Below are 487587 nucleotides of genomic sequence, written 5' to 3' on the forward strand. Positions count from 1 at the left end.
TTAAAAAATTAAAGGTCTAGTTCATTCAATGCCAATTTTACATTTTTAATTTACATCTATGAAGGAATAGTAGGTTCTTTTGTCTTTTTAAAATTACAAGCTGGATATCACCTAGGTAGCACATCAGACACAGGATTCCTACCATTCCAATAATGGGCTGTCACTCTAACCTTTGAGTTTGAAAGGGCAAAAACAAGTTCTGGTATATTCCTTTTTAAGCCATTCTTCTTTTATCCTTCACATTTGGCTTGCTTGAGAAAGATCGTATTCCTTAGATTTTTTGCTTGAAATATCAAGGAATACAATAACTAGGCATTGAAAGAAACATCCATAACAATTCAAATATATGATTGCACCACAGAATCTAGCTTTACTAGTGTTTTAAAAATACACACAAAATTTTTTTCTTAAAGAAAAAATTCTGTATTTTCCTGAAATATTTTAAAAAATATATTAAAATGAAACACAACCAAACAAGAGGTTCATTTGTTCTGTGCTCCAAGAACTACCCAATACTAACTGTCATCCTTGTCACAACTGAATTTGTAATTAATTTGAGGTAACAAAGGAGTGCAGAAAGTCTGATAAAAGTATAGTAAATAATTTGCAAGTGAAAAATCAATACTTGAAAGAAAAAAGTCTTTATGCTTATGCCATTAAAAGAAACACTGTAAACACAGTCAGATTCAGTTACAAAAATATCCATTAATAAAATGACCAGCTATAAAAATGAATATATTTAATTTTAAAAGAACAATGGATAAAATATCTTTCAAATTAAGAAAGTGGCATAGTTAATATAATGTATTTATAGAATTGTGCAATAAAATATGTTGAACAATTCCATTGGTACCAAGAAATTTGGGACAGAGATTTCATAAAATGTGTATAGATTTAAGATTTTGTAACAAACAGTTAAATGCATATTTTATTCAATAGGTAATAAAACAATATGTCAACTGATTTACAATAAAGTTTTAATTTTTTTCAATCATTTATGCACCAAATAACGATATGGGGTATTAGGAGAAGAGATCATTGTATTCAAATTGAGTTTTGCAAAGCAAAATTAAACTCTAAAATCAGTTGATAATTGCTTTGTCTGGATTTTGTGGACTTATTTGAGTAATGATTTCCCCACGTTTTTCTGATTTTCCCCCTTTCTAACATTACTTCATTGTATAGTTTTTAAAATAAACTACAATGTTTGATAGTTTTTCTTTAAACAAAGGCAGTATGTTGTTTGATATTTTCTTAATGATTAAAAACAAATTAGCTAACCAGGCATATGGATTTTTATTAACTAGTATAGAAAGATTAACAAAATAAAGATTCCCCTGCCCTGTTTCCCATTGCTGATGCCTTTGTAAATCAAACATTTAAAATTTATATTGATTATTTTAGTTTTCCTTTTTATTTCCGTTTCTCTACATAATGTAACTACACTACTATTTCATTTTTTCTTTTTTTAAAGACTCTAAAGGAAATATCAATAGCATACATATTAAATGAGATCATACACAAGATAAAATTGCAAAGAACAACACAGTGAAAAGTAATGTCAGTGAAAAGGAAATGCCTTATCCTTTAGTAGAGTGTTAAATCCACGGTTCCACTTCCTGCTGGCAAGTATTTTTACCAAGGTTTTGGGTAATCATCCAAACAGATTTTTGTCACTCATCCACAGATATGCATGTGCACACATACATACACACACATACACACAGTGTGCAAATGAAAGCATTTTCTTTCCCCTTTTACACTTGCATATTTACCTTAACAATAAATATATCTGTTTCTTATTAAAGGTTGCAGAATATTGTTTGAGCCATAATGGATTTAATTAGTTCCCCTTTAGTGAATATTCCTATTTTTCTTGCTTTTCTTTTACAAATTATGCTGCAACAAACAGCACTGTACACCTTCCTTTCTACAGGTGAGAATTGTTGACTGGTATAAATAAAATGGAAGATTTGCTGCATCACATAAATGTGCATTTCAATTTAATAGATATGGCAAGTGACCATCAAAGTGAAATTAGTTTTACTTCCCACCATTTATGTATAAAAATACATATTTCCCCACAGAATGCTCTCAAACTTTTTGAGTTCAACAACCCAAATGATGAAATAGTGGATGTAATTGTTACTTTAATGGGCATATGGTATGTAATTGAAACTGACCTAATTGTCCCATAGAACTGATGTTTATGGTTGCTTTTGAGTAAACATAGAAATTGACCCTCCCGGTCTTAAAACTTGAGAAAATTTGTCTTATCAGAATTTCTTTCTCAGAAAAATAAATATCAGGCCTCCCAGATTGTATCAAGGGACTGAAACTTACCAGATCATTGCATCTGGACAATGAGACATCAGACACCTCACCCATCATGAATGCCTAAGTGACCACCTGCTTCCTGTTGACCAGTTTCTCTTCTGTAGTCCTCCCTGATTCCTGTTTTCCTGCATGTAGTTACATGTTTTCCCTGCTATATAAACCCGTGATTTTAGTTGGTCATGGAGGTGGATTTAAGATTGATCTCTTTTTCTCCTCAGCTGCAGCACCCAGTTAAAGTCTTCTTCCCTAGCAATACTCACATCTCAGTGATTGGCTTTCTTTACAATGAGCAACAGGATCTAGATCAACTAAGCAAGCACAACTTGTCCATCCGACAGAAACCCAATCCTGGCAAAAATGTAAAAGTGGAGCCAGGACAAGAGCTAGATCTTATATATCAACCACTGAATTTTGTATTTCTGTGTTTGTTTCTGACTCATGGCTAACATTTTATAATTGAAGCTACAAGCTCTCTATTTGTGTCTGTATGTGTGTTTATGTACTATGTATATATATGTAATAGTTTCCTGCCTCCACACAGTATTACCAAATTAGATTATAAAAATCCCTTCAAATACTGCTGTTTTGATTGGTTTAGAGCTTACTCCAGTAAAACTTCATTTCAACAATAATTATGCTCTTAGTGTATCAGCTTGAAGATAGTCTTAAAGATCTTTTGGTACTTTAAAACCTTATGCTTATGCTAAAATTAAGTATTCAAGGAATGAAGGATGTCTTGTTACAGAATAAGTAATTTTATTGTAAATAAAATCACTGGTTTTTACAGAATGAAACAGGAAAATCTGAATGGAAAAGAAAAATGGAATAGAACAAAGTGGAAGGGAAAAGTAGCACAATGTTCGTGGAAAATGAATTGTATTTGTTGTGGTCAAAGATAACTATGATTATATGGGTTTATTTTTAAGATTAAAAAAAGACTTAGTGTCAAATATGATATGGTCCAAAATTAGAATTTGGTTTACTCTCTGTTAAAATAACAGAATTTACTTGGACTATTAGTCTGTTCTTAATGAGAGGTTATGAAAAAAATAGATTTCTTCTTTACCTTCAGAATAATCTGTCTAGAAATTAAAGATCTTTTATTATCAGAATTATTTCCCCTGCTTTATGTTGACTTTACTATGCCCTTGATTATTTAGGAGAACAGAGTCTTGTCAATTTTAAAAGCTAATAAGGTTTTATAAAGTCATATTACCTCCTATATTTACTTCTGAAATTTTGTATAGTCATTTGATTAAATAAGAAGCCAAATATTGTTTTTCAGCAACCCATGATTTTATTTGATCAACTGTTGAAATCTCCTGACAACTTTTGATATTTTGTCTTCCAGAAATCAAATCCTAAATAATATCTTCCTGATCTCAAGCTTTGAGATTTCCTGGGGGATTCCTGGAAAATTACAAAGGCTCTTTCATCTTGTTAAAAGAGAGGGGCTAGAATAATATATCAAATTATTGAAATGTTATGAGTTACATAGGAAGTATTGTCAAATCAGAAGAAATGCCTGACCTTTCCTAGTTTAAATTTGTATGAATAAAATGTTACTAATATAAATATTTGACAAATTGTATGAAGTTATTTGAGATTTGTCAATGTTCATGCTGTCTATGATATATCGTGCTATAGTTTTGCCTGATATAAGACAACAGTGTAGTGTTATTGGTCAACTTCACTTTTTTTTTATGTTGTATGCCACAGAAGCAACCAAATTTCCATGTCAATTGGAATATTTTTGTTGAACTCATTATATCATTAACCATGGCTATTTTCTCTTTGCCATTCACAGGTAGTTTTGTTTCACTCTAATGCTTCCCTTAACGTGCTTAGCCAGAGTACTTTGGTTATAAACCGGAGTACTTTGTCTTCAACAAGAAGGGACTGTCTCAGAGACCCAGGAAAAGGTCTATGCCAGGCAGTATGGGGCACAGACTTCTGAGGAATTGTTAAGATAATATTGACAACATACCATGGACTGAGTCAAGCTATCCAGTAATCTAGTGAAGAAGCTGATGAGTTCATGAGACTGCCGGTTCAAACTCAGCATGATTTTATCGTCTTTCAAGAAGGAGAGAATGTAAATAAATTAGCTAACTTTGGAATCTTGCATTCTCATTTGTTTAGTAGTTATTTAAATTCATTAAATTGCTTCATATAAGTAACCATTATTCTTGACGGTAAAATTAAGTTTTTCTGTGCCTGGCTTATTTCACTTAGCATAATGTCTTCCTTGGTCATCCATGTTATTACAAATGGTAAGATGTTTTTCTTTTGCGAGACTGATCTTATTTTCTCAAGATGACTGACTGGAAACATCAGATGCCAGTTCTCAGAAAGATCAAAGTTACAACTGAATGGTCATGATGTGAACAGAAAGCTAAAGGAAGAGAGCCGGGACTGTTGCAGAGCCCACAGGAAAAAGCTGGGACACAGAAAAGGAAGGTAGCAAGAGTCTGGCAGAGATTGACCTCCGAGGAATTTGAAGTCCCACAGAGGGAGTAAGTGTGCTGTTTCTTTGCTCCACTCATTCCTGTGACAAACTGCTGACTGACAAATTATTGGGGAGCACCTCTGCCCTCATTAACCCCTGCAATGCTGTCAGTGGCAATTTGGGAACTTCCTGGGAATAGAGCCCCAGGTGGCCTTCTTATACAGATGTGCTTGCATTCCTCTCAGGTCCAAACTGAGATGGCAGAAACCATACTGGTTGTGCCCCTATTGTGGGCCACTGTCCTGCTCAGGGAACCTCATCCTTTGTGTCACTGCATCGCCAGATTCCCTGCAAATGTACCCAAGAACCTGCTCTGACTTGGCAACCACGGGGACTGGTGGAACCATGAGGAATTGCAGAATCCCTGGAGATGTAACCTTCCACACAGGCCACCCTTAAGGGAGTGGGGAGCATAGCCCACAAAAGCACCCCTTGTGACAAAGGAAACATGGGTCCAGTGCGGATCTCTGAAGGAGGCAGCACCAATGACCAGGAATAGATGTGTGTGTGTGGAGGGGGGTGGGTGGGGGGGTGTCATCTCCCATTCCCCTTGTCCACTGTTCCAGATGCAGCAGAGGCTTTCTCCACTGCAGACTGTCACGAATGCACTTGAAGACAGCCTTTCCAGTGCTATTCACAGAAACTGCACCCCCGTTGAAAGTGAGCTTGTACCCCACTGGCATGCATGATGGGCAGGGCCCAATCTCCCCCTCCGTACATAGAGGAGCAGCATCGCAGCAACAGAAGGCAGTCAAGCCATGAAGCCTGGTCTGGACTGGAAGAAGAAGCATTGTCCTGGGGTCATTTCAGTCCTGGGGTCATTTCAAAATATTCTTCTGCCAGAATATTTTCTCTGACCTCAGTAACACTGTGGCCAGAGTCAAAGGACACTGTCTATATGAACTGAAGGTCATGAGCTCTGTGACAGGGGCACAACAGGGAAGCAAATCACATTCCTCCCTGCCCAGGACTAGAGACAGATGTAACCCCCCAACTTCTTCCCCCAAGACCTCAGTACATCCCAACACAACTCTCCCTGCCTGCCCCCATCAGGATGGGTTGCCTCCACTTATCAAAGGGCTACCAAATGTTACTCTTAAGCGCCACCTACTGGAATGGAGACTGCTGCATCACTGAATAAAAATCCCTGCTGTCCGAAGAGCACAGGGTTAGTGCATGAGATAAGCTTCCTGAGACCGCTGCATTCCCAGTCACGCAGGGCATAGTGTATTGGCTCATATGCCCAACACATTGCTAAGGCAAGCAGCATTTGAGAAAACCACCACACATGATTCCATATCTTTGTTACTGTGAATGTGCTGCAATGAACATGGGAATGCAGATAACGCATCAAAACACTGGTTTCACTTCTTTTGGATATATACCCAGCAATGAGGTTGCTGGATCATATTTTTAATTTTCTGGGGAACCTCCATGCTGTTTTTTTATAACGACTTTACCCATTTACATTCCCACCAATAGTGAACAAGTGTTTTCTTTTCTCCACGTCTCCACCAACACTTATTATCTTTTGCTTTTTTGATAAAATACACTCTAATACGTATGAGGTGATATCTCATTGCGGTTTTAATTTACATTTCCCTGATGGTTAGTGATGTTGAGAATTTTTTCATATCTGCATTGGCCATTTGTATGTCTTCTTTTAAGAAATATCTAAGTCTTTTGTCCATTTTTAATTCTGTTATTTATTTTCTTGCTATTGATTTGTTTAAGTTCCTTATAGATTTTGGATATTAACCCCTACCAGATGTAGCAAACTGAATTCAATGGCACATTAAAAGGATGGTTCACTATGATCAGGTGGGATTCAAGAATGGATCACCATATGCAAATCAATAAATGTGATACACCCCATTAACAGAATGAAGAACAAAAACCATATGATCATCTCAATAGATGTAGAAATGCATTTGACAAAATTCAACATTTTTTATGATAAAAACTCTCAACAAATTAGTTATAGAAGCAATGTACCTCAACACCATAAAGGTCGTGTATCACAAGCCCACATAACATAATATGCAATGGTGAAAAGTTAAAGCTTTTCCTCTAAGATCAGGCACAGTATAAGCATGCCCAATCTTGCCGTTTCTATTCAACATAATAATGGAAATCCTAGCCAAAGTGATTAGGAAAGAGAAACAATAAAAAACATCCAACTCATAGATAAGGGAGTTAAATTGTTTCTGTTTACAGACAAAATGATTATATATATATATATATATATATATATATATATAATTGTTGGAAATAATAAATGAATTCAATAAAGTTTTGAGATACAAAAGTAATGTACAAATATCAGTAGTGTTTATATGCAATAACAACAAACTCTCCAAAAAACAAATCAAGAAAATTATCCCATTTAAAATAGCTACAAAAATATAAAATACTTAGCCATAAATTTAACCAAGAAGGTAAAAGATGTGTATATTGAAAACCATAAAACATTGATGAAAGGAATTGAAGAAGATACAAATAAATGGAAGGATATTTTGTGTTCCTGGAGTGGAGTAATTAATATTGTTAAAATGTCCATACTACCCAAAGTGATCTACAGATTCAATGCAATGCAATCCCTATAAAAATTCCAATTACATTTTTCCCAGAAGTGGAAAAAATCCTAAAATTTGTACGAAACCACAAACGACCCTGAATAGCCAAAGCAATATTGAACAAAAGTGACTAAGCTGGAGGCATTGCACTTGCTGTTCTCAAAATGTACTACAAAGGTATAGTAATCAAAACAGCAGAGACTGGCGTCAAAACAGACTTATACATCAAAGAAACAGAGTAAAGAGCCCAGAAATAAATCCATGAGTTGACAGTTACCTGATCTTTTTACAAAAGGGCCGAGAACACACAATGGAAAAAAGAGAGTCTCTTCAATTAAATGGTGTTGGTTAAGTGGATATCCACAAGCAGAAGAATGAAATTAGATCTTTATCTCACCCCATATACAAAAATCAACTCAAAATGGATTAAAAACTTAAATATAAGACCAGAAATTATAAGCCTACTAAAAGAAAACATAGGTAAAACTTCTTGACATTGGTCTTGGCAAATATTTTTTGAATATGACACCAAAAGCACCAGCAAAAAATAAAAAATTAAAAAATTTAAAAAAATAGACAAATGGGATTGCGTCAAACTAAAAAGCTAAAAAGCTTCTGTACAACAGTGGAAACAATCACCAGTGAAAAGACCACCTACAGAATGAGATAAAATATTTGCAAACCATAGAGTAGGTGTTTTAAAATGTATAAGATAATAAAATGAATTATATGCCCATATATAGGCAAACTTATGAAAAATTGAAAATATTTTAGAAAATAAACATTTATTGATTTAATTGTGGCTCAAAAGAAAAAACAGAAAATTTGATCAGCTATAAAAGTTGTATACATTTTACCATCATTCCAAAATATACTTACCAGCCTTAGCACACCATGACATACTTCTGTCCCGGAAAATTATACAGGCTTGTTTTAAGAATAACAAAGGATTATGTGGTGTGCAATCTCAATAAGTCAAACATTTTGGTATATGTAAGATCATATATTAATTCCCATACTTACAGCTTCAGCTCTTTAATATTGGTGTATCATGTCATAGACTGAGTCAAATTTTTTTCATCAACTGCAAAAGAAAACTTCGATATTTTAAGTGAGTTTATCACAATGGGTTTATTATGTTTACATATTTGTTTTATCTGCTTTATTTGGGATTTATTTTCTCACATTATTTTTATGCTTCCTTGTAATGCATCTATGGTATGAAACTTAGACAACATACAATGTAAATTTATATCCTAGCTCATTTCACTTTTTGTTTTAATCTGCAGAAATTTCAGAACAAAATTTACAGTTGAATTTTAGTATCACAAGGGCATTATCACATGCATTTTTTCTAGAGTAATTTTATATATTCTATTTTCATAGTATTCCCCACATATATAATTCCTTCCCATGTTCCATTTATATATTTATAATAATACATACTTATTTGTTTTTATTTTTTGTGTATCATCTTGTTGTACATAACCATATACAGCATTTGGAATAAAAGGTGAAGTAAATGTAAAAAGAAACCCAAAATCCAAAAACCCAGATTCAGTAGCAATTTAGCAAGAAATATATTTTTAAATAAGCCCTTATATAGAGAGAACACTTTCAACTGAAAGTTCTAGCCTACTAAGCCTGTATCACCTGAATTTTTTAATAACAAACTATTCAAAATCATATATTTTTTTTTACTTTTACTTAAGACTTTTATAATCCATTGCTCAACAGTTAGTATAAAATGATGAATGCTTATTTTCTGTAATTTTTGTATAAATTTAAAAATGTAAGTATTCTAAATCTGTTTAGACATGATTTATCTTGATACATTTCCACAATGTGCATTTTTATATGAGCTATTTTCAAAACTAAAGATAAATTTTTATCCTCTTATGATATTATGGCTTATTCTTTGGCTGTAAATTTACCTGTTTTTACACTATTAAATTTGAGTATATGCAGTTCAATGAAATCATCTCAGTTGCTTGGTATTTCTTTAATAGAAAATTGCACATACAAATTACTTACTGCATACAGCAAGTAGGCTGACACAAGTAAATTTAAATTTTTGCTGTTCATTCCTTTGATTTATGTAATATTGTTCTTTTCCTCCATCAAATTATTTCAATGATGTCTTTGGCAGAGTGTTTTACTAAATAACGTGTGATTCATAGTGTTGGAAAAGATGCTCCAAGCGTGACTATACTCTGATGCATTTACTGATTAAGGATGTTTGACAAACTGTGTCTCGGCTGTGGTGCAACCCACAGGCTTTTCTGTTGTGAGAAGCAAATGACATCTCTAACAGTAAAAAAGGCAACATGGTGCCTATGTTTCCCCAACAGTATAGCTTTTATCACTAACACTCAGAGGTCACAGAAAATGACACCCCAATTCAGCAAATAGAAACTCTCAGCTTTCCCAGGGCAGAATCTACAGCAAATAGGCCAATATATGAAGTACAATGGAGTAACATAAAAACTGCTATTGGGCTCTGGTAAATTACATGTTATCTCCGGCTCTTAATTGTAGGCTTGGTGCCTTTTGTTTTAATTTCAGAGATGTGCAGAAGTAGAACCCTTTATTAAACTCATCCAGTATCAATCTATGAACATCCCAATTACACGTTGTTTGTTGGTAGGAAGTCAGGTTGAACTAAGTAAGGAACATTCACCAGTAATGTGTCAGTGGATATAAAAAAAGATGCATGACAAAAGCATGATTCCTCTGTGCTGCATGGGTTTTTTTCCTTATTGTATTTCTTTACTAAACAAGCAACTTCCTTAATTATGTTTTAAATATGAGTAAACTTTTGATATTTGTTTAGACTCTAAGCCAACTATTTTGCAATGAAAAACCGCCTTCCACTGTGTAATTATTAAGATATAAGAAATAATTCTAGTTTGCTTATTTTAGTGCCTTAAAATATTCAGAATTATTTTGAAGCATTTTAATTTCTACTGGGCATTGAGGGTCTAACTCACTGAGAAAAATGGGTAATTTCAACTTCTTTTTCCAAAATATGTAAAAATATTTTGGAGAGTCAAAAAAAAGTACACGTTTTTCCACCCATATGTTGTCTTTATCATCTGCTGAAACATTAGCCTTTTTCATGTGAAAACCTTTTGTAGTGTAAAATGTAAACCTCATTAGCTATGGAATTGTTTTGCCCAGTAAAAGAAAAAAACAACTAATTTTAATGTGTTTATAGATTCAAAGCATCAGTGAAAATGCTTGCCAGAGAAGTAAAATTAATTCAGTATAACTCACTAAATAGATTAACTCAACAGTCTTTCCAAATGGTTTTTATAAATTTTATACAAAGATTAAATTTGTCAAAAAAATTATCCAAAGAATAGAGTCTATAAAAATATGTAGCTCATCAAGTTGATATACTAATACCGTAATACCATAAGCTCTATCTGTCATGTTTATTGTAAATGCTTGCTGTTGTTATTGCACATTTATTGAGTGCTTTGTACTTTACATATGTTTGGAGGACTATTTGTAAGCCTGATTAGTTTATTTTTTATATTTCTCAATTATTAGAAAAATGTCCATATTTCTTTTATATTACTAAAAATGATAAGAATGCTTTCCCTATATTAATTTTTAATATATAGAAGATAATATGTCATACAAGTGTACTATGAAAGCAATTTCATGTATATGTACATCCTGTCACAGTTTGATCATAAACAGTGAATTCAGTTAAACTGAGAAGGAATAATGAAAATGGAATCTGAGCAAGGAGACAGATTACAATATACTAACACAAGCTGTGGTCAAACTTAGTTTATCACATGTGTATTTCTCCACTGGGAAATTGTGGGAGATGAGATCTTACAAACATGTTATAAGAAGAATGAATCCTCAAGAGACAAAACAGCTTAGAGGCCTTCAAAAGCAACAAATTAGTCTTTTCTGAGATCTACAATTGTATTTTCTATGTACTATTTTGTAGCCAGTTTTTGATCATTGTCCTCAGTTTTCTTACCTTGTACTCTGCATTTGATCTTCAGCTCAACAGCTCTAGAAGTAGGCTTTCTCTGGTCTCTGTTAAATGATGATAAGGCTGGATCTTCTTATTGTTATAATTCTTTATTTTTTGTTTTTGAATGGGGACACAAGATATTTGGCCAGATTCTGGATGGAATTTCATTCTTATAATTTCTGGGTTTTTCTCTATTTCAGCCTTTTCTGAATAAAAGGGTTAGGGTTCAAGCCACAGAAAAGCTGACTTCGGACCTTATTACATATCATACAAGGACTATTAAAATATCTAATAAGGTTTAGTCTAAAACAAGACAAATTATTAGGAATTAATTACTCTGTGCAGATATGACAAAATCCTAAATCGATACAAAACTATATTTATTTTTTAATTTAGTAGAAAACAGAAATGAGAATATTTTCAAAGATATCAACCAGTTAGATTCTGGATCTACATTATGAAAAAGAAGTTTATAATCTAAACATTTTAGAAATGAGATGAGCTCTATAATATGTTTGAAATGATCACAATTGTTGTAACGGAAATTACGTATCCTACCACCAGAGATATTGCTGTACATGTGACATGTTTAGAAGGGGAACATGAACCCCTCTCACAATTAGGATTCCACAATTCTACAAAGACATTTATTTCTACATTTATTAATGGAACAAACATTTCTTAAAGATTTCTAAAGGACCAGATGCTGTGCTAGACTTTGAGGACACAGACACAGTAGTGGATAAAACATGGCTCAAGGTTTTAAAATGCTTAAATCTGTGGAGACAGATAAGCAAAGGGAGAATCTCCAAAGTATATAAAAACCATAATGCAAGTAAGTACTAAATGGTAGGAAAGCACATGAGGAAGCATTTAACCCAGTTTGAATGTGTCAGGAGAAGCTTCCTAGAGGAGTTATTGAAGGTCAAGTAGCAATTAACTTAGCAAAACAGAGAAAGAGGCTGGAGAGAAAGCATACAAGTCAAAGGGAGCAGCATGAATAAGAGCTCTGCAATTTACTATTGCACAACTCATTTGGGAAAACACAACAAACAAAACTGCATTTTTCATGCACAGAACATGAGACAGGTAATAGCAACCTGTAAGGAAACACAGATGAGTGTAGTCATCTTGGCTAGAGCTGTTAGTAAAATTACACATGACAAAGCTTGGCCAATAATAGGAAAAATCATTAAAATATTTTATAGCAAATAACTTCAATCAGCAGGGGGCACTGAATATTAGCAATTTTGCAGTGTATAACATTTAAATGTTACTAAATGATCTCATTTTTAAAATTTACATTTATGTAAAATTTCAATGTGAGCAACCACTGTGTGAATTTAGTAACAGACCTGGATTTCACACAAATTTTTGCTGTTCACAATTAGTGCTAATGACATGTGATTCATTTTATTTTATATTGTCATAGTAGGAGAAAGAATAAAGACGTGAAATGAAAACTAAGATTAAAATTTGATAAGTATTTTAAACTGAACATAATCAGTGTAAAATAAGACTTATTCTCCATGCTTGAACAGCATGATGGAATAATGAAAAATCGCAGGAAAAACAATGGATGATATGCTGCTAATGTCCGTTATCAAAAGCATTGGATTAAAAGGTTCAAGAGGTCCTAGAAATGTGAGAGTTGGATGTGGGATCAAGGGTTAGCTTTGTGAGGACTTAATATCCCACAGATTGGGATTTAATGATACAAATTTAATACTGGGGAGATTGCCCAACTAAAAATAGGTTCCCTAATATTATTTCACATTACAGTATTTGAAAATCCATCATGAGAAATGAATTTGCTTCTGTCTGTAAGTGTTTTCCATCATCAGATATCCTCCACTGAGTAGAAAATTGCTGTGGAAAAAAGAAACATCTTATGCTATGAATCATTGTCTATGATTCTAGGGAAAGTGCAAAATGAGAGAAAGGATTGGGAAGACATAGGTTCAAAAAACTGTGGTGGGGCAAGAGAATTTAAAAGAATTTTTTTTGCATTCTATTTCACTAATAATAATACCATTTATTCAATGCCCAATACATACCAGAATCTTCCATGTGAAATTATCTTATTTAATGTTTTCACGTATTTAAAGTTGGCATTGTTGCCTTATTGTTACAAATGAGGAAGTTGAGGTTTAGAAAACTTATATAAATTGCCCATATTCACAGAGCTACCAATGGTCAAAGTTGAGATTTAGACCTCCTATTTTTTTTTTTTTTTTTGCTTGCAAATTCTGTTGCTTTCCACTATGCCAGGCTTAGTAGGAGTAACACAAGAGTATTTGTCCAGATGACTTTCCCAGTTTAACTCATTCGTCTCATGTATTCCAAAGATCCCCAATTCCATAGCCATCCCGGATTACATTTTCCTGGCTGGAATGTCTGGCACCAAGTGCTACTTTAGTTGAAATGGAATATACCCTCTCTGAAGGCTAAGGAAAAAAGGCTCTTTCTCGGATCTGTGTTGTGAAAAATCAGACAAAGCATAACCCTGGGAAAACTATTTCTGAAGGAAGTCATAAAGCAAATTTCAATTGATGAATCCCAAGAAAATGGACTCTGAGTCACTGGGTCAGAAGAGACCACCAGAGAAAAGCCTATGGCATCCAGATTATTCCACCAGAGTGAAAATTTTCTAACCAAATCTAAGGGCAGCTGAGTGAATTTATCTTCAGATATCCACTTCTGTTTGGTTGGCTCTATCATTTAAGTAAGTATTACCCAAAATACATTCAGTGGAACTTTAGTTCTACCACATTCTGTGAAGGAAAGCAGGATCCCATTGCCAAAAATTAAGTTTCAGAAATCTTTCCTATTTTCTTCTTGGAGATTCATAGAAAGGTAAATTATTTCTTTTAAACAGACCATTTCATAAACATATTTGACCACTGAATTATTTTTGTTTCTAGTAATGGTTATTAACCTACAGAATAGTGTTCTGAGTAATTCACATTGGGAAATTCTATATTAGAACAATAGCTTTCCGTTTTCTTATCAGCTAGAGCCCTCCTATTATTTTTCCCACTTAGACCTCATATTGTGAAAATGATTTTCACTAGGGTCTTTACAAAATTTATTCAGAGACTATTGTTAGACTTTTAAAAATGTTGGCAGGAGGCAAAACCCAGAAACCTTCATTACTCTTTATAGAGTTTCCTTGAGTTACAGATTTGAAATTGGTAATTATTATTCCTAGAAGAAATTGCTTATTAAATAGATTCTACTCATTACTGTCATATTTAGTTCTTTTATGGTTCTTTTATGGTTAGAAAGCCATTGCCATGTCCTCAGAGTTCATAGAGGCATAGAAATAATGCAACTATTGGTTTGACTACAAGTTGCCCAGGGATCTCCCTGTTCTGAGGAGGTATATATCTAAATGAAGGGCTCCATTATTATCTTCATCAGCTAATTCATATTCTAGAGTCTCTGTCCGTCCTGCTAGTGTGGTCTGGGCCCAGGCACTTGGCCGACATCTGGCACAAGTAAATCATATACAAATTTTTCAAGAGGATTTTCATTGTATAGATTAGTCAAAGATGAAAGGAAAATGTTTATCTTGGATTTGAAAGTTTTTACATACTTCTGTGTCACAGATTTGAAAATAGAAATGAAATTCCTGAATTTGAAGCAACAAATCATTCAGAATATTTAGTAGTATACTTTAATATGTATTCACTATTATATTATTAAATTCTATTTTAAAACTTGTAAATTTATCGTTACACAAGGTTTATAATAAACTGTTTAAACTCATCATAAGGCATCTTTTAATTATCCGAAGCTACAAATAATACACAAGTAGAAAACATTACATGCATTTTTCCCCTTCACTGGTATTCAATATCAATTTATTGCCAATCACACAAGCATCAAAAAGTAGTTATCTGATAAGATTTTCTTTACTTGAATTTTAAATTTTTTGATTTGACTTTATTTATCAAATGCACTCTATCGTGATTATAAGAAATGAGACTTCTATTATAGGAAAATTGTCATGTTGCCCATCACTGTGTACCATTAGGAGACTCTTCAGTTATTTGTTTTTGTTTCTACTTCCTCTGTTTCTTGGCTTCTGACTCAAGTAATACAGTACTTGTTCCTCCTGAATACTGTGAACAGGAGAGAGAGAGAGCAAGAACGGGCTTTTATATATGTAATGTAATGAGTGTAATAATTTTATATAGAGAGTATATGTGTAATAATTTTGTTGCACTTATCACAGTGTTCTGAAATAATTAGCATTTTATCTGGCTAGTTACCAATGTGTCATAAAAATTGAATCCAGGAAATATTTAAGTAGGGACTTTAAATCTATAAATATATAAAAACTTTTTGAAAAGTATGCTATATCTATGCTCCCAAAAGAGAGAAAAATGAGCCCAATAATTAAAGCAAAATACCAAATGTCAGTGATCACACACACACACATACAGACTCACTATCTCCCAAAACATATAGACACATGTATGCTTTGGCCCAAATTCAGATATTCTCAAAAAGGGTCAACAGACTCCTTTTTATCTTTACTATTTGTTGGAAAGATACTTATTGAGTATTATTGCAAAGATGGAGGATATGAGTTACACCTATTCAGAATGTGTGAGCTGGAACACTGTTAAACAGAGAAGCTGATATGTAGATGGATTTGGTTAATTGTCTGACAGTTTTAGTTTGGGATGCACTAATTTTCCATTTAGCTATGTCAATTACCAAAGTCACATTGCTTTTGAAGAATACTGCCATCTGTTTTCAATAACTTATATTCCAAGACTATTATAATACATAAAATATATGTTATTTACTTTATCTATTTTGCCTGCATATTTGCATTATATTCATAGTTTTCCCATGTAAAATGATCAACATTGTCTCTGAAAACAGCCTAGATGAATTTAAGTTCTTTTGATAGTTCTCTTTTATTTCCTTTGTTAAAACACCTGAAAATATGGCTTTTCCTTGCAATATTATAAAAGGGGATGAGGAGGAGGCATCCCACTGAAAAAGAATGGTGAACCCTCCTCCTTTCTCATTCAGGGTTTAGGAGAAGTTTGGGCAAATAAAAGTATTTTTTTAATTGCTTCTCACAATTCTTCATATGTAATCTATTAAATACCATTCAGATAAATAACTTTACACACCAACTAATCATCTTCATTAAAGTCATACTTGGGAATCTTAATATTGGGATTCTGTATTATTGTGGCTTCTTTATATTTTCATTTCATTTCAATTTTATATTTTCTTCTTTATATATGTGGCTTCTTTATATTTTCATTTCATTTCCATTGACATTATTTTTATTTTGTTAGCTTATATCCATCATGAAAAATTGAATACTTTATGCAGATTGAATAGTGTATTTTAATCAATTTTTTCGTGAACACATTTTTAAATAAACTATTATTTAATATAAAGATTACAAAATACCCTACCAATATTTAGTAAGAGTCTGAGTTTAAAAGTTATTAGAAAAAAAGGCATGTCCAAGAGTTCAAATATCAGTCAAATGAAGGCACAAAGCTCCTGGAAAAAATATGAATCAGCACATGCAATATACACTATCCCTCCCTAGGAGAGGAATAGGGGAAAAAATAAATAATAACAAAGAAAAATACTGGTTTATGAATTTAGTTACAATATTCATTACAATGCAAATCCTAATTACTTGCATTAAAGTATCTATATTAATACAGCTATATTTTCATTCACAGTGTCTTTCTGTATTCAAAAATATTTAAGCATATAAATATGTAAACAAAAATGTGATAATACTGCCACGTTGTTTAATTTTCTTAACATGATCAAGAATCCACAATTTTGTAAAAATGGGGAAGTCTCCAAATGATAGCAAAGCTTCTATTAGAAACACTTGATGAAGGGTAACTTTTGTTCTCTTATTAACAGCAATACCCAATCAGTGCATTCTTCTATTGTCTCAAGACTGCATAATAAATGTGAAGTGGCTATGCAATACAAGTGCATCTTAAGCTATTCTTTTTACAGACAATTAAATATTTCCTTGTAGTTTTGCTACTAAGGCAATTTGCTCACTCTGCTACCTGTCTATCCTCAAACCCAAAACTACTCTTTAAAACAAGAGAAATATGTGGAAGCACTAAAAGTATGACTCATGCTCTATTATATTTTCTTACAAAGTCGAGACATTTGGAGATAGACGACGTTGATTATACTGCTGAGATTCTTCATGTGAGATTTAAGTTATTGCTGTAAAATTGGGTCAACATCATTTTTAAGGGCTACTTGAACACATTACGGAATGTGAAATTAAAGCAGAACCTCAGAACAAAACCTCTGAAAAAAGCAGACTTGTGTTTGATAAATGAAACATATTTTTCTTTTTTCTTCACAAGAAAAACAAAATATAAGCTTTAACGCAATTCACCAACACCCCTAAATTGAGTTTTAAGCCTGGCAACTGTTTCTTGGATGACTGTGGGCTTACCACCCAGGGTGCTGAGAGACTCACATGAACTGACTAGTTTCCCTTTGTTCTGATCTCTATTTATCTCCTCAGGCCCAATTCTCTCCTCCTTCTGCAAAAGACTGAAATTAAGTAATGCTGCATGCACTCTAATTTTAGTCATAGCATTCTTCTCAGGATGATAGGGTGGAGAGACTATATTGTGACAAATATTTCACCCTCTTGTTCAATCTAAGGATGATAATTTCAGTGTCATTTATAATAGATATGGGAGATTTAAAGCTGTCTTCCTCTTAGCAACTGTAAAATTGTTATCATAAAATAACATGATTTTAGCCATTTCATTGCTTTAGAATCAAGAGGAGGAGTTATTTTGATTATAAAAAAGGGAAAAAAATGTGTGAATTTCTACTATCTGGTAATAAATTTTAAGACTAAGGCTGTAGTTTTGAAGATACTTAATTTTACAATGTTACTTATGTTTCTGATTTACAAGTTTATTATGCCAACTTGATGCTCAAAGATATTTTTGATGAGTGAAGTTATAAAAAGCTTCAGTGATTTTTATATACTAAATCTCAGTTGCAAAATCTGCAGCCTCCATATGTTGGGATTTATATTTCCAATTCATATACTCAGGTAGCACTATTTTTAAGCCCCCTTTTGATATAATTCTGATATAATTCTGATTTTAGATAGCTATTAACTATTTCCAGGTTGCCGATGATGGCTTGTTTGATTTTGACCCAGTCACAGATTGCTTATTATTCTTATTGATACACACTCTGTAAAGCAAAGCTGAAATATAAAAGTATTTCAGTTGACTGCGTAAACTATGAAAATCTAAATACACAGCAATGATAAAGGAGATCTGAAGGGAACTCGGGGGAAGCACTGGCTGTTCACAGATTGATCTAAATAGTTAATTTTCTCCCAGGTTTTAATTCAGTCATTCTGTTACAGTAGGTACCTAGTCAGACATGAGAAGGACAGGAGCGTCCCTACCCCCACCCCCACCAGGAACTTCAGGTGACCATTAGGGGGTCAGGCAGTTGTTAGGTTGTTGCTCTAAAATAATAGTTGGTTGCAGCTGGCGCCAGGGAAAGGCAGTCTCCCAATAGATAGAAAGACCTGAAACTGGTATTCAGCAGCTTCCCATTAAAGATTTCAGGAGTTGGGTGAGTGAGCTCAAGCAAGAGCACTAAGAGGCAAAATGGTGGAGTTTAACTGGTATATGATCTTCTTCCTCAACAAACACTTGACTGGTAAGGGAAGCATGCCTCAAGTGAGCATGTGTACAACTTCAGTAACCACACTGTGCATGTCGCCCCTCCCAAGTGTTGGCAGGGTACTGTGCATGTGGACAGTCCACCCCAAGGGAAGAATCAGGGGAGAAGTAACGTAACTCTAGAAGCATGCTGTGTTAGTCTATTCTCATGCTGCTGATAAAGACATACCAAAAACTGGGTAATTTATAAAGAAAAAGAGGTTTAATGGACTCACAGCTCCATGTGGCTGGGGAGGCCTCACAATCATGGTGAAAGGTGAAAGGCACATCTTACATAGTGGCAGGCAAGAGAGAATGAGGGCCAAGCAAAAAAGGAAACCCCTTATAAAATCATCAGATCTGGTGAGACTTATCCAATACCATGAGAACAGTATGGGGGAAAGCGCCCCCAAGATTCAGTTATATCCAGTTATGTCCCTCCCACAACACGTAGGAATTATGGGAGCTACAATTCAAGATGAAATTTAAGTGGGGACACAGCAAAACCATGTCACATGCCAACATATAAGACCCCAAGTCAAAGGTCAAACAAACAGCTCTCAAGTGTATTTTACTTCCTTTTGTTCCTGCTCTAAAGTTTTTAAATAAACTTTCACTCCTGTTCTAAAACTTGCCTCAGTCTCTCTCTCTGCCTTATGCCTCTTGGTTGAATTCTTTCTTCTGAGGAGGCAAGAATGGAGGTTGCTGCAGACCCATAGGGATTCATCACCCCTAACAATTCCACAAGTACAGTATGTATAGTATTACAGGCTAAGTGCTTAGGATTCACTGGTAACAATAGTAGACACTCTCCCAATGACCTTAGAGTTCACAAAGCAGCACATAAAATTAAACCAAAAATTCAAGTATGATGTGTGCTATGACTGGGGTCAGAGATACTAGGGAAACAAGGCAGAAGAAAAATGCTTTACATAGATTGGGAAAGTGATCAAAGTCTTTCTGGTGGGAGAGACTTTGATGTGGAGATCTGAAGTGTGAGTGAGCATTCAGTGAAGAGAAGAGATGGGGGGATTCAGAGAGACTTACATAAAGAGCATGATGCATTGCCCAAATGAAGGAGACTCCATGGGAAGGGATCTGCTTTTATGATGCTAGGAGAGAGGCAGAAAACTCTGTATTTGACTAACCGTATGAGCAAGGGACAGCCTCAACGGGACAAGTTCTGAGGTGAGACTTGTCTGAGTGACCAAAAAACACTCTGTAGAAGTCTTCTCCTAATTTTTTTTTTTTTTTTTTTTTTTTGGCTACTTTACTGGAGTGGTTTTTTTGTTTGTTTGTTTGGTTGGTTTTGTTTTTTGTTCTTTGCTACTTTACTGGAGCATTCGCTCTCTATTGTTTTGTAAATTTGCTCCCACTTCTGTATAAAATTTTCACACACCCCACACAAATCTCTCAGTCAGTCTTACCAGCCTGCCTTCCTCCCAATTCCCATCTCCCTGCCTAAGAGCTTTCTGCTTGGTCAAATTCACTTCTTTTATTTGCAACTGATAGGAGAAGAACTCCTTTTGTCTTTTTCAACAGTAGGCAGCCCATATTAGACTAGTTTTTTGTTGCTGTTGTTTTGTTTTTGTTTTGAGACGGAGTCTCACTTTGTTGCCCAGGTTGGAGTGCAATGATGCGATCTCAGGTCACTGCAACCTCTGCCTCTCAGGTTCCATCGATTCTCCTGCCTCAGCCTCCTGAGTAGCTGGAATTACAGGCGTGCCCCATCACCCCTGGCTAATTTTTGTATTTTTAGTAGAGACAGGGTTTCACCATGTTGGCCAGGCTGGTCTTGAACTCCTGACCTCAGGTGATCTGCCTGCCTTGGCCTCCCAAAGTGCTGGGATTACGGGTATGAGCCACTGAGCCCAGCCAGACTCATGTTTACTTTACAAACCACTTGCCACTGCAAGGAATTTGGGCAGCTTGAAGTTAGCGTTGATTCAAATTTATATGGATTTATTCCCATCTGGAAATGTTGACCTCTCCTCTAAGGATAAATAAATCTAGAGATCTAATGTACAGCAGGCGTACTATAATTAATAATACTGCATTGTATATTGAAAATTTGCTAAGAGGGTAGACTTTAAGTGCCCTTACCACACACCAAAAAAGAAGAAGTAACTGGAAGGTGATGATTATCTTGAATTGCTTACCTGTAGTAATCACTTCATTATGGATATGTATATCAAACATGTTGTACACCTTAAATTTATACTATATATATATATATATATATATATATATTTAAAACTTGTGTTTGCTCTGATGTTTGCTCAATTGTATGTGAAATGCTTTCTGGAGAGGAAAGGCTAAGAAGATGACTATCAGTTTCACCAGAGTCTCTAGAATTTCAAATAGTAAGATTTTTTTAATTGTCTGAAAAGAAATATTTAGATTTAAAATGCAAAAATAAGAAATAATCAACAGAAAATATTTTATGTGCTAAGATGAGTTATGACAAAAAAAGAAAACTCTGTGTACATCATTATTTGCCTGAGACACATTGTTTATTTTTAGACAAAATGTTAATTTTACAACTTAAAATTAGCTTATCCTTTTTCTTCTTAGAAAAGCCATGCCTGAGAAAAATAATCCATTAAAATTGAATAAGCTAAGTAAACACATAATTGGCGCTTAAACACAAGCAAACAAAAGTTATTATATTGCATAGCTAATAGTAACACTGCTGAAATTGAGCCATCTGTTCAACTTAAAAACTTTATTTTGAAATTGTTTCCAGGTATAAGTAACAATGGTCTTGGATATGCCATTCTAAAATTGATTCTGCTCTAAGAATATTTATCAATTATTTTATGGTTAAGACATTTTTCTGACAATTTGCAGAAAATTTTATTGATGGTTTCCTATTTTGATTTTGATTTCTTTGACTTTTAAAATTGATCATTACTAATTTCTTAAGTTTTAAAAATGTTTTCTATGTTTAAAGATCACATCTCTGGTGGTGTTATGGACCACCCAAAATACATGATTATTACATTGATGTTTCTCCTTAGTTTTAGATATTTCTATCTTAAATTACCAAATGGAAAGGGTGAGGGACCCTTCAATACAATGCATGAGGGAGCTCTATAGAGGATAAACATACTTCTGAATCAGCAACGAGTTCTTGGGTCCCAGTGAAAAGAAACATGTTTAACCAGGAATAATAAAAAAAATGTGGCTTGGCATGATGCATCATTATATTACTCCTATGAAACCATATAGATGTCATAGAGTAATCAGTGGAGCCTACACTAGAATATAAATTTCACACAAAAAAGCGATTTTTGTCCTTTATTCACTGAGGTATCCCAAGTGCATAGGAGAATATTTAACATTTAATAAATATTCATTAAATATTTGTTGAAAGAATGAGGAGAGAAAGGAGATAGAATATAATGTTTATTAATATAGTTATGAGCACTTCACAATGTGCCATCTTCGTGAATCCCAACACAATCCTTATGGAAGAACCATGAAATTACCTTTTAACAAAAAAGATAATTGAGGCTCAAAATGATGAGTTTAATTACCCAAGGGCTCACAACTGGCAGCCAGCACATATGGCAATGAAGTTATATTCAATAGGCTGCGGAATAATACACCAGCAACCGTATCAGCTACTCATAAAATGTGCCTAGAAAGGGTAACAGTTGGATATTATGTGTGCATAGGAGCCTCCTCCATGGACAGCCCATAATTGTAGGATCAAGAGAGATTAATTACTGTCGATGGGAAACCACAGATTTAATCACCTGCCAAGATTCACTTCTAGAAGGGGTCACCAGTAAAATATGTCATTCAGGTTACCTGTTGACAGGTACAATGTTTAAAGAAAACTTTACATGGCTGTGTTAGGGAAAGCATTATTACTTGATGGTCACTGTATTCATTTTCTATCGGTACTATAACAAATTACTCACAAATATAGTGGCTTAAAGAACACAAATTTATTATCTTAGAGTTCTGTAGGCCAGAAGCTCAATGTGGGTCTCACCAGTTTAAAGTCAAGGTGATGACAGGGATGCATTACTTTCTGGATACTCTACGGGAAAATCCATTTTCTTGCTCATTTGAGTGTTGGCAGAATTCCATGAGGAAATCTCCCTGTCTTGTGGGCTGTCAGCTAAGGGCGTCTCTTATCTCCTAGAGGACTTCCTCCAGTCTATGTAAAGTCCATCATCTCAGAACCACCAATAAGGCATTGAATCCTCACACTGCCATTTCTCTGACTCCTATTTTGCCTTTCTCTTCCACTTTTAAGGGTTCGTGTGACTACATTTGACCTACTCAGGATAATCTCTGCATCTCAATTGTTCTTAGTTTTAATCATATCTGCAAAGCCCCCTTTGTCATGAAACATAACATAATCACAGGTTTTGAGGGTTATGGCAGGGTATCGTTAGGAGGCCATGATGCTTTCTACCACAGTGACCATACTGACATGTACTACTCTTAACATTTTGATGGTCATACAGATTGTTAGTATTTTAATATACTTTTTCCAACCAAGTGATAAAATAATTGCTTGCCAAGGAACCTAGATGGCTTTTTAGGACCTTCTAGCTGGAAGTAATGACTTGAGTCCATAGGGAATTCTGCTCCCATTTGGTCTCCCACAGAGTCCCAGTCCATTCCGAGGCCTGCTGTTTCCTAAAGCATTTATCAGAAGAAATTGCCTCTAGGAGCTTCTGATATTCAGAACTCTCTCCAGGGTTGTTTCTCTCTATCTTTGTGTGAATGGTCTTGGTAGTGAGGCTGCAAAGGAAAACCATATAAAAGGGAGGGTTTGATGGGCAAATCCATCTTCAAAGTTTTGGGAGTTACCATGACTCGTTTTGACCACAGGCCAGATGCTGCCAGACCCATTTCTCTGTTTCTTCATTCTTCACTTTTGCCTGGTGATCAGTGATCTCTTAAAACATAACGAGTAATTTCTTAAAATATAATCCAACACTCAGGATTTAGGTAGTAAAACTGCTTCAGAAAAAAAGTATTGTACTTATTGCCTATTAAGCCATTTTTTCCTTCTTCAAATGTAGTTCTATATTTTATTTATATCTAAAACTTGTTTTCACATCAACTTCAGATTAGAATCAGGATGTGTAACTGATTTTCTTTTTGTACAGATCTCGAAAGTGGTTTCTTAGCAGTCACTGAGTGATGACCAGGGTTTGACATGTGGGAAATAGAGCTGGACTTGTTCCCATTACAGCATACCCCAAACTAGTTAATTACTGCCCATATATCAGGTTGAGTTTGGAGGAAAAAAGAAAAGAGAATTAGAAATAAAATAAGAAAGAAAAAAATGAAAAATATACTTTAGAATATATTGCATCTGCTCTAAAATTGGGGTTATATAATGAAAATGCTAAGAAAATAAATCCTGTTTGACTGCCTACTCAATTACTTGTAACAGAATGCTGAAAATGTTTCTTATATTTCTGAGTGAGAGCCAAAGCTGACATTAATGGAGGGCAAGAGCTCAAATATTCTAATGGAATACTCTAGACATGTCAATGCAGAAAAAACAGTAACCAAGTTGGTTTCATGAATGCCAGTCATGTCTACCATATATGAAAATAAGCTGAAAATTCCTTAAGTAGATTTGTTTGTAGGAAGAACTTCACAGGAGTAGAGAAAGCTATGACATTCCCCTCCATCCCTCAATCCAAACAAATCTAATGGTCTCCAAGACACCCACCCATGGAAATTTTGATTCACCCCTGCTGGATTCTTACTTTGGTAGGCTCCCTGTTTAACACTGCTGGATTAGAGCACTAAAGAGTTCTTAGATAAACCTGACATGTCCTCAGGAATTTGGGAGAAAAACTAAAACTTCTCAAGAAAGTCTAAAGGCAAATGGCAGGGCAATGCTGCCTTTGATGGGAATTACAATTAGGTAAGTTGATTTCCATAATTTAGAAGCGTAAGATTGTGAATTTTCCTGTTGGCCACGTGAATACCTGTATTATTGAGGTTAATGCAAAGTTATGCTGTGGCTTAACAAAATGAGAATTTATTTCTCATTTATGCATTCTTTTGTGGTTAAAGTAGGCAGGTAGCTGTCTTCCATCCTGAAACTATGCCACCTGAACACATGGCTTCTAGGTTGCCATCTAGGATAAGAGTGGGATGAGGCACATTGCAATTGCTTGATGTGAGCAATATCCTTTTTGTCACCTTCGGCACCTCTATTAATTCATGCACACAAATGAATAATATGGCTACTTCTAAGTAGGGTAAAAATACTTGTAAAAATATACAAAGGGTGATACTTCCCAAAGGAATATAAATCATCATATGTTCATTGCAACAGTGTTCACAATAGCAAAGACATCAAATCCACCTAAATGCCCCTAAATGATAGACTGGATAAAGAAAATGTGATACATATGCACCATGGAACACTATGCAGCCATAAAAAGGAACAAGATCATGTCCTTTGAAGGGACATGGATGGAGCTGGAAGCCATTATCCTCAACAAACTAACTTAGGAATAGAAGACCAAATGCTGCATGTTCTCACTGATAAGTGGGAGCTGAATGATGAGAACACATGGACCCATAGAGGGGAACAACACACACTAGGGCCTGTTTGGAGGGCTGGGGGTGGGAGGAGAGAGAGCATCAGGAAGAATAGCTAATAGATACTGGGCTTAATACCTAGGTGATGGGATGATCTGTGCAGCAAACCACCATGGCACACATTTACCTATGTAACAAACCTGCACATCCTGCACATGTACCCCTGAACTTAAAATAAAAGTTGGAAAAAACTAACTAACTAACTAACTAACTAACAAAAGAAACTCAGTTGATAATGCAAGATCTTCTCAAGAGGTTTTTGGGGCTCTTCAAAATAAAAGTACATTGCTATTTTAAAAGTAAATACCATTCAAAATCTTAGTCACTTACAACTGTTTTGTTGTTATTATCATTGTTTTGTTTTGCTTTGTTTTGTTTTGTTTTGATGATTCTGTAATCTGACTTGTTCAGCTGGGCAGTTTGTCTGTTGCAAGTGATTCCTGGTTGGGTTGCAATCATCTGGAGGCTCCGCTAGGCTAGATTATACAAGATGCCTCATTCATAGGCCTGGCACATTAATGGGCATAGCTAAAGAGCTGAAATGATCGGACCTCTCTCTCTTTCTATGTAGTGTCAGGGCCTCTCCTCCTTGTAGAGGCAGGTTTCTCCATATGGTCTCTACACAACATCTCTCCAATAGGGCAGTCAAATTTTTTTATACGGCAGCTCAGCATTTCCAAGAACACAAAAGCATAGTGTTGCCAGGCCTTCTTAAAGCTTAAATCTGAAACTGGTACAACATCCCTTTATTGCATTCCATTGGATAAAATGAGTCACAAAACCAGCTCAATTTCTTTGTGGAAGGGGAATACAAAAGGCTTTGGATACCAAAGCCTTGTATAGACTTTGGAGACATGGTTCACTGGAGGCTGTCTTTGAGATTGCCTAGTACTGTTACTCATCACAACACTTCATTAAGGATTAGCATTCTGAAGCCCTAGGACACCATCCCCTCCTCCTTTCCTGAGCAGATGGCTACAGGGAAATGTTCTTGACCCAAGGCCTTAGTACTTGAAGAATGTGTATAGTCATTCAAAGAAGAGATCATACTCATGGTATTTGGGCATGGGAGAGAAGCAGAGCAGAATTTAATGTGTGTCTAGTATTTTCACAAGAGACTATCTTACGATGGAAAAATGTAGGGGTATAGAATCATGGAAAATACCTTTTAGCCATGGGTGAAATACATTAATATGTCCATTCTGAGAGTAAAGTTCTCTCTAGACACTCATGGCAATAGCCCAAGTTAAAAAAATTGGGGAATGATGGCTTCCAACTTCATCCATGTCCCTATAAAGGACATGAACTCATCATTTTTTATGGCTGCATAGTATTCCATGGTATATATGTGCCACATTTTCTTAATCCAGTCTATCATTGTTGGACATTTGGGTTGGTTCCAAGTCTTTGCTATTGTGAGTAATGGATGCAGCACACCAACATGGCACATGTATACATATGTAACAAACATTCACGTTGTGCACATGTACCCTAGAACTTAAAGTATAATAAAAAATATATTAAAAAATTGGGGAAACAATTCTTCATAACTGCAGAGAAGTCTAATATTAGGTGTCTTAATTAATTAACCTATTCCTCCATTCACGTATATGGAACAGAAAAATAGCCCACAGTAAAATAATGGAAAAACAATGTCATAAAAAAGAATGAAAATAAAAATTGTACCATACACATGTGCATGCACACACATGCAATGATACATAGGAAATCAAAGAAAATTTAGATAAAATAATGAAATTATCTGATATCAAGTGATTTGAATTTATATAGTAATTGTAAAGAAAATAAACTTATTTTAAAAGCTAGGGGAAAAAGAATTGCAGCAAATTAATATATATTATTTATGGCATTAAAAAATAATAATTTTAGGCACAAAGTGGATTATAGCCAGGTAGTGATAAAGACTGAATCTGTTTTCTAGAAGATAAAACTGAGTAAATTATGCAGATTATAAGACTAAACAAATATACATGAAATATTAGATGGAAGTTAATAGGAAAGAATAATTTCTCCAGAAGATATACAACAGGAATTCTAGAAGCCCAAAGCACAGGTAATGGAGGGTACTGGAGGGGAAGAAATAATCAATTAAGAGAAATATCATATTAAATAATATTTTTCAGATTTAAACCCATACTAACAGAAATAAAAAAGAGCCCAAGATATTTTTAGGATGTAGTCATTTGATTTTGTCACTTGAGCATTCTCATTTAACTAATGGGTATTTAGTGACCCATAGAAGCAAACTTCAATCGATACTCCTTATTTTGAGAGAACTTCAGGCATGAAGCTTGAGTTCCCTGACACTGTCATGAAAACATGGTTCCCTGTGGCAAAGTTATTTGGCTAATCAATATTATGATCATTCTTGAGCAACCTATTTATAATAATAGCTAACATTTCCTGGGGTCTGCCTGTGTGCCAGGCACTGTCCTAAGTACCTAAAATAGATTACATCCTTTAATCTCTACAGAAACCCTAAGTGGTAGGTAGGGAAACGTCCAGATTTTCTGGGACCTAAGGCTAATATAAGGCACTCTTCATTAAAAACAGTATAACATTGTCAACACAAAAACTGGTATGAAAGCAAGTATTTATTTGTTTGTTTTTTATTTTAGATTCAGGGGGTTCACATGCAGGTTTTTTACATGGATATATTACGTGACGCTGAGGTTTAGGCTTCAACTGAACCCACCACTCAGATAGTGAACATAGTACCCAATAGGTAATTTTTCAGCCCTTTCCACCCTCCTTTTCTCTTCTCTTTTGGAGTCCCAGGGTCTATTGTTTCCATATTTATGTCCGTACATACCCAATGTTTACCTCCACTTATAAGTGAGAACATACAGTATTTGGTTTTCTGTTCATGTGTTAATTCACTTAGGATAATGGCCTCCAGCTGCATCTATGTTGCTGACTAGGACATATTGTTTTTTATGGCTGCATAGTAGTCAATGGTGATATGTGCCACATTTTTTTTATCCAATCCACCATTAATGGACACTTAGGTAGATTCCATTACTTTGCTATTGTAAGTAGTACTCTAATACCCATGTGAGTATATGTGTCTTTTTGGTCTTGTGATCTTGGTATATGTGATCTTTGGTCTTTTGTGTCTTTTCAATTTATTTTCCTGTGGAGATATGCTCAGTAATAAGATTGCTATATCAAATGATAATTTTATTTTTAGTTCTTTGAAAAATCTCCAAACTGCTTTCCAAAGGGACTGAACTAATTTACATTCCCATTAACAGTGTATAAGAGTTCCCTTTTCTCTGCAACCTTGCCAGCATCTGGTTTTTTTGTTTTGTCTTTTTAATAATAGCCACTCTGACTGGTATAAGATGGTATCTCATTGTGGTTTTGTTTTGAAAGTAAATATTTATTTGAATGGGAAAAGATGCCATGGCGAATTATTGGAGCATTGGAACTGGTCCTTTTGAGAAATTTTAGTTAATTTTCCAGAAATCACTTTTATATAATGTGTTCACTTAGCCCTGACTTGCTTCCTTGATTGCTTAGGACCTCACACATAGGCAGAACCCTGAAGTTTAAGTTCCATTCGCTTCATGGTAAATTCACCTTGAGAGATGACTACTAGTATACTCGCAAGTTAATGGTGGCACAGAGTAGCAGAGCCAGGATTCAAATCCAGGCTGTCTGGTTCCTTTAGCTGCCATATTTTATTATTGCCAATCACTAGGCCCTTTCCTGAAAGACACCATCAAGAACTGTTCTGAGGAAGAGCAAGTTAAGTTTGCATATCACCTGATTAAAATCGTGTCTTTTTACATTAAGAATATTGCTTTTTATGTTATTGATATATTCATGTCCATTGATAAAATCAGGAGTACCTTTTCCTTTTTGTTGTGCTTGTCAAGTGTTCCTGATAGAGACCTTGGGTCTAGGTTTTTCAAGACTCTCAGTCACCAAGTTAAAAAAAAATGACACTGGAGATCATAAACTTTGATATCATTGAAGCTTCCAATTTTCATACAGAGTGCTTGAATGAGGGCAGGTGAAATGATGAATCTGTCTCCATATTCAATTGGAAATAGCGAAGGAAGTGGGCTCCTTGACTAGAACCTTTGTTTACTGAAACTTCCACCTCACTGTGATCAAAAGAATATGTGTGGCCAACAGCGGGAAGTTTGGCAGACGTAAAACAACTCTTTGGTGAATGTGATTTACATAACCATGATGTTTTTTTTTTTCTCTTGGGTTTAATGCTTTTAATTCAACTTAAAGCAAAATACAACATATTTATTCCAATCTCATGTAATGTGAAATACTGAGATCAGAGAGACAGCAGGGAGTCAGACTATGCAGGCTATAGTAATTATGTTGACTTTCATAATGAAGAAAGAAGGGGAGCCACAATCATGTTCTAAATAGAAGTATGATATCTTCAAGCACCTATTAAATTAAACACCTGAGACATTGTACTAAGAATGCACATTAGGGGTCAAGGGGCTGAAAAATTAGGCTAAATTTAAAAATATTACAATAATTATGGCTAAAATTGTGGTAACCTGGACCAGAGATGATAATAACTTGATATCTGTCCAGATGGCTAGGAGAGGTTGACTTTGGTAGCTACTCTGAAAGTAGAACAAGTAGGATTTGTTGGGGTATGATATGAAGGGAGGTAAGAGCAAAAGAATAAGGATGACTATTTTGGAACTGGTAATGCTGATAGGATAGAGCTGTTAGTTATAGTCATGGGAAGGACTGCAGCAAGTTACATGAGGGAGACAGGGTAATCTTGAGATGGTGAGGTTGTGATTTTTGGGGACAAAGGAAGGAGAGATATCGCTGTTATGAAGAACACTGGTCTCTGGGGCCTGTCTTTTCTCTTGCAATCTTCTAGAGTCTGAATGTTTGTGTCCCCACAAAATTTATGTGTTGCTATGCTAATCCTCAAGGTGATGACTTTAGAAGCTGAAGCTTTCGGGGGGTGATTAGAGGAAGAGGGCAGAGATAACCCTCATGAATGGAATTGGTGCCCTTAAAAAGAGGACCCAGGTAGCTGCCTTGCCCTTTCTACCATGTGAGGATGCAGCAATACATCGCCATCTGTGAAGAGCAGGCCTTTCCCAGATACTAAATATGCCAGGGCCTTGATCTTGAAGGTCCCAACACCCAGAGCTGTGAGAAATAAATTTCTGTTGTTTATGAGCCACCTAGTTTTTGACATTTTCCTGTAGCATTCCAGACGGACTGGGACACAACCACATGTGAAGGTATGGAAGAGCCTTCTGAACACTAAGTGACTGAGGACTATTCTTTATTCAAGCTGTTGAAGTAGTGGAAAGTAGGAGGAGGAGGGAAAATGCTACTGAGACCATTAGGAGTTCTGGACTGTCCTCTTTCTTTAAGCAGATGAATAATTTCAGATTACTTTTCCCTTTATTAATTAAGAAAACAATAAGCATGTTCTTGTTTTTTTTTTAGACGGAGTCTCGCTCTGTTGCCAGGCTGGAGTGCAATGGCACAATCTTGGCTCACTGCAACCTCCACCTCCCAGGTTCAAGCAATTCTCCTGCCTCAGCCTCCCGAGTAGCTGGGACTACAGGCGTGTGCCACTATGCCCAGCTAATTTTTGTAGTTTTTTAGTAGAGATGGGGTTTCATCATGTTGGCCAGGATGGTCTTGATCTCTTGACCTCGTGATCTGCCCACCTCGGCCTCCCAAATTGCTGGTATTACAGGCATGAGCCACCGCACCCGGCCAATAAGCATGTTCTTAATTTTAGAGACTCAGCATACAATTACTTAAACAACAGGTTTCATTAGTGAATTATTATTGAATCCAAAACAGGTACACTTTTGATTTTGTATCACTATATATATGTAATTTGAATGAAACCTGAGTTAGATTTTTTACATGCTTTATTAATACATGTATGTCATTAAAGTGGATCAAGGTCAGAATACAGTGAAGACTAAGTAAGAGCATAATAAGTTTTATAAACATTTATTTTCTCCTTTTTGGAACACATATCAGAAAGTTTAAGAAAAAATTATAAATGATTAAATGATATTGCAAATAACACGATTGTGGTAAATGTATTCAGCCTCTTTTAAGTATATTTTTAGATATGAAACCACCATGGAAAACCAAAAAACAAATCAAGGAAATAATTCAAGATGCATAAGACTTTTCACATGAGGAAAGAGAGATACTTTATGAAGACTGATTTTATGTGATTTACCACTAGAATGCAACAAATCAATAGGGCCTTTATATAAAAAGTCATACTTCAGAGAGTTTTACTCTAAGCATCACTGTTTTAAGCCAACCTATGATTTAATCATTTTATGTTTGACAGAATCAAATGATAATTCACAGACCATAATGAACACAGCTGTGCTTAGCCCTTTTTGTCATGCTGTGTCTACAAGAAACTACAATGTCTCAGAGGTTCAGCTAGCCTTCAAGATGGCTTATCCATGTACAGATAGTCATTCAGATTTGGGGTAATTAGTATACTGATATTGAATTTCTATTCGTTTTTGCTTTGAGAGCCCATTCAGTGAATGAAACTGATTGAGATGCCACTCATTTGTTCTCCCAATGCACTTGGTGCATACCTCCATCTCAACCATTTTCATGCGCTATGTTAGAAGTCGGCAAATTTTTTATGTAAAGTGGCAGATAGCAAATATTTTCAGCTTTGTAGGTCATATGGTCTCTGTTGCAACTATTCAAGTCTGTCCTTGTAGCTTGATAACAGCCATTGAAAACAATTTTAAAAATAGATGTGCCTGTGTTCCAATAAAACTCTATTTACAAAAACAGTGGCACTCCAAATATGGCTCACAGATGGCAGTTTGCCATCCACTGTTCTATTACAATTTGCCTATATATCTCCTTCATTAACTTTACTTGATAGCAAGCATCATTTCAGGTTTATATTCTGGTTTCCAGAACATGTAGTATGTGAAACGTAGATATGCAATAAATGTTAAACAGAGTACTGATTTCTTATGAAAATTAATTATTCTAAATTTCTTTATGATTACGATGATGTAATGTTAGAATAGTGTTCAGAATATTTCTGAAGTACTCTATACAAGTTCTAAAGCCCAATGGAAAAATACAACTAATACTTACTGATTTTTAAATAACCGTTTTGCAAAGACATAGTTTTTCCCTTAATGTAATATATTTTATTTTTAAAATAGATAGCTTGATTGTAGAAAAATTAGAAATTAGTGTTTTAAAAAAAACTTTTAGGTTAAGGGGTACATGTACAGGTTTGTTATTTAGGTAAATTGCATGTCAGAAGGTTTTGTATGCAGATTATTTCATGACCCAAGTGATAAGCATAGTATCTGAGAGGTAGTTTTTTGATCCTCACCCTCCTACCACCCTCCACCCTCAAGTAGGCCCTGGTGTCTACTGTTACCTTCATTGTGTCCATGTGTACTCAATGTTTAGCTCCCACTTATAAGTGAGAACATGTGGTATTTGGTTTTCTGTTCTTGAATTAGTTCACTTAGGACAATGGCCTCTAGCTCCATCCATGTTGCTGCAAAGGACATTATCTCATTATTTGTCAAAGGACGTAATCTCATTATTTTTTGGGCTGTGTACTATACCATATGTATATGTACCACATTTTCTTCATCTGGTCTACCGCTGATGGGCATTTAGGTTGATTTTTCATGTCTTTGCTATTGTGAATACTGCTGCAATGCAGATATGAGTGCATGTCTTTATGGTAGAATGATTTATAGTCCTTTGGATACATATCTGATGATGAAATTGCTGGGTCAAATGGTAGTTCAGTTTTAAGTTCTTTGAGAAATTACAAAACTGCTTTCCACAGTTTTGGGGAAAATTTTTTTGCTAAATTAATTTACATTCCCACCAACAGCGTGTATGCATTCCCTTTTCTCTGCAGCCTCACCAGCATCTGTTATTTTTTTAATTTTTAGTAACACCCATTCTGACTGGTGTGAGATGGTATCTCATTGTGGTTTTGATTTGCATTTCTCTGATAAATGGTGAGGTTGAGTATTTTTTCATATGCTTGTTGGCCAAGTGCATGTCTTCATTTGAAAAGCGTGTGTTCATGTTCTTTGTCCTCATTTTAATGAGGTTGTCGGTTTTCTGCTTGTTAATTTGTTTACATTCCTTATAGATTCTGGATGTTAGACCTTTGTTGGATGCAGAATTTGCAAATGTTTTCTCCAACGCCATACGTGGTCTGTTTACTCTGTTGATAGTTTATTTTACTGTACAGAATACTATAATGTATTTTAATTAGGTCCCACTTGCCAATTTTTGTTTTTGTTGCAATTGCTTTTGGCATCTTCATCATGAAATCATTCCAGGGCATGTGTTCAGAATAGTATTTCCTAGATTTTCTTCTAGGGTTTTTATAGTGTTAGGTTTTACATTTAAATCTTTAAGCTATCTTGAGTTGATTTTTGTACGTGGTGAGTAGAAGGAGTCCAGTTTCAATCTTCTGCATATGGCTAGCCAGTCGTCTGAGCACCATTTTATTGAACAGGGAGTCCTTTCCCCATTGCTTATTTTTGTCAAGTTTATGAAAGAATAGATGGTTGTAGGTGTGCAGCTTTATTTCTGGACTCTGTATTCTGTTCCATTTGTCAATGAGTCTGTTTTTGTACCAGTACCATACTATTTTGGTTACTCTAGTCTTGCAGTATAGTTTGAAGTTGCATAATGTGATGCCTCCAGCTTTCTTTCTTTCTTTCTTCTTTCTTTCTTCTTCTTCTTTTTTTTTTTTTTTTTTGACAGAGTCTCACTCTGTCACCAGGCTGGAGTGCAGTTTTTGCTTAGGATTCCTTTGGCTATTCAGGCTCATTTTCTGTTCCATATGAATTTTAGGATAGTCTTTTTCTAATTCTGTGAAAAATGCCATTGGTGGTTTGATAGGCATAGCATTGATTTTGTAAATTGCTTTGGGTAGTATGGCCATTTTAACAACATTGATTATTCCTATCCATGAGCATGGAATGTTTTTCCATTTGTCTGTGTCATCTCTGATTTCTTTCACCAGGGTTTTATAATTTTCATTGTAGAGATCTTTTGCCTCCCTGGTTAGCTTTATTCCTAGGTACTTTTATGTGGGGCCATTGTGAGTAGGATTCTGTTTTTGACTGGGCTCTCAGCTTGGGCATTGTTAGTATATAGAAATGCTACTGATTTTTGTACATTGATTTGGTATCCCAAAACTTTCGTAAAGCTTATCAGATCAAGGAGCTTTTGGTCAGAGACTATGGGGTTTTCTAGGTCTAAGTTCATATTGTTGGCAAACAGAGATTGTTTGACTTTTTCTCTTCCTATTTGGATGCCTTCTATCTCTTTCTTGCTTGATTTCTCTGGATAGGACTTTTAGTACTATGTTGAGCAGGAGTCGTGAGAGTGGGCATCCTTGTTTTGTTCCAGTTCTCAAGGGTAATGCTTCTAGCTTTTTCCCATTCTATATGATGTTGGCTGTGGTTTTGTCGTAGGAGGCTCTTATTATTTTGAGGTATATTCCTTCAATACCTAGTTTGTTGAGAGTTTTTAACATGAAGGAATATTGAGTTTTATTGAAAGCCTTTCTACGTCTATTGAGATGATAATGTGGTTTTTGTTTTTATTTGTACTTATGTGATGAATCACATTTATTGATTCATGTATATTGAACCAACCAACCTTGCATCCCAAGGATAAAGCCTGCTGATCGTGGTGAATTAGTTTTTTGATATGCTGCTGGATTTGGTTTGCTAGCATTTTTTGGGGGAATTTTTACATCGATTTTCATCAAGGATATTGACCTGAAGTTTTCTGTATTTGTTGTGTCTCTGTTAGGTTTTGGTAACAGGATGATGCTGGCCTCATAGAAAAATTTAGAGAGGAATCCATCCCCCTCAGTTTTTTTGCATAGTTTCAGTTGGAATGGTAACAGGTCTTCTTCATATGTCTGGTAGAATGCAGTTGTGAATCTGTCCTGTCCAGGGTTTTTCTTGGTTGGTAGGCTTTTTATTACTGATTCAATTTCAGAACCCATTTTTGGTCTTTTCAGGGTTTCCATTTCTTCCTATTTCAATCTTGGGAGGTTGTATGTTTCCAGAAATTTTTCCATTTCTTCAAGGTTTTCTAGTTCTTGTGCATAGAGTTGTTCATAATAGTCTGAGGATTTTTTTTTTTTTTTTGCATTTCTGTAGGGTTGATGGTAATGTCCTTTTTGTCATTTCTGATTTTATTTCAATCTTATCTTTCTCTCTTTTCTTTTCTTTATTAGTCTTGCTTGTGGTCTGTCAATCTTATTTATGCTTTGAAAAAATACAGCTTCTGGTTTCCTTGATCTTTTGTTTGTTTTTTTTCATGTGTCTCAATTTCATTCAGTTCAGGTATGATTTTGGTTATTTCTTGTCTTCTGCTACCTTTGGGGTTGTTTTGCTCTTGTTTCTCTAGTTCCTCTAGGTGTGATGTTAGGTTGTTAATTTGAGATTTTTATAACTTTTTGATGTGAGCATTTAGTGCTATAAATTTTCCTCTTAACGTTGCTTTAGTTTTGTCCCAGAAGTTCTGGTATATTGTATCTTTGTTTTCATTACTTACAAAGAATGTCTTGATTCTGTCTTAATTTCATTGTTTACCCAAATGTCATTCAGGAGCAGGTTTTCGGGTTTCCACATAATTATATGATTTTGAGAGATCTTCTTGGTGTTAATTTTATTTTTTCACGTATCTACTTATCAGCTGTGGTTGATCTGTCTAGGTTGAGCTCAACTGGGCTTGGCTTCAAGTTGCAGATTAGGTTTGGATTTCATCTATGTTTCTACAATCCCTCTCATCTAAGCAAATTCATATCATCATTCTGCACTTAAATGTTTTCTTATCTTCAACTTTGCTTGTTATTTTATCCACCTAGAAAGCTTTCCTTTTTTCTCTATACCTTCTGATTTCTAGGCAGACTAAGATCCCTGATAACCAAATCCAGAGTAACCTTTAACTTATTTTAATTCCTGTAGAGTTCATAAGTTGGTATTCTCATTTGGTATTTACAGTTATCAAAGGATTCTCAGGAACTCTGGTGCAGCACTGGCCATATGATTCACTGGAAGTAAGGAGGGGCTGAGCTAGTAAGAAGGAAGCAATTAGAAATGAAGCCAAGTCAAGATACAGACATTAGAAACCACCAGTTAATGAGGCAGGCACAAATTAGGTCAAAGGTGGAGAAGGAAATCCAATCACCACATTGACAGTGCAAAGAAAAGCTCCACTATATCACCAAGCAGGGCTCCTGTGTCCTGGGGGCAGGGCAAATCTAGAGACTACTGTGGGTCTAGAGTCCATATGTGATGGGGATAAGACCAAATAGACCCTGACAGCTATCATAACCTGCCTTAATCATTAGTTCTTTTATATTTGTTTACAGCTAAAACTACATAAATCTTTCTCCAGAAATTGACTGCAAGTTCCTGGAAGGCAAGTGTGTTAGGTTTTATATTTTATATTCCCCAAAACAATAGGATTTTGAGCATGGTCAACTACAAGTGTGCATGATTTATCATGATTTATTGATAAACTTAAATCTATGCTTTTTAAATAGTAAAAGTTATCTTCTTTAAGTGCATTCTTAGCTAAATAGAGCATTCATAAAGAAAGAATAATGTGCTGGCCAGGTGTGGTGGCTCACGCTTGTAATCCCAGCACTTTGGGAGGCCGAGGCAGGCAGGTCACCTGAGGTTGGGAGGTCGAGACCAGCCTGACCAACATGGAGAAACCCCATCTCTACTAAAAATACAAAATTAGCAGGGCATGGTGGTGCATGCCCGTATCCCAGCTACTTGGGAAAGATGAGGCAGGAGAATCGCTGGAACCTGGGAGGTGGAGGTTGCGATGAGCCGAAATTGCGCCATTGTACTCCAGCCTGGGCAGTAAGAGTGAAAATCCTTCTAAATTAATTAATTAATTAATTAATTAATTAATTAATGTGCTTAACTTATACGCCAGAAGTAAGTGTACAACCGAAATAACTAGATCCAAAAGCAATTTCTAATATGCATGTGAACAATCCAAAAAGATAAGGAAGTATGAAAAGTCTATTATTCGGATTATTCCCACAAAGACTGGGTTATTAGGTTGGTGCAAAAGTGACTGCAGTTTTAAACCATTTTTAATAGTTTCAAAAAACTATTTTTTAAATAGTTTCAAAAACAATCCCGTACATATGTTGTTTTAGGTATCATTTGGGACGGTTGGCACCACCGTCAAGTATACTTCAGTTTAAAATAAACTTTTCTTCCATCTAAGCAGGATGAAAGACCAGTCTAGTCATTAAAACTGATGGAGTAAATAATCAAGGGCCATGAGTAGATGTAGAGGAAGTATTGAACATCAGGTCTACTTGAAAAAACAAGAAGGAGACAATAAGAAATTGACAGTGTCATGCAATTATATTTGTACATTTTGCAACCTGCGTTTTAAAAGTATGATTTTAGATTGGAAGTAGAGAAGAATAAATCATACTCTGAAGAATAATATCTGGATTAGCAGGACAGTATGCCAACAAACAGGGCCCTATAGAAACCATGCAAAGCAAAAACTGAGGGGCTTAATACCCAGTTCTGACTGACTGCATTCCACCTGCGAGGTATAATATGAAAATTAGCAAAAAGGAAATGTCACAGAAAAACAAACATCACAGCTGTGCTTCCCAGTGGAGGTGCAAATATGGGAATGAAATGACCCTATGTTATTTTTTTTTCCTTGAGCAAAATTGTGATGGTATTTGAGAAAATCTTGGCAGGTCCTGGGCAGGCAAGTGATAATAACAGCAATAACCACGACAAATGATCAGGTATAATTGCTTTCTGGCAGCTAAAGGCAAGCAAGGAGAACCAGGCCAATAGACCACAATTACACCTGAATAATGGAGCAAGGAAGATCAAGAACACCATTCACTGGAATAAGACAAAAAAACAAATTAAAACTGCCCTATGGAGGAGAAAATGACTAGAATAGCCAGGCAACAGTATGACACTTTCTGTATTTATTTATTTAGTTAGTTTTTACTTTTATTTTTAAAATCTAGCTTTGTTAAATTATAGCCTTATGTTATCATTATCGGCCACATTAATACCTGCAGTTACTTCTGAGTTTGTTTTGTGACATAAAACACGTGATGTAAAGTGTCACTCATTGCATATGGTTTGCAACGTGCATTTTGAAAAAAGTTATAAAACAAGTGTGAATAGACAGCAAAAAGATCAACATCTTCTAAAATAGGAAAAAAACCTCATCCCATAATATAATTGACTTAATCCCACAATTAGACCCCTGAACTAGTTAAACAAATGACATGCTTGCTAATCAGTTTTCAAAAGAATTCCTAGAGAAATCCATAGGTTCAGTATCATTAGGTGAGGCAGACTTTCTCTGATAGAATTTAATTATGTTTAGTTAAGACCTTTTTCAAAATATAAAACTATATCCCCTCTTCACTGTAATCCAACTTTATAAAGTTATGATGAATTAAATAATTACTCATCTATTTTACTAATTGCTTGGAAAGCGTCAAGTAGCATATTTGTTTGTTAAGCTCAGGAAATATTTACTTGTTATCTCCTTGCCAAATCTGGTTCCTAGGCTGCCACTAGTCTCAAAAAAAAAAAGTTGTTCCCATATAAATGTTCCAAGTTCCTTGGACCTTGTTATAGTTTGTCTTTGTGTTTTTAAATATTTTCAGTTTAGTTTCTCCTGTAAACCTGCCCAAAGTAATGAACGAGATTGATTCTTATAGTGCTGAAAACAGTCGTGTTTAATTTGCTCAACATAAGCAGCATTCTCAGAAGTCCAAGGTCATGATTCAGAATATTTATGTCAACACTTTGGAATGAGTAGGATGTCAATTGCTATATGAGTATACTTAATTAAAATTAGGAAAAAGATCTATGTTATCACAATCAACCCTAATTGGCACTTTAAAGGATCAAGGCCAATGAATATATAAAACATTTCCTATAATAAATATCTAGAGACAAATTGTATAATCAGTGTGATTTCTGAGCTAAACTAGATTTATACACAGATAATTTATGTATATATATAGAGAAAGAGAGAAAGAAAGAGAGAGAGAGAGAGTTAATTTTTCTCTGTCAGCCACAGAAATAAGAGATAGGAAAATTATAGAGATGTCAAATACATGATTGATCTAAATATCTTATTTTAACCATTATTTTAAGTTTCTTCCTACTAAATTTAGTAAGTAGAAACATTTCAAGGTTCTCCTTTTTGTTGTCCTAATGGTGAATGGAATAGGAAAACGAAAAGGAGGACAATTAATACATAGACAAGATAATCATTTCTGAGATAATTAAAGAATTGCCTGTATGACCATTTATTTGATTAACAGTTTAATGACATCCCTTAATCCAAGTACGGAGTCAATGCATCTAATGCATTGAGGATGCATGTAGCTATAATTGCCCACTTGTTGGCTATAGGAAAGTCTGCAGTTTTTTATATTTCTCTTCTGTAGTAGAGGCAGACTGCTTCAGATGCATGGTTATGCCTCAGCCACAAGATGGGAATTCAGTTGCTGTGTGGTCAAAAAGAAAGATGAATGTTCACTACAATAAACAAATCCTGAACCATTTTAAATTCATTCACATAAGTTTATGTATGTTTTATTTAAAAATATTTAATTGACAAATAAAATGTATGGATTCTAGGAGGACAATGTCATGATTTGATGTACATATATGTTGTATAATGATTACCACAGTCAAACAAATTACACATTCATCAGCATCCGTAGTTGCCACTGTATGTGTGTGTGTGTATGCATGTGTGTGTGTGAGACAGAGAGAGAGAGAGGTAGACAGTTAAAATCTGTTCCTAGAATTTGCCACATTTTATAATGTTTAATTAATTTTAAATTTAATTTTAATGACACATTTTACAATTTGGCACATTTGTTTTATTTCTTCTTTTGATTTTATTTCTATTTGTTTTATTTCTTTCTCTCTCCACACACACATGCACAATTTATTTTCAGAGCCATTTGAGTGTAGGTTGCACACATTAGGCCAATTTATCTCTTAAAACTTTGCTCATTCCTAAGAACAAAGATAGACTTTTACACAACCAAACTACAGCTATCAAGTTCAGGAAATTTAACATTGCCATAAAACTTTTATTTAATTTGCCATTCATATTCCAATGTTACCAATTGCCCCAAAAGTGTCTTTTATAGCATTTTTTTCCCTCCAGTCTGGAATCTTGTTTAGGATCATATATAGCATTTAGTTCTCATGTCTCGTCAGTCTCTTTTGATCTGTAACTATTCTTCAGCTGTCCTTTGCCCCTAATGGCATGGATTTTTTGAAGAATGCAGGCCATTTGTTTATAGGGTATTCCACAATTTGAGTTTATCTTGCATTTCTTTGTGATCAAGTTAGGTTAAGCATTTCCAGCCAGAATAGTACAGAATTAATGATGTGTTATTTTCAATGTGATTTAACCTCTTCTCACTAGACTAGATGTGAGAGTTAAACATCATCATCATCACCACCACCCCACACATATTCGTCTCTATTGCACTGGGAGTGGGCTGGGTTTCAGAACACAGCAGCAGCTCATTCCAAAGTACTAGTCATGCATATGGACATTTAAATTTGCCTGGGGGAAAACGTTTTTTGTAAATTCATCTCAAAGCAACTGATGCCTCATAAACTCTACACACTGCCTCTATGTTTACTCTAATTATTGGTTTTGCTAGGATTTTAGCTTTATGGTTACTTTTTCCTCATTCTATATACTGTTTGGCTGGTACACCCACAATACAGCTTTATCTTTCAACTTTACACCAATGATTTCTAAATTTATAATATGTGCTGCAATTTCTCTATTAGATGAGGCCATTGGAGAACATCTGAAATTGCCATCGAAGTCCCAAAATCAATTTGCTTAAAACAAGTCATCTTCTTGAACCCAAATTCTTCTTCTTATACTGATTATTTCACCTGACAACACCAAATAATTCTGGACTTTTATCTTAAGAACCATATCCAGTTAATCAACAACTGTAAGAATGTCTTTCTTTATTTTACCAATGCATTTACTTCTATCTATCTCCGGTTTCTCTTCCTGTATTTACACTCATAACTTCTTACCTCCATTATCATGTAAGAACTGAACTCTGCCTACAACCTTGTCTTTTGCATTCCATCTACCACACAATAGTCAGATTAATCTTTGTAGACTACAACTATGATTAAGGCACTTATTACTTTTTATTCATGACTCCTTACTACCTATACAGTATTTATTACTTAGCATGGCATAAAATTTAAAATCTTTTCTCTGACTGTATTTCTGGAAGCATTTGTTGTTATTCCTCATTTGTGTAGTTCCTTGAATAATACATATTATCTTCCAGTTAACTGTTTTTGTTCACATTGTTTTCCTTGACCGAGATCCTCTAGTTTCACTTGTGTGTTCAGTGAATTTCTTCTCACCCTTCAAATTTTAGTTTTCACATCACCACCTCCATAGATTATCCAAAAGACTTTTTTCTAACCCACCCTTTTCTGGCATACACCACCTTACTTTGTTTACTTTTATACCTCATTCACCAAAATATAAGTTTCTAGAATCCAGGAATGTTGTCTTTTATTTAGTTCTCTGGGTGCCTAACACTAGTAGATGCTCAGTAAAGGCATGCATCTCTTAGATGTTGATAATGACACATTTAAAAATCTATGGTGATAAGTGGAGAACAATCAATATGAAGCATATCTTTATAGAAATTATTGTGTAAAGGGAAACTTGGTAACTTATAAGTTTGTAAATTTATATTCTTATTTCAGAAATTCATATTCTAATACTTCAATATCTCCTTTCAAAATTCAGATTTTATTAAAAAGTAAAATGATATTATTTGTTTTGTTTTTCTTAAACTTCTTGTACCAGAGTTTACTTTACCAATGTGGAGGTTTATCTTGTTCGTATTGCATGACACCCCGTGTTTCAGAACATTTTTCCAAGGTAGCATAAATTGCAAGAAATTGCAAAACATGGTGTGTTCTTTTTAATTCCCCAATATAGATCTTAAAATGTGCTGGTACATTTGGACTTCAGCTTTATGAAAATTTATTTTGACTCTTTTGCAGTCTGTCTTCCTACTCTCATCCAGCTTCTTTCCAGATTAAGTAATTTTCATCATTTCATCAACTCACCTTCAGTATTGATCTGGTTAAATCAGTTATGCTGTGGTAACAAACAAACCCCAAAATATCTTTTGCTTAATGTAGAAAACTGTATTTCTTTTCCACGCAAAGTCTCCGTTGTTATGAGTTTAGTGCATCTCCCTACTGGGAAGTGGCTCCAGGATCCAGTGTTCTAACTTAGGACTCTGCCATCTCATCTCAACATGTGGCTTTATGTTTTTCCACAACAGAGGAAGAGAGACCATGGAGAATTCACACACAATACTCCCTCTGACAACCCGCTCAGAACTAGTCACATGGCTCTTTCATGCTGCAAGGGGTCCTGGGAAATGTAATTCTTGTATATGGATGTCTCAACCATGTCTTATTTTCTCTGCACAGCTTCTCAGAAGAGACAGCACTCAGGAGCTGCCCAAGTCAGATACTTGTTTTTCTGGTTGCAGCTTTTGGAATCCTTTACCTAATGCCCTACCCAACTCCTGATTTGCCTGTAAGAATTTTATTGTGTGTCAGGTTTTGTTTTTAACGTTTAAGTATTTCATCAGATGTTGCTGAAGGAAGGTTCCATGTCCTAGCCTCTTGTGGTATCATTACCTAGAATTGATTGCTTGCCTTTACAAGAGGACCATATAATTCCACAATTGTACAGTGTCATTTATTCATCCTATGATACAACCTGGGCATGTAGGACTTCAGGAAAGGATTTTATATAACCAATAGCTCCTCTTAGGCTGTTTTTTTTTTATTATTTACTAAAGCATAGAACACAACCAAACACAAAACATATTTTCATAATATAATTACATAGAACTATAACTAGGCCGGGCATAGTGGCTCACGCCTGTAATCTCAGCACTTTAGGAGGCTGAAGTGGGTGGATCACCTGAGGTCAGGAGTTCAAGACCAGCCTGGCCAACATGGTGAAACCCTGTCTCTACTAAAAATACAAAAATTAGCCAGATGTGGTGGCATTTGCCTGTAATCCCAGCTACTCGGGAGGCTGAGGCAGGAGAATTGCTTGAACCTGGGAAGTGGAGATTGCAGTGAGCTGAGATGGTGCCACTGCACTCCGGGCTGGGTGACAGAGTGAGACTCCATCTCAAAAAAAAAAAAAAAGAAAAAAAGAAAAGAGCTATAACTAGTTATATATACTCACATATATACATGTAGTATGTGTATATCATGTATATTTACGGACACTATATATAACTATATTAACATAGCTTTGTAATATTTTTATAGAAATTTTACTCAGAAATTTGCATGAGTATGCTCCATATGCTCAAATGTATATCTTACATATATATCTATATGAATCTATCTATTCATTGATTATATATATATTAATCTATCTATCTATCATCCATCTATCTCTGTATTTAGAATAGGAATGGGTAGGTGATGGATATAGTGAAGGGAAAGCATTATTTTTGGGTATAAAATTTTCCTCTGAAATGTTACATTAGAATAGATGACCTGAAATTATGTGATATACAGTGTTCATCCTGATGTTTGCCATACTCCCTGGCACAACTCAAAATTAAACATACTTTGCCCAGAGAGAAAAGCTTTACTGAATCACCACTTTATTTACTATTTTAGATTTTACCTGATACAGAGAATAACGTGCTCTAGTTCGTCTCTTAAAATATATAAATATCACCTTCTTCTATTAATAAGAACTAGAGTCTTGCATTTCTCATTTAATCTCTACCACAATACTACGAGGTATTTGTATAAAAGACATCTTATTTCTCTATTCGTTTATTTGTTTTTCTCTATTAACAGGATCCCAGGCAATGTTTTCACACATTTTTTATCCTCTTACAGGTAGAGATGGTCAATAAAAAGAAGCAGAGGTTCATGGGACTTCCAGGACAATGCTTCATGATTCTAAGCATTGCTGCTAACTAGACAGAACAATGACAGCCATTTGAGAATTATGAGACAAAGATCAAGAGCATATCACAGACTTGGCCTTGCCATCCTTGAGCAGCTAAACACACAACATCAAACTCCTACTTCCATACTTAGTATTACATGAGTATATCAAATTTTATGTATTTAACTCTGCCTAGTCAGATTTTTTTTATAAGCTCCAAGCACAATTTTTAGCTAATTTAGTAAATTCATTCTTACAGAAGTGATAAAAATTACCCAAGGACACTCAGATAACAAAAGTCAGAGTAGGGCTGTGAACTTCAGTCTTATTACCTCATGCTCATTTTCTTACACTATATGCCATTGCATGAGCCTTAGAAACTGTGTTCTGGTTCAGTGTTCTGCAGCAGTTTATTTAAAGCTCATGAAATATTATAAAGAGTAGGCTGAGATTGAATTAGACAAGGTGACAGAAATATGCACTGGTTAAAATCTTCCTTACCTTCAACCTCAGTCCCCACTTTTGCACTTGTCTTAAACATTGGATTATTTCAATCAGCAGATCACTGTGTTATCACTTATAGTAAAAGACTGACCGCTGTCTTTATTAAAAACACATTAATGTACGTGTATAGTTGATGCAGGGATATCCCAAAGCGGAGTGGTTTTAGTGAAAAAAAAAAGGAGGGAGGGAGGGAGGGAGGAAGGAGGAAAGAAAGGAAAGGAAAGGAAAGGAAAGGAAAGGAAAGGAAAGGAAAGGAAAGGAAAGGAAAGGAAAGGAAAGGAAAGGAAAGGAAAGGAAAGTGAAGGGTAGGATTCATTTCTGCTTTAAGTGTGATATTTCTCCCTTTTCTTCATACTGATTCTTGAAGCATAGAATTGCTTCTGTCAAAAATACAGCAATTCTTTATTTATCCCCACTCTGAATATTAAGAGAGTAATTTTAAGGTGAAAGCATATTAAGAAAGGCTTACTTCTTCATTTTTTTTTCTATTCTTGGCCTAAGGACCACATGATTTTATATATGGTCTGCTAACCAACTGCTAAGTATTAGGACAGAAATTATCAAAGAGAACCAGTAAATTCTGTCTTTTTTTCCTCTGGTACTTCTCTAACTGGAGAATCCTCTTCATTTTAAGTGGAAGATCTTCCTCTTAGTAAGAGTGCTCTGACCTACATAAACCGTGTAGCATAGAAGCCATATTTTTTCTCTTTTAAATTCCACACAAATTAACCTCCACACCTGAAAGTTTTATGTTAAACTAATTTAATATGTTATTTCTTTGCCTTTTGAACTCTTTTCAAAAACTAAATAACTATTTGGCTAGATAAATGCCCTTGAAAGTAAAAGTTCCACTCTCTTGCTTTTTAAAAATAATATTATGATCTCTTGACTTATGGTTATATTTCATAATGGTGGTGAATATAAATTATTTAAAAACTGTACCCTCAATTTTAACTCTTTATATTGCTATCAAATCTTTCAGAAACATTTTTACAATTTTTTTTCTAGTTGGTTACTATTACTTTTACTCCATTACTTTTTAAAATAAAATCATTATATATAACAAGGAGACAAGTTCCATATTATATATTGTGTATGGCATCAAATTCACATATGACATTAGCTTCCTCTGTGGGTCTTCTTCTTCTAGAATTTGTCTCCATCAATTTATCCAGTGCATCACAACAACTTCAAAGTTTGCAACACAAAACTTCATTTCCAAAAGATATTCAGTATCCCCTCATCCCTAGGGGGAATGTATATAATTCTTAGCCTAATATTCAAGACTCATCATCACATATCTTTTGTAAGTCATCACCATCCACATCTGACCCATCATCAGTCATGCTGATTTGCTCAGTCTTATGAATGGGCCTTGAAATATTTATTCTTTCCCTCCAAAATGAATAAGATAGAGTATAAATAAAATGCATCATCTACTTGTATAAAAGTCTTAGTGCCACACACAATTCTAAATATGTACAAATTGTTTTGAGCTTGTAGAACCAAGTCATGATGGATAATCTCATGTATATTGTTTATTTATTTTAACTGAAAAATAAAATTGTGTATATTTACTAAGTATAACAGGATGTTTTGAGATATGTATACATGAATGGCTAAATTGTGTTAATGAACATATGCATTACCTCACATGCTTATCATTTATCTTTTTTTGTGGAGACACTTAAAATCTACTTTCATAGCAATTTTCAAATATATAATATACTGTTATTAACTGTAGTCACCATAATGTGCAGTCAACCTATTAAGTTTATTCCTCTTATCTGACTGAAATTTTATGTCCTTTGACCAATATCTCCCCAAGGCTCCTACCTACAAGCTTCTAGTAACCATGACTCTGTTTCTATGAGTTGGACTATTTTATATTCCACTAATAAGTGACATCATGTGGTATTCGTCTTTCTGTGCCTAGCTTATTTCACTTTACATAATGTCCTATAATCTCATATATGTTAAATTAAGCTCTTTCCCTACTGCTTTGTTCATCACTCTCACCCTTGCTTGGGTTACTATAGATAAAAGTTACCAAAGAAGAAATCAAAGTACTTTAAACACATATGTCTGTCTATCTATAATGGTATCAACTTCAATAAATAATTCAATGTGTTACGCATGGAAAAATATGAAAGGGTCAAGAATTATTTAATATGAAGTTTGGGAAAGAGAAATGACTATATAAAGCTGCCCTTTCAAAATCAGGAAGGAAAATCAAATTCAACAATAATTATTAATTCTTCATATTACTGGGACAGAAAGCTAATCAAGTTGGATAATGCTACTTTGGAGAAGAAGATGAAAGATGTGTCCGGGCGTGGTGGCTCACGCCTGTAATGCCAACACTTTGGGAGGCCGAGGCGGGCAGACCACCTGAGATCAGGAGTTTGATACCAGCCTAGCTAACATGGTGAAACCCGTCTCTACTAAATATAAAAATTAGCCTGGATGGTGGTGTACACCTGTAATCCCAGCTACTTGGGAGGCTGAGGCAAGAGAATTTCTTGAACCCGGGAGGCGGAGGTTGCAGTGAGCTGAGATCGGGCCACTGCACTCTAGCCTGGGCTACAGAATGAGACTCTGTCTCAAAAAAAAAAGAAAGGAAAGAGAAGAAAGAAAGAAAGAAAGAAAAGAAAGAAAGAAAGAAAGAAAGAAAGAAAGAAAGAAAGAAAGAAAGAAAGAAAGAAAGAAAAAGAAAATGAAAGATGACTATATACATGATTGACTGATTATTTTGTATAACTTGTCAAATATCCTAAGGCACAGTTCCAAAAACAATTCCAAAACTGTGTTAAAAATATCTTCATTGAAGCAAAATTACATATTATTTTACTAATTCAAACTGCATTCTCCAAAATTAGCCCAGATTTCTGGCATTATAGCACACCTATACATACCCTGTGATTCCTGAGTTAATTGGCAAATATGCTCCTCCAGGAAATTATTGTTGATTAATAGCCTATTTGGAAACAAACATATTAAGAATAAGATAGTTTTGAAGTAAAATTAAAATTGCTTTAGAAACAGAGTATTTGAATATACTTTGTTCAGTCTGTATCCAAATCCTGAGCAACACCCAATACATTAAATAAGTCTTCCTTAGAAAGAAAAACTGCTGTTTGCAACAACATGGAATAACCTGGAGGACGTTACGCTAAGTGAACTAAGACAGAGAAAGACAAACACTACATGATCTCGCTTATATGTGGAATCTAGAAAAAGTGAAACTCATGGTAACATAAAGTAGAATGGTGGTTAACAGGGGCTGGGGTGAGGAAATGGGGAGATATTTGTAAAAGGGTACGAACTTTTAGTTATAAGATGAATACATTCTGAAGACCTAGAAAAAGAACAAAAACCAAAACTGCTGACTTAATTCTAGCCTGTGGGGGGTGGTGAAGTAAGTAAAAATCCAGAATAAAAATAAATAAATGTTCGTAATGAAATAAAGTCAGTATTCCCCAAGGATGGCTTCATAGTGACCTTCCTTCTAAATGCCAGGACTATGCATAGGAAGTAACTGAGACTTATGGCCCAGTGGGGCCAATGATCACTTTCAAACCCAATGTTAAGGGTGATAAAATGATATCCGGTTAATGTGATTTTCTCTAACATTATCACTTTTTTATGCATGGATTGCTGTTCTTGGACAACAGATTCACAAACTCACCATAGGTTTTCTTTCAACACCTTTATTGGATACTGTGACATACATCCACTATAGGTGTACAGTCTGTATCTTCTTTAAATGAAGAATTTGTTGACTCAGGGGCAAAGACGAACTGTCGTGCAATGGCTGGTTGATAAAGTTGGTACTCAGGGTGCCCAAAGCAAGATGATTCTGACATAACAATTTAGTTACAGAGTTCCCTGTGGGTGTCAGCTGGAGCTTTTTTTTTTTTTCTTTCTTTCTTTTTTTGGCCTGCCAAGCATTTTGGCTCCTGCCTAATCCTGCTTATTTACTCTTTCTTCCACATGTGGACCCAAGCATACTCTCTAACCAATATTTTGAGATATAAACTCAACTACACTTCTCAAGGAACCCAACCAACAGACAACATCTGCAGTATTGATTGATTGATTTCTAGAATGTTTGACAATATGACATTGAGAATTATTAACCATGTTGTTTTCTATTTTGCAGTCAAATCCTTTTAATCCCATTAGTAGGTTAGGTTTTTGTTGCATTTCACCAGCAAACAAAGAGGAAAAAGCAGGGATAGAATACAAATTTTAAAGTAAATATGATATGAATAATTAAGATGGCATTCTCATGAGAACACTTTTACATTCACTCTGTTAGTATATTCAGGAATATAATATAATTTTAACTATAGTCACCATGTTGTACAATAGAGATCTTGAACTTATTCCTTCTAGCTAACTCAAATTTTGTATCCTTTGACCAACATCTCACCAACCCCCTCCCTCACAGCCACACCAACCTCTGGTAAGTACCATTCTACTCTCTAATTCAGTGAGATCAACTTTTTTATATTTCACATATAAGTGAGATCCTGTGGTATTTTTACATAATGGCCTTTGGGTACATCCATATTGTCACAAATGACAGAATTTCCTTTTGCATGGCTGAATAGTATTCCATTGTGTATATGTACTACATTTTCTTCATTCATTCATTGACAACTATGTGAGTTAACACATATGTACATTAGCTAGATTCTACAATGTATATATATATTTTAAAACATCATGTTATACATGATAAATACATAAAATTTTATCTATCAATGTAAAACATAAACAAGATAAAAATACACTACATTTCTGCCATCTTTCTTCCATATTTGTAATATAAATGAATTTGAGTTATAAAAACATTGTATTGTTTACACCCTGAATGTAATACATTGAGATTTGTATCTGCTGTACACATTAAATAGATTTGTAGCTTTCATTCATTTTACTACCTATAAATTTGATGTTTTGACTTATTGATTTCAAAAGTAAATTCTGAGAGGAAAAATTTTGCTCTTTGCCTTAAAAGTCAGGGCAAATCTTTCTTTTACTCCATTTGATATTTTCATTTTTTTCTGAAGCAAGAATGTTTTTATTTGAACAGGCAAGAATCAGTTATGCAGTTTATTGATCAACAAGTATTCATTGGTTATCTTCTGTTTTCCATATGTATTTGCCTCAATGGAGGATAATACCATCTTAGAAACTGCAGAATATCACCATATCTTATCATGAATTCATAGGCTGTAGAGCCAGAAACTCAACAGAAACCAAACACCTCAATAATATCTCATCTATGTATTTTTATTAGTAGTATATTAAACTGTCATGAAGAGCATGTTTGTTCAAAAATGTATGTGCCTGGAGCTCTTTTAAGAAATTTGCATATTGTATCAGTCAGGGTTCAATCAGAGAAGCAGAACTTCTAGGAGTGATATAAAGTTGGAAATTTTTTATAGGAATTTGACCTTGGGAAATTGTGGGTGCAGGTTAAACGGATTGTGGATGACTGTCATTTCTGCATCTGGTGCTGATCCTAATGTAAACAGTGCAGACAGTAAAAAGAAGACAGATGTGACATGAAAGAAAGTAAGGACAAACTGGAACCAATGAGGACAAGCTTTAATGCACATTAGTCTTTCTCTGCTTCCAAACCTCCTTCAATAATGGGATGTCTTGCAGGACAAGCTTGTGTCCTTTTCTCCAGGTCTACACAAGCACCAGCACAGAAGCTATAGAAGCTTAAGTAAGAAACCAAATAGAAGCTGGAATAGTTGTGGGCCCAGCTGCTACCTAACACTAACAAGGTGAGCCAGCAGATCAGCGAAAACCTTCATGACCTGCAACAGGAACTGATGTCTTGCACTGGGCTTCTGAGTATAAAAAGCATACTCTTTGCCCTTCCAATTCCCAGGCAAGATGTCTCTATTAAGAAAAGAGAATTCTGAGAAAGTTCAGGCTTAGCTAAGTTGACATGGTACAAGCCCGTTATATATACATGAACATACATAATCCTTGCACTAACCCTATTATCCGCACCTTGCAGATGAAGAAAATGAGTCACAGAGAGGATAAATAATTTAGTGAATTTAGTGCCATGGTCAGAGTAACCCTTCCATAGATAAAGATTATTAAATCTGGACAAAATAAGAAATATAATGATAATTTTTTTTCCTTTTTTTTTTTTTAGACAGAGTCTCATGCTGTTGCCCAGGCTGGAGTGCAGTGGTACAATCTCAGCTCACTGCAATCTCCACCTCTTGGATTCAAGCGATTCTCCTACTTCAGCCTCCCGAGTAGCTGGGACTACAGGCATGCACCACCACACAGGGCTAATGTTTTGTATTTTTAGTAGAGATGTGGTTTCACCATGTTGGCCGGGCTGGTGGTAAACTTCTGACCTCAGGTGATCCACCCACCTTGGCCTCCCAAAGTGCTGAGATTACAGGTGTGAGCCACCGCCCCTGGCCCAAAATGATAATTTCTAAAACTAGAACGACCATATGATTCAGCAATCCCACTTCTGGATGTGTATCCAAAGGAATTGAAATCAAAATCTCTAAGAGATAACTGTGCTCCCATGTTCATCACAGCATTATTTACAATAGCCAAGATATGGAAACAACCTAAATGTCCATTGATGGATGAACAGATAAAGAAATTGTGGTGCGCACATACAATGGAATATTATTCAGCTTTTAAAAAGAAAGAAATCCTGCCATTTGCAACAACATAGTTGGACCTGGAGCGCATTGTATTAAATGAAGCAAGCCAGGCACAGAAAGACAAATATAGTAGTGTATGATCTCACTTATATGTAGAATCTAAAATAGTCAAACTCTTAGAAGAGAGTAAAATGGTGGTTTCCAGGGTCTGGGAGAAGAGATAAATGGCGAAGTGATGGTTAAAGGGCTAAAGTTTCAGTTATATAAGATAGGCAAGTTCTGGAAATCTACTATACAACATAGTATTTATATGTAACAGCAGAGTATTGTATACTTAACATTTGCTAAGAGGATAGATCTTTTGTTAAATGTCACCACAAAAATCCACAGTAGGAATAATAAAGGGAATGGGAGGAAGCTGGGAGGTGCTGGATGTGTTTATGACCTTGATGGTGATGACAGTTTCGCAGGTGTGTACTTATTCCTAAAGTTATCAAGATGTAGACATTAAATATGTACAGCTTTTATATGTCAGTAGTACACCAATAAAGTGGTTTAAAATAATAATAATCATCATCATCATCCTCATCATCATTTGAAGGCATAGGTGAAAGAACCAAAACAGGCAGAAACTAGGGGGGAAACTTTCCTTGAAGGAAGGTAACTATGCTTGGTGAAATTTGTGAGGTAATCTTTTGGCCTTATAAAGTTCCCTACTTTAAAGACCTTTATAAAGTATAAGCACACAAAAAAACCGCAGCCCAAAAGGCTTGAAGTATGAGAGGACAGAGTTAGGGACAGCAGAGCAGAAAGTTAGTAATTCTGGAAGTCAGGGAGCAGCAGAGGCAGCAAGTCCCAATATCTGTGTATAAAATCTACCAAACCTTAGCTGATCTCTAAAGCGTGATAAAGATCCCAAGAGGCCCAGTAAAATCTCAGTAGATGTAAACTGAAAGAAGTAAGTGACATTTCATCTTCTGCAGCCCACAGGAGAGATAGAGTTTGGAGCTTGAGTCCCTCCAAGTTATCTACTTGAATGAAAATTACTCTTCAGAGGAACAGAATTTAGACTCTACACAAACCATTCATATCTAGTATTCTATAGAAAAATCACTGGACTTGTAAAAGAATAGAAAAACATGATGTACACTCAAGAAAAAATATAGTCAATAAACCATCCCTAAGATGACACAGATGTTGCAATTTTCAGACAAGGACTTTAAAGCAACTGTTAAATATTTTCAACAACTTAAAAGAAAATATATACACATAAATAACCAAATAATGAATCTTAGCAGAGAAATGGAAACAATATATAGTTTCAGAGCCCTTAGCTGGGAGATTGCAGGAACAGGAAATATATGAGTTTTGATGAAATTGAGTGGACAAGGAAGAAAATGTCAAGAGATGAGGAGAGAGATATTTCAGTAAGATAGATCATGTACAACATTATAGACCATTGTAAGGATTTGGGCCTTTATTCAAGTGAAACAACAAGTAATTGGAGGGATTTGAGAAGAAAAGTGACATTACTTGACTTCTCCTTAGTACTTTAACTGCACTGCTGAGAAGAGACACTGGAGAGAGAAACAAGAAACTAGGAAGGAAGACTGATTAGAAGGATTAGGAGACTGGATCGATGATGATGGCATAAACCTGTGTGGTAGTAGTGAAATTTATGTGAAGTGAATATATTCTGATGGTAAAGAAAGAGAATATGTTGATGGTTTGGATATGACTCCAGGATTTTTTGACTAAGCAGCTAGGAGGTGTAGTCATTACTTGCTACATAATTTGTGGGACCCAGTGCAAAACGAAAATGCAAGGTCTTATTTATTTATTTAAAAGAAAAAAAAAAAGGATTCGCCGGGCACGGTGGCTCATGCTTGTAATCCCAACACTTTGGGAGGCCGAGGCGGGTGGATCACGAGGTCAGGAGTTCAAGACCAGTCTGGCCAACATAGTGAAACCCTGTCTCTACTAAAAATACAAAAAATTAGCCGAGTATGGTGGTGTGCGCCTGTAATCTCAGCTACTCGGGAGGCTGAGGCAGGAGAATTGCTTGAACTCGGGAGGCAGAGGTTGCAGTGAGCCGAGATCATGCCATTGCACTCCAGCCCAGGCGACAGTGTGAGACTGTGTCTCAAAACAAACAAACAAACAAACCAACAAAAAACCAACAACAACAACAACAACAAAGGATTAAGAATATCAAGATGCTGACAGTGGGGCTTTAAACAAACTACCCAGATTGCATGCTCCTGAAGCCCTCGATGCATTTGCTATTTGCCGACTTCAGGAAAAGCATGTTTTATGGACAGGGAGAGGTAGGTTGAATTTAGACATTTTATGCATTTGGAGATGTTTAGTAAATAATAAATAATAAATTTTTCTTAAATATAAAGCATTTTACACTTAAAAAACCCATCCAGTCACCAAGAATTTCTATTCATGTATATTAAGCCTCCAAGTATAAATACCTAAATACTAGCAAGTCATGTTTATTCAGCCTTTTATACAGTATTTTGAGAGAATGGTCAAGTTTAACCCATTCAATGGTTTGAAATATCAGTGGGCATCTCTACAAGCAGTAAAATTATTCAAAACAAATTTCTGGTTTGATTAGAAAAAGTAGTGTGTAAAGTCGTTTCAAAAAGGTTTTTAAATTAACTGGATTTTTTCCTAATATTTATACCTATTCAGTGGAGTGATATCGGCACCAATATGACATCATCAATGAATATTTTACATTTGATTTTAAAGCATTTCTTGGGACTCCCTTATGTATAGTAATCTCCTTTTATCCACAGGGGCATATGTTCCAAGACCCCCACTGAATTCCTGAAACTGTAGCTAGTATCAAATCCTATATACACTATGTGTTTTTTTATCCATACATTTCTCTTATAAAGCTTAATTTATAGATTAGGCACAGTAATAAAATAGAACAATTATAAAAATATTCTGCAGTAAGAGTTATGTGGCTATGGTCTCTTTCTCAAAATATCTTATTATACTGTACTCACCTATTTTTGGACCGCCGTTGACCTCAGGAAACTGAAACGATGGAAATTCAAATCACAGAAATCAAAACCCTAGATAAGGGGAGACCACAGTATCCACTGTTAAGCTGCAGCAAAGTTAATTCTTGCTTTTGTCAGAAGTGTCTGTGAGTGAATCAAGATATTATCAGTGAATCTGGCCATTGCTACCACCCCCAGGATCTAACCCAGACAAGCTACTCTTTATAGACCTAGCCAGAAAGAACATATTAACAAAGAAAATGTGTTAATATAACCAGATAAATGGTTGTGGTAATTCCAATATTGATACAAGAATAACAGGAATTCCATTGTGAGTAAATAACACATTAGCTTCATGTCTGGGTCACTTGGACTTTTTAAAGAACTGATGACTTTAAAAACTGAAGAAATATTCAAAATCTTATAGTGCACAGAAAATTATAAAAATATTTTTATTTTTCCATATTGGCTTGTAATTATGTATGCTATATGTTTTAGGTAGTATTAAATAAACTGTGTGTCTCTGTATATATGTGTGGAAAATATATGTGTGGAAATTGTAAATTTGTGTTTTCACACATTGGCGTAGAGTTGCTTATGATATTTTCTTTAAATCTATTTTATCTTTAGTTGTGCCCACTCAGTTTCTAATACATTTCAGATGTTCTTTATCTCATTTTTATTTTACTTCATATATTGGATACATAAATAATTAGCATTCAATCATCTTTCCTGTGCTTTGATTTTCTTCTAAGTACTGTTAAACAATTTTATATGCAGTGGTTTTGTCGTAATTCATTTCCGAGGAATTTACTAATTTTCCTTTTGATTTCTCCAACCCATAAACTTTCATTTTTAAACTCCTAAACTATATAAGGTTTTTCAATAATCTTTTTATTTTTGATTGCTAAATTGTCCTTCTGTTACAGAATATAGTCGCTGTGATACAGACTTTGAATTTGGTAAGCCTTAATTTATAACCTAGATTATGACCAAATTTTATCAATATTCTTTGTGTGTTTGTTATTAAAATATATACCTTCTTGTTCAGATATAATACTTAATAAACTTGATTTTATTGTGTCTCAACTCATTCTAAATTCATATTTTAAAAAATCTGCTTTATTTCCATGTTGCGCTTATTTCACATTGCGTGCCTATATCAAAACAACTCATGTACCCTATAAATATATACACCTACTATGTACCCACAAAAATTTCAGAAAGATTAAAAAACAAAAACAAGTTTCTATTTATTGACAAGCATTTGAAAACACTCCTGGTCCAATTTTGCAATTGTCTATACCCCTTGAAATACTGATAATTTTTGCTCTACATATTAGGTGCATACTGATTACATATTTTTATTCTACTAATGAACTTAAATTATCATTCTATTATGACAGTCTAGAAATCCTTCTGTCTTCATATTTACCTTATAATAATTGAGAGGCTAAGATACACACTTAAAACATAAGGAAGTAAATTTTTAGAAATTAAAAAATATGGAAGTATCTCTCTCTCTCTCTCTATATATATATATATATAGTACATAGTAGGTGTATATATTTATAGGGTACATGAGATGTTTTGATATAGGCACGCAATGTGAAATGTTATATAGAGAAATATATATATATATATAGAGAGAGAGGTAGACAGAGAGAGAGAGAGAGATCTATATTACCTATGTCTGCATATCCATATTTCTATATCCCTGTCTATATACCCATGTCTGTCTATTTTACAGAGACTTCAGATCTTTTGCATTTATAGTAATTGCTGATACATTAAATAATTTTAACACATGGTTTTCATTTTCTGCTTGTTCTGATTGTACTGGGTTTATTTTTGTCTTCATTTATTGTCCGTTTTTTTATGTTCTTTCACTGAATGCACATGCTTTTTTTTTTTTTTTCCAGGGTCTTACTCTGTCATCCAGGCTGTAGTGCAGTGGCCTGATCACGGCTCACTGCAACCTCCGCCTCCTGGGCTTAAGCAATTCTCCTGCCTCAGTCTCCCAAGTAGCTGGGACAACAAGCGTGAGCCACCACGGCAGGCTAATTTTTGTATTTTTAGTAGAGACGGGGTTTCGCCATGTTGGCCAGGCTTGTCTCGAACTCCTGACCTCAGGTGATTCTCCTGCCTCGGCCTCCCAAAATGCTGGGATTACAGGTGTGAGCCACGGCTCCTGTAATGCACATGCATTTTTAACATCCTCATTTAACTTAATAAATGTTAAAGATAGTGTCACTATCTTTCTCTGAAACAACACGATGACCTTCAAAAATTAACTTCAGTGTCTCTTATTTTATATTACATATTACAAAGTATTGTCCATTATGTTGATCTTACACATTCGTTATTTGGTTACTAGTGTCTTTGTGTCTTTGTTCACCCATCCTTCTGACTTACCTGTCTTTCTAGGTGCTTTAATTTTCATGTTGAAGTGTATATTTGGAAATTCTTTCAGGGAATGTCCCTCCTTTTCTCTCTCTGTCTGAAAATGTCTTCACTGTAGTTATTCTTGAATAGTATAAAGAGTAGTACTATATTGGCTCTTCCCAGATGTCGTGTGGAAATTTGCAACCAGGAACCATTTTTTTTGTGTGAATTTCTCAAACTAGGATTTATTAGTCTGGAGAAATAATAAAATTAAACTTACCACATGTGTGAGACAGACATATGCTTTTGATTTCTCAGATTTTTAAAAACCCCATCAAGAAGGAAGTCAGAGGCAGGTGAGCTTCCTTGTTTCCTTTTGCGGCTGAGTGTTTTTTTAAGTCTACTTTCTCTCCATATATTTGAGGATCCTGGATTGATGTACAGATAGATCTCGGTTTCAGCTACCTTACCTCCCTTGTGTATATGGCTAATAAAACCCCTTGGTAACTAAGATGGGTGAATCCTCATCATGTTTTTAAAAGGAAGTCAATTTAATTAAAGGCATCTCTAATGTCTAATACATGATATTTTTGAATTTATTGATAGATTTTGTATAAATCTCTATTTAATCTCATTTTGGTTTCATCAATATATCAACATCTACAGATTACAGTAGATGACCGTTAATATTATCTATGTCTTTTCATTTGAAGGTTATTATATGTATGATTTCCATTTTTATTGTTTTATAATCCTCTTAGACTTTTTGCTTAATTAAGCCAATATTTTTAAATATTTTTTTGTTCTGATCCTGGTCTTTTAGTTTTGTGTACTGCTAGTAACTTGGTAATATAAGCCAACATATAAATGATAATATTGATTACTAGTCATAATAACAGAGGAAATGGAATATTATATCTGAAGTGTCTGATTTATCTTTCATTCTCAATACTTTGAAGCTATGGCACATAATCTAAATGCAAATAGATGAAGTTTGTCTTACAATTATTCTACAAAGAGCACAACTACTTCAATTTAATGAGCATACTGACATGTGATATTACTGTTATCCCACAGTAACTTCTAAAATCTCTCAGAAAACTGTGTGAGAAAAAAAAAGTGAACTGCAAGAGGGGTTGTCATAAAAAATCCCTAATTGGGTACTATATAAAGTGAAGCTACTTCACATCTTTTCTTTCTCCTTTCACTTCCAGCCACAAATACAATGAGTTTCCAGTTTCTAAGAGGAGGAAGTGGCATAAAACTTTCTAACTACAGATCACGTTTATAAAGAGGTAAATGCAAGTTTTCTTCATGGTAAAGAGAAATAAATTCAAATTGCAATCCTAGTTACATTTTGAATGTAAAATTCAAAAGAATGGAAAGAAAATAATTTTTGTAAAAATTAATACTAATGTATGAAATATCGAAATGAAATTTCTCAGCCAAAAAATTAAGCTAATTTGTCCAATCTTTAAAACGCTTTATTTTCTACTGCATATATACTTTGTCTTTAAATTTTAAGTCTAAAGCTTTAGAAAATAAGCCCACTTCGAGGCTGACCCAGTTTTGTTGATAGTATGCTCAATATAAGATGGTTTGTCTCATGAAATCTAACCGCTCTCTATAGATAGATAGATAGATAGATCCATCCATCCATTCATACATACATAGACTATAAAAATCACTTCCATAATCCCAGCACTTTGGGAGGCTATGGTGGGAGGATGACTTGAGCTCAGGAGTTCAAGCCCCGCAGCCTGAGGAATACAGGGAAACTTTGTCTCTCCAAAAAAAAAAAAAAAAAAAAAAGCCACCGGTGTAGTCCCAGCTACTTTGGGAGACTGAAGTGGGAGGATCACTTGAGCCCAGGAGGTCGAGGCTGCAATGAACTGTGATCATGCCACCTCACCCTGGACTGAACAAGACTCTCTCAAAAAAAAAAAATCACCACAAACTGGAAAATTAGGCTGTGACTCTAATAAGGAAAAGTTCACATTTTCAAGGAGCTCAAGTTCAGTGTTACAGGTGAGAAAGTCGACTTCATTTGTATTTTTTACTATTAATCAAACAATTTGTAACTATATTATGTTAAATAAGATGAGAATTATAATGCTGTAAAATACGATTAAATTATATAGTAAATGTTACTAAATATTTTTGTACAGAAATAAATTCTCACAGTAGCTTCTACCTAGTATCTTAGTTCCTCCCTTTACAAGTCTGATTTGTTTTTCACTAGGATTTTTACCAGAAAATCCTTCTTACATTTGTAGATGTACAAAACCTTATAAATATTTTCTTCAAAATAAAAAATAAATCTTATTTTTTTCCTCTTTTGACATAATATAAAACATTCTCACAACTGTGATTGCTGTATTTTGAATTGGCTCTAGTTTGCCTAACTTCTCTTGAAACTGCTATATAAGGATCTGAATGCAGTGCTCTGGGTCTCAGCAGGTAAGACAGAGCAGGATTTTAATCATTGTAATTCTAGATGTTATATTTATAAGGAATTAAGTACTTCATATTAACTGTTTTTTGCCTTCATCTTGCCATTCATATATTGAGCTTAATAAGTCTAAAATTCTAATCCACTCTAAAAGTGTAATCTTTAAACCCCAAGCTCCTCTAATCTTTTATATGTATACTTCTGAAATAGCAGATTAATTAAATACACCAACTGTGGCTTTCTAAAAGTAAGCTAACTTTTCTGAACTTCACGATTGCATAATCAAGGAAAATGCACCCACCTAAAAGTGTGGTTAAAAAAGAAAAAATAGATAAGTTAATGTTCAGTGTTACTCCTAGCACAAATTAAATGCACAGATTAATGTAGTATTTTCAACTAAGTAGCTATGGGCATTGTAATTTGGGAGCACCTATACAAAGTCTTTAAATGCTTCCTATTGAACTTTTCCTTGTTACATCAGGCTCATCATTCAAGGCTATTGACCTCTTTTTGGATCCAGATTCTGTTATGCAGCAAATTTATTCTTTCCACTTTGGTATCATGTGTAATTTTGACAATCATGCCTTCCAGAACTTGATGGCAGTGATTGACAATATTAAGCAGGACAGGTCCTTTTTTTCTGTGTGCAATCAACCACATATAATTCTACCTAATTGAACTCATTTCCAGGGCATGTGTCTACAGCCTTTCATAGGAATATCATAGGAGAAAATTTCACATGTTTTGCTGGTGTCCAGATATATGCAGTTTCTTGCTTTCCTAGCCTAATGAACTGTCATAAAATAAAGGTGGTTTAAGCTTGACATATCTTGTTCTTGTGAAGTCTCTCTGACCACTCTCAGTAAAGGCTTCTTTTGGAAGTAAAATTTTCTTTACTTAAGTGTTACTTCCCTGGAGTAACCTACAAGGCGGCAGACCTTCACAATCTATCATGTTCTGCATGGCCTGATGATGTCAAAGGAACATGCTTTGTCATAAGGCTCCTCCATCCTAATATAATATGGAGGTCCATATCCACCTCAGTCCTATCTCTTTTTAATATACAAAACTATCCCTGATACACAAACATATTTTCAAAGACCATCAAGGTCAACGACAATTGCCATACATTCAATACATTCAGGGATAATTTTTCTGGATCAGGATACTTGAATTCATATTTTGGAGCATGGTAAATTGGGAGGCTCTGGCTCCTTCACGTCAATATTTGGGCAAAGGAAAAGATAGAGAATACAAAATCAATCTAAATATTAATTATGCCATTTTCCATTATCTGTTACCAACAGCATCCACAGAACTTCCTTTCTCATACCAATTATTGCTAGAAAGCAGTGCTGCTGAAGGAGAGTAATATGTAGATGGGGAAGCTTATTACTGGTACTTCACAGATTACATTAAGGATTATTTTTAACTTTTTATTCAACAGCATTCTACACATAAAAAAGATAAATGCAGTAGGTCAAATTCTTAGATGGTGCTAAAGGGTTCCCAGCCTCTAACATATGCACACCTCTTCCAGGTATTCACTCAAACACTAATCTAAGGTACTGCTGTAAAGAGATTTTGCAAATATAATTAAGATCTCAAGTCAGTTGACCTTAAGGTATGGTGATTATCTGGGTGGGCCTGACTTAGATCACATGAGCCCTTTGAAACCAGAGTTTTCTCCAGATAGTCATAGAAGAGGAAGTCAAAGAAATATGCTCCAGTTGGCCTGGAAACAAATATACATGTTGTAAACTGTTCTGGAGACCACATGGCAAAGAACTAAGGCGGCCTCTAGATACTAACAGCAGTTCATGACTTACAGCTAGCAGGTAACAGGACACCTCGGTCTTACAACCACAAGGAAATTAATCTCAGCAACTAGTGAGCTTGAAAGAGAACTCCAAGCCCCAGATGAGACCTACAGTCCCCAGACGACACCTACAGTCCCCAGATGACACCTTGTTGTCAGCCTGGTGAATCCCTTAGCACAGTATTCATCCATGCCAAGCCTGGAGTTATCCCTATAGAAACTGTGAGATGATAAATCTATATTGTGTTTATGGTAATGTGTTATGCAGCAATAGAAAAGCCCTCTAAGCCTGGGACACATAGCAAGACCCTGTCTCTACAAAAGAAAAAAAAAATTAGGCAGACATGGTGCATGCCTGCAGTCTCAGCTGCTACTCGGGAAGCTGAAGTGGAGGATCACTTGAGCCCACGAGTTTGAGGCTGCAATGAGCAATGATTGTGTCACTGCAATCCAGCCTCGGCAACAGAGCAAGATCCTTTCTCTAAAAATAAATAAGTATGTAAATAAAAAGAAAGCGAATATGCCTGTATCATAGGTATACAACTCAAAGAATTTTCACAAATTATAACCACTACCTGAACAAGAAATAGAACATCCCAGAAGTGTCCCTCATGCTCCCTTCCAGCCACTACCCCACTCACCATTCACCAATCCTCCACCTCTTTCCCCAGTAGTAGTAATTGCCCTGACTTTTAACTGTATAGATTAGTGCTGTTTAAGTATTTGATTTAAATGGGATCATGCATCATGTGCTTTTCTGGCTTTTGGTTATTTAACTCAATAATTTTTTTGAAGGTTTATTCATACTGTTGCATGGGGTTGTAGATACTTCATTTCGTTGCTGCATAATATTCCATTTTGTGAATAGACCACAATTTACTTATCTATTTGACTTGCTGGCCCTGTGGGTACTTTCCAGCATGGGGCTATTCCAGTGATGCATTGCAGCATATGTATTTTGGTAGCTATACATATCCATGATACGTATATGCATATGTGTAGTTTAGTTTTAAACTGAGAGAAGTCATCTACACTTGAAACCATTAAACTACGCACCATTCATAGGACAGAAGCACAACTATTCTGAAGTTATGGGAGTGTGGGCTCAACTCCTGTCTGCTTTGTAGTCTCTCAATCTGCCACAGGGCTGTCATCTTAACCCCAGGCCATGGCATGGCCTGCCAAATCCACCTCATTCACATGGCTGTGGCCACTCAGGGAGATGCAGGTTGAGAGAAATGAGCACATCCTTTCCTGGTTTGGGGCTTTGTCTGTGAAGTGCGTGGGAGGTGAGGCTGACCTCCAGAGATCTAAAGGCATCATTTTGGGATGCACCAAGCTCTTGAGGCCTGGGACCATGGCAGGCTAACAGCCGAAGGGCCTGCTGCAGAGTCAGGCTGACATGTGCTGTCTGGTGGTGGGAGTTCTTGTGTATTTGTTGGCTACTGGTGTCTGGCAGTTTAGAATCACTTTGCACAGAATTTTTGCTCTTTCTCAGGAAAAGAAAATGGGCTAGAAGAAGCCCAATCTTCAGTTCTTGTCTTGGTACCATTTAAAATCAACATTTCATTTGAAAAATAAATAAATAAACTGAGGGAAGGCCAATTATTAGTCATTCAAAAAATCTGTATAAAAACGTAATATTGTGAAGACTACAGTGTGTATTTTTAGTCAAAAGCCCCTGAATTTATGTTGTAGGCAGTTACATTCTAGGTGTGATCTTGACCATGTTACCTAATCTTTTGTACTGTCTCCACATTTGTAAAATACAGGATATTAAAAACCCCAATCTATGGCGCATCTGGAGGATTAGAATTTCCAGAGATTCTAATGTGCTTTTGGATATGGTAGTCAGTAGCCATAAGTGGTCACTGAAATTTAAATATAAATTACTTAAAATTAAATATAATTAAGAATTCAGTTCCTCAATCACAGAATTAAGAGTTCAGTTCCTCAATCACACTAGCCATATTTCAAGTGCTCAATAAATGCATATTATTGGACATCACTGTATGTACATAAAGTATTTAAACCATGCTGATATCTTAACTTGCTACTTAATAATTCATAGTGTCAATAGCAAAGACTTGGAACCAACCCAAATGTCCACCAATGATAGACTGGATAAAGAAAAAGTGGCACATATACACCATGGAACACAATGCAGCTATAAAAACGAATGAGATCGTGTCCTTTGCAGGGACATGGATGAAGCTGGAAGTCATCATTCTCAGCAAACCAACACAGGAACAGGAAATCAAACACCACATGTTCTCACTCATAAATGGGAGTTGAGCAATGAGAACACATGGACCCAGGGAGGGGAACATCATACACCAGGGCCCGTCAGTGGGCGGGGAACAAGGGGAGGGAGAGCATTAGGACAAATACCTAATGCAAGCGGGGCTTAAAACCTAGATGACGTGTTGATAGGTGCAGCAAACTACCATGGCGCATGTATACCTATGTAACAAACCTGCATATTCTGCACATGTATCCCAGAACTTAAAGTAAAATAAATAAATAAATATATCACTTTTTTTCACTTAGCAACATCACAATTTTGAGGCAACCATTCCTCAAATCATTCTGATATCCACAGAAGTTATCTCAATGATGCTTCTGAAAGTTTTTTTCAATACATCAAGATATCTTGTATTTTTCCTTGTGTTTACCTCTTTCTCTTTTTGGCGATGGAGATCATGAAATTCATGGCATGGGGAAAGGCCACTGCTATGGCTTCCTTTTTCTTCTCACCTTGCATGGGCTCCTTGCAATCTCGTCATGCCAGATTGCAATGGGCTGATGCTGCCCTTTGGACTCTGAAAAAAATTCCATCTATGCTCATCACTAAGCACCCCTCTGTTACAATATTTACAGAAGTGCCCAAGTGCCTTGTCAGTATCTCACAGAGACACCTGATCAGAACTCTTCAACTTCCCCTTTGCAAAATCCATTTCTCCCTGAAATTCAGGCACAGGATCTTCCAGCAAGACTTAAGGCTATATCTTGGGAATCACAGAGCTGTTCTCAAGATACCCTTTCTGTTAGAAATAAACATTTATTTCCTTTAAATCAGCAGTCCCCAACCCTTTTGGAATCAGGGACCGGTTTCATGGAAGACAATTTTTCCATTGTGGGGTGGGGATGGTTCCTGGGTGATTCAAGCACATTAAATTTATTCTGCACTTTATTTCTATTATTATTACATACTCATCATAATGTAGAATCAATGGGAGTCCTGAGCTTGTTTTCCTGCAACTACATGGTCCCATCTATATACAGTCCTATCTGGGGGTGATGGAAGACAGTGACAGATCATCAGGCATTAGATTCTCGTAAGAAGCATGCAACCTAGATAACTTGCATGCACAGTTCACAATAGGGTTCGCGCTCCTATAAGAATCTAATGCCACCGCTGATCTGACAGGAGGTAGAGCTCGGGCAGTAATGCTCTCGCTCACCTGCCACTCACCTCCTGCTGTGTGGCTGGGTTCCTAACAGGCCACAGACTAGTACTGGTCCATGACCCAGGGTTTGGGCACCCTGGCTTTAAATTATCTCTCTTCTTCTGTTTATTTATATTTCATTTTGTGGTTTTTCTCTTCAATAGCTATGGTAGTTGTTAGTATTATTATTAGCATTATTATTTTTTGTTAATGATACTTACTATGTAAAAATGCATGATAGGTGGTACGGGAGTTGAAAAAGTCATGGCCTTTGCTCATTCAGAACTTATAGAAAGGAAGAGAATATCTAGCCTCAATTAATTAAAATCTAATGTAAATAATTATATGGCTGGCAGTAAACATGTTTATATTCATTTTCATTATAAGTTTCAAGTATGGAAATGATAGAAATGAGAATAATAATTTTAAATAAGTTGCGATAGAAAAAATCACAATGGGGTATTTTGCCTTGATGTTTCTTTTTTTCTCTTTAATAATATCCATCTGTACAGGCGAGGAAGCAACTGTACATGTGGTGTGATTTTAAGGAAAACTAAATATCTCATTCAAATTAACGTATTTTTCTCTTGAGCTACCTGAGACTCTCAATTTCATACTGAGGCCATTAACATCTATAAAGCCTTTATTAAAAAATAAAAATGTCCTTTGGGAGTTGTCAAGGGAGAGAGTTGTTTGATGACCCTTTAATATCTCATGAACTCCAATACAGGGGGGTTTCTCAGAAGGTGTAACAAAGGAATTGAGGTACGGGAAAGGGAGGGAGGAAGTTTGAGAGAGGTACGCAGCACTGGATGTTCATGCCTAGAAGGTGGGCTGGGACTTCCCAAGGGCCCAAAGTGAAAGGAGAGTTGAAGAGATAAAATGAAGAAAGAGAAACACAGCTGGACATGGTTAAAATTTCAGGCTATTGTTTCTGAAAATCCGTTTTCCTTCATCTACGCTCTTGTTGTGATCTGCTCCAGCCATATTTCATATACTTGCAATTAGGCATTCCTAATTAAATGCCTCTGATATCCCAGATGGCTTTGAGAACAAGACCACATGGGAAGTATTTTTTTTAAAGAGCATGAGGTATATTGAACTTCCCAAATGACTTTCAGGAATATTTTGCTATAAATGTGTCATTTGAAAGCTGGAAAACAATGTGAAACTACATGACTTATATTTATAGCGGCCTGAATTCAATCATTGTACAATGTATATACATATAAGAAACATCACAATTTACAACTTAAATATATATAATTTTAACTTGTCAACAATACCTCAGTAAAGCAAGGGGAAAAGGATTATAAGATGGTACCAATAAACAGATTGTGAGGGAAGAAAAGACATGTTAACATATCAGCGATTACTCAAGAAAGGCTTTACTGAGCTGTTCTTATTGAAATGAAATAAGTGAAGAATTTTATAGGTTAAAGCAGATCTTAGAGCAGTTTATAATAGCTGTGAAGCTAGAGCAAAGACATCCTTGAAATATATCTCTTGGGATGTAACAAATGCTGCAGCAACATTCCTCAAGCAATCCGTCACATACACAGAGAAGATGAAATATATACACATACCTTATATCACATAGTATAACCTTTTTGGTTCTTTTCACTTACAACAAGAAGATATTTTTATATTCTAAATGTGGTACATATGCACATACAATGTGTGAAATGTTTGGCATCACACACAGCCACATTCACATTTGTTGTATTATTATTTACTACTACTATATATATAGTGTAATATACATAGGCCAGTGACTGTGAAAGCTTAATTCCTGACCAGAAGCATCAGAATTACCTGAGAACTTATCATAAATGCAGTCTCAGTACCACCACCACCATCACCATCTCCCGGGTCTGCTTATCAGAAACTCCAAGGAAGAGATAGAGAAATGGTGTTACCCTCTAGGTGATTCTGATGCATGGCACTGATGTAGACAATGATACGATACTACTGAAAGCAGTATTTCATCATTGTAAAAGGAGGGAGAGTATCTGATTGAAATCAATAAATACATTCTCAATTGTTCTTTTAACATGAAGCAAACATGTATAGGAGGCGCCTCATCTCCCTCATGTCTACCTATTAAGCATCTTCCACTATACTTTTGTGCAAAAAGTCATTTAAGACTTCACCAACATAAGCAGATTTTACTTTGTAAGTTGGCTTCATTTCAAAACATTAAAAATAGAATTACCATGTGACCCAGCAATCTCAATTCTGGGTATATACCCCAAACAATTGTAGTCAGGGACTCAAATTGTTATCTTCACAGCTGTGTTCATAGTAGCATTATTCACAATAGCCAAAAGGGAAAACAGCCCAATTGTCCATCAATCAATGATTGGATAAACAAAATGTGGTATATCTACACAGTAGAATATTACTCTACCTTAAAAAAGGAAGGAAATTCTGACACATGCTACAACATGTATGAACACTGAGGACAGTATGCTGAGTGCAATAAGCCAGTCACAAAAAGACAAATACAGTATGATTCCACTTATATGAGGTATCTAGAGTAGTCAAATACAAAGAGACAGAAAAATGGTGGTTGTCAGGGGCTGGGGAAGTGGGAATTGGGAGCTATAGTTTAATGGGTACGGAGCTTCAGTTTCCAAGACGAAAAGGATCCTGGCTATGAATGGTTATGTTGATTGCACAACGTTAATGTTCTTAACGTCACTGGAATATACACTTAAAATTTTAAGATTGTAAATTAGTATGGAAGTTTCTCAAAGAATTAAAAATAGAGCTATTATTTGATCCAGCAATTCTACTACTGGGTGCCTACTGAAAGGAAAATAAATAATTACATCAAAAAGACACCTACATTTGTATGTTTATTGCAGCATTATTCACAATAGCAAAGATATGGAATCAACCAGATTGTCCATCAGTGGATGAATAAAGAACATATGGTATATATATATATATATATATATATACACACACACACACACACACACACACACACACAATGGAATACTATACAGCCATTAAAAAGAATGGAATTTGGGAGGCTGAGGCAGGAGAATTGCTTGAACCTGGGAGGTGGAGGTTGCAGTGAGCTGAGATTGCACCACTGCACTCCAGCCTGGGTGACAGAGCAAGACTCTATCTCTCCAAAAAAAAAAAAAAAAAAAAGGAATCATGTCTTTTGCAGCAACATGTATGGAACTGGAGGCCATTATCTTAAGTGAAACAAATCAGACACAAAAAGACAAATAGTACATGTTCTCACTTATAAGTGGGAGCTAAATAATATGTACACATGGTTGTAGACTGTGGAATGATGGTAGAGATTCAGAAGAGTTGGGGGGGCTGGACAAGGAATAGAGAAGAATTACTTAATGGATATAATGTGCATTATTCTGGTGATGGATACACTAAAAGCCCTGACTTCACCTGTAAACAATCTATCCATGTAACAAAATTACACTTGTACCCTATAAATTATACAAAAATTGGTAAGTTTTGTCATATGATTTTGCCACAATAAAAAATAAAAATAAATTTAAAAACAAATAAAATTTGTTTCTATTGCATGCCTTGCATCTGCGCTCCATTTTTTGATATTAACCCCTGCTTACTCATCTTATCCAAATCACTCTTTTCCCTGTTGGGATTGATCTCATGTAGGAAGCTATGAGGTATGAAAAAGTTTGCAGGCCGGGTGAGGTGACTCACGCCTGTAATCCCAGCACTTTGGGAGGCCGAGGCGGGTGGATCGTCTGAGGTCAGGAGTTTGAGATCAGCCTGGCCAAAATAGTGAAATCCATCTCTACTAAAAATACAAAAAATTAGCTGGGCATGGTGGTGGGCGCCTGTAATCCCAGCCACTCGGGAGGCTGAGGCAGGAGAATCATTTGAACCCAGGAGGCAGAGGTTGCAGTGAGCCAAGATCGTGCCATTGCACTCCAGCCTGGGCAACAAGAGCGAAACTCCATCTCAAAAACAACAACAACAACAACAACAACAACAAAATTATTTGTGGAAAAGTTAATCAAAAGTAGTAAATTTTAGTAGTAGTTATCAAGTGCTTACTGTGCTTACCAGACACTGTTTGAAATGCTTTAAATATTTTAACTCAATTGAACCTTACAACAACCCTTTAAGGGTGGAGATAATATTATCTCAGTTGTCTAGGTAAGAAAACTGAAGCATGCAAAAACACGCTGAAGTCATCCAGAAGCAGAGCTGAGATTTGAACCCAAAGACTCTGCAGTTTTGCTCTTAATTTCTCATTCTTAAACACCACCTTATGCTATTTATTGAGAAAATGTAATAAATAAGAATGACTAACTGGATTTAATCATAAAGTAACTTTTATTTGTTTCCCAGTATTTCTCTAAATTTATTGAGTAGGGCTGGTTCTTCACCAGGTCCAGGATGAAAATTCAAAGTGAACCCCATTGCTTTTGTAGTCATAAGAAGGTAAAAAATTAAAAGTGTGGCTTTTAATTTCAAAACACAGTATCACTTCAGCAATTAAGACACCAATCCCAAAAAATGATTTTTAAAAAGTCTCATTTTTGCTCTACAGTGCAGTTTTCTCAGCTGCCTAAGCTTGGGCCCACTTCAGATGGAAGTCAACTTCTTTATTATCACCTAGACTTTTACCTCACCAATCATCATGTGTGATTACAACATAGTTGAATATAGGGAAAAGAGAGAGGAAGAATGAGCAGGAAAGTTCTTATTTGCTTAGTGATGGCATAGTGATCTAGATCCAGGACACTTTGGATCTGATATTTAGTTAAATCTGACTTTTTCCATGGCAACTATGATAAACTGATTGCAAAAATGCACCAAATCTTCAATCCTGCCTTGTCCATAACCCTTGCCCTGTAACTTGAAAATGCCCCTCCACTCTGACTTTGGGGTTAGCTGAATGACTTGTTTGAGCCAAAGGAATGTGAACAACTATAATGTATGTGGAGGGGTTTTTTTGTTGTGGTTTTTTTTGAGATGGAGTCTCACTCTGTTGCCAGGCTGGAGTGCAGTGGCACGATCTCGGCTCACTGCAACCTCCGCTTCCCAGGTTCGAGCGATTCTTCTGTCTCAGTCTCCCAAGTAGCTGGGACTGCAGGCCCCCACCACCACCCCTGACTAATTTTTGTATTCTTAGTAGAGACGGGGTTTCACCATATTGGCCAGGCTGGTCTAGAACTCCTGACCTCGTGATCCGCCCACCTCGGCATGCTAAAGTGCTGGGATTACAGGCGTGAGCCACTCTCGCCTGGCCTGTAAGTGGAGGTTTAAAGATGCTGTGTGAATGGGCTTGTCCCCACTTTTGCACCTCTGCCATTACGAGAACATTCTTGTGCTAGCTTGCTAGAAAATGAGGGGCATCTGCCATCTCAGTTATTTCAGCTAAAAGCATCCTAGACAAAGTTGAGAGTCAACCAATTCTTAAATCCGTATATGAGCCAAACCAAGATGAGTACAGACATCTGGCTGACAAACCTAGATACATGAACTATAAAATTATTATTGTATGTGAATAAGCTCTTGATTATTTTTAATGCAATATCATTGTGAAAATAGATAACTGATACAGGCACTCTCCTGACTCCTCTAATCGTAGGAAAGTTGCTCATATATAAGGATAATTACAGTTTTTTTTTTTTTTGAAACAGAGTCTAGCTCTGTCACCGAGGCTGGAGTGGAGTGGCATGATCTCAACTCACTACCACCTCCACCTCCCGGGTTCTCATGCCTCAGCCTCCTGAGTAGCTGGGATTACAAGAGTGTGCCACCATGCCCAGCCTTTTTTTGTTTGTTTTGTATTTTTAGTAGAGACGGGGTTCAACATGTTGGCCAGGCTGGTCTTGAACTCCTGGCCTCAAGTGATCCACTTGCCTTGGCCTCCCAAAGTGCTGGGTTTACAGGCCTGAGTCACTGCGCCCGGCTGAAAATTACAGGCATTTCTATGTCGATGAGTTGTCCTTTTATTCTCCAGTCCCTAGACATCAAGAAAAACTTCCAAGTAATTTATTCTGTGACTTAACTAACATTTCCAGAGATTTCACTGAAAAAAGTCTAAGAAAACCATATTTTACTTTGTCTTGTTCATGGATCATATTTGGGGTATAGGAAACAGTAACATAATTTTTACCCAAAGGAACACTTGGAGTGCAATTCAATTGCTATATGGACAAGAAAATTCTTGATGTTTGAATTAAATATAAGTTCTCAGTTTATCCACAGGCAAAACAATAAAACTAGATCCCTATCTCTCATCATATATAAAAATCAACTCACAATGTATTTAAGACTTAAATGTAAGACCCAAAGCTATGAAAGTGCTAGAAAAAAACATGGGGGAAATGCTACATACCATCTGTCTGGGCAAGGATTTCTAGATAAGACCTCAAAAGCATTGCCCAAATAAATAAATGGGATTATACCAAACTAAAAAGTTTCTGCAGAGCAAAGGAGACAATCAACAGAGTGAAGAGACAACCTACAGAATGGGAGAAAATATTTGCAAATTATAGATCAGACAAGGGGTTAACATCTAGAATATATAAGGAACTCAAACAATCCCATAGCAAAACATAAAAATCTTATTTTTTAAATGGCAAAATATCTGAGCAGACATTTCTCCAAAAAAGAAATTTTTTTTTGGTACTCCATGCAAATTACCAACGGATATATGAAAAAATGCTGAACATCACTGATCATAGATAAATGTAAATTAAAAGCACAATGAGGTATCACCTCACCCCAGTTAGAATGGCTATGTTCAAAAAAATTAAAACCAAGAAGTGCTGGCAAGCATGCGGAGAAAGGAAAACTCTAATACACTGTTGGTGGGAATATAAATTAGTACAGCCACTAGTAAAAACAATATGGAAGTTCCTCAAAATGTTAAAAATAGACCGGGCATGGTGGCTCAAGCCTGTAATCCCAGCACTTTGGGAGTCTGAGGCAGGAGGATCACTTGAGGCCAGGAGTTTGAGACCAGCCTGGGTAACATAACAAGACTCTGTCTCTGCCAGAAAAAAAAAAAAAGTAAAAATTAGCTGGGCATTGTGGCACGCACCTGTATTAGCTACTTGGGAGGCTGAGGTGGGAGGATCATTCAAACCCAGGAGTTCGAGGCTGCAGTGAGCTACCGTTGTGCCACTGCACTCCAGCCTGGACAACAGAATGAGACCCTGTTTCTTAAAAACAAAAACAAAAACAAACTGATAAATAAATCTACCATATAACTCAGCAATTCTACGACTCGGTATATATCCAAAGTAAATGAAATTAGTGTGTTGAAGAGACATCTGCATTCCCGTTTATTGCAGCACTAATTCGCAATAGCCAAGATATGGAATCAAAAGTATCCATCAATGAATGAATGGATAAAGAAAATGTGGCAGCCAGTTTCAGTGGCTCACACCTGTAATCCCAGAACTCTCGGAGGCCAAAATAAAGGGATTGCTTGAAGCCAAGAGTTCAAAACCAGCTTGGGCAACAAAATATGACTATGATTCTGTTTAAAAAAAAGAAAAAAACAACATGAAAATGTGGCATATATGCACAATTAAATACTATTCAGTCATTAAAAAGGATGAAATCCTGTCATCTGTGACAACATAGATGAGACAGAAGGATATTAAGTGGAACAAGTCAGGCACAGAAAGACAAATTCTGCATGATCTCACTCCTATGGGGAATCTAAAATAATTAAACTCATAGAAGTTGAGAGCAGGATATTGGTTGTCAAAAACTGGGGAAAATAGGAAGGAAGGGGAGATAAGGATAGGTTGATTAATGGGTACAATGTTACAGTTAGACAGGAGGAATAAGTTCTGGTACTCAATTGCACTATTTAGTGACTATTGCTAAAAATACTACATCATATATTTCAGATAGATAGAAGAGAGGATTTGGGATGTTCTCACAGCAAAGTAAAGATAAATGTTTAAGGTGATGGATATGCTAATTATGACTTGAGCATTACACAATATATACATGTATCAGAACATCATATTATACCCCATAATTACGTACAAATTTTTTTTTGTTTGAAACGGAGTTTCGCTCTCGTTGCTCAGGCTGGAGTGCAATGGTGTGATCTCGGCTCACCACAACCTCTGCCTCCTGGGTTCAAGCAATTCTCCTGCCTCAGCCTCCTGAGTAGCTGGGATTACAGGCATGCGCCACCACGCCCAGCTAATTTTGTATTTTTAGTAGAGACGGGGTTTCTCCATGTTGGTCAGGCTGGTCTCGAACTCCCGACCTCAGGTAATCTTCCAGCCTCGGCTCCCAAAGTGCTGGAATTACAGGCATGAGCCACCGCGCCCGGCCTACAATTATTATATGTCAATAAAATAAATGTCATGGAAAGAAGTGGGCTGACAACGGGAATGTATCAGCTACCAAATAAAACAAACAAAAAAACAGTTCCTGGTGTCCATATTTAAAGAGACACAGATTAAACTCATTGTGGCATCTAATTAAAACCTCTTTGTTTTGATGTGGGATGTGGAAGTAATACTACACTCTTCTCCTTTGAAAGGAAGGAACTCATGACACTATTCCCTCCGAATAAACTTGCTAAAAATATTGTCAGGTAAAACCCTGTGAGGCTACTATGACTCTACTTGAAGTTAGGAGGTGTCATTCTGTCCTTCTCACTTTGCAAGCAAATGGGTCCTCAAAACGCAGTTGTCAGAGAAGAAAATGTTCTTCCCAATCTTTCAAAAATCAAACTCACCAATTCATATTCCTGATAGGCTTAAGAAGACTAAAACTATTCTATTTCTGTATTACATTGAACATTTTCATATTTTGGTCTAATGCATTATTTTATAATGTGTTTCAATTAACACTCCTATTTTGACAACTGATTACACTGTGTTTAATGAACAGATACAATATTCCAGACTCTGGGAGGTAAGTGTAAATCTTGCTTTTTTCCCAGTAAAAACCACTGGGTCAATAAAAATGACATTCACCTCAATCATTGCCGCTGAAATCCTTCTCAATATCTTCTCCTCATTATGAACCTCCTAGATAAAAAAAATGCTTACATTATATAAACTTCTTCCTCATCATCTTCCTTGTCCAGACTCCACAGACACAAACACCCCCCCACACACACACACCCCGTATACAACTTATACACACGTATACATGCACATTCATGCTCAAAGAAGATGCAGTAACAAAGAATGCAAAAGAAATCAGACTTCCGTGCACACCATTTCCTTTACACATATTGTCTGGTTTCATTTTGACTGTTTAGTTGATCACCACTCAATAGCTGGACTTTGATGGTTCATATACAGCATCATCGTCCAATTTTATCAAGGCCTGAAATTAACCTGCAATTTGGATGAGGCTGAGTATAGAGAAAAATACCTGAGTTCAGCCACAGAGGTAATATCCACTTAGGAGAAAACCAAAATTTCCAATGAATAAATGAAAAAGAATGTACAGTTGGCATCAGGTGCCCAAGATAAAAATAAAATAAACAAAACACAAAATAAGGAAGCTTCAGCAAATAATCTTAGTACAGTTGTAAGAGGTAAAGAGCAAAGTGATATTCAGGGAACATGAGCAGCATCATGAAAGGCTAACAGCCGTGATATAAAGTCCTCCTAATTAGGTTTATGGTTAGAGTAGGGAAAGAAATTGCTAGAATCAAATGAAGTCCCAGTCTTATAGGGACCAGAATATTTGATAGCTTGTTAAGAGGATGACAATGAATTAATCAGTTACTGTTTATTGAGTGCTTACTACATTTGAGCCCTGAACTTGATAGTTGAAGTTAACTTAATGATTGTGAAACAGGGTTATTAAATCTATCATGGAAAGTAGGAAACCAAAGTTTACATAAGTTAAGGTCCTAGGTCATACAGGGAAGTATTAAAATTAGACCCACACTCCTCTTCCATAATGAAGAGTTGATTACTGAGAAGTGACTATCTGACCATAGGCTACATTTCCCAGTATTCCCTATATCTAACTCAGTACATGTGACTAGTTCTCACTAATGGCATGTGAGTTGAAGTGCTTTGTGTCTCTTCTAGGACAAAGCATTTAAGAAATAAATGTGCCTTCTCCATTCTTTCTTTTTTCGTGTGCTGGCTGTAAGTAAATATCCCCAAGGTCCTAGCCTGTGGTGGAGACGTGAGATTAAAAAAATATGACCTCATCCATCACCAGGTCAAAAGCTACCCTTCAATATTCATATTTGATTGTTGTATGAGAAAGAAAGAAACATTTATTGTATTAATCATTCAGATTTGGCCTTAACAGTTGTGGCATCTATCTTTACATACACTAATTCAGTCTTAGTAACTATGAAACACCACCTTTCTAAAGAAACTACAATGTGTTGAGTGAGTACCTACTTTGAAGGGTTGTTGTGAGAACTTGGTTAATATATTTGTACAAAATTCTTAGCATAGTGTAAACATGTAGGCAGTATCACATATGTTCGGAATAACACTGATGATAATTTTGTAGTTTCATTTTAAATGCATTTTCTCATTTTAAACTGAAAATGGAATTAACTGGATTCAATAAATTTGAAAAATGAATATCAGAAGAATCAAATAACTTGTTTGTGACAGAGTTGGAAAAAATCCAGGTCCTTAGGTTAAAATGCTGTGCTCTTTTTCCACAACATTGTAACACTTTCTGGGTAAGAAAATAGAAAGCAAACACTTCTAAATTTGTTAACAAGTATGGAGTTTGAAAGGTATGGCTGAAGCCTTGAGAAAAATTTAGAAGCTCATTTATTCTAGTTGGGGTACAAGATCAAGAATAAGTCAAAAGCAAAGGTTTTTGATAAATTACTTAAATTTCTCTAACACCAAGTAAGGATTAGGTCTGACTTGCCAGTAGAAGTAAAAAACTACAGCTTTATAAATATTGAGACTCTTGAGGAAGAATCTTCTAAAATTTTTGGGCATATTCTTACTTCACTTATGGAGTTGAAAACAGCTTCAGAATAAGAAACCACTTTACTTTTCAAGAATGCACCCAATTCAAAATCCCCAATAAACATGTTTTTAACAGATTGTCTTTATTTTGTTTAAATAAAAATTACCTAAGTAAGATTGGGATTGATTCTAGACCACCATTATCCAATAAATCTTTCTGCAATGATAAAAATATATCCACATGATTAAATATGCTAGCCACCAGCCACATATGGTAAGCATCTAAAATGTGGTTAGTGTACCTGAGGAAATGAATTTTTAATTTTCTTTAACTTAAATTTAAAGTTATATAACCATGTGTAAACAGTGGCTACCATATTGGGCAATGTAACTCTAGATCTATAAGTTTTATTCTAGTGAAGAAACTGGATTTTTAATGTAAAAATGTGTGTGGATTAGAAAGATGCTTGAAATTTAGGGCAAAATGGTAACTATATGACCACATTAAAAGAAATACAGGATTTGCAAAACGGAAGTGATGTTTACACAAATGTAGACTAATTCAGTCCAAATGTACAAATCCATGTCCGTGGTGTGATTACTAGAAGCCTAGGCTGATGGTAATTTGCAAGGACATAATGCATAGCTGTGTAAACAGATCTTACATCCTAAGTCCTCAATCAAGTATTCAGCTTATTGTTGACCTTCCAAAGCCTCCATCTATGCCTTTATCCACCAGTTAATAATGAATTTGCCTTCTTCTTCAACAGAAAAATAGAGGTCATAAGATGTGAATTTCTTCAGTTTTCCTTCCTACTCTCTTGTCTATCTTTGTTTTAATATGCCCCTCTTTTTTTTTTTTTTTCAGAGAAAAAGGAATTGCTACTTAATGCCAATCATATATCTCCTTCAATTTCTCTTCCGTCCACTAACTTTTGCTTTCTGGTTTTTTTGTTTTTGTTTGTGTGTGTGTGTGTGTGTGTGTTGTTTTTGTTGTTTTTTGAGATGGAGTCTCGCTCTGTCACCAGGCTGGAGTGGAGTGCAGTGGTGCCATCTTGGCTCATTGCAACCTCTGCCTCCCGGGTTCAAATGATTCTCCTGCCTCAGCCTCCCGAGTAGCTGGGACTACAGGCACACACCACCACGCTCAGCTAATTTTTGTATATTTAGTAGAGACGGGTTTGCACCATGTTGGCCAGGATGGTCTCGATCTCTTGACCTCGTGATCTGCCCACCTCGGCCTCCCAAAATGCTGGGATTACAGGCGTGAGCCACCGCGCCCGGCTAACTTTTGCTTTCTTAAGGACCGTCTAATTAAGCTGGTTATATCTTATAAGTCTAGTTTTTATCTTTATTAATTTATATCCAGTTAAATTTATAAGTATACTTAAAAATTTATGATCATTAAAACCAACCAATCAACCAACGAACCAACAATATCTTCTTTGATTTATTGTCAGTGGTCATGTGTACACTGTGTTCATTTCCTAACCTCCTTCATCCATTAAGTCATGTCTTTGTGTTTTTTGGTCACAAAATCTAATGAGTCTCCTCTTTCAAAGTTCAATGTGTCCTCAATTAGCAGCTTAGATTGAAAAGTACACTTTTCTTTAATATCATGTTTACTACATGTTGATGATATCAGGTTTAAGAAAAATACTATAGTGCATAAATTTGCATGGCACAGTTGACAAATGGATTCGAAATGCTGACTTTTATCAGAGATACTGTTACATTATTTTATTTTCCCCTGAATAAATGGAAAATATGCACACATATTAATTCACAAAATACCTTTGTTTTCAGTGGAGTTATTCCAAAGAGCTGTACACTTTCTTCATGGCATTTAACTTTATTAAAAGTCTTCTGAAATAAAACAAAATTGCTACGCCTCAAAGAAAATAATATTATCTGGTATATTATCAAAAAGGTATTAACTTTAGTTCATAGAAATCGTTAAATATTTTAGTGATAGAATAAAATGTCTTTACTTTGGCAGCATTAAAATACTTACAAAAAATTAAGTCTTCTGTTTCAAGCTGTAGTTTTATCCAACACCAATTAAATTTCTTCATATAACATGTGAGACCTTAGTACATAGGGTAATATAGTTGTGGAGGTGCTAAAACGACTCACATTGAAATTTGGAGTATCATAATATTCATGGAATGCCCTGGGTCATGTACATAATGCACAATAAAGGCTGTTTTCTTAAAACTTCAACAATTTAAAGATTATCTTTATGCCTTTGAAATCTCAAGTAATTGATTTTTCTTGAAAACTGTTGTAAATATTACATTAGTACTTATTAGTAAGCAAGAACATTTTTTCAACCATGTTTTAATATTTTACGTTCTTCTAAAACACATATTGTGAATTAATAGAAATACTATTGAAAAATTGGAAACGTAATTTGAAATCATTCAAAAGCAAACGCCTCCACTTGAGCCCTATTAGAGGAATATGAACAAAATAATAATGAGCTTGAAAATGATTTTTTGAAAGCAATAAGTAATTTAGTAGCTAAGTCAGGGCCATAGTGGTTAAGGATCAGCTAGCCATACTGATAATTATATTCCCTATTTGTATGAGGTACAAATATAATGATGGGATAAATTAAAGATAGAGTGCTAGGCAACTCAACTTTCCCGATATATCGCCTCACAGCCTTTCAAAGGGTAAAGAGTACATTCAAACAGAAATCACAACACATTCTTTGTTACTGGCCTATCCATATTACATATTTTTGCCATTCAAATAAAAACTACAGTGTGCAATTACAGCCAATACCATCAACCACAAGAGCAACCCAGTTGACAATTCTCCAAGGTTTGCAGTCTTAGATAAAATTTAAAAATTAAATTATCACAGAATACTGTTTTATATTATAGTCTAAGTTATCATTTGTTTAGTATAACTTTAAATAACTTGCCTACTTCATAAAAGAAAGCAAGAGTGAGCAAGAACTACTGAGAAATGGGAGATTTTTACAAAGCTTCCTGTCTCAGAACATTCTACTTCAGTCCACATCATTAAATTAGTGAGTCAAGTAACTTTACAGGAGCAGTTTGACTCATTAACAGTGAGTGCAGTGTATGACTCAAATTACAAATTTGATACAGAAAATACAAAGTAAGAGTCTGGAACCTGCATAATCAAATAATCTTCCAATCTCAAGCAAATAGATACATATTATATATTATATAAATATGTATGTACATATGTCCATACAATATATGTGTATATATCATATATAAATTTTACATGGTTAATAGATTTATATTTATATAGGTTTATATTTATAATAGATTATATATTTATAATCTTTAGATTTATATTAAATAGATTTGTATTTATATTTATATTTATTTATATATGTATACATGTAAATATGTAAATATATACATGTATGCATATATGTAAACATGCATATATAGGCATGCATATACACAAACATATGTATATATGCATATATGTAAATATATGTAAATATACACATATATGTATATACATAAACATATGTAAATATACATGTATGCATATACATAAATATATGTATATATGCATATATGTAACTATGTATATACGCATATATATCCATATGTAAATATGTATGTATATATGTAAATATATGTATATATACATATGTATACATATATACATATGTGTGTATGTGCATATGTAAATACACACACGTATATATGTACATATGTATGTTATACACATATATGTAAATGTGTATGTATGTACATATATGTATGAAATATATGTGAATATGCACATATATGTAAATATATGTATGTATGCTTATATGTAAATATATGTATGTATGCTTATATGTAACTATATGTATGTATGCTTATATGTAAATATATGTCTGTATGCATATATAAATGTATGCGTACATGCATATATGTAAATGTATGTGTGTATGCATATATGTATATAAGTGGATATACATATATATGCATGTATGTATATGTATATATACATACATGTGTATATGTATGTATACACATATATACACATATATGTATGTATACACATGTGTATATATACATACATGTGTATATATACATAAGTCATGTCACATAAACAAAACCTCTCACAAAAATAAAACACAAACATTTACTTTTCCTCCTCCAGGGATACACTATTCATACAACACCCAGTATACTCTTTGCAGTCCTTTGCAAAGGGGAAACAGCACTATGCTAGTGCCTTTGTGCAAAATAAAAAAGTGACCAAATCTCAAGATACTCCATTTCATCTATTGGAAATTTCTTACTACAAATTGATTGTTTTATAACAAGACACATTGTTTCTATCTGCTAGAACATTCTTGCAAAAGATATTCAAATCAATGACATGTATTACATAAATGTTCCTCCTCCTTTAGACTTGGTGCCATCAGGTAATGCACAATCCATGAGGATGTATTCAATGGCTGTAAATCCACAGCCACCAGTAATAATTCTCTGAATATAAGGAAAGCTCTTTTCCAGCTGAGATGCAAGGATTCAGTTCTGGGAAATTAATCCCTGGAATTTAAGCTGCCATATTCACAATAACTCCACATTCTGCTGGCAGTACCCTATAAGCATTATAGTAGTAGGCAGGGTTTCAAGCAAATTCTCAGTCACTCTATTGGAATCACCATGTGTTCACCTGAGTCCTGATGACTACGTATATCTTGTTGGTGGCAACTTCTCCCCAGGGGTGCGATATCTAAGTCCACTGGCTTTTCCCATTTCCTAGTGGAGTTCCCTGGTGGCATTAACTTGCTCAAAGGGCATCCTAAATGGATTATGTTCTAGGGACAGAGGCTGACTGGTTCCCCTCTCAGGTGTGTCCTGAATAACAATTTTCAGATAACAGCTGGAAAACTGTTTCCTTTTGTAGCTTTGACACCTGCAAATGTGCTAAGCTTTCTTTCTTTCTTTTTTTTTCCGATAGTTTAATATTGCTTTTTGTTCTCTGCTCTTCTAGTCCCAACTGAAATAGCTCATTGGCCCAGAGCCCCAGGTTGCAGCCATCAGTGGCACAGTCTGTGGTCTGCCACAGTCCCAAGCTTTCAGCCATATCTCTACAGTTCCATACCCAACACTTAGAAAATCTTAAATGGGCCGGGTGAGGTGGCTCACGCCTGTAATCACAGCACTTTGGGAGACTGAGGAGGGTGAATCATGAGGTCAAGAGATCGAGACCATCCTGGCCAACATGGTGAAACCCCGTCTCTAATAAAAATACGAAAATTAGCTGGGCGTGGTAGCACGCACCTGTAGTCCCAGCTACTCGGGAGGCTAAGGCAGGAGAATTGCTTGAACCTGGCAAGAACCTAGCAAGAACCCAGGCAGAGGTTGTAGTGAGCTGAGATCACACCACTGTACTCCAGCCTGGAGACAGAGTGAGACTCCGTCTCAAAAAAAAAAAAAGAAAAGAAAAGAAAAAAAAATCTTAAATGGTTCTCTCTCTCTCTCTGTCTCTCTCTTTCTCTGTATATAGGTAGGTATCACTGAGAAAGTATCAACATCCTTGTTTCCTAGCAAGTTTTATTTTTTTTTAACACTGACATTAGAGTCAACAAATTCCAACTAGCCTAATACTTGTCGGCACAGAGATAAGTGTGGTATCATCAAAGTATGACTGGAAAGAGATCTACACATATATGTATTACTTACCTGTCATTCGATCTTATCTGTCATAAGGGAGGAAATCTCATTTGAAAATAAAGTATGGAGTGTCACTATCAGATAACTATATTTTGAACAAAGTTATAATTTTTCCTCTTCTCTCTTTGTCTCAATTTAGTCTAGCCTCTAAGGCCCTAAATCCAAAATTAACAATTAAAAAGAGATTTAGCAAGATAATAAAATGTTAAATCAAGAGTACTATTTCAGGAGTCTATTTGGTTTCTCACACACCTCTCATCACCTGGTTTTAAAGGGATTGAGGAATCAAAAAGGCTTGGCTCCTTTGAGATAGACTTCTATTTCTTTTTGGCACCCCAGCCTTGACTTTGTAATTCACAGAATAATTAAATATTTTGCAACACTAAAATTGTTTTTTTCAAACTTAAAATAATAGCCAATTGAACCTCTGAGGATAGTTTTAATTCTCTAAAATCTTGAGGGCTAACAGATGAAATGGGTATGTGGGTTTGATATGCCCCTTATTATAACAAAATATACAACCTATATATTTCATAATTGACTCTTGTCAAGGGACAACTTTATTTCTTCTTCGAGTCTCTTAAAGATTCTCTGCTAATCTTCCTGTAAAGTCTTGCAAATTGTAATTATGTTTCCTAAGTAAACAAGGACAGATGATAGTTGACCCTTCTTGTCAGCCATAGGGATTTGGGAGTCGTTTTTCCAAATTTCAACACTAAAGCGTATGGATTCTAATCGAAGCAGTCCAGATAAGAACTGTAAGAATTTTTCCACAGTGCCACTGTGGAACAAGCACAGCAGGTTCTTATAAAAACACTTCTGACTGTGCAATCATTCTAAACTTTCCCAGAAAACCTCAAAGATCTTAAAATTCTATCTTATAGTGGTTCAACATGAGAACATCCCACATCTCATTCAATACTAAAATTCATTTTATTTATAGGTTTATTTATTTATTTATTTGAGACAGAGTCTTCCTCTGTTGTCCAGGTTGGAGTGCAGTGGTGCGATCTCGGCTCACTGCAAACTCCACGTCCCGGGTTCAAGTGATTCTCCTGCCTCAGCCTTCCAAGTCGCTGAGATTACAAGCATGCACCACTATGCCTGGCTAATTGTTGTATTTTTAGTAGAGACAGGGTTTCACCATGTTGGCCAGGCTGGTCTCCAACTCCTGACCTCAGGTGATCCACCCACGTTGGCCTCCCAAAGTGCTGGGATTACAGGCGTGAGCCACTGTGCCCAGCATAAAATTCATTTTAAAATTTGAGATTCTTCTTCAAGTTCTCCTCTCATTTCTTAGACATCAATGATATCCTAAAATAAAATCCTCTTCCAGTATATAAAAGCAAGACACTGGGCACAGTGGCTCATGAATGTAAGCTCAGCACTTTGGGAGTCCTTGGTAGGAGAATTGTTTGACTCCGGGAATTCAAGACCAGCCTTGGCAACATAATGAGATCCCGTCTCTACAAAATAAATTTAAAAAATAAAAGAAAGTTACTGGGTGTGGTGGTACATGCCTGTAGTCCCAGCTACTTGAGAGGCTGGGTAAGAGGATCACTTAAGCCCAAGAGTGGGAGGCCGCAGTGAAGTGTGATTGCCCCACTGCACTCTAGGCTGGGTGACACAACAAAACTTTCCTTTTTCTTTCTTTCTCTTTCTTTCTTTCTTTCTTTCTTTCTTTCTTTCTTTCTTTCTTTCTTTCTTTCTTTCTCTCTCTCTTTCCTTTCCTTTCCCTTCCTTCCTTCCTTCCTTCCTTCCTTCTCTCTCTCTCTCTTTCTTTCTTTTCTTTCTTTCCTCCGAAAGTGCTGGGATTACAGGCGTGAGCCACCACGCCCGGTCACAAGACATTCTACATAATAATAATAATTATTATTATAATTAAAATAAAAATAAAAGGAAGACACAAAGGATGGTAGCATTTGGTGCTTTTCTGCCTCTAACTTCTGACAGGCTACAAATGTGAATTCTCAATTAATGGCAACAAGAAAAACATTCATTCTCTTTTTGTGTGCTCCTTATAGTACAAGGCAATACTTTAAAGAAACTTATCAAGACAATTGCCACTTAAATCTCCTAGATCCAGGATAAAACATTAGATAACTTTTCCTTTTTTGACTATATCCATTCTTCAGCAAGTTTTAGATGGTTTAAAATTGGATTATATAGTTTGAAGTCAGGTAATGTGATGCCTCCACATTTGTTCTTTTTGCTTAGTCTTGCTTTGGCTATGTGGGCTCTTTTTTTGTTCCATATGATTGTTAGGATTGTTTTTCTAGTTTAATGAAGAATGATGATGGTATTTTGATGGGTATTTCAGTGAAATTATAGATTGCTTTTGGCAGTATGGTCATTTTCACAATATTAATTCTACCCATCCACGAGCATGGGATGTGTTTCCATTTGTGTCATCTATGATTTCTTTGAGCAGTGTTTTGTAATTTTCCTTGTAGAGATCTTTCACTTCTTTGGTTAGGTATATTCCTAAGTTTTTTGTTTTGTTTTGTTTTGTTTTTTCTTTTGCAGCTGTTGTAAAAAGGGTTGAGATCTTGATTTGATTCTTAGCTTGGTTGCTGTTGGTGTATAGCAGAGCTACTGATTTGTACACATTGATTTTCTATCCTGAAACTTTACTGAATTCATTTATCAGATCTAGGTGCTTTCTGGATGAGTCTTTAGGATTTTCTAGGTATATGACCATATCATCGGCGTACAGCAACAGTTTGACTTTCTGTTTACCAATTTGGATCTCCTTTATTGCTTTCTCTTGTCTGATTGCTCTGACTAGGACTTCCAGTACTATGTTGAATAGAAGTGGTGAAAGTGGGCATCTTTGTCTTGTTCCAGTTCTCTGGGGAAATGCTTTCAACATTTCCCCATTCAGTATAATATTGGCTGTGGGTTTGTCATAGATGGCTTTTATTACCTTAAGGTATGTCCCCTCTAGGCCAATTTTGCTTATGGTTTTAATCATAAAGGGATACTGGCTTTTGTCAAATGCTTTTTCTATATATTTATTGAGATGATCATATGATTTTTGTTTTTAATTCTGTTAATGTGCCGTAGCACATTTATTGACTTGTGTATGTTAAACCAACCCTGCATCTCTGGTATGAAACCCACTTGATCATGATGTATTATCTTTTTGATATGCTGTTGGATTCAGTTAGCTAGTATTTTGTTTAGGATTTTTGCATCTATGCTCATCAGGGATATTGGTCTGTAGTTTTCTTTTTTTGTTATGTCCTTTACTGGTTTTGGTATTAGGGTAATACTGGCTTCATAGGCTGTAGTTACCAAAACAGCATGGTACTGGTGTAAAAACAGGCATGTAGACCAATGGAACAGAAAAGAGAACCCAGAAATAAAGCCAAATACTTACAGCCAACTGACCTTTGACAAAACAAACAAAAACATAAAGTGATGGAAAGGACACCTTATTCAACAAATGGTGCTGGGATAATTGGCAAGCCACATGTAGAAGAATGAAACTGGATCCTCATTTCTCACCTTATACAAAAATCAACTCAAGATGAATGAAATACTTAAATCTAAGACCTGAAACCATAAAAATTCTAGAAGGCAACATTGGAAAAACTCTTCTAGACATTGGCTTAGGCAAATAATTTATGACCAAGAACCCAAAAGCAAATGCAACAAAAATAAACATAAATACATGGGACTTAAACTAAAAAGCTTCTGCACGGCAAAAATAAATAATCAGCACAGCAAACAGAAAACCCACAGAGTGGGAGAATATTTTCACAAACTATGCATCTGACCAGGGACTAATATCCAGGATCTACAAGGAACTCAAACAAATCAGCAAGAAAAAAAAAACAAATAATCCCATCAAAAAGTCAACTATGGACGTGAATAGACAATTCTCAAAAGAAGATATACAAATGGTGAACAAACACATGAAAAAATGCCCAACATCACTAATTATTAGGGAAATTCAAATCAAAACCACAATGCGATACCACCTTACTCCTGCAAGAAGGGCCATAATTTAAAAAATCAAAAAATAATAGATGTTGGCAGAGATATGGTGAAAAGGGAACACTTTTACACTTCTGGTGGAAAAGTAAACTAGTACAACCACTAAGGAAAACAGTATGGAGATTACTTAAAGAACTAAAAGAGAACTACCATTTGATCCAGCAATCCTACTACTGAGTAACTACCCAGGGGAAAAGAAGTCACTTCATGAAAAAGGCACTGGAACACACATGTTTATAGCAGCACAATTTGCAATTGCAAAAATATGGAACCAGCCTAAATGCCTATCAACCAACAAGTGGATAAAGAAAATGTGATATATATATATATATATATATATATATATATATATATATATATATATATATATATACACATACACACACCATGGAATGCTACTTAGCCATAAAAGGGAACAAAATAATGGCATTCACAGCAACCTGGATGGAGCTGGAGACCATTACTCTAAGTGAAGTAACTCAGGAATGGAAAACCAAACATTGTTTGTTCTCACTTATAAGTGGGAGCTAAGCTATGAGGATGCAAAGGCATAAGAATGATATCATGGGCTGTGGGGACATGGAAGGAAGGGTGGGAGGCAGATGAGGGATAAGACTACACATTGGGTACAGTGTACACTACTTGGGTGATGGGTGCACCAAAATCTCAGAAATCACGCCTAAGGAACTTATCCATGTAATGAAACATCACTTCTTCCAAAAAAAAACTATTGAAATAATAATAATTTTTTAAATAAAAAATAACAAAATAAAATTGGGTTATACCTGACATAAAATAACACTAAAATTATAATGAATTCTGTCCCACTATCAAGTATAATTATCCCCAGATCTTTTCTACCTGTGTTTTCACCTCTAATTTGAGCATCACGTGGGCATTGAGTCAAGGATGGTATAAATTTCCTAATTTCCATTGATGTTCTTTATTTAAGGCTTATAACTAAAACAACTTAATTTTCTTATGTTAAATTTTATTTTGCCCACACTCTATTGTTTTTATTTCCATTATAAAAGCAATATGCTTTCAAATATAAAATGTTAATACTAATTACTATATGCCAGACAAAGGCTAAGTTCTGAACACCTTTATGAGGTAGATGAAATGAATATACCTGTCTCATAGATGATTAAACTGAGACACAGGGATTATGGGAAGAATGCTCCTCACAGAGAAAGATTAAGTGTTGTTGTGCTTAGGGACACATAATCTGGACTCGGATTGTGTGTATTAAAATGCTAGCATCATCATTTATTGGTTGAGCACTATAAGTAAGTTTCCCTTCATTCTCCCCTCAGTATCTTCATGGTTATAAAATACAGGATTCATCTGAATAAAATTAACATTCCATATTATCAGACCCCCATTATAGACACATAAACATATACACACATATATAAGCACTTTTGTTTCAGTTCATATATATGCCTAAAGCAGCAATGGTTACATTAAGGTAAAAATAAAGTATCATTTCTGAGTACTAGGACCCAGAAAGCACTGTTATATTTTTATATGTCTAATTCAAATATTTCAGAGATATCTCATGCTTTTCGAGTTTATAAACACAAGTCAGCATCTTATTACATATTTTTCAGTCAATCTAACTTGGCGACATGACTTTTTCAAGTTTTGGCACATTGACTAAGATTCTTCCTATTTATTTAACAAAAATGTATGTGTGAACTTCATGGAAGGGATTTTTGGAAAATGCAAAGATAGATAAGATATGGATCTTGCTCACTAGTGGTTTATAATCCATTCATATAAACTTAAATCAAAATGGAAGTGATGGCTTTAATTCAAGTAGAGATTGATAGACAAATGATAACTCTCATTAAAGTAGGCACAGATAAATTACCAGAAACGGGCAGAGAAAGGAAGAGATTATTTATTTATGTGACAGTCAGATAAGGATTGCATCATCTAAGAATTAATATGTGCATGTCCCCCATTTTTAATACACTCGACGTTTTCATATCAATTATTTTGAAATATTTTTGCCAATTTCTAGGCAAGAACTTTAAATACTCTATTAAATAATTCAAAATTGCAATCCATATGATTCTCAACTAGTTTGGTAGGAGATTTTCTTTTTGTAAAACCATTCAGGCAATCATTTATTACATTTTATATAGTCTAATGAAATATTTATCTTAAAAAATAAGGAGTGTCTCATTATTTCACTCTCATTTTATTCAACAGTAAAAGCATACTTGAATTCATATACCCGTCCTGGAAGTTTCTTGGAAGCAAAGATATAAACCATGAGTTAATTGTGTTTTTAATCCACAATGATTCAATGAGCTCTTACTATGTGTTAGGTACTCTTCTTGATAATGAAGATAGAACACTGAACAAAAGAAAAGTGTCTCTGATCTTACAGAGCTTTCATTGTAGTGGGGAAGTGGACAATATATAAAACAAACAACCATAAGTAAATATATCTATGTTGAGTTTGCAGATGCTGAAGGCCACAAAGGAATACAACAGCATAAGGGGATAGAGAGAATAACATGAGACACTAGTTTATGAAGCGTGGTCATGGAAGACAGCTATGAGGAAGTGACAGAACGTTCCTGGCAATGGAAGCAGCATGTTTTGAAATCTTCTAGTGGAGGCCAGGCGTGGTGGCTCACTCCTGTAATCCCAGCACTTTGGGAGGCCGAGGCAGGCAGATCACGAGGTCAGGAGTTCAAGACCAGCCTAAGTAACATGGTGAAACCCTGCCTCTACTAAAAATACAAAAATTAGTCGGGCGTGGTGGCACACCTGTAATCCCAGCTACTCAGCAGGCTGAGGCAGGAGAATCACTTGAACCCGGGAGGTGGAAGTTGCAGTGAGCAGAGATCACGCCACTGCACTCCAGCCTGGGTGACAGACCAAGACTCCGTCTCAGAAAAAAAAAAAGATAAATCTTTTAGTGGAGATGTTCTTGGATTCTTTCAGAAACAGCAAAGAAACCTGTAATTCTAGAGCTATACAGTTTAGAAACAAGCAGGAGATGACATAAAAAGGTAGGATATTGGCCAGGCGTGGTGGCTCACACCTGTAATCCCAGCATTTTGGGAGGCCGAGGCGGGTGGATCACGAGGTCAGGAGATGGAGATCATCCTGGCTAACACGATGAAACCCTGTTTTTACTAAAAATACAAAAAATTAGCTGGGGGTGGTGGCGGGCACCTGTAGTCCCAGCTACTCAGAAGGCTGAGGCAGGAGAATGGTGTGAACCTGGGAGGCAGAGCTTGCAGTGAGCCACTGCACTCCAGTCTGGGTGACAGAGCGAGACTCCATCTCAGAAGAAAAACAAAAGAACAAAAAAAGGTAGGATATTTAGGACATCTTAGGACTTTGAATATTGTAGAATGAAACGGAAAGCCACTAAAGGGTCTTAACAGGAGGAGTAATATGATCTGATTTAATATCTTAAACGGCCACTCTACCAAATGTTGATCATAGTGTGTCCAGAATTGGTTCCTTCCAGTGGGTTCTTGGTCTCGCTGACTTCAAGAATGAAGTCGTGGACCCTCACGGTGAGTGTTACAGTTCTTAAAGATGGTGTGTCTGGAGTTTGTTCCTTCAGATATTCAAATATATCTGGAGTTTCTTCCTTCCGGTGGGTTCGTGGTCTCGCTGACTTCAGGAGTGAAGCCACAGACCTTCACTGTGAGTGTTACAGCTCTTAAAGATGATGTGTCTGGAATTCATTCATTCCTCCTGGTGGGTTCCTGGTCTGCCAACTTCAGGAATGAAGCCGCAGAACCTAGTGGTGAGTGTTACAGCTCATAAAGGTAGTGCAGACCCAAAGAGTGAGCAGCAGCAAGATTTATTGTGAAGAGCAAAAGAACAAAGCTTCCACAGCATGGAAGGGGACCCGAGCAGGTTGCCGCTGCTGGCTCAGGTGGCCAGCTTTTATTCCCTTATTTGGCCCTGTCAACGTCATGTTGATTGGTCCATTTTACAGAGTACTGATTGGTCCATTTTACAGAGTGTTGATTGGTCTGTTTTTACAGAGTGCTGATTGGTGCATTTACAAACCTTTAGCTAGACACAGAGAACTGATTGGTGCGTTTTTCCAGAGTGCTGATTTGTGCATTTACAAACAGCTAGACACAGAGTGCTGATTGGTGTGTTTTTACAGAGTGCTGATTGGTGTGTTTACAAACCTTTAGCTAGATACAGAGCACTGATTGGTGTGTTTACAATCCTTTAGCTAGACAGAAAAGTTCTCCAAGTCTCCACCTGACCCAGAAGCCCAGCTGGCTTCACCTCTCAATAGAATGTGGTGAATAATTATGGAAGCAGGGACCCTCACAATATAGAGAAAAATCAATTCAAAATGGATGATAGACTTAAATTTGAGCTAAATCTCTATAACTTTTAGAAGAAATAAAGGATATTTTTAGACCTTGTACAAAGATTTCTTAGACATAACACCAAAAGGATGGCTTTAAAATGTTGATAAATTGGACCTCATTAAGATTCAAAAGACTTTCTAGTACTTCTAAAGACATCATTAAAAAAATGAAAAGACATACAATAAACTGGAAGAAAATATTTGCAAATGTACATCAAATATAGGATTTGTGTACTGAATTCATAAAAAAATATCTAACACCTCAATGGTAAGAAGACAATCTAATCAAAACATAGGCAAAATATATGAATATTTCACCCAATAAGATATATATTACTGGCTAATAAGCACATGAAAAGATATTAAACATTATTAGTCATTAGGAAGACACAAATTAAAACCACAATGAGATACCATTTCACACACACTAGAATGACTAGTCTGGATTGGAGTGGGGAAGCGGACAATACATTCACTTCTTAGTATGGATAAGAAAGGATATAGAGGGCCGGGCACGGTGGCTCACACCTGTAATCACAGCACTTTGCGAGACTGAGGCGAGTGGATTGCCTGAGCGCAGGAGTTTGATACCAGCCTGGGCAACACGGTGAAACCCTGTACCTACCAAAAAATACAAAAATTAACCGGGCGTGGTGGGGCATGCCTGTAGCCTCAGGTACTCAGGAGGCCGAGGCAGGAGAATCACTTGAACCCGGGAGGCGGAGGTTGCAGTGAGCCAAGATCGTGCCACTGCCCTCCAGACTGGTCGACAGAGCAAGACTCCATCAAAAAAAAAAAAAGAACCAAAGAAAAAATAGAGAAAAAGAAAGAAAGAAAGAGAGAGAGAGAAAGAAAAAGAAAGAAAGAGAGAGAGAGAGAGAGAAAGAAAGAAAGACAGAAAGAAAGAAAGAGAAAGAAAGAAAAAGAAAGAGAGAGAGAGGGAGGGAGGGAGGAAGGAAGTAAAGAAAGAAAGAAAGAAAAAGAAAGAAAGAAGAAAGAAAGAAAGCGGAAAGAAAATAGAGAAAGATCACTGGTGGAAATGTAAAATGGTGCAGCCACTTTGGAGAAGAGTTTGACCGTTTCTCAAAAAGTAAAAGATGCAACTACCACATGACCCAGCAACTCTGCTTGGACTTGCATGTCCAAGTTCATAGCAGAATTACTTATAATAGTCCCAAACTGGAAACAACTGAGGTGTTTAATTTTTAAATGGATCGACCAAATGTAGTATGCCAATGCAATGGAATACTCTACAGCAATAGAAAGGAAAAAATACTTACACATATAATTTCAGCAGTGACCCTCAAAAATATACTAAGCAAATGAAGCCAGATGCAAATGAATACATATTGTACAATTCCCGTTTATAAGAAATGTCCAGAGACAGAAAGTAGACTAGTAGTTGCCTTGGCTGGGGGTAGAAACAGGGAGAATAAAGAAGAAGGAACATGAAAAACATTGAGAGAATGAAAAAGTTCTCAGATTGATGTATCATTATGGTTGCACCACTCAGTAAGGTTAATAAAATCATTGAATTGTACACTTAACATTTTATGAATTTTATGATATGTACAATTAATTCAATAAAGTTGTTTTTAAAATGTGAAAGCAGGTAGACTAATTAGGAGGTACTATTTATAGTCAAAGGAAGAGATGATAGTGGCTTTGTGCAGTGAAGGGAGCATGTGTTCAAATCTCTGGTATATTTTAAAGTTAAAATCAACACAATTTTCTCCTGGATGTGCTGTAAAATGTGAGTGAGAGAGGAGTAAAAAAATCATTCCATGTTTTTTTGCACTAAAACAGCTGGTGGAATGGAGGTGTCATTTACTCTGATGGCAAGTCATATGGGTTAGGTTTGGTCAGTGGTAAATCAAAAGTTTGGTTTTAGACATGTTCAGATTGAAATACCTGTTAGTCAAGTGATGTCAGCTACACAATTGGAGTTTAGGGAAGAAATCAAGGATGTAAGGGCTAAAATGTAGTCATTGGTGCATAGTTTTTTCCTGTTTCTGAGTACTTTTGATACATAATATTTTACTTATTTACGGGATACATGGAATATTTTGCTACACATATAAATGTGTAATGATCAATTCAGGGTACTTGGGTTACCTATTACCTCAAGTATTTATCATGTCTGTATGTTGGGAACATTTCAAGTTCTCCGTGCTAGCTACTTTGAAAGATACAATACATTGTTGCTACCCTACTCTGCTATTGAACATTAGAACTTATTTCTTCTATCTAACAGTATGTTTGTACCCATTAACCAAACTTTCTGCTTCCCCCTCCCACCCATACACCCTGCTCAGTCCTTGTTCTATTCTCTACCTCCATGAGATCAGCATTTTTAGCTCCCACATAAGTGAGAATATTTAATATTTGTCTTTCTGTGTCTGGCATATTTTACTTAATGACCTCCAGTTCCTCTAAGTTGCTGCAAATGATGTAATTTCATTCTTTTTATGACTGAATTGTATTCCATTGTGTATATATACCACATTTTCTTTACCCATTCATCCATTGATGGACACTTAGGTTGATTCTGTATCTTTGCTATTGTGAATAGTGACACAGTAAACATAGGGATGAAGGTATCCCTTTGATATACTAATTTTTTTTCCTTTGGATAAATACCCAGTAGTGCAATTCCTGGATCATATGGTATTTTTATTTTCAGACTTCTGAGAAAGCGCCACACTATTTTCCATAATGGCTGTACTAATTTACATTCTCATCAACAGTGTGTAAGAGTTTCCTTTTCTCTACATCCTCACTAGCATCTGTTATTTTTTGCTTTCTTTCTTTTTGTTTTTTTTTTTTTCGAGTCGGAGTCTTGCTCTGTTGCCAGGCTGGAGTGCATTGGTGTGATCTCGGCTCACTGCAACCTCTGCCTCGCGGGTTCAAGCAATTATCCTGCCTCAGCCTCCTGAGTAGCTGGGACTACAGGTGCACACCACCACGCCCAGCTAATTTTTTTTTTTTTTTTGAGATGGAGTCTCACTCTGTCGCCCAGCCTGGAGTGCAGTGGCACAATCTCTGCTCACTGCAAGCTCTGCCTCCTGGGTTCACGCCATTCTCCTGCCTCAGCCTCCCTAATAGCTGGGACTACAGGCGCCTGCCACCACGCCTGGCTAATTTTTTGTATTTTTAGTAGAGACAGGGTTTCACCGTGTTAGCCAGGATGGTCTCCATCTCTTGACCTCGTGATCTGCCCGCCTTGGCCTCCCAAAATGCTGGGATTACAGGCGTGAGCCACCGCACCGGGCTATTTTTTGCTTTCTTAATAATAGGTATTCTAACAGGAGTAAGATGAAATCTCATTGTGGTTTTGATTTGCATATGATTAGTGATGCTGTGCATGTTTACATACACCTGTTGGCCATTTATATATCTACTTTTGAGAAATGGCTATTCATGTCCTTTGCCTACTTTTTAATGGAATTATTTGAGTTTTTTTACTATTGAGTTGTTTGATTTCCTTGTATATTCTAGATACTAGTCCCTTGTCTAATGAATAGTTTGCAAATTTTCTCTCATTCAACAGGTTGTGTCTTCATTTTGTTGATGTTTCCTTTGCTGTGCAGAAGCTTTTTAGTTTAATATAATCCCATTTGTCTATTTTTGTTTTCCTTGTATGTGCTTTTGAGATCTTAGCCATTTGTAAATTAGTACAGCCATTACGGAAAACTGTGGAGCCGCCTCAAAAAACTAAAAATAGAGCTACCTTATTATCCAGCAATCTTACTAATGGAATTTATTCAAAGGAAAGGAAAACAGTATATCAATGGGATACCTGCAACGCCATGTTCATTGCAGCACTATTCACAATAGCAAAGATATGGATCAACCTAAGTATTCATCAACAGATGAATGGATAAAGAAAATATGATACATATCCACAATGGAATGCTATTCAGACATAAAAAGAATGAAATCATGTCATTTGTAGCAACACAGATGAAACTGGAGGTCATTATGTTAAGTGACATAAGTCAGGCACAGAAAGACAAATTTCGCATATTCTCACTCACATGTGGGAGTTTAAAAGGTTGATCTCATGAAGATTACAGAGTAGAATGATAGTTACCAGAGGCTAAGAAGGGTGTGTGGGTGTGGAGAGGGGGATGAAGAGAAGTTGGTTAGTTGGTACAAACATGCAATTACACAGAATGAGTAAGTTCTAATGTTTGATAGCAAAGTAGAGTGACTAGTTAGCAATGTATTGTATATTTCAAAATAGCTAGTAGGTAGGACTTGAAATGTTCCCAACACATAGAAATGATAATACATATGGTAATGGATACCCTAAATACCCTGAGTTAATCATTACACATTCTATGAATGTAACAAAATGTCACATGTGTCCCATATATATGTACAGATATTATCAATAAAAAAATTCCAAACTGACATATGATAAAAGGAATAGGAAGATTTACTCTGTTCTGAATCAATTTCCTATTATCTTATTTTTTACAACCTTCCAACTCTGAGAATAAAACACTACCCACACCTTATTTCTATTTTTGAACTGTATTAAATTTTTAATGCTTTAGCATTTATCTCACCTTAAAATTACCTGGAATTGGGCATTATTAAAATGAGCCTGAAAATAAGGATTCTTGCTATTTTTATCTATCCATAAAAAGGTAGGTCTTCATTTAAAATTCTACATATAGTTAGAATACATAAACTGATGATACAGTCATATACATTTTTGGAGACTACAAAAATTCCATTTCAAAGAATAATGCAAAGAGAAACTATTTAAAGCAATCATGTAAATATATATTTAGAGATATGCAAGAACAAAATTATGAAACATCAGCATCTCACTATAAACTAGTCTTTTCCACTAGTATAATAGTCAATCATTCTGAAATATTGATATCTCAAATTAGTGTAATTCTAAAACAAGGTATTCAAAGCCAAAGTGAATATCAGTGCACATTATAAATCTTTCATTACATAGATTTTAACATTTAATATGTTTAAAACAGTAATAAAACATGCATATACTTATTCATAGGGTATCTAAACGTGTATACATTATACTAAATATAAATAGCATGTCTCTGGAGAATTTTAGTCTTGTCCATAAAAACAGCTGCCAGAAACCTCCACTGAACCAGAAATTGAAAAGGAAATATAGCATTAGGATTAGTACATCTGTTTAGTTCACTTTTGCCACTAATGATCACAAAATCTAAGCTAATGGAATAAAGATCTCTGAATCCCAAAGTAATTTCTAACTAGAATGATGGAAATGCTTTTATGAATATATGTTTGGAAAGCCACTGAAATTAATAATGACAATGAATTTTAAAATTAATATTGAAGCAAAGTTCTTCTGAACTTGTGATTTCCTTCGCTGTCACAAAATTAATTGTGCACATTACTCCTCAAATACTCACTATACTGATTCTATAAAGGTATCTTCTGTGGTGTGAAAAACTCAGGCAGGCTAATGTGATGGTTTTGTCAATACTTCCACAAGTGGTGTCAGTGACTCATCTTTGAACTGTGTGATGGCATAAGCATCAGTAAGGTAGGCATCTATCATTCCCGAATCCATATATGCTGCAGAGTAAGTCCACCGAGAGGGCCCTGCATAGAGAACTGATGATAGCTGGCCTCCCAAGCAGCTGCCATTTATTTAGGGAACATAAGCTGAGTGGGCAGAAGAACCCTCTTAAGAAGTTACTGAAGCATGGCATTCAGATTAGGTAGCATAGTTGTGGACTCCTGGGAGCAGAAGTGGCAGAGCAGATAGCTCTTTTCTATCCTAGTTGTCAGGCAGACAGTGAGCAGAAGCAGCAGGGTGACAGACCGCCACTTCAGTTACTAGCAGAAGGCTACATATCATTAAGGACTTTGAAATATAAAAATTACTGTACCGAAACGTACAGCTCTATAGTCAAGAGAGATCCTTCCCAGAGACCCAAATCAAGACATCTGGCAATCTTTCTTCACAAATGAGACTTTCTATTAGAAAATGGGATTCAAGGATTTAGCTCAGAAAAAGGACTTATTACACAATTACTAACAAACTTTACAAGCTCTAGATATGAGAAAAGCCCATTAGGTTGTCACTTTTCTCCACCCCCAGAATTATTCTATATGCTACAAAAGATGTTTTAACCAAAAAAAAGTATAATTTATAGTTAGAAAAGTTCAGAATCATCCTTGTAAATTTGCATAAATTTATCACTGAGCCTCAATTTTCTCCTCTTTAAAATGGGAATAATAATTTTTCTTTTTATTATTTTTAGCATTAACAATGTTTTAAATGTGCCTGGAATATTGTAGGTATTAAATGCATGGGAGTTGTAATTAGTACTCATTAGGAAAAAAAATACCCTTTACATTTGGAAAGCATTTTCTTTATTCCAAAATGCTCTCACACATTAGCTTGTGAAGTAGGTAGAACATTCTTATTTACACATTCATTTTACAAATGAAGGACATAGGTTTCAGCAACAGTGACTTGCACTAGCTTATTAGTGGTAGAGATTGCACTGAAAATCAAGTCTTCTAACTTCATTTCCACTGTTCTTTGACTTGTAAAAATTTATTAGTTTGGTGTAAAAGTAATTGTGGTTTTGGACCATGGATTTTAAATCATTACAACTAGGCTCACATTTTTGCAAACAAGAAATGTTTGTTTATTCCTGTACTGTAAAAATCCATGCTTTGGGATTTGATAAAGTCTTGGAAAGCATTTTCTGCATCCTGCTGGTTGTGGAAGCGTTTTCCCTGCAATAAAAGTCGAGATGCTTGAAGAAGTGGTAGTCGGTTGGCCTCTCGAGAGGTCAGGCAAATATGGCAGAAGAGGTAAAAGTTTATAGCCCAATTTATTCAACTTTTGAAGCATTGGTTGTGCCATGTGTGGTTGGGCATTGTAGTAAAGAAGAACTGGGTCCTTTCTATTGACCAATGCTGGCTACAGGCCTTGAAGTTTTCGGTGCATCTCATTGGTTTGCTGGGCATACTTCTCAGATGTAATGGTTTTGCCGGGATTCAGAAAGCTGTAGTGGGTCATACCAGCAGCATATCACCAAACAGTGACCATGACTTTTTTTGGCGCAAGTTTGGTTTTGGGAAGTACTTTGGAGCTTCCTCCCCATCCAGCCACTGAGCTGGTCATTGCCAGTAGTTGTATAAAATCCGCTTTTTGTCACAGGTCACAGTCCAATCGAGAAATGGTTCATTGTTGTTGTGTAGAATAAGAGAAACATTGTTCAAAACAATGATTTTCTTTTTTGTTTTCTCTTGGCTCTTGAGGCACCCACTTATCCAGCTTTTTCACCTTTCCAATTTGCCTCAAATGCTGAACGACCATAGAATGTTCGACCTTGAGTTCTTCGACAACTTCTCGTGTAGTTGTAAGAGGATCAGCTTTGACGATTGCTCTCAATTGGTCATTGTCAACTTCTGATGGCCGGCCACTGCACCGTTCATCTTCAAGGCTCTCGTCTCCTCTGCAAAACATCTTGAACCACCACTGCACTGTACATTCGTTAGCAGTTCCTGGGCCAAATGTGTTGTTGATGTTGGGAGTTGTCTCCACTACTTTATGACTCATTTTGAACTTGAATAAGAAAATCACTCAAATTTGCTTTTTGTCTAACATCATTTTCATAGTCTAAAATAAACATAAAATATCCAGCAAATAATAAGTCATTAGCAAAAATAAAGTGAGAAATGCTCATTAAAATGATGTATAACATAACCAGTTTATTTAATAATGTATTCCAGTATCAAACGGCAAATTCCAACAATGCAAAAATCGCAATTATGTTTGTGCCAACCTAATATAAAGTATGCATTTAGAATATTTAGAGTTTTATTCAAGTGATTCGTTGATTTTTAAATGTGTTCTGATAAATGTAAAAAATACAGAAATAGATGGAGTAATGACATAAGAAATATACAAGGACCCACTGCACAGATTTTGTACAAGGATCCATAACACAGATTTTGGTTCAAAACCTCTCTCCAATCAATTTCTCTCTCCTCCTCCCCCTTCTCTCCAGTCCCCCTTCCCTCCTTCTTTCACTCTTTCTCTTTCCTTCTCACACTCTTCCTCTCCCTCTTCTTCTTCCCACCCCCTCTTAAATTATGAGGTTAGGTTGTGGAATACATCAAACATCAACCATAAAAGACAGTGGTATCATCTATTTTTAATTCCATTCCCCTCCACACAGAAGCTACTACCATATCTTTAAAGTGTAAACTGTTTTTTTCACTCTGTATTTTTTGTATTTGTACACTTTTAGAGTGCCCAAAAGAATCATGAATAGAATTATATTGTACAAATATTCTACGACTCACTTTTATGTCTCAACATTTTATTTTTTAGATCGTCATGATAATATAGACTAATTGAGTTTAATCACTTTAACTTCTGAGTAGCCTTTTATTATATGAATAGAACTTACATGTTTTATATAATTCTTAACCTTCTTTTCAACCAGTAAAAATGTCTCAATTAATTATCTGGAATCTATTAAATGCAAAATCTATTAATCTGTTAAAGCTTCCTTTTCTGAAATTATGCTTATTTAATTGTGTCAGATGTACCATGAGACTAGAATATTTATCCTCTCTTTATTAGCTGTATAGTTCTCTTCAAATGGCTACAGGAGAAATTAATGGTGTACAAATTACCTATATTTATGCTTATTTATGTACAATATATTATATTCTAAGAAAACTTTCTTAAAACCTTCAAATAGGGTAACACATTTAAAATTTCATTTTTTAATTTTTTTTGTTTTTATTATACTTTTTTAATGCTATTTCATGTTATATATTTTGAAGATAAGCTCTTAGCTTTGTACAAATTTATAATTGCCATGTATTTATCATAAATGTTGGCTCTTATTATATTATAGTTATCATTAGTTTTATTATTATGGATTCTTGGCATGTGAAATTGTATTTTATGTAATATTACATATTATCTTATTATCTTCTATTTGTTTAGTTTGTCAGATACATATTGCCTTCCAACCCTGATGATTCAAATGTATCTGTCAGTTTGCTTTTGGGGTTTCTCTTAATAAGCCACACACATCTAATTTTCAAGACTCTAGTTTCTTAATGTCTTCTAATGAATGAATTTAATCAATTTATAATTCTCATTTTATAATATATGTATTTATTTTACTATTTTAAAAAATTGTCATGCTTTGGTTTCATATTAATTTTCTTCCCGCATTCTATTATTCCGTTTTAATCGAGGTCCTTAACATTAAACATCCATATTAATTTTATATTTAATTCACAAATTTAGAGTGCGCCCATGATTTTTCTCATCCCTTACATGACAGAATTTATTCAAATATCGTCTACCATTCATCCCTCTATTTTTCCTAGTCTTTTCATTAAGTTTTGCTTTTAAACAATTCCAAACTTTACTACAATATTTTAAAATCTCACATGTTTACATTTATTTATTTATTTATTTATTTATTTATTTATTTATTTATTTTTGGGACAGAGTCTCACTCTGTCGCCCAGGCTGGAGCGCAGTGGTGCAATCTTGGCTCACTGTAACCACCACTTCCTGGGTTCAAGTGAGTCTCCTGCCTCAGCCTCCCAAGTAACTGGGACTACAGGCACACACCACCACACTCGGCTAATTTTTGTATTTTTAGTATAGACAGAGTGTCACCATGTTGGCCAGACTGGACTGAAACTCCTGGTCTCAAGAGATCTTCCCACCTCGGCCTCCCAAAGTGATGGGATTACAGGCGTGAGACACCGTGCCAGCCTCACAACTTGTTTAGATTTAACCATTTTCTCTTTCGTCATTTCTTCTTTCATTCAATTTCCTCTTTCTGGGTTTATTTTTCTGTGTGTGGAAGTATATCCATTAGTGGTCACTTTGAAGATAATCTGTGAAAAGTTAAGCCTTTTTACCCCACTTTTATTTTGGATTTAGAGGGTACATGGACAGGTTTGTATTTATATTTATATATATATGCATATATGTATACATGTAAATATATGTAAATATATACATATATGCATATGTAAATACATCTATATACAGATATGTAAATATATACATATACGTATATGTAATATATCAATTTACATATATGTAAATGTATATGTATATGTGTGTGTAAATATATGTATACATGTATATGTGTGTAAATATATGTATGTATACATATATGTATATGTGTGAATATGTATGTGTATATGTAAATATATTTACATATATGCATAACGTGAATATGTATATATGTAAATATATTTACATATATTTACATATACGTATATATTTACATATATGCGTATGTTTATAGCCATACACATTTACATGCATACATGTGTATACATGCACATTTACATATATGCATATTTACATATATTTACATATACATGCGCTTTGCACATTATGTATTTACATATATTTACATAAACATGCATCTGTGTGTTTGCATATTTACATGTATTTACATAAATATGCATTTATGTATTTACATATGCATATATTTACATATATGCATATGTGTGTTTACATATGCACGTACACACATACATTTACATGTATACATATGTATATATACATATATTTACATATACACATACATATTCACACATATACATATATGTATACATACATATATTTACACACATATACATGTATACATATATTTACACACACATATATACATATATTTACATATTTACATATATACACATACATTTACATATATGTGTATTGATATATTACATATATGTGTATATACATATGTGTGTATATATGTGTGTATATGTGTATACTGTGTGATGCTGAAGTTTGGGGTACACATGATCCCACCCAGACAGTACCCAATAGGTTGTTTTTCAGCCCATTCACCTCCCTCCTTCTCCTATCTAGTAGTCCTTAGTTTCTATTGCTCCCATCTTTAAGTCCACATGTACTCAATGTTTACCTTCCATTTATATATCAGAACATATAGCATTTAATTTTCTGTTCCTGAGTTAATTTTCTTAAGATAATGGCCTCCAGTTGCCTCCATGTTGCTGCAAAATAGATTATTTCATTCTTTGTATGGCTACACAGTATTTCATGGTGTATATGTACTACATTTTTAAAATCCAGTCCACCATTGTTGGGTCCCTATATTGTTTCTGCGTCTTTGCTATTGTGAATAGCACTGACAAAGACATATGAGTGAATGTTTGTTTTTGGTTGAGAGATGTATTTTCCTTTGAGTATATATCCAGTAATGGGATTGCTGTGTCGAGTGGTAGGTCTGTTTTCAAATCTTTGAGGAATCTCCAAACTGCTTTCCACAGTGGTTGAACCAATTTGCATTCCCACAAACAGTGTGTAAGCATTCCCTTTTCTCTGCAGTTTTGCCAGCATCTGTTATTTTTTGACTTTTTGGTAATAGCCATTCTGACCGGTGTGAGATGGTATTCTATTTTGGTTTTAATTTGTATTTCTCTGATGATTAGTGTTCATGAGCATTTTTTCATGTTTGTTGGCCACCTGCATGTCTTATTTTGAGAAGTGTCTGTTCATGTCCTTTGACCACATTTTAATTGGATTGTTTTTTGCTTGTTAAGTTCCTTCTAGGCTCTATTAGACCTTTGTTGGATGTATAGCTTGGAAACATTTTCTCCCATTCTGTAGGCTGCCTGTTTATTCTGTTCATAATTCTTTTTGCTATGCTGAAGCTCTTTAGTTGAATTAGGCTCCCTTGTCAATTTTTGGTTTTGTTTCAATTGCTTTTGGGTTCTTAGCCATAATTTTTTTTTTTTTTTTTTTTGCCAAAGCTCACACCGAGAAGGGTATTTACTCAGTTTTCTTCTCAGATTTTTATAGTTTGAGGTCTTACATTTAAATCTTTAGTCCATCTTGTAAAAAGTTAACTTTTTTATCTTTAATTGATTATAAATGTGTTTGTCTTCAGTCAATATTTTGCTCAGGTTTCCTAAGTTTTCTAATAAATATTGCTTTAGGGAACAGCTATCGTTTGTTTGCAGAATGAATAAATATGTTGTTGAATTATTTGGGACACAAAATACAAGTAACTTTTTATAGAAACCTCTTTATAATACCAAATAAGGTATAAGTACTTTCAAGAGACTTTTAAAATAATCTCAATGATATAGCAATCTCAAAGGTTATTTATTTTTGTTTTTAAATAGTTAGTGAAACCATTGAAAAGCTTTTACAAAAAAGTTAATAAATTTGCTTTTTATTTTATTCCATAAAGCCAGTTTTCAAAATTTATTACAAAACACAGCAATGACTCTACATAAGAAAATGATTTGTAAAGGTCTGACAAATTTGAAGGCTTTGCCAAATATGCACCACAAAACATTCATTGTTGTTAGATTAATTTACTCAGGATTATTGATACATTTTCATTCTGGGTTAGTATTTTCTTTTCATGTGAAAAATATTAAATAACATATATTATTTACATTCATAGTCATAGAAATGTATTAAGATCTCTACATTTCATTGCTTTGTTAGAAATGTCCTAAAGCTCTAACGAGATTGCTTTTAAAGATATACATTACTCAATTACTTTAAAAAGTATATCCATGTCCTGAGTTGATACTAGGCCCAGATGAATTATATGGCCAAACACACATAAAAAGTGCAAGCCTAGCTACTTTATAGTGTAGGCACATACACTGCACCACAATTTCTGCAATGCTTCAATAATAGATGAGAAGTTGCTCTATCTGTTTCTGTGAGCCAGATAGCAGTGAGAGTCTCACTGGCTAGTTGTATTTCTCCTATGTGACACTAGATTAGAATTTGATGAGTAATGTTTCTGTCTTGATCTCAGAGAATATATGGGCCACTCTATTGTAGCTGTCAGTTTTGAGTATGTGCAGTACAACTTTGATGATAAAAGAGAAAGTTAACAAATGACTGTAAAAGTGGTCATATCGCATGGTAGTTTTAATAGAGCAGAAGTAGTTGTGATTACACCAGAGTAACATTATCAGGTTTTTTTTCGTGTGTCTATTCCTATTATCAGGTACCCAGAGAGGTCATGAAGAAAAATAATCAAAGTCCTTGGGGCTGCAATCTTTTCAAAGACGAGGTTGATATAAAGGTGAGGTTGATTTTAGGGTCAATCTGTATAGACCACTTTAAGAACATTCCTCTCCATCAATTCACTATGTATTTCTTACTTTGACACCAAACATTTAACCAATTGTCTACCTTACCAAATTAAATGCATCTGAATTTGACTGTAGAGTTCAAACATCACCACAGGAAACAATTAGAATATCTCTTGAAACCTAACCATATGTGCCTTCTCTTACATAGGTAATAAACTCTGTGTCAGGACAGTATGAAGTATCTCACATCCAATAAACCATCCAAACAATGAACTAGGTGAGTTATTTATTTATTTACTTATTTAAAGTGTGATGAGTTAATGCATAGCTTGATCTTTCAACTGGTTGGCTTCCTTTAGGAAAAATCTATACCACATAACTTCAGAGAAGAGTTTAGTTTTCTTAAGTAAAGGACGCATGGATAGACAGTTTCTCTATTATGTCTTCCAACATGGCATGCCAATTACAAACAAAAGATTTAGCAGTGTCAAGACTTCAAATACATATACGAAATTCTCTCGTACCTCTTGTAGGTTTACATTATGGTGCTCAATTAGCTGAAAGAGACACTCAATTCTATTTTGTAAACAGAAACATATGTACATACATGCATATTATATTTAAGTTATATTTTATCCCATTAGTTCAGGGATCAACACACTGTCCCACCACCTGTTTCTCTAAACAAAGTTTTATTGAAATACAGCCACATCCATTATTTCACATATTGTCTGTGGCTGTTTTCCCATTACGACAGCAGAGTTAATTAGTTGTGACAGACCAAATGGCCAGCAAAGCCTAATATTTTAATAATCTTGCCCTTTAAGGAAGACTTTGCCAACTCTTGCACTAATTGATTTATTTTAAAAGCGTACAAGGAACATATTTGCATAATCAATAAGCTGTCATGTTCCTTGCTTCTATAACGAATGCTCGTTTATAAATATTTTTAAGGAATATAATATACACTGACGTCAATATTCTTTTTTTTTTCTGTAAGCATTCTTTGTTCAGTGAGCACATGGTTCCATTAATGAGAATCTGAGGGAGCTGGTATCATTGCCAAGGGGGAGCCTGACCTGACCTTCTCATTCAAAAAAGATCTAGTTAGTATCCATACTGAGGGACAGATTTTGAATATGTAAAAGTACGTATCAGCAGTTCATTGAGCCAAATAAAGGCTTATTGATTAAGCAGGGTGCTACTGACATTCAAAAACCACTGATGTGCTTAGAAATGGGTAATCCAAATGCCTAGATTAGATTAGGGGAAAAGAGTTCAGATGATGCTGACATTGATTTTTCAGTAACTTTTTGCATTATAATGTCCATATTTTCTGAGTCCAAATAAAGAGAAGATATATAAATGATTTAACAGCATAATGGTCTCTTGAAAAGTTGTATAACCTATTATGTTTCTTCATTATTTTGAAATAAAACAAATGCTTTTGTTTTCTATGTATTTGGAATTCTTTTACTTAAATAAGACGTCATTGTAATAAAGGACTATGACAAAGACAGAATCAAGCAAATAATTAAGCATTTAACATAATAAAGAAATATGAGAGGTATAATCGACTCCACAGTTCACTGTAATTTGACATTGTCAAAGGTAGCCTGATTTTTGGTTTCTTTGGTCACAAATTCACGCAGAATGCTTCAGATTATTCTAGTCAAGAGTCTTAATCCATTGCATCTAAGTGAAAAAAAAGGTAAGATTAGAATTAGACAGATAAATTGTTAGTGAGGGGAAGGATTAATGAATGCAACATATAAGGAGCGGGGCTATCAGATTGAAACATACTTAGCTAATTCTACTTAAATAATGTTGCTAGGTGATAGGAATTTCCTTGGTTCACATCAGTGATTCTCAATTCGTTCCACTTTAGGAGCACCTGGAGTTCTTTTCAGATAATACCAAATTACAATGTACACTACTCAGGGGATGGATACACTAAAAGCCCAGACTTCACCACTATACATCCATGTAACCAAAACAACTTGTGCTTTAAAAGCTATTGGAATGAAAGAAAAAATTTAAGGTAGGTGACCTGAGATCTTCAAGGGCAAAGCCAACCTAGAATGGAGTTATACACCAGCTGTCAGAGTCACCATTAGGACATGATACACAGTAGACACTTCTCCCTCTGGCCTGTCTTCTTAATAGAATATGAGTTGTCAAGTGACTAAGTATGTGAGATTGGGATGACATTGAGGAAGACACCTTATTGAGACTTTAAAAATCATGGAAGTTTCCCTGTCTGAGTCGGTCTTGGGCCAGGACATTACCTGTCTCTCATGGTGGAGTGGGAGCTATGTCGTCAATAAAATCTTTGAGAATTCTCCAAGCCAAAAAAAATAAGATAATACCAATTATTAGGCCCCACTCCAAATTAGTTATATCAAAATCACTGGTGTTGGGGCCTGAGAGTAGCTAGGGCCTCAAAGTTCCCCAGGTGATTCCAACGTGTATCAAGGGCTGGGAAACCACTGAATAGATTAAAAATATGAGACAGTTTTCCCATTAGATATGGAAAATTTTGAGAAGCGATACAAAATTTTTAGGAACTTTTGGGATTGAGGCTATTAATAATTTATGAAGCAAGGTGATAGTCATAGTTCCCAGTTGTTTGAATGGATTTATTCAAACTGAGTATTCAGCGAACTTATTCATAGAATACAAGTAGGTAAAATGGTTAGGACATGATCTAGTGTACTGGGACTCTGAAAATATTAAAATCTGAGATTAATTGATTTTTGGTTTTCAAATCATATTCGGGTTCTCTCCTTTGGAGAGTGATATGCTGGCCAATGGCAACATCCATCTTGAAAATTTTGTTGAAAATAAACCTAAAGTAAGACAATGTCTCCTCTTTTATGGTCAAACAAGGGTATTTGTGCAACATGAAAGTGAAAAATAAACCTACTAAATCCTTGATTTTTAAAAGCTTGATCTACTTATTAATGGATGCTCCTTGAAGGAGGTCCACATAAATCATATTCTAATAGGTTGCTTAAACTTTCATAGTGTATCTTAAGTAACTTAATAGAAAAATTCAGGAAACATGTTTTCCTGAATAGCAAATATAGGAAAATATAGTCAAATGATTTGAAGTAATTATTTACTTTATTATATAAATGAAAAGATTCACAGATAAGAAACTGGGACTCTCCCAAACTATAGCTAGTGTTCACTTTATTGATAGATGCCAAAATGGACTGAGTGAAGTTTTTTTTTAAAAATACATTTATACATATTATATATGTATTAGTAAGAGATAAACATTAGAAATTATATATTATGATTTTATACATAATATATATTTCTAGACATAATTTTATACATAATTATATAATTATATACTATATTATGTATTACATATATCTGAAGCTACTATATTATATAGAAACTTCTATAATATCATATGATATAGAAGCTTCAAATATATGTAATATCTAGTATGTATTATATTATTTACATATAATATATAAATAATACATGTAAATAATATATGTATAAATAATATATGTATATCATATATAAGTACATTAATATATGTATATATAATATACATTATACATATATTATATATAAATATATAATTTCCTCATATACGATTTCTAATTTTCATCTATCTTACTAAGGACAAGAAAATTCTAAATGACTGTCAATGTTCTTATAATTAATTTTTTAAAAAGTATTTATTGACATTCTGTAAAATAATTGGTATGTACTCCCCCACAATTTCATGATCAAGAAGAACAGAAAAGCTGAGAAACGATTCCAGATTAAAGGCTACTAAAGACACATGATGTAGACATAAATGCAATGCATGGTTGCAGATTGAATCCCACAATAGAAAAAAAATAAATATTCTAAAAGAAACTTTTTTTTTTTTTTTGAGACAAAGTCTCACTTGTTCCCCAGGCTGGAATGTAATGGCGTGATCTCGGCTCACTGCAACCTCTGCCTCCTGGGTTCAAGCGATTCTCCTGCCTCAGCCTCCCAGGTAGCTGGGATTACAGGTGCCCGCCACCACGCCCGGCTAATTTTTGTATTTTTAGCAGAGACGGGGCTTCACCATGTTGGCTCAGCTGGTTTCGAACTCCTGACCTCAGGTGATCTGCCTGCCTCGGCCTCCCAAAAAGCTGGGATTACAGGCATGAACCACTGCACCCCACCTCTAAAAGGAACTTAGAAAAATTGTGAAATTTAAATATGGACATTGAATTAGCTAATAATACTGTTTAAATTATAAATTTTCTGACTTTGCTATCTACACTCTTGCTAATCATGAGAATATTCTTAGAAAATAAATATATCTAACAGGTAGATAGGCATAAATATTTAGAAAACATCATGGAATATGGCAAAATATTAACAATTGATTAATCTGGTTGAAGGATATATAAACATTCTTTTTTTTTTGCTTGCAACTTTCCTATAACTTTGAAATCATTTTATAAATATAAGTATCAAAATGCTTTTTACACTGTGCATGTAGCAGGTGCTCTTTTAGGTGAACAGAAAAATAACATAACTAAAATCATGGTTCTTGCATCTTAGGGGATGAAAACAGATAAAAACAGAAAACAAGTAAATAAATAAGATACTCTTGAATAATGTTACTGTGAAGGAAATATAATGGGGTGGTACAATTATGTCGTAGAAAGAATTGGGGTGAAGAGTGTTATTTATACAGGAAGACTTCCCAGAAGATACCATGTTTAGCTGAGCTAATCATTGGGAGACCTTAGGAAAGGACATCCAGACAGACATTTTGTAAGGCCAAGAAATAAAGGAAGGCCAGTGTAAATAGAGTTTAATGAACTACCAAGGAGCTCATAAAAGCTTCAATGCTTCAATTTAAAATTTAGGTATTTTTTTTAACCTAAACTATCTCTGGGTGGGCATTTTGCTTTTTTAAAAAACTTAGACTGAGACAATTCTAGGTGTCAGAAAACTACAAGTAAAAAGGCTGCCACAAAGAACAATTCTTAGGTTAACTTACCAGCCAGAGATAGAGTGAAATATACAGTTGAGATTAATATGAGCCTTTGTTAAACTGGAGGGTAAGTGTGACTTGGCCTCCCTCTTCTGGAGAAGAGATTACAAACGGAATTGTTTCCTTTGAGTTAAAGCTTCCTATTCCCAATATAAATTAAGTAAAATAGTATGTTGGGCTTAAATTTTAAAAGCCTTAATTAAGTTTTGTAATGTTTCCTGATAACATATAATTTTGCCCAGAGATTATTTATGGACCAAAAAAGAAAAGAGAGGAAGAGACAAAGAATAGATTTCTTTAAATTTTATTCTTTTTTTCTTTTTTGTATTAATTATTCTTATTTATTTTTATTATTATACTTTAAGTTCTAGGGTACACGTGCACAACGTGCAGGTTTGTTACATAGGTATACTTGTGGCATGCTGGTTTCCTGCACCCATTAACTCGTCATTTACATTAGGTATTTCTCCTAATGCTATCCCTCTCCCAGCACCCCACCCCTCAACAGGCCCAGGTGTGTGATGTTCCCCTCCCTGTGTCCACGTGTTCTCATTTTTCAACTCCCACTTACGAGTGAGAACATGCAGTGTTTGGTTTTCCATCCTTGTGATATTTTGCTGAGAATGATGGTTTCCAGTTTCATCCGTGTCCCTGCAAAGGACATGAACTCATCCTTTTTTATGGCTGCATAGTATTCCATGGTGTATATGTGCCACATTTTCTTTATTTCTTATTATACTTTAAGTTCTAGGGTATATGTGCACAATGTGCAGGTTTGTTACATAGGTATACATGTACCATGTCGGTTTGCTGTACCCATCAACTCATCATTTACATTAGGTATTTCTCCTAATGCTATCCCTCCTCCAGCCCCCCACTCCCTGACAGGCCCCGGTGTGTAATGCTCCCTGCCCTGTGTCCAAGTGTTCTCATTGTTCAGTTCCCACCTATGAGTGAGAATATGCGGTGTTTGGTTTTCTGTCCTTGTGATAGATTGCTGAGAATAATGGTTTTCACCTTCATCCATGTCCCTGCAAAGGACTTTTCACTCTCTTTCTTTACCTAGTGAACAGGATCAATAAGACAGATAAAGTAAGATGAGGGTATTGAAGGTAATATTTTTCCTCTGGTTATTGGCTCAAAGGATCAATGATATTAGAGATGATTATTATTCCTCACAGACTGATGGCTGAAAAATACAAGGGATCCTCAAGAAATCACAATATGGATATAGTTTTTAAATCTCCATTTTAAAGTGGCTGTATCAATGTTTTTGCCCCTCCATTGTGTGTGATTTGATGTTTAAAGTGATAAACATCTGTCTTAGCTCTAAGAAAATGGACCAGAGTGGTTTCTTGCCTTACCCAACCTGTGGCAGAACTGCCCAACAACTTTCATAGTATTTTAATACCGTTGTTATAACATATATTTTATTTTTTTAATTTGGCATTTGTTATTACAGATATTGGTTACTCTCTGCATATCTCCACCCTCAAATTATTACTAACACCCCTCCTTGTGTTTACATTAAGCAATTTACTGTTATAAAGATTAACTTTGTAAATAAACTATATATAAAATCTCCCCCAAAATACAAATATATTTATTCCTAATTATTTTCACAAATACAACAAATCATAGCTAGGCATGCAGGGCAGTGGAGAGGGGATAATTAGATGTATCTGTATAGCAAAGACTCGAGAGAAGATATCTTGATCAGTTTGGACTGCTATAATAATAAAACACCATAAACTAGGTGGCTTAACCAACAATCTATATCTTACAGTTCTGAAGGCTGGGAAGTCCAAGATTAAAATGTCAACATATTTGGTGTCTGCCTGCTTACAGTCCACATTTTGGTTTGTGGAGAGCCGGTTTCTTGTTGTAGCCTCATATGCCTGAGAGAAAGCAGGCTCTGATGTCTTCCTCTTCTTATAAGAACACTAATTCCTCTGATGGCCAGTGATGGCGAGCATTTTTTCATGTGTTTTTTGGCTGCATAAATGTCTTCTTTTGAGAAGTGTCTGCTCATGTCCTTTGCCCACCTTTTGATGGGGTTGTTTGTTTTTTTCTTGTAAATTTGTTTGAGTTCATTGTAGATTCTGGATATTAGCCCTTTGTCAGATGAGTAGGTTGGGAAAATTTTCTCCCATTTTGTAGGTTGCCTGTTCGCTCTGATGGTAGTTTCTTTTGCTGTGCAGAAGCTCTTTAGTTCAATTAGATCCCATTTGTCAATTTTGGCTTTTGTTGCCATTGCTTTTGGTGTTTTAGACATGAAGTCCTTGCCCATGCCTATGCCCTGAATGGTAATGCCTAGGTTTTCTTCTAGGGTTTTTATGGTTTTAGGTCTAATGTTTAAGTCTTTAATCCATCTTGAATTAATTTTTCCAGTTTTCCCAGCACCATTTATTAAATAGGGAATCCTTTCCCTATTGCTTGTTTTTCTCAGGTTTGTCAAAGATCAGATAATTGTAGATATGTGGCATTATTTCTGAGGGCTCTGTTCTGTTCCATTGATCTATATCTCTGTTTTGGTACCAGTACCATGCTGTTTTGGTTACTGTAGCCTTGTAGTATAGTTTGAAGTCAGGTAGCGTGATGCAGATCAAAACCACAATGAGATACCATCTCACACCAGTTAGAATGGTAATCATTAAAAAGTCAGGAAACAACAGGTGCTGGAGAGGATGTGGAGAAATAGGAACACTTTTACACTGTTGGTGGGACTGTAAACTAGTTCAACCATTGTGGAAGTCAGTGTGGCAATTCCTCAGGGATCTAGAACTAGAAATACCATTTGACCCAGCCATCCCATTACTGGGTATATACCCAAAGGACTGTAAATCATGCTGCTATAAAGACACATGCACACGTATGTTTATTGCGGCACTATTCACAATAGCAAAGACTTGGAACCAAGCCAAATGTCCAACAATGATAGACTGGATTAAGAAAATGTGGCACATATACACCATGGAATACTATGCAGCCATAAAAAATGATGAGTTCATGTCCTTTGTAGGGACATGGATGAAATTGGAAATCATCATTCTCAGTAAACTATCACAAGGACAAAAAACCAAACATCACATATTCTCACTCATAGGTGGGAACTGAACAATGAGAATACATGGATACAGGAAGGGGAACATCACACTCTGGGGACTGTTGTGGGGTGGGGGGAGGGGGGAGGGATAGCATTAGGAGATATACCTAATGTTAAATGACGAGTTAATGGGTGTAGCACACCAGCATGTCACATGTATACATATGTAACTAACCTGCACATTGTGCACATGTACCCTAAAACTTAAAGTGTAATAATAATAAAAGAAAAGAAAAAGAAATAAAATAAAATAAAATAAAGAACACTAATTCCATCATGGGGGCTCCATTCTCATGATCTCATTTAAGCCTAATTACCTTCCAAAGACCACACCTCCAAATACCATCGCATTGAGGATTAGAACTTCAATATATGAATTTTGGGAGACACATTCAGTCCACAGCTAGAGAGAACAAGAAAGGCAGAACTGGGACAAAGCCTGAGAAGGGAGGTGCAGTGGAATATCCCAATGGGACCCTGGAAATGTTTGTGAAAATGATTGCTTTAGTTTGGGGGTGGGGAAGACCAAATGAGATTTATTCCTTGACTACCCCTCTGTCCTCATCTCTTACTCTTTCTGCCTTGCTCACAGCAAGACAGAAAAATGCCCAAGACATACTCCTAACAGGTCCTTTCATTTGTTTTCCAAGGAACTCTTTCCCCCACAGAAAGTTACAGGACAATGTCCCTTACTTCATTCCAGTCTCTAATTGTCTCCTCTAAGCAGCTTTTTCTGGCCATGCTACCAAAATTACTAATATTGTCCTTCTCTGCCACCATATTCTACTATATTTTAATTCAGACTACTGATTAGAACCTAGTCATTTATTCATCTATTCATTTTTTTTTATCTAGAGTGTAATGTCTGCCTCCTACCTTAAACTGTGAATTATGAGGCTGCAACTTTATTGGTTTCATTCAACAGTGTATTCCTCATTCAAAGAACATATGGTATATAGAAAGCATTCAATGCATTTATATAGAATAAAGAATGAAAAAATTCTCATGTCATCAATATAAGAGGAAATGATTTAATAAAAGTAAGCATAGGTTTCTTCTGACTTCAGTCAAATTAGATCTCAAGGAAGCCCATATGGCAAGTGGATTCCAAAAAAGCTAAAGTAGAAACAGAACGTACCCAACAGAAAAAAGACCTGCCTCTCTTCATAATCCGGGCTTAGTAGCATCATCCAGTGCTAACCAATAGCATCATCCAGTGCCAATATCTTGGCATGTAATATTAATATTATCAAAATCTGTCATATGGTAATACATGTTCTGTGTGAACTTTGAACTCATTCTGTTCTAGATGGCAATAAATAGCATTTGAAACAGGATACAGATATTTGCTCTTGATGCATCTTTGAAGGAGTGCTGTCTTGCCTTTTCCCCTCAGGTTATAGAAGTGAAAGTTAAGCTGAACAAAACTAATGGTAGTGTGGCTTGTTTTATCCCTTACCTTTTATCAGTTGTAATTTAAATAAGGCTCCACTTTACACAAAAGGTTGGGATTATTTTGGAAATGTTTATCCCCCTAAATGCTCTACTGTTTTGCTGTCGTATTTTGTGTCTACTTAATAGTTGTGTGTCTAATTAGAATTAGTTTTGAAGATCATTTTCTACCACTACATTACATATTTCTTGAGAGTCTGAGATAGGGCTTACTCATATTTGCCTTTCCATATCAAGTTTCAAGCCACTTTTAATGTGGTAGGGAGTCAGCTATAGCTGTTGAGCTACAATTGTAATGGATTTAAAATTCTTCCATTTATTTTTAAAATAATTCTTAATTTTTAATTTTTAAACATTAACCACAATCCTAATTATTTTCAAACATCAGCAATGTATCTGTAGTTTAACCACAAAGATAAAATACATACAAAATATAACTTATTCACTGTGTCTTTTAGGAAAAACCTGTGCCTGGTCACTTAAAAGAAAGCTTTCAAAATATGGTAGAGTTTCTGGTAGCAGTATGGAATGTTTGAATGGCCAAAACAACAGTTATATCTTCCAGGTCTTCTTTTTTTCTGCTGGAGTCATGACAATTCCTGTTCAAATCTGTGATCCCTCAACCTCAACGCCTAATTCTTCATGATTCTTTGGACTCTTTATTGCCTACTGAGAATCTGAATCCAAATTCTTGGTGATTTTTAACCTCATTTCTTCTTGGCAAACATGGATTTGTCAGAAGATATGATATTCCCACCCCCTTTTTTTGAGACAGAGTCTTGCTCTGTTGCCAGGCTGGAGTGCAGTGGCACAATCTCGGCTCACTGCAACCTCCTCCTCCCAGGTTCAAGCGATTCTCCTGCCTCAGCCTCCCAAGTAGCTGGGACTACAGGTGAGTGCCACCATGCCCAGCTAATTTTTATATTTTTTGTAGAGACAGGGTTTCACCATGTTGGCCAGGATGGTCTTGATCTCTTGACCTTGAGATCCACCTGCCTCGGCCTCCCAAAGTGCTGGGATTACAGGCGTGAGCCACTGTGCCCGGCCTAATCCATTTTTTTTTTTTTTTTTTTTTTACTTAACTGCAATTGGCATTTTTCATCCAGAGTCCTTTCCAACTCAGATTTGCCCAATTATGAGGCCTCAAGAATTTGCCCTTAACCCAGTTTCCATGACTAATGTCAAAAGTGACTGGGAGTACGCAAGCATCCCACAGCCCTTGAAGATGTTTAAATGTTCTTATTTAAGAAACAAGATGTAAATGCATTCAAATTTATCATCATAATTACCTCTTGTAAGTATCAGTAGGTCCATCTTTGAATGAAATTTTTATTTCACAAGTTTTTCTTTGAGGATGCTTGCCATTCTTGTATATTCATCACAAAATGACTTGATTTTCTCAGCACAAATACCTACTCTCTTCCTTTACCACCCAATTCTAATGGAACTCTTTAATGCATCTATTGGCCTTTAAAGAACTTCTAGAGCATTTGGGTTTTGGCATCAGTTGATATTCTAAGACCTGAGAGTCACTGGCACTTTCAAAGAGAAGAAAGGAAGTAATTAGATCTGGAATTTATTATTTTGATAATATTTTATTGTGCACATATCTATGTAAGAAAATGTGCTGAGTCGTAATTCCTGCTATAGAAGAATTTCTAAGGCTGTGAAAAACCTAACACAACATTGTTTTTGGCTAAAAACAAAACCTATTTTCACTATAATAACAGGAAAATTTCTTTGTTTATTTCCATTTATTTTTTCTGTATATAGTGTCATGCATTCACATATTGGGAGGCTAACAACTTAAATTTAAACATAACTCATACTTCCCCTTCTTTGATGCATATATAATACTTTGCTTTCTTTTCTAAATCTTTTAAATTTTTTTTTAAATTTTGCGAGTACGTGGTAGGTGTATTATGTTTTCTTACTTGAGCTTAAATTTTATTTTTTTAATTAATTCAATTTTTTTTGAGATGGAGTCTTGCTCTGTCCCCCAGGCTGAAGTGCAGTGGCACGATCTCAGCTCACTGCAACCTCTGCCTTCTGGGATCAAGTGATTCTCCTGCCTTGGCCTTCCAAGTAGCTGGGATCACAGGCATGTGCCACCATGCCTGGCTAATTTTTTGTATTTTTAGTGGAGATGAGTTTTCACCATGTTGGTCAGGCTGGTCTCGAACTCCTGGCCTCAAGTGATCCACCTGCCTCGGCCTCCCACAGTGCTGGGACTACAGGCGTGAACCATCATGCCCAGCCGAATTTGAAAAACTAGAGACAAATTATGTGGTTTTACCTGGAGGAAATTTTGCATTTCCCACTAACAACATTCCCTTACTTATAACACCAATAGTACACCAAACTGCAAACAAGAGAAGTTCTCTGTATCTTTTCTTTTTCTTTTAGACCATATGGGGTGTATGGAAGCTATTCACTTAGTCTATGAAATTATACGACAGACAACAAAACTACATTAGAGGAGATGACTGTAAATGGAACATGTACTAAGACCATAGAATGTAGCATCTGACTAAACATCCGAAAGTATTATGGACATGTTACTCTTCTAGCAAGAAATATTTGCAGTCTGTTTCCTAACATGCAGAAAAGTCTTCAAGAATCAGATGGAGCCAGATGGGGATGGAAACAAGATATGCAGCTGGCCCATCTGTCAAACACAATGTGCAGTCTGAGGAGAACTCCGTGACTTCCCCTGGATAATCAACCTTATTCCAAAAAGTAGTCTGTTCACTTGGCCTTGCTACACAAAAAGCTCATAAAAATAGGCATTTACTAGGCATCCTATATACCATAAACTGCTATGCCATCACTTTTATCAGCAAAAAATTATATTGCTCTAGTATTCAATAGTACAGTAGGGAAATTATAGTTAACAATAATTTCTGTATATTTCAAAATAGCTAGAAGAGAAGAATTATAGTGTTCCCAACACAAAGAAAAGATAAACGTTTTAGGTGATGGATATTCCAATTACCCTGATTTGATCATTACACATTGTATACAGGTATCGAAACATCACACACAGCCAAAAAATATGTACTACTATTATATTTCAATAAAAAAGAAATTGTATTTTTATATAGTTGCTTGGTATTATTTTTCCTGCTTGCTCTTTTACAAATTGAATCAACTTATTTACAACCAGTTATATCATTTCTCTCTCCAAACCAGTTTTACAGCATCTTCCAAACTGATGTAATCTGCCAATCGAATTCAAGCCTTATTTGCCCTCTATGTATGGTCAGAAATACATTTAATAGCGCCAAGAATCATTTTCTGGTGCTTCAAAGGGCTCACTATCATCTATCATTCTCCACATTTATGATCTCTTAGTTTGTTTTTTATCCACTTTATTTTTCTTATAAAAACTTATTTGACCATTTTTATACACTTACTTGAACCACTATATCAACCACGTTATTGAAGCTTAGACGTTTATTATTCGTAGTCCTCCCTTTATACGCTAATCTTATAATCTGTCAAAGAACTCTGCCCAGCATGATTCATTGTTCATGATCCCAATGTGTTTATTTTGCATAGTTTCATTGTTCTCTAGGTGTTTGTAGAATTTCTCTCACTTAGTTTTATAGTGACAGTCAAATTTTTGTGCTTGAGAAAAGGCTACATGGATTTTTCAAGAAACATGTTTTAACTCTTTCATGTAAATGAGAGTTCTTTGGTAATAATAACAGTCATAGATTTACTAAAATACATATGTGTTTGTGTAGGGAAGTGTGCGTGTGTGTCTGTGTACATAACCAAATTTTTACACCTCTGCATGTAGAGGAATTGGAAAAGAAATACAGAGCTTTCTGCATTCTGAGTCACTTTGTTACCATTATGGGTTAGATACAGCCGCTTATGATGCACTGTACTTTATGAAAGTATCTTCTTCAGCTTCTGCCTGAAACTTATTTCTCCAAAGGGTTCATCAATGACAGCTCCAAAGATCCGAATAGAAACACACACTATTCTCCCTAACATCGTTCCATTCCTCTCCCTGAATATGTGGCACAAACATTCCTCTTATATAATAATTACACCAGCAAAAATAATAGACCAACGAACAAGTCAGTCAACCTAAATAATCTCATCTAGAATCTCTGCATTGGTTTTCCAGCCACTTCAAGATATGTTTGAATCTTAATTTGGGATTATGGTAGATCTTCTCCAAAAGTACTAAGGCATGTACATGAGCTTACAGATATGTGGGAGAAACTAGGGAGTGTTTGGTATTTTAGTAAGGTAAGGGGTTGTAGTACATAGGTTCCAAATTGTGGTTTGGGCAGCAAAAATCGATCTCCTTGGCCATATTGAACCAAGGTGAAAATAACAATGTTCTGATATAATTTTTAAAGATCTTTGTTGCTATATTAGTCCTATAACACCTAATCGATTAAATAGTCTGATTATATTCTAATGAAACAAATATGTATTATGAAATGACTATGTTGCAGATATGGTGCTAGTTATTAGCATCAAAGATAATTGAAATCTAGAAGGATGCTCACAGATAACAGCTATATAAAGTATATAAGTAGAGCAGAGGAAGAAAAGTCTAAGTCTGGTTGGGGACTATGGCTAGCTGTTAGGAATCCTTAAAGCACTTTAGGATTTGAAGAAACCATTCACTATTGGTAAAATTTGTTGTACTGTTGTAAAGTAAGAGAATTGAATATACTCACCATCTCTATTTTCTCTCTTCCATTTCTTTCTGTAATTCATTCAGTCATGCTTTATCCTCCAATTTTTCTCAGAAACTTCTTTTGGTAAGATCACCAGAGACTTAAACCTTGCTAAATTCATTGGCCAATTTTGAGTCCTCATTTTCTTCATTCTTTATGTAGCATTTGACATTCTTAAAAACACTTTCATCATTTGACTCCCATGACAGCATGCTTTCCTGGTTTTTTATTCTATTTTACAAAGTGGGATATTCCATGAAGAACAGGGGATTGTGTTCATGAAGAACAGGGGATTGTGTTCATGAAGCAGCTGGTATCATCCTAGGATGTCATTAAACTCATTCAGAAGACTATATTTGACTATTTTTCATGTCATTTGACTTAAATGTGCACAGGAATAGTTTGGATGTGAAAAATACAAAAATTAATTTAAAAGTCTTGTAATATAAATAATAAAAATATAAACATTTTATTAATGTATTATTTCCTTTCTTTAGAGTCAATGGTTTTCATCAAGATTCCTACAGCTTACATTCAAGTATTGGGCAATAAAAGAAAATGCATTGGCATAAAAATGATTAGTTCATATGCTCTAAATTCTTTTTCGTATACATACATAAACATTGAAATTAAACAAAATGTCACTATCATTTTATCTTTTTTGTCATTCATATGACCTTTACTGAAGAATCTTAACTAACAACATAGATCTATCTTTCTCATCTTTTCCTTCCCCACTATATCTACCTGTTAGTTTTCTTTAACTGCTTGTATTAGATGCTGAGATGCTGAATTATATTCTAGATCTTGTTACTTGAATAGTACTTACCTTATAGTCTTTGTATTACTTTTATTTATTTGAAAAACACTTATTTTACTCCATTATATGCCAGGCATTGTGCTTCTGACAAGACGGGAAAGATAAATTAGAATCTGTTACTTTATAGAAACTCAAGTTAAATACTAAATAGTGACTCAAATAATGCATTTGTCATTTTAAAAATCAATTTGAGTATTCTGGTATTAGTATCATCTTCATGTTCATATATTATTGAGTTTGAAAGAATAAAATTCACATAGTGTCTTCTAAATACACTTTATAAATTCCCAGAAATATAACTGTCTCATTTTTTTAGGTTTATTTATTTATTTTTGAGACAAGGGCTCACTCTGTTGCCCAGGCTAGAGTGCAGTGGCACAATCACAGCTCACTGTAGCTTCGACCTCCTGGGCTCAAGTGATTCTCATACTTAATTTGTGAAGTAAGCTATTTCCATAGATTCTACCTCCCCAACAGTATTTTCTCCTCTATTTTCCCACTGCCTCCTCCTTTTACCAGATTTGATTGTGCCGCTCCAGTCCTTCCATCTTCCTTTGGGCCTCAATTCTAATAAATGAGTTAGATCCTTGGGTGAGCCCTGCACATTGGGTAAGAACACATTTCTCCTAGGTCTTCTATGTCCATCTACATGGTTAGTAGTGACCTGAAATATGAATCAGTCATTTCTATCCTCCCGAGAAAGTGCTCAACAAAACTATCCTCCCTGAGTCAATCAGAATCACTCTTGACTTGTCATTAACTTTGCTTGCCAGTCACCTGAAAAAGTCTGAGAAAAGTTCATTCATTTTCCATAATCTTTTCTCTGTGTGGCTCTAGACATTCCCTATTCCAATCCTATCATTTGGATTTCTGTAATTCTTGGTATGCCATTAGCAAAATCTCTTGAATCCTCAACCTCTAATTTTTATGTTGCTTTTATCTTCAAGGAGACTTTCCTCTGATGACACAATTTCTCCTGAAGCTCTCCCAAGTGATGGCTATTACTGTGTCCCACAACCCTCATATGTTTCCTCTGGAGATAAGGTAACATTTCTCTTGGATTTTTATTGCCACTTCTAGAATATTCTATCTTCTTTCTTTCTAAAAACCCTCATTTATGACGTTTATATCATCAATCTAACTTATATCCTTCCCCTCAATATTGTTGATTTCTATTGAATCTTGGATCATTCTACTTTATTCTTGGCAAATTTTAGTTTCTTCTTCACTGTAATTCTGGTCGTAATTATACTTGATATAACTATCAGCATATATAAATAATCTTTTTTAACAAGTGTTCTTCTCCTATCTCCCTTTCTCTAGTGATCTTGTCATCCACTATAGCCCATCAACCTCCATCCATGTTCACTGTCTGGACAAAAGGTATTCTTAACTACTTAAATCATTCCTGTTTTAGTTGTCTATTCATGTTTAACCAACAATCCAAACACTTAGTGATTTAAAACAAAAAAAAAGTAGATAATTGTGTATACATTTAGAATCTGGGCCAGGTTCAGCTAGTCTTGCCTCATGTGGCTGCATTTAGATATTAAATTGGCTAGGCACTGGGTTGAGTTCATCTGGACCTCTATTGAAAATGAGATTGACGTACAGAGGAAATAGAACCAAATTCTACATGTGAACGTGCCCCAAAAGCATAAGGAAAAACCACATGTATGCACACAGAATTTTTCATTTTTAGTATCTGAAAATTAAACATGAACTAAGAGCCAAAGCACAATAAGATATATTGTAAATCCGTTTAACAGAGGTACATTAAATTATAATAGGCACCAAATATCTTTTCATTTCTCTTTACCTTTTTACTGGCTGTTCTTTCTGAGCCAAATTCACTCTTCCACTCCCACTTTTTACCTAATAAGCATCCTATGCATATTTTTCAAAATTTTAGTAGTATTTTGGAAAATCCATGTGTAGAATTGACTGCTCTTTTATCTGTAGTTGTATTTTATCTTTTTTTTTCTTTTTAATATATTCTGTATTTTTCAGTTTACCATGTGGCAAATGAAAATTATAAATGTATATTTATGGGAGCACTGAGCAATTCCACCATTTTGAGCACCTTGTGTAATATTATATCCTCTACTGAGGCTCCTGGGATTGAGTCAAGTGGCAGCAAGGGAAACCGTCACCATGCCCAAATAAAAGTCTCATCGATGATATCCCAACATGAGCATTTCTCAGTTAAGCATTTCTTATCTGCAGGAGGCATCCACTGTAATACAAGAAAGAGAAGAGTCTCCATGCAGAAGGAAGACTGTGTCATTGTTTTGGTGAAGTTGGCAGTAGAAGGAATGGCACCAACTCAACAAATCCACCTCTTTGTGGCCATTACCTTTAGTGGGTGGCCTAGGCAATGCACAGGTGAGGAGGCTTTTTGTCTAAGGGGTGTTGTTTTGGGAATTTGCTGATAACATTCACTCCCAGAAGAGTTCCCAGGAAGTCATCTTCTGCAAGGGTGTCCAAGAGACCACAGGTAGTTCTATTTTATCTTTTATATACTCCTACTATAATGTCTACTCTATTATACTAAAATTTCACATTACATAGCTTTTCCTTCAAATATATTGTAAATATTTAGAGAAAAATAAATTCTTTTTTAAAAATATCTACAGGCCCAGTTTTTAGCAGAATCATGTGTTAGATACCTCTTAGTATGTAATCAATAAGTGAACAATCAAAGATGTGCATAGAAAAGTGGCCAGATCTCCATATCTTACTGTCGTGGTAGATAGTCACATCTTATTCAGTGACCAAATACTTGAGAAACTTGTCTGTGTATGTCACTGTGCTAGGTGTAAGGATATAGTAGTAAAAAAGATGGAAAAGTTCCCTCTTGTCAGGAGCCCACATTCTAGTGGTCATGAAAAGGATTAATGAATAAACAAATAAATATACAATACAATTACAGTTTATGATATATTTGAAGAAGGGAACAAATGTGGTGTTCTGCTAGATAAGAATTAGGAAATATTCATACCTAAGCTGGCTAGGAAAAGCCTCTCTGAAGAAGCAACGGTTAATCTGAAACCTGTGGTGGAGAGTGAAAGGACATATGCATATAAAGATTTGGAAGAAAAAGAATTCCTGGTAGAGGAAATATTAAAAACAAAGTCTTTGTGGAGCAAAAAATTGACCTGTCCATATAATCAAAGTGATGCAGGATTTTTTGCTCCTTAGTTCGGCTAAGTTCCGGGTTCCTGTCTCATGACCAGGAAAAATTAGGCATGTGAACACACTGAAGGGTGAGGGGGACAGACTTATTAGATGAAAAGAAAGCTCTCAGCAAAGAAAGAGGAGGTCCTGCCAACAGGCTCCTACCTCACAGATTAAAAACCAGGCCACCGCACCTCATCTGAAGAGGCCAGGCTCCATCTCCTGCATAAGGCGCAAATTCCTAGTGACTCCATCCCATTCCCCCAGTGCATGTGGGCCTCCAATCTGTTGCAGGCATGGCCAGGTAAGACCCTGTTCTGGTTCCCTTATCTGCACAAAAACATCTGGCATAAACATTGTGGGGCAGGTTGGAGATTTTCCAGGGACCCTTCCTTATCTGCCTCCTGCATCTATCAAAAGGAAGGCAACAGGACTAAAGTATAGACTGAAGAGTGACATGAAATGTAGTTTAAGAGATGAGCAGAAGCTTGATCACGCAGGGCTTTGAAGGTGCTGGTATGAAGTTTGAATTACATTCTCCATATTATGGAAGATAAGGGAAGTATTACAAGCATGGAAGTTGCATAAAAAGATTTATATTTTTTTACTGTATAAACTGATCTGCCTCAAAGAAAAGTGCTATGGATACTCTATTAGGGACTATCGTCATTAACATTTACCCTCACTGCCTGATGAATGTGTGGAAAATTACCTTTATACCAACAGACATTTCAATCAACTTTCTGTCAGACATGTAAATATAAACAATGATCCAAGACACACCAAATATATGGTAAATGCTTTCCACAGGAATAATGAATATATAAAAGGAAACAAACTGTAAAACATTAAAACAATTTAATTATGTTGAATATAAAAACATTTTTGAAATTCAAAGAAACAGAAAATATATGGAGAACCAGTAGAAAAAAATCAAAGTAAAACAACGATTAATGTACTCAGAGGGATAAAGAAAGGTATTGTAGGGCCAGCGTGGTGGTTCACACCTGTAATCCCAGCACCTCGGGAGGCCAAAAAATCAGCCAGGCATGGTGGCGTGCGCCTGTAATCCCAGCTACTAAGGAGGCTGAGGCAGGAGACTACCTTGAACCCAGGAGGTGGAGGCTGCCGTGAGCAGAGATCACGCCACTGCACTCCAGCCTGGGTGACAGAGCAAGAGGCCATCTCAAAAGGAAAAAAAAAAGAAAAGAAAAGTATTGTAACTGTTAAATAAAAATAGAATGCTACAAAATGAAGAATAATCTGAGACTAAGAAAGAGCTCTTGAAAATTAAAATTGTATAGTTGAAATAATATAGTAGAAGTGATGAAAGATATACTAAAGGAAGTCTTCTGGAAAGTAGAATAAAAAGTTTTTAAATAGAGTAAAGGAGAAAAAGATTAAAAATTCAGAAGATTGGCCAGACGTGGTGGCTTACACCTGTAATCCAAGCACTTTGAGAGGCCAAGGCAGGCAGATCACAAGGTCAAGAGATCGAGACCATCCTGGCCAATATGGTGAAACCCCGTCTCTAATAAAAATACCAAAAAATTTAGCTGAGTGTGATGGCTCCTGCCTGTAGTCCCAGCTACTTGGGAGGCTGAGGCAGGAGAATTGCTTGAACCCATGAGGTGGAGTGAGCTGAGATCATGCCATTGTACTCCAGCCTGGGTGACAGAGCGAGACTCTGTCTAAAAAAAAAAATCAGATGATTGATTCAGAAGATCAAATAGCCAATCAAATCATATCCATTTCAATAAACACATTCATAAAAGAGAGTAAATTATCAAAAAATGCAAGAAAATGAAGGAAATAAGTGTTCAAGTTGAAAAATTTGAAATCTATAATAGATTATCGGTCATTTATTGGTGAAATTCACAACATCAGTGCCAAGCAGATGATCTTTAAAACTTTTAGAAAGGAAAATGCTCACACACAATTTTTTAACAAGAGACAGAATAGATATCAAGATGACACTGATGTTTCTTAACGCTTCACTGAAAGCTGGAAGGCAAAGGAGGAAAACAAGCCTTTAAATTGTTGAGGAAATTTATTATTGCAGACTTTGAAGTCCCAAACAAATGATTAATTACATAAAATAGCAGAATAAATATTGCAGATGTAAACACTCACCCTGACTTGCCTTTTTTTTTTTTTTTTTACTTCCCAGAAGTCTTTTATTAGGAAGTTCATGGAGTGTATCTCCAGAAAAACATAAGAGCAAAACAAGAAAGAAGACATAGGATCTGGAAAATAGAAGATCCAATTGTAGGGGCAGCAATTTAAAGTCCTAGGATAATAGGGAAATTAACCTCCAGGTTAGATAGTTGTGGATATGATCTGGAAAACATTTAGTTCACCTTGTAAGAGAATAGAGGCCTCAAAAACAGGGACTCCAAGTAGAACAAAACTCAACCCACGGGTTAAATATTACCGTAAACTGTTTTAGAAGAAGACACTGAAACATTTGGTGGAAGATGATGTAGGTTAAGGAAAAACATTATGCAAATGTGTATAAGCAAACAAACATGGTAATGATTTACTCTAATAAAACACTGCCCAAGAAAAATATATTCATACTGCACTACTTGGCAAAACAGTGAGAAAATATTTGATTTAGAAAAATTACACAAATACATACACACTAAAGATTCACCTTACCAGTTGAAATATTGTCTTTTATTTAAATGCTAAGTGACACTGTTTCTTTTCACAAATATATATTAGTTACTTTCATCAGTTTTCTATGTCTAGTATCAATTTATATCATTATGTTATTATGTTTATGAAAATAGACAGGAATATTTATTTTCTTCCAGAAAAGAAGACTTGAAAATATAGAAATCTTCCTACTCTTTAATGTTTTCGAGTTGTTTGCAGGTTCCAATAATGTATTCTGAAAGATAATCACCAGGCAAAGGTCAGGTGTTTCCTTAAGGAAATCATTCTCTAGATGACTTGGGGGAAGGTGTAATTTCAACTGTCTTTAGCCATGCAAAATATCCCTTACCCTGATCAATTAATGATGGTGATTTACAAGATATCAGGCTAAGAGACAATTACTTGAAAAGGTGATTTGCATTAAAGACAAGGTGATCTTGTAACCCTTTTTCTTTAGCCAGACAACAGTAATTCTTTACAAAGCAAAAGATTTCATTGTCTGAAAACAAAATTACATTCCTTTTTGCCATGCCTTTAGCAATGAAGCGAAAATAAGTAATTGGTTTTGAACAATTTTAAACAAGTATTATACAACTCTAATGATGTATTACTTTTTTGTCTTTCATTTAATAAATTGTCATGATGATCAAATGAAGATAGAAATGGTATTCTATCTGGTTGATCTGGCACCAAAAAAAGGAGAGGAAATAAAGAATGTTTCCAGAAAAAAAGTCAGAGTAAAACAAGAAATAGGAAGACATAGAATCTGGAGAATAGAAGATCCAACATAGAGGGGCAGAAGTTTAAAGTCCTAGAATGATAGGGAAATTAAGCTCCAGGATGGATGATTACAGATATGGTCTGGAGAGCAATTAGTTCACTTTGGGAGAGAACAAACTCAATGTCTTGTATATTATATATTTCCTACATATTAGTCATTGAGCCTGGTTTAAAAGAAAAGGTTTTGTAGCCATGACAATAACTGCTAACTGCCAAAGAGATTTTATATCCTTAATGAATGGTACGGTAAGTTTTTAGTTACTCATAAAAATAATTATTCTATATAATTCACAAGTACACACACAGTCATCAGCAAAATAAAAATTGTTAAGTGTAAAAGCTTATATATACAGATATATATATATATACACATATATATATATCTGTGTGTGTGTGTGTGTGTGTGTGTGTGCTTGCACATGCGCTATGGATTAAATGTGTCCCTCAAATTTCACATGCTAAAAACTTAATCTCCAAATTCATATGCTGTTTGGAGAAGGGCCTTTGGAATATAATTAAGATTAGATAAGGTCATCAGGGTGTGGCCCCCATAATGGGACTGGTGGCTACATAAGAAAAGGAAGACAGACCCAAACTGACATGCACACTTTTGCTCTATTGCCATATAATGCCTTCCACCATGTTATGACATAGCAAAAAGGCCCTTCCCAGATACTGGCCCCTCAAACCTGGACTTTCCAGTATCCAGAAATGTAAGAAAATGTGTATTTTCTTTATTAAAATTGCCCAGTTTGTGGTATACTGTTATAGGAATGCAAAATGAACTAAAACAATATGTAACAACAACAATAAATAACAATAATATATATTGATTATTTTGAGAAAGTGCTTATTAAATATCCTGTTAAGTAGTACATCTTCAATTAATGCTATTGATATCTCAATCTGAAAAAGCCTTTAAATCAAGATCTTTTCTATTTCTTATCATATTTTGTGCATTATAATACTTAATACAAAATACTTAATTTTTTTTTTTTGAGATGGAGTCTTGCTCTGTTGCCCAGGCTGGAGTGCAGTGGAGCGATCTCAGCTCACCGCAACCTCTGCCTCCAAGGTTTAAGCAATTCTCTGCCTCGGCCTCCCAAGTAGCTGGGATTATAGGCGCATGCCACCATGCCGGGCTAATTTTTGTATTTTTTAGTAGAGAAGGGGCTTCACCATCTTGGCCAGGCTGGCCTTGAACTCCTGACCTCGTGATCCACCCGCCTTGGCATCCCAATGTGCTAGGATTACAGGCGTGAGCCACTGCGCTCAGCCCAAAATACTTAATATTTATGTAATACTCTGCATATGTTTAAAATATATTTAGAGTACAATTAGGAAATCAAGTAAACGCACAATAGGTGTAAACATATATATACTTGAATGATTTAACCTTTATGTGTATATATACATTTATTTACTGCATGTCTAATTCTGATTGCTTTTTAAAATAAACTTATTTTAGAACAGTTTTAAATTTACAGAAAAATTGTGAAGACAGTACAGAGTGTTCCCGTATAACCAATACCAATTTTTCTCTATTATTAACATCTTGCATGAGTATGGTATATTTTTAAGTTAGTAAACCAATATTGATACATTATTATTAACTAAAGTCCATAGTTTGATCAGATTTTTAGTTTTTACTGATTTTTTTTTCTGTACCAAGATCCTACCAACAATTCTTCATTACATTTAGTCATTCTCCTTACACTCCTGTGGTCTGACAATTTCTCAGATTTTCCATGTTTTTGATGACCTTGACAGTTTTGAGGAGTATTACTTAGGTGTTTTTCAAAATGTTCCTCATTTCAGATTTGTCTGACGTTTTTCTCATGATTATATGGGAATAATGCCTTTTTGGAAGAAATACCATTGAGGTAAATATTTTAATCATATTATATCAAGAAAATATAATATCAACATGACTTTGTTGATGTTGACCTTGATCACCTGGCTTAGGTAGGGCTTATCAGGTTTCTCCAATGTAGTATTTTTTTTCCCCTGTCCCAGTTGGTCAGGGCAAATAATTATTTTCAGACATTGTTCCCTTTATCTGCTTATAATTTGTTGAGGATTTTTGCATCTGTGTACATGAGAAATACTGATCTGTAGTTTTTCCTTCTAATATACTGTCTTTATCTGACTTTGGCATTAGGGTAATGCTGGCCTCATAGTGAAACAGCCTTTGAAAAAATTATAACTGAGACAAATATGACAGTGAAAGAGATCTGACCTAACTTATTCCATCTTGCTTCTAACCTCCAAGCTATCCTTGTTCATTCCTAGGCATAGGCTAACTTTAGGAGAAAATTTATAGTTTAACTTTGAAATAAAGGCAATAACAGTCCTTTCCCAAAACAAACCCGCTTCTAGCCAGGGGGCTAGACTGCCTTTGCACAACTAAAAAATTAGCCACAAGAGTAGAAATTATGGTTTAGGAGTCGTGCAACTAGAAGCTGCAAGATTCTGAAGCCAAATTACTTCTGGGGATAACATTACTTCTGTAAAACCCAAGATTAGTGCTTGAGATATTTTGCAGACCCTACACTCGATGGATCAGCTGTCACCACTCAGATCAATAAACCGGCTCATTTGGACTTGTGGCCCCCACCCAGGAACTGACTCAAGGCAAGAGGACAGCTTCAACTCCCTATGATTGCATCTCTGATCTGAACAATCGACATTCCCCACTTTCCAACCCCTACCCGCCAAATTATGCTTAAAAACCACAATTCCCAAATTCTGAGGGAGGCTGATTTGAGTAATAATAAAATGCTGGTCTCCCTTACGGTAAGCTCTGTGTGAATGAAACTCTTTCTCTGTTGCAGTCCCCTTGTCTTGATAAATCAGCTCTCTCTAGGCAGCGGGCAAGGAGAACCCACTGGGTGGTTACAGTAGTGTGACTTAGGGAACGTTCCTTCTGCTTTTATTTTCTGGAACTCATTGTGAAGGATTTTTGTCATTTCTTCCTTTAAAGCTTGGTGGAATTCACCAATGAAAACATTTCAGTCTGGTGCTTTTTTAGAAGGTTCATAATTATTAATTTAATGACTTTAATAAATATAGAATTATTCAGATAATCTATTTTCCCTTGTAAATTTTGATACTTTGTATATCTGAAGAAATAGGTCCACTTCATCTAATTTATCAAAATTGTGAGCATAGCATTTCTTTATTATTATTATTATTATTATTTTTTTTTTAGATGGAGTCTCGCTCTGTCACCAGGCTGGAGTGCAATGGCTCACTGCAACATTCAACACCCTGGTTCAAGGGATTCTCCTGCCTCAGCCTCCCGAGTAGCTGGGATTACAGGCACACACCACCATGCCCAGCTAATTTTTCTATTTTTAGTAGAGACGGGGTTTCACCATGTTAGCCAGGATGGTCTCAATCTCCCGACCTTGTTATCAGCCTGCCTCGGCCTCCCAAAGTGCAGGGATTACAGGCGTGACCCACCGTGCCCAGCCCCTTTATGATCTTTTTAATGTCTGTGGCATCAGTAATGTGATGACCCTGTTTCTATTTCTGATATTGGTGATTTATGTCTTCTCTTTTTTTCCTTAGTGAGCTTGGATAGAGCTTATTGGTTTTATTGATTTTTTTCAAAAAACCAGCTTTTGGTTTCATTGATTTCTCTATTGTTTTCTAATTTTTAATGTGAATGATTTCCTCTTCAATTTTTATTACTTCTTTTTTCTGCTTGCTTGAGACTTAAATGGCTGTTCCTTCTGTACTTTTCTAGTGTAAGATTCAATTGCTGATTTTATAATTTTGTCTTTTCTAATATATGCATTTAATACTATACATTTCACTGATTTTGCTGCATCTCACAAGTTTTTGATAAATTGTATATATATTTTCACTCAGTTTAAAATATTTTTAAAAGTTATCTTGAGACACTTTGATCCATGTGCTATTTAGACAACTTTTGTTCAATCTCCAAATACTTGAGGATTTTCCACCTATATTTCAGTTATTTATTTCTAATTTAATTTCACTGTGGTCTAAGAAGATACTTTATCTGATTTCTAATTTTTGAAACTGGTCAAAGTGTATTCTGTGGCATAGAATGTGGTGTGTCTTGGTGAGTATGTCATGAGAGCTTAAGAATATTATATATTCTACTGGTAATGGATGGAATATTCTATAAAGGTCAGTTAGATCAAGTTGATTGATAATATTTTTCAAGTTGGCTATATCCTTACTGATTTTCTGCCCTATTGATCTATCAATTGCAAAAAGAAGGGTGCAGAAGTCTCCAGCTATAGCAATAGATTTGTCTATTTCTCCCTTCCTTCCATTCTATCAGTTTTGCTTCACATATTTTCATGCTATCTTGTTAAATGCATACATATTTGGAATTGTTGTCTTGGAGAATTCACCACTTTATATATATCATTTTATAATGCCACTTTTTATCCTAGATATTTTGTCCTGCTATTAACTTTTTCTGAATTAAAATAGCTACTACAGCTTTCTTTTGATTAGTGTTGGTATACCTTCCTTCATCTCTTTACTTTTAACCTATTTGACTCTTGCTATTGAAAGTGAGTATCTTGTAGACAACATAGATATTGTTTTTCTTTTAATCCACTCTGACAATGTGAGGCTTTTAATTGCTATATTTAGATGAGTCACATTTAAATGATTATTGATACATTTGGGCTAATATCTACCATGCTTTCAGGTGTTTTCTGTTTATTCCACTTGTTCTTTCTTTTTCACCTCTTTTTATGCCTTCTCTGGTTTTATGTGAGCATTTTATATTATTCCATTTTATTATCTCTCAGCATATAAATTATACCTCTTTTTAAAAAATTAGTACTTGTGCTAAAGTTTGCAATACATATTTTAACAAATATGTCTGCCTTCAAATAATACTATAACACTATATGCAAAGCAGGAAACTTACAACAGAGTATTTTCAGTTTCTTTCATCATGTCTTTTATGATATTAGTACCATTTGTTTTATTTAACCATATGCTATAATAATGCATTGTTACTGATCCTACTTTAATTAAATGAATTAAATGCTAGAAATAAAAAACTACGCTGTAACAGAAATGAAGAATGCCTTTGATGGGCTCATAAGTAGACTGGGTGTGGCCAAGGAAAAAAATGAGTAAACTTTAATTAAACTAACTAGTTTAATTAAAAAGAAAAATATTAACGATATGAAAATAAAGACTAATAAAAATATGAAAAATAAAGAATTTCATATTACCTTTATTTATTTCTTCTTCATCCAATGCTCTTCTTTCCTTATGTAGGTCTCAGTTTCTGACCTATATAATTTTCCTTCTCTCCGAAGAACTTTTCACATTTCTTGCATGGCAGGTATGCTGAAAGTGAATTTCATCAATTTTTGATTGTCTGAGAAAGTCTTTATTTCTTCTTTAATTTTAAAAATAATTCACTACAGAATTCTAGAATTTTTTTCTTTCAAAACTCAACATCTCACATTCTATTCTCTTCTTGCTAACATGGTTTCTGATGAGGAAACCACTATAATTCTTATTTTTGTTGACCTATGGGTACATTTTTCCCCATATACCTTATACCAGATTCATTCAAGATTTTCTGTTTGTCTTTGTTTTTCTGCAGTTGGAATGTAATATATCCAGATGTATTTTTTAGGGTTTTTTTAAAAATACTTTTCAGTTTTTTGTATATTTATTTGTTTTATGATATTTATGCCGCTTGGTGTTCTCTGAGCTACCTGGATTTGTGGTTTTATATGTGTCATCAATTTTGAAACATTCCCAGTAACTATTCAGGTATTTCTTCTGCTGTGTTCTCTCTTTTTTCTACTTCTGGTATTGCAGTTATGTGTACGCTACACCTTTTGAAGTTGTCCTACAGTTCTTAGCTATTCTATTCTGGTTTTACCCTCCCCCCTGCCCCTGCCAATCTTTTTTCTCTTTGCATGTCAGTTTGGGAAGTTTCTATTTACATATCTTCAAGTTTACTGATTTTTTTTTTCCCTTGGCCACATCCAGTCTACTGATGAGCCCACCAAAGGCATTCTTCCTGTCTGTTACAGTGTAGTTTTTGTTTCTAGCATTTCCTTTTGTTTCTTTCTTAGGGTTTCCATGACTTTCTGCTTATACTACCCATCTGTTTTTGTATGTCTACTTTATCCATTTTTGCTCTTATTAAATTATTCAGTTATTTTAAAATCTGTTTGATAATCACAACATCTGTGTCGTATCTGAGTCTGGTTCTGTTAGTTGTCTCTTCAGATGTGTTTTAGTATGCCTTGAACTTTTTTATTGAAAACCAGACACGGTGATAATAGGAACTGAGGTTAAACAGGACTCAGTGTGATGTTTTATGTTAATCTGGCTAGGAGGTGGACTGGCTAGTTCGTTGTAGCTGTATGTGTTAGAGGCTTCAATATCCTCTAGTGTCCTTGTTTTTGCTTCCCCTCTTCACTTTAAACTTCAGTAAGTTAAGTTCTACTTAGAAAGAGTCTGCATCTTGAAGCTCTTTCAGCTGCAATCCACTGTTATTTTACTGAAGCCACATTGGTATGGTGGTAAGATGTGCAGAGGGGAAGTGTTTTATAAACTTATGATTAACTCAGAGTCTTTTAGTAGGCCCACGTTCCTGGCCTGTTACCTTCCTTAAATGAGTCAGGACGGCAAGAGGGTTTTGGAGCAGGAAAATGTCTTTCTCGCAGCTGGGGTAAGGCTGTTAAGGTATTTTTTCCTGTAGAGAAGTCCTTTGGTATGGAGAATCAAGTAAGCTCTGGGTATGTTTCACAATGATTACTCTTTCTCTCTCCCTGCCAAAGCCACAAAGGGATCTTTCTTGACTCCTCACCATGAGAACCTGGTAGGAATGGTTCCTAGAGGTAAAACCCATTAAAGTGTGGAGCCTTTTCTAAAACTGTGGCCCAGGGAAGATTTTCACTCTCATGCTAGTCCACAATCAGTGTTACTGGAATTACCATCTATGTGTTCCTATTAGTTTATGTCTCTAGTGGATTTTTCTCCAGATAAGCAGATTTTTGACGTTACTCTAGATCCACCTGTGTCTCCAGATTCAAGGGGGGTAGTGTGCCCTGTGAACTAAGTTCTCTGATGCATCCAAAAAGAAGTTGTTGATTTTCAAGTTTGTTCAGCTTTTTCTTGTTGTAAAGATGGGAGTGGCAACTCCCACACTTTCTAGGTATGGGAGTATTTACACTGCACCACGTTGGTTAAGAAGCCATGGCGCGCTTCCCACAGTCAGTCAGGCCTGCTGACAATGAAAGCACTTCCTGATCATTTTAAAAAACTTATTTTGTCCATCCTAAGTTCCAATAATTTCTAGCTATAGTTTACTCTTCCATATCCTATTTCTTGGTATACTAGAAAATTATTCATGCACAAATCCAGACCAAACTTTTCAGTGTATCAGAAAACCAAGTTTATTATCAGATAGCTGCTAAAATTAGCCTTGCTAATTTTATGCCTGACATGATAGATTGGCACGAGGTATCCACGTCGCACCAAATTGTCTCCTTTCTCTCTCTTCTGTCTAGATTGACATTTCAGTAGATCTGGACTTCTGTTTCCTGAATAACAGGCTATTTTCCATATGGCCCCAGAAACATGCCCTAAACACAAACTTGCTTAACTTGAACTCTCATAACAGGCCTAGTCTTTCCAATATTATCTTTTTGTGTCCCAAAAGCTTAGTCAGATTTAGCTCCAAAATAGAGGGAACTTTTTCAAATATTGTTAGCCCCCTGACTATGAGCACTGTAACTATTTATACATTTCTGAAACCAGGCTGTTACCAACACTCATCTCATTTAAAGGCTTACATTTCTATGACCAGCGCTTCAGCACTGTGGTATGAATTATTGTTACCTCTTATGGGTGCCACCAAGTTAGTTTTCTTTAACTCCAGACTCAATTTATTTTTCTTTGTTCAGAATCCATCAGTGAAGTTCAGTGAAGGATTTTTTTTTTTTTTGAGTCTCGCTCTCTCGCCTAGGCTGGAGTGCACTGGCACAATCTCAGCTCACTGCAACCTCCGCCTCCCAGGTTCATGCCATTCTCCTGCCTCAGCCTCCCGAGTAGCTGGGACTACAGGCACCCGCCACCATGCCTGGCTAATTTTTTGTATTTTTTAGTAGAGACGGGGTTTCACCATGTTAGCCAGGATGGTCTCAATCTCCTGACCTCGTGATCCGCCCACCTCGGCCTCCCAAAGTGCTGGGATTATAGACATGAGCTACCGCGCCTGGCCCATCAGTGAAGTCTTATCATGCATTGTAGCTAAGGCCATTAGGTAAAATTACTATTTGTATCTGTTTCAACAGAGTGGAAAAAAATCAGCACACAGACACATGCACACACAAGCATATATGCCAGGTGTCTATTTTTTATTGGAAAGACAGTGCACTCAATGTAGTCATTGAAACCATATCAAGCATTCACAAGATAATTATATTTTTATTTCATACATGTTGGAAAAAACAGAAGACTATTTACATATCTCCAAAATTCCTTGAGACTTTTTTATATGCCTAGATACCAAGAGTGTGACTTCATAGTACAAGGAACTAAAAAAAATAATAAATTGAATAGTCTCTCTAAAATAAGAGATTATAAATCTTTCCCCCCATTTTTGAAGGTTTATAAAAGTTGAAATAAAGTCTTTCTATACTTTGTAAGATTCATAGGTATCATGACAACACAATTTAATAGGAGCTGACAAAATACAACTCAGCAGACCTATAAAGGGAAATCTCTCAGACATTGAAAAAAAACAATTTTCCACTTATTTTAGAGGACTAAGTTGCTGGGAGCCTTCACAGGTTATTGTGTACCAATTCTTCTCTCTTTTCATTCCACTTTGTACAATATATTGGACAAATTTAGGATTGAATATAGCCATTTATAAAACTGACCATTTTAGCAGTGGGATAAAGGGAGATAAAAGGTTTATATTACTCACCTGTCGTCAGTTAAGATCTCCAAAATCCCTTAAATCTTTTCTTAGTTTCAGAGGTAATGTTAAAGTTAATTGATGTTCAACAGAAAAATATTTCTATCTGCTGAGGAAGGAACTCTGAGTTTTAAAACATCTTGATGCAGTTCTAGCAGAAGAAATTTTGATTTTGTGTTAGTGGAACTGGCTTCAGTGAAGATGAGCAGTGTTAATATTTCAGAAACTGGGACCGTATGCAACACAGGTCCGTACTAGATAAAGGAGTCTCGATGAATGAATCTCAACTCTTTGGCAAGGGTCTTGTACTAAAAGAAGTAAATTAGCAATAAGGTACTGATCTATAACAATATTGAAGCCTGAGGCCAGGAAATTTTTAAGGCCTTAGGATAGATAAGATAGGTATCGTATAGCCCTGGGGTATAAAGCTGGGCTCTTTGACAAGAAAACTCACTGCCAACAGGTCTGGAACTAATGATTTGTTTAGGTAGAGCTTGCCTCTTCAGGTGATGGAAAATATCATGGCAGATTATGACAGCAAAACAGCAAGACGAGACCAGATATACATTGGAAGAGGAGGTGGTTGGTGAGCCATGCATCTAAATGTATTTTCCAAATTGTAACACAGATTAATAGAGCCCAAGGACAGCAGTGGAATCAATCACTGGGTGAAAGAGACAGAGAAATAAAGTGTTTGAGGCTATAAAGTTAGCTGGGACTTTGTGGAGAGATAACTGGAGAAGACAGAACTGTAGGCAGAGTGCTAAAAATCTATGTATAAACTTTCTCTTGGGTCATTGGCCAGCTCCTAAGTTGAGCATATGCAGTGTGAGATTCTTTGAGGTCAAGCAGAGAACAGCATCAAGAGGCTAAATAGGTGGTCAGAGATTTTAGAGATCACACAATGCTGGGAAATCACTGGAGTCTGGGCTCATTTAAAAGGGAAAAATTATCATGAACATACAAATTTGCAGTTGACACACCAGAAGGCCATGAACTAGAGATGATGCCTTAATAGAGACAAAAAAAAAATAGACCCACTCTAACAAAGCTTAAAAATAAGTCTTGATAGAGGCAGGGCACAGTGGCTCACTCCTGTAATCCCAGCACTTTGGGAGGCTGACGTAAGAAAATGGCTTGAGACCAGGAGTTCAAGACCACCCTGAGCAACAAAGTGAGACACCCCCCTAAACTCTACAAAAAATAAAAAATAATTTTTAAGAAACTTATCTATTCATAGGATTGTGGCAATCAACCAGTAAGATACAATATTCTTAAGAGGAAGATAATATAATTAACAGTTTTTTTGCTTTATGTATTTTTTGAATCTATGTATAATGCTGTCTCAGTTGCAAGTACAATTAGGGTAGAATTTTCCCCCTACTTTTCCTGTTGGCATATATTCATGATCCCATAACATAAGTATGGACTGAATCACTTTTTTCAAATGATCATTGAAATATTGCTTGATGGTGACATTTAACACACACAGCTGGGAGGTAATACCCCATGGAATAATTACTAAATCTTACTTTGCTGACTTTTTTTCCTTTTTTACCAGTTGTATCAAATTATCTCTTGAAACAATTGTTGTTGGTTCAGGCTAACATGTCTGTTCCAGTCAGTACTTTGTGATTTTTCAGAACAAAATAATTTATATAGCAGTCTGTAATCTGAAATATTCTAAGGTTCAAATATAAGATGATTTCCTCTTCTAAGGATAGTTTTTGATATTGAAAAACTCTTCATATATATGGGTATGTACAGTGAATCTCAAATCCATCTCCTTTTCTCCTTCACTACCACTGTAAATTAAAATCATCTCTCACCTGGACAATGGCCCTCACTGTTTAATTGCATGCCCCATAGCTATTCTTGGCCCTCTGTACATTCTCCACACAAATTTATTTTTTTAATATGCCAGTCTAATTTTCTTACTTCTTTACGTAAAGCCCATTAGTGCTATTTCTTTACTACCTTTCCAAGAGTTTCTAAAATCCTTGACGGTACCTGACATTTTATTTAAAAATGATTCAACATACAAAGATGCAGGAAAAAGCAGCTGAAAAAGTGCTAAAAGAATCAATTCCAGAGAGGAATCTAGCAGACAAAGAATTCAAAATAACCACAATTAATATGCTAAATATTTATCACCTAGAGTTGTGGTAAGGATGAAGTGAAATCAAATATGCATAAAAGTCTAATACAGAAATGTTTTCTTTCCACTTTGACATTGTGAGAAAAGCACTGCAAACGCTTAGTGACTACTGATTTCTTGATGTTCTGTAGAACGCCAATCACAAAAATAATTATTTCAAATTCATAGATTATGTGATGGTTAATTTTACGTGTCAATTTAACTAAATTAAGGAATATCTAGAAACCTGGTAAAGCATTATTTTGGGGTGTGTCTGTAAGGGTGTTTCCAAAGGAGATTGGCATGTGAGTCTGAGTAGACTACATGAGGAAGATTCACCCTCAATGTGGGCAGGCACCATTCAATCTGCTGGGAGCCAGGAGAGAATAAAAACAGAGAAAAGGCAAATACATTGATCTATCTCTGAGGCTGGGATATGCTCTTCCTCTCCTGTCCTTGAACAACAACTCCAGTCAGCCCGGGCTTTGGACTCCAGGACTTACACCAGTGACCCCCTGGGTTCTCAGGTCTTTGGCCTTGGACTGAGAGTTACACCATCAGCTTCTCTTGTTCTGAGGCCTTCGGACTTGGACTGGGCCATGCTATTGGCATCCTAGGGTTTCCAGCTAGCAGACAACAGCCTATTGTAGGACTTCTCAGCCTCCATAATTGTGTGAGTTAGTTCCCCTAATAAATATTTTCTCATATATCTATATCTATATCTGTATCTCCTATTGGTTCTGTCTCTCTCAAGAACCCGAACACCAATTAGAATGTGACTAAGACAACGACAGTTTTATTTTACATGAGTTCTACTCCAAGTATGCCCTCCTAAGAATATGCCTTGGTTGCTGTAATTGAATTTCTGTCTTAATTAGCAGTATAATAAGCTATTTAGACTATGTTCTACCAAAGAGACCTAATTTAAATCATAATAGATTATTTTTCATTTAGCCTTGAGACAGTGACCTTTTGTGAACATTTGGTCATTTCTGTATATAATTTGCTGCTATCCACCAGTTATTGATTATACTAGCTGTTGAGGGAACATAAATATTAGACTACTGCATTATAAGGTCATAAGTTGAAAAATCCTTAAGAACTGTAAACCATATAACAGTTCAAACTGGGAAAATGGAATATTACAAGTGGCAAAATTTAGTAAGAATAAAAGAGAACATATGTGCTACAATTTTACAAAGAAAATGTTATATATATGAAATTGCAGTAAATTATCATCATGATGAAAAAGCACTTATATGCACACCTGCACCTGAATCTCTTTAGAAAGTGAACAAAGCAAATTATATGACATTCTGCTTTTAGTATAAAAATATATGTTTTGTGAGCAATTTGTTTGAATATACACTTAGTATATTGAGAAAATACATGTTCATAATATTCTGGTTTTTAGTGTAGCATATAATCAGTGATAGAGGCAGGAGGCAGAGAAACTCTAGGCAGACAGGAGTGGGTCCCTGGCAAAACCCCACCTTCGAGCTGAAAAGCCTGAAACTCCTGGCCCAAAGTGAGAACTTCCATTCTTGTGTGCCTGCTCTCTCCCAATTAGTTCTTTCTGGATAATGTCTTTTTACCAATCAAATGTTGCCTTTTGCAAAACTACCTACAACCCACCCCGCCCTGCATCCTGTACCTATAAAGACCCCAGACTCAGCCAGTAGAGAGGAGAAGTGGCTGGATGTAAGGGAAAGGCTACTTGAGTTCCAAGATGGCAACTGGACATTGAAGAGAGGTAACTTGACCTCAGGGGAGAGTGACCTGCTCTTCCCATCCCATTTCCAGCTTCCCTGTCTGCTGAGAGCCACTTTCATTGCTCAATAAAATTCTTCGCATTCACCGTGCTTCAATTCATCTGTGTGAGCTCATTCATCTTGGGCACCAGACAAGAATTTGGAACCTACCAACTGTGGGTATCCAAAAAGGCTGTCACACTGGCCCTCTGCCCTTGCTGGTGGAGGGCAGTCACCCCATGTGATGAAGCAAAGGTCCCACTGAGCTGATAACACACACACAGCAGAGCTAAGAGCATTGTAACACGCACTCTAGGGCTTTGGAGCTACAGACACCCCTACCTGCATGATGCCACAGGGCCTGCATGGAGTTTGCTCTTGCTGTCACTAATGTGGCTGGCTGATTCCTGCACTTGCTTGCCTATGTGCTCCTTCCCACGAGGGGTGAAGTGCAGCGGACCTGAGTGACCAGAGTTTGCTCCTGCCCGCCCTGAAGCAGCTGGTTGGTTCCAGCACTCGTTTGCTCACACGCTGCCTCCCAGGAGGGGTTGAGTGGGTGGGCTGAGTAAATGGGGCACCTCTGTTGGGAGTCCTGCAAAGGGGTCCAGAAAATATCCTGCATCATCAGCACACAAAATTATTTACTCTTGAAGCCTTAGTAATAAAACTGTAGGTAATAGAAGCTTGAACATCAGTACAGAAATAATAATTTAATGTTGTATTATTTGAAATGAAAAAAACGCTTGTGCAAACTGCGGAAATAATCATTCTCAAAAACCTTTCCCTGGGCTATATCTCAATATCATTTAAGGGGCAGAAGAAAAATACCACTCGATAACACTTTCCCCTGACTAATGCAGTTCCATAAAAACATTTCATATTTAATCAATAGTCTTTAATTTCTACGCAATATATTTACTAAATTATTCATTTATTCACTCATTTATCTATAAATTTATTCATGTCCCAATTACTCAGTGAACATCTATCTATCTGTCTAGCAGGATTCTAGTAAATGAGAATAAAGCAGAAAGCAAGATATTCAAAGTTACTGTAGTCTTGGAATTGTATTTTAGCAGGGAACCAGAGACGAAGTCATGAAATAGAGAAGGTAATTTCAGATATTAAAATTACACTGAAGTAAAAAAAAAAATGCAGGCTTCTTATAAAAGTGATGACGGAACTGCTTTGGGGTTTTGGGAACAGCATAGGCCTGAAGCCAATAAAAAGCAGGCTACTTAAAGATTTTGGAAAACAGTGTTCCAGGCAGAGAGAGAACTGCAAGTGAAAAGGTATACAAAGGAACTTGCTTTATTATTTGTTCAAGAAGACAAAAGAGCTCCATGTGGCTACAGCTTAGGAAGCAAGCCAAGGAATGAAAAAATAAGAGACTGCAGACCATAATAAGGATTTGGGATTGGATTAGAAGTGCAGTGAGAAGCCACTGGACAATTTTAAGAACAACAACATGATATTATTTGTAAAATGTATGAATTCAAAGTATTATATATACACAAAAGTGCATAAATCACAACTATACAATTTGATAAACTTTTAAATGAAATTTACACCTTAGTAACAAACAGATGAAAAAAAGAACATTACCAACATCCAGAAGCCCACCACACCACCAAAAGTAATCGTGATTCTCACTTCTATTACCATGGCTTAGTTTTGAATCATTTTTAACTTTATAAATGGAAAATATCATTTGTGTTTTGCTTCTTTTGCTCAACATTATGTCTATGACATGCATCCATTCTATTGCATGTTCTAGCAGTTTGTTTACAATTTATTTTTCTGTTCTGCTACTGTATTGATTGATGTTTAAATTGCTTCCATTTGGGGGATATTACAAATAATGCAGCTGTGAATATTCTCATGCATGTTCACAGCTAACAAACAATGGCATTTATCTTGGGTATATAGCTGAGACAGGTCATAGGTATACAAATGTCCATTTTTAGTAAATACTGTCAAAGAATTTTTCAAAGTGCATTACCGATCTATATTCATCAGCAATGTGCATGAGTTTCAGTCACTCTAAATACTCTCTAGCACATGATATTGTTAAATAAAGTTTTTATTTAACTTCATTCATGCTTCTGGGCATGGTGTGATTTTCTTGATTAAAAAATATTTATTTTATACTTTTATTTTGCATATCTTTTACCATCAAAATATAAGACATTTTCATCACCCCAAGCTTCCCTCAGGTCCCTGTTCAGTTAACCTCTAACCTCTCACAGCCCCAGGCAACCACCAATCTGCTCTTGGTCACAATAGATCACTTTGGCCTCTTCCACAATTTCATATGTGTGGACTCATAGTATAGGGACTCTTTTGTGTCTGCCTTTTTAAAATTCTGCATATTTATTCATGTCATGTGTATCATTAGTATTTTTATTTTTATTACAAAGTAATATCCCTATATATTTGTATACCATCACTGGTATACCAACAATGTCAGCCATTTTTTTAATCCAATCATTTGTTGATGTAAATTAGAGTGGCTTACAGTTTTGGTTATTATGAATAGAGTTACTATGAACATTCATGTGCAAGTCTTTATAAGGACATATTTTCTTTTCTTTCCGCTCCACCTTGAAATTGAATTAGTAGGCTTCATGCTAAGTATATGTTTAATTATATCAGAAAGCGCTGAACAGTTGGGCAAATTTACCCCTCTAAAAGCAATACATGAAAGTTTCACTGTCTTCACATGCTTGTCAACATTCAGAATTGACTGCCATTTCAATTTTAGCTATTCTAATGAATGTGTGGTGTTAATGGTGCCTTTAAAAGGACGGATGTTTTAACTTTCATGACATTGATTTTTTTCTTCTTAAATTGGTACTTTATACACAGAAATATTTGCTTACCTCTATACTGAAAAGATAGGCCAGATGCGGTGGCTCATGCCTGTAATCCCAACACTTTGGGAGGCCAAGATGGGTGGATCATGATGTCAGGAGTTCGAGACCGGCCTGACCAACATGGTGAAACCTCGTCTCTACTAAAAAATCCAAAAAATTAGCCGGGCATGGTGGCATGTGCCTGTAGTCCCAGCTACTCAGGAGGCTGAGGCAGGAGAATCGCTTGAACCCCGGAGGCAGAAGTTGCAGTGAGCCGAGATCACGCCACTGCACTCCAGCCTGGACGACAGAGCGAGACTCCGTCTCAAAAAAAAAAAAAAAAAGATGTTCTTATATGTTTTCCTCTAGATCTTTATAGTTTTAGCTTTGACCTGTGAGTCTATGATCCATTTTATGTTACATTTACTGTATGAGATTCTGATCAAGGTTCACTTCTTTTCATATGTATATTCCAGAGTATTAGCACCATTTGTTGAAAAGATTATTTTTTCCTGTTGAATTATCTTGGTACTAAAAAAAGCTAATTGAACATATATGTATGTGAATGTACTTCTGGACATTTTCTTCTGTCTTATTATTTGATATGTCTCTCCCTTACAGCAATATCAGCCTGTGTTAATTACTGATGTTTTATAAAAAGTTTAGAAAACAAGTAGTGTGGCCGGGTGCTGTGGCTCATGCCTGTAATCCTAGCACTTTGGGAGACCGAGGCAGGTGGATTGCCTGAGCTCAGGAGTTCGAAACCAGCCTGGGCAACACGGTGAAACCCTGTCTCTACTAAAAAGTACAAAAAAATTAGCCGCGTGTGGTGGCAGGTGCTTATAGTCCCAGCTGTTTGGGAGGCTGAGGCAGGAGAATTGCTTGAACCCAGGAGGCGGAGGTTGCAGTGAGCCGAGATCGCACTACCACACTCCAGCCTGGGCGACAGAGGGAGGCTCCATCTCAAAAAAAAAAAAAAAAAAAAAAAAAAGAAAAAGAAAAATTGGTAAGTCTAAGTCCTTTAATTTTCTTTTCTTTTTCTTTTTTTAATTTATTATTATTATACTTTAAGTTTTAGGGTAATGTGCACAATGTGCAGGTTATTTACATATGTATACATGTGCCATGCTGGTGTTATAAATGTTTAGAATCAGTTTATTGGTACTTGAGGAAAAACCAGCCTGCTTGGATTTTGATTGGGATAACGTTGAATGTATACATCAATTTTGGAAGAATTGATCTGAACAATATTGAGTCATCCAATTGATAAATGAAGTATGTCAGTTCAATTTTTTAGTTCTTCATCTCTCTCATTATTATTTTCTAGTTATAAGTGCACAGGCCTTTCATATATTTTGTTAAATTTATCCCTAAATAGTTCATGATTTTGATATTCTTGAAAATGGAATTGGGCCATGCATGGTGGCTCACACCTGTAATCCCAACACTTTGGGAAGCCAAGGTGGGTGAATCACTTGAGGTCAGGAGTTTGAGACCAGCCTAGCCAACATGGCGAAACACCATCTCCACTAAAAATACAAAAAATTAGACAGGCATGGTAGTGCACGCCTGTAATCCTTTGGGATGCTGAGGCAGGAGAATCGCTTGAACCCAGGAGATGGTGGTTGCAGTGAGCTGAGATTGTGCCACCGCTCTCCAGTCTGGGTGACACAGTGAGACTCTGTCTCCAAAGAAAAAAAAAGAAAGAAAATGAAATTGATAGTTAATAGAACTCATGAGAAAGAATATCTTTGACTTTTGCACTTAGTCTTCACTAGCAAGTTCATCATTAGCTGTAGGTTTTTTGAAGGTACCCCTTATCACATTAAGTAAATTCTCTATTATTCTTAGTTTGGCTGGGATGTTTTATAATGAATGGGCATTGAATTTTGTCAGATGTTTTTTCTGCATATAAGAAATCATCATTTCATTTAATTATGCCTGCTTTTATTGATATAAAGTTTTTTTCCATTGTATTCTGGTTTTTTTTTCCTTTTAATGTCTATAGGATCTGGAGTTACATCTTTTAAAAAAATTTCCAATATTGATTATTTGTGCCTCTTTTTTTCATGATCAACTTAGATTTTTATAGATTTTATTTTTCTTTAATAAAAACATCTTTTGTTGTCATTAAATTCTCTATTGTTTTGTCTACATCCTTAATTTCAAATTTTATCTGTTATTTCTTTGTTTTTACTTAGTTTGACTTTAGTTTTTTTACTTTAAATTTTTTAAGTTTTTCTTCCTTTGAAAAAGTTTCTTAAGGTGGAAGATCACAGATTATGTGTGTATATGTGTATACATATATCTTCCACCTTAAGAAACTTTTAGACTGATTTAGTTCTGTTTTCACCTGAAACTATATATTATATATGTATATATATACACACACACATATATAATATGAATCTATATCTTCAGTAGTATCACACAAATCCTCATATGTTGTGCCTCTCATTTTTATTTCAAAAAAAGTTTCTCTTATTTATTTTTCTTCCAACAATTCATTATTTAGAAATGAGCTGATTAATTTCTATATATCTGAGGATTTTACAGCTATCTTATTGTTATTAAATTCTAAGCCAATTCTATTTTGGTCAAAGAAGGTACTCTGTATTATGTCAATCCTTTGAAATTTATAGAGACTCTTTATATGGTCCAGCATATGGTCTATTTTGGTGAAAATTCCACATACGTGTGAAAATAATGTGTATTTTGATGTATTGGATACAGTGTCCTACAAATGTCAATTAGGCAAAGTTTCCTTTCCTTTTCTTTTTTTTGAGGCAGAGTTTCGTTCTTGTTGCCCAGACTGGAGTGCAGTGGTACTGTCTTGGCTCACTGCAACCTCCACCTCCCAGGTTCAAGTGATTCTCTTGCCTCAGCCTCCAGATTAGCTGGGATTACAGGCGTGCACCACCACGCCCAGCTAAATTTTTTTGTATTTTAAGTAGAGATGGGGTTTTACCATGTTGGCCAGGCTGGTCTCGAACTCCTGACCTCAAGTGATTCACCTGCCTCGGACTCCCAAAATGCTGGGTTTACAGGTTTGAGACACCGCACCTGGCCTAGGCAAAGTTTTCTATTACCACTTTGCTAGAGATTCAAACATGTTTTCTTACACTTCTTGTAATAATCGTGTGGCATTTGTACTTTATTTTATTAATGTGGTGAATGATGTTGATTGATATGCAAATGCTATTCTAATGTTGCATTCCATGACTATACCTAATTTAATGATAATGTAATGGCTTTTAAATATAATGCTGTATTTGATTGTTTTATATCTTATCTAGGACATTTGCCTCTTATTTTCATGAGAGAATAGCCTTTAATTTTTTTTTCTTGTAAAGTTGTTCTCATATATTTTGGTATCAAAGTAATTCTCCCTCCAGAAAACAAGCTGGGATATGGTCTCTCTTTTTCTTTCCTCTGAAAAATGTTTGCATTAGTCTGATTTTAGTTCTACCTTCACCTGAAGTTATATGTGCCTGTAGTTTTTTGTGTGAGAAAGTTTTTCATTATAGATTCCATTTCTATACAAAGTGTTCCTACAAATAAATAAGAGGGAGACAATTCAATTTTTACAAAATAGGCAATTTTTTTAGCAGAAACTTGACAAAGGATATTCAAATAACCAAAAACTGGTCAAACTGTCCAACTTCATTATTCATCTGGGAAATGATAATTAAACCCACAATGTAATGAATTACGTATCACTGGAATGGCCAAAACAAAAATCACTGAAAATGCCTTAAAGATATGAAGCAACGGCTGGGCGTGGTGGCTCATGCCTGTAATCCCAGCACTTTGGGAGGCTGAGACGAGTGGATCATGAGGTCAGGAGATTGAGACCATCCTGGCTCACACAGTGAAACCCCGTCTCTACTAAAAATACAAAAAAAGTTAGCCGGGCCTGGTGGTGGATGCCTGTAGTCACAGTTACTCAGGAGGCTGAGGCAGGAGAATGGTGTGAACCCGGGAGGTGGAGCTTGTAGTGAGCCGAGATGGTGCCACTACACTCTAGTCTGGACAACAGAGCGAGACTCTGTCTCAAAAAAAAAAAAAAAAAAAGATATGAAGCAACTAGGCGTTCATAGAGTACACATCACCAAAAAGGATACCCTAAATCTTAATTAATACACAGAAAGATACACAACCACATTAGTTATCTGGGAAATTTAAATTAAAACCACAATAAGATACCATTACATACCACATACATATGAAAAGATTTAAAAAAGGCTAACAACAAAAAATATTGTTCAAGATGTGGAACAACAGGAGCACACATATGATCTGTGACTATAAGTGAAACGATTCCATTGTCTGGGGTAAATAGCCAGGGTTCGTTGTCTCATGCCAAGAAAATTAAGGACAGGGACACACATGAGCAGTGGGTTTAGGAGCAGTAAATTTAATCGTCAGAGAAGAAGAGAGAGAAAGCTTCCTCATGTTGAGAAAGCAGGTTGCCCAAGAGAGGGTTTCCGGGTTTGGGGCAGAACACAATTGATTTTGCAGAGAGGCTTGAGGAGGTGGTGATTGATTTTCACAGGGCCCAGGGGATTGGTTTGACCAGGTGTGCCATTTACATAGCCCAGGAAAAGACTGGCCCTCCCATCCTAATCTTTTATTATGCAAATGTGGCTTCTACCTGGCTGTCACCATGACACCTGCACACATGGCGACAAAGAAAGAGGAGCAGGAATTGCCATACTCGGGGGACCTGGCTTCTAGTAGAGCCACCCGCATTTACATATGCAAGCTTCCAGCTTGCTTGCAGCTTGACTTTTCAGGCTGCTTTCTGTTAGAAAAGGAATGATTTTGGGGGTGCTTTTTATTAAAGGAAAATTCCACCAAGAACTCTTTTACCCTTGCTAACTGCCTAAAATAATTTCTTATTATAAGGACTTCGGAAAACTGGACATTGTCAATTATGGTAAAATATATTCATATGTTATGATAATGTACTCCAGTCCAACATATCATATCCAGTTATCCCCATGTGTACAAAGATACATGTGCAAGGTTTAGAACAACTTGTATTACTGTTTAGAACAACTCAAATTTTAATAAATAGTAGAATAGAAGAACAATTTGTAGCATATTTCATATTTATTCAATGGGCAGAAATAAAAATAAATCAGCTATGCTACATGATGAATCCTCTAACATAACTTTGAGTAAAATAAGTTGGTTACAAAAACTATATACTCTTTACGTAAATTATATTTCTTAACAAAACATAAGTGCGTGATAACATATAAAGAAAAACAAATACTAATACCATAAGTACCAGCAATATTCTATCCCCACAATGTAGGGAGAGAGTTGTGTTCCATAAGGAGCTCCTGAGGACAGATATCAATGTTCTATGTATCGACCCGAGCAGTGATAATGTATGTCATTTGCTTTATAATATTGATTAAACTGCTATTTTACATTCCTATATATTTTATGGTTTTCTATTTTATAATAAAATGTTAAGCATTCACAAAGTAATATTTTCAGCTACATAAAGTATTTTCATACTCAAATAAATCTCAAGTGTTTTTATTATTTTAAAAAATTTGTCCCATCTTTCAAACGCTACGTCACCTCAATTCTAGGCTTTCTGCTTGAACATCCTGTCTCTAATTAGTGAGTTTACAGAAATGTAAAGTTATTTTCCTTTGCCTGTTCATGGTTTTCTTTATTCCTTTTGGTGAAGGTCATGCTGGTAGACCTACTACAGACAGTGGAGCCAACACATCAGAGGTGGGAGCACAGCAACCTTTGCTTCTCAGATTAATTAGCCCACTCTTCATTGGAGGCATTAGGAATTAACTTCTGAGCTGGATATAGTGTTCCCCCAGCCTCGGAAATTGAGACAACTGATCACCTTTTGTATTCTCTGGCAGCTTCTCTATAGTTAAAAATTCATTATACGCTACTAAATGTACCTAGCTACACACACACACACGCACACACACTCACACAAACATACATACACACCAACACACATACTTATGAAAGGGAGGGTGGTCCCATTCCTTCTTGAAGGGGTCATCTTGTCTCAGAAAATTGTGGAATCAAAGGCCTTACCCGTGCACATGAGCTTCTCCAAGCCAATTCTAGTCTAGCTATATTTATTCTCTCATGCAGAAATTTTAACAGGAAAATTGACCTTATGTAATCTTCCCTTCACTACCTTACAAACCATTTCATCCACTGCTTGGAAGGTAAGGTAGTTAATTAGAATTTGAAAGAGAAATGTGACAAAGTGCTTAAATCCCCATCTCCTTGTAATACTGATTTTTTCTTTTCTTTTTTTTTTTTTTTTGAGACAGAGAATCACTCTGTCGCCGGGGCTGGAGTGCAGTGGTGTGATCTCGGCTCACTGCAACCTCTGCCTCCTGGGTTCAAGCGATTCACCTGCCTCAGCCTCCTGAGTAGCTGGGATTATAGGCACGCACTACCATGCCTGGTTAATTTTTTGTATTTTTTTTTTTTAGCAGAGATGGAGGTTTCACTGTGTTAGCCAGGAAGGTCTTGATCTCCTGAGCTCGTGATCTGCCTGCCTTGGCCTCCCAAAGTGCTGGCATTACAGGCGTGAGCCACCATGCCCAGCCGGTTTTTCTATTCTATATCTATAGTCAAGATCATTTTTCTAAGTTCCTGAACAAAGAATTGCGTATCAACAGAGAATGTCTATTTAACATATCTCCCCTATTGACAGCTCAAAATTAACAAGAATAAGATTATGAATTTACTTTAATTAGGCTTTTATCCCCATCATCCCACTTAAGGTCAATTCATCCTAGTTTAGAGGGGACTCAATGTGGCAAGCAGAGCTCTTTATTTTGCTATCCCTTCATTTAGTGTCTACCATTTCATTAAATTGTACCAAGGTTTATTCAATTTTGTAGGCCAAAGAGCTAGAAATTGTCTTTGCTTTTTGTGGTATGCAAAATTCAATTCAATCCATTAGTCCTTCCCATTCTACTTTCAAAATCTGTCTTAGCTTAGCCTGCCATAAAAAACAGACTGGTTGGCTCAAACAACATAAATGTGTTTTCTCACAATTCTGGAAGTTAGAAGTTCAAGATCAAGGTGCCAACGCAGATAGTTTCTTGTGAAGGCTCTCTTCCTTCCTTATAGATGGCTGCCTTCTTGCTCTGTACTTATATGACAGAGAGCTCTCTAGTGTCTCTTCTTTTTTTATTTGTATAAATTGAAGGAATACAAATGCAATATGTTTGATGGAACTATTGCGTAGTGGTGAAGTCTGTGTTTTTAATGTATCCATCAACCAAATAATGTATATTAGATCCCTTAAGTAACTTCTCATCATCCACCTCATTCCCTTCCCCTCCACCCTTCTGAGCCTCCATTGTCTACCATTCCACACTCTATGCAGATGTGTTCACATTATTTAGCTCCCGTTTATAATGAGAATGTGCACCATTTGTCTTTCTGTTTCTGAGTTGTTTCACTTAAGATAACAACCTCCAATTCCATCTATGTTACTGCAAAAGACATTATTTCATTCTTTTGTATGGCCAAGTAGTATTCCATTGTGTATATATGCCATATTTTATTTATCCAATCATTTATTGATGGACACTTAGATTGATTCTATATATTTGCTGTTGTGAATAGTGTTGCAATAAGCATATAAGTTCAGGTATCTTTTTTATATGATTTTCCTTTGGCTAGACACCCAGTAGTAGGATTGCTGGATCAAATGGTAGTTCTGTTTTTAGTTCTTTGAGAAATCACCATACTGTTTTCCATAGAGGTTGTACTAGTCCTCAAAAGCACAAACAACAAAAGCAGACAATGAGACAATTAAACTAAAAATCTTCTGCACAGCAAAAGAGATAGTCAACAGAGTGAACAAAAAACTTGAAGAATAGGGGAAGATATTTGCAAACTATGTATCTGGCAGGGGACTGAATATCCAGAATTTACAAGGAACTCAAGCAACTCAGTAACAACAACAAAAAACAAATATTCTCATTAAAAAGTGGGTGAATGACACGAATATACATTTTTCAAGAGAAGACATATAAATGTCCAATAAGCATATGAAAAAATACTCAATATCACTAATCATCAGAGAAATGCAAATTGAAACCATAATGAAATATCATCTTACACCAGTCAGAATGGCTATTAAAAAAACAAAAAACTACAGATGTTGGCAAGGATACAGAGAAGGAGGAATGCTTACACACTAGTACCTCTTCTTAGAAGGGTGCTTTTCCCATAATAAGAGTCCCACACTCACAACCTCATCGAAATTTATTTATCTGCCAAAGGCCCCATCTCCAAGTAGTATCACGTTAGAGATTAGGCTTCAACATGTGAATTTTGGGGAGATACAATTCAGCCCATAACAAAGATTAACCCAAATGTAAATATAGTTTTTGATGGGAAACATTTATATTAATTATTTATACATGTTAGCAAATGAGCACAAAAAGAGTCAGGCTAGAGGAGGTTAGAGAAGAGATGAGTAAATTTTCCATTGACAGTATTCAACACAAACTTTTCATGCTTGGCAAAAACCTCACTCCAAGAGAGCAGTATTGCTTGCAATTAAATGTCTCCTTTGGCTAGACTCAGGTAGAGACAATTGTGTACCTTTTGCTAGCTGCATGCTGCATTTTCCCCCACTTTATATAACCATCTGAAAACACATCATTTTAAATATAATACATTATTAAATAACACATATTTTTGATTATATTTTTCTTTTGTTTTTGTTTTTTAGAGATGGGATCTTGCTACATTGCCCAGGCTGGAGTGCAGTGGCTATTCACAGGTGCAATCATAGCAGACTACAGCATCAAACTACTGAGCTCAATCAATCCTTGTGACTCAGCCAAAATAATTGAAACTACAGGTGTGCACCATTGGACTGTTTATAAGTACCCTTTTGTATATCACATTCATGATTTTTGTGACAACCATATGGCCTCTACATATTGTGTCTGTATAGAAACCAAAATTCTTCATATATTTTTTATTTTGGTAAGAACACCTAACATGAGATTTATCTTTTTAACATATTGCTAAGTGTACAATACAGTATTGATAACTGTAGGCACAATGTTATACAGCAAATTTCTAGAAGTTATTCATCTGACGTAACTGAAACTTTATACCTATTGGATAGCAACTCCCCATTTTCCTCTCCCACCAGCCCTGGCCCCAAAATTCTATTTCTTGCTTCCATGAGTTTGACTATTTTAGATACCTCATAAAAGTAAAATAATGCAGTATTTGTCTTTCTGTGAATGACTTATTTTACTCACAATAATGTCATTTCTCCAAAGAAGACATACAAATGGTCAACAGGTATATGAAAATATTCTCAATGTTACTAGTTATTGGGAAATGCAAATCAAAGCCCCGATGAGATTCATTTCACCCGTTAGGATGTCTATTATAAAAAACAAAAGACAGCAAGTGTTGGTGAAGTTATGGAGAAATTGGAGCTTTTGTACACTGTTGGTGGGAATGCAAAATGGTACAGCCATTATGGAAAACCATATAGAGGTTCGACAAAAAAAATAAAATTAGAGCTAACGTATGATTTAGCAATTCCACTTCTGGCTATTCATCCAAAAGAATTGAAATCAGGATCTCAAAGAGATATTAACACTCCCATATTCATTACAGCATTATTCACGATCACCAAAATGTGGAAACAATTTAAATGTCCTTTAATATATAAATGGATTAATAAAATGTGTATACATGCAATGGAATACTATTTGACCTTAAAAAGAAGGAAATACTGCAATATGTGACAACATGACTGAACCTAAATGAAAAAAGCATTCTTTTATAAAACATCTAAATTTTAATACATTATTTCTCTAATCAAAATTATCCAAAAGTTTCTCATCAAATTTTTATTAAAATTTAAATTTTTTTTTTTTGAGACGAAGTCTTGCTCTTGTCTCCCAGGCTGGAGTGCAGTGGCGCGATCTCGGCTCACTGCAACCTCTGCCTCCTGGGTTCAAGGGATTCTCCTGCCTCAGCCTCCTGGGTAGCTGGGATTACAGGTACCTGCTACCATGCCTGGCTACTTTTGGTATTTTTAGTACACGCCCAGGTAATTTTTGTATTTTTGGTAGAGGCGGGGTTTCACCCTGTTGGCCAGGCTGGTTTCAAACTCCTGACCTCGTGATCCGCCCACCTCAGCCTCCCAAAGTGCTGGGATTACAGGCGTGAGCCACCGTACCCAGCTTAAAATTTAAATTCTTAAGCACAGCCCGCAAAGGCCTACATAATTTGGACTTTAACCAGTCTAAAATGTAATTTTTTAGTAATCATCCCTTGATTAGTACCAGTTCCGGTTTTATGCTTTTCTTCAACACAATAAAACTGTTAATCCTCCAGGAACTCTCTATTTGTTTTTTCCTAATCCTCAAATGCTCTCCTAAGTCTTCACTTAATTAGCTCCTCACTTATGTGAGGCGCTCTTCCATCTTTATCAACTCTTAGAGACAATTCCTAACCAAATTAAACACCTCACTGTACCCTATTTCTTCCCCTCCACACAATAGAACATTTTGAAAATTCTTGCAAGAATGAAACTCAGGAAGACCTGAAGCTTAATCTTACTGGGACATATTTATTTGCTAAGTTAACCCTCCTCACACACACAGGTCTCATAGCTACCATTTATTTGCTTACTTCCCATCTTTCCTACTAGAATGGAAACTCCACAGGGACTATATTTGTTCTTGAATTTCCAGTTGTTATAAAGCTTTTCAGCATAAGTAGATGTTTGATAAATATTTATAGAATAAAAGAGCACCTGAAACTGATGAAAAATCTACTCTTTTCCTTATATTTCACGTTCTGGTGAATGGTACCTTCACCAACCCAGGCAGTCACACCAAAACCTTTGGGTCATCCTTGACTCTTTCTTTTCCCTTTCCTACTACAACTAATCGGACCTCTCAACTTATTAATTCTAACTCACTAACATATCTTAAGTTTGCTTTTTTTTCCCATGACTATTTTCACTAAAATTTTATGCAAAACATGAAGGATAGGTGTGTTTTTTTATCCAAGAACAACGTATATGCATACAATGGATATTTTCTTATTGAATAAAATGATTGAAGGAAAGAAATATGGTATCTGATTTTTGAAATAAATGTTATATTTTATTAACTAAAGACTTCAGACTTCAAAGATGTTAAGTTCAATTTAATGGAGCCTTCAATTTAATGGAATAGTCTGGGACCCATCTCATTCCATTAAAATGAAAATTTTTTTAAATGGAAGTTGAATTTTCTTCAGTATACACATATGCATACATATGTTCAATAGAGGTTAAAACAACAGGAGATAAAATATTCATTTTTTCATACATTGTGAATTAAGACACCAGACCTGTATTTAAGATGACATAAAATTATTTACTGAGTATCAAGTTTTATTCAAAATGTGTAATGCTAAGTAAACAAAGAGAAATCTGCCTTACTAGACATTATTTTCCAAGTAGAAACAAAGGATAAAGTACTATAGAGATATTTGATAGATTATTTGTTTAAAGGTTTCTGGAGGTATAATTGATACACAAAGAAGTACACATACTTAATGTGTACAATTTAAATAATTTAGACATACGCAAACACCCATGTTATCATCATCACAATCAAGATGAAAGACAGCCAGGTGTGGTGGCTCACGCCTGTAATCCTAACACTTTGGGACACCAAGGCGGGCAGATCACCTGAGGTCAGGAGTTTGAGACCAGCCTGGCCAACATGGCGAAACCCTGTCCCTAGCAAAAATACAAAAATGAGCCAGGCGTGGAGGCGCATACCTGTAATGCCAGCTCCTCAGGAGGCTGAGGCAGGAGAATTGCTTGAACCCAGGAGGCGGAGGTTGCAGTGAGCCGAGATTGCACCACTGCACTCCAGCCTGGGAGAGAGAGCGAGATTCCGTCTCAAAAACAAAACAAAACAAAACAAAACGATAAAAGACACACCCAATACCTCCCAAAATTTCCTTGCATCCCTTTGTTCTTGCTTTTGTTTAATAAATGGCATAGAATTTAGTGATTTTTAAAGTCAGGGCAGCACATTTCATTTGGGGTTGAGATTGTTAGAGAAAAACTTTACAAATGAGGAAGGATTTAAACAAGGCTTTTAAATGGAACTTACAATTTAAAAAAATAGAGAAGAAAAAATAACACACATTCAATGAAAGAATGTAGGCAAATGAGTGGAGATGGGAATGAGGAACTATGTATTTAAAGGAAGTGAAAAGAGCAATGTTATTGAAGTAGGTGGATAGAGATTTATAAAGTGATAAAACTCAGTAAAGGACAGATTGTGAGGAATTCTGACTGCCCAGATAATGAATCAGAAATTTTATTCTATCAGCAAAGGAGAGTGAATGAACACGTGTAATTACCCACCTAGAAAAAATATTTTAGGAAGATAATGAGACTACGGTGTGTATTATGGAATGGAGATTGAAAGAAAGCAGCAAATTAAGTAGTTAACTCTTATAGCTCAAGGGATCGCTAACTGTATGTTGTGAGGATGAATGGTACATACCTTTTTTAAGGGAAAATAATCTACAAAGAAAAGGCATCCAAAAATATATAGGAAGTATAAGATAATAAATAGTTTTTTTCTATTCACCTAAAGGTCTAAAGCAAATATTCCCGATTGGAGGATGGCTCTACTTCATGAAGTGATTGAGGGACCAGGATCCTTCTATCTCGTGGCTCCTCTATCTGCTAGGGCTTTGCTTACATACGTCAACCCAGTAGAAGAGAACGGATAATATGGAGAAGACACAGCCAATTTAAAAGCTAAGGTCCACAAATAGCCCACATCCCTTTGCTGGAACTCAGTCTTACAGCTAACTTCAAAGTCTTCTCCAAAATATGATTTAGTTTTGTACCCTGGAATAAAGAAGATGACTTAGTTTTATGAATATTTATTAGGCTTTGCCATAGTTGCCTCCTTTTGTTATCCCTTTGAAATGCTCTTCCTATATTTATAACTCCTAATCCAAAGAAAGAGAAAAATTCCAAACTAGAAATGTCATCCCAATCTAAATCAAGGTGTGGAGGATACATCATGCCCTCTTTCAGATGTGGATGTGATTCCCTGTGGTCTGGACCAATAGAAAATGAACATGCAAGATATATTTCACTGTCTTGAAACTCGATATCCAACAGCAGGTAGTGAGAGGAAAGGACAAAAAATCTTACATTGGGAAAATGGAAGAGTGAGAAATATACAAAGTTAATGGCTGAAACCAACCCAATTGTTCCATAAACAGTTCTTTTGGATAAAGAAAGAAATGGACCCTTCTGGTCTTAAAGCTTGAAACTTATATTTGTTTTATCTGAGTTCCTTCCTCAGGAAAGGACTCCCAAGCCTTTCAAAAAGTATCAACGAACTGAAACTCACCACATCATCACATACAGACAATGAGATGCCAGATCCCTCATTTTGTTTTTTCTCTTTCTTTCCTTCCTTCCTCCCTTTTTCTTTCTTTCTTTCTTTTGTCTTGCTCTGTCACCCAGGCTGGAGTGCAGTGGCGCGATCCTGGCTCACTGGAAGCTCCGCCTCCCAGGTTCACGCCATTCTCCTGCCCTCAGCCTCCCAAGTAGCTGGGACTACAGGCACCTGCCACCATACCTGGCTAATTTTTTTGTATTTTTAGTAGAGATGGGGTTTCACCATGTTAGCCAGGATGGTCTCGATCCGACCTCGTGATCTGCCCGCCTCGGCCTCCCAAAGTGCTGGGATTACAGGCGTGAGCCACCGCACCTGGCCCTTCGTTTTGTTTTCTTACCCCTTCTGAGTTCCTGTTTTCCAACACGTTGTTACATTTCTTCCCTGCTATATGAACTGCTAACGTTAGTCAATAAGGGAGACGAATTTGAGACTGATCTCCCATCTCATTGACTGCAGCACAGGATTAAAGCCTTCTTCCTTGGCAATACTCATCATCTCAGTTATTGGTTTTCTGTGTGGCAAGTAGCAGGACCTAAACTGAACCACTGGTGTTTCCATAACATGGTGCATACCAAGATGACAACATATGAGACAGGTATTATAAAAAAAATCCCTGATATGGGAAAGTCTGATTAGATTCTGAGTCTGATTTCTATAAGGAAATATTTACTTTTAGCTTTCATGGCCATATGTTCAACAGGCTTTGGAAAGTTTACCCTCCTGGAGTGATGCAGTTTTGCAGGCCACTTCAGTATATGACAAGTGTGGCTGGGCATGATGACTCACACCTGTAATCCCAAGAGTTTGGGAGGCCAAGGTGGGAGGATCACTTGAGGCCAGGAGTTTGAGACCAGCCTAGGTAACATAGCAAGACGCTGCTACAAAAAATTGAAAATTAGTCGGGCATGGTGGCATGCATGTGCAATCCCAGCTACTCAGGAGGATGAGGCAAGAAGATTGCTTGAGCCCAGAAGTTCAAGGTTACAGTGATCTATGATTGTACCACTGCACTCCAGACTGGGCAACAGTGAGACTTTGTCTACAAGTTTATAGTGTAGGCTAGAGTTTGGTGTATTTGTCAATTATGTTTCCCAGAAATTTAGTAGAATTCTAATTTGCCTCATATTTAAAAAAACAAAGTTTTTTCATTTCTGTACTGTGTATATTTCATTCTCTTTCTGCTTGAAAACTGATTCTTGAATAGGCTAATGTCTTATTTTCTAATACTGTGTTAAGAACAGCAAACAATAGAAAACACACTAATGCTCTGGCTATTTCCAACAAAACCTTTCCAGACTCTGTGGACAAGTGTTCTAAATTCACTTATACAAGTCGCAAATTTTATATCTGGATTTTTTTAATGAGGCATATTTAAAGTGTATGTATAGGGCTTAAGTGATTAGATGATCTGAAATATTTAATCATTCTAAATCTGAGGTTCTTGGGAAGAAGCTCTACATGACTCTAAAGATAAACGTGAAACTCCTGAGATTGGGGAGGAGAAAAGCTTCCTTCCTTTAGTAGATTTGTGAATAAAAGAGATTTCGATATTAAATAGGAGAAACCATATGCATAACCAAAAGAATTTTCTCAGGATCACATGTGCCTCTTTTTGTCTTGCAGCAAAAGAAAAAGTGTTTGACCCACTATTTCTTTTTTTGAGAGCTGAAAATCTTCAGTAAAGCACAAAGATCAATTCTAGAAGGAGTAAAGTTCAAATGAATAATACAATACAGAACAGAAGCAGGTGTATGTAAAAATAAAATGCGATTTCATAACTGAATGAAAATCGTATACTTTAGCATCATGATGACAACTCTATTTTGCAGCCGTAATTGTTATCTTGTAAGAGCAGAGGCAATCTTTATTCAGCATGTTCCTTGTGAGTGTGCATGTATATGTGTGCATGTGTGAGGAGGAGAGAGGTTATCAGAACTTTATTATACTTTTTTATATATTAATTACAAATGCACATATATCCTTGATATGTTTACTCTATATTCATATTTATATGCTTATATTACATAATATTACACATATATATATTTAAATGTTATTACCTAGGAATAAAATTTTGATTCTGTTTCCGTAGAAGACTATATCAAATCTGTAAAATGCAAGAAAAAATTGGATTACTTGGAATTGATAAAAATTTGTGTTCTTTAGTTAAAAATCTTAACTCTCATTTTCTCCTACGAACAATGTTTATTTAATGAAAGATTTACCAAAAAATAATTATGTTAATATACAGAAGTCCCAAGTAGGTTTCTGTGGAAAAAGGGATAATTATATAATTAAAATGAGTAATAGTTCAGGGCTTTTTATATTTTCTATTTGATAAATAAAATTAAATTGTTCAGTCCAAAGTATAATGTTATTTTTATTGCTTAAAACAAAATGTCTAAAACCCATGCATTTCTACTTATACATACTGATTTTTTAAACCAGTCATTTATTTGGTTATACACACACACATAAAATATATACATATATATATGCAGACATATACCTGTAAATATATTCAAGGCAAATTTTATTCTTAAAAAAATGGTTTGGCTGGGCATGTTGGCTCACGGCTGTAATCCCAGCACTTTGGGAGGCCGAGGCGGGTGGATCACAAGGTCAGGAGATCGAGACCATCCTGGCTAACAAAGTGAAACACTGTCGGTACAAAAAATACAAAAACTTAGCGAGGCATAGTGGTGATGGGCGCCTGTAGTCCCAGCTACATGGTAGGCTCAGGCAGGAGAATGGCGTGAACCCGGGAGGCGGAGCTTGCAGTGAGCCGAGATCAAGCCACTGCATTCCAGCCTGGGCGATAGAGCGAGACTCCATCTCTAAATAAATAAAAAAATAAATAAAGGTTTAATCCATCTTCAAATTCTTCTAGTTTACATGGCCAAGGCATTGATAAAACTTCAGGACCACAACTCTCTTCTTTTCCCTATAGGCTTTTGTTTGTGGTTTTTTACAATTAAAATTATATTAGGCTCTACAATCATATTTTCATCAGATTAGAATTAAAAACAAAGAGCTATTACTTGTGGATGTTCTATTTATTTAACAGAATTATCTAATGGAGGCTTTTTGTTGTTTTGTTTTGCTCATATTTGTTTTTATTTATTTGTTTTTGAGACAGAGTCTCACTCTGGTTGCCCAGGCTGGAGTGCAGTGGTGGGATCTCAGCTCACCGCAGCCTCCATCTCCTGGTTTCAAGTGATTCTCCTGCCTCAGCCTCCCAAGTAGCTGGGATTACAGGTGCCCACCACCACACTTGGCTAAGTTTTTTGTATTTTCAGTACAAATGGGGTTTCACCATTTTGGCCAGGCTGTATTGAATTCCTGATCTCAAATGTTCCACCCACCTCAGCCTTCCAAATTGCTGGGAGTATTGGTGTGAGCCACTGTGCCTGGCTTTGTTTTGTTCCTATTTGTTAAGTCCTTGGATTCACCCTTTTGTATTTTAAAAAGACAGAAGCCTATATCTATTTTAATTGATATTTCTAAACAAATCTACTTGGATTTAGCAATGATATTTTACTGATATATATATTTATTCCACCAACTTCTTATCATCATATTTAATCACTCTAGTATAAAAGAAATCATGACAGTCAATACTTTTTAAAGCAAAATTAAAAAACTTTTCACTTATTAAACATGTAAGCAGTAACTTAAAAAATACTCAAGGCAATTCAAAAGAAAAATTAAGATCAGAAGCAATTACCTTGTTCCACTTGTGCAAAACATTTTTTTTTCCATTACAGGAGTTATTTATGATAGGATATTACAAATGACTGTCTTTTTTTGTGTGTGTTTACTCTCTTCTCTCTAACTGAAGCAAGAAGGTGCATATCAAATACTTTTCAGAATAGAGGCTTCTGAATATTTCATGATATCTCTCAAGAAGCATGAGTCACATACTACCAGCTTCAAAAGGGACACCTCAAAATCTTGGTAATATATAAACAGGTTAATAAAATAACTACCAAGAATGGAAATATGAAAATGTAATTTTTTTTTTGGAAAAACAATGTTTTAAAGATCACTTTCCTTATAGAATTTTGAAAAAACTTGACATTGAATGCACAGCTATGCAAACAGTAGGTTGCACAACAGGCATGTGTGGCATTCTCCTAATAATTTAAGTTAATAATTTAAAAATTGAATATTTAGAATATAGTACAGTATTTCTTAATTATGAGATTAACTTTTTAAAATCCATCAAGCTATTTTTATGGAGATAAAATTAAAGAGAAATTGGAATAGTCAAGTTCATTTATTAAAGAAACTTCCAAAACATGTCTTTTTATCTATTAGGTAACTTTTAACAAATAAATTTAAATTTGAAGAAATCTTAAAATATCTACTTTACGCTATTCATTTTAGAAACAAAAACTGACCTATACAAGATAGGTTACTTGCTGTACCGATGAAGATTAACATTGTAAGAAACATTGTCAAACTATCAATCAGAAACAGAAAAATAACTGTTGGAAGAACATCAGAAAGCTCACAAAGCTGAGAAGAAGGCCAAAGAATCAGACTGTCAAAATAACACACATGTAGTAAGATATGCAGCTGGGTATTCAGCCAAACTTAGGACACATGTAAAGTCTGATTAGGATGCCTCTGCTAGCATCACGGTGACTGGATAAACAGTGTCCTTTTTGTTATGCCTTCAAGTTTCAGAATGTCAGATCAGGACAGCCTAATTGTGCAGCCTATGTCATGTGCTTGTCTCATGGCTCTTTCAGGAAAAAAGTGGAAATATCCACCATGATGGCTTCTGTAGTGGAAAACAGGGCCCTCAGCCTACCCTGCTCTAAAAAAAGAAAAAAAAAAGCTGTTCAGATGTTCAATACCAAAAATAATGATATGTGCCTACTACAGAATTGCCAGAATCCAAATTCTTGCTTCTTTCTTATCTAAATTTCCAAATCAATAGGCCATGCTTGGTTAATCAAAATAGTAACAAGTCACAATCTCTAGGTGATGCCTCAGTATTAGGTAATAATCTTGTATCAGTAATCTAAAGTCCACCATTATGCATTCCACTTATAGTAGGAAGGATGAAAGAACAGAAAAGAAGGGCAGTTATTTAGTATCTGTCTATGTATAAGTGACACAACAAGCAAGGTAGGAAATATGAGTAAGAGGGTACATTATCTTTCTCGTTTTTCTCCAGATTGTAGGTATTTACAATGTTTCTCTTTACTCATTCTATGTTCCCATTTTTTCAGCCACCTCCTGAGCTGATTAAGAGTTAATTAGGTCCATGTGACAGGGACAGAAGGCAGGGAAATTCTGGGCACAAGAGGGCAGGTCCCTGGTGAAAGCCCCACTCTCAAGCCAAAAATCCTGCCACCATGGCCCAAAGTGAGAAATGTATATCTCTGTTTTCCCGCTTGAATGTTGCCTTTTCCAAAACCAGCCACATCCTGCCCCCACCCCCAATCCTGTGCCCATAAAAACCCCAAGTTCTGCTGGCAGAGAGGAGAAACACCTGGACGTCGGAGACTGTGGCTGGACATCAGAGAGAAGCAGCTTTACTTCAGAGGGACAGCTTGATGGTGTAGCTTTGGAGAGGCGTCGGCCAGGGATGGCTGGACTCCAGGGGAAGATTACCTTATGGGTCCATCCCCTTTTCAACTCCCCTTCCCACTGACAGCCACTTTCAACAGCAATAAAATCCCCCGCATTTACCACCTTCAATTCATTTGTGCGAACTCATTCCTCCTGGACGCTGGTCAAGAACTCAGGAGCCACAAGTATGGGTGCAAAAGACTGTCACACTGACCCTCCACTGAGCTGTGAACACTTAAGCTGTCCGTGGATTGCAAAGCTAAAAGGGCACTGTAACACTTCCTCTGGGGCTTCAGGGGTTGCAGGCACCCTCCCCTAGATGCTGCTACAGGGGCAGTACAGAGCTTGCTCTTGCCAGTGCCCAAGAGCACTCACCCCGGCTCCTGTACCCACTCACCTGTGCTCACCCTCCCACGAGGGGTGGACCAGTAAGTTAGTGGAGTTTGTCCCTGCGGGCGCCCATGCACTCCAGTTCCCATCCATTAAGGGGTCAGGGAAATATCCTCCTTCTCATGTACATATTTATTTCTGAGTGGTATAAGCCTTCAGTGCTTTTCTTTCATATAGTCACAGGAGTTTTCCATTATCCCTTACCTCAGACAGTGTAGTATGAGGAATCACTCGAGGAAATCATCCAAGTTTCATACACACTTCTTTTTGCCTCTGTTATAGATCAGCAATCTTATTTCTTCTTCATAATTTGGATCAGTTATTCCAACTAACACTTTAACTTTTCCCCCGTCCATCTTTAGTTTTTTTTTTTTCATTTTTTCTCTTTTCTCTCCCTATTATTTTTTTTTATTATGCCTGATTACCCAATGATATTAAGAGGCTGAAATTGTCAGTTGTCAATCATTTACAACTTAAAAGGAACGTTATTATATTCCACAGTGGAAACATTCATTTTAGGATTCTCAAATGAGAGCCCAGACATATGAAGATCTAAAGTAAAACTGAGTGAGTCACTGGTTTTAATCTGAAAGCCACCATCTCTTGCCGTTTAATACTTATCTCATAAATGCTGGCTAGAAATAATGATATATTATGCACTGATTTAGATCTTACCCAGCATCCTGTAAGACAATGCAGTAGTATCTCTTTTAAGTCCCTTATCACCAAAAGCCTCTGCTGTAAATTGCTGTTTATACTTACTTCAGGCCATCTTTTCTTACAAGCAAAGTGAACTACTAAATGGGCCATTTGCAATTTTGTCCACTGGAAAGATTTCACCTTTTGATAGCATCCTTCTGGGCAATCTCTAACATAACATGATCATCAATCTTTGACATAGGTCAGCAAATGATGCAGAACCGTATATAATCTAAGCTCAAATATTTTCCTCAGTTCATTGATTATAGAAAACTCCACATAAAACCAGAAGCATAGGCTAAGGAGGGATGCCAATGAGGCAGGAGTAAGCATTCCCAGAGTTTGAATCATCCTGCTCATATTACTAGATACTGGAGCACTCCTGACTAAATAACTGATTTCAGCAAATCAGAAACAAATATTTAGTTTATATTTGGTAGTACCATTTACCTCATTTACGTGGTCACCTACTGTTCTGTTGTCAGGGGAGCAAAATCCACCATGGTTTCACATAGAAAGGCTGAGCCCACTTCATGATTATATGTGTGTATATATACACTATATATTCATATATATATATATATATATACTATATATTCATATATATATGTACACACACACATATATATGCCTTTTTAGAAAAGTGTATGATTTGCTTATGAAGCCTTGACACAGTTTCCATACATCTAACATGGTTATTTTAGGTAATATTGAATCTGCTTGGACATAATGCCGAAAGGAAAGGTCCGCTTGTAGTGCATCTGCTTGGATAGATTTAACTCAAAGCGTCCTTTATATTAACGCAGCATAGATCAAGTAGTACCCTCAAATGTTGTTGAATTCAAAATCAAAGAATTCCTAAGTATTATTGTGCTTTCTCCTTAGCATTAGAAGGTGTAATCTGTGCCCTACTTTGGAAGGAATATTTTAACTTGGTCCAGACAACTGGACTCAGAAGCATTAGGATTTTTTTTCACTGGGTTTAATGTCTCTTTGTCTCTCACCCTGGCCAGCATGTGCCTTACAAAAGTGCGTGAGATTTCTACTATTTCAGTTCTATCAGTATGATGTCATAATGTAGCTGAACTGTGTGATAATGAAATGCTCAAGATTAAATTTGAGTTTAGATTCTATAGCCATAATGCAAGATGTCTGTTCTTTGTAGGTGATGGCAAACAGCCTCTATTTTTTGTTTTTGCTTTTACAGCTAATTTTGTTTGTTTGTTTTTAAATCAATACCTGTGACAAGATGTCAGGAACTACACAGATTGACTCCAGTAAGGAAGCCCCATGTGGAGGTGATAGAGGCAGGAGGCAGAGAAACTCTAGGCAGACAGGGGTAGGTCCCTGGCAAAACCCCACCTTCAAACCAAAAAGTCTGAAACCCATGGCCCAAAGTGAGAACTTTTATCCTGGTTTGCCCACTGTCTCCTGATTGGTTCTTTCCGAATAATATCTTTTTACCAATCGAATGCTGCCTTTTCCAAAACTACCTATGGCCCACCCCATCCCCCATCCTGTGCCTATAAAGACCCCAGACTCATCTGGTAGAGGGGAGAAGTGGCTGGATGTTGGGGAGAGGTGACCTGACTTCAGAGGTGATGGCTGGGCATCAGAGAGAGGCAACTTGATTTTGGAGGAGAGAGAGGCAGAGAGACGATTTGACTTCAGGAGAGAGCCATTTGCCCTTCCCATCCACTTTCCAGCTCCTTTCTCCACTGACAGCCACTTTCATCACTCAATAATATTCTCTGCATTCACCATCCTTCAATTTGTCCGTGTGACCTCATTCTTCTTGGGCACGAGACAAGAATTTGGGACCCACCAAATGCAGGTACCCAAAAAGGCTGTCACACTGACCCTTTGCCCTCACTGGCAGAGGGCAGTCGCCCCATGCAAAGAGGCAAAGGGCCCACTGAGCTGATAACACACTGCTGTCCACAGACAGAGGAGCTAAGAGAGCATTGTAACATGCCCTCTTGGGCCTTGGGGTCGCAGGCACCTCCACCTGGACTCTGCCGCAGGGCCTGCATGGACTTTGGTCCTGCCGGTGCCAAAGCAGCCAGTCGGTTCCTGCACTTGCTTGCCTATGTGCTCCCTCCCATGAGGGGTGGGGTGCGGTGGGCCCAAGTAAACAGAATTTGCTTCTGCTGGCAACGAAGTGGCTGACTGGTTACCTTACTCACTTGCCTAAGTGTTCCCTCCCACGAGGGGTTGAGCACAGTGGGCTGAATAAATGAATAAAACAGATCCCATGACGGGGTCAAGAAAATATCCTGTGTCAGAATAGCCACATATTAAGTTCATTTATGATAATCTATTGTCATTTTCTGGGAGACATCTACCTTCTTCATTAGTTAATCTGAGTTCAAGAATGGAGATACAATAAGCATCTCAATTTCTGATTTTTTCTTCAATTCTTTGACCTAATTCCCTTGATTCTTCTAAGCATGCTGGATTCCTTTTTTGTTAATTATCAGAGTTTATGAAGATGATTTCAGAAACAAACACTTGCTCCAATGCAATGGAAAAGCCGATATTCCAAGTCAGAGAACTAATGTGGGATCTTGCTATTCATCAAGCCTGTTTATAAAACACACAATCAACTAGTGGTGAAATGAATGTAGAATGGGTTTTGCAATCACTGTGGTTCTACCATGAAGCTCGTTTAGAAAACAATTCAAGTTATAACAGGACCCTTATAAGCCTACACTCACTGGCAAAGTGAATTGATGTTTTCAGTCTATATAAGTTGGTGTTAGTTCAAAGTTGGTTCAAAAGAGTCCCTTAAAATCCTGACATTTTTATTTCTCACGTATAAATTTGCCCTGGTAAAGGACCATAAGTCCTAAAGTGGAAGGCTAGGAGAAATTGGCAAAGTATTTATGATATTATTATAATGTAATTCTTCAAGAGTTAGGTTCTTCAGAAGCACGCCTAATGACAAAGAATAATGTACAAGTGATTTATTAAGGAAGTATTCCCAAGATTCAAGAACTGGAGGAAGCAAGAAAGAGGAAGAAACTGAACAAATGTGTAAATTTTAGGTAGTTTCAGCTTATTCCAACAGGGAATCTTTAGATTGTATATTACACCTCAAAATGTTCTTAGTAGAGATTATGAAGCTGGGGTTTTACATTCTCCCTCAAACATTAGTCATTTGCTAATGGCTTCTCGAGGGAATATAAACATTCAGGAACTTCGGTTCTCTGCTCATGTGGACAAAGATGTTCCAGTAGCCTAAAGGCAGTTCTGCAAAGAAGAATCAGAAGTAAAGCACACCAAAGATGGAGGAGATGCACAGAGAAACAAACAAAAAAGGATTAGAGGGGATCTCAGTGCTGCAATGATGAGGTCCACAGAAGGTACTCAATGTCCCTGAAATCAGCCCAATTGTCCCATAGAACTGATGTGTACCGCCTTTTAAAGTAAGTTTAGAAATGGACCCTCCAAGTTATAAAGCTTGAGACTTACATTTGTCTTATCTGAGCTCCTGCCTCAGGAAACCAACCCTCAGGCCTCCCAGATAGTATCACAGAACTGAAACTCAACATATCACCACACCCAGACAGTGAGAAGCCAGACCCCTCATCCTTCATGGTTTCCTTACCCCTCCCTAATTCCTGTTTACCCACATGTAGTTACATTCCTTCCCCAATATATAAATTCCCAATTTTAGTCAGTCAGAGAGATGAATTTGCGAATGATCTTCCATTATCCTCAGCTGCAGCACCTGAATAAAGCCTTCTCCCCTAGCAATACTCATCTCAGTGATTTGCTTTCTGTGTAGCAAGCAGCAGTCAAGAACTAGACCAAACTCCTAGCATTTTGGTAACATCCTCTCAATGCAAGGTCTATAGGAACTGCAAAGAACTGAGAAAGGTAACAGTGATTCAAATTAAGTATCCACTCACCAGAGTTGAAGTTTTAAATTTAGATAAATGGCATGCAGGGCTTAAAACCTAGATGATGGGTTGATAGGTGCAGCAAACCACCATGGCACATGTATACCTATGTAACAAACCTGCACGTTCTGCACATGTATCCCAGAACTTAAAGAAAAAAAAAACAACAAAACACCTTCTCAAGAACAAAAATAAATAAATAAATAAATAAAAATTAAACATGACTTTAGTGAGCTATCATTTTGGCTCTAAAGATCCTATAATCTTTTAACCACTGCCAAAGGCCACTATATACAAGATCACTTGGAATACTACTACTAATCTTGTTTATGTGTAAGCATGCCACTTCACTTACTGTTTAGGATCTTTTCCTACTACATACCCAAGGTATCTGTCATCTCTATGAAAATCAAGAGCCATTTCAATCTAGAATCTCTAACCAATAATCCAAAATTAGCCATAATATCCATCAGAACATTTCTCAAAGGTTAGAGTGACCCTGTCACCAATATAATTCTTAAAGTCTTTATAAAGGTAATGTATTTTTGACCCTCCTGGGGAGGGAGTACAAATATTATGTGGGTAGGTGGATCACACGTTGAAAGTATTACAGCATTTCTATAATCTGAAATATTTGAATTTATGAATTATTGTCATCTCAACTTCATTTATTATGGCTAATAATAGAATTTAGGTCTTCATGGAGTGCCTACGTCCTAGCTGCCAGACAGCAAGGTATAAAGAACACCTTGATCGTTATCTTATTTCTTTGCAAAGGAACCACAGATTTGATCAGATATCCCATTTTCTCCACAGACATGCAACTCATTAAAAATTGGGTCTAGTTGGTTCAGCAAAGTTCAGGTGACCTAAAAGACCTGGAAGTGTGCTTGTGAGCTTATGAAAATGTTTCCTCACTCCTAAGGGAGCAGGCAAAGCATCTCTTATTCCTCTGGGAATTGTGCTGTCCAGATTGCTGCAGCTAACAATCTGAAAAAGTAGCCAACTTTGAGGAATGAAGATAAGAGAGTTTAAAAATAACCTGGATCTTGAATGACATCACTGAGCTATTTAAATGTGTAACTCTGAAACTCTTCCTTATCTCTGAGCTTTGTGCTATTTGAGATAATGCAGTTATTTATCTTTTAATCCAGGGTGAGGTAGAGATTCTGCCACTTGCGGATGAAAGCATATTACCTGATAGACTTGGAGATGAAATGTCTTGTCTCATTGGCTTCCATGAGTGGAGGCAGATATTTGCCTCTCAAGACTTACATTATTAGCCAAGGTACATATATATAAGCAGCTCAGAACTTAAGCCCCTGTTTTATAGATGCTCTAATTTTTTCTGGGCATATTGAATCTCTCAGAGCAAAACAAGAGAGCTGGGCAGTCTGTTTTATTAGTTTTATTCATACAAAACATGAGTAAGAGCCTCTTTGTGGCTCTTGGTTCAAAATTACTCATAATTAGTTCATATCAAATAATATTAGTCATAGGCAAGGGGATAATTTGAGACTGGATTTTTCAGAAAAAGAAATTTACTTAAAAATTAATATGATGAATTCATCTTAGTTAAATGAGCAATTTTAATTAAGTAATACTCAGCAAACAGTATTGTCAAGGCTTTGCTAGCATTAGTCATCCAGAAAACCATAGAGGTTTTTCCATTTAAAAAAAGCATGTGCAGAAGATATATTTCTTCAATAGACTCACTTGACATATTTAAGTGAAACACTTATTTGGTGAGTGTGTAAGGATAGGAGGAAAAAACATGAGTATAAAATTTTATAAAATTATATTAAATTGCTTTGGAAAATGAAATACATTTTTGGCCACATAAAGTTTGCAAATTTGTAATAATTAAGTGTCAAAATACATTATAAATTGGCAGCATATATCTAGTTTTATGAATCTAGAATGTTTAAGATTTTTAAGACGATATATATAATATATAATATATATAATTTAAAAATAAAATTCACAAAAGCTTTGATACTTTGCCTAAAAGCTTACTACATAATAAAAAAAGGATATAATAATAAGCAGTCCCTAATTTAGATAAATTTTCTATGAACTACTCATTGATATCATCAGTGATTAAGAAGATATAAACACTATGTAGGGACATTTATATATATTTTCAGTCAAATGTGAGGAAATATTGCAAATTAGCCTGAGAATTTAGCACTTATGCCTGATATGTGACTCAAACAAAGGCAAAATAATACCTTAAAGAAAACAATCTGTTTTTTTAAAAAAAATACAAAAATTAGCTGGACTTGGTGGTGCATGCCTGTAATCCCAGCTACTCAGGTGGCCGAGGCAGGAGAATTGCTTGAACCCAGGAAGCAGTGAGCAAAGATCGTACCACTGTGCTCCAGCCTGGGCAACAGAGTGAGACTCCGCCTCTTAAAAAAGAAAAAAAAATCGATTTTACACCTATTAATGGCAGAAAGAAACCGGGATTGGATGAGTATTGAAAGAGACCCTTGTGTGAAACTGAGCAGAAATTTAAATGGGAAATTAAAAGAAGATATTGGTTAGGATCATTAAGAAATTTATTTTAAAAGACTATTGTAATGAGAGAGAATAGGGATATCTCTTTGTAAATCAGAAATATAGCATTGAAATTAGCATTGTCAGGTTTCAGGTTTCAAAGAAATTTTAATATGCTTTATTATATTCAAGCCTAAGAATCATTTCACAAATTAAACCTTAGGAAAATTAAAACCGTAAACAAAGTGAAAACAATAAAAACAAAAAGTGATATGAGTGCACACCTACAATAATGCATATAAATACTAAAATTGACTGTTCAAATAATTTAAAATAAAGATTAGCTATATTAATAATAGTTGTATTAATAGTGTCAACTGTTAAAATTTTTGATAAGAATTCACATAATTTAGTGGAAACTCATACTGTGAATGCAAAATTAGCCCAACTTTCCTTTAACCTTTTTACTTTTATTTCTGCAATTGTTACTCTTTGTTTTCCTTTTTTTCTTTATCTGATTTCATAAAAACTCATTTCGACCAAAGAGAAACTATTGGATCCAGTTTAATTTATTAGATGTATCTAAGTCCAAAAATAGGAACATGTTGGCCATTGAGACTGGAGAAGCTTAGTCCATAAGCCAGGATTATCATAATAAGTGTTGGAAGCATCTTTCCTTCCATTCATTGCATCAGTAGACACCACTTGAAATTTCTATGCAGCTAGAGGGATAACCAAGATAATGTCTTATCTTCCCTTTTTTAATCAAATTTCCATATTTATGCCCACTATCCCCTTCTTCCAGAGGACATTCTTTTTTCTCTAGCCATAATATTAGCATTAAGACACAGAAACATATTTAAACATGCCAAAACAGCATGACCCTGTTTATACTTTAAGCTTCTGTTCTGAACACTTCTCAATGTAATTTTATAAGTTAATCTGATCCATTACGCTTGAAGTATCAGGCTGATTGCTGTGGCTAGTACTGGCCTCAATAAGAGGCTTTACAGATTTTCAGATGTGAGTACAAGTGCTCATGAGCCCTTATTTCAGCCACCCAAAGCAAGTGGGTCCCAGAGAGTTGCTTATAATTGCAGATCTCCCTTCTCATAGCTAATTTAGAAACCCAAAGTTTGCAGGCAGCTTTCACTGCTTTTTATCAACTTTACTCTCCATTTTCCTTTTTTTTTTTTTTTGTTTTTTGAAATGATGAACATTGTGGTTCTTTCCACATTTTTACTGTTGTAAATAAAGTGGCCATTAACGTATTTTTTTAGAAGTCTTTGTATGAATATAAGCTTTCATTTCTTTGAAGTAAATAGAAGGGCTAGAAGTAGAAGGTCTGGATCATACGGTGGTGTGTGTTTAACTTTTTTTTTTTTTTTTTTTGAGACAGAGTCTTGCTCTGTCACTTAAGCTGGAGTACAGAGTGGCAGGATCTCGGCTCACTGCAACCTCTGCCTCCCGGGTTCAAACGATTCTTCTGCCTCAGCCTCCAGAGTAGCTGGGACTACCGGCACGTGCCACCACGCCTGGCTAATATTTTGTATTTTTAGTAGAGACAGGGTTTCACTGTGTTAGCCAGGATGGTCTCCATCTCCTGACCTCGTGATCTGCCCCCTTCAGACTCCAAAAGTGCTGGGATTACAGGTGTGAGCCACTGTGCCCAGCCTACTCTCCATTTTCTTCCTAGTGTTTCAAAATATGGAGTTCACACTCCCGTAAGTTCGGAAAATTTAAGTCGCACTCAGAATTTTACCCACATATGTGTAGAAACTTGAAATATTTGAAAGTCTTAATCTTTCAAAGAAAATTATATTATCATAAAAACATTAAAAGCCATCAAACAAAAACCCTGTCTAGCAAATCAGTTTAGCGAAGTTGTCAGCTCCACTGAGGGCAGGCATCATGTGTGCTTTAAGACTGCTGTTTATATCTCTGAGTATAAAGAGTGCCTGGTGCAAAGGTGACAATAAATAGTTGTTTAATGAATGGCAAGGAAATAAACTTCAGTGTTTACTATTAACTTGGCACTTGATTTCTGACTCAATCTGATCTGTGTTAGTATAAGCCTATCTCTCCTTCTTAATTGTTAGCTATGATTAGCAGAAGCTGTATTTTCTGTTATATTATTGTATTTAACAATTCTTACATTAATTTGACTTGTGTCTTTTCATCAAGTGATTTTTGTAATTTTTTTGTTTGTTTGTTTTGAGACGGAGTCTCGCTTTGTCGCCATGCTGGGGTGCAGTGGCACAGTCTTGGCTCACTGCAACCTCTGCCTCCCGGGTTCAAGCAATTCTCCTGCCTCAGCCTCCCGAGTAGCTGGGACTACAGGCACCTGCCACCACGCCCAGCTAATTTTGTATTTTTTAGTAGAGGCGGGGTTTCACCATGTTGGCCAGGATGGTCTCGATCTCTTGACCTCGTGATCTGCCGACCTCGGCCTCCCAAAGCGCTGGGATTACAGGCGTGAGCCACCGCACCTGGCCCAGATTTTTGTAATGCTGTACACATTAGTAGATACTAAAAAAACACTTGTTGACAAAACTGAATGAAGGTATGATGTCTCTTACTGGCTGAAAGTTGTTAGACTGCCTGAGCTTATTCTTAGTGAGTTTTGTTTGTCTCTTTTTTGTAAATTCCTTGTTCCAAATCCATAGGAAATGATCAATAAAGATCGACTCTTTTATTAAAAGCAATCTAAAGTTATTTAACACACTTTACTTTTAGAAACATTTCTTAGTTTTACCTAAACTAACACAGATAAGCAGTTTGCTTTCTAACAATATTTCCTGATTTTAAAAAGATTTTCTGATTCTACACGTTAAGACAATTAAACACACTTGTAATTTAACACACAAATTGTAATTTTTTTTCTCGCTTCCTATTAATGTTATGAAAACTGTTTCCTTCCCAGCCTTAAAACTCAACAGGACATATTTCATCTTGAAGGTGAATGAGAACCAACATGATGTATATGTTTAATATCCTTTACCTTAAAGGTTTTAACCAAATATGCCATCAAACTAGGCAATGGAGTTTGAAATAAATTTTATGCCAAAAATAAACACAACTATATTAAATAGAGAAAAAGTATTATAAGAGCTCATATTTGATATATATAAAACAGTAAGCAGTATATGGTATAACTATCATATCAAAGAGAACAAAAAATATACAAATAAATAGTCAAAATCATAGTTCAATTTCAAATGTATCAAATAAATTAGGGTGATAGGAATGTCACACATAAATATGTACACATGACGATGATTTTTAAACTATAGCCACATATATGATACACTGAAAACGGACAACAATATTATACATTTTGATTGGGGGACAATGGAATTCTCAATGCTTTGCTCTCAAAGCATTGTGAGTTATTACACAATACAAAATTCAATTTTTTAAAAAAATTAATGTTATTAAAGGTGCAAGTAACACTTCTTAGTTTTTGCAGTTTCAGATCATATGGTTTTGCAGGTTCAGATCATATGTTTTAAAAAAATAGTTTGTTATAGCAAAGTATTTTTAAATTGGTTACATGTAATTCGCTGTAACCTTCCTACAGTAGTATGTTCTCTCTCTCATATCTATTTATTTATATACTACATACATAAAAATTGTATATATATGATTATATATAATTTCTCACTTGGAATATATTTATATGCAATTTTATTTTTAAACTTATTCTTTTCTCAATTTTGTAAATTTTTATGTAATAAAGTTATGCCAGATTTGATAAAATTTTAAATGAAAACAAATTTTCACAAAACATACATTTTTATCTCTTCTCATTGTCTACTTAATATTTTTATTTACTAAATCAATATCCTTGTCCATATACGGGAGAATTACGCCTTTTAAGAAGCAGATTATTTGCAATAAATACTTAAGTAACAACTTTCAGATAAATTTCCATGTTTCAAGTAATCTTTTCTTTCTTTCTTTCTTTCTTTCTTTTTTTTTGAGATGGAGTTTCGCTTTTATCACCTAGGCTGGAGTGCAATGGTTTGATCTCGGCTCACTGCAACCTCTTCCTCCTGGGTTCAAGCGATTCTCCTGCCTCAGCCTCCTGAGTAGCTGGGATTACAGGCATGTACCGCCATGCCCAGCTAATTTTTGTAATTTTAGTAGAGACAGGGTTTTGCCATGTTGGCCAGGCTAGTCTCGAACCTCTGACCTTAGGTGATCCACCCACCTCGGCCTCCCAAAGTAACCTGTCAATTATCAGAAAACTTGATGACATGATTCCATTTGTCTCAGGTTAATAAACTATTATTGGGCATTAAATACATTTACCAATATCACATTGCTATAATTTTACAGATTCAAATTTATATTGGCCTGACTCCCCTGCCAAAGTTGCTTTTGAGTTCAGATCATGAGCCTATGTGTCCAGAAAGTCTTGTCAGCCCTATCCTATTCTATTCTGTTTGACTATTTGAGTCAAATATAAGTAGGCATGGTCCGAAACTCTTCTGTCTGTCTCGCAATGATTGAACTTCATATGTATATAGAGTCAGCCCTCCATATCTATAGATTCTGCAGGAGTGGATTCAACTAAAGGCAAATCAAAAATATTTGGAAAATAACAATAAAAATAATACAACAACACAAATAATACCAATTTCAAAACTAATAAAGTATATCGACTATTTACGTTGCATTTACATGCTATTTTATATAAGGGACTTGAGCATCTGTGGATTTTTGTATTCACGAAGGTCCTAGAACCAATTCTCTACAAATACTGAGAGATGACCATATATATAAATGAACATACGTAGTCATCTCTCAGTATATATTATGTATTTATATATTGTATATTATATATTCATAACATGTATTTTTATATATATATACATAAGAGAGAGAGAGAAAACATCATTATATACAACCAAAATATTCATGGTGACAACCCTAGAAAGTGAATTATTATATTTTTGTTCTAGACTGCTATTAGGAAGGGTATAACATACTTTCCCAGTTCTTCCCAGGAATAATACAGCTTTCAGGTTGACAGCCACAAGAAATCATCACTGCCATAATGCAAGATCATTGTCTCAATGGCTTTTTTTTTTTTTTTTGACAGAGTTTTTGCTCTGTTGCCCAGGCTGGAGTGCAACGGCGCAATTTTGGCTCACTGCAACCTCCAACTCCTGGGTTCAAGTGATCCTCCAGCCTTAGCCTCCTGAGTAGCTAGGATTACAGGTGCCCGCCATCACACCAGGCTAATTTTTGTATTTTTAGTAGAGACAAGGTTTCACCATGTTGGCCAGACTGGTCTCGAACTCTTGACCTTGGGTGATCCAACTGTCTCGGCCTCCCAAAGTGCTAGGATTACAGGCGTGAGCCACTGCACCTGGCTTATCTCAATGTTTTAATTTCATGTTTTCAAATATCTTTTCCGAGAATGCAGAATTTTAGAGTTCAACTTTGTAACTGTTTCCTACACCCTTTTTGTTGCATAATGATCTCAGGAAATAACTAACAGGAAGACTATGTTACAAGGTCAAAATCCTCCTTTCCACAAACCACCAGTTGATTAAATGTCCGCTGAAACATATATTTCTCTTCCAGGAAATGAAAAGTTCATTTAGAGCACTCATGCTAATATCCAGAATGGAGGTGGTGGTGGTTAGGGAACAACTAGAAAAATAAACCTAGACAGTTAATAAATTCTTCACACAATATATTTGCTAATGCACTACTAATTATAACATGGAAAACAAAATTCATTAGCTTGTGACTAAAATATTTTTTAAAGGGAGAAGTGATGTAGTGTAATTACAAAGTTAGTTATTACTTACAAAACATGTGGTTAGTTTATTGGTCCATAAAGTAGTATGCTGTCAACACCAACATTTTTATATGTTAAGCAGCGTGTCAGGTTACTGTTTTATATTTTATTTTGGTCATCTGGAAAATTGGAAGAAGTTGTCACCTATTTCATAGAGTTATTAAGGAATGTAAGGCAGTTAAATACATTTCAGGTCTAGTTCATTTTACAACTGACTCTGAAGACTGTGATTCTCTCTCTGAAATTTAAAACTTGATACCATTCTTAGAGTATCTTTTGATGGTGACCTTTTGGTCACCATCGTTTCAATTTGTTCTTGGCTGCACCTTACAAAGTTTGTTTTCTCCACATTTCTACCGGTAAGACCTAACAGTTGGAATTCAAAGTGATAGATAAACACAGAGTAACATCTGTCAGTAAGGCCACAGCTATTCTTGATGTTTCATTATCTCTTCTAATTGCAATGGGTGTACCTTCAGGATGAATGAACACACTGTTACTCATAGAAAGCTTTCCAGAGAGGAGACAAAAACTCACTAAAGCCTGAGCTAATTTAACCCCAGGCAGAGTTTAAAGTTAACCATTCATCAATTTCAATAGAAAATGTAAAGGCTGTCTGGCTTCCTTTATTTACTGCAGGAGAAAAAAAAATCACTGCAAAAATCCATAGAGCGTTTGCCTCTGCCCAAAACCATCAAGTCATTGTGAGTACTCTCAGCCTACAAAGGTTGTTCTGTCTCAACCTTCTTACTGAGAATAGCTTTCTCAAAGGGAGTTATCAGAGACAGGATGATGAAATATATTATCAGAAATGAGGTGGTTTCTTTAAAGGATTCAAGACTGTCTTAAAGTTTTTCTCTCATAAGTGTGTCATACATTGATTAGGTAATGGTAGGGCATGGACCTGTCTTAGAAAGTAGTATACAGGTAAAAGGGGATGGAATTTTGAGGGTGGATACTGTTATCTAAAAATGGAAAAATCATGATTAGATAGAATTGATGAGTGAAATAAATAGCTTATCATACTTCTAGAGAAGAATTTGCTGTAACTCACTTGGAAATCCACACACAAAATAAACTGTTATTCACAACTCTGTATCAGTCCACTAACCCTCAAATGATGATGTAGTGGATACAGTGGTCAACAAAGGGAGGCTAACAGAGGAAAGATAATCTCCTATTCATATCTAAAAAGCTTTGCTCTTTCTTACTACAGTATTTATAAATGAGAAAATGCATCAGAACTGAACTGTACAAACATGATGTCTGCTCTATAGGCCTGATAGTTTTATTTGGGCTTCTGCAAAAAGTACTCAATACTTTGTTGCTATTCACCAAGACTACATTTTCCTAATCTGCTGTAGAAAGAGTCGTAAATTTGTTTCTCCCTCGTCAACCTAAATCTCGGCTTTCTTATTTAGTCCTAAATGTATTATATTTCTGGTTCTCAATATATTCATGCAATGCGCGCTTTACAGGAAAGCAAGGGATCAAACACTTAATCTCTCCAAACAAAAATGCCCTTTAGGCAGGCCGCGGTGACTCAGGCTTGTAATCCCAGCACTTTGGGAGGCCGAGGCGGCTGAATCCCCTGAGGTCAAGAGTTTAAGACCAGCCTGGCCAACATGGTGAAACCCGTCTCTACTAAAAATACAAAAAATTAGCCAGGCATAGTGGCAGACGCCTGTAATCCCAGCTGCTCAGGAGGCTGAGGCAGGAGAATCACTTGAACCCGGGAGGCGGGGGTTGCAGTGAGCCGAGATCGCGCCACTGCACTCCAGCCTGGGCAACAGGGTGAGATTCTGTCTCAAAAGAAAAAAAAAATGCCCTTTAATACTTTTTTTTTTTTTTACTCTGCCACTCATATATCATAAAAAACAAACATACACACAAAACAAAATAAAAGGTGATAAATGACATGTTGCCAATGTTTTTATGAGACCTAACCACATTAGACATTTGACATTTCATCTCACCTCTACTATTTATTAGGCCCAAGAATCAATATTTATGTTATGTTAGATGATGTTTAACAAATCCTTGAAGGAATCATTGTTTACAAAAATGTTTCTTGAAATGATGGGCTACCAGCCTAAACACAATTATTTACTCTTTGGCTTTTGTATGTTCATAAATCACAAGTTTAATATTCAAGACTTTAACGTGTCCTTAGTCAAAGTTTTCTTTTTAATTTGGAGTAAATAAAGGAAGTTAATAAAATTTATCATGTCATTTAACATTGATGAGTTTTAATTAGAACAAATATGGTGTTGTTTCATTTTGTAAAATGAACTTTCTATAGCTGTTATTTCTCCTATGTCCATACAGTCTTTTTAAGAAAAATCTCAATTTTCACATGCAATAACATTGTATTAAAGTATATCATTGTCCAATTAAATATAAAATGTTAGTCACGGTGAAATGGGAGAGTTCCCTGATCCCCTTTGCAGTACGTGTGATGGGTGTGGCTCACCTGTTTGGTCACCCAGCTGCTCAAACCCCTTGTGGGAGAGGGGACTACGCAGATGCGCAGGTGCAGAGGCTGGGGTGAGTGATTTGGGCTCCCGCCTGGTGGTAGTGTCCTAGGGGTGGGTACCTGTAACATCAGTTCTACAAAGCTCTTTCAGCTTTGCCGTCTGCAGATGGCTTGAGTGTTAATCAGCTCAATGGACCCTCTGCCTTTTTGCAAGGGCAGAGGGCCAGTGTGACAGCTTTCTGTATCCCAAGCTCTTGCCCAGCATCCCAGAAAAATTGGGTCATACATGGGCTTGAAGGATGAATGCAAGGTTTTATTGAGTGGTGGAGGTGGCTTTTGGTGGGATGGATGGGGGGCCAGAAGCAGGAGATGGAGTGGGAAGGGGATCTTCCCCTGGAGTCAGGCTGCTCCGCTGCTGGACTCCTCTCCAATGGCCCCTAGCCAAATTCCTCTTGGTGTTCAGATGTTCCTCCTCTTCTCCCTTTCTCTGCCACAAAGTTCTGCCATCTGTTTGCTGGCTTGCTGGTCTGCTTCTGGAGCTTGGGGCTTGGGGTTTAGATAGGTGCAGTATAGGGGGCATGGTGGGCCAAAAGGCAACTTTTGGTCATGAAAACAGGAATGTCTGTCCTCATTTAAGGTTGTGAGTCTTCTGGCTTGGAAGGCAGAGTCTGCTGGCAAACATCCTCTTCTACCCAGTATTTCCCTCTCTCCTGTCCGTATCAATGGTGATCTTTTACCCAGCTATATTTCAATAATATTACTTAGAAAACCAATCTAAATATGTGTATCTTTGTATTGTATATTTATCTGTAAATATAGATGTATAGACATAGATATAACTTGTACATAATTTCAAAAAAAATTAAATGTGTAACCAAAAAGTTGGTAAAATTGCATGTCTGAGAATTATCTGTATCGCATACAAATAGGGGTTTTATTTTTTCAGGCCTGGAGAATGCAATTCAGGAATGGTGTCATTTTTTCAGAAAGATATCATCTATAAAATTTTTCTCTTCTTTCCCTCATTATCCTTATAATATGACCTTTTAAGTTATGATTGAAAAATGACTGCCCACCTATCAGGCATCAAGCCTTTGATCAAGGCAGGAAGAATAAAAAGGGAATGGGGAAAATAAATGTAAAGGATGCTGCATCCGTCCCCCTTCATTAGGAAAATTAGGGCATTCTTGAAAGACTAACATACATGATTTGTCTTTTTTTTTTTTTTTTTTTTTTTGAGACAGAGTCTCTGTCACCCAGGCTGGAGTGCAATGGCACGATCTCAGCTCACTGCAACCTCCGCCTCTCGGATTCAAGCAATTCTCCTGCCTCGGCCTCCCAAGTAGCTGGGATAACAAGCGCCCGCCACCACGCCAGGCTAATTTTTTGTATTTTTAGTAGAGGGGTTTCGCCATGTTGGCCAGGGTGGTCTCAAACTCCTGACCTCAGGTGATCCACCCGCCTCGGCCTCCCAAAGAGCTGGGATTACGGGTGTGAGCCACCATGCCCGGCCACATGATTTGTCTTTCTATCTCATTGGCTGGGATTCACAAGGCCACCCCAGGTGCAAAAGACCTGCAGGGAGGGGAGTATTTTTAACTAGACAAATATCTACTCCAAAGAGAATTATAGTCAGTAAAAGAGGAGAATGAATACTGGGTAGGCAATTAGAAAGGTCTGCAGGAAGAATATGGAACTCAGTTAATGATATTTAGGGATATATCCAGGTTGCTTCTGAGATATCTTAATTTTTAACAAATACGTCATTTTGTGTGAAATTTTTAATCTTATTAATTTATAACCACTTTTCCACTTCAACAATAAACCATACTTTTGCAATTCATTCTAACCAGATACTAGACACATTCTGTTGGACATCTTTTTTCCTTCTATAAAGAATTTTACAACTCCAGTAATAGAGACAGCTATGTACAATGATTTAATATTATACAGAATTTAGTGCATTTCCATACACATATGTATATATATGTTTATATAAATATATATGTATAGGTGTATTCGTGTGTGTGTGTGAGTGAGAGAGAGAGAGAGGAAGAGAGAGAGAGAGGAAGAGAGAGACAGAGTTCAATGGGATATGGTCTTAGATGCCTTAGAATAAGTTGGTAGATTCCACCCCACTGTCTTTCCCAGCTTGCATCTTTGATTAAGGTTTCAAGCTGTGATTGTCAACTGGACATCCATATATATATATATATATATATGGAGAAATCTGGAGGAATGTAAGAATTCCTGAAATTATCTTCCTTTTTTTAATTTTCTTGATTTCTACTTTTCCCTTTCTTGATTTCTACTTTTCCTTGACTTTTATTGTCCCCATCCTATAGTCTTGACTTGACCGTGGCTTCTTTCATGGCTTGTATGCTTTGACTTTATGATAGATCTGATTTATTTATTCTATTCTAATCTTATGCTAATAATGGAAAAATGACTCTGTAGTCTCCAACCCCTACCATCTCCTTGGTTGTACATTCTTTTATGGGTGGCCTAGCTGATTAGTGGTTTTATTCTGGTCATAGACAGTTAAAGAAGGTGAGTAATTGCTTAACAGAAATTTTAAAAAAGAAAACTACCACAAGACAATTTAAAGGTTAGTTCAAAGGGCTCAATTGAACAATAATCCATTATTATGGCAAATTTCTTTTGGCCTCATCAGAACTTTACCTCTAGTCACATGGCTCTATCTCACCCTTTCTTGGCTTCTTGTATATTCTGAACATTGATGACCAGACCTTCTTGAGATTCCATACTTTATTAACTGCCATAGTCATTATATTGTCCTGAATTTCCAACTACTTCTCCAGTTGTATATTTGTATTGACTTTTTTCTCTTTATATTCAAGAAACTATAAGGAAATGATGCCACAAGACTGTCCTTAGTCTCTGTTTTTCTTTTCTCAGTAGCTCTCCATGGGATATTTTATTCACTTTTAGTCTGTCAAGAAACAAAGTCTCTGCCAGGATGTCTTTCAGTCATGTGTATGTGCATTTCTTTTAAACTACTAGGCACCTACTTGCAACCAGTATTCTATAGAACCTTGAGAACTAACAGGGGTCCTGGGGCATTCTAAATCCCAAATCTCATGGTCCCTAAAGCAATCCCTGTGTAAAGGGCATTGAATTAAGTGGCTGAAAACTCCCATTTGTTTGACGTGCTCTCCAGGGAGCTAGTTATATTACAGCTTGGAAATGTGATCTGGCAGGTAGTTGCTGAGCAACAAAGACTGGAATTAGCTGTGGATGAAACAAAACTTCCATAAAACTTTATTAAAGACTCCTTGGAGTATATAGTGTATTTATCATGAGATTGGATTGTAGTTTAAAATGGCAATAATTTAGATTGTGGTATATTTACCAGTAGTATTTTTATATCGTGAGAAAGCACTTATTGATGTGTCTATTTGTTTATCTGTGTATTCATTCATTGTCTTGATTCAGAAGATTTAGCTTTTGTGAATTGCAATTGGATATAAGAGAACTGCAGGAAACCATAGGTCAGGAGGAACCAATATTAATTGGATCTTTTGAACTCTAATGCATTATAGCCTAATTAAAGCTCTAAAACAGATTGATTTCTCATAATGGCCCAGAAAATAGAGTTTCTTGTTTTCTGATTCACCTCACAATGTCTTTTAATGAATAATTAATGATGAAAATATTGTTAGGTTATGTGTGGGAAATGTTATACACATGAATATTCTGTGAGATTTTGGTAAGTTTTTTCACAATCTCTATACTCAAGTCTCTTTTTTTGTGTGACATTGTCATTCTTCCATGTAAGGGTGAAAAATATAATATTTTTGGTCACTGAATTTTATTTCCCAGGATCCATGAACTCTTTTATTTCTTCAGTAATGATTTGATACGGTCAAAATCTCCTGGTCAGCCATTGCATGCACATACATTTGGTAAAGTTAATGTTTATCAAAGAGCAGTATAAGATTTACATGACCAATTAAGAATTAAATTAATAGATAACTCGGCCGGGTGTGGTGGCTCACGCCTGTAATCCTAGTACTTTTCAGAGGCCGAGGTGGGCAGATCACCTGAGGTCGGGAGTTCAAGACCAGCCTGACCAACATGGAGAAACCCCGTCTCTGCTAAAAATACAAAATCAGCTGGGAGTGGTGGCACATGCCTGTAATGCCAGCTACTCAGGAGGCTGAGGCAAGAGAATCGCTTGAATCCAGGAGGCAGAGGTTGCAGTGAGCCGAGAATGCGCCATTGCACTCCAGCCTGGGCAATAAGAGCGAAATTCCATCTCAAAAATAAAAATAGAAAAAGATAACTCAGAAAATAAAGAGGCAATACCAGTCAAGATTCTTGTTTGCAAACAACAGAAACCTACCCTGCCTACGTTAAACAGAAAAATAATTTATTTGAAGATAATCTGATAATTCACACCCCTCCCTGGAATGCTACAGGAGTATCTGGGAACAGAAACTGAGGGATAAAAGATATAGCCAACATTGTGCCCCAGACGTGGTCCACTGAAGATACTACTGATGCTCTCCACCAACAAAACTGCTGTTTCCATCCTTTCTCCACATCTCTGCTGTGATACCAATTCCTCTAACCTCTAAAACTTCGTGCCTCACTGCCCCATTGCACTCTTAAATTCCCTGAAACTTCTACACACACTCTCTGATTTACAGTGTGCCTTGCGTACCAATCTCAAGATACAAAGTCAGTGGTGAAGAACATCAAGGACAACCATAAAGTAATACCAAGTACAAGCCTAAAAATAACAAGAGAGGATATATTGCAATATCCCTTTTGGGCTTCAGTTATGCTGGAGAGGTCAATTGATCCTGGACAATGCAAAAAAAAATTTTTTTTTTTTTTTTTTGAGACAAGGGCTCACCGTATTGCCCAGGCTGGACTTGAACTCCTGGGCTCAAATGATTCTTCTGCCTCAGCCTCCCAAAGTGCTAGGATTACAGGCGCGGGCCAGAAATGTTTAATGTTCTTTTAACTTTACTATCCATAGAACACAGTGTATTTTTTTTCATGAAATAAATTTAATTTCATTCACCTAAACAATTATTATCTTTATAACAAATGGAGTGATCAAGCAATTATGGTGTTATTTTCAAAGTTACTTTGACTTTCATCTCATTTATGAGAAATATTTAATCTCTATTTGTGTAAACAAAAGTCAAATTTAGCCTTTTGTATGTAATAAAAATCTAATTCTTTAAACCACTCTTCTTCTAGCAATCTTGAAAACCATGCTAGCTCTTTCAAATAACAGGTTTGATGTACAGTTGCAATGTCATTAGCTACTATACAATACATAATCAAGTAACTACTATGGATGTTTATTACGTTATTATAACCTCTAATTTTGTTTCCGTGTGATTGGATAGCATTCTTTTCATGTTTTTTATTTCATGTTTTTAATCTATGTAAGAGATTTTGTGCTTTAAAGGAGTAAAAATTTCATGGTCATGCACAGCATTTTGTGTCTGTTCTGAACAGTAGTATTTTAGAAGTTTGTTCTATTAATTTAGTTATTTGTTAACTAAGTTCTTAGTTTTTTGTATCAATAAACATTTTAATTTCAGAAGCAATGCATAATTTCCAGTAATTGATATTCTGCATTTTTGTGATATAAGGAATGCATTTATAATTCTATTGTTGAGCATTTTATGAATACCAAATGTGTACAACAATAATAAAATGAAAAAGATAAAATGTATATTGTAGCTTATACTCAAAGTGGATATATACTTGCATCTTATATATAACTAATATTTTAAAATTTTAGGGAAATATGAAGATGAGAAGATTTTTTTCTACAGAATGTTAGATAAATATGTACCTGTGTATTTATGTGTGTGTATAAATATATACATATATTGTTTATCTGAAAAGAAGTATTCTAAGGATTGTGAGATATGCATGCATATGTCCTTACCTTCATAACTATTGCTCTCATTTTTGCTTCCTGCTTGCTAAAATTACTGATTAAAAAAGTTAACTCATATGGCCAGGCATGGTGGTTCATGCTTGTAATCCCAGAACTTTGGGAGGCCAAAGCAGGAGGATAATTCAAGCCCAGGAGTACAAGACCAGCCTGGGTAACATAGGGAGATCCCATTCCTACAAAAACAAAAATTAAAAAATTAGCTGGGTGTGGTGGTGCACACCTGTGGTCCCAGCTACTCAGGTGGCTGAAGTGGGAGGATCACTTGGGCCCAGGAGGTAGAGACTGGAGTGAGCCATGATCACACCACTGCACTCTAGCCTGGACTACAGAGTGAGACCTTGCCTCAAAACAAAACAAAGCAAAACAGTTATCACTGATCATAAAGTATTTGTGTTTCAAAATGAATTTTACATTTGTCCAAATAATTTAATATGGACCGTGCGTGGTATTATAAAATAGTACATTGTCATTGATAGTTTAAATTAGCTCTACATATGTAGAAGGAAATAAATTGTAAAAGATTATTATCATGTAAAATGGTTGATATAGCATTGTCTATTAACCATGGCCAGGGATTATAAAGTCTCTCACTTGTTCCAGTTAACAGAAAATGTAAGAGGAAAGCATAAGGAAAATATTTTTCCCTTAAGGAGAAAAAGCAGACTATGTGACATCAAAAGAAATAAATATAAGTAGTAGTTGTGGAAATATAGTTCTATTTTTCATGGCCCATAAATAGAGACAGAGTCTCACTCTGCCTCCCAGGCTGCAGTGCAGTTGTGCTATTATAGTTCACTGTAACCTCGAGCTCCTGAGCCTAAGTGATCCTCCCACCTCAGCCTCCTGAGTAGCTAGAACTACAAGCCCAAGCCACCATGCCAGGCTAATTTTTTACTTTTTGTAGAGGTGGAGTCTTGCTATCTTACCCAGGCTGGTCTCAAACTCCTGACCTCAAGCAATCTTCCACCTTTGGCCTCCCAAATTGCTAGGATTACAGGCATGACCCAGCACTCCCACCCTAAACTTGTTGTTTTAATTAAGTCTCCAACAAACTGTATCACTCAGGGTATTGATTTGGATGCTAAAAGTACCATATGAAAGACAATTCACTAATGAGAATACAAATGATCCTCTTTGCTTTCTTACTCATTGACTAGCCTCTACTCATATTCTGCCCTTCAGGGAACAAATAAAATAAACAATGGCACAATAACAACCACAGCTACAGCAAAGACCCCTGATTCTTATTTTGGCCACTTGGTAAAAACTATCCCTTAATGGTTTCATTGTAGTAATTTAAAACTAATGATTTACAAGTCGAAAGGGAAAGTGTATTTTATAGTTGATGAGTAATGGATAAAGACATTCAATCTAGATTCATAAGAACATGTTGCTGAATTTCAAAAGTAACATTACCGTGAAATTTCAAAATGTTTATTCCATTGGCAGTGAAACATACAAACAAAAACATCAATTGCATCTTGGAATAGGGAAAAGTGACTTACATTTTTATTCATAAGGTTCTGTGTGCTTTTAACTTAAATGTGTTCTTTATTTACACAAGTTTTCACAAAGGTACCAGAAGAGAATTATGTTTTACTCCAATGCTTCAGTTTTATTTCTATCACTAAATACATACTCTTTTTTTTGAGACGGAGTCTCGCTCTGTCACCCAGGCTGGAGTGCAGTGGCTTACTGCAACCTCCCCCTCCCGGGTCCTCCTGCCTCAGCCTCCTGAGTAGCTAGGACTACAGGCGCCTGCCACCACGCCCGGCTAATTTTTGTATTTTTAGTAGAGATGGAGTTTCACCATATTGGCTTTCAGTGTAATGAATGAATGATAATGTCTATGAAACGCCAAAGGTTCATTAAGTCTATCTGCAAAAGTCGTACATAGCTGCAGCCCAGAACTGAATTTTATACAGAATTATGTAAAATATATCTTTAAAAGTAGAGTAAACACTTTATAATCCTACAATCTACCCAACAAACTTTAACGAACATAGGTTTTAAAAATATTGACTATTTGCCAGACACTGTGCTAGGCACTGAAGATGTAATGAAACATAGATTAGAATAATTATAGACCATTTCCATTTTTGGCCTTGCTCTGAAAAGATAGGTTAGTGTTGTCGTTTTTAAATTTTCATCTAGAAAGTAAAAAAAAAAAAATCAAATTACCCTTTATCACTGTACCAGAAATAATGCAATCAGTCATTAAGCTGCTGATATATAATTATCCAGTTTATGCAATTACCCAGTTGATACCTGCTCTATTTAATAGTTGTATTCAATTGATTAAAAGACAGTAAAGTCTCTAACTATCTCACATCCAATAATTGATTTTTAAACTTTCAGATATTAAATTATTCTGATTTTGTCTACTCCAAGTATTGGGCTGCCTCAAGAAAATGACTTTCTTCTGTTTTCAGTATCAGAGAAAGAGTATCATGGCTGAGCAGTTAATCTTCCACATTGTTTATACGCTAGTGTCATCAGAGCTCCTTCTCAAAATAAATATCTATTATAGTAACCTCTCTATATATGTCCTACTTTCTTCATTGCTATATATGTCCTACTTTACCTTCACTGCTGATGGTAACTAATTGATAAGATGCCTTAAAATTAAGGTGACTGACCCACAGGTTTAATGATGATATAGGGAAATATATCTTTGATTTTGTTAGCCTATTTTGTCCCTTCCATTGTTAGTGGCGACATGAGGACCATTGTCTCTGTCCTCTCTCCCTATTGAAGCTTACTCTCACAGTTTCCTGTCCCCAAAGGGGAAAAATGTTTTTAAAAGTTTTTATTTCTTCCATAGTCATTTGCAGTTTATTCAAGTTCTATGATCAGTGTTGGAACTCCTTTAATTATGGAATGACAAATATCCATCATTGAAAGGTGAATATGCCCAGAGAGGGGCAGGAGGAAATGTACATAACTTGAGAGTGAATGAAGAGAACGAACTGGTTTTCCTCAACATAAATGACAACAGACTTTTTGCAGTAAATATTTCATGCATCAAAGTGTCATATCTTCATATGTTGAGTAAGAAATCAATTCAAAAGACAATAACTTAAGAAAGAGAAGAAAGACTTATTATCATAGCATTTGGGTTGACATTCTGCTTAACTGTCTGACTTTAGTTTACATTATTTATTTTTAATGAAAATTTATAGAAAATATGTCTTGTACCAGACACATTGTATACTTTTTTTTTTGTAAAACGGAGTCTCCCTCTACTGCCCAGGCTGGAGTGTAGTGGCGCAATCTCGGCTCACTGCAACCTCCGCCTCCTGGGTTCAAGAATTCTGCCTCAGCCTCCCAAGTAGCTGGGACTACAGGCGTGCGCCACCATGCCCAGCTAGTTTTTGTATTTTTAGTAGAGACAGGGTTTCACCATATTGGCCAGGCTGGTCTTGAATTCCTGACCTCATGATGCACCCACCTCGGCCTCCCAAAGTGTTGGGATTACAGGTGTGACCCACTGTGCCCAGCCATTGTATACATTGTTATAATTAATATTTCCAAGCATATTTTGAGAAAATATATTCTAAATGCCCATTTTACAAATGAGGAAACTGAAGCTCATATGAGTTACGCTACTTGATAAGTTTACATAACCAGTAGGTAGCAGAGCTTGGATTTGAACTCAGATCTGCCCATTACTTACCCCTGTCTATGGTCAATACACTATGTGGTAAATATCTTATGTTTATAACTTTAAAGATATGATGAAACTGCAATTAGCATCCTATGACAAACTGAGTTTCTTGATACACTTTAAAATTATAAAAATTAGGTCTGGCATGGTGGCTCATGCCAGTAATTCTGGCACTTTGGGAGGCTGGGGTGGGAGGATCACTTGAGCTCAGGAGTTTGAGGCCAACTTGGGCAATATGGTGAGACCCCATCTCTACAAAAAATACAAAAATTAGTCCAGTGCAGTGTTGTGCACCTGTAGTCCCAGCTACTTGGGAGGCTGAGGTAGGAGAATCGCTTGAGCCTGGCAGGATGAAGCTTCAATGAACCATGATCATGCTGCTGCACTCCAGCCTAAGTGACAAAGTGAGACCCTGTCTCAAAAACAAACAAACAAACAAACAAAAAATATATATATATACACACACACACACACACACACACACAAATTATCAATAAAGCTTCATTATCCACCCATAGTATATAACAAATCTTCCTGTCAATTTATCTAGCAGTTGATCTATATTTATATATCCATTTGGCTAGTTACAATTATATATTCTTACCCCATGCTTGTTTTCACAGTGTACTTTTTAAAGAGAACCTGGGGCAACAGAATGCGATTTTGAAGGAAGTAGACCTAGGTTTAAATAGTCCTAGCTCTATCATCTGTTAGTTAGCATATATTTGGCATAAAATGAGAGCAACAGCAGAAAAGATGTTAAAGGAGGCAACATAGCCTAGGAACTGCAACAGTTTAATGTAATAATGAATTGGGTTTTTTGTTTTCGTTTTTGTTTGTTTGTTTGTTTGTTTTTTGGGACAGACTCTCACTCTGTCTCCCAGGCTGGAGTGCAGTGGCGCGATTTCTGCTCACTGCAACCTCCACTTCCCAGTAAAGCAATTCTCCTGCCTCAGCCTCCTAAGTAGCTGGGGTTACAGGTGTGTGCCACTATGCCCAGTTAATTTTTGTACTTTTAGTAGAGGCAGGGTTTCACCATATTGACCAGGCTGGTCTCAAAATCCTGACCTCAAGTGATCTGCCTGCCTGGGCCTCCCAAAGTGCTGGGATTACAGGCCTGAGCCATCTGCCAGGCCATTAAATTTTAAAAAAATTAAGTCAAGTTCGGTCATGCGTTATTGTAGAAATGCAGAGACTAATGATATGATAAACTAATTTGTTGCCAGATATTTAATTTATATAAAAACTAATGCTCAGTCTTTTAGTGAGGAAAAAATAGCTAACTCTAACCCTCTCATTATTTTTAATGGGGGTACTGAGGCTGCATCTATGGGACAATACCATAAGTTACCAAAGAAACAGGAAATCTAATTAAAAAGAATGAGATTTAGTGGGATGCTTGCTTTTTAAAAATTATTTACAGACCATAATATAGTAAATTATTTCCCTGTCAATTAGTGTTATCTTCCTCCTTAATCTTTTATTTACAAAACCTGAAAGAAGCGATGGACCATCCTGTGTAACGTATTTGACATTTCAACGTTGAGTCAATGTGAATGAATCTCAGTGAGACTGCACATCCTATTTCTTCAGAGGATGTAAGTAAAGCAAAATATTATATGATGTACTTTAATTCTGTTTGTTGGTATACAAGTATTATAACATTGGTCACTGCCTGATAGCCAAATAAATTTTGGAGACTATATCATTTAGCAGGTTATTTGGCTGTATAACAACAATAAATTACTAGTTAGGTGAAATAATATCACTTCTGACTAGTCATTTTTGAATTTTAAAAAATAATAGTTTGACTTTAAGTTTCAGAATACAGTTGCTATTCTAATTTTTCTTTCAATGTAATTGACTTATTCAATTTGAAATGTACCGCAAAAATCCATATATCGCACATACAAACACATACATAAACACACCCACCCACATCTATGTCAAACTTGAGGTAATAGGAGCATTATAATTCTTAATTTGTGGACTACTAAAGATTTTAATATGCACAGTCAGGGTTCAATTCCAGTTAGTATTCCATGCCAAACTTAGTTTATCCATAATCTTTAAAATTATACAAACCTTCTTTTATTTTTTATGTTTTTTAATTTTGAGACGGAGTTTTGCTCTGCCCCGTCATGCAGGCTGGAGTGCAGTGGCCCCACAATCTTGGCAGCTGGAATCTCCGCCTCCGGGGTTCAAGCGATTCTCCTGCCTCATCCTCCCAAGTAGCTGGGATTACAGGCACGTGCCACCATGCCTGGTTAATTTTTGTATTTTTTGTAGAAACAGGATTTCACCATGTTGGCCAGGCTGTTCTTGAACTCCTGACCTCAGGTGATCCACCCACCTTGGCCTCCCAAAGTGCTGGGATTACATGCGTGAGCCACCACACCCTGCCAGATATTTTATTATTATTTTTTAACACTTACTTTAAGTTCAGGGGTACATGTGCAGGATATGTGGGTTTGTTATATAAACGTGTGTCATGGGGGTTTGTTGTACAGATTATTTCATCACCCAGGTATTAAGCCTAGTATCCATTAGTTATTTTTCCTGTTCCTCTCCTTCCTCCCACCCTCCACCCTCAGATAGGCCCTCGTGTGTGTTGTTCCCCTCTATGTGTCCATACTTATAAGTGGGAGAATTGCACTTTTACAGCACAGCAGGCTAGTAATGAAAACCATTTGCAATGACTTTTTAAATGTTTCCCCAAATAATGCTCTTTTCTTTGGATAAATCATGTTGGTTACATAAGTGGCTCAGAAATGTGACACTATTTAGTTGCAGAGGGGCTTATTTTTTAACAGTGCGGCAATTACATCCTAAAATAACTATTATTCAATCCATTCTGCCAGCCTTGGGAGACTAAGCAGATGTCAGGTATTCTAAAATATCTGACTTTAGGTGAGTTTGGGATGTTACTGTGAAAGAAGCATTTTCAGATCTGTTAGATAGGAGAATGCCAATAAGCAGTGTACTTACATAATGGTGACAACAGCTCTCAGAGGGTCTCATTTGAAGCATAATTGTTGGGTCTTGGAATAATACTATTTTAGAGCTAGATGAGGAAAATTTAAAACTCATCTCTCAATTAATTTTTAATAGATGAAGAAGCAAAGTGACACAAACAATTAGGGCACTTGCCTGAGATCATGCATCTAATTAAAGGCACGCCATGGGAAGATCTCTGGACTTTAAATTATCATTCCACTATATTGGCTTTACTACATATCTTCCCACTCCCGTTCCACATTTACTGCTTTCAGAGAAAGAGAGAGAAGTTTGATAGCATATTTTAATAGAAAATGAGTGGATTTTCACATCAGGACAACCTGAACTTGAAGTTTTCCTAAGCTAAAATATGCTCTTTTGTGTATAGTATCCCCAAGAATGACTGGAGTGATTCTCCATCCTGTTTCCCTCATCAGCATCCCCCAACACATACACATACCCTATTGGATCATTCTTATCAGCATTTAAAGATGCTGGGATTTCTGTCATCCGAAAGGAAAATCATTTTTTACTCTACATCTCTCTGTAGATATGTCCTCATTTATTATAATCCTTTAATGGAAAATTGTGAAAGCTGCACAGAATTGTTGCTATATTCACTATGCCCAATTATTTTCTTCCCCTTCTCCTTTCAACTTGTTTCCATAAGGCTCTCCACTCATCACTCATCACTCCAACAATACGGCTCTTGTCAATGTCACCATATCAGCCAACTATGTAACAAGCAATAATCTCTCTGGTACTCATCAATCAATGGCAGTTTGTCCAAGAGTCAGTTGATAAAGCTTTGTACTTGGTTGGTCGGCTCTAGACTGTTGGGTCTGCATCTTTCTCTTGGGTGTCTCATCTTCCTTAAACCAACAGGCTAGCCAGTCCTTGTCCTTCTTATGGTGATAGAGAAGGACAAGACAAATGGAAATATGTATACCTCTTTAGGAATTAGCACATTAGAACTCCTATATGCATTCCATCACCCAAAACAAGTCACAAGACTAAGTCCAAGGTCAGAAACTACAGTATATTTTGCCTATAGTTGGAAAAACAGAAAAGCCACAAGGCAAAGGGCATGGATAGAGACAGAGGTAAAGAACTAGGCCTAATATATTACTCTACCACTGTTACTAATGAGTTCCACAGTACTATGTCACATGGACAAATCTAAGTGCTGATCTGTCTTAATATGTAGCAGCATGTGACACAGTTGATAACTACTCCCATCTTTAAACTATTTTTCCTTTGGCTTTTAGCACACCTGTATTCCTGGTTTTGTTTTTCCCTCTTAGCGGCTTCACATTCTGTATAGTTTGTTGGGCATTTCTCATCTTTTAAGCATTGAATTACCCCAGGGATCAATCATGGGACATTTTCTCTTTGCCCTCTGTACTTACGTTCTTGTTGATCTCATCTGTGATCATGACTTAAAAACCAACTGTAATACTTAACACTACTGAACTGTACACTTGAAAATAGTTACAATGTTAAACTTTATGTGGTTTTATCACAATCAAAAATAAAACAAATAAACCATCTATAAATTTGTAAATCACAAATTTCTATCTCCAGTTTGTATCCTTTCCCTGAACTCTAGTGTCATGTATACAAATAAGAGGTCTGAAAGAAATATAAAATCTAATATATCCAAAGTCAAACTATGCTCTCTCCCCCAACACAAATATGCTTCTCCTGGTGTCTTTTCCATCTCTTATAGATCCAAGTATAAGCAACTGCTTATAGTTGCTCAGACCCAAAACCTTTATGATCATCCTTGACTTCACCCTGTACCCCACATTCAATCTATCACCAATTCCTACTGGCTCTTACCTTCAATTTATATCCAGTACCTGAGCATGACTCTCCAACTCCAACGCATTGTCCTTTTTATCCAAGCCATCATTATCTCTGGCCTTATCCACTGCAATAGCCTGCTAACTGGTCTCCATCTTCCTTCACATATGGTCTATTCTCAGCACACAGCCAGAGTGACCCTTTTAAAGTAAAAGCTGAATTATGTCACTCATCTGATTATAACCCATTAGTGATTTCCCAACTTCACTCAGAGTAAATTCCAAATTCTTACAATGCCCTTCAAAGCCCTACTAAAACTTGCCCCATTACCTTTCTAACCTCATCCTCCACTACTCTTAACCTCACTCCTTATGTGACCTGAAGAAACTGAAACCAGTCCAATTTTCTCATAGAACTGATATTTACGGGGCATTTTTTTTGAACAACAGAGAAATTGATCCTCCCAGACTTAAAGCTTGAAACTTATATTTGCCTTATCTGATTTACTTGCTCACGAAACCAACACTCAGGCCTCCCAGATAGTATCAAGGACCTGCAATTCCTCTTCCTTATTCCTCCCTAATTCTTGTTTTCCTAACTGACCACATGTTTCCTGTTGACCAACTCCTCCTCCTTAACCATCTCTAATTCCTGTTCCTGTACATAGCTACTTTCCTTCCGCACTATATAAACCCCCAAATTTAGTCATTTGAGAAGATGGATTTGAGACTGATCTCTCATCTCCTTGGCTGCAGCACCTGAATAAAGCCTTCTTCCCTAGCAATACTCATTTCAGTAATTGGCTTTCTGTGCGGCAAGCAATGGGACATAGAAAAAATCCTGGAATTTTGGTAACAAAACCTCAGCAAAAATCCATGCCCTTTATAGGCCTAGAATTACCACTGTGAGAGCAGGGCCTCCTAACACAATTGCGTAGGTTGCATATTATACAGCTTTAGGGAGTAATGCAATCTATGTGAATGCTTCCAGTGGAGTTATGCACTCCTCAGCCAGTATCGTCTTAGATCCTTGTAATAGGGGAGGGAGAAATAAACAGGAAGCATGTATACAGTGAGGAATGTTAGGAAGAAAATTAAAGAAGAGACTTTGGGTGGTCAACACAACTCTGAATAGGATGGACCTGAAAGATCTTCACTCAGAAGATGACCTTTAAATAAATAACTGGAGGAGGTTAGAGAGTAAGCCTTATGGATAACTGGAAAATTCTGGTTAGATAAAGGAACAGCATCTGAGAGGAAGAGTATCTGAGATGAAAGCATGTTTGGCAGTTTCTAAGAAGAGGAAAGAGGCCAGTATGGTTGGATCAGAGTCAGCTAAGAAGGTACTTTCAGAAAATGAGGTCACAGACATAAAGAGAGCCATAATTGTATAGAGTCCTGTAAGATCTTTGGCTTTTACTCTGAGTGAGAAGATAACTATCAGAGGCTACGAGAAAAGTCTACTTCAGCTTTAAAAGATTACTTGGGCTGCAGTGTTGAAGAAAAGACAGCCAGAGAATCAAGGGAGTAAGCAAAGAGACAGTTAATATAGAGATTATTGTGGCTTAGATAGACTAGAGTCGTAGCATTTAATGTGTGGTGGAAATTTGGTGGATCTCTACTGTAAATTGTGTCTTTTCATGTCTAAATTTCCTTATGATTTATTGGTCATACATAGAATGCAGTTGGGGAGTGTGTGTGTGTGTGTGTGTGTGTGTGTGTTTATCTGGTATCAAGAGGACTTGCTAAACTATTTTATTCTAATGAAATTTAACTTTTCATCAGAAAACTATGTAGAAATTTATCTTCTTCAAAAGGAGTTAGTGTCATCTCTTTCTAATATCCATATATCTGATCATTTTAAATAATTTTTGTAATCCAGAACAATTTTGAATGGTTCAAGTGTCTTTAGGCATGTTTTGGCAGGTATTACTGATTAGATTAAGTATTGCTTCATTAACTCGCATGTTTACTCCCTATTTCTGTTAATATTTACTTTTAAGAGATTGAAAAGGGTCTATTTCTAGCTATACATTTTAATAGAAATGGTTGTTAATTTTGTCAGTCATTTCCAGTCACTTTTGAAACATTTGTATAGTTTATTCTTGACTTTAATATGTTTCTGAGAAGAATTACATTAATATACTTTCAAATTGTGAAACTTCCTTGAATTCTTGGGATTAAATCTACTAGGTCATGAATAATTATTCTTTTTAATAACCTGTTACATTTAATTTGCCAATATTGCATTTCAGAAATATGTGTATGTATATATGTATATGTGTGTGTATGTGTATGTGCATGTGTGTATATATATGTTCTTTTTTTTTTTTTGAGATGGAGTCTAGCTCTGTCACCAGGCTGGAGTGCAGTGGCGTGATCTCTGCTCACTGCAACCTCCGCCTCCTGGGTTCAAGCTATTCTCCTGCCTCAGCCTCCCAAGTAGCTGGGATTACAGGCACTTGCCACCACACCCAGATTTAGTAGAGCTGGGGTTTCACTGTGTTGGCCAGGTTGGTCTCGAACTCCTGACCTCATGATCCGCCCACCTCGGCCTCCCAAAGTGCTGGGACTACAAGCCTGAGCCACCGCACCTGGCTATATATATATGTGTGTGTGTGTGTGTGTGTGTGCATGTGTATATATAAGTGTATATATATCTCAAGTGTATATACATGTGTATATATAATATACATATATGTGTATATATAATATACATATATATATAAATATATATATATATATATTCTCAAGTGAAATTGGTAATTTCTTTTCTGTAAGTGTTATCTTTACCCAGTTTGCTCCTAGGGTTAATCTGGCAACCATAATGAATTGACAAACTCTCTGTGTAATTCTATGTTGTTTAACCACATACTTTAAAAGGTTTCTTCTAGTCTTATTATTTCTTTCATATTTTATAACTGTTTCTGAGACCTTTTGTTAGATAAGAGATCAATATGAAGGAAATGTGGGTGCTCAATTTGCCATCTTGAACTTAATGTTTCTCACACAGGTTTTTGTATATAATGCTTTAAATATTATTTATTATTCTACTTTCATTATATTTTAATTAATTAATTTATTTATTTATTAGAGACAGAGTCTCACTCTGTCACCCAGGCTGGAATGCAGTGGTGCTACCATAACTCACTGTAACCTCAAACTCCTGTTCTCCAGTGATTCTCCTGGGTAGCTGGGATTACAGGTATGTGCCATCATGCCCAGCTAATTTTTTAAATTTTCCTGCAGAGATGGGGGTCTCACTTCGTTGCTCAGGCTGGTCTTGAACTCTTGGCCTCAAGTGATTCTCCCACCTCAGCCTTACAAAATGTTGGGATTACAGGCATGAGCCACTGTGCCTGGCCTTTCATTACAGTTTATATTTTTCTAAATATAACTTTATCTTTGGAGTCAAATGGATAACTTGGTTTTTTTTTTCAATTCTTGCTTTATTGTAAAGAACTCACAGAAAATGACCTATATGACTTTTTTATTTTAAATAAATTTTAATTTTCTTTCTGGGTTATAATACACTTACTTTTTGGATGTGTGTCAGAACAACTTGACAATGTATAGTTACTGTTCCTTGGATATAATGTTCTCTATGCATCTATTTGATTAAGCTTGTTAATTCTCTTATTCAAAATTTCTATTTTAATTTAATCTTTTTTTTTACTTGATCTCTGAGAGGAAAAATATTAGGGACTCCCTTTATGATTCTGAATTTGTCCATTTTCAGTATTTTTAGAGAATATTTTCCTTTATATTGTGATTTAACATTATCTTGTTCTATGACTAATTATATTGAATATATATTATATATACATATATACATATATACGTGCATATTATATATACACGTATATATGTATACATATTATATATACACGTATATAATTTTATTATACTTTTAATTTTAAGTAATTGTTATTACTTAAACGTGTATAATTGTTATTACTTAAAATTATGAAAACTATATACATATATAGTATATATACAATATGTACATATATAGAGAGAGAGAGACAGAGAGGGAGAGAGAGAAAGATTCTTAATGGGTCATGTTACTTAACAAGACAAAATATTCCCAGTTATGTCAATAAATGACTTTAAACTTAAATTTCACCCTGCCTGATTATATCACTAATGATCTGACTATATTATTACTTTAAAAATCTGTCATATCTCTCTCTGTATTTTTAGCCATATAGCGTCATTATACGGATTTGTATCTCTTCAAGACTATTTAGTAAATTTTTATTACTGGTTTAGTCCAATTTATACCATAATGTTTTCAGTTTTCTGTTTGTGATTTGAATTTTACACCTTTTGTTCCCTCTTATTTTTCTCTTTTCTAGTTTGATTTATCAAGATTTTTGTTATAATTGCCTGTTTTTTAATTCTCTCTAGTTCCTTAGAAATTATAGACTCATTTCTCTCTTAAGCAATCAATACAAACTGTTAGCACAATTACGTAAATTTTGGAGCTCTATCAATCAAGAATTAGACAGTATCTGTGTCAGAGACTGCTAATTGTCCTCAAATATCTCTTCCCATCGTCTTTATTTCAAAAGCAAACATCTTAGTTTAAGCTAGGCACATTGCCACCCAACTTAAGAATATACTTCCTAGCCTTGCTTGAACCCAGTTGTCATCATATGACTAAGTTCTAGAAAAAGTTATGTGAGAAAATGCTGATTCACTCCATATTTGAAGACAAAAATACTTGCCCTAGATGCCCATAGAAAAGATGAGATGATTGAAGAATGGATGTAGATTTTACAAAGGGGTAATTACTAAATGTATATAAATCCCTCAGGCTGTGTGTGAAATATGGTTCTGTAAGTTAAAATTATAAAAACTTAAAAATATAAAAATGATAAATATTAGGTTGCGCTATATGAAATTGTCAACAGTTGATTGTTTTTGATCTGGGAAATGAGCACTTCCATATGCTTCCACCTAATAACAAGCCAACATTTATGATATGGGGCATGAGAAAGCATAACTATGACAATTTCACTGTTTTCCATAGAGAGAAGTAAAACATAAAGTTTACTTTGACAAATCAAGAACTTAATTGTTATTACTTAAAAGTATGTATCACAGAGCTTATGTTACACATAATATAAAAATTATTCTTGGCCGGACGCAGTGGCTCACACCTGTAATCCCAGCACTTTGGGAGGCTGAAGCAGGCAGATCACGAGATCAAGAGATCGAGACCATCCTGGGCAACATGGTGAAACCCTGTCTCTACTAAAAATACAAAATTAGCTGGGCATGGTGGTGCGCATCTGTAGTCCCAGCTACTCGGGAGGCTGAGGCAGGAGAATCTCTTGAACCCGGGAGGCAGAAGTTGCAGTGAGCTGAGATTGCACCACGGCACTCCAGCCTGGCAACAGAGTGAGATTCCGTTTCCAAATAATAATGATAATAATAATTATTACTATTATTAGGAAGTACAGATGAAAAGTGATCTGCTGATATCCTCATCTTTCACAGTAGAGAGGTCAATAATGATTTTACTAATTGTATGTTGATATGACTTGGATATTTGTTCCCTCCAGTTCTCATGGTGAAATGTGATTCCCAATGTTGGAGGTGGAGTCTGGTGGGAGGTGACTGGATCATGAGAAGGGATCCCTCATGAATAATTTAGCACCATCCCCTTGGGGATAAGTGAGTTCTCACCCAGTTAGTTCACATGAGATCTACTTTTTTTAAAGTTGGGGACCTCCCCCACCTCACTCTCTTGCTCCCATTCTCACCATGTGATATGCTGGCTCCCCGTTGCCTTCCGCCATGACTGTGAGCTTCCTGAGGCCTCACCAGAAGCAGAGGCCAGCACCACGCTTCCTATAAAGCCTGCAGAACCATGAGCCAATTAAACTTCTTTTCTTTATAAAATACCCAGTCTTAGGTATTTCTTTATAGTAACACAGGCAGATTAATACATATATCATAGTTCATCATAGTGTCATTGATTTTAAGATGCATCATTATCATATATAATTTTACTTTTAATTCAAAGTCATCAATGTTCTTTCTTTTTTATATTTTAACCTCCTCTGTGCCATCAAGAATATTTGTGATGCTGCATTTATTTTAAAAATTAGATAAACAGGAATGCTGAAAGCCATCAGTGATAGGCTCTTAAGCTACCATTGTAATTATTTTAAACTAACCTACTGTTTTATGGGGATTATATCATTTTATTCTTTTTATTTTATTTTTTTTGTTTTTTTTTTAATTATACTTTAAGTTTTAGGATACATGTGCACAATGTGCAGGTTAGTTACATATGTATACATGTGCCATGCTGGTGCACTGCACCCAGTAACTCGTCATCTAGCATTAGGTATATCTCCCAATGCTATCCCTCCCCCGTCCCCCCACCCCACAACAGTCCCCAGAGTGTGATATTCCCCTTCCTGTGTCCATGTGATCTCACTGTTCAATTCCCACCTATGAGTGAGAATATGCGGTGTTTGGTTTTTTGTTCTTGCGATAGTTTACTGAGAATGATGTTTTCCAATTTCATCCATGTCCCTACAAAGGACATGAACTCATCATTTTTTATGGCTGCATAGTATTCCATGGTGTATATGTGCCACATTTTCTTAATCCAGTCTATCATTGTTGGACATTTGGGTTGGTTCCAAGTCTTTGCTATTGTGAATAATGCCGCCAATAAACATATGTGTGCATGTGTCTTTATAGCAGCATGATTTATAGTCCTTTGGGTATATACCCAGTAATGGGATGGCTGGGTCAAATGGTATTTCCAGTTCTAGATCCCTGAGGAATCGCCACACTGACTTCCACAATGGGTGAACTAGTTTACAGTCCCACCAACAGTGTAAAAGTGTTCCAATTTCTCCACATCCTCTCCAGCACCTGTTGTTTCCTGACTTTTTAATGATCGCCATTCTAACTGGTGTGAGATGGTATCTCATTGTGGTTTTGATTTGCATTTCTCTGATGGCCAGTGATGATGAGCATTTTTTCATGTGTCTTTTGGCTGCATAAATGTCTTCTTTTGAGAAGTGTCTGTTCATGTCCTTCGCCCACTTTTTGATGGGGTTGTTTGTTTTTTTCTTGTAAATTTGTTTGAGTTCATTGTAGATTCTGGATATTAGCCCTTTGTCAGATGAGTAGGTTGCGAAAATTTTCTCCCATTTTGTAGGTTGCCTGTTCACTCTGATGGTAGTTTCTTTTGCTGTGCAGAAGCTCTTTAGTTTAATTAGATCCCATTTGTCAATTTTGGCTTTTGTTGCCATTGCTTTTGGTGTTTTAGACATGAAGTCCTTGCCCATGCCTATGTCCTGAATGGTAATGCCTAGGTTTTCTTCTAGGGTTTTTATGGTTTTAGGTCTAACGTTTAAGTCTTTAATCCATCTTGAATTGATTTTTGTATAAGGTGTAAGGAAGGGATCCAGTTTCAGCTTTCTACATATGGCTAGCCAGTTTTCCCAGCACCATTTATTAAACAGGGAATCCTTTCCCCATTGCTTGTTTTTCTCAGGTTTGTCAAAGATCAGATAGTTGTAGATATGCGGCGTTATTTCTGAGGGCTCTGTTCTGTTCCATTGATCTATATCTCTGTTTTGGTACCAGTACCATGCTGTTTTGGTTACTGTAGCCTTGTAGTATAGTTTGAAGTCAGGTAAGAATCTCACTCAAAACCGCTCAACTGCATGGAAACTGAACAACCTGCTCCTGAATGACTACTGGGTACATAACGAAATGAAGGCAGAAATAAAGATGTTCTTTGAAACCAATGAGAACAAAGACACAACATACCAGAATCTCTGGGATGCATTCAAAGCAGTGTGTAGAGGGAAATTTAGAGCACTAAATGCCCACAAGAGAAAGCAGGAAAGATCCAAAATTGACACCCTAACATCACAATTAAAAGAACTAGAAAAGCAAGAGCAAACACATTCAAAAGCTAGCAGAAGGCAAGAAATAACTAAAATCAGAGCAGAACTGAAGGACATAGAGACACAAAAAACCCTTCAAAAATTAATGAATCCAGGAGCTGGTTTTTTGAAAGGGTCAACAAAATTGATAGACTGCTAGCAAGACTAATAAAAAAAAAAAGAGAGAAGAATCTAATAGACGCAATAAAAAATGATAAAGGGGATATCACCACCGATCCCACAGAAATACAAACTACCACCAGAGAATACTACAAACACCTCTACGCAAATAAACTAGAAAATCTAGAAGAAATGGATAAATTCCTCGACACATACACTCTCCCAAGACTAAACCAGGAAGAAGTCGAATCTCTGAATATATCATTTTAATTATTATAAATATATACATCTTGTGGCAAGGAAAGTTCTGGTAAATATGCTGAGTAGGAAAACTGCAAGCAGACAATTTAGAGAAGCCACCACTGTAGAAATGGAAAGGAAAATAAACTACTATTTATTAAACAACTGTTTGGTATTAGATAACTGTACTTTTCTACCCCAAACCCACCAACTTTTAGTGCTGGCTCTACCTCAGAATGGCTGAAGTGAGGAAGTAGAATAAGATCCAAGGTATTACTGTGAGAAATAGTAAGAAAGATCTTGAAGTAATAAATAAAAGTTCAAAGTCTGTATTTCTCTTCTAGCTAAAGTCCATGGGGAGTCCTGATAAATTGATATCAACAAATTTTGAGGATCTCTGAGAAGGAATAATGTATAGGCATTTTTGACAGATTTTAAAGCTATGATTTTATAGAAATTATCCAGTTTTCTGTGTATTGAATTCTTTCGCTGTTACGCATTTTTCACTTTAGAATATTGTGAGGTTCAGATTGAGTTTTCCTTAATAAAGTATTCATATTATCACTGCTATGTTTGAAAAACCTACCATTATTGATCTCTAATGATTTTACTCATGCAGAAAAAAAGGAAAGACCAAAAGACAACTACCAGGAAAATAAAAATATCTTCATATTTTTTTTCCTTTTACTATGAGTGGGAATCAATAGTCAGTGAGCCACAAATTTCTATGTATTTGTTCTTTTATTCATTCACATACTCTTCATGTATGAACGGAGCTGAAAAAATATTCATAAAAAAGATTAAAAAATTGCCCCTTTCTCTAAGACTCCTAGAAGTATCAACATTAAATTAATAATTACAGTGGGATCATTACTGCTGACTAAAAATTTATGACTGTTTCAGGGTTGCATACCTAATCTAAAAATGGGAAGTCAGAGAAGGCTCCAAGAGAGACATAAAGTTCTACCTCGGGTCAACAGATATCCTGGGATAGGATTCAGAAGTCTGGTAATTTGGTTGCAGAAAAAACACAATCAATGTCTAATCAAATTTTGCAATTAATTATGAATGTAGACACATGCCACCATAGTACTAACAGTACCAGCATCATATTAATATTAGAAAATATATGTATTTTCTTTTCTTTTCTCTTTTTTTTTTTTTTTGAGGTGGAGTTTCGCTCTTGTTGCCCAGGCTGGAGGAGTGCAATGGTGCGATCATGGCTCACTGCAACCTCCGCCTCCCGGGTTCAAGCGATTCTCCTCCCTCAGCCTCCCGAGTAGCTGGGATTACAGGCATGTGCCACCACGCCCGGCTAATTTTGTATTTTTAGTAGAGACGGGGTTCTCCATGTTGGTCAGGCTGGTCTTGAACTCCCGACCTCAGGTGATCTGCCCACCTCAGCCTCCCAGAGTGCTGGGATTACAGGCTTGAGCCACTGCGCCCAGCCAATATATGTATTTTCATATCACTTAATGCTTATTACTACTTGAAATTATGACAGTTATTAGATCTGCCTCTAGATCTTGTTATTTAATATGTTAACGAAAGACATGTAATTATGTCACATATTTTTGTATTTTGATAACTCTCTTTCAATATTACCAGCTTCCTGCATATTTTACTTTATGCATTTAAAAGCATTATACTGAGAAAGAATTCATGGGCTTCACCAGCCCATCAAAGAAGTCCATGCATGAAAAAGTCCAAGAATCTATGTATGAGAACAGATAATTTCATACGCAAAGAGAGGTACAGAGAGCATTGCACTTTTAAAAAAAAATGTGTCCAACTGAACAACAAAGAGCAGTTCTCTGAATTCTGTAAATTTTGGCTAGGTGAGGTAGGTGGATTGCTGATTGGTGAGATGAAACAGGCAAGGTGAACAGAGGCAATGTTTTGGATGGCCTTGTAAGCAATGCCAAAGTGATAATAAATCACTGATCATTTCTAAGAAGAGGAGAAATATGACCAGATTATCAGTTATGTATATTGTATGCTTATTTATCAATGTGCTATAAATTGTGGAGGAGAAACCTTAAGTGTTGTTTACTGGCTTACTAAAGACCCAATATTTCACTGTGAAAAGGGTTGAGAGAGTTAAGGAATTGTCAAACAAAGAGAGTTGTAGGACACAAATTTATTATTGTTATTACATTAACAATGGAAAAAATGCACATGTCTATAAACTGAAAGAAAATAGCTGCAGTTAAGGAAGAGATTGAAAATAAACTTGAGAGATGGAAGAGTCACTGAATGCAGGAGAAATTAAGGTCAGGAATACAGATGTAGAAAGTAGTAGAAATCATTAAGGGTAACTTAGCAGAGCTGCTGATGACTATGGTCCTTGACTTTGGACATAGTTTAATTCAGATGCAATATGGTCAGTCTTAAGAACCTGGACACCCTTATCAGTATGTTTTTAATACAAGACAAGCAAAACATGTATTTTATATAATAAAGATAAGGATATTGGGGTTTACTTGTCTTCCTGTTTCAACTTGTTATGTTACCGGTCCCTTTCTGAAGTTTATGAAATCATCTGATACAAACTTTTTTTCCAGAAAACTATATGCTGATCAGTCTTACATGACAAGCAAGATGAAACCCTTAAGGCTTAGTGCATATAGTCTTAACATGAATTCTGTGGATGATCCATACATACCCTGACACTGCATGCAAAAAAGTATGCATATGAATTTTTCCATAAAAGAAGTTCATAATTTTTTGATGTTGTAAGATGCCTGTGACCTCTAAAACTGATAAGAACCACTGGAGCCTAAAATGAGCTATTGGTATGTGGTCCACCCATACCACATGCTTTAAATCCTAGCACACTTCCTCTTATTTTTAGAGTCTAGCAGAAGGCTAGACAATTTTAGGCCATCAAATAGTCTCTTTCTCATTCCTCAAAATTGTATGATCTTCTCCCTTCATATATCTAAACAGAGCATGTATTTATTCCTGAATTCAGAGGTTATAACCCAAAGTTTCATGTGTCCAGATCTGGAGAGAAATGAATAAAACACCATTAAACATTCCTGCCCACATGGAAACTGTTCAACCTTAATGGCTGCTCTTTTCTATGCTATCTCTCTTCCACTTTTAATGCATCTGTTTGATGTCTAATTTGTTACATCAATACGAATTTTGGATGTGGGTAGGGGAAGAGTGTTTGGGATCAATTAAGATGACAAATAAGGAATGTAATTGACTCATATCTACTTACCTTAATTTTTCTTCCATAGCTACTCACAGCTAGATCTACTTAGGTCTCATACCTACTATGTAATACCCACCTCAATTATTGATTCAAATGTAAATTGGGAAGAAATTATTTTTCCAATATAACCTAATAGTTTGGTGGGATGTGTAAAAACCCTGATAACTCAAACAAACAATTTGTTTTCCCTCCATCTCTGCAAGTTTTTGCTAAAAATTCGAATCAGGTCTGGCAAACCACTTTTTAATCCATGATTTCCACATTGTCCAGTGGGATTTTCTAACCCCAATCAGTTAGTTTATTTCCTAAGCCTGAGCGTACCTGAATTTCCTTCATCAGTGTCTCATGTGTCTCTGCTTCCCAAGCTATTGTAATCTTGTGAAGCAAGGTATTATCTAATATTATTTATTTGTTCTTTTTAAATTCTGGGATAGTTCTGAGCATTAAGTGGCATGAATGGAAAAGAGAAATCATGAGATATTAAGCCTGGAAAATGCTGGATATATCCAGTTGGATATATTAAGTGGTGTACTGGGAATGTTTAACAACAAGCTGTACAGAGAGAGAGAGAGAGAAAGAGAGAGAGAGAGAGAGAGAGAGAGAGAGAAAGGAAGGAAGAAAGAAAGAAAGAAATAAAGAAAGAAAGAAAGAGAGGAAGGAAGGAAGGAAAGAAGGGGAGGGGAGGGAAGAGAGGGAAGGGAGGGAAGGGAAGGAAGGGAAAAAGAAAAAGAAAGAAAGAAAGAAGGAAGGAAGGAAAGAAAGAAGAAAGGAAAGGAAAGAAAGAAAAAAGAAAGAAAAAGAAAGGAAGAAAGGAAGGAAAGAAGGAAGGAAGGAAGGAAGGAAGAAAGAAAGAAAAAGAAAGAAAGAAGGAAAAAAAAACTGACTCTGATTAGTTTCTTTTGTATTCCCTCCATGGCTGATTTCACGCTATGGAATTGTGGAAAGATGTAAACAACCAGTACTCGTGAGCTGCTACAGGCCATCACTGGTTATATACATAGGAAAAGTAGAAAAGACTACCAATATGCTGCGGGAAATCAGGGACCCCGAAAGAAGGGACCAGCTGAAGCCGCAGCAGAAGAACATAAATTGTCAAGATTTCATGGACATTTATCAGTTCCCAAAATTAATACTTTTATAATTTCTTATGCCTGTCTTTACTGCAATCTCTGGACATAAATTATGAAGATTTCATGGACATTTTTGTAACTTCCCCAATCAATACTGTTATAATTTCCTATGCCTGTCTTTACTTATCTCTTAATCCCGTGATCTTCCTAAGCTGAGGACGTATGTCACCTCAGGACCCTGTGATGATTGCATTAACTGTACAAGTTGTTTGTTAAACATGTGTGTTTGAATGATATGAAATCTGGGCATCCTGAAAAAGAACAAGATAACAGCGATTTTCAGGGAACAAGGGAGATAACCATAAGGTCTGACTGCCTGTGAGGCCGGGCAGAACAGAGTCATATTTTCCTTCTTGCAGAAAGCAAATAGGAGAAATATCGCTGAATTCTTTTCCCTGCAAGGAATAACCCTGGGGAAGGAATGCATTCCCAGGGGTAGGCCTACAGATGACTGCTCTCGGAGTGTCTGTCTTATGCAGTTGAAGATAAGGGATGAAATATGCCTTGGTCTCCTGCAATGCCCTCAGGCTTACCAGGATTGGGAAATTCCAGCCTGGTGAATTCTAGTCAGACCGGTTGTCTGCTCTTGAACCCTGTTTCCTGTTAAGATGTTTATCAAAACAATGCATGCCCAGCGGGACATGGAACCTCATCAGTAATTCTAATTTCGCCCTCTGCCTTGTGATCTTTTATTGCCCTCTGAAGCATGTGATCCCTGTGACCTACTCCCTATTCATACACCCCTCCCCTTTTGAAATCCCCAATAAAAACTTGCTGGTTTTGCAGCTCAGGTGGGCATCACGGAACCTACCAATAGGTGATGTCATGCCCGGAGGCCCAGCTGTAAAATTTCTCTCTTTTGTACTCTTTCTCTTTATTTCTCAGACCGGCCGACACTTAGGGAAAATAGAAAAGAACGTACATTGAAATATTGGGGGCTGGTTTCCCTGAAACCAATACAATTGTAAAAAGTTCCAATTTATCTTCATAGCCTTCTTGTCACTCTCTCTTCAGCATTCCTTTCCAAAATGTCAGAAAGTCAGGCCCTTTCTTGGAGATATTTGTAATATCTAAATATCCAAATTCAAATATTTCCATATATTTGCATATGTAATTTGCAATTTTATATGTATATTTGTAATGTATTACATGAAAATAAAAATATTTTCTTGTTTTAAGATTAGACTACATCTTACGAACGTTTGCAGTATAGTGAATTGCTATGTACATAACTGAAATTTACAACGTTTTATCAGAAAATGCAAAATTTATTTTGCATTCAAGAATTAAGTTTCACAACATCATGGGGGTATCTACATAGAGGAAACCTCTCATTTAATATTTTATCCTGAAATATTGGTAGAGATCTTCATCAAAACCAAATATTTTTGTGTTTCACATGGTATTTGCAAATATTAATATTTAGCCCATGAGGAAAATTAAACATATTTGATCCAAAGATCATAGGGAAAAATGAAAATGTTAGAATTATAAATAAATTGAGAGTAGAATGCTTAACAATACTGGTTAAATTTTAATAAAATGGAAACTAAAAAGAATGTTTTTTGATTTCATGGAAATTCACCATTTTTTCTCTGATTTTTAAGGTAGCATCATTATACAAAAGGAAACGTAATACCATACAAAATTGAGGAATCAACACTACATATATAATTTATTACTGGGCTCTAAAAGTTTTGATTTTTTTTCCCTTAATTTGTTTCTTTTCAGGGTTAAAATCATATTAACTTAATAAAATTAGTATTCCAAAAGTGTGTGTATATATATATAAATATATATATGTAAAATATAAGTAAAAGTAAATATATATGTAAATTGTATATACAGTATATATATATATATATTTTTGATGCACCAACAAGGATGAACTAGCATAATGGAAAATTTCATATTTTAGGAAAAGCTTTGTCATGGACCTGTGTTCTAAAAGAAATTTTATAATAAACCATTTAGATTCTGTTAAAAATAACAAAGTATACATTTTATAAGGATTTAAAAGGAAAGTGCCTTATTTATATAAAGATAACATAAATCCTTAGTTACATTAATAAGAGAGTCACTGGAATAATAGATAATATTATGTTTATAGGAAATGTTAATTTATTTATTTTTTTATTTTTTATTTATTTACTTTTCGAGACAGAGTTTTGCTCTGTCACCCAGGCTGTAGTGCAGTGGTGCAATCTCGGCTCACTGCAATGTTCACCTCCTGGGTTCAAGCGATTCTCCTGCCTCAGCCTCCTGAGTAGCAGGGATTAGAAGTGTCCACCACCACACCCAGCTAATTTTTGTATTTTTAGTAGAGACGCCACTATGCTCAGCTAAATTTTGTATTTTTAGGTTTTGCCATGTTGGCCAGACTGGTGCCCAACTCCTGACCTCAGGTGATCCACCCGCCTCGGCTTCCCAAAGTGCTGGGATTACAGGCGTGAGCCACTGCACCTGGCCTGTGAAATATTAATTTTATAAGGCATATTTGAACCTTTTTAACCCCCTAGACCTTACTTTTCAACTGAGGGAACTAAGGCTTAGAAATATTAAATGACCTGCTCAAGGTTACATATTTCCAAATTACACAGTTGATATTAAAGTATCCTTCAATTCACTTACTAAACCATGTTATTTTCCACAAGAATTCTACTAACTCTCAATAGAACAAGTTTCTGGTTTCTCACTTTTGTTATGATGGAAAAACATTTGCCAGCCAGTAGTATTTTGGAAAGTGTTTTTAAAGTACCTGTTATATATACTTAAGACAGTATTATACATACAGTAATGTGCCAACATATATATATTAAGAAAATTTTTAATTTGTGGTGTTTATATATTCTAGAGATGATAATAAGAATAATACGTTTTAATCAGTTTGTGATTGTAACAATATACTTGTCAATATATATAGCTTAAAACATAGTAATTCAGATGTGCTCTGCTCATGTAAACTATAGTGAAAAAAATAAATATTTTTGTGAATTATATACTTCTTTCAGTACTTCCAAAGATGAAAATATGTTGTTAGAAACTACACACACACACACACACACACACACACACACACACATTTATGTATGTATTTTACATTTCCAAACTGTGCTTTGTTGACATATCTATGATTATTACTGTATTTGTAGAAATACACGTAAAATACACACAATATGAGTTTTTGCCTTGAAGAGAAAATAATTTCATTCACGTAGACATTTCAACTTTAAAAAGGAAAGATAAATTACATTTTATAAGATGGAATCACAGTGAAATTATCAAAGAATTATGCTCATCTTATTTTTGGCATATTACTCTGTGGTAAGGCATAAATTAAGTGACTGGATGAATTTGTTAGATATAGGTATTTTTTATATTATTCTGCTAACAATAGCAATGTTTTCACTATATGAGAAACATCACCAACATTGTCCCCAGTTAACTGATTTCCCTAAGTCAAATTCTTCTTTAGCAGTTGGGAATGAATATTATGAACACAATTATGTACCATCTCACTTACTCTTCAATGAAAAAGGCATACTCCACATATTGGTTCTAGATTTATAAACTGCCTCTCTGTTTGAAAGCATTTAAATTTTAAATGCACTTGAGGACAAAAAAAAAAAGAATTTTTAATGTCAGATAATAATGCACACAATAATATGAATATTTCCAAAACACTTTTTTTTTTGAGACAGAGTCTCGCTCTGTCACCAGGCTGGAGTGCAGTGGCATGGTCTTGACTCACTGCAACCTCCGCCTCCTGGTTTCAACCGATTCTCCTGCCTCAGCCTCCCGAGTAGCCGAGACTGCCACCACGCCCAGCTAATTTTTGTATTTTTAGTAGAGACAGGGTTTCACCATGTTGGCCAGGATGGTCTCAATCTCTTGACCTTGTGATCCACCCCCCTTGGCCTGCCAAAGTGCTTGGATTACAGGCGTGAGCCACCACGCCTGGCCCTGAAAACACTTTTAATTAATATATATTCTATTCAGCTTGTTTTGGAAAGTTGTTTTGTTTTGTTTTGTTTTGTTTTGTTTTGTTTTGTTTTGTTTTGTTTCTTGAATTTTTGCCAGAGAGGAGAGAGCTAGTTAATGTTCCATGGTTTCTATTTCCCTCTTGGGAAGAAATAGTCTTAGTTCTTCAACTGGTACTTTAAAAAGGTCTCAATTTCATCATATTTATTACCTTTATCTCCTTAAAATCTCCAGACTAATTCATCCATTGTCCGTAAATACATAATAGTCTTTTTCATTCATGTCCCACTCATGCTATTCTCCCATTTCATTACTATTTGTTGTGATTCCATCCTTTGGTCAATGTTTTCTTGAAGGCTCCTAAGTTTGTTTTTTTTTTTTTCTCATTGCCATAGCACATACTATATTACCCTTTGTCCAAAGTTCAGTAATTACTAATATCTGTATTTGTCATCAATTACTTTGAATTACACTCATTTTATTATTTTCTTCTTGTCTTGATACTTGGATTATAAACTTCTTATGAGCAAAGATTTGAAGTATTCCAAAATTCCTCAAATTGTATTTTTCTTAATAATGTTAGCTCTCAACACAGTGTATGTTTAGAAGTCATCTCTCCATACGATAAAGAATATATAATAAAATATACTACATATTTTCCTTTTATTTTTATATCTAGTTTTAGAACACAATTAAGGAAGTTGAACCAGAAGAGTTTACATTCATTATTGCAAATAGAAGAGTCTATTCTAAAACTAAACAACAGGAATATTTAGAGCTTTGTTAGCTTGAAATACTCTCAGTATAATAGTTAAAACTTGAGAAATTTTATGTATCAAGCACTTTGTATCCAGGTTTTTATTTAATCCTTATAACACATGTCTATTATTATACTGAAACTGACCCAATTGTCCCATAAAGCTGATGTTAATGGTTTCTTTTGAATAAACATGCAAATTGATCCTCCCAGTCTTAAATTTTCAGAAAGTTAAAGTTGTTGTATCTGAGTTTCTTTCTCAGGAAACCGACCCTCAGACCTTCCAGATAGTACCAAGGAACCGAAACATACCAGATCATCTCATCTGGCCAATAAGATGCCAGACTCCTCATCCATCATGATTGCCTAATTGACGACCTGCTTCCTGTGGACCAACTCCTCTTTCTTACCCCTCCCTCATTCCTGTTTTCTAACACACAGTTCCATTTCTTCTCTGCTATATAAACCTTTAATTTTAGTGCATCAGGGAGACAGATTTGAGACGGATCTCCTGTTCTCCTCAGCTGCAGCAGCCTAATAAAGCCTCCTTTATGACAATACTTGTTGTCTCAGTGATTAGCTTTCTGTGCAACAAGCAGCAGAACCTCGACTGAACTCCTGGCATTTCAGTAACAATAACTCTTGTGGAAATGACAAGACTGAGTCTTGTGCATACTAAATAACTTCTGCAAGGTAAAAGAGCTAATAAGTAGTATAAGAGGGCATTAAGCCAAGGATGTCATCTTCACAAACACAACTGCACACTAACATATTCAGAGTGAAGACACATTAAAGCCTAAGACACCTGAATCTTCGACTTTATAGATGTGAAAACCAAGACACGGGTTAAATATCTTGCCAAGATCATACAGGTACTAAGTGAAGTAAGATAAGAATAAAAATCTAGTGCCTCCAAGCTTGCTCTATTTTAGTAAGCAGAGACCAGTCTTCCAGTTAATGCCTGGAGGTTAACTTTAGTTGCTGTAGATAGCTTAAGTAATATAAATTTATTTTTAAAATTCTTTAATGTTTGGTAGTATAACCAACTCTTCAGATGTAGGCTAGACTTGAATGTGCTAGAAATTTTTTTAAGTGAGAAATAATCAAGGTGAGATAAGTTACATATATGTAATTACATGTGTATGCATATATATGTGTGTGTGTATACACACACACACACACACATATATATATATATAAAATATATATAAAATACTGAAACTAGGCAGCTGTGTTTCTTAAGGGAAACACTGCATTATCCTAAGTCCATTCGTTTGCAGCCTACCAGGGAGGGTATCTTCCTTTTTCTTACTAACTTAGATGTTCTATTTTCCCCTAATGCCAATGTTAGAAACTCAAGTGGCATTTGTGAGTATTCATAAAAGAATTTTAGCTACTTCCTACACATACCTGTTCTGATATAGCCAAAACCATTTGGTGACATTATCAACTAATTAAGGTGAGAAATGTGATAGAAAGAGCACATGCCACATGGAACAAATATAAAAGTGTCAACCACATAAATGGAAAATTCCATCGTGTTGGTTTCTCTGTGAAACATGAGTTGTGTACTAAATTCCTTCCTTAATACATGAGAGTCATAATCTCAAAATAAATAAAAGTATATAGTATTTAATTGAAACCAACATTAGTTGAGACTCTACTATAAAGAACACCTGTTAGATTTGATAAAAATTATATAGAAGAATAAAAGAGGGTCTCTTCTCTTAAGGGTGCTTATCTTCTGAAGAGTATGGTGTAGAGTGAAATTAAATAAAAATGCATGCCGAAGAAATTAAAGATAAAATTAATAACTTCCATACTACAGAATGAGAATCAATCATATTTAATTGAGAAGGAATTTTAAAAGTTTTCAAGAAGAGAAGCTATTTAGGTGAGTTTTAAAATAACAGGCCAAAATATTCAGTACCTAATATTATTATCTACTTAGAACATATTTTACATATTGTGAAAAATGAATATATTACTTATAAAGTAAAATATTGTTATAATTATAAAGTGGTAACAGGCAGAAGAACAGCAAAATTAATAGGTGTTGGAAGTCAGGTATCAAAAGTTAGTGGAGGATTATTGCAAAGTTTTATAATCTGTCCAGTAAATTAAAAATAATACATTTTATTAACATTATTTTTAGAATATAAAGCAAATTAATATCATCTATTCCATTCTTCTTGATTACATACTTATAAAACAGAAACCATTTCATTTTTTCTAGTAAAGAACACTATGGATATACATAGACTACTTAGCAGATATTTGCTAAGCTCCAACAATACATCTCCCCCAGAATATTCTAAACATTAAGGCATCCATTTGGCAAATAATATACCTCATATCATTTATTCTCCTTTACAAGACATTTCTTATATCTTGGCACCAAATAATTCTGAAGGAATGAAGTAGTCATTCCTAACCAGATCGTAGAGGACCACCTGGCAGAAAGACACACCATGTATCTCACTGGAATTTTTCTAATACTGCCCTAACACACTGGCCAAATATGCTTAATCAATGAGTCTAAGTAATTGAATTTTCAAAAATAAGCTTATTCCTTTGCATGAGTATATTAACAAGATATGCCACAAATGATTATTCTTTTAAAGCAGATGGTGCATTTTCAGCAACAATTATTGAAGAGTAGATATCTATATTTAAACAAATTCCACCACCTACTATCATGTTTCATTTGACAATCTGTTCTTTTCAATTCTAAGATTCTCATCTTTTGTGAGTTGAGAACCTTCTTAATGTGTTTTAGAGAAATTGAAATACTTTGTTGTTATATCAAGTACATCTCAAATTTGCAAGGGTTAGTGCTGCCTTTTCAAAGCAGAAACACAAATTCCCCATAATTCCTGGCCATTTGAGAAATATTCCATGTGAGGAAGATCACGAAAATAAGAATAAGTTACTTAATTAACTAGTATGTATCCTTCAAATTCACCCTAGATACCATATGTAGTAGTATAACAATTTTCAATAATAGTTAATCAATCATTTCAAAAATTTACTTATGTTTTCTGCAAAGCAAAATACTATTTTGAAGGTGTTTTATTGCTTTAAAGTAGCAATTACAATGATATCTGTTATGTTTATTTTATATTTATGATAACCTTATATTAATTTTTTTGGGGGAAAAAGGGTAAGGAAAGGTGAACTTCCATCCAACTTTCTATAATCTTCCATCAGAATTCTGGTTAGCACTGTCTGGCCATTCATCCAATAACTCAAATTTATTGCCTAATTGCCTGGAGCACAGTTAGTTACATAATAATTGTGCTAAAAAAATTGGGAGTATTTTGACCTAATAGTGTCGTGTCTAAGTCACCAACTACAGACTCATCGTCCTGAGGAAAACACAAGTGAGCACTCCAGTGTCATGTTAAATGGAAGCAAACCACAGCCAGTCAGGAACAGTGTACTTAACATTAAAAGAGAGAAGTCGACTTAAATATATCTTAATTTACAAGAATTGCTTCAAGTAAATTAAAAGTAATATTCAGGATTATTCTTAGAAAAGCAAACTCCCCTATGCTTTGGGAGGCTGAAGTGAGAGGATCGCTTGAGGCCAGGAGTTCCAGAAAAGCAACCTCCCCTCTTTAGTCTTAACAAACTGACTTTGGGCTGTGATAAGGAAGCTATAGCACAAAAGTTGTGATATTGTAAGCTTAAGAATTGCTGAACTGAAATAGATGTTGTACTACATTCCCTTAATATGCCTTCTGATTTTGTAACTAGACCTCATAAAAAGTGATACGGTTAATGATAAGATTTAACATTAATATTAAAGTGTTAATTTTAATAAGATCCTTTGATACACAGAAAAACACTAGTCACACTTGGTGACACAATTCAGTTTAGACCATTATTATCTTTATTATCTTTTTTTTCTATATGTAACATATGGGTGAATAGTGGTAAAGGTAGGAATATAGGCAAGCTTCCTAAAAGTAGGAATATAGCAAGTTGTTGCTAAAGCTATCTATTTAGTAAATAAAATGTGGTCCGGTAGAGTATGCGCTAGCTACAGGTGACTATTGAGAACTTGAAATATGGCTAGTCTGAATTCAGATGTGCTATAGGTGTTTATACACACTGGATTTCTTTTTTAAAAAATATTTATCATTATTATTATTTTTAGTACAGGGAGAGTGTCACTATGTTGCCCAGGCTGGTCTCAAACTCCTGATCTGAAGCAATTTTCCCTCCTTGTCCTCCCAAAACACTGGGATTACAGGTTGAGCAACCATAACTGGCTTGGATTTCTGAAGGAATTAAAAATGTAAAATATATATTTAATATATTGAATGTATACTGAGATAATATTCTTCATATATTGAGCTAGATAAAATACATCATTAAAATAATTTCGTCTTTTTTAAAAAATTCTTTCAATGTGGTTAATAGAAAAAAAATTTTTTTTTTTTTGAGATGGAGTCTCACTCTGTCACCCAGGCTAGAGTGCAGTGGCACGATCTCGGCTCACTGCAAGCTCTGCCTCTCGGGTTCACGCCATTCTCCTGCCTTAGCCTCCCAAGTAGCTGGGACTACAGGTGCCTGCCACCACTCCTGGCTAATTTTTTGTGTTTTAGTAGAGACGGGATTTCACCATGTTACCCAGGATAGTCTCGATCTCCTGACCTCGTGATCCACCCGCCTTGGGCTCCCAAAGTGCTGGTATTACAGGCCTGAGCTACTGCACCCAGCTGGTTAATAGAAAATTTTAAGTTACATATGTGGTTCTACTTAGTGACTCACAATATATTTCTGTTGTTCAGTGTTGCTCTACCACAGGTTTTTTTAACCCATAATTAAGCAACACTATTGACATTTTGGGCTGGATAATTATCTGTTGTAGGGAGATATCCTGTGCATCATATGATGTTTGGAAGCATCTCTAGCCTCTACCTGCTAGATGCCAGGAGCATATCTCCCCAACCTGTGACAACCAAAAATGTCCCCAGACACTTGCCAAACATCCCCTGGAGGCAAAATTACTCCTGTTTGAGAACCACTAGTCTACTACAGCATCCAAAGTAATCTCATATTGCCATACCAAGACAATTTTTCAATGCTATATTTGACAAAGGAAAAATGCACATACCTAAAATTCAAAGGCATTGCATTTGCTCATTTGATATGCTTAGCAAAGTAATTATTTTTCAATATGTTGTTTCCTATTAGAAATGCAATGCTATTGTATTATAATGGAAGAGCAAACTGTATATAGAAATAAGACCGACAGAATGTTCACAAAACTATGAATTCTAACACATTTCATTAATTTAAAATAAATGTAAATAAAAATTGGTTCACAAAAATTTAAAATTAAAATTTCAATATATAACTTTTTTTAAAAGATCACCTTTTCAAGACAGTGACATTTTTCATAATGACAAATGATATGGTTTGGATTTGTGTTCCTGCACAAATCTCATGTCAAATTGCAATCCCCACTGTTGAAACAGGGGCCTGGTGGGAGGTGATTGGATCCTGGCGGCGGACTTCCTCTTTGCTGTTCTCATGATAGTGAGTGAGTTCTCATGAAATCTGGTTGTTTAAAAGTGTGTAGCACCTTCCCCCCCTTCGCTCTCTCTTCCTCCCACTCCATCCCCGTAGGACGTGCCTGCTTCCCCTTCACCTTCCACCATAATTATAAGTTTCCTTAGGCTGCCTTAGCCATGCTTCCCGTACAGGCTGTAGAACTATGAACCAGTTAAACCTCTTTTCTTTATAAATTACTCAGTTTCAGGTAGTTCTTGTTTTGTTTTGAGACAGGGTCTCACTTAGTTGCCCAACCTGGAGTGCAGTGGTGTGATCTCAGCTCACTGCAACATACACCTCCCAGGCTCAAGCGATCTTTCCACCTCAGCTTCCTGAGTAGCTGGGATTACAGGCATGTACCACCATGCCTGGCAAATTTTTTACTTTTTTTTTATAGAGACAGGGTTTTGCCATGTTTCCAAGGCTGGTCTCAAATTCCTGGGCTCAAGCAATCCACCTGCCTCAGCCTCCCAAATTGCTGGGATTACAGGTATGAGCCACCGTGCTCAGCCTCAGGAAGTTCTTTATAGCAGTGTGAGAACTGAATAATATACCAGTTTAAATTTACATAAATAACAGATTAATGTGGATAGATTCTTTATATAAATTCCTGGGTTATGACTTTGGGTCACATCCAAGGAACAGTGGCTTTCAAGTTTTCCAGTATAAATTTTAAGTTTATAGTTGACTTCATGACAGTGTTTTACCAGAAAAGGAGAATAATGGAACTGTACCTAATAAAACTGCTTGTTTTATTAACCATGTAGCAACTTAAAAAGCAGCTCAAATTCCTCAACATGTAGCTAATACCTGTTGATTATATTGTTAAGCAAAGAAATCTTTAGTATATTTAGCTCAAGCCAGTAGTCTAAAGTGGTTTTTATCACAGTTCTGCTACAAGCCGTTTTAAATAGTTACTATTTCTTTATTTTGTGGTACCACACAAATCAATAACTGACTGAATTAGAGCTTTTATATGATATTAATGACTATGTTAATACTCAAAGTTGTTTTCAACTGTGAAAAAGCGACAGGAGATCTCATGCCTCATTTGTGTTTCATTTGAAGCAGAGGCGAAAACCAAATCTTTTTAGCAAGAAAGAAAAATAAATTTGCATAATGAAATATAATCATTTTGTATATTTCTCATTTTTATTTTAAATTGAGGAAATATGCATTTGAATTCACAGTAACTGCTCTCAAGGCACGGTGAGTTAATAATGTCAATTTGTTGCTAAGACTTCATTAAAAAATGGGGAAGAGAAGGAACGAACTGTTCAGATAAAATAGAATAGCTAAAAGCACAACTAAGCATTGTTCTCAGTAGGCATAAATGGCAGAATTTTCTCTGTGACAACAAAGAACAGCCTATAATAGGACAATTTATATTAGCATGTTTGTTATCAAGTACATCCTCTCTTAAGATTTTAAAACACCTGCTCTATTTCTTTTTCTACCACTATAGTCGTCTCGTATGCCAAGGACCATTACTACCATGTTGGCTATTGATGGACAAAGCTGCTACTTTGGGTCAGTGATTAGCTTCAGGGTAGTACTGAAACTCTGTGACCCAAGGCTGTGACATATATGTGCAAATAAATAAGTAAAATATTCCTCTTTTTAAGACTAATACCTCCCATTTCATAAGACTTATCCATTTCCTAGAAATATTATCCAACTTGAAATAAATATTTAGCAGTTATTGGGGTGGGGTGGTGGTGAGGAGATTAGTTCATTACTACAGAGAGCCAAATCAGTTGTTAGCCAAAACTAAAAAAAAAAAAAAAAAAAAAAAAAAAAAAAAAAGCATAGCTAACTACTTATTGTCTCCATGATTTCACGCTTTTTGTTACGATGCCAGCTAACTTATGTCATCCTTTTGTTTAATCATCATGTGTATAGACACTCCCAAGGGCCTATGGCTTTCTATGTTAGTATACACATTTTGTACATGTTGATGGGAAATTTTGCAGCCTGAAGCCAAGAATCTTGAGACTTAGAATAACTTTGCCAAAAGTCATTCTGGCAAAGTAATTATGAAACAGGAAAGGTTCCCCTGTCCCCATCGCCAGGGCATGATACAGGGGGCGTGGCTCACTTCTTCAGTGGCCCGCTGCTCAAACCTCTAGGGGAACATACAGACTGGCAGGTTGTGGGGCTCCGACCCCAAGGCAGCGTCTTGGTGTGAATGTTTACAGCTCCTGAAACCCCAGTGGGCATGTGTTACAGGGTGCTTTTAGTTTAGCCATCTTTAGACGGCTTGTGTTAGTCGGCTCAATTAGACCCCGTTCCTTATCACAAGGACAGAGGGATTTCTATATCCCAGAGTTTCTTGCCTTGGTGCACCAGAAGAATCATATCACACTAGGCTTGGAGAATGAATGCAAAGTTTTATTGAGTAGAAGTAGCTCCCAGCGGATGGGTGAGCCAGAAGGCAGATGGTTTTCCCTGGAGTTGGGCTGCTCTATGGCCCTGGCACTCCTCCAACTGCCCCGGCCAAACTCTGCCTCGTGCCACAGGTTGATGGCCTGCCCGCCTGCTGGCGTCTGTCAGTGTGCTCTTCCGCCGGCGTGCTCCTCTCTACGTCCTCTCGACATCCAGCTGCTTGTGTCTTCTCCCACCGATCTGCTCCTCTTCATGTCCAGCAGCTTGTGTCTCTACCTTGCTAGGGTCTCGGGTTTTTATAGGCCCAGGATGGGGGCGTGGCGGGCCAGGGTGGGCTTGGAAAATGCAACATTTGGGCAGCAAAACAGAAATACCGGTCCTCACCTAGGTCTGTAGTGGTAGAGCCCTAGCCAGGGACTATGCCTTCCTCTACCCAGCACTTCCCTTCCCCCGTTCCGTATCATTTAAAGGGACCACGTTCTTCCCTACCCAGCACTCCTGTATCAGTTACATTTAAAAGAACACCCTTCTGAAGAAACTCTTCATTAAATAATAGACAGAAGATAATATGTGGTCGTGGGTAGTGGGGAGGGGGAAGCAAAAACACAGTCTCGGGATAGGATATAGTAATTTGGATCCATTGGTTAAAAATTCCTAAAGAAGTGAACAACTACTTAGGGGCAGAGTTTCTTCTCTTTTCTCCTCCTCTTCTTCCTCCTCCTCCTTTTCCTTTCCTCCTCTTTCTTTTCTTCTCTCTGTTTCTCTCTCAGGAAATAAAGTCAACATACTGAGTTGCTGAGCAGACCTGGCCCTAGGCAGAATCATAAAGTAGGGAAGATTATGTGCATCATTTTTACTAAATACTTTAGCTTTTCTGTGCTATCCATCCATCTCAGTACCCATTATTCCCCTGCTCCACATTGTACCCTGAACTTAATTCTGCCATTTGTATCCATTGTTGTTGAAAAACTACTGCTATAACACCTACCAGTTCCTCAGGACCACTCTAATTTATGATATTAGCTCATATACAAATATTATAAAGTCATCTCTACTAGTGGCACGTTCATTTTTAGATAATCTATTATAAACAATACATGAAATGAATAAATATCTAAAATTGAACTGAAGGAAGCATTGGTGCAGACTGGGACAGAACAGTTAGGACAAATTTATTGCCAAAGTTGTTTATTATTGACACTATACATATATCCACTCCTCTCAATCACACAGAAATGTTGTCTACTCAGAACTTGATTCATGAAAATAATGTAGCTTAAACCTGTACAACTGTCTCATAGAACTGATATTTATTGTTTCCTTTGAATAAACAGGTAAATTTACCTTCCCAGTCTCAAAACTTGAGAAAGTTATATTTGTCTTATCTGAGTTTCTTTCTCAGCAAACCAACACTCAGGCCTCCCCGATAATATCAAGGGACTGAAACTCACTACGTCACTGCATCTGGACAATGAAATACCAGACCCCTCACCCATCATGACTTCCTCATTGACCATCTGCTTCCTGTCAATGAACTCCTCTCCTCCCTTACCCTAATTCATGCTTTCTTACACACATGGTTACATTTCTTCCCGCTATATAAAACCCTCATTTTAGGCAGTTTTGAGACTAAAATTAGACTACAATTATACTAAAATTTGGGGAGATGGACTTGAGACTTATTGTGTTAGTCAATTTTCATGCTGCTGATAAAGATATACCTTAGCCTGGGTAATTTATAAAGAAAAAGAGGTTTAATGTATTCACAGTTCCACGTGGCTGGGGAGGCCTCGCAATCATGGCAGAAGGTGAAAGGCATGTCTTACATGGCAGCAGGCAAGAGACATGAGAGCCAAGTGAAAAGGGAAACCCCTTATAAAACCATCAGATCTCATGAGACTTACTTACTACCATGAGAACAGTGTGGAGGAAACTGCCGCCCTGATTCAATTATCTTTCACCAGGTCCCTCCCACAACACATAGGAATTATGGGAGCTACAATTCAAAATGAGATTTGGGTGGGGAAACAGTCAAACCATATCATTCCAACTCTGGCCCTTCCCAAATCTCATGTCATCACATTTCAAAACCAATCATGCCTTCTCAACAGTCCCCCAAAGTCTTAACTCATTTCAGCATTAACTCAAAAGTCCACAGTCCAAAGTCTCATCTGAGACAAGACAAGTCCCTTCTGCTTATGAGCCTGTAAAATTAAAAGCAAGTTAGCTACTTCCTAGATACAATGGGGGTACAGGCATTGGGTAAATACAGCCATTCCAAATGTGAGAAATTGGCCAAAGCAAAAGGGCTACAGGCCCCACTCAAGTCTGAAATCCAGCAAAGCAGTCAAATCTTAGAGTTCTGAAATAATCTCCTTTGACTCCATGTCTCACATCCAAGGTGCACTGATGGAAGAGGTGGGATCCCATGGCCTTGAGCAGTCCCACCCCTGTGGCTTTGCAGGGTACAGCTCTTCTCCTGGCTGCTTTCATGAGCTGGTTTTGAGTGTTTGCAGCTTTTCTAGGTGTACAGTGCAAGCTGTAGGTGGATCTACCATTCTGGGGTCTGGAGGATGGTGGCCCTCTTCTCACAGCTCCACTAGGCAGCATCCCTGTGGGGACTCTGTGTGGGGGCTCCAACTCCACATTTCCCTGCCACACTGCCCTAGCAGAGGTTCTCCATGAGGGCCCCACCCCTGCAGCTAGAAATTCAGGCATTTCCATATAGCCTTTGAAAGCTAGTCGGAGGTTCCCAAACCTCAATCTTCAACTTCTGTGCACCTACAGATTCAACACCACATGGAAGCTGCCAAGGTTTGGGCTTGCACCCTCTGAAGCCATGGCCCGAGCTATACCTTGACCCCTTTTAGCCATGGCTGGAGTGGATAGGACACAGGTAATCAAGTCCCTAGGCTGCACACAGCAGGAGGGCCCTGGACCCAGCCCAGGAAACCATCTTTCCCATGAAACCATTTTTCCTTCGTAGGCCTCCGGTCCTGTGATGGGAGGGGCTGCTGTGAAGGTCTCTGACATGCCCTGGAGACATTTTCCCCATTGTTGTGGTGATTCACATTGGAATATTCATTACTTATGCAAATTTCTGCAGCCTGCTTGAACTTTTCCCCAGAAAATGAGGTTTACTTTTCTATTGCATCCTCAGGTTGCAAATTTTCCAAACTTTTTTGCTCTGCTTCCTCTTGAATGCTTTGCCACTTAGAAATTTCTTCTGCCAGATACCCCAAATCATCTCTCTCAAGTTCAAAGTTCCCCATATCTCTAGGGCAGGGGCAAAAATCCACCAGTCTCTTTGTATAGCAAGGGTCACCTTTACTCCAGTTCCCAACAAGTTCCTCATCTCCATCTGAGATCACCTCAGCCTGGACCTTATTGTCCATATCACTATCAGAATTTTGGGGAAAACCATTCAACAAGTCTCTAGGAAGTTCCAAACTTTCCCACATCCTCCTATCTTCTTCTGAGCCCCCCAAACTGTCCCTACGTCTGCCTGTTACCCAGTTCCAAAGTCACTTCCACATTTTCAGGTATCTTTACAGCAGTGCCCCACTACCTGGTATTAGCCTGTTTTCACAGTGCTAATAAAGACACACCTGAGACTGGGTAATTTATAAAGAAAAAGAGGTTTATTGGACTCACAGTTCCACATGGCTGGAGAGGCCTCACAATCATGGCAGAAGGTGAAAGCCACGTCTTACATAGTGGCAGACAAGAGAGAATGAGAGCCAAGCCAAAGGGGAAACCCCTTATAAAACATCAGATCTTGTGAGACTTATCCACTACCATGAGAACAGTATGAGAGAAACCGCCCCCATGATTCAATTCTCTCCCACCAGGTCCCTCCCACAACATGTGGGAATTATGGGAGCTACAATTCAAGATGAGATTTGGGTGGGGACACAGCCAACCCATATCAGTTATCTACCATTCTACTCAGCTGCAGCACCAGAATAAAGCCTTCTTCCCTGGAAATACTCATTGTCTCAATGATTAGCTTTCTGTTTGGCAAGCAATGGGACCTAGAGTCAATCCCTGACATTTTGGTAACAGCTAGTAGAGAGAAAATTGTTGTGAAAAAGATCATTCTTTATGTCTATTGACATAAAATAGCATTAAAAGACAAGGACATGTATGCAAAGACATTCTGACTTGAAGAGAGATGCAAAGTAGTGGTATATAGGAACATTTTACTAAGGAGACAGCAGAAGCTCCAATATAAAAAAGAAATGTCCAGATAAATTATTTCAGATATTCTCATGAGATAAACTCTACTTTTGAAATAAAAGCTGAACTGAATGGTGTATGGTCTTCTGTGCCCTTTGCACATCATTCATGTGTGATAAATAGCACAACAGCCCAGGGCAAAAGCAGCTAATGCAATCTCTTGGAAATGTTGTTTCTTATTTAGTCTACTTCTCTACCTTCAAGAATCTTAATAGAAATTTTCAGTTTTATTACATATATTCTAGATCTGGTGTCTGAAGAAACATCAAAAAGGTATATTGTTGGAGACAAAATTTCTTTTAAAACAGAATAAAGAAACCCCAGATGACTGATGGAGAATGCCCAGAGGTACATTCTGGAATGAATTCTATGTTATCTACCAAATAGGTCTACACACATACACATATAACATAAATTCAGGATATCAACAAAATGTTTAAATGTATGTAAAATTATTTTTCTATGAAGTAAATATGTATATTTAATAATTAAATATGTTGATACTAATTACAGGTCTTTTCAGAGACTATTTTAATAGTGTTTTTTTTTTCTCCAGGGGACTATAAATTACAATTTTTTTCTATAGAAGACAGGAGAGCAAATATTTTAGCCTTCACAGGACATACGAATTGTATTGTAACTAGTCAAGTCTGCTATTATGTTGTGAAAGCAGTCACAGACAATACATAAGTAAATGGAAGTGGCTCTGTTCCAATAAAATTTTACTTACAAAAACAGGCAATGGACTCAATTTGACCCACTACTGGAATTTGCTGATGTCTGCCCTAGATTATCTGTCCACATAACATTCTTCATTGTGGAGTGCAGATTTATTTCTTTTGAAGCTGTGGTTCCAGGAATACAGAATGCTGCAGTCAGATTTTTATTTTAACCTCCAAACTCTTTCAATAAATAGCTCAGAACCTTCTCCAGTAATAACCCAGAGAAGTGATTATGTATAGGACCTATTTACAATCTTTATTTTTTTCACATTGCTTTAGTGTCTTATAATTATCTCCCCCCGCCCCCGCCCTTTTTTTCACCTTCCTTGCAAATTTGTACTGCAAAGGCTGCTATCTTTTATGAAATTTCTAGTGAGGGAATTTTCAGTCTCTACACTTAATCAAAAGTTGAACAACCATGGTTATTCTCAATAGTCACTGTACATGTTTATACAAATGCATGAGTGATTCAACATGATTTATGTGAATCCATGTGTCTGGTTACCCAGGACAAGTTTCTCTCTGTCTACTTCCTCTATGTTACAGACTCTCCTGTCTGCCATGAGCACTCATCTGAACAAGGTGTTAATTATACTGTATTTCCATACTACTTTTAGAGGATAGGAAAGCCTCCTTTAAGCAGAAGTCAATGGCTCTACCTTTCGTCTTGCAAATTAATTATTAGAATAATGCTAGTGTAATTGAAGATTCCCTATGTGTCTGTCCCACAAATGCACTATAATAATGTTCCCTTCCACATCTTAGAGGCAGGTAACTGTTTTAATATTTTCTTTTCCAATACATATCACTAACACTATCCTATCCTTCCATATGTTTGTATTCAATATTTTCTTGATTTATGCCTGATTGTATAATCAGCTACTTGGATTATTTTTGAAGAACTGCTAATTTCTATGACATGCATTCCTCTGGTTACCAAATTCCACAATCATCAGACTTCCAAAATGACGTCTTCTACATTATATATATATATATACATTTTTATATATATATATAATATGTATATATGTATATATATGTGTGTGTATATATATATTATATGTATATATGTATATATATGTGTTTGTGTGTATATATATGTATTTTTTTTTTACTTCAAACAGAAGAATTTCAAAGCCAGAATCTAATGAAGTTTAGCCTGGCTGAACACTCTTGCAAAACATCTTTGTGGAAATACTGCTTATTTGATCTTAATTTCAAAACTTTTACATTTTTAATATTTGCATCTATTTTGTAATTAACAGTATAATGGAACATGGTACAAGTATGAAATTTAAAAATTTAAAAATAAAATAAATTTAAAAATAAAATATGTGTGTATGCGTGATATACAGGAAAGTGATACTGATAAGAGTGCATGATCTACTGGTTCCTGCTGGAATGAGTAGATGCAAAGTAGGATCTGGTCCAGACAGGATAAAGTAAATAAACCAGCAGGAACTAGTAGATGGTGACAAAAGGGATACCTAGCTGCCCTCATTGCTTTTTAGCATAAGACACTACCACCAGTGCCATGACAGTTTACAAATGCCATGACAACAACCCAGAAGTTACACCCCTTTTCAGGGCAACAACATGGAAGTTATCATCCCCTTCCAAGAATGTTCTAAATAACCAACCGCACAATTTGCATTGACCCACTCCTTAATTTGCATGTAAATGGAAGTGAGTTTAAGTGGATATAAACAAAATTAACAATAGCCAGTATGTTGTCTACTCTGGGCACACTGCCTTTGACTTAGCCCTGCCCCACAAGGAGCAGTACCATTTAATAAAAGATTCTAATACCACCAGTTTATCCTTAAATTCTTACCTAGGCAAAACCAAGAACCTGCCTGGGCTAAGCCCCAGTTTTGAAGCATTTCTTTAAAAGGAGAAGAACATGGCAGTATGTGCAACAAGATGGGACATACAGTGCTTTTACTGGTCCCCAGTTTGAGAACCCACGTTGATATTTTGATATAGATCATTCTACTGCTAATAATTCAATCTTATAGGTAGAACATATGTTCTGGGTTCTTTGAGCTGTTGACATGTCCTATCATGCTAATAGTTATCAATGTTATGACCTTATATTCTTCATATTTCCCAAATTGATAGAGATATAGAGATCACTTAGATATCAAGATTACTTAGATATCACCTAATGTTATATATAATAGACCCTTTTGCAGTAAATATTGCATCAACCAAATAACTCACATAAGCATTATTTCTGCGTCAGGCTCGTGGGATAATTATTGAAGTTTATCCTGAGAATTATTGCATTAATTATGGTTTATCATTTAAAGAGCCTCAAACATTAGGGATGAAGGAATTTATCTAAACAATTCAGACCAAAAGAAAAAAACAAGCTTAGCCAACACATTGTCTCTATGTTACATGAATGATCCCCTAATTCTTTTTTCTGTTTCCAGTGTTGCATTTCCTAGATGTTTACCTCAAAACAAGTACATGATTGGAATGTGTATTAAATAATAATTAGCAGAAAAATAGGAAAAACTCTGGAAATTCTAATTATATCAGATCTGTCAAGTAGTTGATGGTACAGATAATCATGAAATTCAACCTTCCTTTCCTAGTTTATTATAATGATACCTGCAAATGATCAAGGAGTAGATTAAAGTCTGTATTTCAACTACTATATGGAATATACATGTTTCTTTGTGCCCTGTTTATTTTATGTAAAATAACAATTACTCCTTTTAACGTACAAATAACATCTTTTAAGGCATAAGTATAAAATATCTGTTCATCTCACTGACCCTTTACACCAGCTGTAGGGCTATTTCTTCCACGGCCTAGAATGAAATTTCAGGCACATCTTATAAAATTTAGATTACTATTAGATAATGAAAAGATCTTTGGCCACATTTAGTCATAAACAGTCTCATTTTTACAACTAAAACGTCCAGTTTACTAAAATTATCAAAATACCACCGTGTTACTGAATTAGGAGATGATTGTCTTGCTTGCTCCAGTCCTACATCACTCTTGGGTATTATGTGGTTCTTCATCTTCATCATCCCTACACTGCCTTAAATTTCTGTTTCTTTCCTCACTCTCGTTCCCAAATGGGCAGCCTATAAGATCAATAAAACTTTTGCTTAAATGATGTCTTTCCTTTATGATTTCCTCTAGGTATGGCAGATTCTTAACATCAATTATTATTACATGGAGTGCTTTTCTGTGTTTGTGAGAATGATTGAGAACTATTCCAACTGGAGCCATTTAAGTTCATCACTCCTAACTTTGCAAATATCTCTACTCTGGCTGGCAGTTTAAGACAATTTCCTCAGTTCCTATTTTTAGGCTAGGGTCATATTCTTCAACTAGGCAATAATCTTAGGAAGGATCCAATACTTTTCAGAGGAAACACAGGCAGGCTCCCTTACATAAAGTCCACATTTAATCCATTTTAGATTGTTTTTCCATTTAAAAAAATTATTCATTTCTGTTTTTGATGAGTGTGCAGTTTGACAGCCATGGTCTCCCTGTCTATTTGGTAGAATTTTTTTTTGAGATGCAAATCTTTCATTTCTCCATCTATAACCGAAATTCTAGGAGGCAGGGATTTTATTTTCCAAACAGGTTAGTTAGCATTGTGTCACATTTACTCTAAGTCCTTGTTTTCAAAGAAATAAATCTTTTTGGATCTCTAGCTGATAACACTTCTTAACTTTCTCCCCAAAGGTACTCACTATCCAGAAAGTTGTATGTATATTTTCTAAGTTTTCTATTTCCTTACATTTGTAAGGATCCATAAATAATGTTATACATTTTTGTCTTTTGAAGCTTCGTATAAGTGATGTAATATTATTGTATCTTTCTGAAACTTGAGTTTCTCTCAACTTTATGTTTTTAAATTTTAGTGTTAATAACACATACACAATTCAGGAGTTGTATAACATCACAATCCTGACTCTTAATACACGAGTACTTACTCATTTACCTCAACTTCTACTGAGTACTTCATTGAAGAAATATATGATTTATTGATCTACTTTTCTATGTATAGGCAGTATATTGCTTCTAATTTTTCATGATTATGAACAATGTTGTTTTAAATAATTGTGCAAATGTTTCCCCATGTTACATTTTCTAGTATCTCTAAGATACATTCCTGTAAATTGAGTAGTTAATCTTAAGGTGTAAACATACTTAATTATTGTAAAGCTTGCTGAATTGCTCTTTTAAGTGACTTACAATTTTCCACTACCATGGCAGCATATTGAGGGCTTTTGACTTCCCAAATTCTTATCGAAACTCTTCTACAGACTTTGGAAAAAATTGGCAATCTGGTGAGTGTTATATTTTTAACACCATTCCTAAATCATTGGTGAGTTTGTGCGTATGTGTGCAATATTTGTGTTTTCCTTTTCATTGTTTTCTCTCTGTCTCTTTAATTTACAAGTGGCTCTTAAATATTTTGAATACTAATCCTTTGTCGCTTTTATGTGTTGCAGAAAGAGCACGCTCCCGTTATTTGGTTTCTGTGATGTGAAAGTTAATTCCCACATATCTGGAATTGTTCTCAGTTGTTTTACTAAAATAAGAACAGTACTTGCACAGTACTGATCATTGCCAAGGCACAAACTATACTGACTACTAGTAATGCTTTGTAACTATGGGTCTAAGGAGTTCTAGGGGTGATTTGCATGTCAACATTATTTATTGATAAATTGAAGTTGATGATTTGCACCTGATCTTCATGAATGAATTGGAGGGCTCTGTCATTGGGGCTGGTTATGTCGCAGAAATATGTCTACATGAAAATCAGAATATAAGAAATCCTGACTGAGACTCCATTTTGGGCTCTCTGGTTCTGTGATTTTATGTGCACACATAGGTGGTTACTGATATGAGAAAAAAGTGTGCTCCTGGTCTGAGAATAAAGGTGCATCTTGGTGTGGTCTTTGCAAAAAGACAGTAGGAGCTTATGCCTGGCTTCTCTGAACCCTTACTGTGAAAGTGCCTTTGGCTGTGAACATATAATGCTGTTGCCTTATTATAGTCCTTTAATGCAGTGAACTGTAGATTTCACTTGTCATAGTTGGTCCTGTGAACCTTCTTTAACAACTGAACCCTGTTTCATGCCATCCTTACTGCAGTTTGTCATTTAATCCTATTCACAGTGAAATTATTGATTTTTGTAACAAAATAAGGCAATGTTTATTACTGAAAAACATTGTATTATAGATCATTGGGATTGTATTCATACTATTAATATACCTATTTGCTATTTATGATTAATGTTTCTTTGGAAATAATGAACTTCTCAGGATCTCCATAGAGAGTTCACAAAATACTAAATAGAGTATCAGATTTTAAAAATTATTTTCATGATACAGAGCCTCACTCTGTCATCCAGGCTGAAGTGCAGTGGCACAATCATAGCTCAGTGCAGCCTCGAACTCCTAGGCTCAAGCAATCTTCCCACTTAGGCCTCCCAAAGTGCTTGGATTACAGGCATGAGCCAATACAACTGGCCAAGATTTTAAATTCATTAGTAACTGCCATAATCCAATAGTTCCAAGGAATAGGACGTTTGCTGTTCAAGTTTCCTTAATAGTAATGAGCAGTTTGCATGGACTGTATACAGATGGCAAACAAATGCACACGGTGGAGAAAAATCTTTTCAATTTAACAAAATATTCTGGTTTAAAATAAATATTTTCATACAAAATTTTATTTTGTAGTATATAATTATAAGATTACTTTGCATGGGGGAAGTAAAAAGGCAGAGTCAATTATCTAGAAAAATCAAAAATATAATTTATATACTTTTTACAGGAAATAAAAGACAACAATGTATATGTGTTGTATATGCATATAAAAATGTCAACCATTTGTGTGAAATATGCAAACAATTAAGCTATAACTTAAGAGATTACATGCCTATTTGAAAGTATGTGTATAACATGTCTCCATATATAGGATGTACCTATGTCTAAATTCATATTTATCTAATGGCTTAATTACCTTCACTTGGATTGTTCTGATAATGATGATAAAAAAAGTTTCAAATTCAAGTGTCCACCTTCACTCAGTTATTATTTAATCCATTCATTTGATAACCAGTTATTTTGGAAGTTCTATGTGCCAGACAGTGGACCAAAGGCTAAAGATTATGGCATAAATCAGATATGGAACATGACCTCAAAGAGCTTATAAAATTATATAATGATAAATATATGTCAAGAGGAAATAAAGATAGATAACTAGAATGATTCAGTGCAAGGAGAGCTTGCTTAAGCAGAAGAAATTGGAAAGGCTTTGGGAAATAAGTGGCAACTTAAACTGAAACTTAACAGCTAAGATGCTTTGAAAATGCAGTTTGGGCAAAGTATTTCTAGATGAGTGAAATTATCAGAGCAGAGAAAGCATAAGCTATGGACTCATAACAAAAATAATTTAATTTGGGTGGATTAGAGTACACGAGAATTACATTAATAAAAACTTGACTGAAAATGTGTGATTGAACCAGATCAAAGTGGACCTTACATGTGAACCTATGGAATATGGACTAAGTAGCAGCATAAGAATAGGCATTGATAGTCTCTAAGCAGTGAGATAAAGTCTACAGTTTCTTGAGACTTTTAAAGAAAGATTGGAAGGTCTTTATCCTGGAACATCTGAGATCAATTCAAACTACACAAAATATTCTAAGGCTATGCTGTCCAATACAGTAGCTAGTAGCCATATGTGTTTATTCAAATTTAAATTAAAGTTAATTAAAATTAAATAAGCTAAAGGTAAATTTGTCAATTGCACTAATCACATTACAAGTGTTCAATAACTCCCCTAATGGCTACTGTATTGGACAAAAGAGATATAGAATATTTCTATCACTGCAGAAAGTCTTTTGGCTATTGTTGTCTAGAACAATAGATCTGACCGTTTTTGTTTTGTTTTGTTTTGAGACGGAGTCTTGCACTGTCACCTGGGCTGGTGTGCAATGGTGTGATCTCGGCTCACTGCAACCTCTGTCTCCCAGGTTCACGCGATTCTCCTGCCTCAGCCTCCGGAGTAGCTGGGATTACAGGTGCACACCACCACACCTGGCTAATTTTTTGTATTTTCAGTAGAGGTGGGGGTTTTACTATGGTGGCCAGACTGGTCTCAAACTCCCAACCTAGTGATCCACTGATCCACCCGCCCTGGCCTCCCAAAGTGCTGGTATTACAGGCGTGAGCCACAGCACCTGGCCTTTTTTTTTTTTTTTTAATAGAGAGACAGGGTCTTGCTCTGACACCCAGGCTGGAGTGCAGTGGCGTGAACCACAGCTCACTGTAACCTCAAACTCCTGGACTAAAGTAATCCTCTTGCCTCAGCCTCCTGAGTAGTTGGGACTACAGGCATCTTCCACCATGCCCTGCTAATTTTTAAATATTTTTATTTATGATTTTGTTGTTGTAGAGACAGGGTCTTGTTATGTTGCCTAGGCTGATCTCAAACTCCTGGCTTCAAGTAATCTTCCTACCTTGGCCTTCCAAAAGGACTGAGATTACAGCTATGAGCCCCAGTGCCTGGCCCATGTCTTCTTTATTTTACTTATGGTTACAGCAGTAGATATTGGAGAAGACAGAGGAGATTTATGAGATACCTTAGAAGGATTTTTGAAACTTAGTAGTGTACTAACTGGGCAGGGATAAAATGAGTTGGGAATTAGAAATAGGCCATTGGAATGAGTCTAGGATAAGAGACTAACATTAAGTTATTATCTGCATTTACTTGGAAAACAAAATAAGGATATTCCATACCAATATTCAAGTGAGAGGCTTAAGGAATACAAAGAGAAGATTGTTTTTTAAAAACCACCAATAATATGTTAGGAAAGTGAGAGGAGTCCAAAAATGAGATGTGGAAAGAAGCACTAAACAAATAAATGGAGAAATACGAGAAAAACTCAGTAAATGAGAGAATTTAAGGAAGAAAATTATTTTAAGGACAGAATGATAACTGTGTTCAACATCAAAATTCAATTTGATAAATACTAGAGTATTCCTGGCATAACATTAAAATGGCTGAGGGCAACATTATTTAAAACATGGCATTATTTAAAATATACTTAATAGCTTTTTAAAATCTCCTTTAGTTTAATAAGATAAATTCTTCTGAAATTTAATGTTACATTCGTAAGTTAGTTAATGAATGGTTTGCCTTTTATAACATGATTTAATAATACTGATGTGTGCATAAAATTGTTAACAAATTAATGACAGTCAAGTTCTTCCAGCCATTCTATCTTGTTTTCCTCACTGTCCATTTGAATGTTTTTGTACATACTTTTAAGCCTACTGATGTAATTACTGAAAGAATAAAATTTATACTTAAAATTAATCTATACTTTGTCTCACTGGAGAAAAGTCAGTAAAATTATTTTTTCCATCTTTCTTCAGGAGAAATGACCAAAGAGAGTATTTAGCATTTAGAAGGTGCCTCTTCATTTCCAAAGCTCTCTGAAATTACATAATATGTATTCTAAATGTGCTAGTCATCAAATTGTTTAGTCTACTGTATAATAGCATGAACTTGCCTAAAAATTCCATTAAGAAATATCTCTAGAGTGCATTTGACCTTGGCACATTAGATTGAAAATATGCTAACAGGCTTGAATGGCCTAGGAATAAGCACTTTAAAACAATGAATAGGATTATAATTATTGTTGGTTAGTGCACTGCCACTGCTTATATGCTTAGCATTTTAAAATGTTTTAGAAGAAAATGTAATGAATTAAAATGTTCATTATGTAATGGTTCCTGTTTATTTCAGTAAAAAAGCACATTTAATTAAACTTTGTCTTGAATTTTTTTCAGTCTGGTGATACAAGAGCAATTTTTGAAGAATTGATCATGTTATAATATATGATTCATCTCTCTAATTTTATTGAATATTTAAACTTAAGTACATTTTATTTAGTATGTTTTAAAATTTAAACCTAAGTACATTTTATTTAGTATGCTTAAAATTTAAACCTAAATACATTTTATTTAGTATGTTTTAAAATCCTCTTTAACATAAACAAAATATTCATATTGTTATTTAAGTTATGAAAAACTAAAGGTCAAAAGTGTTATTTTGTATTAATCAAATCATGCATACATATATAAACATTTTTCAGATTTTCAAGACATAATGTAAAACATTGGAAGAAAACATACAGATTGTAGCGGTTATCTGATTATCACTGGCTTTATCTTTTCTCATATAACATACCTGATCCAAATTGTTTATAACAGCTATGTAGAACTTTTAAAATGAGAAATGATGCATTTATTGAAACTACAATAAACCTCTTCTCTTATTTATACTCTTAGTACCCAGAATGAGAATCTTGCTTGAACTGCTAATGAAGCAGTGACTGCGAACGGAATTCTAAGTAGAAATCCTCTGAAATATGACTGTTTTAAAGTTCACAGAGGAGAGGTTATCATTTAACATATATATATATATATATGTTGATGGGTTTTACTCTTTCTGTGCCTTAAAGATGTGTTTTAACTCTTTCTGTGCCTTAAAAAATTAACTGATTACAAAAGCTATACTGTTGATTAATAATGACTAGTTACCATTTATTGAGGATTTATGACAGATCAGATACTACACTAACACGTTTATCAACATTACCACATTTAATAATCTAAAACAACCCTATAAGATCATTTTTCTTGGCCGGGAGCAGTGGGTCACGCCTGGAATCCCAGCACTTTGGGAGGCCGAGGCAGGCGGATCACGAGGACAAGAGATCGAGACCATCCTGGCGAACACGGTGAAACCCCGTCTCTACTAAAAAATACAAAACATTAGCCGGGCGTGGTGGCGGGCGCCTGTAGTCTCAGCTACTCAGGAGGCTGAGGGAGGAGAATGGTGTGAACCCGGGAGGCGGAGCTTGCAATGAGCCGAGATGGCGCCGCTGCACTCTGGCCTGGGCAACAGAGCAAGACTCCGACTCAAAAAAAAAAAAAATCATCATTCTTATCCCTATTTCACATATTTGGACACTGCTAAGGTCACTTGTCCAACATAACACCATTGGTAAGTAAATAGATCCAGCACTTCAACTGAGGTTTGTCTGATATAAATTCTTAGCTCTTAATTGCTATTTTTTAGGATACAGCTCCTTTAGAGAATACAAAACAAAGCAAAACTAAGAAAATAAAGTGTATACAATACAGAAAAGAATAAGGAGGGAAAAAATGTATTTCTCAAATACTACAACTCAGAAAAATCTTTTGGGGAATTTCCCTCCTGGTTTATGTCATTTGAAAACGATATATAATTTTATAGATTTGGGGTCATATAATATATAGAGTTGTATATTCAGGTCATTTTGTGAGTATTCCCCCCATATCATTAGAAATTTCCTTGCTGCTTTCTAGTAATTATGGAAAACTCATTTGTTTTATTTTAACTCACTGCATGATGAAAAAAGTATAAGCTGTTTTTAATTCTCCTAGTGCTAACTTTAAGCTTTGCTAACACTTTTTTTAAATCTACTATATATTTCTCAATTATTTTTCCATCACTTATTAGTCTTCTCTGTTCCTCAAACATACCTGGCATGGTTCCTCCCCCAGACATGAACACTTCCTGTTTTCTCTGTCTTGATTGTTCTGACCCCAGACACTTGCAGAGTTCACCCCCTTACCTCCCTCAGGTCTTCAATCAAATGTCACCTCAGTGTGGACTTACCTAGTCAGTCTACTTAGAATTGCTATCATGTAGCCCCCAACTTGTCACTTCCATCACCTCTGTCCCCCTTGTGTGCTTTGTTTTTATTTGTATTATTGCCCTCTAACATACAATATATTTTACCTATTTATCTTGGCTGCATAAGAGAGCAAATATATTTTTCCTGATTTTGTCACTGCTGTATCTCCAGTATCTAGAACAGTGATGTGTAGTAAATGTTCAATAAATATTTGTTGAATGAATACATGAATAGTCAACAATAAGATGATCAGTGTTTTTCTGTGTTCCTCCTCCTTCCCAGTGAAATAACTGAGTTGAGCAATGAAAGTAAGTAATGCATGTTCTCATGCAACTGAAGTTTCTATTGATTAGTGGACTCACAAAGAAAGAACAACCTCAGGTTGCCAAATAAAGATAAAACATTGCTGCAGCCTAAATTTTGGTGGACTCATGAAGTGGTGTATTTGATACAATGACAGAGGCAAGAGGCAGAGAAATTCCAGGCAGATAAGCGCGGGTCCCCGACAAAGCCCCACCCTCAAGCCTGAAATCACGGCCCAAAGTGAGAACTTACATCCTTGTTTATTGCCTTTTCCAAAACCACCCATGGCCTGCCCTGTCCCCCATCCTGTGCTTATAAAAACCCCAGTACTTAGCTGACAGAGAGGAGAAGCAGCTGGACGTTGGAGACTACGGTTGGACACTGGAGAGAAGTGGCTTGATTTCAGATGGACAGCTTGACAGCGTAACTTTGGAGAAGAATCTGGCCAGAGACGGCCAGACTTTGGGGGAAGATTACCTTCCTGCCCCATCCCCTTTGCAGCTCCCTTTCCCATTGAGAGCCACCTCCATTGGCAATACAATCCCCCGCATTTACCATCCTTCAATTCGTTCATGTGACCTCATTTCTCCTGGACACCAGACAGGAGCTCAGGTGCCACAAGTGCAGATGCAAAAGGCTGTCACACTGACCCTTTGCTCTCACTGGCAGAAGGCAGCCACCTCACATGAAAAGGAAGAAGGTCCACTGAGCTGTTAACACTTAAGCCATCTGCAGACAGCAGAACCAAAAGAGCACCGTGACACTCCTTCTGGGGCTTCAGGGGTCATGGGCACGTCCCCCCGAGACGCTGCCAGGAGGACGGCATGAAATTGGCTTCTGCTGGCGCTCAAAAGCAGTTGTCCCTGCTCCTGCACCCATTCACCTGCGCACCCACTCCCACGAGGAGTGGAACACAATGGGTTCGAGTGAGTGGATTTTGCTTCTGCTGGCACCGGAGTAGCCAGCTGACTCCAGCACTCACTCATGTACACCAGTTCCTGCCTCATTCACCCACATGCTCCCTCTCATGAGGAGGTGAGAGCTGTGGGCTGAGTAAATGGGGCACCCCCTTCACAAGTCCCACGAAGGAGTCAGGGAAATATCCTCCATGTTGTTTTAGACTAACCCTCTGGTAATATTTCAAATTCTTTACATAGTGAGAAGAAGCTTGACTCAAGTCAGTTTAGAGACCCCGAGTGCCCTGACTGATGGGGAGGCTAAGTCACATTCAAAGATGTCCCTAGAATGCAGCCAGAAATGATTATAGTGACACCTCTGAACCTTATCCTAGAGGGAATGACAGCCATTTAATAGCATGTATGGGTCCTATCAAAAAGAAAATACCTTAAACTTTTGGGGATCACTAGATACTAGCTATGAATTGTCTTTAATACCAAGGATTTGGACTCCTACTTTGATCTACTAGTCAAGTGGCAGCTTAGGGAATTCAGATAGAGAATGAGGCCTGGACTAACTCCTTCAATAGTGGGTTCACAGAGACCACAGACTTATCCTGTGGTTATTTCCTTAGTTACTGAGTTCATATTGGCAAAAGATTTATGAAGCAACTAGCAGAAGCCCCACATTGGTTCCCGAATCCATGGGGTGAGAGTAATTAAGGAAAGAAGGAGCTGGACAGGGTGGCTCATGCCTATAATACTAGCACTTTAAGAGGCCAAGGTGAGAGGATTGCTTGAAGCCAAGAGTTCAAGACTAGCCTGGGTAACAAAGGGAAACCTAGTCTCTACAAAAAATTTAAAAAGTTATTTGGGTGTGGTGGCATGCACCCATAGCCCTATACTTGGGGGGCTGAGGCAGTAGGATCACTTGAGCCCAGGTGTTTCAGGCTGCAGTAAGCTATAATGGCACCACTGCACTATATCCTGGATGACAAAGCAAGACCTTGTCTCAAAACTGTGAGGGGGCAATTTGAAGAATGGGAATGTGCTCTTCCAAAATAGTAAGCCAAAACACTACCATACCACTAGAGGATTTCAGAAATTAGTACTACCTTAAAAATCTTCAAAGGTACAGTGCCAGGGCTTTTCATTTCACTCACATATTGTGCAGTGCAGAAGACACATGAGTCTCAAGGAACGACTGTAAATCATTATAAATTTAATCATAGGGTGATGCCAGCTGTTGCTCCAATTAAGGTATTTTTACTAGAACATATTGACATTGATACTGGCAACTGGTACAGAGTTACTAATCTAGCAAACACTTCCTTTTCAGTGCAAATTAGTAAATAAAATCCAAAGTTGTTTGCTTTTTTTGGGGCAAGAGAAGCAGTACACATTCTGTCTTCTATAAGGATCATATAAACCCTTATGCACTTGCTTGAAATATAATGCACAGGGACTGTAATTTTATTCATGTCCCACAAACCATCACTCTGGTTATTACACTGATTAAGCTAATTGAACCTGGGTGGCCAGGAAGTAGCCAGAGCCCTGGATGCCAAAATATGAACATATAATCCTTGGAAAGTTCATGGGTCACACCACTAAATTTACTAGATTTCCAGTCATCTAGGGCACATTGAAATATCACATCTAAAGTAAGAAATATCCCTGATCAACATCGATGCAAAAATCCTCAATAAAATACTGGCAAACCAAATCCGGCAGCACATCAAAAAGCTTATCCAGCATGATCAAGTGGGCTTCATCCCCGGGATGCAAGGCTGGTTCAACACACACAAATCAATAAATGTAATCCATCATATAAAGAGAACCAAATACAAAAACCACATGATTATCTCAATAGATGCAGAAAAGGCCTTGGACAAAATTCAACAACACTTCATGCTAAAAACTCTCAATAAATTAGGTATTGATGGGATGTATCTCAAAATAATAAGAGCTATTTATGACAGACCCATAGCCAATATCATACTGAATGGACAAAAACTGGAAGCATTCCCTTTGAAAACGGGCACAAGACAGGGATGCCCTCTCTCACCACTCCTATTCAACATAGTGTTGGAAGTTCTGAACAGGGCAATCAGGCAGAAGAAAGAAATAAAGGGTATTCAATTAGGAAAAGAGGAAGTCAAATTGTCCCTGCTTGCAGATGACATGATTGTATATTTAGAAAACCCCATTGTCTCAGCCCAAAATCTCCTTAAGCTGATAAGCAACTTCAGCAAAGTCTCAGGATACAAAATCAATGCACAAAAATCACAAGCATTCCTATACACTAATAACAGACAAACAGAGAGAGCCAAATCATGAGTGAACTCCCATTCACAATTGCTTCAAAGAGAATAAAATACCTAGGAATCCAACTTAAAAGGGATGTGAAGGACCTCTTCAAGGAGAACTACAAACCACTGCTCAATGAAATAAAAGAGGACACAAACAAATGGAAGAACATTCCATGCTCATGGATAGGAAGAATCAATATCATGAAAATGGCCGTACTGCCCAAGGTAATTTATAGATTCAATGCCATCCCCATCAAGCTACCAATGACTTTCTTCACAGAATTGGAAAAAACTACTTTAAAGTTCATATGGAACCAAAAAAGAGCCCGCATTGCCAAGACAAACCTAAGCCAAAAGAACAAAGCTGGAGGCATCATGCTACCTGACTTCAAACTATACTACAAGGCTACAGTAACCAAAACAGCATGGTACCGGTACCAAAACAGAGATATAGATCAATGGAACAAAACAGAGCCCTCAGAAATAACGCCACATATCTACAACTATCCGATCTTTGACAAACCTGAGAAAAACAAGCAATGGGGAAAGGATTCCCTATTTAATAAATGGTGTTGGGAAAACTGGCTAGCCATATGTAGAAAGCTGAAACTGGGTCCCTTCCTTACACCTTATACAAAAATTAATTCAAGATGGAATAAAGAATTAAACGTTAGACCTAAAACCATAAGAACCCTAGAAGAAAGTAATTTTATTTTGAAAAAGAGTAAAGGGGATTAGCATATAGTGGTTACTGTTTCCAAGTATATACAATTAATTTATGGATAAGAACGGTAATGGCTGACATAAAAAATAATGAAATCATGTCTTTTGTAATAACAGGAATGGAACTGGAGGACATTATTTTAAGTGAAATAACTCAGAAGCAGAAAGTCAAATACTGCATGTTTTCACTTACAAGCGGGAATGAAACAATGTGTACACATGAACGTAGAATGTGGAATAATAGAAATTGGAGACTCAAAAAGTGGGAGGGTGGGAGGTAGATGAAGGATTAGAAATTACTTAATGGGTGGTACAATGTACACTGTTCAGGCGATAGTTACACTAGAATTTCAGACTTCATTATTATACAATATATCCATGTAACAAAATGGATATGTTGTATATGTGCACTTGTACCTCTGAAATCCATACAAATTTTTTAAAAATTGACTTTTTTTTTTTGATACCGAGTTTCACTCTTGTTGCCCAGGCTGGAGTGCAATGGCGCAATCTTGGCTCACCGCAACCTCTGCCTCCCTAGTTCAAGCGATTCTCCTGCCTCAGCCTCCAGAGTAGCTGGGATTACAGGCATGCACCACCACGCCCAGTTAATTTTGTATTTTTATTAGAGACAGGGTTTCTCCATGTTGGTCAGGCTGGTCTTGAACTCCCGACCTCAGGTGATCCGCCCGCCTCGGCCTCCCAAAGTGCTGGAATTACAGGCGTGAGCCACGGCATCTGGTCAAAAATTTAACTTTTTAAAAAAGAATGATAAAGTATACAAGTAGAGAGGGTTCTTAGTACCCACCATCACCCTTATGCCCAGCAAGGGAATTTTTTTAGTCCATTTCTTTCCATAAGTGTACCTGAGAGAGTGGTACATGAGTGTGGACTTGGAATAGGAAAATCACTATCATAGTTACATAATTACAGACTCCAGCTTGCCAGACATCAGCTTTCTCTGGCAAAAAACAACCCCTGAAAAATAAAATCAGATTTTCTTTTATTTAGTTAACTTTAGGTGCTCTCTTAGGTGGTAATAACTGAAAGAAATTTAATAGAACATGTCACTTGAATCTGAACAAATATTTGATTTCTTTTCTCAGAATCTTCACAGTAAGCCTGGAGGAGCATCCCATTTTCCTTGGTCTTTGTTACAGAGCAGGGGTAAACTCATGCTTTGATCAATACTAACTCAGGACTTGATAAAACTGCACACTATAACCTGAAAAAGGTGTCACATCTGTATTTGAATTCTTCTTTAAGATTCTTAGTACTGAGTTCATTAATTTGTTCACCAATAAATTATTAAGCACCTATCATGCGTCAGGCATTCCTTTCATCACTGGGGGTCCAGCAACAACAAATGGTGATTAAATTGTAAGAAAGCTATCCAGAAAATAAAACAAATAAGTCATATTCCATATGTTGATAAGTACGTGGAGTAAAATGAGGCAAAGGAGATTAGTAGGGAGTTTTGAGGGGTGAGATAAGGATTTCATTATTAATAAGTTAAAGAAGGTCTTACTGGGAAGATCTTATTTGAATTAAAACCTGAAAGAGGAGAGGGAGGGAACCATTTGAATATCTTTAGAAGAGCATTCCAGGGAAATATTATACAAAGGAGGTGAAGGTTGCCATTCAGGGCTGTGAGAGTGCTCAGGACACATTTGATTTACTTAAACTTTTAGCTCAGGGTAGGGTTTCTCAACTTTCTCACTATTGACATATTAGGCTAGATAATTCTTTGTTGTGGGGGGCTGTCCTGTGTGTTGTAGGATGTTAACAGCATCCTGGACTCTACCAGCTAGAAGCCAGTAGCACCCTCACAGCTAGTTGAGGCAACTAAAAATGTCTTCAGATATTGCTAAATGTCTCTTGAGGAGAAAAATTGTCCTGGTTGAGAATCACTGAATTTGAGTCAACATAAGTAACAATGACCAAATATATTTTTTTCTACTGTACGTCCATCATTTGCATGGCCTATAAAGAATAAATTCTTTGATTCTATTCTTTTGTCTCGCTACATATCAGTTCGGACTTGAGTCTAGTGGGAAGAACTTCATGACAGATGGTTTCACTGGTCCCAAGATGATATTTTTGTAGTCACTCTGTCTGTGCTCTCTGGTAGATGTTTTCTCTAGCTGTGACCACGATTCAGAGTTCAGCAGTGGCCATTAGAGTGCATTAGGCTAGACTTGTTAAATGCATATTTATTCAGGAGTAAGTGTTTTTGTAGGTCATGGAAGCTGTGACAGAAAATGTTCTGAGCAGAGCCAGAACTCTTCTCTCCACAAAGCAATGTAGTCACCCCCTAATACCTTGGAAAGCTCAGAGGCAAAATCTGGACCAACAAACTGAATACTTAAAGCAGCAGTACCTTTCACAAAGATGATTTTTAAAACTCTAAGAGATAGACCTCTAGAAGCTAACAGATATGTTGGTTTTTATAGATAACACAGAAAATTGTCCCCTGACTAACAATAATCACAATGAAAATACAAGATATACATGCCTGCACATACAAATGTTTATGGTTTCTATTAAAATTCTGATTCATTTTGTATACATATAGACAAAATAATACAGAATTTTGGTATTCTTATGTGAAACCCATCCATTTGAAAGTCATATTTGGTACATTGAAAAAAACATTCCCAGGTCACATTTAATTTGGTCATGTAGTATATTATTGCTCTCCAGAATTGGTTGTATCACCAAAACATGATACCTCCGCTTTCTCCCCCAACTGCCAAATCTGGCATTATCCAGCTTTCCAAATGTTGCCAATCTAATATTATTACAAGGGACTATTAATTTGTTGTTGTTTTAATTAACATTTTTGTGATTAGCTGTAATTTTGAGCAGTTTTATAAATGCTATATTCACTTTCTAAATTTCCTGTTCTGTAAATTGCTCATGTATCTATTAGAGATTATGTGTTTTTCTTGTTGATTTGTAGCAGTTTCTTATATAATTTAAATACTAATTACTCGTCTATTTTAGACATTACAAATATCATCTGTTCAATCATTCCTCAAAAACTGTGTCCATGGTTACTGTCACTGAACAGAAATCTTTACCTGTGATGTAATAAACATTACTGGAAATTTTACTTTCTTTGCATCTTGTTCTATAAACATGCAATAATCACCTAAGTGCTGAATTCTGGAGAAGAGGTTCTCAGATAACTTAGTCCCACTCACCTAGGGGTCACTAGTTTAGGAGAAAGAAGCATAATTGTAAATAAAGGAAAATTAAATTTAAGAAATGTCAAAACACTGAAATGAGAACATAGGAATTTGAAAAACATGTATTAATGAGGACTAGCTTTGCTGAAATCATGAGTTTAGGAAGAAAAAAAAAGTTTCTCCCATTTCTTATGAGAAAAGGAGTCAGTCTTTTCACCCTTCTCTTGGCTATGCCCTGGAATTTTCTAGGTGTTTTCCTAGTGGAAATGTCAACTCCTTAATGTTTATTAATAAGTGCATTTATTGAGACAGACTTCGTTTTAGAAGCCAGTGATGTGGATATGACTAAGAATCATATCCTGCCTTAAGAAGGCTACAGAATAAAAACAAAAATCTAGATACCCTTCATTCACATCAGCATATGGGCATCCTGAACCATCTTGTATTCAAACAATTTAACTCTGAAATTAAGTAGTTCTGCTTTCCGGATTGCATTCTGCATATTTTAGCATCACCACTTATGACAATTGTTCATTTAAGTTCTATTTACTATGCTTGTTTCATTTAATGTAGCTGAGTCCCATAGGTAGATGGTGCAAATATATTTAGGGAGTTGAGAAAAGGCAGATAATAAGCTGGATGAGTCGATAAAGACTTTGAAGCAGAGTATTAATGCAATCAGATTTTCATTTTAAAGTGATTATTGAAACTACAGTGTGAGGAATGTATTGGGCTTATTTGGTTGTTGGGGTAGTAGATAAGATCAATGTAGGACAGCAGACATGAATGTGTGTTAGAAATGCAAATGAAAGGCAAAGGTGGCCTTTACTGTGGAAACATTAGCATGATGGAGCAAAGTTCATAAAGAGACTATTGATTAGAAGGAAGAGTTCACATAAATTTTAAAGATCCATTAATAATTTGTCTAGTGTTGGGGTGGGCTATCATTGATGACTTTCCATTTCTGGCTTAGTCAGCTATATCAAGTATTGTCCCATGTATTAGTCTGCTCAGGCTGCCATAACAAAATACCACAGACTGAGTGGTTTAAACAACAGAAATATATTTTTTCACAGTTCTGGAGGCTGGAAATCCAAAATCAAGGTGCTGGCAGGGTTGGTTCCTGGTGAAGCCTCTGGTCCTGGTTTGTAGAAGGCCACCTCCTGTGTCCTCACTTAGCCTTTCTTTTGTGCACACATGGAGAGAAAGAGAAATCCCTGGTGTCTCTTCTTATATGGCTACCAGTCCTGTAGGTTTAGGGGCCCCACCATTATGACCTCATTTAACCTTATTGACCCCCTTAAAGGTCTTATCTCCAAATACAGTCACACTGAGGATTAAGGTTTCAATATATGAATTTTGTGGGGAGACACAAGCTAGTCTATGACTTCCTGGGTTCAGCAGACTTCTGTGACTAAATAAAATGAAAGTTCAAAAGTGTGGGATATTGTAAACATTTTATTTCAGCTTGTGAGATGTCTTTTTATTTTCTTGATGGTGTCATTGAAACAAATAGTTTTAATTTTATTAAGTCCAATTTATCCATTTTATTTAATCACTTGTGCATTTGGTTTCACAAAAAAAGAAAATTTACTAATGTAAATACAATTATGTATTGCTTAATGATGGGGACACGTTCTGGGAAATGCACCATTAGGTGGTTTCATCCTTATGTTTGCATCGTAGAGTGTACACAAACTTACACAAACATAGATGGTATATATATATATATATATATATATTTATATTTATATATATTTTTTCATAAGGAAAGCCAAATGCCCCAGAACCATTACTGAATGTCAATCATTTCCCCTACTTGATTTGACCTGTCAATATCAAGTGTCATATATTAGGTTTTTATATACATTTCATTGTAATCTTCTGGGACCACCTTTGTACATGTGGTTTATCATTGGCTGAAACACCATTTTTCTGTGTATGATTACAGTAGGTTATGATTGATATAAAGTCAGAAAACCACCTGGGTAATTCAAGTAAGTGTTACTTATATTAAGGATCCTAAGCTGAGATTATGCTGAGCTATATAAAGTAGAAAACTTCAATAACAGTGGATTAAAATTTTTTTTTTTTCAGGAATCTGATGGGTTTAGAAGATTTCCAAAACTGCCAAAAGCACTCTTTAACCAACTCAGATAATGGATTTGCTGACTGGTTGTGAGAAGAGCCCTTGGCCGCATTTTCCAGATAGTCATCTAGAACCCAAAACAAAGACCTGTTTAGTTACCAAGCCCATGACACCAGAAAGTTTTGGCCCCTTATTTCACATTTCTAAAAGCTTCAACATAGCATTCAGAAGAATAATATCAGAAGTACCACTAATCAGGACAGTAATAAGGGAACAACCTGCTAGAATAATGCAAGGCAGGAGACTTAGGAAATATTTCAACTATGTTTATAGAAAAAAGGGTCCTAATATATAAAAATAGGTTATTTATCAACAGAACCAATAACAATAAATCCACCAGGCATGTTTTTGATCAGCTTTCTTTATGCAGCTAAAGCAGAATTGGTGATGGGATTATCTTCACTTGAAAACAAGCATGTGTTTTCATACATCCCTGCTGGGAAAATTAGGCAGTATCCATGTGACTCCAAAGGAAATATTGGAATTTCCTCAAATCCAAGGAGCACCAAGGAACTGAAATGCTGAAAGAAAGCAAGGTAGCAGATTTAGAAGAGATATTTCTACTATGTTGATAGAGTTGCCATTCAAAATATTTTTTTAAAATAGAGATTAACATATCAATGAAGCCAACATCAATCCATCAGGTATCTGAATATGGCACTCTTGTACAGCCACAGTGGAGCTAGCGATGAAATTATCTTCACATAAACCTCATCAATTGAGGCTGCAGGAAGGGCAATTCCCCCCAAAAAAGTGCAATGCAAATTAACAAAACAATGCCAGTGACTCTGAGCAGTTAAAAGTAATGAAGTCCGCTAGAGTCCATCTTTAGCACAACTTCCTAAAAACCAGTGCTGAAACTGAATTTTCAAAACAAGTAATTAACTGAAAGACCAATTTACAAAAGCTTACTTTGCCAAATTATCAAGTTCTATAAAACCAATGACCAAATATAAAGGCATAACAAAATGGCTATGAGAACAAGGTTCATGTCCGATATTAGTATCTGAAAATGAAAAACATTTTCTGAGTATTAAATATACTTAAAAGAAATATTTTTCCATGACAAAAAAATATAGGATATATATGTATGTATTTGCTTGTTTTCTTCTCAAATTGTATTTCTGGTATATCTTCTTTTTGAAATATTTTAGATTTCAAATATAATATAATTTTAACCTATCTTTTTAAAACATTTTGTAAGTTTGCATATGCATTATTAATATATATTGACTTTCAGAAACTAAGCATATGATTCAGACTTATTTTTAACAGATTAATTTATCTTCTGCAAAATTTTGAATCTTTCTGAAAATTGCTGCCAAACTATGTATTTCCATGATTTTTTTCTAAACAATCAAAATTTTAGCATTTCCTAATGACTGAAGAGTTAAAACAAATTATAGAGTTTTTGTATGATTTTGGTTGTATGATCAACTTATTAATTTAATGGTAATTCTAATTTCATATAAGAATACATGCACTTTAACTATTTTTCATTTAAAATTCTGCTTCCCTTTCAATGTTTTCACTTTGAATTGAATTACTTAAATTTTAAATTATGTAAAATAACTGAATTTCAACTGAAAGTATCCAAAGGAAGGCAGAATTTAATTAAACTTAATTTAAATATAAAATAAAATATACATGGTGAGTTTCCTGCTGTTCTTTCTTTCCTGACTCCAGAAACTCAAAGCATGTCATCAAGAATCTCTATTTCTGCATGTTTTTAAAGAATCTCTAGGTACCCAATTTAAATGTGTTGGTTTCTACCCAAAATAAAATAAATTATTATATCAAAAAGATACCTGCACTCATTATGTTTACTACAGCACTATTCACCATAGCAAAGATATGGTCTCACCTAAGTGTCCATCAAGGGATGACGGTATAAAGAAAATGTAGTATATATGCACAATAGAATAGTATTCAGCCATAAAAAATGAAATCACATGTTTTGCAGCAACATGAATGAACTGCAGGGCATTATCTTAAGTGAAATAACTCAGAAACAGAAAGCCAAACACTGCATGTTGTCACTTACAAGTGAGAGCTAAATAATGTGTACACATTTACACAGAGTGTGGAATAATAGACACTGGAGCCTTGGAAGGGTGGGAAGGTGGGACGTATGTGAAGGTTGAGAAATTATTTAATGGGTACACTGTACACTATTCAGTGATGGTTACACTAAAAGCCCAGACTTCACTACTGTGCAATATATCCATGTATCAAAACTGTACTTGTACCCCCTAAATTTACACAAATAAAAATAAATAAGGAAATTTGTTTAATTCTCAGATAATCTGCCTTTAAATGAGAGCCCTAGATGCTCACTCAGTGGTTTTCAAAGTGTGTTCCCCAAACTAGCAGCATCAACATCACCTATGCACGAGTTAGAAATGCAAATTCCCAGGCCTTAGCCCAGAGATATTGAATTAATAAATCTGGGGGTAGAGGAGGGTTCCAACGACCTCTATTTAAACTAGTTTTGAAGGTGATTATGATGCATACTAACATTTGAAAACCACCAAAATTGTATGTAAGACAGCACTTACGGAGCATTTTTGATATAAGAAAATCCTCTCTTCACCAATGAAGTTTCTGAAACTCCAAAGCAGTGACTTACTCCCATCATTTTATGAGCATTGAGTGTGCATGCAGAAACTCCCACACGCAAGACTTCCTTCAGCTCTCTCTAGGTTTGTGACCTCCTTGTTCTCAGAGAATACTATTACAGTGGAAATCTCTGGTAAGGTATTGGACCCAACACTTAAGCAGGTATCTTTGGACAAGTGGATAATCTTCTCAGGAGCCTCGGTTATTTTAGAGGCTCAAGGTCTACTCACTGTATATGCCATGAATTTACTGCCATGCTAATTTTGATGGGGGAAATCATTCTAAGCCTCCTTGCATTTAGTTTGAGTCAAGGATAACACAACCTTCTTCTTTTCTCATGAGATTGGAGAAAATGGCGGCGACAATAACAATTTCAAATTGTCTTCCCTCCTTTAACCACCTCAAATATTTTAATTCATTCAGACGAGCCTTGGACCAACAACTGCGGAACAAATTTGAGTCCAGTGCCTCTGCAAGATCATCCAGCACCTCACTTTAAAATATGTGTGTTGTTGGGGTGGGGGCAATTCTTGGCATCTGTAGTTTTGGCTTTTGGAATGCTCACATCAGAGAAAACATTGCTTCCAACATCCAGTTCAATGCTGGTTTTCAGGGATATGTCTGACCCATAGCACCCTCACTCACAACACAACACCTTTAGTTATAGGCATAATAGTTGCATGTTACAGCCTCCCAGAGAGGTGAGGAGACAGGCCTGAAGCAACCACAAAGCAGTAGTGGCTGCATACTGCTGTGGGGTCACAATCACCCTCAATGAGAGGTTTATCTGCCCTGAAGGATATGGAGCTGACACTTGCATCTTGCTTGAAACCTCCAACTCATCCTTCTAAAGAGTAGAAGTGAGAGGTGACAGCGTGCTGGCAGTCCTCACAGACCTCACTCACTCTTGGCGCCTCCTCTGCCTGGGCTCCCACTTTGGCGGCACTTGAGGAGCCCTTCAGCCCACCGCTACACTGTGGGAGCCCCTTTCTGGGCTGGCCAAGGCCAGAGCCGGCTCCCTCAGCTTACAGGGAGGTGTGGAGGGAGAGGCGCGAGCGGGAACCGGGGCTGCGTGCAGGGCTTGCGGGCCAGCTGGAGTTCCGGGTGGGCATGGGCTTGGCGGGCCTGCACTCGGAGCAGCCAGCCGGCCCTGCCGGCCCCAGGCAGTGAGGGACTTGGCACCCGGGCCAGCGGCTGCAGAGGGTGTACTGGGTCCCCCAGCAGTGCCAGCCCACCGGTGCTGCGCTTGATTTCTCGCCAAGCCTTAGCTGCCTTCCCATGGGGCAGGCCTCCGGACTGCAGCCTGCCATGCCTGAGCCTTCCCCCGCCTCCATGGGTTCCTGTGCAGCCCGAGCCTCCCCGACGAATGCCGCCCCCTGCTCCACGGTGCCCAGTCCCATCGACCGCCCAAGCGCTGAGGAGTACGAGTGCACGGCGTGGGACTGGCAGGCAGCTCCACCTGCAGCCCCAGTGCGGGATCCACTGGGTGAAGCCAGCTGGGCTCCTGAGTCTGGTGGGGACATGGAGAGTCTTTACATCTAGCTCAGGGATTGTAAACACACCAATCAGCACCCTGTGTCTAGCTCAGGGTTTGTGAGTGCACCAATCAACACTCTGTATCTAGCTGCTCTGGTGGGGCCTTGGAGAACCTTTATGTCTAGCTCAGGGATTGTAAATACACCAATCGACACTCTGTATCTAGCTCAAGGTTTGTAAACACACCAATCAGCACCCTGTGTTTAGCTCAAGGTTTGTGAGTGCACCAATCGACACTCTGTATCTAGCTGCTCTGGTGGGGCCTTGGAGAACCTTTATGTCTAGCTCAGGGATTGTAAATACACCAATCAGCACTCTGTATCTAGCTCAAGGTTTGTAAACACACCAATCAGCACCCTGTGTTTAGCTCAAGGTTTGCGAGTGCACCAATCGACACTCTGTATCTAGCTGCTCTGGTGGGGCCTTGGAGAACCTTTATGTCTAGCTCAGGGATTGTAAATACACCAATCGGCACTCTGTATCTAGCTCAAGGTTTGTAAACACACCAATCAGCACCCTGTGTTTAGTTCAAGGTTTGCGAGTGCACCAATCAACACTCTGTATCTAGCTGCTCTGGTGGGGCCTTGGAGAACCTTTATGTCTAGCTCAAGGATTGTAAATACACCAATCGGCACTCTGTGTCTAGCTTAGGGTTTGTGAGTGCACCAATCGACACTCTGTGACTAGCTGCTCTGGTGGGGCCTTGGAGAACCTTTATGTCTAGCTCAGGGATTGTAAATACACCAATCGACACTCTGTATCCAGCTCAAGGTTTGTAAACACACCAATCAGCACCCTGTGTTTAGCTCAAGGTTTGCGAATGCACCAATCGACACTCTGTATCTAGCTGCTCTGGTGGGGCCTTGGAGAACCTTTGTGTCCATACTCTGTATCTAACTAATCTGATGGGGACGTGGAGAACCTTTATATCTAGCTCAGGGATTGTAAACCCACCAATCAGCACCCTGTCAAAACAGACCACTTGGCTTTACCAATCAGTGGGATGTGGGTGGGGCTAGATAAGAGAATAAAAGCAGGCTGCCCGAGCCAGTAGTGGCAACCCACTCGGGTCCCCTTCCACACTGTGGAAGCTTTGTTCTTTCGCTCTTTGCAATAAATCTTGCTGCTGCCCACTCTTTGGGTCCACACTGCTTTTATGAGCTGTAACACTCACCACGAAAGTCTGCAGCTTCACTCCTGAAGCCAGCGAGACCACAAGCCCACCGGGAAGAATGAACAACTCCAGACGCGCCGCCTTAAGAGCTGTAACACTCACTGCGAAGATCTGCAGCTTCACTCCTGAGCCAGCGAGACCACGAACCCACCAGAAGGAAGAAATTCCGAACACATCCGAACATCAGAAAGAACAAACTCCAGACGCGCCACCTTAAGAGCTGTAACACTCACCGCGAGGGTCTGCCGCTTCATTCTTGAAGTCAGTGAGACCAAGAACCCACCAATTCCGGACACAGAAGTTTGGAGTTCAGCTCTTCTTGGTTACAATCTGAGTTCTGTCTCTTACTGACTCTGAGACCTCTGAAAAGTCACTTATTCTGAATGTCACAAGGCACATTTCAATAACTTTCTCATGCAGTAAAGCTGAAATGAGATGACAAATATAAAGCTTTAGTACAACTCCTGCTACTTGACAAGGTCAGCTCTCAGTGTTAGCTACAGTAAGCAAAGGTCAGACTCAGTCTAAAGTGTTCACAAAACAGAAGGTGGGGCTAGAGCAGTGGTTCACAAAATGTCATCCCCAAGCAGCAGCAGTACTACAGCCTAGGATCTGCATAGAAATGCAACTTCCCAGATGCCCACCCAGAGCCACCTTTAGGATCTCAACTTTTAAGATCTGAGAACTCTATCCTCAAGAAAGACAAAAAGAAAAAAAAACCTAAAACTTTTTATGGTTCTCACTCAGCAGAGCAGCCTCCGCACTGGCATACTCAGGTCTGTCCTGAACTTAGGGCTGTTGTTCCCTGAGGATGGCCCCTGATCAGCATCACCTGTGCACTTGGTAGCTTTGCAAATTATCAGCCGCACCTATCCAAATCTACATAATCTGAACTTTAAGGTTGGAGGCCTAGCAGTGTGGATTTAAGAATTGCTCCAGGAATCCCAATGTTTCCAAAGGGTGAGGATGATAATCTTTGAACCAATGGTTTTCCATATTTCCTTGAAAATAGAATCCTCACCAGATAATTTTAAAACTTCAGAAACAAGGTTTTATTATAAGAGATTCTAAATAATTTGAGATGAGGTGACAACTAAACAACACGTGTTTTCAAGCCCCTTTAGGGGGTCCAATGTGCAATAATTTTGAGAAACACTGCTTTAGGTTCATCTTGCCCAACATTACCAAACGCAGTGGAAAAGTTTTTGCCTTCTAAGAAATCCCAAGAAAATACCTTCCATTGCCCTAACATGGATTATATGTCACCCCAACTTGACACACTTTCCCCAGGAGAGTAGAAAATTCACTGATGACGCCCAGGCACTCTCACCCTTGGCATATGAGGAGTGGATAGCTGCAATTAAAATACTTGGAATGAAACTGGGGGTGGAAGGTGGTGTGAGAGTTTCCTGAAAGGGGAATAGAAATTTCAAAGTTGGACAGTGTGAAGAGCAAACAACAGTTACATTAGATTACTTAATACTTTGGGAAGAATTTTTACAGTATGTTTTTTGTTAGTATTTTCTAGTTTGACAGTTTTTTAAGCATATTTTTTTCAGGAATTATTAAAGGTTGTATTGGCCTTTTCTTTAATTCATGCAGTAAATACTAATTTTTTTTTTTTTGAGACAGAGTCTCGCTGTCTCCCAGGCTGGAGTGCAGTGGCACAATCTCAGCTCACTGCAAGCTCCACCCTCCGGGTTCACGCCATTCTCCTGCCTCAGCCTCCCGAGTAGCTGGGACTACAGGTGCCCACCACCACGCCCAGCTAATTTCTTTTTTGTATTTTTAGTAGAGATGGGGTTTCACTGTGTTCGCCAGGATGGTCTCGATCTCCTGACCTCGTGATCCGCCCGCCTCAGCCTCTCAAAGTGCTGGGATTACAGGCGTGAGCCACTGCACCCAGCCAATCCTAAATTGTTTTCTAGGAAAATTTCCTTTTTGTTTTTCTGAATTATCAATATAGAGTTACATTAGTAATTCTCACAATGGTCAACTACTTAAATATGCTGGTAACATTTTAATATAAACACATGTTTATTTTGGTTAATCTAAAATTTGTAATATTTGATGTATATGCAGAAGGTTTGACTCTTTTCTCACTTAAGCAATGAAAAAATCATCATCCCACAAATTTAAAAGATTACTCAGAAATTCCCAAAATCATTTAAGTAGACAAACTAAGAACTAATGCATGGTTCTATTAGAAAGTAATCAAAATTAAATATTCTAATAGTTATCCCTTTATAAACTGTGCTGTAAAGGTTGTAATGCAACAGGTCAGAGTTGGTGAAAGACTGTATCATTCAAAAGTTGAAGACTGGCCCTTCACTGGCTCCTAAAAGGAAGGCCCTGAGCCTTTGAAATTTGTCTGATTAGAAAGTTTTCATCCATCTGAGGCTTTGGATACACCAGATGGTTCATACTAACAATGAGAATTATGGTGCATGTCTATTTTTATATGAATGAAGCAGTGGCCAAGTTATGTCAGTTAGACATCAAGATGGTCAAAAGCTAAAGATAATTATGTGGACATTCCATGCTTACATGACCAGTGCTCGGGAGTGCTTATCTAGTTGGCAACACTTGGCACAGGTGGTCACACACCTGGCTGGGAGAAATAAGCACAATGCATGTGACTCCACTGGAAGAGGATGGCTGGAAACTTGACCCTAAAGTTTCTTGGACTCAGCCCTGTGCTCTGTTTCCACTGGCTAATTTTCATCTCTGTTCTTGTACTGCAATATACTGTAAGCACCAGTAGAATGGCCTTTTTGAGTTATGTCGAGGCCCTCTAACGAACCATGGAACCTGAGGCTGGCCTTAAAGTACACCAGCAGGCCCACTGATAAATGGTATGCCCTCCTTTAGCTAACTCCAATAACAAGGGGATTACTGAGTGTGTGTGGAGGAGTTCTCACTTAAAACCCAGAAAGTCACCTTCCATCCTGAAATAAATCTGCTGTGATATTCCTGAGCTCATATTCCTTCTACAACCTGCCATCGGAGAACAAAATTTTGTTTCCACACAGCAGGGCAGCAGCAAGGAATTTACCTTGGGCAACAAAGCAAAGCAGCAGGGTTAGAAAGGATATTTCAACTATATTAAGAGAGTGTGGATTCACTACTTCAGAAAGATAGAGTTTTATATCTCAAATAAGCCAATATCAATTGGTATCAATAGAGCTGGACTTCATAGGAGCACTTTCACCTGGCTGGAAGAAAGCAGACAGCTATCTCCCTCTTGCCTGAGTTTAGAGAAAATATGGAACATGCGGACACTTTCTCAAAATAGTCTTTTCTCCTTTTACCACCTCAGCTTGTTTGCATCACTCATTTGAGTGATGCACCAATGCTTGCAGAACCAATTTGTGTCTAGGGTCTCTGTAAGATCATCGAACACCTCACCTTAGAATATAGGGGTTCTTGGCATTTATGGAGTTGGCCTTTTCAGTCTCTAACTGAACTCTCACGTGAGAGAAAATGTTGCTTTCAACATCCAGCTCAGTGCAGGTTTTGAAGGGAATGTCTGACCCACAGCACCCTCACTCACAACACTATAATTGAAAGCACTACGGGTGCATGGTACATCTCCCTGAGAGGTGAGGAGACAGGCCTGGAATGACTAGAAAGCAGTAGTGGTTGCATTCTGCTCAGGGCTCCAATTTACCCTCAAAAAGAGGTTCAACTGCCCAGAAGGACATGAGGCTGGCTCTTCCATCTAGCTTGAAACCTCCAATTGATCCTACCTCAGAGTACAGGTTTTGGAGTCCAACTTTTCTCAGTTGCAGTCTGAGCTCTGTCTCCAGTTAGCCCTGAGGCCTCTGGAAAGTGATTTTATTTTTTTCATCATTTCCTTGTTTTAGTTGGATAGGACATATTCAATAACTTCCCTTGAAGTGCAGCTGAAATGAGGTGAAAAATATAAAGCATTAGTACAAATCCTGTTACTCAACCTATTTACCTCACATTGTTAGCTATTGTAAGCAAAGGTCATACTCAGTCTAAAGTATCCAAAGGAAATACAGTGGGCTAGAACAATGGTTCAGAAAATGTCATCCCTAAGCAGCAGCAGAGATGTAGCCTGGGATCTCGGTAGAAATGCAATGCTTCTGGTGCCCACTCACTGAAAGGAACTTTTAAGGTCACAGTTACATGAAAAGCTATCCCTTAAAAAAAATAAAAAATAAATCTTTCATGATTCTCACTTGTTAAAATCAGAGCAGGCTCTCACTGGCATATTCAGAACTTTCCTCACAGTAGAGCTGTTTTTTCCCTAAAGGTAGCCCCTGAACAGCATCGCCTGTGCAATTGTTAGAGATGCAAATTCTCATCCCCTCCTTTGGAGACCTACATAACCCTAAACTGGAGGATGGAGTGGTACCAACGAATTTGGATTTAACAAGCCCTTTCCAGGGATCCCAATGTCTGCCAAAGTGTGAGAATAGTTATCCTTGAACCAAAGGTTTTCCATATTTGCTTAAAAATGGAACCCCCAAGCGATTCATTAAAAACAACTGCAACAAACTTTTACTGTTAGAAGTTCTAAATAATATGAGGTGAGGTGCCACCAGGAAAACAGGTCTTTTCAAGCTCCCTAACGATTCTAAGGTATAGTAAGTTTGAGAAACACTGCTCTAAGCCCAGCTTGCACAACTTTTCCAAACTCACTGGAAAACAATCTTCTCTCCCCAGAAATCTCAGGAAAAGACCTCCTGCTGACCTCACATGGATAATATGTCACTCCAACTCCAAAAACTTTCCCCACGAGGCTAGAGGAGTGATTGATGGAGCCCAGGTGTTCTCATTCCTGGCATATGAAGAGTGGTCAGCTCCAATTCAAATACTTGGAATAAAATTGGGGTGAGAATTTCCTAAAAGAGCAACTTGAAATTTGGGAACTGGACGGTGTTCAGGGCAACCGATACCCATATAATAAATTAACTGAGAAGAATATTATTGCCATGTTTTTGTTAGTATTATCCACTTTGACAGTTTTGCTTGTACTTTCAGGGATTATTATGGTTGCATTCATCTTTATTCTTATTTGTGAAAAAAATCATCGATTTTTTTAGGAAATTCCCTTTTATTTTTTTCTGAATTATAAATAAACAGCTGTATTATAATTGCCACATTTTTCAACTTCTTATCTATTCTGGCTTCAATATCTGCTTAATCATTAAAAATGCTTATTCTGTAGACTCTCATGTAAATTTCTTGTATATGCAAGATATACTTAAGATTGAAAACACAAAATGATCATACCAAATATTTAAGTTTTCCCAGATTCAAGACAATTTAAATAAAGATATAATGCCTGACAATATTAAAAAATAATGAAAGATACCTATTTTTGAGATGTAAATAATAATGAATACATGTATTTGAAAGCAATGCCAGGCAACTGGAACTTATTTAAATAAATGCAAATGTTTATGAAATAACCAAGTTAAAATACAAATATTTATAATACCTATGTTTTCATAACATTTCATAAAATATGTAGAATAAAAGATCATAGGCATAAAAGTAAAAATTTAAAAACTGTGTTTAAAAAGTCCTAATTCAGCAGACAAACATTGTTCAAATCTTGTACCCTTCCAAGGATGAAGGCTGCCCCTAAGCCCACCACTGGCAGGTAACCTTTAAGCCCATAGAATACTGTGTCTGATCAGAAAGTCATTGGGTACCTGAGGCTCTCTAATCACACCAGATGGTTCATGCTGACAATGAGAATTATGGTGAATGCTTGTTTTTGTACGACTGGAGTTGTATTCTGGCTATGTCAGTTTGACTTCTAAATGAACTAGAGAGTCAGAACTTAAAGACCATCATGTGGAAGTTCCATGCTTATATGACCAGGGCTTGAGAGAACTTACCTGGTTGGGAACACTTGGCACAGGTGGCCGCACACCTGGCTGGGAGAATTAAGTGCAGTGCACTTGACTCCACTGGAAGAGGGTGGCTGGAAGCTTGAGCCTGGTTTCTCCTGGATTCCTCCCTATGCTCCTTTTTTACTTGGTGATTTTTCATCTGTGTTCTTAAACTGTAATGTACTGTAAGCATCAGTACAAAGGCCTTTCCAAGTTGTGTTGACATCCTCTAAAATAATAATCAAACCTGTGGTAGCATTGAGGTACCCATGAATAAATGGTGTGCCATGTGGACACAGTTCTTTCCCTAACTCTAATAACATGGGAATTACTAAGTGTGTGGAACAATGCTCATGTTAACTCCCAGAGAGTCACCTTCCATCCTGAAATAAATCTGCTGTGATATCCTTGATCCCATGCTCCTTGTACAACCTGTCATCCTAGTCTCAGGGAACAAAATTTTTGTTTCTACACAGCAGGGCAGTAACAAGGAATCCACCTTCAGGAAAAATAAAAGGCAGCAGGTTTAGAAGAGATATTTCAACTATATTAAGAGTGTATAGATTCCCAATTATAAGAAGACAAAATTTTATTTATCAATGAAGCAAAGATAAATGACTATCAATAGATTTGGACTTCATGAGGGCCCCTTCTAAGCTCCTTTCACCTGAATGGAGGGAAGGAGACAGATCTCTCTCTCTCTCTCTCTCTCTCTCTCTCTCTCTCTCATGTTTACAGAAAAAGCCTGCCATGATAGCAACTCTTTTAAAAAAGTCTTACCTCCTTTCGCCACCTCAACTCTTTTATTTCACTCGGTTGAGTGATGCCTGCAGTTGAGTCAATGCCTGCAGAATCAATTTGGGTCTTGTGCCTCTGCAAGATTATCCAGTACCTCACTTTAGAATATGGGGGCTCTTGGCATTTAGGGTTTGGCCTTTGGTTCAGTCTGTGGCTAAAATCTCATGTGAAAGAACATGTTGCCTTCAACATACAGTTCAGTACAGGTTTTCAGAGGTGTATCTGACCCATTTCCCCTTCATTCTCTACACCTTAAATTATAGGCACTGTGGGTGCATAGAACACTCTTCCTGTGCAGTAAGGAGACAGGCCTGAAAGAACCACAAAGCAGTAGTGGCTGCATGCTGCTGTGGGCTCTGATTCACCCTCAAGGAGAGGTTCACCTGCCCAGTAGGACATGGCGCTGGCACCTCCATCTGGCTTGAAACTTCCAACTCATCCATTTTAAGAACACAGGGTTTGGGTCCAGCTCTTCTGTGTTCCAATATGAGCTCATTCTCCTATTGGCTCTGAGGCCTGTGAAAAGTCATCTTATTCTGATTATCATTCTATTTTTCAGTAGAAGAGAAATATTTGAATTACAGCAGTGAAACTGAAAAAAGAGATGGCAAATAAAAAGATGTAATACAACTCTTGCTACTCAACCTATCTATCTGTCATTGTTAGCTATTGTAAGCAAAGGCCAGACTCAGTCTAAAGTGCTCAATGGAAAGAAGGTGGTCTAGAAAAATGATTCACAATATGACATCCCCAAACAGCAGCAGGGATATTGCCTGGGATCTTGGTAGAAATGCAACTTCTTTGGTACCCACTAACCCAGAGGAACTTTTATGGTCTCTGTTATTTGGAAAGCTACTCCAAAAACAAACAAACAAACAAACAAAAAACCTAAATTAAAAAAAAAAAACCTAAATCAAACTAAAACCTTTCACGGTTCTCACTTATCATAATTGGAGCAGGCTATCAGCCCCTCCTTTGGAGACCTACACAATCCAAAACTGGAAGGTGGAGTAGGACCTACCAATCTGGATTTAACAAATCCTGAATGGATTCCAACTCAGCAGTGTAAGGATGATAATCCTTGAACAAATGTTTTTTCATACTTTCCCAATCATGGAATGGCAGATGATTCATTAAAAATAACTAAAACAAGGTTTTACATTCACATTCTGATAATTTGAGGCGACCTATCAAACTCTGGATAACAAGTGTTTTCAAGGTCCCTTAGCCAATCTAATGTGCAGTGTTTGAGAAACGTTGCTCTGGATCCAGCTTGTCCAAATTTACAAAGCCTACTGGAAAGTGACCTTCTCTTCCCACAAATCTCAGGAAAAGACCTTCTGCTCACCTAAAATGGGTAATATGCCATTCCTCAAGAGGAGAGGGCTAACTGATGTAACCCAGGCATTCTCATCCCTGGCATGACAGGATGCTCAATTCCAATTTAAATACTTGGAATGAAACTTGGGGCAAGAGATTCCTAAAAGGGGAATACAAAATTTGGGAATTAGACAGTGCTCAAGGCAAACAACAGCTATTCAATTAATTAACTGTTTAGGAAGAATTTTGATTGTCATATTTCTGTTCGTATTATCTAATTTGACACTTTTCTATTTGTATATTCAGGAATTATTGTGGTTGCATACATCTTTCCTCCAATTTGTGAAGTAAAATCGGAAGTTAATTTTGTAGGAAATTCTATTTAACTTTTTTCGAATTATGCTTAAAGAGTTGCCCTAGACTTGTCACATTTTATCATTTCTTAATAGTCTGGTTTCAATAACTAATCAATACAAATCCTCATTCTATATGCGCTCATGTAAAGGTCTTACATGCACAGAAGAATTGACTCTTTTTTTCATTTAAGTTTCCAATAAAAAATTTATCACACAGGAAGGGGAACATCACATTCTGGGGACTGTTGTGGGGTGGGGGGAGGGGGGAGGGATAGCTTTAGGAGATATACCTAATGCTAAATGACGAGTTAATGGGTGCAGCACACCAGCATGGCACATGTATACATATGTAACTAACCTGCACATTGTGCACATGTACCCTAAAACTTAAAGTATAATAATAACAAAATAAAATAAACCAAAAATTTATCCCATAAAATACTTACAGGATTTCCCTGTTATTCAAGTCAATTTAAGTACACAAGTTAAGAAATAATGCATGGAAATATTAGAAAATATTCAAAGATAACTATTTTGTATATGCAATTAATTCTGAATATATGTGTTTAAAAGCAAAGCCAGGCAACTGGAACTTTTAAAAATAAACACAAATAGCTGAAAAAGTGGCCAAACTAGAAAATATATATTGAAAATATATTTTTATTTATAACAAAAACATTTAAGGAAATATAAAGAATAAATGAGGATACACATAAAAATAAGAATTTATGAACTGTTTTTTAAATACTTCCAATTATAAGGCCAGGGATGCTGAAAAGCTGCACCCTCCCAGGTTTGGAGAATGGCCCTTGATCTGCTCCTGGCAGGCAACCTCTGAACCCTTTGATATTCTGTCTGATCAGGATGTCTTTGTAAACCTGAGAATATGGTCACACCAAATGATCCAGGCTGACCATATGATTTATGGTGAATGTCAGTTTTGAATGGCGCTGTGTCCAGGCAATGTCAGTTTGACTTCTACATGGCCTGGAGAGTCAGGAGTTATAGCCACTCATGCAAACATTCCATGATTACATGACCAGGGATTGGGCAAGCTTACCTAGTTGGCAACACTTGGCACATGTAGTCACACAACTAGCTGGGAGAATTAAGCACGGCACATGTGAGTCCACAGAAAGAGAATGGCTGGAAGCTTGAGCCTGGTTTCTCTGGGATTCCTCCCTATGCTCCTTTTCCACTGGATAATTTTCACCTGTGTTCTTGTACTATAATACCCTATAACTATCAATAGAAAGGTCTTTTCAAGTCCAGTTGAAACCTTCTAAGAAATCATCCAGCCTGAAGCTGGCCTTGAAGTACTCCAACAAGCCTGTGAATAAAGGTGTGCTATGTAGACATGCTACTCTACCTAACTCTAATAATATGGGAATTCTGAGTGTGTGTGAAGGAGTCTCACTGCAGCTCCAACAGAGTCCCTTTCCATTCTGAAAAAAATCTGTTGTGATATCCTTAAGGGCATGCTCCTTCTACAACCTGTCATCCTAGTCTCAGGGAACAAACTTTTTGTTTCCACACAGCAAGGCAGTAGCAAGGAATCCACCTTCAAGAACAAAGCAAGGCAGCAGGTTTAGAAGAGGTATTTCAACTACAGTAAGACTGTGTAGATTCCTAATTTTAGAAAGATAGAGCTTTATACATCAAGAAATCCAATATCAATCAATATCAATAGAGCTGGACTTCATGAAAGCAGTTTCTAAGCCACTTTCACTTGGCCTGAAGCAAAAAAAGGCATCTTTCTACCTCTCCTCTGAGTTTAAAGAATGCCTGCCACGATGGCAACTCTCTCAAGAGTCCTTTCCTCCTTTTACCACCTAATTATTTTATGTGGCTCACTTGAGTGATACGCCAATTATTGCAGAACCAATTTGGCTGCAGTGCCTTTGCAAGATCATCCAGCACCTCATTTTAGAATATGGGGGTTCTTGGCATTTATGGATTTGGCCTTTGCAGTCACTGGCCAAACTCTGTGAGAGAACATGCTGCTTTTAACATTTACCTCTATGCAGGTTTTCAGGGACATGTCTGACCGAAGCATCCTCAGTCACAACACCATAACTGAAGGCACTGCATGGTATATCTCCCTGAGAGGTGAGGAGAAGGCCTGAAACAACCAGAAAGAAGTAGTGGCTGCATACTGCTGTAGGCTCCAATTCATCCTCCAAAAGAAGTCTCCCTGCCCAGAAGGACACAGGGCTGGTACTTCCATCTGGCTTGAAACCTGCAACCTATCTTGCTTAATAGTAGAAGTTTGAAGTCCAGATCTTCCAGGTTCCAATATGAGCTATCTCTCCTATTGGCCCTGAAGCCTCCAGAATGTTATTCTGCTCACCTTTTCCCTTTTTTCGTATATAAGGCATATTTCAATAACTTTCCTGGAAGTGAAGCTGAAGTGAGATAAAAATATACAGCCTTAGTATAAATCCTGGAACTCGACATAGCTAGTTCTCTTTGATGGTTATATTTGTGAAAAGTGAGACATAGTCTAAAGTATTCAAGGGTCAGACTCAGTCCAGGGAGTGAGCTACATCAGTATTTCTCAAAATGCCATCCCCAAGCAGTAACAGTGCATTATCAAGAAATGTAACTTACTACGTCCCCACATACCCATAGTAACCTGTAAGGTCTCAGTTGCCTTAGAAATGTATCCTTAGAAAAACAAAACTTAACTAATACTTTTCATGGGTCTCTCTTTTTACACTGATAGCAGCCTCCTCACTGGCATATTCAGATCTTTCCTCAGAGTACAGCCCCAGTACCCTGAAGGTGATCCCCGACAAGCATCACCTGTATATACTTGTTAAGGATGTAAAATCTCAGCTCAACTTACCTGGACGCACCTCGTCAGCAACTCTGCGGATGGAGTAGGACCAATCTATTTGGATTTAACAAGCCTTCCACGGATCCCAATGCCTGCTAAAGTGTCAGAATATTCATACTTTAAACATTGGTTTCCAATACATCCCCCAAAATGGAATCCTCAGTAGATGGTTTAAAAACAATTGAAATAAAATTCTACTGTCAGAGATACAGATTTTTTTTGAGAGAGAGAGAGAGAGAGAGTCTTGCTCTGTTGCCCAGGCTGGAGTGCAGTGGCATGACAGGTCTCATCGCAGCCTCGACCTCCCACCTCAGGCTCTTGAGTAGCTGGGACTACAGGTGCATGCCACCTGGCTTTTCTTCTTTTCTTTTTTTTTCTTTTTTAGCAGAGACGGGGTCTCACTATGTTGCCCAGGCTGGTCTTAAACTCCTGAGCTCAGATGTTCTTCCTGCCTTGGCCTGTCAAAGTGCTGACATTACAGGTGTGAACCACAGTGCCTGTCTGACTCAAAATAATTTGACTTGAGGTATCACCTAGACAAAAGGCATTTTCAACCTCCTTTATGAATTATATAATATGCAATATATTTGAGAAATGCTGATCTAGGCTCATTTTATCCAAGGTTATCAAATTCAGTAGGAAAAGGCCCATAATTTAATGGAAATCTCAGGAAAACACCTCCCACTGACTCAGCAAAGGTTATATGTCACCTGACCTTCAAACATATTCCCCAGAAGGAGAGAATTGACGGGCAGAGTCCAGGCATTCTCAAACCCAGCATGTGAAGGCTGGTCAGCTCCAATAAGTACACCTGGAATAAAATTTGGAGTGAGAATGTCCTAAAAGTGAAAAAAAGAAATTTGGAAATCGGACAGTGTGAGGAGTATCAAAATACATTCAGTTGGTTAAATATTTGGGAAGAATTACTATTGCTATGACTTTTGTTAGTATTTTCTCTTTTGTCTGTTTTTTGGTAGTTTATATTACACTTTCAGAAAATATCAAGATTGTATTCATCATTTCTGAGAAAAATCTTAAATTTATTTTTGGGGACAAGTACCTTTTTTCCGAATCAAAGGTTTACATTAGGACTCATCACAGTTTTTAATTTTTTATGTATGCCTCTTTCAATATTTTTTAATTCATATGAATTCTTATAGTGTTTACTCTCATGTACAATTTTTTGTACATGCAGAGAACTTAATTTCTCCCTTAACTTATGAATGATAAAATTATCATCCCCGCCCCCAGTTTAAAAGTTTTCTCTGAAGTTCTATTCAATATAAGAAGACAAATTAAGAATTAATGCAAGGCTATATTAGAAAGCAATCAAAGGTAATTATTTTAATACTTTTCTATTTTTAAGCTGTGCTATAAAAACTTCTAACACAAGAGGTTAGGGTTGCTAACAGCCTGCACCTTTCAAAGTTTGAGAACTTGCCCTAGACCAGCTCCTACTGGGTAACCTGTGAGGTCTGATATTTCTGTCTGATAAGAACGCTTTGTGTACCTGTGGATTTGGTCTCACTAGATGATTCATGGTAACAATGAGATTTACGGTAAAAATGCATTTTTGTATGACTGGGGCTGTGTCCAGGCTATGTCAGTTTCACTTTTTAGATAGATTAGAGAGTCAGAAGCTAATATCAGGAATGTGAAAGCTCCATCCCTATATCAGCAAGGCTTGGAAGAGCTTACCTGGTTGGCAACACTTTGCTAATGTGGACACACACCTGGCTGAGAGAATTAAGTGCAGTGCATATGACTCTACCAGAAGAGGATGATGGAGAGCTTGAGCCTGTTTCCTCCTGGACTCCTCTCTATGCTCCTTTTACCCTGGCTGATTTTCATCTATGTTCTTGTACTGTAATGTACTGTAAGGATCAGTACAAAGGCCTCTGTGGGGTCTACTGAGATCTTATAAGGGATTATGGAACCTGAAGCTGGCTTTGAAGTACCTCAACAGGCTCATGAATAAATGATGCCCAATGTGAACATGCTTTTTAAGTAACTATAATAATATGGGAACTATTAAATGAGTGTGGAGGAGTTCTCACTTCAACTGCCAGACTGTTGCATTGTATCCTGAAAAAATTGGCTGTGGTATCCTTGAGGTCATACTGTTTGTACAACATGCCATTTAATTCTCAGAGAGCAAAATTTTTGTTTCCAAAGAGTGAATACATAGCAAAGAGTCTACCTTTGGGACTTTGGGAATGAAGCAAGACAACAGGTTTACAAAAGATATTTCAGTTATACTAAGAAAGTATGGATTCCCAATTTTAGAAAGATAGACTTTTTCTATATCAAGGAAGGCATATCAGTATGTATCACTGGAGCTGGCCCTGAGTTGTATTAGGCCATTCTTGCATTGCTATAAAGAAATACCTGAGACTGAGTAATTTATAAAGAAAAGAGGTTTGATTGTCTCGTGGTTCTGCAGGTTTTACAGGAAGCATGATGCTGGCATCTGCTTGGCTTCTGGGGAGGCCTCGGGAACTTAAAATCATGACAGAAGGAGAAGTGGGAGCAGGCATGTCACATACCAAGAGCAGGAGGAAGTGAGAGAGTAGGGGGAGAGCTGCCACACATTTTTAAATGACCAGATCTTGGGAGAACTCACCATCATGAAAACAGCACTGAGCCATGAGGGATCCGCCCCCATGATCCAAACCTCTCACCAGGCCCCACCTCCAGCATCAGGGATTACATTTCAACATGAGATTTGGGCAGGGACAAATATACAAACTATATCAGAGTGGAGCAAAAGTTCCATGCCCCTTTCATTTGACTAGAGACATAGGGACAGCCATTTTCTACATCTCCCATGAGTTTGGAGAAAATATATGCCAGGATGGCAACTGTCTCAAAAGAGTCTTTCCTCCTTTTACCACCTCAGCTCTTTTATATCACTCACTTAAACAATGTGCCGATGCCTGCAGAACCAATTTGGGTCCAATCCCTCTCCAGATCATCCAGCACCTGAATTTAGAATATGGGGTTTTGGCATTTGTTGTTTAGGCCTTTGGAGTCTGTGGCCAAACTCCATTTGACAGAAAATGTTACTTGCAACATCCAGTCCAGCCCATGTTTTCAAGGATAGGTCTAACCCACAGAATGCTCACTGAAAAACTTCTAATTATAGACATTATGGGTACAGGTCACATCCATCTCAACAGGTGAGGAAATAGGTCTGGAACAACTGCAAAGCAGTGGTGGCTGCATACTGCTGTGTGATCTGATTCACATTCCAGAAAATGTTCACTTGCGAGAAGAACACGTGGCTGGCACCTCCACCTGGCCTGAAATCTCCAATTCATCCTGCTGAAGAGTAGAAGCTTGGAATCTGCCTCTTTTGGGTTCTAATACTGAGCTCTGTTTCCTATTGGTCTTGATGCCTCTGGAAAGTTATTCTATTCTGAGTATTTTCTTTTATGGTAGATGATACATATTTTAATAACTTATGCAATGAAGCTGAAAAGAGTTGAAAAATATAACGAGTTAGTAAAACTATCTATTTAGTTCTCACTGTTAGTTACAGTAAGCAAAGATCACCTTTAGTTGAAAGTGTTCAAAGGACAGAGGGCAGGCTAGAGCAGTGGTTCACAAAATGTTATCCTTATCCAGCATCAGTGATACAGCCTGGGATCTGCACAGAAATGAAACTTCCCAGGTGGCCAGTCACCCATGGGACCTACAAAGGCTCTACTACCTGAGAATTCCATCCTTAAAAAGGGAACAAAAACCAAATTAAGTCTTTTCATGATTCTCACTAGTCACAGCAGAGCAGACTTCTAGCCAGCATACTCATACCTTTCCTCACAGTGGAGCACTGGTTCCCTGAGGGCGGTCCTTGAGCAGCACCACCTGTGCACTTGTTAGAGACGCAGTTTCTCAACACAACCTATCCTCACCAACACAATAGCAAACTGAATTTGAGGTAGGGACACCAATCTAAATTTATTGAGTCTTCCATGGAACCCACACTCTGTCAAAATGTGAAAATGGTAATGAACCACTGCTACTCATTACATCCTTTAAAATGACTTCTCCATCAGATAATTGAAAAACAATTGAGGTCAGCACAGTGGCTTACGCCTGTAATCCCAGCACTTTGGGTGGTGGAGGCGGTCGGATCATCTGAGGTCGGGAGTTTGAGACCAGCCTGGCCAACATGGTGAAACCCCATCTTTACTAAAAATACAAAATTAGCCAGGCATGGTAGTGGGCACCTATAGTCCCAACTACTCAGGAGGCTGAGGCAGGAGAATGGCTTGAGCCCAGGGGGCGGAGGCTGCAGTGAGCCAAGATCGCACCATTGCACTCCAGCCTGGGCGACAGAGCAAGACTCTGTCTCAAAACAAACAAACAAAAAAACAATTGAAACAAAGTTTTTCTTTCTCTTCTTTCCTTTTTTTTTTTTTTGAGATGGAGTTTTGCTCTTGTTGCCCAGGTTGGAATGCAATGGCACGATCTCGGCTCACTACAACCTCTGCCTCCCAGGTTCTCCTGCCTCAGCCTCCCAAGTAGCTGGGATTACAGGCATGCACCAACACGCCCAGCTAATTTTATATTTCTAGTAGAGATGGGGTTTCTCCATATTGGTCAGGCTGGTCTCAAACTCCCGACCTCAGGTGATCCGCCTGCCTTGGCCTCCCAAAGTTCTGGGATTGCAGGCATGAGCCACCGCACCCAGCCAAAACAAAGTTTTTCAGTCATGGATTATGGATAAATTGAGGTGAGGTGATATCAGGACAATAGCTGTTTTCAAGCTCCCTAGCAAATCTAGTTTGCATTACATTTGAGAAATATTGCCCTAGACCCAGCTTGCCCAACTATACTAAATGCAGTGGGAAAGGTCCTTGTCTTTCCAGAAATCTCAAGAAAAGACCTCCCACAGATATAACACGGGTAATATGTCACTCCAAGTACAAGTACTTTCCCAAAAAGGAGAGGACCTATTTATGCAAGTCAGACATTTTATCCATGGCATGGAAATAATTGTCAATTGCAAGTAAAATAATTTTAATAAAATTTGGGATGAGACTTTTTTTTTTTTTGAGATGGAGTCTCGCTCTTGTCGCCCAGGCTGGAGTGCAGTGGCACAATCTCAGCTCACTGCAACCTCCACCTCCTGGGTTCAAGCGATTCTCCTGCTTCAACTTCCCGAGTAGCTGGGATTACAGGTGCGCGCCACCACACCTGGCTAATTTTTTGTATTTTTAGTAGAAACTATCTGGGGCACACCAGATAGTTTATGCTAAATATGTGCTTCATGCTAAATATCTGCTTTTGTATGCTTGGCACTTTAGGACATGTTGTATCATTTTGACCTCTGTGGGGGCTGGAACTGAGTAGCAAAGGTCAATGATCCAGACCCTCCATGGCTCTATGACCAAGGCTGGTAACACTTTGCATGTACTGTGTCACACATCACGTGCTGGAAGAATTAAACACTGTTCATATAACTCCGCAGGGAGAGGATAGCTGGAAGCTTCAGTCTGGTTTCTTTTGGACTCTCTCCCTATGTGCCTTTTCCCTTTGCTGATTTTAATGTATACCCTTTTGCTGTAAAAAACTGTAATTATGAGTATAATAGCTTTTGTTTATTCTTTGTTATTTATTTTTATTTTTGCACATGGGGTCTTGCTCTGTCACTCAGGCTGGAGTGCAGTGGCCTGATCATAGTTCACTGCAGCCTCAAACTCCTTGGCTCCAGGAATCCTCTCATCTCAGCTTCCCAAGTAGCTAGGCCTATAGGTGCAAGCCATCATGTCCAACTTATAATAGCTTTTCTGGGTTCTGTGAATTCTTCTAACAAATCATCTATCCTGAGAGTGGTCTTGGGGATCCCTGGTACACCAAAGAATAAATGCTGTCCAAATGTGAACACGCTTTACCTAATTCAAATAACACGAGAGTTACTTAAAATTTCCAGACCGTTGCCTGAAATCCAGAACAACATCTGCAGAGGTATCCTTGACCCCATGTTCTTGGCTTAAATATGCCATAATAGTCCAGAAAAATAACATTGCAATTTCCACAGATTAGGGCCGTAGCAAAGAATCAGCCTTTTGGAGTAAAGCAAGGCATTAGATTTAGAAGATATTTTTGACTAATGGAGTTTTATATATCAAGGAAGCCAATATCGACCAATTCATTGAGTAATGAACATAGCACTCTTTTTGATCTGCTTGGTTTATGCAGGCCAAGTGTAACTGGGGATGGATTATCTTCACTTAAGCCTCCTAAATTGAGGTCTCAGAAAGTGTAATTCCCCAAGGGAAAAATGGAATGCAAATACTCAACACAATGTTGTAACCAACCAAAATCCCAGGAGGGATAATACTTACTTTGCTGTCTTGTTACTCAAGGATCCTTACCTGACTACTCAAGTTTGGAGGCTCCGGGGAAGTCAGTATCTCTTTATTCTATCATTCAATGGAAACTTGTTTGTGCAGAAAAAAAGCACACCTTTGACAGCTTCAGTCCTTTCTGCATTGAGAAATTCCTGTTTGTTTTTCATGCTTAGGGAAAAAATCAAGGAATATTTTTCAGACCATTTTAATGGAATATAGCATATAGGCTAAGAGTATAGTCTCTGGACCCATATTGTCTGCATTCCAAACCTACATGCACTAATTACTACTTGCGTTAATTTGGGTATATTTCTTACCTTTTCTAAGCCTTATTTTCTTCATCTGTAAAATGAAGATCATAGTATTCACCCTTATGGTGTTTTTGAGTACTATTGAATCAATCCAGGTAAAACACTTAGTACCCAGAAAATAATAATCACTCAATAAATGTTAAATATCATTGTCATTATCATTCGTCAATCTTCCTAATCTCAGTAGCACTTTTAAAGATTTTGATCCTGTAACTGCTATGACACACCTTCTAAATGTCATTATATTTTTTAGCTGCCCTTTCCTGGTCTCATTTTCACAATCAATCTCCTTTACTGGGGCACTAAATGATAAAATACACCATGCCTCAATCCCAGGACACCAATTTCTTCTTGTGTTCTTCACAGTTTTCTTGAGAAGTCTGGTTTATTTCCATGCTTCAATTGGCAATTTATATACTGGTAACTCCCAAAATATATCTCCCTGTCACAGACCTCTATTCTGAACTCCACATCTCAGTATCCAATGGGATTCTTGCCATCTCCACCCAGTTGAATAAAAGGTATTCCAAAATCATATGAATAATATGTAAATGCAAAATTGATATTTTTATCTCTCAGCTCTGTTTTTCTCATACTCACTGCTATTTCCGTGATTGGCGGTCACCAAGCCATTTTGTTATGCAAGCCAAAATCTAGGGGTCAAGATTAATACACTCTCTCATCTATTGTATTCAATCCATTACAAGGTCCTATATAATTCTCATATATTTCCATATGTTAGCATCTCAACTGTGAAGACACCAATAGTCAAGTATATATTCTACAAGCTTGCACCTACAACATTGATAAACATTAAACGCTGAAAATCTCCTGATATTCTAAGAATTACTAAGCCTGATTGCTGTCAGTTTCCCAAATTACTATGCTATAGGCATTCATATGGCAGTTAACGTTAGTTTCTAAACAAAATTGATAATTGTGCTGTTATAGACATTTGGTTTTTAATAAAAATTATACATGAGCTATAAAAACATAACAAGATTACATGTCACTAAGAACTGATTTGGTTTCCAGTAATGAACCATAAGCAGTTACAACTAGATTTTGCGACTTCTTTAGTCACTTCTTTTAATGCATGAGCACCCCAGTTAATTATTGAGTTGACTTCATTTACATTTTCAGTGTCTGTCAAAATGAATATCAACCGTGTGTCTCAATAATTCAATAAATAAAGCACATGACAAAGTTGAGTTTAGATTTTAAGTACAGATTTTTTAAAAAAATTAAATAAAACTAATAATTTCATGTGAAACATCAAATCAGCTAAACATTAAATTAAATTCCTTAATCTGGGGATATCTTGAAGGCACATTGACTTGTAGCTATACTGAGGAAAAAAATGTAATATATGAAGCAAATTTAACTCAAATTTCTGTTCAAATGACATGATATTTTAGGATTATTGTAATGCTATAGAAAACTTTTTAATATCTCATATCACATTTGTTATTCTAATAGTTTACAAGACCAGGATTATATAGTTCAGTTAACTCCTTTAAAGGATATTAACATCTTTCATTAAACAAAGGAAGGATAAGGAAAAACATGAATTTGACATCGAACATTATAGCACAAAGGTAGAAATGGCTTAGTGGATGAACTTTTCTGATCATTGGTTAAATTAACATTATCTAGACTGTTCTGAATCTGGTGATTTCAGATTTTAGAATCCTAGAATCTCAATAGAACTACAAGTATCCAGCCTAACTGCTTAACTAGTGAAATAATGTTTGTAACCTTTCTAAAGCATGGTACCACTCCTACCAATGCCTTTAAAAACAATACTTTATGGGTCCCAAATCAACAACAACAACAAAAAATCTATATTCTGCCATCTGGTTTCCAATTGTCTTTCCAAAATTATTTCCTACTGTTTTTTTTCTCACACACTCTATGTTCCAGACAACAAATTACCAAGTATTCTCTGAACATATACAGAGTCTTCACACCTCAATAACTTTGTCTCAACCCTTCAGTAATGCCCTCTCATCAACCGCAAATCTAAGTCATCTGTCAAGGTGTAGTTCAGATATCACGTCAAACATGAAGTCACACCAGACTGCTACATATGACAGTAATTTCTCCCTCTTCTAATGTTCCATCATACCCAGTGACTCACTTAGGTACTCACAACACTTTAATATGCATTAAAATTATTTATGCAGAATTATTACAATTTAAAGTATTCTTTAAGCAGAACCCTCTTTTGATTTATCATTTTTTCCCTTTTAACACTGTTTCACTCACTGAGTGTTAATTGAGTGATAATTGTCTCACTGACAGAGAAAAGGGCAACATTTAAGTGAACTTCAAAGGGAACTGTCACTCACTGATTTCATTTTATTTTTATTTTATTTATTTATTTATTTAATTTTGAGACAGAGTCTCTCTCTGTCACCCAGGCTGGAGTGCAGTGGCACAATCTCGGCTCACTGCAACCTCCACCTCCTGTGTTCAAGTAATTCTACTGCCTCAGCCTCCTGAGTAGCTAGGACTACAGGTGTGCGCCATCATGCCCGGTTAATTTTTGTATTTTTAGTAGAGATGAGATTTCACCATGTTGGCCAGGCTGGTCTCGAACTCCTGACCTCAAGTGATCTTCCCACTTTGGTGTCCCAAAGTGCTGGGATTACAGGCGTGAGCCACCATGCCCAGCCACTGATTTCATTTTAATAAATGTAAGTGTTTCTTTGCTGAATATAAAGTGTAACTCTTATATTATATTTAGATTACATTTAGAAATCGTCATGCATCAGATTCAGAATGGTGAAACAGTTAGGAGCCACAATGTAATTGCCAAAACAATAACATAGTTTAATTCTTTATCCTTATTCTTAAAAGACCATTGAAAGAGATACAATCATAATGACCTAAGTAATGGAGTAATGTATTTAGATTTGTATCTGATCTTGGCAAGTGCAATATTTCATTCATTAATGTATTTAGGAAAAAAACCTATATTGTTAAAGTTGTATATTATTTTCCTATGGAAGAAGGCCTAGCACAAAAATGAGGAACAGAATATTTTTCCAAAAAGTGGTGTTTCCCTGCCCTTTCCTACCCCTGCTGACCAATTTGCTCCACAAATATCTATTTTGAAATGTGTGCAGTTTGGTCCTAATAAGATTACCTTCTCATTAACCAAAATGACTCCAAAAGGCATGGGGCGGAATAAAGAACAATGCAATCATAATAGAATTTTGGAAATTAAGATTTCTAGCAATCTTGGCCAACAAATGCTAAATTTATTATCTAATACAAACAGAAGTATGGCAATGGTACATAAATAGAATAATAAAATGGAAGAGTTAGCCCAGAAATAAACCCTAGTATACATACAATTTTACAATCTATGTAAAACCCTCAGTTCAGTAGGCAGATATATTATTTATTAAATAATACTAGAATAAATAGTTGACTATAGGAAACAATACTATTTACTTTTAAGATACCAACATACATATTTTGTTTTAAAGAGATAAATAGTTAAAAAACCATAAATATGACTGTCATATTGTAAATATTTGAGCAACAGATTGGAAGAGAAAACTATAAAAGTCTAAATACATTAAAATAAATTTGGTTTCTTAAAAATTTTAAGTTCACTTTGAATCTTAGAGAATGTCACTGTGCAAATTACAAAGATAAAGACAAATAGAGTGACTTGGTCTGTGATGCAAAGAAAGCATGATAATAAAACCTACAGAAGGATAACCTTTTAAAATATATACTTAAGGTTAAAATGCCCTTCTACCTAATAATATTTTTAAAAAACCAAATAAACTCTAAGGAAATGTGAGAGATTTTTCTTATAACTGCTATAGCCAAGACTCAGACTTGGGAATGGCATAGAAAGAATATTGTTAGAACAATTAAAATAGGGGGAAAGGCAAAAAGATGTTTCTCTGTTCTAGGAAGAGGACCTTGATCATAGTACGCTGGCTGGTGATTTTGACATTTTCTCAGGATTATGAGACAGGATAATTATCTTCATTTTGCCAGTACAGTTAGTTGAGGCTTGCAGAAATTTAATTACTTGCTCAAAAACTCTTTAAACCTCAATCCTAGGTTTGGACCCTTTTACTGCGATTGCAGGTGCTGGGCCTCAGAAAACAATACCCCAAAAGGAAAGCTTCAGAAGCAGCCTGAGAAACAAAAGCTTTCCTATGACCTTGTCCTGTCCTCCTGTGTCTCAGTCCCTTTCTCCCCCAGGGCTAGCCATAGAAACTAGAATCCTTCTTCCTCAAGGCAGGTCATAGAAACCAGAACCCCTTTTCCCCAAAGCTAGTCATAAAATCTAAAAATATGACTCTTTAATTTCCCTCTGCCTTTCTGTGTAAAAACTGGCTATAAATAAATTATCTGACCCATTTTTTTTTACTGTAGGTCAAAAGACCTACATTCCAGAAAAGGGTCTGCCCCTTATCCAGAAAGAAAAAATGCATGCTCAGAGAGGCCAAGAAGAATCTAGACAGTCCTTGTTGGATTTTCCCACTAGCCTATTGGCATTAGATCATCTTTTTTGTCCAATCATATTTCAACACAGCTGTCTATACTTTGTTGAGCCTAAGCATAAAAATGAATAATTTCCTCTGTATCTTTGAGTCTTCATTCTGAAGGCTCCCGTGCATACATGTTAAGTACATTTGTATTTTTTCTCCAATTAATCTGCCTTTTGCAATTTGATTTTTCAGTGAACCTTCAGAGAGCCAAGCCTTTGGCCCCTACACAGGTAAATATTATTTCCAGTACACCAACAACTCTGCATGGCTTAAGTAATCCATAGAAAAATAAACTATAGCAAGTTTATAAAATAGAAAATAAACTACAAATATGATTACAAAATGCTATACCAGTATTCATAATTGGTATTTTGGTGCATTCAAAACTAGAAAAGATCCAGTTCCCAGCAGGCATCTCTTCCAGGAAAATGAGCTGAATCAAATCAGATGAACCATTTGTCTTAGTGGTGATAAGGCCTACTTTTTTTTAAATCTAATTCAGTGTGTGTGTGTGTGTGTGTGTGTGTGTGTGTGCGCATGCGAGCACGTGGGTGTGTTTGTTTCCATACTGAAAATGTGATTACAAATTGAACAAATTCCATAAAAGTCAATGGCCCAACAAATTTCATTTTCTCTCTTTAAAGACTGTATTACACAGAAAATTACATTAAATCCTACATAAGATAAGCATACTTAATAAATTTTTTAAATGAAAAGCAATATTTTGGCAGAGTCATGCAAGAAATTCTATGTAGCAAATTGTAAAATGAGAAGATACAAGCTTATGTTCATTGCTTAGCAACAATCTAAGATGAATGCCCAGGAAATAATTGCTAACTATTAGAGGCAGGTAAAATTTAGAGGGGATAAAATATATCCTTGTTGAAACCTGTGAAGAAAATAATGCTTTGTTGCTGAGCTTAGGTCACTTTTGGACAGTGTAGAGGGCCCTATCTTTATTTCATAATCTGTTCCTTCTTCAAGCCCTGATTATTTCAACTGATGTTAACGAAATCAAAACATTTCACCTTGTGGGAGCCATACGTTCTTGGCCCCCTAAAGGTTTGCTAAAAATCACTGACATGAGGTAGATTGATTAATAGGAGAAAAGGCACACACATTTAACCTGTATACACAGGAGCCTTCAGAATGATGAACCAATGTCCCAAAGAGTTACAGAAACTTATATACCATCCTGAGGCCACAGTAAAGAATGGAGACTCAGAGCATGGCCAGAAACAGGTAAATCAGATTTAAAGGCAAGACAGGTTAAGAGAAAGAGAAAGAAAGAAGCTTGGCTAGCAAAGGTGGCCTTGTTATGTAGATGAAGCTTCCCTCAGAGATAATACATGGTACATGTTTCTTTTCAGATCTTTTAAAGGTGTCTGACTCTAAGGGAGGCAGAGCAAGATGGGCAAATAGAATCCTCCAATGGAATCACCAAATTGAATGCTATCCACACAAAAAAACACTTTCATAAGAACCAAAAATCAGATTAGGTACCGGCTCAGCTGCAATAGGGTAGAATACCAGAAGTGCTTGTGGGATTCCCAATTCCAGACCTTGGCTCCTGGATGGCATTTCTGGACCTTTTCAAGGCCTGTGAGAAGCCCCTGCTACCCTGAAGGGAGAGTCCCAAGCCTGGGAGCACTCACCGCAAGCTGAGTGAAGAACCCTTGGACCTTGAGTAAACGGTTGTAGTCAAGCAGTACTCACCATGGGATGGGGATGGTGGTAGCCCTGGGGAGAGACTCCTCTGCTTGAGGAAATGGGAGGCAAAAACGGGAAGGAATTTGTCTTGCAGCCTGAGTGCCAGCTCAGCCACAGTAGAATAGAGCACCAGGTAGATACCTAGGGTTACCAACTCCAGGACCTGGCTCCTGGGTGACATCTCTGGACCTGCCTAGGTCCAGGGTGAACTAGCTGCCCTGAGGGGAAGTACACAAGCATGGTTGGATTCTCCAGTTGCTGATTGTAGAGCCCTTGGGCCTTGAGTGAACATAAATGGTAGCCAGGCAGTGGTGACTGTGGGCCTTGGGTGAGACCCAGTGCTGTGCTGGCTTTTAGTATGAACCAATGCAGTCCCAGTGGTGGTGGCCACAGGGGTGATCGTGTTACCCCTTCCACAGTTCCAGCCAGCTCAGCACAGAGAGAGACTCTGTTTGTTTGGGAGAAAGTAAGGGAAGAAAACAAGAGTGTTTGTCTGCTAATCCAGGGAATTTTCCTGGATCTTAATCAAGAATACCAAAGCAATGCCTCTATAAGATTGCAAGAGCCACAGTATTACTGTGTTTGGGGTGCTCACTAATGCAGATACTGCTTCAGTGACCAAAGACTTAGGTCACAAAAACGTCCCTTTGAATATCTGGAAAGCTTTCCCAAAAATACAAAGAATACAAAGATACCCAATTCTTCAATGCTCAGACACTAAAGAACATCCACAAGCCTCAAGACTATCCAGGAAAGCATGTCCTTGCCAAATGAACTAAATAAAGCACCAGTGACCAAGCCCAGAGAGACACAGATATGTGACCTTTCACAAGAACAACTGAAAATATCTGTTTTGAGGAAGCTCAACGAAATGAAACATAACATAGAGAAGGAATTCAGAATTATATCAGATAAATTTAACAAAAAGATTGAAATATAAAAAGAATGAAGCAGAATTCTTTGAGAAATGCAATTGACATACTGAAGATTGCATCAGTGTCTCTTAACAGCAGAATTGATTAAGCAGAAGGAAGAATTAGTGAGCTTAAAGACAGGCTATTTGAAACGACAGTCAGAGGAGACAAAAGAATAAAGAAGAATAAAGCATGCCTACAAGATCTAGAAAACAGCCTAAAAAGGGAAACTCTAAGAGGTATTGGCCTTAAAGAGATGGTAAAGAGAGAGATGGCGGTACAAAGTTTATTCCAAGGGATAATAACAAAGAACTTCCCAAACCTAGAGAAAGATATCAATATCCAAGTATAAGAAGGTTATAGAACACTAAGTAGATTTAACCCAAAGAAGACTACCGCAAGGCATTTAATAAACATTTAATTAAACACAATAAAAAGTCCAGAAATATGGCCAATGAATTTTGGACATGCGTGCCAAGCTAATCTAAGGGAATAAAGAAGAGTTGTTTTAAAAAGCACTGTAACAATTGAATAACCAAATGGAAAAATGTACCTGGACACCAATCTTACACTACACAAATTTATTCAAAATGGATCTTAGGCTTCAATATAAAAGCAAAATGTATAAAACTTACAGGATAAAATATTTCAGTCCTTGCTGTAGGGAAAGATTTCTTAGAATACAAAAAGAAAAGATAAATTGTATTTTATCAAATATAAAAAAGAACTTTTACCAAAATTCAAGAAATGAAAGACAAGTCATAAACCTAGAGAAAATACTAACAATACATTTACCTGAACAAAGAGCTTGTATCTAGAATACATAAAGAATAATTCCACTTGATACTAAAATGACAACTAAAATACTGGACAATTTTCATGGTTAAATATTTCAGTAAAAGATATTCAATAAGCTCATGAATAAGTTCCCAACATTTTTACTCCTCAGAAAGATACAAATAAAATCCACAATTCAGATACCAATTCACGCCTTGTATAATGTCTGCAATTAAAAAGTGTCACAAAACCAAAAGCTGGCACGGATGTGAAGCAACTGGTACTTCATACACTGATATTAGGGCTGAAAAATGGTACAGGACTTTGAAAAACATTTTGGCAGTTTCTTAATAAGTTAAACACACACCGCCATATGATCCAGACCTTCTACTTCTAGCCCTTCTATTTACTCCAGAGAAATGAAAGCTTATGTTCATACAAAGACATCTAAAAAATATGTTCATGGCCACTTTAATTACAACACTAAAAATGTGGAAAGAACCAAAATGTCCATCATTTGGTAAATGAGTAAACAATATGTGGTATAACTATAACTATACAATAGAATTCGGATTCACCGATGAAAAGGAACTGATTTTCTCATACACACAAAAGCATGTACAGACTTCAAATACATTTTTCCAAGTGAAGGAAGCAAACTGGACTACATATTGTATATATCCATTTACATGAAATTGCCATATATAAATTACCATTTAAACTTTTATGTCTATAGTACTAAAGAAAGATCATAAATATTTCAAAACAACCTTTAGTAATATGCCATCATGTCTCTATTTCTTTGACTTTTATTAATTACGAATATGGCATGTGCTCTGTGTAAAACTTCCAAAACAAGCAAATATTTCTTTGCAAAATAACCATAATTAGCCATCAAATGTGTATATTACCAAATGCAAACATATACATATATTTACATAAATAACATTTATAAATCTAGGCACATATTTGGAAGTTGATAATTTTCCCTTTTTATTGATAATGTAACTTGAAGATGCTTTTCAGAAACATAAATAAATTTACCTGAAAGATTATAAAAGTTGTACAGTAGTCACAATATGGACGCGCTATAATTTATCTCACAACTGCTTTGTCTTTTATGCATTGATACTTTTTTGCATGTATTTAAGTTAGTTGTGTCAAATACAGTCCTAGAAGTAGAATTAACATGCAAAAGGCATGCAAATTTTAAAACTTTGCTGGATCATCAAATTTATTTCCAGAAAGAGAGTAATATTTTAAACTCCTTTCATACTCTGATACTAGGGTAAAAATATAAAATTTATCTTAATCATATTTAATACACTTATCATTCTTTTATACTTTTTGTATCTATCTTTGATGCTTTTTACTAATATCATTTGTTAACTTGGCTATGAATTCATTATTTGAAATAGCAAAATTGTTACATGTTAAGCATACATATATGTATATTTTGTTTTTACTCTCATTTATGTACTATAAGTTATTTCTGTATTGATTCAGATTTGAACTGTCTTATATAAAGTATATAAAATACTTTGCCAAAGCTGAATGTTATTAAATATTACATAATTATTGTAGATATAAGTTTTTTGCCATAGTTAATACAAATGGCACTTCATTTTCTTTATGGAAGATTTTGGGTGCTCTTATATAATTTCTCATCCAGGTCAACATTACCATCATCACCATTTATAAGAAAAAAAGGTTAATATTTTGATATTTTGTTCAGAACTATGCTTATATTTTTAAATTTTTTATATAATTTGTTCAAATCTGTATTATAATAAGAAAGAAACCTGGATTTCTTTGGCTTCTGTTACTTTTATGCTAGCTTTTCCTCTGCTTAATTTTGTTTTTACTGTCAGTGAAATTATTTTATTTATATGAATTAATTAGTTTATATAAATAATTTTAATTAAAAATAGCTATAAAATTTTGAAATACTTTAGCATGCTACGTATTTGACATATACATGAAATATGAAGAATATTAATGAAGTGAACAAATGTCTATCTACCAATATTGCGAGAGAAATAAGGACATATTACCAACAGGTGAACAATGACTTAAATGATGACAAACCTTTTGTTATAAACCAGGTGGCATTCGGTGGAAAGATGTCCTTGTCCTCGTGGACTTTGAGAAGTACCTTCTCAATAGCATCCATGGAGATCTACCACCAGAGAAAATGGAGCTGAATCTTTACAAAGAGAAAAGAAAACAAATTGTCAACACAGGGTTCTATATGAACAAGACCATTCTTTGAAACTGAGAATAAGACATATGCACATAAACAGACCTGAGGCAATTCGTCTCTGAACAACCTGTAATTTACTTGCTCCCAGAAGCTCTACAGGCTGCAGGAAATGACACGTGAAAAACCAAACTTTGAAAATGCATGAAGGGTAAGATGCGCCCTCTGCTGGTGACAAGAGGTAATGACAGTAGGTCGTAATTTCGGCCTAGAAATTTATGTAGCATCACAACTGTTTTATTGAATTGGTTACAAGAGAGTCACTAAGATTGGCTCAGAATCCTGGGATGGGCCATCAACCCCATCTTCTGAAGGAGAGGTTGTCAAAGAATGTGTAGAAATGTTTTTAATTAGCCTCAGATAAAAATCCAATAGAAGAACTTAAATTGAATAAAAAATTTCAATAAACATAAAAGTGGTGATAAAAGAGGAAACAAATTAAAAGAGAAAAACATAAAATGAAGGGAAAGATAGTCAACTTAAAAAAACTATTAATAATGACTTTAAATTGTATAAGGCCTAAACACCCCAATTAAAATTTAGTAGAGATTTTCAGATAAGAAAAAAAAGCAAGTTCCAATTGTAGACTCTTAATATGAAAGACAACTTACATTTAAAACCTAATTAGGTTGAAAATAATAGTATGGGAAAAGACAGCAAACAAAAGTAAGCATTAAAAAACTATGTAAGGCCAGGTGCAGTGGCTCACGCCTGTAATCCCAGCACTTTGAGAGGCCGAGGCGACGGATCACAAGGTCAGGAGATCGAGACCATCCTGGCTAACACGGTGAAACCCTGTCTCTACTTAAAAAATACAAAAAACTAGCTGGGCGTGGTGGCGGGTGCCTGTAGTCCCAGCTACTCGGGAGGCTGAGGCAGGAGAATGGCGTGAACCCAGGAGGCGGAGCTTGCAGTGAGCCAAGATCGCACCACTGCACTGCACTCCAGCCTGGGTGACAGAGCGAGACTCCACCTAAAAAAAAAAAAAAAGCTATGTAAACCCAAAATAAAATTCGATGGCCTCCTGCAACAATCTAAGTGGACTATCTCCTCTGCCAGGGCACTCTAAATTTAACCTGAAAGACTGGTTCAGGCCATGACTGGAAGGAGGTGTCAGACATACCTCATTATGCCCCCCTCCCTTGTGGAATTCAGGAAAAGCTGGCTAGCATTTAAGCTCAACACAGAACTTAAGTCTGATAAGAAACATTTACAATCTATTCTCTCTGAAGCCTGCTGCTTTCAGGCTTCATGTGCATGATAAAACCTTGGTCTCCATAACCCCTTATCATAACCCAGACGTTCCTTTCTACTGATAACTCTTTCAACTAATTGCCAATCAGAAAATTTTAAAATCTGCTTATAACCTGGAACTCCCCACCATGATCCTGCCCTGGATCCCTCCAGTTGTCCTATCTTTCTGGGCTGAAGCAATGTATTTCTTAAATGTATTTGATTGATGTCTTATGTCTCCTGAAAAATTATAAAACCAAGCTGTGCCCGGACCACCTTGGGCACATATTTTCGAGGTCCCCTGAGGGCTGTGTCATAGGCCATGGTCACTCACATTTGGCTCAAAATAAATATCTTCAAATATTTTACAGTTTGACTCTTTTCATCAACAGCTGGAATGGGTACACTAATGTTAGAAAAAAAGTAGCCTTTAAGAAAAAGAGTAATAACTAGAGATAATAAGGGGTATTTCATTATTAAAGGATCCATTTAACATGAATACCAATAAACCTGAATATTTCAGTACCTGATGAAAGAACTTCAAAGTACATCAAAATGAAACCTGGTGGGTATTTCTTTTTTTTTTTTTTTTGTAATTTGTGGCTCTCTGCTGAATTCTTAACCTTGCCTTTTATTTTCTTTCTGTCTTCCTCTGTCTCTCCGTCTCCCTCTTCCTGCTTTTTAAGTTCTACTCAGGGAAGAAGTGGTCTGATTGACCTAGTCTGTCTTGACCAGAAGAACATCTCCAATGTACAAATGATCACATATTGCAGGGCTTAGTACATCACTGACAACTTCAATTGAGATTGTGATTTGTTAGATATAATTTTCTTGAAATCCTTGATACTTTCATTAAGGCCTACTATATGATTTTGTTTCATTAGTATGTGCTAATGTAGGAATATGTATTTAGGTTGGTGCAAAAGTAATTCTGGTTTTTGCCATTACTTTTAATGGCAAAAATATACACCTTATTTACTTCACTGTTTTCCCACTACACGGTACATCTGTAATGAATCTTTAGCATATGGCCCATACCTGACACAAGTGTACTAAAGAAACATTTATTAAATCAATTAAATGATAAAATTAATTGAAAGAATTTAAGGAAATTATGACAAAAAGATCCACTGCCAGTGAGTATCATGGTATCATGTACCTAAATACAAATTGATCTTAATTTTGTATTAATTGGCTTCAAGGATAAAAAGCTACAAACTAAAGCATATTTCAGAGAAAAAAAATAGGGTTTGTAAAGATATCTGCTTCCAGTAATGGGAGAATAATCTGTTTCAACAACCATCCTCCTGGGAAAATCTAGATAAACAAAAACAAAAAAAATCAAGGACATCTGTTTGAAGACAGAAATCCAAGGATGCAAAGATTTGAAGGGACAAGATGTCAGAAGAGTCACTCACCTGGTGAGAAAAAAATGTAATATTGCTTTTCCCTTCAAGCTTTTTGCTGATTCAAAAGAGGTGACTGAGAACATACAGGGCTAAGCAGAAACCTGTAGCTGAGGAGCTAAGCAGTTGAGCAGGACTTCAGTAGTCTCACTCACCCCAGGGAACAATATACGGATTCAGGGCCTTCCAAGGCCCTGGAAAATGCCCCAAGGGTTCATTTGGCATCCCTGAGGGTTTATGGCCTAAGGGTCCATATGAATCAGAAATAAAAAAAAACTCCTCACAAAACTTAAAGCCCAGCTTCAAAAGGTCGCAATCCCTGATTGCTATGAGATGAACTACCCTCATCTTAACTATCTCTCATTAGCAAAAACAAATGCTCCCTGGACGAAGATAAAATCACCTAGTGAAGATAAAATCACCTAGGATTTCCAATTACCTCTATACTATTTCATACAGAAAATCAAGCATACAATCAAAACTAACTGTGCATGCAAAATATTAAAAATGCATGATTCAAAAACATTTTTGGGGTAATAAAATTTCTAGCTGACTTCTAGTTTAACTCCACTCTTGTCATAGAACATGCTGTGTATTAGTATTTGACCATTACCAAATCCTGATTAATAATCAATTTTTATGATTTTAATGTAATACTTTTAATGTAATACTTTTAATGTAATACTTTTAATGTAATACTTGAGGAGAATATGTTCTCTGCAGTTGTTGGGTCTGTTCTTTTCTTTATGTCAATTATGACAATATTGTTTAAATATTCTGCTTTCTTAATATTTTATTCCTTGTTTGTTCTATTAATTTCAGAGATAGGTAAGTTAAATTACCTGAATCTCCTTTTCATCCTGACCATTTCCTGCTTTTTTTGCTAAAAAAAAAGTTATTACATAAACAAAAGGTTAAGATGTTTATATTATTTTCCTCTTGGATTCAGCCTATTATTATGTTGGAATAAACCTTTTTTTTTTCTTCTAGAAGCAATTCATCCGCTAAACCCACTTTGTCTAAGAACAATCACATCAACATTTTCGGTTAATTGTTCCATTGTATTTTTTCCCATTCTTTTCTATAAGTTATGCAGTTTACATTTGAAATTATATAGATACCAACAATCATTAATGTTTAAAATGGAGTATCCAAACTGTTTAATCCCTGATATATGTGTATTTGAATCTTCTATATTATTTACAAGATATACTGAGTAGAAACCACCAAAAAAAACATTAACACAATAAAAAGACACTGTATTCCTCTAGGGGAAAAAAAAGACAGGATTATAGCATTAAACTTGAAAACGTGGGCATAATCTTAAGAAAAGTTAGAAAAAAACCCTTAAATTTGGGGAATCATTCAAAGAACCATTAGACAAGTGTGTTAGTCAAAAATTGTATCACATTTTAATAGCAGTTTGGATTTACTATATATTCATATAATTATTTACAAGCTCCGTGATTTAGATTTCTTTTTAAGGCAGAAGTTATTTTAATTCCAGTGAAATAAATATTTAAAATTGTTTTTGCAGTTACAGATAGATAAGAGGATAATACTAAAATCAGTTTCCACTACAGAAATCATCTGCAAAATGACAAATTTTAATGTGGGTTGCCTAATGTTGTATGCTCACCTTATTGCAGACATTTCTACTGGACCATGATATCTCTCTTGATGCACGTTAACTTATTTCATTTAAGAACTGTTCAATGTCAGCAGATCATTATTTGAACCACAATCATGAGATATCCAAGCTCACTCTTCAGGAGACTCTAGTAGGATTATCTTTACTAAGGCTTCTTTATTTTACAGCAATTCTGGAGAGTCCATTCACTTGTAATGTTGTAACTTTATTAACATTTTTAATATAATAAATTTAGCTATTTAAGAGTTATTAATTCCAGGGAGATGATGCTACATTTTGTTCTCATAGGGGCAATAATACATACATTTTAATTAAAAGTTAATTTCTAATTAAATACGGAGTTATTGATGTCAATAAAAATACTGACGTATCAATAGACTTGGCTGCTCCCAAATAGCAAGATTTTCAGATTTTTTTTTTTTGAGACGGAGTCTCGCTCTGTCACCCAGGCTGGAGTGCAGCGGCACGATCTCAGCTCACTGCAAGCTCTGCCTCCTGGGTTCACGCCATTCTCCTGCCTCAGCCTCCCGAGTGGCTGGGAATACAGGCGCCCGCCACCATGCCAGGCTAATGTTTTGTATTTTTAGTAGAGACAGGGTTTCACCGTGTTAGCCAGGATGGTTGCGATCTCCTGACCTCGTGATCCGCCCGTCTCGGTCTGCCAAAGTGCCGGGATTACAGGCGTAAGCCACCGAGCACGGCCCAGATTTTTTTTTAATTCAAAGGATGACCAAGTATCAACTAATTTGTTTCAACCAGAGGCTTCAAATAATAGTATTACTGAATATTTTCAGAACAACCAAGCTATTTATCAACATTATAAACACAACATAATTTCTATTATTTTAAAATTATTAAGCATATGGAATGCATATAAGTGGACATTTTCATGTGAGGCTTGTGGGATTATATTTTATATTTCAACTATAAGTACCTTTTAGGTGTGAGGACATACGGAACGATCAAACAATATGACAGCTTTAAAAACGAGTTCAAAATGACTTGTCTGAGTGCCATATTCAAAGCTTTTCAGTACAAATAAGACAATAAAAATAAAATAATTAAAAAGCTAAGGTATATATGTATATATACATATATATTTTAAGTTACTGAAAAAGGTTCAAGAGTCCAATGCTAAATATGAATTATGTGTTACCATTTCAAATCAGGTGCTTAAAGTTCTGCTGGTCTTATCTGTGCCATCAATGATCTACCTATTGTTCTTATTGTACTTATTGTAGTGGACTGGATTTGGCTCACAGGGATTTGGCTCACAGGGCCATAGTTTGCTGACCCTGGCTTGGACCAGTTAGAATAGGGTTTCTCAATCTTCACACTATTGTTATTGGGGGTCTGTTGATTCATTGCCATTGTGTTGCTCTATTCATTTTAGGATGTTGAACAACATTCCTGACCTTTGCCCACTAGATCGCAGTAGAACTCCCCCACTGTAGAAATGTCTCCAGACATTGTCAAACATCCCCTGGGGTACAAAATCACCCTAGGTTGAGAACCATTGCTCTGCCAGTCCCCTGTCCAGAGAGAACAGACTTATTCTGTTTTTTCTTTTTTCTGTTGTTTTATTTATTTTGTGCACCTGTTAGCACGTCTTGGTTGAGAACTTTTCCTGCACTCAGATTGGGATATACAGAAGGTGAAAACAATGCCCAGGGAACTCAATTCTGTGTCTTTCCTTGAATCCAAGTCCTCAAATGTGTCTGCTTTCTTTTGTCTACTTTTCATTTAGTCTTCTGCTGTTTGTTTCATTTGTCTCATCCAGGTTTTAGTTGTAATAACTGAGGAGAACTAGGGTGAAATGTGCTTACTTTATCTTAGTCTCCTAGATAAGTATTTGTAAAATACGATTTCTGTCTGAGGACGTGCAGTGTCCTGGTTAAGAGTGTACCGGCACGGTGGCTCATGCCTGTAATCCCAGCACTTTGGGAGGCTGAGGCGGGCAGATCACGAGGTTAGGAGTTTAAGACCAGCCTGACCCAACATGGTGAAACCCCGTCTCTACTAAAAATACAAAAATTAGCCGGGCATGGTGGCACATGCCTGTAATCCCAGCTTCTCGTGAGGCTGAGGCAGGAGAATCGCTTGAACCCAGGAGGTGGAGGTTGCAGTGAGCCAAGATCGCGCCACTGCCTTCCAGCCTGGGTGACAGCAAGAGACTCTAACCCAAAAAATAAAAATAAATATAAAAAAGAGTGTACTTTCAGGAGCCAAGTATCATGAATTATGAATTTAACTCCTGGCTCTACTATTCAAAGGATGTAAGACCCTGGGAAGGATATATAGCCTCCTGCTACTCAGTGTTTTCAGATGTAAATTTATAGCGGCATTAATACACAACTCATAGTTGAATATAATAGAATCCTCATGTAACTCATAAGGGCTAAATGAATTACTGTACATAAATAACATTGACCAGTTTTTGTTACATAGTAAACACTATGCATCAGATATCATTAGTATCGTTTTTATTATAATTATCTGGAAAACCATGGACAAGTGACTTTAACATGCCAATGATTATTAACACTCCAGATCCCTACACCCTTCTTAAAGTGAAAGTGAGAATCATCAAAAAGGAAAGCTTCAGTGGAGTTTTCAAAACTGGAAAAGATGCACTTCATTTTGAATAAACTTTATGTAAGATTTTAAAGGGCTGGAAAAGTGGGACATTTGATATCTTAAGGTATTTCGAATCACAAAGAATTTAAATGCCTGGGCTAAAAGGATCCCATTACAGTGTTTTTCTTTAAAGAAATTCTCTCCACCCATCCCCACCCCCACACCCTGGGACAGTAAGTGAGAGAGGACTAGTGTTTCATTAAGGCTGTACCTACTCTCACTCTCTCTAGAACAACATTCGCTTGCTGTGCAAGAGTATACATTAATCTCTGTTTGTGGAAGGACTTTCACCCCCTGTCAACCTAGAGTGGAGAAGTTCTTTCCATCTTTCAAAATGCATCATCAGTCACCTGAGGTTCTAAAGCTAAATACTTGAACAAAGAAGCGTGCACTCACACAATTCCCACAGCAGAAGAGAGAAAACAAAGGAAGCATTGAACGTAAAACATAGCATAAAATAAGATGAAAGAACTAAGACCAAATATTTATATATCAATAAATCGAAATGGGATAAGTTCACATATTAGAAATAAAAGGCTGAGCAAATAACACCGGCAAATAAATATTGTATCTAATAGGTGTATCTAAAATGATTTAAAAGTATGAATTGAGTTGTCCCATGACATTAATCCTAGGCAATGTAGAATTGTTAAACAAGAAAAAGAGGGGTATATTATAGTGATATTGATTACCATCTACATTGATAATGAAACTTTGTAATTAATACTTAGGCTCTGAATAATAAAATGTCAAAAATAAGCTGAAATAAGCATAAGGGTGAAGGTATTTTTTAAAATATATACTGATTTTCTATTTTGGGGGAGGGCTAAATACCCAGTAGTGGGATTTCTGGATCTTACAGTAACTCTATTTTTAGTTTTGTGAGAAATCTCCACCCTGTTTTCCATAGTAGCTATACTAATTTGCATTCCTACCAGCAGGTGTATGAGTTCCCTTTTCTTTGCATCCTGGCCAACATCTGTTCCTACTAATAGCCATTCTAACTGGGGTAAGAAGATATCTCATTGTGGTTTTGACTTCCATTTCCCTGATAATTAGTGATGTTGAGCATTTTTTCCATATACCTGTTGGCCATTTGTATGTCTTCTTTTGAGAAATGTCTATACATGTCCTTTGCCCACTTTTTAATAGGATTATGTTTTTTTTTTTTAATCTGTTGAGTTGTTCGAGTTCTTTGCATATTTGGGATGCTAGTTCCTTGTCCTATGAATAGTTTGCGAATATTTTCTCCCATTCTGTAGGTTGTGTCATTACTCTGTTGTTTTCTTTTCTGCGCAGATGCTTTTTATTTAATGTGGTCCCATTTGTCTGTTTTTGGTTTTGATGCCTATGCTTTTGAAGTCTTAGCCAAAAAATATTTGTCTAGGCCACTGTTCTAAAGTGTTCCCCCTATGTTTTCTTCTAGTAGTTTTATAGTTTCAGATCTTAAACTTAAGGTAGCACTATTCACAATAGCAAAGATATGAAATCAATCTAAGTGTCCATCAATAGACAAATGGATAAATAAAATGTGGTAAATATACACGACGGAATACTATTTGGCCATAGAAAAGAATACAATCACGTTTTTTGCAGCAACATGAATGGGACTTTAGGTTATTGTGTTAAGTGAAATAAGCCAGGCACAGAAAGAAAAATATCACATATTCTCACTCATATGTGGAAATTAAGAAAGTTGCTATCATGGAGGTAGAAAGGAGAATAATAGATATGAGAGGCTGGGAAGGGTGTGTGGGTAGGGGAATAAAGAGAGGTTGGTTAATGGGTACAAACATAAGGTCAGATAGAGGGGACATTTCTAATGTTCGATAGCAGAGTAGAGTGGCTATAGTTAACAACAGTGTATCATATATTTTGAAATAGCTACAAGAGAAGGCTTGAGATGGTTCTAACACATAGAAATGGTAAGTACTCAAGGTGATGAATGCCCTAAATGCCATGACTTGATCATTACACATTCTATGTATGTAACAAAATATCACGTGTACCCCCAAAACATGTACAAATATTATGTATCCATACAAATTTAACACATAATAAAACAAATCTTGTACCTAAAATCCCCCAAAAACCCCGAAGAATAAAATTAAGTGTAACAAGAATGAGAAACAGAGTTTAACCCACCATGAACAGCTAATGAATAATTCACATAATATTTTAGAGTAGTTAATCACATAATTTATCTGAAAAATGTGTTAATAATTTGCCGAGGATAATGGCTTCCACCAGGTGATGGGTTGATAGGTGCAACAAAGCATCATGGTACATATTTGCCTATGTAACAAATCTGCATATCCTGCACATGTACCCTAGAACTTAATAGAAAAAAAGTATTAATAAGATTGGTATTGTCTTATTTTGAATCCCCCAGAAGCAGGACCTAGGACAAGAATTCCATTGAAATCTGTTTATGAGAGAAGAAAAGGAACACAACATAGGGCATGGAAATTACATAGGAAGGGAAAACATTCAATAAATTGTACATAACTAAGCTACCTACCACAAGTTAATCATATGGAAAAATTCTGAGAAATGGTGTAAAGTGTGACCAAATTTTTCCACCCAAGGTGGGAGAGAGTTGGGGTATTTATATACTGTATCCCAGCAGTCACTGGTTGGGAGTTTCTGGGTATTTGTTAATTCACTGGAACTTCTGGCCTGATGCATGGCAACAGAAAAGCCTTGTAAGATTTCAGAAAGAATTTTGTGGCAGAGAGACACAGACATTGGTAGTTCAAAGTTTAAAGAGGCACACTGAAAACTGTCGGGTCTGAGGAATATGAGTAGGGCACTACTGGCATCTGCTATGCCATATACTATTGTATATGAACTGATGAAAATTTTAAGTGGCAATAAGGCAACTACTAAAATTAAGCATATGTAGACCACAAAGAAAATCATAGTAAATGTCAGCATGTAAAAAATAAAAAGCCATATTTTCTGACTACAATGGTGTAATGTTTAAAATTAAGGTGGACAGAAAATCAAAAATTATCTCAAAATATGTTTTAATAATAAGAAGAGATTCCTGGGCAAGATGGCCAAATAGGAACAGCTCCGGTCTGCAGCTCCCAGCGAGACCGGCACAGAAGGTGGGTAATTTCTGCATTTCCAACTGAGGTACCCGATTTATCTCATTGGGACTGGTTAGACAGTGGGTGCAGCCCATGGAGGATGAGCAGAAGCAGGGTGGGGCGTCGCCTCACCTGGGAAGTGCAAGGGGTCAGGGAACTCCCTCCCCTAGCCAAGGGAAGCCATGAGGGACTGTGCTGTGAGGGATGGTGCTATGTGGTCCAGACATTATGCTTTGCCCATGGTCTTCGCAACCCACAGACCAGGAGATTCCCTCTGGTGTCTACACCACAAGGGGCCTGGGTTTCAAGCACAAAACTGGGTGGCTGTTTGGGCAGACACCAAGCTAGCTGCAGGAGTTTTCTTTCATACCCCACTGGCGCCTGGAATGCCAGCAAGACAGAACCGTTCACTTCCCTGGAAAGAAGGCTGAAGCCAGGGAGCCAAGTGGTCTTGCTCAGCGGATCCCACCCCCAAGGACCCCAGCAAGCTAAGATCCACTGGCTTGAAATTCCTGCTGCCAGCACAGCAGTCTGAAGTCAACCTGGGATGCTCTAGCTTGGTGGGGAGAGGGGCATCTGCCATTACTGAGGCTTGAGTAGGTGGTTTTCCCTTCACACTGTAAACAAACCCGGAGGCAGTTAGGACTGGGTGGAGCCCATCTCAGCTTGGCAGAGCCACTGTAGCCAGACTGCCTCTCTAGATTCCTTCTCTCTGGGCAGGGCATCTCTGAAAGAAAGGCAGCAGCCCCAGTCAGGGGCTTATAGATAAAACTCCCATCTCCCTGGGACAGAGCACCTGGGGGAAGGGACAGCTGTGGGCGCAGCTTCAGCAGACTTAAACATTCCTGCCTGCCGGCTCTGAAGAGAGCCGCAGCTCTCCCAGCACAGCACTTGAGCTCTGGTAAAGGACAGACTGCCTCCTCAAGTGGATCTGTGACCCCCCGAGCCTCCTGACTAGGAGACACCTCCCAGCAGGGGTCGACAGACATCTCATACAGGAGAGTTCCAGCTGGCATCTGGTGGGTGCCCCTCTGGGATGAAGCTTCCAGAGGAGAGAACAGGCAGCAATCTTTGCTGTTCTGCAGCCTCCGCTGGTGATACCCAGGCAAACAGGGTCTGCAGTGGACCCCCAGCAAACTCCAGCAGACCTGCAAAAGAGGGGTCTGACTGTTAGAAGGAAAACTAACAAACAGAAAGCAATAGCATCTACATCAACACAAAAGATGACCAAGCAAAAACTCCATCCGAAGGTCACCAACAGCAAAGACCAAAGGTAGATAAATCCACGAAGATGAGGAAAAACCAGCGCAAAAAGGCTGAAAATGCCAAAAACCAGAATGCCTCTTCTCCAAAGGATTACAACTCCTTGCCAGCAAGGGAACAAAACTGGAGGGAGAATGAGTTTGACGAATTGACAGAAGTAGGCTTCAGAAGGTGGGTAATAACAAACTTCTCCGAGCTAAAGGAGCCAGAAAAAAACAAACAACCCCATCAAAAAGTGGGCAAAGGATATGAACAGACACTTCTCAAAAGAAGACATTTATGGGGCCAACAAACATATGAAAAAAAGCTCATCATCACTGGTCATTAGAGAAATGCAAATCAAAACCACAATGAGATACCATCTCATGCCAGTTAGAATGGCGATCATTAAAAAGTCAGGAAACAACAGATGCTGGAGAGGATGTGGAGAAATAGGAACACTTTTACACTGTTGGTGAGAGTGTAAATTAGTTCAATCATTGTGGAAGACAGTGTGGCGATTCCTCAAGCATCTAGAACCAGAAATACCATTTGACCCAGCAATCCCATTACTGGGTATATACCCAAAAGATTATAAATCATTCTACTATAAAGACACATGCACACGGTTTACTGCAGCACTATTCACAATAGCAAAAACTTGGAACCAACCCAAATGTCCATCGATGATAGACTGGATAAAGAAAATGTGGCACATATACACCATGGAATACTATGCAGCCATAAAAAAGAATGAGTTCATGTCCTTTGCAGGGACATGGATGAAGCTGGAAACCATCATTCTCAGCAAACTAACACAGGAAGAGAAAACCAAACACCGCACATTCTCACTTGTAAGTGGGAGTTGAACAATGAGAATATATGGGCACAGTGAGGAGAACATCACACACTGGGGCCTGTTGGGGAGTGGGGGATAGGGCAGGGATAGCATTAGGAGAAATACCTAATGTAGATGATGGATTGATGGGTGCAGCAAACCACCATGGAACATGTATACCTATGTAACAAACCTGCACGTTCTGTACATGTATCCCAGAACTTAAAGTATAATAAATTAAAAAAAAAAAACCTTGCTAAAAAAAACAAGAAAAAGAAAACCTGTTCCAAAGTAGTACTGCTAACTTGGCTGTTCCTCAGGTGGGAGTGGAACTACAAAAAGCAGGAACATCTGTACAACGTAAAACTTTATGAATATCATAAATTATAAAATATGGAACACTTGGTAAATAAAACCTTATGTATTAATAATAATAATAACAGAACACTATTATATAACCTTTATATTGGAAAAGAAATAAAAATCAATACTGCAGAATATAGAGATAATTATGATTAAGGATATATATTTTTACAACGGATAATGCTGAAGTTATTCTCAGTGGAAAAAATCCATACTGTTCAACTCATAAAGACTTATGAGTTATTTCTAAATAAGAAATAATATTGTAAAAATTATTACATTTCAACATTAAATGTTTTAGAAAAGAAAAACAAAATATGGTCACGAAAATAACAAAGAAAAATTTTAAAGAATTAAATCAATAGCATTATTTAAAAATTCTAATACTTTGGGAGGTTGCAGTGGGAAGATTACTTGAGGGCAGGAGTTTCAGATCAGCCTGGGCAACATAGTGAGACCCCATCTCTACTAAAAGATAAAAAATAGCCATGCATGGCGTCGCAAGCCTGTAGTCCTAGCTACTCCAGAGGCTAAGGTGGGAGGAACCCTTGAGCTCTGGAGATCTAGGCTGTAGTGAGCTACGATTCTGTCACTGCACTCCAGCCTGGGAAACACAGCAAGACCTTATCTCTAAAAAATAAAGTAATAAAAAAATTCACACCTAGTTATTTTATACATTTTTTAAATATATAAATGATACTAGATTAATATATGAATAATGATAAAATACTATGCTACCAAAATTAGAAATGAGGAAGGGAAAAGTGATAGAATGGAAATTAAAAGACATCTATCAAAGTTCTTTAGAATAACTGTATAAAATTATTTGAAATTCAGGATTACATGTATTGTATTCTAAAAATAACATAAATTCCTGATATTAATCCCAGAAGAAATGGAAAATCTGAGCAAGGCAGTAATTGCACGTAAATTATTTTTAAAATATTAAGAAAATACCTCACTAAAAATTAAAAGGCCCAGATAGTTTCCTTGCAAGTGATTTCAAACCATGAAGTTAATTCCAACACAATGTAAAATTTTCTAAAGCAATAATTAAGGTGATACTTAAACATTATGATGTCAGAACAATACTGATAAGAAAAATTAAGCTAGTAAAATTTACTAATGTGAATACCTAGGTAAGAAATCAAGTATTAGAAAAGAGAAGACATAGATATTTTAAAGTAACTACATAACTTTAAGTTTGAGTCTCTGGCACCTGGGAAAATGCCTGCTACATTTTAGAAACACAATAAATACTTATAGTATGAGTAACTAGTGATAAGAATATAAGGATGATTCAAAATTAGCAACTTTAATAAAAATATATGCACATATGTAGTTTAAATACCTCAGGAGAAAAATTTATGATTACTGCTTTACATTAAAAACACACACAAAATAATATTCAATACTGATTTTAAAAAATAATTGTCTATATCTATACTGCAAACCAAGGAAAGCATTACCCTTAAAAAAAGCAGTAGAATAATTCCATAAAAATTTAGAAAAACTTTAGAGCCCGGATTAACAACACTATTATGTAAATGTGTTTTAAAAGTCTGAGCAATTTCAAATGTAAGAGTGGTGTGTGTGTGTGTACGTACAAGCGTGCACACACGCATGTGCATGTGTGTAAAACAGACAAGCTACCAAATAGTAATAATGTGCAAAGTTTATGATCAAGCAATTAAAAAAGATAAATACAAATGGCTAAAAATATAAAAGGGTGTTTAACGTCTAAATAAAGAAATGCAAATAACTTTTTTTCAATCAACAGATTGGTTAAAAAAAGTATAAAGATAAATAAAATTGATTTGGTAAAGATGTGAGAAAACAGCCCATTTAAAAACTACTAGTAAGTGCCTAAGTAAGTCAAACATTTCTGCAGGTCAGTGTTTCAATATCCAAGAAAATGTAAACTCCAGAGACTCTGACTCTTCAATTTTTTTGTAGGAAATTACTCCATAGCCCAATTTGAAAACTATGGAAAGAACTCTGTATAATGTTATTTAATTTTATATTGATTTAACAGCAAAAATCAACCCACATTTCCAACAGCTTGGAAATGATCAAAACCTTATGTCCATACATTTTATGGAAAATAATAATAAATTTAAAAAAAAGACTCAATGGGTTTCACATGCTGCTATGGAATGTTCTCCATTACAGGTCTATGCAGACAATGTTAATCACCACACCTTGGGTGAAAGAAGCTAAAGATACTTGCAGTGATGTGTGATCAAGAAGTTTGAAATTTTTAATTCATAATTTTATACGCTTTTATAATGTGCAGTAAAATACACTAAGTTTAAGCGTATGTGTGTGCATGTATCCACCCACATATGTATAATATTTGTCTTTAGAGACTGGAAAATAGATGACTACGGCAGATTATTAGAAAAATATTAACTGTGCATTCCTTTAACATTTTATATTACTTGGTATTAATAATGAAATAAAAATGGATCATTCCTACGACCTATCATTTATATGTAATCATGTTGCTACAACACAAGCTGTCTCAAATTATTCAAATCTAGAATATCACAATCAAATTTGCCTTGGTAACTTTTGGAAAGGGATGGTAACTGAGTTTGTGTTGTGATGATGAGAAGTGAGTTACCTATATTAGAAGAGCCACTTATTTTAAACTTGACAATATCAAGTTTTAGAGGTTGTTAAATGTCTACAGTAGGGTCTTCTAAATGAATATAGACAAATGGGTTTTCCAAATATTTTGGAAAAGTAGACAAATGTGGACTTACCATTTTTTTGAGATGGGGTCTTGCTATGTTGCCTGGGCTGGAATACAGCAGCTATTCATAGGCGCAATTATAGTGCACTACAGCCTCAAATTCTTGAGCTCAAGCCATCCTCTGCCTCAGCCTACCAAGGTGCTGGGACTATAGGCATAAGTCACTTCACTCAGTACAATTACCATTTTTAGCAAACCTGTTAGCCCACTGAAAAGTCTTACAGCTTTTTTGAAAGACTATCTAGATTCAATTGAAAAATAAAATTCTTCAGTGTTAAATATATATGAGCACCTGAAGTTGGTATATAAAGATGCAGGGATTTGATTGTTTATTTGCAAAAGTAACTTGGAGTAGGAAAGCTGTGGACATTACTGATGTTTCATATTTATTTTTCCATTCTTTATTCTTATTATTGCATTAGAAATCCAAATATTAGAAACAGCACACAATATAAATTTAAAAATCACAATACTGTTTATTTCACAAAATGTAATTCATTTCATTTATATTAATATCTACATTGTGGTCATGATCTGCCTTCAAAATATTGTTATATAGCTTTATCTAACTATAACTAAAAACAATAACTGGGAAATCTGTCCTCATACCCAAATACCCAAAATAGATATCAGTCACTCATAAATAAAGCTAGAAAGATAGTGAACTGAGTGAAATCTTAAATAGAAACTTAAAGCTACCTCCCAGTAGGTATGAAATATCAGTGATAGCTCTGACTACACCCTAGAAAATATCATTTGAAGTAAACAACAGACAAAAAAAAGTAAAACAAAACCAATATAATTGTAGCAAAAATGTATAGGACAGAAGGAAAAAATGCATTTCTAATATATTAGAAAAACAAAATACTAGTTGAATAATATTATGGTATTTTGTCGCTCACATGTATTTCTAGTCAGTAAATTTAAGAGGTTGATTTGAAGATGTTTCTGCTCTCTCATGTTCAGTGCAAATGGCCTTGTCTAGTTGAAATGATAAATGATACTGAGAAATCAGCATGCTATTTTGATGAGTCTTCTGATTAGAGAATAATTTTAGCTACAGATAAAACCATTTTATGATTTTGTCAATCTTTTCTGCTATCACTTGATTAAAATATTTTCAAGAACCTTAAAATATCAAAACTTTAGAAATTAACACTTTCTAGAACTGCAAAAAATATGTTCTAGATAAAAAGTATATTCTAGAGCTCCTCAAAATTATATTCTGTAACAAACATGGGTCCATATTCTTTAGTATTCACAAGGACGAAAAATAATATAAGTTAAGCATATTTTTCATTCAAATTTCTTGCTCAAATGAAGTCATCTGATGCACAACATGGCTTTTTGGAGCAACTGTACTACTAAAATTATATTTGTCCAGATGTACAAATGTTTAAAGTATTATAAGCATATAATGTTTACTCTTTGTGTCTATCAAAGTCAGAAAAAGAGTTCTAAAAACCAGGGCCATATTCTATCTTAAATTTTATAAAAACACAAATCAGATAAATGTTTTCAATGCATTTCAAACATTATGGTACACAGTGGCTTATTCCATGCCTGTTTATTAAACAAAGAATTGAATTACACTTATTTGCCAATTACATTTGTTACTCATTGGCCTTAATAATGCGAAATGAAAAATAGTAGAAGAATTTGCTGTGTTTGTAAGTAAATAAGACAAAATAGATAAATGAATTTCCTATTACTCTGTAACCAATACATGAATTACACAGCGAGGAACTTAAGAGGGATGTTGCTACAAATCTTTGTCCATTAACTGCATAATAAAATACCTGCAAAGAGAAGACATTTGTTGGATGAAGGAATGAATGAAACCTAAATCAGAAATCAGGAGAAAATGAAACTAAAGGAAAAATTCTGAGAAAACAAAATAGTACATTTAAGAAACGACATTTGTTTAACATGACTGTAGCAAATGATAATTTAATACCATGCAGAAGTTAATTAAGGAAAAAATAAAAAAGATCCATTAGATATGGCAATATGAGGGACACTGGTAAACTTAATGTCTGTGGGCCGGTGTTTTGCTTCATTTTGTTTGAAATAACTATAAACTCAGTTGCATTAAACCTATAGATCAATATGGGGAGAATTGACATCCTTACTGTGTATGGTCAATCTTTCAATCCATGAACATAATATGTCTCAACTTTTACCCAGATCTTCTTTTATTTCTTTTGTCAGGGTCTTGTAGTTTCCTACATGCAGATCTTGCATAAACTGTGTTCCTTATTCCTCATATATCCCTACTCCATCTGTAATGATATCTACTGTTTTATTCCTGATATTACTAAGTTTTGTCCACTCTATTTTATGGTTGTCAGTCTTGTTAGAGGTTTGTAAATTTGAATAATCTTTTCAGAAAACCAGTTATTGATTTCATTACTTTCCTCTTTTGTTTTGTGTTTTCAATTTAATTTATTTCTGCTCATATCTTTATTATCTCCTTTCTGATTACTTTGGATTCATTTTTTTCCTAGTTTCTTGGAGTGGGTGCTTGAATTGTTGACTTAAGACTCCCTTTTTTTGTAATGAAAGCATTTAGTAATATAAATTTCACTCTCAGCACTACTTTAGATATGTCCCACAAATGCTGATATCTTGCATTTTTCATTCAGTTTTATGTATTTTTTTTTTACTTCCCTCAAGATATCTTCTTTGACCTATGCAATATTGAGAAGTATGTTATTTAATTTCTAAGTGTTTGGAGAGTTTCCTGTTTTCTTTCTATTATTGACTTCTGGTTTGATTCCATTTTGATCAAAGAATATACTTTGTATGATTTCAAATCTGTTACATTTTTCAGGTTAGTTTTGTGGCCCAGAATATGGCCTGTTTTTGTATATGTTTCCTATGGAAATATGCATTCTGCTGTTGGCCGAAGTGTTCTAAAATGTCAATCATGCACTGTTGGTTAATGGCATTGTCCAATGAAATGGATATACCTGAACCACGCATTTCAGTAGGAGTCTTTGCAATGCATATTGGTTGAATTAAGAAGGTTTATATACCTTGCTTTGTTTTACAATGCAAATCTGATATATAGTTTATGACAGCAATGCAATTTACCATGATTGTTATATTCAGGCTCTTGTTTGAAATATGTAACATCAATATACACTTTATTTTGCTGCTTCCTTAGGATATCCCTTCTTCTGTATTTAATACAGCTATTGAGGAGATAAAATAAAAGGCAACAGTCAAGGCTGCATAGGTTAACAAATCATTTATTCATGAAGTTTTTCTACTAGTCCAGTGGGTATTGTCAGTGGACACTAGGAAAACCATAAGGGAATTCATGTTTTTCTGCATTTAGTGACTAGTCATATCCGTCTCAAAAATGTGTTCATCTTGGATTAATTTTGTTGGTAGTCAAGAATGGTGAATTTAGCATATCAAAATAAAATAAATTATAGGGAAGTTGCAGATAGTAATCAATATGCAGGAAAAATTAACTAAGCTAATATTAAATAAATGTGAGGATAAGAAATTTCGAGTGGAATGTAATAGATTTTTAGTGTCCCATACCTTCAGTGGGATGAAAAATATTTTAAACTTGACCATGATATATTTTTAGAAAAATATTTAACAAATGTATCATTTATAACTTAGATGATATAACTATAACTATACATATAACTCAGAAATATATTTTATAACTTTCTTTGGCTTCTGTAGTTCTCAACGCAGTCAGCAAAAACTGAAGGATTGAGGAACTGTATTTTATTGTAATGCTTTTTCTCACTTAAACATGAGCTTAATTATAAAGCTCCTCATGAAGTACTATAAAACACAATGAAGGTTTTATTTGGGCCAAGGTAAGCCTATAAACCAGATAAATCTGTAATAACTGTTTGTACATTAGTAGTACTGTTTATTAATATATGTGGTTGCAATCAGCTATCACTGAAGAAGCTTTATTGAAATACATTTGTAGTAATATAAAGAGTAGTACACAAGTCTTCTTAATCAATTATAGTTTATTTGGTCAATAAAGCACACTGGACCACAACACCACATTTCATTTTTCCCCTCAGGAAATCAATATCCACAATAGAAAATAAATGTCAAATTGAAGGCTTGAATTTTGTGCATGAGGTACATTGGGAATAAGTCTGGATTTGTGTTCAAGGCACCAGGGTTCTAGTCTAATTTAGCTGCCATTATTGACTTCAGAAAAGCAACACCTTCTTAAAGATATAGTTTCTCTTCCAAATTTAATTCATGGTCTTGTTACTGAAGTTTCATCGAATACACATTTCCAAGAGAGGACCGCAGGAGTTAAGCTTTTAGGAACAGGTGAACTATAATTATTGGCTGTAATCTTTCATAATACTAGATTCTGTCTACAAATTTGTGGGATTTTATTATTGTTGCTAACATCAACAGTAGAAATATGCATGAAAGAATGTTTAGAACATGCAAATCTTTAGTCCCTTGCTAGTGTTACAGGGCAATTTTGTGGGAACCTGGCCGGGCGCGGTGGCTCATGCCTCTCTAATCCCAGCACTTTGGAAGGCTGAGGCAGGTGGATCACTTGAGTTCAGCAGTTTGAAACCAGCCTGGCCAACAAGGCGAAATCCCATCTCTACTAAAAATACAAAAACAATTAGCCGGGTATGGTGGTACACGCCTCTAATCCCAGCTACTCAGGAGGCTGAGGCAGGAATCGCTTGAACTCCAGAGGTGGTGGCTGCAGTGAGCCAAGATCACACCACGGCACTCCAGCCTGGGAGACACAGGGAGACTCTGTCTCAAAAAAAAAAAAAAATTGTGAGAACCTAAAGCCAAATATATTTTCAAGAATATATTTTATAAATATGTATAAATATGGAATTAGGTATAAAAATAGGTCAGTATTTCTGCCCATGCACTCCCTCAGATTACCAATTTCCTTGTACATAACCATCTGTGGTATTACTATTTTAGACTTACCCTTCTTTATTACTTGAAATTCATGTGATAAAATTCTATTCAACTTTAATACATAAATCAAAAATCTAGCTTGATATTAAGACATTTGAGTGTCTGAAAGCTTTGCTAATCTTACTCCAAATAGCCAAACAAAAGTAGTGCCTGCAACCAAAAATAGGAAAAAAAAATTCTAAAACAGAAAGTATTTCATATGATCTCTTATAAAAACAGATATTATTGAGATAAAAATATGTTAACAGCTGTTCCGATATTAGGCATCCAAAGCAAATCTGCATAATTGAGAAAAATACTAACCAAGAATACTATTAAGCTTTTAAAATATCGGTATATGCTCCATCTTAAGAAAATAACTTCTTATAGGCCTGAATGATTGAAAAACAACTAAAGCCTATCAACTTATTTTGAGTGTCTTCAAACAGTGGGCATAGGTTTTTTTTTTTTCTGTTGATTATGTTCAAGGATGAGTCAACAAACAATAATTAAATCATGGATTGATTCTATGAGAATACGCTAAAGCTGAAAATGAAGAGAAAAAGTCTAGAAATGTCATAAATATATATGCATGAAAACGATAGCAGTATGTAAGAACAGTTCATCATTTCATAGACGTTGATATATACTTAAGTTGCCGTTGAAGTGAGGAAATCAAAAATTAGAAGTTATTCTTAGATTTCCAAGATTTCAGTAAATTGCATAACTAGGTATTCATATTAAGAAAGTTGATTGAAAATATTTCCAAAGGTCACCAGAAAACCAAACCAAAACAACAACACAAGAACTTGGAAAATGCAGTAAAAAAATACTGGCAGTTATTAATAAAATCACCTTGAGTCTCTGACAGACTTATATATCCAACCGTCATTTTGACATATCTACTTGGATGTTTAATCAACATCTCACACATAGCAGGACCCAAACTGAAATCCTGAAATCCCCTTCAAAAACGCTTCACTTATAGCCTCTGCCATCTCAGTAAACAGCAACTATAGCCTTCTGTTGCTCAGGCCAATATCCTTGGAGTCATCCTTGATGCCTCAATTTCCTTCACATACCTCATACCATCAGTCAAAAAATCCTTTTGGCTCTACATAGTGGATGCTGTGATATACCGCCTGGATCCCCCCTCAGGACTGAAGGGTTTATTTCCCTAGCTGCCACAAGTGGGGCTGATAGACAGCCTTAACCTATCAGCCCTCTTTAAGAATTGCCTGTTTATAAATCATGCTGCTATAAAGACACATGCACACGTATGTTTATTGCGGCACTATTCACAATAGCAAAGACTTGGAACCAACCCAAATGTCCAACAATGATAGACTGGATTAAGAAAATGTGGCACATATACACCATGGAATACTATGCAGCCATAAAAAATGATAAGTTCATGTCCTTTGTAGGGACATGGATGAAGCTGGAAACCATCATTCTCAGCAAACTATAGCAAGGACAAAAAACCAAACACCGCATGTTCTCACCCATAGGTGGGAATTGAACAATGAGAACACATGGACACAGGAAGGGGAACATCACACACCGGGGCCTGTTGTGGGGGGGGGGAGGGGGGAGGGATAGCATTTGGAGATACACCTAATGTTAAATGACGAGTTACTGGGTGCAGCACACCAACATGGCACATGTATACATATGTAACTAACCTGCACATTGTGCACATGTACCCTAAAACTTAAAGTATAATAAAAAAAAAAAGAATTGCCTGTTGAAGGAATTAGCTTGCTCAAAGTCACTCACATCAGTCAATACAGGGGTATGAAGGCCTACCTCCTTTGCCCCAACTCCAGACAACTCTGTAGAACCATCCTAGCTTCAGAGCTCCCTATTCAAATGTATGAAGCTTTCACTGACAATGCGTCAAAGGACGACCTCCCCTTCTGTCAAGCCTTGCTTCCTCCCCTTCCTTCTGACAGATGTTGGTGCCAAGGTAACTCCATAGGCACTTTCTACACACTACTTTTCATGTTATATTCTGATTCTTGTAGAACATCACCTTTGATAGTTGGGAACAGATGTGCTTAGAGAAAGCAGATACTAAGATAGTATGTTCAACTTGTCAGCTGGCAACAAGGATTCCATCACTAATGGTAGATAAGGCACACATATACCCTGGAGCAAGATAGGAGTGAAATATATACAACTCTTGCTGTGGAAAACTGAGGCAGTATTCTAATGAAAGGAACTGTACTAGTAGGTGTGATGATGTATCAGGCATTTGAGAAAAATGAGAGGAATAGTTACTATAATGACTGTAGAATTAGGTAGATTAGATATAATTGATAATTAGGGAAAAAGTTAAAAAGGGCTTATGGTGATTAATTGACAATTAAAAGCTAAGTGTGAAAACCAGGAAGCCTCCTAGGTAGCTTATAAAAAGTCTCTCTGATTCAGCTGGAGAGCACCCAGGCCCAGGAATTATTCCTAAAACTAGCAGAGCTCAAAGAAAGGCTAAACTCCCATAAAAGGGTAGACATGCAATGATAAGGTGACTGTATAAACAAAATGTGGCACATCCATACAATAAAATGCTGTTAGACAAAAAGGGTAAAGAGGTCGTGTTACAGGCTATACCATGGATAAACCTTGAAATTCTGATGCTAAGTGATAGAAGCCAGTCACAAAAGATTATATATTGTATTTTAAATTGACATGAACTTTTTTAGGGATACAAAGTATATCCATACACAAAGTATTAATAGATGAGCGCCTGCCTGGGGCTGGGTGTGGAAGTGTGGATAGACTACAAATGGGAACATGGAAACTTTTTGGTGTGATGGAAGTGGATTATGGAAAACTGTGTTGTGGTGATATATTCAGAACTGCATGGATTTACTAAAAGCCATGAAATTGAAAATTTACAATGGATGGCTTCAATGGTTTGCAAATTATGACTAAAATTGGAAAAAATTAAAAAGGCAAACTCAAAGAAAGAAAAGCAAGCAGTGTGTGTGTGTCAGAGAGAGAGAGAGAGAGAGAGAGAGAGCACTGTACTAAATTTTAATGCTGTATGTGAAATTTTCCCTGACCACTTTTGGCTGTATTAGTTGCCCTCCTCTTTGTTTCCTTTTTATTTATCCACTAAAAAATTTATGTACAACTATTAAATATCACTCTTATGCTAGTTATTTGAGATACAAGGAGAACAAAGATATCATTTGTGCTGTAAAGGCATTAATAGACTAGGGTGGGAGACATTCAAGAAAATCAGCAAGTATGAGGCAGTGTACATATGACTTTCTCTGATACTGTTATGCCCATGAGCTAAAGGAGACAATGAAAGGGCTTCAAAAATACCTACATCATACTAATTACCTGGTTGAATATTTATTAAACATATTCTATATTTCAGTCTATTGTTAATGACAGTAATATTGTTATTCTGTTCCTTTAGTGAGGCAGTGCACAGAATTATTTTACAAATAAAATTGTATTTTATTTTTCTTGAGAGCATTCTAGGCAGGAGAATGATTTGAGATACGGCATTAGATATCAGAAATAGTAAGCAAGCTCCATGTGCTAGGGAAGAGCTGTGAGAGATATATATATACACACACATGTATATGTCTTATATGTGTATATGTATATGTCATATATACATATACATATACACATATATGATATATACTATATATGTCATATATACATATACACATATATGATATATACTATATATGTCATATATACATATACACATATATGATATATACTATATATGTCATATATACATATACACATATATGATATATACTATATATGTCATATATACATATACACATATATGATATATACTATATATGTCATATATACATATACACATATATGATATATACTATATATGTCATATATACATATACACATATATGATATATACTATATATGTCATATATACATATACACATATATGATATATACTATATATGTCATATATACATATACACATATATGATATATACTATATATGTCATATATACATATACACATATATGATATATACTATATATGTCATATATACATATACACATATATGATATATACTATATATGTCATATATACATATACACATATATGATATATACTATATATGTCATATATACATATACACATATATGATATATACTATATATGTCATATATACATATACACATATATGATATATACTATATATGTCATATATACATATACACATATATGATATATACTATATATGTCATATATACATATACACATATATGATATATACTATATGTCATATATACATATACACATATATGATATATACTATATGTCATATATACATATACACATATATGATATATACTATATATGTCATATATACATATATGTGTACATATATACACATTATATACACATATATCTACATATGACATATATGAAATAACATGTATATATTTATACATCATGTGAACATATCCACAATACTGTAACACTTCATTTCATTTATTCTTGTTTCACAGTGCTAAGATTTCATCTTTCTGGAAGTCACTGTGAACCAGGAAATAAATAGTAAATGATCTAGAACATTCCAAATAATGCTACCACTTTAGTTCACTATTTCTGCCACTTATTTTCCACCAAAATCTTTAAAATAAAATCTTCTATGTTGAATATAAACATATCAAGCTGCTTGGTTAGTTTTCTTTTTGGTTGTTTTATTTTGATTTTCAGTGCCTAGTATATCAGAAACATTAAACCATAAGAAGGCTGTAAGTGAATAAACTGTTAGAGACTGGTACTATGACAGCAGGAGCAGTGACAGTGGACAATCTGGTAGAAAGAAAGGAGACTAAAGCATAAAAGGAGAGAAACTGTATTACAGTATAGGATAGAGATGAGTGACAATGACCAACATTTGTGTAGTGTTTTTATGATCTGGAGTTTTGCAAATTTATTGCTCCTTTCTTTTATCATTCCAAAACTCCTTTGAGGCATGCATCATTATCCTCATTTAACAATTGATGAGCTTCAGATTGTCAAATATTGCACAGCCAATAACAGAATCAGCAAGTCTAGGTCAAACTCTTTGATCAGTATTCTGACCAATTACCATACTGTCCATAATGATTACCCATAAATTGTTAATGAAAATTGAAAGTAGAGTCAATATTATATGTTTAAGGGGCATAAAATTCATACTCCATATTGATTTCTAAAACAATCTACACTAATTTGTACATAAACAGTTATATTTTAGACATCTAAACATTTCTCTCATATTGAATAGCTCTTCTGCCATTATTGATAGACAATGTGCCATTACTGAAATTTGAAGTATTTATTCATAATACCAAATTAAATCCATGATGCTTCCTTTTTGATGATTCACTATTTTTATGTGAACTCCAGCTTGAAAACAGACAATTGTAACACCTGCCCATTAACATTAACTGAAAAAAGGGATCTTATCATTTTAATTCAAAGATAGAAAAAGACATTTTCCTTTTCTTCTTCTTGTTATAACCTGAGAATAATATGTATCCCAAAAGCATATCATTTTCCCTTTCATGGAAACATCTTTATATACACCTTTCCCTTCATACATACAGCATTTTTAAAATAATGCTTCCTTTCAGTTGTAATTAGACCAGCAGACTTGCTTTTTGCACTCATATAGCGTTCTACAAGTTGAAATAGAATTAGTCTACTAGGGCATGCACTCACCAGGTTATGTCAGGCCTCTCCATTTTCTACTGTATTTGTGGTAGCTAGACTCTCAGATGGCCCCCAGTGATCCCCTTCTTTTGGTATTCATGCCCATATTGTAACAGGGTTGCATTGTGTGACTAATAGAATATAATAGAATTAATGATATGTCACTTTTGAGATTAGATTATAAAAGATCCTTATATTTGCTCTCCTGAATAATTTGCTATGGGGAAGCAGTTGCTTTGTTGTGAGGACACTCAGAGTAGCCTATGATGAGATCCATATGAAAAGAAACTGAAGTCAGCCAACCTCATGAAAGATCCTGAGCCAGAGCCCTACACTTGAGCCACTCTTTATTTTTTACCTATAGAAACTGTGAAATGACTAATACTATTGTTTAAAGTCACTAAGTTTTGGGGTAAATTGGTTATCCAGCAATAGATAATTAATACAATATTACATCTAGAATGTTTACCTGCACATATTTAAATGATTTTGAGAATGTAACTGTGTATTACTCAGGATAGTTAATATTACCTACCACAATACACAAATAGATCAAAGGTTTTTTCCTGTTCATGTCACAGTCAATTCCGATCCAGTGGTTCTTCCTGGTGACTTTCCCCTAAAGGTATATTGTAAATCTAGGCTTCTTGTTGGTAATAAACCCCTCTGCTAAAATTTATTCACTTTCAGCTATACATGAGGGACAGATAGCACGAAGAACAAACATCCATCCCTAAACTGTCTTGGACTATGAAAAAATATAGCGTTTCTCTCATATACTTATTTGTAAAAATTCAAGTACATGACCCTAGCCAAACTGCAACAAAAGCTAGTAAATGAAATCTTCTGTTTCCAGAAAGAAGAAATGATGTGTTTAACAGGTAGCCTTGTCTCTGCCACGTGACATTGGCTTTAGAGTCATAGTAGTGAAAGAGAGAAGCTAAATATGTTCAAAGAGAAACTCTGTACTATTAAGTACTCCTTGAATTTCTATTTTTTATGGCTTATTGACAGTCAGGATACTTTTATCACTTTGTTCCATTATTTAAAGAAATTGATTTCATATTGCTACTAACATGAAAGCAACTTTTCAATGTTTCTTCAGAAACGATAGCGAATGAACTCTGAAAACAAAAATATTGTAATGTACCGGTTATCTTTTACTGGATAATAAACAACTACAAAAACCTTGGCTATATATGATGGTAAGCAGTTATTGCTCGTGTGCTCAGCTGAAAGTTGGCTAAGCATTTCTGCCTAATTGACTGGGTTCACTTACATGTTCTGCAGTGAACTGACCATCAACTGATTTAGGTTGGTTTAGCTTGGGTGACTGGGATGACTTGACTCTGGCCAAATGTTTCCCATCCTCCAGTAGACTAGGTCAGAAATGTTTTCATGGTAATGACAGAGGCACAGGAGAGTACATAAGCTAAAGTGAAAGCTTATTTCAAGTCTCTGAATACATCACATATACTAGGATTCCGTTGGCCAAAGTAAGGTTAGAGGAGGGAGACTACAAAGGACATTGCAAAGTACGTGGATATAGGCAGTGGTAAAATTCAGAACATCAATGTAACCTACTATACACATGCATGCTCTGAAATATCAATTAATCAGTCATATTTCAACTTCAATAAAGGTAACCAGTCATTATCGATGCCTAAGAATAGCGCTTTTGGAATGGATACAATTTCTTCACATCCTCTTTTATATATAATAAAATTCAACATCTCAACTTGCCAAAATTGAAGATGAATATGCTGTTCTTTAGCTCTCAGTAGCAGTTCTTGTCCAAAAGGCCACACTGACATTGAATGTACCTTAATTATAAAACAAAAATTTCCTATAGATTTATGATTAAACAAAAATAACACTTAAAATATACATTGGGCTGGGAGTAGTGGCTTGCACCTGTAATCCCAGCACTTTGGTAGGCCGAGGCAAGAGGATCACATGAGCCCAGAAGTTCCAGGCTGCAGTGAGCTATCTTTGTGCCACTGCACTCCAGCCTGGGCAACAGAGCAAAAAAAAAAAAAGATATACACTGGCCAACAAGTTTTCAATAATATTAAAATTTTTTCCTCTTCATCTTTGGTTTTTATTCCTCAGAGGATTTTTTTTTTGAGACAAGGTCTGGCTCTGTCATTCATTCCAGTTGCCCAGGCTGGAATGCAGTGGTGTGATCATGGCTCATTGCAGCCTTGAGTTCCTGTGCTCAAGTGATCCTCCCACCTCAGCCTCCTGAGTTGCTGGGACTAAAGGCACGTGCCACCACACCTGGCTAATTTTTAAAATTTTTTTTTGTAGAGACAGGGTTTCACTATGTTGCTCAGGGTGGTGGTCTCAACTCTTGGACTCAAGTGATCCTCCTGCCTCAGCTTCCCAATGTGCAGGGATGACAGGCATGAGCCACCGCACTAGCATCTGAGGAAAATTTTTAAGGAAATCTGTCTGCCTGCCTTGGTGAAATAATCTTTGGCACTGAAGAGTATCCACAACATTCAATTATCTAAGACATCTTTAATTTAATTAATTTGAGTTACTTTTATTTAGCACATTATACCTGTCATTTTGCTAGGTGCTACTTTTTCAATGACTAACAAGAAAGACTTAGTTATTTACAAAGTTTATAATCTAATAGAAGATAAAAACAATAAATCAATAATTACCATATGATGCAATACACTGTAATTATATGCAGAAGTCTGTGGTGGTTAAGAAAACAAGAGAGCAACCTAAGCCAGGAAAGTTTTCAAGAAGAGGTTAAAAACTCAGATGGAATCTGAGCATGAGTAATTGACTCGTGGGAGGGACTTGTAGGAAGGATATTGGTTTCTTCTAAGCAGTAAATATTAAGTAAAGGAAGTCAGATTTATAAACACATTTAAAATGTACATTCAATAGTCTAGGTGATTTATTGAAAGCTGGGCATAAAGTGGAGAAAGCAGTTAAGCAAAGTATATAATTTTTATTATTGGGGCAACTGAACTTATTCAATACTAGAGAGAGATACAGTGTGAGGAGGAGTTCTGGTAGTAAAGATAACCTTATAATCTGGACAAAATCAGTTTAGGGCTCTGGTGGGACATTCAATGGGAAATATCTATAAGGCAGTTGGCTTCTTGTACTTGAAGATGAAGAGAAAGCCCTAGTCTGGAGGTAAACATTAATAAAATGTCACTTATATGTTAGCTGTATATCAGTTGGCTATTGAAGTTCTAAGAGTAGTGAAACTGCCCAGAGAGAGTGTGGTCTACCAAGCAAAAGAAAAAGCTTAGACCCGAAACTCAAAGAACTCCAATATTCAAGGTATGGACAACATAAAATCTATTCACAAGAAGAAAAACAGGAACTGCCAGAAATGTAAAAAGAAACAGGATAATATGTGATAAAAGCCAAAGAAGAGTTTTCAAAGGAAAAGGTTGTCAACATTTTTGAATGCATATGTTTTATCAAATAAAATAAGGTCCGAAAAAATCCACTAGCTTTATCAAGATGGCTGTCAATGTCCTTGTCAAGAGTGGTGACAGAAGTGTGAATGGAAACTAAAATGCAGTTAAATAAAATTAAATGAATATTTTGAAGCAGAGACTTGCAAATATATGTAATGTGTTCAAGAAAGAGATATGGAGAGTATCATGAGAACAAGGAACTTTATGAGAAACTTGAATGTTTTAAAACCCTACTGGTTTACAGAGGAAAAGGTTAAAAATCCAAATGGTAAACAAAGTAAGAGAGTGAGGTCTCAGAGAAATTAGAACAGATAGAAGTCACAGCATAGATGTAGAAATCAGCCATAGTAAATGGGATTACCAATTCTATTGCATCATTGGTGAAATTAGTAATTAGTAAAGCATCTCTGTGAGAAAAAAGGTGATTTTATGATCAACAAGGAAATCTAAAAGCATTCCACCAAGAGTTATGTACAAGGAAAAGGGTGCTCAAGGCCAGTACAATTAATTAATATTGCTTTGGTGGTAGTAGCCAAAGCAATCTGACAAAAGTAAAAAAAAGAAAAATTTTCCTATAGGACAGCAATTAATTTCTCAATACATATAAGGGAAGCTAGAAGAAAATGAAACAAAATGTCTGAGGCACAGTTATTTCAAACTATATTCAGCCAACCATCTATTAAGAATGAAAACAGTCATACTACTTTTCTCACATGCTGTCTTTTCCAGGAAACTGTATTAGCAAGATAAGCAAGAAAGAAATCAGTAAACAGAAAGTTCAGTACAGGATAATAATGGTAATAATAATCATTAAGTGGTGGAGATAGGAAATTATCTGATACATTTGCCTATATAGAAAATAATATTGAAAAACATTTTACAGAACTCTTGGCCTATTTAGGAAGGATTAGAAAAAGATAGTTTGAAAAGTAAGCAAATGAAAAAATAATATGATAATATGAGATGGCAGTGGCACAGGAGCCTGCTCTGAAAGGCCACGAAGATGGAAGACTGAAGCTTGGTTTTAATGGATGGTGCAGTGGAATAAAATAATGGATATTTTTAAAATAGTCTTCTCAGTTATTGTGTTCTGAGGGTTAATTCTAACAATTCTGGAATTTGCCTGAGATGTTTCACTGACGTATGAGATGTATCTGCATGGTACTGACTGCTGGTCAATGGTACTGGCTCCATGTTGGTGGTTTCCAATCCAAGTGACAAAGCATGGCCATTGAGGGCCTTGCAGAGGGGGACAATTGGAGCCTCCTCCAAACTTTGTAACCTCCTCCAAACTTTGTAACCTCTTGTTGTAAGTCAGCCTGTGGCTGTGACACGTATCCTGACTCTAAGACTTTTGACTTAATATATCCTTTCCCTAAAATAAACTGTAGATGGGCAAACCTTGTTATTTTGGGTCCTCTGAGTTTTCTTTAGAAATCTAAACTTGTTTGACTGCTACCATTAATTTAGTTATAGCAAAATATATAATTATATGTAATTATGTGCATGTTTATTTGAGAACTTCCTTAGGGTTTCATATATTTTTTTATCACCTTCAACTTTTCTGAAGTCCTGCTGCAATCCATTGTGCTTTCAAACATACGGTGCTAGCTTGGTGAGCCCAGTCTGTTTTTCCCTACAGATCCAGTTCATCTGAATCTACACTTGCTCTTGGAGGTCTTAGTAACAGGAGTATCCTTGCTTTTAGCTGGTTCGATTCTTCTAGGAGGCAGCTATAAAGTGTCCAGTGAATTTCTCTTTGCTCCCACCTCACACCCTGAAGTGTAGGTCTATAAAATCCTCATATATTAACCCAGCACTATCAAATAGGTGAAAACATACGGTTATTTTTTATATTCCTAGTGTGTGGATACTCAAGTTAGATGTTCCTTGTGTGCAGACTCGTATAGCACCATTTAGAGTGTGCACATCAGACAGCTTTTCTAATGATGGAATCTTAGAAAGCAGAGTCTATTGAATAAAGGACCCAATAAGATTAAATTTTATATATAGAAGTTCTTATTTTCAGCAGTTACTAGATTATTTTTTAATATGCAAGTATTTTATTTTGATTAGAACTATTTGAAAATTCTTATTTTAGAGAACAGCAAGACTGTTCACTATACAACTCATTCAATTTTTCAAAGGCGTCCACAGGTTTTATCAAATTCATATTATCCTGACAACTATATTTTGGAGTTACTCCAGGTATGCTAGTAGATTCATCATTAATCCACCTCACAATTGCTTTGGCTCATTCTAAAGTGTTGAAGTGAATAGCAGCACACTGTATCCTGCCTAAACAGTTGGGGAAAAGGTCTAGAGGCTGATGGTCTTCAGGTAGCTAAAGCCTTATATCAGGATTAGCCACTGGTAATGTCAGAGTCCAAGTATGTGTCCAATTTCATGGGTTAAAGACTTATAGAACCAAAGCAGCAAACTATTAGTGATTTCGGGAAGATAACAGTTATCAAAAATTGAATAGCCATTTGAAGATATTTTCTTGAGTTTCTTCACTTCACACTCACAGTGTGAAAGACAAAAACCACTGCCACACCTAGCAAAGCTGACTATCTCCTTACTATCTGCCAAAGAGCTTGTCCAAAGACAAAATTCCATGAGTCTCTTTTGCAAAGATCAATCATTGTTATTCCCATGATACAGAAGACACTTTCAGATTTATTCCTTTTTATGAACTTAAGGATTTTCTCTGTATGAATTTGTAGGTTGCGTGCTATCACTGACTCTAAAGGAGCGCCAAGTTGCGAAAATGGGAAAAAATTCTGTTCTACTGCCAAGCTATAGAAAAATGCTTCATAATGGCTCTTGGGCTATTTAATATATTCTTCTCTGATAATTTTGGTGTTGCCTAGAAATCCAATGAACTGTATATAAATACTGAATTTCTTCCGAGATTACTGATACACTGTTCAAAGTCTTGGAGAGGGGTCCTCAGGAAGGGGACCTTCATACCTGCTGCCAGGCCTCAAGACAGCCCATCCACCACCAGATTATTTTTGAAAAATCAAGATGTTTTCAGACATCCATTAGAGTTGCTTCAGGGCCTATACATATAAATTTGTTGAATCTTGGATAATGCATTTTCAGTACAAGCATTGACAACCAGTTGGCCTTTCAAAACTGCTTAGATATCAGAATGTTTTGTAACAGAACATTAACTTTTAGACATCAACTCCAATCTCTGGCTTGAAAAATGAAAATTTAATATTATAATGCACATTCATTTAGTGTTTCCCCAAGCTGGTGAGAATACACTACTTCAATTGTATTCTCAGTACATTAGAACTGGTAGGAGCTTTTGTTATGTCATAGCTTAGAAACTGATTGTTCCTGTTTGAAAAAAAATTAAAAAGCCTTGAAACCAATCTACCAACTACATGGAAAATCTCCTTATTATAATTGTCAATAAAAAACCCTGCTTGGGGTGAAATTTCAATTAGAGATTACAATAAAACAAAATCATCCAAAACTCATTAATATAGTGATGAAAAATGGATTGCAGATAGTTCCATTTTCACTACCAGCATATGATAAAAATGGATTTCAGAATTAATGAGCCTTTTGCAATGTTGCTTTATAATTTAAAAACTGTATATAATCTGTTGATTTTTTTTTCCTTTTTAAACATTTCTCTATGAAAAGCTAGGGAAATACTGAAATCAATGACCATATACAACTCTCACCTCAACCCCAAAATTAGTGACAATAATGAAAAATAGGGAATGAAATATCACTTACTGCTATAACAGGAAAAGGCTCCAATAACATGTCAGAAGCATGTACACCAAGTACAATACAATTTGGTCCTGGTTGAAAAAAGATATTGGGACCTGATTAAAAAAAAAAAACAAAAACAACTCTGTGTTGAGGAAACCTAGCAGCATTTTTCCTGAAGGACCCTGCTAAATGAATATCTTCTATATTGGAGGGACTGAGATTATTATGTAGGACTTCTTTACCAACCACACAAGTGAAAGCAGAATAGCAGATGAAAAACACAAGGTTGATTAGTACTAGTTTCTGAAGTCTAGAAGCAATGCTACAATGCACTTACAAACCAGACATAAATTTTCTTTGAAAAATACATGCCAACTAACAGAATGAGATTTTATTTCATATCCATGAGAATGGCTAAAATTAAAAGAATGACAAAACTGTATGTTGACAAAGTTGTGAGCAACCAGAACTCTCATACATTGTTGGCTGGAGTGTAAAATGGTATAACCATTTCAGAAAAAGTTCTGGCAGTTTCTTAATAAACTAACAATATATCTACCATGTGACAAAGCAATTCTCTCAAGTATTCGGCCAGGAAAAATGAAAACATATGTTTCCAGTAAGACCTTTAAATATCATTCACAAAAGTTATATTAATAATAGCCCAAATTGTATACAGTTCAGGGGTCAATCAATAGGAGAATGAACAAACTGTGGCATACTCAGTTAATAGAACACTATTCATCAGAAGAAAGGAACAAATTACTGATAAACTCAACAACCTGGATAGATTTCAAAATCATGCTGAGCAAAAGAGGCCTTATACAAAACAATATCTACTCTTTATTGCATTATATTCTATACTATGTTCACAAATGGAATAATATGTACTGCATTACTCTGCATACATGAAATTTTAGAACAAGTAAAAGTAATATGCAGAGAAAAATATTGGAATATTATTTGCCTCTGGAGTGGTAAGAACCAAGATTTTCTCAGAAAGGGGATAAGAGAACTTACAGGGGTGATATAATGTTTTATGTCTTGATAGATTGGGTTATATAGGTACATGCATTTGTCAAAACTCAGCAAATGTATATTTAAGATTAACACATTGCCTTATATGTAAATATTATATCAAAAGAGGAAACACAGTAAACAAATTTTACTATAGTTAATGATCTCCCTGCTGATGCATTTAGAGGGGACAGTACTAATGTCTGAAAATCCATTTGAAATGCATAAAAAATAAGATGGATTAATGGATGGATACATAAATGGCTAGATGGTCAAATGTGTTATAAAAACTACAGGAAAATGTTAATAATAGAATCCAAGTGTTGGGAATATGGAAATTCACTGTAAAATTCTTTAAACTTTATGTTTGAAATTTTTCACAATATATTTTTGAAAAAAAAAAACATAGATTCCTTTTAAAAAAAACTCCACAAAGTGAGATATTATGTTATTTTAATCTGACTTCTTACCAAAGCAGCCAGGCAACTAAACCGTTTTTTTTTTTCTTTCAACTTTTATTTTAGGATCAGGGGTACATGTGCAGGTTTGTTACATGGGTAAATTGCATGTTATTGGGTTTTGGTGTACAAATGATTTCATCACCCAGGTGGTAAGCATAGTATTTGATAGATAGTTTACCAACCCTCACCCTCCTCCCACTCTCCACCCTCAGTAGGCCCTGGTGCCTATTATTCCCCTCTTTGTGTCCATGTGTACTCAATATTTAGCTCCCACTTACAAATGAGAACATGTGGTATTTGGTTTTCTGTTCCTGCATTAATTTGCTTTGGATAATGGCCTCCACCTGCATCCATACTCTTGGCTGTACTCTTGCTGCTACAAAGGACATGATTTATTTCTTTTTCATGGCTCTATAGTATTCCATAGTGTGTATGTATCACATTTTCTTTATCCAGTCCACTGTTGATGGGCATATAAGTTGATTTCATGTCTTTGTTATTGTGAATACTGCTACGATGAACATATGAGTGTGTATGTCCTTTTGGTAGAATGATTAATACTCCTTTGAGTATATACCCAGTAAGGAGATTGCTGGGTTGAATGGTAATTCTGTTTTAAGTACTTTGAGAAATCATCAAACTCTTTTCTACAGTGACCCACCAGCAGTGTATTTAAACCAATTTGAAAGAAAGAGAAAAAGACTAAAAAGCACAAGACACTCTTTAACAAAACAGGTGTTTGTTTAACAGAGGACTAGTGTTGCAAGGTATCCAGAGAAAAAATACAAGTAGACAAGGACCCCAGTAGGAAGCTATAAGACAGCCAAATTTCTTCTCACTGACACTGAATAACTTAGTAGCTAAATATGGAAAGGAAATAAGCAGCTTCCAATCTCTGAGCTCAAATGTGAAGGATTTGATCTTAAATATGGTTTACATCACCTGAAAAAGGAGTCAAGTCAATGTCACCTTCATTTGTGTGGAATCCGGGCCCAGCTATGTCTGCTGAGAGCTGGACAAATGTTGGGATGGCCTGCCTGTGGAAAGGAGCTATCCACTCCAGGTCTCCTCTCTGTTGAGAGCTGGACACTTATTGGGACTAACTGTCTGTGGAAAGGAGCTACCCACTTTGGGTCTCCTGAGAGCTCTTCTGTCACTCAATGACGCTCCTCTCTGCCTTGCTCACCCTCCAGTTGTCCGTGTACCTCATTCTTCCTGGACATTGGACAAGAACTCGGAACGTGCGAAATGGCAGGACTGAAAGAGCTGTAACACAAACAGGGCTGAAACATGCCCCCTGCTCACCACGTTGCAAGTGACAAGAAGGAGAGAAGAGCTGCAGTCCCAGAGAAGGTGTCACAGCCCTTCAGAGAGCCTAGCCCCAGGGGCTCCCCAAGCCAGGGCTGTGACACCCTCTTTGGGACTCTGCGGTTCCTGGCAACTCCAAGCTTCCAGGTGCCACCACCTTCCCCTTGTCCAGATGCAGGTGCCCACAGTGGAAGCTGCTTGTGGTGCATCTGATCCAGCCTCAGGCTTCCACAGAACTGATGCCTTTGCCAGCGCCTGGAACGGTCCGCCCCGCCACAGCAGCCAGCATGCCTGGCTGTGTGCAGTGGTCGTACCCCATGCACACTTGCTCACACACCCCTTGCCACTCCATACCTGGCCCGCCCTTGGCAGATGTGGGTTCCAGGCTGGTAGCACAAGCCAACTGCAGCCTGCCAGGCTGAGTGGGTGGAATGAGCCCAGTGGGTCACAGTAAAACTCAGGCAAAGGCGCCACTGGCCACAGAGGCTTCCAGCTGGAAAAGCGACACCCTACAGATCCTGTGGCAAAAATATTTATGTTTAAACTCAGTACCATGAAAAATTAGAATAAATTATTTCTTTCAGACACAAAAGAGACATATACAGAAACAAATGTCTCTATATGTCCAAAGACAATGGCAATGAATTCCAAAAAGTAAACATGATTTAGACAAATCTTTGTGATCACAATGTAATTAATGACTCAACAAACATTCAAAAAAGAAATAAACCTAAGAAACAGGATCCTTAATGAATGAGTTAAAGAAAATGTCAGAACTTACATTGAAGAATATCTTAAAAATAGTAAGACTAAGAACACACAATTTAATCTCTAAGAGGATGTTTTTCTATACAAACAAGAAGGTTAAATCACTAAGCATTTCCAATACTAATAAAGAAACTACAAAACTACTTCATTTTAAAATATTAGTAAACAAAAAATATAAATATATCAAAGGAAAAGTATTCATACAGATTCAACAGATAAAAGTGGAATATCATGGCACGCGCCTGTAGTCCCAGCTACTCGGGAGGCTGGGGCAAGAGAATTGCTTGAACATGGCAGGTGGAAGTTGCAGTGAGCCGAGGTTGTGCCACTGCATTCCAGCCTGGGCGACAGAGCCAGACACCATCTCAAAAAAAAAAAAAAAAAAAAAAAAGGTGGAATATCTTCTTTTCAACATACAAAATAGCAGTATTGACAAATAATTCCAAATAAACATGCATCAGCTAACCAGCTAACCTAATCAAACTAACTTAATCAAAAGAAAAGAGTAAAACTAGGCTAAACTAAATCCTGCAATATGCCAGTGTGCTGGTAGGCCCAGGCTAGAGTTTTCCATCATCTGAAGCTTACTATTCTCTTTAATAACCTGTAAAAGATAACTAACGTAATTTGGAAGCAAGGGGAGGTTGGATATTAGTTGTTCTATGTATGATTTTTTAGGCATTGAAAACTAAATTTCCCCAAGGGTGTTTTATTTGCTTTCTGCATAAATTCTTTGTCAGAAAACATAGTTTTATTGTTCACCACCATGGTAAAGTTGTAGGGGATGGAGGTTATTACGAAAAAAGATCTCTCTCTGCCCTGTACTTCCCTCTCCTCCCCTACAATCTGTTCTTCTCTCCTTCCTTCTCTTGCCCTCTCCCTTATCCCTCTCCTAATCATTCCACTTTTCATTAAGCTATGGCTGATGCCTTGTCTCTTCTGGCAGGCAAAGAAAGGTGTCATCCTATGGACAGGAATAATTGCCTGTAATCATCAGGATGGCTTTGTAGGACCACTTTGTGCTCTGAGATGCAGAAAGGCCAGTAAAGAGAGGCATGATGTTGCCCACATTCAGTCTTGAATTAGCTTTTATGGGGAGGAAACAGTACCTTATAGTACGGATTTATTGGAATGGGGAAGGTACTAAACACAATACAGAGAAGATAAAACCACACTGCAAAGGGGACAATTTGAGATGACTATCTCTTTTTCCTGTGTATGATGGAGAAGGGGAACCATTTACTGGGTTTGGTATGGGAAGGACTAAAGCTAATTCTTTTTTTTTTTTGATAGGAATTGCTTTTTTATTTATTTATTCATTTATTTATTTATTTTTTATTATACTTTAAGTTTTAGGGTACATGTGCACATTGTGCAGGTTAGTTACATATGTATACATGTGCCATGCTGGTGCGCTGCACCCACTAACTTGTCATCTAGCATTAGGTATATCTCCCAGTGCTATCCCTCCCCCCTTCCCCCACCCCACAACAGTCCCCAGAGTGTGATATTCCCCTTCCTGTGTCCATGTGATCTCATTGTTCAATTCCCACCTATGAGTGAGAATATGCGGTGTTTGGTTTTTTGTTCTTGCGATAGTTTGCTGAGAATGATGATTTCCAATTTCATCCATGTCCCTATGAAGGACGTGAACTCATCATTTTTTATGGCTGCATAGTATTCCATGGTGTATATGTGCCACATTTTCTTAATCCAGTCTATCATTGTTGGACATTTGGCTTGGTTCCAAGTCTTTGCTATTGTGAATAGTGCCGCAATAAACATACGTGTGCATGTGTCTTTATAGCAGCATGATTTATAGTCCTTTGGGTATATACCCAGTAATGGGATGGCTGGGTCAAATGGTATTTCCAGTTCTAGATCCCTGAGGAATCACCACACTGACTTCCACAATGGTTGAACTAGTTCGCAGTCCCACCAACAGTGTAAAAGTGTTCCAATTTCTCCACATCCTCTCCAGCACCTGTTGTTTCCTGACTTTTCAATGATTGCCTATCTAACTGGTGTGAGATGGTATCTCATTGTGGTTTTGATTTGCATTTCTCTGATGGCCAGTGATGATGAGCATTTTTTCATGTGTTTTTTGGCTGCATAAATGTCTTCTTTTGAGAAGTGTCTGTTCATGTCCTTCGCCCACTTTTTGATAGGGTTGTTTTTTTCTTGTAAATTTGTTTGAGTTCATTGTAGATTCTGGATATTAGCCCTTTGTCAGATGAGTAGGTTGCGAAAATTTTCTCCCATTTTAGAAGAATCAAATAGACACAATAAAAAATGATAAAGGGGATATCACCACCAATCCCACAGAAATACAAACTACCATCAGAGAATACTACAAACACCTCTACGCAAATAAACTAGAAAATCTAGAAGAAATGGATAAATTCCTCGACACATACACTCTCCCAAGACTAAACCAGGAAGAAGTTGAATCTCTGAATACACCAATAACAAGATCTGAAATTGTGGCAATAATCAATAGCTTACTAACCAAAAAGAGTCCAGGATCAGATGGATTCACAGTCAAATTCTACCAGAGGTACAAGGAGGAACTGGTACCATTCCTTCTGAAACTATTCCAATCAATAGAAAAAGAGGGAATCCTCCCTAACTCATTTTATGAGGCCAGCATCATTCTGATACCAAAGCCAGGCAGAGACACAACAAAAAAAGAGAATTTTAGACCAATATCCTTGATGAACATTTATGCAAAAATCCTCAATAAAATACTGGCAAAACGAATCCAGCAGCACATCAAAAAGCTTATCCACCATGATCAAGTGGGCTTCATCCCTGGGATGAAAGGCTGGTTCAATATACGCAAATCAATAAATGTAATCCAGCATATAAACAGAGCCAAAGACAAAAACCACATGATTATCTCAATAGATGCAGAAAAAGCCTTTGACAAAATTCAACAACCCTTCATGCTAAAAACTCTCAATAAATTAGGTACTGATGGGACGTATTTCAAAATAATAAGAGCTATCTATGACAAACCCACAGCCAATATCATACTGAATGGGCCAAAATTGGAAGCATTCCCTTTGAAAACTGGCACAAGACAGGGATGCCCTCTCTCACCACTCCTATTCAACATAGTGTTGGAAGTTCTGGCCAGGGCAATCAAGCAGGAGAAGGAAATAAAGGGTATTCAATTAGGAAAAGAGGAAGTCAAATTGTCCCTGTTTGCAGACGACATGATTGTATATCTAGAAAACCCCACTGTCTCAGCCCAAAATCTCCTTAAGCTGATAAGCAACTTCAGCAAAGTCTCAGGATACAAAATCAATGTACAAAAATCACAAGCATTCTTATACACCAACAACAGACAAACAGAGAGCCAAATCATGAGTGAACTCCCATTCACAATTGCTTCAAAGAGAATAAAATACCTAGGAATCCAACTTACAAGGCATGTGAAGGACCTCTTCAAGGAGAACTACAAACCACTGCTCAAGGAAATAAAAGAGGATACAAACAAATGGAAGAACATTCCATGCTCATGGGTAGGAAGAATCAATATCGTGAAAATGGCCATACTGCCCAAGGTAATTTACAGATTCAATGCCATCCCCATCAAGCTACCAATGACTTTCTTCACAGAATTGGAAAAAACTACTTTAAATTTCATATGGAACCAAAAAAGAGCCCGCATGGCCAAGTCAATCCTAAGCCAAAAGAACAAAGCTGGAGGTATCACACTACCTGACTTCAAACTATACTACAAGGCTACAGTAACCAAAACAGCATGGTACTGGTACCAAAACAGAGATATAGATCAATGGAACAGAACAGAGCCCTCAGAAATAATGCCGCGTATCTACAACTATCTGATCTTTGACAAACCTGAGAAAAACAAGCAATGGGGAAATGATTCCCTATTTAATAAATGGTGCTGGGAAAACTGGCTAGCCATATGTAGAAAGCTGAAAGTGGATCCCTTCCTTACACCTTATACAAAAATCAATTCAAGATGGATTAAAGACTTAAATGTTAGACCTAAAACCATAAAAACCCTAGAAGAAAACCTAGGCATTACCATTCAGGACATAGGCCTGGGCAAGGACTTCATGTCTAAAACACCAAAAGCAATGGCAACAAAAGACAAAATTGACAAATGGGATCTAATTAAACTAAAGAGCTTCTGCACAGCAAAAGAAACTACCATTAAAGCTAATTCTTGAGATATGGATGGAAAATATAGAAAATCAGATGATGAAAAAATTACCACTAATTTTACCATCCTGGCAAGGTATTTAAGACTTGAAACATTTTTCTCTGTATATTTAATAATTGCTATCTGTGATCAATTGTGTATATGATTCTTATTTTTTATTAAAGTTATTTGTAAAAATATGAAAAATGTAGGAAATTATAGTAATGATGAAAAACCATCACCCCAAATCCCACCACCCAGATATTACTCATTATTTGTGTGCTTTACTATATTTATTATTAAGTATTTTTATAACAGTTTATATCATTCAGAATATATTGAAATTTTAAAAATAGTTAACTCAGGATATTCATAAATCCTACATTGAAGATTTTTTAATGGTAGGGACAACAATATAATGACTACAAAAATGGCTCAATTCATACAATATAATATTTAAAGTTAAAGAAAATCATTAAATTTTCCTAATAAAAGCAGGATTATTATAATTTTCTATTCAAGTATGCATCTGTGGATAGAGAGAAAACTCATTTTGGGTTGCAATTTCAGCCAGAAAAGTCTCCAAAACAGTTTAGTTATTATCACTAATTATTGGGTTAGGACATCAAGAGGTTTAGTTTATGTCATCCTCAAAAAATGACAAGATTTTCTCACTAAATCATAAGATGAGAGACACATAAAAAATTAAACAACGCAAAACAATACTGTAAAACCTTCTAATACTGGAGTGATCTTGTAATTATTGTAAGAAAAGAACTTTGGCAAGCACTGAAAACCATTCACTCTGAGTGACAGAATCCACCTGGTAATGAATCATCCAAAGATACACTGCATTCAGGGCATTCAGCCTGTTAAGGAAAGTCAATTTTAATTATGATTTAACTATCTTAGATGTTAGCATTAATTAATTTTTGAAAAAGTCTTCAGGTAGTATTTTGAAAAAAGGTGCACGGTTAGTATATTTTCTAAGGTCTTAACTTTTCAAGGATAAAATTATTTTTCTCCATGAATGAAAAGTGATTTAGCTTGATTCTCAAGTCACCACATTTTCCTCCTAGGAAGTCTAAAAGTATGAATTCATTGTCCTCTGGTACATCATATTGAAAACAAAAAACTAAAGGCAATCTTGTTCTCATTCTTTTCTAGGTAACTTTTTTTTCTTCCTAGATTTTATAGGTCTGTACAGTAAACTTTGTAATGTATTTCATTTGATATAGTATCTAGAAATGGTTTTTCTAAGTTTTTTCTGATGTTCAATGAACACTTCAATCTTCACACTCGGGCCAGTTTTTGTTTTTGGTTATTGTTCAAAAATTAATTTTTCATCAATTATAACTAATCAAATGGTTATTGTTTCTTTGTCTTTGTCTCTTATTTCCATACTTTGTATTTAATTATCCACCTGTGTCAGCACAATCATCACTGTATGTAGTAAACTCTTTGATTTTTAAATTTTTATTCATTTTTTAAAATATTTTTTTGAGATGGAATCGTGCTCTGTCACCAGGCAGGAGTGCATTGGCGTGATCTCTGCTCACTGCAACCTCTGCCTCCTGGGTTCAAGCGATTCTTCTGCCTCAGCCTTCCAAGTAGCTGGGATTACAGGTGCCTGCCACCATGCTCAGCTAATTTTTGTATTTTTAGTATAGATGGGGTTTCACCATGTTGGCCAGGCTGGTCTCAAACTCCTGACCTCAAGTGATTTGCCCACCTCGGCTTCCCAAAGTGCTGGGATTACAGGTGTGAGCCACCATACCCGGCCTGTCTCCTGTTAACATTTTACAACTTCTCCAGCAACTCTGCTACAATAGAGCATTATTTTAATAAAAACCTGGCATTACTGCTCATTAGCAATGAAATCTGCTACTCCATTTCATTTGCCCTAAAATCTTTCCTTATTTCTAATTTCATGACATTTTATCCACATTTTCTCTTATTTATTTATTTATTTATATTTATTTTTTTATTTATTTATTTTTTTTGAGACGGAGTCTCACTCTGTTGCCCAGGCTGGAGTGCAGTGGCTCAATCTTGGCTCATTGCAGCATCCACCTCCTGGGTTCAAGCGATTCTCCTGCCTCAGCCTCCCAAGTAGCTGAGATTACAGGTGTGCACCACCATGCCCAGCTAATTTTTGTATTTTTAGTAGAGCTGGCGTTTCACCATGTTGGCCATGCTGGTCTCGAACTCCTGACCTCAAGTGATTTGCCGCCTCAGCCTCCTAAAGTGCTGGGATTATAGGTGCAAGCCACTGCATTCTGCCAAAATTTTCTTTCAATTAATCCTGTTGTCTTTTCACTTGAGCCTGGTGAATCTTGGCTTTCTTACACTTTAGAACTTAACATTTGTCTCGCATTCTTTGTGAATAGCAAACATTTCCAAATTATTGGTCTGATTAATGTGGACTACTATTTCCAGATGTATGCTGGAGGAAAACAGAATATGTCATCCCCAAATGCCTCTTCAACATAAGCTTATTTTAAGCTGAAGACAATCAAGAAGGAGCAAATGCAGGAAAAGGTCTCTCTAACTTTTTCTGCTTAAACACAGGATAAAAATTCTCCTTTACTGGAGACAATTCTAGAGTATTATCAGTCCAGACTTAGCACCAGACGGATGTGCAAACAAACCTTACTCCATTAGTTTATTTCCATATATTTACCTTCCTAATATTTCCCACTTTTGAAAGCCTAAAACTACTTCACTTTGTACTGTAATTTCTCTAAATGTACTGTTCTTTGTTGAAGATGCTAGATAAGCCAGGGTTTTAAGCCATCACTTTGAGTTACTTTTAGATGAAGTTTATCCCCTGTGATGTGAGCTGCAAGTATTAATACACTCTTGTTGCTTCTCTTGTCAGTTTATTTTCTGTTGGAGTTCCAACAGAAAACCTAAAATGCGTAGAGTTAAAGTTTTGCCTCCCTTATGATGCTCTGTCTTTGAGCTTTCAGAATTGTTTCCCCTCTTCATGAGAATATACTTTTAGGACCATCTATCCTTGCTTTCCCCCACAGATAGGTTGGATTAGGGACAAAGAATTTATGCTTAATTCTTTCAAAAACTCTCTTTCAGATAGACTAAGCTGCTACTCCGCACTCAATTTTATAGCTCTCTCCCTCTCTCCCTTTTTTTTTTAAACAGGAACATTGAGACAAATTGGCATTTCAATTTTATTGGTCTAACCCCTGATATTGGATAGGAAGGTAGTCCTTGGGGAGCTGAAACCAAATGGTTTAATGTCTTAAGTAATAGCTAAGTTAACATTTTATACCACTCTGTTATGCTGTTTTTTTTTTGTTGTTGTTGTTGTTTAAAAAGTTTCAGAGAAGAAACAAAGTTAAAGTGGCAAAAGAAAAGAAAAGAAAAAGCCCTGATAGTCAATGCTTTTCACTACAGGAACTTAAAAAAATATTATAACAAAAGATTTTAATAATATTTCATCAAATGTTAATCTCAAATCAATTTGCTATCTTTGTTGATTGAGAAAAACAAACAAAAAGGGCACACCTTCATTATTCCTTAAATAGTTATGGCTATTATGCTCTAAAGTAGTGGTTCTCAAACGGTAGTAATTTTGCCCCCATGGAACATTTGGCAATGTCTGGAGACATTTTCAGTTGTCCCAACTGGGCAGAGGACAGTGGCACTAACATTTAGTTGATAAAAGCCTAGGATCCTACTAATAATCCTATAATGTACAGGAGAGCACCCCACAACAAAAAATTATGCAGCCCAAAACATCTGTAGTGCCTAGGATAAGAAGCCCTGTTCTCTTGTTCTAGAGCCTGCTGGTATCTTCTACCTTAATTATTTTAAGGAGAAATTTTGGGATTTAAGATATTTTTGCATGAGTAAGAGATAAGCCTCCACATAGATTATTTCTTCCTTAGGAATTGTGCAGCCTGATTGTACAGATCCTGACAATAATTCACAGTCCTTTTCAAACTGTCAAGATCTCTTGGTCAAATACTTTATTAAAATCTTCAACAAAGACATGATTTTGAGAGATCAAAGTTCACTTTATTTTAAATAAAATTTCTGCAATGTATCAGAAAATCAGGCAGGATATTCTCAAATAACTGAAATGACAGTTTGGCTGGAGAAAACATTCCAAAAGTGACAAACAATATTTGAGCCCAGATATGCTAACTGGAGGAAAAAAGTCATCTTCTCTGAACTAGTTCTTTTTTTAATAGGTGAAGTTTGAAAAATAATACGTAGACTTTTATCTGCTAAATAGATATAAAAGATTTTTAACCAAGCATTGAAGAGATAAAAAAGATAAAACCATTACCCAATGACTAAAATAGATCTAATGAAAATAATTTTGAGGCAAGTCAAAATATTGTAATTGCTGTGTTTTCTTAAGATTTTTCTTCCTTTATTCCTCAAGCATTAGTCGGAAGCATTCGGCCAATAATCAGCAAAGCCAGCCCAGAAGGAAAGAAAGTTAGGTATAAAAAGTGTGAAAAGGATAAGGATATGATGTTGGAATCTATACGGCTTCAGAGACAATTAATTTTGTGAAAAATAGTAAACAACATTGGAATCATGTAGATATAGTGAGAGGCGAAAAGGACAGTAATACTGTACTAAAATATCTAGCTCTATCTAGTATGATATCCTAATCTAATGGGCAGACACATCATAAACTTTAATGGAGTAATTTGGTGATTGTACATTCTATCGCCCTAAAACTTTAAGTGTATCACATTTATCACCATTAACATTAATGGAAAAATCTACAAGAGTTTGAGTTATAAACATGAATAGCTGTTTGGGAAGAACAGGAAAACCATCCGTAAGTGGGAAATCATGTTAACTATTAGAGTATAACTTTATATTTAAAAATAAAATACCAATTGATTTATGCAATTGATTAAAAATTGGACAAAATCTTTTAAGCACATAAGATTACTTGAAATAGTTATTAACAAGGAAGGGTGTGTGGACTGGACTATGAGACTTGACTTAAATCGTAATTGGCCATCTATTGGAATATCCAGAATTTTAAATATGTCATTTCTCCCCAGATTGATCTGTAGTTCCATTAAATTTACAATAAAAATCTCAGCAGGTTTTAATCTGGCTTTCTTTTTGTGTATGTGGAAATTAACCAAACGACTATAAAATTTATATGGTAAAGAAAACCCAAATCAATTTAGATTAAACTGAGAGAACATATTTTACTGGATACCAACATTTATTATAGAGCTAAAGTATTTATGACAGCATGGTATTGGTAAATGAATGCAATAATATATTTTATTATCTTCCTGCAAATGGTTGAACACAATCAAGATGAACAAACCAGTGTTTCTTGCATCATTAAGGAAGAATTTTAAACATAATGTGGAGAAAAAAAAGACAGCCATCCACAAAAGAATGTATGCTAGGTGATACCTTTCACATCAAAAGTAAGGAAATTAATATATGCTGTTAAGTTATGATAGTGCCTACCTTTGTTAAGGAGGAAGTTATAGAATTCAGGGTGGGGCATACAAAGAGTGGTGCAATAATGTTTAATTTAATTTCTAGAATGGGTGACGGTCACTCAAGTATGATTACTTTGTGACAATTCAATGATATGTATACTCTGGAGTTGTGAATGTTTCTGTAAGAATTTTGCACTTTAATTAAAAGAAATAAAAGGGGACTTCTACTGGTCTATAAGGAACGATTTGTTTAAGTTGCAAATGAATCAAATGTAATGAATATTAATGAGTTCATGATGTTATTCAAAAAATCCTATTGGTCACCACTGGATGCTGCTAAGGCACAATTTCATCACTCTAAACACTGATAAGTAGAAGGAAATAATACAAATTTATCCTCCATTGCCCATACAATCTCTATGTCAGAGGAAACAAATAATTGGTGAAGGAAGTTCTTCCTCATAAAAAAAATTTCTGCTAAAAAATACAGAAGGTATGATAGTATTATAAAATTGCAATTTTAAAATCTAATGAAATAATGGAAATAGCCAATAAACTTCAATGGATGCTCAAACTTTTAGATAAAGTTGTGATGGATACATTTATAATGGTGGGATAAGACTGATAACCACATGAACCTAGTGATCAGTCTTAGTATAACAAATAACTAGACACCACTACATTATTTGACTCCTATTATGATGCAATAGGAAATAAACAACATCATCTATAAAATACTTAGTCAGAATATTGCTTCATTATACAATAAAGCCTATAGATCTATCTGAAGTTTACAGGAAATATGGGGTTTGGGGAATGGGTATAATAGTATAAAAAGTAAAAGCAGACCATGAAGAAAGAAAAGTAAAATTTATAATATAAGTCATTTTATAGGACAAGTGACCTAGTTTAACAAATCAATGGCATTAAAAAAAAGTGAGGATTCTGTTACAGAGTAAAAGAGCCGCTAGAGACCTAATAACCAAATGTAATTTATGGGATTTATTTGAATCCTGATTTAAAAGAAAAAAAATTGGGAAGCCACCTTTGAGGTAACTAGGAAACTCAAATATGGATCAGGTAATGGTTGATATTAAGAAACAATTGTTAATTAAGTATGATAATAGTATAGTGATTATGTTTTTTAAAAGGCACTGATCAGTTAGATATTCTAAATGAAAAAATTGCAGTTGAAATGACATTGTATCTTTGTTTCGTTTTTAACTTCTCCCCCAAATTTTTACTTACACACACACACACACACTCACACACATACACTCACACACACACACACTTCATAAATATGGGTACTGCTGTCCCCTAATATCACCAGACAACCCGTTAATAAAGAAACGCTAGATCTGTTCAAAATCATCTCAGGAAAGAAGAGCACCATTGTGATAGAGTCTTAGCAGTTTCTCAGGCTTGAGTGGTTTAAGGCAGGGAATTGAATGGGATTGGGAAAAGTTCATAATATAATAATTTAGGACTAGTGGACACAGTGATGTATCAAGGATCTTAAAGCAAGTCTTCATAAGTAAGTTGTTGTTTTATAAGTGAGCTGTTTACCCAGATGAGACTATTCTCTTTGATAAATTAATTTGTAGGAATTTCCTGAAGTGAACAATGAAGTTATTCATTATTTTAGTCTTATCTTTCCAGAGCAAAGGATTCCTGGAAAGAAAACGAAGCAATTAAGTCATGTTAACCTAGATGATCTTAATTCTCAGGAGATAAATAAGATTTGAAAAATATTGATAACTGCTTAAGCTTCATTGGGTATAAAGAGTCGGTTAATTCTATTTCTTTCTATAGTTCTATGTTAACTTGAAAATATCCATAATAGAAGCATTTCACCAATGCTGAGGTAGTCTTCTTTCACACAGTCTAAAGAAGCTACTTGGTTGCAGATGAACATTTGGAAAACTAAAGAAAGAATTGGTTCCAAAGGACTGGACAAAAAAGGGACTGGATAAACATAAGGAAAAATACATAATGTACTAATGTTGTGGTTAGAATATAGTTATCTGATGTAGATTATTTTGAATTAAAACACCTGCAAAATTGGTATTTTAGCTAATTTTGGGAACTTAACATAATCTAGATATTCTGTAAATATATAATATGTATCATATCATTTAACTCTCACAAAAGCCCTGTGAAATTGGAATTCTTTGTAGCAGCAGTTTGCAGTTTACTAACACTTGGCAAGCTTCAGTTATGTGTCTAAGGATAAAAGACTAGAAACAGGTGGAATGAGATTCCAACAGATCCTCCTTTGACTCCAAAAACTTAGAGCTAAATTGCTGCAATAAACAAGTTTTACTTCACAAAATGGAATGGTTTTCTTTTCTAAAGTATTATTTTCATTTTTTAGCATATAGAAACCTCACACTTCATATGGAGTCCAGTGCTTCTGAACGTGTCCAACATGCTTTGAGAAAAGAAAGTGACCCTAAGACCTATCTGAAGAGAACAGAAGTAACTCCATATAAAGGGTGTTTATACTTAAATGCTCAAGTTGGACAAATACCATTGCAGCCAAATTTCACTTACAGTCTTGATAAATGGATGAGAGCCCCTGACTTTGAACTACCAGTACTTAGACGCAGCTGAGAATCTGGTCATTTGTCAACATTATTGCTTGCTTTCATTTTAGAAACACAAGCAATGTGCTCATGCACTAACATTAGTGCATACAAAATGTGCAATCTATCATCATCATCAACAAATATTTATGGAGCACTCACTGTATGTAAAAGCTAGTTTCAGAAGTTGCAATGGAAATTTATGTGGAATAGAGAAACCATCCTATTGTTTTTTCCCTTCCTTTTCTTTTCATTCACACGTTTCTAAGCACTCTGAATGCTCTCTCTCTCTCTCTATATATATGTATATATAAAATATATATAATTATAATTATTATATAGGTGTAATTACAGTTGTATACATGGAAAGTATGCAAAATATATATGTTTCTAAGACACGCACTCTCTCACTATATATTATAATGATACATATATTATACATACATAATTTGCCCATCAGAAATCTGATGACTTTAGAAAACTAAAAATCTCTTTTTGCTCCCTGAAATAATTTATATTGAGTTCCAGTTCCATAGTAATGATTCTTCTGCAAGGAAGGTGGTGATTTTAAAATATGACTTAAAGAAGTGATCAATCAGGCATTAGATTGGAATTAGTACTCTTATTTTGCATTTGAAAAGATGGAAAGAAATATAAAAGATGTTCTCACTTGAAGATACTGCCAGCTACGGATACCGTTTTGAGTAGATATCAGAAAGAAGCTTGCTCATTTTCCTATGCACACTTACGTGTCCTGACCCGGAATTCAGTTAGTTCTGCTATGGTTTGTATCTCACAAACCTATTTACTAAGCAAATGATATTTTGTCCCTGATATTATCCTTATACAAGCAATGGCAAAGACATTTTAATTTCATTTTTGCAAAGGAGAAATTTGTAATAGTATTTGTTTAAAATATGCTATAATTCACCCACTTTTGAGTAGAACTGGTGTTGGTCACAAAGAGAGATCATTGGATTACTAGGTAACATATGTTAAGTACTACTTTTAGTTTTAAAAAAATCATTCGTGATTAACTTCCTTCATTTATTTTAACTAAATGACTATCAAGTTATAGCTGTCATTTGAAATTGGAGAGGATTAATTACACATTTTAATCTATTTCTTTCGAGATGCTGTTGACTTCAATTTAAAAACAACCTTTCATGCTTTCAGTAGAGCAGATGCAGTATTAACATCACCACATTAAAAACTCACATTGGTTATAATATTGATTCCAAAGTGAGAAAGTTAAAATATACAAAAATATTATATATATATATACACACACACACACACACACACACACATACATACCTTACCAACATTTTCTATTTACATAAGGTCAGAGGTTAAAATGAAAACACACATTGTTTGCTTTGGAAGGCTACTTTTGGTTAGGAAGAGGATAGCAGAGAAAAACAAGCAATACTTGCATCATCATATCAGTAATAATAATAGCTAATATTTATTGAGTTCTTAACATGTGCCAGTCCTTGGTTTAAGCCCTTTCAGTTTATCCTCTCCTTACACATCAGCAAGGTGGTAGCTTCAAGTCACAGAAAAAATATAATACTGGCTGAGTAGGAAAAGACCAACATAATATGTGAAAATCTTCAACATGAACATATGACTAAGACACATTTATTTTTTCCAGTATTTTATTATGAAAAATCTCAAGCATACAGAAAATTTGAAAGAATCATACAATTAACACTCATATATGCACCACCTAGATCCTACAAATCATATTTGCATCTTTGCTTGATCAAATTTCTATACATTCAGGAATCCATCGATCCATCTTATTTTTAATCCATTTTTAAAGTAAGTTCAAGCACCTGATTTTGTCACTATAACCGTACAGAAAAAAAAAGGAAGCCCTGTTTAGACAGAATCTTAGAAAACTAATGTTTTTATCATACCACAAATGGGCACTTATTTTTAATAGTCTATTTAATAGATTCTAGGTTCTAACAGACTCTATTAGATACCAGTTAATGTCTAAATCTATATCTTGCCTCCAAAATGCAGTTATGATGATTTAATGAGGAAAAGATATACAACACTTAGTACTGTACTCTGCCTAGAGTAAGCCGGTGTTCAATAAAGTATGGCCAAAATAATGATGCTACTGAGAAAAGCAAAAGCAACCAATCCATTGGCTTATACTGCATAGAATCAGTTATTATACTGGAGGGCTTAGAACAAGGCAGAATAAGAAAATCCTTAAAAGAGAGAGAAGAGAGTATTCATCCAATATTTTATATCTGTATCCAGAAATTTTTGAAAAATTTTAGGCTATTAAAATTAATCAACTAAAAAAAGATGAAAATACAGATCAGAAGCTATTTAGAATAAAGAGAGATGAAGTCACCAGGGAATGCAGAAATATTATCACATGAACATGTTTACCTAATTCTCTCTATAATGTGTTTTTTGTAAACAGTACTTTTCTCGAGTCCTTAAGGACATCAACTAAAAGTTATACATGAGCTTAAATTGCAAAGAAACAATTATTTACCACAAATATTTTAGCACCTCAGATAAACAGGTAATAAGTATAACCTTCTCTTGTGAAAATTGAGGCATTTAATAAATTTCTTATTCCAAAATTTACCACATCCTCACACAGAAAAAAATGTCACAAATATGATTATAAGCAAGGTCAACCATATCCTTAAAAGCAAATTTGGATTTCTATTGATGTAGGTGTAATCAGCCATGACACCACAGCACAAGCCAGAAAGAAAAAACAAGAGTCATTTTAGCCTGAATAACTTTAAAAAGCAAGTGAAAGAGTTCACTCAGTTGAAAATAAAATAACAGAGAATCAAAAATATGTGATTTTGGTATTGGAGGAAAGAAAAGGAAAGAATATTGCCTTAAGGTGGGTTTACCAGAATGAATTGGCTGCAAAATACCCCTAAACACTTGAATGGTGGAATTATTTATAATCTTCATTTTGATGCTTAAGAATGCTAGCCCAATGCATTGGTTTTAAAATAAGATTAGCTATTGTCAAGATATTATTTTGCAATTTATTTTGGTAAAAGTATACTGAAAGAAATCTGCTCTAAGGGTCATTACTGGTTAGGGATTTTAAGAGTCAATCCAATAAATAGGCTATTGGGAATCATTAGGTATCCTATTAACAGACCTGAGGTTTGTACTTAGTATATGGAGTCACGGATCAGTGTTTTTTATACTTTTGTCTTTCTTTAGGGCATGAATGATAAAAGAAATCATTTATGTGTAAGAAAGGCTAATCATAACTGTATACACAATATTAATTTGTATTTTTTCTTGTTAAACAGATTCCAAATAAACAGAATGAAATGCCCTTTGAAATGGAATGTTATCAAACTTGTCCCTAATACTCTTAAACATGTATTTATATTAATTCTAAATATAAGAAGGTTATGACCTATTTCCAAATTTGCCTATCTTTTATTAAGATGTACTTCTGTCCTGATAAACATTTTAAGATACCCATCCAGATAAACACCTATAAACCTGACAGAGTCCCTGATCCAAGTGGTTTTATATTTTGAAAAGATAACAGGGTTAGGTAGTTTTTGCTTCTATACTTAAATACATTCAAAAGATTGTCTTTAAAAATATTTATTCTATTAGGCAATAGAAGAAAAAAGATTTATTCACAGATATTGATATTGTGTGTTGATATGGTTTGGCTATGTCCACACCCAAATCTCATCTTGAATTCCCATGTGTTGTGGGAGGGACTGAGTGAGATGTGATTAAATCATGGGGGCGGGTCTTTCCTGTGGTGTTCTCAGGATAGTGAATAAGTCTCATGAGATCTGACTGTTTTGAAAATGGGAGTTTCCCTGCACAAGCTCTCTTTTTTGCCTGCTGCAATTCCTGTAAGATGTGACTTGCTCCTCTGTGCCTTCTGTCATGATTGTGAGGCCTCCCTAGCCATATGGAACTGTGAGTCCAATTGAACCTCTTTATTTTGTAAATTGCCCAATTTCAGGTATATCTTTATCAGTAGCATGAGAATGGACTAATAAAGTAAATTGGTACCAGTAGAGTGGGGCACTGCTGAAAAGATGCCCGAAAATGTGGAAGTGACTTTGGAACTGGGTAACAGGTAGAGGTTGGAACAGTTTGGAGGGCTCAAAAGAATACAGGAAAATGTGGGAAATTTTGGAACTCCCTAGAGATTTGTTGAATGGCTTTGACCAAAATGCTGATAATGATATGGACAATGAAATACAGGCTGAGGTGGTCTCAGATCGAGATGAGGAACTTGTTGGGAACTGGAGCAGAGGAGGCTCTTGCTGTGTTTTAGCAAAGAGACTGGCAGCATTTTGTTCCTGTCCTAGAGATTTGTGGAACTTTGAGCTTGAGAGAGATGATTTAGGGTATCCAGCAGAAGAAATTTCTAAGCAGCAAAGCATTCAAGAGGTGACTTGGGCACTGTTAAAAGCATCCAGTTTTAAAAGGGAAACAGTATATAAAAGTTTGAAAAATTGCTGCCTGACAATATGATAGAAAAGAAAATCCCATTTTCTGAGGAGAAATTCAAGGTGGCTGCAGAAATTTGCGTAAGTAATGAGGAGCCGAACATTATTCACCAAGACAATGAAGAAAATGTCTCCAAGGCATGTCAGAGACCTTTGCAGCAGACCCGCCCATCACAGGCCTAGAGGTTTAGGAGGAAAAAATGGTTTTGTGGGCTAGGCCCAGGGTCCCTCTGCTGTGTGCAGTCTAGGGACTTGGTGCCCTGCATCCCAGCCGCAACAGCCATGACTAAAAGGGGCCAAGATACAGATTGGGCTGTTGCTTCAGAGGGTGGAATCCCCAAGCCTTGGCAGCTTCCACATGGTGTTGAGCCTGCAGGTGCACAGAAGTCAAGAATTGAAGTTTGGGAACCTCCACCTAGATTTCAGAAGATGTATGGAAATGCCTGGATGCCCAGGCAGAAGTTTGCTGCCAGGGTGGGGCCCTCATGGAGAATGTCGAGTAGGGCAGTACAGTAGGGAAACATGGGGTTGGAGCCCCCACACAGAATCCTTACTGGGGCACCACCTAGTGGAGCTGTGAGAAAAGGGCCACCGTCCTCCAGACCCCAGAATGGTAGATCCATCGACAGCTTGCAAGGCGCACCTGGAAAAGCTGCAGACAATGCCAGCCTGTGAAAGCAGCCAGGAGTGGGGCTACACCCTGCAAAGCCACAGAGGCAGAGCTGCCCAAGACCATGGGAACCCACCTCTTGCATTGGCGTGACCTGGATGTGAGATGCAGAGTCAAAGGACATCATTTTGGAGCTTTAAGATGTCACTGCTCTGCTGGATTTTGGATTTGCATGTGCCCTGTAGCCCCCTTTGTTTTGGCCAATTTCTCCCATTTGGAACAGCTGTATCTACCCAATGCCTGTAACCCCACTATAACTAGGACGTAACTAACTTGTTTTTGATTTTACAGGCTCATAGGTGGAAGGGACGTGCCTTGCCTTGGATGAGACTTTGGACTGTGGACTTTTGAGTTAATGCTGAAATGAGTTAAGACTTTGGGGGACTGTTGGGAAGGCATGATTGGTTTTGAAATGTGAGGACATGAGATTTGGGAGGGGCTGGATTGGAATGACATGGTTTGGTTGTGTCCTCACCCAAACCTCATCTCGAATTCCCACGTGTTGTGGAAGGGACCCCGTGGGAGGTGATTGACTCATGGGGCAGGTCTTTCCTGTGCTGTTCTTGTGACAGTGAATAAGTCTCACGAGATCTGATGGTTTTAAAAATGGGAGTTTCCATGCACAGGCTCTCTTTTTTTGCTTGCTGCCATCCGTGTAAGATGTGACTTGCTTCTCCTTGCCTTCTGCCATGATTGTGAGGCCTCCTCAGCTACGTGGAACTGTGAGTCCAATTAAACTTCTTTCTTTTGTAAATTGACCAGTTTTGGGTATGTCTTGAAAATGGACTAATACACGTGTTTTGATCAATGATATCCTACCATTATATGTATCTTATCAAATAATAAATCTGATCTGAAATATAGTGAAAATGAAATAAAATGAAAATATATAAGAAACCAATAAAATTTAATCTTTCCCTCTTTTTGACATTTGGCCTCTGTTATGTATTTTTTTTCAGACAAAAGAAGAAAATTCACAGTATTCCAAAGATTCTATTGAGAACATCATCTGGTATAAACTCAAATGTGGAGAATGTTTCCAGAAATTTCCCAGATGATTTGAATAAGGATGAAAGTTTCTCTAACTATATTTAAAACAGGGAGCAAAAACAGGGAGAAGGGGAACATCATGCAACATGAGAAACCTAATCTAATTTAACTAGGCCAAGTATAAGAATAATAATGGATTTTAACTACATTATAAATGAAAATAAAAGTTATGATTTTACCAAATCATCTATCAGAATTGAGTAGATACACTAAGAGACCTAAGGACCAGGGAGTACTTTATCACACTATGGGAAAGAGTTTGAAAAGTTTCTCACAATTAATAATAATAAGAGTCTAGATTAGTAAGTCAAGTGTTAGGGGAATTTGCCAGGAAGAAGCAGGCAGAAAGATAAGCAAGCATTCAGCCTGCCTATGTATTCAGTCAGCAATGTCCACTGGAGGACAGCCAGTATGTGTTCTGGCAGGAAAATGGTGTTAGGGAAATCTGTTCATTGGGAATCAATAGAATTACTAAAAGGCAATGCTGAACATGATGGAGGCTTGGCTTAAGGTAGTATCAAGGCAGTTAAATGGACTAAGTACTAAAATGTCTGCTCAGAGATGGGGAAACAGCAAGGATCTAGTGAATTAACTAGAGTATGAAGGAATGGCTTTTGCCAAGCATATAGTCAAGAGCCAGATACCAGAAAAAAGAGCAGAATCAGCATCAAAGGTGACTTGAAGCTGATCAACAGAACTATTAACTAAGACAGTTACAAAGCCTCCATGAGAAACAAGATTATTCAGGAGGGTGATATTGGTTGGATCCTGAACCTTCTAATTAATTGGCCCCCAAACAGGGACCTTGATAGATGAACGATCAAGGAGCCAGCCAATGTATTACAATCATCTGAAAAATTAAGGTGAAACGTGATGATTCTTAGAATATGATTGTACTGTAAGCCAATATGCCCATATGTATTGAAAACAATTGTGTCATTAAGTATACTGAACACAATAGTATTTTCCTACTGAATTCCCTGAAGAAGAGTTTTCCTGCTGCATAATAACAAATTTTTCTATTATTTGGCACCTAACAGTCTGTTTCAGCCAAAGTTCTTTTTTTAAGGCAATAGACACTGACTCTAAGTAACTTAAGCCAAATGTAAATTTATTGGAAGAATAGCTGTAGTTAATAGAGTAAAAAGGAAGGCTTAAGAACCAAGCTCAGGAGATGAGTAGAAAATAAAGGAGTCATGGGTAATACAGACATAACCAATATCATGCTACAGAAACAACCAGGATATGGTATTGGTTTGGTATCATTTTGGTGGACTTAAATGCTGCCAGCATGTCATTGCAGGCCTGACTAAATTCTCAACTATCCTTCCATCGCCACGTTTTTAGATTAAAATCCTGAAGTGGGGCATGTGATGAGCTGAACCTAAAACACAGGCTTACATTTGAATTTACAGAAGATGGTAAGAGGAAATATTCCTCCCACCCACCCTCAGCCTAGATAACCATTGTTCAGCTCTCTGTCATTGTAGATTGGTTTTGTATTTTCTAGAATTTTATATAAATGGAATCTTAGCATATGTATTCTTTTTTTATCTGGCTCCTTTTGCACAGCATGATGTTTTTGAAATTTTTTCCATGATATTCTATGTATTAATAACTTGTTCTCTTTTATTGCTAAATAGGATTCCATACATATACTAAGATTTGTTTATCTATTCACCTATTGATGGGCTGTGGGTTGTTCCCAGATATTTGCTATGAGTAAATATGGATAACTATCTATGCATATACATAAATATGGATAAAGCTGCTATAAACATTCATATACAGTCATGTGCTGCATAACAATGTTTTGGTCAATGATGGACTGCATACACAACAGTGGTCCCATAATATAATAATGCCATATTTTTACTGTACCCTTTCCATGTTTAGCTATGTTTGGATACACTAATACTTACCAATGTGTTACAATTGCCTATAATATTCAGTACAGTGACATGCTGTACAGGTTTGTAGCCTAGAAGCAATAGGTTATACCACATAGCCTATGTGTGTAGTAGGCTGTTCAATCAAGATTTGTGATGTCTGGACAACAAAATCACCCAAGGACCCCTTTCTCAGAACATATCCCATTTGTTAAGTAATAAATAACTGTACAAATATTTGTGTGGACATGTCTTCATTCTTGGAGAAGAGCAACTGCTGTATTATATGGTAAGAATATTTTTGACTTTGTAAGAAATTACCAAGTTACTTTCCAAGATAGTTTTACCATTTGCATTCCTACCAGAAATGTAGGAGTGTTTCACATACTAAGATTGGGTATATCTAGCTTTTTAATTAACTTCTCCATTAGGTGTGCAGTAATATTTTATTATGATTTTAATTTGAATTTTGCTGATGACTAATAATGCTGATTGTCTTTTCATGTGTTTTTTGGCCCATTTGTGTATCTTCCTTCTTTGGTAAATTGTCTGCTCAATCTGCTTGTAACAGATTGCATTTTCTAAAAACAGCCATAAAAATATCTACTGTCCCACATGCTTTTCTTACAATGTGATTTTAACACACTGACCATCAAGAGACAGCGGTCTATGTTTCATTTCCTTAAATTTGGGCAGTCTTGTAACTTCTGAGGATAGGTCATTAAGTGTCATAAAAGGTGGTATCGCTTCACCTAGTTCTCTTGGGATGGATGTTTGCTCTTGGAATTCAGCCACGATGCAGTGAGGAAACACAAGCAGCCACGTGGAGAAGCCACATATAGGTGTTTTGGCCAAAAGCCCCTTCTAAGGTCCCAGACAAAAGTCAGCATTAACTACCAGACGTGTGAATGAATAAACTTTTAAATGATTTCAGCCTCTATTGCAGATTCAGATTCAGCCTCTGCCTTCATCCTGCAAGCTGAGGCCTCAGACATTATGGAACAGAGACATGCTTACCCTAATGTGCCCGGCTAAAATTCCTGAATGCCAGAATTCATGAGCATAATAAAAGAGTTGTTCATTTATACCATTAGGTTTAGGTGGTTTTCTAGGTAGAATATATAAGTAAAACACAAGTTTTGAGATGCAATCAAGTATTTAAAGATTCCTTGAACAGAAATAACATTTTCTTTCTTTAACTTTTAAGTTCAGGGGTACATGTGCAGGTTTGTTATATAGGTAAACTTGTATCATGGGGGTTTGTTGTGCAGATTATTTCATCACTAAGGTATTAAGACTAGTACCCATTAGTTATTTTTTTCCTGATCCCCTCCCTCTTCCTATCCTCCGCCTTCTGATAGGCCCCAATGTGTGTTGTTCCTCTCTATGTGTCCCTGTGTTCTCATGATTTAGCTCATCATTACTCATCATTCTCATCATTAAGCGAGAATATGTGGTATTTGGTTTTCTGTCCCTGTATTAGTTTACTAAGGATAGACAATGGCCTCCAGCTCCATCTATGTTCCTATAGAGGACATCACCTCATTCTTTCTTATGGCTATATAGTATTCCATGGTGTATATGTACCATATTTTCTTTATCCAGTATACCACTGATGGGCATTTAGGTTGATTCAATGTCTCCACTATTGTGAATAATGCTGCAATGAACATATGTGTGCATGTATCTTTTTAACCAAATGATTTATATTCCTTTAGGTATATACCCAGTAATGGGATTGCTGGGTCAAATGGCAGTTCTGCCTTTAGGTCTTGCAGGAATCCCCACACTCTTCCACAATGGTTGAACTAATTTACATTCCCACCAACAGTGTAAAAGCATTCTTTTTTCTGCACAAAGTTGCCAGCATCCATTGTTTTTTGATTTTTTAATAATATCCATTCTGACTAATATGAGATGGCATCTCATTGGGGTTTTGACTTTTATTTCTTTAATGATCAGTAATGTTGAGCTTTTTTTCATATGATTGTTGGCCACATGTATGTCTTCTTTTGAAGAGTGTTTCATGTTCTTTGCACACTTTTTAATGGGGTTGTTTGTTTTTCTTATAAATTTGTTTAAGTTCCTTACAGATGCTGGATATTAGACCTTTGTCAGATGCATAATTTGCAAAATTTTTCTCCCATTCTGTAGGTTGTCTGTTTACTCTGTTGTTTCTTTTGTTGTGCAGAAGCTCTTTAGTTTAATTAGATCCCATTTGTCAATTTTTGCTTTTGTTGCAATTGTTTTTGGTGTCTTCATCATGAAATCTTTGTCCATTCCTATGTCCAGAATGATATTCCTTAGGTTGTCTTCCAGGGTTTTTATAGTTTTTGGTTTTACATTTAAGTCTTTAATAAATCTTGAGTTGCTTTTTGTATATAGTGTAAGGAAACGGTCTAGAGAAACAAAACTTCAATTCATCTTTCTCTGCTTGCAAAGGTAATTTTTTGTTTCATAGTATGTGAGTACAATTAAGTTTGTAAGAATCTGAAACTTTCTTCCAAGCTTGACCATGCATGTGTGTATATATATGTATATATGAACATATGTATATGTACATATATACTTGTGTGTGTATAAAATTTAATATTGAATTCTCACTTAAAGTGTTACTAGGCCATTATTCTGTCACTATCATTTCTTTTGTCAACTTTCAGGAGGCTAATAAAGTTCAGGTAAACAGCTATTATGAGGTGATGAAACTAATGAATGTCACTGGAACTTATTGAGTTCTCATAAACTTTTCACAGCTGTGAATAAGATTTTCCTATTGTCAGATTTGCAGGTGTGCAAGGACAAAACAAGAAAACGAAACTGAACAAATGAGAAACATGCTGAATTTTATTTTTATTAACTCAGAAATATGCCAAGGTAATGACAGTCCAAAATCACTATTCATCTAGCCAGGTTAGCACACAACCATAATTATATCAATAATTCAAGGTTGCAAATGTGCTCGTATTCAAATGATTCAGGAAAATTAGACGTAGAAGATGCATATTTGGATATATTTAGATTGGTTTAAAAGATCTTGATAAATGTAGATGAATTGATATGAGTTCAGTTAGTCAGCATCTCTAAATTTGTTGATAGATATATGACCTAGTCTTGTATTTTTCCACTAAAATTTTGATTAAAATCAGACCAATATATAGTGGATACCTTTTGTATGTATGCACAAGGTGCAGTGTTGGAGATAAAGAGATAAGGCAAACTTGCATTCTTTAAGAATCTCAAAATAGAGAAATAATGTTTTTCTTTTGTCCGAATTTTATTTGCAAAGAAGTTTACTATGCTTCTCACAATGGAAATTTTTTTGCAATGTCAGTTTATGTGATGCACAGTAAAATGATAATGTTACAAATGTATAAATTAATTTATTTTGCAATAACTTGGTTAAATGTGGGACACGTTGTCCATTTCAGAACTTCATATCTCAACTGTTAGGTAATAAGACACTGTGCTTATCCAGCTATATATTCATCCCCTTTTTTCACTAATACATCAACTGCAACTCTCTTTAGTGATATAATACTTTTAATCTTCTCTTCAATGAAATTAGTAAATAAAAAACCAGATAAAATATAAAAAAGATATACAACATGTAAAACTGAAACTGAAATTTGAATTCATATGCAACATTTGAAATAGGGAAATAGTTTTAACTCAGAGATGAAAAAGCAAAAAATGTCTCTTCATGTACCAAAATACATGTATAATTGAGAATATTGCAATAATTTCTAATGGCTTCTATGTGTTCATTTAGTTTCTTCATTAATGAAAGTGTACATGCTTACATAGCTCCTCTATTTTATTTTTATAAGACTTAATAGCACTTTACCCAAAAGGCAAACTAGTCATGATGTTTAGAGCAGCAGAAAAACATAGACACCAATTTCAGTTAGTGTTTTGTTAAGAATTTTCAATGGAACATCAAGTGTGTCATGAAAGGACAAAGCAAAACTGTTATTTTTTATGGCTTATTGTGTTTTAAAATTATTATTACATACTAAAGGTGTGCCATAAACTTTTTAGAATATGAGACTTCTAATTATGTTAATCTGATCAAGACGGAACTTTATGAATATCACAATTTCATGGAACTTTTCTCCTAATTCTTGTACTAATGGCATTATGATATTTTTAGATTCTGTCTTAGACCTGTTGGGAAAGGAAAGGTGATAAAAAATTGTGATATTTTATAATCTAATTCTGAAGATAAAAATAAAATTCTTAGCATTGTGATTGTTCTCAGTCACCTGGTTTCTCCTCTAAATCATGTTTCTTCAGGTTTTACTTTGAGTTGCATAGCTGGCAAATTGGAAGAGATCTATTTCAATCTTTCCATTATCCTCATTCTGGCAATTGATGTATTGTAAAATATCTGATTTTTTTAGATAGTCATTTAAGCTTTATTATATGTGTTCCATTTAGTTGTTTCTCAGCACCTAAATATCAACTGCTATGCTCAGAAATAAGAACAAATTTGGAGACTAGTTACTGGTCAAGTGACGTTGGTGAATGGGGGCTTAGGAGCCCAGATATAAATTGTCAACATCTTATAAAAGGGCAAAATAAATTTTATAAATGAAAACCAATACATTGAACTTCATAGACCAAAGGCTTCTTCCACCTGGGCTATGGAAATGTTCCTTCACATAATATATTTGATTCTTTTAATATAAAGCATCCAGGCAGGATTTTCTATACTTCAAATTTTGATGGTTTTTATTAACTCTATGGATAAGGTCCAGGTTGTTTGGATCAAAAGGGTTATTTATCTTATTTTTTAAAATCCTATTCCTCTATTCTTCCCTAAGCATGGGCCTATTATTTTAATATGCAAACACTCCCTTTAAATACATATTCATAATTTGTTCTTGAAATGCAACACTGATAGTCTGTAGACAATGTTTCTTCATTTACCACAATATGAGGGGAAAAACTTACAAAACTTATGTTGTTTTTATTTAATTTTTAAATTTTTAAAATTAAATAAGTGACTCGTATATATCTTGTAAAAATTAAAACTTTACATATAAAAAAGTCCCTCTTGTCTCACTAAAATTCCAATCCTCTCCCCAAAGTATCTATGTTATCACTTTGGTATTTATGACTCCAGATCTCTTCCTAGGGATTTAAATACATTTGTTAAAATAGCTGTAAGACAAGTCAGCTTTTAGAATATTTTGTAGGTAAACTAAATAACAGTGTGCTTCCATCTGCAATTTTCCTGCTTAATTTGCATTGAAGTTCTTTTCATTCTGTAGTATGAAATGTATCTAATTTATGTACAAAGGTACAACAATACAAAATATGTAAATGCAAGTGTTTAGCCACATCTATGCTAGTTGTCATTTCAATAGTTCACTATTTTAAGCTTTTGGAAAAAATGCTGTAAGAAGGATTATTGCACATGCTTATTGGTGTACTTGTGCAAAAATTTCTTTAAGATAATATTAGGTGCCAAGTACTGTGTTTAGTGAGAAAGGTGTTATTATTACATTTGCATTGTACATAAGGCAAACAGTGACTTGCCTAAGTTCACACAACTAGTGAGTTCCAGATCTGGGATTTCCACACATCCTACCTACCTAGCACAAGGGCCAATATTCTTAACAACTTCTATCTACTCCTTGCTTTGTAAAAAATTAATATTTAAAAATCGAAAAAAATGTATATATATGGTGTACAAGATGCTGTTTTGATATATGTATACATTAGGGAATTGTTAAACTAATTAACGTACCCTTTACCTTACATACTAGCCATTTTTTGGTATGTGTGGTGAGAACATTTATAATTTACTCTCTTAGCAATTTTTACTCCTTGCTTTGAAACGACAGAACTACTGGATCAAACTGTGCCCACACTTAAGTCTCAACATATACTGTCCATTTGCCTCCAGAAAAGCAATAGTAATTCACATTCTCACTAAGAGCGCCATTTGTATTGTTATTTCCCTAGCATATCCTTCCAAGGAAAGAAGCTGGCTTTAAGTAAAACAGTAATGAAGAATGAAGAATGAAGAAAGGAAGAATGAAGTAATGAAGACACAGTAATGAAGTAATGAAGAATTCAATATATCTTTAGTTATTGATGATATATTCATCAGCATATATATCTTTAGTTACTGATGATTATTAGAACCTGCATGTTAATGCTCCTGTGAGAAAGGCTTAGTGGGTATTGTCTCTGGAGGAACCTAACAGTGTCCTGTAAAGTGAAACAGGAATGTGTTCCATTCTTACCTACTCCACATTTCTTTACTGTGCTTTTAAGATTTTATAAAACTTTTTAATAAGCTACCTTTGTACCACTGTACTTTATTTATCCTGCTGCTGGTATAGGAAATGGGAGAGTGAGAACTCTCTCATAGACGGAAAAGATGGTATTGTCATATATGTGTATTTTCTGTTGTCAAATACATGTAAGTGGCTGTAACAGAAAACTGGACCCACTCTCTAATTACCATCAGAAAAAATGACTTCTGATTAACTGTTCCTTAACCAAAATTAACATTCCTATTAGATGCCTTCCATCAATTAACTAGCCCAGACAGCTTGTCTATAAAAAACTGAGCAATTTAGTTACCTAGTAATATACATTGCTCAAGGTTAAAAGATATTTGGGAGTTAGGCATTTTTAATGGCTAAGTTTGGTGTTTTGTTATTTGAAAATAAATTATCTATACTTCTGCTATAAATAAAATTTAAGTTGAAAACTGAAAACAAAAATGTTGTCTAACAGTAATGATTATTTTCCTATGTTTTGATTTTCTGAATCACTTTGTATAAGACAGAAGTTACGTTTCTTTGGATAACAACTAAAATAAAACTATATAATCCTAGCACTGTTTTGAATGATTCATTTTGATTCATTCACTTTTAATTGTATTTTATTTATATTTTGAGTTTTGCTAAGTCAAATCTCATAAACTATACTTTTATATAAATTTATATACACGTTTTCATTTTTAACTTTTTTTTTCAAATGTATTGGCATAAAGTTATTGATGGTATACTTGATATTTTAAAAGTTGATTGTATCTCAGATTATGAACTCTTCTCTAGATTGAGCCATTCATTGTTAGCAGGATTTTTCCTTCCAGGGCCATCTGGCATCTCAGGGTAGAGAAGAGGAGTTTCCAAGTGTCTGGGCTTCATTCAGCTTCAGTCCCACTATCTTTATCCTCTCCTTTTGGGACTTCACTTCTGTACATCCATTCTGCTATTAAGTTCACCCAGTGGGATTTTCATTTCACTGTAAAGTACTATAAAATTTCAGTTTGGCTCTTTTACATACCTTCTGTTTCTTTACTGAGATTTTCTCCTTTTTTTGTTTGACTTAAGGATTACTCATTGAAGTATTTTTATAATGGCTGCTTTAAAATCCTTTTTAGATAATTCTTACATGTGAATCGTTTAGTACTGGCACTACTGGTTGTCTTTTTAGGTTGTGATTTTATTGGTTTTTGAGGTGACTAGTGATTTTCAATTGTATCCTGGATATTTTAGCTATTATGTTAGGAGATTCTGGATCTTATTTAAATTTTCTGTTTTAGCAGTCACCCTATTTGGGTTCAGTATGAAGGTCTTGGCCTACTTTGGAGGGTTGTGGATCCAATAACAATTTAATTTTCAGAGCCTTTGCAGTGCTATTCTAGTCTACTTCACTTATGAAGTATATTATTCAGATGTCACTCTGAAAACCTGGGTGTTATCCCACACTGTAGTTTAGTTCTTGAAACCTTTGGCCTGATAATTTGTGTCAGTTTCACATGTGGGTTGCTCAAAGGTCTGCCCAGGACTTCTTATGCAAGTTTAAGGGATCCTTTATCCCTGTTCCATCCTCTCTGAAATCCTCCCCCACTCTTTAGTTGGGAAGGTGAGGGACTCCACCTGCCACCACCAGGAGGAGAGTGTGAAGTTCAGACTCCCCACTTAGTCTCTGCTGACACCGGGGGGAGGAGAAGGGTGTTCGTGGTAGGAAGGAGGGAATCTGTACTGTTTGGCTTGCATAGGGGCAAGTATTTGTTTTAAAAGTTTCTGTCATCCTAGGCTGCCCCTTTCCTAGTCTTTTGGCTGAGAAATCGGGTTTTTCTCTTTTTTCTAAGTCTGTACCTGTTTGGTGCTCCATACTGCAGATTAAATCTAGTGTCCAATCAGGATATACAGAAAATTTTTTTAAGAAGAAAGAAGACAAAGATAAAGAAACACAGAGAACTAACCATCTTGTCACTTCTCAAAACCTGAAGTTCCCTAGTCAGTCTGCCCTTCTCTTTCCACCTTTCAGAGTCCTCTTATGGTCATCTGTTCTATTTTGTCCAAATATTTAGTGATAATTACTAGGAGAAGCATGAAGAAATCAGTCTACTCCATTTTGTGTGGAACTAGAAGCTCAGTATGTAACCTTTTGATTCAGGCTTTATTCACTTAGCATAATGCTTTTTCTTTCTCTCTTTTTTTTGAGACTTGTGAAGCATAGTAGTGAGAAAGGGGGAAAGAGTAGAACAAAGAGTTTGATCTGTAACTAACTCTGAACAATTAATTAATTGGGATAATGTATTCCCTTTGGACCAGCCGGCATAATGCTTTTGAGTTTCATTCATACTGTAGTAACAATCCAAGATCTTTATGTTATGAAGATATTTATTTTTACAGTTTTATCTTCAGGTTCAGAAATTAGTTATTTAAACCCCTGTGGCCTAAGGTCACTCCCTTATTACTGTATTATAGTTCCTTACTATTTGTTGATATTTTGGGGGTAGCTTTTTGTTTATTTGGAGATTGACTTGAAATACTAAAAAATATTTGAATATATTTTTAGTGTACTTCAGTCAACATTTCTATGTGCTTGTAATTGTTAGTGGTGGTGATAAGTGAAGGTTGAAGGGTTGCAACAGTTAAATCTGCTAAAATTGAAAGCTGTATCAAATCCTTTTTGTAATAAGCAAAATTATATATAAACAATTACTCTATGTAGAGAAATGTATAATATAGAAAGTATATCACTCACTTTATTTCATTTAATGTACATCACAATGATGAGAGATAGAAGTAGTCAGGGACGATTTTTTATTGCCAATTTTGTGGGAGAGTAGACATCAAAAATACTTGGGTAATTGTAATTGGCATTTAATAAGAATGTGGAAAGGCAAAATGTAACACAGGTCTTAATGCTTCTTACTCCACATTCCTTTTGCTTAAATTTACTGCTAAATAAAATAAAACTTTGCCAAATTAAACTTTGAACACCATGTATAAAAGTAGATATGTAGAATTTCAATATAAAAAAGAACAAAGAAAATTTAATTTAGCTGGAATACAAAAGCTAGTTGAAATCTCAATTAAAATACTACTGAAGATGTATATTATTACATTTTACTTTATAATTTTACTAATTAAAATTTATCTAACTGTATTGTATGATCAGCTTCCTTTTAAAGTTATTTTTACAAGAATGCACATTCCGCTCCAAGTACTTTAGCCATTATTTTTCAGGACTTTTTGATATATCAACATCCTTGGAAAAAATCCTGACAATAAGACAGTGCCTTAGTTGCAATAATGCAGAAATTTGAGACACTCATCGAGAAATATTCACCCAACAATTAACAAACGGGTTTGTAAAATGTAGCTTGTAGGGTTACAACTTCCACAGTACATAGTATCGTATGAAATGTCAATAAGTAAACTACTGCATACCAGATGTAATCTGTCACAGTTTGAAAGATGGACAGTTTTTGACTGCTACAGTTTGTTGAATGGCTTAGATGAAATAGAGCAGTGAAAATAGATTCATATTAAAATATGTATGATGACATAAATTAATATCTAAGCTATTTTAAATAAAATATAGGCCAGACAGGGTGGCTCACGACTTTCATCCCAGCACTTTGGGAGGCCAAGGCAGGAGGATTTATTGCTTGAGGCAAGGAGTTCGGGACCAGCCTGGGCAACAAAGTGAGACCTTGTCTCTACAAAAACACTTTAAAATTAGCCAGGTGTGGTGGTAGGTGCCTGTAGTCCCAGCTACTCAGAAGGCTGAGGCAGGAGAATCATTTCAGCCCAGGATGCTGAAGCTGCTGTGAGCTAATACATGATCGCACCACTGTACTCCAGCCTGGACAACAGAGTGAGACCCTGTTCTAAAATTAAGTGTGTAAATAAATAAATAAAATATGTTTATAGTTATATACCCACATCCAGATGCCTACTTTTAGATATCTCAATGAAATTAATGGAGTGGCTTACACTCAACATCCACATTTGGAAGAACTCAGTTTTTCAGGCAAAAGAGTTTTGCTATTTTCCAGTTATTTATTGAGAAAGAGGATATAATAAATACATACATTTAAAAAGCAACATCTTTAGTGTACGGCTTGGAAGTGGATCTATATGTATTATTTATATGTCTATATTTTTGCAGGTTAAACAGTATATGTAAAGCGATTAGCACAGTGTTTTGTCTAAATTATTCTGATAATAACGTCACCTTAATCTTACAAAAGTATTAATTGATCTATTTAGTTCAACCTTCTTCTTCCTAAGAGCTATCTCAGTTTGTGCAAAAGAAGGTATCAAGTGACTATGGTTCCAGAATGCTATCCTACCGTAATCACTGATTACCAAAATGCCTGTCAATACAAGCAAGCGCAAGGAATGTGTTTGAGAGTGTAGGAAAAGTATGTGAGTTTGTGTTCTAGGTAAATCTTTATAACTATCTGGAGAAAAAAAGGAGAGAGAGAAGGAAGTAGAGGAGGAGAAGAAGGGGGAGAATGGCTTGCTAAGTCATTGCCTGTAGCCACATTACTTACATCAGTTACCTCTATGTAACTACAATGCCTCAAACCCTAGAATATATATTCCAAAAATCCTACATGCTAGAAAGCTTTAATTACTCTCATTTTATTTGATTATTAGATCTTTTTGTTTTAACTGACAAATGAAAATTGTACAGATTTATGGTATACATTATGATGTTTTAAAATATATATGCATTGTGGAATGGCTAAACCAAGCTAATTTGTTAATTAGTATATGCATTACTTCACATACTTATAATTTTTTATGAGAATACTTAACATCTACTATTCTAGCAATTTTCAAGCATAGAATACATCATTATTAACTGTAGCCACCATGTTGTGCAATAAATTTCTTGAGTTTATTCTTCCTGTTAAACTGAAATTTCATAACCATTGGCCAACATCTCCCCAGTCCCACACAATCCTCCCTGCCACAACCTCTGGTAACCACCATTCTACTTTCTGTTTCTATAAGTTCAACTATTTTAGATTCCACATATAAGTGAGGTCATTCAGTTTGTCTTTCTGTGCCTGGCTTATTTCATTTAACACAATGTTCTCCAGGTTCATCAATGTCACAAATGACAGGATTTCTATTTTTTTATAAGGCTGAATAAGGCTTTTTATAAGGCTATTGTATATATATACCAAATCTTCTTCATCTATTCATGCATTAATAGACCATTAAATTCATTCTCTAACTTGGTTATTGTAAATAATGCTGCAAGGAACACAGGAGTGCAGATATCTCTTTGACATACTGATTTTATCTCCTTTGGATAGGTACTCAGTAGTGTGATTGCCGGATCATATGGTAGTTCTATATTTAGTTTTTTGAGGGATCTCGATATTGCTTTCTATAATGGCTGCACTAATAATTCACATTCCCAACAGTGTGCAAGAGTTCCCTTTTCTCTATGCACTTGCCAACTTTTGTTATTTTTTAACTTTATGTTAATAGCCATTCTAACAGATATGAGGTGAGAGCTCACTGTGGTTTTAATTTGCATTTTCCTAATGATTACTGATTTTCAAATACCTGTCAACCATCTGTGTGTCTTCTTTTGATAAATGTCTTTTCAAGTCCTTTGTCCATCTTTGTTTTCTTGCTATTGAACCAAGTTCTTTGTATATTTTGGATATTAACCCCTTATCAGATATATGATTTGCAAATATTTTTCCCATTCCATAGATTGTCCCTTTTCTCTGTTGATTGTTTCCTTTACTGCTCAGAAGGTTTTTGGTTTTATGTAATCCCATATCTTTACTTTTGGTCTTTTATTTGCCTGTGTTTTGGGGGTCAGATCTAAAAGATCATTGGCCAGCCCGAGCCAGAGCAATTAGGCAAGATAAATAAATAAAAGGTCTCCAAATTAGAAGGGAAGAAGTTGAATTGTCTCTGTTTACAGATAGAAAACCATAAATATTCCACCAAAAAACTGTTTGAACTGAAAAACAAATTAAGTAAACTTGCAGGATACTAAAACAATGTGCAAAATAACATTTGTATACACTAACAACAAACTATCTGAAAAAGCAATTAAGAAAACAATCCTATTATAATGGCTACAAAAATAATGAAATATGTAGGAATAAATTTAACGAAGGAAGTGAAAGATCTGTACACTGCAAACTATAAAATATTGATGAAAAAAATGAAAGAACACAAAAATAAATGGAAAGATATTCTGTATTCATGAATTGGAAGAACTAATACTGTCAAAATGTCCACATTACCCAAAGTAATCTACAGTCAATGCAATCCCTACAGAGTCAATACAATCCCTATCAAAATTACAATGACATTTTTCACAGAAATAGGAAATCTAAAATTCATATGGAACTACAAAAGACCCTGAAGAGCCAAAGCAGTCTTGAGCAAAAAGGACAAAGCTGGAGGCATCACATCATCTGATTTCAAAATATAATACAAAGCTATAGTAATAAAAAAAGCATGGTGCTGGCATAAAAACAGACACATATACAAATGGAACAGGAGAGATCCCAGAAATAAATCTATGCATTATGTTCAACTGATTTTTGACAAAGATACCAAAATCACTCCATGGGGAAGAGACAGTCACTTCAAGAAATTATGTTTTGAAAACTCGAAATCCACATATGGAAAAATCTCACAGAATATACAAAAAATCAACTCAAGGTGAATTATGAGCTTAAATGTAAGACCTGAACTACCAAGTTCTTAACCACCAGCAGCTATTGCATATTATACCTTAATTCTAACAAGTCAGAGCAGCAATTCTAATACCAAATAAGTGGTTTTGTTAAAATAGTTTCCTTATGGCAATCACCACACATTCTATAATTATTCATATTTTTGTGAGCAAAACTTTAAGAAAGTATATTATTTACAGAAGTCCAATATAATCACACAAGATTTTAAATGTTTTCATCACATACAGGCACACATCTTTACCTACCCGCATAGTCCAGTATAAAGAGATGACAACATCCTATTTAAAAAGTATGCTATTAGAATATATCTGCATTTCCCCCAGTTTTTCTCCCTTCATTTTCCTCACATTACCAAATCAACATTTTGTACAACCATTAAAATGATTTTGCTAAATAAAAATCAACATTGTGTGAAACCATTAAAAAGTTTTATTAAGTGGAATGTTTTAGTTATTATAAATATATATTATGAAGAAATAGGTATTATGGACATTTTGTTTAAACTATAATTGACTGTTTTGCCAGGATTCTGCTGATCTTTTTTCTTCCCCTCTAGTATTACTCATGATTGCACTGCTATGTAACTTTCCTCTCCTGTTGAAAACTTATAAGCCCATTCTAAAATATCAGTTCATTTATTAAGCTTTTTCTAATTTCTTCCATAAGAAATTCATTCATCTGTTTCCATAGTAATCACTTCATGTTGTGCTTGAGGTTATTGATTTTCTAACTGACTCCCTCACTAGATTGTGATTTACCTTGTAGGTAGGCACCATTTCTTTTATATATCTTCAGATCCTAACATAGTGCTACATATAGAGAAGATTAAGTACATATTTTCCCAACTCATTCAAATTAATACTTCAATATTAATGCAAATTCAAAAATACTAACATGCATACAGACATTACATATGATTAAACTAAAATAAAACCTTTTATTTCATCTTCTCCACTTCTCCGTAAGCAGCTTATGTCTGAATGGGAATATTTTCCTAGACTTCTAAAACCCATATGAGCTTTTTTTTATTTACACATAATAACAAGCTATTATGTGAAGAGATTTATTCCAGTGATTTTATTCTTTCCTTATCTTAATGGGATATTCCTCAGAATTTTATTTTCCCTTTACCTATCAAGAAAAGATTATTTTTAAAGTTATATTAGCTCAACTTCACAACTTAGATGTACGAAAGTGGTTTGTGAGTATATTTTGAGGCGTTGCAAATTAAATGCATAATTTTAGATTGCTCAAACTAAAAATTTCAAAATACTCTAAACCTGACACTAAGATATCATTATATCTAAATTTTAAATTTTACACCAAATTAGGTTTTGTGGAGTAAATGAAGGCAAGATAACTTAATGTTCTACTAATGGCCACAGAATAAAATTTCTCTTCATTATAGAAGTCCTTGTGGTTGGAAAATAAGTTTCATTTGAGTTTGAGTTTTACTTGTATATATATTTTTATTTTTATTTACTTTTATTTTTTGAGACAGGGTCTCACTCCAGTTGCTCGGGCTGGAAGGCAGTGGTGCGATCTCGGCTCACTGCAGCCTCAGGTGATTCTCCCACGTCAGCCTCCCAAGTAGTTGGGACTACAGGCATGCACCACCAAACCCTGCTAATTTTTTTTTTCTGTATTTTTATTAGAGATGGGGTTTTGTCACCTTTTCCAGGCTGGTCTGGAACTTCTGTAATCAAGTAATCTGCCCGCCTTGTCATATATATTTTTAATGAAGTATATTGCATATTGAGGAAGTGGTTTGCTAATATTCTACTACTAGATGTTCTTTGTAAATCAACTTTGATTCCCACAACTATTCTTTAATGTAGACACCATATTACCGATAAGGAAACAGTTATCAGAGAGATTAAATAGCTGGTTATCTATATCATAGAACCTCTTTATTCTAAATTGTCTTACATTTCTACTCACTTTATACATTTTTAATCAAAAATAGTTTAAACATCTATTTCCCCAATAAAAATAGTTAATTAAGTAAATGGAAATATATAACATTCAATTTGTTATGGATAATATCACTATAACAATTAGAAGCCAGAACCTACTATACAGTTGGCCCTCCAAATATGTGAGTTCCATATCCAAGGATTCAACCAACCATGGATCAAAAATATTTAAAAAAATAAATAAGAATAACAATTCAAGAATAAAAGGTAATATCAATAAAAATGCAGTACAACAACTGTTTACATAGCATTTACATCGTACTAGGCTATAACTAACCTAGAGATGATTTAAAGTATACAGGAGGATGTGCATAAGTTATATGCAAATACTATTTCATTTTATATCAGGGACTTGAGCATTTGGGAATTTTGGTATCCACATGGGGCCTGGAACCAATACTCCATGGACACTGAGGGACGACTGTACTACAAACTGAAACAATTAAATACGGCATATTCGACGCTTCTAAGACAAGGCTGGGAAGACTAGAGCTGAAGTCATAATGTTTTTAAAAATCCCCATGTTCTCACTAACCAAATTCTGAAAACTATGAAACTAATTTAAGCAGACAGATACAATTGTGCTGAGAGCAGAGATACTGAAGTTAGACTATCTGAGTAAAAATTCTGTTCTTAATGCCCGCGGTAACTCTTACTAGCTTGGCAATTTACTTAACCTTTCTCTGTTCCAGTTTGTTATGAAAAATAGGTGAGGATATATACAATTTAGAACAGTACTTGACACAAAGTGAATACTATCTAAAAGCTGTTGACTATCATTTCCTTTTTCTTTGACTAGTTTGAGTCACTCACCCTCTCTTCCCCTTGCCTTTACCATAATGGATTTTATAGCACACTATACTTCTCCTTTTCAGTATTTTTCAGAATGTAGCCAGTAGATTCTGCAGCAGAGAATAGGCTGATTTTCTCTATAACTGGTACAAATAGAAAATAGAAATACATTCAATAACCTCTGGTTTTATCTTTTGTCCACTGCTTTTTCTCTTTACATACAATTTTTCCAGGAGGAGAGTTTCCAATCTCCATTATTCACCACTATCTATATGCTGATCACATTCAAGTCTCTTTCTCCAGGAACAAGTTAACTTCATAGCTTCAGCTGACATATCCAATTTCCTGATGGACATATCCAACCAGATACACTCAATCTATCCAAAACATGTTCTTATTGTAGTCTCACTTATGGGGTATTATCCAAAATTATTAGCATATTACATAAAATATGTCATGATCCTGTTCTCCCTCCTGGCCCTCTGTGCCTCAGGCTGAATCGCTTGCTTATGCTGCTTCCATATGAGACATGCTAGTTTTTGTTCCTATTATCTTATAATTTTCTTCCCATCTAATATCATCTGATCTTTGTCATTATTAGTATGCATTTCTATTTTTCCAGAATCTGTAAGTATTGTGTATACACACAATATATATACTGCTTATACAGAGTGTGTGTGTGTGTGTATATATATCTATATATATACTGCAGTTGATATATATATATATATGCTGTATGAGTATTCTATTAAAGAAAGAAATTAGAATATATCACATGGATTCAAGAACAAAACATGTTTTATTCTTCTAGAATCTAAATCATAGGATTAGTATTATAAGGTGTACCTGTTGAGAAAGGGATCAAGAAACCACTAGGCATCAATGTAAACTGTGACTCTACTTATCTATCAAACCTCAAAGAATCCAGAAAGAAAAGCTTAAATATAACATGGCACCAAGGAGGACCTGACAGATCCATTTTGTATCTTACGGTGAAGGAGGTAGGCACAAAAAAGAATGAAGAGTCCATGGATTTTCAGGCACAATGACACCATCAATTCATTATCATTGCTCAATTAATGAGGTAGATCATTGGAATAGCAATCCTTGCTCAGTTAGTAAGAAGATGGGAAGCCAAGCAAATGAAAATGGTAGAAGTTGCTTGATGTAATAAAAGAGGTGAAGCCCCCACCTACACACCTAACACACATAAGTAACCTATTGTTTTCAGTGGTGATGAAAAGCCCTCACTAAAAATGCCAGAGTAAATAAAAATATTAAGAAAATCCCAGGCTTTCTGCGAAACCAGTTTACCATCTAGTGCCAAGAATAATGAAGTGGTCATTGAAGCTGTTTACATTGTGCTTCTCTTCTCCTTTCAGGCACCTGGGAGGTTGGCATTACCTTTCACCCTTTAAAATTGGGTATGGCTATATGACTTGTTTTATCCAATTAAATATCAGGGAAAGAGATGTGTCTCTACTATAAGTGAAATCTTCATAAGTCAGTACATGATTCCCCACAATCCTTCATTGTAAGAGATTATGGAAACATTTCAGTTTGGAGCTTCTAAAAGCCTATGTCCTTGAGGGGCTAAGATGTGCAGAGTCCCTGCTAAACAGCCTTGGCAGTAGCTAAAAGTTTTGGCTATGTTGAGCCTCTGAGGTTCCAGCTTGTACTTCTCGATTTAATGTAAACACTATCTGTCGATAATATGGTACCACATATGGTTCACCTCATGAATGCTTTTGATAATTTTTTTAAAAATAAATATTATTTCTAAAATAGTTTAGCTGGTTTTGGGGGGATTTATCAATCAACGGAATTGACATGATTTTACAAATCAGTTTATATATTGTCATGAGTCTCACTTATTTGTTGTACATTTGTTAACATATCTCTGAAAAGTAGGCAGTTTTATTGTCAGCTGAATGGAAGAAATTTCCTCAGAGATAAAAAATATATTTGAAGATCTCTTTCCAATCTTTTTTGATTCCTTAAATAAAATTAATTGCAATCATTAGTATAAGAAAAAAATATATACTTCCCTATTTTGTCTTTGAATTGGTGTGAATGTAGTGCATACGGTAGTATAATGGAAGAAAATATTCAAAATAGATGAAAGAAAAATGAAGAATTATGTATATATGGTACATCTTTAATAGGTTGATATTAGAGTTTCTATATATAACCAATTCATCGTGGTCTCTAAAAAATTCCTTTTTATCTTGCATAGAAATAGCTCAATTATATATTCTAAAAAGCAATCTACAGCATTTCAAGTATGTGGGATGCTTTTTCATGTTTAATTCGTAAGGAAGAATTAGCATGTAAATAGGTAATTAAGAAAAGGCATAAAAGGCTATGATTGAAACTAATACATTTAGAATAAAAATAAAAGTTTTTTCCTATTTCTTGCAGCATAGAGAAATAACTAGGATAGAACATTTATATATCTGAGAAAGAAATCCTGAGGCTGTGAATTTGTAAGTTGTGTTTCCTTACAGCTTACAATTTCCCCTTTAAAACACAGGAAGAAAATTAAATGATCCCTTCAAAATCTCAGTAAGACTGAATGTACATCTGATGTGTAGCAAATGTCATTACATTGATAGGCAGATACATGTGACTGGCTGTGCTCATTCATTCCATACAGGACTTGCTTTCTTCCATACCAGTTTTGCAGGACCTGTGATTCAAATCTGTCATTCAGCTGTATTTAAATTTACTACTTTACATGGATGCTCAGATAACCAAAACCATGACTATTAAATCTATTAAACACTCTATGACCAAAGATAATAGCATAATATTTGTGGTTTATTCAAGGAATAAGAGATATTTTGCTGTGATTATAGAGTCTATGTAAATTATGGGGAATGCCATAAGTAAGGCCAGAAAGGAAGCTTGGAGCCAAATGATAATGGACTTTGAATGTTGTGATGGTTGCATTGTTTAATGTGGAGTCAATTATTTTTAGTTTGTATTATTTCATTTGTCTATTTGTTTGCTTTTCACTATAGAAGTGCTATGATGTTCTAACACAGTGTGAAAAACAGACTACTTGGGTTTGGAGAAACTGGAGTCAGTTTTTGGCAAGCCCAAAACTAAAATAAACTATGGAGGAAAATCAGAGCAAGGGTTACACCCAAGGAATTCTCTTCAAAGAGGCATATAGGAATTCTGTGGAGCGACTGAAATGTTTCATATCTTGATAGGGATTTCCATCTGTTTTGTATCTTCAGGGATTACACAAGTATATGCTTTTGTCAAAACACATGGCACAGTACTTTTAAGATGTGTTGATTTTACTGTGTGTGGATTTTACCCCTAAGGATTTAAGGACTGAAAACAAATACCGAACTCTAGATAAAGATGTGCATGCTGACATGTTTAGGGGTAAAACGCCATCAAAATAAGATAGATTGATAGGTGGATGATATGGGGCTGGATAGATATGTGATACCTAATAAATCACATAAAGAGAACCAGGCGTAGCCACTCACGCCTGTTATCCTAGCACTTTGGGAGGCTGAGACAGGTGGATTGCCTGAGCTCAGGAGTACGAGACCAGCCTGGGAAACACGGTGAAACCCCTGTCTCTACAAAAATACAAAAAATTAGCCAGGTGTGGTGGTGTGTGTCTGTTGTCCCAGCTACTTGGGAGGCTCAGGCATAAGAATCGCTTGATCTACTGAGATAATCATGTGGTTTTTGTCTTTGGTTCTGTTTATATGCTGGATTGCGTTTATTCATTTTCGTATGTTGAACCAGCCTTGCATCCCAGGGATGAAGCCCACTTGATCATGGTGGATAAGCTTTTTGATGTGTTGCTGGATTTGGTTTGCCAGTATTTTCTTGAGGATTAAAGTCCTTTGACAAAATTCAACAACCATTCATGCTAAAAACTCTCAATAAATTAGGTATTCATGGGATGTATCTCAAAATAATAAGAGCTATCTATGACAAACACACAGCCAATATCATACTGAATGGACAAAAACTGGAAGCACTCCCTTTGAAAACTGGCACAAGACAGGGATGCCCTCTCTCACCACTCCTATTCAACATAGTGCTGGAAGTTCTGGCCAGGGCAATCAAGCAGGAGAAGGAAATAAAGGGTATTCAATTAGGAAAAGAGGAAGTCAAATTGTCCCTGTTTGCAGATGACATGATTGCATATCTAGAAAACCCCATTGTCTCAACCCAAAATTTCCTTAAGCTGATAAGCAACTTCAGCAAAGTCTCAGGATACAAAATCAGTGTGCAAAAATCACAAGCATTCTTATATACCAATAACAGACAAACAGAGAGCCAAATCATGAGTGAACTCCCATTCACAATTGCTTCAAAGAGAATAAAATACCTAGGAATCCAACTTACAAGGGATGTGAAGGACCTCTTCAAGGAGAACTACAAACCACTACTCAATGAAATAAAAGAGGATACAAACAAATGGAAGAACATTCCATGCTCATGGGTAGGAAGAATCAATATCGTGAAAACGGCCATACTGCCCAAGGTAATTTATAGATTCAATGCCATCCCCATCAAACTACCAATGACTTTCCTCACAGAATTGGAAAAAACTACTTTAAAGTTCATATGGAACCAAAAAAGAGCCTGCATGGCCAAGTCAATCCTAAGCCAAAAGAACAAAGCTGGAGGCATCACACTACCTGACTTCAAACTATACTACAAGGCTACAGTAACCAAAACAGCATGGTACTGGTACCAAAACAGAGATATAGATCAATGGAACAGAACAGAGCTCTCAGAAATAATGCCGCATGCCGCATATCTACAACTATCTGATCTTTGACAAACCTGACAAAAACAAGCAATGGGGAAAGGATTCCTTATTTAATAAATGGTGCTGGGAAAACTGGCTAGCCATATGTAGAAAGCTGAAACTGGATCCCATCCTTACACCTTATACAAAAATTAATTCAAGATGGATTAAAGACTTAAACGTTAGACCTAAAACCATAAAAACCCTAGAAGAAAACCTAGGCATTACCATTCAGGACATAGGCATGGGCAAGGACTTCATGTCTAAAACACCAAAAGCAATGGCAACAAAAGACAAAATTGACAAATGGGATCTAATTAAACTAAAGAGCTTCTGCACAGCAAAAGAAACCACCATCAGAGTGAAAAGGCAACCTACAGAATGGGAGAAAATGTTTGCAACCTACTCATCTGACAAAGGGCTAATATCCAGAATCTACAATGAACTCAAAGAAATTTACAAGAAAAAAACAAACAACCCCAACAAAAAGTGGGCAAAGGATATGAACAGACACTTCTCAAAAGAAGACATTTATGGAGCCAAAAAACACATGAAAAAATGCTCATCATCACTGGCCATCAGAGAAATGCAAATCAAAACCACAATGAGCTACCATCTCACACCAGTTAGAATGGAAATCATTAAAAAGTCAGGAAACAACAGGTGCTGGAGAGGATGTGGAGAAATAGAAACACTTTTACACTGTTGGTGGGACTGTAAACTAGTTCAACCATTGTGGAAGTCAGTGTGGCGATTCCTCAGGGATCTAGAACTAGAAATACCATTTGACCCAGCCATCCTATTGCTGGGTATGTACCCAAAGGATTATAAATCAGGCTGCTATAAAGACACATGCACACGTATGTTTATTGCGGCACTATTCACAATAACAAAGACTTGGAACCAACCCAAATGTCCAACAATGATAGACTGGATTAAGAAAATGTGGCACATATACACCATGGAATACTATGCAGCCATAAAAAATGATGAGTTCATGTCCTTTGTAGGGACATGGATGAAGCTGGAAACCATCATTCTCAGCAAACTATCGCAAGGACAAAAAACCAAACACTGCATGTTCTCACTCATAGGTGGGAATTGAACAATGAGAACACATGGACACAGGAAGAGGAACATCATACACCGGGGACTGTTGTGGGGTGGGGGGAGGGGGGAAGGATAGCATTAGGAGATACACCTAATGCTAAATGACGAGTTAATGGGTGCAGCACACCAACACGGCACATGTATACATATGTAACAAACCTGCATGTTGTGCACATGTACCCTAAAACTTAAAGTATAATAATAATAATAAAATAATAATAATAATAAAGACAACCAATGAAAAAAAAAAAAAAAAGAATCGCTTGAACCTGGGAGGCCGAGATTGCAGTGAGCCAAGATTGGCCACTGCACTCCAGCCTGAGCGATAGAGCAAGACTCTGTCTCAAAAAAATAAAAACAAAAATAAATAAAGCACATGATGAAATATGTTAACAATTATAGAATTTAAGTTATAGTTACCTGGATATTCATGGTGCAAGTATTTCAAATTTTCTATAGGTCTGGAAATTTTCATACTAAAATACTGAGAAAAAATAATCCAGGTCAAATTGTGCAAAATACTGTGCAAGTAGCAAGAAGGACCACACCCTCACCTCAAAATAATTAGAAAAACTAGTTCATATAGACACAAGTCTGAAAAAGGCTATACTTTTATAATAGCAAACAAGTCCCATTACAATCTTGGAATATTTTCTGATGGTAAATACAGATTTGCTGAAAAATACATAGCTAATATAACACAATGAGAAACATATAAAATTTGCTGTATAAGATATATGCTTGACACAAAACTATTTTGTAGTTGAGTTGAACTAAATATTCATTAATTTATGCCATTAATGGGGTGGGAATGGGGAACAGGATATAGTGACTTCTGATTATTCTAGAATACTACTAACTCCTGTCAGAAACATAAAAGGTAAAGAAAGATTCATGGGACTTCAATGTATTCCTAGTTTCTGTGTTTAAGGAATTCCTTTGGAATATTCTGTTTTTCTTTATCTAGGCTGGGTAAATAGAATGCCTTTTAAAATGTCCCCATGCCTTACAAAATATATTTGATCAACTGGCTGGTTCATCAGAATATTTTTTTTTATTTTATGTATAGCATGATGTTTTTATACACATACACATAGTGAAATGATTACTACAGTCAAGCAAATTAGCATTTCCATCACCTTTTTTGCATGTGTGATCAAAGATCTAAAATCTATTCTCTTAGCGTATCTCTAGTATGCAACACAATACTCTTAATTATAGTCCTCATGCTGTACATTAGACTCTGCCATTTGTGATAACATGGATAAACCTAGAGGACATTATGCTAAATGATAAATGCCAGACAGAAGAGGAAAATATTGCATAATCTCACTTATATGTGGAATCAAACAATTTAAATACATTAGAGTATTCATATATATATATATATTTAAAATGTGTATATATGTTACTGCCTTTATTAGAAGAATGCTCTTTGAAGACAAACCAGTTCCACACATTTAGAAACTGGTGTTCTTTAGGGTTAATGCTCATTTTATGCAAATATTATAAAGACTAAATATTAAGTATATCCCAACACTGACTTTCATTCAGAAGGAATTCATTTGGTAAGTATTAGGATTACTGCAGGGATTATTAAAAGGTAATTATTTTTTGAAATATTACATTCGTAAAACAAGTCTCATCATGTGTTGGGCTTATTTAGATTGAAACATTTACATTTTAAATTATCTGCATCATGTTGATCTTGGGAAAACAAATTTAGAGCATATCTGTTCCGAATGTTGAACATGTGGAATGTGTATAAATGATACTACACTTCACACATTTTCTATCATATTGCTGCAGTCCTAAAAAGTATTCCTACCACTCTACCTCTACTTGGGCTTACTTGGAATGGATTCAGATATTTCAGGTAGAATTTCAAAAAGCATTAGCTTTGACCTTCCTCATTCTGGTCTCTGAAAAGCTGAAATATTTCATCTGGTGATTTTAAGCTGTTGATCCTCTTTCGAAAATCCCAAAAGAAACATATGGCAAAATTACATCGAACAAGCTTTCCACTTCATCACCTCATCAGAAACTGAAACAGAACATTAGGAATTCAGCCAAGAGTTGCCATCCAAAGGCCACACTTTCTGTATGCTGACTCAACTCCGGCATTAATTATGGGAGCGTATGATGGTTACCGATATATCTTTGGAACATCCAGAAATTGCTTGAGAAAATATAGTAAATTATCCTTGTCAAATTTAGAACAGGTACGCAAATCTTTTTGAAAGGGAAAATGTAAGTGAATTAAGGGAAAACATCCTCTAATCAGACTCAGATTTAACTTTCAAGTATGTAGTGCAGCTATACACTTTTAAAAAAGTAATATTGGATGATATTTGATGATTTTATTTCATTGCAACTTTAACAAATACATATTGCATTTATTTAAGAAACGTTTAATAGTCATAGTTCAGCTCTTTCAATCTCAGTGGTTATTAATTATATTAGGTTTGAGTTTTATGGGTTTGAATAATCTCCAGTAAAAGTGAACGTAAATATGCACTGCAAAGAATGTTTTATTTAAATATGATGTCCAATAGGACATCAGCAGCAGTGAGTTAGCTATAATTATTTTCTTATTACTGACAAGTCAAGGACAAGTAGGCTAAGGAGAGATAGAATGAATGTAGCCACAGCCATACAACCTGGTAATATTTGATGTAATTTCTAGGTCTACAAATTCCTTTTTTTACACTTTCTATTTCTTTCTTCATTATATTCTTCTTTTCTTTATTTAAACATATTTACAATGTCTTTTAAATTCTTTCTTAATTTTATCATCTCTATCAATTATGGATCTTCTTAATTGATTTTTTCCTAGTTATGATCCACATTTTCCTGCTACATGCATGTTTAGTAATTGTGGATAATGATGGAAATTATGAATATTAATGTTGTCAATTATCTAGATTTTGCTGTTCTCTTTGAAAGACTATTGAGTTTCATTTTGACATTTATGTATTTGTATATCAGCATTTTCTTGTTGAGACGTTTTTCTCAGCTTTGTTAGGATGGGTCTAGGTTAGCTTTTATTCTAGGGCTAGCATAGCCTTCCTCCTATAATGTGGCCTTTCTGGGGTCTCTACCGAAGTCTCAGGGTGATCAATAGTGATGTCCCAGCCTCGTGTGAACTTTGGAACTTCTTCAGTTTATAGCTTCTGACAGCTACTCTCTGTCTGACCTTATGGAATCTCACCTTATGCATATGACACTTATTCAGCCAAATATTCAAAATGATCCCAATTCTGATCTCTATGAGCCTTGTTCAGTGCAGAACTCTCTCTGCTCTGGTACTCCACCCGACAAGTTTCAGCCACCTTAGCCTTCAAAACTTTTATATCTGTCTCTTAAGTCTGGGAAGTCCATTGTTCTCAGTTTGGTATCACCTTTCCTCTGCCAGAGTCCATTAAGTGCCTCTGTGAAAATCTAGGGCTATTACAGGGCTCACCTCATCCTTTTCCTTCCTTTAGGGATCTTGCACTGCTCGTTGTCCAAGTCTGAAAAGAGTATTTTCAAATATTTTGTCTATTTTTCAAGTTGTTCATGGTAGGGTATAATTTTACTATCAGTTATTCTGCCATGATAAGTGAAAGTGCTCTATCTGTGATTCTTAAAACTTCCTAGAGACTTCAGATGTGCATTCAGAGTTGAGTATCTATGTTCTAGTTGAAATTTACCAACTTAGCAGTACATATCTGAATGAGTTCTACTGAATACATGATCATCTTATGCAAAATAGTTCCATCACATATTCAAATTATCTATAACTTTACTTGAGCATTTATCAACTTGAACCTCCACTATTCTATGGTCCAATATGTCCTGCATTCTATTAATTTATTACTAAATGCACAGGTAACCTAGTTTCTATCCATCAGAGTATGTATCAATTTTTAGTTATAAACATTTAATTTACATGCATCACTGAATAACCTGAAAATAATTATTACATAAAATTTCATTCTGATTTCATGCCAATGAAATTTGCCTTGGAAAATTTCATGAAATAACATGAGAATCCAACTTCTAAGCCAGTTGTTGACAAACTATAGCCCTAAAACCAAATCAGATCCATCGCTTGATTTTGTAAATAAAGGTTTTTTGGAACAGAGCCACACTCTTCCATTTAACGGCAGAGTGAGTAGTGAGACAGAGACCATATGGTCCCCAAAGTCTGAAATGTTTATTATCTAGCCCTTTACAGAAAAAAAATTGCCAACCTCTGCTCTAATCTCATATATTTGAGTACCGTTCTTGTTCAACAGATTGTCAGCTAATGATTCTACAAATATACTTTAACTCTTTGTTATTTAGAACACAACAGTACAGTAAACATAGAGAGATATTATTGGCCCAGCTTCGTCTCCCTAAGTTTCATGGGAGCATTCTAGAAGGGGGACACAGTGTGAAAGGAGATAACAAATAACAATAAAAACCCTCACTGAGTGTTAGGAGCAGTTATTCAACTTTTCTAAACTACATCCTCATCTTTGGGGCACAGCTAATATTGATCGAATTAACCAGGCCTATTTGTACACATTTAAGAGAATGCAAACACATCATATTGTATTACATTATATTTATAAATGATGCATAAAATATGTCAAAACTGGGCAAAATACAACAAAGATAACACATATTAAGAAGGCAATGACCAAAGCTAAAATGGTGATGTATAATACAATTATTACATCTACTGGCTGTAAGTCGGGCTTGATTTAAAGGTAAAAAAATTTCTAAAATTTGTTAATCCCACAAAGTAATGACCAGGAATCAGATTTAAGAACTCTAAGCAAAGTCACAAACATAAGAATCACTAATTGTCTACAACATGAGTACTGTATTATCAAAATATCTTTTTCTCTTGTGCTTATGTTATCCTGGAAGAAACAGTGAACTACTGAAAGAACTAAAACTAACAAACTATACGTTAATTAAAATGAGTTTAAAATAAAACCCAATTTTGTAGAGCATTTAAAAACTTATAATAAATTTTGGTGTCTCTTCTTCATACAAGTATTTTTTAAAAATCAAATTTGTATCTTCAGTAACATTAAAATGAAAACATATCCGACTGACAGCAAATTAAATCAGTTAACAGGCTTTCAAATATCCTTGTGATAATGAGCCCAACAATGTAATCAGGTCACTGCTATGAATCTAGAATTACAATTTATATTAAGAAACTGCAAATATATGTTCATTGTATATTTGCATTTTAATACAGTTAATTATTATTATATTCCTTTTATTTCACTTGAGGGATTTCAGTGTACCAGATACTGCAATATGCTTTGTAGGAATGGTATTATAATGATTTATTACTCATCGATACGTAGTTTATTGCAGGTCTTAGAGAAGTTGCTGTGGACACACCTAACTCACTGATTGATGGAATCTACTGTGTGCCTGGCAATGGGATGGGTGATGGAGATACATCATTTAGCAAGATGTTTGTGTTGCCTAATCTCATGGAACTTAGAGTCTATAGTTTTATTGATCTAAAGGCACCGAAGACCTCCATTCCCACTCTTTATGACACTTTCCAAAGGTCCTGTTAGGAAAGTAAGTGGAGTTGGTTATAGTGAGGTCTCCTTTACTCTACCATTATACTTTACTGTCAGTCTCCCCTTATTATCACTGGTTTTATGGTATTGAGAAATGAAAATTCATCCTCTTTTTAATAAAAACTTGAGACTCCTCTGATTCCATAAAAGGGAAATTTCCCTGCCTTAATTATAAACTCTAAACTATAAAGTGAAATATAAGAACACAGCAAAACACTCATTTTTATAAAAACATGAAGTATTTGGAAAAATGAAAAGAAGTTAACATTTATGTGACACTGACCTCTATCTTTCAGTAAAGTGATACAGGCATAACAGCAGTGAACTGATAACATATCAATTTCCCAGTCCAAGTACATTATTTCCCAAAAATACAAATCTTCATTACAAACAATTTCTGGAACGTTTCTACACTTAAATGAAGGGATGTCTGGTTCCAAAAATCAGTGTTTCTCTGGGAAGCCTATCAAACACAGGACAATGGCAATGGGGGTTTCCCAATATATACATACATACATACATACATTTTTTATTTATACCATGGTTAAAAATATGTTTATGACATATGAACTCTATTTTTTGAAAAATTTCTTTTAACATAGTATTTTCTATTATAATAATCCTACAAATATGTACAATTTTCCTTCTTTTTACATTAGATTTATCTAACATTATAATTCAAAACAGTCTCAGAAAGAAAAAAAGATTGGATTTTAAATTAAAATTGCACAACTACTGCTACCTTAAACTGAAGGTGAGGTACTTGGGTGCAATTTCTGCTGAAGGACTCACTGGTGACCTAGAAAACATTGGCATAACTATTATTTTGATGACTTCCCCAATTTCAGAAAAATAGGAGTTACAGCATCTATCAGCTGTCTCTATAAGGACTTCTCTTGAAAGCCTTTCCACTGTATGTTTTTCCAACATCTGAGAAAATAGATGGCTGCCTGTAAATTTTTAAAAAGTCAAATATAGGCCAAGACTAATGCAACTGTCTAGTCACATATGTAAATGACTGGAATTTATTTTCCTCATAAAACAGAGTACAACATATTATCATTACAAATAATCTAGCTTAAGGGGCTCTATTTTCACTAGACATAAATAGAAAATTAAGTTGCTTCCCAATATTATATATTGCTTATTGCCTGATGAAAATGTCTGAATTTAATCAATAATGGAGCCGGGGTTCTATTTCCTGAAATGGAACAACAGGAAAATGAAGTTGTTGTTTTATCCTCAAAAGGTTTTATTCTGATTCATGAGTTTTTAGATAATTAAATGTGAAGCTAAATTTTTCAACATAATTTATAAAATGATAATCCACAAAAGTGTACATTCCTTAAACTGGCCTGATTTTTCTACTCATCTAAAGTTGTCAATCCAGTTTTACAATCCCTCTTCCACAACATCCCCTTGACAAAACAATTATTAAAATTGACTCTACTCAATGGAATACTGTTTATTGCTTTATTTTTCTTCATATTACCTGACTTTACTACCTGACTTTAGAGTCTAGAGTGATGATGTTTCAAATGTGATTCTCCATCATTTTAAACTGGTTTCAAAGATCTTTGTAAGGAATAATGAGATTATAACATTTTTATTTCATGCTGTTTGACCTTTGCATATTTGGAAAACTCATGAACAAGGTAAATTCACACATTTGATAAATAAATAACATGCTTTCAGGATAGGATATAATAAAAAATATCATTTCCCAGAAAACTTTCAAAACTATTTTTTATAAAATTAAAAAATATTATGAATAAAATGATTACCAAAATGCAGAAATAAACAGTTTATGTAAAGGTTAAGATCCTTAAAAGAAATGCTAAATTTGTTCCTCAATGCTAAAATTCTTGCTGAATATTAAATTATGATAAGTTCAAATGTCACTAACTTTCTAACTTTTAAAATGTATTACTTACATAACTTCAGGAAGAACTTAGGTTTTATATTTTAACCCTACGTCTGTTATTTATTTTATTTAAACAAATTTCAACACAGTGTTATAATGTAGTGCTCTATTTCTCATTATTCTGCCAAATTATCAAATAGAGAATTACTAAACGTCTTGTATGTTGCCTGTCTAAATATCAGCATGTAAAAAAAAATTTTTTTTCCTTCAAAGAACAGAGAGAGAATCCATTTGGATAAAAACAAGAAGACCAGTTACTAAAGATAAAATAGTGTTTGGTTTTCTCTGGCATAAGTTTAGAAAAGAAATGTAGGCTTTATAAATCTGGTATACTAAAACAACTCTTCAGAGAGAGAGTGAGAGAGAGAACATTCTTTTCATTGAAACATCTTATGGACAAATAAATCTTTTGGGAAATCTATGTATATTTACACTGTATATCGAAAAATGAAAGATCATTTATCACATATTTATAATATGCCACTGTTACCATAATGGAAAAATTTTTGACACTTTTCATTAGTTGAATAAACTCTTTTTTATTTGGAAACCAAGAAACTCATAAAGGTAAAAAGATAATAAACAATGTTACTTATTTTTATATATTCTGCATGCTAACTCTTATTCATTCTAATGTATTGGGTTGAGGAACCAGACAATAAAATGGATTAAATAAAATCAAACAGAAATTTTCTAAGATATATGATTAGAATAAATATATCTCCAACCTAATCTCTATTATGTATATAAAATATATGTATACTGTCCATTAAACATAATTAAAATCATGAGCTCCAGGCATTACAAGAATCAAAAGTAAGTATGGTTTCAGATTGGAGTGTTTTAAATACCTTCTAATTAAATGGAAATTTATACTTTTCATTCAATTCTCCAAATATTCATTTATTTAACCAACCAATGTTTGAACATCTACTATGCATTATGAGCAATAAAATTTGCAAGGTAAACACTGATAGCTAAGAAATTCCGTTGTCTCTCTATATGCTGAATCAAACAGGTCTCAATGTGGTTATGGGCTCTATAAATGGTAACAAATACAAAAGGGGCAAGTGGAAGCTCAACTCTTCTTGAAAGTCTGAGAATGCCTTCATATAAATGCCATTGTGGACTTAATTTCACCCTTAAAACTGTACAGGTGTGTGCCAAGTGGAAAAATAAGGATGTCCTGGTAACCAAATGAAGTAGTATGAACACTGACATGGCTATGTGAAAGATAATGTCATGAAACCTAAACATGGGTTTGGAGAGCTTGTCTAGGGTACAGATCATGGAGGGACTGCTCAAGGCAACAGGAGCCACAAATGGGTTTTAAGGTAGAGGACTATGAACAGACTCTTTTTTGAAGGACCAAGGTAGTGTGATTGTGACTGATGAATCCTAAGGATTTCAGTTTGGAGGCAGGGTGACAAGTCAGGAAACCATTAAAACATTCTAGGTAAAAGTGAATGAACAGCTAGAACCAGGCAACAGTGGTGGAACTGCCGAGAAGCACATGTTTAAAAATGCTTAGGAGTATAAATAAATGGAACTGTTCACTGACTGAATGTTAAAAGGAGGAATTGAGGATGCCTCTTAGATTTTTAATTTCCCCAACTAGCACCTTCTTAACTATCCTTGGTAATTGGAATTGACTTTTTAAATGCTGGGTCAATTCTTCGAACACAAATTCCTGTCAAAATAATTACTGTTGTAGAATACAGTGCTATTTTTCCAAAATATTCTCATCCCAATCCCATAACTCCTTGGAATATAAGAAATATAACAATATGTTCTTTAAAAAGTTTTATAAATCATAGATCCCACTGTTGCTTTACCTCCATTTCTTCCTGCCTCTTTATAAGGAGTTCTAGGGATTTGAGGGCTTCTCAATGAAAAAGATAAAACCACAATAAGGTAGCACACACAAGCTTTATCTGGACGACGCTTTGACAGGTTTGCATGTGGGGGAAGTCCCTCACAGCAAGAGACTATCCAGAGGCTTCCGTGCAGAAGGGTCATCCTTCAGAAAGTGAGGAAAGCAAGGAAACTTCTAGGGGAAAGAGGGATCAGAGAGGGGGGTTACATGTGTAGGTATTGTCACTTAGTCACAAGATGAAGAGTCTCTGGGTCAGAGATCTTCAGAGAGCAAAAACAGCTTGGGGCCTTTATAGCCCTGGAGTTTGTATCTTATCTATGGCTAGCAGATGCTGGGCATAGTTTCACTAGGTATAGAAAGCAGGAAAACTATAATTGGCTAAAAATTTGCTTATTTGGTCTATGCTTAAAAAATATTGAATGTACAAAAATTTGAGTTTGGTGCCCATGGGGTTTTGAAATAATTAGACTCCGTCTGCTTTTCAAAAAATTAAAAATGAATAAATAAACCCTAGGGGCCCATATACAGAGGTCTATTTTTGGCTTATTTATGTAATACACTAAATATATGCTACTACGAGTTGTTTTCTGTAAGGTTACAGTGTGTAGATGTATGGGTATTCTATCTGAGATGTTTCCACACTTGACTGTGCACTTTCTGTGATCCAAATTCATGTCCCTTAGAAATCCATCTGGACATCACAATTTATTAATTCACACATATACATTCATTCAGCATAAATATGCATATATATGTATATCTATGCCAAGCACTTTTTACATGATGTGATAAGAGACCACAAAACTTAGTTCCTGCTCTCAGCGAATCCTGATGTTGACCAAAGTTTAACACACAAGCAAATACATTAAACAGTTAGATATCATCAAGTAATTCAAATGTAAAACAGGGTCACTGACAGGGATTCAAAGAATTGCCTAGCGTGCTACTTTAGAGGTATAATCAGAAATGGACTCTGAAAAGGTGCCACTTAAGGCTGAGAGAAAAAAGATAAAGAGAAGCAAGAGATGCAACACTTTATGTGCTGAATCTATTCACTTATAAGGTTTTTAGTGTTGGTGCACTACATGAATTCAGGGCCAGTTAGGGTAACAGAGCCGTGGCTGTTGAAGGATGTGAATGTGAAGGTAGTGATACTTCGGAAGAACGATCCAATGGATTCTAAGCCTAATGCCTTCATTGTCTTCAAGCCTGACTGGTTACGGTAAAGACCTATGGGAATGGTTTTCATGCACATGAGAAAAATGGATTCAACCTCATGGCTGTGCCATGACTGCAGACCTGTGAGATATCTATAAAGCAGCATATCGTTGACATGATAGACCAGCCATTTTTTCCATGGCTGGAGATGTACATGAACTAATTTTTAATTGTGCTGATAGTCCAGCATATGTAGTACAAGGTGAACACAATGTAAGTGGTGCACACAGTGTAAGTGATGCTTGGAATACCCGGTCAACGATTACTTAGGCACCTTCACTGCAATCAGCCTGGGGTTCTATATAACAGGCTATTACAGGAGAGGTCATCAAATTCTCGGGAAGAAAGGCATTCCTAGTAGCTTGAGAAAACTGGTATTCCTTCAGGCTGTAAGGAAAAGATGAAGCATCACTATACTGAAATGATACACTAGTTATTCTTCTCAGGACTGGTGAGGTACATTACCTCAGGTGTGTTGTGGTCATTGTCCAGCCAGGGATGAACAATCTTACCAAAGGGCAAATGACTATGGGGATGATAAATCCAATGCATTTTAGTGCAAGCAACTTCACTGCCATCAAGTTAGGAGGCAAAAGTGCGCAGTTACGAAAAAAGGCATCATGCATTTTGAGCAGAAAAGTTTTAGCCAGATGGTCTCAATGATCCTTTGGACTTCAGTGTAATACTTGAAACTGCACTGCCTTAAACTGATAGACCACCTATTCTTCCCAGGTCTGTACACAAACTTAGGACCGGGTTTAGCATTATTCAGCACGTGTTATAGGATATGAACATACAAAGTGATACTTAGGAAGATTGATGTAATAGATTAAAAACTGGCATTTTCATTGCCATCAAGCCAGGCTGCATTCAATGGAGTGTTTAACAAGACAGATGTCAAACATCTGAACAGAAGGGATTCAGATCCATGGGCATAACATTCATTCTGACCTGTGAGGTACAACAGAAATAGCACCACAATGACATGATTTACTGTCCATTCTTCTCAGTGCTGGTGAAGTACATCCAGTGGAATGTAACGAGTCAGATGTCAGACATCTGAATAGAAGGGTGTCAGATTCATGGACATATCATTTTTATGACATGCGAGAAGAAACACAAATAGCACTACATTGACTTAACAGACTGAACGTTCTTCCCATGGCTGGTGAAGTGCACGTCTAGCAGGTGCTGAAGGAGGTGAACACGGGCAGATGATGCTTGGGAAGAACAATCCAATGGATTATAAACCAGGCACATTCATTGCCATAAAACTGTGCTATGTCCTGCAGGGCATTATGGGTGAACTCACTAAGCATTTTGAACAGAAGGGATACTGATTCATGTCCATGACATTGCTTCAAAACTGTGATGAACATCTGAAGCAGCAGTGTGATAACCTGGCAGGTTAGCCATTTTCCCTAGTGCTGATGTACTAAATTAACTTAGAGTTAGTTGTGTTCATTGTTCAACAGTTGCTGAAGAATATCTAAAGAGCTAAATTAATGCTTTACATGACCAATTCAGTTTTCCCAGAGCTGATTAAATAAATAAACTCAAGGACATTTGTGGCCATTGGCCAACAGGAATGGAAGGCAGTAAACACAGGACAAGTGATGTTTTAGAAGAACAACTTTGGTGTGTGCTTCCTTGAGGTGGCCACCAGGGCCCACGAAATGAGTGGAATATAGGGGGTACTGCAGCAGTGTGGAGATGGGGCAAATCCAGACATGTTTCTTTTGCATCTTCTCAGGTACAAAATGCCAACCATAACTGTTTGTCAGCAAGAGAGACAGAGACTACAGATGACTATGGGGTAGATTCCCTGGTGGGAGGGCTCTGAACATAGCTGGCAAGTGGGACTGATGCTGGTAGCCCTGGGAGCTACAAAGGAGTCTTGACAGGAAGAGACACTGACTCTAGAGTGGGCTTTGCTTACCCAGTGGAAGATTTAAATTCAGAGTGCCATTAACAAAACAAAACAAAAACAAACAAACAAACAGAACAAAAGATATTACATGGAGTTGGACAGCTGATGGTCATTTCTTCAAACCAAGGAATACACTGTACATCCCATAATGTCCAATAATGTGCACAGAGATATCCTCCTCAGTGTAATAGTTTGATAGAGTAATAGAAGGGGGAGTTAAAACATTGGTTGTCTAAAATTGGGGGAAATGAAAGCATTCAGGGCTACCTTGTATGCCTTCAAGAGTGTGTGCTGACACTCAATATGAGTGGGACTAAAGGAGTGTCTTCACTAGATTTTCTGTTTTTCTGGTTCACCTGGGGAAGAGGAGGAGGGGAAGATGCTGGCATGACTGTGCAATTCTTGCCAAGGGAGGAGTACACTCGTATAACGAGTATAATTTTTTCTTTCTTCCCCAAATCACCTCAAATTTTTTTTTCTCCCCTACCTGATGCAGTGGTGCTAGGACTAGGGCTGCAATGACAAGTACTGGAAGCTGGGATGATTTCTAACCAAGAAACTGGGAAAATATTTTTAAACCTTCTGTCAGAATTTCTAAGGGCCTAAGGGGAGTGGATTGTGCCTTCATCCCCATCTATCAAAACTGGGACTAAAAGTGAATGCAGCTATATTGCCTGATGGTAAAAATAGCTCACCAGCTCTGCACCTATGTAACTTTACCCTATTTGAATAGGAATGAACCGAGGAGGAAGTACTTACTAGGCTAGTATTGCTGCCTGCAATATAAACCAGCACACACGGTGGCAATTCTAGTGTTCCTTCCAAAGGTGAAAAAGTTTGAGAATTAATAGAGAGGAGAAATACTAGCTAAGGATAAAAAAAAAAGAATAAATGGTTTATAAATTGGGTAAATCTAACATTACATTAACACCTTGAAAGGGACTCAGAGCAAGAGATGGCATTGTCTCTTAGCTCAATTATAACAGATGCCTGAATGGATGAAGCTGTTTGCCAACACCACTCCTGCTTTTGGAACCTGACAAGAGTGAAAGAAAGCTGGCAAACCTGAGTGGCCTTACCACGGGAGACAATAATACAATATGATGTACTGGACTAATTATTAATGTTTAAATGGGATTCTAGTAATGTGGCAGTCTCTTTTGAGTTGCATGTCCTTTTGATATAAGGGATTCTCTGGGTTCAAAGACTGGTGATATTGGGAAATACGTTTTGGTCTTTGTCCCTGTTTCCTGGCATACAACTCCTAAAATCCTTAGAATCTCCAAAGTTTTGTCTTTTTGTATGCTAATGTTGACTGGTAGCTTCAGGATGGGGACAGTTACTGGAAAGACAAAGGCATGATTAGAGGGTTGGGATTTTCAGCCCCATCCCCCCAACCTCTGAGAGCCCAAGGCAAATTTATCACCAATGGCCAATAGTTTAATTGATTATGCCTACATAACGAGGCCTCCATAAAAACCCAAGAGACAAGTTCAGAGAGCTTCCAGATAGCTGAACATGTGGAGGTTCCTTGGGGGTGGTGCTCCCAGGAAGTGCATGGAAACTCTGTGCCTCTTCCCCCATTCCAAGCCCTATGCATCTCTTCAACTGTATCCTTTGTAATATGCTTTACAGTAAACCGGTAAACATTTTTTAAAAAGGCCAGGCCAAATGACTCACACCTGTATTCCCAGCACTTTGGGAGGCCAAGGCAGGAGATTTGCTTGAGCCCTTGAGTTTGAGGCTGCAGTGAGCTATGATCATGTCACTGCACTTCTACGTGGGCAATAGAGTGATAAAACACGAAAAAAATAAATCAATAACCATCAATTCAATCTGAGCTAGGCACTTTCATTGCCTTCAAGCTTGTCAGCTTAGGCTGGAAACTTAGAAGACAGGATGTTAAGTGCTTTGAGAAAAAAGAATTCAGCCTCAATACAATTCCTACAGGACTATGACGAACTCTGAAGCAGCACTGCATTGATATGACACATGAATCACTGTTCCCAAAGCAGATGAAGGACAAAAACAAAAGACCAGTTCTAGCGACTGTCCAACAGACCATGTAGGGGATGACAAAAAGGTGAGTGATGCTCGGGTGAGTAATTCAATAGATTCTCTTTAAGGCCTCATCATATCCATGAAGCTGGGAGGTATACAACAGGGGGTTACAAGAAAAGTGACCAGGCACACTCAGCAGAAACGATTCAGATTCATGGGCAGAATGTGACTTTGGGACTTTGAGGAATACCAGAAGCAAACATAAATTGAAATGAAAGACTGTACAGTCTTCTGAGGAATAGTGTATTACATGAATTCACAGCTGATTACAGCCTGTGTGAAACAGCAATAAAAAGAATTGAATACAGGGCAAGTGAGGCTTAAGGAGAGTTTACAGAGCAATGTAATCCAAGCAACATTATTGCCAATGGCCATACTTCAATCGGAAAATTGTTACAGGAGAGTTCTTCATGTGCATTTATGAGATGAGAGCTGATTCACCATCATGAATCTTGAATTTTTTTTTTTTTGGTCTCTGCAAAAAACCAGAAGAACCTTGATATGGTGTAGGATGATGTTTGTCCCCTCCAAATCTCATGTTGAAATGTGATCTCCAATGTTTGAGGTAAGGCCTGGTGGTAAGTGCTAGAGTTGTAGGGGTGGATCCCTCATGAATGCCTTGGTGCTGAAATGAGTGAGTTCTCACCCTATTAGTTACCAAGAGATTATAAAGAGCCTGGAACTTCCTCTATCTCGCTCCCTCTCCTGCCATGTGACATGCCTGCTCCCCGTTGCTCTCTGCCGAGTAAAAGCTTCCTGAGGTCCTTGCCTAACGCAGATGCTGGTGCCATGATTCCTGTACAGTCTACAGAACCATGAACCAAAATAAAGCTCTTAACTTTATAAATCACCCAGCCGCCGGTATCCTTTCTAGCAGCACAAAATGGACTACTACAAAGCTCTACCATAACATGATACACTGCCATTATTCCAAAGATTCGTAAAGAACATTAACTACCCATTGAATGTGGGCATGGTCAAGTAGCAGGTGATGTATTTGGACACAGTGTTAGTAAAGCCTGGGGAGACTTTTTGAATGAATTCAAACCCAGGCACATTCCTTTCAATTAAATGGCATTGCATCCAGTAGAAGACAATAGAGCAAGTATCCAGTGCTGAAACAGAAAGGATAGATTCACTGACATAATAACATCCTTAGAGACAGTAAGGAAAATCTGGAGCAGCCCTACTCTGAAATGAAACATTGCACAATTTTCCAAGGACTGGTGAGTGACTGATAATTTAGGGCTAGATTCTAAGAACAGCAATTTAAATGTCTTAAATGTGAATGAAATGCAATCTGGCCTTAAAGAAGAGGTCATCAAGCTTCCTGAGGACAGCAACAGGCGTCTCATGAGCACATACTATTTTCTCAAGCACATGAAAACCCTTAAATAAGCAATTCGTTGACTTAAAAAGAAGCCGTTAACCACTACCTAGAAATAAATAATAAATAACTTTGGTGAAAAGTCTAGCATCAATTTGAATAGGTGATCACAGGAGAATAATTTTTTCATAAAAAAAATAATCTGCACAAAGACACTGACATCTTCCTAATGCACACCTATGGAGCTCCCACTTTTTTGTTTATTCTTGGCCTATAGAAAATACAGGCCAGTGGTGAAAATCAGTTTAGAAAAGAATGAACATAGGGCTAAAAATCTGGAGTGAACACAGCTGAACTCTAAGCCAGAAAACATAATAGGCATGACACTAAACTTACTGAACAGGTTTTACAAAAGAAATTCAAGCATCATATAAGAGGACAACCCAGAAGAGTTTGTAAAGCACTCTTAATACACAATCAGCCCCAAGATTATTGTACCCACGCCAAAAAATTTCCAAGAAGGTCAACTGCAAAGATTCCACAGAAGGTATTCTGAGTGACTTCCAGTACACTGGGCAGGCGATGGGGAAAGACCTTAGACAATATGAACCACCCTTACAAACACAGTAGGATCCTCCTGTGCTTAACATGCTTTCTAATGCACGGGATAGCCCTAAAACAGCCAGTGTGCATTGAATACAAGACATGTTTTTGTTCAGGACCTTGAGAGTAATTATAAAGACTGACTGCAGTGCCTTACCCCTGAGGAACTGAAGACTTTGTGGACACAGAGCACGCTCCCAGTGCCAGGAACCAAAGAACCTTTCAGTGACCAACACGATGCCTTGGGAGGCAAGATGGTCCTGTCGCACAAGAGGAGTAATTTGAACATGCTGAAAACCCCCAACAGGAAGCTAGGCCTGGGACCCTCAGCATGGCGTGCTCACTGCCATCAAAACAAGCATCATACACAAGGGAAGCACAGAGTTCAAAAGGCATTACCCAAAGGGGCAATCAGCCTCGCAGATATGCCATTTTAATCTGGTCATCATGGAATGACCTTTCACTCACCTGTTGTAAATGGGGGAACATCCTGGTAAGTGGGAGTTCACATCTTACACACCTTCCACCAGAATGACTGTAAGCATTCCTGACAGGGCTGCACGCATGCCCAGCAATTGAGAAGACTGTCAATCCCGAAGTTTCCAAAAGGAAACCAACAAAAAATAAGGCACTCCAAGTGGCACCCGGTAAAAAGACAGATAATAGGGCCCAATCTGAGAATTCACCAACTGACTTTCGAAATAGAGTGGGATCCTCCCAGACTTACCATTCTGTAATGCACTGGACAGCCCCCAAAAGCAAATATGGATTGAAGGGAAGACACCAGTGGTCCCAAATCTGGACAATAATTGTCACAAGTGCCCAGGGGGTGCGGCACTCCTGAGGAACTGAAGGCTGAGTGAACAGGGAGTGAGTTTCTAAGGCCAGACACAGAGCAACCTTTCAGTGCCCATTTTGAGACCCCGTGAGGGAAGAAGGTCTTGCCTCCCACGAGGAACAGTCTGCACTTACACAGCACTCCTGAGAGGAGGCTCTGCATCTGCATGAAATCCCTGCATGGCACGTTCACTGAAATTGAAAGACGCATCATACAAGAGGGCAACCCAGAGGAGTTTTTAAAGCATTCTTACACCAGGACAATCAGCCCTGAGATTGCTGTATCCATTCACCACAACTTGCTGGAACAGCAATCCCATGGTTTGCAAAAGAGGCATTCCAGGTGACTGTCAAGCACCATGGGTGGGCAGTGGCAACAGACCAGACAGGTTATCAACCACTGTTAGAAGCAGGGTAGGATCCTCCTTTGCTTAACATGCTTTCTAGTGCAGAGGACACCCCTAAGAAAGCAAATGGTCATTGAACAGAAGCCACCTGTTATTCAGGACCTTGAAAGCAATCATAATGAGTGACTGGGGTACACCACTCATGACAAGCCAGAGCCTGTGTGGACATAGAGCGAGTTTCTAATGCCAGGAACCAGGAAACATTTGAGTGACCCGACACCTGATCCTAAGAGTCAAGACAGTATAGTCTCATGTGACAAATAATTAAAATGTACTGAAAGCTCCCAAAAGGAAGCTATGCCTGGGGCCATCAGCATAATGTGTTCATTGCCATCAAATGAGCATCACACAAAAGGACAACCCAGAGATGTGTTGAAAGCATTATTGAAACAGTACAATCAGCCTTGAGATTTCTGTACCCATCCTCCCAAATTTACAGGAACCCCCAACTCCAGATTCCCAAAAAGGCATTCTGGGTGACTGCCAGCACCATAGGCAGTCAATGAGGACAGACCCGGGTGGCCATTGGCCACTGTTATTAGCAGAGAACAACCCTCCTGTGGGTAACCTGCTTCCTAATGCACTGGATCACCCTAAAGAAGCCAATGTGCATTGAATTGAAGCCACCTGTTGTGCAGTTCCTTGAAATTAACTGTAGCAAGGGCCCCGGGACTCATCACTGCTGAGACACTGAAGGTTGAGGCAAGAGGATCTTGCCTCACATGACAAGTTGTCTGAACGTACAGAACATTCCTGAGAGAAAACTCTGTGTGAAATCCCTGCGTGGCAAGTTCATTTCCATCAAAACAAGCATCATGCAAAAGGGCAATCCAGAGCAGTTTTGAAGGCACTTTTAAAATGGGACAATCAGCCCTGAGATGGCTGGATCCACGGCCAACAATTTCCAGGAAGGCCAGTCGCAAGGATTCCACAGAAGGCATTCAAAGTGATTTCCAGCACCCTGGGCAGGCAACGGGGACAGATCCGAGAGGTCATCAAACCCCACTACTAACACAGTAGGATCCTCCTGTGGGTAACGTGCTTTCTTTCTAATGCACTGGATATCCTTTAAAAGAGCCAATGTCCATTGAAAACAAGCCATGTTTTTGTTCAGGACCTTGAGAGTGATTTTAGGGTGAGGTTCCATGATGCAATGGTGAGCACTCTGGACTCTGACAGTAATTTTCATGAGCGACTGGGGTGCCTCACTCCCTGAGAAACTGAAGACTTTATGTACGCAGAGCGAGATTCCAATGCCAGGAACCAAGGAACCTTTCAGTGACCAACACGATGCCCCGGGAGGCAAGATGGTCTTGTCTGACAAGAGGAATAATTTGAACATGCCGAAAACCCCCAACAGGAAGTTAGGCTTGGGACCCTCAGCATGGCGTGCTCACTGCCATCAAAACAAGCATCAAACACAAGAGAAACATAGAGGAGTTCAAAAGGCATTGCTCAAAGGAGCAATCAGCCTTGCAGATATGCCATTTTAATCTGGTCATCATGGAATGACCCTTTTACTCCCCTATTGTAAATGGGGGAACAACCTGGTAAGTGAGAGTTCACATATTATATGCCTTCCACCAGAATGACTGTAAGCACCCCTGAGAGGACTTACACATGCCCAGTGATTGAGAAGACTGCAAATCCCAAAGTTTCCAAAAGGAAAACAACAACAAAAAGGCACCCCAAGTGGCACCAGTAAAAAGACAGGCAATGCGGACCAACCCAAGAAGTCACCAACCAACTTTCGAAACAGAGTGAGATTCTCCCAGGCTTACCATTCTGTAATGTACTGGATAGCCCTCCAAAAGCAAATGTGCATTGAAGAGAAGCCACCGGTGGTACCAAATCTGGACAATAATTGTCACAAGTGCCCTGGAGTGCAGCACTCCTAAGGAACTGAAGGCTGAGTGAACGGGGAGTGAGTTTCTAAGGCCAGGCACAGAGCAACCTTTCAGTGCCCATTTTGAAACCCTGCGAGGGATGAGGGTCTTGCCTCCCATGAGGAACAGTCTGCACTTACACAGCACTCCCGAGAGGAAGCTCTGTATCTGCATGAAATCCCTGCACAGCACATTCACTGAAATCGAAAGAAGCATCATACAAGAGGGCAACCCAGAGGAGTTTTTAAAGCATTCTTATACCAGGATAATCAGCCCTGAGATTGCTGTATCCATTCACCACAACTTGCTGGAACAGCAATCCCATGGTTTTCTGAAGAGGCATTCCGGGTGACTGTCCAGGACCACTGGCAGGCAATGTGGGCAGACTGGAAAGGTTACCAACCTCGTTTACACTGAATTATAGAGAAGTTGGTTTTGCTCACCCTAAGGTTTTTTTCAAGAAATGTGTCTGCCGTGACAGACCCATCAGTAATTGCACGTGTGCTGTGATTTAGTATTTGGCCCTAACTTTTTACTTCTCTCATTCATGCCTTGGTTACATTCTTGAGACATTATCAGGACCAAATGAAACAATCATTTTGAGGTTATTTTAGAAATGATCAAGCAGATTCCTGAACCTCTTCAGTGCCATAAATTTACCAAAAGCAGCACTACTGTGAAATGCCAGATCGGCCATTCTTCATAGGTCTGGTGAAGTACATGACTCCATGGTGAGTTGTTCCTATTGTCAAACTGGCATTGAAATCTTTCAATACAGAGTGAGTGAATCTGGGAAAGAACAACGCAATGTAGTTTACTCCTGGCACCATCATTACCATTAAGCTGGGAGGTCTGAAGCAGGCATTAGCAATGAGGTCGCCAAAAAGTGCAGAATCTGAATCCTTTCTGCACTTTCGCTCCCTGTTCACTCAACCTTCAGTTCCTCAGGAGTGCTGCACTTTTGGTGCAGAAAGGATTCAGATTCTTGCCCATGTTGTTCCTTCTGACCTGTGAGGAAAATATGAATCCTCTTTACACTGACCTTATAGACTGCTCTTTCTTCTCAGTGCTGGTAAGTACATGAATGTAGACCAGTTTTGGCCATTGACCAGCAGGTGGTGAAGGTGGTGAAAACAAAGGGTTGCAAAGAGTACCGTTATGGGTTGAATTTTCCTTTGTGTTCATCGCCACCAATAAAAGAAACGGTAAAATGTTTAAGTAAATAACTAAATAATAATTATATTTGTCTAGCGTGTCCATGTGAAGAGACCACCAAGAGGCTTTGTGTGAGCAACAAGGCTGTTTATTCACCTGGGTGCAAATGGGCTGAGTCAGAGAAAGGAGTCAGCAAAGGGAGTTAGGGATGGGGCAGTTTTATAGGACTGGGGTAAGCAGTGGAAAGTTACAGTTAAAGTGGGTTTTTCTATTGCAGGCAGGGGTGGGGGTCACAAGGTGGATGGTGGGGAGATCAGAAGACTCATTGTCCAGAAGAAGAATGTCACGAGGTCAATTGATCAATTGGGACAGGGCAGGAACAAGTCATAATGGAATGTTGTAAGGTTGGTCAATCAGTTAAGACAGGAGCTGGCTGTTTCCCTTCTTTTGTACTTTTTGGTTGCCTCAGGCCATCTAGACGTATACGTGCAGGCTTGGGCTCAGAGGCCTGACATTTCTGTCTTCTTATATTAATAAATAAAATACAACAAAATAGTGGTGAAGTGTTGGGGCGGCAATTTTTTTTTTGGGGGCGGTGGTATGGAAGGACAATGGGCGATGTTTCTCAGGGCTGCATCAAGCAGGATTAGGGGCTGCATGGACACGTTAAAGAAAATTTTATAATGAGTTACATGGAATAGGAGTTTAGGCTGTAGGGAGATCTTGGGGCAGAGGATGGTACCGTGGGGTTATTAAAAGTAGCATTTGTCATATAGAATGATTGGCGATGGTCTGAATGCAGTTTTGTATGAATTGAGAAACCAAATGGAAGACACAAGGCCCAAATAAGAGAAGAAGAAAAACAGGTACCAGGAGACTAAGAATTGGGAGGACCCAGGACGTCCAATGAGAGAGTGCCCAAGGGGGTTCAGCATAATTACTTGCTTGGTTGGCGAGTTTTTGGGCTCTATCCTTGAGTTTTTTTATGTTGTCATACACCAGGCCAGATTGATTTAGGTAAAAGCAACACCCTTCATTTAAAAATGTACAAAGTTCTCCTTTTTCAGCAGTGAGTAAGTCAAGGCCTCGCGGTTTTGGAGGAAAACTGCAGTTAAAGAGTTAACCTGGGCCTGAAGGACTGATAGAGTTTGTGATATGTCTGCTATGCTAGCAGAGAAGGCATTAGAGAAGCTACGGAAGGTCGTGACAGAGGTTGAAATGCCTGCTATTCCAGTTCCAAGAGCAATAGTGGAGGCAGAAAGTCCTAAACCGACAAGCAAGGGAATTAGTGGAATAACCTTTTGTCGTGTTGGTGTCATGAGGAGAACAGGAAGCTCTTCGGTCCCATTTGCAAATTGAATTTTGGGAGTAATGTAAACTAGTGTGTATGTGCCTGTCTAATTAGCAGGTAGACACATGTAGGTAGAGGATCCACAGTGGAAGAAGAGACCTTGTTCAAGGCAAAACTGGAAATACATAGTAAAAAGATGAGAAGAAGTACTAAAAGAGGTGTCTTGTACCCAGACTCCTAGGGATCCAGGTAGGGCGGCAGCCATCAGAGGTTGTAATGGGGACTGATGGGATAACTGCGTAGAGGGGGAGGTTCAATTTTCATAATGTATGAGAAAATGTCGAGTGTCTACGGCAACCTTTCACTATTATTTACGGGGCTGGGTATAAGCAAACAAGAAGAGGCCTGGGAGGAGAGTCTGATGAGCAAGGGGAAGGTAGCCAAGGATGGAGTGAAATACAGGGTAAGTATCTTCCTAAGCAATAATAACTGCTGATGTTTTTAGGTTTGCCAGTATTGATAGAGGGCTTATCTGTAATACGGAGCTGGAAGGCCCCAATTGTTTCAGTGATGTGTGTAGTTGGGCTTTGGAGATGAAGAGTGAAGGAACATTGAGAAGGTGAAAGGTTACCCAGCGGAATTCCAGTGGGTCTTTGTCGAGAGATACATAAAGGAGCGGCCACAGGAATAGTAGTATTTTGTGTTGTGAGGGGTCCAAATATGGGGGGAGCAGAGTTGATGTAAGGAGAAAGGTTTTCTAAGTAAGTGTGGAGAAGGGCGGCAGCTTGCTTATGTGAAATGTCTGGGGAGGTCTTGCTGGACCTGTCCAGAAAGTAAAGAAGTTCTTCAGGAGGGTAAAGGTGAGGGCTGTTAAAGGAAGTTCGGAGGTGTAGGGAGGCAGATGTTGCCCAGTCTGTATGTAAGGCGGGGACAGCTGTGTAGGTGCAGGAAGAAAGGGAAATGCAAAGCCAGCAATTGTTTGCTAAGGAGGGATTAGAAACGGCTAGGAGAGAGTGAGTGAGATTGATAGTGTGGTGGACATAGCTGGGGAGAGGTAGAGGGTGGCATAAGAATGGGAATGAGAATAAGAGTGAGTATAAAAGTAAACAATAGAACTTCATCAGAGTGAAAGTACTGGAGGGTGCCCTGCCAGCAAAGATCATCTATCCACTCCAAGAGGAAGTCAAGAGTGGCGGTTTGGGGATAGCACCAGGAGATATCAGCTGTGATGGCTTGGAGAGGAAGTGTAAACTGGCAGTGTAAACAAGAGTAGAGCATCTATGAGTAGTTGAGAATGGTGAATCAGAGTATGACTAGACAGAAGATAGTAGGGATGACAAGTTTTGGGGGCACAGTCAAAGTAGTGGGGGTGACTGCGTAGAGCCCTGCTGTAAAAAGTAGTAGGGTAAGGATGAATAGACCTAATAGAATAAAGGAATGTATTAGGCTCATAAGGGTTATTACTATTCTTCAGAAATGTGAGTGAATTTAAGGGAAGTAGGGGAGAGTACTTGTGACTTCCAGGAGGAAGAGGAGAGATCAGGTTGGCTGTCCAACGGACACAGCTTTATTCCGGAACAGTGAACCCAATGGGGAGGGTCCTGCAGGCAGACGACAGTTGGGGTACTACAGATGACCAAGTAGGATCCAGTCCATCGAGGCTATAGAGTTTGAGGGGTCAGATTCTTAATAAGAACTGATTGTCCAGCTAGGGTGTCTTCATATTGCTGGGAATCTGGAGTAGGCAAGAGAAGATTAGCAGCCTGGCGAATTTCCTGTCTAGCCTGCTGGAAGACTGGAAGATAGTCGCCTAGAGGGTTGGTGTCCGGGACGAGGTTGGGGCCGACCAAGAAAGTGCATCCATATAAAAGTTCAAATGGACTGTACTCTGTAGCATCTCGAGGACAGGCTTTAATTCTGAGAAGGGCAAGAGGTAAAAGTACTGTCCAGTCCTTTTTAAGTTGGAGGCTGAGCTTGGCGAGGTGTGTCTTTAAAAGATCATTAGTCCGTTCTACCTTTCCTGAAGATTGAGGACGGTAAGGGGTATGAAGGTCCCACTGAATATCAAGAGCCTGAGAAACTGCTTGGGTGATTTGACTAATAAAGGCCGGTCCGTTATCAGACTGTATAGAGGTGGGAAGGCCAAACCAAGGAATTATGTCTGACAGAAGGGAAGAAATGACCGCGGTGGCCTTCTCAGACCCTGTGAGAAAGGCCTCTACCCATCCAGTTAAAGTGTCTACCCAGACCATGAGGTATTTTAGTTTCCTGTCTCAGGGTATGTGACTAAGTCAATTTGCCAGTCCTGGGCAGGGGCAAATCCCCAAGCTTGCTGTGTAGGGAAGGGAGGGGGCCTGAACAATCCCTGAGGAGTAGTAGAATAGCAGATGGAACACTGAGAAGTGATTTCCTTGAGGATAGATTTCCATGATGGAAAGGAAATGTGAGGTTCTAAGAGGTGGGCTAGCAGCTTGTAATCTGCATGGAAGAGGTTATGAAATGATGACAGAATAGAATGGGCCTGTGAGGTTGGAAGGAGATATTTTCCTTGGTCCAAGAACTACTTGCCTTGTGTGGGAAGAGATTGATAGGTTCAAGTTTCAGTGGGAGAACAGGCGGGAGTGACCAATGAGGAGAAAAACTGGCCATGGGGGACAGAAGTTAGAAAGCTAACTGCTTGTTTAGCTGTCTTATCAGCATAATTGTTGCCTTGAGCAATGGGATCTGATGCCTTTTGATGGCCCTTGCAGTGAATGACTCCAGCTTCATTTGGAAGTAAAGTGGCCTTGATAAGAGTTTTTATTAAAGAGGCATTGATGATGGAGGACCCTTGCATAGTGAAAAAACCTCTTTCAGCCCATATAACAGCATGGCAGTGCAGGATATGGAAGACATATTTAGAGTCAGTATAAATAGTGACATGTAGTCCTTTTGCAAGAAAGTGACGGCCTGAGTTAAGGCAATGAGTTTGGCTTGCTGAGAGGTAGTGGAGGGGGGCAGAGTGGTAGCCTCAATGATAGATGTGGAAGATACTATAGCATGGCCTGCCTTTGCTGGTGAATGGCGATTAGGCCTGGAGGAACTTCCATCAATAAACCAAGTGTGATCAGGGTGAGGAACAGGAAAGAAGGAAATATGGGGAAATCGAGTGAATGTCAGGTGGATCAGAGGGATACAGTCATGGGGTAAGCTGTGGTATCTGGAATACTGTGGGAGGCCGGATTGAAGTCTGGGCCAGGAACAATGGTAATTGTGGAGACTCAACAAAGAGTGAGTATAGCTGAAGGAGCCAGGGAACAGAAAGTATATGCGTCAGGTGTGAGAAAGAAAACAGATTTTGGAAGTTATGAGAACTGGAGAGTGAGTTGAGCATAGTTTGTGATTTTAGGGGCCTCTAAAAGTATTAAAGCTGCGGCAGCCACCGCACATAGACATAATGGCCAACCTAAAACAGTAAGGTCAAGTTGTTTGGACAAAAAGACTACAGGGCGCAGTCCCAGTCCTTGTGTAAGAATTCCGACTGCACAGCCCTGCACTTCGGTTGTGTGTAATGAAAAGGGTTGGGATGAGTCAGGGAGAGCTAGTGTGGGAGCAGTCTCTAAAGCTGTCTTCGAGGAATGGCAAGAGGAGTGGGGAAAGGATTTAGGATCTATGGGGTCAGCTAGGTTTCCCTTTGTGAGTTTATATAATGGTTTTGTTAGGATGGCAAAACCAGGTATCCAAAGGCGAAAGTATCCAACCATGCCCAGGAAAGAAAGGAGTTGTTGTTTTGTAGAAGGGGTTGGGGTTTGAGAGATCAGCTGGACACGATCGGCAGGGAGAGCCAGCATGTTTTCATGAAGAATTATGCCAAGGTAGGTAAGGAATGGGGAAGAAATTTGAGCTTTGGAGGGGGATACCCAATATCCTTTGGAGAATAAATGTTGAAGGAGCAGGAGGGTATCTTATTGAGAAGACTCAAAGGAAAGACTACAAAATAAAAGGTCATCAATGTATTGAATAAGGTGGGAAGCAGAGGGGTGGAAAGAGAGTAAATCATGAGAAAGGGCTTGGCTGAAGTAATGAGGGCTGTCCTGGAAGCCTTGGGTGAGTACAGCCCAGGTAAGTTGCTGGGACTGATGGGTGTCAGGGTCAGTCCAGGTAAAAGCAAAGAGGGGCTGGGATGAGGGATGCAGGGGAATAGTGAAAAAAGCGTCTTTAAGATCAAGAATGGAATACTGAGTTGTGGAGGGAGCTATTGAGAACAAAAGAGTGTATGGGTTGGGCACCATAGGGTGTGGATAGGCAAAACAATTTGGTTGATAAGATGCAGATCCTGAACCAGCCTGTAAGACTTGTCCAGTTTTTGGACAGGTAAGATGGGGGAATTGTAAGGAGAGTTTGTAGGCTTTAGAAGCCCATGCTGTAGCAGGCAAGTGATAACAGGCTTTAATCCCCTTAAAGCCTGTTGCGGGATGTGATACTGGCATTGAGCCAGGTAACGGTGATTAGGTTTTAATGGGATAGTAATGGGCATGTGATTAGTTGCCAGGGAGGGAGTAGAGGTGTCCGATACCTGTGGGTTAAGGTCGGGGGATACAAGAGGAAGACACAAAGGAGGCTTTGGGATGGGAAGAAGGGTGGCAATGAGATGTGGCTGTAGTCCAAGAATAGTCAGGGAAGCAGATAATTTGGTTAAAATGTCTTGATCTAATAAGGGAACTGGGCAGATGGGGATAACTAAGAAAGAGTCCATAAAAGAATGTTGTCCAAGTTGGCACCAAAGGGGGCGGCATTAAGGGGTTTTGAAGTTCGGCCGTCAAAACCCACAACAGTTATGGGGGCAAGGGAAACAGGCCCTTGAAAAGAAGGTAATGTAGACTGCGTAGCCCCCGCATTGATTAAACAGGGGATGGACTTACCCTCCACCATGAGAGTTACCCAAAGCTCGGCATCTGTGATGGTCCAGGGGGCTTCCAAGGCGATCGGGCAGCATCAGTCTTCAGCTGTTAAGCTGAAAAGATCTGGGAAGGAGTCAGTCAGAGAGCCTCGGGCCGGAGCTTTAGGGGCTCTAGCAGTGGCTTCTGGGCTAGCTGGGCAGTCTGATTTCCAGTGGGTCCCTGCACAGATGGGACACAGCTTGGGAGAAATAATGGGCTGCGGGCATTCCTTGGCCCAGTGGCCAGATTTCTGGCACTAGAAGCAAGATCCTGAGGGAGGAGGTCCTGTAGGAATGCCTGACCACTGTGGCTTAGGCATTTTGAAGTTCTTGTGTGCTGGAGGTGCAGCTGGGTTTTGTCTCACAGCAGAGGCAAGTAATTGTAACTCAGAAATGCGTTCCGTCTGGCTGCCTCCTCTCTATTATTGCATACCTTGAAGGCGAGGTTGAATAATTCCTGTTGTGGGGTTTGAGGGCGGGATTCCAATTTTTGAAGCTTTTTTCTAATGTCAGGAGCTGACTGAGTGATAAAATGCACACTGAGAATGAGACAGCCTTCTGACCCTTCAGGGTCTAGGTCTCTAAAGCGTCTCAGGGTTGCTGCCAAATGAGCCAAGAACTGGGCCGGGTTTTTGTCTTTACCTTGGGTAGTTTAAGTTTGTCATAATTAACAGCTTTGTAAGCTGCCATTTTAAGCCCTTCAACTAGGTAGAAAACCATGTAATCTTGCCTAGCTATACCTGGGGAATCTGCCTGTTAGTTCCATTGGGGATCCTTTCGGGGAACTGCTCTAATGACTTCCTGGAGTCTTCCAGCTTCCGGGAAGCTGGTGGTTGTCAGCGTGAGATTGGGCTACAGAAAAAACTCTTTCCCGTTCATCTGGGGAGAGGGTAGAAGTTAGGATGACATTTAAGTCACTACAGGTTAAATTGTAGGACAGAGTTAGATATCAGAATTCCTGTATATATTTAGTGGGGTCTGATGAGAAAGAGCCTAAACGCTGGCTGATTTGGGAAAGGTCTGATAGAGAAAAAGGCACATGTACTCTGACTATGCCTTCAGCTCCAGCCACTTCTCTAAGAGGAAATAGTTGGGCAGGTAGGGGAGAGCTAGTCACGGAATGAAACTGTAAGCCAGACTGCGTGTGAGGAGGGGAGGTGATAGAAGGATTATAGGGTGGAGGAGCGGAGGCTGAGGAAGAATTGAAGCCTGATTCAGTCTGGCAGGGAGCGACTTGAGAAGTCTGGGGAGGAGGAGAGAGGTCAGATGGGTCGGTAGAAAAGAAAGATTGAAAAGACTCAGCAACACTTGGGGTTGGGACTGAGGGGACAGACGGCAGGGAAAGAAGGAGGATTTGGGACCAGTCGCATTGGGAACAGAGACTAGGGAGGGAACAAAGTGTGAAAAATGCCTGGACATAAGGCACCTCAGACCATTTGCCCATTTTTTGACAAAAATTATCTAGGTATTGTAGGATGGAGAAATCGAAAGTGCCGTTTTTTGGCCATTTAGAGCCATTATCAAGTTTGTATTGGGGCCAAGCGGTGTTGCAGAAGAAAATAAGATGCTTAGGTTTTAGGTCAGGCGAGAGTTGAAGAGGTTTTAAGTTCTTGAGAACACAGGCCAAGGGAGAAGAAGGAGGAATGGAGGGTGGAAGGCTGCCCATAGTGAAGGAGGCAAGCCCAGAGAAAAGAGAGGGTAGAAACATGGATGCGGGGAGTGGTACTTGCCACCCAGAGGAGGTGGTGCTTGCCACCAAGGTGAAGGATCAAGGCAGGCATTCCTGCGGTGATTAGACACCTCTGAAATGTGGGTGAATAATCAGGCAGGTGTCCCTGTAGTGATTATACAGCAAGGGCAGACTGTCTTTCTGAGTCCATGACCAGTGCTGGAATTTTGGATTCACAGATAAAACGTGTCTCCTCTGTCTCTACCAGAAAAGGAAAGGAACTGAAATTAAGGGAAGGGAGAGGTTGAAGGCTGGCACAGAAATTGAAAGGAGAAAGAGGTTGAGGGATAGTGAGAGAGGTTGGAGAAGAGAGTAAAAAGAGGCCGCTCACCCGATTTAAAATTGGTGAGATGTTCCTTGGGCTGGTTGGTCTGAGGACCCGAGGTCATAGGTGGATCCATCTCATGGAGCAAAGAGCAGGAGGACAGGGGATTGATCTCCCAAGGGAGGCCCCCTGATCTGAGTCATGGCACCAAAATGTCATGAGCGTCTGTGTGAAGAGACCACCAACAGACTTTGGGTGAGCAACAAGGCTGTTTATTCACCTGGGTGCAAGTGGGCTGAGTCCAAGAAAGCAGTCAGCGAAGGGAGTTAGGGATGGGGCAGTTTTATAGGACTGGGATAAGCAGTGGAAAGTTATAGTTAAAGTAGGTTTTTCTCTTGTGGGCAGGGGCGGGGGTCACAAGGTACATGGTGGGGAGATCATAAGTCTCATTGTCCAGAAGAAGAATGTCACAAGCTCGATCGATCGATCAGCTGGGACACAGCAGGAACAAATCATAATGGAAAGTTGTAAGGTTGGTCAATCAGTTAAGACAGGAGCTAGCTGTTTCCCTTCTTTTGTACTTTTCGGTTGCCTCAGGCCATCTGGATGTATACATGCAGGCTTGGGCTCAGAGGCCTGACAATAATATGGTAAATGCGACAATTGAAGATATATGAAAGTTGCTGTAAAAGCACAGAGAAGGAGAAAAATATTGTATATTGATGTTTCTCAAACTTAATCCACATCAGAATTTCCTCAGGATCTTGTTAAAACACAAACCTCCAGCATTTCTGATACATTACTTTTATTGTGTGGCTTGAGATTTTGCATTTCTATCATTTTTGCATGTGCTCATGCTACTTGTCTGTGGATCACAGTGTGAGAATCCTTGATAACCACTAATGGGAGACATTTCTAATGAGATCAAAGTTGAGCTGGGTCTTTCACAGCATATAGACTTCCGAAGTATAATTTTAGTTGAAGGATATTTTAGACAAACATCTTTGGGCCAGGTAATAGTAGGTATGAAGAGTAAGGGGAAGCAACACCTCAGAGAGATCCAATTTGATAACTGAAGATTGAGTATATGTTTACAAGTGAGACAGCGAGCAACAATATTCCAGGAAGAAGAAAAATATATACAGACCAGGGGAAGGGGAAGGGAGCTTGTTTCATTCAAAGAACTTCTAGTACCACAGTGTTTTATAAGGGCATGGCAGAGGTGATGAGTGCCTGAATGAGAGAAGTCTGTGAAGTCAAAACCTGAGGTTGCAGTAATGAAGATGGAGAAAGAATAAAGGTATAAGACAACTAGAGTATAGAATCGCAAGGAATTCATGACCAATTAAACTAGAAACAATGAAAAGGTGAGGTTCAGAAAGGAATCTATGATTATTCATGGATATTTTAATATGATAGTTTGTAAATAATTAGGTCTTGCCAGAGAAAATACAAGGAAAAGCTAGTCTTTAAGTGCATGTGGCAGGTCTGGGAGGGGCGGGGCGATGGAGTTTGGGTAGGAAACTAATTTGCAGAGGTTAAAACTGTCTACTGATAATGGCGAATTGGGTTATATACACATTCTTTGTCAATGAGGGAACTTTAAAAAGCTTTAAAACATCAGAGGCAACAAGACAATGAAGAATTATCAGGCTCAGATTTATGAGTTGAGAAAAACCCAATAAAATAAGCCCGCTAAGTTGGGGTATTTGTGCTCTGGCATTATTTGCTCATGCTTAAGTGACCATCTGAGAATCCATACTGCACTTTAGATAGCTATAGGGAGATAAAGGGACAATGCAAGCCTGGGACCTTCTGGAGATCTTGGTAAATGGTTAATTCTGTTTTGTGATTGTTTATATTGTGGCTGATTGGGAATTTTTAGAGACTAAGAAGAAAAAGCCAACGGAGAAAAAATGATTGAAGATAGAAAAGACAAAAGAAAAAGTGCCTTTGAAGAATTTTTAAAAAATAAGTTTAAACCTCAACGTATCTAATTGTGTTTTCATTATCTTGTCATTTAAAAAGAACATTTTCTATCAGTTTGCTTCTTGGCACCCTAATGGAGCATGTCACATGTCACCTCAGGTGCACTCACTTGACCTTGGTTGGTACCACTGTTATGTATTAAGAATATACCTTAGATCTCCAAGCATCCTTGCCATTGGACTTCTTCTCTGTTCACCCAAGGCATCATTTGGACCTTTTTCTAACTACCTGATACAATTTCCTACACTGTGGATATCATTTGTTTCTCCAGTTCTCACCCTAAATTGTGAACCCAGAAGTAAAAAGTAATGCCTTATTTTTCCTTATAAAACAATACCTGGAAAAAAGTAGACGCTCTATAAATGAGATTTGAGGTATACAGCAAATAAGAACATAGGAAATGGGATACACTTAATAGACACTTTTACCAAAGAGTTATAAAATGATATTTTGAATAATAAGAAACTAATATTTTGCCTAGAGTTTTATCTGCAGTAATACAATCTAGTTAGTATATACAACGACAACATTTTATCCAACATATATTTTTAGTTACCTCTAGATGGTGATTAGGGTATTTTTTGCATTATCTTTTTTTTTTTCCACAGACACTTCCAAAATTACTACTATATAACTACACACACATAGATCTACACACATATACACACACATAACTTTATATATATGTTACTACATGAGATAATCTATAGTATTATAGTAATATATTACTATAAGTATGTATATAATACATCATGTATATATAACTTACACAATGAATTTAAAGGAAGTATCTGAAAATTTAATATATCTGCATTTTAAAAAGTAATCACAAAGGGAAACTTTTTTGCTTCTCTTCATACAATTTTTCACAGTTTCCTTTCTTTAAAATTAAAAAGAAATGCTGACTTTTTTTCCAAATGGAATTCTATGTTAATTTTAGATTACAATTTCTCTCTTAGCCTGTTTGAGTCTCATCAGAAAGCAGTCAGAGAGAACCAAGCTACAGTTGACATACCATAGCAGTTAGCCAGTTTTGTATGTTTTTAATTATTGCCCTTTTAAAATGACTGTGTAGGCAAACCTCATTTTGTAGATAATACTATGTTCTACCATTCATATATACTGATTACAATGATGGTGATAATGCAAAATGGGGAGGAGGAAAAGGAGAAGGAAGAACAAAGGAAGAATGAAATCCTTCACAATTATCAGGCTATTTTTAAGCCACAAATGTCTTTACCAAAATTTTTGTCCACAAAAAATAAACCATCTGTGAATTGCCTCTACAATGAAGGTGTAAAGAGGGTAACTTTTGGACTTTAAAGTGTCGAGACCTAATTCTAAGCTTCATCATTTTCCACAGCCAAATTATGTATTTCTTATACCCCAGTAGCATCATTAAAACATAGAATGTCTGTTAGTATTTGTGAAAATTAAATTAAACAATCCACTTCAAGATTACATAGCACAGAGTAAGCATTCAGAAATTAGGACCTCTTCTTATCACTGGCTGCATTCTCCTTTAAGTAATACCCTTCTCTTTATGGTGCTACTCTCAATACTGATGGTGCTTAGGCATTTTGATTTCATCACTTCATTTGGATGTCCATTTAAGCAAAGCTAAAACACAGTGATCATTTCTTTAAGCCTGTAGCTATGTGAACTTTGATGACATAATTGTTCCTTGATGAATATAAGTAACCTTTGATGCTGAGAATAGGTCATGTTTATTTCCTAATGGAACAAAATATAATGTTCATTTGATAACACGTTTTCTGTGACTGCCATTATAGTTCTTTCGTTGCTTCTATAAACAGTGGAATTTAGCACCAACAATTAGATGATAGGTGACAGTAACATCACCCCTGTACAAATCTAAAGCAAATGCAGAAAATGGTATCATACAAAGAGTACATTAACTAACCTGCTTGCAGAAGTGAATAGTCAAGAAATATGATGTAAGGAGAGTTTAACACCAATTCTTACTATTATTATATTATGTGAAATAAATTACTTTCAAGGCACCACTGTTGCTTCCCTGCTGTATGGAAAAGTAACCATTTTACTTAATCAGTATTCACTAAATCTGGAACCAAAAAAATGGGCCTTCCATGGCCCATTTAAATTTGTTCATTGTCTATACTCTGCACTCCATGGATAAAATCCTAAGTATATTCTACAACATTTTAATTCACTTACAGAAAAAAATAATATCCTCTGGTCATTTTAGTGTCAAAAACATCCCTCATGTCAGTGACTAAAATTTCTAGTTGCTAAATAATGATAAAACTCAAATATTTATTTAAAAGTGTAGCTTCTCTGTCTATTCTGCAACTCAGCAACTCCACCCCTACATACATACTTAGGAAAAATGAATGCGTATTTTCACCAGGATATATATACCACAATGTGCACAGACACTTTATACAAAGTAGTCCCAAACAGGATATAATGCAAATTCCAAGCAACAATAGAATAGATAAATATTCGTATGAGTATTCTATTCATGCAGTAGAATACTAGGCACAAACAGCAAAATGTAAACTGACTCTACAAACAACTTCAAAGATACTACTCTCAGAAAAGCTGGACACAAAAGAATATATAAGTCCAGTTTAAAAAAGCTATTTAAAAATAGTTTCTTAGCAAAATATATATTTAACATATATAAGAGAACATTTGCAATGCCTTTGGGACCACATATATACACATTCCCAATTATATCACCCTGCTTCCTCCTAGGAACACACACACACACACACACACACACAAACACATATCAAAAATTCAGTGATAACATTCTTTTGTTTATCTAAGTAATATTATTGTATTTATATACTGTGAGTCCTTTAAAACATGATACAAATAAATAGTACAAAACTAACAAATAAGAGGGTGCTGGAAAGATGACCGAATAGGAACCACTCCAGTCTGCAGCTCCCAGCAAGATCAACGCAGAAAGTGGGTGATTCCTGCATTTCCAACTGAGGTACATGGCTCATCTCATTGGGACTGGTTAGAGAGTGGGTGCAGCCAACAGAGGGCGAGCCAAAGCAGAGTGGGGCGTTGCCTCACCCAGGAAGCACAAGGGGTCGGGGAACTCCCTCCCCTAGCCAAAGGAAACCATGATGGACTGTGCCATGAGGAATGGTGCATTCCGGCCCAGATACTACACTTTTCCCATGGTCTTCACAACCTACAGACCAGGAGATTCCCTTGGGTGCCTATGCCACCAGGGCCCTGGGTTTCAAGCACAAAACTGGGTGGCCGTTTGGGCAGACACCAAGCTCCTGCAGGAGTTTTTTTTTTCATACCCCAGTGATGCCTGGAACATCAGCGAGACAGAACAGTTTACTCTCCTGGAAAGGGGGCTGAAGCCAGGGAGCCAGGTGGTCTAGCTCAGTGAATCCCACCCCCATGGAGCCCAGTAAGCTAAGATCCACTGGCTTGAAATTCTTGCTGCCAGTACAGCAGTCTGAAGTCAACCTGTGATGCTTGAGCTTGGTAGGGGGAGAAGCGACCGCCATTACTGAGGCTTGAGTAGGCAGTTTTCCCCTCACACTGTAAACAAAGTCACCAGGAAGTTTGGACTGGACAGACCCCAACACAGCTTGGCAAAGCCACTGTAGCCAGACTGTCTCTCTAGATTCCTTCTCTCTGGACAAGGCATCTCTGAAAGAAAGGCAGCAGCCCCAGTCAGGGGCTTATAGATAAAACTCCAATCTCCCAGGGACAGAGCACCTGAGGGAAGGGGCATCTGTGGGCGCAGCTTCAGCAGACTTAACATTCCTTAACTTAAACATTCCTGCCTGCCGGGTCTGAAGAGAGCAGTGGATCTCCCAGCTTGAGCTCTGCTAAGGGACAACCTGCCTCCTCAAGTGGGTCCCTGACCCCCGTACCTCCTGACTGGGAGACACCTCTCAGCAGGGGTCGAAAGAGAGCTCCAGTTGGCATCTGGCAGGTGCCCCTCTGGGACGAAGCTTCCAGAGGAAAGAACAGGCAGCAATCTTTGCTGTTCTGCAGGCTCTGCTGGTGATACCCAGGCAAACAGGGTCTGGAGTGGACCTCCAGCAAACTCCAGCAGACCTGCAGCAGAGGGGCCTGACTCTTAGAAAGAAAACTAACAAACAGAAAGGAATAGCATCAACATCAACAAAGAGAATGTCCACACAGAAACCCCATCCAAAGGTCACCAACATCAGACACCAAAGCTAGATAAATCCATGAAGGTGAGGAAAAAACCATGCAAAAAGGCTGAAAATTCCAAAAACCAGAACACCTCTTCTCCTCCAAAGGATCACAACTCCTCACCAGCAAGGGAAAAAAAACTGGACAGAGAATGAGTTTGACGAATTCACAGAATTGGCCTTAAGAAGGTGGGTAATAACAAACTCCTCCGAGCAAAAGGAGCACGTTCTAACCCATGCAAGGAAGCTAAGAACTTTGAAAAAAGGTTAGAGGAATTGCTAACTAGAATAACCTGTTTAGAGAAAAACATAAATGACCTGATGGAGCTGAAAAACACAGCATGAGAACTTTGTGAACCATACACAAGTATCAATAGCCAAACTGATCAAGGAGAGGAAAGGATATCACAGACTGAAGATCAACTTAATGAAATAAAGTGCGAAGACAAGATTGGAGATGAAAGAACAAAAAGGAACAAACAAAGCCTCCAAGAAATATGGGGCTATGTGAAAAGACCAAACCTACCTTTGATTGGTGTATCTGAAAGTGACGGGGAGAATGGAGCCAAGTTGGAAAACACTCTTCAGTATATTATCCAGGAGAACGTCCCCAACCTAGCAAGAAAGGCCAACATTCAAATTCAGGAAATACAGAGAACACCAACAAAGATACTCCTCGAGAAGAGCAACCCCAAGACACATACATAATCATCAGATTCATCAATGTTGAAATGAAGGAAAACATGTTAAGGGCAGCCAGAGAGAAAGGCTGGGTTACCTACATAGGGAAGCCCATCAGACTAACAGCAGATCTGTCTGCAGAAACCCTACAAGCCAGAAGACAGTGGGGGCCAATATTTAACATTCTTAAAGAAAAGAATTTTCAACCCAGAATTTCATATCCTGCCAAACTAAGCTTCATAAGTGAAGGAGAAATAAAATCCTTTACAGACAAGCAAATGCTGAGATATTTTGTCACCACCAGGCCTGCCTTACAAGAGTTCCTGAAGGAAGCACTAAATATGGAATGGAAAAACAGTTACCAGCCACTACAAAAACATACCAAATTGTAAAGAACATTGACACTATGAGGAAACTGCATCACCTAATGGGAAAAATAAACAGCTAGCATCATAATGACGGGATCAAATTCACACATTACAATATTAACCTTAAATGTAAATAGGCTAAATGTCCCAATTAAAAGACACAGACTGGAAAATTGGATAAAGAGTCAAGACCCAACAGTGTACTGTATTCATAAGACCCATCTCATGTGCAAAGACACACATAGGATCAAAATAAAGGGATGGAGGAAGATTTACCAAGCAAATGGAAAGAAAAAAAAAAGCAGGGGTTGCAATCCTAGTCTCTGATAAAACAGACTTTAAACCAACAAACATCAAAAAAGACAAGGCCATTACATAATCGTAAAGGGATCTATGCAACAAGAAGAGCTAACTATCCTAAATATATATGCACCCAATACAGGAACACCCAGATTCATAAAGCAAGTTCTTATAGACCTACAAAAAGACAGACTCCCACACAATAATAGTGGGAGATTTTAACACCCCACTGTCAATATTAGAAAGATGAACAAGACAGAAAATTAACAAGGATATTCAGGACTTGAACTCAGCTCTGGACCAAGTGGACCTAATAGACATCCACAGAACTCTCCACCCCAGATCAACAGAATATACATTATTTTCAGCACCACATCACACTTATTCTAAAATTGACCACATACCTGGAAGTAAAACACTCCTCAGCAAATGCAAAAGAATGGAAATCATAACAAACAGTCTCTCAGACCACAGTGCAATCAAATTAGAACTCATGATTAAGAAACTCACTCAAAACTGAACAACTACATGGAAACTGAACAACCTGCTCCTGTATGACTACTGGATAATTAACAAAATTAAGGCAGAAATAAATAAGTTCTTTGAAACCAATGAGAACAAGGACACAACATACCAGAATCTCTGGGACACAGCTAAAGAAGTGTTTAGAGGGAAATTTATAGCACCAAATACCCACATCAGAAAGTGGGAAAGATCTAAAATCGACACCCTAACAACACGATTAAAAGAATTAGAGAAGCAAGAGCAAACAAATTCAAAAGCTAGCAGAAAACAAGAAATAACTAAGATCAGTGCAGAACTGAAGGAGATAGAGGCATGAAAAACCCTTCAAAAAAATCAATGAATCCAGGAGCTGGCTTTTTAAAAAGATTAACAAAACAGATAGACCACTAGCCAGACGAATAAAGAAAAGATAGAAGAATCAAATAGACACAATAAAAAATGATAAAAAGGAGATCACCATTGATCCCACAGAAATACAAACTACCATCAGAGAATACTGTAAACACCTCTACACAAAATAAACTAGAAAATCTAGAAGAAATGGATAAATTCCTTGGCCCTTCCAAGACTAAACCAGGAAGAAGTAGAATCTCTGAATAGACCAATAACAAGTTCTGAAATTCAGGCAGTAATTAATAGCCTGCGAACCAAAAAAAAAAAAAAAAAGCCCAAGACCAGACGGATTCACAGCCGAATTCTACCAGAGTTACAAAGAGCAGCTGGTACCATTTCTTCTGAAACTATTCCAAACAATAGAAGAAGAGGGAATCCTCCCTAACTCATATTATGAGGTCAGCATTATCCTGATACCAAAACCTGGTAGAGACACAACAAAAAAAGAAAATTTCAGGCCAATATCCCTAATGAACATCGATGCAAAAATCCTCAATAAAATACTGGCAAAATGAATCCAGCAGCACATCAAAAAGCTCATCCATCACAATCAAGTCAGTTTCATCCCTGGGATGCAAGGCTGGTTCAACATATGCAAATCAATAAATGTAATCCATCACATAAACAGAACCAATGACAAAAACCACATGATTATCTCAATAGATGCAGAAAAGGCCTTCAATAAAATTCAACACCACTTCATGCTAAAAACTCTCAATAAACTAGTTATTGATGGAATGTATCTCAAAATAATAAGAGCTATTTATGACAAACCCACAACCAATATCATACTGAATGGGCAAATGTTGGAAGCATTCCCTTTGAAAACCAGCACAAGACAAGGATGCCCTCTCTCACCACTCCTATTCAACATAGTATTGGAAGTTCTGGCCAGGGCAATCAGGCAAGAGAAATAAAGAGTATTCAAATAGGAAGAGAGGAAGTCAAATGACTCTGTTTGAAGATTACATGATTGTATGTTTAGAAAACCCCATTATCCCAGCCCAAAAACTCCTTAAGCTGATAAGCAACTTCAGCAAAGTCTCAGGATACAAAATCAATGCACAAAAATCACAAGCTTTCCTATACACCAATAATAGATCAACAGAGTGCCAAATCATGAGTGACCTCCCATTCACAATTGCTACAAAGAGAATAAAATACCTAGGAATACAACTTACAAGGGATGCGAAGGACCTCAAGGAGAACTACAAATCACTGCTCAAGGAAATAAGAGAGGATACAAACAAATGGAAAAATATTCCAGGCTCATGGATAGCAAGACTCAATATTGTGAAAATGGCCATAATGCCCAAAGTAATTTAGAGATTCAGTGCTATCATCATCAAGCTACCATTGACTCTCTTCAAAGAATTAGAAAAAAACTACTTTAAATTTCATATGGAACCAAAAAAGAGCCCGTACAGCCAAGACAATCCTAAGGAAAAAGAGCAAAGCTGGAGGCATCACACTACCTGACTTCGAACTATATTACAAGGCTACAGTAATCAGCCTTGGTACCGGTACTAAAACACATATATAGACCAATAGAACAGAACAGAGGCCTCAGAAATAACACCACACATCTACAACCATCTGATCTTTGACAAACCTGACAAAAACAAGCAATGTGAAAGGATTCCCTCTTTAATAAATGGGGTTGGGAGATCTGGCTAGCCATATACAGAAAACTGAAACTGTACCCCTTCCTTACACCTTATACAAAAATTGCCTCAAGATGGAATAAAGACTTAAACATAAGGCCTAAAATCGTAAAAGCCCTAGAAGAAAACCTAGGCAATACCACTCAGGACATAGGCATGGGCAAAGACTTCATGAATAAAACACCAAAAGCAATGGCAACAAAAGCCAAAATTGACAAATTGGATCTAATTAAACTAAAGAGCTTCTGCACAGCAAAAGAAACTATCATCAGAGTGAACAGGCAACCTACAGAATGGGAGAAAATGTTTGCAATCTATCCATCTGACAAAGGGCTAATATCCAGAATCTACAAGAAACTTAGACGAATTTACAAGAACAAAACAACCCCATCAAAAAGTGGGTGAAGGATATGAAGAGACACTTCTCAAAAGAAGATATTTATGCGGCCAACAAACATATGAAAAAAAGCTCATCATCACTGGTCATTAGGGAAATGCAAATCAAAACCACAATGAGATACCATCTCACGCCGGTTAGAATGGCAACCATTAAAAAGTCAGGAAACAACAGATGCTGGAGAGGATGTGGAGAAATAAGAATGCTTTTACACTGTTGGTGGGAGTGTAAATTAGTTCAACCATTGTGGAAGACAGTGTGGCAATTCCTCCAGGATCTAGAACCAGAAATACCATTTGACCCAGCAATCCCATTACTGGGTATATACCCAAAAGATTATAAATCATTCTACTATAAAGACACATGCACACATATGTTTATTGCAGCACTGTTCACAATAGCAAAGACTTTGAACCAACTCAAATGCCCATTGGTGATAGACTGGATAAAGAAAGTGTGGCACATATACACCATGGAATACTATGCAGCCATAAAAAGGAATGAGCTCATGTTCTTTTCAGGGACATGGATGAAGCTGGAAACCATAATTCTCAGCAAACTAACACAGGAACAGAAAACCAAACACCACATGTTCTCATTCGTAAGTGGGAGGTGAACAATGAGAACACATGGGCACAGGGAGGGGAACATCACAGCCTGTTTAAAATTAGCACAGCCTGTCAGGGGTTGGGGGGCTAGTGGAAGGATAGCATTAGGAGAAATACCTAATGTAGATGAAGGGTTGATGGGTGCAGCAAACCACCATGGCACATGTATACCTATGTAACAAACCTGCACGCTCTGCACATGTATCCCAGAACTTAAAGCATAATAATAAAAAAAGTCTAAAAATAAATAAACATATTATATTTTATTTAAAAAAAAACGACCCAGTGTTCATTTTGCTACAAAACGAGAGTCCACTTAAGAAGAGAGAGATTAGAGAACAGGCAGATCAAATTGTTCTCTCAAGAAATTAGAAGTGTGTCTGTGTGTGTGTGCGCACGTGTGCACATGTGTGTGCGTGCATGCACACCTGTACACATGTGCCTGTGGTGATTACTATTCACCATTTCTTTGGTTCACCTTCTATTTTCCCAGCTCAAACCCTGTATTCATGTTTTTCCTAGTTTTGGATGTCTTTTCCCTACACTTACCTGTCTTTGAAAACCCACATAAAGAGTCATCCCTGTGTGAAAGTTTCCTGGGAGCTTTTTGTTTGTAACAAGCTCTAGTACCTGCAGCAAGTAGGTATTCAAAATTGTTTGCATAATAAATAAGAGAAACATCACAGGTAGGAGTAATCATGCTCTTTCTTTTGGTTCTTCATTAGATATTACAAATATACTTGATCCAATTAGTGGCATACTTATTGTAGCTGAAATTAAACTATTTGAAGAAACAAGGTCCACTTTTGATGTATGTTTGATATTTATTTGATATTTTAATAAAGAAATTATCATCCCAAATCTGATTTTTATTTAAGTGGTGATATGTGTTCTTTTTAAAAACTTACCTGTCTGTAGAACAAAGAGCTATACATCAATAATCTCTAAAGTCCTTGGTTGTAATGAGAAACAAAAGATCATATAACTGTAAAGGGACTGGAACAGTGTCTGTTGCTCTTGTTTTTGTGGTTTTCCTATTCTAGCTATAATATTCCAAGATCTGTTATTCATTGTATAAATTACATATTTTTGTATTTTACTTTCAAGGTCAATATGTATTAGACATGATGGAATAATAGAACTAGCTTAGAAAAAGACCTGTCTAGTTCAAATTCCATTTGAGCCACTCACTAGCAATATGACTTTGGGCAAGTTGCTCAAGTACGCTGAACCTCTGTGCCCAATCGATAAAATTGAAGTATTGATAATTACTTTTAAGGGGATTAAATATTATATACACACACACACATATATATATAATATATATTATATATATACACACATACATACATATCACATAGAAATGTGCTAAGCACTTAGATTTTTAATTACAGGTAACTGATTGTAACTAATTATATTATTCAAATGTATAAATATATTCCATCTTTAACAGCAAAGGATATGTTAACACAGATATATAAAATAGAATAGATTTTAATTTCCTAATTATAAAACCCAGGAGATTGATTAAATAACTTATATATACTGATACAATAAAATCATAATTATTAAAAATGTAGGTTTAGCAGTATATTTTATAATGTGGAAATTTTAACAATGGATCACTGACACAAAAAAACTTACAATGTAGGAATTATAATAATGATTCTAATTTTAAAATTTTATATGTTTTTATATATCTATATTTATGTTTGTGTGTGTATATATGATTGGATATATATGGATTTGTATATATACCCATATTGTCGAAGATATATATATATATATAATCGATAGCGACAGGAGGCAGCCAGATGCCTAGGCAGATAGGAGTGGGTACCAGGTGAAACCCCTCCTCAAAGCTGAAGACAGTTTAAAGCCTGAAAGCCAAGCTGCAAGTTAAATCCTTGGACTGGATTCTATACCTGCCCTTTCCTAATTGGTTTTCTAAACTGTCATACCCACCATTGAGTGGTATCTTCACTTTAACCTTTTTTGCATACTCACAAACCAATCAGCATGCACACCCCATCCTGTGCATATAAAGACCCCAGACTCAGTCGGTAGAGAGAAGATGGCCTGACTTTGGGGAAGAGACAATGAGACTTTGGGGAAGACGACCTGCCCTTCTTGTCCCCTCTTCAGCTCCCCTCTCTGGTGAGAGCTGTTTTCATTGCTCAATAAAATTCTCCACCCTCACCATCAAAAAAAAAAAAAAAAAACCTAACAAATAACCAGATCCATGTAGCTATCCAAACAGAACACAGCTGTATAAACATCACTCAGATGGAGAATGAAACACTGTCAGATTTCCAGAATAAAGGAGGGAAATCCTTTTTGCTACCTCCCATCCTTATGCTTTTCCTTTTTCTCATAATTAACCACTACTCTGACTTCTAACATTATGAACTGATTTCACTTGTTCTAAAGGAAAGGAATTAACAGAATAACATCAGGCCTGTAACTATTTTTTCTCTACCTGGAATGCCAGGTAGGAGTAAATGACTTCCTTGTAAAAGTGCTAATGACATTGATGATAACTCCTTGTAAACAAGAATAGTCACTGTTTTACCAGAGCATAACTTGTCTGTCTAGGTTGTTTAAATAAACCTGGAAAGGCAGACTTCAGGAGTGGATATATGAGGATCCAGTTGGATACAACTCCCTGTGAAGCAATTATTTAACCAGTGAATATTATATTTTAAAAACATTTAAAGTATCTGGAAATTAATCTAAGGGCATATAGAAAATGAAGAAACAATACTCAATGAAATCTGAATCTTGGAAAGGACAGCAAGGGTCTGTGCTGTCTGAGCTACGATGTGCTCTTCTGCACTCTCCTCCCAGCTCCCTACTACAAAATCTCTACTGCAGAAGGTGTGGCCAAGAATACAATCACTCCCTCTCTGCCCAGCATCTAAAGTAGGGCTCCAATTTCACTGTAGAAGGAAAGGCTGCCTAGGACTTTCATTCACCTGCTCCTCTATAAGCTCCCTGTTGAAGAAGCTCCATTGCAGGAAAGCACAGTCAAGATAACTGCAGTATATTTCCTTCACCCAGACCCCACTTTAGGACATCAGCTCTGCCTCAGGAGCAAGACTGCTGATCCTGGGCCCTGATAATTTCCTTCCCACTGTCTGGCTTTTTGGGCAGATGCTGTGTGATGGGGAAGGAAAATCAAGAAGACTAGCTGCTACCACCTTCCCCAACCAGTGCCCACTCATAGACCAGAAATATCACTCTGGGAGATGTAGGTTTATATTCCCTGCCTGAGCTAAGATGTAGTAGTGGTAAAGTTTTGCCTTGGGGAAAAGCAGGCTGTGAGGATTAGTATCTTAGCAGCTCTGCCTGAGAATACTGCTTTTATTTGGGACAGAACTTGGAGAGCTCATGCTTAAGGGCTTCAAAAACTGGCAATATTGGTGGTGACTTATTAAGAAGGGGCTGGTGGCCTCATGGAAGTAGTAGCAACAACGGAGATAGAAGAATAGCCAGAAATTTAACAGAAAGAACCAGAAAAAGACATGGCAATGAAGGGCCCCTTTTGGGATCACACTTATCCCAGGGGGTCCAGAAGGTTATTTGCGTGCAGTAGGCTGCATCTACTCAGAAGTTATTAGAGTAGGATGTTGAGGAGAAAGTGTTCAAAAATCACAAGTGGATCCATTGGCAAAGGGCAGAGCGTTAATGGCTCAAGGTACTAAACATAATCTCTGACCAATCACTGGCTGAATAATAAGTTATGTTGACACTGGGTGACTCCAATGAAGCCAGGCTTAAAAATAAAATCACACTCAGTCTGTTCTTTCCAATGGTAAAATAAACCATAAAACTTTGAACTTAGAACCATGAAAGCAGTCTAGAAGCCACAAACAGATCCAAAGTTAAAGGCTGAACATCTTTCTGCTTCAGGGGCTTAAGTGCACCCTTTGACCAATAAGTGCCCTATGCTGACCAAGGGAGGACCCCTAGGAAGCCAAGCTAAAAGATAAAAACATGGAGAAAATCTGAGCAAGGATATCAGAAGCTACACACTGCAGTGGAAACAGACCTCAGAAAATTAGTCCACTGAAGTCACTAATCAAACACCAAGAAGTCTGTATGGGGATCAGTGTACAGATTTCCTAAGTTATATTGCCAAATATGCCCAGTTTTTAACAATGAGACATATAAAGAAACAGGAAAGTGACACATACACAGGATGAAAGGCAAGCAATAGAAACTGTCTTTGGGGGAAAGCACATGTTGACCTAGCAGAAAAAGAATTCAAAACAGCTATTATAAATATGTTCAAGAAAGTAAAAAAAAAAAAAAAAAAAAAAAAAGCATGTTTAAAGAATAAAAGGAATACTCATTAAACATCCCCCCAGTTCCCACCTCCACCCGCCACTACCCTTCCCAGCCTCTGGTAACCCTCCTACTCCCTATCGCCATGAGTTTAATTGTTTCCAGTTTCATCCATGTCCCTACAAAGGACATGAACTCATCATTTTTTATGACTGCATAGTATTCCATGGTGTATATGCACCACATTTTCTTAATCCAGTCTATTGTTGTGGACATTTAGGTTGGTTCCAAGTCTTTGCTATTGTGAATAGTGCCGCAATAAACATATGTATGCATGTGTCTGTATAGCAGCATGATTTATAATCCTTTGGGTATATACCCAGTAATGGGATGGCTGGGTCAAATGGTATTTCTAGTTCTAGATCCCTGAGGAATCGCCACACTGACTTCCACAATGGTTGAACTAGTTTACAGTCCCATCAACAGTGTAAAAGTGTTCCTATTTCTCCACATCCTCTCCAGCACCTGTTGTTTCCTGACTTTTTAATGATCGCCATTCTAACTGGTGTGAGATGGTATCTCATTGTGGTTTTGATTTTAAATGACGAGTGAATGGGTGTAGCACACCAACATGGCACATGTATACATATGTAACAAACCTGCACGTTGTGCACATGTACCCTAAAACTTAAAGTATAATAATAATAAAATTTTAAAAAAAGAAATTAAAAAAAAGAAATAATAAAATTAAAAAAAAGAATAAAGTGTCTGTAAACATTTATGTTCAGTTTTTGTATGAATGTGGGTTATCATTCCACTTGGGTAAATACTTACAAGTGGGATTATCTGGTTGTATATTAAGTGTAGGATTAACTTTATGATTAACTGCCAGGTTATTTTCCAAAAAAGGCTGTACATTTTGCATTTCAACTAACAAGGCAGGAGAGTTCCTGTTTGTCTATATCTTCAAAAGCACTCGACATTGTCAGTTTTCTGGTGTTTTGGCTTTTTTTCTTTTAATTTCTTTACATTTTAATCCTTCTTTTAGGTTTGTAGTGGTGTCTTGCCATTTAAGTTTCATTTGCTTAATGACAATGTTGTTAATTACTATCTGTATCTCTTCTTTGGTGAAATGTTTGTTGAAATCTTTTGCCCATTTTAAACTGTATTTTCTGTTTCCTTATTATTGAGTTATGAGGGTACTTTCTATGTGATTTGCAAATATTTTCTTGAACTACTTTAGTCCTTTTATTTTGTTTAACATTTTGAGCAACAAAAAAAGTAGTTTTAATCTCTGTCTACATTAAGGGCAAAATATGTTTTCCTAAAAGATTTATAGTTATCAGGTTTTGCATTTAGATCTATAATTCATTGAAGGTTTGTGTTTATGGTGTGAATATAATTTGTTTTATTTTTTACATGTGAATTTTCAATTATTCCAGTACCATTTAATTATTATTCTAGACTTTATCCATTGAATTGTCATCTTTGTCAAAATAAATTAACTTTACATGTGTAAGTTTAAAAAAAAAAGAACAACCACATACAAAATGCCAGAAAGAGAGGCAAGAGAGAACAAGACAGAAAATATATTCAAAAGAGTAATAGCTGAAAACTTCCCATATTTGATGAAAAACATTAACCTATACATACAAGAAGTTCAATTAACTCCAAGGCGAATAAATTCAGGGAGATTCACATTAAGAGACATCATAGTCAAAAAGTTGAATGCCAGGCTGGGAACAGTGGCGCATGCCTGTAATCCCAACACTTTGGGGGGCTAAAGGGATGAACGCTTGACCTCAAGGAGTTTGAGACCAGCCTGAGCAACTACGTGAGACCCCGTCTCTACAAAAAATACAAAAATTAGTCAGGTGTGGTGGCTTGTACCTGTATCCCAGCTATTTGGGGGGCTGAAGTGAGAAGATTGCTTGAGCCTAGGAGGCAGAGATTGCAGTGAGCCAAGATTGTGCCACTTCACTCCAGCCTGGGCAACAGAGTGAGACCCTGTCTCAATAAAAAAAAAAAAAAAAGTTGAATGCCAGAAATAAAGAGAAACTACTAAAAGCAGGAAGAGAGAAAATAATCATCATGTACAAGTGTACTTCAATAAGATCAACAGCTGACTTTCCATGAGAAACACTGTCAGAATGTGGTGGGACAGCATATTCAAAGTGCTGAAAGAAAAACAAGAAAACAAAGTGACAAGCAAGATCTTTATACCTAGCAAAGCTATCTCAAAATGAAGGCAAAATTAAGACATCCTCAGATTAAAGAAAAAAATTGAAAGAATTTGTTGCTATGAATCTTGCAATATAAGAAATTGTAAAAGAAGTTCTTCAGCATGAAAGCAGTGACTAAATATCAATTAAAATCCATATGATACAAACAAAGATCTCCAGTAAAGGTAATGATGTAGGCAATAATAAACAAAGTATAATTACACACTGACATACCTTTCTGATCAAAACTCATTTAAAGAGCAATTGTATAAAACAATATATATATATTATATTATATGTAATAAGACTATATATATTATATATATATATATAATTGTATTTTCTGGCATATAAAATATACAAATATAATGCAGTTGACCAAAAAATGCAAAGGAGAAAGTTGAGAGTGAAGCTATATTGGTGTAATGAGATGAAACCAGATGATAACACAAACTCATAAGAAGAAATGGCACATAAGTTTATAATAAAATAAAATAAAATAAACACTATAAAATATATGCATTTTCTTTCCACTGTCTTCTTCAATAGATATATAATTATATGAAGAAATAATTATAGCAATGTATTGTTTGGTATATAACATACATGGACATAATATGTATAAAAATAATAGCACATAAAAGTGTGTAGGAAAGGAGATATATAGAAACAAAGGTTCTATATCTTACAGGGATTAATTTATTATGCATCTGATATTGATTCTCATAAGTTCAGATTTATATTGAAAGAAAATAATCCAAAAATATGATAAAATCATTGAGAAATTGAAATTGTAAATTAAAATAATATACACTTAATACAAATAAAATACTAAGGGAGAAACAGAGGAACAAAATAGTCATGAGCCATTTAGAAACAAACAAAAACAAAGTGGCAGATGTAAATCCAACCATATTACGAATATATGTGAATGAATTAACCCAAGCAAAAGGGAAATATTGTCAAGCTATATTTAAAAAAAGACCCATTCTATGCTGTCTACAGGAGATATGCATTAGTCTCAAAGATAAAAAGTTTGAAAATAAAATAATGGAAAAGATACACTATACAGAAAGCAACCATAACAGAGTCAGACTGGCTAGATTTGTATCAATAAAAATAAACACTGAGATAAAAATGTTACAAGATAGGTTATAAAATGGTCAATCACAAAGATCTAACAATTCAACATATATACCCCTAATGACAGAGCCCCAAAAAATATCAAGCAAAAACTAATAGAAATGACCGGAGAAACTGAATTTCAACAATGATAGTTGGAGACTTCAATACCTCTCTTTCAATAATGGATAGAAAAACTATGCACATAATCAAGAAGATACACAAGAACTAAAGAACATGAAAATCAACTAGACCTAGAAGACACTGATAAAACATTCCATCTAACAAACAACATTATCACATTATTTGCAAGTACACATGGTATATTTTCCAGAATAGATCATTTATTAGGCCTTAAAACAAGGCCAAACAGATTTTAAAAGATTATAATAAAGCAAAATACATTTTCTGACCACCAAAGATTTAAATTAGAAAACAATAAAAGAAAGAAAATAGAGAAATGTACAAACATGTAGAAGTGAAACCACATTCAATGAAAGGACCAATGTGTCAAAGAATAAATCACATGCGAAATTTGAAAATCTTTAAGATGAATGAAAACACAAAACACAGCAAAAATTATGAGATGCAGCTCAGTAAATAATTAGTGGGAAAATTATAGCTATAAACAACTATATTCAAAAAAATCTCAGATAGGCTAACTATAAAATGAGAAAAATAACAAATTAAAACTAATATAAGCAAGAGATAGAAATAATAAAGACTGAAGCAGAAATAAAACAAACTGGAAACACAATCAAGAAAATCAATGGAAGCAAAGATTGATTCTTCTAAACGATCAACACAATTGATAAGCCCTTTGCTAGACTAACCATGAAAAAAAGGACAGACTAAAATAATTAACATAGGGAATTAAACAGACGACATCACTACCAAATTTGCACGCGTGAAAAAATGCTTATAAGGGACTACTATAAACAATTGTGTGCTAAATAGACAAATTCCTAGAATGGCATAAGCTAATAAACTGACTCAAGAAATAGAAAATATGAATAGACCTATAACAAGTAAAGATACTAAATTCGTAATTTAAAAGCTTCCCAGAAGAGCCCAGATCCAAATGGTTTCACTGGAAAATTCTACAGAACATTTAAACAAGAATTAACAGCAATTCTTCATAAAATGTTCCAGAAAACTGAAGAGGAGGGAGTATTTCCCAACTCAGTATTGTATTGTAATGCCAGTATTATCCTGATGTCAAAACCAAGATATCACAAGTACAGATTAATATTTCTTATGAATGTAGATGCAACAATCCTCAAGAATATACTAGCAAACTGAATTGAGCAACATTTAAAAAGATTATACACTATGACTAAGTAGGATTATACCAGCAATGCAAGATATATTTACTATCCCCAAATCCCCCAAAGTAATATATCATATTAAGAGAATAGAACACAAAAACCACATGATTATTTTAAAATGTGCAGAAAAGTCATGACAATATCTAGCACACTTTCATGATAAGAAACAACAAACAACTAGGAATAAAAATGAAATTCCTCAACATGACAAAAGACATCAAAAAAAGCCTACAGCTAACATTACACTTGATGAAAGACTGAATGCTTTCCACCTACTATCAAAAACAAGACAAATATATGTCCACTCTAACCAATTCTGTTTAATATACTTTAGCAAGAAATAGGTATGTAAGATGTACAAATTGGAAAGGAAGAAGTAAAATTATCTCTATTTGTAGGTGACATGATACTGTATATATAGAAAATCCTAAGAAATCCACTAAAAAACTATTATAACTACTAGTCAATTTAGTCAAGGTAGCAGGATACAAAAACATACACAAAATCATATTTCTATAAGTGTCAATAAAAAAATTAATTTACAAAGGCATCAGAAGATACTAATTATTTAGAAATATATTCCAAAAATGCACAATTTATAGATTGTAAATCACAAAACACTATAGAAATAAATTATTAAATATCTAAATAAATGGGAATGGGAAAATAACCATGTACATGGATTCAAAGAATTAACATTTTTATGATAGATATACACCAATAGGTAAAGAACAGTATTTTCAACAAATGTTTGTGAGACAACAGGATATCTACAAGCAAAAGAAATAAGTTTAACCCTTACCTTACATCACACAGAAAAATTAACTTAAGTGGATCACAGACCTAAGTATAAGGAGGAAAAAAGCTCTTGGAAGAAAGCATAGAAATAAATCTTCATAACCTTCATAATTGCTTAACCTAAGGTTAACCAATTAGTTATTAGATATGACAGCAAAAGCACAAGCAATAAGAGAGAAGATTGATACACTGCAATTCATCAAAATTGAAAATGTCTTTGCTTCAGAAGACATCATAAAGAAAACGAAAAGACAACTGCCCGAATGGGACACAATATTGTAAAATCATCTATCCGATAAAGGACTTGCATAGATAAAATATAAAGAGCTGTCTCAATAATAAATAGACAATCCAATGTTTTAAAAGTTAGCAAGGAATTCTAATAGACATTTCTCTTAAGAAGATATACAAATGGTAATCACATAAAAAGATGTTGAACATCATTAGTTCTTAGAGATCTGCATACCAAACCCAAAATGGCATAATAATTCATAACCACAAGAATCAGTATAACAAATAAGAGAGATAGCAAGTGTTTGTGAGGATGTGGAGAAATTGGAATCCTCATATATTGTTCTTGGGAATGTAAAAAATGGTAGTTACTTTGAAATACAGTCTGGTAATTCCTTAAAAAGAGACAAAGAGTTACCATATGATGCACAATTTCCAATCCTAGTTGTCTACTCAAGATAACTAAAAAACATACAACCACAAAAATTATACCTGATTATTCATAGCACTACTATTCATAATAGCAAAAAGTGGAGAAACCACAAATGCCCATAAACCGATGAATGGAAAAACAAACTGTAGGCTTTCCAAACAGTACACTATATTTGTCATTTAAAAACCTCAAGTACTGATGTATTCTGAAGTTTGGATGAACCGCAAAAATATTAGACTGAAGTTCTTCCCTGGACAAAATAGCGTACACTTGTTTCTCCTTGTTCCTTTCCACTAGATACAACCCTAAACCATGGATATAATGCAAGAGACAACTAAAAAGGAACTCTGAACAGAGGAAGGCAAATTTGTATGCGGAAGGCAAACTAGAAGAACAACGCAACAAGGCATCTTATGACCCTCACCCAACAAAAAAGGGGACCTAGACCTAGTATTTCCCAACTCCTAACATACTAGCATAATTTGACTCGGATAGGTTAATTTCTCCCTTGGCTTCAACAATAATCCTGCCAAAGTAACTAGGGCAGCCAAGTAGAACCAGAAAGAGGGATGTTACTGGAAATACTGCTGACAATAAAGAGACAAAAAATGTACTAGCCTTCCCAACTAGGCCCAAGACCCTCCTCCAACTACTGCATGGGCAGGGAGCACTCAGAGATCATGAAACAACAACTTTGTAGAATTTTGTTCATATTCATTGGTATATGGTATTAATTTGTGTGATGTACTATGTTTTACTCATTCTTAGAGATGGTGGTTTAATTTCTAGGTTGTGTCCAGTTTGGGCTATTAGCAATTTGTGTTTCTATATGCCTTTTGGCACATGTTAATTTTCTTTCTTTTTTTTTTTTTTTGAGACAGGGTCTCACTCTGTTGTCCAGGCTGGAGTGCAGAGAAGTGATATCTGCTCACTGCAACCTCTGCCTCCCAGGTTCCAGCGATTCTCCTGCCTCAGCCTCCTGGGTAGCTGTGATTACAGGATCGTACCACCACATCCAGCTAATTTTTGTATTTTTAGTAGAGATGGGGTTTCACCATATTGGCCAGGCTGGTCTTGTACTGGCATATATGGTGAATCCGCCCTCCTCAGCCTCCCAAAGTGCTAGGATTACAGGCGTGAGCCACTGCGCCTAGCCTGGCACATGTTAATTTTGAGGATGATTATATGTCAGAGTAGAATTACTGTGTCATGTTGTACGTGTATATTCAGCTTAATAGAACCTGCCAGAACTTTGCCAGAGTCCTGACTCCAATTTCTCCTCCAACAAACAATGTGTGAGAGTTTCTCACAGACATAAGGTATTGTCAGGGTGAGAGCCTCATGTTTGCCCAGGCCCTATGGGTGGGGAAAATTCTGTGGCAGGGAGTGTGAGACCAGGCAGAGCATGGCTGTGTTACTGAGCTGATGAGACAGGGATGGAAATTTGGGGGCTGTTAGTGCAGCTGTGATTTACCTGGTAGGGCACTGAAGATGGGGGAGCTATGCACAGAACAAGGACAGAAGTCAATGTGGGAGTTCGAAATAGGTCCTTGTTAAAGGGCTAGGCTGCACATGTGCACAAGACTCATCAAGGCCCAGCAGGGAGTGAATGTGAGGTTTAATGAAGAACAAAAATACCAGAGGTCTTACAGTGTTCAAAGATTTTGGGGTTCTGGCCTAGCCAAAATAAAACAACCTACAGTAACCTGTGAGATAATGTTCAATCATCAAACATACGTTAGTCAGAGTCCAATATAAAGAGAAAGAGAAATGGATCAGAAAGATACATGATTTGTATAAAAGTGGCCCCAGATTCTCAAGTTTTCAGAAATATGTCAAATTACAAATGTAAGATTAATGGAACCAAATCTGGTTAAATAAAAACAGATATGCACATGAGTATATAATACTTAAACAGCTAAGAGCCAAATAATAAATAAATTAAAAGTGCCAGAGAAATAAAAATTAACTGCCTACCTGGGAATGATGATTTAAACAATGGCTGTCTTCTCAAGAGCATTCACGGAGACATGGAGAAAATGGGGCAGCATCTTTCCAAGGCTCAAAGAAAATAAATAAAATTTTCAATGCAGAATACTACGTCTAGAAAAATTATCCTTCCAAACTCAGCATGAAATAAGACACATCCACACGAGCAAACCTGAGACAACTTGTTCCGTATAACCTGTAACATAAGGAATACTACAGCAATGTCTTCAGACTGAAGGGAAATAACCCTTCATGGAAATTAAAAACTATAGAAAGGAGCCAAGCACACTAGAAAAGAAAATTACGTAGATAAATATGTCAATTTTTCTACTGATTTTGGAAAATAACCCAACTTATAAAACAAAACTGATGATAACATTGTATATGTAAAATATATGAAAACAACACCACAAAGGAAAGAGGATGAAAAGGAAATAGAGTGTTGTGAAGTTAACATTTATGTGCAGTGGTACTAACATAGTTCCAAGTAGAATAAGATAGGATAAAGATTCATATGCCAATCCCCAAAGCAACAATTCAACACAGTATAGGTAGTAATCAGGTTACTATGGCAGTATAATGAATTCTCCAAAAACTTATATTTTGTAATATACTCATTATTTACTGTTTTAGTTTCCAAATAGGATATACTTCAATAAAAGTACTGCCACCATATTGCTCATACCTGGCACATGTTAGATGCTGAAGAAAAATGTATTGAACTTATGGATATTTAACTTGAAATAAATTAATATAATGATAAAAAAAGATGCACTCCTTGGGAAGATAATTTGCATTAACAGAAATTGTTTATCTTAGGCACATATAGATTGAATAAATTTTCTATAAAAGAAAAATTTACAGACTCACAAGTATTTCGATAACTAGTATTTGTAAAGATGAACACTTCCACTGAAGAGGCAAACAAGCCTCTTTCAGTCCAAACACCCTGCTGAGAAAAACTAGGAAATCTGGAAGATATTAAAGATATTGTTTGAAGGCACCATAAACCAAAGGAAGAAAGCAGATAGGATCCCAGGAGACAAGCTTGTGTAATGAGAAGCACTCAAATTTGCTACTGCTTCTCGCTTGAAGGCTTTTGCTGACTTTAAGGATGTGATTGAGGATCCACGATGCTCAGCAGAATGTTGTAGCTGAGCAGCTAAGCAGCTGTGAAGGACATTCAGGAGTTTCATCCAACCAAGAGGATGCAGATTAGACCTAACAGTGAACAAAGGAAACAAGCCAGGGAAAACAAACCAGAGGTTCATTTGGCATCCCCAAGGAATTATATCTTGATATTGATATAAACCTAAAATAGAAAACTCCACACAAAACCTGAGATCCAGTTTCCAAAGAAGTCAATCTCTGATTGTAATGAGATGAACTATCCCGACCCTAACTGCCTCTCAAATGCAAAAGCAACGATATACCACCCTAGAAAGTCCAATTACCTCTATATGACTTCATACAGAAAAGCCAGGCTACAATCAAAAGTAGCCACAAATGCAGAAAGCAAATTGGAAGGAAAGGATTTAGCATCAGACTTGGGATCCATTTTCTCCATTTACTGAGGACGCCTCAAACAGAAAGAACTAAGACGTGATTTTACACCCATGCAATTTAGAACAACAGTGGGATACCACTAAATGCCTATTATATGAACAACAGCAAAAAATACAGACCACAAAAAGTTCTGGCAAGGCTATAAAGCAAATGTAACTCTCCTACACTGCTGGTAGAGTGCAAAACAGTATATTCACTGCGGAACACATCGACATATTCTAGAATAACTGAAAGGCAGAAATATCATGTGATCCAGTCATTTTGTTCCTTTAAATTTTTCCAAGAAAAAATGATATTATATGTCCATACAAAGACTCCTAGAAGAATGTCCATAACATGGGAAAGGGTGGAGAGCCTGGGCAAGATCAAAGGGAAAAAGAACAAGGTTCATAAGAAACTCTGGTGCACGATGAGTGGATATTTACATTATCTTGATTGTAGTATTGGTTTCTTAAGTATACACATATTAAAACTTTTATGTTAACTTTAATGTTGTACAGTTTAAGTCAATTATACTTCAATAAATCTATTCCAAATGTGCCATACGCACCAAATGTCTCAAAGAAAGTTAAGACCATTAAACTCAAAAGAGAAAGTTTGAAGACAGAATACTAAGAAATTTAATATTTATATGAAATATTTAAGACAGAATAATCCTCCAGAATAAATTGGAAAAAAATTGATTTAAGCCAAAAAATGAAAAACTAAAATTAAATCAATAAATGAATATTTTTAATTACATTAAATATATTTTTGATGTTGTTTTTCTTTTTTTTGAATAGAGCACAAAAATGATAAACCCTTGACAACAATTCTCAAAAAAAGCCAGGCATTATCATTATCAGGAATGTAAAGAGGATTATCACTACAGCTCCTTGAGACATATACATAATATGTTAAACAAAGTTATGTTGATAAATTTGAAGTTACATGAGATCAGTAAATTGTAGAGAAAAAAATCAGCTTATCAAGAACAAAAAAAAAATTAGGAAATCTCAATAATTCTATATCTATTTAACAAATTACATCTGTAATTAAATCCTTCCTACCAATGATTCTACACAGTACTGCTTGATGACCTACACTCATTACCATGAGAAAGTATGCCAACTTTGAACAATCTCTTCCAGACAAAAGAAACATTTCTCAGTTATTTTATTAGACTGCTATAAGCTTTACACCAAAATAATATCACAAAGAAGATATAAGAAAGGAAAATCAATGGTTTACAGTGAAGAACTGGAGAAATGGAGCTCTATCTTTCCAATGCTGAAAGAAAAAAGAGAAAACTGCCAATCCAGAATTCCATATGTAGAAAAATTTTGCTTCCAAACTGATAGTGAAATAAGATATTCAAACCTGAGACAATTTGCCACTGGGAAAACTATAAAACAAATAATGCTAAATGAAGCCATTTAGGGTAAGGGAAGATAACATCTTACAGAAACTAAGAATTTTAGGAAGGAGTGAAAAACCCTGAAAAGGGAAAATATGTGGATAAATATATAATATGATTTTCTATTATTTATTTAAATGATAACTGAGATCAATGATAAATGTACTGAAGTTACAGATATTTAACTTGAAATAAATTAAGTATAATGATACAAATGATGCACTCCTTGGTAATATCATTTGCCCTAACAGAAATTGTTTATCTTAAGGACATATAGATTGAACACATTTTCTATAAAAGAAAAATCTACAGACTCACAAGTATTCCAGTAACTAGTATTTGCAAAAATGAACACTTCCACTGAAGAAGTAAACCAGCCCCCTTCAGTCCAACCATCCTGCTGAGCAAAACTAAGAAATCTGGAATATATTAAATATATCTTTAATAACTGTTCTACTTCAGCCAAACATCACAGAAAACCAAAGCTCCCATCCTCACCCATCCATCAAAAATGCACCTTCACCACTATGTAACTAGTTAACCCAAACTGCCACCACATGTGATCCAACAAAGCCCAGTAGGGAGCTGGTACTTTCATACTTGCTGGGTGGTAAAGAGCATGCCCTCAACCACACCACTGGTGTCAAAAGAGACCATGTGGGAAATCTGGACTTCCCTTCCCTGAGAATTAATGAAATACTGCTCCCCTCCCTGCTGGAGTGCTGTCAGAGAAGGGTCAGTGGAGATTAATGGTTTCACAACAGCACATGGTGAAAAGGTTAAAAAAAAAAAAGTCACCCTATACATTGTCAATGAAATTCATATGAGGAGCTATAACCTGACACTCCTACTCTCCCCATCAGGGAGGAATGAGTGGAGGCCTAGACAGCGACCAGAACTCCCAACCCCAACCAGGAGTAACCAGGAACATCCCTCACTCAGGAGTCAATGGGGGCCAGGGATGGAACACTCTTTTACACTCACCTGGCAATAGAGGTAATGCCTTCACCTTTGCCCTGCTTGTGTGGTGCAGAGGAGTTAATTATTGATATTGAAGGCAGAAAAAAAAGAAATTACCCAATCAGGACAACAGAGAGGGAATAAAAGGGAGAAAAAAAGGAACAAAATCTCAGGGACCTGTAGTTCAATAAGAAAAGTTGTAACATTCCTGTGACTGAAATCCCATAAGGAGTGGAAAGAGTATAGGACTAAGAATACTTTAGGATAGGATGCCTAAAAACTTTCCAGCTTGTCAAATGAAATCTACAGATTCAAGAGCTTAGTGAAACACAATTAGGATAAACCTGAAGAAATTCATCCCAAGACACATCATGGTCAAACTTCTGGAAACTAAAGACAAAACAAAGTTATTGAAAACAGCAAGAGAGAAATTATACCTTCCCTATAGGGAAAGTACAAAAACATTCAAATTAGGTCAAATTTATCATCTGGTTTCTACAGGGAAGACAGAAGCAAGTTCCACAATTTTAAAATGCTGAAAGAAAAGAATGGTCAACCCAGAATCCTATATACAGTGAAAATATTCTCAGAAATCAAATTTAAAGTAAGACATTCTCAGATGAAGGAACACTAAGAAAATTTATTGCCAGCACAACTACCCTAAAAGAATGGCTAAAAGCAAGTTATCTAAACAGAGAAGAATGATAAAAGAAGTAATCTTGGAATATCAAAAAAGAAGGACAAGGTTATCAAAACACAGGTGAATACAATAAACTAACTTTCTCCTCTTGAGCTTTCTAAATTAGGTTTTTCACTCTAAATAAAAATTGTAACATTTTCTGATGTGGATCTCAAGTGTGTAGAGTAAATATTTAAGACAAATGAATTCAGGGGTATAGTACATAGAGATAACAGGAGATAAGGTTTCTTTTTTTTTTATTATACTTTAAGTTTTAGGGTACATGTGCACATTGTGCAGGTTAGTTACATATGTATACATGTGCCATGCTGGTGCGCTGCACCCACTAACTCGTCATCTAGCATTAGGTATATCTCCCAATGCTATCCCTCCCCCCTCCCCCCACCCCACCACAGTCCCCAGAGTGTGATATTCCCCTTCCTGTGTCCATGTGATCTCATTGTTCAATTCCCACCTATGAGTGAGAATATGCCAAAAAAGAGCCCGCATCGCCAAGTCAATCCTAAGCCAAAAGAACAAAGCTGGAGGCATCACACTACCTGACTCCAAACTATACTACAAGGCTACAGTAACCAAAACAGCATGGTACTGGTACCAAAACAGAGATATAGATCAATGGAACAGAACAGAGCCCTCAGAAATAACACCGCATACCTACAACTGTCTGATCTTTGACAAACCTGAGAAAAACAAGAAATGGGGAAAGGATTCCCTATTTAATAAATGGTGCTGGGAAAACTGGCTAGCCATATGTAGAAAGCTGAAACTGGATCCCTTCCTTACACCTTATACAAAAATCAATTCAAGATGGATTAAAGATTTAAACGTTAGACCTAAAACCATAAAAACCCTAGAAGAAAACCTAGGCATTACCATTCAGGACACAGGCATGGGCAAGGACTTCATGTCCAAAACACCAAAAGCAATGGCAACAGGAGATAAGGTTTCTAACACATTACTAAAGTGGTAAAATGATGACAGCAGATTATGATATCTGACTATCTATCTATCTATCTATCATCTACCTGTTGTTCAGAGTAATCAGTAAAATGAATAATGCAAAAATGTACATCCAAATACACTACAGATAAATAAAAATTGAATTAAAAAATTTAAATACCCACAGGCAGACAGGAAAGAGAATACTGAGAAACAAAATCAGAGAACAAAGAGAATAAAAAATTAATGGCACACTTAAGTGCTAACATACAGATAATATTAAATGAAAATACCCTGCATATACCAACTAAAATACTGACATTGGCTGAATGAATTCACAAAAAAGTGACTTAACTATTTTTCTGTCCACAACAATTGCATTTTAAATATAACAACATAGACAGATTAAAAGTAAAGGATGAAGCACAAAGAAAAGACATATATTTGAAGTGATTGATATCCCAAACGCACTGATTTCATCTTTGCAAATTATATCAATGTACTAAATTATCACATGTAACCCCAAAATATGTGCATTCATTATGCATCAATAAAATATATATAAAATGTATAAAAATAAAATGAAAAAAAGGATGGGGAAATATATCATACCAAAAATAATCAAGAGAAATCAGGAATCACAATATAAACACAGATAAAGCAAAATTCAGAGCAAAGAAAACTTAAGAAATAAAGATGGACGTTATATAATAACAAATGGTCAATCCAAAAGAAGATATAGTAATCTTAAATATGCATGCACCCAACAAAAGGAGCTACAAAATATGAAAACAAAGCTGATGCAATTGAAAGGAGAAATAGATTAATCTACAGTAGCTGGAGACTTCAACCTCCCTCTCTTAACAATTGATAGAACAACTACACAGAGCCAGCAAAGATTTTAAAGAAAATAACACCATCAACCAACAGGATTTAACTGTCAATTATAGAATACTGCATCCAACAATAGTAGAGTACAAATTACCTTCCTGTGTCCACGGAATATACACCAAGGTAGACCATATCATGGTGAATAAAATAAATCTCAACAAATTTAAAAAATCTAAAATCATAAGAGTGTATTCTCTGACCACAATGGAATCAAATGGAAATTAGTAACAAAAGCATAACAGCAAAATCTCTAAAAGTTTGCAAACAAAATGATACACTTGGAAATAATCCATGGGTCAAATAGATAACATCAAGAATTTTTTTAAAGTCACTGAAATAGACGAAAAAGAAAATACAACATATGAACATTTAAGACAGAAAACAGAAACAGAAAAATAGCATATTAAAGAGGAAAAACTTTTCAATTTATTTTATGAAGCTAGTAATACCATTATATCAAAATTAGACAAAGTACCACAACAAAAAACATAACCCTACAGACACAAAATTTTAACATGATACCAGCAAATAGAACTCAGTGATACATAAAAGGTTTACAAGTTGGTTTAATTCCAGGGATATAAGGCATACACACACAAAAAAGACAACCATGGAAGGTGATGGATATGGAAATTTGTTTATAGCAATCCTTTCACTATGTATATGTATATCAAAAAGTCAAGTCATACAAGTTAAAAATATACAATAAAAATTTTAAAAAACAATCAATGTAATCTACCATATTAGCATGCTAAAGAATGAAAATGACATGAACATAGAAATTGAAGCAAAATCAATTAACCAAATCCAATACCCATTCATGATAACAACTTACAGAAAGAGAAAAATAGAGAAGAACTTCCTAAATTTGATAAAAAGCATCTGCCAAAAACTTATAGCATACATTATACATAAAGGTGAAAAACTGAATGCTTTCCTATTAATTTCAGGAATAAGGCAAGTAGTTTACTTTCACCACTTTTATTCAAAATAGTGCTTGCTGGTGATCCAAGGAAAGAAATAAATAGAAGGCATATAAACCTAAAAGGAAGAAAGAAAACTACCTCTATTTGCAGATGACCTAAAGTCTACAAAGACAATCCCAAAGAATCTCCAAAAAATACTTAGAAATAAGAAGTAATTGGCTGGATGTGGCAAGTCATGCCTATATTCCCAAAGCTTAGGGAGGCCGAGGCAGAAGGACCACTTGAGGCCAGGAGTTCAAGACTAGCCTGGGCAACATAGCAAGACCGTGTCTCTACAAAAAATAAATTAAAAGATTAGCCAAGTGTGGTGGCAGAAGCCTGTAGCCCCAGCTACTTGGGAGGCTCAGAGGGGAAGATCACTTGAGCCCAGAAATTGGAGATTACAATGAGCTATGATTGCGCCACTGCTCTCCATCCTGGGCAACAGTGCAAGACCCTGTCTTTTAAAAAAAAGTGACATTGGCAAGGTTATGTGATACAAAATAAACATGAAATAAATTATGTTTCTATATACTAATAGACATGTGGACACTGAAATAAAAAATAGAATTTATAATTGCTTCATAAATGAAATACTTAGAAATAAACATAAAACATGTATAGGCATTGTATGCTAAAAATTACACAACATTGATGAGAGAAATCAGAGAATATCTAAACAGAGAGACATACTGTGCATGTGAATTTGACTGTTCAACAGAGTAAATTTAAATTCTCACAAAAGAAAAATACAGGTTTAACACAATTCCTAAGTAAATTCCAATAATATTTATTGTAGTTATTGAGAAGATTGTTCTAAAATTGATATAACTAACAAAATTTTGAAATAGTAAAATATGTTGGAGAACTCACACCACTCACTTTCAAGAAGTATTATATAGCTATAGTAATAGAGACAGTGTGGTATTCATAGTGAGATGGACGCATAGATGAATGAAAGAAAAAGAATCCAGAAATAGCCCCATACAGTATGGTCAACTGAATTTAGATAAAGCTGCCAAAGCAGGCTGGACGCAATGGCTCACGCCTGTAATCCCTGCACTTTGGGAGGCTGAGGTGGGCAGATCAGGAGGTCAGGAGATCGAGACCATCCTGACTAACACGGTGAAATCCTATCTCTACTAAAAATACAAAAAATTAGCTGGGCTTGGTGGCATGCGCCTATAGTACCAGCTACTCGGGAGGCTGAGGCAGGAGAATCGCTTGAACCCAGGAGGCAGAGGTTGCAGTGAGCCCAGATCGTGCCACTGCACTCCAGCCTGGGCGACAGAGCAAGGCTCTGTCAAAAAAAAAAACAAAAAAACAAAAAAAAAAAACTGCAAAAGCAATTCAATTGAGAAATAATTGTATATTTTCAAAAATTGTGCTATAGCAATTGGATAGCCATAGGACACAAATTAAACCTCTAAACTTCACATCTCATACAAAAAGCAACTCAAAATATATCATAGATATAATTATTTTTTATAAAAACTACTTAAAAACCTTAAGGAAAGAAATAGAATAAAAACATTCAGGACATTGGGCTAGGCGAGGAGTTATTAGATTTGATACCAAATATCAAACTATATAGTATTTCATACAGAAAATCCAGCATACAATAAAAAAAATAAACATGCAAAAGAATGAATGAAAAAGATTAGCATCTGGCCTTTGATTTGTTTTCTCCATTTACTGTGGATGCCTGGGACAGAAAGAACTATGATTTGGTTATACTCATGCATTGTAATGTGACAATGAGATTACTATTGCATACCTACTAGGAGGGCTACAGTTAAACATTCTGAACTTAACAAGTGCTATAAAGAATGTAGAACAATTGCAGCATTCATTCAGCTGGTAATGTGTAAAATGGTACAATGTTGCAAACTAGTTTGTCATATTGTAAAATAGCTCAGAAGTACACTAATCATGTGACCTAGTCATCCATTCCTTGAAGTTTATCCAAAAAATGAAAGTATATGTCCATAAAAAAACTTGTACAAGAATGTGCATAGCATGGGAAAATGAGGAATGTTGAGGCAGGATCAGTAGACAGGAGATACATATATGCACAAGAAAACTTGAAAAGGTGGGTGGAATGGATATTTACATTATCTTAATGATGGTAACTGTTTCACAAATACATACATATCCCAAAATGTATACTGTTTATTTTAAAGTTGCACAGTTTAAGTCAATTATACCTCAATAAAGCATGCATGAGATGGACCAAAATATCTGTCTAAAGGAAAATTTATAGCATTAATTGTACAAACAGAAATGCCGAAAATTTAAGATCTCATAGTCCACCTCAAGAAATTGAAAAAAGTTATTAATTACTAAAAATAATTGAAGACATGAACCAATAAAATCGAGATAAGTTAATAAAATTTGAATAATTTTAAAGGAAATATTGACAAATCTCAAAGTTTTCATTTTAAATAGAATAAAAAATTGACAAATCTCTTGCAAAACTTATCAAGAAAAATAAAATACACGTTACAGTATCAGAAATGTAGACAGAAACATCACTACAGTTCCTGTAGACAAATACATAATATTATAAACAAAATTATGCTATAAATTTTAAATTTTATAAAATGATAAAAAATCTAAAGCCTAGGAATTCTCAGTAGTCCCATGATTATTAAATAAATTGTATCTATAATGAAAATCCTTCCTACCAATTAATTCCACATCCTAGTGCCTGAATTCCTGATCATTTCCATATAATGAGAAAGAAACACCACCAATCTTGCACAAACTCTTCCATGGAACAGAAAAGAATTCCTCCAAATGTTCTAAGAGACCCTTACAAACTTTACACCGAATTTATCAGGAAATCAAAGGTTTACATCCTGCCAGTTCAAGTTTATACCCCTCCAATAACCTCATATTAAGATACAATATAGTGACTTACTAGTATTTAACTTGCACTAAGTATTAAGCATATTTAATAGAGTAATTGCTAATTTACACTTTGTGTATATACTTAGGTGCAATGCAAAGTTCATTTGTTAAAATACCATTACAATTATACTAAATGCAAAATTATCATATATTAAGGCTATGGAAGTATCAAGCATCTCCACTTATTATTTTATGTTCTATATATTGCTTGTTACTGATAAATTGATATTTACTATATTTATATAAATCACTTCTCATATAGAGTATATTTTCTCAAAACATGATGTTACATGTTACATAATAGCTCTAGACTAAAAATATTTTGCAATAAGCAATACAATTATCACTTCATCATTCTTTATCAAGAGATTCGTGTTTCTCATTAAATTTCTCATTTAAGTCACAAGTAATATCAGATTAGCAATAATAACAACAAACCATCTTACTTGGGAATGTACTTATTTTTTAATTCTTGGAAAATATGTGCAGATATCTTTATGTTTTAAATATAAAATAAATTTTTGGCTTTTTGGCTTTTGTTGTTTCTCATACCAGCTATATATTTTTTATTTTGCTTTGCTTTATTGCTAGTGTCAGCCAAATAAATTCTTTTTGTTTGCCTAAATGAAATAACTTGATATAAAAACTATTGAAGTTTTTGAAATATTTTGTTAGTAAACCATATATTTGACATTTATATGAAATATAAATAATATTAATGAAATGGACATATATCCATCAAAAACTTCAAAAAATAAATGTAGAATATCAATCCATGAACAATGGTTTAAATGATGGCTGCCTTCTCAACAGAATCCATGGAGAACTGGAAAAATGGTACAGCATCTTTCCAATGCTGAGAAACAAGATAACAATTTTAAACCCAGAATCATAAAAACAGTTTCTAAGCCACAAACAGATCCAAAGGTAAGGGAGGAACATCTTTTTGTTCAGAGGCTTAAGTACAACCTTTCACCAAGAATGCTGACAAGACGGGCTAAAAGATGAAAACATGAGGAAAAATCTAAGCAAGGATATCAGAAGCTGCACACAACAGTGAAGATGGACTTCACAAAATTAGCCCAGTCTTGTCAACAAATGAGCAACAAAACAAACAACAACAATAAACCAGATGAGGAGTAAATCTCAAGATTTAATATATTATATTACCTAATATGTCCAGTACTTAACAACAAAATAAAAATTCCAAAACTATGAGACATGGAAAAAAAGAGGGAAGTGTGACAAATATATAGGACACAAGACAAACAACAGAAACTGCCTTTGCAAAGACCAAAATGTTGGAGTAGCAGACAGGCTTCAAAACAGCTATCATAAATATGTTTTAAAAACAAAAGGAAACTGTGTTTACAAAATTAAAAAATATAATGTTAGCTTAAAATCTGTGCATTTCACTGAATTGCCTCATTCAATAAAATGAAAGAAAAAAGTAATTATCAATATCAAGTTTTCAATAAAATGTTTAAATAAAATGTGACAAAAAGGCCACAAGGAAAAGGCAGGGATAAAAGGAGTTTTTCTGCTGTTAGGTTGCGTTTACATAAATTGATACTTTCTGGTGGGGCGCGGTGGCTCACGCCTATAATCCCAGCACTTTGGGAGGCCAAGGCAGGTGGATCAGGAGGTCAAGAAATTGAGACCATTCTGGCCAACGTGGTGAAACCCCGTCTCTACAAAAAACACAAAAATTAGCTGGGCGTGGTGGTGCACGCTTGTAGTCCCCGCTACTCGGAAGGCTGAGTCAGGAGAATCACTTGAACCCAGGAGGTGGAGGTTGCAGTGAGCCGAGATCGCGCCACTGCACCCCAGCCTGGAGACAGAGTGAGACTCCGTCTCCAAAAATAAATAAGTAAATAAATAACGAAAAAAGTAATAGGTAACATTTTGGTTATTAACGTAGCTTTTAAAATTACCACAAAATTTATATTCTATAATATATTACATATTGACTTGTTTGTTTTCCACTGGGCTGTGCCTCAGTAATGTACCTCTACCATGAAATCCATATCTGGCACATGTTGGGAACTCGGGAAACACTTAGGCAATCAATGAAAAAAATCTAACATTAAGCAAATAAAGACAGGAGAATTGCTTGAACCCAGGAGAGGGAGGTTGCAGTGAGCCGAGATCGTGTCACTGCACTCCAGCCTGGGCAACAGAGCAAGATTCTGTCTCAAAAAAACAAAAAGAGAGAGAGAGACAGAAAAGATAAACTCTTCAGAAAATTATTTGTCTTTTAAGAAAAATTTTAATCTTATTGATATAAAGATTGGGTTAATTAGGCATAAAAGGAAAAACAATTAAACTTATTTCAAAAAGGAGAATATATGGAGCAGTTTTCAGGAATGACTGAGAAGCTGTCAGATAAACCATTCCTCTGAGAAAAACTAGGAAAGCTGGAAGATATTAAAGACATTCTTCAAAAGCACTACTAACCCAAGGAAGCAACCACCTGATGAGACGAGTTCTCAAAAGAGAAGCCCAAGGGATGAAACCCAAATTTGGTACCTCTTTTCCCCTCAAAATATATGCTAACTCAAAGGAGGTGATTGAGAAGCCAAGATACTAACCACAAAGCTGTAGTTTAGACACTATGCAGCTGAGCAGGTATTTTAGTAGTCTCAAAAACTCAGGGGACACAGTGCACCAAGGAGAAAGAAACAGGAAGACAACCCAGGGGTTCATGTGGCATCCCTGAGAGGCTATGCCCTAAATGCTGATATGAGCCAGAAATAGAAAACATCTCACAAAACCTGAGATGCAGCTTCAAAAGGAATATCCCTGATTGCTGACAGCTGCCCACATGCTAACTGTCTCTTAGAAGCAAAAGCAAATGCTCGCTAAAAAGGAAAAATTTTTCAAAACTTCCAATTATGTCTATGGTATTTCATACACAAAATCCAGCATACAATAAAAATAACCATATAGGCAAAAGCATAAATGGGAAAGAAAAGATTAACAACAGGCTTGTAATCCATTTTCTCCACTTACTGGGAATAAATAGCAAGGAAAGATTGATGACTTGTGTATATCACACAATTTAGAGCAACAGTGAGGTATCACTGCACACCTATTAGAAGAGCTACAATTAAATATACTGACTAAAACAAGTGCTGGCAAGTATGTAAAGCAACTGTGACTCTCATAATATTGGTAGGATGTAAAACGGTATAATTACGTTGCAAAACATATTGATTTATTCTAAAACAACTTTAAAGTACACTTCTCTCATGATACAGCCATTCCACTCCTTGAACTTTATCCAAGAAAAATGAAATTATACATTCACAAAAAGACTCATACAAGAATGTCCATAGTATAGTTTTAAGTTGGGTAGTGTGATGATTCTGGCTTTTTTCCTTTTGGTTAGAATTGCTTTGACTATTGGGGCTCTTTTTTGGATCTATACTATAAAGCTAAGGAAACCAAAACAGCTTGGTACTGGTACAAAAACAGACACCAGACCAATGGAATAGAACAGAAAACTCAGAAATGTAAGCCATACACCTACAACCATCTGATCTTTGACAAGTCCAACAAAAACAAGCAATGAAGCAATGGGCATTCAATAAATGGTGCTGGAATAAGTGGCTGGCCATATGCAGAAGATGGAAGCTGGACCCCTACCTTTCATTACATACAAAAATTAACTCAAAATGGATTAAAGATTTAAATGTAAGACCTCAAACTATAAAAATCCTGGAAGACAACCAAGGAAATACTCTTCTCGACATCAGCCTTGGCAAAGAATTTTTGGCTAAGTCCCCAAAAGCAATTGCGGTAAAAGCGAAAATAGACAAGTGAAACCTAATTAAACCAAAGAGCTTCTGCACAGCAAAAGAAACTATCAACAAAGCAGGTAACCTACAGAATGAGAGAAGATATTCATAAACTATGCATGCAACAAATGTCTAATATCCAGAATCTAGAGGGGATTTAAACAAATCAACAAGCAAAACACAAATAACCACATTAAAAAATGGGCAAAAGACATGAAGAGATACTTCTCAAAAGAAGACATATGACAGCCAACAAACACATGAAAAATTGCTCAACATCACTAATTATCAGAGAAATGCAAATAAAAACCACAATGAGATAATGTATCACACAAGTCAGAATGTCTATTATTAAAAAGTCAAAAAAACAACAGATGCTGGCCAGGTTGTGGAGAAAAGAAAACACTTTTACACTGTTGGTGGGAATGTAAATTAGTCCAGCCATTGTGGAAAGCAGTCTGGAGATTTCTCAAAGAACTGAAAACAGAGCTACTATTCAACCCAGTATTCCTATTACGGGCTATATACTCAAAGGAAAATAAATCATTCTACCAAAAAAGACATGCACTCACATTTTCATCGCTGCACTATTCACAATAGCAAAGACATGGAATCAACCCAGGTGCCCATCAATGGTAGACTGGATAAAGAAAATGTGGTACAGGTCCACCATAAAATACTATGCAGACATAAAATATAATGAAATAATATCATTTGCAGCAACATGAATGGAACTGGAGGCCATAATTCCAAGTGAATAAACACAGAAAATCAAATACTGTATGTTCTCATGTGTCAGTGGGAGCTAAACATTTGATTTTGATTTTAACTTTTTATTTTATAATTTCAAAAAAGTGTATTCTCAAATCTTAAATTTTCAGGATTTTATCTTTGACATTAATGCTCTAAATTTTCCTTTAGATACATGTTTTGGTACATAGCACATAGTTTGTAACAGCTTAATTGAGGTATAATTGATGTCAGATGAACTGCACAATTTAATATATATTTGTGTGTGTGTTTGTGTGTGTGTAGTTGAGCACACATGGACATCAATATGGGAACAATAGACACTGAAGACTACTAGCAGGTGGAGGGAGAAACAGGGGTGAGTTTAAAAAATATCTATCCAGTACTATGGTTGCTACCTATGTGATGAGACCTGTACTCTAAGCCTCAGCATCACACAATATTCCCATGTAACAAACCTGCACATGTACCTCCTATCTAAAATGAAAGTTGAAGTTACTAGCAATAAAGAACGTCCACGGTATGGGAAAGTGGGGAGAGCTCGGGCAAAATTAAGAGGGGGAAATCCAAAAGTGCACAAGGAAAGCTGGAGAGAAGGATAAATATGTTCATAATCTTAAGTGTAGAGATGGTTCCTCTCTCTCTCTCTCTCACACACACACACACACGCACACACACGCACGCACACATACACACAAATATATATATATTGTGTAGCCTATTTGAAATCAATTATACTTCATCTAAGCTGTTAAAAACTGTGTACTACATGCCAAAATATGTGACTAAAGGAAAATTTAGAGCATTAATGCCAAGGATAAAATCCTGAATATTGAAGATTTGAGAATACACTGCATGAAATTAAAATATAAATCAGAAAATGAAATCAAAATTTTAAACATGAAAAATTAAAATTAACATCAGTTAATGAAATCTAAAAAAAATTAAATAGCAATTGAAGAATTCTGTTGTTTGAAAGGAAAAAATGTAATACGTCCCTGGCAAGACTGATCAAAGGAATTTAAAAAAGACATATATTATCAATAGCAGGAATGTAGACGGAACCATCCCTAGGATACTGGAGATACATACATTATGTTATAAGCAAATTTATGCCAATAAACTTGAAATTCATGAAATGAGAGAAACAAAAATATAGCAAAATAGTTAAACCAGGAAATCTCAACGATTTTATATCTAATCAAAAGCTGTATCTTTATAAGAAAAACCTTCCAACAAATAAATTATTTGTTGGTGCCTAAATTCCTGATGTTTCTCATGTAATTGAGAATTAAATAACACCAATATTGGACAACCACTTTACACAGGAGAGAAACAGTAAAAACTCTGCCCAAAATGCTTTATAAGACCTCTATAAACTTGATACCAAACTAATAAGGACATTATATAAAAGGAAAACCAAAGGTTTGTATGCCTAATGACAAACACAAAAAACTAAATAAAAGTAACATTTTATATTTGACAAACAGAATCTAAAGATACTTCAATTATAATTAACCTTGAACAAATTGGCTTTAACACAAGAATGGATTCTTGTTGCTTTGTTTTCAAATCAAACAATCTTGACAAAGAAATGAAACTATGCCATTACAACAGCAATTACAGAAAGTCATTTCACATAATTAGCCACTTAAGAGATTTAAAAAAAATAAAAAATAAAAACTGCAGCATATATAATCAGTGGTGAAAAACTGAAGAACTTCTCCCTCAGGTGAAAAAAGAGACAAGGATGTCTACTGTCACCAATTCTATTCAGCATTTTAGGGAAAATTTGGTTCAGGGCAACAATACAAAAAAAAGAAAAAGACATAAATATTGAAACCCATAAACTGTACCCCATGTCTATATACAGACTGCATAATTATGCTTCCAGAGTATCTAAAAGCAATCTGTAAGCAATGTATTACAACTAATAAGTAAATATTTCAAGATTGATAGGTAACATACATTTAAACAAACACTTTTTTTTCTAAGAATAGCAATTCTTAATAAACCGTTCATACACATCATAAGAAATGACACAAAAACCCCACTGGACAAGGTTATATTTTTAAGGCTTTTTCTATATATTTAGCAGTCATTATAACCCTGAATATTGCTACTTTTTTCTAATACAGAGACTCCAAAATATAAACCAAACTTTATAAGAAACTTGACATTTAATCCAAATGAAACAATAAAAAGGGCATTCTTTGTGTAATTTTTCCTATGGTCCTTAGTCTAATCATCTCACTGACTAAATAGAGATTAGCTTCTTTAAAGTAAGTCACAAGTATTTTCTCTACAAAATTTGCTTATATATTTTTTCTTATTCTTTTCCACTGTTTTCTAGTTCTTTTAGCATGATTTCTTAACTGTTTGTATATTACCTTAAAAGTAAAAAACAGGAAAAAAAAAACTACAGTTGTTTAGAAAACAATCACTAGAAAACAATCACATGCCACTATGTGACTACTTCTTTAATTTCCTTGCGCTATGTAAAAATTTATCTTATGCTTGGTGTAAAATTTTCAAAAAATGCACATGAATATATCCTCTCGGAAGTAACCATGATATCAGTAAAGTGTGTCTAAGAACAGATATTCACATAAATTGGCATTTACATAATATATGTATATACATATGCGCACATGTGAAATTATAATTTGCTTTACTTTTTACCAGCAATATATTGTGGAAATATCATCTGGAAGTATATAAGATCTATTAGATTGGTTGCATAGCTACATAATATCCACAGAATGAAAACAATGTAATTTATTGAAAAGTAGCTCTTTTGCCAATTTTGTAACCACACATTTATGCTTGTTAGTGGCTGTACTGGATACAGTCTTAAAAGGCAAATTATTATTTTAGAAAGCAGGTGAAAAACTACTTTGTTAATGCTAAATTAATTTCCAAAAACCCAGTACTATATTATACTCCCTCAATAATCTGGTATCAAGATAAAGGATAATTTTTTATTTAATTTGCATTATTATGCATAGTTAATAGCATTAATGAAAATGTATGCTTACTTTATGTAAAATGATGAATTTTAATATTTCACTTGTTAGTTTATAATTTATTTAATATACTAAAAATTTTATATATCAAACCTGTGCATATACTGTTTACTTTCACATATGTTCCATATATTGCCAGTTACTGAATCGATTCCTATATGTATTATATTTACATAAATCATTCCAGATATGCAATATAATTTGCCAAAGCAATAATTTTGCTATAGATCATACAAATGTCACTTCATTATTCTTTATAGTTTTAATTTCTTCTCACACATTTTCTCATGCATGCCAACATTAACAACAAATGAGCAATTATAAAAACGATTTTTATATTTTTCTTGGGAATGTGTTTAAATTATATTATTTTGGATATAATTCGTAGATATGTATACATTTTAATAAAAATTAGACATTTATCCCATGATTTTCTTTTGCTTTTGCTGTTGCTGTCAATCAAGTAAATTATATTTTTATTTACAGAAATGAAATATTTAGATTGACCATATAGGCATTGGACTTTTAAAACTATTTTATTATTAACCTACATATTAGATATCTATATGAAATACAAAAAAAAAAATCAGTGAAGTGAACAAATGCATACCAACTGAAAACTTCTGAGAAATAAAGATATATTACCTATCCTAGAACGATGACTTAAAATTCGGCTTCCTTCTGAACAGAATCCATAATCAGAAAAAATGGAGCAGAATCTTCTCAACGCTGAAAGAAAAATTAAAACTATTAACCCAGATTCTATATCCAGCAAAATTATCTTTACAAACTGATTAGCCAGGCAAACAAACCTGAGAAAATGTATTGCTTGACAAGCTATAATTCATGTTGCTACACTCACGAGATGAAAATTGAGAAGGAAGAAAATTCGAGAAGAGCACGAGGCTCGAGGGATAAGGTGGCGCCCTCTGCTGGTAGCAGTTGCTAATGGCAGTCGGCTGGAATTTTAGCCTAGCAATTTACCTATAGCATCACACAACTGCTGCGTTAGGTTGGGTATGAAAGGGTCACTAAGCTTGGTCCAGAATCCATGTGTGGCCATAAACCCTATCTCTCGAAGGCAGAGGGTGTAAAAAATGTGTGGGCATGTTTATAATTTGCAATAAACAAAAATTTAAAGGAGAAAATTAAATTGAATTAAAAATATTAAATAAACACAAATGTAGCCATGAAAGGAGAAATAGAGAAATAAAAAGAGATGAAAAAATAGAAAATAAATGGCAACACTGTCAAGTTGAAATCAAACTATATTAATAAAAACATTAGTTTTTAAAAGCTTAAACATTCCAACTAAAATGCATACATTTTGAGACTAGAAAAGAAGCAAGTCTCAATTATTTGCTGTTTATATGAGACGCAATTTAAATTGAAAGACACAGTAAGGTTGAAAGTAATAGTATAAAAAATAATGTGCAATGTAAAATTAAGCATAAGAAAACTGGAATGTGTACATTAATGCCAAACAAAGTAGATGTCCAGGAAAGGAAAGTAACTAGAAATAAAGAAGAACATTTCATTATCATTAAAGGATCTATTCATCAGGAATGGAAGAAACACAATATTTACATATGTCATAATTACAGAATCTGGAAACAGAGACAAAATATAAGTGATTATATGTTAATAAATTTGAAATTATGTAAAATGTAGAACTCTGAATAAACCCAACTTAATGAAAAATAAAACTGAGAAAATTTGCATAGTCTCATTAAGTAAATTACATCTATAATGAAAAATTCCCTATAAGTGAGTCCTATGCTCTGGTGATCGAATTGGTGAATTTTCCCCTACAACTGAGAAATAAATTACATCGATCTTATACAAAAGTAGCAGAAAATAAAAGCAGTAGGCAACTCCTCTAAATGATTTAAGAGTTCTGGGCCAGGTGCGGTGGCTCACACCTGTAATCCCAGCACTTTGGGAGGTCGAGGTGAGGGGATAACCTGAGGTCAGGAGTTTGAGACCAGCGTGATCAATATGGTGAAACCCTGCCTCTACTAAAAATACAAAAATTAGCCGGGCATGGTGGTGCACACCTGTAGTACCAGCTACTCAGGAGACTGAGGCAGGAGAATTGCTTGAACATGGGAGGCGGAGGTTGCAGTGAGCCGAGATTGCGCCACTGCACTCCAGCCAGGACGACAGAGGGAGACTCCATCTCAAAAACAAACAAACAAACAAACAAGCAAAGAGTTCTGTATAAACTTTACACCAAACTGACAAAGATATCACATGAAAAGGTTATATATATATATATATATATATATATATATATATATATATATATATACACACACACACATCTCATGAACAAATGAAAAAAAAAGTTTAACAAACTGAATCCAAAGTTACATTAAATCTGATACACTATAAATAAATTAGGTTTTATCCCAGAGTGAATTCTTGTTGCAATAAACACTTTGAAATCACAAAAGTTCAGTAAAACATAGAAATATATAATAATATTGTGATTATAAGTGCAAAAACTAACATATCACCCACTTAATATTAGAAAAAAATCCTAAAATTGTAGCTAATATCATAATCAGTGGTGAAATATTCAAATCTTTCCCTGAGATCAGGAATGAGAAAAAGATTCCTACTATCACCAGTTCTATTCAACATTTATGTATGCAATAATACAAGAAAAAAAAGACATACAGATGGGAAAGGAAGAAATTAACTGCCATTATTCACATACTGAATGTTTATATTTCTAGACTAACATCAGTGTATATATTATATGTTAGAATTAATTAATTTAGCAATTACTGGATATATGGTTAATATAAAAATAAACTGTAACTGTATTTCCAAATTCCTGCAACAATTAGAAGATTAAATTAATTAAAGATACCGTTTACAACAACACCAAGATTATCAAAATCTTAGGTAAAATTTTAATGAAAGCTGAGCAATATATTTACATACCAAACTATAGAAAATTATTCAGATGAATTAAATCGAGATATTAACAATTGAATGGTGAACAATGTTTATTAAATGGAAGATGTAGTTTTTTTAAGGTGATCAATTCTTCCCACTTTGAAGCATATGTAATCTCATTCAACACGAACCCAAGTCAAATCCCAGCAGTAATTCAGCATATTCTATAAATCATTAAATTTAAAAGTTGGACAAATGGAGAGAATTAACAGAAAGTTCGATTTCAGTCAGATAGAATGAAAAAAGACCTATTGGTGAAAGATTAGGGCAATTTGGAACATTGTGATTTCCTGCCACTAGAGTTGGTGCATGAATTATACAGTACCTTGGTGTTGATATTCTATCAGGAAATTAAAGACAGGTTGATGACTTGTGACAGCTACACTTTGTATTTTAACATCTGAGATCATCTACTGAATTTTCGAACACTCTATTATTCAAGAATGAATTTTTTTTTTTTTTTCTGAGACGGAGTCTCGCTCTGTCATCAGGCTGGAGTGCAGTGGCATGATCTTGCCTCACCGCAACCTCTGCCTCCCGGGTTCAAGTGATTCTCCTGCCTCAGCCTCCCGAGTAGCTGGGACTACAGGTGTGCGCCACCACACCCAGCTAATTTTTGTATTTTTAGTAGAGACGGGGTTTCACCATGTTGGCTAGGATGACCTCAATCTCTTGACCTCGTGATGCACTCGCCTCTGCCTTCCAAAGTGCTGGGATTACAGGCGTGAGCCACTGCACCTGGCCTCAAGAATTAATCTTTTAAACCACAGGGAGAATTATCATTTTTATGAAGACTTCAAAATGGCATGCTTATACAGAAGGTGGGATGTATAATTCACTGCACATTTAAACGTTAGCCTTTTTATGGAATACTGGAAATTATGTGCAGGATTTTGCCCTATATGTGGTAAAAGGAATGGATGTACTTTGGTTTTACTTTGCATGTTTGGAAAAAAGACACTAAGGTCATAGAAGCAAAGAGATTTTCCCAAGTTTATAAGGAGAATAGCAGAATCGAACCGAAGAATCATCCTTCTATAACCTAGTCCTGAGCATTGCACTATCCTATTTCCATATTCAATATACCATTTATCAACAAGCGTTAATTTTTTAAATGGGAGGCAAACACATTCAAAATTATCAGAATCATTTCCTCAAACTTGAATTATATGCTATAACTGGGCTCTAATCTCGTCCATATCACAAATATTGTTATGATTTCTCTGAGATGTAATCACACACAAATTGAACATTGTACTTTAAGAAATTGCTTCTGGAAGCTGTTTTTTCTTATACACTACATGCTTCATTTTCAATATATGCAATTACAAAGTGCTTTTTTTTCTTTAGCAATATGTCGATCAATGAATATACACCATTCACTAATTTTGATGGTACTTAAGTGGTTCTCTGCCATTGATGATGGTCCTGTTACATAGTTAAACATAAACGCATTTTTCTTTTTTCTTTTCTATTACTTCATGGTGTTGTTTTTTGTTTTGTTTTGTTTTGTTTTTGTTTTTTTGAGATGGAGTCGCCCTCTGTCATCCAGGCTGGAGTGCAGTGGCATGATCTTGGCTCACTGCAACCTCCGTCTCCTGGGTTCAAGAGATGCTCCTGCCTCAGCCTCCTGAATAGCTGAGACTACAGGCATGCACCAGCACACCTGGCTAATTTTTGTATTTTTAGTAGATACAGGGTTTCACCATGTTGGCCAGGCTGGTCTCGAACTCCTAACCTCAGGCGATCTGCCTGCCTCAGTCTCCCAAAGTGCTGAGATTACAGGCATGAGCCACCGTGCCTGGCCTACTTCATGTTTTTAATTGAAAGACAAAATTGGATGTATTTACCATGTATAACATCATGTTTTGAAATATGTATTGTGAAATGACTAAATCTAGTTAATTAACATACACATTTTTCTGAAAATGGCAATCCTTCATAAGGTTTTTATACACATCATGAGAAAGGGCATAACAAATCTACAGGATAAAATTATAGTTGTAAGGGTATTCATATACACATGAAACGAGTCACTACAACACTGATTATTATTGTCAATTTTTCTAATATGGGAACAGGTGCACTTAATATAAGACAAACTTCATAATACATGTTACATTTAACTCTAGTTGAACAATAAAAGGTCATTCCTTGTAGCAATTTTACTTATGACCCCTTGTATAATAATTTCACTGACTAAATAGAGGTCAGTTTTTTAAAGTGGTTCACAAATAAATTATCTCCACATAACTTGCTTATATTGTGCTTATATTGTGTCTTTTCTGTCTGTTTTCTAATTATCCTTTCTTCAAGTATAACTTTTCATCCTGTTCTGTACTATTTTAAAAAATAAGAACAAAAAGCAAAGAGCAGATGTCCAAAACAATCATTAGTCATAGGCCGTCATGTAGATATTTCTACAATTTTTCTTTAAGTAGTTGAAAATGCAGAGTGTGCTCATTGTAAAGTTTTGAAAAAGTGCAGATACATATTTCATTCTCAGATGTAAACACGATTAGCAGTAAAGTTAGTATATGGACATAAATATATGTTAATATGCATAATATATGCATATATTTGTGCACATGACTGATGGAAATGAAATCACAATGTGCTTTTCTTTCTTTAGCAATATGCCTTGGAGATGTTTTCTGTAAATAAACATAGGCATAACTGACTGATTGCAACAGCTGAACAGTAATCATAGTATGGACATATAATAAGTTATTTGACAATTTCTCTATTCCCTTTTTTGTACCTACACCTTTATGCCCTTCTCTGAGTATCTGTCCAATCCTAAACGTGGAAGTACTCTGTAAAGGATATGTAACTTAAAACTCTTCTAAGGAATTTTAAATAAAGTTTCGAAGATCTAGTATCATTTCATACTCTTTACAAAAATCTATGACCAGATATATAAATATACATATTTTTTAATGTTCTTTAAGAAATAAAGCGATATAAATTATTGTAGACAGAAAATGTTTTCTAAAAGCAGATGTTATTGTATATTGTATAACTACCATAAAAATAAAATAGTTTGCTATAGGTAACACAGCTTTCATCTTACTATTTTATATTAATAGATCTTGCCAGTTTTCATGTAATTTCTCATCTAGGTCAACATTAGGTTCAAGTCGCCAAGTATCCAGAACAAACCATTTTGAAATTTTCTTTAGGAATATGCTTAAATAATTTTAATTTGTATACAATTCAGATCTTTTTGGTTACTGTAGTATTTTAATTTTAATTCAATTTAATTTTTTTAGAGATGAACTCTGCCTATGTCACCCAGGCTGGAGAGTATTGGTTATACATGAGTGCATCTGAGGTCACTGCTGCCTCGAACTCCAAGACTCAAGTGCTCCTTCTGCCTCAGCCACCCAAGTAGGTGGGATGATAGGTGCATGCCACCGTGCCCAGCTTAAAATTTTTTAAATTGGAATAATAAAATAATAATTTTAGTTGGAATATTTTTGACTATTATTTTATTCTAACTCATTCTTTTTACTTGGCTTTCCTTCTATTGTCATTCAAATGAAGTATCCTTTGCCTTACATAGAGGAAATAATTTTAATTGAAAACTACACTTTGAAGTTTTTGAATTATTTTATTAGAAATATATGTTTGTTATATATTTGAAATATAAATAATATTAATGAAAAAAAATATATTTCCACCAGAAAGATAATATGACCAAGGCCTTAGGGGACACATGTATGCACTTTCCCAATTATATCACTCTGCTTCCTCCTAGAAACACATACGCAAACACACACACATACACACACACACACACACACACACACACACACACACACCCCAAAATTTTGGTGTTGATCATTCCCTTGATTTTTTTAGGTTATATTTATTGTAACTATATGTCGTCTTTATTTATCCTTCAAAGCATAATACAAATGGAGAAAAGTGAAAAACTACCAACTGACCAGATCCGTATAGTTAGCCAAAAAGAACATAGCTGTATAAATAACACTTGGATGGAGAAAGTCAGATTTCCAGAAGAATAAAAGAAATAAATCCTTTTTGCTATCTCCCATCATTATGTCTCTCCTTTTCTTTATAGTTAACCACAGCTCTGACTCCTAACAACTTAAACTGACTTTTCCTCTTGTGAAGGAAAGGAATAAGAGCAGGCTTGTAACTATTCTCTAACAGAAATGCCTGAAAAAGTTAATGACTTTCTAGTAAAGGTGCTGACATAATAACTCTTTGTAAACCTGCTAATAGATATTACTATTTTACCAGGATGTACTTTTTCTGTCTAGGTTGTTTATTATAAACAACCCTGGAAGTTATGGATCTATACAGATTCACTGGCTGAAGAATAAAATATAGTGCAATTAATGGAGACTGTGTAATTAACACTGTAAAATGGGATGAGCCAAAAAATTAAATGACTCCCTTTTTAAAATAATATTTTCACACACATTACTCAACACAACTCATCTTTTATTGTAAAACAAAATCACATCCTGATGTGGAAGAAAAACAGCACAAGGAGGGGCTGTTTCTGATGCTTTCATGACCTCAAAAAATATAATGTTTTATATTTTGACTGGATGTTTGCCTCTATTACCTAAATCACAAATAAAATGTGGTGTAAGAGCTGCCACTCATGTGAGTCTGATTTCAAAACACAACTCTTTGTAACAACACACCTGTTTTGGAAACTCACATGAATAGTTCCAGACAATTATTATTTTTGTATGTGTGAATTTCTTTGCTCAACGATATGGCCATGAGATTTATCTAAGTTGTATACAGAAGTTTGTTCATATTCATTGCTGCATGGTATTACATTGTGTGATATACCATATTTTACCCATTTTTAGAGATGGTGATTTAATTTCTAGGTTGTGTCCAGTTTGGGCTATTAGGAATTAGCGTTTCTATATGCCTTTTGGCACATGTTAACTTTTAGGATGATTATATGACAGAGAGAATTACTGTCATACTGAATGTTCATATTCAGCTTAATAGAACCTGCCAAAACTTTGCCAGAGTCCTAACTCCAATTTCTCCTCCCACAAACAGTGTATGAGAGTTTCTCATAGACATAAGGTATTGTCAGGGTGAGAGCCTCATGTTTGCCCAGGCCCTATGGGTGGCGAAAATTCTCCTGTGGCGGGGAGTTTGAAACCAAGCAGATCATGACGGTGTAACTGCACTGATGAGACAGAGATGGAAATTTGGGGGCTGTTAATGCAGCTGTGATTTACCTGGTAGGGCACTGAAGATGGAGGAGCTATGCACAGAACGAGGACAGAAGTCAATGTGGGAGTTCGAAATAGGTCATTGTTAAAGGGCTAGGCTGCACATGTGCACAAGACTCATCAAGGCCCAGCAGAGCATGAATGTGAGGTTAAATGAAGAACAAAAATACCAGAGGTCTTACAGTGTTCAAAGACTGTGGGGTTCTGGCCTAGCTAGAGTAGAAAAAATATCTGGTCATTTAACATATGTTTATGTAGAGTGCAAGTTGAAGAGGTACAGGAATGAAGCAGAAAAAAATATATATGCTTTGAGGAAAAGTGACGAAATATTCCTTTGTTTTGTTAAATAAAGCCAAACTGCAGATCCAAGACCACTGAAATCGAAGCATGTTAAATAGAAATAGATGTGCACGTGGGTACTCACATTTAAACTACTGAGAGACAAACATTTTTAAGAAATTAAAATTTCGAGAGGAATTCAGATACATTTCCTACCTGGGAATGATGAATTAAATTTCCTACCTGGGAATGATGGCTTCTGGTATGGTTTGGATCTGTGTTCCCACCCAAATCTCATGTTCAACTGCAATCCCCAGTTTGGAGGCGGAGCCTGGTGGGCAGTGATTGGAACATGGGGGCAGAGTTCTCATGAAAGGTTTAGTACCATCCCCTCTGGTACTGTATAGTGACTAAGTTCTGAAGAGATCTGGTTGTTTAACAGTGTGTAACACCTCCCCTCTCTCTCGATCCTACTCCTGCCATGTAAGACTCCTGTTCTTGCTTTGCCTTCTACCATGAGTCAAAGCTCCCTGAGGCCTCCCCAGAAGCAGATGCCACCATGCTTCCTGTACAGCCCATGGAACCGTGGGCCAATTAAACCTCTTTTCCTTATAAATTACCCAGTCTCAGGTATATCTATAGAAATGCAGGAACGCACTAATAATGGCTTGCTTCTCAACAGAATCCATGGAGACTGGAGAAAATGTGGCCGAATTTTTCCAATGTCGAAGGAAAAAAATAATAAGACCGTCAACTCAAAACCATCTAGCAAAATTATCCTTCCAAACTGAGACTGAAATAAGACACATCCACACAATCAAACCTGAGACAATTTGTTGCTGGATGACCTGAAATATAAGTAATACCGCAAGATCTTCAGGATGAAAGAAAACGACACCTCATGGAAATTAAGAACTACAGGAAGGTAAGAGGTGCACTGGAGAGGGAAAAAGACAACTATTCTTTACTTTTGCAATGTATCCGACTCTATGAAGCAAAAATGGTAAATAGTATTGTATATGTGAAATATAAGACATAGCATAAATGAAAGCGGATTAGTCAAAATGTAGTGTTGTGAGGCTATATTTACATGGGGTGGTATTATCATAATTCAAAGTAGACCAAAATAATATAAAGAATCATATGCCAATTCTTGGAGCAAGAGTTAAGTATGATACAAGAAGGTGTAAGTTCCTTCTAGTACTGTGGCTACACAGAAAATTATCCCCAAGTTTATCTTTAATGAATACTTCTTATTTACTCATTTTTTTTTCACTAGGTTGTACGTCGATGAAGCACTAACATCATATGGTCCATACCAGGCACATGTTGTGAACTGAAGAAATATTTATGGAGTAAATAATGAAATATTTAAATGAAGTAGAATGAAATGAAAAATGATGCTCTCCTTGGGACAATTATTTGCCCTGAAATAAATTTACATATATATATATATACACACACACACACACACACACACATACACACACACAAGATATATATATATATATACACCATATATATGTACTTATATATATAATATATATACATGTGTGTACACTTGTGAAGCAATATCCACAATGAAGAAAATGTGGGCCGGGCGTGGTGGCTCACGCCTGTAATCCCAGCACTTTGGGAAGCTGAGGTGGGCGGATTGCCTGAGGTCAGGAGTTCGAGACCAGACTGGCCAACATGGTGAAACCCTGTCTCTACTAAAAATACAAAAAAAAATAGCCGAGCGTGGTGGCACACACCTGTAATCCCAGCTACTCAGGAGGCTGAGGCAGGGGAATCGCTTGAACCCAGGAGGCGGAGGTTGCAGTGAGCCAAGATCACACCACTGCACTCCAGCCTGGGCAACAAAGAAAGACTCTGTCTCCAAAAAAAAGAAAAGAAAAGAAAAGAAAAGAAAAAAGAACATGTGAACATCTAGCTCACACATCCAAGATCCCTTCAACATATTTATATGAAATATAGATTTTATATATATATATTTATGTTTACATATAAAGATATATAATTATATATTATATAAATATATAATTATGTATTATATACATATGTTATATATTATACATAATTACCCCTATATATATGTGTATACGGGTAATTAGCTATAGGAAAAAACGACTACAAATTATAAACATATTTTATGAAATAGTGGTTGTACAGATCTTACAGCCCAACCACGCTGAGAAAAACTGGGAAAGGGAAGCTTCAAACACGTGTTAGAAAGCACCACAAATGCAAGAAAATAATTATTTAAAGAGACAGGGTCTGAATTAGAAGATAATTCCAAGTGGGGATACTCAAATTTGGTACCCCTTTTATGCTCGACAGTTTTGCTAATTCAAAGGTGAATGAGAAGCCGAGATACTAAGCAATAAGTTGAAGCTGAGAAGTTAAGCAGCTGGTGAGAGCTTTCGGCAGTTTCACCATCCCAGGAGACACACTTGGACCTGAGGGTGCACCAATGAGAAGAGGTTCTGAAAAACACAGTGGTTCATTTGTCAACCCTGAGGGGCTATGACCTAAATGTCTATGTGTGTCAGAAAGAGAACATTCCTGACAAAATCTGAGACCCAGGTTCTCAATTCCTGATTGCTATGAGGTAAACTGTTTCCACGTTAACAGGCTCTCAAAAGCAAAAGTATTATATATAACTGCTGGCCTCCAATTATCTCCATAGTATTTAATACAGATAATTCAGATTGCAATACAAAACAATCACACATGCAAGATATAAATGGGAATTAAAGGATTAGCATCAGGCCTGCAATCCATTTTCTCCGTTTATTGGTATGCCTGGGAAAGAAAGAACAATGACTTAGTTACATCCATGTAATTTAGAGCGACAGCGAGATATCATTATACACTCAGAAGAGGTACAGTTAAAAATACCGACCATGATGTTGTACACCTTAAATTTATACAATAAAAAATAATATTGACCATTGCGAGTGCTGGCAAGGATGCAGAGCAACTGCAAGTCTCACATACTGCTGGTCGGGTGTACCAAGGTGTAATCATACAGCAAAACACTTTGACATTTTCTAAAATAATTTAAAGATGCACCAATCATATGCTACAGCCATTCCATTCCTTGAAGCATATCCAAGCAAAATAAAATTACATGTCCATACAAAGACATGTGTAGGAATTTTTAACTCACGGGAAAGGGGTTGGGGCTTGAGCAGGACTAAGAAGGGAGAAATATAAAAATGCTGAAGGAATCTTGGATGTGGGAGATGTTCACATTTTCTTGATTGTGGATATTGTTTCACAAGTATATGCCCATTTTAACACTTATATTGTTAATTTAAATGTTGTCCAGATTATTTTAGGTCAAATATGTCTTCATGAAACTGTCACAAACTGTGTATAGAATGTACCAAAATATATGTCTAAAGGAAATTATACAGCACTTAATGCAGGAGAAGAAATGTGGAAAATTTAAGATCTGATAATCAGCCTTAAAGAAATGAAAAACAAGTGGTAATTTAGTATAGAAAATAATACAAATGAAACAGTAACACAAAAATAAGAGAAGAAATTTTGAACAAAATTACAAAGAGAAGATCTGCACATTCAAAAGTTGGTTTTCAGCCTGGCGTGGTGGCTCACACCTGTAATCCCAGCACTTTGGGAGGCCAAGGCGGGAGGATCATGAGGTCAGGAGTTTGAGACCAGCCTGGCTAATATGGTGAAACCCCGTCTCTACTAAAAATACAAAAATTAGCCAGGCGTGGCGGTGGGTGCCTGTAGTCCCAGCTACTCGGGAGGCTGAGGCAGGAGAATTGCTTGAACCTGGGAAGTGCAGGTTGTAGTGAGCCGAGATCGCGCCACTGCACTCCAGCCTGGGTGACAGAGTGAGACTCTGTCTCCAAAAAAAAAAAAAAAAAAAAAAAGTTGGTTTTCATTTTTATAAAATGGTGAAATAAATAAATAAATGAAGATACTGCTCAAGAAGCAAAGAAGGCTCACATTACCAATACGCAGAATGTAGACGGGATAATTTTTACTAAACCTGGAAATGTACACATAATATATGAGCAGATTCATTTCAATATATTTGAAATTACACAAAATGATGAAATTCAGAGTTAAACACATATAAGATCAAAACCCTTAAGAAATGCAAATAGTCCAATATCAATCAATGAAATTTTGCCTAGTGAAAAATCCTTCCTAAAAATAATTTCCATTTCCTGGTTCCCTAAGCCATGAACTTTTCCATACAACGAAGAAAGACATAAAATCAATTCTACACAAGATCTTCCTCAGGATAGAAAGGGCAAAGGCACACCCCAAAATGTTTTATGAGATCTGTGTAAATTTTACACAAAACTATAAAGCACATTATAAGAGAAGATAAGCTTCGCTTTATATCTCTTGTGGTAAACAGTAACAACAAAAATTACTGTGATTTCTTTACATTTATCATTGTTTACAAAACCTCTGGAAAAAAAACAAATTTATTTCTGACAAACGAAATACTAACATACATCAGACATGATGTATCTTACAGCACTGTTCATGCAACCTGAACAATTTGCGTTTAATAAAAAACTGAGTTATTGTAGATTTAACACTTAGATACCAACCAATTTTAACAAAAAGGAACGTAATTTTGTCATATCAATATAGAGAAACCATTTGACAAATTTTACCAGTCACTTATTATTTAAAAAATAACCTGAAGAACTGGAGAATATTATGATTAGTGTTGAAATACTGAGAACCTTCTCCCTGAGATCAGGAATGAGAAAAGGATACTTACCATCACCAGTTCTATTCAACATTTTATAGAGGTCATTTCCTGTAAATGTAATCTTACAACAGGACAGAAATGCAATATATATAAAAATTTGTAAGGGAGAAATGAAATCAACTTTATTCACAAAGAGCATGATGATGTTTATAAGCTAAAAGGAACCTGTAGGTAATAACATTAGAATTTCTTAGATAATTTAGCAGATTTGTTGGATTCCATTCAGTTAAACATAATGTTCTAAGAATATTAATTCTTACTAGACTTTTATACACAATATAAGAAATGGCATGAATACCTTACAAAATAAGGCCATATTTTTTCTATATACTTATCAGATAAAACTTTAAAGTTATTATAATCCTGATTACTGTCATCATTTTTTCTGATAACATGGTAACAGATGCTCTGGTATCTTATTAACAGAAGCTCCCCGGTATGTAAGACACAATTTGCAATACATTTGATACTTAGAATCTAAGTGGAACAATAAAAAGCATTATGTGTGACAATTTTACCTATGGCCAATTGTTTAATGAGCTCACTGACTCACCACAGGTTCAGCCTATTTTCAGTGATTCCCAATTTATTTTTTTCTCCACATATCTTTTCTTGTATTATTTCTCAGCATATGTTTTTCTTTTTAACTCTTTTCTAAATCTGTGTATGAGACTAACTTCTGGCAAGGCCTGGTGACTCATGCCTGTGAGAGGTTTGGGAGGCCAACATGGGAAGACTGCTTGAGGCCAGGAGTTCAAGACCAGCCTGGGCAACATAACGAGACACTATCTCTACAAAAAACAAACAAAAAAACCACCACCAACAACAACAAAATAGTTGTGGTGGTGCGTGCCTGTACTATCTACTCGGAAGGCTGAGGTGGGAGAATAGCTTGAGCCCAGGAGTTCGAGGCTGTAGTGGGCTATGATGTCAGCACCGCACTCCAGCCTGGGTGACAGAGAAACCTTGTCTTGAAAAGCAAAAAACAAAAAACACCCCACTAATTTCGTATGCTATTGTGTACTACTTTGAAATAAAATCAGCGTAGATCTTTCAAACTATTATTAGTAATAAGTCATCACATGACTATTTGTTACTTATATCTTTTATCGCATACAATTGCATATGATGTGCTCATTGTAAAATTTTCAGAAAATGCCAATGCATATGCTTTCTGAAAGCAATTATGATTAGCACTATAGTGTGTATATAAAAATACATATGTATTTAAATGAATCATATATTTAAATATTTGTACACATGCCTGTAAGTAAATTAGAATTTGCTTTCTATTAGCAATTTGTCTTGTAGATATATAAATATTTAATATTTTAAATAATTGTATAGTGCATAGTATTAATACTACAAACACAGCATAATTTAGTTAAAAAATGGGTTTTGCCTTACTGCTTACCACAAACTTAGTGGCTTACAACAAAGCAAATTTATTATCTTATATTTCTATGAGTCAAAAGGTTAAAAAGGGTATTATGGGGCAAAAATCAAGGCGTCTGAAGGGGTTTGTTTCTTCTGGAGGCAGCAGGAAAGAATCTACTTCTTGCTTTTTTCAGCTTTTAGAGGCTTCCTGCATTCCTTGGCACATCGTCCCTCTATCTTCAAAGCCAGATGTGTCTTTCTCACACCATTGTGACCTCTGCTTCTGTATTCACATCATCGCTGACCCTGACTCTCCTATCTTCCTCTTTCACATTTTAAGGTCCTTTGTGATTATATTAGATGCACACAGATAATAATCTTTCCATCTCATGATCTTCAGTTAAATCACAGTTGCCAAATTCCGTTTGCTGTGTAAAATAATATATTCGCAGAGTCAGAGGATTTTCACGTGGACATCTTTGAGAAGCTGTTTTTCTGCCTACCCCAAAAAGGTATGTATTTTTGTTTCTTTATGATTTCAGATAATTTCTGGCCCTTCCTTCCCCACTCTCACTTATCAGCAGGTAATCGTTATTAGCCAAATAATGTGTATCCTCCTAGAGTATTTTTATATGTAAATTTAAACAGATAGGTAGATACTTATTACATCACAGAATCATTCTGTTATTATACTTAAATTTTCCTTGAAATATATATCCTGAATAATTTTCAGAATTTTATATAGTCCTCTTGTAGGTTTATGAACACATTTTTAATTTGATGGTTGCTGCCAAATTGTTCACAGAAATGTTGCAAAATTAGAAACCCATCTCCTACGTCTGAGGGTAGTTTTCCCTTCACAATTTTTGTGAAGGTTGGACATTATTATTCACTATAATATTTGTATATTTGGAAAAATATCTGCTATGGTTGTTTTTACATTTCCATGATTGCTACTGAATCCAATTATCTCTTCATAAATATCATTATAAAAAATAATATCTAAAAAGAAAATGTGACAATTGCTGTGTGTTAAAAAGAACTGCCAGAAATTAAAAGCTTTTAAAAACAACAAAAACAAAAAATTGGGTTTTGCCTTTTTTGTCCTTTCAGCTTTTTAAAAAATGAGGTGAAATTATATAATAAAATTAACCACTTGAAAGTAAGCAATTCAGTGCCATTTTTTGGCCTTTTTAGACCATATTTTAATGCACATGTGTAACTTTTGTGAGATACAGTAAAGGAAAATTACTATCTAAACCATAGGTAAGTTTACGATCTAACTAAAAAAGAAAACTTCCGCAAACTCTACCATTTTGTACTCTTTCAGTAATCTGCTAACAAGATAAAAAGGGTTATCTCATTAATTAAAATTTTTACATTAAGTATTAAGCATATTTAATATACTAGTGACCCATTTATATTTATTGTCCTTATATCTTGGATACAAACTACTAATTCTATATATATTATATATATATAAAACTATTCAAATAATTTCGTGTTCAAATCATTATGATAGACTTTAAGAAACAGAAGTCTATTTCATATATATATAAGGAATCATCTATATATATATATAGAGAGAGAGGTTATAGACTGCATACATATTATACACACATATATACATAAATTCATGTTAATTTATATTCTATATATTACATATTCCTTTGACTGTGATATTTTACTGTATTTATTTTTCCATATAAAATATATTTGTCAAGGCAGAAAAATACTGTATATTTTATAAGCACATTAGATATAAAATATTTGTGATAGTTAATACAAGTGTCACATCAATATTCTTTTTTAAAAAATTTTTTTCTAGAAACAGGGTCTCACTTTGCCACCTAGGCCAGGGTGCAATGATGCCATTATAGCTGACTGCCGCCTTGAACTCCTGGGTTCAAGCAATTCTCCTGCCTCAGCCTCCCAAGTAGCTGGGCTACAGATGTGCACCAACATGCCCAGCTAATTTTTTTCATTTTTATTATTTTTTAATCAGGAGATTATGGCTCCTCTCATATACTATCACATCCAGGTATGATCAGAAATTGTAATAACAAACTTTTTTTCATATTTTGTCTCTGAATGTGCTTAAATTATCTTAATTTGTATATACCTGTAAAGATATTTTTAGATATTTTAACAATAATGGAGTTTTTGGTGCTTTGCATGCATCTTTTTTTGCTTTTTTTTCTCTTGTTGATTAAATAAACTAATTTCTTATAAACAGAATAATTTTCATTGTTAAAATAGCTGGTTAAGTTTTTGAAATATTTACTAATAAACTATATATTGGGCATGTTTGAAATATAAAGTATATTAGTGAATTTAACAAATGTATAGTCACTAAAATATTCAATGAAATAAGTGTACATTATCTCACTGGGAACAATGATTTAAATGATGGCTGTCTTCTCCACAAAATCCATGGAAAAGTAAAGAAAATGGAGCAGAATCCCTCCAATTACAAAGGAAAAGATGATAGCACTTTCAATCTATATTCTATATCCAGTGAAATTATCTTTTCAAACTGAGAATGACTAAGGCATATAACCAAACCTAAGAGAATGTGTCACTGGCCAATCTGTAACACAAGCAATACCAAAGGAAGTTCTTCAGGCTGAAGGGAAATGACATGTGATAGAAACTAAGAACCATAGGAAGGAAAAAAGAGCACGGGATAGTATGTGCCTAATTAGAAAAGACTAACATTTTCTATTACTTCTTTGAAAGACTATTGATTGTTTAAGGCAATGTGATAAATGATATTTTAGATGCAAACAATACAACAAGAACACAAAGGAAAAGGGAATAAATAGAAATGTCCTGTTGTAAGATTATATTTACAGAAAATAAATATATTTAAATCTAAGTAGACCACATGAAAGTAAAAAATTCAAATACAGATTCCTTGAACAAGCAGCAAACATAACACAAAAAAGTACAAATAATATTCTACTTATTATAACTGCATTACACATTTACATTATGTGTAAAGCATACATTAAGTGTAAGGCATTTATATTTATTTTTTGTATACCTTGTGATGGATGTTACTAATTCCATGTGTTAATTATTTACTTATAATTACATGATTGCAAAAATTATGGGCTTAATGTTTAATAACTTTGGTATTCAACCAATTATTGACAGATAATAGTATGTAAACACTTATGTTCTATTAATATATACTGCATGGTACCTAATTGATTCTGATATGTATTATCTTCATATAAATCATTTGTATGTAAAACATATTTTGCCAAAGCAGAAGAGTATGGATATTACAGGCAGTGATGCTATATAATTGCAAGTAGAACGTGAAAAGTAAAGAGTTCAAAAAATAGCACAAAAAGATATGGGTAATATTCTAGTTATATTACTGGGTAGCAAATTACCACTAGAGTTATCTTCTATTATACATTTCATATTTACTTGTCTATTTTCCCATTAGCCTCTCCTTCAATAATGTAATTCGGTACATGGTCCACATCTGGCACATATGTTGGGAATTTAAAAACGTTTATGGGATGAATGAAATAATTAGCTTGAAATAAATTAAGCAACTAATGGCAAAAAAATCCACTATTTTTGAAGGTCACTTGACTAAAATAATTGTTGGCCATCTGCTTCAAGACGCCTCAAGAAGATGGAGTAGACATAATTTTTTTCTCTATTTTGCCCTCTAAGTATAACTAGAAACCTTGGATGTTATACATAAAACAAACATTACAAAACTCTGAATGGTGGAGACAGGAAGGAAGACTGGCTAGAGGCCTCAGGACCCAAGAAACAATAGGATGGTGACTTCTCTGCTTTTGTTTTTAATTTTGTCGCTGTGTTTTGGTTTGTTTGGTTTTGCCTCATATGTCCCAGAATAAAGCTGACATACCTGGCAACCTTTAAACAAAAAAGGGTGCCTACAAAAAATTCCTCCCTTTTCGCCAATAAGCCTAATCTCTCTAGTCAAAAGAAAAGGAAAAGGACAGCTTAAAACAAAACAGAAAACTTTAAGAAAATAAGCATCCTACTTCAGCTGGTATGACAGACAATATGGAGATCCTATTTTCACTCATGCCAGCAAAGACCATGAGAGGAGCCTATGCTCCCACACTTATTATGCTGTAACTAGTCACCCCTAACTGCCTACCCTATGATGTAGGTCAGAGAAAACCAAGTAGTGAGCTAGGACTTTCATGCCTGCTGGGCAATAACAAGGACTCCTGCACGACAGTGTCAATAGACAACATTTGGGGAGAATGGACTTCCACTGTCTGGGAAGTGAAGTAATACGGTAACCTTCCCCTCCTTGTTAGAGTGGTCTCAGAGGAGATCTAGTAGAGATTAATGACTTCCATTGCAACTCATGGTAAGGAAACCACTCTGCATGAGTGTCACTGCAGTACACAAAAGGAACTGTAACTTGACATTCCTCTTTCTCCTATCAGGGAGAAATTAGTGGAGGCCTAATGGGGCGTCAGAACTCCCAACCTTGCTCAGCAGTAACAAGGAGCATTCTCCACTCGTTAGTAAAGAGAGGGCAAGGGAGTAACTTGAATACACCCATTGCATTCTTGGATATTTACCCCAGAAAAATAAAGATTATGTTCACATGGAAACCTGTACACAAATGTTGATGGCAGATTTATTAGTCTCCTCTGGAAACTAGCAATAAGAAAATAATCTTCAAAGAGTGAATGGTTAAACAAACTGTGGTACATGTGTACCATGAAATACTACTCAGAAAGGAAAAGGAAGTACTAATCTAACAACCTGGATAAATCACTACAGAATTATGTATTCTGAGAAAAGACAATCCCAATGGTCACATACAGTATGATTATATTTATATAATAGCCTAGAAATGAAAATGTATAGAAATGAAGAACATATTTGTGGCTGCCAGAATTCAGGGATGAAGGTGTGCCTTTAAGTGCAACAAAGGGCATCTTTGTGGTGATAGAAATGTGCTATATCTTAACTGTATCAATGTGAATATCCTGATGTAGGTATTGTACTATACTTTTGCAAGATGTTAATATTCACTGGAAATAGGTAAAGGGCACATGGTATATGTCTATATTATTTCTTTTATTTGAAAGTGAATGTACAATTATCCCAAATAGGAAGTTTAATTAAAATTGTTTATCTCCTTAATTTACAGATTGGGTTAATTCAAGAGAGCAGGCAAAACACATACAAAGTAAAATATATTTACGAAAGTGTTTTTGGAGATACTTCCTTTTAGCAATGTCAGACCAGATGTTTCAGCCCAAACACTCTATCAAGAAAAACTCTGAAAGATGGAAAATATAGAAGACATCGTTTTAAGTTATCATAAACCCAAATAAGCAACATTGAAGAGACAAGATCTCAAGTAAAAGAATAGAAAAAGGGGTGAGAAGCAAATTTGGTACTTTTTTCCCCACAAGATATCCCTCCTCAAATGAGAAGTTTGAAATCAAGTTTCTAAGCAGAAAGGTGTAGCTGAGAAACAAGGCGAATGAGTGATATTTCCAGCAGACTCACCAGCCCATGAGACACAGAGAGAATTCCAGTCCCCGCCCCGCCACCCCCAAGGAGGAGAGGATATGGAAATACAAGACTTCATTAGATGTAGACTTGAGGAACTATGTCCTAAGTGTCCTTATGAATAAGAAATAGAAAACTACTCACAAAACCAAACACCTAGCTTCAAAAAGACTCAAATCTTGATTGCAATGAGATGAATTGCCCCCATCTTAATGGCCTGTTGGAAGCAAAATAAAATGTTCCCTGGAGGAAGATAAAATCACCTAGAGCTTCCAATTATTTTACAGTAATCATACACAAATTTTCGCAAACAATAAAAAAATCACATTTGCAAAATTTGAATGGTACAGAAAGAGCTTCAAGCCTGTGATCTATATTCTCCATTTACTGGGGATGTCTTCAAAAAAAGAACTCAGAACCATACAATTCAGAGCAACAATGAAATACAACTGCACACCTATTAGAAGAGCTATGGTTAAAAAGACTATACTAACCGTACCAAGTGCATGCAAGGATGTAGAGCTACTGTGACTTTCATTTACTGCTGGTATTATGGAAAACAGTATAATCACATTGCAAAATATTTTGACATATTCCAAAATAAACTAAAATGTATGAAGCATGTAATGCAGCCATTTCATTCTTTAATGCTAATTCAAGAAAAATATATTTATATTTGTATATCCTTAAATGCATGTTAATAATTCCATTTTCTCAACAGTCCAATACTTCAAGATAATCTGAATACTAACATTAGTTTACATTAACACACACATATAGATACATACATATACATATTTATATGTATATGTGTGTATAAACTATTAATACTTTCACTTATGTTATATATATTGCCTGGTAGCAATTTGATTCTGATAGGTATGACATATAAATCATTTTCCACATAAAAATACTTCGCCAAAGCAAAATATTGTGTAAGAACAGTAGATATAAAATAAAATATTTTGTGATAGTTAATACAGTGTCAGTGTCACTTCATTATTTTTACCATGAGATTTTAACTATTTTCATACTCTCATCCAAGTAAACATTAGCTTCAAATCAGCAATTATATTAACAAACGTTTTTACTTTTGTTTGTGAGTATGCTTAAATTCTTTTAATTTGTATATTATCTGTCCAGAGACTTTCATATATTTTAATAGGAAATAAAAGATAGATTTGGGCTACACTTAATGCAGGTTTTTTTGCTTCTGATTTTTGTTATTATCAACAAAAATCATCCTTTTTTAAACACATATGGAAACATATATCGAATAATTTTCATTGACAAAAGTCATTAAATTTTTTAAAATACTTTATTAATAAACTGTGTTTGACATTGACATAAAATATAAAACATTTTAATGAATTGAAAAATATCTATCCATCAAAAATTTCAAAGAAATAAAGATACATTATTACCCACCCAGAAACAATGACTAAATGTTGGCTACCTTCTCAACAGAATACATGGAGAACCAAAAAAAAAAAAAAAAAAATGAAGCAGCACCTTTCCAATGCTGAATGAAAAGATGAAACAATCAACCCAGAAATCTATATCCAGCATAATTATCCTTCTAAACTGAGAGTGAAAGAAGATACATTCATATAAACAAGCCTCGGACAACTGGTCTCTGACCAACCTGGAACACAAGTATTACTAAAAGAAGTTTTTCAGGCAAAAAGGAAATGACACTTGATAGAAACAGTACTACAGAAAGAAACAAAGACTACTGGATAGGGAAATAATGTGGATAAATGCACGTATATGACTAAATTTTCTATCATTTCTTTGGAAGACAACTCACTCTTTAAAGCAAGATTACAAATGGTATTTGATATGTAAACTATAAAATAAGAAGATAAAAAAGGGGGAATAAAAGAATTATAGTGTTCTGAGGTTACATTTAATGGAAGTGATCCTATATATATATTCTATAAACAGCATGGCAAGTAAATAATTCAAATAACAATCCCTTCAACAACCACTAAATATAACACTAAAACATATAGGAAATATCCTATTTACACTAAAAGTGCATAACATAATTAATACAAAACTTATTTTCTATAATAATCTCCATACACATTTGTCTGTTTTTTCCACTAGGCTCTGCCTTAGTAATAAACTGCAGCACAGGGTCCACACCTGGCACATGTTGGGAATGGAAGAAACATTTATGGGATGAGTGACATAATTATGTCAAAATAAACTAAGAAAATTACGGCTTAAAAAGATTCACTGCTTGTGAAAATCATTTGGCTAAAATTCTTGCATATATACTTCCAAAAAGATGCAGTAGACAGACTTTACCTTTTTTTCCCCAGTAAGTATAACTGAAAACCCTGAATGTTATATGTAAAACAAATACAAGACTCTGAAAGGTGAAGAGAAGAAGGTAGGCTGGGAAGGGACCTCAGGACCCATGGAACAACCTAGTGGTGATTTCCCAGCTATTTTTGTTAGTTTTGTGTTTGCCTCAGACATCCCAGACATGGAGATGATAAATTCGGCAACCTGAAAACACCAAAGGGTGCAAAAACAAAACATCTTCAAAAAGCCTGCTTTCTTTAGACAAAGGATTAAAAAAGAAACAATAAAAAGACAGAAATTTTTACACAATAGCCACTCTACTCCAGCCAAAACCTATCCTCACCCACATCAGCAAAATCCCAGTGGAGAACCTAGACTTCCACCCCCCCAACACCCCCGCAGGTTATAATGAGTGATAACAATCCACCCTCAATGGTAATCCATTGTTTCCATTTACTGGGGATGTTTGAGAAAGAAAGAATTATGACTTAGTAACCCGTACAATATAAATAGATAATGAGACACCACTGCACACCTACTGCACACCTATTTGAAGGGCTGTGATTAAAAATAATCACCATAACAAGTGCTGGCAAGGATGTTGAGCAACTGAGACTCTCATATATGGTGATAAAATGTAAAAAGGTACAACCAAAATGTAAAATGCTTTGACATATTCTAAAATTATTTTAAAAGAAACACCTATCAGGTGATCCAGATATTCACAAACCTTGATATTTATACAAGAAAAAAGAATGTTTATACGAAGACTTGCACAGGAGTATACACATCATGAAACAGGGAGAGGCATTAGCCAAAACCAGGAAGGAAGAAATACAAACATGCACCACAAAACTTGACTGGAGGGATATGTACATTATCATGCCCTTGATGATGGCTTAACAACAACAAATATATATATATACACATATATATGTATATATATACACATACACACATGCCAAACACATATGGAAAAATTTGTACTGTTCTTTTTTTTCCCTTAAACAGGGTCTCACTCTGTCATCCAGGTTGGAGCTCAGTGGCACAATCATGGCTCACTACAGCCTTGATCCCCTGGGCTCAAGCGATCCTCCTGCACAGGCCACCATGCCTAGCTAGTCTTTCAATTTTTTGTAGAGGAGGCATCTTACTATGTTGCCCAGGCTAATCTCGAACTTCTGGGCTCAAGCGATCCTCCCACCTCGGCCTCCCAAAGTGCTGGGATTACAGACATGAAACATCATGGCTGGCATGTTCCTTTTTACTAATAAACTTTAGTTTTAGAGAAATTTTAGGTTCACAGCAAAATAGAGTGCAAAGTAAATAGAGGTTTCATATATCCCTGTCCCCATATATGCATAAACTCTCCCATCATCGATACTTCCCACTGCAGTAGCACATTTATTATGACTGATGAACCTACATTGATACATCATTATCACCCAAAGTCTATGGTTTACATTGGAGTTCATTCTTTGTGTTGTACATTTTGTGGGTGTTGGCAAATGCATAATGACATGTATCTACTACTATAAAATGACACAAAGTAGTTTCACCGCCTTAAATATTCTTTTGTCCTGCCTATTCGCCCCATCATTCCCCACAACTCTTGGCACACATTGATCTGTCTACTGTCTCCAAAGTTTTGCCTTTTCTAGAATATCATATAGCGTGAACCATGCAGTATACAGCCTTTTCAGATAAGCATCCATCACTTAGTAATATGCATTTTCTTCCATGTCTTTCCATGGCTTCATAGCTCATTTTTTTAATTTTAAATTTCAATTTTTAATTTTTGTGGGTACATAGTAGAGGTATCGAAAAATAAAAACAATTGAATTCATGGATATAAAGTGTAGAAGGATGGTTACCAGAGGCTGGGAAGGGTAGTGGGAGGGTTGTGGGGAAGTGGGGATGGTTAATGGGTACAAATAAAAACAATTAGAAAGCATGGATAAGACCTACTATTTGATCACACAACAGGGTGACTATAGTCAATAACAGCTTAATTGTATATTTTAAAATAACTTAAACAGTGCAATTGGATTGCTTGTAACTCAAAGGATAAATGCTGGAGGAGATGGATACCCCATTCTCCATGATGTGATTATTTCACATTGCATGCCTGTATCAAAACATCTCATATACCTCACAAACATATACACCTACTATGTACCCACAAAAATAAAAAAAATTAAAAAATTAAAATTAACCTCATGAGCAAACACAGAGAAAAATATGAAAAAATTTACCAGACAGTATTAATTTAAAATGTTTAATACACTAAATATCATACTCTTGTAGTGAAATACTTAAAGTCTCCCCCTGAGATTCGAAAAGACTTAAGAATGTCTACCATCATCAGTTCTATTCAGTATTTTAGGAAGGTCACAGCTGGGGCAATAATGCAAGAATGGGGGAAAAGGCATAAAAATTGAAAATGATAAAACAAAGCTGTCATTATTCACATATAGCATGTTTACACATACAGACTATGAGAAAGCAATCTAAAGGTAATATATTAGAATTAAATTAGTTTACCAAGATTATTGTATTCCATCTAGATAAATGTAAACACATTCTCTGAGTATAGCAATTGTTACTAAACTTTTTATACACATCATAAGAGATGGATTCCTACAGGACAAGATAATACTTAAGGCTTTCTCTATACACTTACAAGATAAAACAAGAGACATTATTACCCTATTTCTGTTGTCATTTTTTCCTTAAATCATGGTAACAGAGGGCCCTGTATCACAGATAAAATTTCCAATACACTCGACGTTTAATCCTAGTGGAACAATTAAACAAGCATTCATTGTTACAGTGCTATTTATGATACCCAGTTTAATTATCTCATCGTCTAAATAGAGTTTAGTTTATTTTCAGTGTCTCCATTTAATAATTTGATAAAGAGCCATAATTATTTGAACATCAATATTATTATATATGAAAGTTATTTATATGCATGAACTTGTTGCTTTTATCTACATTCTGTATTTTTCCTATTATTGAAATGATTCTGATATGAACTCAAAATGTTTATCCAAAGTAGGATTCTTAAATATTATATAATTACAGCAGATATAAATTCTTATGCTATAGGTAATAAGGTGTCATTTCATTTTTTAACAAGACTTTTGCTCTTTATTCATGCATTCTTTTTTCACGTTGACATAAGCAACAGATCAGCAGCTATCAATCATTTTTGTATTTGCTTATGTACGTGCTTAAATTATTTTAATTTGTATATGATCAACACAGATATATTCTATGTATCTAAATAAGAATATGTGCTTTTAATTCTTACTTTTGTTATTTTTCACGTGAGCTTCTTTGGGCTTTTGGATCTACTGTCAATACAATAAGATCAGCCTGGAAAACATAGTGAGATGCTGTCTCTACCAAAAAAAAAAAAATTAAATTAGCCAGGTGCACTGGTGTACACCTGTAGTCCCAGCTACTCAAGAGGCTGAGGCAGGAGGATCCTTTGAATCCAGGAGTTAGAGAGTGCACTGAAGTATGATTGTGCTACCCAACTCCAGCCTGAGTGACAGTGAAACCTCATCTCCAAAAAAAATTGTGTAAGGGAACATATATATAGTTTGCTAATGAAATACTTCAAATTTTCAGTAGCTATGTTGTAAATGAAAATGATTCCATTTATATAAAAACTTTAACTTGATCAACAACAGGAAATAAAGGAAAGCAGAAATATGCTGTGTGATAAATACCATAACCAAAAAAACCCTATTGTTTCTTATTAAAATGTATAAATACATCTCTACTGCTTACATACAAATTAAAATAATTTCAGCACATTTACAAGAAAAATATCAAAAACTTTTAAAATTATTATTTTTAATCTGATGCTAATAGTGATCTGAATGTGATAGTGTATGAGAAGAGCCAAAATCTCTTGGTAAAGAGTAATGAAATGACACTTGTATTAACTATAACAAAATATTTTATATCTACCATACTTCTAATAAATACAATTTATTTTATAGCAAAATGATTTATATAAGACATATAGTATGCATAAGAATCTATTTGGTACCATGCAATGTATAGAACATAATTGAAAGCAACAAAAAGTTATGCATATATATGAATATGTATGTATATATGGTCAATGTATAATTTTGGTTCAGAATTGTAATTATTATGAAACAACAGACTATGTAACAGAATTAATATGTATCAAAGAATATACAAAAAATAAATATATGACGGCATACTATCCTAGGGTTGCTTAATACCTTGTGTAAGTAATTTAAGCAACAAACTACTCTTTTTAAATCTTGATACTGGGGTATCATAGGGGCATAAAGTGGTAATGAGTATTTGGAAAGTAATTTGTTGTTTTTTGACAGAGTTGTGAATTTACCCACAGTTTTACACAGTGACTTGCCATCTAGGACTGTATCTGACATAGCTACTTACACATGTGCATTAGCGTATGGGCACAAAAAAAATGTCAAAACAGCTATTTAGGTTGGTGCAAAAATAATAGCTTTGCACCAACTTAAATATTATTTGATAAATTATCCTGCATTCATACTGTGAATACTATGTAGCTTTTACAACCGACCAATTAGCTAGATATAAAATACTTATAAAGGACATCTCCAGGTGTGTTAGGCTGTTCTTGCATTGTTATAAAGAAAATACCTGAGACTGGGTAATTTTTTTATTATTATTATTTGAGACGGAGTCTCGCTCTGTCTCCAGGCTGGAGTGCAGTGGCGTGATCTCAGCTCACTGCAACCTCCGACTCCCTGGTTCAAGCTATTCTCCTGCCTCAGCCTCCCGAGTAGGTGGGAATACAGGCATGTGCCACCACTCCCAGTTAATTTTTGTATTTTTAGCATAGACAGGGTTTCACCATTTTGGCCAAGATGGTCTCAATCTCCTGACCTCGTGATCTGCCCGCCTCGGCCTCCCAAAGTGCTGGGATTACAGGCATGAGCCACCGTGCCCGGCCAAGACTGGGTAATTTATAGACAAAAGAGGTTTAACTGGCTCGTGATTCCACAGGCTGTACAGAAAGCATAACAGCATCTGCTTCTAGAAGGGCCTCAGGAAGCTTATCATCAAGTCAGAAGGTGAAGGGGGAGCAAGCACGTCACATGGCGAAAGCAGGAGCAAGAGAGTGTGGGGTAGGAGGTACCACACACTCTTAAATGACCAGATCTTGTGAGAACTCACTACCATGAAGACAGTACCAAGGGGATGCTATTAAACTGTTCATGAGAAATCCACCCCATGACCCAATCACCTTCCATCAGGCCCCATCTGCAACTTTGAGGATTACATTTCAACATGAGATTTGGGTGAGGACAATATCCAAATTGTATCATTCTGCTCCGGCTCCTCCCAAATCTCATGTCCTCATATTGCAAAATACAATGATCCCTTCTCAGTATTACTCCCACCTCTGCCTCCCAAAGCACTGGAATTACAGGTATGAGCCACCGTGACCAGTCAAATGTAAAATATTTGCATGAATTGAACAAATGTATATCCACCCATAACTTCAAGGAAATAAAGATACATGACCTACCTGGGAATGACTATTTAAATATTGGCTGCCTTCTCCACAGAATCCACAGGGAAGCAAATAAAAAGGAGCATCATTTTACCAATGCTTAAAACCATAATTCTATATTCAACAAAGTTATTCTTCCAAACTGTGAGTGAAATAAATCATATCCAGATAATCAAATCTGAGAAAATTTCTCAGTAGCCAAACTTTAGGTAATGTTAAAGGAATGTATTTGTTTCCTAAGGTTTCTATAATAAAGTATCACAAACTAGGTGGCTTTGAAAAAACAGAAATTTGTCATCTCGCAGTTCTGGAAGCTAGAAATCTGAAATCAAGGTGTCAGTGGGGCCATTCTCTCTTTGAAATCTGTAGGGGAATTCTTCCTTGCCTCTTCTCTAGGTTCCAATGATTTGCTGGCAATCTTTGGCATTCTTTCCCTTTTAGATGGATCACCCCAATCCTCCATCTCCATATGACAACCCCACTGTGTGTGTCTTCACACAGACTTCCCTCTATTCATGTCTCTATGCATGTCCAAATTTCCCCTTTTTATAAGGACCAGTCATATTGGGCTAGGGCCCACTCTAATGACATAATCTCAACTTGACCACATATGCAAGGATGCTATTTCCAAATGAGGCCACAGTCTGAGGTACTGGAAGGTAGGACATTTTCGGTTGATGCAACTCCACTAATAGCAAGGAAGTTCTTCAGACCAAATGGAAACGACACCTGATGGAAACTAAGAACTACAGATATACAAGATGTGAAGAACACTAGATAGAAGAAACATGTGCATTAACATAAAAGACTAATATTTTCAGTTATTTATTTGAGAAATAGCTGGCTCTTTAAAACAAAAGTGATAAATAATATTATTGATCTGAACTATATAACAAGATGACAAAGGAAAGGGGGAATAAATATAATTGTAGTGAGGTTACATTTCTAGGAAATGATACTACCTATGCCTATGGAGATGATGAGAGTAAAGAATTTAAGTATCAATCCTTTGAACAACTACTAAACATAACACAAAAATACACAGCTAATACTCTAGTTACTATAACAAATTATCACAAAACTTATTTTCTTTGATATACTCTATATATACTTGTCTATTTTCCCACAAGTTGTTCCCTCAACAATGTAAGTAGAGCATATCATCCGTACTTGGCACTTTGAAATTGAAGAAATCTTTATAGAATGAATGCAATAACTACATTGAAAGAAATTAAGCAAATGATGGCTACAAAAAAAAATCCACTGCTTGTTTAAAAGATCATTTGGTAAAAAAAGAAAATGATGTCTGCTTCCAAAATGTTGGAGATTTTTCCCTATTTATCCCCCTAAGTGTAACAAAAATTCCTGGACATTACAAATAAAGTGAACATAGGAAGACTCTGAAAGGTGAAAAAAATAAGGAAAACTGAATAGCTATCTTAGAAACCAGGAAACAACACAGTGGAATTTCCACGTTTTCTTTTGTTTGTTTTATTTTCTTTCTGCCTCATGCATCCAATACCTAATACAGAAAAACCCAGCGAGCAGAAAACACCAAAAAGTAAAGAACATAACACCTCCAACAAAAGCCTGCTCTCTCTAGATAAAGGACTAGAAAAGGTACAGACAAAAAATAATGATAAAACTCATAGAAAGACAATAACTGCTCTATGCCAGACAAACGCCATCCTCATCCACACTAGCAGAGGCCCATTGGTGAACCCAGACCCTCACTATGCTCCAAAGTGTCACCTTAAACTGTCCCTCCCCATCGTGATTTATTCTTTTTCCATTTACTACGCATGCATTGGGAAAGGAAAAACTATGATTTTATTACACTAATTTAGATAAAGAGGGAGATACCACTAAGCACCTATTAAAAGAGCTACAATAAAAAATAATGACCAGTATAAGTGAGGGCAAAGATGGAGAGCATCTGTGACTGCCGGTAGGATGTAAAACAATACAATCACTTTCCAAAACATATGACATATTCTGATTTAATTTAAAGGTACACATATCATGTGATCCAGCTGTACCATTCCTTTATGCTCATCCAAGAAAAATAAAAAGATGTGTTCATACAAACACTTGTACAATAATGTACACATCATGGGAAAAGAGGAAGTATTGAGTAGAAACTGGAGGGGGAAATACAAAATTGTACAAGAAAACTTGAGTAGAGGGAAGCATATGTACCTTATATCACTTCTGGTGATGTTTTTACAAATAAATATGCCAAAACTTACACTGCTCAATTTAAAGTTGTAAAGTTTACTTAAAATCATTATATATCAATAAAGCGACTAAAAGTGTGAGATACAATATGCATGTCTAAAGGGATATTTGCAGCAATAAACGCAAAATAAGAAACCCTGAAATTTGTGGTCACAAAATCTATCTCAAAATATTGGGAAAAAAGATAGTCAATGTGAAACCAGTAACAGAAATGAAACAATAAAATGATCTGTGATATGTTCTAAAATACACAAAGAGGAATGAAAATTTTAAACCCACTTTTTCTGGAAAAGAGTAACACAAGCCCCTACTAAGACTAAGGAGGTGAAGGGGAATGAAAAAGTAGCAAAAGACATTAATTATCAACAATGTGAAGAAAATCCTCTTGTCATATCCTGGTGATACATGTATAAAAACAACTTTATGCTAAGAACCTTGACATTACACAAAAAGAAAAAAATCCAAGGAAAACACAGCTTTAAAAAATAATAAAACTATGGACAGCAGTTTGGAGGTTCTTCAAGAAACTAAAAATTGAGCTACAATATGATCCAGCCATCCCATTGCTGGGTGTCTACCCAAAGGAAGAAAATCAGAATATCGAAGAGATATCTGCACTCCCATGTTTGTTGCAGCACTGTTCACAATAGCCAGGATTTGGAAGCAACCTAAGTGTCCATCAACAGATGAATTAAAAAAATGTGGTACATACACACAATGGAGTACTACTCAGCCATAAAAAAGAATGAGATCTTGTCATTTGCAACAACACGGATGGAACTGGAGACCATTACGTTAGATGAAATAAGCCAGGCACAGAATGACAAACATCACATTTTCTCACTATTTGTGGCATCTAAAAATCAAAACGATTGAACTCATGGACACACAGAGTTTTCCATCCTCTGTTAACCATCCTTATGGTTAGAGAACCTCAATTGTCCTATATCCTGTAAATAAATTGTGAAATATCTTCCTATGAGTGGATCCCTTGCACTGGTGCCTGAAGTAGTGAGTTTTTTCATATAATGGCAAAAGAAATAAAACAAACTCTGCACAAGCCTTTCCATGTAATAGAAACGATAAAAACATTATCTCAAAATGCTTTGTGAGATGCCTATAAACTTTACATCAAAATGATATGGAAAATAGAAGAGAGGAAAATCAATGATGTACACATATCCCTCATCAAATCCCTGGCTCCCCCATCCCCACTTGCCAAAACACAACTCATGTGTGACAAACAGAACCCAAAAGTACTTCAACTGTAATATTCTATAATCATACTCTAATGGGATAAACATTTTGGTATCAAACAACTGTAACAAAACAAAGGGCAAAATCATGTCCCTATCACATTAGAGAGAAACAATATGACAAATTTTACCATCCAATCACCAAAAAACTCAAAAACTGCAGCAAATATACTTAGTGGTGAAATATTAAAAACCTTTCCCTGTGATAATACATTGGAATTAAACAGTAAGTTGAGCAAGACTGCGGGATTCCATATGTTTAAATATTAACAAATTTTTTCTAAGAACAGGAATTGTTACCAAACTTTTTATGCAAAAGAAATGGCAGAAGACCCTTACAAGGTCATACTTTTACAGCTTTTTTCATATACTGATCAGATAAAACGAGATAATTTTAATCCTTAATATTGTCATTTGTTTCGTAGTACTATCACGTTAATAGAGAATAGAGACCTCAAAATATAAAAGAAACCTTACTATACACTTGACGTTTAATTCTAGTAGAACAATACAATAACAAGATGATTCTTTGTTACCATTTTACAAAAAGTCCTCCTTGTGTAGTAATCTCACAGACTAGGAGTTCAACTTCACAATTCAATTCAATAATTTTTGTGTCACTATTGCTTATTTATTTATTTAGAGATGAAGTTTCGCCCTTATCGCTCAGGCTGGAGTGCAATGGCGTGATCTCAGCTTCCTGCAACCTCCACCTCCCAGATTCAAGCAATTCTCCTACCTCAGCCTCCTGAGTAGCTGGGATTACAGGCGCCCACCACCACATCCAGCTAATTTTTATATTTTTAGTAGAGACAGGGTTTCCCCATTTTGGCCAGGCTGGTGTCGAACTCCTGACCACAGGTGAACCACCCGCCTCGGCCTCCCAAAGTGCTGAAATTACAGACATGAGCCACTGCGACTGGCCCATAACCTGATTATATTTGTCTTACTATTTTTCCTTCGTAACTCTTTCCTAAATATTGCATCTAACTTTTGCTTTACTTCTTATGTCATTCTATACGACTTTAACATAAAAAAGCAAGGTATAGGTCTTCAAAATTTAGGAATATGTCATCATAATGTCTTTTTTTATTTATATGCTTTATTTTATACACAAAGGGCATATGTGTAAAGTTTCTAAAATGTTGATACATAATTCTTTTCAGAAGTAATTGTAAAGTAGCACTGAAGGATGTATATAAGCAGACGTAAACATAGATTTATATTTACATGAATAATGTATTTACCTAACAGTACACATATCTGTATATAAATTACAATTTTATTTCTTATCTTTGGCAATATACCTAGAGGATGTATTTTGTAAATATTTAACATATATCTAATTGGCTTTAAAAGCTTCATAGTACAGTATGAACAATGCGAAATTAATAAAAAAAGAAAAATTGCTGTTTTGACATTTTTGTGCCCATAATTTAATACATATGTGTGAGTAGCTGTATCAGACACAGTTCTAGAAGGTTAATTATGGTGTAAAATTATAGGTAACTTTATAAATTTACTAAAATATACAAAATTGTTTTCCAAAAAGCCGTTAACATTTTATACTTTTTCAATAATCTGGTTTAAAAATAAGAAAGTATCTGGTTGTCCAAATAATTTACACAAAGCCTACAGTTACCAAAACAGCATGGTACTGGTATAAAAGTAGACACAGAGACCGATAGAACAAAATAGAAAACCCAGAGACCAATAGAACAAAATAGAAAACCCAGAAATGCCAAATACTTACTAACAAATTATCTTTGACGAAGCATACAAAAAACATAAATTGGGGAAAGGATACCCTATTCCATAAATAGTGCTGGGAAAATTGGCAAGCCACATGCAGAAGAATTAAAATGGATCCTTATCTCTCACTGTATACAAAAATTAACTCAAGATGAATTAAAGACTAAAATCTAAGACTTGAAATCATAAAAATTCTAGAAGATAGCCTTGGAAAAACTCTTGTGTACACTGGCCTATGCGAAGAATTCATGACTAAAACCCCAACAGCAAATGCAACTAAAACAAAACTAAACAAATGAGACTTGATTAAACTAAAAGGCTTCTGTACAGCAATAATAATGATAATCATCATCATCATCATGATCTGGGTAAACAGACAACCCACAGAATGGGAGAAAATATTTACAAACTATACATCCAACAAAGGACTAGTATCCAGAGTCTACAATGAACTCAAAGAAATCACCAAGAAATAATAATAATCCCATAAAAAAGTGGGCAAAGAACATGAATACACATTTCTCTAAAGAAGATATACAAATGGCCAACAAACATATGAAAAAATGCTCAGTATCACTAATCATCAGAGAAGTACAAATTAAAACCACCACGAGATACCAAGTTACTCCTGCAAGAATGGCCATTATTAAAAATTCAAAAAACAACAGATGTTGGTGTGGATGTGGTGATAGGGGAATGCTTACAAACACTGCTGGTGTGAATGTAAATTAGTACAACCTCTATGGAAAACAGTATGGAGATTCCTTAAAGAACTATAAGTAGACCTACCATTTGATCCAGCAATCCCACTACTGGGTATCTACCCAAAGGAAAGGAAGTCGTTATATAAAAAAGACACATGCACATGTATGTTTATTGCAGCACCATTCACAATTGCAAAGGGAGGGTACCAATCTAAATGCCCACTGACGAATCAGTGAATAAACAAAATGTAGTATACATACACCACAGAATACTACTCAGCCATAAAAAGGAATGAAATAATGTCTTTTGCAGAAACGTGGATGGAGCTGGAAGCCATTTTTCTAAGTGAAGTAACTCAGGAGTAGAAAACCAAATACCATATGTTCTCACTTGTAAGTGGGAGCTAAGATATGAGTGTACAAAGGCATACAAAGTAATGCGATGGACTTTGGAGACTCAGAAACAGAAGGGTGGGAGAGGAGTGTGGGATTAAAAAAACCCACATATTGGGTACAACATACACTACTCGGGTGATGGGTGCACTAAAATCTCAGAATTCACCACTATATAATTCACCCATTTAACCAAAAACTACTTGTACCTCAAAAGCTATTGAAACTTAAAATTTTTTTAAATAAAATATTTTGCAATAAATACAGCAAATAAACTAAAATACAGTGTACATTCCTTCTTAAGGCTCAGTTCATATACAGTAAAATTCCCCCTTTTTAGTGTATTGTATAGTTTGACAAACGCACAGTTGTGTAATCACAGCACAGTTGATATACAAGTGTTTCATCACCCCCAAAAACTTCCTCCATGCAATGTTTTGGTCAATGCCTCTACTTACCCTCAACTCATCAATGATTTGATCTCTGTTCTTAATAGATTTGCCTTTACCAGAATATTATATAAATGGAATCATCATACAGTAAAAAAAAGGTACACTAAGTAGAAAGCCTACTTAATAGGTAATTGCCCATTTAAATTTATTTTTGTATATCCTTTGATAGAAATTATTAACTCCATCTTTAGGTACTCCATAATTTCATAATTACTTCATTACCAAAATTATTATACAGTACTATACATTACGCCTATATACATATTTATATATATACATGATTAACAGATAGGTATATAGATATAGATAGATAAATGAGCCCTTCTTCCATTCACTTATGTTCTACATATTGCATGTTTCCTAATTGATTCTGATATGCATTATGTTTATATAAATAATTTTGCATTTAAAATATATTTTGTCAAAGCAGAATAGGATTGTGTGTTACAGGAAGCAATGCTATATAAGTCTAAGTAGAAGATGAAAAGTATTCAAACACTGATTGCTTGAGAAAGTAATAAAAATAACACAAAAATATACAGTAATATTCTAGTTACTATTACTGCAAAACAAATTACCACAATATTTATCTGCAATTATATACTTCATATGTAATTATCTGTTTTCCCACTAGGCTCTCTCTCAATAACGTAAATGCAGCACATAATCCACACCTGGCCCATGTTTGGGAACTGAACAAACATTTATAGGATGAATGAAATAATTAGATTAAAAGAAATGAAACAAATTATGGCAAAAATAAATACGCTGATTATGAAGATCATTGTCTAAACATTATGTTGGATGTCAGTGTCTGAGAAGATGGAGTAGACGTATCATTCCTATTTGTTTCTTAATATAACTAAACTTTTTAGTATAACTAAAAATCTTGATGTTACATATAAAACAGACATATGAAGGTTCTGAAAGGTGAAAATGAGAGACTGGTTAAGCACCTCAGGACCCAGGAAACAACACAGTGTTTTCTCTGGGTTTGGTTTTCTGTTTTGTTTTGTTTTGATTTTGCCTTATAAATCCCAGATCTGTAGCTAGAGAACCTCACAATCCAGAAATGCCAAAAAGTGTTGACAAAAAAAAAAAAAAAAAGCCTCAACAAAAGCTTGCTTTCTTTAGATAAAGTGCTAGAAGAGAGATAGGCTGATGATACAGAAAACTTTTACACAACAGACACAGGACTACAGCCAATCATTATCCTCACCATGACAGCAAAAGCCAATTGAGAATCTAGATTTCTATCTTTTCCAGGCTGTAAGGAGTCACCCCAAAGTGCCCCTAATGTTGTCAGAGATGTCTCAATAGACAGCTGGGACTTTTATCCTCAACAGATGGTAAGGCACACTCTCTTTAGCACTGAGTTAATTGATCTGTAGACAGATAAAATGTGGGGAGCCTTGACTTCCACCCCCCTGGGAAGTGATGAAGTACCTCTTCCCTCCTTACCGGGGTGGTGTCAGAAGAAGCCTGATAGAGATTAATGATTACAATGAACTAAATTTAATACATATGTGTGAGTAGCTGTTTCAGACACAATTCTGGAAGGTGAATTATGGTGTAAAATTATAGGTAGATTTATAAATTTACTAAAAGATACAGAATTGTTTTCCAAAAAGTCATTAACGTTTTATACTTTTTCAATAATCTGTTTTAAAAATAAGAACATATATGCAATTCATATTTTGAAGTCCTAACCTCCAGTATGATAGTATTTGGAGCCTTTGGGAAATAATTAGCTTAGATGAGGTCATTAGGGTGGGGCCCTCATGACGGAACTAGTGCCCTTATAAGAAGAGACACCAGAGTTTGTTCTCTCTTTCTCTCTCTCTCTGTCCTTCCCTCCCTCCATGTGCCCCCACACCCCTTTTCCTTCTCCCTCTCCTTCCTCTCCTTCTCTTTCTCTCTGGCAGCAAGATCTGCAAACCAGGAAGAAAGCCCTTAACAGAACTCAGTCATAATGATAACCAGATTTTTGCTTCCCAGCTTCCAGAAATGAATTTCTGTTATTTAAGTCACCCAGGCTCTGGCATTTTGTTATGAAAGCCCAAGCTGACTAAAAGGACTTTTATCACCACTCAAAGGAAATCAGAAAAGGGAAAACAGAGAGAGAAAAAAAGAGAGAACAAACAAACAAAAATTAAATGGCAGACTGAAGCCCTATTATATAGATAATAACATATATGTAAATGGTTAAAAGGTAACGCCAATTAAAACACAGACATTGACATAGTGGATTTAAAAACCTGACTATTTGCTGTCTACAACAAACACTTCAAATATAATAAAATGGGCAGATTGAAAGTAAAAGGATGGGAAAATACATATTATGACAAAAATCAAAAGAAAGCAAAAATTGCTATATCAATATCAGATAAAGTACAACTCACAGCAAAGAAAATTCTCTGATAAAAAGAGGGACATTACATAATGGCACAGTGTTCAATCCAATAATAAGACATAGCAATCCTAAATGGGTATGTACCAACCCACTTATTTGCAAAATTTATGAAGCCAAACTGATACACCAAAAGGGGGAAATAGAAGACTCTATCATTATAACTGGAGATTTTAACTGCCTTTTCACAACAATTCATAGAAAAACTAGGCAGATTCAGCAATAATATAAAAGATTTCAACAATCCCATCAACCAGGATATCAAGATCTCAACAATACCATCAATAATCCCATCGACAAGTCCTAATTGACATTAATAGAACACTCCTCTCAATAGCAGCAGAATATTTATAATTATCAAGTGTCCATAAAACTTGGTTTTGCTAAACAGACCATATCCTGCGGCAGAAAACAAAGCCCAACAAACTTAAAAGAATTGAAAGCACAGAGAGTTTGTTTTTCCATTACAATATGATCAAGCTGGAAATCCCTAACAAAAAGAGAAAAGAAAATCTTCAAATATTTGTAAACAAAACAACGTACCTTAAATAACCCATGAGTCAAAGATGAACTATCAAAGAAAATCACAATATACATTGAAATAGATAAAAATGCTAATGTGGCCAGGCAGGGTGGCTCACACCTATAATCCCAGCACTTTGGGAGACAGAGGCAGGTGGATCATTTGATGTCAGGAGTTCAAGACCAGCCTGGCCAACATGGGTGAAACCCCGTCTCTACCAAAAATACTAAAATTAGCCAACACCTGGTGGCTAACAACACCGTTGGAACATGCCCATGTTCCCAGCTACTCGGGAGGCTGAAGGAGGAGATTCACTTGAACCCAGGACGTGGAGGTTGCAGTGAGCCAAGATCCCGCCATGCACTCCAGCCTGGGGAACAAGAGCGAAACTCCATCAAAAAAAAAAAAAAATACTAATGCAACATTTCAAAATTTAAAATAGAAAACAGAAATAAAAAGTAAGCAAATAGAAAAACAGAAAACACTTCCCAATTCATTTTATGAAACTATTATTCCTTTGATAACAAAATCAGCCAAAATAGTACAAAAGAGAAAACTACAGACAAATTTCGATTGAATGGAGACACAAAATCCTTAACAGAATATTAGCAAACATAATTCATCCATATAAAAAATATTATACACCTTGACCAAGTGAGATTAATTCTAGAGATATCAGGTTGCTTCCATATTTCAAAGCCAATCAATGTAATCTACCATAATGATAAGCCAAAGGAAAAAAATAAAAAGATTGATGAGTTAGTGGGTGCAGCGCACCAGCATGGCACATGTATACATATGTAACTAACCTGCACATTGTGCACATGTACCCTAAAACTTAAAGTATAATAATAATAATAATAATAAAATTAAATTAAAAAAGATTGTATCAATTAATGAAGGAAAACAATGAACAAAATTCAACACCCATTCATAATTTTTAATAAAATACTCATAAAAATAGGAATAGAAGAAAACTCTTTAGACTTTATAAAGAGCATCTAGACCGAATCTATGGCTAACATTCTACTTAATTTTGAATGGGTACAAAAAAAAATAGAAAGAATAAATGAGACCTAGTATTTGCTACCACAACAGGGTGATTATATTCAAAAATAATTTAATAGAAAAACTGAATGCTTTCCCTCTACGTTCAGGAACATGAACAGTATGTCTCTACTTCCTCTTCTCTTACTCAACATAGTGCTGGAAGGTAAGCTAGAACAGTAAAGGAAAAAAACCCATATAAAAGGCATATATAAAATTGGCTCTACTTGAAGATGACATGATGTCTACATAAAAAAAATCCCAAGAAATCTACAAAAAAACTCCCAGACATAATGACTGAGTTCATCAAGGGTGCAGGATATAAGACATACAAAATCAATTGTTTTCCATATACTAGTAATGATCATATAAACACTGATATTAAAAATACAATAAAATTTACAATTGCTAAGAATGGAATAATTTGGTGTAAATCAGATGAAACATGCACAGGCCTTCTGTTCCGAAAACTTCATCACACTGATTTTTAAAAAATCAAAGTAGAGCTGGGATTGCTGGCTCATGCCTGTAATCCCAACACTTTGGGAGGCCAAGGCTGGTGGATCACTTGAGGTCAGGAGTTAGAGACCAGCCTGGACAACATGGTGAAACCCCATCTCTACTAAAAATACAAAAATTAGCCAGGCATGGTGGCGGGCACTTGTAATCCCAGCTACTCGGGAGGCTAAGGCAGGAGAATCACTTGAACCCAGGAGGTGGAGGTTGCAGTGAGCCGAGATTGTGCCACTGTACTCCAGCCTGGAACACAGAGCAAGACTCCATCTCAAAATAAATAAATAAATAAACAAACAAACAAACAAACAAATAAATAAAATAAAAAATCAAAGTAGATCTAAAAGATGAAGGGACATACTGCGTTAATGGATGGGAAGACTAAACACAGTGGGATTTCAATTCCCCCCAAATTGATATACAGGTTTAAAACAGTCTTAACAAAATTATAACAATATTTTGTTTTAGAAACAGGCAGGATGGTTCTGATAGATATGGAAAGAAAAAGAAAACAGGATTGTAAAAAGTAAAGTAGAGGTTCCTCTGCAAAGACTTAATATATAGTGACTTCTCTTAGAAGCAAAATTTATTCAAAGACCTGTGCTAACATTCTTAAATATCTGCTAGCTGTGATAAAGAAATTAATGTACTTTATGTTCTTAGCTCCCACAATTTAGCCTAAATATTTGCCCTGGCATGCTTATACTGGTGCAAGCAAGCATTAGGTCATAGCCTGTTCCTCTTCCTTATTTGAAGGTGTTTTTACCTTTCTCAGCATTCCACAAGTTACTTCCTCCTTCCTTTGTTTTCCTCTGCTTTTGCCTCTTTTAAAAAGTTCTAAGTTGCTAGCCAATCAGGACAAATACAGAATGTGAGGTCCCATTCCAGCCAATGGAAACCGGACACAGCAGTAGGGTGGACGCATCAGGTTATAAATGACCCTGTCTCCTTTGTTCGGTGTACTCTCGTGGCAAAACTGCTGGTGAGTGTATCCTCTCTGCAGGAAGTAAAAATGGCCTTGCTGAGTAAATTAAATTTATGTTCAAGTGCTATTTCTTTACCGCACTAGGGAACAAGCATTTCAAACAACGATGATGAAACAATTTTGAAAATTACAAATAAAGTTGAAGGAAATCACAGTACCCCATTTCAAAACATCTTGTATAGCTACACTAATCAAGAAAATGTGATACTGGTGGATGGACAGACACATAGATCAATGGAACAGAAAGAAAACTCATAATAGTACCACAGTAAGGACAACTAATTTTTGATAAAGCTGCAAAGGCAAGTTTATGGAGAAAAAAAATTTCTCAAAATAGTACTAGAGAAATTGTATATCCAGAAACAAAAATATAAACCTCATAACTTATGCAGAAATTAACTCATAGTGCATCTAATATTTAAATGTAAAACATATTTTTTTAAATAAGAGGAAGAAATCTTTTGTAATCCAGCACGTAGTAAAGCGTCCTTAGACTTGACACTAAAAGCATGACCCATGAAGGGGAAGACTGAGAAATTGGCCCCTTAAAAATAAAAAATAGAAAAAATGTTATTCAACTTTTTATGCTGTGTTAAGAGAATGAAAAGACAAACTAAAGACTGGGAGAAAATATTTTTAAGCCATATATCCAAAAAAGACTAGTACCTAGAATATATAAAGATTCTCAAAATTTGACAGTATAAAATAAACAATCCAATTTGAAAATGAGAAAAAGACATAAACAGAAACCTCACTAAAGAGGATATACAGATGGCAAATGAAAACGAAAAGATGTTCAACATCATAGCCATCAGATAAATGCAAATGAAAACTACAGTGAGCTATCATTACACATATATCAGAGTTACCAGAATAAACATAGTGACATCACCAAATGCTGGCAAAAATGTATGCAAAATACGTCACTCATACATAGCATGTGTGAATGTAAAATGCTGCATCATTATAGAAAACAGGCAGGTTAAAAAAATTAAACTGGCAAATATCATATTATACAGCAGTTGCACTCTTGGGCATTTATCCCAGAGAAATGAAAACTTTTGTTTGCATGGAAACTTGTACACAAATGCAGATTTATCTTTATTATATTTATTAACCAAAGCATAGAAATAACTAGAAGTCCATAAAAGTGTAAAATGATTAAACTAGATGCGGTTCACTCACACCATGAAGTGCTGCTTAGCAAGAAAAAGGAACAAACTACTGGTAAATGCAACAATGTGGATAAAAACTACGTGGATAAATCTCCAGGGAAAAAAGCAACCCAAATAGCAATTACAATAGTATTCCATTATACAACATTCTTTTTTTTTTTTTTTTTTTTTTGAGACAGTCTCGCTGTGTCGCCCAGGCTGGAGTGCAATGGTGTAATCTTGGTTCACTGTAACCTCTGTCTCACAGATTTAAGAGATTCTTGTGCCTCAGCCTCCCGAGTAGCTGGAACTCCAGGCACGTGCCACCATGCCCAGCTAATTTTTGTATTTTTAGTAGAGATGGGATTTCGCCATGTTGGCCAGGCTGGTCTTGAACTCCTGATCTCAGGTATTCTGCCCACCTTGGCCTCCCAAAGTTTAGGATTACAGGCGTGAGCCAGCACCTCCAGTCTCATTATACAACATTCTTCAATCATTCACGCACACACACACACACACGTGCACACACACGTACACATGCACGCACGTAATCTTTGATGAAGAACAGATTATTGACTGCTGGAAATCAGGAATGGGAGGGAGGTAGGGGCTGCAGTGGTGGGATGTGGGTGTGCTTATAAAGTGCAACACAAAGCATCCTTGCAATGACTGAGATGTACTTTATCTTGGTTGGATCAATGTTAGTATCTTGGTTGAGATACTGTACTATAGTATTGCAAGATGGCAAAACTGACTGGAACTGGGTAAAGGTGCATGGGATGTCTCTGTATCATTTCCTACACCGCAAGTAAATGTAGAGTTATCACAATAAAGACGGTTTGTAACTTTTTACCAGACAGTTTGGGTTCAATGGATACCAGACAAAACACATGCAAATTGGCTGGGTGTGGTGGCTCATGCCTGTAATCCCAGCACTTTGAGAGGCCGAGGCGGGCAGATCACGAGGTCAGGAGATCGAGACCATCCTGGCTAACACGGTGAAACCCGGTCTCTACTAAAAATACAACAATTAGCCGGGCATGGTGCTGGGCGCCTGTAGTCCCAGCTACTTGGGAGGCTGAGGCAGCAGAATGAGGAGAATGGCGTGAACCTGGCAGGCAGAGCTTGCAGTGAGGCCAGATAGTGCCACTGCACTCCAGCCTGGGCGACAGAGCGAGACTCCGTCTCAAAAAAAAAAAAAAACAAAAACAAAACAAAAAAAAAACTACACACAAGCAAATTAAAACAAATTTTTATAAAACAGTGTTTGTGTACACATCCAGTAATGGCAGACCAGACATTTCAGCCCAAACATTATGCTGAAGAAAAATAAACTAAGAAAGATGTAAAACTATAACAAACTTCTCTTTGAAGATATCACTAAAATTGATCCCCCATTTCCCCCCCTCATAGAATCCCATCTCAAAGGAGAAAATTGGGAACCCAAGAGGCAAAGTAAGATGTTGTAGCTGAGAAGCTAAGCAACTGACAAGGGCTTCCAGCAGCTTTTCCAGCCTAGGGAATGCAGATTGCAGCTCAGGATCCATCATGGAAAGGAAACCTTGGGAAATACCTCAAAGTTTCATTTGACATCACTGAGGAGCTATGCCCTAAGTGTTATATAAACCAGAAACAGAACAATCCTCCCAATACATGAGACCCAGCTTAAAAAGACTCAATCTCTGATTTTGATGAGATGCTCTTCATCCCAATCTCCTGCCTCACTCATGTCACCACCCTAACTGCCTTATAGAAGTAAAAGAAAATACTCCAAGAGGGAAGAAAAAATCATTCATTCTCCAATTACTTCTCTAGTATTTCATACACAAATTAATGCTTTCAATCATCAAAAATCACAGATGCAAAATATGAATGGGAAGGAAAGGATTAACCTCAGGCCTGTGATTTAGTTTTTCCATTTGCTGAGGCTGTCTGGGATAAAAAGAACTATAATTTGGTTACACCCATGCAATTTAGAGTGACACTGAGATACCACCACACATCTATCAGAAGGACTACAATGTTAAACAATGACTAAAACAAGTGCTGGCAAGGATATAGGACAAATGCGACTCTCACACACTGCTAGCAGGACATAAAACAGTCAATAAAGATGCATAACACCTTGATATTTTTTAAAATAACTGAAGGATACACTTATCAGGTGATCCAGCCATATCACTCATTGATGTTTACACAAGAAAAACTAAAATATACATCCATATAAAGACTTGAATGTATTGTCCACATTATGAAAAAAGAGGAGGACTTGTGGAGAGAAAAAAGGGGAAAATATAAATTTGCACAAGGAAATGAGTAAAGAAATGGCTATGTACATTATCTTGTTTTTGGTAAAGGTTTCACAAATATTTGTATGCATGTATGTGATATATACATATTTCATATATATACATAAAAAGTTATATTGTTTAAAGTTGAAAATCATTTTTTAATTCAATTTTATTCCAATGAATCTGTTACAAAGTGTAAGATAAATAAATGTATGTCCTAAAGGGACATTAATATCAATAAATGCAAAATGGAACACTTGGCAATTTATGATCTGATAATACATCTCAAGATATTATATAGAGAACAGTAATATCAAAACTTTACAGAAATGAAATAATAAAGACTTATAGTTGTCACGCTCATCCTCACAATAAGAAAAAAGCTGAACTGAAAATCAACAACTCTCTTTAATCCATCAGATAATTGATGTCACAGAGTGAAACATGGCCTCAAATATTGGAGAGACAGGCAAATACAGAGAATCACAGTTTACTGGAGCAAAAGCTCAGGAGAAGCCCATTGCTGGATCCAGTACAAAGAGTATTACAATGTAAAAAACTGCAAATCTTATAGTTTATTTAAGATGTCCCTAGGGAAACTCAAAGACAACAAGGGAGACTAAAACAAGGACACAAAGGAAATTTTGGCCTATGGCACCTACAATGACAGTGATGGCAGCGATGGCCCATCTGGAGTGGCTGCTGCCATGATGCCCACTGCAGTGGGGGAGGCATGGCTGGGGCTGCACACTCCACAGAGTTGGTGGGAGCTGGGAGCTGGGAGCTGGCAGGAGCCCTGCCCACCCAGGTACAGCGGCAGCCACCCAAACCGCAGCTGCAGACCCGGGCATCCCTGTGCTCTTGGGGGCCAGAAGCAGGCAGGAGCCCCACCCTCCCAGATGCAGCTGCAGCCACCCAAGCTGTGGCTGTGGACCCAGGCATCTCTGCATTCTTGGGAGCCTGGGAAGGCCGCACTGCCCCTACAGGTTTAGAAGTGCCTGCTTCCACTGCCTGGCCCCTCCCCACTCCCAGTGACTGCTCCGATATCTGAGCAAAGTTGAGGCCGAGCCCAGGCATTGTTGCAACCGGCCGGGTGTGTACACGCTCAGGGCAATGCTGACTCTGGACTTTGGGTGCCAACAAACATGGGAGGGAGGCCAAGGGGGAGCTGAGGGCAGCTCAGTGCTGGCCTGCAAGCACCCTTTGGCATAAACAGCCTGGGCACCATGAACAGCGACAGGAGGTAGGCAGGAGGCAGACAGACTCCAGGACAGGAAGGGGCAGGTCCCTGGTGAAGCCCCTCCTTCAAGCCGGGGAAAGCTTGAAGCCTGAAGACTGGAGTGGGAACTTGTGGTGCTTTTTCTGGGCCCACCCATGGTCGCCCATAGACCAACTTGTATCCACTTCCTCCCATCTGAGGCCCCATAAAAGCCCTGGACTCAGCCAGAACAGAGGAGACGATGGGACAATCTGAGTGAAGAGAGGGGCTACCCACTCCAGGGTTTCCTGTGTGTTGATAGCTGAGGAGACAACAGGACTACCAGCTGTGGAGAGGAGCTACCCACTGCAGGGTCTCTTCTCTGCTGAGAGCTGAACACTCATCAGGATACCCTGCCTGTGGAGAGGATCGACCCAATGCGGGTCTCCTGAGCTGCTCTGTCACTCAATAAAGCTCCTCTTTGTCTTGCTCAACCGACACTTGTTGATGTACCTAATTATTTCCGGATGCAGGACAAGAACTTGAGACCTGCCAAATGGCGGGGCTAAAAGGGCTATAATACTAATGGGACTGAAACATGCCTCTTGCTCACCACATTGAGGGTTACAAGAAGGAGAGAACAGAAAAGGAGAGAAGAGCTGCAGCCCTTTGGGGAGCCCAGACCTAGGAGCTCCCCAAGCCAGGGCTGTGACACCCTCTCTGGGGCTCTTCAGTTCCTGGCATCTTCAAGCTTCCAGGTGCCACAGCATTCCCTGGTGCCAGCTGTGGGAGCTGCTTGCAGTATGCCTGGTCCAGCCGTGGCCTCAACTGGAGCGGCTGCCCATGCTGGAGCCTGGAGCTACCCGTCCCGCCACAACCAGCACCCCTGGCTTTGCACAGTGGCCTGATCCCACGGTCGCATGCTCACATTCTCCTCTCCTCTCCACTCCACTAGCCCTTGGCAGGCATGGGATCCAGGCGAGTAGCGTGAGCCAAGTGCAGCCTGCCGGGCCAAGTGGGCCCAGCAGGCCCAAGCAATCCTTGGGCAAAGGCATCACTGGCCACAGAGGTTTCCGGCTGGCAAATCGATACCCCAAGGATCTTGTGACAACAGCAAAGAGTAAACACAGTATAACACTTTGCCATATTAACAAAAAACCTTAAACTAAAGGCCTATGTACCTCAGTTCCTTCTATTAATATACAGTACATTAAGACTCACTTTGAACAAAAAATTACAAGGCATACTGAAAGTAAAAAATTAAAATAAAAATCAGTTTGAAGAGACAGAGTATCAAAAGCAGCAAAAAGAGATTAAGATATGGTAGATACTTTGGAATTTTCAGACTGGAAATTTAAAATAATTATGATTAATATGCTAAGGACTCTAATGGAAAGACAGGTGGGTAATGTAAGAAAACAGATGGGAACTCTAAAAAAGATGCAAAAAGGAATAAAACAATATAAGATCAGTGAGATATACTTTTAATTACAAAAAGAAAACCAACATATTAAACATTTTTATTTTCATAAAGGGTTAAAAAATGTATAAATCCTGGCAAGGGATTAAAGAAAAAAGTCAAAATAATCAATATCGGCAATGTAAAGGAAATCCTCACTCCATATCCTGGAAACAGACATAATTATATAGGAAAATTATGCTAATAAATTTGGTATTACACAAAATAAAAAAGTGCCAAGAAAAACAGAGCTTAACAAGAAAACAAGAAATCTCAATTGCCTCATGTCTCCTAAAAATTGTCTCTGCACTGAAAACTATGTTTATAAATATATTCTATGCTGATTCCTAAAGTAATGAACTTTCCATAGAATGAGAATGAAATAACACCAATCTTTTATAAGTTCTTCCACATAATATAATTAGTAAAAATACTTTCCAAAATGTTTCATGTGACCCTTATAAGCTTTATACTACAATGACAAGACCATTGTAAGAAAATAAAACCAGAGGCCAGGTGCAGTGGCTCATGCCTGTAATCTGAGCACTTTGGGAGGCCAAGATGGGCAGATCACTTCAGGTCAGGAGTTCAAGACCCGCCTGGCCAACATGGAGAAAGCCTGTCTCTACTAAAAATTTAAAAATCAGCTGGGTGTGGTGGCACACGCCTGTAATCCCAGCTACTTGGGAGGCTGAGGCACGAGAAACGCTTGAACCCGGCAGGCGGAGGTTGCAGTGAGCCAAGATCACACCACTGCACTCCAGCCTGGGTGAAAGGGTGAGACTCTGTCTCAAAAAAAAAAAAAAAAAGAAAAACAGAGATTTATATCCCTCAGGAAACCCACTGGCCACACCTAGAAAGAACAGCAACAACATATGTCCGACAAACAGAAACCAAACATATTTCAAGTAGATAAGCCTATAGATAAACTGAGTAGAATTAAAACATGAATTATTTTTGGCTTGTTGTATTGGAATAAAAATACTTTAGGCAGAGGACATGATTATGTAAGCACCATAATATATACAAAGAAACCAGATGACAAAATTTACCATTTAAGTATCATTTTTTAAAAAACTCAGAAAACCTTAGTAAATACCATAATTAGTGGTGAAAGATTTACAACATCCCCTTGAGATCATAAAAGAGGTAAGAATGCCTACTATAACAAGTTCTATTCAACATTTTAGGTAGGTCATAGCCAGAACATTAAATGCAAGAAAAAATATGCATAAAGATTGAAAGAAACAAAATAAAACCTCCTTTATTCACAGATCAAATGATTATGTTTCCAGGTTATTGAGAAGCAGTCTATAAGTAATAGAGACTTTGTTGTTAATTTTTAATTTCTGTGGGTACACAGTAGGTATATATATTTATGAGGTCCATGAGATGTTTTGATAGAGGCATACAAAATGTAATAATCACATCAGGGAAAATGGGGTATCCATAACTTCAAGCATTTATCCTTTATGTTACAAACGATTAAATTAAACTCTTTTAGTTAAAAGTGTACAATTAAACTATTATTTACTATTCTCCCTTCCCCTCTCCACACTCTATTACCCTTCTCAGTCTCTTGTAACCATCATTCTACTCTTTATGTTCATGAGTTCAATTGTTTTAATCGTTAGTTCCCACAAATAACTGAGAACATGCGAAATTTATCTTTCTGTGCTTGGTTTCTTTCTCTTAACATAACGACCTCCAGTTAGTGAGTTCTGCAAGACAACTGAATTCCATAGTTAAGCCCAAAGACATTTTTTTCTGAGAATAGTAATTCTTTTTTTAAAAAATTAATTTATTATTATTATTATTATTATTATTATTTTGGGATGTAGTCTCGCTCTATCACCCAGGCTGGAGTGCAGTGGCACCATCTCAGCTCACCGCAACCTCCACCTCCTGGGTTCAAGCAATTCTCATGCCTCAGCCTACTGAGTAGCTGGGACTACAGGTGTGTGCCACCACAGCTGGCTAATTTTTGTATTTTTAATAGAGATGGGGTTTTGCCATGTTGGCCAGGCTGGTCTTCAACTCCTGACCTCAAGTGATCCACTCGCCTCAGCCTCCCAGAATGCTGGGATTACATGCATGAGCCACCGTGCTAAGTCTGAGAATAGTAATTCTTACTAAATTTTTTATACACATCATAAGAACAGAACAAAAACCCTAACAACACAAGGTATTATTTTAAAGATTTGTTTTTAGATACTTACAAGCTAAAATTCAAAAGTCATTATAACCCTAAACTTTGTTGTCATTTTTTCTGATATCATGGTAACAAAGGCACCTGACTATATGATTAACTTCACAATAAAGTTGATATTAAATCCTAGTGGAACAAAAAAAACATTCATTGTGACTATTTTACTTATGGCCTCTAGGATAATGATTTCACTGAGTAATTAAAGGTCAGGTATTTATAAATGTTTCACTACTATATTAAATTACTTTCTCAACATAAATTATATATTTTCTTATTTCTTTTCTTTCTCTTTTCTGTTTCTGGATTTAAATGTAACTTCTTACCTGTTCTGTACTGCCTTACCAAAGGGGAAAAAAAAAAGCAAAGTACATCTTTCAAGAAAACTATTAGTGATATGCCTTCATCTCACTCTTTGATTTTTCCTTTATTAATTATCAATTTTTCATGTGCCCAGTATAAATTATTTTTTTACATGCAATTGCATGGCCGGGCGTGGTGGCTCACGCCTGTAATCCCAGCACTTTGGGAGGCCAAAGCGGGCGGATCACCTGAGGTCAGGAGTTGGAGACCAGACTGGCCAACATGGCGAAACAGCATCTCTATTAAAAATACAAACATTAGCTGAGCGTGGTGACACACGCCTGTAATCCTAGCTACTCAGGAGGCTGAGGCAGGAGAATCACTTGAACCTGGGAGGCAGAGGTTGCAGTGAGCTGAGATCATGCCACTGCACTCCAGCCTGAGCAACAGAGTGAGACTCTGTCTCAAAAAAAAAAAAAAAAAAAGAAAGAAAAAGAAAAAAAGAAAAAAAACTGCAATTGCATATTGCTTCACAGAAATAACCATGATTAGCAGTAAGGTGTGTAAATGAAAAGTTGTATACAAAGTATTTACACATGTAAAATATTTATATACTTGTGCATGCAAGTGAAATAAAGTACAATTTGGTTCCTTTTATATTTGAAATATGTCTTTGTGATATCTTCTGCAAGTATACAAGATTTACCCGATTGGATATAAAAGTTACATAGTATTCATCATATTAATACAGTGTATGTTATTTAGAAACTATTTGTTTTGCCTTTTTGTGTCCATACTTTTATGCACACATTTAAGAAGCTCTGTCAGATATCGTTATAGAAAGGCAATTATTGCACAAAAAAGTAGACAAATTTAAAACATTGTTAAAATATACCAAATTAATTTCAAATACCCAGGACCATTTTATACTATTCCACGACTTGTATTAATATAAGAAAGAATATGTTATTTATTTAATTTCCACTAAGCATTTAGCATATTTAATATACTAATTGCCAATTCGTGATTATTTTTGTGTATATCCTTGGTGCATTTTACTGATTCCATTTGTTAATGAGACTACCATTTCATAATTACTTGAATACCAAAATGGTTATATATTAAGCATACACATATGCATAAACTCTTGTTGCTTTCACTTATGTTCTGTATATTTCTCGTTACTTGATTGATTCTGTATAAATATATGGCATATAAATCACCTCACCTGTAAAATTATCAATGAATAATTATATTGTATATTAGTTAAGTACAGCGTACATAAAATATTTTGCTATAGGTAATACAAGAAAAATATTGATATTTTGGCTTTTTGTTTTTCACGTGAGTTTATTTTGCTTTGTCTTGTTGCTCTTATCAATCGAATGAGTTATCTTTTAATTTAAATGAGAAAATTTGGATTGATGAAATAGCTATTGAAGTTTTAAATGACATTAGTAAACTGTATATTTGATAACTATATGAAGTATAGAAAATATCAGTGAACAAATGTATACCAACTGAAAACTTTAAAGGAATAAAGATACATACATTCCTAAGCAGGATGATTTCAGTGACGGCTGCTTGCCCAACAGAACCCGTGGTGAAGCAGAACAAGCACACCAGCACCTTTCCAATGCTTAAAGAGGAAATAGTCAAGCCAGAATTCTACATCCGGTAAAATCACACTCTCAAATTGTGAGTGAAATAAGATACAATCACATAAACAAACCTCAGACAATTTGTTTCTAGCCAAACAGTAATATGCATAATGCAACAAGAAGTTCTTCTGAACAAAGAGAATAGATACCTGATAGAAACTGGGAACTTCAGGAAGGAGTGAAGACGACTTGAGAGAAATACTTGGAAAAATATTACAAACAATTTTTTTCTATTATTTCATTAAAAGACAAATGGCACTTAAAAATAGTAAGCAGAATTGAAGATGGAAAATATGTGCAAAATTCATTAAACCGTAAGGTTAAGATCTGTGCCCTTAATGTGTTTTAACTCCTTTACCAAAATTATGAGGCAAGTGTAAATTATAAGTATTCAGTTTTTAATAAAACATTTACATGAAATATATGACAAAAGGAGAACAAAGGAAAAGGGGAATAAATGTAATTGTACTGTTGTGAAGTTACATTTACACAAAGTGATATGATCCTAACTAGAACTCAACCAAGATAAGTAAAGGATTCATATGAGAGCCCTTTCAGCAATGACTGAACATAATACAAAGTGATATAAAAAACATTCTGGTTACTATTGCTGCATAACAAATTACCCCAAAAAATATTGTCAATAACATATTCCACATTTGCTTGCTTGTTTTTCATTAGGCTATACTTCAATAATATATTTCTACCATATACTGTAATTCACACCTGGCACATGTTGGGAACTAGGGAAACACAGGTTATCAATGACAAAAATTTAATTAGGGTACAATAAATTATGACAGAAAAGCCCCACTGCTTGGATAGATCATTTCCATAATGATTTTATTTTACTGACAAAAATATTAAATTAATACCCTGTCCCCTCCCCCGCCAAAAGAAGGCTACAATTAAAATTACTAACCATAACAAGGATGTAGAACAACTGCAACTCATACTGCTGATAGGATGGAGAACAGTACAATCACATTGCAAGACGCTTTGGCATGACCTAAAAAAATTAAATATACACCTCTCAAGTGCTCCAGCCATTCCTTTCCTTGATTTTTACTGAAAACAAAGACAAACCAACAAAAAATCCAACGTATATGTTGATACAAAGGCTTGTGCAAAAATGTTCAGAGCATATGAATGGTGGAAGAGCTTGGGCAGGAATAGAAAGGAGAGATACAGTGGCAAACAAGACACTTGGTGAGGGGGAATGAACATTAACATTATCTTTATTGTGGTGATGGTTTCGTAAATATATACATATCTCAAAACATAATGTTAAAGTGGTTCAGTTTATTTTAAATCAATTATACTTAACTGAAATTACTAGAAATTGTGTGGATGCATCAAAACATGGGCATAAAATAAAATTCATGCCATTTACGCAAAAGAGGAAATCCTGACAATTTAAGATCTGGTAATACACTTCACAGAATTGGAAAGTAAAGCAGGGATACAAACCAAACTTGAAATAAAAATAAAAATTATTATTATTTAATCAAACCAAAGAAATATTAAATATAAAGTGGTAGACAATACTAAAAGGGTTTTTTTAAAGAAAAAAATGATAAATCCTGTCAAGAGTGATCAAAATCAAAGAATACCACCACCACCACCACCACCAACACTGCCACCACCACCACCACCATCACCACCACCATCATCACCACTCCAACAGTAATATAAAACGATTCTCGCCATGAATCCTGGAGACAAATATATTATATTATAATCAAATTCATGCCAATAAAATAGAAATTACTGTATCACACAAAAAAACACCACTTAACAAACAGATAAATTGGGAAGTCTTCGTAATTCTTTATTTATTAAATAAAATGTATCTATATTGGTCCTGGTGCCTAAATTCCTGATCTTTTCCATGTAACTGAGAAAGATACAACCAATCTTACACAACCTCTTCTGTAGGAAAATAACTGTCAAAACACTCCCAAATGTATTATGAGACCCCTATAAAGTATATATATACTTATCAGTTCAGTATTATACTGAACTGATAAGAAAATTATGCATAAAGAATATCAAAAGGTTTTGTTGTTGTTGTTTTTTGTTTGTTTTTTGTTTTTGAGACATGGTCTCTGTCACCCAGGCTGGATCACAGTGGAGCCATCATAGCTCACTGTAACCTCGAACTGCTGGGCTCAAGCGATCCTCTCACCTCAGCCTCCCAAGTAGCTGGGACTACAGGCACATGCCACGACATCCTGCTAATTGTTTAGTTTTGGGATTACAGATGTGAGCCATCACACCCAGCCATATAAAAGGTTTTTATGCCTCATGACAAAATGTAAACAGTGAATAAATAAATAAAATGTAAAACTTATGTTTTACAAACAGAACAAAGATACTTCAACCATAATACCCTGTGAACAAAATGTGTTTCATCCAGGAAAGAATTTTTGTTGCCTTATCATCACGAAATCAAGTCATTTTGGCAGACAAAGGAGTAAAATCATGTCGCTATCACAATAAAGAGAAACCTTTTTATGGAATTTATTATTCATTTATGACTTTCCAAAACTCACGAAACTGCAGCAAGTGTCATACATATTGATGAATTACTAAAAACCATCCCCTGAAATAAGAAAAGAGGTAAGAATGCCTACTATCACCAGATCTATTCAACATTTTATAGAGGTCATAGCTAGGACAATAGTGCCAAAAAAAAAAAAAAAAAAAAGAAAAGAAAAAAGAAAGAAAGAAAAGAAAAAGAAAAAGGAAAAAAAAAGGCATAAAGATTGGAAAGTAAAAAAATTTCCAAAAATGCAGATATTAGCCTTTCACACTTCATGATTGGCAGTGAAGTGTGTGTATGAGCAGATATGCATATAAATATTAACACACCTGATGTATTTATACACATGTATAGGAATGTGAAATAAATTAAAATTTACTTTCTTTTTTCAACAATAATACAACTTGGATATATCTTATGCAAGTATATAATGAACTACCTGATTGGTTATAAAGCTACACAATAGTCATAGTATAAACAGAATATAATTTACTTAAAAATCAATCTTTTGTCATTTTTAACCAAATTTTTATGCATCTTTGTAGACTATAGTCGTAGAAAGAAAATTACTGTTTTTAAGGGCAGGGAAATTTTAAAATTTGCTTTAAAATGCCAATTTATTTTCCAAAAACCTAGTATCACTTTTTCCTCCCTCAAAAATTTGGCATCAAGATAAAAAGAATAATTTCATATTTAACATACTAATTATCAATCATATTTAATATAACTGAATCAGACATCTATGATTGCACAGCCTCTGCAACAATCAGCCTGTGAAGCCAAAATATAAAGTCTGCAGCAATAGAACCCAAACAGTGAGGACCTGGCCAATAACTGTCAACATCCCTAAATTTTGCCCCTGCATCTAACTTAGGACCAATCAGAAGAACCCCAAAATGTTCCCCTACCAGTCATTTAGTATGTTCACACTTCTAGTTAGCATGCCACCAGCTTTCCCATGCCAACAACTTCGGATTGGCACATACCTGAAGCCTTCCCTTTTTTCCACCATAAGCTTTAATATTCCCATAAGGGAAGCTTCTCAACTTCCCTGCCTGCCTTTGAGTCTCCACCAAATACAAAAGATAGTGGCTGGCTCCCTTGTTATAGCAAGCTCTGAATAAATAGCTTTTTCTTGTTCTCATTTGGACAGTCTTCACTTATTTCCAAAATTGTTTGATGTATTTTACTATTCCATTTGTTAGTCTATTATTTCATAAATATTTGAAATACCAAAATATTATACATGAAGCCTATTGTATACATTTATTCTTGTTATAGTCACAAATACACGCACACATGCATATATAGCCTGTTAAGAATAATATTAAGAATATTCCAATATGTATATTAATATAAACCACCTTAGATATATATCTACCAAACTTGAATGTTATTGCATGTTAAAACTACTATAGACATAAAATATTTTAAGTAAAATGTATCACTTCATTATTGTTTAACATGAATTATATCTGTTCTCATACAATTTCTCATGTATGTCAAAATTTGCATTAAATTGATGACTGAAATAAAACAGTTTTGATATTTTCCATGGGAAAGTGCATAACACTTTAATTTATATATAATGAGTGCAGATATTTGTGTATATTTTAATTAGAAATAAAAGTTGGTTATTTTGGCTTTTGCCAAACATTTTTTTCATGAGACTTATTTTGTTTCTTTTTCTTTCGCTTTGCTTTGTTGCTACTGTCTATCCATAAATTATTTTATCTTATATAAATGGAAAAATTTGGATTGATAAAATTTAAGCTATATTATAGTGTAACTCCATTATTGCTAAAATAGCTATAAAACTTTTCAAGTATTACATTAGTAAACATTATAACATTTATTATATCTCATATAAATTGAACATCTGTCAAATATAAAGATTAGTGAAGTATATAATTATATGCCCCCAAAACTTCTGAAAAAGAAAGTGTATTACCTACTAAGAATGATGATTTAAATGATGGCTGCCTTTTCAAAAGAATCTTTGGATAAAGGAAGAAAATGGAGAAGTAACTTTCTAATTCTGAAATAAAAAAGAATTATTGATCTACCAAAATTATCCTTCCCAGCTCAGAGTGAAATAAGACAGAGGCACATAAAAAAAGCCTTCAATTTGTCCCTGTCCAAGCAATAATACATCATGCTGCAGGAGGGAGAAAAAACCTAAAGGGAAAAAACACCTTAGTAGAAAACTACGGAATGGAAGGAAGAGCACTAGGTAGGGAAAATACATAGATAAATACAAAATACTACTTTTTTCTATGATTTCTTTTTAAAAAGCTGATTCCTTGATGTAAAAATTATAAATAGCATTTTAAATGTAAAATACATAATTTCCAAAATGTATCAAATCTGAAAGTTTAAGTTCTGTGCACTGTGAATAAACAATATATTTAATTAAGACTTGAAACTATAAAAATCCTAGAAGAAAACCTAGGACAAACTCTTCAGGACATTGGCCTATGCAAAGAATTTATGGCTAGGAACATAAAAGCAAATGCAACACAAACAAAAATAGAGAAATGGGACTTAATCAAACTAAAAAGCCTTGCCACAGCAAAAGAAATAATAGACAGAGTAAACAGACAACCTAAAGAATGGGAGAAAATATTTGTAAAGACAGAAGACTAATATCTAGAATCTACAAGGCACTCAAACAACTCAATAAGAAAAGAAAAAGCAAATAAGGCCATTAAAAAGTAGGCACATGACAGGAGCAGACATTTCTCAAAAGAAGACATACAAGCAACCAAAAAACATGTAAAAAATGCTTAACATCCCTAATCATCAGAGAAATGCAAATTAAAACCACAATGAAATACCATCACACAGCAGTCAGAATGGCTATTATTAACAAGGCGAAAAAACAATAGATGTTGGCAAGGATGCAGAGAAAATGGAACGCTTATACACTGCTGGTGGGAATGTAAATTTGTACAACCTCTATGGAAAACACTACGGAGATCTCTCAAAGAACTAAAAATAGAACTACCATGTGACCCAGCAACTTCACTATCTACCCAAAGGAAAAGGAATTGTTATAGCAAAAAGACATGTACATGTGTATGTTTATTGCGGCACTCTTCACAATAGCAAAGTAATGGAATCAGCCCAAGTGTCTTCTCGCTTGTAAATGGGAGCTAAACAATGGGTACACATAGACACACAGAGGGGAAAATAAGGACACTGGGGACTCCAAAAGTGGGGAGGCTGGAGGGGGGAGTATGGGTTGAAAAACTGCCTATTGGGTACAATGTTCCCTATTCAAGTGATAGGCACACTACAAGCATAAACCCCACCACTATGCAATATATCCACGTAACAAATCTGCACCTATATGCTCTGAATCTATTAAAAAAGAAATAGATTATACCTAGCACTGTATCACTAAAAAAATCTAAATAAATAAATAAACACATTAATGTATATACATTGGATTTAGTTGTAAATAAATACACACATTTGATACATGATTACAAATACACATATAAAAGTAATTGAAGAAAATGGGCAAAAATAAATTATACGTAATCAACTTAAGTTTTTTAAAAAATATTTAAATAAAATATTAAACATAAGAGCAAAAAGTAAGGGAGAATAAATAGATTCATCCTATTGTGAAGCTTCATATACATAAATTGGCACTATCTTAACTGTAAGTAGACCAAGGTAAGTAAAAGATTCCTATGCTAATCCCTAGGGTAACCAGCAAACACAATACAAATAGGTATAGATAATATTCTAGCCATTACTGAAACATAATTACTACAAAATGTATCTTCTGTAATATACTCCATATTTACTTGTCTGTTTTGCATTAGGCTGTACCTCAATAATGTACCTGTGTTTACATACCCAGCACATGTAAGAAACCAGATCATTTAGACAACCAATAAAATAACTAAATTGTAGGATACTAATCAAATTATGAGAGAAAAGACACACTCTACAGGAGGATTTTCTGCCTTAAAAGATGTTTTAATCTTATTGACATAAAGAATGGATTGGCTGGGCATAGTGGCTCACTCCTGTAATCCCAGCACTTTGGGAGGCCGAGGCGGGCGGATTGCCTGAGCTCAGGAGTTTGCGACCAGCCTAGGGAACACAGTGAAACCCTGTCTTTACTAAAATACAAAAAAAAAGTTAGCCGGGCGTGGTGGCGTGTGCCTGTAATCCCAGCTACTTGGGAGGCTGAGGTAGGAGAATTGCTTGAATCCGGGAGGCGGAGGTTGCTGTGAGCCGAGATTGTGCCACTGCACTCCACCCTGGGTGACAGAGCAAGATTCCATCTCAAAAAACAACGACAACAGCAACAACAAAAAGGATCAACTGGCTATACAATGAAAAACAATTAAAACTAAAACATATTCCAAAAAAACAGTATATGTAGAGATGTCTGCTTCCATGGTAATGCAGCCAGTTTAGCTCAACCATTCTGCTGAGAAAAACTAGGAGAGCTGGAAGATATTAAACATATTGTTTGTAGGTATCACAAGTCCAAAGAAACAAGCATTTGAAGAGACTGAATCTCAGAAGAGAAGCCCACGTGGTGAGACCCAACTTTGGTACCGTTTTCTCCACAAGCTTTTTGGTGATTCAAAGAAGATGACTGAGAAACTAAAATACTTACAACAAAGTTGCGGCTGAAAAGCTAAGCAGCTGATCAGGATTTCCAGCAGAATCACCAGCCCAAGGGACACAAATTGGGTTTATGGCCCACCCTGGCAGAAAGGATGTGGTAAACAACAGCGATGAATTTGACATCCTTAAGAGGCTATACTCTAACTGTCAATATGACCCCAAAACACAAAACTACTCACAAATCTGAGACCCAGCTTCAAAAGACTCAATACCTAACTGCCTCCCAAAAGCAAAATAAAATGCTCCATGGAGAAAGATAAAATCACCCAGAACTGGGTGCAGTGGTTCACACCTGTAACTCCAGAACTTTGGGAGGCTGAGGTGGGAGGACTGCTTGAGACCAGGAGTTCGAGACCAGCCTGGGCAATATAGGGAGACCCCATCTCTACAAAATTTTAACAAATTAGTTGGGCATGGTGGCACATGCCTGTTATTCTAGCTGCACAGGAGGCTGAGATGGCTGAATCACATGAGCCCAGGAGTTTGAGGCTGCAGTGAGCTATAATTGCATTGCTACATTCCAGCCTGGGCGACACAGGACTTTGCCTCAAAAAAAAAAAAAATCACCTAGAACCTCCAATTATCACTATAATACTATAATCTTTCTCTCTTTCTCTCTTTCTTTTTCTTTCTTTCCTTTTTTTTTTTTTTGAGACAGGGTCTCACTCTGTTGTTGCCCAGGCTGGAGTACAGTGGCGTGATCTCGGCTCACTGCAACCTCTGCCTCCCGGGTTCAAGTGATTCTCCTGCCTCAACCTCCTGAGTAGCTGGGAGTACAAGTGAATGCCACCACGCCCGGATATATATATATATTTGTAATTTTAGCGGAGACAGGGTTTCACCATGTTGGCCAGACTGGTCCCCAGTTCCTGGCCACAAGTGATCCACCTGCCTCAGCCTCCCATATTTCACATATAAATTCCTACATGCGGCCAGGCGTGGTGGCTGAAGCCTGTAATCCCAACACTTTGAGAGGCTGAGGCTGGTGGATCGCTTGAGCCCAGGAGTTCAAGACCAGCCTGGACAACATGAGAAAACCTCGTCTCTACAAAAAATATAAAGAGAAAATGAGCTGGACATGGTGGCAGGCGCCTGTAATCCCAGCTACTCTGCAGGCTGAGGTGGGAGGCTCTCTTGAGCCCAGGAGGCAGAGGTTGCCATAAGCCGTGATCACACCACTGCATTCCAGCTTGGGTGACAGAGTGAGACCCTGTCTCAAAAATATATATATATTGCTACATGCAATTCAAAATATATATGCAATATATGAATGGGAAGAAAAGGATTAGCATCTGGCTAGTGAACCATTTTCTCCGTTTGCTGGGAATGCCTGGGACAGAAAGAACAATGACTTGACCCACGCAATTTAACGTGGCACTGAGATACCATTACACACTAAAGAGAAGGTTACAATAAAAAATACTGACCTTATCAGCTGCTGGCAAAGATGTAAAGCAACTTTGCAGCTCACACACTACTGGTAGGGTATAAAATCATACAATTACATTACAAAACACTTCGATATTTTCTAAAATATCTTAAAGATGTTCATATCGTGTGACTCAACCATTCCATTCATTGATGCATATCCAAGAAAAATGAAGATGGATGTGTGCACAAAAATGTGTATCAAAATATTCACAGCATGGAAAATGACAGAGCCTTGGGAAGAATCAGAAACAGGGAAATCCTAAGGGTGCCCATAAAAGCTCAGTGGTGGATAAATATGTCCCCTATCTTAATTGTGGTGATGCTTTCACAAATATACAGGTATCTTGAAACATATTATTTTAAAGTTATGTAGTTTATCTTATGCCTAAAATAAACTATACCTATACCTAAAACTGTTAAAAATGTGTGGAATGCACCAAAATGTGTCTAAACATTATAGCATTAAAAGCAAAAAGGGAAATCCCGGTAATTTAAAATCTGGTAGACCACTTCACAATTTGGGAATAAAATATTTGATTTAATCCAAAAGAATACTTGAGATAAAAGAATAAAATTAGGATCCATTAACAACATTCAAGAAAAAAGATCAACAAATCCAAAAGTTGCTTTGTTTTTAGTTTTTTCTTTTGTAAAGGTTAAAAAATTTATAAATCTTGAGAAGACTGATCAAGGAAAAAAAGGAAGACACATATTATCAGTTCCAGGAATGTACAGTGTGAATCATCATTACAGATATTGAAGATGCTTATATAATATTTGAAGTTATAAAAAAAGACAAAATTACAGAAAGATACAGCTTTAAAAAGTAAGAAATTAAGGAAAATCTCATTTATCCTAAATGTATTAATTAACGTTAGTTCATAATGAAAACCACAGTTTAACGCCTGGTTTTGTGAACTTTTCCATAAATTTCAGAAAAAAAATAATACTAATCATGCACAATCTCTTTCACAGAATACTTTCCAAAAAATGTTGAGTGAAATCCCTATAAACGTTACACAAAACTGATGAAGATATTATAATAAAGGACCGTCAATGGTTGATATGGATCCTGACAAAATGAGACAAAAAAATCATTATGTTTGACAAATGGAATCCAAACACACTTTCAATTATAACACCCCGTGAACAAACTGAGCTTAACACAATTTTGAATTATTATTGGTTTAACATATTGAAATATAATCTCCTTAACAACACAACGGACCAAAATCATGTCACTGTCACAACAAATATAGAGAAACCATTTGGCAAATTTACCATCCAGTTATGATTATTAAAAAATGACTCAGAAAACTATGGGAAATATCATCATTAGTGATGTAATAATGAAAACCTCATCCTGAGATGGGGATTGAGACATGAATGCCTACTATTACCATTTCTATTCAGCTTTTCATGGAGTTCATAACCTGGGCAATAATTCAGGGAAATGTTAAAAAAAATGCATGATGATTGGAAAGGAAGAAATAAACCCATCCTTATTTATAGATTTTATGTTTATGTACCAGAGTAGCTAAAAGCAGTCTACAGGTAATACATTAGAATTAACAACAGCATTTAGCAAGATTCCATATAGTTAAAGCTCAACACATTTTTCTGAGAATAGCAATTCTCACTAAACAGTTTATACACTTTATGAGAAATGGCATGAAAACCCTACATAACAAGGTTAGAGTTTTAAAGTATTTTTCCATATACTGTTCAGATCAAAATTGAGAGGATTTTAACCTTATTGTTGTCATTTTTTCTGATAGCATAGCAACAGGGCCCCATGAATATTAAATAAACTCTAGCTTACACTGGACATTTACTCCTAGTGGAACAATAAAAGATTTTTTTTTTGCAATTTTTCTTATGGCCTTTAGTTTAATGATTTCACTAATTAGAGGTCTGTTTCTTATAAATGGTTCACAACTAAATTAAATTATTTCTCCACAAAAATTTTATTTACTTTTTTCATTACTTCTTTCCTTTATAACTTTGTTTTAATTATGGCTTTAAGCATAACTACTTACATGTACTATAATATATTAAAAACAAAAACAGGTCCTCCAAAATAATCATTAGTAATAATATGCTGTCATGTGACTGGTTTTTTTCCCTGATTACTTACAAATAAGATGTCTCCTCAGTATAAAATTCTGAAAAAAATGCAGATATGTATCTTTTCACGGAAGTAATCATGATTAACAGTGAAGTGTGTAATTTAACAAATATACATATCAATATACATTTACATGAATAATACATTTATGTAACTGTGAAAACATATGAATAAATTATAATTTGCTTGCTGTTTTATTAGCAATATGTCTTGGAGATATATTCTGTAATCGTCAAAGATCTACCTGAGTATAAAATCTGCATAGCATTTATTGTATGAACACAGTTTACTCTATTAAAAATAGCTGTTCTGCCTTTTTGTATCCATAGTTATATGCACATTGACAAGTCCTGTCAGATATAATCATAGAAAGGCAATTGCTGTGGAAAAGAGTAGACAAATTAAAATACTGCTAAAAAATAAATTAATTTCCAAAATAGTACTATTTTATACTCCCTTCAAAATCTGGTATCAATGGATATAAAAATGATATTTTATTAATTTCCTCTTAGTATTAACTATTATAATTGCCAAAAAATGGTTATTGTTTATCATATATGCATTTTAATAACACTATTTGTTAAAAAGCATACCACTTCATACTTATAATACCAAAGTTATTACATATCATGTATATGTAAATATATATGCATAAATAAACTCGTTACTTTCACCTACATCCTATATATTCCTTGTTCCTGAATTAGTTCTGATATGCACCTTATGTAAATCATTTCACCAATAGAACATGTTTTCCAAGGAATGTTATTGTCTATTTTATTATTACAGTAGACAAAATATTTGCGGGAGGTAACACAGGTATCATTTCTTTATTTTTTATCAAGAGTGTTATCATACAATTTCTCATCCTGTTCAACAGTAGTATCACATCAACAATTACAACAACAATTAATTTAGATACTTTGCTTGTAAGTGTGCTAAATTGTTTTAACACGTATATAGTTAATCTATACAGATATTTTAATATGTTTTCATGAGAAATAAAAGTTTGGCTTTTGTTATTTTTCATGTGTACCTTTTTATCTTTTGCTTTGCTTTATTGTTATCAATCAGATAAATTATCCTTTTTATTTACACATATAGAAAAATTTGGATTGAAATGCTACTCAAAATAGGTATTGAAACTTTAATGTATTTTATTAGTAAGCTACATATTAGGCATCTATATAAAATATACAGTACATTAGTGTAGAGTACAAAATCAAAATTCAATAATTCCATAAGAATTAAAGAGCCGGGCGTGGTGGCTCGGGCCTGTAATCCCAGCACTTTGGGAAGCTGAGGCGGGTGGATCACGGGGTCAGGAGATCGAGACCATCCTGGCTAACACGGTGAAACCCCGTCTCTACTAAAAACACAAAAAATTAGCTGGGCATGGTGGCGGGCGCCTGTAGTCCCAGCTACTCGGGAGGCTGAGGCAGGAGAAAGGCGTGAACCCGGGAGGCGGAGTTTGCAGTGAGCCGAGATCGCGCCACTGCACTCCAGCCTGGGCCACAAAGCCAGACTCCGTCTCAAAAAAAAAAAAAGAAAAAAGAAAAAAAGTATTAAAGATATATTACCTCTCTAGGAAAGATGAATTCAAAATTCCATAATTCCGTAAGAATTAAAGATACATTACCTCTCTAGGAAAGACGAACTAAAGATGGCTGCCTTCGCAACAGAATCTGTGGAGTGCCCGAAATAACGAAGCAGAATATTTTCAAGGCTGAAAGACAAAAAAAAAAAAAGTCAATAGAATTCTAAATGTAGCAAAATTTTCCTTTCCAAACTGGGAATAAAATAAGACGTGTCCACATAAGCCCACCTGCGACAATTTAGCACTGGACTACCCCTAATTGCAGTTGCTGCCGGAAGTTCTACAGGCTGAGGGAAGTGGCGTGCGATGGAAACTGAGAATATCTGGAATGCCAGAAGAGCACTGGGATGCAGGGCCAGGGTGGCTCCCTCTGCTGGTGGAAGATAGTAATGTCAGTTGGTTGGAATTTCAGCCTGGGAATTTATGTAGTATCGCAACTGTCTCAGTGTATTGGTTACAAAAGCATTACTAAGCTTGGTCCAAAATCCAGGTAGGGGCTATAAACTCAATCCTTTGAAGGAAGATGTGTCAAAGAATATGTGGATGTGTTTTCAAAGTGCCACAGATAAAAATCCAAAAGAGGAATTTAAATGGAATAATAAGAAACATTCAATAAACACAAAAGTAGGTACAAATAGAGAAAGGGAAAAACAAGAGATAGGAAAAACAGGAAAAAAAAATGAAAAGATGATCAACTTTGAAACAAAGTATATTAATAATGAAACTGAATTTAAAAAGAGTCAGGAGGGGTGATCACACAATTTCATAGTAAAATTTTGGCAAGTAACTGTTATGTTCATTGTATTGATTGTGTTGATAATTTCATGAATATATGCATATGACAAATTGTATCACATTACACATTTTAAAGTTGAGCAGTTTATTGTTTGTCAATTATACTTTGTTAAATCTGTTTTCAAATGTGTGAGATGCACCTCAACACGCATCTAAAGAAAAGTTACTCCATTAAATGCAAAGGAGAAAATTCTGGAAAAATGTAGGCTCTGATTACTCATCACAAGAATGTGGAAAAATGGTAATGTAAAATGAAGAAATTTAAAAAATCATTAAAATCAAAATCTAATGATTTTTTAAAAATACAAAGAGAATATCAACAAAACCAAAAGTTGCCTCTTTTAAAATTGTTAGTAAAATTGATAAACACCTAGCAAGATTGATATAGACAAAAAGAGGAGGCACACAGTATTCTTACAAGGAGTAAAACGGTCATCATTACACATTCTAGAAACATAGACATAAAATTACAAGCAATTGTATCCAATAAATTTGAAATGAGAGAAAATGGTAAAATTTAAAGGAAAACACAACAAAACAAGAAAACTTAGGAAATCTGGATAGCAATATATGTATTAAATAAATTGTGTCTGTAATGAGAAACCTTCCTGTAAATGAATTTTATACCTTAGTACAGGAAGTTGTGAACCTTTTCATACAATTGAGAAAGAAACAACACCAATCTTGTACAAAATTCTCTAGAAAATAGAAACAGTAAAAATATTCCCGAACAAATGTTTAATGAGATTCATACGAACTTTATACCAAACTGACAAGATGTTATAGGAAAAGAAAATAAAAGGTTTGTCTTTCATCACCAAATGCAAAATAAGAAGAAAAAAGTATGTCTAACAAACTGAACCCGAGATATATTTACTGTAATACACAGGAACAAACTGAGTTTCATCCAAGAATAAATTCAT

The 487587-nt window shown here is 36.0% G+C and overlaps 2 long non-coding RNA genes and 1 pseudogene across 2 annotated transcripts, besides 1 other annotated feature; all 3 read right to left on the bottom strand.

The window, feature by feature from the left end:
- Positions 1 to 103496: 103496 nt before the first annotated feature.
- LOC124905231 (uncharacterized) lies at positions 103497 to 130276 on the bottom strand. Its single transcript, XR_007068360.1, has 2 exons — positions 130164 to 130276; positions 103497 to 104917 (listed from the first exon to the last, which is right to left on the bottom strand). It is a non-coding gene; the product is annotated as an uncharacterized LOC124905231 (long non-coding RNA).
- Positions 130277 to 239794: 109518 nt separating this feature from the next.
- Positions 239795 to 486153, bottom strand: LOC105373150 (uncharacterized). Its single transcript, NR_188591.1, has 11 exons — positions 486098 to 486153; positions 485912 to 485998; positions 423571 to 423654; positions 273701 to 273818; positions 263402 to 263545; positions 257028 to 257113; positions 256197 to 256301; positions 253852 to 253983; positions 249582 to 249737; positions 246066 to 246257; positions 239795 to 241024 (listed from the first exon to the last, which is right to left on the bottom strand). It is a non-coding gene; the product is annotated as an uncharacterized LOC105373150 (long non-coding RNA).
- On the bottom strand, positions 305295 to 306135 carry AMZ2P3 (AMZ2 pseudogene 3; annotated as a pseudogene).
- Positions 486053 to 486347: an enhancer, noted in NCBI's record as "tiled region #13349; HepG2 Activating DNase unmatched - State 1:Tss, and K562 Activating DNase matched - State 12:CtcfO". NCBI's record gives its function as "activates a minimal TATA promoter and a strong SV40 promoter by Sharpr-MPRA in HepG2 and K562 cells {active_cell/tissue: HepG2 | K562}" and the evidence as "EXISTENCE:reporter gene assay evidence [ECO:0000049][PMID:27701403]".

The sequence above is a fragment of the Homo sapiens genome, chromosome X (genome assembly GCF_000001405.40).
Source record: "Homo sapiens chromosome X, GRCh38.p14 Primary Assembly".
Classification (NCBI taxonomy): Eukaryota; Metazoa; Chordata; class Mammalia; order Primates; family Hominidae; genus Homo; species Homo sapiens.